This window comes from Megalobrama amblycephala, linkage group LG20 (genome assembly GCF_018812025.1).
Source record: "Megalobrama amblycephala isolate DHTTF-2021 linkage group LG20, ASM1881202v1, whole genome shotgun sequence".
NCBI lineage: Eukaryota > Metazoa > Chordata > Actinopteri > Cypriniformes > Xenocyprididae > Megalobrama > Megalobrama amblycephala.
Genome location: NC_063063.1, coordinates 8,030,508 through 8,592,907, shown reverse-complemented (window position 1 = coordinate 8,592,907; position 562,400 = coordinate 8,030,508). Strand labels below are relative to the sequence as shown.

General features: G+C 37.0%; 22 protein-coding genes, 1 long non-coding RNA gene and 20 other non-coding genes across 57 annotated transcripts; 16 read left to right on the top strand and 27 right to left on the bottom strand.

The window, feature by feature from the left end:
- Positions 1–16: 16 nt before the first annotated feature.
- Positions 17–98, bottom strand: trnal-aag. Its single transcript has one exon. It is a non-coding gene; the product is annotated as a tRNA-Leu (tRNA).
- A 615-nt stretch (positions 99–713) lies between these two features.
- trnal-uag lies at positions 714–795 on the bottom strand. The gene has a single exon. It is a non-coding gene; the product is annotated as a tRNA-Leu (tRNA).
- A 197-nt stretch (positions 796–992) lies between these two features.
- trnal-aag lies at positions 993–1,074 on the bottom strand. The gene has a single exon. It is a non-coding gene; the product is annotated as a tRNA-Leu (tRNA).
- A 650-nt stretch (positions 1,075–1,724) lies between these two features.
- Positions 1,725–1,806, bottom strand: trnal-uag. The gene has a single exon. It is a non-coding gene; the product is annotated as a tRNA-Leu (tRNA).
- A 199-nt stretch (positions 1,807–2,005) lies between these two features.
- Positions 2,006–2,087, bottom strand: trnal-aag. The gene has a single exon. It is a non-coding gene; the product is annotated as a tRNA-Leu (tRNA).
- Positions 2,088–2,701: 614 nt separating this feature from the next.
- On the bottom strand, positions 2,702–2,783 carry trnal-uag. Its single transcript has one exon. It is a non-coding gene; the product is annotated as a tRNA-Leu (tRNA).
- A 199-nt stretch (positions 2,784–2,982) lies between these two features.
- trnal-aag lies at positions 2,983–3,064 on the bottom strand. Its single transcript has one exon. It is a non-coding gene; the product is annotated as a tRNA-Leu (tRNA).
- Positions 3,065–3,679: 615 nt separating this feature from the next.
- Positions 3,680–3,761, bottom strand: trnal-uag. The gene has a single exon. It is a non-coding gene; the product is annotated as a tRNA-Leu (tRNA).
- Positions 3,762–4,895: 1,134 nt separating this feature from the next.
- On the bottom strand, positions 4,896–4,977 carry trnal-uag. The gene has a single exon. It is a non-coding gene; the product is annotated as a tRNA-Leu (tRNA).
- Positions 4,978–5,176: 199 nt separating this feature from the next.
- On the bottom strand, positions 5,177–5,258 carry trnal-aag. The gene has a single exon. It is a non-coding gene; the product is annotated as a tRNA-Leu (tRNA).
- A 615-nt stretch (positions 5,259–5,873) lies between these two features.
- Positions 5,874–5,955, bottom strand: trnal-uag. Its single transcript has one exon. It is a non-coding gene; the product is annotated as a tRNA-Leu (tRNA).
- Positions 5,956–6,152: 197 nt separating this feature from the next.
- On the bottom strand, positions 6,153–6,234 carry trnal-aag. Its single transcript has one exon. It is a non-coding gene; the product is annotated as a tRNA-Leu (tRNA).
- A 197-nt stretch (positions 6,235–6,431) lies between these two features.
- On the bottom strand, positions 6,432–6,513 carry trnal-aag. The gene has a single exon. It is a non-coding gene; the product is annotated as a tRNA-Leu (tRNA).
- Positions 6,514–7,203: 690 nt separating this feature from the next.
- Positions 7,204–7,285, bottom strand: trnal-uag. The gene has a single exon. It is a non-coding gene; the product is annotated as a tRNA-Leu (tRNA).
- Positions 7,286–7,484: 199 nt separating this feature from the next.
- trnal-aag lies at positions 7,485–7,566 on the bottom strand. The gene has a single exon. It is a non-coding gene; the product is annotated as a tRNA-Leu (tRNA).
- Positions 7,567–8,182: 616 nt separating this feature from the next.
- trnal-uag lies at positions 8,183–8,264 on the bottom strand. Its single transcript has one exon. It is a non-coding gene; the product is annotated as a tRNA-Leu (tRNA).
- A 179-nt stretch (positions 8,265–8,443) lies between these two features.
- Positions 8,444–8,525, bottom strand: trnal-aag. Its single transcript has one exon. It is a non-coding gene; the product is annotated as a tRNA-Leu (tRNA).
- Positions 8,526–9,143: 618 nt separating this feature from the next.
- trnal-uag lies at positions 9,144–9,225 on the bottom strand. Its single transcript has one exon. It is a non-coding gene; the product is annotated as a tRNA-Leu (tRNA).
- A 197-nt stretch (positions 9,226–9,422) lies between these two features.
- Positions 9,423–9,504, bottom strand: trnal-aag. Its single transcript has one exon. It is a non-coding gene; the product is annotated as a tRNA-Leu (tRNA).
- Positions 9,505–10,469: 965 nt separating this feature from the next.
- On the bottom strand, positions 10,470–10,551 carry trnal-aag. The gene has a single exon. It is a non-coding gene; the product is annotated as a tRNA-Leu (tRNA).
- Positions 10,552–19,223: 8,672 nt separating this feature from the next.
- Positions 19,224–24,100, top strand: prdm9 (PR domain containing 9). The gene is made up of 6 exons (XM_048170181.1): positions 19,224–19,430; positions 19,891–20,001; positions 20,141–20,412; positions 20,517–20,584; positions 20,668–20,858; positions 21,854–24,100. Exons 1-6 carry the CDS (start codon positions 19,415–19,417, stop codon positions 23,779–23,781), a joined length of 2,586 nt encoding a protein of 861 aa, XP_048026138.1. The 5' UTR covers positions 19,224–19,414; the 3' UTR covers positions 23,782–24,100.
- Positions 24,101–25,848: 1,748 nt separating this feature from the next.
- Positions 25,849–51,754, bottom strand: ppp1r9bb (protein phosphatase 1, regulatory subunit 9Bb). The gene is made up of 10 exons (XM_048170182.1): positions 49,896–51,754; positions 36,512–36,644; positions 34,627–34,747; positions 34,422–34,526; positions 32,362–32,497; positions 30,035–30,184; positions 29,521–29,574; positions 28,782–29,011; positions 27,683–27,779; positions 25,849–27,537 (listed from the first exon to the last, which is right to left on the bottom strand). Exons 1-10 carry the CDS (start codon positions 51,294–51,296, stop codon positions 27,484–27,486), a joined length of 2,481 nt encoding a protein of 826 aa, XP_048026139.1. The 5' UTR covers positions 51,297–51,754; the 3' UTR covers positions 25,849–27,483.
- A 3,143-nt stretch (positions 51,755–54,897) lies between these two features.
- Positions 54,898–103,675, top strand: heatr1 (HEAT repeat containing 1). Its single transcript, XM_048171589.1, is given in 49 exon segments — positions 54,898–55,039; positions 55,648–55,789; positions 59,953–60,169; positions 60,460–60,601; positions 60,704–60,805; positions 60,890–61,036; positions 65,300–65,512; positions 65,696–65,709; positions 67,837–67,876; positions 68,623–68,723; positions 68,852–68,956; positions 69,063–69,180; positions 70,221–70,328; positions 70,470–70,565; positions 70,673–70,755; positions 71,173–71,384; positions 71,932–72,053; positions 72,318–72,512; positions 74,842–75,010; positions 76,288–76,436; positions 76,716–76,793; positions 76,795–76,909; positions 77,633–77,805; positions 77,943–78,059; positions 78,061–78,099; positions 80,992–81,234; positions 83,646–83,777; positions 83,947–84,050; positions 84,134–84,280; positions 84,466–84,584; positions 84,837–84,958; positions 85,032–85,160; positions 86,011–86,241; positions 86,414–86,543; positions 88,914–89,083; positions 89,183–89,235; positions 89,322–89,445; positions 89,723–89,863; positions 90,035–90,336; positions 93,164–93,200; positions 93,202–93,315; positions 93,437–93,595; positions 95,279–95,413; positions 95,500–95,604; positions 99,205–99,373; positions 99,601–99,779; positions 100,777–100,935; positions 102,890–102,998; positions 103,191–103,675. Coding segments are annotated over 48 exon segments (6,399 nt in total). The 5' UTR covers positions 54,898–55,039; the 3' UTR covers positions 103,280–103,675.
- Positions 103,676–105,300: 1,625 nt separating this feature from the next.
- On the top strand, positions 105,301–114,264 carry arg1 (arginase 1). Its single transcript, XM_048170187.1, has 8 exons — positions 105,301–105,502; positions 105,648–105,720; positions 108,588–108,762; positions 108,872–109,031; positions 110,446–110,540; positions 110,659–110,763; positions 110,871–111,007; positions 113,583–114,264. The coding sequence occupies exons 1-8, from the start codon at positions 105,398–105,400 to the stop codon at positions 113,744–113,746; spliced, it is 1,014 nt and encodes a 337-aa protein (XP_048026144.1). The 5' UTR covers positions 105,301–105,397; the 3' UTR covers positions 113,747–114,264.
- A 4,194-nt stretch (positions 114,265–118,458) lies between these two features.
- Positions 118,459–145,701, bottom strand: p4ha1a (prolyl 4-hydroxylase, alpha polypeptide I a). 3 transcript variants are annotated; one of them, XM_048171593.1, is made up of 16 exons: positions 145,548–145,701; positions 136,839–136,946; positions 136,563–136,659; positions 134,702–134,853; positions 133,525–133,662; positions 133,186–133,437; positions 132,740–132,933; positions 130,388–130,564; positions 127,516–127,586; positions 125,613–125,678; positions 123,316–123,415; positions 123,181–123,234; positions 122,742–122,807; positions 122,563–122,631; positions 120,329–120,425; positions 118,459–118,992 (listed from the first exon to the last, which is right to left on the bottom strand). In XM_048171593.1, exons 2-16 carry the CDS (start codon positions 136,927–136,929, stop codon positions 118,922–118,924), a joined length of 1,695 nt encoding a protein of 564 aa, XP_048027550.1. In that variant the 5' UTR covers positions 136,930–136,946; positions 145,548–145,701; the 3' UTR covers positions 118,459–118,921. The 3 variants fall into 3 exon arrangements, with proteins under 3 accessions (XP_048027550.1, XP_048027548.1, XP_048027549.1); XM_048171591.1 differs by lacking the exon at positions 125,613–125,678; XM_048171592.1 differs by lacking the exon at positions 127,516–127,586 and having other exon boundaries at positions 125,613–125,683.
- Positions 145,702–146,077: 376 nt separating this feature from the next.
- nudt13 (nudix (nucleoside diphosphate linked moiety X)-type motif 13) lies at positions 146,078–155,538 on the top strand. The gene is given in 8 exon segments (XM_048171598.1): positions 146,078–146,517; positions 148,128–148,270; positions 148,361–148,468; positions 148,835–148,941; positions 150,994–151,119; positions 152,835–152,946; positions 153,047–153,201; positions 154,988–155,538. Coding segments are annotated over 8 exon segments (1,020 nt in total). The 5' UTR covers positions 146,078–146,437; the 3' UTR covers positions 155,177–155,538.
- A 437-nt stretch (positions 155,539–155,975) lies between these two features.
- si:ch211-207i20.3 lies at positions 155,976–161,537 on the top strand. Its single transcript, XM_048171601.1, has 3 exons — positions 155,976–156,149; positions 156,234–156,396; positions 161,078–161,537. Exons 1-3 carry the CDS (start codon positions 156,005–156,007, stop codon positions 161,493–161,495), a joined length of 726 nt encoding a protein of 241 aa, XP_048027558.1. The 5' UTR covers positions 155,976–156,004; the 3' UTR covers positions 161,496–161,537.
- A 104-nt stretch (positions 161,538–161,641) lies between these two features.
- dnajc9 (DnaJ (Hsp40) homolog, subfamily C, member 9) lies at positions 161,642–167,649 on the bottom strand. Of its 2 annotated transcripts, none has more exons than XM_048171599.1 (6): positions 167,497–167,649; positions 167,047–167,222; positions 164,740–164,880; positions 164,390–164,644; positions 164,216–164,299; positions 161,642–162,107 (listed from the first exon to the last, which is right to left on the bottom strand). In XM_048171599.1, the coding sequence occupies exons 2-6, from the start codon at positions 167,218–167,220 to the stop codon at positions 162,003–162,005; spliced, it is 759 nt and encodes a 252-aa protein (XP_048027556.1). In that variant the 5' UTR covers positions 167,221–167,222; positions 167,497–167,649; the 3' UTR covers positions 161,642–162,002. The 2 variants fall into 2 exon arrangements, with proteins under 2 accessions (XP_048027556.1, XP_048027557.1); XM_048171600.1 differs by lacking the exon at positions 167,497–167,649 and adding an exon at positions 167,347–167,488.
- Positions 167,650–167,733: 84 nt separating this feature from the next.
- On the top strand, positions 167,734–175,406 carry si:ch211-207i20.2 (uncharacterized protein LOC568537 homolog). Of its 3 annotated transcripts, none has more exons than XM_048171595.1 (5): positions 167,734–168,202; positions 170,600–170,765; positions 170,873–170,931; positions 172,503–172,602; positions 173,634–175,406. In XM_048171595.1, the coding sequence occupies exons 1-5, from the start codon at positions 167,939–167,941 to the stop codon at positions 174,650–174,652; spliced, it is 1,608 nt and encodes a 535-aa protein (XP_048027552.1). In that variant the 5' UTR covers positions 167,734–167,938; the 3' UTR covers positions 174,653–175,406. The 3 variants fall into 3 exon arrangements, with proteins under 3 accessions (XP_048027552.1, XP_048027551.1, XP_048027553.1); XM_048171594.1 differs by having other exon boundaries at positions 170,597–170,765; positions 173,634–175,404; XM_048171596.1 differs by lacking the exon at positions 167,734–168,202 and adding an exon at positions 169,293–169,643 and having other exon boundaries at positions 170,597–170,765.
- An 822-nt stretch (positions 175,407–176,228) lies between these two features.
- pgap3 (post-GPI attachment to proteins phospholipase 3) lies at positions 176,229–193,563 on the top strand. The gene is made up of 8 exons (XM_048170516.1): positions 176,229–176,650; positions 181,096–181,193; positions 181,309–181,461; positions 184,457–184,519; positions 184,642–184,703; positions 184,807–184,943; positions 188,758–188,962; positions 192,212–193,563. The coding sequence occupies exons 1-8, from the start codon at positions 176,446–176,448 to the stop codon at positions 192,273–192,275; spliced, it is 987 nt and encodes a 328-aa protein (XP_048026473.1). The 5' UTR covers positions 176,229–176,445; the 3' UTR covers positions 192,276–193,563.
- LOC125255350 lies at positions 188,877–201,534 on the bottom strand. 2 transcript variants are annotated; one of them, XR_007181885.1, is made up of 3 exons: positions 201,200–201,534; positions 200,761–200,980; positions 188,877–189,008 (listed from the first exon to the last, which is right to left on the bottom strand). It is a non-coding gene; the product is annotated as an uncharacterized LOC125255350 (long non-coding RNA). The 2 variants fall into 2 exon arrangements; XR_007181886.1 differs by lacking the exon at positions 188,877–189,008 and adding an exon at positions 198,231–199,665.
- Positions 201,535–203,618: 2,084 nt separating this feature from the next.
- Positions 203,619–246,647, top strand: erbb2 (erb-b2 receptor tyrosine kinase 2). Its single transcript, XM_048170537.1, is given in 31 exon segments — positions 203,619–203,909; positions 217,380–217,531; positions 217,901–218,090; positions 222,913–223,041; positions 223,119–223,133; positions 223,136–223,189; positions 223,633–223,730; positions 223,732–223,749; positions 223,838–223,885; positions 223,887–223,931; positions 223,933–223,981; positions 224,099–224,227; positions 225,247–225,373; positions 228,112–228,185; positions 228,353–228,443; positions 228,969–229,171; positions 229,801–229,933; positions 230,190–230,280; positions 232,457–232,611; positions 232,778–232,822; positions 233,266–233,404; positions 233,998–234,120; positions 235,132–235,230; positions 235,415–235,600; positions 238,462–238,617; positions 238,739–238,814; positions 238,907–239,053; positions 239,411–239,508; positions 241,198–241,386; positions 241,734–242,106; positions 244,389–246,647. Coding segments are annotated over 31 exon segments (3,840 nt in total). The 5' UTR covers positions 203,619–203,830; the 3' UTR covers positions 244,718–246,647.
- Positions 246,648–253,552: 6,905 nt separating this feature from the next.
- On the bottom strand, positions 253,553–274,583 carry kcnh6b (potassium voltage-gated channel, subfamily H (eag-related), member 6b). Its single transcript, XM_048171381.1, has 12 exons — positions 273,115–274,583; positions 271,489–271,670; positions 269,855–270,280; positions 265,651–266,047; positions 263,216–263,415; positions 262,839–263,091; positions 262,556–262,749; positions 260,432–260,528; positions 259,917–260,195; positions 259,300–259,465; positions 257,626–257,833; positions 253,553–254,301 (listed from the first exon to the last, which is right to left on the bottom strand). The coding sequence occupies exons 1-12, from the start codon at positions 273,128–273,130 to the stop codon at positions 254,032–254,034; spliced, it is 2,688 nt and encodes an 895-aa protein (XP_048027338.1). The 5' UTR covers positions 273,131–274,583; the 3' UTR covers positions 253,553–254,031.
- Positions 274,584–275,983: 1,400 nt separating this feature from the next.
- On the bottom strand, positions 275,984–280,425 carry LOC125255869 (translational activator of cytochrome c oxidase 1). Its single transcript, XM_048171377.1, is given in 6 exon segments — positions 275,984–276,585; positions 277,647–277,748; positions 277,750–277,810; positions 278,392–278,522; positions 279,543–279,649; positions 279,888–280,425. Coding segments are annotated over 6 exon segments (834 nt in total). The 5' UTR covers positions 280,111–280,425; the 3' UTR covers positions 275,984–276,375.
- A 2,725-nt stretch (positions 280,426–283,150) lies between these two features.
- Positions 283,151–316,447, top strand: pth3r (parathyroid hormone 3 receptor). Its single transcript, XM_048171470.1, has 14 exons — positions 283,151–283,734; positions 283,880–284,121; positions 299,746–299,851; positions 300,287–300,397; positions 300,737–300,858; positions 301,323–301,417; positions 306,243–306,396; positions 306,478–306,631; positions 306,771–306,831; positions 309,481–309,547; positions 309,773–309,867; positions 310,278–310,419; positions 310,900–310,941; positions 315,137–316,447. Exons 2-14 carry the CDS (start codon positions 284,056–284,058, stop codon positions 315,572–315,574), a joined length of 1,653 nt encoding a protein of 550 aa, XP_048027427.1. The 5' UTR covers positions 283,151–283,734; positions 283,880–284,055; the 3' UTR covers positions 315,575–316,447.
- A 13,309-nt stretch (positions 316,448–329,756) lies between these two features.
- On the top strand, positions 329,757–345,742 carry rundc3ab (RUN domain containing 3Ab). Its single transcript, XM_048171061.1, is given in 13 exon segments — positions 329,757–329,983; positions 330,163–330,285; positions 335,468–335,487; positions 335,490–335,582; positions 335,687–335,814; positions 336,492–336,577; positions 336,785–336,874; positions 337,103–337,183; positions 340,224–340,386; positions 340,488–340,645; positions 341,968–342,087; positions 342,247–342,341; positions 344,435–345,742. Coding segments are annotated over 13 exon segments (1,308 nt in total). The 5' UTR covers positions 329,757–329,975; the 3' UTR covers positions 344,578–345,742.
- Positions 345,743–350,584: 4,842 nt separating this feature from the next.
- Positions 350,585–365,171, top strand: fam117ab (family with sequence similarity 117 member Ab). 2 transcript variants are annotated; one of them, XM_048171144.1, is made up of 8 exons: positions 350,585–350,937; positions 352,917–353,071; positions 354,982–355,101; positions 355,263–355,349; positions 360,752–360,865; positions 361,041–361,191; positions 364,174–364,321; positions 364,404–365,171. In XM_048171144.1, exons 1-8 carry the CDS (start codon positions 350,808–350,810, stop codon positions 364,585–364,587), a joined length of 1,089 nt encoding a protein of 362 aa, XP_048027101.1. In that variant the 5' UTR covers positions 350,585–350,807; the 3' UTR covers positions 364,588–365,171. The 2 variants fall into 2 exon arrangements, with proteins under 2 accessions (XP_048027101.1, XP_048027102.1); XM_048171145.1 differs by having other exon boundaries at positions 350,586–350,937; positions 364,201–364,321; positions 364,404–365,170.
- A 5,082-nt stretch (positions 365,172–370,253) lies between these two features.
- On the top strand, positions 370,254–372,187 carry ndufa4b (NDUFA4 mitochondrial complex associated b). The gene is given in 5 exon segments (XM_048171146.1): positions 370,254–370,464; positions 371,461–371,473; positions 371,476–371,548; positions 371,624–371,684; positions 371,836–372,187. Coding segments are annotated over 5 exon segments (246 nt in total). The 5' UTR covers positions 370,254–370,422; the 3' UTR covers positions 371,893–372,187.
- Positions 372,188–411,039: 38,852 nt separating this feature from the next.
- On the bottom strand, positions 411,040–467,346 carry ngfrb (nerve growth factor receptor b). 2 transcript variants are annotated; one of them, XM_048170383.1, is made up of 6 exons: positions 466,961–467,346; positions 455,824–455,965; positions 442,183–442,542; positions 420,885–421,053; positions 420,192–420,352; positions 411,040–415,331 (listed from the first exon to the last, which is right to left on the bottom strand). In XM_048170383.1, exons 1-6 carry the CDS (start codon positions 466,991–466,993, stop codon positions 415,003–415,005), a joined length of 1,194 nt encoding a protein of 397 aa, XP_048026340.1. In that variant the 5' UTR covers positions 466,994–467,346; the 3' UTR covers positions 411,040–415,002. The 2 variants fall into 2 exon arrangements, with proteins under 2 accessions (XP_048026340.1, XP_048026339.1); XM_048170382.1 differs by having other exon boundaries at positions 420,885–421,155; positions 466,961–467,345.
- An 831-nt stretch (positions 467,347–468,177) lies between these two features.
- Positions 468,178–503,212, top strand: slc4a1b (solute carrier family 4 member 1b (Diego blood group)). Of its 2 annotated transcripts, XM_048171401.1 has the most exons (19): positions 468,178–468,222; positions 474,845–474,912; positions 479,206–479,355; positions 484,217–484,397; positions 485,010–485,145; positions 487,855–487,921; positions 490,000–490,042; positions 490,186–490,370; positions 491,164–491,374; positions 494,242–494,445; positions 495,533–495,681; positions 495,769–495,963; positions 499,328–499,576; positions 499,907–499,996; positions 500,233–500,399; positions 500,856–501,097; positions 501,194–501,363; positions 501,481–501,654; positions 502,963–503,212. In XM_048171401.1, exons 2-19 carry the CDS (start codon positions 474,868–474,870, stop codon positions 503,041–503,043), a joined length of 2,739 nt encoding a protein of 912 aa, XP_048027358.1. In that variant the 5' UTR covers positions 468,178–468,222; positions 474,845–474,867; the 3' UTR covers positions 503,044–503,212. The 2 variants fall into 2 exon arrangements, with proteins under 2 accessions (XP_048027358.1, XP_048027359.1); XM_048171402.1 differs by lacking the exons at positions 468,178–468,222; positions 474,845–474,912; positions 479,206–479,355 and adding an exon at positions 479,840–479,941.
- Positions 503,213–510,389: 7,177 nt separating this feature from the next.
- atxn7l3b (ataxin 7 like 3b) lies at positions 510,390–523,251 on the top strand. 6 transcript variants are annotated; one of them, XM_048170877.1, is made up of 8 exons: positions 510,390–510,698; positions 511,354–511,474; positions 511,712–511,844; positions 518,580–518,751; positions 518,935–519,032; positions 519,178–519,236; positions 519,547–519,592; positions 522,240–523,251. In XM_048170877.1, the coding sequence occupies exons 2-8, from the start codon at positions 511,424–511,426 to the stop codon at positions 522,317–522,319; spliced, it is 639 nt and encodes a 212-aa protein (XP_048026834.1). In that variant the 5' UTR covers positions 510,390–510,698; positions 511,354–511,423; the 3' UTR covers positions 522,320–523,251. The 6 variants fall into 6 exon arrangements, with proteins under 6 accessions (XP_048026834.1, XP_048026836.1, XP_048026837.1 ...); XM_048170879.1 differs by having other exon boundaries at positions 510,391–510,698; positions 521,571–523,251; XM_048170880.1 differs by having other exon boundaries at positions 510,392–510,698; positions 521,582–523,251.
- A 3,273-nt stretch (positions 523,252–526,524) lies between these two features.
- smarcd2 (SWI/SNF related, matrix associated, actin dependent regulator of chromatin, subfamily d, member 2) lies at positions 526,525–541,752 on the top strand. The gene is made up of 13 exons (XM_048170867.1): positions 526,525–527,035; positions 529,432–529,628; positions 532,273–532,315; positions 532,401–532,523; positions 532,896–533,015; positions 533,646–533,741; positions 533,984–534,085; positions 535,482–535,643; positions 536,522–536,619; positions 537,052–537,187; positions 540,593–540,715; positions 540,796–540,897; positions 540,981–541,752. The coding sequence occupies exons 1-13, from the start codon at positions 526,877–526,879 to the stop codon at positions 541,032–541,034; spliced, it is 1,515 nt and encodes a 504-aa protein (XP_048026824.1). The 5' UTR covers positions 526,525–526,876; the 3' UTR covers positions 541,035–541,752.
- Positions 541,753–544,212: 2,460 nt separating this feature from the next.
- psmc5 (proteasome 26S subunit, ATPase 5) lies at positions 544,213–551,960 on the top strand. The gene is made up of 12 exons (XM_048170809.1): positions 544,213–544,365; positions 544,895–544,966; positions 545,804–545,873; positions 545,990–546,087; positions 546,177–546,233; positions 548,388–548,618; positions 548,744–548,870; positions 549,988–550,178; positions 551,110–551,208; positions 551,362–551,472; positions 551,617–551,703; positions 551,812–551,960. Exons 1-12 carry the CDS (start codon positions 544,282–544,284, stop codon positions 551,863–551,865), a joined length of 1,281 nt encoding a protein of 426 aa, XP_048026766.1. The 5' UTR covers positions 544,213–544,281; the 3' UTR covers positions 551,866–551,960.
- The last annotated feature ends 10,440 nt before the right edge of the window (positions 551,961–562,400 follow it).

The window sequence follows — 562,400 nt, the reverse complement described above, 5'->3', positions numbered from 1 at the left end:
TTCTAAAAGGCTGTCTTGGCAGCGGTGGGATTCGAACCCACGCCCCCGAAGAGACTGGAGCCTTAATCCAGCGCCTTAGACCGCTCGGCCACGCTACCACATGAGAATGCCTTCCATGGGCCATTTTCCGCCTACATTTATTGATTTCATTTTTATCATGTCTCGCTTCGCCACAAGTACATCCGTTGAAATTCCTACGTGACTTTGAGGAGCTCCACGACAGGTGGAAAGGCCTCCTAGATACAGGGGTGCGCAGTTACACTCCTGGAGGCCCCCCCTCCCTGCAGGCTGCAGTTTCCATCTCTAATCAGACACACCTGAATCAGCTAAGCAACGCCTTCGGGCCTTACTCCAAAGTGGAAGCCAGCTGTGTCGCAGTTCAACTCAAAATCACGGGGTAGTTGTCATTTCACCAAAAACTATCAATGAGTCAAGTTGGCTGCTTCCATTATTTTAGACTGTACATGACTATTACATTCAAATTCATTTTTAAAGTGTTATTATTATAATTTTAAGCTAACAATGCGGGGATTGACTCAAAGTGTAAACGATTAAATCACGATTGCTTAGTAACCCACGTACGAAGGACGGGGCCCAGGGGTAGGAACGAGTCAGCCTGCCTGTTGCCAAGGAAAGCGTTTTCTTCGATTCCCAGCACTTTTGCGCCTTTTCGGAGCACGCTTAAGCTGCCTGGCCCTCTTTAAAAGCACAGCTGGCAGCGGTGGGATTCGAACCCACGCCCCCGAAGAGACTGGAGCCTAAATCCAGCGCCTTAGACCCCTCGGCCACGCTACCCTGCCGGGGCTCTCTTCGTGGGCCCCGTTCTGCCCATTTGTTTTACAGCAATAGAGAAAACGTCGGCTGTGGACCTTCACTGAGGCTCTGAAGCCCGTCGAGTGCGACCAAAGAAGAGACCGGGAGCATGCAGTGTCACTTCTCCAGTCTATTTTGCTCAGGCATAGCAGCCACAAGAGCATTCTAAAAGGCTGTCTTGGCAGCGGTGGGATTCGAACCCACGCCCCCGAAGAGACTGGAGCCTTAATCCAGCGCCTTAGACCGCTCGGCCACGCTACCACATGAGAATGCCTTCCATGGGCCATTTTCTTCCTACATTTATTGATTTCATTTTTATCATGTCTCGCTTCGCCAAAAGTACATCCGTTGAAATTCCTACGTGACTTTGAGGAGCTCCACGACAGGTGGAAAGGCCTCCTAGATACAGGGGTGCGCAGTTACACTCCTGGAGGCCCCCCCTCCCTGCAGGCTGCAGTTTCCATCTCTAATCAGACACACCTGAATCAGCTAAGCAAAGCCTTCGGGCCTTACTCCAAAGTGGAAGCCAGCTGTGTCGCAGTTCAACTCAAAATCACGAGGTAGTTGTCATTTCACCAAAAACTATCAATGAGTCAAGTTGGCTGCTTCCATTATTTTAGACTGTACATGACTATTACATTCAAATTCATTTTTAAAGTGTTATTATTATAATTGTTAAGCTAACAATGCGGGGATTGACTCAAAGTGTAAACGATTAAATCACGATTGCTTAGTAACCCACGTACGAAGGGCGGGGCCCAGGGGTAGGAACGAGTCAGCCTGCCTGCCCGACTTGCGTGTCCCTGAAGGCCCTGGCTGTTGCCAAGGAAAGCGTTTCTCTTCGATTCCCAGCACTTTTGCGCCTTTTCGGAGCACGCTTAAGCTGTCCTGGCCCTCTTTAAAAGCACAGCTGGCAGCGGTGGGATTCGAACCCACGCCCCCGAAGAGACTGGAGCCTAAATCCAGCGCCTTAGACCCCTCGGCCACGCTACCCTGCCGGGGCTCTCTCTTCGTGGGCCCCGTTCTGCCCATTTGTTTTACAGCAATAGAGAAAACGTCGGCTGTGGACCTTCACTGAGGCTCTGAAGCCCGTCGAGTGCGACCAAAGAAGAGACCGGGAGCATGCAGTGTCACTTCTCCAGTCTATTTTGCTCAGGCATAGCAGCCACAAGAGCCTTCTAAAAGGCTGTCTTGGCAGCGGTGGGATTCGAACCCACGCCCCCGAAGAGACTGGAGCCTTAATCCAGCGCCTTAGACCGCTCGGCCACGCTACCACATGAGAATGCCTTCCATGGGCCATTTTCCGCCTACATTTATTGATTTCATTTTTATCATGTCTCGCTTCGCCACAAGTACATCCGTTGAAATTCCTACGTGACTTTGAGGAGCTCCACGACAGGTGGAAAGGCCTCCTAGATACAGGGGTGCGCAGTTACACTCCTGGAGGCCCCCCTCCCTGCAGGCTGCAGTTTCCATCTCTAATCAGACACACCTGAATCAGCTAAGCAACGCCTTCGGGCCTTACTCCAAAGTGGAAGCCAGCTGTGTCGCAGTTCAACTCAAAATCACGGGGTAGTTGTCATTTCACCAAAAACTATCAATGAGTCAAGTTGGCTGCTTCCATTATTTTAGACTGTACATGACTATTACATTCAAATTCATTTTTAAAGTGTTATTATTATAATTTTAAGCTAACAATGCGGGGATTGACTCAAAGTGTAAACGATTAAATCACGATTGCTTAGTAACCCACGTACGAAGGACGGGGCCCAGGGGTAGGAACGAGTCAGCCTGCCTGTTGCCAAGGAAAGCGTTTTCTTCGATTCCCAGCACTTTTGCGCCTTTTCGGAGCACGCTTAAGCTTCCTGGCCCTCTTTAAAAGCACAGCTGGCAGCGGTGGGATTCGAACCCACGCCCCCGAAGAGACTGGAGCCTAAATCCAGCGCCTTAGACCCCTCGGCCACGCTACCCTGCCGGGGCTCTCTCTTCGTGGGCCCCGTTCTGCCCATTTGTTTTACAGCAATAGAGAAAACGTCGGCTGTGGACCTTCACTGAGGCTCTGAAGCCCGTCGAGTGCGACCAAAGAAGAGACCGGGAGCATGCAGTGTCACTTCTCCAGTCTATTTTGCTCAGGCATAGCAGCCACAAGAGCATTCTAAAAGGCTGTCTTGGCAGCGGTGGGATTCGAACCCACGCCCCCGAAGAGACTGGAGCCTTAATCCAGCGCCTTAGACCGCTCGGCCACGCTACCACATGAGAATGCCTTCCATGGGCCATTTTCTTCCTACATTTATTGATTTCATTTTTATCATGTCTCGCTTCGCCAAAAGTACATCCATTGAAATTCCTACGTGACTTTCAGGAGCTCCACGACAGGTGGAAAGGCCTCCTAGATACAGGGGTGCGCAGTTACACTCCTGGAGGCCCCCCCTCCCTGCAGGCTACAGTTTCCATCTCTAATCAAACACACCTGAATCAGCTAAGCAACGCCTTCGGGCCTTACTCCAAAGTGGAAGCCAGCTGTGTCGCAGTTCAACTCAAAATCACGGGGTAGTTGTCATTTCACCAAAAACTATCAATGAGTCAAGTTGGCTGCTTCCATTATTTTAGACTGTACATGACTATTACATTCAAATTCATTTTTAAAGTGTTATTATTATAATTTTAAGCTAACAATGCGGGGATTGACTCAAAGTGTAAACGATTAAATCACGATTGCTTAGTAACCCACGTACGAAGGACGGGGCCCAGGGGTAGGAACGAGTCAGCCTGCCTGTTGCCAAGGAAAGCGTTTTCTTCGATTCCCAGCACTTTTGCGCCTTTTCGGAGCACGCTTAAGCTTCCTGGCCCTCTTTAAAAGCACAGCTGGCAGCGGTGGGATTCGAACCCACGCCCCCGAAGAGACTGGAGCCTAAATCCAGCGCCTTAGACCCCTCGGCCACGCTACCCTGCCGGGGCTCTCTCTTCGTGGGCCCCGTTCTGCCCATTTGTTTTACAGCAATAGAGAAAACGTCGGCTGTGGACCTTCACTGAGGCTCTGAAGCCCGTCGAGTGCGGCCAAAGAAGAGAACGGGAGCAAGCAGTGTCACTTCTCCAGTCTATTTTGCTCAGGCATAGCAGCCACAAGAGCCTTCTAAAAGGCTGTCTTGGCAGCGGTGGGATTCGAACCCACGCCCCCGAAGAGACTGGAGCCTTAATCCAGCGCCTTAGACCGCTCGCCACGCCATTTGTTTTACGCAATACCGGCTGTGGACCTTCATGAGAAGCCCGTGCCCAAGGAAGAGAACGGGAGCAAGCAGTTCCATGGGCCATTTTCTTGGCAGCGGTGGGATTCAACCCACGCCCCCGAAGAGACTACCTTATCCAGCGCCTTAGACCGCTCGGCCACGCTACCACATGAGAATGCCTTCCATGGGCCATTTTCCGCCTACATTTATTGATTTCATTTTTATCATGTCTCGCTTCGCCACAAGTACATCCGTTGAAATTCCTACGTGACTTTGAGGAGCTCCACGACAGGTGGAAAGGCCTCCTAGATACAGGGGTGCGCAGTTACACTCCTGGAGGCCCCCCCTCCCTGCAGGCTGCAGTTTCCATCTCTAATCAGACACACCTGAATCAGCTAAGCAAAGCCTTCGGGCCTTACTCCAAAGTGGCAGCCAGCTGTGTCGCAGTTCAACTCAAAATCATGAGGTAGTTGTCATTTCACCAAAAACTATCAATGAGTCAAGTTGGCTGCTTCCATTATTTTAGACTGTACATGACTATTACATTCAAATTCATTTTTAAAGTGTTATTATTATAATTGTAAGCTAACAATGCGGGGATTGATTCAAAGTGTAAAAAATTAAATCACGATTGCTTAGTAACCCACGTACGAAGGGCGGGGCCCAGGGGTAAGAACGAGTCACCCCGCCTTAGTAATCAAATAAGCGTCGTGGGAGAAATTGACGCATTCTGCCCGACTTGCGTGTCCCTGAAGGCCCTGGCTGTTGCCAAGGAAAGCGTTTTCTTCGATTCCCAGCACTTTTGCGCCTTTTCGGAGCACGCTTAAGCTTCCTGGCCCTCTTTAAAAGCACAGCTGGCAGCGGTGGGATTCGAACCCACGCCCCCGAAGAGACTGGAGCCTAAATCCAGCGCCTTAGACCCCTCGGCCACGCTACCCTGCCGGGGCTCTCTCTTCGTGGGCCCCGTTCTGCCCATTTGTTTTACAGCAATAGAGAAAACGTCGGCTGTGGACCTTCACTGAGGCTCTGAAGCCCGTCGAGTGCGACCAAAGAAGAGACCGGGAGCATGCAGTGTCACTTCTCCAGTCTATTTTGCTCAGGCATAGCAGCCACAAGAGCATTCTAAAAGGCTGTCTTGGCAGCGGTGGGATTCGAACCCACGCCCCCGAAGAGACTGGAGCCTTAATCCAGCGCCTTAGACCGCTCGGCCACGCTACCACATGAGAATGCCTTCCATGGGCCATTTTCTTCCTACATTTATTGATTTCATTTTTATCATGTCTCGCTTCGCCAAAAGTACATCCATTGAAATTCCTACGTGCCTTTGAGGAGCTCCACGACAGGTGGAAAGGCCTCCTAGATACAGGGGTGCGCAGTTACACTCCTGGAGGCCCCCCCTCCCTGCAGGCTACAGTTTCCATCTCTAATCAAACACACCTGAATCAGCTAAGCAACGCCTTCGGGCCTTACTCCAAAGTGGAAGCCAGCTGTGTCGCAGTTCAACTCAAAATCACGGGGTAGTTGTCATTTCACCAAAAACTATCAATGAGTCAAGTTGGCTGCTTCCATTATTTTAGACTGTACATGACTATTACATTCAAATTCATTTTTAAAGTGTTATTATTATAATTTTAAGCTAACAATGCGGGGATTGACTCAAAGTGTAAACGATTAAATCACGATTGCTTAGTAACCCACGTACGAAGGACGGGGCCCAGGGGTAGGAACGAGTCAGCCTGCCTGTTGCCAAGGAAAGCGTTTTCTTCGATTCCCAGCACTTTTGCGCCTTTTCGGAGCACGCTTAAGCTTCCTGGCCCTCTTTAAAAGCACAGCTGGCAGCGGTGGGATTCGAACCCACGCCCCCGAAGAGACTGGAGCCTAAATCCAGCGCCTTAGACCCCTCGGCCACGCTACCCTGCCGGGGCTCTCTTCGTGGGCCTCGTTCTGCCCATTTGTTTTACAGCAATAGAGAAAACGTCGGCTGTGGACCTTCACTGAGGCTCTGAAGCCCGTCGAGTGCGGCCAAAGAAGAGAACGGGAGCAAGCAGTGTCACTTCTCCAGTCTATTTTGCTCAGGCATAGCAGCCACAAGAGCATTCTAAAAGGCTGTCTTGGCAGCGGTGGGATTCGAACCCACGCCCCCGAAGAGACTGGAGCCTTAATCCAGCGCCTTAGACCGCTCTGCCACGCTACCCTGCCGGGGCTCTCTTCTTGGGCCTCGTTCTGCCCATTTGTTTTACAGCAATAGAGAAAACGTCGGCTGTGGACCTTCACTGAGGCTCTGAAGCCCGTCGAGTGCGGCCAAGGAAGAGAACGGGAGCAAGCAGTGTCACTTCTCCAGTCTATTTTGCTCAGGCATAGCAGCCACAAGAGCCTTCTAAAAGGCTGTCTTGGCAGCGGTGGGATTCGAACCCACGCCCCCGAAGAGACTGGAGCCTTAATCCAGCGCCTTAGACCGCTCGGCCACGCTACCACATGAGAATGCCTTCCATGGGCCATTTTCCGCCTACATTTATTGATTTCATTTTTATCATGTCTCGCTTCGCCACAAGTACATCCGTTGAAATTCCTACGTGACTTTGAGGAGCTCCACGACAGGTGGAAAGGCCTCCTAGATACAGGGGTGCGCAGTTACACTCCTGGAGGCCCCCCCTCCCTGCAGGCTGCAGTTTCCATCTCTAATCAGACACACCTGAATCAGCTAAGCAAAGCCTTCGGGCCTTACTCCAAAGTGGCAGCCAGCTGTGTCGCAGTTCAACTCAAAATCATGAGGTAGTTGTCATTTCACCAAAAACTATCAATGAGTCAAGTTGGCTGCTTCCATTATTTTAGACTGTACATGACTATTACATTCAAAATTCATTTTTAAAGTGTTATTATTATAATTGTAAGCTAACAATGCGGGGATTGATTCAAAGTGTAAACAATTAAATCACGATTGCTTAGTAACCCACGTACGAAGGGCGGGGCCCAGGGGTAAGAACGAGTCACCCCGCCTTAGTAATCAAAAAAGCGTCGTGGGAGAAATTGACGCATTCTGCCCGACTTGCGTGTCCCTGAAGGCCCTGGCTGTTGCCAAGGAAAGCGTTTTCTTCGATTCCCAGCACTTTTGCGCCTTTTCGGAGCACGCTTAAGCTGTCCTGGCCCTCTTTAAAAGCACAGCTGGCAGCGGTGGGATTCGAACCCACGCCCCCGAAGAGACTGGAGCCTAAATCCAGCGCCTTAGACCCCTCGGCCACGCTACCCTGCCGGGGCTCTCTCTTCGTGGGCCCCGTTCTGCCCATTTGTTTTACAGCAATAGAGAAAACGTCGGCTGTGGACCTTCACTGAGGCTCTGAAGCCCGTCGAGTGCGGCCAAGGAAGAGACCGGGAGCATGCAGTGTCACTTCTCCAGTCTATTTTGCTCAGGCATAGCAGCCACAAGAGCCTTCTAAAAGGCTGTCTTGGCAGCGGTGGGATTCGAACCCACGCCCCCGAAGAGACTGGAGCCTTAATCCAGCGCCTTAGACCGCTCGGCCACGCTACCACATGAGAATGCCTTCCATGGGCCATTTTCCGAATACATTTATTGATTTCATTTTTATCATGTCTCGCTTCGCCACAAGTACATCCGTTGAAATTCCTACGTGACTTTGAGGAGCTCCACGACAGGTGGAAAGGCCTCCTAGATACAGGGGTGCGCAGTTACACTCCTGGAGGCCCCCCCTCCCTGCAGGCTGCAGTTTCCATCTCTAATCAGAACACACCTGAATCAGCTAAGCAACGCCTTCGGGCCTTACTCCAAAGTGGAAGCCAGCTGTGTCGCAGTTCAACTCAAAATCATGAGGTAGTTGTCATTTCACCAAAAACTATCAATGAGTCAAGTTGGCTGCTTCCATTATTTTAGACTGTACATGACTATTACATTCAAATTCATTTTTAAAGTGTTATTATTATAATTTTAAGCTAACAATGCGGGGATTGACTCAAAGTGTAAACGATTAAATCACGATTGCTTAGTAACCCACGTACGAAGGACGGGGCCCAGGGGTAGGAACGAGTCAGCCTGCCTGTTGCCAAGGAAAGCGTTTTCTTCGATTCCCAGCACTTTTGCGCCTTTTCGGAGCACGCTTAAGCTTCCTGGCCCTCTTTAAAAGCACAGCTGGCAGCGGTGGGATTCGAACCCACGCCCCCGAAGAGACTGGAGCCTAAATCCAGCGCCTTAGACCCCTCGGCCACGCTACCCTGCCGGGGCTCTGCCCATTTGTTTTACAGCAATAGAGAAAACGTCGGCTGTGGACCTTCACTGAGGCTCTGAAGCCCGTCGAGTGCGGCCAAGGAAGAGACCGGGAGCAAGCAGTGTCACTTCTCCAGTCTATTTTGCTCAGGCATAGCAGCCACAAGAGCCTTCTAAAAGGCTGTCTTGGCAGCGGTGGGATTCGAACCCACGCCCCCGAAGAGACTGGAGCCTTAATCCAGCGCCTTAGACCGCTCGGCCACGCTACCACATGAGAATGCCTTCCATGGGCCATTTTCTTCCTACATTTATTGATTTCATTTTTATCATGTCTCGCTTCGCCACAAAGTACATCCATTGAAATTCCTACGTGACTTTGAGGAGCTCCACGACAGGTGGAAAGGCCTCCTAGATACAGGGGTGCGCAGTTACACTCCTGGAGGCCCCCCCTCCCTGCAGGCTGCAGTTTCCATCTCTAATCAGACACACCTGAATCAGCTAAGCAAAGCCTTCGGGCCTTACTCCAAAGTGGCAAGCCAGCTGTGTCGCAGTTCAACTCAAAATCACGAGGGTAGTTGTCATTTCACCAAAAACTATCAATGAGTCAAGTTGGCTGCTTCCATTATTTTAGACTGTACATGACTATTACATTCAAATTCATTTTTAAAGTGTTATTATTATAATTTTAAGCTAACAATGCGGGGATTGACTCAAAGTGTAAACGATTAAATCACGATTGCTTAGTAACCCACGTACGAAGGGCGGGGCCCAGGGGTAGGAACGAGTCAGCCTGCCTGTTGCCAAGGAAAGCGTTTTCTTCGATTCCCAGCACTTTTGCGCCTTTTCGGAGCACGCTTAAGCTGCCTGGCCCTCTATAAAAGCACAGCTGGCAGCGGTGGGATTCGAACCCACGCCCCCGAAGAGACTGGAGCCTAAATCCAGCGCCTTAGACCCCTCGGCCACGCTACCCTGCCGGGGCTCTCTTCGTGGGCCCCGTTCTGCCCATTTGTTTTACAGCAATAGAGAAAGCGTCGGCTGTGGACCTTCACTGAGGCTCTGAAGCCCGTCGAGTGCGGCCAAGGAAGAGAACGGGAGCAAGCAGTGTCACTTCTCCAGTCTATTTTGCTCAGGCATAGCAGCCACAAGAGCCTTCTAAAAGGCTGTCTTGGCAGCGGTGGGATTCGAACCCACGCCCCCGAAGAGACTGGAGCCTTAATCCAGCGCCTTAGACCGCTCGGCCACGCTACCACATGAGAATGCCTTCCATGGGCCATTTTCCGAATACATTTATTGATTTCATTTTTATCATGTCTCGCTTCGCCACAAGTACATCCGTTGAAATTCCTACGTGACTTTGAGGAGCTCCACGACAGGTGGAAAGGCAGGTGGAAAGGCCTCCTAGATACAGGGGTGCGCAGTTACACTCCTGGAGGCCCCCCCTCCCTGCAGGCTGCAGTTTCCATCTCTAATCAGACACACCTGAATCAGCTAAGCAAAGCCTTCGGGCCTTACTCCAAAGTGGCAGCCAGCTGTGTCGCAGTTCAACTCAAAATCATGAGGTAGTTGTCATTTCACCAAAAACTATCAATGAGTCAAGTTGGCTGCTTCCATTATTTTAGACTGTACATGACTATTACATTCAAAATCATTTTTAAAGTGTTATTATTATAATTGTAAGCTAACAATGCGGGGATTGATTCAAAGTGTAAACAATTAAATCACGATTGCTTAGTAACCCACGTACGAAGGGCGGGGCCCAGGGGTAAGAACGAGTCACCCCGCCTTAGTAATCAAAAAAGCGTCGTGGGAGAAATTGACGCATTCTGCCCGACTTGCGTGTCCGTGAAGGCCCTGGCTGTTGCCAAGGAAAGCGTTTCTCTTCGATTCCCAGCACTTTTGCGCCTTTTCGGAGCACGCTTAAGCTGCCTGGCCCTCTTTAAAAGCACAGCTGGCAGCGGTGGGATTCGAACCCACGCCCCCAAAGAGACTGGAGCCTAAATCCAGCGCCTTAGACCCCTAGAGGCTCTCTCTTCGTGGGCCCCGTTCTGCCCATTTGTTTTACAGCAATAGAGAAAACGTCGGCTGTGGACCTTCACTGAGGCTCTGAAGTCCGTCGAGTGCGACCAAAGAAGAGACCGGGAGCATGCAGTGTCACTTCTCCAGTCTATTTTGCTCAGGCATAGCAGCCACAAGAGCCTTCTAAAAGGCTGTCTTGGCAGCGGTGGGATTCGAACCCACGCCCCCGAAGAGACTGGAGCCTTAATCCAGCGCCTTAGACCGCTCGGCCACGCTACCACATGAGAATGCCTTCCATGGGCCATTTTCCGCCTACATTTATTGATTTCATTTTTATCATGTCTCGCTTCGTCACAAGTACATCCGTTGAAATTCCTACGTGACTTTGAGGAGCTCCACGACAGGTGGAAAGGCCTCCTAGATACAGGGGTGCGCAGTTACACTCCTGGGGTGCTTCTCAATATCCCTCCTTGTTTCCTCGCTCCTCCGTCCTCCATCCTATGACCCGGAAAACGATCGAGCTCAGCCATCTTGAAGGACATCTCAATTCTCTAATTGCACCATGAGGAGGCGAGGATCGAGGAGTGAGGAGGCTGCCCGAGGAGTCATGAGCGAGGGTACAGAGGTGCATCCTTTGCGGAAGTCTTTCTCGTCGAGAAACCTGACGCAGGCATAAATTCACCTCCCCCTTCATATCTGTCACAATAATTTAAATGTACGCTTTACTTTTACAGTTTAAATAAACTTTATACCTCATATATTTCAACGGGGCATCTTGCTTTATTAATATATTATATTTCTTTAAATAACCAAACTTTAATAACATGGGTAGATCCCTCGAGCGCAGCTGATGACGCTTTGAAGTGACGCTAAAGGGAGCGAGAATATATCATTTCACTTGATTCAATTCTTCCGTCCTCACTTCTTTTCCTTGCGTCCTTCCCTCGCATCCTGAAGGGGTGGAGCTAAGACGCGAGGAAAGGAAGCGAGGAAAGGAAACGAGGATGCACAAATAAGAATTGAGAAGCACCCCTGGAGGCCCCCCCTCCCTGCAGGCTGCAGTTTCCATCTGTAATCAGACACACCTGAATCAGCTAAGCAAAGCCTTCGGGCCTTACTCCAAAGTGGTAGCCAGCTGTGTCGCAGTTCAACTCAAAATCACGAGGTAGTTGTCATTTCACCAAAAACTATCAATGAGTCAAGTTGGCTGCTTCCATTATTTTAGACTGTAATATGACTATTACATTCAAAATCATTTTTAAAGTGTTATTATTATAATTGTAAGCTAACAATGTGGGGATTGACTCAAATTGTAAACGATTAAATCACGATTGCTTAGTAACCCACGTACGAAGGGCGGGGCCCAGGGATAAAAACGAGTCACCCCGCCTTAGTAATCAGACAAGCGTCGTGGGAGAAATTGATGCATCCTGCCCGACTTGCGTGTCCCTGAAGGCCCTGGCTGTTGCCAAGGAAAGCGTTTTCTTCGATTTCCAGCACTTTTGCGCCTTTTCATAGCACGCTTAAGCTTTCTGGCCCTCTTTAAAAGCACAGCTGGCAGCGGTGGGATTCAAACCCACGCCCCCAAAGAGACTGGAGCCTAAATCCAGCGCCTTAGACCACTCGGTCAAACTACCGTGTGAGAATGCTTTCCATGGGGCATTTTCCGCCTACATTCATTGATTTAATTTTTATCACTTCTCGCTTTGCCACAAGTACATCTGTTGAAATTCCTACGTGCCTTTGAGGAGCTGCTCTTTAAAACCACATCTGGCAATGATGGGATTTGAACCCATGCCCCAAAATAGACTGAAGTCTTAATCAAATGCCTTATACCGCTCAGCCAATCCACCATGTAAGAGCATTTTCTTTGGGCTACTTGTTTTTTATGTCACGCTACACCAAAAGTAAGTCCATTGAAAGGAGCTCTTCAACAGGTGGAAAGGCCTCCTAAATACAGGGGTACACAGTTACACTCCTGGAGCCGGCCCCTCCCTGCAAACTGCAGTTCCATGTCTAATCAAACACACTTGAATCACCTAAAGTAAAAATCTGAGATGTTAACTGAGATATTTCCCTGCAATTTTTTATTTTTTTTTTAAACTATAGTAGAGTAGGGGCAACTGTAGACTACTGATTGGTCAGTTTGAATGTCTATAGTATAATATGTAATATATTATTGTTACAATCACTGGTCCTAGTCAGGGGTGTAACATAAATGACACATACTAAAACAATACTTCTTAATTACTCATTTTTATTTTCTCTTTTTGATCGTTTTCAAGGCTTTATTATTTTTGTGTGTACAAAACAATTTCTTGAAAAAAATACAATAATTCAGAAGCAAAATCTTCAGATGTAAGCTAATGCCAAAACAACAAACAAACTGAAACTAACTTTTGCACAAAAGAAGTACCAACCCTACGAACCAAAATAAAGAAACAACACATGCAATAACATGCCCTTATCTAAAAAATAAACATTGAGAAAAAGTAATGCCTACAAAAAAACACAAAAAAAACAAGGCACTCACCCCTTATGGCTTCCCAGAATAATTAAGAAGTTACAGACATGATCAATAGGACACTGATGTTCTAGACATAAAGGTCACACTGTATCAAAAGTGGCTAATAGCACTCTGTTAAAGCAGAAATCACAATCTGTCGCACTACATGTCCACCAGCTAACAGATATTACCACAACAAACAGTCATGAACATTCAAAGAGGCAGAGAACTCCCTCCAGAGGAATACCGGGGGAATTTATAGTCCAGGTCTCTGCTCTGGTCCAGCCTCCAACCAAACACCAATTATGTCCAGGACAAATCCTAAAAGAGGAAAAGGAGACAGCAGGAAAAACAACAGAACCAAAGTATAACACATTACCTCATGGACATAATAGTATAAAAGCTCTGCCTTCCTGGGTTACAGGCCATTTATATATAAGGGTTTCAGTATCAATAAACAGCCAATATGTATGCTAATAAGCTTCTCGTTCATAGTGGGAATTGGACTAAAGTGTTACCGGACAAAGGAACAATTCCACAATGTTAAGTTTCTTTTCATTTATTTTGAACAGACAGTAGTGCAAATCATAGTTTGTTCCACTTAATGGCATTTAGTCCCCCTGAGGTAGTTGGTACAGTACAGTCCTATAGTTTGTTAAGCACTAAGCAGTAAACAGAATGCACTCTTGCTTAGGTCATTTTTGTTTTTTTTTCCAAGGTTGATAAAAAAACAAAACAAAGGTATTTGGTAATTACAAAACTTCTCCTGTTATACAAATACAAAATAAATAGAATAATGAAAAATAAAACTTGTGCATTAGGAGTGTTACAATTTGCTCCACGTAATTTAAACATTCAAAGCATATTTAAACATTTAGCCCAACCCTCCTATACTTTCTTACTCCTATACGTCTGCGTTCCGCTTTGTTTCATGCACAATTGAGTGCACAAGCCTTTCAAAATATTCTCCTTTGTCCATGAGCACAGAAAGATGCAATCGACACACTATCTAGTGGACTTTCAAGCGCTCAGGTCAATCACGTAGCTATGTGCTATGTTCTTCCTCTGCTCTTTTTCCTATTGTCGCAGTTAGCAAACAGCATTGTATTACCACGCATACCCCCTTCTTGATTGGAGTGTGGAATAATTTTAATGTTTTTGTAAGAAGTCTTATGTTAAACAAGGCTGAACTTACTTGAAAAAAATAAATAAATACAAAAACAGTGTAAAATGTAAAATATTAATACAGTTTTGTAATTGTAATTTTGTCAATTTTCAGCAGTCATTACTCCAGTCTTCAGAAATCATTCTAACATGAATTGCTGCTCAAGAATTAGAAACAGACTAATATGCAAAAACCTTCTTCTTCTTGTTTTTATTAGTAGTAGTAGTAGTAGGCTAGTAGTTGAAAATGTATGTGCAAACAATTTTCATTTATGCAACTTTTAAATGCTACTTGTTCATTAGGACCATGTGACCATAGGACCAGTGCTTTATCGCCGCCATTTTTGTGCCTGGTCACAGCTGCACGATCTGTTTCAGTCTATGGTCACAGCAGCCACAACTACCAGAGGAAGATCAACGAAACACTCCTAATGGGTTCACTCAAGGTTACAATATGCCCAGGATAGGTTGTGCTGTTAGCTGTAACAACAGTTGTCAGAGAAACCCCAAACTACAATTTTTTTTCGATCGCAAGGAGTTAGATTGGCGTGAATAAATGGTTGGCTTCAATCAGAAGGGACCACTGACAGCCAAACAGCAATGCACAACATTAATAACTACTGGGACTGTCATATACATAACATTATAATGAGAACAGTATTGTAATAAAACATTGTTAATTCAATGTGTTTAGTTGTTGTTTTAGCACGTTGTTGTGGCAAGAGCGAGTTAAACATTCTTATTAGCAACATAACTTAGTTCAAGCTTCACTTGTGCATTCGTGTCATTGTGTGCAGATATAAGTTGTAATATTAAATTTATGTAGTATAAATATCTGATTAATCTCATATAGTTTCATTGAGGTAAATAACCCACAGCGCTTTATTGTGTACTGATGATCATCTTTAGCTTCAGTGCAAGCTTTCAAACAGCAACGCAAAACATTAAGAGGCTGTCATATATATAACATTATAATTGTGTACACTATTGTAATAAAACGTGAATTCTTTGGGTTGCTGTGTTTCGCCGTGTTGTTACGGGAAGAACAGAATTACATGACTAACTTAGTTCAAGTTCATCAGTGCGTGATTTTGTGAAAATATTAGTTGTAATATAATGTTTATTTTGTATAAATATCTGAATTATCTTATATAGGATGTGTTCCATTGAGTTAATTAACCTTCTAGCAAAGCGCTTCAGTACTCATTCTGTTCAGTTTCAGCGCGCACAGCTCAAACAGCAATGACGTTATTTCAAACAGTTATTAAAGATGTTTACTATTACTGTAATTTTAAAAAAAATTGCATTATTATTAATAACTAGCACTTGTATTGTTCTCGTATTATTTTCATCAACAATATGGTTTGATTAAAATAATTTCCTTATTGTCCGTACAGAGGCTATTATTTATTTAGCATTTTGTTTCTTTATTATGTAGCATAATGTTGTGCAATGACTTGTTTGCATTTAGATATTTTATGTAATTTTATTTTTATTTTTTTTTGTTAGGCAATAGATTTTTTGGTAACACTTTCTCCGGTGTATGGCGATGGATTATATACAAGTTAGCCTATATCAACTTATTCTTGGGGACACTACTGTAGAACGTTTTTAAGGGACAGAACACAGTTGAAGGTAATAAATAAGGGTCACAAACAATAACAGATGTTTGTTTTTTTTCCAAATATCGATTTTTTTTTTTTTTCTCAAATAATCTCATTTAGATAACATCATTGCTGTTTGAGCTGTGTGCGCTGAAGATGAAGATAATGAACACCCATAAACTGAAGTGCTTTGCTAGAAGGTTAATTAACTCAACGGAACACATCCTTTATAAGATAATTCAGAGATTTATACAAAATAAACATCATATTACAATTGTTATTTGCACAAAATCATGCACAGATGAACTTCAACTAAGTAGTCAGAATGTAGCTCAAGTGGATGCGTTCTTCTCGTAGCACGCAGAAACACAGCAACTAAGCCCAAAGAATTCACAACGTTTATTACAATAGTGTATACAAATATGTTATGACAGCCCCAATCATAGTTATTAATGTTTTGCATTGCTGTTTGAAAGCTCGCGCTGTAGCTAAAGATGATCATGAGTACAATAAGCGCTGCTGTGTTCCTTGCCATGTTGGTCACAAAAATGGCAGTGAGGATAACGGAAGTGACGTCGTCGGTACCCATGAATAGTCACATTCAAACAATAAACTTGAAATTGACGAATGTTGGAAATGGAATACAGTTCTGAGAGGTTCACACTTCACAGATCATATGGTCAAGCACAAGCAGATCATCAGCTTCATTAGGTTTACATCGGGTGTGCCTCATACGTCCTGAAAAGTGAAGCTGCAGGCTCTTTGATCGCCCCCTGGTGGCTGGATGCAGTACAGGTCATAAACCTCACCCTCTCCATTCAAACGTACAGAACTTGATTCAATACAAAAAAGTAAATTACGCTTCAAATAAAATTTTCCGAAAGATGGTTTTGGTCATTTAAGGTAGTTGTTTTCACACTGATATTCAATTGTTCGTTTTTGTGATAAGTTTGATTTTAGCTAGCAATTTGATGCTCTAGAAATGGGCCGTGTCGTCATGATTGACAGTTATGACTGACAGCTTCTCTGAGGACTGTCAGAGCTTCAGGGGGAGATTGACGATATATAACTATTAATTTTCGATTTAGGTGTTATTTCACAGTGACAAAATTAGTTGTTCAGCAGTAAACTGGATCTGACGGATCACTGAACTTTTTTCGGTAATGTTAAATGTGGGCTTTATAAGCTAATTAATAAATGTTATTAGTTAAGATAACACGCCTAATGTTAGCCATGACGGGAAAAAGCAGGTGATCGTTATCTGGCAGTTACTAATTATTTTTATGGGTATAAAATAATAATTAGCAGGACAAAACTAATGATAGCCTACTCTAATTAATTATAGAGCACTGTCTACAGCAATCGATCTCTTAGTTTAACTTTATTTAAAATGGCAGGACCGGACCGTTTCTGACATTTTAGAGTTGTTTCTAGTGGCATATTATATTGAGTTAATCTACTGAATTTGCCGTTTCAAAAATATTATTGCTCTAGAAACAGAATCGACTATTATTTTATAGGTAGAATTTTAAATTGTGTATTTAAAATACATCAATGATGACATCGCGTCATCCATCTTTTTTTACAGTCTATGGTTTACATAACATGAAACATGACTGCCCCTTTCATACCAGGCATGTGATCCTGTGTGATGCAGCGTTCCTGAATTCTGTTTTCAAGATCTGCCAGTTGTGCTGGATTTAGTGCAGCTGTTTTCCAACTGTAATCATGTGTAGCTATATGATATATTGGCCGTACGTGACCTGAAATAAACCATAGACAGGGTTGGAGAATAACGAAATACATGTAACTTAGTTACGTATTTAAAATACATAATTTGAGTTACTGTATTTCATTACAGTTACATTTTAAATGGGTGGTAATCAAATTACAGTTACATTCACAAAGTAGCCTATTTTAGATTACCAAAGTAATTACTTTGAATTTTAATGTCATTTATTTCATTTAAACATTAATGTAAACTGTGACAAGCAATTAATGTAAACAGCAATTGGTGATTCTCTGACTCTGACAGCATCCTAAGCTACATTTCTGCTCATAAGGTTCATACCCCTTACAGAACATGCAAGATTTGAACAAAGAAGGTTTTATAAAAATTGCATGTTATATTTATTTAGTACTGTCCTGAGTAAGCTATTAACATAACAGATGTTTACACTCAACAAATGAATTATAAAAATTGCCCCATTCCTAAATTTAAATACGCATAAATCTTAACTGTCCTGTCATTACCTGAATAATCCACAACTGTTTTCATGTTTTACAATAGTAGTTTGTGAGTTTTTATCTCACAATTCTGATTTGTTTTCCTTCCAAATGCGAGTTTGCATCTCACAATTCTGACTTTTTTTTCTTAGAATTGCGAGATTTAAACTCACAATTGTGTTTTTATAAAGTCAGAATTGGGAGATATAGGCCCGGTTTCACAGACAGGGCTTAGATTAAGCCAGGATTAGCCCTTAGTTGAATTAGGAAGTAGCTTTTATTAACGTACCCTAGAAAGAAAAAAAAAACATTACTGGTGTGCATCTTGAGAAAAAATAATGGCAATGACATATTTTAAGATATGTCGATACAAGTTGCTTTCAGTTAAAACAGCTCAAACATGCATTTTAGTCTAGGATTTGGGTTAAGCCTTGTCTGTGAAACCGGGGGATTAACTCACAATTGTAACTCACAATTACAAAATACATGCTTTAAAAAGTAATTTGTAACATATTTCGTTAGATTACCCAAGTCAGAATTGTGAGATGTAAAATTGCGAGTTTACATTTCACAATTCTGACTTGGGTAATCTAACGAAATATGTTACAAATTACTTTTTAAAGCATGTATTTTGTAATCTGTAGTGAAATACATTTTAAAAGTAGTGATGGGACAGTTGATACCGGGGCTCCGATGCTCCGACGCAGTTTTCAAAGCACTATTGTATCACACACTGTACCGATGCTTGTATCGAAATGACAATACCACGTGATTGATGACGTTTGAAGCTTCAAACGTCATGCAGTATCGGAAAATCGGGACAGCTGGTTTGAAAAATTTGGCGCTTCACCTGATACATAAAAGGAAAATGCATTTAATCATGTTTTATTGCTGGGGTCTCAGAGACCCTGAACAGAATATAAGGGTTAAACTGCTCATCCCAAATGATCAATTATGATCACATCATTGTGTATTTTATATTATTGATCAATATGTGAATCCGTTGAATAGGCTACACATGACAGGAGTTGTGGTCTCATTGTCACAAATTAATTTAGATGAGATTAGTTTAGATCAGATAGAACTGTATTGATCCAAGACAAGAGTGATTCCGTGTGTCACGGACTTCTGAAGCTTTGTCTGGTCATGTGCTTTTTCAAATCTGCTCCCCATTTGTTAGATATGGTGGAGAAAACAAGTCTGACCACCAGATGTCGCTAATGTGCACTGTGTTAAAAGCTTCGAGTAATGAACCTTTTTTCGGCACAATTTGATGAAAGCCTCAAACGCTTCAGAAAGCCTCGGTTTCCCATCACTATTTAAAAGTAATCTACCCAGCCCTGGCCATAGATTATACTACACACACAACTACGAGCGAATCAGCTCTAACGTTTTGAGAGGCATTTTTGGCGGCACTCAGCGGAGTTGTCTCGTTGCAGTTGTAGTCCACACGCACAGTGATGGCGTCACAGTCAGACGACGACGTATTACAACTTCCTGTTTTGGGAAGCGCTGAGTTGGTCTCTTGTTCGCTATCCAGCTAGTAAGCTTGAATGTACAACAGGACTGCATAATCTGAGTGTCCGAGTGTGCTTACGGTGTTAAGGAGTAAAAAGTGCAACTTACTGCGTTTAGTGAAACAATGTCGGACAGTCCGGGTGGGTGTTGTTGTATACTAAAGCGAAGTAGTTAGCTAACTATAGATTACCATGCTAGCTTTAGACTAATCAAATCGACATTTAAACTTAATAATGTATCTCTCTTGTTAATTTTTCTGAACGTTTTATTTGAATTTAAATATCTGGTTTAAACTATTAATGATAATTGGGTTTCAGGAATGTATGTCATTATTAAACGCCTATTTAAACAGTTAAAACAAGGTCAGATTGTGTCAGCCTTCGCTTAAAGAATGAATGTTAAATTTTTCCATGTCAGTAATTCGCAAGTTATTCTGCTGTTGTTTTATTAAAACTTGACATCTTGTTTTTTTGTTCCTAAGTGAGTTACGACCTAACAAATGATATAACACTTTTCTTCAAGTGAAGATATTTTTATTCAGTAATGTTAGCACTGTAACATGTTATAATAAAATACTGTTTTTGATCTGGTTCCTGACAGATTTGCCACCAAGCGATGAGCATACTTTAGAGATACAAGGCTCTGTTACTAATTGTTCTGGTGTGATGATGGAGGAACAGCAGGATAGCATGTTTAATGACCAACATTTCTGTAAGTAAATAACATACAAACTTAAATAGGCAGATGTTTACTCAAAACATAATTTGAATTCTCTCTCTTTAATGTTTACCTTTTACGCGCTCTGTGTCTGCAATACCCTATCCTTTTTGTGCTCTTTGCTTTTTGGCAGACTGTGAGATGTGTCACCAGCACTTCATAGACCAATGTGAGGTTCATGGTCCACCATTATTTACATGTGACTCACCAGCAGCTATGGGCATTCCTCAGAGAGCTCTGCTAACACTGCCACAAGGCTTGGTTATAGGTCGGTCAAGCATCTCTAATGCAGGACTTGGGGTTTTCAACCAAGGCCAGACTGTGCCATTGGGGATGCATTTTGGACCTTTTGATGGAGAGGTAACCTGTGAGGAGAAGGCATTGGATAGTGCCTACTCTTGGGTAGTGAGTGTCAACCTTAATGTTTTATTAATTTCATTGTTAGTTATAATTGTAATTTCAATACAAGTATTGGGCTAAACACATAAGTAATGCCTTTTTCTCTCCAGATTTACAGAGGCAATAATCAATATAGTTACATAGATGCAGAGAGGGACACTCACTCTAACTGGATGAAGTAAGTACTTCTATGTGCTTTTGTCCTGTATTGTAGTTTACACATTTATTTTGTAGTTGTCTCAATCATGTGTCTTGCTTTAGGTTTGTGGTGTGTTCAAGGAGTGAGACGGAACAGAATCTTGTTGCATTCCAGCAAAATGGACGTATTCTGTTCCGTTGTTGTCGCCCTATTAGCCCTGGGCAGGAATTTAGAGTTTGGTATGCTGAGGAATATGCTCAAGGACTTGGGACCATCTGGGATAAAATCTGGAATAAGAAATGCATTTCTCTAGGTAACTACATCTTGAATTTTTAATTTTTATATGTTATACTATGTAATGTGTGCATAAATGAGTTCATTATACAAGGAAATCTAGACAAAGAGTTGCTTTTCAGTTAAAAGAATGCAATGCGGTCATTTTGATTTGTTTTGGTCACAACATAATCAGTTTTGATGCCACAAGTAGAAAGATAGAGAGAGGGAAAATTACTCCTGAAAAAAGTCAGCAAGAAACTTTCTCTTCCCAACTCGGAATGGGGGTTTATTAATCTCCATTTTTTTCCTAAAGTTAGCTTCACCAGAGTGGTGCCAAGCATTCAGCAAACAATGTCATGCAGTCTTTAGATGTAGACATGGCAAGTAGCCTAAAATAGACTTCAGTCACATGAATTATTGTAAATAATTCATGAAATCTACTGTATCTTAACTCTGTAATTTAATCAGATTTGTCATTATCTTTACTAAAATTCGGCACTGAGTTAATCCAGAAGTTATTTAAGAATTCCTGATGTAATTCACCTTAGAGGGAAGCACGTTTTTTCTGTAAATGCTTTCCCTAATTTCCGCTTTCATTGGTATTTGAGGTATAGTCACAGATGGGCAGCTGCTAGTCAGAGCATGGAATTTTTAGGGGCAGGTCTCCCTCGTTTTACATTTACCTTTTTGCATTTAGGCAGATGCTATTAATCTAAGACAATTTAGATTACATTCAGGGTATACATTACATCTATTAATGCATTCCCTGGGAATCTAACCCATGACCTTGGCTTTGCTAGGGCCATGGTCTACTATTTGAGCTATTCTTTAGGAAGCACTGCCTTACCATGTAATATCATATTTGAATTTAGCCATTGTGATTATGTCATAAACATTTCAGTTATATAGCTTAAAGTCTTTGGGGCTTCTGTACTACTTTGTAGAAACAGCTAAATACAGTGACTGAAATGAATTTGGTACTGATATCTGTCATGGCCTAATGGCTTTCCAGTAATTTGATTTCTTTTTCAGGTACAACTGAAGAACAGGCAACTCAGGACTGCCCATGTCCTCATTGCCATTACTCCTTCCCAACTATTTTTTATCTGCGTGTTCATGTGAAGCGCTCACATCCCGATCAGTATGTGCACTTCATGCAGACACAGCCGCTTGAGTCTGAAGACCACTCAACAGTTATAGACGTAGACCAGTGCCTTCTGGACTCTGATGCAGCTCCTCCAACCCATACACAGCCAATGACGGAAAGCTGTCAGGGTCAAATTTCAACCCTAAATGGACAACCCATGAATCACTCAAAAAAGTCAGACTGCACTGATTTGTCCGAAACATGCAGTAATGGATTGAGTGACCAGGCAAACTGTGCTACTGAGATCTCAGATGAAATAAATAAATGTGGTGAGTGTGGCCGGAACTTTTTGAGATCTTGTCATCTGAAGAGACATCAACGCACTATTCACTCTAAAGAGAAACCTTATTGCTGCAGCCATTGTAGGAAGTGTTTTAGTCAAGCAACAGGTCTGAAAAGACACCAACAAACCCACCAGGGAGAAGAAAAGAAAGAAAAAGATGCAGACAGACCTTCTGACATATATCCTTGCACTAAGTGCTCCTTCTCTTTTGTGGCCAAATTCAATTTATATCAACATCTCAAACGCCATCACCATGGAGAGTACCTCAGATTAGTTGAGAGCGGCTCGCTCACAGCAGGAACTGAGGGTGATACAGAGATAAATTCTGACAAGCATGACCCAACCTATGAACCTCCCACTCGATTGAGGAGGTCTCCAAAGAACCCTCTGAGAGGCAGGAGTTGCCCTAAAAAAGTGCCTGTTGGCCGATCACGGGGCCGACCACCTAAAAATAAGCAAGCAGCTGAGGTTGAAGTGCAGAAGAGTTTACCTATCTGCACTGAGTGTGAGCAAAGTTTCTCTGATTTGGAGACATTGAAAACTCACCAATGTGCAGGACAAGATCATAATAAGATGGAGGAACCACAGGAAGCACCAGCTTCCCAGCATGTCTGCGGTGAATGCCTGAGAGCTTTCAGTAATTTTGATCTTCTCAAAGCCCATGAGTGCATTCAACAGGGAGATGGATCTTACTGTTGCTCCCACTGCAACCTTTACTTCAACCGTATGTGTAACCTTCGTCGCCATGAGCGCACTATCCACTCCAAGGAGAAGCCCTACTGTTGCACAGTGTGCCTCAAGTCCTTCACCCAGTCTTCTGGCTTGAAGCGCCACCAGCAGAGTCATTCACGCCGCAAAACCCACCGCCAGAGCTCGGCCCTGGTTAATGCCAACATCTTTCCCTGCACATACTGCCCCTTCTCCTTCACTGATGAGCGATATCTTTACAAACACATCCGCCGTCACCACCCAGAAATGAGTGTAAAATATCTGAGTTTCCAAGAAGGGGGTGTTTTGTCTGTTGAAAAGCCTCACAGCTGCAGCCAGTGCTGCAAGAGCTTTAGCACAATCAAGGGCTTCAAGAATCACAGCTGCTTCAAGCAGGGAGAGAAGGTGTATCTGTGCACAGATTGCGGTAAGGCCTTCAGCTGGTTTAATAGCCTCAAGCAACATCAGCGCATCCACACAGGAGAAAAACCCTACACGTGTCAGCAGTGCGGAAAGAGTTTTGTCCACTCTGGGCAACTGAATGTTCACCTCCGCACACACACAGGTGAAAAACCTTTCTTGTGTTCACAGTGCGGCGAAAGCTTCAGGCAGTCGGGAGATTTGAGGAGGCATGAACAGAAGCACTCAGGCGTTCGACCATGCCAGTGCCCTGATTGTGGAAAAAGCTTTAGTCGGCCACAAAGTCTCAAAGCTCACCAACAGCTTCATAATGGCACCAAACTTTTCCCCTGCACTCAATGTGGAAAAAGCTTTACTCGTAGATACCATCTCACCCGGCATCATCAAAAAATGCACTCCTGACTAAAGCACTAACAATAAGATGATTATTGTGGATGTCATGAAAAGTTTGTTGTTCCTGCTTTAAGAACATCTTTAGTTATTTTAAGACAAAATTATCTAACCAATGAAAAGATCCTGTTCTTGTCAAAACTTTTAGACAAATCTGATCTAGGCTTTTTTGAGTATGACACAAGTGGGCACACAATTGGTGTAGTTAGTCCCCAAACACAGCATTATTGAAAAAAATGCAAAAGTCAAAACTATATTTTATTAATGACAAAATGTGTAATTGCTGAACAGTATGTTCCTATGATCATAGTAAAATAATTTTGTAAATGTATGCGTTGCAAGATGTTTTCTTTTAGTCAAGAAATTTGGAAGATGGGAAAATGAGGGTTTTTGTTATTCCAATTACAGTATATTCATAGACTGAAGAAATATGACATGCTTAATCGGAACTCTTAAGAGTTTGCATAGATACATAAATGTTTTTTTTATACATATATATATATATTTCATGTCAATCCATACAACAGAAAATGCATAAGATCATCTGTTGTGCTTCTGTTAGTATTTTGTTTTTTAGCTGATTTTAGGTGCATTGAGTATAGTTTATTTCCATAGTGGGTATCAAATAATAACCTTGCACAGATAACTGATTTTCACCATGGTGTACTGTGATTGTTTTTCATTAGTCTAGTTTGCCTCCATTACATTTTATTTTAGTTTTGCTTTGGTTACAAATGGGCCTCCTAAAAGAAAAATATTGTGATGCTCATTTGTACGCTGTGACTGTGTTTGCCGTCATGTATCGTAGCCACATTATCCTGTATAAAATACAATGTGATTATTGTCTATATTAAATTCAATGTTGTAATGATGTGTGCAAACAAGGTAGAAAAACAAACCCTCCACCTCTGACCTCAAGAAAAAAGTTACCTTAACCTAAACCTAAAGAGCTGGTTTATTAGAATTATGAAATTATTGAAAAAAAATGGCATGATACCTACAGGTTGAGATCCTTCTATCTGTCTTATAATATTAGAAAGTCTGTAAAGTGCATATATTTACATTCTAAATTTAATATAGATATTTTAATTATGATCATATAATATTACAAGGGCAACACCTTGTACAATAATTCTAAAATGTCTGACATAGACTGCACTTTTGGCAATTTACCGTTGAGAGGACATTCCAAAACATGGGTCTACTGTTTTCTGCCAAATGCTTTTAAAGATACCATAATAATCACATAACGTTTTTTTTTTTTTTTTTTTTTAAATGTGAATCATGTAAAATCACATGAATGAGGTGTTTGTTAATTCTGGAGGCCTCACTGACGTGCTTAATGTACTGAACTGTGAGTGTCAAGCATTATACATACCATCTGTGTCATTGCTTCGAAATTTCTCCAAAAAAACTCTAATCTTAGGGAATAGAGACCTTTTCAGAGAGCTAGAAGATGCTCATGAGTTCTTGACGTGCACATTGGTGCTATGCAAATTTCCTGCTTCCTTGGAAACAATTTAACCCTCAAATGCATTAATAAAACAAAATAATTGAACAAACTTTTTTCTTTCTCCATCTGCCCATGAGCAATACTTTAGTAACAATGAGTTCCCTAATGCAGAGTATTTATTAAAAATATGAATTTAAACTATTTTCTCAATTTGTGAACACAGGCAGTCAGATCAAACACTAAAATTAAAAAAAAAAACTCCACATGATGTTTGGGTTGAAGAGGAAGAAATGCCTGTGGTATCAGACCTTCGAGGGCTGATTTTTTTATTATTATTATTATTTATTTGTGATTAATAATTATACATTTAGAATTATCTGACATCTTTGTCAACACAAAGAATAAGTTGTATCAATTTGCTCCCTCTAGAGGTTAGTAATGCACATGGTCATGTTTGAGTCAGTTTTAGATACATACGAGCTTTATGTGTTCATTGAAGTCAATCTCTTGACAGATTTAGTCCACCTAGTTGAAAAGTTTAGGACTACCATTATGTCCATGAAGTTGTTATTTCGAACATATGAAAAAGCATATTGTATCACTTGAAGAAAACAAAGCAACCTTGGTTACAAATCCACAGTTGACTGTTTATTTCATAAAAGCACATTAACAAACCACATGAGTGTTTTCCATACAAGTCTTGCACTGAAAAAAAAAAAAAAAGATGTTTACATGCCTCATCGTTTTAATTTAGTCCCGGTGTGAAGACTAATGGTGACACTAAATCTACATTCACAATCATTTATAGTTCTTGGTTCGGTCATACATTTCACATGATTACTTTAACAAAATGTCTTGCTTCCCATAGAATTTGGAATTCACTGTCGTATCTAGGACATCTTTCTCCAACAGCTAGTCTAAGAACTGTGCTCTGTATAAGGTTAAATTATACTGAACAATTCATGAGGCAGGTTCACTCCAGGCAGTAGTATGTAGATAGTGTCCTATTTATTTATTTATTTTATTTTTTTTAAATATATCCAGATTTCATGAAACTATTGCCTCTACAGGTCAATCTCTTTCAACTGCATTTAAATGTAAATCACACTCATTAAAAAAGAAGAAGAAAAAAATATACACATGTGGAGGCCAGTCCCATAATCATACATGTGTCTGTATTAGCTGAACAAAAGAACAGTTCCACTGGTAAAAAGTAAGTAGCAAACACCTTTTTTTGCCTCTGTAAAGAAGGTTCAACGGGAGGTCTAAATGAACACTGGAGAGTGACAACACTGGAGTAATACTGAGAAAAAGGCAGCAGTTGGTTTTTAAGGTTCAAGTCACCAAAACCTTGCACAAGAGGTATAGGGTGAACTGATATAGGTAGAATAGAGGCAATTGGAGAGAGAGAAAAACCCCTTGAAATCTGGCTATATATAGTAAGGCTAAGCTAAGTATGCTGTTTTTATTGACCACAAAATGTTAGCTGAAATACATCCTCGACTGGTTCTTCAAGAGTCCATTTATCATTTTGAGTCTTTTCTATGTTCCTCAGGTTCCGTCCGTTCCATACCGTGAATGATGTGCTTCCCATTTTATATTAATATATACTTTTTAAGAATCTAGACAAATCATACTTATTGTTTTATCACATTTAACAGTGCCTCCTAAGGACAGCCCCGGAGAGACATTAGGATAACATGGAAAAAAAGAGTAATGAGACTTTTAAGGTACAGCAGCAAGTGGCAGGTAATTACTGGAGTTTCAGAAACAGATGTCTTCAAACACGAGATGTTGTTTTCGCCACTTCTGGTACAATCGGTGCCTCTGTTTCATTAGATTCAGAGCTGAAACAGGAAAAATGTTCTACTGTAGTGTTTTGTTAATGAAAGATCAGTCTTCCGTTCTGCCACATATGTTGTTAACATAACTTGAAAAAGACAATTTTTATTGTGTACATTAGATTATCATAGGAACAACTTTGGCAAAACTATCAATGACAGCCGAATCATTATCTAGAGTTAAATATAAGGAAAATACAAAGGGTAAAGCGCAAATACTGCTGGGTAAAACAATTATTCACAATACTATGAATGAATAAAGAAAAATCTCTAAAACCATAAAGAGCCTGAAATTAAGATATGAAGGAATGAAACTCTTGGGCTTACTGACAATAATAAAATGGACAAAAGTACAGATTCTCTATTTCCCCAGTTCCAGTACATTTACATTAAAGTAGTTATAATTTAAACAATTAACTTTTACGATGGATCCAGTGACTTCAACTCCTCGACCTGTGATCCAAGATCTATTACCTATAAAAAGAGATATTTCACATGACTGCTTAAATTAAAATGTCTAAAATGCCATGTTTATGCACTGTATGATTGATATAATGTATTAGCGGTAAGCAAAAGGATTTGATCATTACTAAATATTATAGAAATTTGATCACTCTACCTTGTCTTGGAGTTGTTCTGTTTCCTCCTTATGTGACACTTCAGTCTCCTCTAGAGTTTTCTGCTGAGCTGTTTTCTTCTTCAGTAACTCAATCTCCCTGTATAAAAATGAAAGTCAAAAGACATTAATTAGATTCCTGAAATTTAATTAAATACTTTAAAATTTTAATTAATCTAGGGTGTATATCTTTGGCCGATGACATACAGTACAGTCCAAAAGTTTGGAACCACTAAGATTTTTAATGTTTTTAAAAGAAGTTTCATCTGCTCACCAAGGCTACATTTATTTAATTAAAAATACAGTAAAAAACAGTAATATTGTGAAATATTATTACAATTTAAAATAACTGTGTACTTTTTAAATATATTTGACAAAGTAATTTATTCCTGTGATGCAAAGCTGAATTCTGAATTTTTACAAAAGATTAGATTTCAGATAAACACTGTTCTTTTGAACTTTCTATTCATCAAATAATCCTGAAAAAAAATATTGTACACAAATATTTTGTACAATTGTACACATTAAATGTTTCTTGAGCAGCAGATCAGCATATTAGAATGATTTCTGAAGGATCATGTGACACTGAAGACTGGAGTAATGATGCTGAAAATTCAGCTTTGCCTTCACAGGAATAAATTACTTTGTGAAATATATTCAAATAGAAAACAGTTATTTTAAATTGTAATAATATTTCACAATATTACTGTTTTTTACTGTATTTTTAATTAAATAAATGTAGCCTTGGTGAGCAGACGAAGCTTCTTTTAAAAACATTAAAAATCTTAGTGGTTCCAAACTTTTGGACTGTACTGTACAAGAATGAGTGTCAGATCGTGGGCCCTCTTACTCTTTATAAATTGCAAAGGTTTTTTGTGTCTGTTTAGTACATATGTCTTCTAGAATGCTGCTATGTAATTCTAACTGTATGTTTTATCTATTTAAATGTATTTATTAACCTCGTACATAAAATGAACATTACATTACAATTAACAAATAGTAGGTGAATATCTGAACATACGTTACTCTTTAAAGAAAAAGGTAAAACTAAACCAGTTTAGTAAGATTGTGGATGTGGATTAGTATCTGTGTTTTCTCTCACTTTTGCTGATACTCTTTTATAAGGCGTTTGGCCTTGCTGTATTTGCGTTCTAGAGCCTGGTATTGAGCCTGTGTTTCTTTCAGGTGCTCATCCACAGCCTGGCACAGACTCTGCGCTTCCATCCAATATCCCTCCAACTTCTCCATGCGCTCCCGATTCTCCTGCATGTTACGCTCCATCTGGGCTTTTTCAGCACGCCAGCGCTGTTTCTCCTGCTCTGCATGATTCAGCTTACAAATAAATGCAAAACACATTATAAATGCAAACAGATGATTACTTTCTTAGACTTGTCATGCAAATAGTAACATAGATCAAAACTTTACAAATGTGAAAAGCCAGAACTCTTTGTCAGAGGAAAAACTTCCATGTGTGTTCTTCTGAAAAATGTAAAGGCCTAAATTTGGAAATTCTGCCATCATTTACTCACCCTCATTGCATTATACTGTAAATCTTAATGCTTTTCTTACTTTTGTAAAACACAAACAGTGAATTTTGCCAAAATGAAGAATGTAAGCTGTAATACAATGATAATCTTCCCTTCCACCAAGCTCTAAAGTTAAAACTAATGTATATTCACACATTCAAACTTGGTGTGTTGTGTCAGGTTTGATGTCAACAATGCCATGATTGGCAGGTTTGGAAAGAAAAGTAAATGATGACAATTTTCTCTTCATCCTAAGAAAACCCAGAATTTGATTAGATATATGATGACCAGTTAGCATGAAAAGGGTTATCATACCTTCCTCTTGAGCTGTTGGATTTCAGCCTGAGTCACAGCATGTTTGATCTGCAGCTGTGCCAAAGTAGTAAACAGATTAAAGAACGTAACTAAATCTTTTATTTTTCAATGACAAAAGTGGCAATTTAATGGAAAGCAAATCAAAGTCTAAATGGTCTAATCAGTGTGTTAGACCATGTGGAGTTTGTCTCTTCAAATTGTCTTTCTACATACATAAACGTATATGCAATTTTTAATCATGCACAGTAGTACAGTCATTTACCAATTTCAGGTATAATATTTTGTTACAGTTCAGTTCAGCCCTACATAATTAGGACAATGAATTGAAAACTGTGATTGAACTGGTTGCTTTACAAACTTATACTCTTGTTATCCATCTATTTAAAAAGCTGGGAAATCATTCATTTTTACTTGCAAGTACAATTAAATGTGGATACTTTTTAACTGTAATTAGACATTAGTCAACACAATTTTTCTGTTTTAAACCCTTGTTGTTGAGCTCAATTTGTCTTACTTCTTTATATTTGTGAGCAAGCTTCTCAGGGTCCACTTCCACCGGTGACAGCATGTCCTCATTTTCAGCCAAGTCAAACACCTCTATGGCACTAGGGTATGTGGGGCTCATCTCGTCTTCTTCATCTTCATCAGTGCCATAATCACCTGGCTAGAAGGGAAGAACATGGGAACAGCCTTTTGTCACAAGTTTTAAACATATTTTTTTAAAATGTCCTGATGAACAAAAGAAAAATAAAGACTTTCACATCTGCTAAGTCCCCAATACTTTTTGAAACATCTCGCGGTACAGATGCATCTAATACAAAAACTAGTCTAGTTGACTAGCAGAGTATTAATTTTGATTGTTTGTGTTAAATAATAGGTGATCTGGTGCTGGAATGTGTTGTTTATGAAATCATGACGAGTGTTCATTGCCACTGTTATCAATAGCGGTAAACGCTAACCACTGCAGAGACTCTCTATTCGTTCCGTTGAAATCGCAAAACAAAATGCACACAAAGTGTGTCTGCTCTTGATATACAGTCACCGATAAACATAGTTGGTTTTAATGAGAGAAAAAATAAACTATACGAAGGCGGATTAGAATCCAGAACTTCTGGCATGCTTAACAAAAGTTCTACCACCAGATCATTAGAACTCACAAACACTAATAGCGGATCTGTGAATTATGTATTTTCTCTGGACTAACAACATGTTGTATTATAGTAGATGTAAGAATGAAACTATCACATTAAACACATACTCCTGTCCCAACCACCTTTAAAAACAAAGTTACGCCAATGGATAAACACTCTTCCTTTCTAAAATCAGGGCACAGATATGGTGTTATGGCAGCTGAAGTTTAATACCAGAGGAAGCTGAAGTGACAGCTGAAGTTTATTAATTAATGTTAGTGGTCTTTCACACATAACTTGTGTACATTTAAAAACACAATATGGTCTTGGAATGCATTTTAGATTAAATGCAATGTATCCACTTTATTTTTAACGTAATAGCGGGCACGGCCATTTGTAAATTGAATTTGTCTGGTTTCCGGTGTCACCCGCTTCCAGGTATTTTTAGCTTGGTACTGCAAACTGGTAGACATATTTCTTGCCATATTATTTTTTATGCATTGTCATCATTATAAATACACTGGTTTGTAGCACAAATAGTTTTTACAGGTTACTGCACTTCCAGTTATTTACCTATAGCAGCTAATGTCTCGCACATTAACAGAAAATAGCTTACTTAGGTGTATACAATACCAAGTCTTGTGTCACTATAAGAAATTCAATGACATGATATTGCATTAACTTGAAATGACAAGTGTACCTCACTTGCTTTTTTTTTATAATCATATTGGCCTCTTGAAGAACAATGTGAGTGTGTGGAAATTTAAGAACAACATGGCAGATATATAATACCAAAAATGTCAATAAATGTGGAGGAAACTTTTATGAAATCATTACATGTAGATACACTTGTGTATGCTTCAGCAGCTTACCTTCTATTTTACTTTTAATATATATTTATAATCACTTTTCTTACTATAGGGCTTTTCACACTTGAAATAGTTAACCCTGGGTCATTTAAACCCCTGGTAAATGTAACCCTGGGTTATCTTTATTCATGTTTCACTGCTCATACTATACCTGTTAATCCTAGGTATTCATAAGCTACTGTTTCATACTGCACATTCCTAAAGCCCAGGTTAAAGTCCTTATCTGCATATTTGTGGTCTCAATGTCACTGACTGGACAAACGCAGCACATGACCTGTTTACATAAAGGCTCTAGCATTGCGCGTCCTCATTATTACACTGACTGTAATATCAAGTTTTTTTCTGAGTGAACTTTTCAAACTATAAGGTAAAAATGATGGTCTCCACTCCAGTTGTTGCGTTTTCCATCACCATTTGATACTTTTCCTTTCATACGCAGAAACGATTGTTTATACATCGCTCTGTGTTTCTGTGACTGCCCAAAGCGAGTGAATATAAGGCACACGACTGGTTGTCGGTTGCTGAGCATCTAGTTGTGACATTCTAACACTGCAATGTTTCTTCACAATGTACAAGTTTGGCACTGCAAAAGCGGTGCTAACCCTGCTCCAGAGCAAGGTTTCATAGCCCTGGGTAAAAAGCGGTGCTACCACTCCCTGCATCTAAATTACAAGTGTGAAACGACTTGTTTAGAACGACTATAACCAGGGTTAAGCGCGGTGTGAAAACCCTAATGTGTAATATAAAGATATGAACAAGTACCTGATTAGTGATTACAGACTGTTAAAACAAACAAAAAAACACATCATACATTGTTCAAATAACAGCAAGTACACACAGACCTCTTCCTCATCGCCCATATAGTTGCCATATCGTTGTTCCATCATCTCCCGTTGCCAGCGCTCCTGTTCAAGGGTCTGCTGGATGAGCTGGGCAACTTCACTTTGCTCTCCTGGCTTCTCTCTCCCAATAATAAACCTGGGAACAGAGGTGTTTATAATGCACCTTGTGGTATTCTAAAGTCTTTATTTTTATCTGTTAGTTCCTGCGTATACACTATAGCTGAGAGAGAAATTAGTTCTCTTTCTTTTTACTTCTACTTTTTTCCTTAAAAGGGGTCATCATACATTCTCATACATTTTTTAATCATTTTACTTTCTCCTGTGGTCTACTTATAATGACCTTTAGAATTAAAAGGGCTGCTTTTTGTTGCTGTGCCTTTAAAATTAGTGTAAATGCCCTTTCTGCATTCTTCAGAATCAGTAACAGTCTGTGATTCAACAGGGTTGCATTACATAAAGACAATCTGCACTGAAATGTGTCACTGCAAGCTGCAGCTGCTCAATTCTAATGCTGGGGTTCTTCAGAAAGGATTTGCAGAGTGGTAGGTGACAACACAGCCAAGTACAGATTTGGCGGATTATAATTATAAATTATTATAATTAAATGTTCTTTTTTTAATCTGTGCCTTTTAAAAAGAGATCTTAAGACCATCTTCTTTTAAGGGCATTCAAATTATGAAAAGACAATATTTATAATGATGGTTAGATGGCAAAAAGATTTACTGTTGTTTACTTCTGATAAAGCACTTATAGATCCCTCTTTACTGCTCTGCCTGCCTTCATTTATATTTATCCATCCTCAATTTCCTCCCTTTTCTTTGCTCCTACATTGTGAGTGTCCCTTCCCACCCCCCAGTGTCTGGTTTCATATAACCATCTCCTTGTTCTGGCCTCTCCCGTTAACACTTATCTATCATAATGAAATGTACTATTCTTCTGTTCTAAATACAAGCTTTGTAACACATCATAATTACAACTGTCACAATGACCCCCATTGGCTGAATGCTGAATGAACTAAGGAAAAGAGCAGGGAAAGATACATATCCCATATCAGAATGCAGTGAACCCACGTCATTCTTTAAACATTTAAAGAGCAAAGTTTTAAATTAGTGGAAAGATTGTATCAAAATGTTCATTTCACCATGTTATTGAGTAGAAATGGGTACAGTGTTCCCATAACAAAGAGAGCATGCAAACTTTACACAGTACAGCTGTAGGCAATTGTACAATATTACACAAGTGTAATGACAGTGTGCAACCTGCCATGAATTCACACAATGCATAAATATAAAGTAAAAGAGTTTGAAATAAAGCAGTTAAATGTTGTAAAAATCAAGCTGACGTGGAGTCAAAAGAACAGGCTATAATTACTTTGTATTTATTGCAGCCTTCAAGTCTGTCTGGGAAGTTACTACTTAAGATTTCGGAAGTTGTAATTATGATGTGATTTGTCCATGTGATTTTGGTGAGGGAACAAAGTATAAATGGGGCAATATAATATTTCTTTTCTTTTTTTTTTTTTTTTATTTCAGAAAAACACAGGAAGCTGTTTTGGCACCAATGTGACAAAATGAAAGCAAAGGATACATATTAGATAAGTAAGTGATATTGTATGTTATAATTCTCGAGGTACCACATGAGTCATGAGAAATGTAGTTTTGTCACATAAATCTGTTGTCTGATAAACAAACTAATTATACTATAGTAATACAAACTAATGATACAGTTAACGTTCACAATTAAAACGTAATTATCACCAATACCAATTACAGATACCATGATTTTTTATTAACGCCCCGATTTCCACCATTTCACACTGATAATTACAACATGGTGGTGTTCATGTGAGCTCAACTCATTAATATGACCATTGCAATTAACATTAATTTAAGGTAGCATATGATTAATTCAGTACTTGTGCATTAAAATACAGTGGTGTCTATGGAGTAGATGACATGGTAAATATAAAAAGTAAGAAACTGAAAAAATGGGATGCAAATGAAATGAATCTATATCAGATGACAAGTCTTTCGTAGTGGTCTATATCTGGCTGGTCTTACCGAACTGTGCCAGATGTGTTTCTCAGGACAGAGGCAGCAAAACTTTGAGTTACACCAACCAGGCTTGTTCCATCCACCTCCACTATCAAATCATTCACCTGGATCCTGGAAAAGATGAACGTGAGCAATGTGACCATTGTGGAATGAGTTTCAGTAATCAAGTCAAGAAATAACTATGATGCCGTGCAATATGCATAACTACTACCTGCCATCCCGATGAGCTGCCCCTCCGTCTGTGACGGTCTTGACGAATATGCCGAGCTTCTCCAATCCCATGTCAGCTCCAGCACCCATACCAATAATACTGATACCCAAACCCTCATTGTCTGTTAATTGGACAACACAAAATGGAGAATTAATTCTTTAAAACATAGTGTACAATGGCCCCAAAAAACTAAAAACTATAAACACAATTGCAATCAATAACAAAATATCAAACCAAATCTGCAAATAAATGACTTTTTAAGCAACTTGTGTTGCAATGAATTTTAGTTTATGTATGTAAATCTGTTCCTCTTAAGGTTACACAGGTTTAGTTTGTCAAAGTGTGAACATGTTCCACTCACCTTTGAGAATCTGTCACAACACTTATTTGTCTTTAAAACAGTAAACAGTTTTACCATCTCAAACCTAACAAACTTGTTTTTGAGAAAGATTTTAGCTTGAAGTGTTCTTGTTTACTGTATACCCTATGCTTACATTATACACTACTGTATGTACTCAACCATCTAGTGTATGCTTTTTTCTAAGGGTAGATTTGGAATACAACAGTCCTCACTTTGTTTTTGTTTTTTGTTTTCATCATCTGAGTACTCGTAGTATACTACATTGTGATCTATTTTTTCAGAGTGAGCACTGCTAATACTACTTATAGTACAATAGTACTTATAGTTCAGTATACTGAACTATAAGTACTATTCTCTAAAACACACTTTTATATGTTAAATTGTGAATATAGTGGGTATTGTTAATCACAAAGTCCAGTAAAGTGACTATATTCACAATACAGCACGGCTTTGAGTGTCTTACTGTTTTCATAAAACTTTTTTATTATTACTACAACACTACATAAAATATTAAGAACACAAATTTTCATTGAAACATTTGAATTGAAGCACATTAATTATGAAGATATTATATGTCATTGCTTTTTTGTTTAAATTGGAATGCTACATATCAGTACATTCATATTTCAAATCCCAGATAAGATTTTAAATGGCCTTAAAAGGTTAGTTCACCAAAAAATGAAAATGATCCCATAGTTTATTCACCCTCAAGCTATCCTAGGTGTGTGTGACTTGCTTCTTTCACAATCAGAGTTGTATCAAAAAATATTCTGGCTCTTCCAAGCTTTATAATGGGAGTGAATATTAACCAATACTTTGAAGCTCAAAAAAGCACATGCATCCATCATAAAAATTCATCCACATGGCTCCAGGGGAATAATAAAGGCCTTCTGATGCGAAATGATGCGTTTTTGAAAGAATAATCTCTATATTCATAACCTCATGAACTATAATCATTTCACACGCAAGTCGATTCCGGCAGAAGAGTGAACTATGACCTGACGCATGACATATTGACGAACACAGAAGCGCAAAGAGAGAGCAAAACAAAACACCGATCACGAATTAGAAGTCTAAAACAAATTTTTAAAGAGAATTGTCAAAGGAGCTTGAATTTGTAGCCCAGTCCTATTTGTTTGAACCGTGAGAGGTGTCTACTCTCTCTATATAAGAAATATATATTTCGCTTACGCTATTCCTACATCCTATGTCACAAGCCGGAACTCTCTTGTGAACGCTCAGCTGGATGTTACCGGAAGCTAGTGATTATAGTCTATAAAGTTATAAATATAGATTTTTTTTATTTTATTTTATTTTTTTACAAAAATGCATCGCTTTGCTTCAGAAGGCCCTCTGGATTAACCCTCTGGAGACGTATGGATTACTTTTATGATGGATGGATGTGCTTTTTTGGGATTCAAAATATGTTACAATTCACTCCCATTATAAAGCTTGGAAGAGTCAGAATTTTTTAATTTTTTAAATAATTTTCATTTTTGGGTGAACTTTGGGCCCCTTCATTACCTTTTTCCAGTTCAACGGGGAACAGGTCCAGCCTTTCCACACGTTTCTCCAGCTCATACTCAGCAGAAGCAGCCATGGGGTCCACGTCATCATTCCTCCTGTCATAGTCCTCATTGGAATAGGTTGTGAACACCTTAAAAAAGAAATAAGAAATTTTTCTTGTTGATCTGGATTCAAATACAGGTTTATTACTGTTTACCAAAAGAACTCTTAAGTGTTGCATGCACTTTGATTGTAAACATAATTTTATCTACAGACTGATGCACTGACTGTGGAATTGAAGTGGCTCTCTATTGAAAGCAAAGCTGTGTGGGCAGAGCAGGTGTGCCCACTTCACAGCACTTGAGGCTTCACTGCTAGTTTTATATAATCTTTTTAACGTGGGTGCAGCCTGCGCCAACTTAACCTGGCCTGAACACACATGCACACACATAGACCTCCAAACAACATGCTTTTTTCAGAGTCTAGGGCTGTGTCTCATTCTGCTTCCTAGTGCCTTCTTTTACAGAGGAGCAAGATTTTACCAGTGTACCGGGGGATGCAGTCCATTTAGGGTGGCAATCAAATAAGACGTGATCACTCTTTCCTTTAGTTTAATTTGAAAGCTCAAATGATGTTATCCAACCATGTCTTCACAGGTTCCTCTGCATCCACTTAACAATACGTGTCATTCACTTCATGTGTTTTAAATGTATACCATCTGTTACAATGGTCATTTGGTGATATATATTGTAACAGATTGTGGAGTTTTGCATATCACAAAGTTATAAAAGAAAGATCTCACTTGACCTTTTTCACTTTCTTAATACATGTTCCTGGTCTTATTATGCATTATTCATCCGTACCTGTTATTCAAAAGGACAAGTGGTTTAGAGAATGGATGGATGGATGGATGGATGGATGGATGGATCAAACAAACAAAAATGGGCTGATTTAAAACAGCACTATAAGGTATGTATTCTTCAAAGAGAATTGTATAGAGATTATAAATATATTTCTTTCAACCCGAAATGTATTGTTAAACGAGAGTTTGCTTGTTTGTTTGTTTAGTGCTATTTTATTTTTGCTATTTTATATCTGAAATTGGTTTCCAGTTCGGCTGTCATCACCAAGCCTTTTTTTAAGAATCCAATCAATTTCCAGTGGATAAAATCAAGTGCTACCGTACTTTTTTCTCCTTGAATATCAGAAATAAATCACATTACGAAAGTTAAATGGAATGGCGTTTCCTGTTATGTAATAAAACAAAAATAATACCAGACAGTCTTTATTCCCCAACACCAGACAACCACCGCCATCCTAAATCCTCATCCCTCAATTTCATTCACTCATGTCCTGCAATATCCATCCCACTGTTAGCAGTACATCCCACATTAAACACAACCCCTGAGAGAAAAAATGTGCTTTACTCCTGTCTGTGCTTTAATTCCACCTGCACCTATTCCCCACTAGCAAAACACCCCATGATGCATCACACACAGCAGCTGAGACCAGCTAACATTGCCATATGATTCAGTTAGACTGTGTGGCTGTGATTTTTTGTGGTGCCCGATGGACACAAACATCGGATTAAGGAGGGGGAGGATAGAGAGAGAGAGAGAGAGAGAGAGAGAGAGAGAGAGAGAGTGGTGTTCCAGTTGTGTGAGAGTGGCAGTAGGTCACATCTCAACAACAGATGGTCAGGGATACCCCTCCTCTGCTCAAACTGTCCCATCCTAGCTCTTTTGCCCTACTTAAGGTATGCATGACAATTATTCTACAGTAAAACCCATTATAGGAATTGCTGTTTCTTGCAAAGGTGTTGCATGAATCTCATAAAACTTCAATACATCATGGTCATATTTCAACAATCCCACCCACCCCCCACCACCCCTAAATAAATAAATATTTCTTACAGCTTACTGTGATGTGAAAGTCTCAATCTCATTACAATTTATATATAAATTTGTTTTAGTTTTGCATCACAATAATAAGAGTTTTAGGGGGGTAGTGCTTAATTATGATGCAAAAAATGGTTGCTGAAACACTTCAAGACTTGAGAGCACAAGACACTTGTAACAATGAACAACAAAAAAAGAGATGTTCTGACAGGAAAACCCATATAAAGAATACTGCAAATAGGCTGTTGGGAAAAAATAAATCCAAATAAAATGGTTGAAAAAGTTGTTGCCCACAACCACTGACATTTTCTACTCTGCTTGAGGTCAGAAACATGAGAGTTGCAGTAAGATTGGTTCTGTTCCAGGTGACAGGAATAGACTGTTGAGCATTAAAAGCACTCTATGTTTCTGCTAAAACATGAGGCAGAGGTTTTCCAGAGTTTTTTTCTTCCCTTTCTCTTCTAACACTCCTGTTACTAAAATTTCTTACTCTTCTAAAAATCTACATAAGCCAAGCATAAAATATATGTTGCACGGTACTGATGGTATAATAAAATATTGTAAAATGTGATGTATTTATAACAATAAAATAACAATAGGCTTTTGTGCCGAAACTGGTCTCATCGCATCCGCTTGTCGGAGAAAGTGTTAACGGCAGTACGAACTGATGACAATATCTATGGACTTTTAAGGTAATCACCTAAACTAGCAAGTTCTTTTTATTTTTGCTGTTTTATTCGATTTAAATATCTAAATGTAAGTGAGTTAAGTGAGTTATAAATCAGTTATGCTCATCTTTGCTCACTTTTTGAAGGCATCTTGAGTAAAACAACTCTATATTTAACAAAGCACATACAAAAGACCGGAAGCGACGCAACCTGTTTTACAGAATATGGAAGTTTGTTGCACATAAACCCCATTTCTTGCAAGGGATGCAATGGTGCTAACAACGCCAAGGTAATGGGTTTGATTCACAGGGAATGCATGAACTAATAAAAAAAAATGTATCCCTTGAATGCAACTTATGTCAGTTTGGATAAAAGTGTCTGCCAAATGCATACATGTAAACAAATCACTGGAATAGGAGTCATCTTACTGCATCAAAGTATTTTACTAAAGAATTTCACATTTTCTGGCCACATCACGGATATTAGCTTAATATACACTGTAAACCAGAACGGTTTGAGTAGGACAAACTTAAATTGAACAAATTAGTTCAGTTCATTTAAATGCCATGAGTATTTAGAACTTTCTTTTTGAGTAAACAGCACTGACATATTTCAAGTAAACTGAACAGTTTCATTGTTTTGAGTTGTATGAACACATTTCTTTTAATTTAGACTAACTTAAGTTTAACTGAAACTGGGCTGGGATTTCTATTTCCCAGCATGCTTTGCCCATGGTACTCGAATGGGAGAGTAAATGCTAAAATTAAGTGTTTTATAATTTTTTTTTGTGCAAGATTAATGGTAAGGGAGATTTAGCATTGATTAATGTTTTGTTAAGCTAATTTAGAAGAGTTTTTACCATCATGGTGACAAGGTGGAGCATGTGGCTTGGTTTGAGAACAGGTAAGTTACATGTTTTAAGTTGCTGTACTTATTTAGTAAGTGTTATACCATGCTATTTGTTAACATGTTAGCAAGTTGGCATTTTTTGTATTTTCTTAGGGTTTACAGTGAAGTAAATAACTCATTTGATTTGCAAGAACTCAAAATAAAAAAAGTTAATTATCTAAATAAATAGCTAACTATCAAAATGTATAAGTTAAATAGCTAACTATCAAAATGTATAAGTTAGCTAACTCAGTACTTCAAGTTAGGAGGAATTAACATGCATGATTTCTACAAACTCAAAACTTGATAGTTCTGCTTACTTAAAATTGGGAACATCATAACTCAAAAAATTTGATGTAACTGATTACCTCAAATTTTTTTAGTTAGATCAACTTATTCTGGTTTACAGTGTACTAGCAGTACTGTAGCTCATACAAACAAAGCTTTCCCAGAACAAATATGCAAAATACATGCCAAAAATAGCATACTGTTGAATTTAGGCAGTCATTCCTGAACATCATCTATATCCTGCTCTGAGGCTTTATTCAATAATGTAGCATATGGTAAGATACTGCAAAGCAGCTGGATTTTATCCTAATGATGTGTTGGGATTGGGTAAAGAATGAGGGATGGATGAATGAACCGCTCCTGCTGTTCAAATCCGATTAATATGCGCTTCCTCCATACACCTCTCTGTTCTAATTATACATGATGAAAATCATATTATCATATTATTAAATGCATTAATAAGCAGCATTTTTAAGCTAGCATATTTGTTTAAGGCTTGAGGGCTGAAATGTGAAGTAGGGCAAAGCCACCTTGATGTGAGTACAGTCAAACTTCCTGTACTGTCCCTGAGGGACCGAGGTGTGAGGAATGTCCCTCTGTCTCACTCACAGACAGTTCTAGGCTGTCTGCATGATCATGATGTATCTGTCAGTTGTCTACAGAAATGGCTCAAAATTCCAGGCCAAATTCACTGCTAGACATTCATTCTTTTAGTACTTTAAAACATACCCAAGCCAGTATTCACTGCCACTGTTTCTTCCTGATATTAAACACAAAATTAGATTTTAAATAATGTGCTCTTGAAAAGCCTCAAAGGGATGCAAGCACCCTAAAATTACTATAATATAAAAAAGTAGTCCATACAACAAACATATGACCATAATACCACACTGAATGGGAAGATTATCAGAGTATAACATCAATTGTTGGTCGGTTCCTCTCCAAAGCTATTAAAATGTCACATGAGCTCCTTTTTATGATACTTTTATGGTGCTTTTTAATTTCACAGTCTTGGTTCTAAAAATGGTATCACTTTTGTTTTGATTTTGTGATGAAACATGACCCAGATATTTCTTCGAGAGTTACACTCACCTACTTATAACTAATAAAAATGCTTTTTAACTATTTAACTACTGTGTAAATATGAAAGAATTTTCCATATAGATTTTTCACAGATATTTTACCCATATTTTGATTTACACATTGCATTGTGTTGTGTTTCAGGGTTAAAGGAAATGTCCGTAAACATACCTTTTGCATTTTCCCCCACTGTTTTTTTTTTCTTACAGTGTAGAGATAGATAACGTAACAATCATTTCACAAACTTCAATGGCCTTTCTCACCAGATACATATTAATTTACTGATACTCAGGTTTATAACTAAGTTACATATAGCTTGCGTTAAAATAACTTGCATTTAATGAATCTAGACAACAGGGTAAGGTGTAAAAAAGATGAAAAATGAAAAAAAATTGTTGGAAGTTCAAGCGTTAATGAAAAATGTTGGAAGTTTAAGTATTTGGTGTGCACAAAGCCTTGCAGGGGAGCACTGACAGCGACAATAATGCTATTTATAAGCACTGCCAAGCCACGGAGAGAAACAGAAACAGGGAAATAAGTGAAAGAGAGAAAGAGGAGAAAAATAGGATTAAAATGGGAATGATTGACTTGGCAGTTAGAAAATTAAGGGAAGATCACAATCAAAAGGAATACTATATGAACTTCACAGAATATGTTCATCTCAAATAAATATGGGTTGAAGAAGGACACATAGAGGAGAAGAAGTGAGCAACTGAAAGAGGGGCAGAGAGAGAGAGAGGGAGGGAAGAAAATGAGAACAAAGCGGTTAGTGTGAGATCTGCCTCTTAGGTCAGCCTCAACTCTCCAGCCTAAAGAGAGGGAGTGAGAGAGAGGTTTAATAAAGACCCAACACCATAGCCAGCACAACAGGCCTTGTGTTTGACGGAGAGCTGTTAAATTCATTTAGGGAGAAAACTTTGTCCCAAATTCTGTCCGCAAATAAGAAAGGGGGTGAGAGAGAGAGACAGAGAGAGTGACACGGCCACTTACTGACCAACACAAAAGCAGCCACAGCTTGGCAGTGACTGAATGCTGTCTCCTCGGCCTGCAGCCTCTATGTGATCTCACACACCAGTGAGAAACACTGTACAAAGACTCCAGATTGAGAACCTATTACTTAAAAACACTTTTTACTTGATTTAATGGTTCTGGTTTTGCATAGAAATTCTGATGCAAAGTAAATGCTTTGCTTTTTTGACAGTGACAATGCCATGTCCTGCATGTGGATGAACCGCTAATATTTGATGTAACGGGTGGAATAATATTTACGTTGTCATTTGCGGTGCAGGGTTGGAAATCAACAGGCACGGGCGGACTGCGGGTCCAGTAGCCAAGACTATTTCGACTCAGTTCGGTAACCACTGATAGGCAGCTGCTTTCAAATGGTCGCGTACTTATTTGTGTTCACACTCTGTAGTCTGGAGACCGTCAAAGGTTTCCAATTACAATGTAATTTGCAGCATTTAAGCATTGTAGCCAATCGCACTGCAACTAAATTGACTGAAAGCTCCAGTGATTATAAAGGGAGTGCTTGTTGCTCACTTTCTGTAGCCTATATAATCTATTCACAATTTGAATAAACATTTTTTTTCATGCTGCTAAGAGGACCAACTGCCACATATACACGGCAACGTTTCAAGAAAGACAACTGACAATAAAGGCTCATATTTTGGCTATATGTTCTTTTAACTTATGGAGACCGTTAAACGTCTGTATAGCCTATGGTGTGATTTATGCACATTTATTCAAAATAGCCTGTATGGGAAGACTGGGAAAAAGTTTTGTATTGTTTACACAAAGGATGCATGTTCTTATATTTTTTCTGTTAATTATTACCTTCCAAATGTCTAATATTGGTTTGATTGATTGTGTTACATGAGAAAATAAATGATTTTTGTCTACCTGATGTACTAGATTTGATGTGGGTGTGGTCAGGTTAGGTACGGAATTAAATTAATGCTCCTGTCAGATAACAGGAATATATTAAAAAATTGTTTTATAAAAATAAAATGTAAAGTGTAATGTTAAAGTTAAATTTTGTTCTCATAAGTTCATGTGGTATGAGCTACTTTTTTGTACTATTTGTACTACCCATTAACATTATGCATACAATAATAATCTTTTACATTGTAATCCTTTTATTTTTTTATATTTGGCATGTTTGTTTGCTGCTGATTGTATGTCCGTGTGTGTATAACAAGCAGAGTGTACGCGTGCCTATAGGCGCATATTATTATCAATGGCGCAGTCTATTTCAGTTGCCTCAAAATAGCAACATGCCAACAATGCGCCTGAACACACCTCGTTTTCAGACCAGCAAATGTTTAAAAAATTGTGTAATTAATCACAATTAATCACACCTAACATTAAAGTTTTTAATATGTTTTTATTTTGTAACACTACATTGAATATCCAAAATAATTTAGAAACAACATAAAGACAGTTTATTTTAAATATTTGTTTAATGGGATCTTTTCACTAAGCACTTTGAATGAAGGCCCTATCACTGATAACAGTACTGATACTGATGTCTCTATTAAATTGATTTTTTTTTCTCAATTTTAGCCATTAATTATAGCCATTCAACATTACAGTATAATGGAAAGCTATCGATTTTAACGTTTAATAGGCTTTAAAAATATAACAACATAAACCCATTATAATAAATATCACATTTAGCAGTGCCTTTAATATATCAGGGCTCAACGCTAAGGATGTTTTCTACTTGTCCATGCAGGCCATTTCAGATTAATACCTGCCCTGCTAAAATGCACAACAAGTGATTGTTTTCATTATTTAATCTTGTAAACAGTGTTTTAAGATTTTCAGGTATGTAATATACAGAAATCGAATAATTTCATGAATAATTTCTATATCTGTGCAGTCAATAAACATTGAACAGTCTTCAATGAATAAATTATGAATTGCATATAGATTAATCCTTATTAAAGCTACCAAATTAATTCAGTCAAGAGCAGTGATTGATTTTTTTCATTGTCTTTTGATCTTTGATTAACATTAATGACAGACAACAGCAGGATTTATTAGGCTGCTGTCACTTTAAGTCCTGAAGCACATGACGCGGATCTAACACACATCCTATTTTCTCACAACTCTTTTTAACTCATTTAAGGCTGTGCTTAAGAGGATACTCAACAAAATGGGAATTCTGACAATTTCGTCCATTCAAGCGTGAAAGAGATTAATTAATTAGGCCTATGTGGTTGCTATCTTGTTCTGGTGGTTGCTAAGGTGTTCTAAGGTAGTTCCTCACTGGTCCAGCTCAAACAAGTTTCACCTTTATCATCAAACGGCCTTTTGTGTTGGTCAGTTTGATCTGCCAGATCAAAATCTGATCACTCAGAACAGTAATAGCACACCTCTCATCAGCCACAATTTAAGGCAAGCGTTCTCAACCCCGGAGATCCACTTTCCTGCAGAGTTTAGCTGCAACCCTAAACAAACACACCTGAACAAGCTAATCAAGGTCTTCAGGATTACTAGAAAGATATAAGCTGTTTTCAAAATCGCCCCCCTATACACTCTTTCACTATTCCCTACATTAGTCCACTAATATAGTCCAGTTAAATAAGAGAATGAAAACGAGTGTGTGTGCCAAAAGGGCTGCTGCTTTTGCATAGTTTGTGCTAGCTGTTTAATAATCATTTGAAATTTATCAAACTGGCAGCTTCATTAGTAATGAAAAGATTTATCTTGGACTTTGTCATGGAAACTAGCATGTATAAACCTTAATTAAACTATTTAATAATCAATTAAAAAGATGAAATTATGCTGTAGTAGCCACATTGGACCAGAGGTTCGGAAAAACGGATGGATGGATGATTCAGCTGCGGGCGTCACCTTCTAACGAGACATGGAAATTCAATCAGCACGACCCTCACATTGCATTATGGGTAATCTCTAGCCGATGAGTGTACATCGGTTTGACACTCGTTATTGCTGTGCATTATGGGATTGAATTAGTGCACTCGATAACGTCCACTATGGTTTGGGACACCACTACAAAAGGCTGTCCCCTCAAATAGTGCCCTATTTAAGGGTATATGGGGCATTTCGGACACAGCCATAGGCATGCAAGTTTGATCAAGGTTGGAGCTAAACTCTGCAGGAAAGTGGACGTCGAAGGCCAGAGTTGAGAACCCCTGATTTAAGACATCATTCATAACCATATAGCACATATTGTGTGGAATGAACCACACTCAAGTTTGCAAAAAGAATTTTTTTAATTGCTATAAACTTATTGCTATTTCGAAACCACAGAACATATTGCGCAAAGTGAATGATCAATAGTTACATCCTGAAATCAGAAAATTACACAAAAAGGTCTTTCTCTCCTGACAAATCTTTCTCTCATCCTTGTCTTTTGGTAATTTCTCGCTCCTCCTTTTTTCACTCACTTAACATCTTTTTCTGTTTTTTTAAAAAAAAATGCTTTACTCATAATAAAACTACAGGATCATTGTGATTTTGGTTATCACAAAGAGCATCAGCACTGACTGTTTCAAATGTGCTACTGCTATTACGTGGGTATCAGATCCACTAGAAATCTACCCCTCACTTTCTATTCATAGGTCAGCTATTTTTACTCTTATCACTTACAGGATGGGGTTAATTATGTTTTCACATTCCCTGCATCTGAAAGATTCACATCTTTCTCTCAGATGCATAATGGGGGCGCATATTCACACTTTTAGGCATCCGTACAGAGACAGGAAGCTCATAATTATTTAATGCTAATATATTTATATTTATATATCACAGAAAATTTTTTTTTTAAATATTCTTAGTTGTCTAATAATGATGTTTAAGTTGCATGAACTTTCAAAAATGTAGCTTTACATTGGCATTAAAACCTTTTTAGACTTTTACCCCATTTTAGCGAAATGTTTGTTTGACAAGTGAGCTTATGCAATGTGTTCACATGTGTGTCTACCTCTAAATGTAGTCTGAGTTGTCAAATCATAAAACATCTTGGACCCCCATTTTTATTTTTCTATTAAGCGCTAAAAAAGTAATTAATTACTAGCTAATTACATCTTCAGCAGTGTTATTAGATTACTGTAATAATTACTCTCTCTAAAACATATTGCAATTAATTTCTAAATCCCATATCAACCTCGACCAACTGAACAATGAAACTGTTCTTTTAATTCTTTCAAAACAATATTAAAATTGCATAAATTATCCTTGAACTGACCAAAATATTTAAAGGTTCAAAGTGTAAAATTTGGGAGGATCTATTGACAGAAATGCAATATAATATACATAACTGTGTTTTCAGTGGTGTATAAAGTCCTTACATAATGTACCATTATGTTTTTATTACCTTAGAATGAGCCATTTCTATCTACATACACCGCGTGTCCCCCCTCCATGTCAAATCGTCATTATGCATCGGCATGTTTCTACAGCAGCCCTAAATGGACAAACACTCTACAGAGCGCGTTTCATCACTATGTTGTTCTTCTTCTAAATTGTTCGTGTTTTTAGAGGCAGCTTGCATCATCACTATGTTGAATATGTATGAAGTAGTAGTAGTAGTAGTAGTAGTCATCTTTATTAGAAGCAGAGACCTTTCTTTGTTAGAAGTAAGAAGAAACCTCATTGCTTGTCTGGCTAATGTACTCTCTTCTGTCTCAGACGACAACATCTTTGTTTTGTGTTGGCCAGACGGCCACCTTAGCTTCTCTATTTTGCTTCGAAAGGGAGGGGTGAGCTGCTGTTGGTTGCAGTTCACAAACTCACCACTAGATACCGCTAAAATTTACACACTGCACCTTTAAAGGTAGAGAGTTACATTAAAAGCATATGTTAAATTTTGATGTTAAATCCACTGTTGTTTTATATAGAATTGTTCTTTTGTCTATACCGTATTTAATGCAATTACATCAGAAGTAACTGTTAAATTAGAGAAAAATTGAGAGTGATCCCTTACTTTACTTTTTCAGGGGAAAAGTAATTAAATTACAGCAATAAATGACTTAGTAATGCATTATACCCAACACTGCAGATGACCAAAAAATGGATGCAAATACTAGATGTAAACAGGGAAATATATGTAAATATTAGTTGGTGACAGGTTGTATAGTTTAGGGGGAGGGACATTCTTATTCTTGAGAGAATTTTATTGGAGACAGGGTCCTGAAAGGATTTGTTGGTAAATGTTGGTTCAGTTACATGTTTACAGAGATATGGCCAGAACTGGATACATCCTGAACACAAGCAGGCCAGATGGGCTGATCAGACACATTGTCTGAGGTATGTTTGTTACGTCAGCCACTGATGTCAGGTCAGCAACTGTCCTGGATAAATGTCACACCTAATCAAAGAGAGAAAGCCCTTGGGAAAGAAGATGCCAAGGCAAAACGACTGACAGTCTGGGTTATGTTATATTCTATTCAACTCATTCAGTCTGTGCCAGTCTAAAAGCGTACCAACAGTAACAGTAGTGACAGAGGCTTCTACAAGAACCAGTAAATAACAGACTGAATTATATAATGTATGAAGTTCATTCATTCACTCAGTCCAACACATACACCAGTCCCCAGGCGACCATTTTAAGTGAACCAGACCCATCTCATTCACTTTAATAAACATGAAAATAAAACAGAAGCCAAAAACACATAACATAAAATAAGAACACAGTTCATTTAAATACAGATTAATCAAATGCTTTTTCAAAGTATACATTTTAATGTGCATATATCTGAAAATTTCTTGTTAAATATTTCTATTGTCTAATTAAGATACAAAATATACATAAACTTAAAATCTTCCCCTCCATTATATCTCTTAAATCTCATTCATAATTAAAATGTCATGTTTGGTTATGAGATTTGTGAGTACCGGTGGTGTTTGATGTCAACAATGCAAATTACAGCAGAACATTTTCTGTAAATCATTTAAATTTGATCTGTTTTCACATAAATCTATCATGTGTCTCCATAAGTCCAGGATTGTAAAGTGCACAATTCAAATGAACTACTTTTATAATACTGTTATGTATCATAAAGGAATTTTTTTTTTTTTTGTCCTTTTTGGAGCTTGACAGAAACTATAGATCTAAGGTACTTCTCAACATTTTTGATCCAAAGGCTTCCCAATAGGTTATTATAGATATTTATGCTGTAATTATGGTTGCTTTTTTATCAACAGAAACTGGAAGTATTGATATATTAAAGAAATTAATTCATTAATTCATTATGTGAATCAAGTTTCAAGAAATAAACAGTGGTTATTAAAAGATTAGTTAGCTGTCAAATTAAAATTTCATGATAATTTACTCACCCTCATGTCATCCAAGATGTTTGTCTTTCTTTCTTCAGTCGAAAAGAAGTTAAGGTTTTTAATGAAAACATTCCTGTATTTTTCTCCATATAGTGGACTTCAATGAACTCCAAATGGTTGAAGGTCAAAATTACAGTTTCAGTGCAGCTTCAAAGGGCTTTAAACGATACCAGACAAGGAATAAGGGTCTTATCTAGCAAAACGATCGGTCATTTTCTAAAAAAAAAAAAAAAAAAAAAAAAAATTTATACTTTTAACCATAAATGCTCGTCTTGAACTAGCTCTCTTCTTCTTCTCTATTAGAATTCTGGCAGTGTAGATGCTGCTAAATGTATTACTGCCCTCCACAGGTCAAAGTTTGAACTAATTTTTATATACTTGCACTAGCATATTGTATATGACAATTTAGTTCAAACTTTGACCTGTGGAGGGCAGTAATACATTTAGCAGCGTCTACACTGCCGGAATTCTAATAGAGAAGAAGAAGAGAGCTAGTTCAAGATGAGCGTTTATGGTTAAAAGTATATGATTTTTTAATTTTTTTAGAAAATGACAGATCATTTTGCTAGATAAGACCATTATTCCTCATCTGGAATCATGTAGATCCCCTAGATGAAGCTGCAATGAAACTGTAATTTTGACCTTCAACCGTTTGGAGTCCATTGAAGTCCACTATAAGGAGATCAATCCTGGAATGTTTTCATCAAAAACCTTTATTTCTTTTCGACTGAAGAAAGAAAGACAAACATCTTGGATGACATGAGGGTGAGTAAATTATCAGGGAATTTTAATTTGAAAGTGAACTAATCCTTTAAGATGGTAAAAAAAAAAAACATGATTTCAATTTACACCTTTGTGTTTTTTTTAGCATTTTAAAAGGATAGTTCACCCAAAAATTAAAAATTTAGTCATCATTGTCATCATCAGTCAATGGCTACCATCAACAGTGTGATTACCAGAATTCTTCAAAATATTTTCTTTTGTGTTCAACAGAAGAAAGAATCTAATACAGGTTTGGAACAACTCAAGGGTGAGTAAGTGCTGACAAAATTAAATGCTTTTAAATGATCCTGAGGCCCCCTTGGAAGTTTGCCTTTCACCCTGGTTGAGAACCACTGCACTAGATGGAAAGGGCAGCTTTGATGTTCTCCAAAATATTTATTTTGCATTCTGAGGAAGAAAGAACTTCATGCTGGTTTGAAATCTCATGCAGGTGAGTACATGATGACAGAATTTTAATTTGTGGTGAAATATTCCTTTGTATAAACTCACCTTAATGGGCGCAATGCTGAATTTAATTTTCCGGCTCGGGGGCGGATCCTCCTCCGTAGGTAATCCAGGAATCTCAGAGCAGCTTGACTCTGGCTCATATACTTCATCTTCATCCTCCTCATCCTCAAGCTGGCTACCACCAGAGTCTTCTCCAACTGCGCTGTAGGCACTGATATCCACCAAATCAGCTGTAGAGTAATCCTCCTTCAGGGTACCATCATCACCCTCCTTCTTACTGACTCCCACTGATGGACGAGCATGTCCATCTTCACCCTTCCTTCCAGTGCTGGTGATGCCAGACTCCATAGTGTCTCTCTCCAGGGCCTCTCCATTGGAAGTAACTCCCCCATTTCCCAAACTATGGACATCAGCAGAAATAAGAGTACCTTTTGCCTCTGTGGCATTGGCCTGTCCTGGCTTACACTTATCTAGAGTCTTGGATTCATTGGCACTAGATTCATCCTTCTCCCCTGTCTTTTTCTCTTCCAAGGACTCATTATCCAAAGATGTGAGACTGTCCTGAAGCTCAGAGGCCCCATTAAGGCTGCTAAACCTCCCATCTTGTTCCTCCTGGTGCTGGTTAACCCCATCCTCCTTGTTTACACCCGAGGGAAAGACGCGTACCCGTTTGGTGATGATTTTGGAGTTGAGCGCACCGACCCGTCCGGTGACCCCGCGCAGAGGCAGAGGCAGCGGGGGCGTGTTGGACAGCCGGTGCAGGTTGTTCCGCAGCTCGGCGGCCCGCTCGAATACGGCGCTGAGCTGGCTGACGGTGGGCGACACGGCCTCGCCGGCCCCGCCGATCGCGTCCAGGCTATCCAACGACTCCGTGCTGCCGTTAAAGCGCGCGACCACGTCCAAACGCGACGCATCTTGAAAGCCCGCGGCGCGTTCTTTCTTCAGTAATACGCGATTAGAAGCCGCCTGCTTCTCCTGATTCTGCTGCTGCTCAAAGATCTTCCTCGTCTCCTGCAGCTTGGAGTACCTGGGCGACGCGTCCGTTTTGCTATCGAACCGGTTGACGCGCTCGGAGACGCTGGATCCCAGTTTGAGCAGCGCGCTGTGATCCACGTTCTCGTTTAGGCTGCCAGCTCGCGGTAGCGTGAGACGCACCGCTTTGCCGTCGCCGTTCGCCTTTTGCGGGTCTTCAGCCTCGGTGGGTGAGGATGCGCCCATTTGCATGAACATGTTCTTGATGCGGTGCACGTTCGAGCCGTACGTGCGACCGCGGCTGGTGGGCTTCGGCTTGCCATCCTGAGCGTCGCCGTTATTTAAGATATCGTTCGCCGGCTTCAGCGCTTGAATACCCGCCGCCTCGTACGCGTTGCGGTGAGGAGAGGGGCTGCGGAGCGCGGTGGTGCTCGCTGGCTTGGAGGAGGATGAGGATTCGGTCTTCATCATGGTCTGTTAGGCTTCTCCGAGGCGATGCGATAACAGCATCTCTGAGTCGTTGGCCCAGACGTTTTTGTCAGGACAAAACTGTCGCTGATAAACAATGTGCCCTGGAATATGATGAAGAGAACAGTGAATTAATGCCCATGAATGCGTGTAGAGTGTCCGTCAGAGGCATGGCACAAGCAACGCACCATCTTCCCGTCTGTGAGAGAAAAAAACGCTGATTAACGTGTAAATCACACATGCATTCGTGAAAGACTAAAGGAGAAACTAGAACAGCGAAGCGCCCTGGATTTTCACGACAGATTGTGCATTTATAATCCGATCGTTTTGATCTCTTGATTTAGTCAGCTGCAGATTTCTGCCTTTCCCACTGGTGCTGCAGCAGCGCAGCAGAGATACAGGGTCATAGAGCGCGTCTCATTTCACACCCTCTCAGCTCATAGTTTTTTAAGGGGTCACACATTTAATTCCTCACAGCAGGGCTCCGGAAAATATAGTTTACCACTGAGCCTCAACAATAAATTAGGTTTTTGGTTGTCAATTATAGTGTTTAGTGTGTAAGATACAAAGGCCTACAGACTTTTTAAAATAAATATTATATTTTATATTACATTTGCAAATTCTGGATGTTACATTACAAGTTATACCTATACAATAAAATAAAATAATAAGTAAAGGTTTCTCTCTCTTTTTTTTTCTTTGAAGGCAAAGAGTTCTTATTTGTGCTTTTGTGTCTTATTTATTATTTATTATTTTGTGTCTTATTTCTTATTTATTATGCGCATATATTGTCTCTTGTTTTGTCAGATCATATATATATATATATATATATATACACACACACATATACAGAGCTGTGTAGATTACTTATGAATTGTAATCAGTTACTGATTACAAATTACATGGCAAAATTTGTAATCAGTAATATAATCTCTTAGATTACACATTTTTGGTAACGTAATCTGAGTACTTTTGGATTACATTTAGATTACTTTTGTGCTAAAAAAAGAAAAATATATATTCCAAAAATATATTCTATTCACTAACAAGAGCCTCAACAGATTCTTTTTAAAGTGCAAGGTATGGACAGTTACTAACACTAATGTACCTGTTAGTGTTTGCTGATAGTAACACTGAATAAAACAAAATCACATCTTATGATTTTAAAACATGTTTACTTAAAATTAAGTACATTTAGAACACAGCAACATTACAAAAACAAATATCAAAAAACATGAAATTCACAGCAATATCACTGCTACATCAAATATTTAATCTTCAAACCCGATTCCAAAAAAGTTGAGACACTGTACAAATTGTGAATAAAACAGAATGCAATGATATGTAAGTTTCAAATTTCAGTACTTTATTCAGAATTCAACATAGATGACATATCAAATGTTTAAATTGAGAAAATGTATCATTTTAAGGGAAAAAATAATTTGATTTTAAATTTCATGGCATCGCAAAAAAGTTGGGACAAGGCCATTTTTACCACTGTGTGGCATCCCCTCTTCTTTTTATAACAGTCTGCAAATGTCTGGGGACTGAGGAGACAAGTTGCTCAAGTTTAGGAATAGGAATGTTGTCCCTTTCTTGTCTAATACAGGCTTCTAGTTGCTCAACTGTCTTAGGTCTTCTTTGTCGCATCTTCCTCTTTATGATGCGCCAAAGGTTTTCTAAGGGTGAAAGATCTGGACTGTAGGCTGGCCATTTCAGTACCCGGATCCTTCTTCTACGCAGCCATGATGTTGTAATTGATGTGGTCTGGCATTGTCATGTTGGAAAATGCAAGGTCTTCCCTGAAAGAGACGACGTCTGGATAGGAGCATATGTTGTTCTAGAACTTGGATATACCTTTCAGCATTGATGGTGCCTTTCCTGATGTGTAAGCTGCCCATGCCACACGCACTCATGCAACCCCATACCATCAGAGATGCAGGCTTCTGAACTGAGCGCTGATAACAACTTGGGTTGTCCTTGTCCTCTTTAGCCCGGATGATATGGCGTCACAGTTTTCCAAAAAGAACTTCAAATTTTGATTCGTCTGACCACAGAACAGTTTTCCACTTTGCCACAGTCCATTTTAAATGAGCCTTGGCCCAGAGAAAACGCCTGCACTTCTGGATCATGTTTAGATATGGCTTCTTTTTTGACCTATAGAGTTTTAGCCGGCAACAGAGAATGGCACTGTGGATTGTGTTCACCAAAAATGTTTTCTGGAAGTATTCCTGAGCCCATGCTGTGATTTCAATTACAGTAGCATTCCTGTATGTGATGCAGTGCCGTCTAAGGGCCCGAAGATCACAGGCATCCAATATGGTTTTCCAGCCTTGACCCTTATGCACAGAGATTGTTCCAGATTCTCTGAATCTTTGGATGATATTATACACTGTAGATGATGATAACTTCAAACTCTTTGCAATTTTCTCTGAGAAACTCCTTTCTGATATTGCTCCACTATTTTTTGCTGCAGCATTGGGGGAATTGGTGATCCTCTGCCCATCTTGACTTCTGAGAGACACTGCCACTCTGAGAGGCTCTTTTTATACCCAATCATGTTGCCTATTGACCTAATAAGTTGCAAATTGGTCCTCCAGCTGTTCCTTATATGTACATTTAACTTTTCCTGCCTCTTATTGCTACCTGTCCCAACTTTTTTGGAATGTGTAGCTCTTATGAAATCCAAAATGAACCAATATTTGGCATGACATTTCAAAATGTCTCACTTTCAACATTTGATATATTTCTATATTTTCTATATCTATATTTCATCTATATTCATCTATATTTTATCTATATTTCCCCCTCACTGGCGGAAAAACTCAAACGTAGCCTATATTAGCGGCAGGTTTATTAAGAAAAAAAATAAACGTTAAAAAAAAATAAAAAATTAGGACAATCAGTGAATTGTGAACAATTTACTGCCATTGTGTAAATAATATGTAATGTAATCCATAAAAAAGTAACTGTAGTCTGATTACAAGTATTTTAAAAAAGTAGTTTTAATTAGCCTACAAGTACTTGATTTTTGGAATCTAATTATACATAATCCAGATTATGAAATCTGTATATATATATATATATATATATATATATATATATATATATATATATATATATTATTTTTGTATCGCAATCACTGAGTCAAAATCATTGTAAGTGTATGGAAACTAACAGTTCGAAAACCACAGCCTATGAATAGGCTACATATCTACAGTGGGAAAAAAATGTGTATAGTGAATTATCTGACCCCCTGTCTCAGCTCTACATAACATATTTTTATAGCCTATTATGTACTGACTGCATGACAAGATGTGCTACAATATTTACCACATTTTATGAAACATTGATGAGATGTGTTATGTTGTTAATGACAGTTTAAACGAATGGGAGGTCATTATGAGCAGATAGGTCAGACAATTTTATATCTATTTTTCTGTGGTTCTTTATAAAAAAAAATATTGGGGATGGTGAATCTGTTAGTGTGAAAAATACAATACAAAGATGAACAAAAATACAGTACAACGATTTAAATATGTAGTTTGCTTGCACGGCGCCCTCTTGTGGGTTTTCTGTCTACATATATTTTGCCACCGGTCGCACAAACCACCCGATGCACTAGGTGGCAGTATAACAACATCAACTGATTCATCCGCCACCGACAGCAAAACAGAGAGGAAAATCATACTAGCAGCAAGGCGTATGCACGTGGAAATTGCTCGGTGTGATAACTACAATTAAAGGTATTGGAATATATTTAATGCTACTATTACGGTTACTAAACTCATATACTGGATCCAAACATTTGATCTTTTATGAGAATAACTTTTTCATGTGTCGCTTATAGCCTGATTGTATGCAAATAAGGTGTTTTAACAGCCCAGAAGTATTCTTATAACATCTTTTTTTAATCATAACTTAAACATCTTCGTTTTGTTGTTATTGTTGTATCATCAATATATGGTACTTTTGTGGTCCACCACATATAAGGTAAATCTCATGAAGCCTGTCAAGAACATGTCCAAGTTCTATTTCACCAAAGTCAAAATATATGAATGTTTTCGTTACTGTAATGATTTGTGTTGTAATACAGTAGTGAAAATCTAATGATAATCTCAATAACAGTTATGAAAGTTACTTGAAAACTAAAAAGTTTCAGTTTGATTATCATGAAATATCACTATGCAAAAAGAAAAAACTTAATTCTTTCAAGTAAACTTCCTTATGTAAAATATTATTGTGGGGGGGACTATAATGTAAGATGTATTCTTTCGTGAGATTCATCCATTGAAACTGTAGAATGGTTACTTTGTGTAAAAACAGAAATTCTTTTATTATCACATGTCTCTAGATGACATCTTTAGCACATCAGTTGAAGCGGCTGGCTTTGCCGCAGAATGACTCGAATCTGCTCAGCCGGAGAGAGGTGGCCTCTGTGCTCTTTGACCCTAAAGATGCTGCCACCATGGACCGCAGCACCTTCTATGCACTGGGTGAGTTCTGTGTCCTACCAGAGCTTTTTCTTGTTTTTCCTCCAAGGCACACTGCTCTTTTGAACTCGTGTACTATGTTCTTTGATGTGCAGTCACTGCATATGATACATTTAAATTGGAGGAGATGCACCAATGTATCAGCCAATAATCAATATCGTACGATTAAAAGTAATTATTTTTACTACTGGCAACTCATACTTTGTGTGAATAAAATCTCCCTTGTGTTGAATTTAAAGGTGCCATCGAATTGAAAATTGAATTTACCTCGGCATAGTTGAATAACAAGAGTTCAGTACATGGAAATGACATACATTGAGTCTCAAACTCCATTGTTTCCTCCTTCTTATATAAATCTCATTTGTTTAAAAGACCTCCGAAGAATAGGCGAATCTCAACATAACACCGACTTACGTAACAGTCGGGGTGTACACCCCCAATATTTGCATATGCCAGCTCATGTTCAAGGCATTACACAAGGGCAGTATTAACGTCTGGATCTGTGCACAGCCTAATCATCAGACTAGGTAAGCAAGCAAGAACAATAGCAAAAAATGGCAGATGGAGCAATAATAACTGACATGATCCATGATAACATGATATTTTTAGTGATATTTGAAAATTGTCTTTCTAAATGTTTCGTTAGCATGTTGCTAATGTACTGTTAAATGTGGTTGAAGTTACCATCGTTTCTTACTGTATACTGTATTCAGACAAGAGCCGTCGCTATTTTCATTATTAAACACTTGCAGTCTGTATAATTCATAAACACAGCTTCATTCTTTATAAATCTCTCCAACAGTGTGTAATGTTAGCTTTAGCCACGGAGCACCATCAAACTCATTCAGAATCAAATGTAAACATCCAAATAAATACCATACTTGCGCGATTAGACATGCTGCATGACGAACACTTTGTAAAGATCCATTTTGAGGGTTATATTAGCTTTGTGAACTTTGTTTATGCAATAATAGAGTCGAGAGCTTGGGAGGGGGCGGAGAGCGCAAGCAATTAAAGGGGCCGCAGCCTGAATCGGCGAATTTCTAATTATGCCTCAAAATAGGCAGTTAAAAAAATTAATTAAAAAAAATCTAGGGGGTATATTTTGAGCTGCAACTTCACAGGCACATTCAGGGGACACCTTAGACTTATATTACATCTTGTAAAAAAACGTTCGATGGCACCTTTAAGGCAAGTGATGAATGGCGTATTGACAGACGCGGAAGCACAGAGGATAGAGTAAAACAAAATACGGGTCACAAATTAGAAGTCTAAAACAAGAATTTTTAAAGAGAAATTTCAGAGGATTTCGATATAAAAGAAGAGGAGCTTGAATTTGTTGCCCAGCCCTATTTGTTTAAACCACGAGAGGCGTCTAAGCATCCTACATCCTGCGTAATACATAACGTTCAGACTCGATGTGTACAGCCATTTGCCAGGAGCTAGTTATTATAGTTTATGAAGTTTAAAATATGGATATTTGTCTGACAAAAACCCATCACTTCACTTTAGAAGGCCTTTATTTACCCCCTGGAGCTGTATGGATTACTTTTATGATGGATGGATGCACTTTATTGGGCTTCAAAATCATCAGCGCCATTCACTACCATTATAAAGCTTGGAAGAGACAGGATACTTTTAAATATAACTCAGATGCGTTTGTCTAAAATAAGATAATCATATACATGTAGGATGGGTTGAGGGTGAGTAAATCATGGGATAATTTTCATTTTTGGATGAACTATCCTTTTATGCAACAATAACACTTAAACAGTTAAATTGTGACTTAAAAGCAGGCTCTATTTGACCCTATGAATCACCCGTAGCTCAAGCCAGGGTTGCCAGGTCTGCAGTTTTCCCTACACCAAAAATTATTTGTAGCGCGCCTCCTATCCAGTAATTGCAAAGAGCTTTGTGCTTTGTTACTTGTGATAAGAAACAAAATCTCAGCTTTCAAATTCTGTCCATTTTGTCATGAATTTCAAACAATAAATGATGTTTTGAAACTCTAAAATGTGACATGACAGATTGCTGTAGTGCCTCAGTTCAAGCCGCAAAAACGGAAGTTCAAAGACAAAATTCTTAAGATGGCTGCGTGCTTGTTTCTCTGGTGCATAAGGTCTATATTCAACACAACACACATTTTCTTTACACGCTGTATGAGTTGCGGTCCGACATGTTTTTCCAACCTCTTTTAATTGATAATCGGCTCTGATCATCTGCTGTTTTAAACAATTGGCTGATGGCCGATAGTGAAAATAATTGCTTTTATCAGCCAATACTGATTATTTGTAGAGCTGCACGATTAATCATATCGCAATCGCAATCGCGATGTCAAGCTTGTGCGATTATATGACGCAAAATGCTGCGATTTTATGAAATAAAATAATAATAAGTTAATAAATAAATAAAAAAATAAATGTGTGGACACAACAACCCATTATCTGAGAGCTGTTTGCCCATTTTATACACCGCTAATAAAAAGAAGACCAGTCAGTTTCAGTTTAGGCAGTGGCATGTGTGGCGCGCATGGTCATGACTTTTCCGGTGTGCAGCACAGAGAACGGGTAAAGATGGATGCGGAGCAAACTGTCACTGAACTGGTGGCAAGAAAAAACGCTACCTTTGTTATATGGCGATATTTTGGCTATAAGATTATAAACCCAGATTAGTAGTGGTTGAAGAGGAAAGAGGATTTAATTCGGTATCGCACGCAGCGCTGTTATCGGTGCGCACATGACGCACATACATACAAGGCTCGCGCGCACAGAGAGAGAGAGGCGCGTTATAGCTCGCGAACTCCAAATTGATTTCTCTTTCGCGTCCTCAGTGCACTTGGATGGTCACATACACGCATTATGTCAGTCAAAATACCCCTCTCATCAAGTATTCATGTAAACACATTCAGTTATGTCTTAATTGAACGAGGTGAGAATTCGGATGTATATCTGTCCGATGTGTGCGTGCATGTCTTACTCTTAAAGTGACAGCAACCTATAAATACCTGCTGTTAGTCTTTATGTAGTATTTATCTATGCTTGTTGTAATTGGTGTACAGTATTTGTTCTTATTACAGTCTGTTCACTTGCCTTTAATAATGTATTATTTAGGCTAGCAGTTTATGCTATGGTATCATAATAGTTTAAGTGGGCTAAGTAATAAATGCAAAGTTAAGTTACCCCCATCAATTTTTTTTTTTTTTTTTTTGTGCTGATCCGAAGTATGATCCGATCTGTGACGTCATAACCGTGATGTGATCCGAACCGTGAGTTTTGTGATCCATTGAACCACTACAGATTAGTAAAGAAACAAATATCTTAAATGGGATTATAACAAGTTTGCAGTAATGCAAAGATGTTATTTAATTTCATAAAAATATTTTAATTTGAAAACGCTGTGCATTTGTTTGCTGTTGTTGCTAGTTTGAGTTGAGAAATACACATTTCAGCATTATCAGTAATCTGTGTATTTTCATTGAGAACCAAGCAAGATGACTCATGATACTGTTTGTTTATTATATCGCTATCGCAAATCGCAATCGCAATATTGACCTCAATAATCGCAATATGACATTTTCCCCAAATCGTGCAGCCCTAATTATTTGCCAATACATCGGTGCATCCCTAACTTTCAAATAAGTTGTAATGTTGTGATTCACCTTGTAGCTGGTTGGTTTGGTTCATAGTCAAAGCTTTGTCAAAGAAATATTTTAAATCCCTATGGGAAAAAATACTCCCATGTTGCTGCTGAAAAAGTGAGTGGGCACTAATGCACTTTATTGGTGCATCTTTCTTCAGAATTGTGGAGAAGTGTAGTTTTTCACCTGGAATTTAGCTATTAAACACTTCACACTAATGAGTTATGGCATGTATAGAATCATAAATCATCACTTCTCATCAGAGCTCATTGTAGGCCAGTTTAAATTATTGTTAAAATCTCTATGGATAAAGAATGTGAGTAATTTTTAGTTATGTAACCCAATTCTCTGTTAACTATGCACACACTATTTAATAAAAATAGACAATGTCTTGCAATCATCGTTTCACAATTTAATTGTTAATTGATTTAGCTTTTACAAGCAGATTTACTGTAATCATTCACCTGTTTATAATTGCAGCAAGCAGTCACCATGTCTAATTTCTGCTGTTATTGATCATTCTGAATAGGATGCACAGGACTGGAGGAACTGATGGGTATTGATCCAGCATTCAGTGAATTTCAGGAGACTCTGTTTAATCAAGCCTCTCTGACCTTAGAGCGCAGCGTTCAGTCCAAAGAAGTCAACAAGAAACTGGACAAGAGCATCTCTCTCTTTCTTACTCGACTGTCACCTTACTTTCTTCTCAAGCCTGCTCTGAAATGCATTGAATGGCTAATACACAGGTAACCTTCAATAGATTTGCCATTGTCACACTTACGGTGTTTGAGTCTCAACAGTTTGCAGACTATTGTTTTAGAGTGTGATAAACTTGTTAGTGGCAAAATTGTGCCGTGTTTTAGGAATTTTCTTCATTTAAAATGTGTGTAATTTATCCTACTTTATGCAATTTTGTTTTGAGAACTAGTAGCGTATAAATCATACACCTTATAATATAATATATATGGTAGCATGGAAAAACCCTTATCACTTCAATTATAAAGAACTTCACTTCACAAACTGAACTTGATTTCAGATTCCACATTCAGCTGTACAACCAGGACAGCCTGATTGCTTGTGTTTTACCGTATCATGAGACTAAAGTGTTTGTACGAGTGATCCAGCTTTTAAAGATAGAGGATCCAACCCACAAGTGGCACTGGCTGCATGGACTTCAGGTGAACTATATCATTTCATATCATATATGTAGTCGGTGTAAAGAATGATACACCTTCATTTGTGATTGTGACTCTTCTAACTGCTCCGTGCTTTATCTATAGAAACCTGGTGTTCCCCTGGCTCGAGGAACTCTGCTCACACACTGCTATAAGGATTTAGGCTTCATGGATTTCATTTGTTCTATGGTCACAAATTCAGTAAAGGTAAGAAACCTGGGCTGTGTGCTATTCTGGTTAAAGTCTGCCAATATAGTAATGCTCTGGTTAATGCTTTGAATAATATCGTAGGCATACTCTGGATTTCTCCGGGATGGGAACTGTCCACAGCTGCGTGTGATTTTCTCTTTCTATGCATCTACCATCGTTTCTGCACTTGATGCAGTGGAGAAGATAACTAACTCAATTATTGCCAAGCTGCTTCCATTTGTACAACTGGTAAGACAATGATTCAAGAACATAATGCTGATGTGGTTAAGTTTATATTTGGTAACACTTTACTTGAAGGGGTGTGCATAAGACTGACATGACACCTTCATAATCATGACATGACACATGTCATAAATATGAAGGAGGTTCTATGCATGTTTATGACAACTGTCATTAAGTGTCGTTCGCTCACTTATGTCATTTTGAATGCAAAGATGACATTGTTTGAGATGTCTTTGTTATGACAACTTGACATAAACCAATACATCATAACCTGTCTGTGTCTTTGTCATGACAACTTGACATCATTTAGCTTTATGGGTTAACATTACATTAAACTGTCATGTGGTTGGTTTTGACATTGGCTGTCATGAGGCCATTATAATAGTGTCATGAATATGTATCTTGACCTCAACTACAGTGGTACTGTAACGAGGCAGACTCGGGAAGATCCATTCGCAGCTTTATTTTAATATCGTAGTCGTACAGGCAGGGGTCAGAAAACAGCAACAGCAATGTAGTAGGCAAGGCAGAGTCAGAAACGGTAACAGGCAACAGATCAGGGCTGGCGGCAGACAAAACAAGGGTAATCAAAGTCCAGGCAGAATAGTCACAAGGCAGGCGGCAGACAGAGAGCGGAGGTCCAGGGCAGTCCAAGGTCATACACGAGAGAATCAAAACACAGGGGAAAACGCTCAGAAATGAATGCATAGCAAATCAAGACTTCGCGAATAATGAATGGTGCTGAGAGTCATTTATAGTCCTGGGAATAAGCAGCAGGTGGAAGTGTGGGCGTGGCTAATCAGCCCAGGTACGGGGTATGGGAAATGTAGTCCATGAGACGACTAGTACTCCGGAGATGGTGCCCTCAGGTGGTGATCGGAGGGAGCCACAGAGACCGTTTCTGTGACAGAGCCCCCTCCCTGCGAGCGGCTCCTGAAGCGAGGAGGTGGTCGACGCCGGGGTCTACCTCGAGGACGAGGGGCCGGACGCTCCGGATGAGTCCTGTGGAATTCAGCAATGAGATTGGGGTCCAGTATGTCGTCGGAGTTGACCCATGATCGTTCCTCCGGGCCGAACCCCTCCCAGTCCACTAAGTACTGCAGCATTCTGCCCCGGCGTCTGGAGTCCAAGAGCTCCTGAACCTGGTAAACCTCCTCGCCCTCGATGATGACTGGAGGGGGCCTCTGATCACGGGTCTCCTCTAGGACCTCCTCTCCTCTCGGACCACCTGCGGGCTTGAGCAGAGACACATGGAAAGTGGGTGAGATACGGTATTCTGGTGGAAGTGCTAAACGGTATGATACTGGAGTGATCTGTCGTGTGACTCTGAATGGACCCACGTACCTGGGACTTAATTTCTTGCAGGGTAGGTGCAGACGGAGATCCCTTGTGGAGAGCCATACCCATTGGCCGGGTTCGTAGTGAGGTTGTTGACGACTGTTGCGATCCGCCTGTTCCTTGGATCGTCTTATGGCCCGCTGCAGATGTACGTGTGCCTCGTTCCATACCTCCTCACTCCGTTGCAGCCAGTGGTCGACGGCGGGTAGATCGGTGGGCTCTCCAGACCAAGGGTAGAGAGGTGGCTGGAATCCCAGGACACATTTGAAAGGGGAGATGCCGGTGTCAGGTTTTTGTAGGGAATTTTGTGCATACTCAGCCCAGAACAGGTAGCGACTCCAGTCCGCCTGGTTCTGATGGCAGTATGACCGTAGATAGCGTATAAGTTCCTGGTTGAGTCTCTCCGCTTGCCCATTGGCCTCTGGATGGTAACCGGATGTCAAACTGATATTAACGTTGAGTCTTTGGAAGAAAGCTGCCCATAGTCGTGATGTAAACTGAGGTTCCCGGTCCGACACGATGTCCTCTGGTAGGCCATAAAAGCGGAATACGAAATTGCAAAGATGTTCAGCGGTCTCCAAAGCCGTGGGGAGTTTTGGTAAAGGAATGAACCGGCAGGACTTGGAGAAGCGGTCAACAACAGTGAGTATAGTAGTATGTCCTTGTGAATTGGGCAGGTCCGTAATGAAATCGACGGCGATGTGGGACCAGGGACGCTGTGGAATGGGGAGTGGTTGTAATAGGCCGGCAGGTGATTGACGGGATGACTTGGTGGTTTGACAGATGACGCAGTTATGGATGTAAGCGGTGATATCCGAGGCGAGAGATGGCCACCAGAACCGGTTGGACACAAGGTGGATGGTCGCAGCGATGCCTGGATGCCCGGCGCTGGGTGCGGTATGCACTTCCTGGATTACCCGTTGGCGGAGAGGGGCTGGTACGTATGTATGTGTTGCTGGGCAGTCATTAGGTGGAGGTTCAGCCCTCTGGGCTTCGGTGATCTCGGACATGATGTCCCACTGGATGGGTGCGACAATGATCGAGGTAGGTATAATTGGTTCGTTGGGTAATGGGTCGGCACAGGATTCGAACTGTCGAGATAGAGCGTCGGCCTTAGTGTTCTTGGACCCGGGTCGGTAGTGACTGTGAACTGGAAACGAGTGAAGAATAAGCCCACCTAGCCTGGCGATGGTTGAGACGTTTGGCGGTTTTCAGGTATTCAAGATTGCTGATCGGTAGCACTGTGAATGGATATTTACTCCCCTCCATCAACCTCAACAATGTTCGCTCTGGGTCTGGGTGATGAGAATGGGTGCAGGTAAACAGATCCTTTATTTCTGATGTATACAGGTGACCAGGCCAGTTTATGGAGGTGAGTGGAGCTGCTGTCAAGAAGTTGTATGAATCTGCGGTAGAAATTGGCAACCCCAAAGCGTTGTAGTTCCTTTATGATGATGGACGAGGCCATCAAACTGCCTGAATGTCATCAACGCCCTCCGCGCTTAACATAACCCAGGAATGTTGTAGCATTAAAAATTTCTCCAGTTTGGCACAGCTGGTGATCTATTGAGCACAGAGCGTGAATGGTCGGAATAATTCAGAGAAGATCAGAATTCGTCAATGACATCACCCACCCATTGTAAGACGTCGTTGAAAATGCTTGGAAAACTGAAGGACTATTGACAAGCCCGAAAGGCATAACCCGGTCATGCCCGGATTTGTGGAGAAAGCATCTTCCACTCGTCCCCCTCCCGGACGTGTTATAGGCGCTGCGGATGTTGGTGAAGAGCAGCCGTGATTATGAACTTTACTGGTGTCAACCCACGATAATCTATGTCAGTCTTTTTTCTTTACGAAGAAGAAACCGGCAGACGCCGGCGAAGTGGAGGGTTGAATGAAACCTTTACACCCCTTCTTCTTCAAGTAAGGTTGGGAGTGTTACCTGGGGGGCGTAGAGCCGGGGATATTTTAGCAATGTATGTGTGTCTGAGATGAAGGCCTCGACCAGATTTTGATTTATTATGGATTGGAAGGTTTTTGAGGGATTCGGGGCGTGTGGGAATATTGTACAACGCTAATTATTTTTCCGACCAGGAAATTTATGTTGTTTACATGAAGCCGAGAATAGAGGGTAATAATAGGAAAAAACGTATTGTTTCTTTGTGCAGCTTTGATATTCATCACAAGAATTTTAATTAGCGCCGCCACTAACCAACTGACTAGTTCTGAAATTACGTTTTGGAATTAGCAACGGAGGCTTGGGATGAGATGCGTAAGAAATTAGTCCCACACATAAGAGTGTTTTAAGGACAAAAACCTGACAAATGTCTTGAAATAAAACATCGGAACAGTGTCTTGAGGTGTGGTAACCGTAGTATAAGTGGAATAATTGACTCCGGGCCGTTGAATTCTTGGAAAATAATGGACACCCGAGGTGTAGCGTTGTGGCCGCATTACCGCCTCGGTTGTGCATTGTTATTTTTTTTAAGAATTCAACTGCCCGTTGTTAATGATTCCTTGCTTATTTTCTACAATCTAATATAATTTAAACAGAAAAATAAAATTTCTTGATTTAAGTAGTTTGTATAATAAATATTGTCTTAAACATAATTGGGCAATCAGATTGCTAATATCGGAGTGTTTGTGTGCATGTAAACACAGTCAATAACTGATTCAAGTGTTTATATCGAGTGGTGGGGTACAACGTATTGTCCATATATACATAACACAGTAATGATAGCAAATGCAATGTACACAAAATGACTTAATTATAATTGGCATATGTATTGGTCAACCACATTTAAAAAGTACATTTTGTCACAAAATGGAACGGCTAAAAATAAATGTTTGATAGGAATGTTGTACCAGGCCCAAGAAAAGATGTATGCTACTGAACCTAAATAATTTTCTGCTTTTTCCTTATATAACCAGGGGCTGAAATCTAACTTTTTAGACTACACTGCTGCCACTTACATGATTGTGTGTCAGATGGCAGTGAAGGTAGTGATGGAGGATCAGCTGGTGGACACTCTGACTGTGCAGTTGTGCAGGTCTCTAGGTCGAATGCCACAGCTGACCAGAGAGGGCTTGAGCTGCATTATCATCCTCTTGCAGAACCAGAAAGAAGGTGTAGTTGGTCCAAAGTAAGTTTTAGAAATTTGTACTCTACTTTGACTTTGAATAGTAGTTGTAAATGATGTGTTCCCCAAGGACTAGTCATGTTTGTTTCTCTCACAATTATATTATATAATTAAAATACTATTTTTTTCTTTTCCTTGATTTAAGTAGTTTGTATAATAAATATTGTCATTAGGGGAGTGTTTGTGTGCATTTGGGTACCTGTCCATATATACATAACACAGTGCTACCCTTAATTATAATTGGCATATGTATTGGTCACCCTGGTGTCCACAAGAAAAGATGTATGCTCCAGAATATAAATCTAACTTTTTAGCTGCAGTCCATGAAGGTAGTGATGGAGGATCATCAGTCCCTTACTGAGTGACCAGAGAGGGCTACCTGCAGAACCAGAAAGAAGGTGCCAAAGTAAGTTTTAGAAATTTGTACCATCTTTGAATAGTAGTTGTAAATGATGTGTTCATACACTCTGTGATGACGCAGGATGGTTGGTTTCTATCTGTGCTCTATGTGAACTTAATCACCATGCAATCCAAATTCTTAAATTATGTGTTTAAGGAATACTCCACAGCTAGCTGTGCATTAAACTGTTTTTTTTGCATGACATGGAGGCAAAGAATTGCATTCAGAATTTGTGTTCAGATCGTTTAATGCACAGCTAGCTGTGGATTATCCCACATGGTTGTTTGCCGGCATTTACAAGTTAAAGCTGTTATTGATGTTTGCAGTGCAATAGTTGAACGGAAGTGTAAAATTTAATTATTTTCATAATTTATGGCTTGTTAGATCTAGCTTTCTGCCTCTTAAAATTAGTCACAGAGATATAGCAATGTGGTAAGATTGCATTTATTTGAATGAATGAATTATTGCATTTATTTGCATTAATTATTAAGAGAGAGAGATGCATTTACTTACATCTATGAAGCATCTCTCTCAACTAAGAATGAAGCTGTAAGTTTAATTCCTGTAAAAACCAGTGACATAACCCCCTTGTTACTGAGAAATATAATGTAGCGATTCAGTAGCAAAGCTATTTTATTGGGAAAAAAAATAGTACCACATAAAGTCACTGACTGCTAAGATGCATGGTGTGTAAAAGATGCCAATGATCTGATAATTCCATAGCTGAAGAGTTCCAAACTTCCACTAGCGTTAATATTAGCACAAAGGAGCTGTGCAGCGGGATCCCGGGTTTACATGGCTGAGCAGCTGCATGTAAGGTTCACATCACCAAGTACAATGCCAAGCGTCACATGGAGTGGTGAAAAACACTCCGCCACTGGACTTTGGAGCAATAAAAACGTGTTCTGTGGACTGACAAATAGCTCTGCTCTGTTTGGCAGTCTGATGGGCGAGTCTGGATTTACCTTATGCCAGGAGAACATTGCCTGACTGTATTGTGCTAACTGTAAAGATTGGTAGAGGAGGGATAATGGTATGGGGCTGTTTTTCAGGGGTTGGGCTACGCCCATTACTTTCCGTGAAAGAAAATCTTAATGCTTCAGCATACCAAGACATTTTGGACAGTGCAATGCTTCCAATTTTGTGGTAACAGTTTGGGGAAGGCATTTTCTATTCCAGCATGTCTGTGCCCCAGTGCACAAAGCAAGGTCCATAAAAATATGGTTGGATGGGTTGGTGTGGAAGAGCTTGACTGGCCCACAGAGCCCTGACCTCAGCCCCATTGAACACCTTTGGGATGAACTGGAATGTAGACTACGAGCCAGGCCTTTTTGTCCAACAACAGTGCCTGGCCTCAGAAAAGCTCTACTGGATGATTTTGCAAAAATTCCTACAGAAACGCATTAACTTCCACTCTCCCTTGCAATTCCATCTCTTCTCTGATGACCTGTGCACCGGTGTTAGGGCCTAGTCAAAAATCCTTTTTCTTTCAGCACTTTCAGTCGCTCACGTGAGAGCGCAGATTTAGCAAACGACAACATTCCAAATCAATTTCAGATGGACAAAATCATGTCCTGCCCTACACTTTTTTTCTGGTTCAGGAAGCCGTTTCATTTAGATCACAATACAATCACAATTTTCCATTTCATGACAACTTTATAATGTATAATGTAGCTTGTTTGCATTAACCTACTACACTTTTATAGTCTACGCTTTTCATTGTGTCCTGCAAATATTGGTGGATCTTATGATACGTTGCTCCCGATGTTCCTTATTTGCAAGTTGCTTTGGATTTCAGATCCAGATTGAATAAATGTAAACCATCAAAGTGCTCCCAGTAGGAGCTGTATAAATTCAGTCAGACAAGTATATAGGCAAAAGATCTTTTCTCATATCTTGTGAAATGCTGCATTCAATTTTTGGCTTAGGTACCGTAATGATGAGATTGCAGCTTGGAGCTGTTTCCAGGCAACGTTCATAATCCTGTAATCAATCCATGTGAGACTTTGTTTCTCTGTTGATGACCACAGAATACTTCACCTGTGTACCAAAGATTACATCTGAACAGGGTTTAAAGGGATGGTTCACCCAAAAATGAAAATTCTGTCATCATTTACTCACCCTTGAACAGTTGTTCCAAACCTGTATAGATTTGTTTGTTGTGCTGTGCACAAAGGAAGATATTTGGTAGAACGTTTGTAACCAAGCAGATCTCGCCCCCCATTGACTACCATGGTATTTTTTTTTCCCTACTATGGTAGTCAATGGGGGACGAGATCTCTAAAGAAATGTCTTCCTTTGTGTACAGCAGAACAAAGAAATTTAATCAGGTTTGGAACATCTTGAGGGTGAGTAAATGATGACCATTTCAATTTTTGAGTGAACTAACCCTTTAAAACATTAAGCGTTATACATTTGCCGAACTTTGTAAATGGTTACGGAGAAAAAAAGACGCTTAACGACTGACTTTCAAATAGTTCCGAACAAAAATCGTTGCAAAAATATGGCCAAATGTCATGTAGTGTATTTCCAGCCTTTAGTTTAAGTCCATAAATCTAAACATTAAAAGTGGTTATAATACAGCATAAATGTCCAAACTTTTGATTGGTAGTGTCAAGGAGCAAATACCTAATGATACCTGGAACCTTAATCAAAGTAATCAAAAGTAAAATTGACTCTTGTTCACATGGTTAATTACTTTGTTTCCTTAATAGGTGAACAGCCGAATTGAAGGTTTGTCAGAAAGTACTGGACTATTACAATCACTGTTTCAGAATCTTCAACTATCCAACAACTTGGAGAACACTGCAGCCAAGTAAGCGGGGTTTAATTTAGCTTCAATTATGAGTGAAACTCTCTTTTCCCTGTACATTATGCATGTACTGTATGATGGTCTGATGATTTATTAGATCTTTACTCTTGTACATTTGTTGCTTTGTTCAGGCTGCTTCTTGAGGAGTATGTTTCCTGTGGCAGTGAGCTTCCCTCGGATATGATTTCAGCTCTTAATCAGAGAATTCAGTCTACTGTACGACTTTTTGAATCCAGGTAGGTTTATAGTCACTTCTGCACTTTTTTGGTATAGTATAGCTCATAAAATGTTATTCAATCACAAGGAGTGTTTTGTTTATCTTTGAGTGGTTTTTGCTCATAGGTATCCAGGTGCACTGGATGTGGCACTGGAAAATCATGTCAAAAATGTGTCAACTGATGATGAAAAAGGTCTGCTTCATCAGTTCATCTCTCTTACGATGAGCTGTGGAAAATATCAGGTAGGAAACCATTTTGTGTGCTATTTATTTTTATTTTTATTTTTTTGCTAACAAATTAATTCTAATTTGTTAGCTAATTCTTTAGCTAACAAATAATCCATAATATTGTACAATCAGCTGACTTTTATCGCAAAATAAATTATGACGGGATAATCAGGACCCTGATGTGAAACTGATATTAGTTAATATGGGACACATCAAATCAGTTACCTGTGACAATAATCAATTATGCAAAAATATGCAGAATGCTGTCATTGACCAATCAGAAGTATTCCAGAGCACTGTGTAATAATGAGATATGTTTAGAAATGTTTGTTTAGGATTGTGTACGTGATTTTGACACAAACAAAGAGACTGTACCTCAAACTGCATCAAAACAATGCAAACGTGATATAATATAGTGATATATCATATATATAAATTCAACAAAACAACTTCCTCACATTTTATGGACTAAATGCTGAGCTTCAATGATTACATTTCTCCAAACAATGACTGCAAATGTCTTTTGTTAAATTTTCCATTTAGGTTAAATTTATAATTACCTGTAAAGATGGCATTTCTCTTATCATTTACTGATCTGCAATACAAAATTTTGTGAATGTGTATGCGATTCTGATCAGTTTCAGTCAGCTCTCAAACTTGTGATTAGTTTTTAGAAATCACAGAGAATAGAATGAATTAACTGTCAAAATAGATGCATTAACGCTGTTTAAAAAATAATGACATTAATCATTTAAGTAGATGTTTAAAGGGATAGGTTCACCCAAAAATTATTTAAAAAAAAAAATTGTGATTAAAAGCCTAAATTTGGACTAAGCCACTCAATTCATATGATTAGTTTTACGATCTCTTTATGATATTTTTGAAGTGTCAAAGTGGTAGTTGCATCATCAAAGATCTTCATTTGTGTTCCAAAGATTAACGAAAGTCTTACGGGTTTGGAACGACATGAGAGCGAGTAATTAATGACAGAATTTTTGGGTGAATATCCCTTTAATAAAACCAAAACAAGACTTTAAAATATTGTTTATATGCAGATCCTGCCAGAGTCCGACACCTCTCTGATGCTCAGCCTGAATCATCCGCTACCTTCTGTGAGAAATATGGCAGTAGACTACCTGAAGAAGATCCTCACCTCAGAACACGTGTGTATATTTTGTATTCTCTTTTAATGTTAGCATACGCTTTTTCACCTTGTTTTTCTCATATTCCATTAAACATCTAAGAGATGCACATTAATGAACTAATGATGAGATGCTTTTTGTCCGTGTGTCTTTATGGAGCAGAGTGGCTTTGATGAGGCATTTTTGAAAGATGCATTGCTGGAGAGAGTAAAGGATGATGCGCCAGAGATTGTGCTGTCTTCACTTAAAGCATTGCAAGTAAGATGACCGTGTCATGCATGTAATTAGTTTTGGTCACAAACTTTCAATTTGTCTTATTTTTTGTACAATTGAAATGTTAATTGTCAGTTACGGTTGCTTGACAGCTTCATGTGGGACTTATGGATCCAGAGGAGACTGTTTCCTGTTTGATTTCACTTCTTCACCGCATCAAACCATCCGCAGATTGGTTAGTTAACTAATTTTTTTTACCTTCCTTTAACTCTGAGCTGGTCCTCGGACCTGGATTTTTGCATTTCTATGTCAACACTATCAACTCCGAAATGAATCTGCAGCAGTCAGGGGGTATAAGTAAGAGCTCTGTAAGTTGTTTACGGTTCATTATTATTATAATATTATGTGCTTTGAGACGTAAGGTAATTTAACACCATCCCTCGTGATGCTTTGCAGACTCTGCTGTGTGCCTTCATGTCATGAGTGCTCTGAAGGGATTTTTTTTTTTTTATACACATTGCATTAATACATCATATCATGATGTATCTATTCATATCGCTGTATGCTCATAATGATAATGTAGATTTCCACACTAAGAAAGATTCTCTAGTTTGGCTTTAGTCAGGCTTTATCTGGTCCTTGTTTTCTGCAGGTGTTCAGTGCTAAAAGAGGCTGTGCAACTTCTCGATGACCCACGTATTATTGAGGGCAACCCAGATCTTGAGGAACAGATTAGTTGGGAGCTCGTGCCCTTCCTGGTGTTGACCAGTGCTACGCCCAAGTGTGTGGAGCTGCAGATGGCATCTTCTATTGCTGAAACCACTCTGCTCTCCAAGCATCCTCTAACTCAGGGTTGGGCCAAAGGTACATTTTACAGGCAGAAATAATAATAATAATTATACACACACACACACACTGTCCAGCCAAAAAAAGTCATTGTTTGGATCTTAATAGGCATTTTAATATGTTGTTTCCAACGCATTCTTTTTTTTTTGCGACACATATAACATGCTAGAAACATAATAATCGCTGTAATAATGAGGCATTCATAGATTCTTAAGTATTTGCCTATTAAAATCCATTCATTCATTCATTCATTCATACTGCCGCCTTTAGTTTTTACTGCTCTGGAATGGTATTTTATGCTAATTTCCAAGAAGAAATGTCCAGTAGATATTATTTTACATTCACAAGGTTTAAATTTTATAATGTGACTGTCTGCGTAAAAAAGGAATGTTCAGCAAGAAATAATGTGTTGTTATCAGTTAAAATAATTTTATTTTATATCAATTTTAATTGGTTAAAATTATTTTCCCTGCCCACACTGGCTTTGTATCAGAGACAGAGAAATGTATTAGATTTTGATGAAATCAGTTTTGATTCATGTTGTCTGCTTTTCCTTTATTCATAGTGCTAAAGGATGTTCTGGTCAAAACCTCTCCATCAGATGTGCTGGAGGTGGCCAACCAAATGCTCGCAACAACTCTGATCAAGAACTTTGCTAACATGGATCATGCGACCAAGCGAAACTCTGTAAGTGTCAAACATCCTAATATACACACAAATTAACATTCTCTCATAATTTATCTCCAAAACTATATCAGTTTGTTTCTTTAAGAAAATGCTCAAGTTAATGTTGTTTAAACAGCAATGTTTTTAAAAATATCTTCCACAGAAGAATTTTTTATTTTTTTGTGACTTAAGAGCTTTACAAACCTGCGCAAGTTGTTTCCATTCAAATCTCTTGATGCAGAACCAACATTGTCTTTGCTGTGTTTTCTTTTGTGTATCTTGCAGCTGAAGAATGTCTGTGATATTATGAGCCGCCAGGGCAGCAGTGTGCGGGAAAGAACCGCATTTGTGGTGTTCAGTTCAGCACTGCTACAGAGTCTGCAGTCCATGATGGAGGGTCAACACTTCCACACAGCACAGAGCGTGTACAAACTACTGGAGCCGTTACTGCTACAGGTCCACACAATCCAACCTGAACAGGTCAGAGTGCAAATGCAGAAACAAATGGCCACAATCTACTATTTGTGATGCACTGATGCAGAAATTCTGGTCAGTAACAGTTTTAAGAAGATTTTGACTAGGAATTCATGATGTTCATCATCAGCCTCTAGAGCAAGATGACCTATTGATGTCAACCATAGTTTTTAAAAATGATCGATATTGCTATGATTAGACAACCTCTTATGTTGTTATCAGCAAGAAATCTAATTTTGACCCATACAGTTACAAATTAAGATATTTTTGATGAAATCCGAAGGTTTCTGAACCACACATAGGCAGCAACGTCACTGCACATTTTGAGGTCCCGAAAGGTAGTAAAGACATCATTAAAATAGTCAACGTGACTACAGTGGTTCAACCTTAATGTTAAGAAGCGACAAGAATACTTTTTGTGCGCAAAAACAAAACAAAAATAAGACTTTATTCAACAATTTGAACTGTTGTCATACACAGTTGACGAATTGAACATGGTGTAGGCTTCCGTGTTCTATGTCAGAACGGTGACTCAGCATCACTCCTGCGTCAGCATCACACGCATGTGTCATGGTGCTCACGTGTACAGCGTCGGCCAATACTGAGCCGACGTTCGGACGTAAACACGGAAGACTGCACTGTGTTCACTTTGTCAATAGGTTGTTTGCAATCACATGGTTCTGGTGATGCGCGAAATTCCGGTGGAGGGCAAGCAGTGAAAATTAGAATGGAAGAGATGGGGGAAAAGTCCTTTCTTTGCTGGTTTAGAAAGGTATAAACAGAAAATCACAACATATGTTGGACGCGATCCTTATGTTATGAAGAGGAGCGACTTTTCCGCTGAATTAAAAGACTTTCCTGCCATCGAGGAGGCAGATATAGAGGATGTGAAGCTGCCGTCACGCCGTGTTCAGTTCTAGTCTAGGTTTGTTTATATCGCGCTGCCTTTCTACTAGTGAAGTTAGAGCAGTATTTTGATTTTCTGTCATGATTCTGAAAAATGTCGCCATTGTAGGTCAGTTATGCTGAATTGAGAATTGTAATAGGAACTCACGATATCGTTTGTGGAAAAAAAAATGGACGGTAATACAATTTTCGCCTTGGTTGAGAAGGTGAGGGAAGACGACTAGCAAATGTAATAATGTCACTAAATAAACCCACTGCCTCTCACTCAAAATAATCATATACTTTGCTGAGTTTTGTATTTGGTTTTTGTGTAATAATTAACATTATGTTTTAGAGTATGATCACTCGGCTTGTGAATGATTATAACTTGCACACAGCCACTTCAAAACTGTTCACGAGCTTCTATGGGTTTGAATGGTTGTCATTTGTTGAAATAAATACAAAAATACAGAATGTCTGTGTCCTGAACGTGACCCTCCGATTCTCCTCCGTGGGAAAGTGAATATTTACAAAAACAACATTAAAACTAGTTACATTTACACGCTTCCAACAAATAAATGGATCGACTTCTGTCAGCTTGTTGAACACATTTATTTTATTTGGACATTTTCTACCATACGATGGCTGAAGCAGCAGCTCGTGACACTTCTCATGGTAACCAGATCAACATTGTGAACAGAATACTACAAAACTGAAGTGAAAATACCAAATTAAAATTAAATAGGATAAAATATCTTCTCCTCCCTGCAAACGATAGCATGAAGAATGTGAATATTTAACCAAGTCAAAAAGGTAAGCAGGTATCCATATTAATTTAAGTATCAGCAGGCGCAAAACGCTATAAAAGGCGACAACTTTTCAAGTTAAAAATAATAAAAAATAAGTTATAAAAAATGGTATAAGTTATGTAAACGATATAAACACCTTCTGGGTTCTCGATTTTATCGATTTGAGCAACCATAAATGACGCAAAACATGCGAATTTTGAGATTTTGATAGGATTCCTATATAGAAACATATATCCTATATATCACTCCCTGCCCTCCAGACTCATTCGCGCTGCTGCTGTGACGTCATGTGCAAACAACCTATTGCGTATGACAACAGTTCAAATTGTTAAATAAAGTCTTTTTTTTTTTTTGCGCACAAAAAGTATTCTCATCGCTTCATGACATAAGAGTTGAACCACTGTAGTCACATGGACTATTTTAACAATGTTTTTACTACTTTACTACTTCTGGACCTCAAAAGGTGCAATGACATTGCTGCCTATGTGTGGTTCAGAAACAGATTTCCTCAGATTTCATCAAAAAATATCTTAATTTGTGTTCTGAATATAAACGAAGGTCTTATGGGTTTGGCATTTTGACGTGAAATAACCTTTTAAGTCCAATGTTAATTTTCTCTTTTTTTCTCTAATGTATGTTAGGCTTCTAATGAAGAGGTATACGAGTGTCTTCCGGTCTTTGTGGTATTGGGCAAGTTTCTGCAGAAAATGAGCTCTGGTCTCAATGCAGAGAGAGAACAAGACCTCCTTCTGCTGTCACTGCTGCAGCTTTTCATCAAGACACTCAAATGTCCAGATTCCACATTTAAAGGTAATGGACGGCTTATTTAGCTGTGAACTGTGATGTGATTGTAATAAATATTCCACAAGTCTTCATTTGTGGCAACTTACATTTTATGTAAACTGAAAGAACTAAAATCTAAATATTCACACTATTTAAATGCTATTAAAAAATATTAGATTGTTTAATTAGTTTATTAGTTAAAGGTGCAATATGTAATATTTTTGCAGTAAAATATCCAAAAACCACTAGGCCAGTGTTATATATTTTGTTCACTTGAGTATTTACAATATCCCAAATGTTTCCAACTATTTGTAAATTAAACTATTAGAAAATTGCAATTTTAACTCTGGGACGTGTGAGTTGCCGCCTGTCAATTGCGTCATACCCGCGTTACCCTCGGTTTCCGGTTTTATTTTGTAGAAACCATGGAAACACTAAAGATGCTTTAAAAATCTACACGTTTTAATAGACAAGGTAACAACTGTTTTGTTATATTTATAGGCAGAAAACAAATTGTTATATAGCTCAACACGTTTAGTCTTACTGTTTAAATCTAATTTTCTTGAATTTTTTTTTTTTTTTGTGAGTATGCTTTACCATGCCTCAGAGAAAAACACTTTTTTGTCAAATAGCTAACATAGCATAATCAGATGCAGCTCTATTTTTAGTAACGGTAATAAAGAATTTTCTCCATCATACAATATGTTTTAAAATTAATTGCATGCCATTTATCAACACAAGCCATCCAGCAGTTAATATGATATTCTAAAATCGATCTATCTTACTGCAGTGTGCAACAGTGTCTCACAGCAGCCGCCGGGCGAACGCACAGAGTAACGTTATAAAATTTTCAACACACTCAAATGTATCTATTAATAAACAGAGCTGCGTTACCTCATACTCATGACCAGAAAAGCGGAAGCGGCGCCGGCGACTGGGTGATAATAAAAGTTCTGCTGCTCGTGAGGCGTGTGTTGCGCAGTCGCTCCAGTGGCCTCGTTCAGCTCCCGCAACACTCGGTCCTGCTCTGCTTCATACTACAGTAACGTTAATAATCACATCCATGAACATGATTTCTTCCTGACTCCAATCCCTATTCTTTTCACCGTCTGTTGAGGTGGAGACCACATGTCCCAAGATTCCGCTCTAAAACTTGGCATCATCAAGCTACGCCTTTGTTTTGAATAGGCTTCTAGCGACCTCTAGCGGACAGAATTATTACATATTGTACCTTTTTAAAAGTTATTTTCAAAGGGCAATACAAATGTTGGCTTATGTTTGGTTAACAAAGTTGTGTTTTTCAGATGAGTCATGGTGGAACCCAGAGAAAATGGACAATAATGCCTGCTGTTACCTGCATCTCATGTGCCGTCTGTTTGACGTGCTGATCTCAGGAGCCGGTCAAGGGCCCTTGGCTCCCTGCTTCAGGAGCCTAATGCAATCTCTGTTACAGGTACTGTATTCTCCTCACAGTTACTGTTTACAGTTACAACTTCCTCTCCCTCTCTAGATGGAATAACATGCTGTTGAATTTGAATTTGACTGATGTATATGTGGCATATTAATAGTTCTTGGACATGATTTTCACTCTTGCCATGCTAGAATTATGCCAGATATTGCCATTGTTACAGTGAGAAAATGCTTGATTGAAGATTTATTTACAAGTGTATTTGATTTAAAACAATGATACTGGCTAGATGGCTAATTTCTCTCTGGTTTTGTCATTATTCAGGTGCACTTGAATGAGCCGATAACATTGTTTAAGTTCCTCTCTCTCTTATGGGGCTACAACAGTAATTTGGGTGATCAACTTGGATTGTCGGGTTAGTGCCATACTGCAAACTCAGGCTCTTTATGTGGGAAACGCTTTGCTTTGCAACCAGCCAAAAAAAACCCTTAACCTACTGGCATCAGGTTCCTCACCAGGTATGTCAATATGGTTCCTCTCACATCGTGTCAGTTACATACAGTATGTGGTGGTGTTGTTGTTGTTTTTTTTTTTGACTGTTTGCACATTTAATCGTGAATAATCTTATATTAACATTCAGTTACTTTTTAAGAAACAGAAAAAATCTAATCTTGGGTATATGTGTAATTGTAAATTCTGTATTTTGTGTGGGTGACACTAATAGCGTAAATGTAAAACTCCTTACTTGTTTCATTTGCACAAAAAATTCTAGATTTCTCAAACTATATTAAAACGTACTGGAAATGCAAACATAGAACAGTACAAATCAAATAATAAAATTAATTTTGATCCCTAGTTCATGCATTAAATAGTTCTGTAATTGTTTCTCTAAAAGGTATTACTGGCTTTGATGTTGTGTAATAAGGCTGGGAGATAAATTAAAATATAAATATTGTCTCATATGAGAACACCAAGATTTTTTATTGCCTCTCTAAATTAAACCTCATTTACATTACGTTTTATTAATTTCTGTGAATTATTTCTTTGTTTCAATCAGTCAGTTCAAAACACTCATTGGATTTCACTCAACATTTATAACAAATATAACATTTATTGCTATGTTATATTTGTACCAAAAAATGAGAATAATTAAATACAATTCATTTTATTTATTTAGATTTTTTTTTTCCAGAGTGAATTTGTTCTTAGCCATGACTCATGCTGTGGTTGTGTTTTTGCAGTGGTGCCATCTTTGCTGGTGTGTCTATGTTCAGGCGTGTGTGAAGTTCGGAGAGCTGCCATTGCTGTGCTCCACACTCTCTCAGGGGTTGTTTCTTCCCCTTATTATCCGCTAGTGGAGAACCTTCTTAAATCATCAGAGGAGATCATAGCTGACCCCTCATACCTCAAACAGGTCAGTCAAAGCACAATACAGCATCCTGGCTGTGGTAAACGGAATTTGTCATCTACATTATACTTATGTTGTATAAGTTCTGGAAGATTGCCTAAATCAAAATTCTTTAAGAAATAACACTTGTGATGTTACCATAGGCACTCTCCAAGAGCTATGAGGAGGCAGTGTTACTGAAAAATAAGAATAAAAAGCTGACGTCAATTGAGCAGCTCCTGCAGTGTGTTCAGTTGCCTGGCTGCCCTGCCTACATTTCCAAAACACTTGCTGCGAGCACTTCAGGATGTTCATGGAGAGGTATTGTCACCAAACTATTCATTTTAGTTAAGTTTAGTTCTCCTAGAGTAGTGTGTTTGGTAATTCAGTTTATATTGAAAGTGTATTTGTGCAGTCCATGTGTTTAGGTTGTGAAATTGTCAAGTTTTCATTGTTTAAGAAAAAGTTCACCCAAAAATGAAAATTGTCATTGTTGATTCATCATCATGTCATTCCGAACTTGTATGGCTTGCTTTTTAAGAAAGTTTTTGTCCTTAAAGGTGCCCTAGAACACCTTTTTCACTAGATGTAATATCAGTCTAAGGTGTCCCCTGAATGTGTCTGTGAAGTTTCAGCTCAAAATACCCCATAGATTTTTTCATTATTCAATTTTTTTAACTGCCTATTTTGGGGCATCAATTAAAAATGTGCAGATTCAGCGCGTGTCCCCTTTAAACACTCGCGCTCCCCGCCCCCAAGCTCGCAACTCTATAATACATTGCATAAACAAAGTTCACACAGCTAATATAACCCTCAAAACGGATCTTTACAAAGTGTTCGTCATGCAGCATACCAGATCATGTAAGTATAGTAACGTATTTATTTGAATGTTTACTTTTGATTCAGAATGAGTTTGATAGTGCTCCATGGCTAAAGCGAACAATAGTGTTGGAGAGATTACAGACTGCAAATGTTTAATAATGAAAATAACGACATGGTTCTTGTCTCCGTGAATACAGTAATAAACAATGGTAACTTTAACCACATTTAACAGTACATTAGCAACATGCTAACGAAACATTTAGAAAGACAACTTACAAATATCACTAAAAATATCATGATATCATGGATAATGTCAGTTATTATTGCTCCATCTGCCATTTTTCGCTATTGTCCTTTCTTACTTACCTGCATAACGTCTTATGATTCGGCTGTTGCTGCTCCAGACGTTAATACTGGCTTGTCTAATTACTTGAACATGAGCTGGTATATGCAAAAGTTTGAGGGCGTACATATTAATGATCCCGACTGTTGCGTCACAGTCGGTGTTATGTTGAGATTCGCCTGTTCTTCAGAGGTCTTTTGCACAAATCAAATTCACATAAGAAGGAGGAAAAAATGGTGTTTGAGACTCACTGTGTGTCATTTCCATGTACAGAACTCTAATTATTTAACTATGCTGAGGTAAATTCAATTTTCAATTTTAGGGCACCTTTAAAATGCAAGTCAACAGAGGCCCAGGCCGCAACTTTTCAAATTTAAAGGCCTGGTTTCTAGATTTCTTTGCAATTTTACTGGTTACATGATGACATGATTTTTATTTTTTGGTTAACTGTTTTTGCTTATTGGGCCTGTTTATGGCAATATGAATAAATTTAATTGTTATAATAGGGCTCTACGCTTGAATTTTAAATTAAAAAATGAAAATTAATTAATCAAATTATAAAAATGTAGTAAGTAGGGGTGTGACGAGATCTCGTGGTACGAGATCTCGCGAGACTAAACTGTGACGAGATTTCTCGTCGAGGCGAAAAGTAGTCTCGTGATGTTGCCATGACAGAGTGTTAGGATGATTAGGAAAGAATATGCCACCGCTACGTTTACATTATGCCTCCACTGTCGTTTTGCTTTGTATTTAAATAAAAAAAAAAACATTTAATTCAGTTGGATAACGGTCGCCGCCGCTCCATATTTACAGAGTACGCGCGACCGTTTAAAAGTGAAAGTAAACGCGCGCGCGCATTCAAACGTGATTTCAATACCCCGCATTTTGAAAGCGGCTCACTGATGAATACAGATATCTCTCAATATGAAAGCTATTATAGGCTGGGCAGTGTAGTTGTAACCATCTCTGAGCTCTGTATCAAAGAAAAATTTGGTCTTATTTGATCTTTGAATATTGAGAGAGTGCGATTATGGTTGCACTTATTGTAAAGTGTTACCATAAAAATGAATAACAGTTTTCTCTTCTTATTATTTACTAGTACAAACAATAAGGTTTCATTTGTTAACATTAGTTAATGCACTGTGAACTATCATGAACTAACAATGAATGACTATTTTTATCAACCAACAAAGATTAATAAATACTGTAGCAAATATATTGCTTGTTGTTAGTTGATGTTGGTTAATACATTAATGTTAATAAATGAGACCTTATTGTAAAGTGTTACCATTTTTATTTATACTGTTTTTATTTCTGTGATCAGATTGTGGAGAGGAGTTCAGTTAGGAGCTGTCAAAACAGTCAAAAGCTGTAGAAGCTCATAATTCATGTACAGTAAGATCTGAAGAGACTGAAATCATACAGAAGAGAAGTCAGTCAGTTGAGTTAGTGGCAAAACCTTTTACATTACTTGAGTATTGTTGTCTTTTACTGCATATGATAATTCAGTCTCAGAAAGTAGAACTGAAATGACATTCATTACAAAATGATTAGTTAAAACATTTCAAATACACCTGCAGAATATTTTTTCTAGTCATGTATTTCGCCATCTTGTCTCGTCTCGTGAACTCAATCTCGAGTCTCGTCTTGTCTCGTGAGATACTGGTCTCGTCACACCCCTAGTAGTAAGTGATGACAGAATTTTAATTTTTGGGTGAACTAACCCTTTAATTTTGCTCAGAGGTAGAATTAATGAATTTACACTGCAAATAAAATTGCATAAATATGTTATGAAATTTAGGTGCACCTAAATATTTCTTCACAGTTGTACAAATGTGATTGAAATGTTTGCAATGTAGAGCCCTGGATAAATAATTCTGGGACTGTGTTGAGTCTGCGCATGATGTTCAATGTAAAAATCATGGTCCTGAAGTAAAACCAGTTGAGAACCAATGTAGTAGAGATACTAGGCCTGTTTGATATTGGGTTTTTTTAGGTAATCGTTGCTTATTTGGCATGTTTATCTTATAATAATGCCCTTTGTCCAGCCCATTTTGGCCATTCTTCTGCCTACTGTGGAGCGATTTCTCGAGCAGTGTGCTTCAGGCTCATGCACCTTCCTACCAGACGAGGCCCTCCTACTGCAGCTCCTGCTGAGCAAGTTCAACGAGATGTCTGCACCTTTACTGGTCAAAGACCCTCAATGCCTAGAGGTCTTCATTAGGGCATTGAGCACCTCTGCCAAGCCGTACCCGACAGTGCCTAGTTTCCAGATTATCGCCCTTGAGCAGGTTGGTAGATGTTTAGAATAAGTTTTGTATTCTTTGGAAGTAAATTAAAAGTCAATGTAAAGTGTTTGGAAGTAAATGTAAAGTGTTAAAGTCATTTTAAAACCAATTTTGAAACTTCCCTAATGTGAATTAATGGTGATGCAGGCTATTCAACAAAAAAGAGTAGTACTTAATTTTATACAGAAGGAATTGATTATATAATGTTGGTGGTGCATGCAAGAATGTAGCCAGACTTGAACGTAGGTTTGCTTAAACAACCTCAATAGCTATTTGGCTGCTGATTAATATTATCCAATAGCCCGTGCAACCTGAATGATGTCAGCCATGTTGTTTTTTGTTTTTTGAATAACTTGCACTGCTGAATCTTGCACAGCGGTTATTAAAGTAAGTAGGATATGTGCTTAACTTTCATGAAAATAATGTCACAATACAAAATATTATGATTCTAAACCCTTATACATTTTGACTTGGGGGTTAGTGGTTATATATGACCAGAACAGTTCTAAACATCCTGGTCAATATTTTGTCAGTGTATAATTACATAAGGTAAGAACTGGATGCCATTACCTGATGCACCTTCTAGAGCAGTGGTTCCCAAACCTGTCCTGGAGGATCCCCTAGCCTTGCACATTTTGTATGTTTCCCTCATCTATTCACACCTAATTCAACTCATGTGCTCATTAGTAGAGACAGCAAGACCTGAAAATGGGTGTGTCAGAAATAGGGAGACATACAAAATGTTTGGGAACCGACTGCTCTAGAGGGATAGTTCACCCAAAAATGTTAGGGGTGTAATGGTACACAGAAGTCACGGTTCGGTATGTACCTCAGTTTTGGGGTCAGGGTTTGGTACGATTTCTGTATAATAGGAAAATGGGAAAATGGTCACACTTTAGTTTTAGGGTCCATTTCTTGACTAACTATTAACTTCTGCCTTAATAAACCCCTAATTACTGCTTATTAAAGGATTAATTCACTTCAGAATTAAAATTTCCTGTTAATTTACTCGCCCCCATGTCATTCAAGATGTTTATGTCTTTGTTTCTTCAGTCGAAAAGAAATTAAGGTTTTTAAGGAAAACATTCCAGGATTTTTCTCCATATAGTAGACTTCAACAGCTACCAACGGGTTGGAGGTCTAAATTGCAGTTTCATTGCAGCTTCAAAAAAGGGCTCTACACGATCCCAGCCGAGGAATTTTTAGAAAATGAACGATTGTTTTGCTAGATAGGGCCCTTATTCCTCATGTGGGATCATGTAGAGCCCTTTGAAGCTGCATTGAAACTGCAACCCGTCAACGATAGCCATTGTCCACTATGTGGAGAAAAATCCTGGAATTTCGACTGAAGAAAGAAATTTGTTATTTAAAAAAATATTTTGTCATCATGTGAATATTTTGGATGACATGAGGGTGAGTAAAAATTATCAGGAAATTTTAATTCTGAACTGAACTAATCCTTTAAGGTTGTTAAGTTTAGTTATTGGGTAGGATTAAGGGATATAGAATAAGGTCATGCAGAATAAGGCATTAATATCTGCTTTATAAGTAGGCTACTAATAAACAGCCAATATCTTAGTAATATGCATGCTTATATGCAACTAGTTAATAGTGAGATTTGGACCCCAAACTAAAGTGTTACTGGAAAAAGCCACAAATCCACAATGCTAGGTTTCCTTTCATTTATTTTGAACAGAAGGTTGTGCAAATTACAGTTTGCTCCACCTAGCAGCATTTAGTCCCCTTGAGGTAGTTGGTACAGTACAGTACAGCATCCTTTAATGTATTAAGTAGTAAACAGAATGCACTCTTGCATAGGTCATATTTTTTTGCAGGGCTGATAAAAAACAAAAGGTATTTGATCACTATCAGCTACAAAACTGAAAAGCATCTTGTGTTATACAAGTACAAAATAAACAGAATAATGAAAAATAAAACTTGTGCATTGGGAGTGTAACAGTTTGTTCCACTTAAACTATATTTAAACATTCAAAGCTTAAGAACAACCCTCCTATACTTATACTTTTCAACACTCTGATACAGTTGAGAGCACGAGCCTTTCAAAGTATACTCCTTTGTCCGTGAGCACAGAAAGACACATTCAATGCATTCGTGCATCTATTCTAGAGGACTTGTTTTCAAGCCGTCATTCGCACATGCGCTGTTCTTCTGCTCTTTTTCCTGTTGTGGTGGTTAGCAAACAGTGTTGCATTACCACACGTACCCCTTTCTGGATTGGAGTGTGTATCGCCTGTGACTAACTGTTTTATTTGTCATCTAACTGTATGAACCAAGCCTTGACATCTGTACTTTACAGGTTCAAGACGATATATAAAATCATTGTTGCACCTTATTGGACACAATTCATTCTCTGTTGTTAGTTTTGTTTGTAAATTGATTGCATGTTTCCTCAGATCACCAAGCCGTTCTTTGCTGCTCTAGGAGATGAAAAGATTCAACAAAAAATTCTTTCAGTTTTATTTGACTTGCTGGTGGGGAGCAAAAACCCTGTCTGCGCCCAAACTATCAACAGCGTCTTTAAAACGGTATGGGAAATATTCATGTTGATTTTCTTCTTTCCAAAAATTCATTTTTAAATTATATTATTGATGAATGGTACAAAAAAGTGTAATGTGTTTCACATTGTTCACGTTGTTTGTATTTGGGGCATTAACAATAAACCTGTTGCATGTTTTGCTGTGTCCCTGTTTCTAGATTGCTGTGGATTCCGAGCTAGTGGCCAATGAGCTTATGCCTGTAAATAAACAAAGAGTTACTGCTACAGTTCAACAAACACGCAGGAGTAAAATGCAAACGAGGTGCATAGTTGTCCTCATGTAATAGACTTCAAACTCTAGTTCTGGAAGATTTGAAGGTTTAAATTGCAATTTTTTTTTCCCAGAAAAACACAAGACACATCTGGGCCGGTGCCAGATGAGGGTGTTGTCTCTTGGCCAAGGGTTACCCTGATTTTAGAGCTGCTGCAACACAAGAAGAAGCTGAAGAGAGCCCAGTTTCTTGTGCCCGCTCTGTTTAATCTGCTCTCCAGGTGTGTTATGACATCTACAGCCATGTTTTGACATTTACGCAAGTTTCAAACTCTCAAATTAGATAAATGCTCTGGTCCAGTCAAATCAAGATGAATATATCATGTCTCACCGAATTTTCTGATTGAATATTCTATGAAATGCGTCATATAAAAGATTGTGAAAACTCTTTTATTGTGTGCTACAGATGTCTGGAGCCTGCAGCAGCTGGACAGGAGAATATAGAGTACACAAAACAACTCATCCTCAGTTGTCTGCTGAATGTCTGTCAGAAACTGTCTCCTGATGGAGGTTCTATCAGCAAAGGTACTAGAAACCTGGCACGAAATTCCTATAAAAATATTAAAACGGTTATGATGAAGTCATATGTTTTTTGCTCTATCTGGATGGTAATATTTTACATGAGGGCATGAGATAATTTTGCAGACCTTGAGAAATAATTACCATCCAGGTTATTGTCACCTTGCAGAGAATATAAGGACAAGCTTTCTCTTGAGTTTCTTTTAGTGTTGAGTAGGCAGCTTTGTTTGGACATAATGCATTTGTGTATGTTTGTAGATGTGCTGGAGGAGGATAAATTTAACGTGGAGCTGGTAGTGCAGTGCGTCAGGATGTCAGACATGCCCCAAACTCACCATCATGCACTGCTTCTGCTCGGTGCTTTGGCGGGTATCTTCCCTGTAAGTACAGTCATGAAACACTCACACACATACATTCAAATGCAGTGGTAACCGTCTTACTCTCTGATTTCAGGAGAAGGTTCTTCACAACATCATGCCCATCTTCACATTCATGGGCGCCAACATCATGCGACTGGATGATTCTTACAGCTTCCAGGTCATCAATAAGACTGTTCAGGCAGTCATCCCTGCTCTTATAAAGGTTTGTTTAAAAAGTCTCTGTTCTGTATACTGTTTGATATAATCAAGACATTTGATTTGCAAAAGGGTGTTAAAGATTTGAACAAACCTCAAAAATTTAGTATTGAACTTCAGTGTGTAACTGATTTTATATGCAAGTATGATAATATTGTAATTGTTGTTTGTCAAAAAACAAACAAAAACGTCTTGATTCAAGATGTGGTGGCAAAAATAAATATCCATTTATAAGTTCTTGTTTTTTATATTTATAACATGACATAGTTAAGAATATCAGCACAACTGCTATGTGATATTGTTTTTATTGTAAACAAGAAGTAATTATGTGAATTATATTTTAGGTACAGTCTGTTTTTTTTTTCTCCATTTTGCCAATCAAAATAGTTAGTGGACAACTTTGAGCAAAGCACTGCAGTTTAGTTATTGAATGTATCCATGTTTTTGAATGAATCAGGTGAGTCATTGATTCAATGACTTATTTATATAGACAGTCACTTGCTTCGTTACTGAATAAATCAGCTATTTGAACAAATGAGTTGAACAAAGGAGTTATTGATTATGACAGTGAATTTACCCCTACCTATTGGCAGTTTTAGTTTCATTTTTAAAGTATTTAATTTTCGTTTAATTATCGTTATCAACAAAACGCCCAGAGAAGACTGGTTTGTACTATGGACGTGAATGATATCAAACACAACGTCCTATTATAGAGGTGGGGAGTTTTACACAGGGAAGGCCCACTCTGGTTTTCTTCATGCAATGTCAAAGTCTAGCTTTTCCGTTATTTAATAGGAAAAAGTACTTTCTTTTAACTGTTACAAATAGCATTATTCTTGATTCTTGTTTCTCCACAGGCCCATGAGGGTGGAAATGCCCAGTCTGAGGGTCATATGGAGACTGTGGTAGCACATATCATGCATGTTTTTATTGATGCCCTTCCTCATGTACCCGAGCACAGACGCTTACCCATCCTCAGCCAGCTGCTGGGCACACTGGGTCCATCTCGATTTCTCTGGGTCCTGATGCTGCTCATGTTCAAGCAGCATGTCACACAAACATCTGTCAGTGCAACTGGGACCGAAAAGGTACAGAGGGTTTCATGGATGTTTTTTATATATATATATTTTTTTTTTTATATTGACATTTTTGAGGGGTTTACCACTGAATAAACAATTTATCTCCAAAAAATGCTTTGGTACACTGGAAACCCATTTGTGTTAAGGGTTGGTAGAGACAGTTGTGTGATGTGTTGTGCAGGAGTCCGTTTTAGAGAGAGATCAGGACTTCTGGATCTCGGTGTGCTGTGAGTTTGAGGTAAAGGAGCAGTTGACCTCTCTCATCAGAATCCTGAAGTATCTCATGACTTTACCACAGGACAAAGAAGAAGGTAAGAACTGCCCACTTCAATAAATGCCTCAAATGTTTTCTTCAGAAGAAAACAAATATGCACAAATAATCCATCTCTGCGCGTCCATTTAATATGAAAGTGGGCGGACTTCACAACATGCTTACATTCAAGCATAAACTCAGCCCATCTTGTGCGCATACAACAGCTGGCCGGAAGCAATGGTTTATAGTTAGTCATGTACTGACAATTTTTCCCCTACCAAAAAAAAAATTTTTAGAATCAAGTTCTGCCAGGAATCAAGTGGAATTTGTGTATTTTAAGTAGGGCTGGATTGACAGTTTTATGTTCTTTAGTTTAACAAGTCTTCATTTTGCTGAACCGATATTAAATCTGAACTCCCAAGATAGTGTATGCTTTTTTCTGTTGATGCATAAACAAAACTTTACCAATCATTATTTGTAGTGTGCTTGCCATACAATTATCATGGTAACACTTTACAATAAGGTTCATTAGTTAACATGAACTAATAATGAACTACACTTCTACAGCATTTATTCATCTTTGTTAATTTAATTTCAACATTTACTAATACGTTATTAAAATGAAGAGTTGTATTTGTTAACATTAGTAGTTAATGCGCTGTGAACTAACATGAACAAACAATGAACTGCTATATTTTTATTAACGTTAACAAAGATTAATAAATACAGTAACAAATGTATTGCTCATGGAAAGTTCATGTTAGTTAATACATTAACTAATGTTAAAGTTACCATAATCACAATAAGCTTTGTTACTTTTGCTAAGAAACAGTCGCAGCTTTGAAATTGGCAGCACGGAGCACACCTGAACTGATCTTGTATGTATTCCTATGTATTGCTAGTTAGCACAAAATACACATGAATGAACATCAGAAGGTATGTTAAAGAAACAGTGCAATTTAGTGAAATGTATCATATCTCAAGTAATTGCTCAATCAGCATTTCAACCACAGAAAATTAAATAAAATGGCTGTAATGTCAATAAACTGTCGCATAACTTTACATTTACTTCAGGAAAGCCATTCAGTGTCCAGAGCTTAACTTGAAGAAAAATTCTAGAGAAGATTTACTAGTTTACTAAATATTTTAAATGACAAAAAAATGACAGCCCCTGTTTAAATGATTATTTTTCAACAAAGAACTGGTGTAGAACTTTGCGCACTTTAAATGTTTGTATACAACAGTAAAAAACAGTAATATTGTGAAATATTATTACAATTTAAAATAACTGTGTACTATTTAAATATATTTGACAAAGTAATTTATTCCTGTGATGCAAAGCTGAATTTTCAGCATCGTTACTCCAGTCTTCAGTGTCACATGATCCTTCAGAAATCATTCTAATATGCTGATTTGCTGCTCAATAAACATTTATGATTATTTACAATGTTGAAAAAGTTGTGTACTTTTTTTTTCAGGATTCCTTGATGAATAGAAAGTTCAAAAGAACAGCATTTATCTGAAATACAAAGCTTCTGTAGCATTATACACTACCGTTCAAAAGTTTGGGGTCAGTAAGAATTTTTATTTTTATTTTTTTGAAAAGAAATTAAAGAAATGAATACTTTTATTCAGCAAGGATGCATTAAATCAATCAAAAGTGGCAGTAAAGACATTTATAATGTTACAAAAGATTAGATTTCAGATAAACACTGTTCTTTTGAACTTTCTATTCATCAAATAATCCTGAAAAAAAATATTGTACACAAATATTTTGTACAATTGTACACATTAAATGTTTCTTGAGCAGCAGATCAGCATATTAGAATGATTTCTGAAGGATCATGTGACACTGAAGACTGGAGTAATGATGCTGAAAATTCAGCTTTGCCATCACAGGAATAAATTACTTTGTGAAATATATTCAGATAGAAAACAGTTATTTTAAATTGTAATAATATTTCACAATATTACTGTTTTTTACTGTATTTTTAATTAAATAAATGTAGCCTTGGTGAGCAGATGAAACTTCTTTTAAAAACATTAAAAATCTTAGTGGTTCCAAACTTTTGGACTGTACTGTATGTATGTGTGTGTGTATATATATATATATATATATATATATATATATATATATATATATATATATATATATATATATATATATATATATATATATAGCTATTGAATTTAACAATCGCCTACCTTGTTTGTTTGTTTTTTAAAATGGACATACACTGTAGCTGATTTATATCTAAATAATATTAAATTGAGAATCGGAATCAAATCAAGAACTTGTGAATCGGAATCGAATCAAATCTTGAAATGTGTTGATATCAAGCCATAATTGTAAGAATTAGATGTATGACATCAACATAAAAAAAATAGAGGACAGAGAAGAAGATTGTTTGATATTTTCTCTGTGCAGCTCCGGAGAAAAATAGAACCCGTGGAAGAGGTGTGGTGAAGAAGCAAGAAACAGTCTCAGATCTAATTTTCAGTGTGGAAGCACATAGTGGCAAAGACCTCCGCCATTTTAAGTTCCTCTCCATCTCTTTCATGGCTCAGCTACTTTCCTCTGACAGATTCGTTGGAAAGGTGGGTTTAGAGCTGGAAGCAGTTGAATTAATGTTGAAATTAAAATGCCCCCAGGATTTTACAAAAAACATCCTAAATGTGTAATTGTTTGTCTGATAGATGGCTGACTGTGAGGACTTAACAGAAGGCACTTTACAAAATCTTCAGCACGAGTGAGTTGACGCTTTACTACAGTACTTGACTTGATGGTGATTGGTTGTGGTGTTTGTGGGTTGTAATGTTTGTGTTAACTTGTTAGTCTTCTGGAGGAGGTTCTGCGCTACATCCATGCAGTTGCTCGATGTGTAGAGGATAACTCTGATAAACCCACGGCTAAGTTCTGGAGAGCTCTGCTCAGCAAGTCCTATGACACCCTGGACAAGGTTGGAATCACTGCATTTATACAAATTGAATCAATTTGAATGACATTTTAACACAATGTCCTAACAATCTGATCAAACAACAAGCATTTAGTCTTCATACTGTGCACAATATGCATACTAGATACTGCAGAAATGGAGTAACACGATTCTTTTCTATTCTGAACTGAATCACAGTCGGCTTTCTTGAACTGGTGACTTCATTGAACAGATGTTTTTTGTGTACACTTTCATTTGTGCATGCATATGCATAAAACATGCTGTATTATGTAATTTTCAGGTTAATGCCCTGCTGCCCATGGATACCTTCATTATGGTAATGAGAGGACTTATGGGTAATCAGTTAGCATCAGTTAGAAGGAAGGCCATGGAGTTACTTAATAACAAACTACAGCAGCGGACACGTTGGCTGGAGGAACAGGTAAAATAAAAACTATCATTGGGCAAACATTTTAGTTAATTTCGTCAATTAAGCATTTTAGTCTCTTTAGTAAATGTCATATTTTATAACTTATAAACAGACTGCCCATTCTACATTAATAAATGCTCTTAAATATTTGCTTATTTCATAATCATATAATATTTCTGACAGATTACTGTGCTTCTGGAGCTCATTGGCATCCTCCTGAACATCGTGGGTCGGAGTCACGGACATGTCACAGCACAGGAAGAAGAAGAGTTGGCTATCAATCGACAGACGGCCCTTTACAGCCTTAAGCTTCTGTGCCGAAATTTTGGCACTGGCCACGAGGAGGCTTTTATACCAGTGCTGAGCAAAGCGGTGGAGCTGGTTGCTAATAAAGATGAGGAGAAGAACGTCATGGGAAGTGCTTTGCTGTGTGTGGCGGAAGTTACCAGCACACTGAAAGCCCTTGCTATTCCACAGTTACACAGGTACTGTTAAGCCCACACTAAGGCCTTTGTTTTGTTTTTTATGGGCGTTAGTAAATGTATACAGTGCATATAATGTAAATATCGTCTTCAGCATTAGGAATGCTCCGACCAATCGGCTGCAGATCTGTACACTTGGCATCCCTTAACCCTACCCCTACCCTAAACCTCCCATACACCAAAGCTTCCCTACTACCCGTATCCACCTCAATAGCTGACGGATCTTGCAATTCAAATGAACGATCGTACAATTTGATGTAAGACATGTAGTTAAGGCCACTTAATATAAAGTGGGACAAATTGCCACCAACACGCATGTGTAAACAGTATACAGATGGGGCTTTTGCACCACGTTCAGCTTTGTAACTTTGTGAAACATTAGTAAACCATAGTGAATCGCACATGTTCATTTAGAGCAAGTTGCCTCGACTCAAACTATTCCAAACACAACATAACATGATGCAAAATTCTTGAGAAAATCATCACTGAGTGACATGACATGCTTCTTGGCTAAAGCTATAGGACTTTCTGGAGCCAATCACATTGCAATCATTTTTGGAAACTGGATCTTTTTGTAGAGTTATAAGCCATTACTTTTAAGTATGCCACAAGAAATCATGTGAAATCATTTGAAATGCCTTCAGGGTGTAATGGTGCGTTCACACCAGACGCGAATGAAGCATTAAGCGCGAGTGATTTACATGTTAAGTCAATGCAAAGACGCGAATACACATCCTGCGATGCGATTCGCGTGAATGAGGCAGCGCGAATTGAGCGTTTCTGTCATTTGGCGCGCGTAACGCGTGAGTTGTGTGAATCCCATGAGTTGAAAAATCAGAACTTTAGCGAATTTTTCACGCCGCGTTAACCAATCAGGAGCTTTCTCTAGTAGTGACGTGATTACGATGTAGCGAGAGGAGGCAGAAATCCAAAACAACAATGGAGGACAAAATCATTGTTCGCTGTATGTGGATACCCAGAGCTGTATGATGCATCTTCATACCTTTATAGAAACAGGAATGAAAAGGATCTTGCTTAGAGGAAAGTGAGTGAGGAGGTAATCTGGTAAGTTGTGAAAAACGCTCTTTAATCAATTTGAGCTATATATACATATACATATTGAGACTACAAGCTAGCTAAAGCTGGCAAATTGAGCTTATTCGCCGTATTTTACAACTACTTTCCCGCTGACGAGTTGATGTGTGTATTCAGAGGAAGTGTGCAGAAACAGGACTGGACCCGCCTGGCAGAAGCCCCTATCATGACACGAATTTGTGTCTGTTGTGAAGTGAATTTCACACGCGAATGAAGCAAGTAAACTCAAAATGTTCCAGTGTCCAACTATGTGCGAATAGCGCATTTATTCACGCAAATCTTGTCTGGTGTGAACGCCCCATAAGGGGTTAACAGTGAGAGTCAACAGAGAGCTTACATATCACTTAAAATTTATATATATAAAGCTTGAATGATCGGGATTGGTATCGGCATCGGCCATTCATGATGACAAAAAAAACGGTAGTCGGTATCGGTTGCAAAAATCCTAATCAAAGCATCCATCTTTGAAGTGGGTAACCGGTTTAGCCAGTTCACAGAATCAAACTGAATTACACTTTAGTTCCAGGTTTAAAGACACACATCCAAAGTAGAATGCATGCTCCTTCCATAGCACCGAATGAGATAATAAGCATGTCCAGACCATAGACCAAAAAAGATGGACAACACGTCTCCCACTTCCTTCCACTGTAGAAAAATGTAACCAAAATATCCCAGAAACGGTCACTGACGATTACATTATTTGGATTTGGAGCCTGAGTCAATCACAAGCACAGCTGTCAACCATGACGTTACACCCCATTTTTATGGCATCAAATATCTAAAACCAAGCTTATTTGAAAAACAAACACTTAAACATACAGTATGTCTGCATGATAAGAACTACCTAAAATGACAAACCATTTTTGGAAAAAGTTATTTGAAGTGTTTTTAGTTTGGCTCACTTCCCATTTGATTACATGGAGAGGGCATGGTTTATGACCTATACTGCAGCCAGCCACCTGGGGGTGATCAAAATGTTATGGCTTCACTTTTCAGGACATGTGGTCCAGACAGCTTATTAACCAAAGAACTGGTTTGAAATGAATAAATCAAACCTACAGGCAGAGTTGAAAGTCAGCTTTTCGGTCATGTCTGATTCAAAAAGAACTGAATGGCTGGTTCTAACTGTTGGTTAGGGTTTTCATTCTTTTATATTATTTTTTTTCTGCATCTTGGATTATCAACTTGGAACTAAAGTTAGATTTAGTTTGATTTTGTGAACCGGCTCAAAAGAATGATTCGTTCAAGAATCGAACATCACTACTATACTCTCAGCTCACACATGCACCTTTTTACACTAATCAGTTGGTCCACAAGGTGGCAACACTGACCGAGGTTATTGTTTCACAGTTGTAAAACTGAAGAGACACAACAACAAACAACTCCTCAAAAAATAACAACAGCAAACTCCTGCACAGACGAACGCTTGAAGGGGGTTAAGAGATTCCCACAATTCTAGTTTAAAGAGTTTAAAATGACATTTTTTATCAGTCATAACCTTCTGGAGAGAAATAGTGCTGACACTGGACAAAAATGAAACGTTCAGTATTGGTGCAGGCTATCAAAAGAAATTTACTTTGAAAGGCTGTGTGTTTGGCTGTACGCATACGCTAAGCATTCACTTCAAAACTGAAGTATATTTTGAGCTTTAAATCACTAGGTGTGAGAATGATACTGTTTTTAAAACATACTGGAAGTGAATGATCTTCATGACTTGTATATGTTGTGTGTTCAGGCTGATGCCTGCAGTATTGTTCACTCTTAATGAGAGGAAAGGACCTGCTGAACAATGAAATCTACCTGCTGAGTGCCGTCACAGCTCTGCAGCGCATATCAGAGACGCTAACACACTTTATCAGCCCTTACCTGAATGACACCATCTCGCAGGTCAGTATCAGAATCACTTTCTTACTTCAAAGACATACCTTTAGAGTAGCTTATGTGATTCAAATAAATTGTATTTATAAGGTTCTTATTTGAAACATCTCATTTTTTCCTGGTGTTCTAGGTCGCCCGCTTAACTCTGCTAGCTGAGCGACTGACTTCTTGCCCTCAGCTGTCTGTACGTCTTGCCTCTCTCAGCTCCACTCTTGCCACAAAGGTGCCTCCCAGGGTCCTCATTCCCACAATCACAAAATGCTACTGCAAAATGGTGGATGTTCATCAGGTAGGATTGGGTGTATTACTGAAATACTGAAGTGTTTGAAACATGCATGAATGGGAGAATAAAATTTAAAGGTCCCGTTCTTCGTGGTCCCATGTTTCAAACTTTAGTTAGTGTGTAATGTTGTTGTTAGAGTATAAATAAAATCTGTAAAATTTTAAAGCTCAAAGTTCAATGCCAAGCGAGATATTTTATTTAACAGAAGTCGCCAACATCGAACGGCCAGTTTGGACTACATCCCTCTACTTCCTTCTTTAATGACGTCACTAAAACAGTTTTTTGACTAACCTCCGCCCACAGGAATACACAAGAGTTGCGTTTGTAGAGTGTGTTTGTCGCCATGTCGTCGAAACGCTGTTATTTTCATCCCGCAGTCCAATCACCGGGTCTGATTCCGACTCAAATTGATAGGGTAAAATTAAAGACATGTTTACAATAACACTGAGTGCGTGCATCTCCACGTTATGGTAAGAGGCGTGACTTTTCCGGGCACGGTGCGCTCAGAGCTGTCGAATCACAACACAGTTGAACCGCTGGCACAATCAGAACTCGTTACGTATTTCTGAAGGATGGGACTTCATAGAACAAGTGAAGTCATCATGTTTTTATGACAGTGGAAACAGCAGGTATACAGATAAGTAAATTATGCTGCCAAAATACTGTCAGTAATGTTTACATCGCGAAACATGAACACGTTATATTGCACAAAAGAGAAAAAAAAAAAAACTTTAATAGCTTTAATAAGGATCAGTATGTTTGATTCATAAGTAAAAACCATGCAATGTCTTACATTTGATTATTCAATTTCTGTAGTATTTTGTACCTGAATGCTTAAACCTACCTGAAAAAAGTTCTTATGAACTTTCTTTCTAAGGGCCTCCCAAAATGTTAAATAAATGTGAGAGCGTGTTATAGGCTATATGCCTATAATATACATGTATATAAGCTGTCAGATATGACAGAGCTACTGCAACACGTAACGTCACAGATGAGTAGCTGAGTATCTCTTCAGCAAGCCAATGCGCAAACTGCCGCAACTGAAACTGATGAAACAAATGAAAGTTGCAGACGCTTAACACACAATCATCTCCATTAAAAGTATTGAGACTAAATAATCTTACCAGCGCTGATGCCACTCTCTCTCCTATTGCTGTCTTTGATCTTCAAATTAGCCGATGAATAAAATGCAGCTCATATTTGTTGCTTTCGTTGATGTGAACTCTGTTAAATTTGCATACAGCACGAGAACTAAAGATTGAGTTTATATTCGTTTTACGGATACGCATTTAAGTGGCCAAGTGTAAATGGAACCGTTTTAACAAATCAGATAGCTATCCGATCAGTAGAAATGCATGAAGTGACCAGGTGTAAACAGGCCCTAAAACTGGCTTTGTAAATTACTGCTTTGTTCTTATTTTAATAACTAAAATAAAATAACAGCTTTTAAAAAAATTGATTTGTTTGGAAAGAAAAAATAAACAAGCTTTCTGCATTTTGCTTTTTTCTGTCGTATGACTATTGCCATACATAATATGGTAAATGTGGTATCCTAATTATAATTAATTTTTTATTTTTTTTTTACAAATTTTCCATAGAATGCTGGAAATTACTGACACAAAATTGCAAAAATGGCAACAAATCCTAGTGTTTCATTCTCAGCTGATTCCCTTCTTTTACCTGTTGCAGAAACGTCTTGGTCCTCTGATGACCATCTTGAAGGAACATATCACTCACATGGAGAAGGACCAACTCAATAACCACCAATCAGAGCTCACTTCCTTTTTCCTGTCTGCTCTTGATTTCCGTGCCCAGCATTGCCAGGTACTGCATATCCCCGTTTCAGTATGTTATTTTTTTTCCCAATAAGTGCATTTCCTCATAATTACCAATATAAATGTATTTAATAGGGAGATCTACAGAAGACTGGTGAAATTGAGGGCAGTGTGATTGACTGTCTGCTAGTGATGGTTATGAAACTTTCAGAAGTCACTTTCAGACCTCTCTTCTTCAAGGTAAGCATCTATTGTTTAGTGCTACAAACTACAGCAAGACTTATACTACTTATATGACTTAAAAATACTAGTTATGGGCTCTTTTGAACCACTGCTTTGAGAATAATTTTGGATTTGGAAACCCATTCAATGTCCTTAGCTTGTTAGTTGACACTAGACAGGAGATATAACATATTACATATTAATTATATTTTTGAAACATACTTCGTATGTTAACATATAACGTATCATAATTACTTCATTAAAAAGTTTATATAAAAATTTACTTTTATGTGCAATTTAAATGTTTTGTGTACAACTCTTTTTGTATGAGTTTTGATTATTTCTAAATATAAAAAGCAATTGAATTTGGACTTTAATATTATTATAATCTACCAACTGACAGGGTTCCCTGCATTGTTAACAGCATTAGTTGATTGTTTTCCTTAACCTCAAAAAATTACGATTGGTTTGAGGTAGGGTTGTCAAAAGTACCAGTACTACGGTACCAAGTCGGTACTGAAATTTAAAAAAATTTGACAATACCAGCATTTCTGTTGTACCGGGTATATTTGGTAACTGCTGATATCAACGGCTGTTTTAAAATGCTCTCGTGTGTATCTGTGTAAGCGCTCAGTGAAGAACATCAAAGGTTTCTATTTATGTGTTTTTAAAGCATTGATCATTGTAGCCAATCACAGACATATCAGTTGAGCATGTGAACACAATGGCCAATAAGAGTCGTTTAAGTTAGTCAGAATCATCTCAGCAATGCTTAAAACACCGGATTTTTCATTTACCGCACGCTTTAGTGTTCTGCACACTCCAGAATCCTTTCATTATTACCAGCAAAGTGTAAACTCGATGTAAATAAGAGATTCATTGTGCACTGTAGACAGCTTTTTTGATTATAGGGGGTTTTCGCAGGAGTGTAGATCTCCGTGAGCAGGCGCTGAACTTAGCTGCAAAGTGATTGACAGCTACAGTGATTATAAAGGGAGTGCTTTTTGCTCGCTTTCTGTTTATAACCCATATACAATTTGAATAAAAGTTTTTTTTAATGCTCCTCAGTACACTGCAAAGTTTCTGGATTTACAACTGTATTTAAATGCGTGATTGAATCCAAAATTGCAATGATTGACAGTGATATAACCATAGCAACAGATGGGACAAAACAATCTGATACTGTATGTCAAAATAGATGTGCATTAAGTAGAGATGCACCGATTGATCGGCCAGGGATCGGAATCGGCCGATTTCCCTCATGATCGGCCCAGATCGGTGATCGGCCGAATCAGTCTCACTTCTTGCCTATCCGTTTTGTTACCAGCGGCACAGGCAATAACGTCAGCTGCGCGATCCCGCTCTCTTCTCTGTCACGGTGAAGTGACACATACCCGCGCGGGCGCCTCCTCTCCAGTGTTGCCAGACGTACGATAATTATCGTATTTGTACGATAATTTTGACCTCTGTACGATGTACGATCAATAATGAAAAAAATCCCATAATGTACGATAATTTCAGTATTTTGTGACACTTCAAATGATGGTCGTTGTAATCGGCTCATTGATCTAGCTGTGTGGATCCTAACGTGAACTTTGTTAGGCACGTCTTCCATCTCATCTCATCTCATCTCATCTCATGTTACGTCTTCTCGGCCAATCATTGTGGAGAATGAATCTCTCTCACGAGCTCAACCCTTTATCCCGATGTGGATACTGTCCACCCTATCCGCCCGAAATAGTATTGAAAATAACTAATGTCACATAGCCTACTATTTAGGATGGATAGTATGCACATTGAAACGCAGGCCAAGTTAACGTTTCTGTCGCGGCGCTTAGGTCAGTTGTTTCCCACTAAGGCACGCGTAATAATTATGTATTGTGGTAATTTACAATTCATGTCAAAAAGTTGTTGGTCTATAGATAAATAGCTGTATTCTGTACGTTTGACTCTCATGTCACCTTTATTTATTTATACAGCTCTTTTTACAATGCAGTGTCAAAGTATAGCTTTACAGAGATAGAGGGAACATAATTTTGGCTGTACAGCATAGGGCTGCACGATTAATTGCACGAGATTGTCATGCGTGTCTCATCAGTAAAGCCGGTTCTGTGATTAGCGGTAAATGTCCATCACCTGCTTTCAAATGGAGTGGCACTTAATATACAGAGCCATAGTTCGCGGACAAGCTACGCAATATCGCGTTCGTAATCGAAAGCGATTCATCTGCGATTATGAACACGATATTGCGTAGCTTGTCCGCGAACTACGGCTCTGTATATTAAGTGCCGCTCCATTTGAAAGCAGGTGATGGACATTTACCGCTAATCACAGAACCGGCTTTACTGACGAGACACGCATGACAAAAGCATGCGATTAATCGTGCAGCCCTAGTACAGCAGCAAAAATAGTGTGATTGTCCAGCTTAAGTTAGTTCAGTATTGATTCTTTCCGTTGTAAAAATCATTAGTTATTAATTTAGTTCATTTACCTATACTAAAAAGTCGTGTACGATAATTTTCTTCCAAATACGATAATTTTGAGCTTCTGGTACGATAATTGTACATTTCCAATTTGGCAACACTGCTCCTCTCTCTCACTCGTCTCATTCGCTCCGGTTAAGTAGTGCTTGTATTGCGCATAAATTTTAGTCATGGTTTCACGCTCACACTGAAAGCGCGCGCACCACTGATCTATATTAGTGAAGCGAACAAGCCACACTCGGTCTCAGAGACAGAAGCCAAACAGACTCACAAGTACCAAAACGAGTAGCATAATGCGCTTAAACTGTCAAATACATACAAAAGTATGTCAAAACCAGCGGCACAGGCAATCTTGGCGAGTATACAGATAAACACAGTCAGTTTTGAATCGTTAAATAGCTGAGAAAGTGAACCCATGTTCAGTGTAACAGTATTGGGTCCGTTGAACACCGTTAAAGGGATAGTTCACCCAAAAATGAAAATTTGATGTTTATCTGCTTACCCCCAGGGCATCCAAGATGTAGGTGACTTTGTTTCTTCAGTAGAACACAAATGATGATTTTTAACTCCAACCGTTGATGTCTGTCAGTCAAATAATGGGAGTGAATGGTCACACAATTTATAAGAGTCAATAAACACGCATAGACAAATCCAAATTAAACCCTGCGGCTCGTGACGACACATTGATGTCTTAAGACACGAAACGATCGGTTTGTGCGAGAAACCGGAACAGTATTTATATCAATTTTTTACCTCTAATACACCACTATGTCCAACTGCGTTTAGCAATCGCTTGGTGAGGTCTGATCGCGCTCTGACAACGACAGTGATGTCTCGCGCTTATACTTCAATGAGCACCAGACATCACTGCCGTTGTCAGAGCGCGATGCGTGATTCTTGAATCAAGAGCTTGAATCAAGAATCAAGAGCTCAGAATTGTATCAATTTGTGAAATCTGTCAATACCCAGCATTTCATCCAAATAAATTGGCTGATTTATGAGTTTTTGACACCTTTTGTAGTAATTGCCAAAAGCTCAGTATGTACTTGTAAGTTACTTTGGATATAAATTGTCTATTAAGAACATTAGAAGTGTAAATGCATGCTGATTGAATCTCCTTTTTACTGTTCTACAGTTGTTTGACTGGTCAAAGATCGATGGTTCTTCTAAAGACCGGCTGTTGACGTTCTACAGACTGGCAGATCGTATCGCAGACAAACTCAAAGGACTGTTTGTATTGTTTGCTGGGCAGCTGGTCAAACCCTTTTCTGATCTGCTGCAGCAGCTCAACATTTCCCACACAGGTAGTCTGCACATATCAATGTTTGTATGGAGTTCCGAATAAACCTGCAATGGATCACCATTAAACCATGCCAACATTTTTTGACATGACCAGATCATGCTAAGAAGAGATTTGGAGTCAAATGTTTTGGATTTTATGTATATAATACTACAGCAATTAACAATTATTAATCTTTCTTTATTTTAAAATGATGTAATTTACTTTGACTTTCACCCCTTCTGTCCATAGACAAACCCTTCTTTGATTCAGATAATAATGATGATTCAGATGATGAAGATAATGTGACAAAGAGCATCCTGCTGCTGCAGTATGTGTTGAATTGCCTTCACAAGATCTTCCTCTATGACACTCAGCGCTTCCTCAGTAAGGAAAGGGCAGATGCTCTGCTGGGCCCCCTGGTGGATCAGGTCAGTATAGCACATAAATCGATTGTGTCAAGAACCACAATCTATTCCCCATTCCTGTGTTATTCCATTGCAATAAGTTATGAATTAAACAACGTTATTGGATAATCTGTTGGCATTTCAAAATTGATTCAAAAATACATACAATTTTCATATGGACAGTGACTTGAATACATCTCATCAATGATGGACCTGTTTTCAGCTTCTGAATTAAAATTCAATTCAATATTTCTGGAGCATCTAGATGGTGTAACTTTCCTGAGATCATTAAAAGGCTGGAATTCTTGAAAAACAAATCTTGAAAATTGGGTTTGTTTTTCTTAAAAAAGTAGTAAGGTAGTAGTTTTTTTTTTTTTTTTTTTTTTTTTTTTTTTTTTTTACAGTAACAAATAGAGGTCAGGGTGGTGTGACCAAGTGTTTCTCAACCCTGTTCCTGGAGGTACACCAAAAAGTACACATTTTGGATGTATTCCCAATCAAACATGCTTGATTTAGCTCATTGGCAGAGATGCCAAGACTTGACAAGGGTCAGGGAAACAACTAAAATATGTACTGTTGCTGTGTCTCAAGGAACGGGGTTGTAAACACTGGTGTAACCAACATGCAGGAACCCATTTTGTTGTCCTGTAGCAAGAAAACCATAAAATTGAAAATTATATCATGGAGAGGATGCCTGTAGATGTTTTGTTTTGTTTTTTTTTGTTTTGTTTTGTTTTGTTTTGTTTTGTTTTGTTTTGTGATAGGACAGGTTCAGGTTGGCAAATGGAATAACCCCAAGAAAAGTTAACATTTTTCATGATTCAAAAATACATATAGATATTTGTTAAAATACTTTTAACTTGGAAAAAATGTTTGGAAACTTAAAAAAAAAAAAAAAAAAAAAAGAAAGATTTTATTACTTTTTACTTTGTTAGATCAAAATTTGTTATTGGTATAAAGGTATTTCCTGTCATTGTGGTGTCTGATTTTTTTTTTTTTTTTTTTATATGCGTGTCTGAAGTTGGAGAACGTGCTAGGAGGAGATGAGATCTACAAGACCCACATTACCAAACATTTGGTGCCTTGTATCGGCCAGTTTGCTATTGCCATGGGAGATGACTCTCAGTGGAAAGTTCTCAATTATCAGATTCTGCTTAAGATGCGTCACAGTTCACCCAAGGTATGTAGATGCTCGAGTATGGTAAACATAAAATACAGACCTCAAGTAATGTGCCAATGTGTGTGTGTGGTACCAGTTTACGAAATCTATAATTAAGACTGTTGTTGTTGTTGTTGTTGTTGTTGTTGTTTTAAACAAAGAAAAAAAAGCAAATTTTGATGATGCGCCAACAGCGGAAACTCTGTATATTTGTGCAGTGAGCACGTCAAAATATCAAATCCGATTTGAAGCTTGTGACAAATGCGCACATCAACCCGATCACTTTATTTAGCGTTTATTTTAATATACATGTATTCATGTAAATGTAGCTACTGATAAAGGAATTACAATTTGATCAAATTTTGATTTTGAAATCAGAGGTTTCCAAAATTAACATTCTGTAAGTGGCAAATTAGAGTAAAAATCGAGATTTGCGAATTTCAGAGTGAAACGCAGCATTGTGTTCATTTTCTTTTTTTATATTTAGTAATATTTCTTTTAGGGCTGGGACAATGGATCTATTCTCGATCGATACAATGAATCTGGATTGATCCTGATATTTCTCAATCAATTTTCAGAATCAATTCTGAGCTTATTTTTAACAGCAGATGGCACTCTAGGCTAGTTTTTAACCGCACACTCAAACGCTCATGAAAAAGACTGCTGGAGAGCGCTCGTGCATTCGGTTGAGTCTTGTAAGTGGTTAAAGGTGCCCAAGAACGTTCTTTCACAAGATGTAATATAAGTCTAAGGTGTCTCCTGAATGTGTCTGTGAAGTTTCAGCTCAAAATACCCCATAGATTTTTTTTAATTAATTTTTTTAACTGCCTATTTTGGGGCATTTTGGCGCCGCCCCCTTAAATCGCGTGCTCCCTGCCACACCAGCTGTCGACTATATTACAGCGCATTTACAAAGTTCACACAGCTAATATAACCCTCAAATGGATCTTTACAAGATGTTCGTCATGCATGCTGTATGCATGCTTCGAATTATGTGAGTAAAGTATTTATTTGGATGTTAAAGTTTTGTTCTGTTGGATGTTAAAGTTTTATTTGAATTTGAGACTGTCCTCCGTGAATACAGTAAGAAACGATGGTAACTTTAACCTCATTTAACAGTACATTAGCAATATGCTAACGAAACTTTTAGAAAGACAATTTACAAATATCAGTAAAAATATCATGCTATCATGGATTATGTCAGTTATTATTGCTCCATCTGCCATTTTTCGCTGTTGTTCTTGCTTACCTAGTCTGATGATTCGGCTGTGTGCAGATCCAGACGTTAACTGGCTGCCCTTGTCTAATGCCTTTTATAATGTTGGGAACATCATGGGCTGGCATTATGCAAATATTGGGGCGTACACCCCGACTGTTACGTAACAGTCGGTGTTATGTTGAGATTCGCCTGTTCTTCGGAGGTCGTTTAAACAAATGAGATTTATATAAGAAGGAGAAAACAATGGGGTTTTGAGACTCACTGTATGTCTTTTCCATGTACTGAACTCTTGTTATTTAACTATGCCAAGGTAAATTCAATTTTGGAATGAAGGGCACCTTTAAATATACGTGCACCTCGGCTCAGAATGCTTTTATGACGCAAGATTTGTAATTCACTTCACCCTTTTTGAATGTGCCATCTGCTTTTAAAAAAACTAAGCTCAGAATCGATTCGAGAGAGAAACACGATACATCTGAAAATATCAGAATCGCTCCAGATTCTTTGCATCCTATCACTCACATGAGATCACAGCAAATGATCCAGTCATTTCTCTATGGACAAAATAAAAGTCCTGCCCTACATTTTTCTTGTTCGAGAAGCCGTTTTACTCTGATTCATGCCAACTTTTAAATGAATACCCCTTAATCTCTGAACTTCAGGCCCTGCTTTATTATGTGGACTGACTCATATTTCACGAAGTTCTTTTTAAATGCAGAAGTGAAAATAAATGTGCATGTTTGCATTTCTGTTCAGGTGCGTTTCTCTGCACTTGTCATGTTGCTGGAGTTGGCAAGCAAGCTGAAGGAGAACTACATGGTTCTTCTGCCAGAGACCATCCCATTCCTGGCTGAGCTCATGGAGGGTAAGAATATCACGTCACTATTTAATCAAATTGGCACACGAGATTTTGTAACAAAAGTACACAGTTTTATCTTTGTTACTGCTTTGAGCTGTGTTTTAAGGACACTTAAGTTTGTCATTTTCACAATGTTTCTTAAATGTTCAGGAATATTCCAGAATTCACAACTGAGTTATTCCTCCTCTTGTTTTTCAGATGAATGTGAGGAAGTTGAGCACCAGGTGCAGAAGGTCATTCATGAAATGGAGAATGTCCTCGGTGAATCACTGCAGAGCTACTTTTAATCCCACGGAGACTTTCACACCATCACAGGCGCTTCTTACACCCTCTGAGTGTGCATTCATTGTTCCTTGCATAATATTTACTGTTGAACTCTTCTTCTAGATCATGCGTCAGTCTGCTCGCCAGTTCCACAGCACACCTTATCACTGACTGGTAGCTTGACCTGTCCTACCTTTGTGCTCATGCATATGCATATGTAAATGTCAAAAAAACAAAAAAAACCACAAATCACTTGATGCTACATGCTTTTTCTAAGGTTATATAAAAATGACACACATGATGTTTAAATGTCTGTTTTTAAAAAGCAATGGTTTTATGGTATTGAATGAAATTTTGTAATGCAAACTAATTCTTTCTCTGGAATCTGAATATCATAAAAAAATTAGTCTGGGAAAATGTGTGCATTTGTGTTTGATTTAAAGTGAAAAAAGCAAATGGGTTCAATGAAAGTTCAGGTTCCAGGTTCAACCATATGCTTGCATTAACAATAGTTTACACATTCAGTATCTGCCATGCATACACATCCAGATCAAAGCTAGCTCTAAGCTGTGGTTCTATCTTTCTGGAACACCTGTTAATATATTATGTGCCTCATAAACTTACATAAAATGCATGATTCTGCATGTTATTGTAAATAGTTGATGTGAAACAAAAAAGAATCCATGACTACAAAATGCCTGGCCAATGTGCACCCAATGCAACTAATGTCATAGCAAATAGTCTTGCTATTTTAAAGGTGCAATGTGTAAAATTTGTGAGTATCTATTGACAGAAATGCAATATAATATACATAACTATGTTTTCAGTGGTGCATAAAGACCTTACATAATGAACCGTTATGTTTTTATTACCTTAGAATGAGCCATTTCTTTCTACATACACCGCGGGTCCCGGCATGTTTCTACAGCAGCCCTAAATGGACAAACACTCTACAGAGCACGTTTAGTCACAATGTTGTTCTTCCTCTAAATCGTTCGTGTTTTTAGAGGCAGCATGCATCGTCGCTACGTTGAATATGCACGACACGAAGTAGTAGTAGTAGTAGTCGTCTGGTATATTAGAAGCAGAGACCGTTCTTTGCTAGAAGTAAGAAGAAACCTCATTGCTTCACACAAGCTACTCTCTGCTCTCAGACGATGACATGTCGGCCAGACGGCCACCATAGCTTCCCCGAAAGGGAGGAGTGAGAAGGGTGTGCGCTCTTAGTTGAAGTTCGCAACCTCACCTCTAAAATTGACACACTACACCTTTAACTGTATATCAATCAGTTATATGCTTTGTCTATTTTCTACTATAATGCAATCTTTTACTTTAGATGAGAAAGAATTAAGATTACTTTTGATCCCTTTTCATAGTCTGTTCAAAGGCAATGGACCACAGACATAATAGTGTGTAATTATAACTAAGAATTTAGTAGTGTGTAGCTAATTAAAATAAAAATAAAAAATTATTCAACATCAAGTTTTTAAGATTACATTTACAGATAAGGGAAATTTATCTGACGTGTTATAACTTTGCCATCTACAGTTACATAACTACTCAATTTTAAACAATCTTGTAATGTGACAAATGTTTACAAGTAGTACAATATTCTGTGTAGAACTGCAAACGAATTCGGAAAATGTTTAAAAGTTACTTCAGCTATGCAAAAATGTTTACCAAATGAACTATTTTAATAAAAATTAACTTAATTTTCAAATATTAGCTAATAATACTTAATATAAACATTGTATTTTTGATCCAAGATAAATAGCCTATATGTATTTTGGAGCAATAACTTCAAATGCCCTGTAATAACCCTTAATAATAAGATGGAGACGACAAAAATATTAGGCTATAATATAGTAATATAGCCTAGTGGAATATGTATTTTATTGATTATTTTCATAATCGCTCCATTTGTTAATTACTTCGTATGCAAATTAGGCGAGTGCGTCAAATCAGTAATTTCCCATTTACTTTTCTTGACTAAAAAAAAAAAAAAAAAAAAACAGGTTAATGGAGAACAGCGCGAGCAGCCCAATGACTGTCACTGGACCGCGTGTCGTCACACGTCCTGTAATCTGCTTTGATTTTAGAGCCGCTTATTCCAGACTGCTGCTGGATAAATTGTAACAGTGATGAAGCGCTTCAGCGGATTAAGAGCCGCTTTTCACATATTTAGGAGAGACCTCCATCATCAGCACTGTGTGGGAATAATAGGCGCACCTTTCTCTAAAGGACAGGTGAGATATAAAACCCAAAAAAACAAATCATTTTCTCATTTAAAATAATGATATTCACTATGAAAAATAATATGTTTGCATGTAAATCCATGCATGGTGCAGTATGGTGCCGGTCTAGTGCTCATGTTATTGCCTGTTACTGCAGCAGAGGGATGGTGTGCAGAAGGGACCAGACCTCATTCGAGCTGCTGGATTGGTGCAGAAACTTAAAGGGCAAGGTACCACTACTACACCACTACACCTCCTGATATTTACACTGCTTATATATCAATCTTTGAATACAGTATAATGCATCTAAAATATTTTAAGCAACATTTTTCTTTGTTGTTTATTAATGTATCAGTATTATTAAATATACAGAGTACAAAGAGGCTGCATGGAATGTTTGGTAAAGTGTGATTAAAATGGATACAATTTTTAAATTGTGAGTATATATTGTGTATAGCATCTAAAAAAATATAGGCTACTTATATACATACAGTGTTGGGGAAAGTTACTTTTAAAAGTAATGCATTACAATATTGTTATTACCTAAGAAAGTAACTAATTGCATTACTTAGTTACTTTTTATGGAAAGTAATGCAATACGTTTTGTGTTACTTTTTCTCATCTGGGCTAGGCTGTTTGTTTGTTTGTTTGTTTTTATAACAACAACAAAAAAAGTTATATTTTTGGCAAATGTAAAGAACCTTTCACACCAAAAGTGAAATGAATAAGCCTCAGGCTGAAGGAAATGCAAATTCACACCTGTACAGTAGAGGGCGCAGCTCAAACAAACAAGCCTTTTAGCTGTGATGGAATACAGAAGAATAGGAAGCAGCAGAAGAAGTAAATGAGTAAAGTTATGCTCACATTTGGTCTACAGCTAGTCTAGAATAACCATCATGTTTACACAGCGAACACAACGCCTCTGCAATTTCGATTTCTCTCAACATGGGCACAGGAGAGCTGTTAGTCAATAAATGGGAAAACAAAGTAACTTGTGTTACTTATTTGAAAAAAATAACTCAGATACTTTGTTGTAAATTTAAAAGTAATGCGTTACTTTACTAGTTACTTGAAAAAAGTAATCTGATTACATAACTTGCATTACTTGTAATGCATTACCCCCAACACTGTTCATATAAGCTTTAACCTAAATCTTGATGTTAAAATGGTAACATTTAATTTGTCAACTACGCAACTACTAACTACTAATGTGTATTTTAAGAATTTAGGATGCATGCAGTCGTTATTTATCATCAATGTTGGGGGTAACACATTACAAGTAACTTGAGTTATGTAATCAGATTACTTTTTTTCAAGTAACTAGTAATGTAACGCATTACTTTTAAATTTACAACAAATTATCTGAGTTACTTTTACAAATAAGTAATGCAAGTTACTTTGTTTTCACCTGTATTGACTGACAGCTCTCCTGTCCCCAGGTTGAGAGAAATCATGAGTAAGTGCCGAGGCGTTGTGTGTAAACACAATGGTTATTGTAGTTCTAGACTAAACGTGAGCATTTACTCATCGCATTTGCACAAAAACAGAGTCAGTATTCCTCAAAAGGAATAAAAACAGAATATTGCACAAACATGCAATAATTAAATATATTAAATTAAACAAATATACTTTATGTATTTACTCTCACTTTATTAACCAATGTATTTGCTGCTGACCTTCGATGATCCAATTCAACCATATAATAGCAAAAATTACTTTAAATAAACAACATATTTGTGATCAGCCTGAAGCTTATTTATTTCACTTTTGGTGTGAAAGGGCGTTTACATTTGCCAAAAATAGAATTTTTTGTTATTAAAAAACAAAAAAAGCAAGCCCAGCCCAGGTGAGGAAAAGTAATGCAAACGTAATGTAATGCATTACTTTCCATAAAAAGTAACTAAGTACCGCAATTAGTTTCTTTTTTAGGGAGTAACCCAATATTGTAATGCATTACTTTTAAAAGTAACTTTCCCCAAAACTGTTCATCATTGCCATTTCTGTAAAAAGAGCTTTAAATGCTTAATTTTCTTCCTCTGGCTCTGTCTAGTCCTGTCATTGCACAAATGTTTTCTAACTTTAAACAAACAGCTAAAGGGTCTGATGCATGAACAGGGGCAGTGGATCAGTGCTGCCATGTGTTGTCTTTATTTATTTACCTAAGAAGATGCGATCTCATAGGAGCAGTAACACTGACGTTGCACCACTCCCCTTTCTCTGTGTATTGCAATATTTTGGATTGGGTTACTAAATAAGAGTGAAGCATGTATTTGCATATCTCAACTCAAACTAACCCAGTAATGTTTAATGCTGTTACTCCCAAACTTGAGTTGATGGTAGAATGGAAAATTCTATTTCTAAGAAGTCAAATCAGTGATAGACTGTCTAAAATGATTTATTTAGATATTCATTTCAAGATTTTTGCATCATTCATTTAATAATTGAATAAGCACACTTTTGAAACTCCATAAGTCACTGTTAAATCTTCAGCCTTCCTGTTTTTACCTTTTTAAAATTATATATATATATATGGCAGAAATATATATATTTGAATTGCATATAAAATTCCACAGCTTGCCATATTTTAACCATGTTCATACTTTTTAACTGAATAAAAATATTTTTATATTTTTATTCAGTTATGCATATATATGCATGGACATATTAATGTTGATTCTAAGCAATAGATGCATTTTTGAAAATATGATTGTTTAAATCAAAAATCAAATCAATGCAATATAGTTAATAACTATGCCCTGATTTTTTGGAGTTACAGAAATCTTATCTCTACACTTTATGCATGACTGGCAATAGATGGAAATTTTATATGAAATTCAAATACATAAATCTTAAATTAAAGCCTAAATTATTTATTTTATTTTATTTTGTTTTATTTATTTATTTATTGGACTGCACGTCCCCTCCCATTCACTTTAATTATATGGAAAAGAATGGTCAGTACATTTTTACTTTACTGTTCCATGTTAAAACTACAAAATCACACCGGTTATGTGTAAATGATGACAGACTTTTCATGTTAGGGTTGAACTATTCCTTTTAAAAGCTACTTAGTTTTAAGTCCTCTGTCCCTCTCCAGGTTGTGTTGTGAAGGATTATGGGAATCTGACATTTGAAGAAGTTCTCAACGATGAGCCCATTGGCAGACTTAAGAGTCCGAGAGCAGTCGGCCGAGCCAATGAGCTGCTCGCGGGAGCTGTGCAGAAGGTCAAAAGCGATGGCAACACTTGTGTGATGCTGGGAGGAGATCACAGGTTATTGTGTGCTTCCAGTACTGTTAAATAAGCTATTACATTTGGAAGCAGGAAATCATTATTGAACCTGTTTGCATATTCTCAACAATATGTTTGCTGTTTCTTGCAGCTTGGCGATTGGTTCGATCTTTGGCCATGCCATTTCAAGACATGAGTTGAGTGTTTTATGGGTGGACGCACATGCAGACATAAACACACCTTTGACCACGCCAACGGGAAACATTCATGGACAGCCGGTGTCTTACCTCATCCATGAACTGCATTCTAAGGTCTTTAATCATTTCAGCACCTTGTGTTAAAGTTTGTGTAATATGTTACACTCCAACAGAGATGTTTGACTGTAACATCTTAACTTCCTGATCATGGCTGATACTCAGGTGTCATGATCTTCTGGTCTTTAGTGCACTCATAACTAACTTAATAGAAAAAAATCAAAGGAAATTTAATTAAATTTTCATAAAGACGAAAAAGCAAAGCAAAAATGTGAACCATATGATTTCTAGCTAAAATGTGAGATATGTGAACCATATGTCACATTTTAGCTAGAAATCAAACAGAAAATGAACCCTGTTTGTTTTTAGAACCCTAATGATTGCTTTTTCATTAGACAATATTTTTTATGAAAATTTAAATTCCCATTAACGGAATGTAACATTTTACTTCTGAGTTTTTCTGTTTTATGATTCCCATTAGATTCTCGTTACTCATTATCATATTTACTGTACCACATTAATATTTATTAATCAGTGTTTTTAAAGGCAGTACAACAGATACTACCATTGAGTATTTCACAATTGAAATAATATACACTACCGTTCAAAAGTTTGGGGGTCAGTAAAAAATTTAATTTTTATTTTTTGAAAAGAAATTAAAGAAATTAATACTTTTATTCAGCAAGGATGCATTAAATCAATCAAAAGTGACAGTAAAGACATTTATAATGTTACAAAAGATTAGATTTCAAATAAACACTGTTCTTTTGAACTTTCTATGCATCAAAGAATCCTGAAAAAAAAAATATTGTACACAAATATTTTGTACAATTGTATACAATAAATGTTTCTTGAGCAGCAAATTGACATATTAGAATGATTTCTGAAGGATCATGTGACACCGAAGACTGGATTAACGATGCCGAAAATTCAGCTTTGCCAACACAAGAATAAATTACATTTTAAAATATTTTCAAATAGAAAACAGTCATTTTAAATTGTAATAATATTTCACAATATTACTGTTTTTACTGTATTTTTAATTAAGTAAATGCACCTTGGTGAGCAGACGAAACTTCTTTTAAAACTGATCCCAAACTTTTGAGCGGTAGTGTATTGTTTTATTTTTATTTATTTTTTTTCATTTTTCACATTTGCAGTAAACTGAAAATGAGATTTTTTGCTTTATGCATTGGCTGATATGCATTGGCTGAATTATTAAGAATGGTGTACATGGGATTTTTTTTACTTTAGCAAAATATCATTCATTCATTCATTCATTCATTCATTCCTTTTTGGGTAAAATCTAAAAAATGTAAAACCTAAAAACATTTGTTTGCATAATAATTTCCATAAAAGAAAAAAAGAGAAATTAACTGCATTATGTAATTTAAAAGAAAAATAGTTTCCAGTCTTGACATTTTATGATTTTAAATGATAACATTTTATACGCCTTTTCTAATTTTTTCAGATTCCCATAATTCCAAATTTCTCCTGGTTAAAGCCTTGTGTAGCAGCTAAGGACATTGTCTACATTGGACTCCGAGATGTGGACCCAGAAGAACAGTAAGTTTCTATAATGTTATTAAAAGTGCAAGATAATACATATTTTAAGTAAAACACAGTGCATTATATCACTATTTCTTTGTTTGTTATGAAGTCCAGTTCACTTTTTACATTACAGTTATATCCTGAAGTACCTTGGAATCAAAACGTTCTCCATGACAGAAGTTGACCGACTTGGAATAGCAAAAGTTATGGAGCAGACATGTGATCACATGTTTTCAAAGTATGTGTGGTACTTTGGGAATTTTTCCTCCTTTTTTGCATTTATTCAAAATATCTTCATAAGAGTACATATTTATTGTGAAAACATTCCTGCTCTTTCTGGATCAGGGTGAAAAAACCTATCCACCTCAGTTTTGACATTGATGCACTGGACCCATCAGTGTCACCCGCGACAGGCACACCTGTAGCGGGAGGACTGACCTATAGAGAGGGGATTTACATCACTGAGCACATCTGTCAAACAGGTGAGAACATGACGATATGTGAGTAGAGAACTAATTAATAAGCAGTGTTGGGGAAAGTTACTTTTTAAATGTAATGTTACAATATTTCATTACTCCCAAAAAAGTAATTTATTGCGTTACTAGATATGGAAACTAGATTTATGGAAATGTTTTTTGTTTTAATAAGCCCCTTTCAAAGTGAAATTGAAATAAATAAGCCTCAGGCTGAAGGAAATGCAAATTCACGCCTGTACAATAGAGGGCGCAGCTCAAACAAACCTTTCAGCTGTGCTGCCATTCTGGATTAAAGAAGAATAGGATGAAAGAGAAGTTCAATACTCTTACTTAAAGGCGCTCTAAGCGATTCTGAGCGGAGTAACTTCCTGTTGACGTTCGAAGTGTTGTCAAACAAAACAGAGGCTAGCTAGACCCTTCCTCCTACTCCTCCTGGCCCTCCCCTCCGTGCTTCTTGAAACAGTCATGAACGCGCATTTAAAATGTAAGTAGCTTGCGTATTGACGCTGCTTTTCGGTTATTGGCTGGAGCATGTTTATTATGTTTTGTGGTCCAGGCTGCACCAGTTTGTTTTTATTGCAGTTTTCGGAGCTTGTGGCGACTACAGAGACCGCGTTTTTTTACAGTGTGTTCAGGGGACAGGCAGCTAGCGCATAGTGAGGAGATGTTTGCGGTATGTGACAAAAAAAAAAAATTGGGCCTAAAAACGCGTCAAATCGCTTAGAGCGCCTTTAAAGGAATAGTTCACCCAAAAATGAAAATTATCCCATGATTTACTCACCCTCAAGCCATCCTAGGTGTATATGACTATCTTCTTTCAGACGAACACAATCTGAGATACATTTAAAAATATCCTTAGTCCTCCAAGATTTATAATGAATCCATACTACTCCAGGGGGTTAATAAAGGCCTCCTGAAGCGAATCGATGGGTTTGTGTAAGACAAATATCCTTATTTAAAACTTTATAAAGTAAAATAACGAGCTTCCAGCACGACAGCCATTCGCATTCGATGTACATCCAAAAAGCGTTAACTTCTGCGATGTTACACATAATGCCATGACGTACTACATGTTATAGGACATAGCGTAGTAAGTCACTGCATAGCGTACTGTAGAACATCATACATCGAATGCGAATGGCTGTCATGCCAGAAGCTCGTTATTTTACTTTAGAAAGTTTTAAATGAGGATACTTGTCTTACACAAACCCATCGATTCACTTCAGAAGGCCTTTATTAACCCCTCAGAGTCGTATGGACTCATTTTTTTTTATGGATGATGCCATTTTTTATCTTCAAAATGTGGGCAGCCATTCACAATTATTATAAACTTTGCAGGACTAAGGACATTTTTAAATATATCTCAGATTGTGTTTGCCTGAAATAAGATAGTCATATACACCTAGGATGGCTTGAGGGTGAGTAAAGCTTGAGATACTTCATTTTTGGGTGAACTATCCCTTTAAGAAATAATAATAATTAAAAAAAATTAAAAGTGATGTTTAACTAAAGTCATTTTTGCTTATTAGTATGGCTGAATTGGATAATTGAAGCCAAAGATATTGGTTAAAGTGACAGAGACACATTTGTACACTCTAAAAAAATGCTGGGTTAAATATGGACAAACCCAGGGATTGGGTTGTTTTCACCCAGCCATTTTTTTCATTTTGGATTTATTTTTTAGCAGCAATATTTATAGTAAAAGGCAGTTTTTGTCACCCCCAAATTGGGCAAATTTGTGGGGTAATAAACTTACCAGACCAGAGACTTATATTGATCTTGTGAAAGAGGGCATTAGGTGTCCTTTAACCCAACCTGTTGAGTTTGTCCATATTTAACCCAACTCGGGTTGTTTTTAACCCAGCATTTTTATTTAACATATTTCAGGTTTGCGTAATATTATGAATTTGTATTTCACTGTTTTTATTTATTTTGAGAAATACTGAATAATGTTTTTGTGCAAGTGAGATGAGCAAATGCCTGCTCACATTTAGTTCAGAAGCATCATGTTTACAGAGTCCACGCAACGCCTCTACAACTTACTCCCAATTTCTCTCAACATTGAGACAGGAGAGGTGTCAGTCAGTCAAAAAAAAGTAAAAAGTTACATTATTAATTTGGAAAAGTGACAGGCCAAACAGTCCATGGAAACAGTCAGATTTTGTAAATTTAATGCATTACTCATCACCTGAAAAAGTAATCTGATTACATAACTCAAGTTACTTGTAATGTGTTACCCCCAACACTATTAATAAGAGATCTATATAACTTCCAGGCTGATAAACCTGCTGTTGTTTGGGCTTTCCGACATTATTAACCAAAAACTGAGCTCACTTGGCTGACGTGTTAGCGCCACCTTGTGTCGGTTTCAAAACATACCAACAGTAGAACAGTCAATTTAACTGAATGAATTACAATATGCCCTAAATTCTAGATATCAGCTATTAAAAAGCCATATGACCCACTAATTAGAATGTTTCTGTGATTGGCTATTGCTATAGCAATTTCATTACCATGATCATTCTTGATACTTTTCCATGGACTGTTTGGCCTGTTGACTTTCTTCTTGACTTTATTCCAGGGCTTCTCTCTGCTGTAGACATGGTGGAAGTGAACCCAAAGCAGGGCAAAACAGAGGATGAAATTAAATCAACAGTAAACGCTGCTGTAGATCTGTTACTGGGCTGCTTCGGACGGGTTCGCGAAGGCTCTCATGAGCTAGATTATAAAATACCAAATCCATAAATCAGTTTATGTCTTATGACAATTATGTCTTTCTGAATTTAAAAAGACTAAATTGTAATTCACATTTATTTTATTCTTGTATAAAAATGAATTTCAAAGATATATGCAAATTATACCACAGTATATTCCATAGTGAATGCAGAAAATAAAAAGTTGTACACAAAGTTTGTTTGTTTTTTCCAAAATAAATAAATAAAAAAGCCAGGTAGATTAACAATGTTTAATGTAAGAACTAAAACAAGAAAAAAAATATTTAATCCTATAAAGCCTATAGTATATACTTTATCATATTTGATATGGAAATGTCTCTAAATTGTCTCTAAATTATCAACATGATCAAAACTTTGCTGAAAAAATCTGTACACAATCTAGTACATGCCTTCTGTTGCAAGTAAAAGGCCTTTTATCATCATTCTAAAAATGCCCCCTCCCCCTCAAATATAAGCAAGTGCAACAAATTGTATATTTTTGCTCAGTTTGGGAATTTGAATAAAACTGAGGTGTTTTTTTTCCATTGAGTATGAGCTCCTTATTCTCACTACTTCATACTATATTCATACATAAAAGCTTGATATATCAAATGATACTGAACAAAAACACAACTTTTTTTTTTTATGGTTAAAAAAATAATCAAGATGTTTTTCCAAATGTTTTTCACTAAATTTACACAAGGGGCAAAACATATTTAATTTTTTATTATTATTAAGAATGTATTTATATATATATATATATATATATATATATATATATATATATATACATACAGTACAGTCCAAAAGTTTGGAACCACTAAGATTTTTAATGTTTTTAAAAGAAGTTTCATCTGCTCACCAAGGCTACATTTATTTAATTAAAAATACAGTAAAAAACAGTAATATTGTGAAATATTATTACAATTTAAAATAACTGTGTACTATTTAAATATATTTGTAATTTATTCCTGTGATGCAAAGCTGAATTTTCAGCATCGTTACTCCAGTCTTCAGTGTCACATGATCCTTCAGAAATCATTCTAATATGCTGATTTGCTGCTCAATAAACATTTATGATTATTTTCAATGTTGAAAACAGTTGTGTACTTTTTTTTCTTCAGGATTCCTTGATGAATAGAAAGTTCAAAAGAACAGCATTTATCTGAAATACAAAGCTTCTGTAGCATTATACACTACCGTTCAAAAGTTTGGGGTCAGTAAGAATTTTTATTTTTATTTTTTTGAAAAGAAATTAAAGAAATGAATACTTTTATTCAGCAAGGATGCATTAAATCAATCAAAAGTGGCAGTAAAGACATTTATAATGTTACAAAAGATTAGATTTCAGATAAACACTGTTCTTTTGAACTTTCTATTCATCAAATAATCCTGAAAAAAAATATTGTACACAAATATTTTGTACAGTTGTACACATTAAATGTTTCTTGAGCAGCAGATCAGCATATTAGAATGATTTCTGAAGGATCATGTGACACTGAAGACTGGAGTAATGATGCTGAAAATTCAGCTTTGCCATCACAGGAATAAATTACTTTGTGAAGTATATTCAAATAGAAAACAGTTATTTTAAATTGTAATAATATTTCACAATATTACTGTTTTTTACTGTATTTTTAATTAAATAAATGTAGCCTTGGTGAGCAGACGAAACTTCTTTTAAAAACATTAAAAATCTTAGTGGTTCCAAACTTTTGGACTGTACTGTATATATATATATATATATATATATATATATATATATATATATATAATTTTTTTTTTTTCTTTCAATTACTATATTAATAATAGTGTCTGACTCAGTCACCTGTCACCACTGCACAGAAACAAGGGTTTGACATTTTGCTGGTTATGCGTGACTGTATGAGAAAATCACCAAAAAAAAAGTTATGCACAGCCAAAACTAGTACGGAACATTTCTGGTTTGCCTGATTTCAACATGTAATCTTGACTAACAATGAGTAGTCTCAGCCTCAACGTCACGCCCACGGACCGTTGGCTGAATGTCTGATGCATATGGCACGCTTAACAGGAAACACTTCAGGATTTTCAAAGTCATCATGTGGTAGGTCGAATTCTACAGGATGTCTGGGAGATGTGTCGCTTTCTTTAACGGTCCGTCTGGGAACAAATGCCGTGATGCCAAACCCCCTCATGGAAGAAGAACGCTGTTGTGTTTACAACTGTGAGAATGAGCGCTTACCAGGATCAACTAAATGCTGGATTTTCAAAAGTTTGTGACTCCATACATACACAATGTTCTTGAATTAATAATTTATTAGATACACGCCGGTCTGTTATGGTAGGGAAGTCAACTTTACATTTTGACGCCCCTAAACGTGATGTGGAACAAAACAAACTGTGATTGGTTGCGTTACATGTCTTGGGCGGTCTTTGGCCAATGAAATCTGCCATAGAGTCCAGACCTTCAGTCGTCAGTCTGGCTATGCGAGACTAAACAATAAGTATGGACTATATGCAAGGAGCGTTCTTTAGAACTTCCGCAATAATATAAGCCAGCTTAAAAACTTCCGGTGAAATGTCACTTTTTGGTGTGTTAAGAATCAATAGTGTACTACTTAGTTTATAAATTAGAATATAGTCACTTAAATAGTCAGGCCTAGCATTCATTTAGTTATTCAAATGTAAGACGATATAAAAAATAAATAAAGACTTCGTTCCAGTTTGGTTAAAAGTCCTAAGTATATTTAAAAGTAAGAATATTCCAGCTATTTGTGTTTTCTTGTTTAGTTTTCAATGTAAACAATAATAGAATTTGTATGATTTGTACGTCAATATACTGTCCAGGCAAAAAGATGCCATTTGGATTTTAATAGGCAAATACTGAATAGTCTATGACTCGGTCATTATTGCTGTGATTATGTTTCCAGCATGTTATATGTTTGGCAACAATTCTTCTAATCCTAATTGAATGGAGTGTGTAGCTTTTCATTTCTTAAACAACCATGTAGGAAGACACATCATGGCCTTATTCCAGGATGCCAATGTCAAGATTCATCAGGCTTAAACTGTAAAAGAATGGTTGGGAGAGAGCATCATTTATACACATTGACCAAAAATTGATGCACCTCTTGATGAAAATAACATCTCAAAATGTATTTCCATCAAGAGGTACATCCATTTTTGGTCAAGATCTTGTACTGACAATGCAAGAGTCAAGCATTATGTAAAGTCTACTCCAGCACATCCCAAAGACTTTCAATTAATTTAAGGTCTGGACTCTTTGTGGTTCCAATTCATGAGTGAAAATGATTCTTCATGCTCTCTCCAAATCATTCTTTCACAATTTGAGCCTGATGATTATTGACATTGTCATCCTGGAATATGGCCATAATACATCTTCCGATGTGGTTGTTTAAGAAATGAAAAGCAACACACTCCATCTATTAGGGTTAGAAGGCCTGTTCCCAAACAAATAACATGCTAGAAACATAATAATTACAGCAATAATGACTCTTAGACTCTTAGTCATAGACTCTTCAATATTTGCCTATTTAAATCCAAACAACAACTTTTTTGTCTGAGCAGTGTAAAATGGCATAATTAAGCATTAACATACTTCTTTTTTTTTTTTTTAAGGTGCCATCGAACGTTTTTTTACAAGATGTAATATAAGTCTAAGGTGTCCCCTGAATGTGTCTGTTAAGTTTCAGCTCAAAATACCCCATAGATTTTTTTTTATTCATTTTTTTAACACCATTCATGCTGCGGCCCCTTTAAATTCTCGTGCTCTCCGCCCACGAAGCTTGCGCTTGCCTTGAACAGCATAAACAAAGTTCACACAGCTAATATAACCCTCAAAATGGATCTTTACAAAGTGTTCATCATGCATGCTGCATGCATACATCGGATTATGTGAGTATTGTATTTATTTGGATGTTTACATTTGACTCTGAATGAGTTTGAGGCTATGCTCCGTGGCTAACGGCTAATGCTACACTGTTGGAGAGATTTATAAAGAATTAAGTTGTGTTTATGAATTATACAGACTGCAAGTGTTTAAAAATGAAAATAGTGACGGCTCTTGTCTCCGTGAATACAAATATCACTAAAAATATCATGATATCATGGATCATGTCAGTTATTATCGCTCCATCTGCCATTTTTCGCTGTTGTTCTTGCTTGCTTACCTAGTCTGATGATTCAGCTGTGCACAGATCCAGACGTTAATACTGGCATTGTGTAATGCCGTGAACATAGGCTGGCATGTGCAAATATTGGGGGCGTACACCCCGAACTGTTACGTAACAGTCGGTGTTATGTTGAGATTCGCCTGTTCTTCTGAGGTCTTTTAAACAAATGAGATTTATACAACAAGGAGGAAACAATGGAGTTTGAGACTCACTGTATGTCATTTCCATGTACTGAACTCTTGTTATTTAACTAGGGCACCTTTAAACCTTTGGCATGTAAATGATGGAGGATGTAAAAATCACCAGTAAGGTTTGAGACATTACACCTATTCAGCTAAAAGGAATCTATCACAATTAAAATGACAATTTCCAAAGACATGGTGAGAAGCAATGCCACGGGCACTCATATCAATAATTGCATTTAATTTTGTAATAATTATTAATAACTCATTTTACTATTATATAGTATTATTTATATTTATATGAACAGGAGAGGTAGAGAAAGTGCTATTCTGCAGTTTTATAAAGAAAAGGGCCTGAGCAGGGCAAATGAAGCAACGAGACTCCCTTTGGAAAAATCTTTTTTATTAGACCATTCCCGATCATTCTATGAATGCTGCGAACATGCATTCTGTGCATTTTCTATTATTTGTCACTTTGATCTGGCTGTCAGTCAGAATAAGTGTTGGAGATATGCTGTCACTGCAGTGCTCTGATTTGATGCTATTGTACAGCTCAATAGCTAAAGGCCTGTTGTAATGGAGTGTTGTCAGGAATAGCGGCTTCCTTTGAAGCCCTAGTGTGCAATGACAAAAGGCACTAACAGAGGTAATGTAACCCAAAGGCTGGCTCACACACACACACACACACACACACACACACACACATACTCTTCGATTTAAAATAAATGTGATGGGTCACATGTATGCTGCTGCGGACACAGTGGACATGAACAGCAGGGAGGATGCTGTGTTTTCAGTCTGTTCAGAGGAGGAGGAGGAGTGCATGAGGAAGATGGTTGAAGGCTTTGATCAATCTGTCTCTTGCAGGGCGCATGGTCTCCTGAATTCCTGACCTCTCTCGTGAATCCATTTATTTGACACTAATGGATAGGCAATGAGAGATAGAAAGAATGAAAAAGACATTAGATGGATTGTTCTTTGAATTTTCTGTAAAAAATTCATTGTGCCATTTCATGCTATAAAAATGTTGATATATGTCGATTGTCGATATATTTACAACAATGCCTTCAGAAAAGTAACAGGGTTGAGAGTTTATAAAAGTTTAGGAAGCTTTAGAAATGAGGGTAGATAGTTTAATTTGACATTACTAACTGTTTGCTCAGGTGAATTAGAAACTGAATTCATGAATTTATGATGGTAACAGGGTTGACACAACATGACTTCAGGACTTTTAAAAGATGAATTATGTCAACTAAAATGTGCTTAAATTATAAAACAGCAAGAAATACTAGTAAAATAAAAGTAAAGAATTGATAGTTTAATCTGACATTACTAAATATTTGCTTATTTACTAAATATTTGCTTAAGTGCATAAATTATTTTATAGATAATTTAATGTTGATGGTAACACAGTTGACAATTTACCACAATAATACATTATATAACACAATTAAGTTATTAAAAAAAATACTTTTATTTGTGTTTACTTGCTGAAATAATGACAATGTCACTAAGTGGTTTTTTTTTAATTATTATTTATGGAATGATACATTATTTTAACAATGGATAATTATGATGGTAACAGGGTTGACAGAACCAACTTCAAGACTTTTAAGTGATGGATTATGTCAACTAAAATGTAATTATTTGCTAATACAAGCAGGTAATACGTATGAAGAAAGAAAAGTAAAAGGGTTGAACGTTTAATTTGCCATTTTTAACTAGTTGCTCAAGTGCATAAATTATAAGAAAGAGAATTTAATGCTGATGGTAACAAATTACAAACCTAAAACAATAAAAGAAAAAGTCATTAAAAAGAGCAAACGTTTATGTCTTCACTTTCTGAAAGGATGATGAAGTCATTTTGAGTTTTTTTTATTTATAGCATAATACAATATTTTAATTAGCGATAATTATGATGGCAACAGGGTTGACACATAACGACAAGATTTTTAAATGATGGATTGTCAAATAAAATCTGCTTGTTTGCTAATACTGCAAGAAATACATGCAATCCTCATGAAGAAAGAAATGTAAAAACATTTTAAATTCAAATAAAGTTACAGGATTTTGCTGATGTGTTTAGAAAAAGTCTATAACACATAGTAAAAACTGGTGTCGGCAATTCATTGTTAAAATCAGTATATACACAAAGGCGTCCTTTTCAAAAGAATTATCCAGATTCCTAAAACAAGTATGATGCATTTAGAGCATGAAGAAAATCTCCTGATAATACATTGTATCAGAGACACTCACCCCACTTGTTTCCCACCAGTACCGGGCAAGCTGCGTGTCTCGTGCTGTAATCTCCTTCTCCGCTGGGAAAGAGATTATACCAGAATACAGCTGTACCCTAAACACAGACACAAAAATGTTAAGTGTTAATTCTTCACAGAAAAGCCAGTTGTGTCAAGATACAACCTATTATACTGGCTGTTTAAAAAATTAAAGCAACACCTATGACATTTTTTCTGTACCTGTTTCTATGGCTGGGTGGTATGACACTATATACTGTGGAACAGCAGTAATATGTCAAACTGTACAGTTTAGTCACCTATGATTACAGAGTAATGTTGCATACTAATATAAATGCATTTTAAAGCATTTAATACACATCTAAAATAGACTACTACATGGTCATCCATCAATGACATAAAAGGCCACTTGTGTGTATTAACACTTTAATGACTGTTACTAAACACACTTAAGTAAACTTTTAAAAATTGCACTTTGCAATAGTCAAATTAAAAGTTTGACTTTAGTGTACATTTTAAAACATTATATTTAATAATCTTTTGTTGTGCTTTAAAAAAAGTACATTTATTTTGATGTGCTGACAGTAAAGCATGTCAGGTACTTGATTATAATTTTATAATTTAACTGTAGTGTGTATTTTGATAATACATTTAAACTGACTTTATCGCATTAAATTATAAATATATTTAAATAATGACATAAAAATAGAAATGACATTAAAGTAAGTTTACCATAAATGTAAGTACATTCAACAGTACACTTCGACCATATTTCAAAGTCAATAGAAGTAACATATTATAAATAAAGATGTACTTAAGTCCAATAAGTGGGTCGAAAATATCTCTTAGGTTGCATTTAATTCAAATTGAAGCTATAATTGTAAATAGTACGGTGGCCCAGTACTGCACAACACAACGAAATTAAAAAAGCAAACATAAGTTCACAACACAACGAAATCGAGACACAACACAACAGAATCGAGCCACAACACAACGGAATAAAGCCACAACACAACGAAATCGAGCCACAACACAACGGAATAAAGCCACAACACAACGGAAATGCTCCGACCACTAGGGGGCTCTCAGAGCTCGGTAAAGTTAGTTTTCCTTGCCACTGTTCTATAGAGTCGGCAGTAATATCAATACCACGATTTGTTTAAACAGTATGTAACCACTGCATATCGACATGAAATATTAATTCAATATCACCTACGTGCAAAATAGCTTCATATTTAGGCCTATACTTGTGAATGATTTGACGCGCTACCACGGCGCATGATGAAGGGAACGTCTGCCAATCCCACTAAGTGGTTAAAACGTATAATTTGTATTCATTAAAATTACTTTTAACATTTAAAAACAGACATATTCAAATTCCAAAGCTTGTCAGTATTACCAACAGGAACTAACAACCTTTGGAATTTGAACATGTCTGTTTTTAAATGTTAAAAGTAATTTTAATGAATACAAATTATACGTTTTAACCACTTGGTGGAACTGGCAGACGTTCCCTTCATCATGATTCGTGGTATCGCGTCAAATCATTCACAAGTATAAATATGAAGCTATTGTGAACGTAGTTGATTTTTAATTAATATACCATGTCGATATACAATGCTTACATACTTAAAACTAATCATGGTATTGATATCTTTGTAAAACTGTCGACTTTATAGAACAGTGGCAAGGAATAGTAATATTACCTAGCTCTGAGAGCCCCCAAGTGGTCGGGAGCATTTCCGTTGTGTTGTGGCTTGATTCCGTTGTGTTGTGGTTTAATTCCGTTGTGTTGTGGCTTTATTTCGTTGTGTTGTGGCTTGATTCCGTTGTGTTGTGGCTTATTCCGTTGTGTTGTGGTTTAATTCGTTGTGTTGTGGCTTGATTCCGTTGTGTTGTGGCTTATTCCGTTGTGTTGTGGTTTAATTCCGTTGTGTTGTGGCTTATTCCGTTGTGTTGTGGCTTTATTTCGTTGTGTTGTGGCTTGTTTCCGTTGTGTTGTGAACTTATGTTTGCTTTTTTAATTTCGTTGTGTTGTGCACTACTGGGCCACCGTAAAATAGCATGTAATTAGGCATCCATACAGTACTCACCTAAGTATATTCTTTTTAAGTATATTATTTTTGTAATAAGTACTCATTATAAAAGTATGCTAACTTGTACTTCTTTTTCAAAAGTGCAGCTAATATATAAATCATTTTGGCATTGAATTTCTATACACAAAACAAACAGCACCTTCATTGGCTTTACTGCAGCTCCAACTTCTGGAAAGACAGTGGCGCCCCCTGCTGCTACATCACTCATCTGCAACAAAGAGGTTGTTTCACAGGGAAATTTATACCAAGTGATGGCAGTAGAAGAACCAACCCTGACAGAACAGTCACTACAGCAATAATCGATCAAATCCTACTCACATAGAAAAGCCAGGTTGCTATTCGATTCCCTGTGCCCAGCTCTTTAAAAGCATCTGGTTCATCTTTCTGGTGGAAAAAGCATATTAAAATGGTACATATTGAGTATAATTCGAATGCTTTGCTATATTGAATACATAGGCCCGGTTTCACAGACAAGGCTGAGATTAAGCCAGGCTTAGGCCTTAGTTCAATTAGGACATTTATGTAGCTTTTATAAATGTGCCTGAGAAAAAAAACATTACTGATGTGCATCTTGAGACAAAACAGTGGCATTGACACATTTTAAGAAAGAAAGTTTATTTCAGTTAAAACAGCTCAAACATGCATTTCAGTCTGGGACTGACTAATTTTAATTTTTGGGTGAACTATTCCTTTAAGCCTTGTCTGAGAAACCGGCCATTAGTGTAACAGGGTAATGAATAAAGAGCTTTGTATTAACCCGTCCAAAGTCAAAGTGGGGCTCGTATTGTCCTCCAACACCATAATTCGCCACCTATAAAGAGAGAGTATATTATAAATTGAAAGAAATAGAACTATTCTCAGTCTTATGCATTAAAGGCCTCATGAACACGACCTGTAGTTCTTCAGCTGTTTTGACATCGAGGCCTGTGATGTCTTCTATGCGCTGATTTATGCGATCCACAACCGGATGCTCATAGGCCGCCAACCATGCGCTGAGAGAAAAGACACTTAATAACATATTGGCTCGGTATTCCTACTGAGAACTATTTGCAACAGTATAACATTTTTTTTCTTTCTGTTTTTACATAAAAACAAACAAGTATAACATGAGTTGTCCAGTGTAAACCTGCAGGATTAGTGTTCAGCAATGAAGTAACGCAATGTTTAGTATGTGATTGAACTGTCAGTATTGTTAGTATGCAGAATGCAGGTAAAAAAGAAATTTGAATGAAAAATTTATGGATGCTTGTTTCCGCCATGGAATAAAAAAAATTTAAAAGTATTTGCGAAACTTTATCTCACAAATCTGACTTTTTTTCTTAGAATTCTGAGATATAAATGTGCAATTGCATGTTATAAAGTCAGAATTGTGAGATTTAAACTAGTAATTGTGGAAAAAAAAGTCAGAATTGTGAGATAAAATGTAACAATTTTTTTTTTTTTTTTGGACAGAAACAAGCTTCCATAATTCTACCACCAAGCACGTCAAAAGTGCCCATCATTCAAATTAGGTTTATAAGATATATGATATATACATGAACTTGTGAATCAATCTGTGAGTTATTGACAGAAATGTTGTGTTTTACATCCCAGACAGCAACATAATGCGGCCCAGATCCGGCCCACATCTGGTACATGTGGATTACATGCGGACCGGATATGGGCTGGATCTGCGCCGACTCTATGTTGCTGTCAGGGATCAGTGTTTAGCTGATGTTTTGTATGTGTGAGTAAGTGTGTGAGCAATAGCTAGGGTTACTCAAAAACGTTAAATTATTTACAAAGGCAGCATGACTTTAAATAGTAACCTGTCAAGTAGAATTCTCTCTAATGAGAGGCACCCATGCAGTCCGTAGTCTCTTTTCATCAGATATGTAACTGTCATGTGATTTCTCAATTAATACAACAGCGTGTTGAATAAAATATAAAATATAACACAAGGTTCCCACTCTTTCATGAACACCAGATTCAAGGACTTTTTAAAGCACCATTTATTTTATATCAAGCATCTATCAAATTCACATCCCAGCATATGGAGCGTCATGAAAGATCTCTTATAGTACTTAACATTTTAACCCTCCTATTGCATTTGCATCCTTTTTAACCCAGAAGAGGTACAGAATCATTTGTACATTAATTTTGGAAATATATTAAAACCGTTTGCAACTTCCTTATCTCTAATGTTAACAATCTTTCCACACTAGTTTTGGTTTTTATTTTTTATGAATCATTACTTGAGTAAAAACATTAATATAGAGAGAATATTGTAAAAATTAATTTTGCTTGCAGCTTATCTCATAATTTAGACTTTATAACTCACAATTGTGAGTTTATACCTCACAATTCTAAAACGAAAAAAAAAAAAGAAGTCAGAATTGAAAGTTATAAACTTGGAATTTTGAGAAATAAAGTCAGAATTGTGAGACATAAACTCGCAATTGAGAGAAAAACTTGTTTATAAAACTTGCAATTCTGAATGTTTTTCTCAGTTTTTTTTTTTTATTTTTTATTCCGTGGCGGAAACAAGTTACCATACTGAAGTGTGTAATTTCTATAGTTCCCAAGAAAATTAAACTCACTCACTCATTTACTCACTCAAAATCTGTATGCAGTTTTTGTATCTGTGGGAAAGTCAACATCTAATTTTGACTTTCACTGCATGGAAAAACTGTGTCAAAAAATCTTCTTTTGTGTTCCACATAAAGTCAAACAGGTTTGGAGCATAAACAAAAGAAAAATAGTTTACTTGCAATTCTGAATGTTTTTCTCAGATTTGTGATGCCAATTACCTTTTTTATTTTTTATTCCGACAGAAAATGTGTATATTTCCCAAGAAAATTAAACTCACTCACTCATTTACTCACTCAAAACCTGGTGATCTGTGGGGCATTCTGTGTTGATCCATTGAAAATCTTTACTTTCATTGCATGGAAAAACTGTATTTTTGGTGAATTATCTAACCAACCATTGTTATTCGTGCTTTTTGTGCACACACCAAAATATTCTGTGAATCAAGATAAATATGTCTGTCTCTGCAGGTCACACTTATTCATCGAGATTAACTACATGGTGTTCAACAGATGAGATGATACTGTTTTATGGACTGAGGTCCACAAAGAGGATTCTAGGTAAAGAGAGAAAGGGGGAGCAGACAGATGTGAACTCTGCACTTTATCTTTGACCCCTTACCTCTTGGAGACTCTGTACTGGGCGGTGGTGAGTTTGCCAGTTTGCGGGTCATGCACGGTGGCACGCCTGAGCTATAGAGCCAGCACAGAGAAAAAGAGAGGAAATAGAAGAGAAAGGTGAAAGTTGCTGTCACTATATGCTGTTGACACGGCTTATACTGAACTACACCAACTGCGGACTTGGACTGCATGGGTGGTTTATGTGTAACATGGTGTGTAGTTTCTGCCCGAGTCGAGTCGAGTCAGTATGTTGTTCACTGATTGTGTAACTCTTGTGTGTAAAGAAGCCGTGGAAGAGTAACTTTCCCAAGAACAGAAAAACAAACAGGGATATCTATTTATTATGCATGGTATAAAAGCAAACTTGTAGGGCTGGTGGCTGGAATGATGGTATGCACTGTGCAACAGACTTATGTCAATTTATATATTGTGAAAGCACTGTGCTCACTAAGGCTGCATTTATTTGATCAAAAATACAGTAAAACAGTAATATTGTGAATTATTGTTACAATCTAACAAAACTTTTTTTTATTTGAATATATTTTAAAATGTAATTTATTCCTGTGATGGTAAAGCTGAATTTTCTGTAGCCATTAATTAAGTCTTCAGTGTCACATGATCCTTCAGAAATCATTCTGATATGCTAATTTGCTGCTCAATTATTATTGGTTCTAAATTATTAATAATGGTTCTTATAATTATCAATGTTGACAAACAGTTTTTGCTGCTTAATATTTTTTGATACATTCTTTCAGGATTCTTTGATGAACAAAGTTTAAAAGAACAGCATTTTTTTGGGAAATGGAACTCTTAACTTTATAAATGTCTTTACTGTCACCTTTGATTAATTTAAAGCAACGGACACACCAAGCCGACGATCAGCCGTTGGGCAACGTCGGACCGCTTTTAAGAGTCAGCCGAATAAGTTTACCCGGTGTGTTCTGCACCGTTGTCTAGTCGGACAGCGTCTGTTTTTTTGGGGGCCGATTCAGCATGTAGAATCGCCATTGGGTCGTTGGGCAAGAGAGAGAACTCTGATTGGCTGCCAAAATGGTAAGCACTTTGCTGCTTTGTTTACAGTTTGTGTATCTGCAGCCTGCAGTGCCAGTGTAAAATTTGACCCCCTGCCAGATTATCACCCCCCTAGTATTGGTAGGTTTATGAGTAGGTGTGGGCCTAGGGGTTAGAATTAGGGGTGGGGTTAAAATTAGGCAATCAGGACGCGACTTCAATAAAGGGGGTAATAATTTGGCAGGGCGTCGAAATTCGGCACAACACCGGTCTACCTTTCTGAATTACGAATATATATGAAAAAACAGACAGCGGTCTCCTTAATCCTTGCTGAAAAAATAATTAAATTATTTTTTTTTATTATTATTATCTTACTGACCTTAAACATTTGAATGTTCCAAAATATTAAGCAGCACAACTGTTTTCAACATTGATAATAATAAGAAACAAGAAATGTAAATAATAAGAATGTTTCTTAAATCATGTGACACTGCAGAGTAATGACTGATAAAAGTTCAGCTTTGGCATCACACAGAATAAATAACATTTTAACATATAATCAAATAGGAAAAAGTTCATTTAAATTGTTATAATATTTCACAATATTACTGTTTGTAATTTTGCTCAAATAATGCAGCCTTAGTGAGCATAAGAGACTTTTTTCAAAAACATTGAACATCTTAATTATTCCAAACTTTTAACTTGCTTTTGTTGTTTTACTAACTTCTATGTACTGTATATATATGGATGACTTTGGTCTTTGGTCCACCCACCCATAATAAGCACAATATATAGCATATCCCTTTGTCTTGGCTCTTGTTAAAGTTGCTTTTCCAGCATGCAGTAGGGGGAACTGGTGTGTTGGCAGTTCTACGGGCCAACAGAAGCCTTACCTTTTACTGATGCGATAGTGGGCCGTCTCTAGGACACCAGTAATGGGGTTGGAGATAGTGGCTCGGCGCAGCTGTTGAGCCAACCGGCCAAGAGTACACAAGTTACACAGCAGCTGTAGTCTTAATGACTGACCACATGAACTTGGGCACCAGCCTTCTTACTCTATATGAGCCCTTGATTACACTCTGGACTTAAATGGGCCCTGAATAATGGCAGGTCCAAGGTCACGACACTCTGAGGATTGTTATCATAATAGAAATACTCCAAATATTGGTGGCTCTTATATACTAATTTTAATACAAAATTATGCTCTTTAAAAAACTAATACCAAACAAGTGAAAATGCTTCAACCAGTGTGTTTATGTACACTACAGACCTGATGAATTTATAGGTGCAGTAAGTAAATTTTGGTTTATTGTCTTTCACTTTATATTGGAACTTACTAACGTGGATGAAGCATCACATAAAAGCAAAGGTTTTCTCTTCCCAGTGTCATTTCAGAAACACTTTATCTATAGGCATATTTGTCATTGTTACTGAATGCGTCAGATAACAGGAAGGTTACCAAGATAAAAAAAAGTTGCATTGGGCTGTCATGTGACCTCATTATAGCTGCCATTAAAGGTCAATCACCATTGTGTAGAAAAAACCCTAACTCTTGACCACCGAATTTTCATCACATTTGAGCAGACATCATTTTAAACATACTTGTCAAAAGTATTATTAATTTCTTTATAGATTAAAGTTTGTTACAGTGTAAAAAAATACTTGTGCACCTTTAAAGGGATAGTTCACCCAAAAATGAAAATTCTATCACCATTTACTCACACTCATGTTGTTCCAAATCCATATGAGTTTCTTTTTTCTGTTGAACACAAAAGAATATAGAATTTTTGAAGAATGACAGTTCCAGACAGTTGATGCTATCCACTGACTTCCATAGTATTATTTTTTTCTTACTACGGAAGTCACTGGCTACCGTCAACTATTTGGTTACCAACATTTTTCAAAATATATTATTTTGTGTTCAACAGAAAAAAGAAACTCATACGGGTTTGGAACGACATGAAGGTGAGTAACCGATGACAGAATTTTCATTTTGGGTGAACTATCCCATTAAATAATTTCAGGGATGCATGCATATCGAAATGGAATGGTAAATACTATTTCAAATATATATTGGTAACAGTTTACAATAAGGACTCTTTTGTTAATAGATACAACTTTTGATCTTTAAAAAAAAAATGTATTATTAAAGGAATCATGAACTGCATTTTTTATTATTTTACAATGTTTCCTGAGGTGAACTTATAATGCTTAGTATGATTTAGAATTAAAGGCCATTTTCTACTGTGATATTAGCCCTCTGATTTGAACACTCTGTTAGAAGCGGTGTGTCTGCTGTGAGACTTCAATGTAAATGCCCACTGCTATGATTGGCTAGCATCTTTGCATATGAAATAAGTATTACATGTGGAACTCTCTCGAAAAATGTTTACTACATTTTTTACTATTACAGCTGTTGAGATTAACTAGTCGTAAAAAGTGTTGATTATACTCCCGTTGTATGAAAGGTTGCAGTGATGAGCATTATAGCCGATGACAGACAAATACTGAGTGCATGAATGCAGTGATCTCGCCATTGCAACTTGATTTCTGCACTCTCACAAATGCTTTCATCATAACTAACAGTGCAAACACAATGTAAGTAAGAGATGCAGTTTAGACAGCGTCACTGTGATTATAACGGGAGTTTTTAGCCAGAGTCCAGAACTCAGTTGCTGATAAGCGAATTATAAAGGGTGTTTTTTTTAAATCATTTTCTGTATAAAATAATCAGTTTAAACACAAATTAAATAACAGATTATTTCCATGCTACTAAGAGAAACAATGTGAAGCTGACCCTTTTGCCAAAGATGCTATGCTGTAGAAGAAGGCTTTGATTTTCTTCTGCAGAGGTGGTCATTCGTGCACTAATTTTTACTTTTTACGAGTCGTTTTCTGAGCTTGGTTTCAATAAAAGACTAATAAGGAAGTTTTGAGTTAACTTACAGAACTTACAGGAAGTTTTTATAGTACAATGAACCTCTTACATGTCACATGAATCAAGGAAAATTTAATTTCTCAGTTCATGACCCCTTTAAGTTGAAGCATTAACAAAGTTGAATAAATTCTGTACAAGTATTGTTTATTGTTAGTTTAAATTAAATAATGTAGTTAACTATTGTTAACAAGTGAAACCTTACAGTAAGAGTTACCAATATTTTTACACACACACACACACACACACATATTCTTGAACTTACAAACTGATGCGACTTATGTCACTTCATGGCCAAAAGAATGTGGACACCTGAACACCACATCCATATTCTTGATGAACATTTAGTTACAAAAGGTAAACAAAAGTTCAGTCATACTTGCTCTAGGTGTGAGAACAAACCTCACTGGTTTTCTCACATTAAGCAAGCATGTTTGAACTTCCAATTACCATATTTGATGTGCTCTATGTATGTGTGTTGATCAAGTTTAATATGTAAAGTAAAGCCTAAATTAAATCTTTTCATCATATAAAGCGATTGTGTCTCCTTCAGAAGACTTTTATTTAACATCTCAATTCATATAAATCCTTTACAATGTCTTTATGAAACGTTTTTGATACATGAAAGTCTGGGTTGAGTGGACTTTCAATGGATGGACAAAAAATATATCTAAGATGAACAAAAGTCAACATGAGGGTGAATAAATTATGACAGAATTTTAATTTCTGGGTGAAGTGACCATCACAGATATTACTGTACTAGGAATGTTTTGGCCATTAATAGTGTACATATTTATAAACATTTTAATGTGTATAAAAGTTGAACTCACCCTCGGTTTAGCCAGTTCCTTGACCTTCTCCATTTCTTTTTCCGTTATAATGTCATGGTAACGAACGATACGTGGACGGTCCCATTCGTCCTCCTGTTTCACCGGGCCGAGCATGTACAATGGATGTCTGTTATTGTTGAAGTAACGGCAGAACAAACGGCTCTGTCTGCGAGGGGTCTGTAAGGATGAGATTTTATATATATATTATGTAGCAGAGATGTTCACGAGTCTTTTATCTGGAGTCCGAGTCAAGTCTGGAGTCTTTTGTCACGAGTCCGAGTCGAGTCTCGAGTCATTAAAAAAAAAAAAAAAAAAAAAAAAAAAAATTCTCATAATCAAATCTTAGTTGTATTATATAGAAAAATAATATCTTACTATAATCTGTTTTATTTGAAATTAAGGTCCTATGATGTAAGGGATAACGTACATCCAGTTTTTTGCTTTATAATCCATTACAATGTACAAAACAGTCGTCCTGGCAACACGAGTAGTCATTTTCAATACAGTCGCTAAGTGGACACGAGATGGCGCCAGTGAGTCACGGTTTGTTATACAGCTTCGTTGTTATTGACGACAGTCATTATCAGAAAATATCAAACTTCGGAATGTTTAAGAATGTCAATAGAAAACTCTACACATGCTGATTGTGATACGTTAAGATATGAGCTTTAAGTAATAAATGGATTAACATCTCTTTCTATCTCTCTTTCTTATGGACACACATTAAGAAATAGAAAAGCTGCAAATAATACGAAGATTGATAAAACGTAGTGCTAGGTTTAAAGTCTAGATTTTTTTTTTTTTGTTCATATTTTAACAGGCTGGCAATTCAAATGAGCCATGCCGCTACACCACAGTATAATAGCTAGTTCAATGTTAATGTGACTAACCTTTGTGGATGCGATGTCTCATAAAATTTGATGATGTTGTTCCAGTGTCTTTAATTGTTTTCCCACATTCTGTGCATCTAGTCGATCTGACGTGATAATAAACCCAAACGAAAGAACATATGGCACGGTGGCTCCGCTCCCGTCATGTTGCATGGGACTCTTATTATGACATTTCGGAGTTTATGCGCACAGACATACGTAATCAAATTCTATGGCAAGACTCCAATCTACCCCGGCACGGAAGGAAATATATGTGACGCAGATATTATAAAACCATTTAAACACAACACAGATTCTTTATTTATTATATCAGTACTTAAGGGTAAAAGACTTAAGTCGTTTTTAAAATATTCCGAGTCTTTTGTGCCGAGTCGAGTCAAGTCTGAAGTCATTTCAGGTCGAGTCCGAGTCTGAAGTCTGTTAAAATGCGACTCGAGTCCGAGTCTCTAACTCGAGTGCCCATCTCTGTTATGTACCTTAAATTTATATCTTCTGCATGACAAATAAATTGGTTAGTGTTTCATGTTCTTTCACAGCATGAGTAGTAAGTTTCAATGTGCTGAACCAGGTAGGCACTGCCACAGAAAAACCCATTCACTGACTTCCAAAAGCTGCACAGCAGTCAGTCTATCTGATTGGAGCATGTGTGATTTTACTAAGTTTTGTATGCAATATGCATTCAGCTGCGGTGAACTGAACGACAAAAATACAGCTTTGTGTCATGGCCGCATTACCACCATGGGTGTGCATAAATAATAAAAAGTCCTGTCTTTAATAATTACTTACCTCAAATACAGAACCACTATAAATAAACATATCAGGTTACATCAACACAGTAAAAACAACTGAAACTGGTTCCACTTTATATTAAGTGTTTTTCATTACTATGTACTTACGTAAAACAAAACAAAAAATTGACTGGTTATGTACAATATACATATTGTGTTCATGTTGTACTGCAAAACACTTGCTGCTATTGACGGGGGATACAGGTTTAAGGATGGGTCATGGGGTAATAGAAGGGTCAACAGAGTAATTATAGATGTAATTAAGTAAATTCATTGCAGATGTAATTACATGCAGTTGTTTTTGGTTACACTTTATTTTAAGGTGACAGTTACATTGTACCTACTCAAATAAGTACTGAGTAATATTAATTAATTACATGTACTTACTATAGAGTTATGGTTAGGGTTAAGGTTTGGTTTAGGGTTACTTACATGTAATTATGCATAATTTACTGTTATTACATAGTAAGTACATATAGTAATGTGTAATACGTCACCTTAAAATAAAGTGTTACCCTGTTTTTTAAATAAATGCAATTAAATTAATTATTTAAATGTTATTACATAGTAGTTAAAGACACTTAATATAAAGTGAATGTGATATATTAACATCAGCTAATGCATTCCAGTGAATATTTATATTAATGTAGCAATTACAGCATTCTAATACTTACCATTCTGAGTCCTTCTCCTCTACATAGCTGCTCATATTTCCTCTTTTCAGGGAGATATCCCTTCTTCCCATCTGTCTCTTCTTGCTTTTTCTTACTCTCTTCCTTGGAGCCCTGCTCCTCCTCAGCCTTCTTCTGTTTGGCTAGCTGGTATTCAAAATATTTCAGGTTCCCAAGTGCTCGCTGGTGCTCAGGATCTAGACAGCAGAGATAAATAAACAAATTGTAATAGTTTGGAGAGCTGCTGAATGTCTCAAATGGCTCAGAAATAGCATGAAATAAAGTCAGAATCGTGAGATGTTTAGCCTTTTCTCTTTTTTTCTCTCACAGTTGCCAGTTTTTATCTCGCAATTCTGACTTTATTTCTTGCTATATGCTGTATAAATGCCATTTTCGAAATATATCTGGATGAATGTGAACATAGCCATAGTCTAGCAGAACAGACTAACCCACAGAGAGCAGTCTCTTGGTGTGTTCCAGAGCTCTCTCCAGCTCCCCCTGCTGGTAGATTGAGTAGCTGAGGTAGTCCAGCACAGTCACAATGTCAACACTGGATTCTTCTCCTTCATCCAGTTGCTTGAGTGCCTGGGCCATCCATAGCTCTGTGTGGTAGTAGTCTGCATCAGAGTAGGCGATTTTTCCCAGCTCAAAACAGTCTTCTACTGTCAGGGTGCTTTTAAATGGCAAGCCTGTTGTAACACCTGCAGGAAAACATGCAATGAGATGTCATGTTTGGAAATTATTTACTCTAAATATTTAGTCTGATCTTTCATGTAGGTCACACTCACCAGGCAGGTTTCCAGAAGAGATGGTCTGTGTATCCAGTTGATATGTGTCCTGCAGTCGGAGGAGAGCTTTGGCTGCACCGTTCTGGTCTTCGTCATTAGGGAAATACTGACGTTGAATGGTCAGGTTTGAGATAAAGCCTAGAAGAAAATGTAGTTATCTTTCCGTAAGAAAAAACATATCTATAAGAAGAACATCTGGGATTTTTTTTTTACAATTGCTAGAACACATTTCTCAATACTTAGGTCACTTTTTCCCTAGTTCCCCTAACTTTTAGCTTGGCACAGCAATAATTTCAAAATGTATTAAAACCACCAAAACACACTCTGACAACAGGTTGCATTATACATTGTTTTCTTTTTTAAATGTTCTTTACAAAACAAGAATGACACTTTCTAGTGTTTAGAATTCACTGCAGTATATTTTACATAGTCTATTTTGTATGGTTTACATTAAAGTATAAAATATTCCTGAATTTTCCCTTTTATATAGATGGTAATGAAACTGAAATACCAACACCCTGTGTAGGTGTTCAGCTACATCTAATAGATTTGACAGTATTTAATTTTTTTAGATTTGGAATATATTTATATATGGAATTATTGAAGAAATGTAGAAAATTGCAGTTTTATTCAGTTTTGTACTATGTTAGGTTTTAAACTTAATTTTAACATTTTGTAAAGAGTGTATAAATATGCAAACTGGACTGTAGGTAACAGTTTTGGCAGTAGTTGTGTCTGATTGAGAAAAGAATACATGTAATTTAAAAGTTGTCGAAGGCATTTTGTGCCAAAGCAATGACAAACGATCCACACAGTTTAGCTGACGTAGGCTAGGTTTCACAGACAAGGCTTAGAATAAGCCAAGATTAAGCCTTAGTTAAATTAGGACATTTAAGTAGCTTTTATAAACGTGCCTTAGAAAAAAAAAAAAAACATTACTGGTGTGCATCTTGAGACAAAACAATGGCACTGACATATTTTAAGATATGTCAGTGCAAGATGCTTTCAGTTAAAGCAGCTCAAACATGCATTTTAGTCTGGGACTAGACTTAAGCCTTGTCTGTGAAACCAGGCTGATAACTCTGTAAAGAGTTTTGAAAAAGTGACCTAAGTATTGAGAAATGGGTCCTAGTGATTGTAAAAAAAATATAATGCATTGAATTACAGTGATACTAACCATCAGACATGTCCTTGAGCACTAGGTCTTCCACTTCACCCCACTCTGTGTTTAGTCTCTTCATTAGTTTAAAGGCATTGACAGGGTGACCCAAAAACCCCTCTGGGTCCTGTGTGGCTGTGGCTGTTAAAGCATCAAGCTTCTCAGCCCACCTGACGACACACACACACACACACACAGTGTCAGAGTGCTTTACAAATTGGATCAGTGATTCGGAGCACTAAAGTCATGTGATTTCAGCAGTTTAGCCTTTTTATAGGAGATCCGAATCACTGATTTGATTCGTAAAGCTCCGAAGCAGTGTTTTGAAATTGGCCCATCACTATATTGTTGAAAAGTCGTTATTTTGTTTTTTTGCCGCACAAAAAGTATTCTTGTCGCTTTATAATATTAAGGTAGAACCACTGAACTCACATGAAACTGTTTTGAATATGTTTTTAGTACATTTATGGATCTTGAGAGTTACAATGGCATTGCTGTCTATATAGGCCTCACTGAGCCATTGGATTTCATCAAAATATCTTAATTTGTGTTCCGAAGATGAAAGAAGGTCTTACGGGTGTAGAACGACATGAGGGTGAGTAATAAATGACATTATTTTCAAGATAAGAGTACATAAACACACAGAACTACAAAAAGTGCATGTGTGCCAAAGTGTCATGCATAATGCTAAGATCATACAGCACAATCCAAGATAAATATCTACAGCTTTACATGGAATATATGCCTAATGTGAATATCTGCTCCACACTGAGTGTGATATAAAATTGTGCAAAATCACACAAAATCAAACCACTTTGTAAAGCTTAATATGGTGATTAGCGACTATACGAAAAGATATCCCACGTTTTAATTAAAAGTATCCATCATCTTAATGGCATCTTGTCTTTTCACTCAAGATCACACATGTGGACCAAAGTGAAAAAAATGTTTAGATTTTAGCTAATAGATAATAGATAAGTTTATTATGTCACCGGAGGTGTAAATGAGACGTTTCATCACAATACGATCTGACATCCATATTTGCCAATACCTCAAAACATAGCACGATACGATTATGATTTGATTAGATTCAGAGGCCTGTGGTTGATATATATCGATATTACGATATGATTATGATCCTTTTTTACAGAACCATATCATCATTGCACGTTACATCATGAATCATCTGATGACAGCTCATCATTGGCTTGTACAATGAAGCAACACTCTAAATGGCTTTCAGTCTTCTGTGCTCTCTCTGTGCAAATCTAGTATCCCCATAGGGACACAACAAAATAAGAAATATACATTTATACAGTAAAATAAATTTTAAAAAGATAACATTTGTGTAGATGTGGCTAAAAGAGTGTCAAAATAACGATGCACCTTAAAAATCCATATTGATTTTTACATGTTGCATTGATACGTTGAATGAAGAAGGCTGAAGACTGACGACTGGATATAAAAATTAAACACAAACGTGAAACACAAACACGAGCAACAACCGACAGAGCAACTTAAAGACAGGGCAAATGAGGGAACTAATGAAAAACACCTGTGATGATAAATGAATGTCCATGACAACAAATGAGAAGCGGGAAACAGAAACAAAGGAATATAGTAACTACCGAATACAAACTAAAAGTCCATGAAAATGAGGGGAAAAAAACTGAATATGTGTGCCAGATACATCATATTGTTAGTCATTTGATTGATGCATTGATCCATACTGATGTATCATTACACCCATAAATATTGTCAGATTTTATTTACATAGATAATTGGAATGTAATCTTAGCCAACCGTTTTGAAGATTTCTGTCATGCCCATTATATGTGTTGTATGACTCCTGTTGATACTGTTAATAGATATTACTCACTGTTTCACTTGCTCCAGTTTGCTTTCCTCTGCTTTGATGTAGTCTTTCAGTGACGTCACCAGGTCTTTTTCTGTGAACAGCAGATCTGTCATGTGACCTACAAACACAGGTTAAACAGAGCATCAGTGATTAAGCGAATGACTTGTTTTCCACAACACCTGTCAGCTGCATGGTAAAATGTTCATGAACACACAGGTTTAGAGGCATTTGTTGCCTATTAGAACCTGTAGGAACATTTCAAAAATAAATTTATGAAAAGTTTAAAAGGTTGCATACCGATGGAAGTGAAGAAGTCATTGTGAGCAGAGGAAGGCTTTAGCAGAGAGATGAGTAAAATACAGCACACACTCCTAACTCTCATCTTCATCCTGTTTGACAAACAGCCTAAGAGAGAGAAAATGAGATTATTATTAACATTATTAACAGCCACACAGCTCTCTGGAATACTTTATTCTGATTGGTCAATCGTGTCATTTAGTGGCCAAATATTTTTGTAAAATGACTGCTAAACTGTATATTTGACTGTGGCAGGGTTATTACTGTTACCTAAAACTTAAAACTATTTAAAACATTCAGTTAATTGAAATCAAGCTGAAATAAAATTAAATAAAAATATTAGATGAAAAATAAAAAAATAGAAATGTTGCCTTGGCAACTAACTAAAATAAGTTGAACCGCTGAAATTACTAACAGGAAAAAAAAAAAAAAATAAAACTGACATTGTTTACCTTTAAACTAAAATTAAAATGTAAATTGAAAATATAAAAATAAAAGCTAACTAATCATTTTAATAAAAACTATAATAGTATATAAATAATACTAAAATAACATGGCAACATGCGGCTGCTACTTTTCATGACATACATTTTTTCAATCTTATTCATTCTGTTTGGACAGGTGGATCAGCATGTGTTCAGTCTCGACGCTCTAGGCACTTTTATTATGCTGTGTCTGTATTAAGTATAATTGTATTTGTTGTATTATATTTATATTATTCATATTCATATTGTTTGAATTTTTTGCTCTGTTTGGTTAAGTGTAGGGTTGGGTATCTGAGTTTTAGTGATTCCATTTCCAGTTCTGATTCTGCTTATCGATTCCCAGTTTCGATATCAAACATATTTATTCTTTTTGCAAAACATTCTGTTGAAGCTGAATACCATGAACAAAATTTAAGAACAACTAATAAACTAGACTAACCAATATAAAAAAAATTAACATTATTAAAGACAATTACAGTCAGTAATACAATAAAACAAATAAGCAAATTAGCAATTATAAATATAACTGAACAAAGTTCAGAAATTGAAATCAAATGTAAAATAATACTGCATAGTTTTCTTTTTATAAATAAAATATAGCTTAATCCTTATTAAACTTACAAAAGTTATTCAATAAAGATCAGTGAGTGATTTTCTTTTTCTTTTGATCTTTGATTAACAGTAATGACACTGTCATGAGTTTTGAGGGAGATACTGAACACGCGAAGAAGACGAAGATGATGAAGATTAACAAGCTTTAATGATCCAACAAGGTACATCCAAACTCAACTGCACATAGACAAGGTCAAATGAATTACTATGACAACAAACAAAGCAGGGAGAAATGGTGCAAACGAAAACAAACAGGAAAAAACTATAAAGGCGCCCGGAAGCCATGTCCTCGCGCCACAGAGAGGAGGTGAGGAGGATGAGGAGATGATGAAGGGATGCTAAAGGAAACTGGTAGAGGATACTGGAGGAAGTTCAGGAGGAGGATGGCTGACTGGGAGGAGACAGAATGGAAGGGTCCAGGGTGGTCCTGAAGGTGGTGAGAGCCAGGGAGAATACTTGAGCAGAGGCATGATGGCAGGTGCCCAGGCCACAGCCATAACTGTGCTCCATGGTGGCATCGACAGAGGCAGGAGCCATGGTGGTTTAAGTCCTGATGCCTATGACTATGATGATTTGATGAGGTGGAGGGAAAGGGAGACAGAGTGGGACTGATGGGATGGAAGAAGAAGAATCTGATTGAAAAGTCTGATTGAAGAGCTGAAAGTGGTGCTGCCATTGTCATGCTCTCAGTGGTGGGAGGGTGAACGGGGCTCTCCTCCTTGTCCTCCGATTCCACGAAAGGGCACTTGGTCAGACGGGAGGGTGATCTCGGAGGGTGATCTCAGCATCTCAGGCTCCATGGTGATGTTGGGCACACACGCCCTCGACGGCGTGGCCTCGCAGCAGAGAAGCGCTCAAATTCTGTGGTAGGCTCAAACTGCATTGTTCTGACTGGAGGGTTCTGGTTGGGCACTGGATCTGGAGTGGGGCTGATTTCCCTGCTCAAGGCAGAGCAGCGTGACAGCAGGGGATTCCATAAATAATAATTGGGGAGAAGGGGTGGAGGGCACACAGTGTAGGTGTGGTGAGGTCTGACCCAGGTGAAGCCATCTGACAGAGGGAGCCCGGCGAGGCCAAATGGCCAATGGTCCACGTTGCAACCAAGGGTGGGAGGAGTGTAGGCAATGAAGTCTGGGAGACAGGTTGAGGAGGAGCGATGTCCACTGAGGTCAAAGGCAGAGTTACGGGCTCCTCTTGCTCAGGTGAAGACGGCTCCCAGCTGGCCAGAGGTGGATCCGCACCACTGAGAGGTGGAGGCAGAGGGACTGGTGGGAGACGGTGATGAGTGGGTAATGGGAATGGATGAGGGCTGAGGACGATGGTGGAGAGAAACAGTCCAATGATGAGGGCTAAGTCCTCTAAGTTGATTTGATGAGTTGGAGGGAGTGGGAAGCAGGATGCGACTGACAGGACTGAAGAAGAAGAATCGTCTGATTGAAGAGCTGAAAGTGGTGCTGCCAGTGTTATGCTCTCAGTGGCGGGAGGGTGAACGGGGCTCTCCTCCTTGCCCTCCGATTTCACTAAAGCGCACCTGGTCAGATTGGGAGGGTGATCTCAGAGAGGGTGATCTCAGTATCTCAGGCTCCGTGGCAATTTTGGGAACACGGGACCTCAATGGCATAGGCTCGTGGCGGAGAAGAGCTCAAATTCTGCGGTGGGCTCAAACTGCTTTGTTCCGACCGGAGGGTTCTGGCTGGGCACAGGGTCTGGAGTGGGGCTGAACAAAATACAGGCCGAAGATGATCAACTGAGCGCAAGCGATAATCCGCTTACTGTGCGTTCAGACTGCTGCTGACGAGAGCATCAAAATTAGCTCTGGTTGCCCTGCCATCAACGCTGTACTGTGCATTCAGACCCCCTCCGGCAAGAACGTCAACGTGACCAGCAACCAATCAGAATGTAGAAGTCCTCATTACCCTAAAGCTGAATTCAACTCTCCTCGATGGTCACACCGTCCAAGACGCACCATGCCACTGCTCGCCACCGGGTCACATTGAAAATGAATTACTTCCTGTCACTTTGAATGCACAGTTACTTTCACTTTGGGTCGGGTCTTCTGTCACAGGTTGTGAGGGAGATACTTAACATACGAAGAAGACGAAGATAATAAACAGGTTTTAATGATCTAACAGGGTAATCCATCGAAGGTCCATCCAAACACAATTACACATAGACGAGACCTGACAAACACTCACAAACTGAACTAAACTTAAATAGGGGAGATAATGACACAATCGGATCAATTTGATCAAAGTATTACATTTAGGTAAAGTTAAAATATTGTCTAAATCTCATTATGATAGTACATGTAAACTTAGTCATAGTTTGGAGGAAAAAACACTGAGACATTTCTCAAAATATTTTGTTTTATGTTCCATATAAGAAAGAATGTTCTGGAAAAACATGAGGGAGAGTATATGATGAAATAACTTTCATTTTTAGGTGAACTATCCCTTTAATAAACTTCTCACAGCTGCTGTATGTAGTTCAGCAGTTGTTCCTCAGCAGTGAGGCGTACAAGAACATGAGGCACGATGAGCTATTCTGTGCCAGACAGATTGTCCACTCAAATCCCCGCTGGCACTGTGAAAAAGTAAAGGGTTGCCAGCTCACTGCCCTCAGCTTGACAGCATTCAGTTAGCCTGTAACTTCAATTTATAAATAGGGCAGAACAACCAAGCAGATTGCACAATCTTCTTCCTTCCCCTAAAAATTTGGCTGCCTTTTTGTTTTTTGGAAAGCAGCTGCATTCATAATGTCTTAACATGCATCTCATCCATCCTAAATAATATGCAAGATTAGAAGTAGTACACCCCAAATCAAGTACAGTGACAATAGCGTGCCAAAGGAATCTGGATGATAGGCCGGTGGTTAAGGTTTTATGTTTACCCTGCAAAAAAAAAAAAGGTAATATTTTTTTCATATAATGTTTCCTCTGCAGTGGAAAGATTGGTAATAGCTAGGGGTGTGACGAGACGGGTATCTCACGAGACGAGACGAGACTCGAGATTGAGTTCACGAGACGAGACGAGACAAGATTTTTACACACTATTTTTAAGAAATCCTTAATGGCGAAATAACATGACTAGAAAAAATATTCTGCAGGTGTATTTGAAATGTTTTAACTAATCATCTCGTAATGAATGTCATTTCAGTTCTACTTTCTTGGTATGAATTATCATATGCAGTAAAAGACAACAATACTCAAGTACTGTAAAAGGTTTTGCCACAAACTCAACTGGCTTCTCTCCTGTATGATTTCAGTCTTCTCAGACCTTACTGTACATGATTTATGAGCTTCTACAACCTTTGACCTCCTAACTGAACTCCTTTCCACAAACTGATCATAGAAATGAAAACAGTATAAATAAAAATGTTAACACTTTACAATAAGGTCTCATTTATTAACATTAATGCATTAACCAACATCAACTAACAATGAGCAATAACTTTGCTACAGTATTTATTAATCTTTGTTTATGTTAGTTAATAAAAATAATCAATTCATTGTTAGTTCATGATAGTTCACAGTGCATTAACTAATGTTAACAAATGAAACCTTATTGTTTGTGCTTAATAAGATTAAGATTATGGTAACACATTACAGTAACCATAATCACACTCTCTCAATATTCAAAGTGCAAATAAGACCAAATTTTTCTTTGATACACAGCTAAGAGATGGTTACAACTACACTGCCCAGCCTAAAATAGCTTTCATATTGAGAGATATTTGCATTCATCAGGGAGCCGCTTTCAAAATGCGGGGTATTGAAATCGCGTTTGAATGCGCGCTCGCATTTACTTTCACTTTTAGCGATCGCGCGTAACTCTGTAAATATGGAGCGGCGGCAACCGTTATCCAACTGAATTAAATGTTTTTTATTTAAATACAAAGCAAAACGACAGTGGAGGCGTAATGTAAACGTAGCGGTGGCATATTCTTTCCTAATCATCCTAACACTCTGTCATGGCAACAACATCACGAGACTACTTTTCGCCTCGATGAGAAATCTCGTCACATATTAGTCTCGCGAGATCTCGTGCCACGAGATCTCGTCACACCCCTAGTAATAGCCCTTTAGTGTCTTATTATTCCAATTTAATTTATGGATATAATTTAAGAATTTGACATGATAGACGTCACATGTATACATTTAATAAAGTTAGGAAAAAAGTCCTTAATAAATGCCCTGGAAATCAGTAGTAGCAAATATCACAAATATGCTTATTTAATGAGATTTATTTAATGTTTACCCATATATCTTTAAGATAATAGGTTAAGTTTATTTAGCTTGCTGTCCACTAATGAGGGGCTCAATAAAGCAGCTTCAACTCAAGCTCTGATATACCCCACAATGACTATATGTAACCCCTCACCCACGGGCCTCGGGCGTTGGAGTCGGGCGCTCTAACAAGGAGGCTAAAGTCTGCAACCCCTAGCGTCATTCGCTAGAGCATCTCTTGAGATCAGAGGAGTGAGGTTTACTTGCACAGCGACTACTAGCTGGCCTCTGTTACACTCACCCCCCCTAAACCTCACTCCCATCCTGGTCACGGCACCAATGTAACCCCTCATCCAGATCTTACTCACCCCGCTCTGCGCGGTCCTCAAACCTGGGTCTCTGGTGTTGGAGTCGGACGCTCTAACAAGGAGGCTAAAGGCTGCAACCCCTAACATCAGTCGCTAGAGCATCTCTTGAGATCAGAGGAGTGAGGTTTACTCATGCAGCAACTACTAGCTGGCCTCCGTTACACTCACCCCCCTAAACCTCACTCCCATCTGGGTCACGGCACCAATGTAACCCCTCTACCCAGGTCCTACTCGCCCCGCTCTGCGCGGGCCTCAAACCTGGGTCTCCGGTGTTGGAGTCGGACGCTCTAACAAGGAGGCTAAAGACTGCAGCCCCTAGCGTCAGTCGCTAGAGCATCTCTTGAGATCAGAGGAGTGCAGTTTACTCGCACAGCGACTATTAGCTGGCCTCCGTTACATAGGATGTGATTACAGAGGGCAAAGTACCTAGATGAAGGTGGAGTTTGGGGAGGTGGAGGGATGTTGGAACAGCTGAGACTGAAGAGAGGTACGCATCTGCTTATACTCCGGCTGTTGATTGAAAGATTTGATGGGTTTGATCCTCCCTAACTTAAGGTTAGGAACTTCATTTAAATAAGCTGAGAAAACACAGATGATGATATTGCTTCAGAATAAATTACATGTATCGTTTTTTCCCTTCTGGACAAGTAACTTTTTTTACTCGGACATGGGAACTACTGATTACTGAATGCTTACATGCAAATGCAAAAGAGAATTTTATTTCAGCAGTAAAGTGCATACTTTTAGTGTGTAGTACAAACATGTGAACTAGGATAAAGCCACTGCTGCTTCATTTGAGTATTTGCTTATAGAAGTGATTGAAGAGCATGCTGAATTATTTTGCACTAAGAATCTTGAAACAGATGACTTTGTTTGCTAAGGCATTTGAACAAAAACTAAACCTTACATATAACTCATCCTATAGTTTTGTACATGCAAACATAGCTCATATATCAGTTTCAGTTTATTCCCCAAATTAGTATAATCTCAATTCACAATACATGGTTTGAACCATAAGAGACTGCAGGAGGTTATTTAAGAACAATTCATTGTGTTTTAGTAGGTTACACGATACAATGGGTGTCAGGGTGGGTTGAGCAGCTCACTTTGTTCACGTTCTCATTCTCATTTTACCTGTTCAAAAAGCCCCAAGAAAGAGAAAACAGAACTAGAAACGAACATCTTTATCTGTCAGCAAGAATACAGGCTTAAAAGAAAGTCAGTTTTGAAATAGGAGTCTAAAGTTATAAACCAAAACCAGACAAAACCGCTGTTCCTCAATCATTATAATACGTTTAAAAATTGTGCTGACCGTCGCTTGACCTAAACTTCACTTAACTTTCTGGTGTTAAAATATCTCAGAAAAGCAAAGCAAAACAAAAAAGGTTACTAACGCAATTCCCAACAGCTTCTAAAAACTTGACCATCTGTTGGGGCAAAAAACAGCTGCTAAAACAAGCACTACAAGGAATTAACACAAACACAAATAAGACCTGAAACCAGTAGCACACGAACCATTTTAGATTCCTCCAGTTAAAACAAGTACCTGTTAAAAATGTTGTGCTTTATCCTAATTCAAAAAGAACGTAATCAGAACAAATGACTTGACTAAACATTTGAGGAACTAGTATTAACTTGTAGAGAAGGCTTGCCTAAAATCCTGCAGTGAATCCACTAAAAAAGCAATAGCCCGGGGTCACGTCAGGGAAGCTTACTGAATGTGGTCACTCGAAACAGAGAAGGACTACACCCCTTGGAATGAGGCCTTTTCCTAACAAAAATATTGTTTTAATTATTTACATTTTAAATTATGTTTTTAAATACATTATGATAAATATATAAGAACTTGTAGCATTTTTTATAAATATAACAATTGATTAATAAAACTTTGAAATTACCTTTAAACAATTTAATGAGTTTTCAAAATATCTGTTATTTTAATTCATCTTTTTTTATATATAACAATAGTGCTATTGTTGAAATAAGCTGATATTATTCTGATGGAAACTATGATTACCATAACAACATTTTGTCTTGACTTAATTTCATATCCATGCACAGTAAAAAAAATTTGTCAGGTAATCTAAAATTTGGTGCTTCATATGATGACAACTAAATGACTTTTAGTGTCCGATTTTTAGGATACATTTTCAGTGTGCATAACACTAACAAAAAGTGCAGTGGTATAGTATTAATATAGGTGCCATGTTTTGTTTTAAAATGTACCATGGTAATACCATGGTATATGATTCCATGCTACAACAAGAGCCCTTCTAGTATGTAAGTGTACTTGTGCAAATAGAATAGTGTTCTCTAATGTTAACCCGAGTGACAAAAATACTTGCATTATAATAATAGGTTATAACAGACGGATAACTGTTATTATTTCCATGTTTTACAGTAACCGGGATATTTGTAACTGATGTGGATTGAGTGCCACGTCCCTTCCCCTCCCCCAGAACATGACCCAAACTTTACTATACTAACTTTTCACTTCACTATATTTAACTAGTACCTTCGTAAACCCGTTTTGTGTCTCTTTTTACCACTGCAAATGATCTTTGACTGTCTTTAGCATGTTCATATTTTCAGAACAGATCTAACCTATTATTATAACGCCATATTAATATTAATCCAAATATTATTTTAGTGCTATGTTTAGTAAATATGTACACACTTGACTTTCCCATTCATATTACAATCAGCTATTGATTGTATACTGTTGGAATCTCTACTGTAGGAGTGATGGTTGTGATTTTATTGTGATCGCAGCGATTTTTGAAATCATAACGCAACAGGGATTTTCATCACCTGATGAAATCCACTAGAAAAAACAAACATAGGAAAATGTCTTGAGAAACCGGGGTTTTACAAGCGACAAATTGCAATACACAGAACGGGAAAACTAATGCAAATATGCAGCGAAATTTCTAGAGTGTCTTGAGCCTGTGTCAATAATACAGAGTATGTTTACTGAAGCGAGTATGTTTAGTGAAGCATAAGAAGCAGGTCAACTTACTGTTCCTCCCTGGAATGAGTCGGTATAACAAAATCGAAAATGTTGTTTGGTTAGCTTCTCTCCCTCTCCCACTCTTCAGCGGTTCGTTCGCTATTCGTTCGCAGCTGAAATGTGGAAAGATCTACAGAGAACAAATGTTTGGGCTGCAGCGCCATCTGCTGTTCGTATATAACAACTACAGTCTCCCACAGCCACATGAAACCATATTCCTGAAATACACATGTAGCCTTCTGTATATGCATGCATTACTTTTTTATCCAAGTCTTTCCTATCTACTTAGGGCTGATGCTTTTATAGCTCTGTATAATAGATGACATCAAATTTTCAGCATGTATACTTGGTAAATAAGTACACAAACTTTTAGCGAAAGCGTTGCAAAATATAGCATGGTGCTTTTTTGGTACCTGTTAGTGTAATCACAAAAAGCATAAATAATGTACATAAAAAAAACTTTTCTACAACGAGAGAGGGCGCTGTTTCCACACTGGCTCCATAGCCGCTGGCTGCAGCCTGCAGCTGCTCTTGTTGACGTACTGACGTCGTAATATTCTGCGCATGCGTCGTTTGCAGGAGTACAGAAGCAATCACATTTGTTTATTTATCAGTATATTATTATTTAGGGTGCCATATGTGTTCTGTTACAAATAGGCTATATATATTTTTGTGTCGTTCACCGGGCACCTGTGCATTTTCACGAACATAACGATCATTTGAAGGATATCGTGATAGTGAAAGAAGATTTCTACCCCCAGTTTACGTTTGTTACAAAGTTTCAAGGGCAAGTTGTGTCTCTTACGCCCTGCATGACTCTTTAAAGTTACATTCGAGTCGAGCAAATGTTAAAACCTTTATATTGAGAACACAGGCATTATCTTGTGGACCTTTTAGACATGCTGAAGTCATTCAAGCTTCTCTTCAACTGTAACCTGGTGTTATCACGCTCCTGCTCTGGATATGTGTCTCGAATGAGGTCTGTCTTCTTTCAAATACAACCATTTATTTATCATATAAAATAGAATGCCATTTGTTGGAGTACTTGAGTTAATAAAATGGATTATTACATTATTTTCAATCGAAGAATATTTGAATGAATCTCACAAAACCTGTCAAGAATTATGTCCAGGATATATTTCACATTAAAATGAAAATAAAGATATAAGAAATTATATTTTCCATAACGCAAATGAAGATTATTTCAAAGAATTTGCATTGTGATGTTTGTACACAAATTCATTTTTTTAATTATTATTAAAAATAATTCCCATGAATTTACAATGCAGTCCCCTTTTTCTGTGTTGATTTTCTGGGTGAATGACCTAATTAAATTAAAATTTCATGAAACATTGATTGTCTTGATTTCATGTGCTGTTTTTGGTATTAATTATAGGCCCAGTTTCACAGACAAGGCTTAGCCTAAACCAGGATTAAGCCTTAGTTCAATTAGGATATTTAAGTATCTTTTATAAACGTTTATTAGAAAAGAAAAAAAACATTTCTGGTGTGCATCTTAGGACAAAACAATGACACTGACATATTTTAAGATATGTCAGTACAAGTTGCTTTCAGTTAAAACAGCTCAAACATGCATTTTAGTCTAGGACTAGCTTAAAGGATTAGTTCAGTTTCAAATTAAAATTTCATGGTAATTTACTCACCCTCATGTCATCCAAGATGTTTGTCTTTTCTTTCTTCAGTCGAAAAGAAGTTAAGATTTTTGATGAAAACATTCCTGTATTTTTCTCCATAATAGTGGACTTCAGTGAACTCCAAACGGTTGAAGGTCAAAATTACAGTTTCATTGCAGCTTCAAAGCGTTCTACGCGATCCCAGGCGAGGAATAAGTGTCTTATCTAGTGAAACGATCAGCCATTTTCTAAAAAAAAAAAAATTATATACTTTTAACCATAAACGCTCGTCTTTAACTAGCTCTCTTCTTCTTCTTCTTCTCTATTAGAATTCCTGCAGTGTAGATTCTGCTAAGTGTATTACTGCCCTCCACAGGTCAAAGTTTGAACTAATTGTTATATACTTGCCCTAGCATATTGTATATGGCAATTTAGTTCAAACTTTGACCTGTGGAGGGCAGTAATACACTTAGCAGCGTCTACACTGCTGGAATTCTAATAAAGAAGAAGAAGAGAGCTAGTTCAAGACTGGTTAAAAGTATATTATTTTTAAAAAAAATTTAGAAAATGACCGATCGTTTCGCTAGATAAGACCCTTATTCCTCATCTGGGATCATGTAGAGCCCTTTGAAACTGTAATTTTGACCTTCAACCGTTTGGAGTCCATTGAAGTCCAGTCCACTCCACTTCCAGGAGAATAATCCTGGAATGTTTTCATCAAAAACCTTAATTTCTTTTCGACTGAAGAAAGAAAGACAAACATCTTGGATGACATGAGGGTGAGTAAATTATCAGGAAATTATAATTTGAATGTGAACTAATCCATTAAGACTTGTCTGTGAAACTGGGGGAAATGTGTTATCTATATAATAATTCTGAGTGTGAATTTTGGCAAAATATTGCTCAAGCAATTCTTTCTTAACATCGCAATATAAAATAAAATATTCATGTTTAGGTACCTCATGAGATTAAAAGAGGATGATGAGGCATGTCGAGAAGCACTGAAGTCTGGAAACATTCTGCTGTATCATAAGCTTGCTCCTCTACTGCAGAAGACCAACAGCGGCGTTTTCAAACTGGCTAGTCTAAAAACCTCAGGTCTCAGTACAACACCACTTGAACTCTTCCATAACATAAATTAAAACATTTTGGATGTAAGTTTTTATATTTGTATGCCAATTCTTCTAGATTTGGAACATATACTGGAGAAGGTTGGAAAGGACAAACACTTTGTTAACGAATCTTTTCTTCTGGGATGCACTGATAAGGGTCAACCACAATTCTCCCTAGAAGTGGGTCAGTTAATACAGCCATTACTTTACAATACTATGAATATATTTTAATGCTGAACACACTGCAACTGGAAAAAAAAAATATCCTTATAAAATTTCAATGTTGCATTTGTTGACTTAAAGTACATTACTTTGGTTTTGCTAGCTCCATGCTCTACTGTTTGAGATACAGGAACACTGTAGGAATGGGAATGTGAGTGGTGTTTGATTGTTCCTGGAATTTTTAATGACATTTTAAGTTCTTATTTCCATTATTTTCCATAAGTTTTCCACATATTTACAGGTTTTCTGTGACCATGCGAACCCTGTACACTTTATATTACTGCAAACACTATATAAATCATCTTATGGAGATCTCTTCTAACTATAGGTGATTTAGACCGCAGTGCATTGGAGCAGGAGTGTAGAGGTATGTTTGTGGACCTCAGGAGAGCTTTCTTCATGATAACTGGACCAGAGTCTGCTCTAGTGGCCAAAGTATGTACTTTAAGTTTCTAAATGATCAATAATGCTACTGCATTGTAACCGCTTTGAAATGTTATGTTTTTATGCCAGATGATATTTGATTTCAGAAAACATGGGTTAAGCAAGCAGGTTGCAGGTTCAATCCCAGTGATAATCCATGAACTGACTAAAGAACATGATCCCACTCTGTCACCATTACTACTTTAGGCAATATTTGTTGTTAAACTGGATACTTACATTTTCTAAACTGGTAACATGTGAATGGTGTTTGCTTGTATAAATCGTCCTGTCATGATGTTGGAAGTTATCCTGACAATCCCTAGTATGAACACTAATACGGTGTTATGTAGCCATCATAACTTTAGCTCAGCTGATTCTAAAAGGTTGTACTCTGTAACTGTGTCACGGATGGCACAGAGACAAGAAGGTAAGATCCAAATGCAGCTTTAATGGGGTAATCCAAAACGTAATCCACAAACAGGCAAGGGTCAAAATCCACAGAGCAGTCCAAACAGAAAACAAACAGAAGCCGGTGCCATAAAGTGAAACCACGATAACAAAAACAGAAACAAACTCAGTATAAATAGTCAGACACCAATGAGCAAACACAAAACAGCTGGGTGCAATGAAACGGGGATAATGAGTCCGGGAAGTGAGTTCTGGGAAATGTAGTCCGAGTGATAAAAACCAAAAGTCCAGGTAGGAGTGCCCTCTAGTGGCAGACAAGGGCACTCCCAGTAATGATCATGACAAACTGGCAAACCTTACGTATTATGCGTCGTTCTTTTAAAGCTGGGGATGTTTGTTGGTTGTTACATGAACTATGAATACTGACATAACTTACTGAAAGTCTGCATGAAATGAAAATTCTATTTTCTAAATGCATTGTGAACAATTCATCCATGCATATGTTTAATTTCTTTTAAACTCATAATTTTTAATCAAAATGTCGTAACTAGATCTTACGGTGAAACTACAGACTACTTTTGGTGATGTATGCAGAACTTCTTTAATCATGTAGTTTGTTTAAAGGCACAATATGTAAGATTTTTGGATTAAAATATCCAAAAACCATTAGAACAATGTTATATATTTTGTTGACTTGTGTACTTACAAATGTTTCCAAGAATGTTTAAATCCAGAGAAGTAAGCCATTTTAACCAGGACACGGACTATGTCCATGCGTCGTCTATCAATGAGATTACCCTCGATTTTTGGTTTCATTTTGTAGAAACCATGGAAACACCAAAGACGCTTTAACATATTGTGTTAAATTAGACAGATGAGCAACTGTTTGGATACATTCATCAACAGAAAACTAATTGTTTTATAGCTCAACACAGTAAGTCTTATAGTTTAAATCTTGTTTTCTTGATTTACCGCGAGTACCATGTTTTACCATGCCTAATATTGATCTAGCTTACTGCAGTGTGCAACAAGTGTCTCATAATAGCTGCCGAGCGAACACACAGAGTAGCATTATAACAATTTTTAAACACACAAATGTATCTAATATGATAAAACATAGTTGCATTACCCCATATACGCATGACGGAAGAAGCGGCATAATAATGGCTTCACTGCTCTAGCCGTGTGTTGCACTCGTCTCTCATTAGGAATCGCTCCAGCGGCCTCATTCCGCTCCAACGGCTTTCAGCCACATCCTGCTTCATACTACAGTAATGAAGACAACATGATTCCACGAAATCAATAATCAAGCTACGCCTTTGTTTTGAATAAGTGACCTCTAGCAGCAAAAAATTACATATTGTGCCTTTAAACTACTCTGCTCCTTTTTTACAATCGACAGCAAGCTTGTATTCAGATCTGCCTCCATTCAGTCAACAACCGATGCATAGAACCAAGTCCTGCACTGCATTTTTTGTTTTTCGATAATCCATTTAACTTAGGTGTACGTCACAATATGGAAGAAAATATATTTTGCTATTTCCATTACATTGTAACTTTACTATACATTGTGATATGATGCCAAATAAGAGCTATTAAAGGAATAAAGTTCTACTCTAAGAAGTTATTCATAGAAATGTTTGGTGTTTGTTTTAGGGACAGGCTCTCCTTCGATGGCATCAGACCAATGGCTTTTGTAGTGCTACGGGTCAGCCTACCGTCAGGAACCAGTCAGGAAGTTTCAGAGTTTGTCCCAGCAGTGGCATCACTTACTACCCCAAAGTAAGTAGATGATTTTCATGATGACACAATATGCACATACATGTCATCTGATAGAAAGGAGTGTCAGATTTTTCAAATAATTTCTGTTTTTTGTTTCACTGATGCTGATTCGAGTTATATAGAGGTGCTGTTCTACCTTCTCGATATACACTTTATTTTAAGGGTCCATAATCATACGGTAGTTAAGCATTAACACACCAGTAGTCAATGATTAGCTGAACATATAGTAAATGAACATTAGCCATTATTTATGCAGTAGTTAAGCATGAACACACCAGAAATTGTCTTTAGTAGTATTGTATTACTGGGAACTTAATAATAATTACTATACTTAATAATTACTGGCTTATTCTGGTGAATAAACTTGAACAACACTCAATGAGTATCATACAAATCAATAATTAATGTGTGGATATACTTTTCACTTTAGAACTTTATTCTTTATTACACAACTTAGGCAATTTATCACTCAAAACTTTAAAACCAATACTAATTAAACACAGTGATTCATATTGTTCAGTTTGGCCTAATGGTTAGAGAGTCGGACTTGTAATCTGAAGGTCACGGGTTCAAGTCTCAGTACCAGCAGGAAATGTAGGTGGGGAGAGTGAATGAATAGCGCTTTCTTTCACTCTCTTTATCCACAACTGAGGTGCCCTTGAGCAAGACACCTAACCCCCAATCACTCCCCGGGCACTGCAGCAAAAATGGCTGCCCACTGCTCCGGGTGTATGTTCAATACTCAGTGCTGTGTGTGTGTACTTGGATGGATGAAATTCAGAGCAGAAATTGAGTATGGGACACCATACTTGGCTACATATCACGTCACTTACTTAAATTTTCACTTAAAAATAAGTAACTTTGCAACTACATGTCAACTAGCAGCCATTAGAGCATTAGGCCCTGTCCCCTCACTGTCTTCCTCTGAGTCCACACTTTCGAAAGAAAGAAAGAAAGAAAGAAAGAAAGAAAGAAAGAAAGACAATGAGGAACAAAGTGAAAGAAATAAGCTTGTGGGCTTGAAAAAAGTGCGCATCGAGGGCACATATTAAAAAAAGTGCGCATCGAGTCTTGTGGACTTAATGGACACATGCATGCAAGTGGGGACAGGGCCTTAGTAGACTGTCTGCTTAATATCTGCTAAAACTTTATTTTGATGCTTCCCAAGATATATTCTACTGACTATAAGTAACTTTGCATGTACATTATTCTACTAACTCAAACCCTAACACCTAACAGTCTACTAGTGCTCTAATGAGAATTAGTTGAAATGTTGTGGCAAAGGAATGTCTAAAGTGGACTATAAATAAAGTCTAACCCTAAAAGGCATTTACTGTATATTCAGTTAACCATTAATTATTGGCTTATTTCTGCTTATTTGCCAATATGCTCTAAATATATGTTCAGTTAATTACTGGTTTGTTAAAGCTTAACTACCGCATAAATAATGGCTTATATGCATTTCCTATATGTTCAGTTAATCATCAACTAGTGGTGTGTTAATGTTTAACTACTGCATGATTATGGACCCTTAAAATAAAGTGTTACCAAACAGGTATTTTACCATTTTGCTAGTAGCTAGCGATTTAGTCTTTGTTTTAAGCTATTGTATATAATGTAATAGTATGGCCACTTATTACAACCAAAGTCCTGTTGTGTTTAAATTAGTTCACACTGAGAACATTAACATAGAGCTGTTTGTTCTTGACTTGCAGATGGCACCTGTAGTGATCGTGCTGGTGTCTGATGGGAGCAGATGTCTGCTGGCGCGGCAGGCCATGTTTCCTCTGGGCATGTACAGCGCACTCTCTGGCTTCTGTGACATGGGTGAGTCACACTTTAGCTGCTGTCCAGGCCAAATCAGTCTGTGGGGATACTTAACCATTTTGTTATTTTACCAGCTGTATTTTGTCAAAACATTTTGTAGGAGAGTCAATGGAGGAAGCCCTGCACAGAGAGGTGGCAGAAGAGGTGGGTCTGGAGGTGGAGAACCTATAGTACTCTGGATCACAGCACTGGCCATTCCCACAAAGCTCCTTTATGTTAGCCTGCCACGCAACTGTCAACCCAGACAAAACACAGGTGAGACTTGGATGATGCCTTTAACTACTTATTATAGTGAGACACAACTGGTCAAATGCATACATTCTATTAATTAAAATAATTGTATTAAAAAAAAAAACGTTAATATCACAAAACTTGTCAAGAAGATTACCAGGTAATGTTTCAACCCAAAAACAAAGAAGAAAAAAAGTCATATTTTGGTGAAAAAAAAACGAAAAACATTAATGCTATTTTTGCATGATTAACATTTTTGGCATTATTTTTATGGTAATAATCACATTTCATTCATGCATTATTATTATTATTATTATTATTATATTTTATTTATACATAATTGTGTTACCTTTGTATTGCCTTTAAGTTATTAATATATTAGCTTATTTTTTTATCCTGCACGTGCTTAATTGTAAAGAAAATGTTAATTCTCTTAGTTTTCTTTATTTTATTTATTTAATTTTGAATGAAAAATGTTTTTTAACTGAAAATAAATAAATAAATAAATAAAACAAATAAACAAATATTGCCTGACCAGAATTAATATTTGCCTTCAATCACAGTCTCTAGTCTGAGTGTCTGCTTTTACATACCTACATATTTACAATTATTTTCTGGAGGTTTTTAATAAATTTGGTAAAATTTATATGGGTCAATGACATGACAGGTCATTTTTTTGTCCAAAGGCCTTAATAATAATTAAAAACAAATATATGACATCCAAAGTATGTAAGGTAGTACAACTAGATCTCTTTTATTGAAAAATTATTTAAAAAATTTGTATTGAAAATTATTTAATAATATTTTGCTACATATAAAGGTATTTTAAAGATTTTGAAGTTTCAAAAGGTCATTCGGTTTAACCGTCCAAAGGCCAATACAGCCATTTCATTTGTGATTAAAATATCTTAAAATGTATATTTTTTTTATTCTGGCATGATTTTATAACATCATATATCATCATAGTGCAAAATGGTATTAAATTTATGTATAGAAGTCGTTGCTTTGTAATGAGAAAGAATGTCCGGAAAAATGAATTTCATTGATGTCATTTGGAGTAACCAATATAAAGAAACCATTTTGGATCAAGTCAATATCATGTGACAGGATGTGACATCATTCAGACATCTACAAAGGACCACTTGGTCATGAGGCAAAGTAACTAACTCTCTCTTAACTAACTTTGAAAATTTAATGTTTTCACTTGCTCATACGCACGTCCTGAAACATCAGGTTATTCGGTACAACTGCTATAAAACATGAAAAATGTAATTTTTAAAAACTTGTACTAAATATAAAATGTTTGATTGTCCTTTTGTTTGCTAGCTAGATATCAGCCTGTTAGCACTGTTTGAAAAAAAAAAATCATCATTCGGTATAAGCAAGTGTCATTCAGTAAACCTGAAATTTTGGTTAAACCAAATGACTTTTTTGGTGACAAATTTTGTCCATCATGTAAAAACTGACAAAAGCAGTGTTAATTGATTATAAAAACCACATAATCTCATTGTTAGCACTTAACTTAACACTTAATAAAACTTCAAAATTAATTATATCTCCATTATGTTTTTTTTTTTACACTTTTAAAAACCTTATTCGTCAATTACCCATATTCAATATTTCTCTGTCAATTACAGAACTTTGAGTGGATATGAATTGGTTCAGTTATTAAAATGTGAAATGATGTAGATGAATTCTATTTTGAGACCCTGGAAAACATTCAGGCATATCAAAACCAAATTTAAACCAGCACAGTAGAGGCATTGCTGTTGTTATAACCTTTACCTGCTTTAACTGTGTTCATGGATAGGTGAATATAGACACAGCAGAACTTGAAGATGCTCGATGGTTCACTTTTGAAGAAATAACAGAAGCACTACAGAACCCTCCACGCAACCCTAAAGAAGAGCCACCTGTGTTCTGGGTCCCGCCTTCTTATGCCATAGCCAATCAGCTCATTCAGGAATGGGCCAATCAGCAACAGCTATCAAGAAAATGACATGGACTAAAGTAACCATGCAACTATATGTATGGGTTACCTCTGATATAGGAACTTAAAGACAAAATAGACATAAAAGCCTAAACAAAATGTATTAATTGTGATAACCTCAAGACACTGAGGTGGACTACGGATCTTCAGTAACATTCAAAAAAGGACTGGAAAAAATTTGATAAATTGAGAATAACTATACAATGAGAAGATAATTATGATTGTAATAATGATTTCATAACATGAAATATAGTTGATGGACTGCATCAAGAAGCATCTGGATTAAGAAAACTGCACATCTACCTCAATCAGTTATGCATTGTAACTGTTTTTACAGAAAACATTTTAATAAACTTGTGTTTTTAAAATTATTTTTATGTATTTTATTACAATAAGGGAAAATACCAGGAAATAGTAACATACTGCATTTCTAACTTTTCATTATAGAATTGTCACCAATAATGTTTGAATGTTACTTCACGCAACAACATTTGGGCATATTCACCTCAATTTTTTAAAGAGGTTATGCTAAAAAACAGCATTCCTGTGTTTTACATCATCTGATGACAGTTGTTTGCCCCTCAGGTCGCCTCTTTTTTTAACCAAGGTCAAGATTAAGTAAAACAACATGAGTTCAATTGCTCAGTTGTTGGAAGTTAAATGCAATTTTTTGTAAATTTTTATTTAACACATTTAATTACGTTCTTTAAAAAAGTTCTAGAAATGAACTGAAGGCACATATTCTATCTTTTGCACCACGTGTCCAATCCCGCCTCTCCTGCACACTTGGAGGCGCTGAAGCACTAAATCCTGTACTACTAATTCGGTAGAAGAAGAATGGTAGTCAAGATGGACGCGGAGCTGTTGTTGTTTTTGGTTTCTGAGAACAAGGAATTATTTGATAAAAACCACAGTGAGTACAAAAATACGAAGCGGAAAGAAGTGCTTTGGCAAGGAATTGCAGACAAAATGGGAGTCGATGGTGAGTTTTGTTTGTGTAGCTTGCTATGTAGCGTTACTGTCCGCGCGCTTAACCACCATCATCAATGGCTGTGTGTTTGTATAGTGGAAGAGGTGAAAGCTAAATGGAAAAATCTAAGAGACACATACACAAGGAAAAAGCGACTGGAGCAGGATGGAAGTCGGAGTGGACGGGCAGCTAAGAAAAAGAAGCAATGGAAATATATGCGAGTGATGGACTTTCTCGATCCCTCCACAGAACACAGAAGGTATTCGAGTGTTATTTTGTATGAAGCCTGTCTTGCACCCACAGCTGTACTATTATATCAGTACTTGAACAGTTTGAAAAAAGTTTACCATTCAGTTCATTAAATGTTCAAAATCCAACTAACGGCGGTGACATTATTGTAACATTATGTACAGTTGTGCTATTGGTCCTTTCTTTCTTAAAAGATTTATATACTGGATTCTGATTGGTTCTTTCTTTCTTACATCATTTACATATCAAATTGTATAGTCTTTCAGTACATTAGAGGTATTAAGGGATAGTTCACCCAAAAATGAAAATGCTGTCATCATTTACTCGCCCCTGTCATTCCAAACCTGTAAGACTTTTGCACATGTTCAGAACACAAATGAAGATATTTTTGATGAAATCTGAGAGCTTTCTGTTCCTCCATAGACAACTACCACTTTGATGCTTCAAAAAGTTCATAAAGAGATCATAAAACTAATCCTAGTCAATTTTCTGAAGAGACACGATTGCTTTATATTACGAACAGATTTAATATAGGCTTTTATTCACATTTAAACATTCATCAACACATCAGTTGTGGTAAACGGAAGCTCAAGGATGCTTGCTTGATGTGCGAGAACCAATGAGGTTCATTCTTGTGTGTTACGCAGCAACCAATGCGGTTTGTTCTCTCGGGTCAATCAAGTACGGTTGAGCTTCTGCTTATGTTCGCTGATGAATGTTTATTAGGGTTGCAAAATTCCAGGAATTTTCAAAGCTGGAAACTTTCCATGGGAATTAACGGGAATATATGGAAATTAATGGGAATTAATGGCAATAAACAGGGAATTTTCAAAATGGCAGGTTAGCCTATAACAGGGTTCTTAAATGTAGTTGGAAAAAAAAACATCTTGCAGCATAATTTTGGTTAAAACAACCATATTTAATGCAATTTTAGTTGAATTTTTACCCTGCACATTCCTCAATCACATTCACATTCACACTACTTACTGCAGGGCTATTGAGGCCACACCCCCTGCATGCACTGTGCATTCGCCCAGTCCATAACATGCACATTTGATCAAAAATACAGAAAAAAAAACAGTAATATTGTGAAACATAACTACAATTTAAAGTAATGGTTTTCTATTTTGATATATACAAATAATTTCTGTGATGCAAAGCTGAATTTTCAGCATCATTCAGAATGATTCAGAAATCATTCTAACATGCTAATTTGATACTCAATTATCAATGTTGGAATATTTTTTATAACCTGTGATACTTTTTCAGGATTCTTTGATGAATAAAAATTTAAAGAACAGCATTTATTTAAAATAGAAATCTTTTGTGACAATATACACTACCGTTCAAAATTTTGGGGTCAGAAATTTTTTTCTTTCCTTTTTTGAAATAAATTAATACTTTTATTCAGCACTGATGTGTGAAATTGATAAAAAGTGATATTGTTAGAAAAGATTTCTATTTTGAATAAATTCTGTTCTTTTTAACTTTATATTTATCAGTGAATCCTGAAAATAGTAGTACAGGTTGCAAAAAAATATTCAGCAGCACAACTGTTTCCAACAATGATAATAACTGAGTATCAAATCAGCATTTTAGAATGATTTCTGAAGGATCATGTGACACTGAAATAAATAACACGTAACAATTGCTGCATTAAAAATATATTTATTTTACATATTTACTAAATTAGAATTAATTGAATGCGAAAAATAAATAACTGTTATTTCATGTTATGACCAAACAAAATGTTTATATTTGTTTTTATATGATACATTTCCCAAACATTTCCAATAAATTCCAATAAAAATTTTTTTTGAAGCATCAAATTGGTAGTTGCGTAGCTGTCTATGGAGGAACAGAAAGCTCTCAGATTTCATCAAAATGATCTTCATTTGTGTTTTGAAGATGAACGAGCGTCTTACAGGTTTGGAAAGATGTGCGGGTGAGTAAATGATGACAGAATTTTCATTTTTGGGTGAACTAATCCTCAAGCTACTCGTACTATTTCCGCAGTATAGCATGTACACTTTATAGTTAAGTGATTTTCTAAACACAGAGCAGACTGCAATACAATGCAGTTTGATAAATGTATTCTGTATGTATAACTGTATGTATTATTTGAATTGTATTGGCAAGAATTCTGACATTTTCTTATAAAATTGGATTAAACTTTTATAAATAAAATACATTTTAATTTGGAGATGACAACTGGATGCAGCTCACAGAATTAAATGCTAATAACCATAAAGACTTTTTACATCAAGGACTATAGCTATGGAGTTCTAATTCTATGAGTATAGAATAGTTGATATTGGTTCTTTTTTTTCTTAAGTGATTTACATATTGGATTTGATTTGTACTTTCTTGTGTCATTTACATATCAAATTTTGTCATCTTTCACTACCTTGAAGGCTCTGGTATATTAAAGGTGCAATATGTAGGAATTTTGCAGTAAAATATCCAAAAACCACTAGGCCAGTGTTATATATTTTGTTCACTTGAGTACTTACAATATCCCAAATGTTTGCAAACTATTTGTAAATCGTGAGAAAATTGCAATTTTAACCAAGGCTCCGGGACGTGTGAGGAGTCGCCTGTCAATGGCGCTATACCCGCGTTACCCTCGGTTTCCGGTTTTATTTTGTAGAAACCATGGAAACACCAAAGACACTTTAATATTTAGATGTTTTAATAGACAAGGGAACAACTGTTTTGATATATTTATAGACAGAAAACTAATTATTTTTATTTAGCTCAACACGTTTAGTCTTATTGTTTAAATCTAATTGTCTTGATTTTTTTTTTTTTTTTTTTTTTGCGAGTACCATGCTTTACCATGCCTCAGAGAAAAACACTATTTTGTCAAGTAGCTAACAGCTAGCTAATCAGATGCAGGTTTATTTTTAGTAACAGTAATACAGCATTTTCTCCATCATGCAATACGTTTTAAAATGAATTGCATGCCATTTATCAACACAAGCCATCCAGCATTTAATATGATATTCTAAAATCGATCTATCTTATTGCAGTGTGCAAAAGTGTCTCACAGCAGCCACCGAGTGAACGCACAGAGTAACGTTATAACATCATTTTCAACACTCTCAAATGTATCTCACATGATAAACAGAGCTGCGTTACCCCATACTCATGACCGGAAAAGTAGAAGCAGTGCCGCTGATTGTGGCATAATAAAAGTTCCGCTGCTCGCGGTGTGTTGCGCAATCGCTCCAGCGGCCTCATTCAGCTCCCACAACACTCGGTCCTGCTCTGCTTCATACTACAGTAATGTTAATAATCACATCCATGAACATGAGTTCTTCCCGAGTCCTATCCCAGTTCTTTTCCACCGGCTGTTGAGGCGCTCAAACTTGGCGTCATCAAACTACGCCTTTTGTTTTGAATAGGCCTCTAGCGGACAGAAAATTTTACATATTGCATCTTTAAGGCAATGCTAAAAGTAGCATATTTCCATACTACTCATACTATTTCAGCAGTAGACTATATACACTTTAAAGTAAGGGAATTTTCTGAATGCAGAGCACACTGAATACTGCATCCATTAATACAGTGCACTCAAACTTGTCACAATTTTTTTTTATTTGATTGGACTGGCAGGAATTCACATTTTCATATTAAATTGAATTACATTTTTATAAATAAAATGTTTATGCATAAAAAATATGCTAGTATTCCTCCCTGAACATAACTGTCACATTACTTAAGTGTAATAAAAGCATGAATTCCATGTTTTTTGTAGAGTGCACTATTAGATATACTTAACATAAAACATTATTCGGAGTCTTGATCTTCTTGACTGTATCCGACAATTAAAATCACAACATTATTTGCACACATTTTTGTCAGTTTAATCACACCCACACCTGCCACCATGTGTTCATTTTTGTGTTACAGCAATAAACACACAAATATGTTATGATTCAAAAGTTTACCTGGCTATTATTCTATTTATTTTATGAAATAACATCATTTAATCTCTCTATAGCATATAGAATTTAATTTTAGGGTACATTTAGGCGACAGCAATGTAATAAAAATGGAAAAGCTTTTCCTTTGCGTTTTTCGTGTACAGACGACAAGGTTGTTAAAATGATCCCCGTTCACACGGATCCGTCTCTGTAAAGAAACACTACATACCTACAGATTGAACACATAATACACATGTGCATGACGTCACCATTTTCACAAATGTTTTTTTTGTAGTTTACACCGAGGGTACGTTTACATGACAACGATGAACTAAAAACGGAAAGTTTTTTCTTTGTACATTCACAAGGATTGTGAAAATAATTGAACACTGTATTATTCATGCCAGGCCAGCAGATGGCGATGTCATTTTGTAAAGAAAGACTGCGCACATACACGTACATGCCACCACCGTTTTCAGATTTGCGTTTTTGTAGTCTACATGGAGACTATAACGTTATCGTTTTCAAAAACTTGCACTTTGAAACCCGTTTTCAAAATAGTTTTTAGGCCCCCAAAACGCCATTGTCTTGTAAAAGAACGGCCAAAAGACACAAAGTTTTCAGTTTTTAGTTGATGGTGTAGTGTAAATGGCCCCCTTCATTTTAAATTTCAGCAATGGGTTGTATCATGCATCTGTTCTGTATTGTAATGAAGCATCCAAAACCTCAGGGATATTCACAGTGGTTTTTACTGGTGTACAGTGTTATTTTGGACAGTGTTCCCGGCAAAATCGAGGATGACGAGCCAGATGAAGACAGCGGGGCTGAACCAGCCAGCACCAGTACAGGAACATCCATGACAAGTCCAGGAGCAATCCGGTCTGGCATTGTAAAGAGAAGGCGATCAGAGACACTAGAGCTGTTGGAGAGGTATTTGGCATCTAAAGACTCAAGAGACAGAGAGAAAGACGAACAACAGCAAGATGAAGTCGATTTATTTCTACGGAGCTTAGCACCTGCGTTAAGACGCTTACCTGCTTCAAAGCAGTCCTTGGTGAAGCTTCAGATCCAAAAAATACTTCATGACGCAGAGTTTGGACAACCAAGCTTTCCTCAGATTTCCTCAGTGTCACCAAGTAATCAGTTGTTACTACAGTGTAGTGTTGTAAAACCCAGTTGAGATACTTTTTTATTGAAAATAAATGTGACTTTAAAATAGTGACTTCAAGCTGGTTCTTCTACATTTTCAATGTTGAGTGTTCTAGTCTTTATGAATAAAAAGGATACGTGTACAGATGTCAAAACATACAAACCCAAAACTTAGACTTTATACTGATCAATACAAGTTTATTATAATCAAATGATCTACTTGAACAATAATACATCCAACACTACAAAACCAGGAAACGGGAAAACATATATACAAAAAATGTAACACAATCTTACATTTCACTTGATTCACAAGCTGGTATGAGCATGAACACTTGGAGCAGATTCACACTAATGTACTGCAATAAATGGATGAGTGTGTGTGTTACCTGTTATTAGTCTCAAAATGCGGGTGTCTTATGGCTAACAAAGGGTGAGTATCCATTATAAAGTGTCCTTTGATTATTATTTACATTTCTAGAGTAGATTGCAAGATGAATGATAACATTTGGTAGAAATAGGCAAGTCTGGTGAAACTTTACTTTTTCTTGCCCTTCTTTCCTGCCGCTGGTTTCTTGCAATATTTAGCCTCCAGATCTGAGATGAGAGAGTTGAAGCCATTTTCTTTGGACTTTTGCCTTTGCTAAATAGAAAGTCAGGAAGAAAAAATATTCATGCTTCTTAATAGGTTGTAACTTGAACACATCTGATGACCCACCACCACTATATATAAATATATAAAAACTCTATATAATGGAATATGATGATATGAATGAGTATGATTATGAATAGTTAAAAATTATTTCCCTCTAAATGAGATGAGCCTGGCCTTTCATTTAAGAAAATCCATTATTTTAAGGGATAGTTCACCCAAAAATGAAAATTTGATGTTTATCTGCTTACCCCCAGGGCATCCAAGATGTAGGTGTCTTTGTTTCTTCAGTAGAACACAAATGAGGATTTTTAACTCCAACCATTGTGGTCTGTCAGCCTTATAATGCGTGTCAGTGGTAACAAAATCTATGAGAGTCAAAAACATGCACAGACAAATCCAAATTAAACCCTGTGGCTCGTGATGACGCACTGATGTCCTAAGACATGAAACGATTGGTTTGTGTGAGAAACGGAGCCGTAGTTATATAATTTTTTACCTGTAAAACACCACTATGTCCAACTGCCCTGCACATCCTGTTAGTGAGGTCTGAACGCGCTCTGACAATGGAAGTGATGTCTCACACTCATTGAAGCAAAGCGCGAGAGATCACTTCCGTCATCAGAACGTGTTTTCTGACCTCACTAACCGGATGCTGAACGCAGTTGGACATAGTGGTGTATTAGAGGTAAATGATAAATAGGGCTCGGTTTCTCGCACAAACCAATCGTTTCGTGTCTTAGGACATCAATGTGTCGTCACGAGCCGCAGGGTTTAATTTGGATTTGTCGGTGCATGTTTTTTTGACTCTCATAGATTTTGTTACCACTGACACGTATTATAAAGTTGACAGACCACAACGGTTGGAGTTAAAAATCATCATTTGTGTTCTACTGAAGAAACAAAGTCACCTACATCTTGGATGCCCTGGGGGTAAGCAGATAAACATCAAATTTTCATTTTTGGGTGAACTATCCCTAGCCATTGATTCATTATTTGCCTTTTTAGCTTGCAGCTTATTGTCACATACTGATTTCTAATAGTAATAATTACAGAGAACATGAAATGACCTACATTAACCTTATTCACAGTACATGAAATGAAAGATGAACTACACTAATAACTTTGTAAAGGGGATGCCAAGGTGATGAATTAACATGAACTCAAATGTCTCTTAGAATAAAGAATCTCACTCAAATGGTTCTTCAGTTGCCGCTGTACAGATTTGCTCATTACCCTACCTTTCAAAAGTTTGGGGTCAGTACGTTTTTTTTTTTGTTTTGTTTTTTTTTTGGGAAAGAAATCCATTTTAATCAGCAAGGATGCATTAAATTGATCAAAGGGGCATAAGCTTTCGCATAACAGGATTAAATTACTATTTAAAATATAACTGCAAGCAGAAATTACGGGGTCAAACACAAAAAGGGCATGATGAGTCATGCAAGTATGGCTGGGAGCATCAGACCAAATGCAACAATGAGTAATTAAAAATATTTTTAGATGATTTCAGTCAAACGGCTGAAAAATCATAAATACAATCACTTGGTATACAATTTAATTGCTTATCACTTTTAACCAATAGGTGGCCTGGTCAGTGTGAGGTGACGCATACAAAAGTTTGGTGTCAATATATCGAAGCTTTGCAGAGTTACAGCCTCAGAAACAGCTTGACATGATTCTGGGAAACAGTTCAGTTGTATCTCCTGACCAGTAGGTGGTGCTATGCCGAAACATGGCAGTTAGCCTCAGGTCATGCTTGTGATGAGATGTACCAAGATTCGTCTTATTACGCTAAAGCTTTGTGGAGATATAGCCTCGTGTCCATTTTGATGTGCCCTTTGATCATTTTGTTTGTGCAGTTTGGTTCATGAAAAAGCTTTTAATAACTTTTTGCCAGCACGGTCTGAAGATGATATGAGCCAATTTTGATGAAAATTAGGATGAACCATCTGGGATAAGTTCCAAAAAGTAGATATAAGACTTAAAAGCATAAAACATAATCTTATTGACCCCAAAATTTAGAACTGTAGCATAGCTTTGAAGATTTTCAGACATTTAGCAATTACAGCAGCCTCTGTTACATCTTCATGGTTTTTTACCTTTATCATAGCTACCAGGCTGTCCTCACTGTTCAAGCCCATCTCCTTCTGCATTTCCTCTGCCTCCTTACGTTCTTTTTCAGCCTAGAAAGAGAGGATAACAGATCATAACAGGGCTTAAACCCTATTAAACAATGCATTATTTCATATCAAAATGGTAAAATGAATCAGCACCTTTCTTTTGCGGTTGTTCTTCTTCTTGACACTCTCGTGAGTGAAGACTTCATAGGCTGGCACCTCTTCAGCATCAATGGCTTTCTGTAGTATGTCTCTGACACGTGGCTCATCTTCATAAGTACAGCACAAGGCGGACTCCATGATCAGATCCATGTCACCTTCATGTTGTAAGTACAGTCTTTTTAAGTCTTCTACCTCTTCTTCAGAGCCTTTATACTGCTTCTCAAAGTCCAAGATGTCTTGCAATGTGATCTATGGCAGAGAAGTATGACAATATTGTTAATACTGTTAGCAACTTCCCTTTGGAAAAACCAACCTAGAAAACAAGCACATGTTACAAGAAATACCTTGGGAAACAATCTTCTCCAGTGCTCCTCCCAATTGCGATCTTGATCGAGGGAGTCTGACTCTTCATCCACTATTCCCTGTTCGTCATAGACCGCCCTTTGGTCCTTATCAGCCAACACTGCATAAACCTTTCCCAGGACCTGTGGAAATTATGAAAATGTTAAGTTTAAGGATGTATTTATTAGATTTCTTGATTTAATGATGAAGTCATTTTAAGTTTAACCTGATACTGTCACTTTTGATTGAAAATTTTTTACATTTTGATCTTTTTACTACTTGATACTTTTTACTACACAACAGAATATCAAACTTGTTCAGTAGCACTTGCTACTGAACACACAAACAATTGAACGTTTCACAAAGACCAAATTGTTACATTACGTATGATAATCTACCAGATGGCTCTAATGGCCCGTTCAAACAAAGGACGATAAAGATAGATACATTTCTAAAAACTGTTCTAAATGTAAAAGTAATAGCAATTCACACCACCACTATAACGATAACGGCAAAGAGAAACCGTATCATTGGAATCACTTTCAGAATCATTTTTTTCCAGCTGATTTATGATAAAAACATTGACAGCTAATCAGAATCCATCTTGCTTTCAGAGTTTGAGCATTTAAAGTGACAGATGACAAAACTGAAGTGTGTGCTTAGAACAAACAGAACAATATCACGCACTGGTGTGGACGCTAACATAGTTATCGTTATAGTTCTTGGTGTGAACAGGCATTAATTTGCCCTTTTTTGCATTGGATTTGAAAGTCAGCATAAAACAGAAGTTACAATAGTCTTTTCTTCCCTATTGTGATGTATATTTGAGTGAAACGGCTTCTCAAACAAGAAAAATGTAGGGCAGGACTTGATTTTGTCCATTGGGAATTGAGTGGATGGTTGTGGTTTGCGATTACTGTGATCTCATTTGAGTGACAGGTTGCCCCGCCCTCATGCCAGTAAACATGTCATCAGAGAAGAGATGTCATTGCAAGAAGGAGGGGAAATTATTTTGTAATTATTTTGTATTAAGGGCACATGAATAAAAAAAAAAATGTGCACAGATAAATCTTTTATAATAAATACAAAAATATTCCATTTAAAAAAAATGGTCAATTTTGATTTAAATACCTATTTTAACCTTTAACTCTGGATTTATTAAATATTTTAAAAATATTTTATAATGGACAAAATGGTGCATAGTTATTGCATAAATATTTAGTAACAAAATCCCCTCCAAATACAAAATGTTAATTAAAAAATATATATTATTGAACTAAAATATAGTACATTCATTTCACTTTAAAAAAAAAAGTTAAACTTAAAGGGTTAGTTCACCCAAAAATGAAAAAAGTCATTTATTACTCACCCTCATGTTGTTCTACACCCGTAAGACCTTTGTTCATCTTCACAGAAATTAAGATATTTTTGATAAAATCCGATGGCTCAGTGAGGCCTGCATCGCCAGCAATGACACTCCCTTTTTCAATGCCCAGAAAGCTACTAAAAACATATTTAAAACAGTTCATGCGAGTACAGTGGATCGAACTTAATGTTATGAAGTGACGAGAATACTTTTTGTGCACCAAAAATAACAAAATAGCGACTTTATTCAACAATATCTAGTGATGGACGATTTCAAAACACTGCTTCATAAAGCTTCACAAATCTTTTGTTTCAAATCATTGGTTCGGAGTGTGTATCAAACTGCCAAAGTCACGTGAACTATTGAAGTTTCAAAAGGCTTATTAACATAACAAAGCCTCGTTTACTACTGAAATCATGTGATTTTGGCACTCTGAACCACTGATTCGAAAACAAAAGATTCATAAAGCTTTGAAGCTTCATGAAGCAGTGTTTTGAAATTACCAATCACTAGATATTGTTGAATAAAGTCGCTATTTTGTTATTTTTGGCACACAAAAAGTATTCTCGTTGCTTTATATTAAGGTTGATCCACTGAAGTCACATGAACTGTTTTAAATGTTTTTAGTAGCTTTCTGGGCATTGAAAAAGGGAGTGTTATTGCTGGCGATGCAGGCCTCACTGAGCAATCGGATTTAATCAAAAATATCTTCATTTGTGTGAAGATGAACAAAAGTCTTACGGGTGTGGAACAACATGAGGGTGAATAATTAATTACTTTATTTTCATTTTTGGGTGAACTAACCCTTAACAACGTAGGAGAACAAGTGTGTCCCATAAGTTAGGAGCCCAAGTTGATTTTATAGAACACCTCTTGTAGGGCTTCCACCTACCTTTACCTTAATTACTGGGCAGTAGTGTTGCATTAGAGAAACAGTGGTTACCTGAAACTTGGTGGTGGCTGACTCATCACCAGGAGCTCGATCTGGATGAACCTGCAGAGAGACTTTATAATAGCCGCGCCTGATCTCGGAGTCAGACGCTTCTTTGCAAACACCCAGAACTTCATACAGATTAGAGGTCTTGAAGAGCTCCTCACACTGATCCAGTAAACCCATGACTGTAAGAGAAGAAAAAACACACCAAATCACCCACTGACATGCTAACTACAAATAAATAAAATGCATGAGTCTTATTTTAACGTGACACATTTGACTGAATTTGTTTCTTATGATCATAAACACCTTATGCTTAAAATTTTCGAAATAGTTTTGTAGAAAAATACAGTTGTCTAGAAATACATGGATTTAACAAACACTCTCGTGTGTCTAACTCATCTTACAAAAACAACCAAGACAAAGCAAATCAACTTAGCGCTTTTTGGACAATCTTACCGGAAACGTTGACAGCTGACAGCGACCAGAAACTTGTTCAAATATGTCAGATAGAGATTAACAAGTAAATGCTTTCAGCGCACAACAGCACAGGCTTCCCCTAGCAGTAGCAGGTCGCGCCAAAATTTTGGCGCGTTGTGTACACGTCACAAAACGTCATGACGTAGGACAGCCCCTTAGTTAAATTTAATATTTCTAAATATAAATTTATCAAACAAATATCTATTTTTTCTGTTATTATCCAAGTAACTATATAGAAACTAAAAGTATAAAATACATTGTACAAAAACAGCCAACAGTGAACTTTTATTATGCATTCCAGGACCCGGATTGTAATTATCGCACACTGTTGTACTTCCGTGTGCTACAGCCCACTGTTTCCTAAAGTATGTTTACCATCGTTTGCTCACTTTAATGAGCTCTCAATGCAGAATCGTGACTTATGTTTAGTTTTCAATTAAACACAGGGCAACAGCGCGACTTCCAGAGGTGTGAGATTTTAGTTTCAGGCAGAATGTCTCGCTGTGTTGCGTTACAAACGCATCTGGCGTCTGTCATGGAGGCTTTAGTTCACGCCTCGATTGCTGAAATGTACAAACTTATGGAGGAGGAGACGCTGTCATTTCTCAGCAATGATATTTCCAGAGATCAGTGTGAAAACGAGGAGGCTGAGTCAAGAATGAAGAGGGAAAAGGAGGAGAGACTGGTGAGATTATGAGATGATGTTGTTTAGAGATCTGCGGCCTGTAACCTCAAACATGCGACGCGTTCACAGCCCTATAAACGCGTGTGTGCATATAGTATAAAGATCAGTGCGCAGTTAGCGCAAGTCTCAATGCACGTGAACGCATCACCATGTCAAAGTTTTGAAGTCACCATGAAACAATGGACAGTTCTTTTATGCAGTATTGCAGTGTTTGTTATAAATTATTTTATACTCACTCACATGACAGCACAGAAATAGCAAACCACAACAATCCTAGTGTTACACCAAGCGCCCTGATTTCTTAGCAGAGATAGTATTTTGACAGAGATAGAATTCATGGCAATACAATATTCCTTACTTATATTTAAGACGTAGTTCATTAATACTCAAAAGTTGACCATTAGAATTCAACAGCTGAACAAATAATATATCAGACTCAAACCAATGTATAAAAAAAAATTTTTGATTTTTTTTTTTTTTTAATTATTATTTTACACAAGAAAAATATTATCAATTTGTTTTTGTTATTAGGAAAATTTTATATTCATCAGACTAAATAAAGTAACTCAAAACCCAGTTTTGCTCATTTTCGAACAGCCTTCAAAGTTTAATTAAAATCTATTAGGTTAAAAAAACACCAAAAGAACTCTGTTAAATGAATTTAACATATGTTTGTAATGCCCTTGAAACCTTTTTTATTTCATTTTATTTAGTTATTGCTGTTTCACTTGTAAAATGTGAAAAAATTATCCTTAGAATTTTTACTTGTAATTCTTTAAATCTCTCACTTTTGTTTTTCTTCCTATTGCATAATAACAAAATAAACAAAATCTTGTGACTTTTTAACTCACAAAATATAAAAAAATTGTCTCAAGGCTGTTCAACGATTAATCACAATTAATCGCATCCAAAATAAAAGTTTGTTTACAAAATATATATATATATATATATATGTGTGTGTGTGTGTGTATGCATATTTATTTTGTATTTATAAACACATACATGTATATATTTAAGAAATATTTACATAAATACTTATATATAATTTAAATTATATATAAATATTTATTGATTTTTATATTTTATTTTTTTCTTAAATATATACATGTATATGTATGTGTTTATAAATACAAAATAAATATACACCGTACAAGGGCTGGGTATCGAACTCGATACTTTTTAGGTACCGACCGAATTGCCTCGATACTATCGAGTATCGGAAAAGTGTCCTGTCATTCGGTACTAAATTTCGATACCTCAGAACGGAGCCGGGGAGAGGGGGCGGAGAAATGCTTTCGCTGTCTCATTGAGCAAGTAATAACGTTGCACTACATTGTTATTTATATCTAAATATATAAAACTATGCGAGCGAGAGCGACCCTATGTGCGAGAGAGCGAGTGAATCAACAGTTTCACTTTCAGTTATCTCCGAAAAGGACGGGTAAGTACCAAACAGAAGGAGGGGAAATTTTGTAATTATTTTGTATTAAAGGATTAGTCCACTTGTAAATAAACTTTTCCTGATAATTATCAACGACGCAGAAGTATAAATGAAAACAGACGCATAGCCTACGGCGCAGAGGCTCCGGCGTAGGTCCGACGCTGAAGTATAAATCATTCCAACTCTTAATTATCTCATTTCACGGTAACCTTTACTTTCGGTAAGACTTTGAACTAACGCCGTATAGTATTTCTCTTCAGAGAAAATCAATCAAGGAAAACGTGTGCCTAGAGTACCTCCTACATGTGGCCATACTCAACATATCCTAGTGGTCTAAAACACAAAGAGACGCTTTATAACTTAACAGCTTTAACTAAAAATATACACAAGCTTAACTAACAGAAATTATATAATTATACATTCAGCAATGATGTAAGGAAACAGTGACAATGTAAGGTTTAAGGGAGTAAAGCCTGTTTTTAGGCTGTTAAGGAAATGAAAAGCCAAATAAGAATTTTAATGTTAGGCTAATTTATAAGCAGCCCACTTCAATGTGATAAGTTACCATATCATCATGCTTAACACTGAGAATTTTAATAATTGTAATGTGATGATCAGATGCAGATAAATCAGAGAATATCATCGGATGGTTGGCGGGTGGATGCACAGACTTTATCTTTGTTCAGTTTGCACAATGAACATGGGTTGGAGCTCTTTATTTTGAGCTCTCAAAGTGCACGAAATGAATGAATTTATCATTAAAATGTATAAAATGTTTCTATTGTTAATATTTTTTTTTAAATTGGCAGAACTAAAAATTAAGGCTGAAGATTTTGAAACTGACTAGGTGGAATGAACTTGCCAATAAGGCCTCAAAATGGCCTAATAGTGACTGATTAATCAGCTGGTATATTGGTCTATCACTAGTAATTTGTAATTATTTATTCTTTCAGAAGCAGTTTGCATCAGTCATGGAAGTATTGGGCAACGAGGCTCTTGGGAAAATAATCAAACTCGTTGATGAAACCAAATTTCTGTTGGACCTGGAGTGCAAAACATTTTCAGGCAAGAGGGCAAAGCGTCCCGGCAGCATCTTGAACATTCTGTCTGTTGGAGGACTTGGTAAGAAATCACATTCTGTATTTACAGGCATTAAGTATTATTACATTTCTGTCCAAGGGTTTAACATTTAATAGAATAGTTGTTTTATTGTCATTTGCACATTTTAGAAGAGGAACATTCTTATGATGGTAGTGCTAGAAGCCTGGAGACAAGAACAAGAAATGAGGTAAAGTGAACAACATGTACATCAAGGCTATTTAGCTTCATTTACCAAAATGTAAATATAAGGGAATGTGGGCGAGCCAGAATATTTTATCAATGGAAATCTACTATCAACAGAACACTGTTCTATGATGGAGGATAATATTTGTTCACTACATAATATTAATGTCCATAGCTAGGATTTTTTTTTTAATCATATTATTTCTCTTGACTTTTATCATATTAAGTTCTCATTTAAAAAAAAAAAAAAAAAAAAAAAAACTATTTGCATAGCTCATGCATAGTAATTTTATGAACTGATACTGAACTGATAATTACCAGTATTAACATGTCATCCAAGATGTCCATGTCCTTCTTTCTTCAGTCGAAAAGAAATTAAGGTTTTCGATGAAAACATTCCAGGATTATTCTCCTTATAGTGGACTTTAATGGCCTCCAAACAGTTGAAGGTCAAAATTACAGTTTCAGTGCAGCTTCAATGCCCTTTACACGATACCAGACGAGGAATAAGGTCTTATCTAGTGAAACGATTGGCCATTTCCGAAAAAAATTTAAATGTATATGCTTTATAAACACAATTGATCGCCTTCCAAGTGGTTCCACCAAAACCGCACTTTCGTATTCTTCAAAAAGCTTACGCTGTATGTCCTACACCTTCCCGTAGAATAGGGAATAGGGAAGGTGTAGGACATACAGCGTAAGTTTAGAATACGAAAGTGCGGTTTTGGCGGAACCACTTGGAAGGCGATCATTTGTTTATATAAAACATATACATTTACATTTTTTTTCAAAAATGACCGATCATTTCGCTAGATAAGACACTTATTCCTCGACTGGTATTGTTTAAAGCCCTTTGAAGCTGCACTGAAACTGTAATTTTGACTGTCTGGAGGCCATTGAAGTCCACTATAAGGAGAATAATCCTGGAATGTTTTCATCAGAAACCTTCATTTCTTTTCGACTGACAAAAGAAAGACATGAACATCTTGGATGACATGGGGGTGAGTAAATTATCAGGAAATGTATTTTTTTTTTTTTTAAATTAGTTAGCATGAACTAATAATGAACTGTACTTCTACAGCATTTATTAATCTTTGTTAATGTTAATTTCAAGATTTACTAATACATTATTAAAATCAAGAGTTGTTAACATTAGTTAAAGCACTGTGTCTTTACTTTTTTCAATTTAGACTATTTGGTCTTTGAACTTTTTTCTCTACGCCCCTTTGGGCTGTAGTTCATTAGATTCGCTTTGGCTTGGTTTACAGGAATAATTCACCCAAAAATAAATGAAAAATTCTATCATCAATTTAGTAATCCTCATGCCTTATGATCTTCTGTGGGACACACAAAAAAATAATTTTCCTGAAGAATATCCTGAAAAAAAATGCAACATTCGATTCACTATGTTCTTTATGCACTATATTTGAATTTTCATTTGTGGGTAAAATTTTGCTTAGAACTTCTTCAGCAATATATTACAAAAAACAGAAACTGTTACAAGTCTATAAGAGAAAAGTCACCATATTGCTTGGCTATTTTATGATTAATTACATAACTACTTTATGCTCACAGTCTGATGAGACCACAGAAGACCGTCCAGAATCCCCACTGACGTTGGCTGTGACGATCAAAAATGAATTTGGAAAAGTTGACTTGAAATCCATCACTAGTGGTACGTTAATAATGTTAATTTACAAATTAATGTCAAGTCTGTTTAATGAATCAGTCCAAAAGTTGTCAATCTAACAAATTACATGCTGAATCCATTAAAGGATTAGTTCACCCCAGAATTAAAATTTTCATGATAATTTACTCACCCCCATGCCATCCAAGATGTTTGTCTTTCTTTCTTCATTCAAAAAGAAATTAAAGTCATTCCAGGATTTTTCTCCATATAGTGGACTTACGAGTTACCAACGGGTTGAAGGTCCAACTTCCAGTTTCAGTGCAGCTTCAAAGGGCTCTACACAATCCCAGCCGAGAAATAAGGGTCTTATCTAACTGAACAATTGGTCATTTTCAAAAAAAAAAAAAAAAAAATTATACTTTTTAACCACAAATCCTCATCTTGCTCTAGCTCTGCGATGAGCCACGCATTACGTAATCACGTTGGAAAGGTCACTTGTGACGTAGGCTCCAACTTCAAAATCGTCCGGCATTGTTGTTTTACCATTTTGTTAAAGGCCGTTTGACTTAGTTTTTGTAAACACTTGCTCGGTACTTCCGCCTAAGTCACGCATGACCTTTACAACATGATTGCGTAATGCGTGGCGCAGAGCAGTGCAAGATGAACATTTGGGGTTGAAAATTATATAATTTTTTTTTTTTTTTAGAAAATGATGGATCGTTCTGCTAGATAAGACCCTTATTCCTCATCTGGGATCATGTAGAGCCCTTTGAAGCTGCATTGAAACTGCAATTTGGACATTCAAGTCATTGGCAGCTGTTGAAGTCCACTATATGGAGAAAAATCCTGGAATGTTTTCCTCAAAAACCTTAATTTCTTTCTGACTGAAGAAAGAAAGACATGAACATCTTGGATGATATGGGGGTGAGTAAATTATCAGGAAATTTTAATTCTGGAGTGTACTAATCCTTTAACTTCTTACTGATCGGATATTTATATGGCAAAGTGCCAAAAGATTTTTGCTGTATTAAACAGATATTTAGCCAATGATGGTTATTTGATTGCTCTCCTGTCAGGTCACCTAAACACTTCTTCAGAAGACGGAGTAGCATCTGTTTTGCTAGAAGACAGCAGTGAAGATCCTCAAGACGCTGTTACACTCTTCGGAAAGAGATCATTTATTTGTTCAGAGTGCGGCAAGAGTTTTTCTTCTCAAAGCAACCTCAAATCACATCAGCGCATTCACACTGGAGAAAAGCCCTTCGGCTGTGTTCTTTGCGGCAAGGCTTTCGCCCACAAACAGAGTCTGTCTGACCACCATCGAGTCCACTCAGGAGAAAAGCCATTTGTTTGTAAAGTCTGCGGCAAATGCTTCGGGAAAGCCGCGCATCTCAAAACCCACGAAATAATCCACACTGGCGAAAAACCATTCGGCTGCAACGTTTGCGGAAAAAGATTCAACATTGCTCAAAATCTTGCCAGGCACCAACTTACCCATACGGGTGAAAAGGAGTTTCGATGTTCAATATGTCAGAAAAGTTTCACACGGGCCATAACGTTAAAAACCCATCAACTCATCCACACAGGTCAGAAACCGTACTCTTGCGTGTCTTGCGGGAAAGCGTTCCGGCACGCCGTCAACCTTAAAAACCACGAGCGCATCCACACGGACCAGCGGCCGTTTAGTTGTGACCTGTGTGGCAAGACCTTCCGCCAGGCTGTAAATCTCAAAATCCACAAACGGATCCACACGGGCGAAAAACCTTTCAGCTGCAAGGAGTGTGGGAAGAGCTTTAGTCAGCAGAGTAGCCTCATTTCACACGGCCGCACTCACTCTGGAGAAAAACCCTTTGGCTGCAATTACTGCGATAAGTGGTTTAACAATACGAACAGTCTGAAGCTGCACCAGAGGGTCCATACCGGTGAGAAGCCGTACAATTGTGAGTATTGTGGCAAGTGTTTCAGTCAAGGTAGTCACCTACGTACTCACAAACGCCACGTTCACGGAGGGGGGAAGCAGTACATCTGCGATAAATGCGGAAAGAGATACGCAGATCCGCGTAATCTTAAATTGCACAAATGCGTTTATGCTTAAACTTGGTGTGTAGGTGATCACATTTGAGATATTTTGAGCCCATTTTTTTCTACGATGAATAAATTTTTGGAGAAGATTATCTGAAGATAGCTATAATCACATAGAACTTTATTATTTTGAGTTATGAAATTTAGATATTTTTTGGCAGTCATGGACTGTCAAGTGGCCCCAAATGATGAATATCAATAGTTGTGACAAGAATTTTTCTTCACAAAATATCATAGAATGTTTTTGAGTTAAATTATAGGATTAAGTAAAAGTTAGTTAATAGTAATCACAGATGACAATTTATTTTGAATTATGACATTTGTTTTGTACCTTTCTTTACATGTGGATCCTAATTGAAAATTATATTATAAATTATATCCCAGTCATATTTATGTTTGATGTAACACAAGATCAGAACCACAGAAAAAAATAATACTAGCGAGAGTTTGTTTTGATATCTACAGTTCTGATCATCTATAACCCCTGATTTTGAAGACAGTAAAGTGATGTCTTATGCAAAATATACCAATGTTAATTATTTATTTTATTTAAAATGTAATATTTAAAGAATAAGATCATGGCATCCATATGGTCAAGTACTTTATTATTGTTGTTGCCCTGTTTTCTGTCAAATAATTTATATTTGATTTATGAAAATGTTGCCAAATACAGTTTTCAATAAAATATTGTTATTGAAGATATTGTGTGAGTATCTTCATCTACCTTTAATTATAAATTATAATACATTATGTTGGTGTAGACTGCAAAAACAGAGGAGAACATTTTATAATGGTATTTCCATATTATTACTGCAGTCTGCAAGTAGTTAGTGTTGTACTACATTTGCAGAGATTTTGGGCTCATTAAACACATACAATTTTTATAAATATTTTAGGTCATGTTTGTATTTTTATGTTGTTCAACGTGGGGTGATCCTAATATCTCTGAGAAAATAATGATGATATTTCAGAAATGTTTGGCGGTCACAGCCCATAAGTTAAGGAATGCTCTTGAAGAACATTGCCCTGCTATGATGAAACAATACTGCTATCATCCATCTGTTGTGGTTTTTGATATATGACATGATGACTTTTTTTCCATATGAAATATATATCTACATCCTGAACATTTATTTTACATTTCTCAATATTTTAGCCACCGTTTTGCCTGCACGTTTGCCTCATTTTAACTGCTCCTGCACTGCAACAAAATATTTTAAAAATATAATATTCCGTATTATCTCTGCGTATTATATTCCATATTATTAATTTGCGACCATAAAGACTGCATGTATAATAAAATGTATAATAAAATTTTTTTTTTTGATTGAGCATATCATATTATTTTTAAGTTCTCTTGACTTTTATAAAACTTTGCATAGCTAATGCATAGTAAATATTTTTCAGCAGAGCTACACAAACACACATTTTATATTCAGTATATAAGCAATCATGCTTTGCATTTTTTTTTTTTTTTTTTTTAAATCCTTCTTTTATATTAATGTAACAATTTTCGATTTGGATTATTCATTCATTCATTTGTTAGATTAATTTTGTGTATCTGAGTTGAGAGAGAAAGCGAGAGATGTGCGCATGCGCGCTGCTTTTGCACTTCCGGGTTTGTCTTTAAGTGAAATGTAACATTTCGCTTGTGATGTGTCTATGAAACTTGTCCGGGCAGCGAATAAAAGGTGCTTATCTATGCTTAAAGACAAAAGACACGGTGGCTGTGAATACTGTCATGCTCGGTCAACGAGACTCTCGCTAGACTCGCTGTAATGGCCTGATGTTGCACAGTTGTGCCTTATGACCGGACGGACTGACAGCAGCATGACGCGCCTGATGTTTCTAGCGGCCGCGGTGTTTCTCTTGTTCGCTCCTGCGAGCGCCTCTCAGGGGGACAAAGAGCCCGTCTACCGCGACTGCGTCAAACAATGTGTCCGGACGAACTGCACAGGGGCCCGACTGCGGGGATTCCAGTCCGCTCAACCTCCATATATGGCACTCACAGGTAGCCTACTATACTAACCTATTGTATTGGGCAACACTACTAACCTATTTGAGTACTCTGCAAACTGCAAATTTCAATAGAAAATGTCATAACATTATTTAGAAATTAAATTATTAGGAATGTGTATACTAAATTATTTAATGGCACATTTTAATGAGCAGTTCATATACATCTTAATATGAGTATTTATAAAAATGTGCAAATCATGACAACAACTTTCATGGGAGTTTTGGGCACTTTAGATGGGTTTTGGACACTTGTCAGGCTTTGAGACCTGCTAAACCAGCCACATACCAGCAGGATGAGATACCAGTTAAACTAGCTAGGACCAGCCAACAACCTTTGGCTGATTTAAAAGCACAATATGTAAGATTTTTGGATTAAAATATCAAAAAAACACTAAAACAGTGTTATATATTTTGCTGACTTGTGTACTTACATTATCCCAGATGTTTCCAAGAATGTTTAAATCCAGAGAAATAAGCAATTTTAACCAGGACACGGACCGTGTCCATACGTCAACTATCAATGGCGTCATACCCGCGTTACCCTCGATTTCCAAAGACGCTTTAATATAGTACATGTTTTGTTAGACATGTTTGGTTACATTAATAGACAGAAAACTAATCATTGTTATATAGCTCAACACGTTTAGTCATATGGTTTGAATCTTGTTTTCCGCGACTGCATGTTTTTACCATGCCTCAGAGAAAAACACTATTTTGTTAAAGGATTAGTTCACTTTCAAATGAAAATTTCCTGATAATTTACTCACCCCTATGTCATCCAAGATGTTCATGTCTTTCTTTCTTCAGTCGAAAAGAAATTAAGGTTTTTGATGAAAACATTCAAGGATTTTTTTCCATATAGTGGACTTCAATGGAGCCCAAACGGTTGAAGGTCAAAATTACAGTTTCATTGTAGCTTCAAAGGGATCTGTGCGATCCCAGACGAGGAATAAGGATCTTATCTAGATAAACCATCGCTAATTTTCTAAAGGAAAAAATAAATAAATAAATAAATAAGTTTTAACAATGAATGCTCATCTTGAACTAGCTCTCTTCTTCTTCTTCTTTAGAATTCTGACAGTGTAGACACTGCTAAGTGTATTACTGCCCTCCACAGGTCAAAGTTTGAACTAATTGTTATATACTTGCACTAGCATATTGCATATGACAATTTAGTTAGTAGCTAACATAGCATAATCAGATGCAGCTTTATTTTTAGTAACAGTAATGCAGAATTTTCTCCATCATACAATATGTTTTAAAATTAATTGCATACCATTTATCAACACAAGCCATCCAGCATTTATTAATATGATATTCTAATATTGATCTAGCTTACTGCATTGTGCAACAAGTGTCTAACAGCAGCCGGCGAGTGAATGCTCAGAGTAACGTTATAACATCATTGTCAACACACTCAAATGTATATAATATGATAAACAGCGCTGCGTTACCCCACATAGAAGCGGAAGCGGCCGCTGCGGCATAATAAAAGTTCCGCTGCTCTCGAGGTGTGTGTCGCACTCGTCTCTCATTAGCAATTGCTCCAGCGGCCTCATTCCGCTCCCACAGCACTCGGCCCTGCCCCGCTTCATACTACAGTAACTTTAATAATCTCATCCATGAACATGATTTCTACCCAAGCCCTGTCCCGATTCTTTTCCACCGGCTGACGACATCTCCCAAGATTCAATCTCAGCGTCATTAAGCTTTTGTTTTGAATAGGTGGCCTTTAAGCTTTTTTATTCTCATTTTTTGTTTGTTTTCCTCTTGAGTAGGGAAAGATGACCCCCCGCCCCCCATCTTAATTTCTTCTCTTCATCATAGAGCACAAAATCTCATTTCAACACATTTGATGAATATTATGCTCTTCTTAATTTTGTAATTTCATCTGAATATCAACATTTGTAAGATTTAGTCAGTTGAAAGAAACAGTTTGGAAGTTAATTGATCTAATTTTGTGTCTCTGGAAAATAGTGATCTTTGATTTTCTATTAAATTGAATGACAATGTTTTTTTTGTGATTCAGGGTTATTATCGTTAACTAAAACTGTTCTGTTAACCAAAACCAAAACCATTCTGTTAATTGAAATAAATCAAAATATAAATATTAGTTTACTTTAACTAAACAAAAATTAGAGATGTGTTAAGTTGAAGCACTAAAATTATTAAATTGAAATAAATAAAAAACTAAAACTACCTAAAAATAAAAATAAAAACTGAAATAAAATAAATTAATCCTAATAAATACATCCTAAATAACAATATTTAAAAAGAAAAATGAAAAAAGCACACAATGACATTATTAATAAAACTAAAATATTTATATTACTTGTGTGTTACGTATTGTCTGGTATGTCTGTTACCTTCTGCTGCAAAACTATTTCCCCCTATGGGGGACAATAAAAGTAAAACAAACAAACAAATAAAAACTTTGTTTTTATTTTTAAGTGAAAAGATAAAATTAGAGCCTTGGGATAAGAAGAATTGGCACAGAAAGCCCTGAACGGCATGTTGTTGTTATATCTTATTGTTTGAATCTTGTTTTCTTGATTTTCCAAGACTGCATATTTAAATTTAACACTACTTGTAATTCATGGGGTTTATATTCAGTTAGATGTGCATTTTCGACATCTTTGGTATTCATTTAAACCTCTAGACTTACTGAGTAAAAACATTCTTTGAATTCATATTGTTAGTCTCAAGACATATAAATATGTATATATTCATGTCTATATATAAGTAATATTTTAAACGTACCTTTCAGATTAATCTGTTCTACTTTGTCATCACTAATTCAAGTAAATTATTAAAAAATATGAAGCAGCACAACAGATCTCAACACTGATAATAATAAGAAATGTTTCTTGAGCAGCAAATCAGCATATTAGAATGATTTTTGAAGGATCAGGTGACTGTGAAGACTGGAGTAATGATGCTGAAAATTCAGCTTTGCTTCACAGGAATGAATTACATTTTTAAATATATTCAAATAGAAAGCTGTTATTTTAAATTGTAATAATGTTTCACAATATTACTGTTTTTACTGTATTTTTGATCTATTAAATGCAGCTATGGTGAGTATAGGAGATGTTTTCTATCAAAAACATAAAATCTCTTACCAACCCCAACATTTTGAATGGTAGTGTGTGTGTGTGTGTGTATATAATAAAGTTTTTTTAAAAAACACAGAAAATAAATTATAAAACAGATAGTTCTGTCCCTTCAGTGTCCTGTTAAATCCATGATTGTGTAACAGTTCTGATCTCCTGTTCACCCTGTCACTGCACAACTCACAATAGCAGATGGTGATTTTTGTTGCATAGCAACATTCTCTTATGTCAGGAAGTATAACTTTTAATGTAGGGCTTTTTAGCCATTTAGACCAAGAACCCATTTCTGGATAGGGAGACCCCCAATACATATGGCATAAAAGTGAGTTGCATTTAAAGCCTGACCTGTAATATCATGTGCATAGTACCTTATTAATGTACATTCATTGTTATAATGATTACATTACAAATCATAAAAATAATAATTTGTACAAAGTCATATACTTTTGCTCGACATTGTAACATTTAGCTGAACTTTGTTAGCTTTGGATGAAGTTTACTTAAAGGGTTAGTTCACCCAAAAATGACAATTCTGTTATTAATTACTCATCCTCATGTCGTTCCACACCCGTAAGACTTTCGTTAATTTTCGGAACACAAATGAAGATCTTTTTGAGGAAATCTGAGAGCTTTCTGTCCCTCCATAGACAGCCTGCACAACTGATGCTCCAAAAAGTTCATAAAGAGATCAGAAAATTAATCCATACGAATTGAGCGGTTTAGTCTATAATTTTTAAAGAGACTCGATCACTTTTTATGATGAACAGATTGAATTTAGGCTTTTATTCACATATAAACCTTGATCAAACGTCAGCACATTTGAGCTTCCGGAAGAGGTTTGTTCTCACGCATCATTCAGGTTCCTTTGAGCTTCTGTTTATGTTCGCTGATCAATGTTTATATGTCAATAGATGCCTAAATTCAATCTGTTCATCATAAAAAGCAATTGTGTCTCTTCAGAAAATTTGGACTAAACCGCTAAAATTCATCTGGATTAGTTTTTGATCTCTTTAGGAACTTTTTGAAGCATCAAAGTTCCAGTAGACTCATATTTGCTTACAAATATAATTTTAAGCATGTAAGCATAATCCTTTAGATCAAGCGATTTATAAGAGAATGAATCACATAAATTCAATCAACTGTGTCTTCCGACTAATTGTGCGTGCATAGTATAAAAACCTTGTAGATTAGATAGATTAGATAGTAGATTAGATAGTATTGTAAATTTACATACGTTATGTCAGATTTACTTGATTTACGGGTCAATAAATGTCGTCTTGCAAGCTTTCCTGTGCAATGGATCATTTGAAGTCTGGTCTTTCAGGTTGGACGTGTCGTGATGACTGCAGGTATCAGTGCATGTGGACCACCGTGGGTCTGTACCAGGCAGAGGGCTACAGTGTACCACAGTTTCACGGGAAGGTTAGTGTCAACCAATGTGAACCAATTTTAATGATCATCACTATGAAACTTTAAAAGAAATATGTACTTTTTACCTTGATTCTTCATCTTTTTTCCTATTTTTGACATTGTCTAGTGGCCATTTGCTCGTTTCCTGTGTTTTGAGGAGCCTGCATCTGCGCTGGCGTCTCTGCTCAACGGTCTGGCATGTCTGCTGATGCTGCTGAGATACCGCAGCGCCGTCCCTCGACAAAGCCCCATGTACCACACCATCACCGCCTTCTCACTGGTGAGACAGTGCCTGTCTGCACTAGTGCACTAGTTTTTTCAAAAATGCTGCAACTGAATGACAATGATTTCCGTTAATGATTCCATTCTTGCACTGAGTCACAAGGAACTCCGTACTAAAATGCTCAGTTTCCTGCAGCACTATTCAATGTAATGGGGGAGAAATAGTGGGTGGTGTGTTGGGCTGCACTATAAATGATGTTTCGTTAACAAAGCTCAGCATGTTCAGATAATCAACCTAATTGGCATGAGAGGAGGTATATACAGTACAGTCCAAAAGTTTGGAACCACTAAGATTTTTATGTTTTTAAAAGAAGTTTCGTCTGCTCACCAAGGCTACATTTATTTAATTAAAAATACAGTAAAAAACAGTAATATTGTGAAATATTATTACAATTTAAAATAACTGTTTTCTATTTGAATATATTTCACAAAGTAATTTATTCCTGTGAAGCAAAGCTGAATTTTCAGCATCATTACTCCAGTCTTCAGTGTCACATGATCCTTCAGAAATCATTGTAATATGCTGATCTGCTGCTCAAGAAATATTTAATGTGTACAATTGTACAAAATATTTGTGTACAATATTTTTTTTCAGGATTATTTGATGAATATCTGAAATCTAATCTTTTGTAACATTATAAATGTCTTTACTGCCACTTTTGATTGATTTAATGCATCCTTGCTGAATAAAAGTATTCATTTCTTTCATTTCTTTTCAAAAAAAAAAAAAAAAATTCTTACTGACCCCAAACTTTTGAACGGTAGTGTATAATGCTACAGAAGCTTTGTATTTCAGATAAATGCTGTTCTTTTGAACTTTCTATTCATCAAGGAATCCTGAAAAAAAAGCACACAACTGTTTTCAACATTGAAAATAATCATAAATGTTTATTGAGCAGCAAATCAGCATATTAGAATGATTTCTGAAGGATCATGTGACACTGAAGACTGGAGTAACGATGCTGAAAATTCAGCTTTGCATCACAGGAATAAATTACTTTGTCAAATATATTCAAATAGAAAACAGTTATTTTAAATTGTAATAATATTTCACAATATTACTGTTTTTTACTGTATTTTTAATTAAATAAATGTAGCCTTGGTGAGCAGACAAAACTTCTTTTAAAAACATTAAAAATCTTAGTGGTTCCAAACTTTTGGACTGTACTGTACATAGCCAACCTACCTCTATCCCACAACAGTTTACCAGCATCCCTCCACCGTCCCAACTCCTCACTCTTAAATATTTCCTTTCCTAACCAGGGATGGCAAATGTGCATACTTTTTCTGTATCCGATTATACTTGTGAATGGTAAAAAAAATTATAATTGTGATTATAATCGTAATTGCACTTTCACATAAGCACAATTCAATAGATTGTCAGCTTATGTGCAGGTCTTTTTTACCTACTCATTTTTACCTAGTTTGCTGTATTATATTTATTATATAAATTAACAGACTTTCTACATTATGAAAACTGGTAAAAGTCTTTCTCAGAAGCTAAAACAGTAAATTTCAGTAATTCCAAATTATGTTTTAATTTATGTTTGAAGTTTTCTTTTAAAGGGATAGTTCACCCGAAAATGAAAATTCTCATCAATTTGAGAAAAAATTCTCTCATCTTTTTTAACTGTAAATCATTGCATCTGTGCTTCTGTGTTACTTCTCGTGCAAGCTTGCGTCACAATGTCCCTCTCATGAATGCTCGTATGACAGTAGACCGGAATCAATTATTTATAGTTAAAAAAGTGAAAAATATTACTATTTTTCTTACACTTCGCTTCAAAAGACATGAGTAAATAAGGGTTAGTTCTCCCAAAAATGAAAATAATGTCATTTATTACTCACCCTCATGTCATTCTGCACCCGTAAGACCATTCGTTCATCTTTGGAACACAAAATAAGATATTTTTGATGAAATCCGATGGCTCAGTGAGGCCTCTATAGACAGCAATGTGTTCATGTGAGTGCGGTGGTTCAACCTTAATATTATAAAACAATGAGAATACTTTTTGTGTGCCAAAAAAACAAAATAAAGACTTTTCAAGAATATCTAGTGATGGCCGATTTCAAAAAACTGCTTCAAATCTTTTGTTTCGATTCAGTTATTCGGATTGTGTGTCAAACTGCCAAACTAATCATGTGACTTTGGTACTCTGAATCACTGAATCGAAACAAAAGATTCGAAGCAATGTTTTGAAATCGGCCATCACTAGATATTGTTGAAAAGTCATTATTTTGTTTTTTTGGCACACAAAAACTATTCTCGTTACTTTATAAGATTAACGTTGAACCACTGAACTCACATGAACTGCTTTGAATAAGTTTCTGGATCTTGAGAAGTTCGGTGGCATTGCTGTCTATGCAGACCTCACTGAGCCATAGGATTTCATCAAAAATATCTTAATTTGTGTTCCGAAGAAGAACGAAGGTCTTACGGGTGTAGAACGACATGAGGGTGAGTAAAAATGACAGAATTTTCATTTTTGGGTGAACTAACCTTTTAACCGAAGGGATTAGCTGCAACAGGCTGCATCCACGCTGGAACCAGCATCATTAAATTCCTTACAATTTCCATCTCTATTCCACACCTCTGCAAACAAAAAAAGTGGAATCCAAAAGTCTGAAACTGCACTATTTCATTAATTAATTTTTAAATGTTTATGGGATTTTTTTCACTATTTATAGGTCTCTAATTAAATTAGTGACATTGATCATGTGACTCTTTGATCATGTTGTACAGATGGTCAGATACTCTTTGGAACATTCTGAAATCATGCTGGATCACATGATCAGATTTGTTCATGTCATCTCCAGTGCTGCTGTCTAATGCTGAGACATTCCAAAATTCATTATATTTATTTTTCAATTTATATTGTTATTGTTATAAAAAGAAAATCTAGAGGAAAAACATAAAACACTTTTTCTTTAGGTAAAAATGGTCCCCATTGTAAATGTAAGTGGTGCTCAACCATGTTTGTGTCTCTCTGCAGGTTTCGCTGAATGCATGGTTCTGGTCTACAGTGTTCCACACGAGAGACACCTATCTAACAGAGGTAACCTTTCGAGAAATGATTCAAAGACAAATTCTAAACATTTTTTAAAAGTTTTGGATTAACATTAATAAAAATATTTATGTCCAAAGCATTGATAGAGATTTTCTGTCTTTGTTTTATAGAAGATGGACTACTTCTGTGCATCAGCTGTCATTCTCTACTCTATCTACTTGTGCTGCGTCAGGTGTGTGAACAGGAAATGCTCATAAACGGCCGATTGACAATATGTAATGCTGTTGAACTTTTTGTTTATGATGGTGATTTGAGGATTAATATTTGTTTTTCAGGACATTGGGTTTGCGTAGGCCTGCAATTTCCAGTATGGTGGGAGTTCTGCTCATTCTGGCCTTCACATCTCATGTTTCTTATCTGACCTTCGTCAGTTTTGACTATGGGTACAACATGGCTGCCAATGCCACCATAGGTAAGGTGTTATGAATACCACAGTGAGTGTGTTTACATGCATGATTTTACAGTGACTATAATATGCTGATAATATGTCAGGTCATGTAAAAATGGTGTGTGTGTGTTTTTTTTGGGAAAGGTCATGAATGGACTCTGTTTACTTAAAGGATTAGTCCGCTTTTAAATACACTTTTCCTGATAAATTTACTCACCCCCATGTCATCCAAGATGTTCATGTCTTTCTTTCGTCAGTCGAAAAGAAATGAAGGTTTTTGAGGAAAAAATTCCAGGATTATTATCCTTACAGTGGATTTCAATGGCTACCAACAGGTTGAAGGTAAAAATTACAGTTTCAGTGCAGCTTCAAGGGCTTTAAACGATACCAGATGAGTAATAAGGGTCTTATCTAGCGAATCGATCGGTCATTTTCGAAAAAAATACAACCGTTTATGCTTTATAAACAAAATATCGCCTTGAACGTATTTTCCGCTTCCGCATTCTTCATAACGCTTACGCTGAATGTTCTACGCCTTCCCTATTCTACTTACGGAACGAACGCAGCGCCAGTTTCATTTTTTTCCGTAACTTGAATAGGGAAGGCGTAGAACATTCAGCGTAAGCGTTATGAAGAATGCGGAAGCGGAAAATACGTTCAAGGCGATATTTTGTTTATAAAGCATAAACGGTTGTATTTTTTTCGAAAATGACCGATCGATTCGCTAGATAAGACCCTTATTACTCATCTGGTATCGTTTAAAGCCCTTGAAGCTGCACTGAAACTGTAATTTTTACCTTCAACCTGTTGGTAGCCATTGAAATCCACTGTAAGGATAATAATCCTGGAATTTTTTCCTCAAAAACCTTCATTTCTTTTCGACTGACGAAAGAAAGACATGAACATCTTGGATGACATGGTGGTGAGTAAATTTATCAGGAAAAGTGTATTTAAAAGTGGACTAATCCTTTAAAGTGCCACATTATGCTTTTTCAATATTACCTTTCATGTAATGTGTAATATAGTTGTTTGTGAATGTAAAATGTCTGAAAAGCTTCAAAGATCAAAGTGCATGATAAATGAAGTTATTATTTCCCAAAAGAAAGAACCAATGCCGAACTGCCTGAAACGAGGCGTCAGTCATTTCAAGTATTGCTTCCAGCATGAACCTACGTAGGTTTGTAACAAATTTGCATTATGCCAGGCTTGGTCTTCATAGGCTGCCCGTGAACAACATCAGATTTGCCCATCCCTCAAACACTGTAGTTGTTGCTGAGGCCTGAAATTCAGATATGGTTATTGGCGTTTCATTTCTGACACATGATGTAAGCTGTAGACCAATCAGAGCATAATAAACTTTTGGAAACGAGGGGTTTAGAGAGAACAAATCCTTTATTGAACCATTTTGAACATGGATGCATGTAAACCTATTGAAGGAGACCTTTAAAATAGCATAATAGCACTTATCTTATTAAATACTTCTGGTTTTATTTTGATGATTCATCAGTGTAGATTATTCCAAATAAAAACAGGGGAGTAGTCTTCCACAATCCACTGGAATCAAATAGCTGCTTTTCACAATCCAATCAATTCCCAATGAATAAAATCATCATGAATCAAATCAAGTCATGACCTATATTTTAAAATCCTTTTTCATTCAGAATAATGTCACATTACTGGAGTAAAATGGGTTTTTAATGCGGTTTCATATTGACTGTAGTCAAAGCTCAGTCAATTTATTGAACAGTGTAGATCTTTGCATGTAATTGTTCTGTCAGCTTTGCAACATTTTTAATGAATCTATCATTTCAAAAACTCATGTAAACATGTAAAGTTTTTTTTGCAGTGTTAGTTTGATATTTAAATACAAACTGTAAATATAAGTTCTTATTTTGGATCGTTTTTAAGCATTTTGTTGTATGTAAACACACTCAGTTTTGTGTAAACACAAAAAGGTCTTGACATTTTAGATTCAGGTTCAAGTAGCTTTATTTGCATTGTTAAAAGGTTTACATTGCCATTAAATTATGCCATACATTTTTACACATAAATTACTTTTTTCGATAGACAATAACACCGTGTCTACACCATTGTCGCTCGTGTTGCAACAGCTAAAAGCTGTCTACACTGGACGCGACAAAGTGCCCATTTCAAAGCATTTGTCCTTCGTGTCGCGCCGCATCCAGTGTAGACAACATCACTGATTATAATGGATTTTACTGTTTGTTTTTTTTTGCGTCGCATTGCACCACTCGCATCCAGTGTAGACACGGTGTTAGAAGGAAATGCGAAAACAGTTCACAATATATTTTTTTAACTCTATGCAATGATTTGTTTTATTATATATGCATTTTTACAATGTTTATGTTGTTATTTAACCTTTTACTGGATACATGTTAATAACAAAGATTAGTCGCAACAGCTCAGTGTCATAAACTACTATGTATTAAAGGTGCCGAAGAACGTGTTTTCAAAAGATGTAATATAAGTCTAAGGTGTCCCCTGAATGTGTCTGTGAAGTTTCAGCTCAAAATACCCCATAGATTTTTTTGTATTAATTTTTTTAACTGCCTATTTTAGGGCATCATTATAAATTCAGGCTGCGGCCCCTTTAATTCTCATGCTCTCCGCCCCCGGAGCTCGCACTTGCCTTAAACAGTGCATAAACAAAAGTTCACACAGCTAATATAACCCTCAAAATGGATCTTTACAAAGTGTTCATCATGCAGCATGTCTAATCGCGTAAGTATGGTATTTATTTGGACGTTTACATTTGATTCTGAATGAGTTTGATAGTGCTCCGTGGCTAAAGCTAACATTACACACTGTTGGAGAGATTTATAAAGAATGAAGTTGTGTTTATGCATAATACAGACTGCAAGTGTTTAAAAATGAAAATAGCGACGGCTCTTGTCTCTGTGAATACAGTAAGAAACGATGGTAACTTTAACCACATTTAACAGTACATTAGCAACATGCTAACAAAACGACAATTCTCAAATATCACTAAAAATATCATGATATCATGGATCATGTCAGTTATTATTGCTCCATCTGCTATTTTTCGCTATTGTTCTTGCTTGCTTACCTAGTCTGATGATTCAGCTGTGCACAGATCCAGACGTTAATACTGCCTGCCCTTATCTCATGCCTTGAACATGGGCTGGCATATGCAAATATTGGGGGCGTGCATATTAATGATCCCGACTGTTACGTAACAGTCGGTGTTATGTTGAGATTCGCCTGTTCTTCGGAGGTCTTTTAAACAAATGAGATTTATATAAGAAGGAGGAAACAATGGAGTTTGAGACTCACTGTATGTCATTTCCATGTAATGAACTCTTGTTATTCAACTATGCCAAGCTAAATTCAATTTTTCATTCGATGGCACCTTTAATAAGCACCACACAAATATGATATTTGTGAAAAGGTGTTAAATGGTAGCGTTTCCAAAATAAGTTGACAGTATGACTAAAATCATACTGAAAAAGTATTTTTATATCACAGTAACAGTATATATTACAATATAGTTATTTTTCTGGAAATTTAACTGAAATGTTTATGAATAACATAACCATATGATAATGACTAATTTGATAATCCAGTTAAATTCTGTAAAGCTAAAATTTCATTTGATTTATTTATTTATTTGGAGCCTGACTGATGCAATCCAAAAAATAAAAGAATTCATAACACATGAATGAGTCTGGCATCAGTGCAAATCCAGCTTTACATTATGTAACACTTAAAGTGAAGGTTTAAAAACAAGACTCATACAGTAATGGGATACAGGTATTACCCATCTGTCTTTCCCTCTGATCTTGTGCTTGTGTCACAGGCATGATAAACCTGTTGTGGTGGCTGTGCTGGTGTTGGCTGAACCGGAGGATTTTGCCGTACTGGTGGAAGTGTGGTATGGTGGTGCTCTTACTGCATGGCCTTGCCCTGCTGGAGCTGCTGGATTTCCCTCCACTCTTCTGGGTTCTAGACGCTCATGCCGTCTGGCACCTCAGCACCGTACCCGTCCACTTCCTCTTCTACAGGTACGCATGCACGGCCTGTTTCACATTTTGTGTCTTCATTTTGAGTCTGCAGGATGTAAATTGCACATATTAAATTTGCCATACATGTTAAAGGGTTAGTTCACCCAAACATTCCGTCATTAATTACTCACCCTCGTGTCGTTCCACATTTGTAAGACATTCATTCATCTTCAGAACACAATTGAAGATATTTTTAATGAAATCTGAGAGATTTCTGTCCCTCCTTAGAGATCCAAGGCAACTACCACTTTCAAGGTCAAGAAAGGTAGGAAAGACATTATTATGTGTAAAAAACAAAACAAAACATAATTTAGTACTTTATTATGAAAATATTGATCTGCAACATGCATTCATGAGAGCTTCACGACACATGCGTTTTGTGTTCACCCAAGAGCTGACATTGTTATGTGAACACGCTTTGGATAATATTATTTAGTACATATAGTGGTAAATTATGTTTTGCGCAAACAAAGCACTCGCGTCACTTCACTGGAGACACATGGAGTACTTTAAAGGGTTAGTTCACCCAAAAATTTAAAATTCTGCCATTTATTACTCACCCTCATGCCGTTCCACACCCGTAAGACCTTCGTTAATCTTCAGAACACAAATTAAGATATTTTAGTTGAAATCCGATAGCTCCGTGAGGCCTCCATAGGGAGCAATGGACACTTCCTCTCTCAAGATCCATAAAGGTACTAAAAACATATTTAAATCGGTTCATGTGTGTACAGTGGTTCAATATTAATAGTATAAAGCGACGAGAATATTTTTGGAGCGCCAAAAAAACAAAATAACGACTTATTTAGTGATTTCAAAACACTGCTTCAGGAAGCATCAGAGCACAGATGAATCAGTGTGTCGAATCTGCTGTTCGGAGCGCCAAAGTCACGTGATTTCAGCCGTTGGCAGTTTGACACGCGATCTGAATCATGATTCGATACACTGATTCATTTATGCTCCGAAGCTTCCTGAAGCAGTGTTTTGAAATTGGCCATCACTAAATAAGTCGTTATTTTGTTTTTTTGGCGCTCCAGAAATATTCTCGTTGCTTTATAATATTAATATTGAACTACTGTACTCACATGAACTGATTTAAATATGTTTTTAGTACCTTTATGGATCTTGAGAGAGGAAATGTCATTGCTCCCTATGGAGGCCTCACGGAGCTATCGGATTTCAACTAAAATATCTTAATTTGTGTTCTGAAGATTAACAAAGTTCTTACAGGTGTGGAACGGCATGAGGGTAAGTAATAAATGACAGAATTTTCATTTTTGGGTGAACTAACCCTTTAATGATGTCTTTCCTAACCTTTTGGATGTTGAAAGTGGTAGTTGCGTTGGATCTCTATGGAGGGACAGAAACCTCAGATTTCATTAAAAATTCTTAATTTGTGTTCCGAAGATTAATGAAGGTCAGAATTTTCATTTTTGGGTGAATTAACCCATTAAGGTGACCAGGCAGGGACTGTCAATCTTCAAACATGACAAAAAATACTAATAAAAGCATTAAAAAAGTATGACTTGTGCTCTGTATTTCAAGTGAGGAATGGGCCAAAATTTAGGTAATTATTTTTTGATAATATTTATATGGTGCTTTTTAGCCCATTTTGGTGGATGATAGCACCTGGTTACTGTATGCTTCCACTGTATGGAAATGAGCAGCACCAACATTTTGTTAAACATCTCCTTTTGTGTTCCATGGAGGGAAATCATGAGTAAATGACAGGTTTGTCAGTTTTGGTTAAAATACTCCTTTAATCGCTTTAAGGAGAATGTCAAGTCAAGTCTATAGCTATATTTATATAGTGCTTTATAAAATAGAAATTGTGTCAAAGCAGCTTTACAGTAATAAAAAGGAAAGTAATTATCAAAGATGCAAACAGAATTCAAGTTTGCTCAAAGCAGCTCTAAAAAGACAATAGTGGCATTGTTTGGCTGAAGTCAGTTCAGTGTTGAATTTCTAATATCACCACCACAAAGCTACTTCTTGCCTGAATATAAAAGACTGACTTGATCTTTATGAGAAGAAGAGTTAATGAGTGGCACGATATGAGAAAAATATTATTTTCCTTAGACATGGATTTTATAGAATTTTTTTCTCTATTGCTAATATATTTATATTAAATATCTGATCACTTTGTGCTTTATTTTGTTGACAAATTTTCATTTTGATTGTTTGATTTTCTTAAATTAAATTACATATGTTAATTTGGGGCCCATATTAAACTACACTAGCCATTTTTCCATCTACCTATTTTTATACAAATTTTGGGATATCGCATTTAAAAAACGCTGGATGGAAATGCCAAAATGCACAGAAATTTTAAAGATGCCCATAAAAAATGTATGCGCTCAATTAAGTCGGATTATTTTTTATACGTTAAGAAGACATGCGCATGAAGTACAGAGGAAGTACAGATATTTTCTGCCAATTTTCTAGGAAGTTTCGATTTGGAAACGGTGATTTTTTTCGCAAATATTTTATGCGATATTCCAATTTTGACTTGTTAAAGGGATAGTTCACCCAAAAATGGAATTTGGATGTTTATCTGCTTACCCCCAGGGCATCCAAGATGTAGGTGACTTTGTTTCTTCAGTAGCACACAAATGATGATTTTTAACTCCAACCGTTGCGGTCTGTCAGTCGTATAATGCATGGCGATGGGAACTCCATCTATAAGAGTCAAAAAACATGCACAGACGAATCCAAATGAAACCCTGCGGCTCGTGACGACACATTGATGTCCTAAGACACGAAACGATCGGTTTGTGTGAGAAACCAAACAGTATTTATATAATTTTTTACCTCTAATACACCACTATGTCCAACTGCTTTGCGCATCCGATTGGTAAGGTCTGAAAACACGCTCTGATGACGGAAGTGATTTCTCGCGTGTATATGTCAGTGAGTGTGAGCGAACACTTCCGGCATCAGAGTGCATTCAGACCTCACACACCGGATGTGCAAGGCACTTGGACATAGTTGTGTATTAGAGGTAAAATATTATATAAATACTGTTTGGTCTCTCACACAAACAGATCGTTTCGTGTCTTAGGACATCAGTGTGTCGTCACGAGCCGCAGGGTTTAATTTGGATTTGTCTGTGCATGTTTTTTTGACTCTTATAGATGGAATTCCCATTGACATGCATTATAAGACTCCAATAATCTTTGTTTTATTAACAACTTTGAAAATCTTTTTTACAGTGTATGTTTTCTTTTCCTTGTTTTTTTGTTCTCTTAGTTTTCTCATAGATGACAGCCTTCACCTCCTCAACACAGAGAAGCCTGGAGTGAAACTGGACTAGGAGGAAACAGTCTCAGAACCCCGACCCCTCCTCTGATATCCTTCCCATCAGGGCAAGTGCCAGCCGGACTGAGCCAGGCCTCAACCGCAGTGGCTTCCGGCACGTGTCCTGGGGCTGAAGTTTTGAATTCGAATGTTTTCTTGTGTTTACACTTTCTTTTTACCATACCTTTTTATTTTTGCATTCAACCAAAAGGGTTGTCGTTTGGTCAGGTTTTAAAGATGTGCCACTGTACTGTAGTTGAAACCTGAATTGATGTTTGCATTCACTGAGCTTTGCCTTCAATTAAGAAATGAATTAGCCTTTCTACACCACTTTATCAACACTCTTAAAAAGGTGCACCATAAATATCTTCACACAAGTTGTTCATATCTCACATTCATATCCGTCTACACTTGTGGCGCGTGATTTAATGACCCTGCAGTGAATATATTTCAGAGATAGGCAGAGGTAGACTGAGTTTTGCTTTTAAACATCCGTTCACTGTAAGTGTGCTCAAGATCAGTACTCAGGAGGGGTTATGAGTGAGCAGTGTGCTCTGTTTCTGAGACGCGTGACGGTTACCTCACTAGGGTGCAATACCAGGAGCTACCAGCAGAGAGTGCAGTGCTGATTACTTTCCACACTGCGGGAAGTCACTGTTCTCTGGTTTCCCAGCATAGACTTGTGATGGATTGGACATTTGTACTTGTAGCAGTGCATATCAAGTTACCCATTTTTTATATATTTATCATTCACTTTAATCACTGCGGATTTAAATGAATAGTCTACGCCAACGTGAAAATTCTGTTAATGTTTATTCAGGATGATTTTCATTGGAACACATAAGAAGTTTAGCAGAATGGTTATACAATAAAAATGAATGGTGACCAGGGACTGTCAAGCTTCAAAAATGACAAAAAGCACAATTAAAATGATCAAATAAAGTACGACTATGATGTTAGTAAGGGATCAAAATTTATCTCGTTATTTACTGATAATATTCACTCACTGTAGTTCTTAATGATACTGATGGTATTATGTTTTTCTGGTCACAGCAAAAGCAAAAAAAGCAGTGGAAACATTCTGCTAAACGTCTCCTTTTGTGGTCCATGGAGGAAAGTCTTGAGTAAATGACAGATTTGTCATTTTTGGGTCAACTATTCCTTTAATCTCTTTAAGGAAAATGCCTAATATCACCACCACAGAGCTACTTGTTGCCTGAATATAAAAGACTTACCTTAAGACAGGAAGATTAAAAGAGTGGCATGATATGAGATAGCAAAGAAATTACTTTTCCTTTGACATATTATGTTGTTGTTTTTTTGTTTCTGTGTTGCTGCTTTGTCTTTGTTTTTCATTTCCTTTCACTTTTTATATATCCAATCACTTTGTGCTTTATTTTGTTGACACATTTCATTTTGATTGTCAGATTTTTGAGCGATTTTCATTTTATTTTCACCAAGAATGCCTTTGCAATGAAAATATTACTTAGAATTGGTTTTCCACAGAAGGTAATGGAAAAGGGATGAATAAGGATTTTGTGTGTGTGTGTGTGTGTGTGTGTGTGTGTGTGTGTGTGTGTGTGTGTGTGTGTGTGTTGTGACATACCAGGACACAAATTTGTATAATAACATGGGATGACATAGGTATTACAAGGAGAGGGTGACTTATGAGGACATTACCCCATGTCCCCATTTTTCAAAAGGCTTATAAATCATACAGAATGAGTTTTTTGAGAAAGTAAAAATGTGCACAGTTTCCTGTGATGGGTAGGTTTAGGTGTAGGGTGATAGAAAATACAGTTTGTACAGTATAAAAACCATTACGCCTATGGAATGTCCCCACAATTCACAAAAACAAACGTGTGTGTGTGTGTGTGTGTGTGTGTGTGTGTGTGTGTGTGTGTGTGTGTGTGTGTGTGTGTGTGTGTGTGTGTGTGTGTGTGAGCGTGTGCGTGTGTTTAATTGCTGTGCAATTTGAGCATGTAGTGCATCACATTTACAAACATTTATTACTATAGCAACCTACCGGCTACCTTATTTTATTAAGCTCCTTCTCTTCAGAACACTTGTCACACTATGCCTTACATTTTTATCTTTTAATTGTTCATACAAGGCAGCACTTCTCCACAGACCTGTCTCCATCCATTGTACTCACTTGTGCCCAACTATTTCTCTATTTCTTGTAACATTTTAAAATGAATTCACACAGATTCTAGAGCTATTGTAACTGGAGCCAAAACCGCGCTTGATTGCCTGACATATCTTCATTCCAAATTGTCACTTGTGCACTTTCTGTGTGTGTGTGTGTGTGTGTGTTGTGTGGGTGTGAGAACAAGAGTGCAAGCATGATCGGCCTGGAGGGTAAATATAGCCGTTTAGAAAGGCTAAAAGCAGTATAGAGGGGGAGGGGACAACAAGGGTATCCAGAACAGTGATGGCAGGACCGCTGATCAGACTCAACAATTCATTGCATCTGTCTTTTGAGAGTCCTAATGAGTAGAAAGTCAATGCTACAGTATTTCTACAACTATGAGGGAGTTTTACCACTTACTGCTAATTTTTAAGCAACAGAGAAGTCTGTTGTTTTCACCAGAAGGTCTGGTTTGACAATTTGATTAAACATTACTAATCAAAATTTCTTTTAAAAAATGAAATGTATGCATGAACGAATTGTTCACAATAAGATCTATAACATGCATTTCGAAAACAGATAGGATGAATTAAAGGAAAATTCCAGGTTATATACAATTTAAGCTCTACGGTCAGCATCACAGAATTTTTGACACGTCCTACAGTTTGTATGGTGGAAATGTTGCTGAAAATCCATTACACTCTTAGAAAAAAGGTTCAGTGGGTTTCTATATAAAACCCTATAAGGTTTTTGACTTAATTTTAAAGAACACTTTATGCCAAAAATGTTCTATATGAGGAGAAATGTCTTAAATGATTGCATAATGCTTTCATGTTTTTTTTCTAGTGATAAAGTATGCTTACGAGCTGTTTAATTAACACAGTTGTATTAAAATGAAAATTTTATTTCAAATTAAAACATAAAAATGAATTAAAGGGTTAGTTCACCCAAAAATGAAATTTCTGTCATTAATTACTCAGCCTCATGTCGTTCCACACCCGTAAGACCTCTGTTCATCTTCAGAACACAAATTAAGATATTTTTAATGAAATCCAAGAGTTTTTTTTTTTATCCCCCATAGAAAGCTACATAATTACTGTCATTCAAAGTCCAGAAAAGTAAAGACATTTTTTAAAACTGTCAACATTGGTTCAACCTTAATGTTATGAAGGGATGAGAATCATTTTAGTGCGCAAAAACAAAACAAAAATAACGACTTTATTCAACAAATTCATCTCTGTCATTCTCCTACGCTGTTTATGTTCAGCGTTTCCGGGTACTGTGTCAGAATGCCGGCTCAGTATTGGCCAGCACCTGCGTCAGCATCACACGCATGCATTGTGCTGCTCACGTGACCAGCGTTGGCCAATGCTGAGTCGGCATTCTGACGTAGAACCTGGATGCGCTGAACATAAACAGCGTAGGAGAATGACAGAGATGAATTTGTTGAATAAAGTCGTTATTTTTGTTTTGTTTTTACGCACAAAAATATTCTCATTCTGGACTTTGAATGACTTGCTTTCTATGGGGAATAAAAAAAACTCTTGGATTTCATCAAAAATACCTTAATTTGTGTTCCAAAGATGAGCAAAGGTCTTACGGGTTTGGAACGACATAAGGGTGAGTACTTAATGACAGAAATTTCATTTTGGGGTGAACTAACCCTTTAAATCTATATTCATAAAATGATCCCATGAATGGGAAGGTTGTACATATGAAGCGCCTGACAGAAACCTTTAAGTTTATATATAGACCTTTTCTTCTAAAAGTGTACAGTAGAACCCATAGACTTCAGTTGTAAGAATCTAACTCAACACATCTATTTTCTTTATTTATTCAGTAAAAGTTAAAATAATTTTCTGTGTGACAGCACGTCACAGATTCTCCTGGAATGTTCCATTAATTGAGATGATCAAGCAACATAACTGTTTTTGGACACAAGTGATACTAACATTTATATAATGCTTTTCAGCTTCCCTTAAAACATGTTTCATATTTTGTTCTATATTTCTAAAGCAGAACGGTAGTCATATGTTATATTTTCTGCAAATTCATTAAATGAAAACTTACCATTTGGTATGCTGTACTGTAAAATAACCTGCATGCTGAATGTAAACTTGACCTTTTTCACATTAAAGAAACTAAAAAAAAAAAGGGAATGAGATTTACTGTATGGCAAGACTGGTAAATGGTTGCTTTCTGAAAAGTATTTATTACTTTTATTATTACATTTTTGACACTGTTGTCTGTATGTAATGTAACACAAGATCGAAACATGAGAGGTGGCTTCTGGGTATTCTAATTGTTAATGTCCCACGGAAGCTCCAAATTCTCCCTTTTTCATTGGCCACTTTAATTGTGGCCATCTAAGGCTCAACATGGACTTGCCCTGTATATCTCTCTTACCTTAACTTTCTCTTAATTCTCACTCTTTCTGTCCCTTTTTCTTGCTCTCTTTCTTTGTCTTGGTATTGTAATGCACCTTTCTTCACCAATTGTACACAGGCCCAAATGTGTATAAAGAAACCTTGAGAAAATTAATAAAATTGTTCTGTATTAATTCTTTTATTGGTAAGCCTGTTATTTCAGTAACACCACGAGAGGCTGTGCTGTATTTCGAGGAGTCATATTAGCACTAAACTGCAAGTACCTTATTGCTTTTATGAAATATTTTCTACATAATAAAAATGTTAAGAAAAACAAGTCATTTCACTAAGCAAATTCATAAAGTGTGCAAACGAAGGATAATAGTTGGTTCTATGGATGCTAAGGTGTAAATTCCGGATTGAGTGGATAATCACAGCATCAGCTAGACATGAGCTGAACTGAGGGTATATAAGTCGAATAACTTCGAAGCGTGTCTCCCATTCTGAGCGACAGGAATCTCTGGCGGTCATCTAGAATTCACAGAACCATTGTTACATGCATAACCAGCATTCTGTTTCATTCCTCCTGACCGCCAGAAACTGTGTTATATTAGTGGATGACCCATACCAACAGGGTCATGATGAACTTACCAGAAAAAGGATTACTGGTGAAGCACAGCCGAGCTCACATCCTGAGAAACAGCAACATTGACATTGTAGGACCATGTCGCTGCTGCATAGATGTCTGTAAGTTAAACACCCCTAAACGTCACCCAAGAAGAGGAAACAGCTGGTGGAATGGCAAGTGATGGTCCCAGGCCAAAGCAATAACCTCAACAAACCATTGTGACAGCCTCTGCTTAGATAGCGGGGCACTTTTCCTAGCTCCCCCATAACAGACAAACAACTGCTCTGATTGCCTTATCAGTGCTGTAGCTTCTACATACATTTTCAAAGCTCACACAAGGCACAGGAGCAGAAAATGTTGTTGTTGGTTGGAAGGAATACAGTTCAATAGACTGATTAATAATTGGTGCAATAGTACCTTAGGGAGGAAAGATGGATTGGGCCAAAGGATAACACCAGTACCTTCTGGTTTCCATCTCTACAGGACTGACTCACAGACAGAACATGAAGCTCACCAACCCTCTTTGTGGAAGCCACAGCGTGAAGGAAGGCTACCTTTGAGGAATTCCACCTAAAGGCCAGAACACACCAAGTCGACGCCGACAAACTAGTGGCGACGAAAGCAGACTGCGGGGTTGGCTCACGTCGGCAGCGTCTGGGTCCAAAGTTGCCCTGGCCCCTGACACACCAAACCGAAGCTAAACAGCCGACGGCCAAGTAGCACGTCAGTTCTGCGCCTGCGTGAGATGCAATGCCTTTACGAACCAGCAGGCGGCAGTAGCTGAACAGCCAATCAGAATGATCAGATGGCCCGACGGACCGACAAGCTCCAACACAGATTCAACATTTCAAATCGGCCGAAAAAAAGCCGACGAGGACCAACTTCAGCCGTCGGTATGGAACACGCTGAGAAAATTTTGTCGGCCGACAAAGAAAAACTGCCCGACGGCCGACCGTGTGTTCCTGCCTTAAGATCTGTGTCCTCAAATGTTTCAAAAGGAGATTGACAAAGAGACTCCAACACCAGAGGTAACTTCCACACTAGAGAAAGAGGGAGTGAGCAGGATTGAGGTGCCTCTCACCTTTTAAAAAACTGCAAACTAGGCTGTGGAAGCCGAGAGAAAAACCTTCTACAAGTGAATGATGTGCAGAAATGGCTGCCACATAAACCTTTAATGTGGAGTGCATTGTACAGGATCAAAATCATGTGTCTTGCACCACAAGCAGAAAGACTTCATTGATAGATATAAAGCCTTCGTGTAGAAGCAGCCCTCACATTAAGAACAGTGTGAATGACGAAGTTTCAGAGTTGGCCCCAGAGCCCAGACCCATGACAGTAGACAGACTGGATCTGGATGCCAAATACGACTGTCCAGCTGGAATAGCAGATCACTCCTGAAAGGAAGCTGCTTTAGTCTGCTCACCAACAAGGTTAGGAGCAAGGGAAACTGTGGTTTGGACAGCCACTTTGGCGCTATCACAAGTACCCTGTGTCTGCCATGAGCAATCCTGTGAAGTGTCTCCCACAACAGATGAATTGGAGGAAAAGCTTACAGAAGACAATCTGGCTAATCATGTGACAGTCCGTCCTTCCTCATTGGCCTGGACTCTTCCATCTGGGCAAACCACAATGGGCAGATAGTTGTGTTTTCCAAAGCAAATAGATCTACTTCCGCCATACCGAACTCCTACCAAATATCCTGCACTACATCCGGGTGGAGCCTCCGCTCACTTGGATGTATCCAATTCCTGGACAGAGCTCCTGCAGTCTGATTGACCGTGGAAGTGACCAGGTGAGGATATTGTAAGTGAGCCGCAACAAGCTCTCCAACTTTGTGCCCTCCTGATGATTCAGATTGAAGAACGTTGGTGTGTTGTCCAAATGTACAATCACATGGCGGCCCACCAGAACTGGAAGGAAAAGTCTTAAGGCCAGAAAAATTATACACATCTCCAATATATTGATGTGATCCATCAACCACTCCCAGACGAAACTGGGCAAGAAGGTTTAGGATATCTTTTGTCCGAGATGGAGACAGCAAGGCACGCATTGTGACCAAATTGATTGTCATCCCGATGAACATGATGGACTGTGTGGAGACAGAGAACTCTTTACTCTGATCACTGAGAGATCCAAATTGGCTTTGTGGTCCAGCAGCAGCTGTGTATTGTGCACAGATTGGACCCTCATCTGAGCACAGGGGAGACAGGGCAGCCTTCATACATCTCTTAAACACACTAGGGGCTAGGGAGAGTCCAAATGGTAGAATCCATTCCTGAACCTGAAATGCAAATGAGACAATGACAGTGAGAATTAATAACACTACGACCTAATCCAAAGGCGAGGAAGAGAAAGAGGTGGGGTGCTGAGCTGCCGTGGCAAATATCCCCTCAGCTCAGCTCACGTCACTACATAACTTCGTTGGTATATGTTTTTCAACCTATTTGGCTGGCACTGCGATTATCCACAAATATAACACCGTCTCTGGTGGTCAGGAGGAGTGAAACAGAACTCTGCTTCATTATGTGGTTTTCTGTTGTGCTACCTGTATTACCTGGTTATATCAGTATATTTTAAAGGGACTATAGAATTCAGAAATCCTTGTTATTAGTGACACCGGTGGCTGTTAAGTGAACTGCAGCCAGCAACTTATTGCTCATGCTAGCAAAATTGGCAAAAACGTCCCGAGTCCTTCACATAAAAATCAGTCTACATGCTTTCATAGACAACCTAGGAACTTGTGGAAGGTTTTGTTGGAAAGTTTGGTTACAAGTTGTTCACACATTGGCAATAAAACAGCAATTAACACATGAAAATTCTTACATATAAGGTAATATATAACATATAAGGCCCCTTTACCCTGACAGTAACATAGTGTCGGCCCAGATCCGGCCCACATCAGGTCCGCATGTAATCCACATGTACCAGATGTGGGCCGGATCTGGGCCAAACTATGTTGCTAAGGTAAAAAGCAGATTTTGGTAATTCAGGTTTAATACAGTAACATTATATCACATAATGAAATATATGGTAATTAGTTGTAAAATATACAGGGACCAATATGCCATAAAAAATTGTCACAATATTTTTTTTGGTAAATTTCTTTCTTTCTTTCTTTTTTTTACAGTAGATTTAACAGGCTACTTTTTTGCACTGTCTATTATTTTTGAAATGGTATGTATTTTTACAAATGTAGCAGGTTATCCAGGTATTCTATGCACACATACTGCAAAAATAGAAGTAGCCTATAGTATATGCTATTCTGAACATACTCATGCTCTAAGACTGTGAAAGTGTTTGTCTCAAGATAATAAATGCACACTGAAAATACATTACATATACAGCTATACGGTAAATTGAAGTAAGGTTTACTCACTCTCGGGCTGTATTATGAGGGGTCATGTAGGTGACAAGACTCCAGATAGTTTTGAATGAAAGAGGTTTATTCTTCCTCCTCCTCTTTCTGCCTACTCAGAGTCTGAGCTTGGGGTACAAACACGCTCACTATCAATGTGAGAAAAAAAGACCACTTTTGGCAACACATACCATTCTCTGGAATTTTCCCCTAGTCTATTGACTTTTGAGAAAAGCAGCCACTGCAAGTAGAAATGCAGAGTGTTAACATAAAAAACAACAACTCCCAAATAGCAATTTTGGAAACATAAAAAAAAAAAAAATCAATTTTGTTTAAATGATGTTTTATTAACAAAGTTCAGGAGGAGCATGTTCAGATAATTAACCTAATTAACACAAGAGGAGCACATTCATTTAATCAACTCAGTTAACGATAAGAGGTATATACACAGCAGACTTACCTCTGTTCGTTGACAGTTTATCAGCATCCCTCCACCACCCCATCTCCTCACTTCTAGTTCTAACTATTCCTATCACAACCGGGAGGAGTACTCTGGGTTCGGGCCAAATTCTGAGCTCGGAAGCCCTTCCCCCAGACAGCACGCCAAATACGCCTAACCTTTACTCTATCTAATTATATGTAAGTGTAAACATGTGAAACAGTTAATCTAGATTGAACAGTTGCATTTTCCAAGGATCAATTATTTAGCCTATTTCTAAAAATGTAAGAATAGCAAAGTTTTGAATTCTTATTTTTTAAACTGCTAATAGTTCATCCAGTAGTGACTATTTAAGCTTTACTGAAAACTGGTTACAAAATTGTCTTTATTAATTAAATATTGTACTTTTTTGGTTCAGAAAACAGCTATTTAATTGTACCATTCCAGTTTTTTCCAGTAGCTATTTATTAGATACTAATGCTTATTCTTTTGGCCTACAATATACTAATTTTCATTCTTACAAGATTTTTTCTAATCTTTCATAATTACATAAGTGTTACTTGAAAGTTCAATAAAAAGTCTTGTGATAAATACTACTCAGAAGCAAATAGTTCCTGATATCTGAATGCCATTGGCCTATAGAATTTAATTAGAAACATGGGTAAATATAGTGACTAGAGTTGTCACGAATGCTATAAGTAGGCTATAAAGTATGCTCTTTCTGGCAGCTTATCAGAACCGTCTTAAAATATTTGAATTCTGTCTCTAAAATTTCTGTATCATTCTATTTTAAGAGTCTCATCTGCTGTGTAACACACTAACATACATTCAGACAGGAGTCAAGTTATAAACTGAAATTTTGAAACATGCTTAGGCAAGGACAGGTTGTCACATTTTTATTGGGCTTACAATGGCTGGATATTTAGTGTTGTTGGTTGGATGGGTTTTGTTTTACATTTACATTTTTTATTGTTTTATAATTGTTCACATTTTGTTGAAAACAATATGCTTTTTTATTTAAAACTGGCAAGTAAAAAATGTGACCACTAGCCTTGGTCTTGTTAAAACTGCCCCTGACTCCATAATTGTCTGCATGAATCAAACCAAGACCTCAAAAGACAACAGGAGATAGTCTGGACTGCTGGGGTAATCATCGGTACAGCCCTTCCCGCTCTCCAAGAACTGTACTCATCACTGTACGCCTCTTCCTTAAAGGATTAGTTCACTTTCAAATTAAAATTTCCTGATAATTTACTCACCCCCATGTCATCCAAGATGTCCATGTCCTTCTCTCTTCAGTCGAAAAGAAATTAAGGTTTTTGATGAAAACATTCCAGGATTTTTCTCCATATAGTGGACTTCAATGGAGCCCAAACTGTTGAAGGTCAAAATTACAGTTTCACTCCAGCTTCAAAGCGTTCTACACAATCCCAGATGAGAAATAAGGGTCTTATCTAGAGAAACCATCACTCATTTTCTGAAAAAAAAAATAAAAAATAAAAATTATACACATTTTAACCATAAATGCTTATCTTGAACTAGCTCTCTTCGTCTTCTTCTCTATTAGAATTCCGGCAGTGTAGACACTGCTAAGTGTATTACTGCCCTCCACAGGTCAAAGTTTGAACTAATTGTTATATACTTGCACTAGCATATTGTATATGACAATTTAGTTCAAACTTTGACCTGTGGAGGGCAGTAATACACTTAGCAGTGTCTACACTGCCAGAATTCTAATAGAGAAGAAGAAGAGAGCTAGTTCAAGATAAGCATTTATGGTTAAAATGTGTATAATTTTTATCAGATAACATAATTTAGATAAGACCCTTATTTCTCATCCGGGATCGCGTAGAACGCTTTGAAGCTGCACTGAAACTGTAATTTTGACCTTCAACTATTTGGAGGCCATTGAAGTTCACTATATGGAGAAAAATCCTGGAATGTTTTCATCAAAAACCTTAATTTCTTTTCGACTGAAAAGAGAAGGACATGGACATCTTGGATGACATGGGGGTGAGTACATTATCAGGACATTTTCATTTGAAAGTGAACTAATCCTTTAAATTGTTGCCATCTTGCCAGGTACAAGAAAAGTTTCTTTCATCAGGCCATCTACCTCATGAAAAAGTAATAAACGTGCAATACACAACATACATATATTTATTTAGCATACCACACCTCTTATTCACATTCCCTTGCATTTGTATATAACATACCTGTACATACATATAATGTCTATTGTTTATTTTGTATATTGTGTATTTTTATATATTCACTTTTATATTTTATTATCTGTCTTGTCGCTTTCATTCTATCTGTGCGCTGGAAACTTCTGTCACCAAAACAAACCGTGTATACTTGGCAATAAAGCTAATTCTGATTCTGAATGTGGCAGTACAGCTGGGCTGGAGTCAATCTGTACTGCCACTCCTCCGCGGGAGCGCGCGCATTATAGCACACGCACACATACACACACACTGACTGGAGAGTCTGGCGCACTCGCTCATGCCAGGAAGTTGTTGGTATTCGGGGAATAACAAAGAAAAAAAACAGGTATATTAAACACATCGAAACTACACGAGGTGGATCTGTGTAACATATATGGGATCTGGGTATGAACTGGAGGACTATTAACTAATGGAGGACTAATCGATGGAGGCGGACAGAAGTTTTGGGCTCGTCTGGGTCCTGCTGCTGCTGTTGGGTATTACAGCCGCTACAGGGAGAGAAGGTGGGTCATCTCCACACATTCCCAAACTATTCCCATATTATACTATTACATTAATCTAAAGTTACTGAGCAGAAAGAGAGTTTAACACGAACAAACAGCAGCGGGACACATTCTTGTGTTGAAACTACTACTCGAGCGGTTGACACCCCATCTACACTGCTCGAGACGCGACGCGACCGGCGCGCGGGGCCCACTGCATTTTCACGCGACTGTTTGAGCCCAAGGTTTGGAGCTTTTTTTTTTTTTTTATCGCGTCGCCTGCTTGCAGTGTAGACGGAGTGTGGAATTTGAGAAGTTGTTTTACAAGAGTCAACAGCTTTACCATTTAAACTTGGAATAATTTAACTTTAGGCTTATTTAAAGTGGTTAAATTAAAAAAAATCTCGTCGGTGTTTTTTCTCACACTGTTGGCGCAATAGTCGTAGGTGAAGTATGTCGCACAAACTTGATTTGCAACTTCTGCATGACAATAGCGCTGAAACCTGACAGCCAAGAGAACAAGAGTTTAATGGGCACAAGTCCTGATATCTTTAAAAAAAAATGTTTTGAATTTATGAAATATTAATGACATCCTCCTGTAAACCAAAATGTAATACTAATCCAAATTTGTAATAATATAATCATACAATAACAATTAACTGGGTCAGAATCACAGAAAAACAACAACAACAACATGATAATTACGATGATATGCAAGTTATTATTTTAACAATAGGTAATAATTCAATAGCATGAACACAGGGCAACATTAATAATTGTTAATCAATAAACAGTAGTAGCAGACACATGCAGATGTACAGTGGCAACACCATGGTACAATGTTGGATATAGTATTACTATTGTACTTTGATATATACCATGGTACTGAGTAATAACCATATGCATATTACTATAAGTGAAAGAATTCCATGGTACATGCTTAAAAACATGGTATTGACATAAACATGTATGAAACACCAAAGTAGAATCATGGTATGTTTTAGTGCTTTTTTGTGTGTGTTGTTATTATATTATGCAGAGAAGTCCAGTACATCAGCCCATAAAACAATGGATTCAGCTATCTGATTTGTAATCAGAGATTACCAAAAATTGTGTACAAAACTGAATTGCTGGAGGTTATATACCAGCTCATTCTCTGCATAACACAAAATACCAATATGTCATAAACTATTATTGTTTTTTTTTACTTAAATGTACTCATTGAATTTCATTTCTCTGTGTGTACTGTACATGCACTCAGCGGAGGAAGAATTTGTGTTTTCTTAGAAATCATACACTCCTTCCTGCTCGCTGAACGAAGTTATTCCAAAGGTCATTTGTTTTAAAGTACTGTGTAACTGTCAGCTTCTGATTACACACAATTGTGTGTCTGCATGTGAGTGTTTGATTTTTTCATGCCTCTAAATTGTCAACATGATCAAAACTTTGCTGAAAAAAGTTTTGTTGTGCCTTTTAGTCAAATTGTAAAAATGTTTTTTTTTAGAAAAATCATGTTTTCAAATATGATACATCAGGCTTTTGAGGAGCATTTATTTGTACATCTCTCAATTATCATTGTACTGCATTGCATTATATTTTTTGCCCCCCCCCCCCCCCCCCATATATATATATATATATATCCTCCAAAAAAAAATGACCCTATAGGTCATTTTTCAACCACCTTATAACAACCTATATTTACGTTTTAAAGTCATGCGCCCTCTAGCTGGCGTAAAAATAATGACAGTGTCGTGTTACGTGAAATGACATATGACTGTCGTTACCAATCAAAATGCTTGTTCATTTAAATGCAATGTGTGGACTTTTTACACCATTTGTCCTATTTCCATTTAGCAAAAATCATTTTTTATTAACGACTACACCCACCCCACCCCTAAACCTACTCTTAGTGATTTATAGTGCATATATACTTTATGAGCACATATGTTCCCTGGAATCGAACCCACGATCGCATGATCACATGATTGCATATTGTTATATATTGCAATGCTCTGCCAATTGAGCTACGCGAAACCCGAAATATGATGCAGATAAAAGGGAACAATGCATTAAAATGAAAGTGTCCTGTTGTCGACAGGGGCACAACTTTAGTAAACGCTCCTATGGGTCGTATTTCAGGGAAGTGACAAACAACCTATATAGGTGTATTGGTTGGAGAACATGTTGATATATATAGTTCAGTCATGAAACTCTAGATGGCAATGGCTGATGGGTCCTTAATGCAAACTGATGATAATTACAGCATTAACTACTGGCACAAGCTGATTCACAAGCTAGTCCATGTCACTTCTGCAACCAATGAGGTTGTTGCTCACACATTTAAATGGCTGGTTACATGCACTATAGCAGTTTGCATCGCGCTAAAACCCTCCGCCTTCCCCAGCTCCACCTGCTATGGGTTATTGATAAATGGTATTTGTGCAGCAGCACTATGTCTTACTCGCAGCAACGTATCGGCGTATGAATTGGCAGTAGCAAGTTCCTGTACTTGCTCTGCAGCAGCATCAATTCAGCAGCGTAGCAGATCTATTCCGCCAAGACCAAATACATTAACATTGTCATATCCATTACCATGCTAAAAATCTTCAGAGAGTTGTCATGATTGAATTATTATCTAACTAAGATGTATTATTGGGAGATATAGAGTGACAACTGCACCAAATTGCATATTTTTGCTCAGTTTTGGTCCTCTGAATAAAAATGAGTATGAGCTCCATATTGTCCTATACTGTATGAGCCACAAAAGCCTGATGTATTAAATATTGTACTCAAAAAACACATACGCAACATTTTTAAAAATATTTTTTCTGACTATTCTTTTATATGTTAGGCTTTAAAGGGTTAAGCATCCTTGAGGTGCTTAGATTGTCAACAGCCTGCAAGAAGCATTCAGTCTTGTTGACAAGCAGAATCCATAAACAATGGCATTGAGACATTTGCATGGGACCATGGGACCTTATCTAATGTGACCACATCTCCCATTCTCAAAATCAGTCCCTGTCAAACTTTTGCCATCTGATTCTGCATATGCATAAGTACATGTTGTGCATGCAGTTACTAAACTGAGAGTTGGTTCACTGCTGTGCTCAGTGGGCTTGTCCTTGTTATCAGTTGTTGCGGATGTACAGAGCTGTCTTAGATATGCTTTACATGTTTCATTGTTAAGTGTTTCAGAACCTGTAATGGGGCTTTTAGCAATGCTTTTAGCTGAAAGTGTCACCACTCGTTTACTGGTCTTCAGCCTCACTGTCACATGCTGTATCAATAGTTATTATCAGAGTAAAGGCCCTTTCACACCAAGGACGATAACTATAACTATAAAGTTTTAATAAACGTTCCAATTCAACAAGAATAGAGACTTCACTGACACAGACATTCTGAAATCACTGGAATCACTTTTAGAATGATTCAACTGATGAATGATAAAATCATTGACAGCCAATCAGAATCCACCCAACTAGAGCATTAAAGTAGCAGAAGACATAGCTGCAGCTCATGCTTAAAATAAACAGAACTTTATTGTCAGTTGGTGTGAACGCTTATATTGTCATTGTTGAAGTTATCATTATTGTGAAGGTGTAAACAGGCCTTAAAGGGTTAGTTCACCAAAAAATGAAAATAATGTAATTTATTACTCACCCTCATGTTGTTCTACACCTGTAAGACCTTCGTTCATCTTCGGAACACAAATTAAGATATTGTTGATGAAATTCAATGGCTCAGTGAGGCCTCTATTGAGAGCAAAGCCATTCAAACTCTCAAGGTCCATAAAGGTACTAAAAACATATTTGAAACAGTTCATGTGAGTTCAGGGGTTCTATCTTAATATTATTAAGTGACAAGAATACTTTTTGTGTGCCAAAAAAACAAAATAATGACTTTTCAACAATATTTATATGGGCCGATTTCAAAACACTGCTTCGGAGCTTTATGAATCGAATCAGTGAATCGGAGCGCCAAAGTTACGTGATTTCAGCAGTTTAGCCGTTTGATAGGAGATCTGAATCACTAATTTGAAACAAAAGATTCATAAAGCTCTGAAGCTTCATGAAGCAGTGTTTTGAAAGTGGCCCATATAGATATTGCTGAAAAGTCGTTTTTTTTTTTTTTTTTTTTTTTGGCGCACAAAAAGTATCGTTGTCACTTTATAATATTAAGATAGAACCACTGAACTCACGTACCTTTATGGACCTTGAGAGATTGAATGGCTTTGCTCTCAATGCAGGCCTCACTGAGCCATTGAATTTCATCAACAATATCTTAATTTGTGTTCCGAAGATGAACAAAGGTCTTACAGGTGTAGAACAACATGAGGGTGAGTAATTAATGACAGAAAAAAAAGAAAATTCATTTTTGGGTGAATTAACCCTTTAATAAAAAATAAAATACAATCTTTAAAAAAAAATTCTTCCAAAAATGACATTTCTGTCTTTATTTAATTTCTCGTGTTGTTTCAAATAGATTTTACTTTTTTCTTCTAAGGAACAGAAAAAGAGATATTTAGCAGAATGTTTGTGCTGCTCTTTTTTTGTTTTTGTTTTTAATACATGTATACAATGACAGTGAATGGTGAATACACGGCTGCTAAGCTCCAAAAAATGGTGGAAGCACCATAAATGTGTCATCAATGTAGTTAATTTATTTAATTTGCGTCCTACATTCCAAGTCTCAAAACACAGTGAATATGGCATAATGTTCAAAATTAACCTGATACGTAATGCAGCAACCAAAGACACTGACAAGAATGTCTTTGGTTCACAAAAAAGAAAAAAAAAACAACAACATTTGAATCAGTTGATTGAAATTCTCATTTTGGAACAATTACTTATAAATACAGATCAAATAAAAAAGTAAATAAGGCACAAAAAGATCCATTACAATTTAATTTACCATCTACCATCACTGTAGATTTTTGATGTATTTCCAATCACAGCTTTGGGTCACTATGGTCTCTGTAGAGGCTCTTAACCCATAAGTAAATAAATATTGAATGTTACAAAATTTCCTTTTTCAATAGGGTTTTACTGTGCAAACTGAACAACTAAAGCATCACCACCAAAGAGATCAAACCCTATATAAAAATTTAGATAAACTAACCAAACCCATTAATGCATTCATTGACTATCGTGCAAGCAGGCTGTTGCTGTGTATTGTACGTTGTGTTTGGTTACCTGCAGGAAAGCTTCTATATGTAAAGTAAGTTCAAGGTCATTATCTCGTCGGGAATGCTCACAAGCATTAGTTCAGCATATGCATGCGTGTATCTCATCAGTATTTTGGTATGCGTGTAGCAGTGTGTCAGAACGGAGCGATACACGCTTCACAAACACAGAGACACAAGGTCTCGTCCAAATCCTGTTCTTCCTGTCGGTTGAGAAATTCTTGTTTGTTGTGTGACTGAGTATGTACAAGAGAGCAAGAATAGAATATGCTTGTAGAAAAGCACTGATATGCTTTGTAAAAAACATTGCATGTGTATTTGAATAAATAAAGAAAAGATATAATATTATACACAAATTGAATTGATTTGTCATTGTGCACTTAAACGCTTACTTTAGTTGAGTGTTTTTGTCACCGCTGTGTTATTGAAAGTTTTATCGATTTTGATGCATTGGCTTGTCCATTCAGAAACATTTGAGGTTAATGCCCAAAGGACACAATCAAAGTGACAATACCCCATTTGGAGACCCTGTTCCTGTGGCCAGTTATAAAAGGTCTTATTGGTGTTTCTCTTATTATAACCGTGGTCAGGACCTCTTAGGCAGCAGTTGATCTTTGGTCGCTGTAAATGTCAGCTTGCACTATGTTTTGTGTATTGTTGTTGACTGTGAGATCAGTCTCCGTGACAGCAGCGGTTAACAGAAGTTGGCAGCTGAAAACCTATTGAGTACACGCTAGTGAAATACGCACTCTACTTCCTGTCTGGCCGCACACCAAGAGTAGGTGTGGTGAATTTGCTCACTGCACAGGTAAAGAGCACTGATTTATATTCAATCTGTCTCTCTTGTGTTGTTGTCCTAGAGACCAAAAGCAGCTCTTACACCTTGTGACACATCAAGTTTCCAATGACGAGGAATGTGTCTACACTGTGTATGACAGGAGTTCTTGTTTTGCTACTACATTCATCACTTACTATGTCAGTTTGTTACTGCATGTTTTAAAGCACAAAATAAGTAAAAATGTGTTTCTGCAAAAATATACTCACATTTTCACCACAAACACAACATTTTAAGCAGAATCTGACAGAAATTTTATTGGAGTACCTGTTATTAAAGGCATGGTTCACCTAAAAATGAAATTCATCAATTACTCACCCTCATGTCCTTTAAAGGGTTAGCTCACCCAAAAATGAAAATAATGTAATTTATTACTCACCCTCATGCCGTTCCACACCCGTAAGACCTTCGTTAATCTTCAGAACACAAATTAAGATATTTTTGTTGAAACCCGATGGCTCAGTGAGGCCTGCATAGCCAGCAATGACATTTCCTCTCTCAAGATCCATTAAGGTACTAAAAACATATTTAAATCAGTTCATGTGAGTACAGTGGTTCAATATTAATATTATAAAGCGACGCGCTGATTCATAACGCTCCGAAGCCATCACTATATATCGTTATTTAGTTTTTTTGGCGCACCAAAAATATTCTCATCGCTTTATAATATTAATATTGAACCACTGTACTCACATGAACTGATTTAAATATGTTTTTAGTACATTAATGGATCTTGAGAGAGGAAATGTCATTGCTGGCTACGCAGGCCTCACTGAGCCATCGGATTTCAACAAAAATATCTTAATTTGCATTACGAAGATTAATGAAGGTTTTACGGGTGTGGAACGGCATGAGGGTGAGTAATAAATGACATTATTTTCATTTTTGGGTGAACTATCCCTTTAAAATCCATAAGATTCTTGTTCATCTTCGTAACAGAAATGAAGATATTTTTTATTTTTATTTTTGTCTGTCTTTCCCATGAAAGTCTATTTATCCGAAACTCTGATGCTTCAAAACGTTCATAAAGAGATTGCAAAAGAGATCTATATGAATCGAGTGGTTTAAGTCTTCTGAAAAGACATGATCGCTTTATGACTAACTTCAAGATCACTTTATTTAAGCAACGTTCAGCGAGTGTATATAGAACACTCAAATTTGGTAAACAAACATGCTCAAACATGCTTGCTTGATGCGTGAGAACCAATGAGGTTCATTCTCACGTGTCACGCCAGCATGCAGAGCCGGCGCCAGCGGAGCACTAAGGAAGGGGCATCTGAAGTAACGCAAGGGAGCGATGACGTAATGCAAAGTGCCCCCAGTTAAGTTTTTTTTCGGACTGTAAACAAACCTGTCGCCAATACAACTATGAAACTAAAAGCTACTGAGCAAGTATAGATGGTAGAGCATTGAATAATATGCTACATAAAACAAAAAGGAAAATTGCCTAGGCCGTCCTATGTTCATAATAATAAAAAAAACTGTTTAAATGTACGCTGCAGTATCTTGTCCTTTTAACAGTTATGGGGTTTTCCATGATTGACAGTGCTTTGTCAGTCGTGTCTTGTTCCGTGTTCACAACAATTCCGTCTTTTCAATATAAAAGTCTTCGCTACTGACTGACACACACATAAAAACAGTCTTTGCCACTACTAATCGCATAATAATGTAACTTCTGTTGCTGTTCATGGTCAGGGACTATTTTTTCTGGCAGAAGGAAGGCTTTTAGTGATTTTACTTCATGAAAATTGCATTGATACATATATTTTTGGCTTTAATATTTGTATTGTGTGGTAACCGTTTTATAAAAGCAATAAGGTACTCGAGGCTGGTGCTGTATTGTGAATAAGTCAGCACACGAAGTTCACGATACAGCACAGCCTCGAGTATCTTATTGCTTATATATATATATATATATATATATATATATATATATATATATAATATGTGACCCTGGACCACAAAACCAGTCGTAAGTCGCACAGGTATATTTGTAGCAATAGTCAACAATGTATTGTGTGGGTCAAAATTATCGATTTTTTTTAATGCCAAAAATCATTAGGATATTAAGTAAAGATCATGTTCCATGAAGATATTTTGTAAATTTCCTACTGCAAATATATAAAAAAAATTTTTTTGAGTAGATATGCATGGATAAGGACTTCATCTGGACAAATTTAAAGGCAATTTTCTCAATATTTTGATTTTTTTGCACCCTCAGATTCCAGATTTTCAAATAGTCGTATCTCTGCCAAATATTGTCCTATCCATAGATCAATGGAAAGCTTGTTTATTCAGGTTTCAGGTGATGTCACAAGTCATTGTGACTGGTTTTGTGGTCGAGGGTCACATACTCTATTTGCCGTATGTACAACCACAGCAAACCTGGAAAAAAAATCACATTTTAAATCGCAATTATATTTTTCTCCCAAAATGTGAAACCCTAATTTTATCTTTAATAGTATTTCCTTTAAAAATATAGTTTATTTATTATAAGTCAGCAGGGGATGGCCCATTCCTACTAAAAGCACTGAACAACCTTTAGGCAATCTATTCTATTTTATAAATACATTTTTGTTTTTGATAACTTAGTTACTAATTTGTTGATTTGACCTATCTTTGTAGATGCTTCGTGTTTTATGTTGTCTTGCTGGATATTGTTAAGAATGCCCATGCAGACACAATTTCCCTATGCGGATAAAGACTACAACTACGGTGCCAATAAAACAACCAAATATCAGCAAGTTAATTGGCCTGGGTGATTTTTTGCAGCATAAAACTAACAAACAAAATCAGAGGTACTCAGAGCGTGTGTGTGTGTGTGTGTAAACCTGTTGGTTTGGATGTCATTGGCGATACGTTTGTGGTGTATAATAACACTTCAGCCAGTCTAAATCAAGTTTGAGTAGGAGTAAAAAATGATTATGTAGAAACAGAAGTACAATGAGACAGAGAAAGAGAACAGAGCCGCAGAGACATGGACAAATAGAGTTGTTTTCAGTTCAAGGCCCCTATACACGCACATGCACAGAGACAAGGGAATGTTAGGATGATGAAAGAGGAGGAACGGAACTTGGAAAGGAAGTGTGAACCGGAGAAAACAGTGACTTATTATTCAATCTCAGTCCCATCAGCATGCATGCATGTCACTTCTATTACTACACAAAAACAGCTCTTTCAATAATGTCTCATATGATAACACATTAAATGAATAGCTTATAATAATAAGAATAAGAAAACAAATGTAATCAACCTCATTTGCAATTTTTCATTGTCGCAGTTGTATAAACATAACCACTCTGTTAAGACTGTGTCTTAAGAACTAGTCAACAGTTAACCAAGGGGTAATCAGTCTTACTTTTAAGATTCAAATGAGACCAATCTGTATTTTTATGCAACTGACTTTAAAAAGTTATGATCAGAGAAAAAAATGAGATACTAACATGTACATCTAGTCTAAGCAGCTTATGCCACTGACCACTGGAATTAACTGACTTTAAACATCAAAAAATCAACAAATAGGCTACACATGATGTATGTTTGCTCATTGAACTTGTAGATGTGTAATAGAAATGGTTCACAGTCTATTGTCAACTGAGGACACCGAGACACCAAATGTTTTACACAGACATGCACAAATCTCAGTACAGTGCTGCACATGCACAAACTCTGTCATGACATGGACGCTTAGAGTGAGTTCCAAACACATCTATTTACAGTGTCCTGCACAGAGTAGCAGTGTGATAACAGTAGTCATGACTAAATGAAAATATCATGTGTGTGCATCTAAGGAGTTATTTTACACTAAAAGACAAATGAATAATACATTTAAAGTGATATTAATGCAGACTTTATAGGCAGTACTCTTAATTTCCATGATGTTCATTTGAAAATGATATTAATTCACGAGTTTACACGAATATGAAATCAAATAAAGTCATTCATATGGTAATTTAATGCGTATTTGGTGTGCTGTCCGGGGGAGGGCTCCAAGCTCGGAATTTGGCCCGAACCCAGAGTGCTCCCCCTCCTTAACTGGGATAGAAACCAGCCAAGAGTGAGGTGATGGGGTGGTGGAGGGATGCTGTGAAACTTGTCGCGGGATAGAGATGAGAGACGGCTTTATATACCGGCTTCCTCTTGCACTGATTGGTTATTTGTGTTAAATAAAACTTAATTTTATATTATGTAGTGCTGGTTGGTATACCGGTTCCAGTTTTGTGTACGATATGTATTTTTCAAATACCACCATGCCAATGTGTAAATAACTGCTGCATCTATTCAATGGCCACAAAGACTGCTGGGTTTGGGGGTAACACATTACAAGTAACGCAAGTTACGTAATCAGATTACTTTTTTTTCAAGTAGCAAGTAAATGAATGTATTACTTTAAATTTACAACTAAATATCTAAGTTACTTTTTCAAATAAATAATGCAAGTTACTTTGTTTTCCCATTTATTGACTGGCACCTCTCCTGTCTCCATGTTGAGAGAAGTGGGGAGTAAGGTTCAGAGTTGTTTGGTGGGGCTGTGTAAACATGATGCTTATTGTAGTTCTAGACTAAATGTGAGTATGCATTTACTCATTGCATTTACACTTGCACTAAAACAGATTCAGTATTCCTCAAAATGAATAAAAAGAGTAAAATGCATACTCAGAATATTACACAAACCTGCAGTAATTAAATATATCAACCATTTATCAACCATTGTCTTTGCTGTTGACCTTCAGTGATCCAATTCAACCATGCCAATAAGTAAAAATGACTTTAGATAAACGTCACATTTGTGTTTCATTTTTTGTGTTTTCATTTTTATTCACACTGGCCCATGAAAAAAAGTATGGGGGATGAATTTACGTTTTATTAAAAATATTCTATGCCCATGCCCATTGTTAAAAAAAGTTCATGGACATGCTATTTTTTCAGCTACATATGAGAAGTTTTCATAAATGAATGGGTTTTTTTAAAATTAAACTCCAAAGTAGTTTGAAAGCAGACTTGTCATGTGCAATTTTTAAAGGTACAGAGTAATTTTTCCACCATTTAAAAATAAAATTAATGAATCGTATTTTTAAACAATATGTTTAAAATCAATAGAGTGGTGCGGGGATGTTGTCAAAACCCAGATGACTAATTCAACACTGGTTTCCTCAAGATTTTCCTATAGGTTTTTATAATGGGGTTTTTCAATTGAATTTGAGTAAAATAAAGTCTGCGGTAAGCACAACTTGTCAATACTTGGACATTTCTACAATGTAAACTGCACACACTCACTACCCAAACATTCCTATCTAGTTACTGATTAGAAAAAAAGAAAAAACAGCTTCAAAATTTGCGTTTTCAATATGGGTGTGTAATTTACGTTGTGAAAGTATCGACAAGTTATGTTTAGCACAGACCTTATTTTACTCATAAGTTGAAAATTGATAAAAACCCATAAGAAAATCTTGAAGTAACCTCTAGTGAATTAGTCTTTCGGGTTTTGGTGTTACGACTGCACCGCTGTATTATTAAAAGATTTATTTTACATGGAGAAGGTTGTCTCATGAGACTGATACATTGATCTCACATGACCTGAGCTCACTGCTTACTTTGTCTGGGAAATAGGGCTGCAACCAGGGCCGTGCACAGACATTTTAATGGGTAGTGCCCCAAACCAAAAAAAGGGCACTAAAGGGATGGTGGGGGTGGGCGTGGTGCTTGTTAATACAATTTTTCATTTGTTACAAATATCCAATTAAAAGAGAAGACTGCACCTTCACTCTGACTCTTTTGATGGACCCTTAGGCAATATCATCTTAAAGTAGCTAATGAATAACAAAATATTTTAAATAAAAAATAAATCTATACAATCTGTTCCAAATTATTATCCAAATGACATATCAGTAGGATTTCAGTAAAAATACAAATCATTTCTCATATCTTTTTAGATAACTGTATCCGTCTCAGACAGCTTTGTTCAATAGTTTGCCAGGTCTTCTTGGGTAAATGGAAAACCTACTTAAATGAGTTGTTCCACATTATTAAGCAAGTCACAGTTCTTGTGCAATATGGAGAGGAAGAAAGATCTTTCTGAAGATGAAAAGTCATGAAAACAACTTATATTCTGCAAAAACTGAATAGAGATTATTGAACTGTTAAAGGATTTTGTGAGTGAATCAGGGCACAGCAGAACTCAGCCAGTTGATTTTCCATTTACCTAAGAAGACCTGGTAAACTATTCATCAAACCTGTCTGAGAAGAAAGACAACAAACACTTTCTTTGAAAAACTAAAACCTGAATTTGAATTTTTACTGAAATCCCACTGTCACTTGCATAATAATTTAGAACATTTATATTATATTATAATATATAATGTTATAAATGTTTTGTTATAAATTACTAGTATCAACTAAGAATAGATTGTAATGGGAAATATTCTTTACAGGAGTTAAAGTCAGGACTGCCTCCTGATTTAGCCCACCTTCCTTACGAAAATTAACCATGGTTTTATGATATTATTGATTACCATTTCTATTTAACCACACAAATGCTATAGTTAAACTGTGGTTTTTGTAGCAGAATTATAGTTAATTTGTGTTTACCATGGAATAACTACAGTAACTATTTTTTATTTATTTTTTTTTATTCGTAGTAAAGCCATGGTTAATTTGCATAATTGGCATGCTGGAGTTTTGAATCAATGTTTGCAATGATGAACGGCCTTTAGCAGCCTCCCTTCTCTATGTCTTGGTCTTCTTTTTGTGAAGGCATTGTTTTTTGTCTAGCAAGTGTGCCAACAACAGCAAATTTGTTTTTTTTCATATTAAATAATATCTGGTAAAATAATTTGATTAGACACAAATTCAAATTATCTTCCAAGAAAGTGAATGTTTTGTACAAGTTACCGAAACATTACCGACAATGCCCAACCATTGTATGTATGTGGATTATAGTGCATCTACCTGTCAATGGGACAGGCTTCTGGAACTGCCACCTCCACACACTCACCTGAGCATGGACAGACTGTGAGTGAGCGAGCGGGAAAACACGGGGCGGATTAGCAGAATTAGTGGATCTTTAGCGGAGCGATAACTGAATGCTTTTATGGAAATCCAGTCAAAGGGAGAGGAGGGGGCGAGAGGGGCACCTCAGCCGATGAGGGCAGAGGGGCAGTGGCTCTAGCCACCAGGCCACCCCCTGTGCACGGCCCTGGCTGCAACCAACAATTATTTTGATAAATAACTCTATTTTGATAAACAATCTAATCAATTATTTTGGTGATTAAAGCATTCAAATGACTGAAAACTTTTGTGCAATGCTGCATCCAGACTGCTAGGTGTCAGAATGTCCAAGACTACTGCCATATTGGCCATTGAGACATAAGCAAAAATTACTGAGCGCACTTTAAATAGTCTTAATCTGTGGGAAAAAAATCCATATAAATTTATACAGTCCTGCTGATGTGTGTATCTGTGTTTTACTTTTCAGTATGTCTCGGGACAGATATGAAGCTGGCTTTACCCTCCAGTCTTGAGAATCATTATGAGATGCTCAGGCTCCTGTACACGGGCTGTCAAGTGGTTCATGGTAACCTGGAGATCACTCATCTGCAGGGAACTCCAGACCTCTCCTTTTTGCAGGTACGGGACTGTCATGTGTGTTAGGGTAGTGCTTTAGTGCTCTTTATTATACAGCAGCTAGATTTCTTTGGTGCTCAAGCATTTCCAAACTCCTGCTCATTTTCTTGCCATTGTGTAAATAATCACGTTATAATGAATAATGTGTGTGTGCCTGAGTTTGACCAGAGCATATTTCTGAAAGTCTGCAATACCCTTTTATAGAGATGCTTAAAGTTTAAATGACACAGGCATAATCATTTTTAAAAAGTTAACAGCTCAAATGGTACTGCATAACAGGAATGACCCATCCTATATCACCTAAAATATTTCACTAATGTTTAAAATGTCAATAAAATGATGAAAATGAAAGATGCTCATGTTTGTCTGTAGGAGATTGTGGAGGTTCAGGGGTATGTGCTGATAGCTCACGTCTCAGTGCGTTCGGTTCCTCTGGACAATCTGCGGATCATACGAGGCAGTCAGCTGTATAACTCCAGCTATGCTCTCGCAGTACATGACAATACCCACCTAAGTCAGGTGGGACTCGGCCTGAGAGAACTACGCCTCAGGAGTCTTACAGGTAAGGAGTGTGGGACTTAAAAGTATTTTAAAATAATAGTCAAATTTATATTGGGTTATTTTAAATTTAAAGGCACAATATGTAAATTTTCGCCACTAAAGGGCGCTTATTTAAAACACATGCGTAACTTGATGACGCCGAGATCAAGGAAGATGTCGTCTTCACCTCAAAGCCAATGGAAAAGAATCTGACGGGACTGAGTGTGTTGAAAATGGTTGAAAATAATATTTTGTGCTATTCTGTGCGTTTGCTTGGCAGCTGTTATGAGAGACTTGTTGCACACTGCAGTAAGCTAGATCGATATTAGAATATCATATTAATAAATGTTGGATGGCTTGTGTTGCTAAATGGCATGCAATTAATTTTAAAACATTGTATGGTGGAGAAAATGCTGTATTACTGTTACTAAAAATAAAGCTGCATCTGATTATGCTATGTTAGCTACTTAACAAAATAGTGGTTTTCTCTGAGGCATGGTAAAAACATGGTCCTCACGGAAAATCAAGAAAATGAGATTCAAACAATAAGACTAAACATGTTGAGCTATATAACAATGATTAGTTTTCTGTCTATAAATGTATCCAAACAGTTCCCTTGACTAATAAAACATAATATATTAAAGCGGAAATCGAGGGTAACGCAGGTATTATGTTGTTGAAATGTGACGGATGAACATGGTCCGTGTCCTGGTTAAAATTGCTTATTTCTCTGGATTTAAACACTCTTGGAAACATCTGGGATAATGTAAGTACACAAGTCTACAAAATATATAACACTGTTCCAGTGGTTTTTGGATATCTTACTCCAAATCTTACACATTGTGCCTTTAAAGGTGCCCAAGAATGCTTTTTCACAAGATGAAATATAAATCGAAGGTGTCTCCTGAATGTGTCTGTGAAGTTTCAGCTCAAAATACCCCATAGATTTTTTTTAATTAATTTTTTTAACTGCCTATTTTGGGGCATCATTAACAATGCACTGATTTACACTCGGCGCCGCCCCCTTAAATCGCGTGCTCCCTGCCACACGAGCTCTCGACTATATTACAGCGCATTTACAAAGTTCACACAGCTAATATAACCCTCAAATGGATCTTTACAAGATGTTCGTCATGCATGCTGCATGCATGCTTCGAATTATGTGAGTAAAGTATTTATTTGGATGTTAAAAGTTTTATTCTGAGTGAATTTGAGGCTGTCCTCCGTGGCTAACTGCTATTGCTACACTGTTGGAGAGATTTATAAAGAATGAAGTTGTGTTTATGCATTATACAGACTGCAAGTGTTTAAAAAATGAAAATAGCGACGGCTCTTGTCTCCGTGAATACAGTAAGAAACGATGGTAACTTTAACCTCATTTAACAGTACATTAGCAACATGCTAACGAAACATTTAGAAAGACAATTCACAAATATCAGTAAAAATATCATGCTATCATGGATTATGTCAGTTATTATTGCTCCATCTGCCATTTTTCGCTGTTGTTGTTCTTGCTTACCTAGTCTGATGATTCGGCTGTGTGCAGCTCAGACGTTTACTGGCTGCCCTTGTCTAATTCCTTTTATAATGTTGGGAACATCATGGGCTGGCATTATGCAAATATTGGGGCGTACACCCCGACTGTTACGTAACAGTCGGTGTTATGTTGAGATTCGCCTGTTCTTCGGAGGTCTTTTAAACAAATGAGATTTATATAAGAAGGAGGAAACAATGGGGTTTGAGACTCACTGTATGTCATTTCCATGTACTGAACTCTTGTTATTCAACTATGCCAAGGTAAATTCAATTTTTGAATCTAGGGCACCTTTAAAGACACAATATGTAAATTTTCGCCACTAGAGGGTGCTTATTTAAAACACAGGCATAACTTGATGATGCCGAGATCAAGGAAGATGTCGTCTTCACCTCACAGCCAATGGAAAAGAATCCGACGGGACTGAGTGTGTTGAAAATGGTTGAAAATAATATTTTGTGTGTTATTCTGTGCGTTTGCTTGGCAGCTGTTATGAGAGACTTGTTGCACACTGCAGTAAGCTAGATCGATATTAGAATATCATATTAATAAATGTTGGATGGCTTGTGTTGCTAAATGGCATGCAATTAATTTTAAAACATTGTATGGTGGAGAAAATGCTGTATTACTGTTACTAAAAATAAAGCTAAATGTTAGCTACTTAACAAAATAGTGTTTTTCTCTGAGGCTTGGTAAAAACATGGTCCTCACGGAAAATCAAGAAAATGAGATTCAAACAATAAGACTAAACGTGTTGAGCTCGCAGGTATGATGTCGTTGAAATGTGACGCATGAACATGGTCCGTGTCCTGGTTAAAATTGCTTATTTCTCTGGATTTAAAAAACATTCTTGGAAACATCTGGGAACAGTCTACAAAATATATAACACTGTTCTAGTGGTTTTTGAATATCTTACTCCAAAAATCTTACATATTGTGCCTTTAAGAGTGAAGGTCTATTACTGACTTCTCTCATTTTTTAAAATTAAAGCTTCGGTTAACACTTTTTGTTATATTGGTTGAATCTCTCTTCACATCCTGATAACAATTAATAATATAATTAATAAATTATTATTAAAAATAAATAATTATTAAAAATATATAAAAATATATACCTTCTGTGGAAGTCTCAGGACCAGAAAATGTTTGTCCGATGTTCGTCCAATCATTGCATTCTGACAGGATGTCCTTTCTGCCTGTCAACCTATGTATTTCCATACCTCCGCACACCCTGCTCGTGCAGATATCACTCACACGTCATCAGTACGTTCCATGAGACTATGACGAGTTGTAAACAGACAGTCACCAAGTGCCACAAACAAAAAGCAGCCGCCTTTTACAGTTCCTCCTGAACCAAAACAACAAGCTTATACTGCGTTCACACCATGTAGACCGTAATTAAAAGATGGCAACCTGTGACATACTACTCAGAGCTGTCCTCAGACTCGGATTTATGCCTTTCTATGGCAACACTGTCAGTGCCAGATTTAATCTGCAGCAGTCAGGTGGTACAAGTCAGAGCTCTCTAGGTTGTTTACGTTCATCATTCTTATAATGTTGTGTGCTTTAAGACTTGAGATAATTTAACTCCACCTCTCATGACGCTTTGCAGACTCTGCTTTGCTGTGCGCATTCATGTGTTTCAGAGGAGGTGTGACTTTGGAGATGCTCTGAAGGGAGGGTGGGATGGATCTTATGCTTTCAAAGCTAGCTTGCTATTGCTAGCCTTTCTGAAATTGCCTACCCTACCTTTAAATGGATGGTGACCAGTCTAGTTAGGGGATACTGCAGTTTAGATTCCCAAGTTTATGTTCTCTGTAAATTAATACAATTCTGTAAGTCAGAGAAATTTCTATTGTGAATATTCATTTTTGTAGTTATGCTTAGCTCTCAAATATTTCACTAGATAATTCTCTTTGTGAGTACTTGTGAATTGAGTAAATCCTGCTCACTTGATAACATCAGTCTGCCTGTGTGATTCATTGGGTGGCAAATGTTTACCAGCCAATAACCATTTCCTATAGAACAAAAAGTGGTCTTTCTCCAGGTGTCTTAGAAAGTTTTCTAATAACTGGATGTTTTTTTAGAGACACTAAAAAGTATAATCGTTGAAATAAATTAAAGGGTTAGTTCACCCAAAAATGAAGATAATGTCATTTATTACTCACCCTCATGTCGTTCTACACCCGTAAGACCTTCATTCATCTTCGGAACACAAATTAAGATATTTTGATGAAATCCGATGGCTCAGTGAGGCCTGCATAGCCAGTAATGACATTTCCTCTCTCAAGATCCAGAAAGCTACTAAAAACATATTTAAAACAGTTCATGTGAGTTCAATGGTTCTATCTTAATATTATAAAGCGACGAGAATACTTTTGTGCGCCAAAAAAACAAAATAACGACTTTTCAACAATATAGTGATGGGCGATTTCAAAACACTGCTTCGGAGCTTTACGAATCGATTCAGTGATTCGGATCTCCTATCAAACAGCTAAACTGCTGAAATCACGTGACTTTGGCGCTCCAAGTCACTGTTCGATTTCTAAAGCTCCGAAGCAGTGTTCTGAAATCGCCCATCACTATATTGTTGAAAAGTCCTTATTTTGTTTTTGTTTTTTTGCGCACAAAAAGTACTCTTGTCGCTTTATAATATTAAGGTAGAACCACTGAACTCACATGAACTGTTTCAATATGTTTTTAGTAGCTTTCTGGATCTTGAGAGAGGAAATGTTCCGAAGATGAATGAAGGCCTTACGGGTGTAGAACAACATGAGGGTGAGTAATAAGTGACATTATTTTCATTTTTGGGTGAACTAACCCTTTAATTGCATTGATTAAATGATTCATCCAGTAATCACAAATGACTGGAAAGGTCATGGAAAAGTCATTGAAATTCATTGGTCAAAAAGTTTGAGGAACCCTAATTTTATCATTTGTTCAAGGTTCCCAGTGGTCATGGAAATTCCAGAAATATCAGAGACTTTTAAAGACTTTTTAGGCAAAATTTAGCTGGCAAAAAGGCCCATTGTTGATAGTGTAGTGATGCATGAAGCACTGAGGTCATTTTCAAGCTTCAGTAGCTTTGTGTGTCCAATTTGAACCCGATGCAAAATCAGATATTTAAAATGACTAAACTTCAAACGCGAAATTTCTCCAGGCAAAAAATGGTAAATGTGACTGCACCTTTATGCTCAGGTTCAAAATATTTCAATTGACTAATTGCTCTTTGTTTTTGTATTTAAAAAAACAATGCTGTACAGTCATGAAAATGGAACCCTATGAGTAAAATTATTGACTCTGTTTCACAGAAATCCTGCTTGGTGGGGTTTATATTTGGGGAAATCCTCAACTTTGCTTTCCTCGGAATATTAATTGGGAAGACACTGTTACTAAAGTTCAAAACAAACCGTTGCACCTGGAAGACATTCCAAAGAACTGTGAGTGAACTATCCAATCATACTATTCCAATGAATCATATACGTGTTATTGCTTAATATTAACAATCTTTTTTCAGGTCCTCTTTGTTCTTCTGCTGTGTGGGTCTGGTGGATGCTTGGGGAGAAACAAATCAGGACTGCCAAATATGTGAGTGTCATTGGCATATTGGTATTTTTTCATATTTGAAAAAACAAAAAAAACCAAAAAACAATTTCATTTATTTGAATCAAGATTTCCGGTCCATCTCATTATGTATTTTCATGTCCCAGAATGCTCTTAATTTATACATGTTATATAAACATAAAATTTTGTTGTCAAAATGTTATTATGTTTTTTTTTTGACAATGTGGTGGACATTTTTTTGGTGCTCTGTTGCATCTGGTTTGACGCTTGCTTTTAACAGTATTTAACCTAGTTTATACTAGAGAAAATTTCTGATCAGTTCAAATTCTACATTCCCTATCAGAGAATAAATAGATGCACAATCGAGTATCTAATAATTTGTGTTTTGTCATGAAACTGTAATGGAATTCTGAATCTTGTCCGATCCCGGTATGATACACCTTTTCCATCTCCCTCTTTTTCTGCAGTGACCTCTGTGCAGTGCTCATCTGGCTGTTTGCGCTGTAAAGGTCCAAAACCTAATGATTGCTGTCATGTGCAGTGTGCTGCTGGGTGCACGGGGCCGAAAAGACTCTGACTGTCTGGTAAAAAGATCATAAATATTCCATTTATATTATTCATATCTAACTGACATATAATAATATCTGTTTTACCCCATTTTTGCATTTTTAGGCCTGTCGTCACTTTAATGACAGTGGGACGTGTAAAGACAACTGCCCTCCGCCCAACCATCTACGACCCAATCACCTTCCAATCCAAACCCAACAAAGGACAAAAAGTTCAGTTTTGGAGCCACATGCGTCAAACAGTGTCCCCGTATGTCAAACTTTTAATTAGCTAACGATATGATATCATGCTGTATGTCCACGGGTCTTGCCTTTTCTTTCTCTATGTATATATTTATTATATATGCTGTGCTTTCTACTTCTTTAGATAACTATTTGGCAATGGAAGTGGCGTGTACAATGGTCTGTCCTAAAGCTAACAAGGAAGTCATCACTGTCGAACCAGATGGACTAGAAACACAGAAATGTGAAAAGTGTGAAGGAGAGTGTCCAAAAGGTATGTATGTCTATGTCTATTTTGAGTTCCAAAATGTGTAAGAAAGCAATTCATAACACGAGTTGTATTCTTAAAGGTCCCGTTCTTCGTGATCCCGTGTTTCAAACTTTAGTTAGTGTGTAATGTTGTTGTTAGAGTATAAATAAAATCTGTAAAATGTTAAAGCTCAAAGTTCAATGCCAAGCGAGATATTTTATTTAACAGAAGTCGCCTACATCGAACGGCCAGTTTGGACTACATCCCTCTACTTCCTTCTTTAATGACGTCACTAAAACTAACGTCACGTGACTAACCTCCGCCCACAGGAATACACAAGAGTTGCGTTTGTAGAGTGTGTTTGTCGCCATGTCGTCGAAACGCTGTTATTTTCATCCCGCAGTCCAATCACCGGGTCTGATTCCGGCTCAAATTGATAGGGTAAAATTAAAGACATGTTTACAATAACACTGAGCGCGTGCATCTCCACGTTATGGTAAGAGGCGTGACCTTTCCGGGCAAGGTTCGCTAAACTGCTGTCGAATCACAACACAGGAACCGCTGGCACAATCAGAACTCGTTACGTATTTCTGAAGGAGGGACTTCATAGAACAAGGAAGTCATTAGCCCGTTTTTATGACAGTGGAAACAGCGGTATACAGATAAGTAAATTATGTGAAAAATACTGTGTTTTTTTACACGCGAAACATGAACACATGTTATATTGCACACTATAAACACAATCAAAGCTTCAAAAAACCACGAAAAACGGGACCTTTAAAATTGTTCCAAAATGGTGTATACAGTTTGGAATAATTAAGATCTATTCTGTATGAATGTATTTTAAAATTATTTCTAGAATTTATTTCTGTGATGGTAATAATTAAGCACCAAATGGCTCCTGAAAATTCTGACTCTCAAATGGCTGGCTGAACAATTTTTACTGTATTTTTAATCAAATAGATGCAGCCTATAAATACTATGTGTGTATCGTTTCTCCTATTCTTATAGTAGTATTGATTTCTGTATGTTCTGTCTGTTAGTGTGTTATGGACTAGGTATGGGAAACCTTCAGGGGGTGACAGTGGTGGATGCCACCAACATTGGCATGTTCGTTGGCTGTGAGAAGATCTACGGCAGTCTGGCTTTTCTTTCAGACTCCTTCAAAATGTAAGCAAGAGCAAATTACAATTCCGTCATCATCTACTCTTCCTCATGTTGCTCGTCCTCTTGCTTCTGTGAAACACAAAAGGAAGATACACTGCGTTCCAAATTATTATGCAATTGAGTAAGATTTCAGTACAATAAACATTCAGATTTTAGTTTTTCTAAGAAAATGTTTGTTTGTTTATTTATCCATGTCTTTTTAGATAACTGGGATCAATCTCAGACAAAATAATTTGCCAGATCTATGGAAACCCTACTTAGAGATTGTTCCACATTATTAAGCAAGTCACAGTTCTCATGCAATATGGGGAGGAAGAAAGATCTTTCTGAAGATGAAAAGCATGAAATGGTGCAATGTTGTGCAAAAGGCATGAAAACAACTAATTTTGTGTGAAACTGAATGGAGATTATCGAATTATCATAAGATTTGTGAGTGATTTAGAGCACAGCAGAACTCGGTCAGATAAAGGCTTATTAATGAAAGTTCCTATCAAAAAAATGTATTGTATTAAAAGGGCAGCTATAAAAAAGCCAGTGTTGAGCAGCAAACAGGTATTTGAAGCTCCTGGTGTCTCTGGAGTCTTGAGAAGCTCTCCATGCAGGCTGGTAGTTGTGCGTAAAGATGCATTTTAGGCACCACTAACCAAACCTAACAAAAAGAAACATTTACAGTGGGTGTAGAAATACATTTTCAAACAGTTTTATTGCTGTGGTGTTTTTTGGCAGCATGGGATAGTGCATAGTGCATTGTACAATAGTGCATTGTACGATGCACTATCCTCCTTTTTATACCATAGCTGAAAATGGCCAGTTATGAACTCCACATATCTTGCAAAAGTCATTTTAATACCCTCCATCTCACTTCCCAGTATTCCAGCCCAAATCATCACCCACCAGCTCCTTGCTGACGTCGCAGTCTTGTTGGAACGTGGTGGCCATTCACCAACCATCCAGAAATCCATCCATTTAGAACATCCATTGTAGTACGGCATTAGTCATTGAATAAAACTATTTAAAAATGGGTCTTCATGTATTTCTACACCCACTGTTAATGTTTCTCTTTGTGAGTTTTGGTTAGTGATGGCTGAAATGCATCTTTACGCACAACTGTCCAGCCTGCATGGAGAGCTTCTTGAGATTCCAGAGGCACCAGCAGCTTCAAATACCTGTTTGCTGCTCAACACTGGCTTTTTTTATAGCTTCCCTTTTAATACAATTAATTTTTTTGACAGGAACTTTCATTAATAAGCCTTTATCTGACCGAGTTCTGCTGTGCTCTAAATCACTCTCAAATCTTACGATAATTCGATAATCTCCATTCAGCTTTCACACAATATTAGTTGTTTTCATGCCTTTTGCACAACATTGCACCATTTCATGCTTTTCATCTTCAAAAAGATCTTTCTTCCTCCCCATATTGCATGAGAACTGTGACTTGCTTAATAATGTGGAACAACCTCTAAGTAGGGTTCCCATAGATCTGGCAAATTATTTTGTCTGAGATTGATACCAGCTATCTAAAAAGACATGGATAAATAAACAAACAAACATTTTCTTAGAAAAACTAAAATCTGAATGTTTATTGTACAGAAATCTTACTGATTTGTCTCTTGCATAATAATTTGGAACGCAGTGTATTAAAAAGATTTGGTTACAAAAAAGAGCAGGAAAAGTCATAAAAGCTATTTACACGACAGCTTTGTGTGAGGAACATACTGAAATTTAAGTCATTATTCATTGATCATTTTCCCCTCTGCTGCAGCTCTCAAACTTGGCATGTTATAGTTAACATGTGATGAGACACTTATAAACAATTCCATCGGATGTCATTAGCTATGTTTGCATACACTTATTTTATGCGGATTATGGATATTGCGTAAAAAAGATGTATGGGAAATCTTAAAATGTGCACAACTGATGTGGTTAAATTTTTTTATTTATTAAAAAACATGCACATAAACTACGATGGAAACACACTTACCGAATACCGATGATAGCGTAAACGATTGCCTGATGTTTTTAAGGCACTACCTCGTGCACAGATGATGTATATTAATATTATTCCTTTCAGTGCACCTAATAAATAGTCTTTTATCAGTTAGTAAAGACAGTTTCAAGTAATATTGCAAAAATGTATAATATTGTTTTAGTCATTCTGAGATGCCTGAGCCAAAGTCTGTCATCAAAATGATTAGGCATAATTACCTCCAAGAACTGTCTTCACACCATTGTGTTCCTAAACATTAGGCATTGGCCTCTGAACACAAGATAACATGACAGTGTTTGTTATTGCATTTCATCTGCATTCTCTGAGGCGCAAGTCATTTATTATATAGGAAATAAAGGCTCACAGGCTTTCCTGGTTGCAGCAACTATTTATTATTTTATTACTGATACTTTGTGCCAGTTTCTCAGAAAGTGAAGATTTTGTTCTGTTCGCAAATGTTTTATGCAATTTTCAAGAAGTTCAAAAATTCGCAACTTTGGATGGAAACATAGCTATTCATTTTTAAACTTGACATAAAGTGACAAATGCCGAACTTGACATGCCAAGTTTGAATTTGTGTATGCTTTTGGCCACAGAAGAAATAAAGTCATATGGGTTTAGAATGACCTGAGGGGGAATAACTTAACTGACCTTAAAACTTTTCTTCTGATCTCAATTTTTCCATACATGACTGGTACTGTTATAGGTATTGTTACACTTTTAATGTTTAAAATATATTGTGTTATCAATACAGAAATGCAGTTTCCAATTCAACTGGACTGCAGTTGAGTGACCTGGAGAAGCTGAAGTCAATACAAGAAATCACAGGTGAAGTTCAACTGTTCTCATATCACAAAGATTATAAAGAAAATACATGTCTGTAGATCCAAGATCTGTACTTTGAGAACTAAAATCTACGTAAAAATGTTACTAGCTGTACCATTTTATTATTAGATGAAATTTGCATTTGCCATAACATTACATTTGTATCTTAGGATATCTGTACATAGATGCATGGCCAGATTATTTGGATGATCTGGGTGTTTTTGAGAACTTGAAAGTTATCAGAGGAAGAATGCTTTACAAGTAAGTATATCTGTCTTTGCATTTCACTTGAAACGTAGCTCTTTTGTAATTTTTCTTTTTTTTTTCCACCCTTTTCCTGTTTCCTAACACAGTATTTGCTAGACTGTTTACCCACTTTCTTGTTTGTCTGACGTCTAGTTAGACTTATCAAACCTGCAGTTTCTTATTAGTTGTAAAGGTTAATAATTATCCTCTACACCTGCTGCATGATGTATCCCTCTTCTTTACTTTCAACCCTTTGAGCCAGTTCTAACTAGACAGACTGTGAGAAAGGAATGCACCTAGTTAATCTATGAAACTGTAGGTAATTTTTCACACTTTAGAAGTCAAAATAAAGATTGACGCACACAAATGGGGCTATTATAGATTAGTAGCTTTAACTTCTAAACCCACCAAGCACAATTCAGCATCATAGCAAGGACCTTTGCACATGCACACTGGTGCATAAATATAACTCTAGTATCTTATTACCTTATTATGTAGTTAATGTATTTGTATCAACTCTTTTGGTTTATCTCTCTGCAGGGGTGTTTTGTCTTTGGGAGTTCAGTCTTTACAGATCGAGTCTCTCGGGTTGCGGTCCTTGCGCAGTGTCAGTGGAGGTTTAGTACTGATTCATAATAACTCCAGACTGTGCTACACCTCCTCTCTGCCCTGGAACTCTCTGCTCCACCCCGCACAGGGACCCAACCTCATTAGAAGCAACAACCAAGACCAGCAAACATGTGGTAAAAGACCATTATGTGTAGCCCTGTTCAGATGGTAATTGTTTTGTATGGGGATGTATGGTCATTTCAACATTTACAGGGGGTAATCTGTGATTTTATTGCTGTCCGAATCTAGAATGTCAGTGTTTTTTTTTTTACAAACACTAAGTTTGTGTGGTAATTAATTTTCCAGATCTCTGTTTACAAGAAGGGATCAATCCAAAAGTTTTCTGTCAATCATTTTTGACCACTGCCAATCATCGTACAGTAAATGCTGCACTTTGCGGTAATGTGCATTGAAATGCTCACTTTAGACATTTTACGAACTACAAGTAACTTTGCAACTACGTCCACTTATTCTACTAACCCGAACCCTAACACCCTACTAACAGTCTACTCTTATGAGAGTTAGTTGACATGAAGTTACTTATAGTTACTTATAGTTAGTAGAATGTCTAAAGTGGACCATCAAAATAAAGTGTAATCCTGGTGGAAAAATCCAGTGCCAATTGTTTGTTAAACTAGAAACTAAATTTGGATTTATTTTCTTTTGTTAAAAATGTGTTTGTTCATACCTTTTATTTTACCATAATGAATATTACATGCTTGATTATGGAATCAAATAGAACATTCTTCTCTCGCTTGTATAGTTTCACAGGGAAGAATCTGTGACCCCCTGTGTGCGGATGCAGGCTGCTGGGGGCCGGGACCCAGTCAGTGTGTGTCGTGTGTGAATTACAAACGTGGGACGGAGTGTGTGGAGCAGTGTAATGTCCTCCAGGGGTAAGTACAGTATGAATAAGCAGACTTTTCATTTGTTGTTTTGCTTTGTTGTGTTTACTTACATAAATGCACATAGGGTTCATATAGATTATTGAATGCTGAATTTTGCACTTGGATTTTCCATTGTTTCATATACTTTGTATATGTCAATAACTGTTAATGTAATACAATAAAGAATGCAGATTTATATGCTGTTGTTATAGAAGTTGTTTTTAAACTCTTATTGTTTATCTCTACATCAAATGCATTTCCACAGGTCAGTCCGGGAGTTTGTTGATGGATTTAACTGCGTTCCTTGCCATCCAGAGTGTCGACCAGTCAACGGTTCTGCCTCCTGTACAGGCCCAGTAAGATGCAAATGCAAAAACAAATATATATTGTATTCAAAGGTTTTTTTTTTTTGGTTTTTTTTTTAAATAGCATCACCAAAAATACAAATTAATTCATTTTTTACTCTCCTTCATGTCATTCCAAACCTGTATGACTTTCTTTCTGTGGAACACAGAAGGAGAAGTTTAGCAGAATGGTCTTCATCTGCTCTTTTCCATACAGTGAAAGTAAACATAACAAACATGTACCATAAAAGCACAAAAAGTCAAAGTCAACTTTATTGTAATTTTTAGTATATCACATGGTACTGGATAAAAGATAAACACAGTTCCTGTCATGTTATGGGTCCGAAGACGAAAAAGGTCAAAACAATAGTTTAGTTTATTTAAACAAAGATAATTAACGGTAACACTTTATTTTAAGGTGACATAGTTACATGTTACTACATGAACTTACTATAGAAATAACAGTAAAATATGCATAATTACAAGTAACTAACCCTAAACCAAACCCTAACTCTATAGTAAGTACATTTAGTTAATTAATATTACTCAGTACTTATTTGAGTAAGTACAATGTAACTAAGTCACCTTAAAAATAAAGTGTAACCTAATTAGATAACTAAGGCAGGCAAAACAGGAAATGAATCACAATAAAAATGAAACCAAAATTTGAGCATAACTGTTACAGTTCCTCAGTTCCAAAAAGTACAAAAAAACAACAACAAATACTTTTCTTTTTGTGTACCATGGAAGAAAGCAACTAATACGTGTTTAGAACGACATTGGTGAGAAATGATGACTGAATCTTTATTTTTTAAATTTTAAATTTTTAACACTTTGTAATTTACATTTTTTTACATTAAAGAAGCCATATTACGCCCTCCTCGATTTGATTTTTGGTGTCTATTAGAATAAGTTTTTATGGTTTAATATTCAAAAACACATTTTTCACATATTTGACATAATTGTAGCACCGCTCTTCCAATTCTGTCAGTAACACTCTGTTTAGTTCCTGTCTCTGTGAAGCCCTTCCTTCCGGAAAGCGTAATGCACTGATTGGTCGGCTGGACCAGTGTGTTGTGATTGGTCAACTGGTTTGAGCATGTTTCGAAATGTCACGGCCCTTACCATAACTGCGAATTTCAACACACTACTGATGGTTTTTTTGCTTATCCACCTTATTCCTGACAAGCCTACTGTGTTTTGAATTATGGGTTGCACTTCCAGTTTGGGGAACTTCCATTCAAAAAGAATCATTTCAAATCGGTCAGTTTGACTGAATGAGCTGTCGTTATTCCTTCATCTTTTATTTTCAGATATCACAACGTATCACTTGGTATTTTAACGTGACATTATAACAAAAATATGGCATTTTTTTCGTCATGATTATTTTCTTTTTTTCCCTTTTGCATTTCGCTGTAATAGTATGAAAAAGGACAACATATACTGCGCATTTGTGGTCTGTTCTCCTGATTTAATTTACAATATATCCTATTAATAATTCACTCTTTGAAAAATCTCTCTTTGATCAGGTTTGTTTTCACAGGGAAATACAATTTATTATCTGTCAAAATGACGGAAATCACTTTGAAATAGTATCCCGCAATGCTGAAGTAAATTAAAAATTAATGATTAAGGAAACTTATGTTACATAATACAGATATTACAGTGATACCCCTTCGTTATTGCTGTGGAAAGAATCACGCTTTTGGGGTTATGTGGTCTGTTGAAAGTACCTTGCTGATGCTTTTACACTTTGAAATGTCCTTTTAACGTTCGATGGTTGAAGGGTGAGTTGACTAAATGTCATCTCATTGTACCCAGTTTAAAAACAAATGTATTATTGCGTTCATAGAGAGCTTAACGGAAGTCACACCCATAATTTGCGCAAAAGCGTCATGATGCATAGGAATAAGGTGGATACCTTGGGCAGGAATTATTTAAATGAGGAATATGGTGGTGTGTACATTCCTGGAGGAAAACTCAAGACTACAGTTGAGGCGTTTCAGGGAGTTCAGAAACGGTGCTTTACTAATATAGAGAATAATTTCTATTGGACTGGACTTTGTGCTTTGTAACTTTGCCGACCTTTTCGAAATGTCAAACAGCAATATTACACACTAAAGAAAGTTGAAAATGTAAAAAACCATAATAAGTCCTCTTTAAGGTTTTGATTGTGTTTCTTGTGCAGGGTCCAGATCAGTGTAAGGAGTGTATGCACTTTCAAGATGGAGACGTGTGTGTCGAGCGCTGTCCTAGTGGGGTGAAAGAAGACCAGCACACAGTGTGGAAGTACTTCAATGCTACAGGACACTGTCTGCCCTGCGAGACCAACTGCACCGTCTCGTAAGTCCTTCACTGAGTTCATGGATTGTTATCCCACTTATATATATATATATATATATATATATATATATATATATATATATATATATATATATATATATATATATGGCCATTAACAACAATTTAGTATTTTGAATACATTTTTTTATTTTGCATTTACTGACAGGTGTCCATTAGATGATAGGGGGTGCCCCATCCAACAGAAAACTGGGTAAGATGTTATCAAATATGTATGAATGAAGAATACTCGTGTTCAGGTAGTAGTATTTCCTAAAGCACTTAGCACTTACTTAGGTTAGGGGTTTGAAAAAAACTCTAATCTCAAGTTTTAAACTGCGTAAACTCCATAGCTTGTTGATGTAACTTTTTAAGGAGAGGTGGACTGTTACTTTTCTAAGTTATTGAAATTTTGGTATTTGTCTGGTGGACATTAAAACAAGGCAGAAAAAAATCTAGCGACCTGAATATCATAGGTCCTGTTTACACATGGCATTAGGGTTTCATGAAACGTGGGATGGGCTCTTTAGACTTGGCAAACACCACACATATTTAGAAAATGTAAAAGTCTAGTTTGTAATCATAGCTATACAGTACAGGTTTAACCATAGACTGCACAGTCTTCCTTAAATCTAACTTGTTACGAAATCCCTGCAGGCCTGGGACAACAGTCGCAATCACAATTGGTGGAGTGTTTCTCTTTATCATTTTGCTGGCACTGCTGGTGTTTTACCTGCGACGACAGAAACACCAGAAAAAGAAAGAAAACCTGAGGAGAATTCTACAGGAGCATGAGGTCAGATCTCTGCAGTGACATTTGCATGTCAAATTTGTTTTCGATGTTCATTTGAAAACATACTAAAATTTTCATAACTCAAACTCCAAAAAGAGCATTTATTTAGGCTAAGATGCACAAATCTCATTTTTGTCTGCTATCATTTACATCCAAAAGGCCTATTCTTTGTTTAAAATCAGCTGATTTTGAAATTAACGTTAGCATTTTGGAAGCTATCAGCTCAATCCTCTAATGATCATAAACATATATAGTGCATGCCAATACTGGGTAGGATAGTGCATTTTAATTAGATTGTATTGATATTTTTTGGTACTGAATCAGTTTTTAAGTTTTTTTTTTTTTTTTATAATTTACATTTTACAAACTATTCACATGAAGTACCCCCTGAGATTTTAAGTTAATATTTCAAGAATTTAACAACATATTCACATTGTCATAGTTCTCTGATGTTGGTCAGTGATCATATGACATGCAAATAAATAGATAAAATATTTAATCTGTTTTTAAGTGTTTTATTTTGACTTAGCTGTACTTTAAAGTAAACATAAGTTGTAAAGTTCTGTAGTCTTATGGCATCTCAATTTTCCCTGAAGCTGGTGGAGCCACTGACCCCGAGCGGAGCGATGCCGAACCAGGCTCAGATGCGTATTCTCAAGGAGACAGAGCTGAAGAAACTCAGAGTGCTGGGCTCTGGAGCCTTCGGCACAGTCTATAAGGTCAGACATTGCACACAGTAAGAAACAGAGATACCCTTCCTCGTCATCTCAATGTTAGTTTTTTAGCTGGCACATGCAACCTCGGAAATGTGACTAGCATTCTGCCATCTTTGCTCACAAGCACATTTTTTATCCAGTCACCTGAGCAAAATATGCAATGTGACTAATGCCTCTGGAGCTTCTGTAAAATGGCTTCATGACAATGACACCACAAAAACTCAAAGCCTTCACTAGTGACTATAAAGGCAGCATACGGAGAAAATACTAATGTTTATTTCATGTTTTCCCCTCTAAAAAATCAGGCACTGGCAAAATAATGTGTTTTTGACAGATTTTAATTCCCATCACCGTAGATGCTGCAATGGTGAAGTTATGGTCCCTACGAGTAGTGTACTGAGATATTAAACACCGTTTTGAACAATTAACCTCAAAATTTATTTTTTTATTTCAAACTTTTTTGTCAGCTGAACCCCTTAGATGTAAAATATTCATTTGATGTAACCCCTGAGTTTTGAAGTTAATATTTCACATGGCATGCAAGAAAACATAAAATATTGAATCTTTTTTTAAGTGTTTTATTTTGACTTTGTACCTGGACTTTAAAGTGGACTTAAACCTCCTTTTAGTGATAGTGTCTCAGTCCACATCAGTTTCACACAGGTGTTTTAAGAACCCATTCAAATTGAATAATAATAATAATAATTACTATTATTAAAGTGAAGATCTTTATAAAAATGAAGACAAATATATTACTGTTATGAATTACAAGTGTACTTAATAAATAGCTGCCTTTTATTTAATAATTACACTAAGCTATATCACGATTATTGCACAGCCCCATTTATTTATTTACATTTTGCATTTGATATAATTAATTATTAGCCTTTCATCAACTTGTGAAGCCCTCTGCAGTTCCCTTTGAGAACTCTGTTTGGGAAATCCTGTTCGACATTATTGTTCTTAATGTAGTTTAACACTATTCATGCAGAGTTGTTTATCTCATCTCACCAGGGTATATGGGCTCCTGATGGGGAGAACGTCAAGATCCCAGTGGCCATCAAAGTTTTGCGTGAGAACACCTCGCCCAAAGCCAACAAAGAAATCTTGGATGTGAGTGTGTTCCTTACATTCCTATATTTTACTATAATATTATATATTTACTATAATATAATATAATATAAGCCCCATTAAGAAGATTCTTCTTATAGATTCAACTTTTAATAATAACGTGTTTATTTTGTATTGGATATGTGTGACTTTAAAGTGTTTTGTCTGTGTTTGCTTCTATCCACAGGAGGCATATGTGATGGCAGGTGTAGCGAGCCCATATGTGTGCCGCTTGCTAGGCATCTGTCTGACATCAACGGTTCAGCTGGTTACCCAGCTCATGCCATACGGATGCTTGTTGGACTACGTCAGAGAGAACAAGGACCGCATCGGCTCTCAGTACCTCATCAACTGGTGTGTACAGATTGCAAAGGTAAGACATCTACAGAATGTCACATACACTGTCGGTGGAAGACTTTGTGGTATGTTGTTGCCAACTTGCCAGTATATAACTCTCATTTTAGTGTTTTTCATTATAACATCTCATTTTAGTGTTTCTCACAGGATTTTTTGAGACTATGGGGGTGAACCTTGGTCGGTTGTAGAGAACATGCCGGAAGAAAATGTTTAAATTTTAAAGTTAATTGCATTAGTTTGGTGCACTTTGAGAGCAAAATTAGGAGCTCCAACCCCTTTTCAGAGGACTCAAACCTCTTTTTAGTTTAGTATCTTTATTAGTCTAATAGGGCTCTATCATATACCCGGTGCAATGCGGCGTCAGGCGCGACGCAAGTGTTTTTTGCTAGTTTCAGCCCGATGCAGTTATTATTTTCATGTCTTGCGCTACATTGTTTAAATAGCAAATGCATTTGCACCCATGGGCGTGCTGGTCTGAAAATGAGGTGTGTTCAGGCGCATTGTTGGCGTGTTGCTATTTTGAGGCAACTGAAATAGACTGCGCCATTGACCAACTGAAACCTGGTCTAAAGTCAATGGCACAATTTTTTTTGTTGTTGTTCGTAATATGCGCCTATAGGGGGGTGCACAACATGCTTATTACACACACAGGGATGTGCAGCCGCACACAAACATGCCAAATATTAAAAATAAAAGGATTACAATGTAAAAGCTTATTATTGTGTGCATAAAGATAAAATGCTTTGGTGGAATCCGGCTTGTTCCGTAGATGGTCTGCTCGCACACTTTAACCTTGCGCATGAGTAGATCCGTTTCCTCGCTAGAGAAGCATTCGGTTTTTCCGCTTGCAAATTCTGCCATGTAAATAGTGAATCTGCCATGGCGCAAGCGCAGCTGGCTTTTAAAGGGAATGGGTGATGAAACTCTGATCGGTTTATTGCACGTTATGCCCAAAACACACCCATTACTAATTAAGAGAATAGGGACAACCCTTTTAGACCATGCGCCGGGTGCGCCAGCCATTTTTCCCGTCCTTAAACTAGCAAAAGTGGATTTGGACACGCCCCAAGTGCACTTGTGTCGTGCGCTATAGACCATATATTACTATTGTAATAAAAAATTTAATATTTCATTAGTATATTATTTGACTTTACAGTAGTAAAACTACAATACTTTTGTCTTAATTTCTTCACTTACAAGAGTTTTTATTTCAGCAGAAAACTGTAGATTCTGTAAAAACAGGTTTAGAAAGGCGTCTCGTTAGAAATCTAGGGAAATGCTATAATCATCTGCCCACAAAAATGTTGGAAATTATGCAAATGTAAAAAATAAAGCATAACTGGTGCACGTTTAATGCATGTTAAACTCATACATGCAGATAATGAATTTTATCACTTTGAAACGAAATTCCGAAAACACCGGATCATGAGCTGCTCATTTGAACACAATGCTGGACAGTTACTCACATTAGGGCCTTTCACACTGCCCTTACCCCAGGTTGTGGTCCTTCTAAAACTCACTTTTAACACTGGGTAAAGAAACACTCCACACTTGCAATTTAGAATTAGGGTTAGCGCCGTGTTTTACCTAGGGTAATGAAACCCTGGTCAGGACCAGGGTTAGCACTGCTTTTGCGGTGTCAAACTTGTACAGTATGAAATAATGTGTTAGAATGTCACAGCTAGATGCTTAGCAACAGACAACCATTTGCATGCTAATATTAACATGCTTTGGACAGTCACAGAAACACTGCATGCTGTATAAACAGTAAGCTAAAAAACACAACAGTTGGAGTGAACAGACTGTTTCATTCTTATCTTTTTAGTCTGAAAATTCCATTCAGGAAAAACTTGATAGTAGTCTGCAATATATAATAAGACAATGCGCAATGCTACAGCCTTTTGTTTGTCTAAACAATGACACTGACATCACAAATATGCAGATAAGAACATTAACCCAGGGTTTAGGAATGTACACTGTGAAATGTCAGCTTTTAAATACCCAGGATTAATTGTTAATCCCGGGTAAATTATGAGTAATGTGAAATATGAAGCAAGATAACCCAGGGTTCCACATTTACCTGGGGTTTAGAATGACCCAGGGTTAAAGGGTTAGTTCACCCAAAATTAAAAATTCTGAAATGAAATTTATTAATCACCCTCATGTCGTTCCACACCCGTAAGACCTTCGTTCATTTTCGGAACACAGAATTAAGATATTTTTGATAAAATCCAATGGCTCAGTGAAGCCTGCATTGCCAGCAAGTCAATTAACACTTTCAATGCCCAGAAAGCTACTAAAGACATATTTAAAACAGTTCATGTGACTACAGTGGTTCAATCTTAATGTTATGAAGCGAATGTGAATACTTGTGTGGCAAAAAAACCAAAATAACGACTTTATTCAACAATATCTAGTGATGGGTGATTTCAAAATACTGCTTCATTAAGCTTCAAAGCTTTTATTTTCGAATCAGTGGTTCGGAGCGCGTATCAAACTGCCAAAGTCACGCCCCCCAGTGGTGAACCAGTGAAATTTCGAAACACTTATGACGTAACGAAGCCTCGTTTACTGAAATCACGTGACTTTGGCAGGTGGATACGTGATCCGAACCACTGATTCGAAACAAAATATCCGTAAAGCTTCGAAAAACATAAAGAAAATATCTTAATTTGTGTTCGGAACGACATGAGGGCGAGTAATTAATGACAGAATTTTCATTTTTGGGTGAAATAACCCTTTAACTATTTCAAGTGTGAAAGCCCTATTCATTTTGTTGCAGACCCTTATCAACTACATGACCGTTGTAACTCATCGATATTCTATTCCCAAGCCACTTGTGCTCATGTTCTCACGTCTGGTTCTTTGTGTACCCAGGGAATGAGTTACCTTGAAGAAGTGAGGCTGGTTCACAGAGACCTTGCAGCTAGGAATGTTCTAGTCAAAAACCCAAACCATGTGAAGATTACAGACTTTGGGCTTGCCAGACTGCTGGACATAGATGAGAAGGAGTACCACGCCGATGGGGGGAAGGTCTGTGTTTTACATGTTGCTTTGGTTGAACTGCTGAAACAGATTTAGAAACAAAGCTTGAGTATAGGTAAATCTACTATCCTGTATTTATTGAGAATAAGGCTATGTGTGTGTTTATTAGGTGCCAATCAAATGGATGGCGCTGGAGTCCATATTACACAGGAAGTTTACTCACCAAAGTGATGTATGGAGCTACGGTCAGTATCTGCATGGGTTTACAGTTGCTCTGCTGTAATTGATAACCCTCTGGTTTAAAATAACCTTTGAGGCTTGGCTCTTTCCATCTCAGGGGTGACTGTATGGGAGTTGATGACCTTTGGCATGAAGCCATATGACCTCATACCAGCACGGGACATTCCAGAACTACTGGAGAGGGGAGACAGACTCCCCCAGCCGTTAGTCTGTACCACTGAAGTCTACATGATCATGGTCAATTGTTAGTGTTCATGTCTAATGATGATAAGGATTAGCATAGACATTTGTGTTCTTATTTGATTCAAATATGTATCTCAAATGTTTTTGTACTGTTAAAATTGAGTCTGACAATCACAAAAAAAATATTTTTGTCTTCTTAAAAAGTGTAAATACGGTGGCTTTGTGGCACTTTCAGGACATTGTTGTTTGATTGTCTTGACACAGTAACTGTGGCTTCTGCTTAGTGAATTTAGCTTGTTTTACAAACTGAGAGACAAATCAAAATTGAATGTCAAAAAAATCAAAAAGATGTCACAGCAGCTGTCCATGGGGATTCATTTGTGTAGGGGACTTTTTTAACCATATGACCCTATGCCAGGTTGGATGATCGATCCTGACAGTCGGCCCCGATTTAAGGACCTTATGGAGGAATTTACCGCCATGTCACGTGATCCCCCACGTTATGTAGTCATCCAAGTGAGTAAATATATAAATATTTTATCATTATGCAGTTATAAGGAATAATATGGGGCTGCAACTAACTACTACATCGATAAGCAATTATTTATAATCTGTATATAGTTACAAATAATTAGAGATGCGCTGATATATCGGCCAATAATTGGTATCGGCCAATAGTTTAAAAACAGCTGATAGTCAGGGCCGATATCATATCAATCAAAAGAAGGCAGGAAAATGCACTGCGTTTGGGCTTTGTGTAAAGAAAATGATGAAACCAGTTTGATGTTCAATATTAATAGTAATTATATGAATTAATAACATTCAAGAAGTTCAGATTTTAGTTCATGTGTGTTAATATTAATTTGAGTAATTTGTTTGTTTAAAACTGATACCAGTTACTCTAAAAAAAAAAGTTGATGAAATGGAGAGAATTAAGTTTTTATTTGCATTTTTCAAAATGTTAATAATTAAAAATATAATGATTAATTATTAATTATAATGAAATTATTATTAATTTAAAAGAAGGTATAAAAGGCAGAACCCCCAAACTATCGGTATCGGCAGATATCACTCTGAATAATCGGCTATCTGTATCAGTGCATCTCTATAAATAATCTATTCATTATTTCTTTGGAAAATTGGATATTCCACATTTTGCCCATTGCTTTCCTTGTATATAATGTATGGTATACAAAAATGGTTTAAAGGTCCCGTTTTTCGTGGTTTTTTGAAGCTTTGATTGTGTTTATAGTGTGCAATACAACATGTGTTCATGTTTCGCGTGTAAAAAAACACAGTATTTTTCACATAATTTACTTATCTGTATACCGCTGTTTCCACTGTCATAAAAACGGGCTGATGACTTCCTTGTTCTATGAAGTCCCTCCTTCAGAAATACGTAACGAGTTCTGATTGTGCCAGCGGTTCCTGTGTTGTGATTCAACAGCAGTTTAGCGCATCTTGCCCGGAAAAGTCACGCCTCTTACCATAACGTGGAGATGCACGCGCTCAGTGTTATTGTAAACATGTCTTTAATTTTACCCTATCAATTTGAGCCGGAATCAGACCCGGTGATTGGACTGCGGGATGAAAATAACAGCGTTTCGACGACATGGCGACAAACACACTCCACAAACGCAACTCTTGTGTATTCCTGTGGGCGGAGGTTAGTCAAAAAACTGTTTTAGTGACGTCATTAAAGAAGGAAGTAGAGGGATGTAGTCCAAATTGGCCGTTCGATGTAGGCGACTTCTGTTCAATAAAATATCTCGCTTGGCATTGAACTTTGAGCTTTAAAATTTTACAGATTTTATTTATACTCTAACAACAACATTACACACTAACTAAAGTTTGAAACACGGGATCACGAAGAACGGGACCTTTAAAAAATATAGATTTTTTTTTTGCGCACATTGAAAATTCTTGTTCCTGTTTAGATAAGATGATCTGAAAATGGGAATATGTATATGAATGTAACAGCAAAAATATAAATAAATATGGGAAATTAAAATGTTTCACTACTTTAAAGTGCCAATGTTCTTGAGCATAGTGCAAATTGAGCAATAATGAGATATGTTGTCATGTTTTTCATTGAGTTTATCAATGAGTTGTTGCAGCCCTAAAATAATATATTCCTATTCACCTTTCGCTGTCTTTTTTGACATAGATATGCATAGATTTCTGTTTTTTCCCTGCTTTTTTCAGAATGACGATCAGATGAGTCTGTCGTGTCCTATTGATAGTGAGTTCTTCCGCATTCTGATGGCAGAGGAGGGGGGGAATGTGAAGGAGTTACTAGATGCGGAAGAATACCTGGTGCCTCAGCCCGGTGGCATCTTCAGCACACAAGGAGAAATGAGAGCCAATGGACCCAGCAGACACCACTCTCACAGGGTCAGAGATAATTTCATTCTCTCATTCCATTTAGTAATCATTTATGCCCTCTTGTTGTTTCAAACCTGTTTTTGTTTCTGCTGATCTCAAGGAGAAGGTTTAAAGAATGTTCATGCTGCTCTTTGCAGTGACCAGGGGCTGTTGAGCTCCAAGAATGACACATTTTAGAATGCAATGAAACATGAAACTGTGCTTGTGTAGCTAGAAGCATTGACATTTGTGTACTTGCGTAGAGTTTGATTCCGGCTTTTCTCTCTAGTACACAAAGGGGTCCAGAAGTCCCTCAAATGCAAACGCTTATCCCATTTTAACAATCATGTAACTTTTTTTGTTTTTTTATTCTTTAGAGTACAGACCAAGGTTTAGAGGTGGATGGTATGCCAAGCGGCAGGGATTTGTACTCCTCCGTCAGCATGCTGGGGCAGAGTCAGTACCCAACTCTTCCTGTTGGGGCAACAGCCAATGCCATGTGGTCTGGGACACAGTACCAACCTCTAGCAAGGAGCATATCACACCGTTCCGCTGGAGGCCAATCGGACTCTGTGTTTCTGGACGGTTACGTGGAGGACAACTGCCCTCCATCCAGTCCTTGTCGTTATTCTAAAGATCCCACTGTCCCCAACGGCATAGATGGAGAGCTGGAGACCTGGAGAGATGGAGCTGATGGCCCTATTGGTTTTATTTCACACACACTGCCACGTGGAGCGCACACACAACCTGGTGAGTGAAACATCATTTGCAGTAAAGGCAACCCATTTTTCTTCCGTAATGTGACATATTTATATTTTGCTAAATTTTGATAATGTCATCAAAAAGAAAGAGTATTTTCCAACGCAGTTCAAGTTTTGATGAAATATTACAAAGACATTAATATGTATCTATTTGCATGAATTCTCCAGTAATTTTCCTCCTTAAATCCCATCCCTTCAAGATCACGTTCATCTGCCTCTACTTTTGAGTACAACAGCCACATCTCCAAATCCAGTCACTAACTGCTGCATAAAACCAAGTCCCTGCCCTAAATGTTTCTTTTTCAATAATCCGTTAATCTCGGGCATATGTCACAATACAGAAAATATCTTTTGTTACTTTCATTTTAAGCTGGTATATGAGCGTATTGCAACATTGAGAACATTACACACTTCCGTTTTAATCTTAACCAATAGCCAAATATCAGTTTTATATATTTAAAAAATGTCTAATATCAGCCATGGTACCACATTTACATTTATGCATTCATTCATTCATTCATTCATTCATTCATTCATTCATTCATTCATTCATTCATTCATTCATTCATTCATCAATTTTCAAATATTGTCCAGAATAGTAGCTAGAATAGGGGGTGGAGGGTTGGCACTAATAAAGTGGTACCAAAAATATATTGGTATATATTTGGTACCAAAATATTGTGATATATTGGTATATGATTGAGCATTCCTAGCAATATTAGCTAACAATTATTAATTATTAAGGCTCAATACACATTAGGGCTTTTCACACTGCTTATAACCCCAGATTATCATCATTTATAACACCACTTTTAACGGGTAAAGGACATTTCAAACTTGTAATTTAGAAACGGGATTAGCATCACTTTTTATATCAGGGTTATGAAACTCTGCTCTGGATTTTAAACCCGCATTGCAGTGCCAAACTTGTACAGTGTGAAACTATGCAGTGTTAGAATGTTACAGCTAGACGCTTAGCAACAGACAACCAATCACATACTCATATTTGCGTGCATTGGACAGTCAAGGAAACTACGGAAGAGGATTAGGGCCAAGCAATAATAAAAAAATAAAACCATCTCGAGATTAAAGTTGTTAAATTTCGAGAAAAAACTTGTTAAATTTCGAGAAAAAAGTCGAAATAAAATGTTGAGAATAAACTCATTAAATTACGAGAATAAACTCGTTAAATTTCAAGAAAAAAGACGAGATAAAATGTTGAGAATAAACTTGTTAAATTACGAGAAAAAACTCGTTAGATTTCAAGAAAAAAGTCGAGATAAAATTTTGAGAATAAACTCGTTAAATTACGAGAAAAAAGTCGTTAAATTTTGAGAAAAAAGTCGAGATAAAATTTTGAGAATAAAGTCATTAAATTACGAGAAAAAAAGTCGTTAGATTATGAGAACAAATTCGTTAACTTATGAGAAAAAAGTCGTTAAATTTCGAGAAAAAAGTCGAGATAAATTGTTGAGAATAATGTCATTAAATGAGTACAAATTCGTGATTTAACAACTTTTTTCTCGTAATTTAATGACTTTATTCTCAACATTTTATCTCAACTTTTTTCTCGAAATTTAATGAGTTTTTTTCGCGTAATTTAATGTTTATTCTCAACATTTTATTTCGACTTTTTCTCGAAATTTAACAACTTTAATCTCGAGATGGTTTTATTTTTTTATTATTGCTTGGCCCTAATCCTCTTCCGTAGGAAACACTTTGCATTGTATATAAACAGTAAATTCAGTGTTTGAAAGGAAAAATGTCAAATGCTGACAGAAAATGCAACAATTTGAGTGAAGAAGAGACCATTTCATTCTTACCTTTATAGTCCGAGATGTCCATTCAGTATAAACTCGATAGTACAGTCGGCAATACAAAGATGTGCAATGCTAGAGCTCTAAACAGGTTGCGTGCTTTGTTCATCCAATCAATGACACTGACACTGCAAATATGCAAATAAGAATGTTAACCCAGGGTTTAGGAATGTACAATGTGAAACGTCAGCTTATGAATACCCAGGATTAATTGTTAACCCTGAGTAAATTATGAGCAGTGTGAAACGTGAAGCAAGATAACCCCGGATTCCGTTTACCCAGGGTTTAGAATGACCCAGGGTTAAGTATTTCAAGTGTGAAAAGCCGTATTATCCTGTTTCCCTTCTAAATACAACACATTAAGTAAAAGTTGCAAAATCCATTTCACACTGACTTTATCACTTTTAATACCATGATTTCAAAACAGTATTTTTTATATTCTCTTTGATCTCAGAGTATGTGAACCAGGACGTCCCATCAGAGCGTCCCAGCACGCTTCCACGCAAAGCGAACGAGAGGAGATTCATTAACGGTCTTTGTACAGGGAACAGTGTGGAGAATCCACAGTACCTGGTGCCTATGAGCAACATCCCACCCACTTCGCCCGCCTTCGACAACCCCTACTATCATGATATCGCAGCTAAAGCTCAGGCAGTCGCCAGAGCATCCATAAACGGAGGTACAACTCACAGGCAGCCCAATGGCTACATGACCCCCACAGCAGAAAACCCAGAATACCTGGGCTTAGCAGAGACATGGAGTGGTCAAATGGAGTATACTTGAGAGGAATCATTCGGTACAGTTTGTGTGCAAGCGTGTGGAGATGAATGTATTGGTGAGGTTGTGTGCGTGAGCGAACGAGTGATGTATTTTGTGAAGGACGTTCCTATTGGGAATGGATTCTAATGGCTTTCTATTAAATTGCAACAAAAACCTATGTAGCATTCTGTGGAGTTTAAACTTGAAGATGGATGCATTTTCAGTCTTTGCCAACAATCAGCTTTTTTTGCATCTGACAAAAACATGGTACGTTTTTCAAGACTGCTTGGATGTTAACACTGGATGGTGTCTGTGGATATATGTAATACACTAAGGATTTTCATTTGAATTTTTACTTTTGTTCATCTCACAAATTTTTTTTTTGGAGGTTCAATTCAATTCCAAGCCAGGGCCATACACACTGCTTTACAGAGCGCTTGTGTGAGAGCTGGACACAATCAAAGCTGCTCTGTTCTGTGTGTAAAGGCCCTGGGTGAGCAGCTACAGTGCCAGTGAATGAAAGACTGACATTATTGCCGTACGAAACGGGTGTGGTGCGTTTAGCCATGCATCTGGCTCTGAAGATTCATCAACATTTCTCATCTGTGGCATATCCAGGTTTTCACATATGTTTGGGTATTTTTTTTTTTTTTTTAATTCCTTACATTTGAGCAGTGACTATCTTCAATATAGGATGGGTAACCGTTTTACAGATGTATGTAGAGCAAAAGGTGAATCTCAAATATTGTCCAGGTCATATTGCCTCCTAAATTGAAATATTGCGCATAAATAAATTCTAATTCCTGTTAAGATTTTTAATTAACCACATTACCTCCTCAAAAGTGGTCAAAAGAAACATTCTTTTCATCAAAAATCATGGAAAAATGTATCACAGTTTCCACAAAAATATTAATATTAAACATTGATCATAATAAGAAATGTTTCTTGAGCAACAAGTCAGCAGTGTTTGGGAAAGATACTTTTAAAAGTAATGCATTACAATATTGCGTTACTCCCTAAAAAAAAAGTAAGTAATTTTGTTACTTATTTGCTTCCTGTGAAAAGTAATGCGTTACATTACTTTTGCATACGTTTTCTCACCTGGGTTGCTGTTTTTTTTTTTTTTAATAACAACAAAAACATTCTTTTTTTGACAAATGTAAAGGCCTTTTCACACCAAAAGTGAAATAAATAAGCCTCAGGCTGAAGGAAGTGCAAATTCATGCCTGTGCAGTAGAGGGCGCAGCTCAAATAAACCTTTCACCTTTGCTGTCATTCTGGACTGCAGAATAAAATGACGCAGGAGAAGAAAGTTCAACATTCTTATTTCAGCAATAAAGTGAGTTTAAATACAAAGTTATTTGTTTAATTTAATATATTTAACTAATTGCAGGTTTGTGCAATATTCTGAGATTGCATTTCACTGTTTTTATTCATTTTGAAGAATACTGATTCTCTTTTTGTGCAAGTGAGATGAGTAAATGCCTGCTCACATTTATGCTACGTGCTCTCGGAATTATCGTAAATACGAGTTTCCTCGGTAAAATTTGCAGATGAACGCCCTCCCATTTCGAAACTTGAATGCAATGAACTCGTAATCATGACTTCAGAAGTGGAATTATCAAATTTCTGATAGCACGTGAAGGCAGCATTATTCTAGAACTACAATAACCATCATATTCACACATATGTCGTTACTTATTTGAAAAAGTAACTTAGATATTTTTTTGTAAATTAAAAGTTTTGCAATTACTTTACTAGTCACTTGAAAAAAGTAATCCGATTACATAACTCACGTTACTTTTAATGCGTTGCGTTACCCCAACACTGCAAATCATCATATTAGAATGATTTCTGAAGGATCACGTGACCTTGAAGACTGGAGTAAGCATCACAGGAATAAATTACATAAAAAAATTATTCAAATAGAAAACAGTTCTTTTAAATTGTTAAAATATTTGACAATATTACAGTTTTTACTGTATTTTTGATCAAATAAATGCAATAAGTGAGCGTAAGTTGACCCCAAACTTTTATTTGAACTTTTGATATTTTGTGTGTATATATATATATATATATATATATATATATATATATATATATTGCATTAATGGAGGAGTTCTTGATTAATTAAATGTCTCAATGCAAAAAGTCTTACTGATACTGGTAAAATAAATTTTCTTTAAGCAAAATATGATTTATTTTCATTCCTTTTGATTTTGGATTGAAATATGACCTGGACAGATCTTGACAGCTTTCATGAGATTCATTCAAGGTGAAATATGTTTATCTCCTTGTATATTTTTGTTGTACTTTACTTTTTAATGTTATCTGATTGCTTCTTTGCAGTGATGTATACGATTTGGTATTAATTGACGTGAAGGGGCCTTTATTATCAGACCGGCTGGTTTATTTGTAAAATGATTTTGTAAGCAAGAGAGTAGATGATTTTTACATCATTATGCAGTAGTTTTGAAATCAATGTTTATTGTGATAATTCATGTTCATAATGCCTATTATTATAATTTTATAAGGACTTCTTTTAGGCATGACACCTCCTACTCATTTAGATTTGTCTCACATATACGCAGAAAGACAGCTAACACTAAACGCAGTGTTGTGGAGAAAATACTTCACGTTTAAGAATGTGGTCTAATTTCCATATATTAGCAGCTGTGGCCCCTGGGTGGACGAACGCCCGTTCAATGCCTCCATTGTTCCAAATCACAACGTGTGCCTTTTGTTATACCCGACTCCAGCGTCCAGTTAATATGTCACTTCTTTGAGGAAAGAAGTGTATGTTTTGTCCTTGCCACGTCAATACGCGTTCTGTGGTGCCGTTTCATACATTATGCAGTCCTTTTCTCTAAACCACATCTTAAATTCCAGATGTTAAATTCCAAATCAGTTGTCAATTTTCCTGAATATTAAGTGAGAAATGTTGCTTTGGGAGTATGTGAATCAGTAGTCACAGATGATGAACTGTGAGTGAATTGAGTTGCTGGAGTGAGAGACTGATATTATGTGTGCTAATGGCACTCCAGTGCATTTCGACGTCAGCCCAAACAATGACATGATTGTGTTTCAGAATAAGGGATGGGGGAAAAACTGTTTGTTGAATTTCTGCCTTGTCTCTGCATAGCCAACACAGTCTACAGAGTTTTCTGGTCCAGGCTATTGGTCCAGTTTGACAAATTTGTAAAAAAAAAAATATATAAAAATAATTAAGTAGCAATCTGTTCGGGCATCCTGAGCAACCCGATATAACGACCTTGCACTAAGTTTAGGGTCAAACTATCTTTTCACTAGTTTTCCAACCAACAGGATATTATGGAACTTTGTTTCTGCCACAGAATAAAACATAATAAAGGTAATTGTGACTTTATCTCACAATTCAGACGTTTTTTCTCGCAATTGCGAGTTTATATCTCACTAGTCGGACTTTATAACTCACGATTTTTTTGTAACTTTTTTTTACTTAGATTTGCGAGTTTACATACCTCGTATTTCAGACTTTATAGCTCACAACTGTTATATATCAAAATTGCACAAAATAAAGTAAGAATTACAAAATATTACGCTCAGTTGAGAAAAAAGTAAGAATTGCCAGATATAAACTCACAATTCTGACTTTTTTCTCTTTGCAATTCTGACTTTTTCTCGCAATTCTTTTTTCTCAGAATTGTGAAATATTAACTTGTAATTACAAGAAAATAAGTCAGAATTGTGAGATATAAACTCGCAATTTTTTTCTCACAATTCTGACTTTTTTCCTCACAATTGCAAGTTTCTTTCTCACAATTCGGACATTATAACTCAGAAATCGCACGCAATTCTGACTTTTTTTCTCAGAATTAAGAGATATAAACTTGCAATTGCACAAAAAAAGTCAGAATTGTGCGCTAAAAAGTCGCAATTGTGTTTTATATTTTTTATTCCATGGTGGAAATAAGCTTCCATAGGAATCTTTCCTGTCTGGAGCAATTTTGTTTGATGCCACTACTGATACAGAAATACAACACTTCCCCTTTGACCTGTCCAATCTTTTAGTTGCCTTTCTTTTATATGTGAATCTATACTTGCATGTTGTTATTACTCTTCCCCAGATGCATAAGATGTAAACACCAGCATTTACAATTAAGACTGGACTACACTACGCAACTTCTCACAAATCTGAACAGATTTTAAAACACTAGGTACCATACACTTTCTGACTTTGTAAATGGTTACAGAGAAAATCTAGTCATCATACACTAAATGCCTGAGGCTCACACACTACCAGACTCCATTCCGAACAAACTCATGCAGAAATATGCACCTCGTTGCTAGGAAACACATGACAAACAAAAACAATGTGATATGTTTGATATCCTCGGACTGCATGGATTTGAAGTCCGAAGCTAAAAAAACTGAGTCTGTGCCCATCATACACTACGCATTCTTCTGTGAAATATGTCAACTCGACTGCAAATCGGGCCAGAAATTTGTACAAAGGTTGTGTAGTGCATTCCAGCCCTAAGTCAGAAAGTTTAACAATGGAATTAAGCACCAAGCATTTGAGTTCTAGTGTCAGGGCCCATTTGTAATGCCATAAACCAGCATTGATGCCAACCGAAATTATTTCAGGATCCAATGGTATATAAAGTCTATGCAAGCACACTGAAGGAATTGTAAAATCTGTTAATGCCTTGATTTGAACGAAAATATACCGAAGACATATTCAAAAATATTCTGAATGTTTAATATTGAATGTTGTACTTTTTATATGCATATTGTCCAAATCTCAGTTGGTTGAATGGTAATTGTAGAGTTTGATGTAATAGTGCCATTCTTCTTGTGAGCCAACAAATTTAATTGTAAATATACTGTATAATAATCGACTGGATGCACTGTGATCTGTACACTCAACTTTGAGAACTCTAATGGTACAGTACTAGTGTGCAAAAATCTTCTAAACAGTGCTTCTGGGTAACCAGACTAGTGCCAAGTGGCTTATTTGAACTTAATTACTGGTAAAGAGGTAAAAATTGGGGCGAAAGATCGTCTGCTCTTTCTGTTATTCTACAAAACAAAAGTCTGTTGTGAGAAAATAAAAAGAAATTAAATCAGAGAAAACTCCAATCCATGTGATTTAATGGGATCTAAAGCACCAGTCCATCTTCATTTATGTAATTTTGACATTTGGCTGAGGAATATTGGGAAATGACTGGATGCTCCACAAAGGTTGCGAAGCCTATTTCATATTAAAGGTGCTAAAGAGGATGTTTTGTTTTATACATTTGTGCTATATTACTTGAAACTGTCTTTACTAACTGATAAAAGACTATTTATTAGGTGCACTGAAAGGAATAATATTAATATACATCATCTTGCACGAGGTAGGGCCTTAAAAACATCAGCCAATCGTTTACGCGATCATCGGGTAAACGATTGGCCCTCTGGCTCGTCAATCACTGCCATTCCGTTCCTTGTGAAAGACGTGCGTGGATTGGCCCTCTGGCTTGTCAATCACTGCCGTGACGTTCCTTATGAGAGATGTGCAAGGCTGTGTGCTCCAGTAACTTTCCACACTCCACAGGCGCTGCATAATGTTTTTGTCAGGAGACAGGAGTAGCAACTGCAGATTGAGTTACCTGCGGTGAGTCCGACATAATGAATCCACTAACACGACACAGCCAATGCCGGTGGTAAACAAACACTTGTGTTCCAATACTCGTACACGAGTTTTGGGAGGCGTTCCCTCGAATGAGCTGTGAAGGAGGGGGGTTGTTCTTACGCATGCGCTCATTTCAAAAACTCACTAACAGTCTTTGGCTTCTCAGTCGACGAAAAGATCCTCTTTAGCACCTTTAACGAGCTATATTCATACGTTTCTTTACTGCTATAGACCTTATGTAGCCCCGCCCCTTTTTAGCGCTGCGCTCGTTGTCTTTTGACTTCCGGCTTAATTTCCACAGCTATCTTTTGTATTTATGAATGAACTGCTCATTTTAAAATCTTTCCGGTCTGCTGACATTTGTTAAGACATCTGCTTTAAACATAACAATGCTCATAATAACTTTCATTAACTCTACAACACGTAAATCCACTTCACCAGCTAATTATTCTTCAACAGCTATGCCATAGAAATATACAGTCCTACCGCAAAAACGGAAGTTCAAAGACAATATTCTAAAGATGGCGGCGAGCATGTTTCTCTGGAAAATAAGGTCTATAAATATTCTTAGTGAGAATATGCTTTTGTTTTCATAAGGTTAGTGTTTATAATTTGTCAGGAATACATAAAAATTATACATTGTTAATTCTTCACTATTTACTTTCACCATGAAAGGGGTCATTTTATGAAAATTTAAATTTATTTTTTGATATATAGATAAATGTAAAGAAGTTAGATATACAATGCAATTGAGTTATAAAGAGAATTGCGGGATATAAATTCGCAATTCTGACTTTTTCTCGCAATTGCGAGTTTATATCTTGCATTTCTTTTTTTCTCACAATTGCGAGTTTATATCTCACAATTCTGACTTATTTTCTCAGAATTGTGAGAGAACGCATTTGCAAGTTATAAAGTCCAATTCTCATGGGGGGGCCTGACTTTTTTTCCTCAGAACTGCGAGATCTCACAATTCCGACTTTATTTATCAGAATTAAGAGTTTATATCTCGCAATTCTGACTGTCAAGCAATTCTGATGAAGAAAAAGTCAGACTTGTGAGATAAAAATGCGCAGCTACCTTATTTTTTATTCAGTGGCGGAAACAAGCTTCCATAGAAATCTGTGGCCTTGTGATGTTAAAAGGAAGAATTCATAAACACATGCCATCTAGTCAGAGTGAAGTAATGAGGAAGTAGAGACTGTTATTCCTAACACCAGAAGAAGATAACGTTCATACTAATAATACGAGTAAGTTGGGGGATGTTGGGCAAATAATGTGCAGTTTGACTGTAAATCATCAGCAGTTGAGGAAATGTTGTGTTTTTATGGAGACAGTGCCACACAGAGGCCAGTGAAGGTTCAGCAGATACACTTTATTGGAATGAGTTTTTAATATAGAAGTGCAAGCTTAAAAAATGCTCTCTGGTTGAGAGAATCGTAGCAGAGACACAAAGCAATTCAAAACTTAAGCTTAAATATACAGTAAGAGTACTGATTTAATGATTTTATTTTATTTATTGACTGATATATTGATTTACCCAGATTTTTGATGGATAGTTACACTTGCACATCCATCTATATAGCAACATCCTAGCAACCATCCAGAACATCATAGCAACCACTCAGAGCACTCTTTAAAGGGTTAGTTCACCCAAAAATGAAATTCTGTCATTAATTACTCACCCTCATGTCGTTCCACAACCGTAAGACCTTCGTTCATCTTCATAACACAAATTAAGATATTTTTGATAAAATCCGATGGCTCAGTGAGGCCTCCATTGACAGCAAGATAATTAACACTTTCAAATTTCAAAACACTGCTTCATGAAGCTTTACAAATCTTTTGATTCGGAGCGTGTATCAAACTGCCAAAGTCATGTGAACCATTGAAATTTCGAAACGTTTCAAAAGACTTTACAAAGCCTTGTTTACTGAAATCACGTGAATTTGGCAGTTTGATACGTGCTCCAAACAACAGATTCAAAACAAAAGATTTGTAAAGCTTCGAAGTTTCATGACGCAGTGTTTTAAAATCGCCCATCACTAGATATTGTTGAATAAAGTCGTGTTCTCGTCTTAAGGTTGAACCATTGTAGTCACATGAACTGTTTTAAATTCGTCTTTACTACCTTTCTGGACACTGAAAGTGTTAAAGGTGCCCTAGATTCAAAAATTGAATTTACCTTGGCGTAGTTAAATAACAAGAGTTCAGTACATGGAAAAGACATACAGTGAGTCTCAAACCCCATTGTTTCCTCCTTCTTATATAAATCTCATTTGTTTAAACGACCTCCGAAGAACAGGCGAATCTCAGCATAACACCGACTGTTACGTAACAGTCGGGGTGTACGCCCCCAATATTTGCATAATGCCAGCCCATGTTCAAGGGATTACACAAGCCAGTATTAACGTCTGGAGCTGCACACAGCCGAATCATCAGACTAGGTAAGCAAGAACAACAGCGAAAAATGGCAGATGGAGCAATAATAACTGACATAATCCATGATAGCATGATATTTTTACTGATATTTGTGAATTGTCTTTCTAAATGTTTCGTTAGCATGTTGCTAATGTACTATTAAATGAGGTTAAAGTTACCATCGTTTCTTACTGTATTCACGGAGACAAGAGCCATCGCTATTTTCATTTTTTTAAACACTTGCAGTCTGTATAATTCATAAGTACAACTTCATTCTTTATAAATCTCTCCAACAGTGTAGCATTAGCCGTTAGCCACGGAGGACAGCCTCAAATTCACTCAGAATAAAACGTTAACATCCAAATAAATACTTTACTCACATAATTCGAAGCATGCATACCGCATGCATGACGAACATCTTGTAAAGATCCATTTGAGGGTTATATTAGCTGTGTGAACTTTGTAAATACGCTGTAATATAGTCGACAGCTCGTGTGGCAGGGAGCACGCGATTTAAGGGGGCGGCGCCGAGTGTAAATCAGTGCATTGTTAATGATGCCCCAAAATAGGCAGTTAAAAAAATTAATAAAAAAAAATCTATGGGGTATTTTGAGCTGAAACTTCACAGACACATTCAGGAGACACCTTAGACTTATATTACATCTTGTGAAAAAGCATTCTTGGGCACCTTTAATTATCTTGCTGTCAACGGAGGCCTCACGAGCTGCTTTTTTTTTCAGGTCAGCAATATATCTGGTGGGTCTTCAAGGAACAGCCCCAAAAATTATTATATTTTTATTGAACATTGTTTTAATTACAAACAGAAAATACACAAAACATACAGAGTTCATTTCAAGACATACAGAGACATTCTTTGATTTAACATTCGAAAGGTTTGTCGACAATTGTGACTCTTCCCTGAGTCTCATTGTTTGAAGAACATGTCACTGATGTCCATGTACAACAAAAAGATTTTTCAGATGGTCACTGTCTCATTGACATTCACCTTGAGGTTTGAGCCTTCGTGGCTTTGTTCTCTGCTGAAAATACCAGTTTGAGTTTTCATGGTAGTTACTAGTGCTAGTTTGGGGCTGTCCTATCTGGTGGCCAGCAACATTTGGTTAACCAAGATGATGGAATTGCATGGTCTTCCTAGCTTCCACAAAACAACATAATCTGGTGACATCAGCAGGGTATTTATCGATTGAGTTTTGATGTGATTGTTCTGTTATGATAAGCTGGTTGATGACGTGTTGTGATTTTAGCTGACTGGCAAGGAAGGATCAGACATGTGTTTTTGAATGTCTTCTGGGTGTGATGAAGTGTCCAGGTTACCAGGCAATGAGGGAAAACGGAGAGACGTACAGAGCCGCGGTGCGTCTATAAAAATGGGCTTAAGTGCTGGAGTTGAAACAGCATTAGTTTCTAGTTTATCAGGTTCACAGTCATCTGACGCAGCTCCCATGTGGACACCACTAGACAGAGAACCCTGGGAATTTGACTGGATCATGGATTCTGGCTGGGTTGAACTCTGGAAACACAGTGTTAAAGATGGTTAATTTGGTTAATTGTTCATTCTTGTAACAAAACAAAAACAGAAGCTCCACACAGCTTGTTTTTTCAATTCAATACATTTTTTGTATAGCGCTTTCTTTCTTTTTTTAACAATACATCGTTTCAAAGCAGAAAATGCATGTCAGCATTACAATTTAGAGTAATCTGTTATCAGAGGTGACTGTGTCCAAATTATGTAATTTCAGAAAAGTACATATACAAATCATGCAGTTAGCTAACAATGTATTAATTTATGGTAGAAGTTCCTTGAAGTAATGAATACATGTTAACAATGATTAGGATATATAACAAAATGTGGAATGGTGCATGTTGATCCAGAGTTTGTGTCATTTGAAGTCCTCCCAGGTCTGGACCTCGCTTGTCATACGTTTAATGTGGATATGGCTTAGCTAAAGGTTAGTATTTAGTATCAGGATGGTTTTGGAACAACATGGGGGTCAGTAATTTTCAGGTGTGTGACCGATCCGGTACACCTACACCAACATTCAGATCAGATAAAATTAAAGGTTTTAATTAACTAACCCTTATGAATAATGCAAACAAAGTTCAGTTTTGCTGTAAAGAAAATAGTGTCATTACTCAGCTCAAGTCAGTTCAGTATTGATTCAGTTCCATTGTAAAGATCATCAATTATTAAATTAGTTCAATTTGGCTATAAAGCAGCTCTGCAAAAAACAGTGATGGATGATGATTTTCTTTTTAGAGCTGCTTCACAGCCAAATTTAAAGGATTAGTTCACTTTCAAATGAAAATTTCATGATAATTTACACACCCTCATGTCATCCAAGATGTTTATGTCTTTCTTTCTTCAGTTGAAAAGAAATAGTTTTTTTGATGAAAACATTCCAGGATTATTCTCCTTATAGTGGACTTCAATGGCCTCCAAACGGTTGAAGGTCAAAATTACAGTTTCAAAGCGTTCTACACGATCCCAGATGAGGAATAAGGGTCTTATCTAGCGAAACGATCAGCCCTTTTCTAAAAAAAAATTTCAAAAATTATATACTTTTAACCATAAATGCTCATCTTGAACTAGCTCTCTTCTTCTTCTCTATTAGAATTCCAGCAGTGTAGACACTGCTAAATGTATTACTGCCCTCCACAGGTCAAAGTTTGAAATAAAATGGTCATATACAATATGCTAGTGCAAGTATATAACAATTAGTTCAAACTTTGACCTGTGGAGGGCAGTAATACATTTAGCAGTGTCTACACTGCCGGAATTCTAATAAAGAAGAAGACAGCTACTTCAGGACGAGCGTTTATGTTTAAAAGTATATAATTTTTTTTTTTTTTTTTTTTGGAAACGACCGATCGTTTCACTAGATAAGACCTTTATTCCTCGTCTGGGATCGCGTAGAATGCTTTGAAGCTGCACTGAAACTGTAATTTTGACCTTCAAACATTTGGAGTCCATTGAAGTCCACTATATGGAGAAAAATCCTGGAATGTTTTCATTAAAAACCTTAACTTCTTTTCGACTAAAGAAAGAAAGATAAACATCTTGGATGACATGAGGGTGAGTAAATTATCAGGAAATTTTAATTTGAAAGTGAACTAATCCTTTAACTCTGTTTGCATCATTGAATTATTATTTTCCTGTTGATCACTGTAAAGCTGCTTTGAAACAATCTGTATTGAATAAAGCGCTATAAAAAATAAAGGTGACTTGACTTGTGAAAAAGAAGTATACTTGAACACACTTTTAGTTCAGTTCTCTTTATTATTTTGGTCCAGACCAAAGAAACAAAAATAATACATCTAAGTCCTGGTTCTCTTAGCGTTCACACTATAATTTTTAAGAATCTTGAGCTCTTTGAATTTGTGTATGTATGATGAAATTTTTACCAGGTGAGAACTCGTGAAGAGTTTATAAAATGTGTAAAGGAGTCAAAACAGCGCCAGGAATTCCTCCATTGCAACACAAACGAAGATCTGCCGCAAGGAGACAGCATTCCTGATGCCTGTACCTAACTGTAACGGGCAACGCAGTTCCTATGATGAGGAAAAAACAGGTATGTTTCAGCATTCTGTCTTTTTAGGATCGCATCTAGTGACATCACATCCTGATTTGTTTTGTTTAGATGTCTGGTTCGTGTTGTGTTCATATTTCAGATGAGTTCATTTGGCAGTGGAACGAGACCCACCTTTTCAGGGGTCTAGTTCCACTTGTTTGGGATGGCAGCGTTCACACTTATACAAATGAACTGCACTAACAGAGCAATCGCACCAGAGTTCGCTTTAATCAAACCAAACCTGCCAAGTGTGAACACACCCCTAAAAGTATGTAATAATATAATTAAAAAATACTTCAGTGCAAATTTCAGACACTTAATTACATATTATTTACAATTAAATGAAAATTCAAATTTATATTAAATGCACTTAGTCAAGGACTTAAAGGGATAGTTCACCCAAAAATGAAAATTCTGTCATCATTTACTCACTCTTAGGTTGTTCCAAACTTGTATAAATTTCTTTGTTCTGCTGAACACAAAGGAAAATATTTTGAAGAAAGTTTGTAACCAGGCTGCTTTGGGACACCATTGACTTTAGGGCTGTCAAACGATTAATCGCGATTAATCGCATACAAAATAAAAGTTTGAGTTTGCATAATATATGTGTGAGTAATGTGTGTAAATAATATGCATATATAAATACACACAAATTAATGTATATATTTAAGAGAAATATGTTATTTATGTACAAAAAAATTATTTATATATAATATAAATTATATAAAAATATAAATAAATACATATACTTGTAAATATTTCTCAAATATATACATGGATGTGTTTGTATTTATATATACATAATAATTACACACAGTACACCCACATATATTAGGCAAACTCAAACTTTTATTTTGTATGCGATTAATCGTGATTAATCCTTTGACAGCCCTAATTGACTTCCATAGAAGGAAAAGAAATACTATGGCAGTCAATGGTGTTCAGTTACCCACATTGTTCAAAACATCTTCCTTTGTGTTCAACAGAAAAAAGAAATTTATACAGGTTTGGAACAACCTAAGGGTGAGTAAATGACATAATTTTAATTTTTTTGGATGAACTATCCCTTTAAGTATATCTTTAATGTAATTTCATAATTCTATTGTCTTTAAAATAGTTAAAGTGTACTGCCAATTATACTGACAACAAGCATTTATTTACTGCAATCTAAAATATACTTTTTTTTTTCACACTTCGTTTTCACAAGAGAAGTCTGGCATTGAAAATTAAAAAAATAAAAAACTTTTATTGGACAGCACTTTTACCTGAATGGTAGTGCTTTTACTGTCCACTTGAATATTTGGAATGGGGAACATGCTGTGAAGTACTGGTGTGCTGCTTCCATACAGTGTAGCGGGGTCAGGGATGTGGTTGTCAGGTAATACCGTGCTATATGCTGGAGGCACGGGGGCAATCTGTCGCTGGAGAAGCTGAAGGATCACATTGATGTCTGCTGTCATTCTTGTCTCTAGCCTGGGGGAAAGGGAACAGAAAACTGCAGTATTTAAGTAGTTATTTGCTGGACATCTTGACATCAACCATTCAAATATCAAGTCATGAGAACAAGTGGCGAGAACCAAGAGCCTGACAGCCCCTAGTCACTGTATGCGTCAATGTAACAAAGAGAGTGGTTTGGGGCGTGGCTACTGTAGCAGGCTGGGCCAGAGGGTGTTTAGCTGCTGTGGGACCATGGCTGTCTCATGAAAAAAAGTAACCCCTCTGGTTCTACTCGCACGGCTTCGAGCGGGATTCAAACCAGCCTTTCTGTCATGGGAGGTATGTGCACTAACAAGGACTACAGCCTCTAGCATTAGTTGCTAGTGTGCCTCTTTATAGGATTAGTTCACTTTCAAATAAAATTTTCCTGATAATTTACTCACCCCCATGTCATCCAAGATTTTCATGTCTTTCTTTCTTCAGTCGAAAAGAAATAAAGGTTTTTGATGAAAACATTCCAGGATTATTCTCCTTATAGTGGACTTTAATGGCCTCCAAACGGTTGAAGGTCAAAATTAGTTTCAGTGCAGCTTCAAAGGGCTTGAAACGATACCAGACGAGGAATAAGGGTCTTATCTAGTGAAACGATTGGTCATTTTCGAAAAAAATACAACTGTATATGCTTTATAAACACAAATGATCGCCTTGCATGTGCTTCCGCCAAAACCGCACTTTCGTATTGTTCAAAAAGCTTACGTTGTATGTCCTACGCCTTCCTTATTCTACTTACGGAACGAATGCAGCGGCAGTTCCATTTTTTTCCGTAAGTAGAATAGGATTTGGCTAGGAACTATACTCTCATCCGGCGTAATAATCAAGGAACTTTGCTGCCGTACCATGGGTTCAGCAGGCGCAATGATATTACCTCTCACAAATGTCTCCATGGTTGCAAGGCACGCTCCCTGTGCAAACAGGGGGTCACATGCGGTGCGTAATATCATTGCGCCTGCTGCACCCATGGTACGGCAGCAAAGTTCCTTGATTATTACGCCGGAATGAGAGTATAGTTCCTAGATATACCGGCCTAGAAAATCGCAACTTTTCATTTTTTCCGTCGGTCTTAGTACACGAAGAAGAGTCAAGTTTTAAATAGGAAAAATATCGAAACTCTTTGGTCATTTTTTTTTAAGCGAGATGCTAACGGTCTAATCAGATTCAATGAACTATGCTAAGCTATGCTAAAAGTGGTACCGCTAGACCGGAGATCGGCTGAATGGATTCGAAAACGGTAAAACTCAACTGTTTAACTCTAGGGGAGTTAGAAAATGAGCCTATTTTCAAAAAAAGTGGAGTGTTCCTTTAAGAGCTTTGATGGAGATGTTTGTCTTGGAGTAGGCGCCATGTGCAAGTTTGTTTGAAAATATGCTTTACTTTTGTAATTCCACTAAGTGCCAATAGTGATGCAGAAACTACATATTTTAGCCTTAAGATGCATCACCTACCTCTTAAGCTGGCTCTGCAGGAGCTCCAGTCTGGACTCAAGTTCACTGGGATGATGATCTGCAAAGAGCGGTGGAGGAAATGAGGTCCGGACAGACGAAAGGCACCGAGCAAAATGAGCTGCCTGGTGGTCAGGCCAGTAATGGTACAATCCAGATGGAGGAGGATCTTGTGTTAGGAGGAGATATTGAATAATAACAATCCAACGATTCGAGAAAAACATTCATATTTACAATATGTCATTAAAGATTTTAATGGTGCACTAAGTAATTGTTCAACTGTGAAAATGTTTAGCACTAAAAAAGTGGTTGCAATGACCTAAAATGACCCCAAATTTTCCAATAATGTGCTGCAGTGATTAGGTATTTTTGTAAGCCAACCTGGAAGTCAGCATCACCCTGGTTCCAAAATGTTCATTGATAAAAACCCAATAGGATTTTTCCATTGGCTTTTGGATTATGTGATAACCAAACGTTTCTGGCTTTTGGCCTACAAAAATATATCGTCCCTACAGCACTGTATATGGTTTGGCTTCAGGACCCAGATTTTAAATTTTTGTAATGCTTCATCCTCACCAATAAAATATCAGTATAAAGTCCAATAAATATTGTATACCCACCCAAGTGCCCCATATCCATGCCAGGCTCTCCGCTGATCTCAGAGGCACCACTCTGTGGTATTAGTCTCACAACAGGAGAGGGGTAGTCTAGATGATCTGCCTCAGAGTTATAAAGCTCACAGTGGCTGATGGGAGACTTGCTGAGGTTTTCACTGGACTGCAATGTGGAGCTTGCACAGCTGCACAGCTCCTCCCAGTGCATGTGAGTGGTTAGAGAATGGTGACGACCCAGGGCCGAACACGTCTGAGATGGGTATGAGTCACTCTGGTCCATTCCATCTAGAGGTAATAAAAAGGATGTCTTTGACACATTCTCTACAAACTTATTCTCTGTCTTCTGATGTTGATAGTTAAACATCTGGCCTTAAAATAAGGGTAGATGTGAACTGTGGCGAACTGTGAATAACATGATTCTGAAACATGTCAAGTCTTAGCAAAAGAGACTTCTGGACACAACTTTACAATATTAAGGGGTACTGGGTATTTTTGTGTTTGTTTGTTAGTGTTCTACTCACCTGGCTTGTTGCGCCTGTCTAGTGAGTTTTGTCTGTGTCGAATGCGGCTTGCATGGAAACCGCAGTCCAAATTTTCACTTGCCATCATCTGTTCAACCTGATTACATACCAGTTAAAACAATGATTACTGAACGGAGAGCATTTGTCTCAATGTTTTAGATTAATTTATATTATATTAATGACATGTTATCCCTTGTGGAAAAAGAAGTACACTTTAGCATACTTTTCAAAAGCGTACTTGTTGTGTTCTATTGTTCTATTGTTGTGTGGAAGTCAACTTTGAGAAAACTATACCCATAGAACTAAGAAATATTACATCTCTTGCTTCTTTTTCTAAAATGATAAAAGGGTGGTTATTGGATAATCAAATATGTCTTCATAAATAGTGGTTTCTTGTTTGCTTCTGGTTTTGTATGTACTTCTGGTTTTGCATGTTTTTTTTTTTTTGGTTTTTTGGTTTTTTTAGGGTGAGTGTGTGTGTTTACCATCAACCTGCCAGGGACTGCATATAAAAATTAGTCTGGCACAAATCTGGCACATTTACATAGGAGACTTGTTTCTTGTGTTAATTAATGTACATTGTCTTCTTTTAAAACAGCAAATAAATAAAATAAACTTCACGTTAAATAGCTAACTAATCCAACATAACAGTACTTATTATGGAAATAATATACTTTAAAAGAATAGACTATACAGAAGAATAGACCACAATTGCATGTTAATTGCTAATAAATGAAAATGCATTATAGTTTAAATTTATATTAAATGCAATTATCTGAACATTAGAGTGCTTTACACACAGGCTTAAGCCTTGTTTGTGAAACCAGGCATACGTATATGTAATTTACTTCTATTGTCTTTGAAGTGACTACATTTATGGTAAACTATAATATACTTTAATGCAATCTCTATTGAAACTTTGTATTGTATGTCATGTATTTAAATATATTTGTAATTACAAATTTGTAATGAAGTTGCAATGTAATACATTTCAAATAATCTGAAAATATCAACTTTAATAGTAATATTATTAAGATTAGAGATTATAAGATTAACACATAATGATTTAAAATGTCATTTAAAGCTTATATTTTCATTTGACATTACCACAAAGTGCACTTGTTAAAAGTGTCCTTAAAGGATTAGTCCACTTTTAAATAAACTTTTCCTGATAATTTACTCACCCCCATGTCATCCAAGATGTTTATGTCTTTCTTTCTTCAGTCGAAAAGAAATTAAAGTTTTTGATGAAAACATTCCAGGATTATTCTCCTTATAGTAGACTTCAATGGGCACCAAACAGTTGAAGGTCAAAATTAGTTTCATTGCAGCTTCAAAGCTTTCTACACGATCCCAGACGAGGAATAAGGGTCTTATTTAAAGAAACCATCACTCATTTTCTAAAAAAAAATAATAATAAAAATTATATACGTTTTAACAATAAATGCTCATCTAGAACTAGCTCTCTTCTTCTCTATTAAAATTCCAGCAGTGTAGACGCTGCTAAGTGTATTACCGCCCTCCACAGGTTAAAGTTTGAACTAATTGTTATATACTTGCACTAGCATATTGCATATGACAATTTAGTTCAAACTTTGACCTGTGGAGGGCAGTAATACACTTAGCAGTGTCTACACTGCCGGAATTCTAATAGAGAAGAAGAGGGCTAGTTCAAGATGAGCATTTATGGTTAAAACGTGTAAAATGTTTAATTTTTTTTTTAGAAAATGAGTGATGGTTTCTCTAGATAAGACCCTTATTCCTCGTCTGGGATTGCTGTAAACTGTAATTTTGACCTTCAACCGTTTGGGCTCCATTGAAGTCCACTATAATTCTGGAATGTTTTCCTCAAAAACCTTAATTTCTTTTTGACTGAAGAAAGAAAGACATGAACATCTTGGATGACATGGGGGGTGAGTAAATTGCCAGGAAATTTTAATTTGAAAGTGAACTAATCCTTTAAGTGTGAATGCTAGATTTGTCAATGTTTATAATATATATTTAATTTTGTGAGAAATTAATAATTATTTAATTGGAAGATAAATGTTTATGTCTTCTGTCCTTCTGTCTCAATATCCAGTGAGGGGAATGTATAAATGTGTTTGGGATGTTGGGTTTACACACATCTCGTAGGTTAAAGGTGATTTCTAGTTTCCTCCAAAAGCTCTCTCCAAATGCAGGGTACATGTCCAGCACCTCTAGAAGGTCGTCTCTTTGGATACGGTGAAGGTCACAGTAGGTAAGTGCAGTAACATCAGCATTACAGCGACCAGGATCTGCATACAGGTTTAAGGGCTCGCCAAAGATGTTGTTCTTTCCTGTACATGAAACAGGAAGCAGTTTATATTATGTCTCAAACCACCAATGGATAAGAAAGCTGTTTGCTCAGGTTTAATATTAATCTCACCAAGTATGGCCAGCACAATGTTATTTTGCGACACTTGAATGGCTCCACGGGAGATGAAGTAGAGTGCTTTGAGCATGTCGCCATGGTGATAGAGGGTGTCTCCAGGTGGGGAGTGGGTGGTTTTGAAGCGCACGGCGAGAGCTCTCAGACACGCTTTACTCGCCCCACGGAACGCTTTACAGTTCTGTAGCAGATTACGATTCAGATGCAGGCAAATGTCAGCTTGCAAACACTCTGGAAAACCTTTCATGACCTATAATTTGAAAATAAGCAGTTTGATTGGGTTTTATTACATAGATGAATCCACTGTATTTGCATCTATAGCATGTAGACAACAATAGTATTTGGGTTATTGATTCTGGCAAAGTATAACCTACTGCATTCATATTAATGCCATTGGTGTAGGACCAGGCATGTTGGAAATATTCCTCCAGTTTTTGCCTCAGATCTCCAGGTATCTGATGGAAGCGGATGAACTCTTTAACCCGCAGCAACTGAGTGTGATAGCGTGTTGTCCCAGAATAAAGCCTCTGAATTATTGCAGAGACATTCCCAAATATGCTGGCATACATGAGAGCTAAGACAAAAAGTCAATAGGAGAATATTTAGTCAACTATAACAGTCAGCTTAAGGTAGCTAAAAGTATTATGCGGTTAAATGTCATAATAACGCTAATATCATACACTAGAGTTGTGTGGGGTGGGGGTAAATTAAAGGGTTAGTTCACCCAAAAATGAAAATTCTGTCATTTATTACTTATCCTCATGCCGTTCCACACCTGTAAGACCTTCGTTAATCTTCAGAACACAAATTAAGATATTTTAGTTGAAATTCGATGGCTCTATGAGGCCTTCATAGGGAGCAATGACACTTCCTCTCTCAAGATCCATTTATGTACTAAAAACATATTTAAATCGGTTTATGTGAGCACAGTGGTTCAATATTAATATTATAAAGCGACGAGAATATAAAAAAAAAAAAAAAAAAAAAGACTTATTTAGTGATGGCCGATTTCAAAACACTGCTTCATGAAGCATCGGAGCATAAATGAATCAGTGTATCGAATCATGATTCAGATCGCGTGTCAAACTGCCAGTGGCTGAAATCATGTGACTTTGAAGCTCCGAACAGCAGATTCAATACACTGATTCATTTGTGCTCCGATGCTTCCTGAAACAGTGTTTTGAAATCGGCCATCACTAAATAAGTCATTATTTTGTTTTTTTTTGGCGCACCAAAAATATTCTCGTTGCTTTATAATATTAATATTGAACCACTGTACTCACATGAACTGATTTAAATATGTTTCTAGTAACTTAATGGATCTTGAGAGAGGAAATGTCATTGCTCCCTATGGAGGCCTCACAGAGCCATCGGATTTCAACTAAAATATCTTAATTTGTGTTCCGAAGATTAACGGAGGTCTTATGGGTGTGGAACGGCATGAGGGTAAGTAATAAATGACAGAATTTTCATTTTTGGGTGAACTAACCCTTTAAGCACAATATGCGGTGACGTCACAATCATGTTGCATTGTGGTCTATGGATCTGCTTGAAGTGTACATATCAAGTAGACACGCTCCCTCTGTCAAAACCGAGGGGTCCAGGGTCTGTCCAAATATACTTCTCTTGCCCACTTGACGAAGTTGAACACACTTCAAAATGGTAGCGGAGATTCCCCCAAGGGAAAAGCTTTCCAGCGCCGGAGAGACATTAGAGAGAGGGAAGGCCTGAAAACGGAGGCCAAGGTTGCTTTGTTTCTGCTCGATATTTGCAACATTGGTTTTTGCTGTTTCACGGAACCAAGATATGCTGTTGTATGTGGTTGTTGTTGAATTACAGCTGATTCATCCATACTTGCACGACCTGTCTGATGTGCCAGCTGTAGTTGCATAGCATGTTTGTTATTTTGGGGGCGGAGCAATGAAGAGGGGGGTGTGTTTGCTTGGGTGTCGATTTCAAATATCAGCAGTGTTTCTCAGAAATTGCTTACTGCAATTTTAACTAAAATTGAAACTAAAAGTAAAACCATAACCATCTAGTGTATTGCATTTGCCCACATTATATAGATTCCCACTGTGCTTAAATGCTATAAGAATAAGACTAAAATTAGCAAATATTTTACTGACAGATGAAAATAGAGCAAGATGGAAAATTTACTACTACATCTATCAAACTGAGATGATGATTATGCGTTGACTCTGCAGAAAAAGACTTTGAAGTATTATTACCATCCCATGAGGCCACGGCAGGCCAGTTGTCATATAACAACACTTTAATGACAATTCATAACTATTTTATGTTTCTGCGAACTGGTGGCATATGAATTCGTACAATCTCATTCGTACAAATTCGTACAATCTGCTTATGCTCCACTGAGAGTTAGGTTTAGGAGTGGACATTCATGCTTACCAAAGCTTCCCAAAGTACAGAGAGAGCAAACAACTAGGCTAAGATTTTGAGAGAATTGTTCAGATCCCCCCACAACTCTGGATACACTCTTAAAAATAAAGGTTCCAAAAGTGGCAGCGAACCTTACAAGGAACAGTTCTTACAAGAACCATTTTTTTTAGTGTGAAGAACATTTTAATAATCTGAAGAAATTGTGCAATGAAAAGGTTCCATGGATGTTTAAGGTTCTTCATGGAACCATAGATGCCAATAAAGAACTTTTATTTGAAAGAGTGTAGTTCACCAACACTAAATGTCACTAGCCAGATATTCTAAAGAAGGGACAGTAGAAGTATTCAGGACAGTGGTATAAAATTAACATATTTCAATGTGAAATAAAGAGCTTTTTACAGTTACTTACAGCCAATGAGCATGACACAGATAGAGAACATCTTCTCAGAGTTGGTGTTTGGAGAGACGTTCCCAAAGCCCACACTGGTCAGACTGCTGAAGGTGAAATAGAGTGCAGTGATGTATTTATCTTGATTGGAGGGTCCTGAGCTGGCATCACTGTCGTTGTAATGCTTCCCCAGTTGATCGGCCAGGTTATCCAGCCAACCTGTCTTCATGTAAGGCCTCTCCACATGGCCGATGGCATACCAGATACAAGCCAACCAATGAGCAATCAGCACAAAGGTGCACATGAGCAAGAAGAGGACTGCGGTTCCATACTCTGAGTATCGATCTAATTTTCTGGCCACACGAACCAACCGCAGCAGACGGGCTGTCTTCAGCAGGCCAATGAGAGTGGCTGTCGTCTGCAAAGAAAGAATAGTGAGCATCCAGTGTTGGGGTAACGCATTACTAGTAACTTGAGTTACGTAATCAGATTACTTTTTTAAGTAACTAGTAATGCATTACTTTTTCAATTTACAACAAAATATCTAAGTTACTTTTTCACATTTATTGACTGACAGCTCTCCTGTCCCCATGTTGAGAGAAATAGGGTATGTTCAGAGGCGTTGTGTGCACTGTGTGTGAACATGATGGATATTGTAGTTCTATCTAGACTAAATGTGAACATGCATTTACTCATCTCACTTGCACAAAAACATTCAGTATTCCTAAAAATGAATAAAAAAACAGTGAAATGCAATCTCAGAATTTTATGCAAACCTGTCATAATTAACTATATTAAATTACACAAATATACTTTATGTATTTTATCTAATTTTATTATCCAATGTCTTTGCTTCTGACCTAATTCAACCATACTTATTAGCAAAAATTACTTTATATTAGATTTAGAAATAAGAGTGTTGAACTTCTCCTGTATCCTATTCTTCTGTATTCCAGAATGGCAGCACAGCTGTGAGGTTTGTTTGAGCTGCGCCCTCTAATGTACAGGCGTGAATGTGCATTTCCTTCAGCCTGAGGCTTATTCATTTCAATTTTGGTGGAAAGGGTCAAAAAAAAAAAAAAAAAAAGCCAAAAATAGAACTTTTTTGTTGTTATTAAAAAAACAAAAACGCAAGCCAAGCCCAGGTGAGAAAAAGTAATGCAAAAGTAATGTAATGCATTACTTTTCATAAAAATTAAGTACTGCAATAAGTTACTTTTTTAGTGAGTAATGCAATATTGTAATGCATTACTTTTAAAAGTAACACTGTGAATATCATGACACAAATAGTGTCCCAGTCTGATATCCCTCGTAAAACAGAAGTACACTTCAGAATGCATACTTTTAAAATGAATACGAAAATAATATACTTTACATGTGCTTTAGTATGTTAGTCAACACATCAAAATAAGTGTACTTCTTTAAAGCACAAAAAAAAGAGATTTTTTTTTAAAGGAAAAACTAACTTTCCTGTCTTGTCAGAGGTTTACTAACGCTACTGTGCTCTTCAATTGCACACACAAATGCAGGGGCGCACGCTGTATATCACTTAACCATAAAGAGCAAAATAAATTACAAGCATGTAACGTTGTAGTTACGTTGTCAATTATAGTAGTAAGTCATGAAATTACCAAAAAGTACCAATAAATTACGTAACTGGAATGTCGAATGTTAGCTGGGAAAGATTTGCATGCAGGTGTGATGTTCATTCTATTCACCAGGAGAAGTTTCCATGATTCATTAACAGTTCATGTTAGTATTGTGTATTTGCCATCAGGCCCGGATTAAGAACACATTGGGCCCTGGGGCTATAGCAACACCAAGGGCCCCCTTTCATCCGATTGCCATGCCACAGTGTCTTGACCACAAGAATTTTTTTTTATTATTATTGTTATTTTTATATTTTTACAAATCTCATTTTATCAAATCATTTTATATAAGCACAGGCACACTAAATATTCCATGCTATTTACATGAAGTAAAGTACAGCTGATTAATATTTTTAATGTGCATAATACATATTTTAAAATTGTATTGCATATATTGCTGACACAATAATTCTTTCCTCTGATTAACACAAAATAAACTATTTTGAAGAATGTGGGTAACCAAACAGTTGATGGTCCCCAGTGATTTCCACATTATATATTTTTTTTCCTACTATGGAAATTAATGGGGACCAGCAACTGTTAGGTTACCCACATTCTTCAAAATAGTTTATTTTGTGTTCAACAGAAGAAAGAAACTCATTCAGGTTTAAAACAACTTGAAAGTGAGTATGCGATGACAGGATTTTAATTTTTGGGTGAACTATCCCTTTAAGGACAAGGGACCGCATGCTATCTATTAGGATGCTGTCACTTTAAGACCTGCACGCGTCCGATTTTCTCAACTCACTTCAGACATAACCAACTGTGTTTATGTAAACCTTTTGTGTATTTGACAGTAGGATATTATAGCGCAATCAGACGCGAAAGATGAAGTCCAGTCAGTGGTCAGGTGCTGTTTGACAGGCTTAAGTGTGTGTGCACGCTTCGGGTGTATGGGGTCAGAAAAAGCGCATCTCAGAACAGCACACGAATGACATGTTTAACTGGCAGGGCTTTAAACCACATGCAAATAATGAACTATTGTGATTGCGAATAAGTGCAGTGTCCCGCGAGTAACTCTACCGCTGTGTTAACATGTGATGTGAATGTGTCGAGGTCGAGTTGTGATGGAGGCACCAGAACTGCAACTGATAGAATGTGCTTCAAAGGCAGATAGTGGAGACAACGACGGACATTGGTGTTCGACAAAAACATAGGGAAGTTAATTCGGGATTTTTACATGGGTGATGATGATGAGAGAAAAACACTGACATTCTGCATTCAAACGGCAATAAAATCAATCGACTCGTCCCTGAAAATGTTGAAAACACCTTTCGTTTCCATGAGAAACAATTACCATCCGAATAGGACTTAACTCGTTATATATAAGAATAATGACTTGCTGCAGTTGCTATCTCACCTTCTTCAACGTGTAAAGCACGCAGATCGGCGACGGTGTCGGTGGGTGAAGATAATTGTGAGCTGCCGCTGCACGCGGGGTCTTCCACTGGCTCGGATGTTTTATGTGAACCGTAGTAGTTAGTTTTGGAATTTTTGCTGTAAGATTAGCATCCCTTTTCTCCCTTTCAAGCTTATTTTTCCTTTTTTTTTTTTTTTTTTTGCGCATCACTTTTTTAATAATTTTGAACACCAGCGAGGCTGAACAAGCAAAAAAGGCCAATTTCCCATTTTCTAGTCTACATCTAGGCCTACATGCGATAGCATAACGCAAAGAGGCGTTTTCCGATGTCATTTTGATTGGACGGTGATTTATCAGTCAGGCACGTTTTCCAATCAATTTTTCTTGTTATTTTATTAGACACAAATCAACCACCTATGACTTGTCAATCTCATTTCCTCCAGCCAATCACGGGCCCCCTTTACCCGCGGGCCCTGGGGCTTCAGCCCCACCTAGCCCTTATGTTAATCCGGCCCTGTTTGCCATGGTACAGTAACTTGTTTCTGTAACCCCAAAAATCTACTCTATTTTCACTTTGTGTTGTTTTGTATATTATAAATGACTGTGGTTGCTCATACCAACTTAATAACTTTATTGTATTAACAAAAACTAGTTTGGGACTGCTATTTAATTGCCTTACCTTATACTGTTTATTCATGAGTATTAGTATATTCTTACAATTTATGCGTATGTTACGTAAAGTGGGACAGTAGTTGTGTGTGCGTCAACCATTTTTGTGAAACAAATTTGCTTGTTTTTTTTAAAAGCAAATTTATTATAATTGTATATATATATATATATATATATATATATATATATATATATGAGATAGATAGATAGATAGATCGAATTTTTTTTAATTAAGTAAAATTTCTAATAGACTGGGTCATGGCTTAATGACTGAGAAAATGTGGGTCCCATGGCCTAACCATTTGAGAACCACTGGTCTGTTCAATGTTAAAGTCGTATTTTACACAAATGTAGACGAGGCACATGACTGCCACTTGTTTTGTAGAATGATGTTTCTATAAAAGTAACTGATTTTAAATATCCCTTACACATTTAGTATAGCATCTGTTTTCTGGATTTATTCGACAAAACTCTTAAAAAGATAACGAAGCACATTGCTGTGTCTCATCGGAATCACAATTAACAAACATTCAGTAGAAGTTCATACCTCATCTGATCCTGACCCGAAGATGAGCAGATCGAATGGAATCGCAGCCACCATGTCGATGAGAAACCAGCCTTTGATATAATGAATAGCGATACGCTTGGGATGGGTCACCACCTCATCATTACGATTCACATACGTCGTCCTGAAGGTAATCACGATGTCTATGATGAACAGAATGTCCACTATCATGTCTACTACATTTAAAGGGTTACAGGTGTAACCACAGGTGTGTTTCCTCTCCTCCTCCTGCTCATTGAGGAGGAAAGCAGCAGAGTATGGAGTGAAGACCGCTGTGTAGAGCACTAGAAGGAGGATGATCCAGTCCCAAATGGCTTTGAAAGGACTATAGTGCAACATGATCCACTTGTGGACGTCTGGGGCCTGGAGCTTGTACTCTGGCAAGACATCAGCACCAAGAGACAGTACCTGTGCAAGATGATCAGTTTTAGCAAGATTGTCTAACAAATGGAAATCACTAAAAAAGGCAACAAGTCAGGTGCTTTTGCTCAAAGCAAAACAAGAAAGAATAAGATGGGATTTCAATGAGTCTATGCTAAGGTTTTAAAATGAAAATTTTTAAAATTATTTATCTGTGAATGTCATTATTTATTTATTTTTTTAATATGAGTTTAATGAAGAGAAGAGATGTTGCTGCAAGAGGGAGGGGAAGTAATTTTGATTAACAATTATGAGGGCACAGAAATAAAAAAATGTGCACAGATAAATCATTTATAATAAATACTGCAATTTTTTTATAAACAATAAGACTCGTCAATTTTGACTTTAACCTCAAATAATGGGTCAAATGGTCACAACTGAATGCCTGGGAATGTGAGATTTGTGTTCTTTTTGGAAATAGAAAAGTGAAATGAAGGGAGTATTTTAGGGGAAAATGCATGTTGAATTTGGGTAGACAGACACATCCTTAAATAATCATCAAAACAAAAAGCGGTACACAGCAAAATCCCCAGAGTTAAATCAGCTCTGCTCAGAGTACATTTGGTCCCTCTCTAAATGGTGTTAAAATAACACTGAAGCAGAGTTAAATTTAATGAGATAATTAAGCAATTAATTAAGTAATGATTGAGCATTAGTGATGAACACCTGCTGTTAACAAGCAGAATCACTAAAGAAATAAGAAAAAACAAGAACTACAAGTGACTTGTCACAGCCTTATTAATTGCTTAATTATCTCATTATCTCTAACTGTGCTTCAGTGTTATTTTAACACTATTTAGAGAGGGACCAAATTTACTCTGAGCAGAGTTGATTTAACTCTGGGGATTTTGCTGTGTATGAGACTACATGATGATACTCCACAGTTTTGGACCAGGGGCCACAGGGGTTATGGATTTTTTTGCCATGGCAAAGGGCCATTTGTCTTGCACTGAGAGTTCATGTCTCTGTCCTAATGATCTTTCCACGTGTGGTTTTTGTCCACATTGTTTTCCACGTGCCAACTGCCTTATTCAGACATCAACTATTCAAGTGCGCAATGGGATTTTTTATTTTTTACTTTTTTGATGTGAGAGGGTCTGAATATGTTGTACAGCAGCACAATAGCCAGAAGTTTTTACAAAAACAGTATCAGATCTTCATCTAAGACCTAAAGCAAGCCCAACAATGCATCCTACCTGTGTGACCTTCTCTGTCACATTCTGTGTGCGCTCCTTCACCTTTGGGGGAACAAGCTCAATGTTGCAGTGTGCCGTGGAGTGATTGGATCGACGCAAGTTTAGACTGAATGAAGGGAATCGGTTTAAAGCTTTCATCCGCTTTGAGCTGGAGGTAGAGTTCCACAAACTTGGCTTCAAGCCTTTATGATAAAAGAAAAATAAAATGGACTGAATTCAGTACAGTGATTTAAAGATATATATATATATATATATATATATACACACACACAGACACACACACACTGTATGAAAAAACAAACAAAAAAACAGTCGCTGTTTGAATTTAAATAAGCCAAGGCTTAAGAGTCTATTATTATAAATTAACACTTATTTCCATCAAGAGGTACATCAATTTTCAATCAAGTTCTTGTATTGACAATGCAAGAGTCAAGCACTCTGTAAAGTCTACTCCAGCACATCCCAAAGACTTTCAATTAATTTAAGGTCTGGACTCAGAGGTGCCAATTCATGTGTGAAAATGATTCTTTATGCTCCCTCCCAATCATTCTTTCACAATTTGAGCCTGATGATTCTTGACATTGTCATCCTGGAATATGGATATGATGTGTCTTCCTACAGGGTTGTTTAAGAAATGAAAAGCTACACACTCCATCAATTTCATCATTTAAAACGCTAGAAACATAATAATCACTGCAATAATGATCCAATACTGTAGTTTGGAACTAAAGAACTAAAAAGAATATTAAAATTTAAGAACAAGGCAGGGTTAAAAAGTATCAACTTTGTCTCAGATGTTTCTCTAAACATCTCTTTGGGAGAAATAATAGTACAGTTCAACACACGAGTCAATTGCTGATATTCAGTTGTAGTACAGAGTAACATTGATGTAGATAGCATGGCTCATAATGTGATCTTGGAAGGATTTGATGAGATGCTGGAGATCTTTGACTTGTTCTCAGACTTTGGTATCTTAGCAAATCTAAGCATATTTAGAGAAACTGAGAAAATAATTGAGAAACTGTATCTCTGAAGGATACATTTGAGATTGGTCTTTCTCAAGATGAACATCTGAGAAGCAGGTGACTCCATTAACACGTTGGTGTTTAGAAGAAACAATTGAAATATTAAGGAGATCTCTTAGTGATTTTTATTTTCTATAGATATGAAATAACCTATAGCCACATAAATACATTTTGTATGATTTGTTTGAAGAACTAGGCTGCTCCCTTTAAAAAAAAAAAAAAAAAAAAAAAAAAAAAATCTACTTACTACTGTTTTGTTAATAACAATAACATCATCCCCAAATATCCCGTTCTGACGCAATTAAAGTAGTCTTGTTCTTAGTCTCCTGATGTTCTGATGCAAACCTTTGCCAAAATGAAAGTTTCTGTTGCTTTTAGCGCTATGTCCATTTATTGGAATGACTAGCAGATTTTTTGCGGTCATCGCACGTTTTCAAAACATACCTAAAATCAGTTGTAAATCCTTCAAACAGTGTCTTCATGTGTGGAAGCTCCTCCTACGTCACTGTTGGGGACTCCATCCCTGCTTTGGTTCTACATCTGACCTTAACTGAGAGACACTGCACTGTACAGTAAAGTTATATAATAAACTCTCTCTTACCGTGGAAGTGCTGCATTTTGTCAGTTCTCACCGAGTTACCCGTCAGGGCAATCTGTTACAGATCCAGCTTCATATGGTACATAATCCAAATGCCCAAATGATAGGGTCGTCCTCTTGTGACTCGACCCAGAACATCGACAAACAAACCCTCACGTGGACAAAAACCCGTTAGTGTGAACTAGTCAGCTGCAGCTGACTAGTGCATGCTGCAGCAACGGCCACTCTTAAACAAATCAATTACATCAAAATAAAACATGTTCACGAAGGCACAATTATTTCTTATTGGCGTTTTCAGACTTTGAATCAACAGATTGATTTTGCCTTCAGGACCAACCTATTACCAGAAAAAAAAATGAATACGCAAATGGGAAGAAGTCCAGTGTTGGATCAATATTCACATCACATATAGATTGAACTCCGAGGCCTTTTACGGGGCTTTACTTTGACCTATTGACAATTCATCATTATTCTATCACTAAAGACAGGAAGTGACTTTGATCAGTGAAACAGGATTTTCTGAGAACTGACTGACCTACAGCCATGATTTTGGTTACATACAGGACGCCAAGTCTGTATATGCATATTTATTGCTATATTCATAGTTATGTCTGATAATGAGGTCTCAAACTAAGGCCATTAATTATGACACATAATGTCTAATATCTTCATAGATGGGGGAACTTAAGTTTCATTCAAGTTCTCCTGGGAAATTTGCATTTGACAAAACATTCAGCCACATTTTTAACTCTACTTCTACAAAACGACGAATAATGAATGTGTATGTTTTTATTCAATTTATGAAGGTGCTTTAAATGGGATCATTACACATACTATTGTAATTGTATAATACTGTCGTATTTTGTACATGCAATTTAGATAGTTTTGATGTAAATGAAAAAAAAAATAATAATATCATTAATTTCGACAGATTCACCATCAATACAGATACTATTGCATCCCCCATATTTTCTCAATGAAAGTTCAGAGTTTCCCACTCGTAATTACAACATTATGGGGGGGGGTTGTAATAAGGAGCCATATTTGACCTCTGGATTTAAATTTAACGGAAAAAAATTCTAACCTTATCAAAAGCGCAAACCTTTAATATGTTGGTTTGATTCTACTGAACAATCAGAACAATTATGGCTGACTAAAAATTAAAGGTACAATTTGTGATATTTTTTTCCGCTAGAGGTCGCTAGAAGCCTATTCAAAACAAAGGCGTAGTTTGATGACGCCAAGTTTTAGAGCGGAAACTTGGGACATGTGGTCTCCATCTCAACGGACGATGCAAAAGAATAGGGATTGGAGTCTGGAATAACTCATGTTCGTGGATGCGATTGTTAATGTTACTGTAGTATGAAGCAGAGCAGGACCGAGTGTTGCGGGAGCTGAACGAGGAGCTGGAGCGATTGATCAACACACGCCTCACGAGCAGCGGGACTTTTATTATGACACAGTCGCCGGCGCCGCTTCCGCTTTTCCGGTCATGAGTTTACGGGAGCTGTCCTTGTCGACAGAACCAGCGGCAGATGGTAAACAGTAATTATGTTCCATAAATAAGTAACAAAATCCACCATAAAACGTGCAAGAAGTAAATAAGGAACTGCTTGAAGCAAGCTAGTGGTTTGCTGGCAGTGCCCAAGGAAGTCGACCGGAAGTTGAAGTCGGCCGCGTGCCGCCATCTTGTAGCAGAACTTCACTTGCGTTAGCATCCCCATTGACTCCCATTCATTTTGGCGTCACTTTGACAGTGAATAACTTTACATCTGAGGCGTTTAAAGACTCCATTTGTCCATTATTTATTTCTAAAGATACACGACAATGTATAAAGGGCTCCATTACCTTCTATGTTACATTATGGCCCCGTAGAAACAGTTTTTGTAAAAATAGGCTAACGATTGCGTCATAACCACTCGACTCTCTGTCGCACAGTAGAGAAATTACCGTAGAGACAGGAGGAGAAGCTCGCAGGCAATCGGGGTGATTATCTTAATATGGCGTACTGGCGTTACATTTTAAAATACTATACAAAATAATTAATCAGAATACTTACTCCTGCTCACTCACGCCAAAGAACTCCCCGCTCAAGCTCGCCGTCTCTGCAAGATTAACAATGGCAGTTTGCACGCACAGCTACTAGAAGATTTACATCTGTCAGACAGGTTGCGGACGTCATCAAGCTTAGTTTGAGTCTGCGTCAGAAACGGAAGTGCTAAAAATCGCTAAAAATGGGCTTCACTTCTCTCAATTGAGTTCCAATGGGGTCGCTGTGTCCATTTCTTTTACTGTCTATGTTTGCTGGACGCTAGACTCTACTTCCGCATTTGTCCACGGCACTGTTGTCATGTGGTTTCTACGTCAGTAAGGGCGGTAACAAAGGTAACTGACGTCATTGACAGGCGACTGCACTGCCCCGTGTCACTGTTTAGAATGGGAATTTTCTCATGATTTACAAGTAGTTGAAAACATTACAGATATTGTTTGTAATCAGCTGGACAAAATATATAACACTAGCCTAGTGGTTTTTGGATATTTTACTGCAAAAATTTTACATATTGTACCTTTAAGTGAACATCAAATACAAAAGTTGCTGAAAATAGGATATCATAACGGTCTGCTAGTATACATTTAAAATTATAATTGTCTGGTTCCGGTGTTGTAGGTTTGAATGTAATTTTAAAAAAAAATTCAGAGTTTTTAGAGTTTTAGCTCATCAAAAACCAATTCATAGTACATTCAACAACACTCTTTTTTCACTTCCTGTGTCATTTTTGCCCCAAGCCACGATTAATTCCTGACCCTGATTCTCACTGTTCAATAAACATAGAGCAGCTTTGTTGTTTTTTTCTTTTTTTCTTTTTTTGTATTTTCAGGCTGTGGGAAATAGTCCTTGCAAGTTGCCTTTTTATCCTTTTGATAAAGAACTGATTTTTAAAACAAACAATACAAAAAAAACAACAAAAAAAACAGTAAATTATTTTCCAATATTCAATTGCGATTAGTGCCTAATCTAATCTTATAACAAAAGTTTTAAGATCACAACATTCAGTATATAACACTACTCAAAACGATGCACATCTATGACTAATATGACTTTTTTATTGCCATGATGACGATATATTAACGATCAAGCATTTATCGTTACACAAAAAAACCCAAGTAAAGTCCAATGAAATTTAGCCAAGCAAGTAATTTTCTTCCAGTTGCTCTTAAGGCATGTAGATCATTAATTAGTCCATCGATCTGTGACTGTGAACACTAGTTCTGTTCGTGGATGTTATCCCATACCCGGACCACATCAGGGCAGTCATTGAGAGCCTCCAGCAGGGTGAACGCAGTCTCTAGCTGAGTCTGAGTCAGGAGAGAGGGGGTGTGAGGAACAAACTCCAGCCCGGCTGATAGCGTGTGAATGCCCAGACTTTCTAGAGCACTGCGCACTGCCTTCATGGACGTCATGTCACAGACAAACTGAAAGGGACAGAAGTATGGTTATTAATAATTGAGACAATTTCTCATGACAAATTTTACACAATCCTCTAATTACTGGCAATATCTAAACAGGGGTTATTTAACATCACTGGAATAAAAATGGACAATTCCTATTTTTTATGGAATATTGCAGTTTTTTATTATAAATGATTAATCAGTGTACATCATTAAAAAAACAAACAAAAAAACTACTTTTCAACAATATCTAGTGATGGGCTTCGAATCTTTTGTTTCGAATCAGCGATTCGGAGCACCAAAGTCACGAACCACTGATTCGAAACAAAAGATTTGAAGCAGTGTTCTGAAATCGCCCATCACTAGATATTGTTGAAAAGTCGTTATTTTGTTTTTTTGGTGCACTAAAAGTATTCTCGTCGTTTATAATATTAAGGTAGAACCACTGAACTCACATGAACTGTTTTAAATATGTCTTTAGTAGCTTTCTGGGCATCTGAAAGTGTAAATTAACTTGCTGGCTATGGAGGCCTCACTGAGCCATTGGATTTCATCAAAAATATCTTAATTTGTGTTCTGAAGATGAACGAAGGTCTTACGGGTGTAGAACGCCATGAGGGTGAGTAATTCATGACATTATTTTCATTTTTGGGTGAACTACCCCTTTAGTATTCTAAACAAATTTAGTTTTATAAATTTATCTGAAAATGAATACAGCAAAAATAAAATCTTACTTGATGGCTGCTGATTGTTTACACAGTATAATTATTAATAAACTATTACTGTTTCTGGACTGATCAGATAAATTTAATTAAACCATGCATTCTACATTTCAGGGAACAAATAGGCATAATTAGTCAATATCACTGACAATATTTCTGGTTTGTTATAAAACTGTAACAAGAAATTCCTTTGTTTTGTGACTGTTGTGAAGTAACAAATTATTAATCTCCTCTTCCTGTAATTCCAATTTTAAAGTCCATCCCTTGCCAAGGACATTCAAATTCACACTGATGAACTGATATCAGAATTAAATGCTTCAATTCTGAGTTTTGTACAATCCAGTTAAGAAAGTGTGCTCAGACCTGTAGTATGGGTCTCTCCTCCTCATCCTCCGTCTCCTGCACATCTTCAGCTCCTGCCTCGATGGCCAGTTCTAGAGCTTTCTCAGAGGAGATCCCATCTCTAGGATGCTGCCACAACACCTTTCCTGTCAAAGTTACGGCGTGCTCCTTCACACAGCGCCCCGCTGTGGACAAACAGAGAAAAGCTGTAGATTTAGTTGCGCTTGAAGGGTTAGTTCACCCAAAAATGAAAATTCCATCATTAATTACTCACCCTCGTGTCGTTCCAAACTTTTGTTCTTCTTTGGAACACAAATGAAGATCTTTTTGATGAAATCTAAGAGATTTCTGTCCCTCCAATTTAGGCTTATATTCATCAAAAAAACTTTCATCAAAAAGATCTTAATTTGTGCTCCGAAGATGAATGAAAGACTTACGGGTGTGGAACGACATGATGGAGGGTAATTAATGACCCTTTATGTACCATTACTTCTTTGCCCGGTTTCACAGACAAAGCTTAATGCATGTTTGAGCTGTTTTAACACAGCAACTTGCACTGACAATTCTTAAAATAAGTCAGTGTCACTGTTTTGTCTCAAGATGCACACCGGTAATGTTTTATCTAAGGCATGTTTATAAAAGCTATTTAAATGTTCTAATTGCAACTAAGGCCTAAGCCTGGCTTAATCTAAGCCCTGTCTGTAAAACTAGGTCTATATGTCTTCTCTCTACTTATATCTTATCTTCACAGTTCATTAGTACTAACCCATGTTTCGTCATGATACGTTTCAGTTCACTGTGGGATCGTGTGTTGTTGTCAGTCAAAACCTCAATGAGTAGCGTGCACCCGCCCGGTCCCGTGGCCTCATAAAGATACTGTACTCCTGGTTTTGACTTCTATTATACATTAAAAAAGACAAAAGAGAGTCAGTATTAATACTAACATTTTATCAATGCATGAATAATAGAATAGAAAATTCTAGAACATTTTGAAAGATTTCATTTTCCAGTGATTGCTGTATGGAAAGAAACGGAACGGTATGTTGGTGAGTAAATGACAGATTTTTAATTTTGGGGTGAACTATTTCTTTCAATCTTGTTAAAACCTCATTCTTAATCATCCCATTTATATATATATATATATATATATATATATATATATATATATATATAAAACATAAATATATATTTATATACACTACCAGTCAAAAGTTTGGAATCATTACGATTTTTTAATGTTTTTGAAAGTCTCTTCTGCTAATCAAGGCTGCATTTATTTTAATACAATAAAAACAGTAATATTATAACAATTTAAAATAACTGTTTTCCATTTTAATATATTTAAAATGCAATTTATTTCTGTGATGTTTAATGCATCCCTGCTGAATAAAAATATTAAATTTCCTTTTTTTTATTTTTTTTTTTTTTTATAAATCTTACCACAAACTTTTGAATGGTACTGCATCACATTTTCCACAAAAATATTAAACAGCAAAAAACTGTTTTCAAAATTCAATTGATAATAATGATTGTTTCTTGAGCAGCAAATCAGTATTTCAGAATGATTTCTGAAGGATCATGTGACACTGAAGACTGGAGTAATGATGCTGAAAATTCAGCTTTGCTTCACATGAATAAATTACATTTTAAAATATATTCAAAATAGAAAATTGTAATAATATTTCACAATATTACTGTGAACTATTTATTTACACAATATATATATATATATAATATCTACACAATTTTAACTGTATTTTTATCAAATAAAAGCAGCCTACATGTAGAATCTGTAGAAACACACAAACCCAAGAATGTAGCTGGGAAAAAAAGGAACTGTATGAGGGTAAAAATCTAAATTCCTTAATCATGTCATTTATATTATTTGGTGAAATGGTAAAAAAAAATCTGCCTTACGGCTCCTTTTATAGCTCCTTCTACTGTGGCTTTTGGTAGATTCCTGTTCCGACACTGCTCTAGAAGTTGTGCCAATGCAACATTAAATTCTGGATTGGGTCCTCCCTCTGAAACACAAGCACAGGGTCATGTCAGCATCCACTCTCTCAGAGCAATATCACTGTACTGTGCTGCCACAATACAATGAACATACCAGATGTATCACATGGTAAATGTTATGTTCTTTACAAGGTAAAATAAAAAAAAGACCCATGGTATTTTAAAGTGTACCATGGTATCACCATGCTTGCTGGTTAGTGCCAGATTGGATAATGACAATTTTTAAGTCAAATCGTATGCATTCACCTCTGACTGCAATCCTAATCATCATGGTGTACTTGGCAATCATACGGGCTCGAGCAGCATCTTTGGGTATTTTAATGTCCTTCACTTTGGACCATTTGTTGTGTCCTGCCCAGAGCACAGGGCTCGAGTGCAGTGCTCTGCGGGAATGGAGGGCTGGACACTGACAGCCTCTCTGAACCGCTGCAGACACTCTCACTGTCAGCCTGAAAGCGCTCAGCATCATGTCTCCTAACACTGTCCTAACTGTGTCCTAACAGTGTCCAAAATCAAATGACTTTGGTCGAACTTTAAAATGTCATGCTGTCTTTGGCTTACACGTCTTGTGCTTCTGACATGCACGTTTTAACCATAGACTGTTAAAAAACAAAAACAAACAAACAAAAAGATAGTTTCAAGAACGTTTTACGAACATGATTCAATGTTCCGTGTTCGTTACTTGCGAAAATAAACTAAATGGTAATGTCAAATTATGCCATTGCTCTTTTGTATCCCACACGAGCCCAGGAGACAGCAACACTACAAGCGTCATTACCGGTGTACAAACTAATGCCAAAATAAAAGTCCTGATGTCGTTCTGTTTTGAATGTATTTACAATTATTTTTATGTACCTCTTTTTCAGTAATATATTTCACGCCACATTCTACAGAAAGTTAAATATATAATATAATATATAAACAGCAAAAACAGCATTTAGATTTCAGTGAATAAACTAACATTAGAGAAAACACATCTCAAATTAATCTGTTTATGCACTACATATTCAGATATGCATATATATCAGGGTCAGTTTGACCCCCATATAGGAATGCATTGGAAATACGGGAAAATGTGGATTATTATTATTATTTTTTAATTTGTCAAAATATATAAAACAAATCTGGCACAATACAGAACAAACACACATACAAATGAAGGCATGCAACTATAGAACATCCCCAAACTTACATTTGATAAATTAAAATAGTAAGACACTATAGGGCTGTTACCACAATAATTTACACTGAAAAAGTACAACTGCATTCAATAATGTTATGAGATTCTTTAAATATTTTTGAATATACAAATAAGAAACGTTGGTGGGAAATTTATACTTTTAAACATGAAATTAAACCGCCAGTTGATGGCGGCAAGTGACCGTCTTAATGAGTGGGCCACTGAGTCATTTATTCAAACGATTCATTCAAAAGGCTGAATCAAGAATGAAGCAGTTGTTTATGATTGGGCCATTGAATCTTCACTCAACCGATTCGTTCAAAACACTGAATCATTCAAAACGACCGAGCGTAGTTGCGAGATGCGCTGGTTCTGCTTTGTTTTGAACTATTTTCACTGCTACAATAGAACAAAAAACAGGCAATATTGCTCCCAAAACGTAAGTAATTAATATTAACTACTTGTTTATTGAACTGTTGTATGAAATTAGTGTCAATTTCAAGGTGATATTCAGGAATTCAGCACTTTCGGTCGTGTGATGCTTAACTTTATCATATGTCGTAATAGCAAGCTATAAAAACCCTATATTGAATTTTTATTGCAACATGATAACTGAGTTTCTTTGTGTGAGCAGAGCTCATTTGTTTTGAATTCTCCTCAAGAGGTGAGCCCCCAGGCGGAAAAAAAGTACACTTCTGTAATGTACTTAAAGTGCTCTAGCATTAATTTTGTACTTAATATACTAAAAAATCTTGTTTGGTACTTCTTAAGATAATCTTAAGAACATTTAAGTGTACTCAACTGTGCTATTTTGAGACACCATGAAATATGAACTTAAATGTGCTTTTAATATACTATCTCTCTGTATTTAAAAAATATATTTAGTTACCACTTGTAGTACACTATGGGTTCAAATGTACTATAAGTGGTATCTAAATACATTTTTTTAAATACAGAGATAGTATATTAAAAGCACATTTTAGTTCATATTTCATGGTGTCTCAAAATAGCACCGTTGAGTACAGAAGTACTAAAGAAGAATTTTTTGTATATTAAGTACAAAATTAGTGCACGAAAATAGAGCACATTAAGTACATTATAGAAATGTACTTTTTTTTCACCTGGGCCTCAACAGCGCAATATCACCGCCAGTACATTACTAGTATCCACTCAATTGCCACTTAATCATTCTAGCATTTTGGTTGTTATTGACATTTTAATCAAGATACTTATCTGGTCAGGCAAGTAAAATTCTCTTTCACTTCAAAAAATAAACTTGTTCCGCAGTCCCGGACAATCGTATATCGAGCCCTCATAAGCCTATGTGTCCCAGCCCCGGCCCAATTTAACCCCTGGGTGTAATGGTTTTTATACTGTACAAACCGTATTTTCTATTGCTCTACACCAACCCTACCCCTAAACCTACCCATCACAGGAAACTGTGCACACTTTTACTTTCTCAAAAAAAATAATAATAAAAAAAAATATTCTGTATGGTTTATAAGCCTTTTAAAAAATGGGGACATGGGGTAATGTCCTCATAAGTCACCCTCTCCTTGTAATACCTATGTCATACCATGTCATTATACAAATTTGTGTCCTTATATGTCACAAAAACAAACACACACACACACACACACATATACCTTGTATTTCCCATAAAAATAAATTGTGGGTCATATAACGGGGCAATTTTTTTTCTCCGTTTTTTCAAATAAAAATCAGTCAGTTACAATGCAGACTGCACACAGATATGAAGTGGTTAGATTGGAACACATTTACAATGCAGAACAAGAGTCATGAAATATCAGTGTTATATTATTTTATTCTCCACAAGAGGTCGGCAGAGACACCCAATGTGAGACTTTTTGAGCTGTTTTTGCATGTAACAGAGAGTTGAAACTTATTTTATTTCAGCTGTAGTTACCAAGGCAACATTTCTCACTTTCATTTAGTTTAAATTTAGTTTATCTTGATGTACTAACACTAAAAGTAAAATAAAATTAATAAAAACTATATATATATATATATATACACACACACACACACACACACACACATATATATATATATATATATATATATATATATATATATATATATATATGTGTGTGTGTGTGTGTGTGTGTGTGTATATATATATATATATATATATATATATATATATATATATATATATAAACTAATTCAAATTATTAATGAAAACTATAGGCTAATAATATATCAGTGAGACTAAAAAACAAACATACAAAAAAACACTGTTCTGTTCCCAAATTATGCCTTGATTTTTCTTCTTTGTTGTCTTTAGACAAAGCTGGGAAATGCAGTAAGCAGCCATGGATAATGTAGGTGCAGTTAGCCAGTTATTATTCCAAAATAAACAAAGACAGGGTGATCACTGAAGGGGAAGGTTATGGGTTATCTGGTTCCATGTGTCACATCGTTTATCTTGCTTATTGCACTGCTATGTACCAAATATGTTCATGTGAGTAGAAAGAAACAGAGCATGCAGGGATATAAGACACTCAGATATACAATTTGAATGCAATGGTCAGTCACAGCCTAGTATTTCGGAGCCACATAAAGAAGCGTTTGTAACGTGTGTGCGTGAATGGGCTAAGAAAAAATAGAAACCTGTGTAATTAGGGCTTTGTTTTGTCGTGACAGTGAAGGGTTAACATTCTTCATGCCCACCCCACATGATAAACAGTGGTGGAGCCCAACAGCCGAGGGCCAGTGATGACCATCACACTAATAACCTCGCTGAACACTCTCACAACACACACACTCACACGCAGGAGATCACATCTCTACAATGACAGAGAAGTCTCTCTTTAACAGATCTTCAAGTGGAAGTCTCATCTTCAGTCAAGGTTAAGAATCTGAGATATGGAAGAATATCATCTTTGATGGGTAAAGAGCGTTCAATTGTCATCTTCTACTTGTTTCTTTACTTTAAAATGATTACTAGAAAGTGGATTTAACTTTTTTGGAAATTAGCCTACATGTAAGTGTATCCAATAAATTAACAAACAAAATACTTGTCATACTCCAACAGATGAATCTCTGGTGGACACAACAGCTTCGGAATAGCAACAGCTTTAACACAATAAAGCAGTAATGGCTACAGACTTCTGTTCTCTGTGCCTCGATGAGACCACCATGTCCTGAAAAGTAAGAGGAGCTCTCTGGTGAGCAGAAGTTTTGGAAAAGGTCAAAGGTCTTGGGTTAAACATGTTGTCAGTGGAGGTCGCCGTGGTTTTTGTGCTGTGCAGTGTGCTGATGGAAGCCAGAGCTCTGGTGAGTACCCGATTACCGACATATGCCTGCGGCTTCCCTGCTTTGTTCATAGCAGAAACTTTAATGTCTACTTTAATATGTGTACTTTTGTGTACTTACAGTGTACTTACCTAGTGAGCAATATAAAGTAACTACATTTTTAGCAGTGGGTTCAGGGTTAGTACCTAGTCATTACCCAGTTATTATAATTACTATAACAAGTATGTACATGCAGAACAGGACTGTAAAATATAGTGCTTCCCACATTTTTTCTAGTCTTTCAGTTGTGAAAAAGAAGTGCTTGACTGTGTTAAGTGTGCGTGCACTTGTAGTGAACTTCAGAAAAGTATATTTAAAAAATGTGCAGATAAAATAATATTAATGAATGAAAGGCCATGTAAGTGTACTTAAATGTGCTTTCATGATGAAGATTTCTTAACACATCTAAGTACACTGTTAAAAGTGCACTTTGTAATAATTTCAAATTAAATGTTTTACTTTAAATTGCAATTTAAATTAGTACATTTCAATGATCTCATTCTTTGATGAAGGACAAAATTGGCTAATAATAAAGAAAACGTAGTATAATTTTAACTGTAGTGCGTATATTACATTTAAAGTTAATATAATTTAAATGCACAACTGTGCAATTACAATACATGACATATAAGTTTCAATAGAAATGACATTAAAAATATAAATAACTTGTCAGTACATTTAGCAGTACACTTTAACCATATTTCAGAGACAATTGAAGTAATTGTGAAATTACACATAAAGACGTACTTAAGTAGGTAAAAAACACAGGTTTTCATTTAATTGTAAATAACAAGCAATCAATAATTCAGAAATATTATACATTCATTTTGCACTTGAATATATTTTTTTAAAGTATATTATTTCTGTAATAAGTACACTTTTTAAAGCCATGCTAAAGTGTGCTTCTTTTTCACAATGTCTGTATAATGTTGTCTGCTGCTTTCCCTCCTCACCAGAATTATAGATCAATACCTGACTAATTTAACTACTTGTTTATTTTGTTAAGATAATCCGCTCAACTTGAATGCATAATTGTCAAATACAAATACCGAAATCAAATGCTTAAGCAAAGCTTAATGTTCCTTCCAATTTGTTCTTTTCTCAGTAGTTAACAATTTCCTAAATAACTAAAAGTTAATGAGTACATGCATCTTACTAGTTGCAGTTCATTTTCAGACACATTTCAGAATGAGAGAGAGACATCAGATCACGCATCATGTTTGTTTTCTTTATTTTGCGAAAAGCACAACATTTTGTTTTTGTTTTTTGTGAGTGTACACAAATAAAAGTAGACACTTAACAGTTTCGGATGATGTATAACACTGGTATGTATGACCAAATTCAACAGAGTATTTTGAGTCTCTTTCACACTGATAAGAAAAAAAGCGAGGTGGTATTGCCAGTGTGACCGCCAACCCCTGAGAGTTAAAGGATTAGTTCACTTTCAAATAAAAATTTCCTGATGATTTACTCACCCTCATGCCATCCAAGATGTTTTTGTCTTTCTTTCTTCAGTCGAAAAGAAATTAAGGTTTTTGATGAAAACATTCCAGGATTATTCTCCTTATAGTGGACTTCAATGAACTCCAAATGGTTGAAGGTCAAAATTACAGTTTAATTGTAGCTTCAAAGGGATCTACACAATCCCAGATGAGGAATAAGGGTCTTATCTAGCGAAATGATTGGTCATTTTCTAAAAATGAACTTGAACTAGCTCTCTTCTTCTTCTCTATTAGAATTCCGGCAGTGTAGACGCTGCTAAGTGTATTACTGCCCTCCACAGGTCAAAGTTTGATCTTAATTATCATATACAATATACTAGTGCAAGTATATAACAATTAGTTCAAACCTTGACTTGTGGAGGGCAGTAATACACTTAGCAGCGTCTACACTGCCAGAATTCTAATAGAGAAGAAGAAGAAGAGAGCTACTTCAAGACGAGCGTTTATGGTTAAAAGTATATAATTTTTTTATTGTTTTTAAGAAAATGAGCGATCGTTTCACTAGATAAGACCCTTATTCCTCGCCTGGGATTGTGTACAACACTTTAAAGCTGCACTGAAACTGTAATTTTGACCTTCAACCATTTGGGGTCTATTGAAATCCACTATATGGAGAAAAATACAGGAATGTTTTCATCAAAAACCTTAATTTCTTTTTGACTGAAGAAAGAAAGACATAAACTTCTTTGATGACATAAGGGTGAGTAAATTATCATGAAATTTTAATTTAAAAGTGAACTAATTCTTTAAGTACATTAGTATGTGAATTAAGTAATAAAATGTTGTTATCAAAAATGAGAACATATTAAGTGCAAATATATGTGAAACACTTACCTAAACTATCCAGTCAACATTATATAAATATATTATATTATATATACAGTACAGTCCAAAAGTTTGGAACCACTAAGATTTTTAATGTTTTTAAAAGAAGTTTCGTCTGCTCACCAAGGCTACATTTATTTAATTAAAAATACAGTAAAAACAGTAATATTGTGAAATATTATTACAATTTAAAATAACTGTTTTCTATTTGAATATATTTCACAAAGTAATTTATTCCTGTGATGGCAAAGCTGAATTTTCAGCATCATTACTCCAGTCTTCAGTGTCACATGATCCTTCAGAAATCATTCTAATATGCTGATCTGCTGCTCAAGAAACATTTAATGTGTACAATTGTACAAAATATTTGTGTACAATATTTTTTTTCAGGATTATTTGATGAATAGAAAGTTCAAAAGAACAGTGTTTATCTGAAATCTAATCTTTTGTAACATTATAAATGTCTTTACTGCCACTTTTGATTGATTTAATGCATCCTTGCTGAATAAAAGTATTCATTTCTTTAATTTCTTTAAAAAAAAAAAAAAAAATTCTTACTGACCCCAAACTTTTGAACGGTAGTGTATAATGCCACAGAAGCTTTGGATTTCAGATAAATGCTGTTCTTTTGAACTTTCTATTCATCAAGGAATCCTGAAAAAAAAAGTACACAACTGTTTTCAACATTGAAAATAATCATAAATGTTTATTGAGCAGCAAATCAGCATATTAGAATGATTTCTGAAGGATCATGTGACACTGAAGACTGGAGTAACGATGCTGAAAATTCAGCTTTGCATCACAGGAATAAATTACTTTGTCAAATATATTTAAATAGTACACAGTTATTTTAAATTGTAATAATATTTCACAATATTACTGTTTTTACTGTATTTTTAATTAAATAAATGTAGCCTTGGTGAGCAGACGAAACTTCTTTTAAAAACATTAAAAATCTTAGTGGTTCCAAACTTTTGGACTGTACTGTATATAAAGTCAAACCAAAATTTATTCAGACACCTTGAACATTTCATTCATTAATACAGTTTATTCACTATAGTTTAAAAAAAATTGGAATAAAATATGACAAGATCTCAGAGTTAAACTGTGTCAGAAAAAAATAATCTTAATTATGTCAGATAACACTTAAGCAAAACATGGTCAGGTCAAAGTGTCTGAATAATGTTTGGTTCCATATTTTTATCAATTTTACTGGTAGTCCACTGTATGAAGAATTTATGTGTATAATATGTCACAGTTTACTTTATTTTGCTATCCTCACTTACATAAATGAATTATAGTGTCCTGCACCCACTAGTAAAAATATATCAAAAATGTCTGAATAATTTTACACAACTTAATCAACAAATGTTATGTGCATGTTCTTTTAGAGACATCTAGCACTAACAATCTTCACTGATGTGACTAAATTGTAAATTGATTTTTACTTTAAATCCAGCTTTGAATCCAATTCAGAATTCATCTTATTCACGGTCATTTGCTGGTTGAACACAAACAATCATCTTCTGGTGATCAGCTTTCCCAATAATACAGCCTGATCAATGTTTCATCAGCCGCACAAATAGATTTGTTTGGTTTGAGTGGTTCGTGATGAAGACAGCTGACAGGGCAGTGTGTGTGAGATTCCCCAGCCGAGAAATCACTCAGCAAAGAGAAAATGACCCTTTTCACCCTTCACTCTGTTTTTCAAATTTTTGTTAGGTATAGGTAGCAAAATTTTACACTTTCCTATAAGGTTTCATTTGTTAACATTAATAAATTACATTAGGGGAAAAAAAATTCTGTTTTTACTACAGAAAGAAAAAGCAAAACATGTATTAGCTGATGTAGGCTATTGTGAACTGACATGAACATTTTTCTTAACTAACATTAACAAAGGTTAAATGCTGTAAAAATAAATTATTAGTTCATGCTAGTTAATGCATTAACTAATGTTAACAAACAAGACCTTATTGTAAACTGTTACCAATCTTTAGCTTAAACTGGTATCAGCAAACTAGTAAAAGCTCAGAAATGTCCTGAAATTTGTCTTGGATGTAAAGATTTGTATATTGTTGAAGGTTGTGCATGTCCTATATTTCTTGTAATGAGGAAAGGAAAGTGTGTCTCTTTGTTTGTGCAGTCAACCTCAGAAAGACTTATTGGCCAATGCACATGCTCAGTGAAGCAGAAAATGAGTCGGTCAGCGAGAGATGAGCACTTGATAAACGGGCAATTTGCACCCTGAAAATCACGATTGATCGAGAGCATTGCCATACCATTAATTTCACCGTTGCTGGAGAAGGCAATTGGAATTAAATGTTTTCAGTGTTCTGGATATCATCTGTCATGATGATATACTTACAAGTGTTTGAACACTGGGCAGTTACACAAACCAATTATTAAGAATCAATGGCATTAGAGTGCCTGACAGTGTGGTTGTTTTCCAAGGGTAAAAAACAACAATCAAATGAGACAGTTGGTTAATTGACTCTTTCAGTTTGAGTGTAAGTATTTCAACTGTAATTCCTCCTACTCCCTATCCTAACCCCCTAACCTTATTCCTACACCCATGGCACTTTGCGCGAATTATGTGTGTAACTTCCGTTAAGCTGAAAACAATCAGTAAAAGGCTCGCTCTATGAACGCAATAGTATGTTTTTTTCTCTTTTTTAATTTTTTTTTAAACTGGGTACAATGAGATGACATTATTCTACCAATCAACCAGCGAACAATAAAAGTACATTTAAAAGTGTATGCTAAAAGCAATAACGGACAGGTTAAATATCAATGTAGCCTACTGTATTTTGTAACAGACGTTGTCAAAAATGTTCATTAACTTCAGCATTTGTGTTATACTATTTCAAGGTGATTTCCATCATTTTGTCAGATAATAAATTGTATGTACATGTGAAAACAAACCTGGAAAGAGATGTGAGGATTTGAGAAAATTTGAGAGAGATTCTTACAGTCCAATGAATTATTAATGGGATATATCGTAAATTAAATTGGGAGAACACACCACAAATGTGCAGTTTGTTGTCATTTTTCAAACTATTACAGTGGAATGCAAGGAAAAAAAGAAAACAATTATGAGGAAAAGAATGCAGCGACTGAAAAGAGCTCTACTTGCCATCTTGTTATAACATGTCATGTTAAAATACCACAACGTTACGTTATTCTTGAGATGTCTGAAAATAAAACATGAAGGAAAATCCACAGCTCATTCAGTCTAAACTGACGGATAAGCTTTATTTGTTAGGCCAGCCTTATGATTTCATTTCAGTCTTTTTGAATAGAAGTTCCCCAAACCGGAAGTGCCACCCATAATTCAAAAGTAGGCTCGTCAGGAATAAGGTGGATAATATGAAATAATGCTGTGATTTAAATGCTATGTATCTTAAAGCATTTTAGTAACTTTGAAATTAGTGTAGTCCAATTTCATTTGTGAGTATCGGCAATACACACCTTGTGAAGATATTAGAAAACAAATAAACAAATAAATTAATAAAAATATATATTTGCACAATATTAAATTACATTAGGCTATATTTACAATAATTGTTTATATATTTATTATAATTAAATGCAAGCATTAGGCCTACTGTTACTATTGTTCAAATTAAGGGTCTGAGTTCTGAACAAACCCTAAGTATTAAATTTCAGCTAGTAACTCATTCCCACCTGTGTGTGCTACCACTGTGTTGTGAACAATTCCTGAAATCATGTGGCTTGTCTATCCTCAAATGATATGTAATTGCTTTTAAGTAACCTGACAATTTGATATAAACTAAAGCATATAGGCCAGGTTTCATAGACAGGGCTAAGATTAAGCCAGAAGTAGGACTTAAATTAGGACATTTAAGTAGCCTTTATAAAGTAGCTTTTATAAACGTGCTTTACCAAAAAGAAAAAAAGAAAGAAAAAAAAGAAAAAGATGTCAGCGCAAGTTACTTTCAGATAAAAAAGCTCAAACATGCATTTTAGTCAGGAATAACGTTAAGCCTTAGCCGTTAAACTGGGCAAGAAACTTACTGAATGAGGGACCCAAGTTATATGAGACCACCAGAATATATAGAGTTGGAAGTGAGCTCTTTTGACTTGAGCCTGTAAGTTACCTGTAACACAATAGAAACCACATAACAACGTGGAAAAAAAAAAAAAAAAAAAAACTAAAAACAAACAAACAAACAACAACAAGAAAACCCTCAGAACAGCCAGGTCAGTTTTGTTCATCAGAAAATGAAAAATATATATATGTATTTTATGCATCAAGGAGTGTCAACCCTTGTTAAAAAAGTACACATTAGCATAGTTTTAAAGAGTACTTTTATAAGTGCCTATGATGTAGGCCTACTTATAAAGGAATCTCTAAAGGAATATACTTAAAACTGAATGCATAAAATTTAAAATTACATTTAGTTGAACTTGCTAAGTTGAAGAGTAGGACTTAAGTACATCTTTATATGTAACTTCATAATTATTTATATTGTCTCTGAAATATGGTTCATAAATGTACGTAAATGTACTGACAAGCATGGTAAACTAAATATACTTTAATGCAATTTCTATTAGAACATGTATATCATTTAATATATATTTGTAATTGCATATTTGTAATGATAAACTTGCATTTTACATTTAAAATATATTAACATTGAATGTAACATCAAAAAACACAATACAGTTAAAAATATAATCAAGTACTTTAGTGTTAGTCAACATATCAACATATAATAATTTACATATAATGATTTAAAATGTACTTTAAAGTAAAACTTTTAATTTGACATTAAAAAGTGCACTTTTTAAAAGTCTGCTTAGTTGTGAAGAAATATAGTCATGAAAGTGTACATTCAATACAATTAAGTGCACTGCTTTTTCACAAGGGAAATCATTCCAATAAAGTCAAATGGCTATTGAACAAGATAGGACGGGACTTGATTTATTCATAGATGATTGGATTGTGACCTGTGAACAGTACACTGGAACGGAGGCAGATCTGAATGCAGTAGCTTAACTGCAGCACAGTCTCATAAATACATCAGCAGAGAAAAGGGAGTCTTGTTACAGGAAGAGCAAGTTATGACATTCTGATTAAAGATTACAAGGTTGAAAAATTATAAAATATAATCAAATATGGACAGATGAATCAATAGCATGCATTATGAAAAACAGGGCCATTTTTGATTTCATGCCAACTTTAGTTGTTATTTGTGTAGCTCCATTTAAAATATGTCTGTATCATTATTATGTTTGTGAAAACTGTAAATTTTGCATTGAATATTTTTAGGCTTTAATGTTAATATTGTATAAGTTTATTAGCAGTAACATGAAACAACAACAAAGAAAATGTAAAATTTAATTTATTGAAGTTGTACATTTTTTTCTGAAAATATTTTTTGGGCTTGTCTGTGCAGAAATCACTGTAAATATTCTACTTTTGAGTGGTTGCCATAGAGTTACTATGGGTGTTCAGGGTGGTTGCTAAGAAGTTGCTTCTATTCAGATCAAAAGGGCTCATTTCCAAGTCTCTGTAGTATTCTGATCTTGAGATGTAGCAAATTTTTTAACTTATTTTATCATCCGTCAGACAAAAATTATATATACATTTGATCACTTTGAAAAGTATGGACACCTCTTCTCAACAAGATAAATGATTTTACATTTAATACATAGGAGTTTGTTCAGATCTCTTTCGATATTCTTTCTTTCTTTCTTTCTTTCTTTCTTTCTTTCTTTCTTTCTTTCTTTCTTTCTTTCTTTCTTTCTTTCTTTCTGTCAGGGAATGGACAGAGGACCCAAATGCAAAGGTACAGAAAACAAAAAAGGTTTATTCAGTTCAATAAATAACTCAGGCAGTCTGCCGTCCAAAGCCAGAAAGGAAGAAGCAGGACGCAGAATAGGTTGTAACTCAGGAAAAGGCTTGACGCAGAACTGGTCATTAACTCAGGAAAAGTCTTGGTAACTCAGGAAAGGGTCTCTTGTCCCAGATAGCGTACTTGAACTCGCAGCAGACAGGCAGAAGCGAGCGGACAGCCCCAGGGACACACAGCACCTCGGTCAGCGTCCCGATAGGAACAAGCAGGCAGCAGGTACTGGACAGGAAAACGGGTGAGACACACTTGACAAGACAGACTAGGACTCAACTGACAGACCTCTTGAACTGCAGAAAAACAGCAATAGTTCCGTGAGCATAATGCGTCCCAACAATAAACTGGCAAAGAGTCCAGAAACGGCATTAAATACCACAGGAGAAGAGAACAAAGAGAAACAGGTGTGATCAGCGAACATTGCGAACAGATGGACCAAGTGCAGGAACGAAACTAGGGAAAGAGAAAGAGAAAAACAAACCTACCTCATGACAGTACCCCCTCCCTGACAATCGCCCCTAGGCACTCCCGAGGAGGGGGACTGACGAGAGCGGAGCAAGTCCTCGATGAGCGAACCATCCAGCACGTCCCGGGCCGGCACCCAGCTTCTCTCCTCTGGCCCGTAACCCTCCCAATCGACCAAATACTGATGGCCCCGTCCCCGAGGTCGGACATTCTTTTAACCCTACAGATGGACATCCAACAATCTTTTAACCCTACAGATGGAGCCATCGACAAGGGCAGGTGGGGGAGAGGGGTTGGAGGGAGCACGATTGATGGGCTTAATGCACAAGACGTGAAATACAGGATGAAAACGCCGCAGGGAGCGTGATAATCAAAGACACTGTGCACATTACTATAGGAAAAAGACCCATAAAACAAGGGGTCAGTTTCCGAGAGGATGCGGCGAGAGGTAGGTTACGTGTGGAAAGGCACACTTTCTGGCCACAAACATACCTAGGGGCTCATGAACGGTGGCGGTTGGCTGCACAACGGGTGCGTTCTCGGGCCTGACAAAAACCCTCTTTACCCTCTTCCAGGTAAGCTGACAACGCAAAATAAAGACCTGCACAGAGGGAACGGCAGCATCAGGCTCCTGAGAGGAGAATAGGGGAGGCTGATAGCCTAAACAACAAAAGAACAGAGACAAACCAGTAGCCGACGACAGTAGAGAGTTGTGAGCATATTCGGCCTATGACAATTGCTCACTCCACAACGAGGGATTGCGGTCAGCCCGACAGCGAAGTAAGCGCCCGAGAATTTGGTTGGCCCGTTCGGCCTGGCCATTTGTCTGAGGATGAAATCCTGACCACAGGCTGACAGTCGCACCAACCTGCCAGCAGAATTCCCTCCAAAAATGCGAGACAAATTGTGGTCCTCTATTGGACACGACATAGGTAGGAAGCCTGTGAAACTTAAAACATGATCAAAGACCAGACGCACTGTCTCCTTGGTGGAAGGAAGCTTAGGAAGAGGAACAAAATGAACCGCCTTCGAGAAACACTCAACAACCGTAAGAACAGCCGTATTGCCACAGGACGGGGGAGGCCCCGTTACGAAATCCAGAGATTTCGATGAACGATGAATCTTGCCAGTGCACAGCAGCCTTGAATATGGTGCGGGTCTTGAGCGGAGGGTAGATAGATGTCGCGCTCACCAGTACTCCCCTGACTACTGACGAGCCCTCGCTTTTACTGTACAGGTAGCAGCAAAATTACCAACACTGCCACAGTACAGGTAAAGCCCCTCCTGGATGTGACGTTGACGCTCGGGCTCTTCCCACTTGCATGGGCTCAGGATCAGGTAAAGTGTGAATGGCGGAAGGATATCTCCGTTGCTCCTCACTGCTCTCTCATGTGTGGCGACGTAGATCAAAGCTCTTGTCAAGCCGGATCGGCAGTTACACCAGAAGATCGAGGCGTGAGGGAATCTCTCGAGCGAAAATCTCGTCCTTGAGTTTGTCACTCAACCCATTCAGAAAGCGTGCAGTAAGGGCCGGCTCGTTCCAGTCACAGGTGGTGGCCAAAATCTGAAACTCAATCACAAAGTCAGCCGCAGAGCGCTTACCTTGGTGTAGAGAGTTGACGACAAGCCTCTCAACCAAAGACAGAGCGATCAAACACTCTAATCATCTCCTCCTTGAAAGACGCGAAACTGCTGACAGCACTCAGAATTGGCATCCCAGACGGCAGTTCCCCACTCGCGTGTAGTGTAGTGAGAAGAGAAACCACAAAGGCAGCCCTGGAGCGTTCTTTGGCATAAGTGGTCGGCTGAAGAAAAAAAACAAGTTCACATCGGCTCAAAAAAGCCAGAGGGCTCTCCTGAATAACAAGGGGGATTATTAATCCTGGGCTCAGAGGAGTTACGAGGTACGGATGAAATAGCTTGGTCCTGCCGGAGATGATGCAGCTGGCTTGTGAGATCAGTGACCTGGGCTGCCAGACTCTCCACAGCCTGTTTAGTGACGGAAAGCTCCTCTTCATGCTTGCCCAGCAAAGCTCCCTGCATCTCCACCTCAGAGCAAATTGGCATCTCCCTTGCTGGGTCTATAATGGCCAGTTTATTCTGTCAGGGAACGGACAGAGGACCCAAACACAAAGGTACAGAAAACAGAAAAGGTTTATTCAGTTCAATAAATAACTCAGGCAGTCTGCCGTCTAAAGGCAGAAAGGAAGAAGCAGGACGCAGAACTGGTAGTAACTCAGGAAAAGGCTTGACGCAGAACTGGTCATTAACTCAGGAATAGTCTTGGTAACTCAGGAAAGAGTCTCTTGTCCCAGATAGCGTACTTGAACTCACAGCAGACAGGCAGAAGCGAGTGGACAGCCCCAGCAGAGACACACTGCACCTCGGTCAGCATCCTGACAGGAACACGCAGGCAGCAGGGTACTGGACAGGAAAACAGGTGAGACACACTCGACAAGACAGACTAGACTTGACTTAACTGAAAAACCTCTTGAACTGCAGAAAAACAGCAATAGTTCTATGAGCATAACGCATCCAACAATAAACTGGCAAAGAGTCCAGAAACAGGGCGACATTAAATAGCACAGGAGAAGAGAACAAAGAGAAAGAGGTGCCAGCGCGCTGATTGCGATTGTGAACAGGTGGACCAAGTGCAGGAATGAAACAGGGGGAAGAGAAAGAGAAAGAGAGAGAGAGAGAAAAAAAAAAACCTAACTCATGACACTTTCTTTCTTTCTTTCTTTCTTAAAAAAAAAAAATGCTGTTCACTGTTTTTAAACAATTCATTTTTATTTAACACTATCAGGTTTCTGGTTGAAATGTGATTGCTTCATGTAAAATTGACTTGAAACGGTTACTCTTTGGCTTAACTTTCATTTAGAAATAACATGATTCAATCAAATAGCTTGAACAAAAATATCATACTGGATTTCTATACTGATATGGACTGGGTAATGTGTTAGGAACAAAAGGATTCCACATCATTTGATGGAAATGAAAATGATCAACCTACAGAGCACTGAATTCAAAGACACCCTGAAAGGGTTAGGTTAGGCAAGTGAAAAAATGATGCAGCAGGCTAGTCCATTTTGCTGAAATTTCATTGCAGCAACTCAGAATGGTACTCAGTATTTTGTATGGCCCCCACATGCTTATGCATGCCTGACAATGTCGGGGCATGCTCCTAATGAGACGACGGATGGTGTTCTGGGGTATTTCCTCCCAGATCTGGACCAGGGCATCACTGAGCTCCTGGACAGTCTGAGGTGCAACCTGGCGGAGTCGGATGGACCGAAACATAATGTTCCAGAGGTGTTCTATTGGATTTAGTTCAGGAGAGCATGGGGGCCATTCAATGGTATTAATTTCTTCATCCTCCAGGAACTGCCTGCATACTCTCGCCACATGAGGCTGGGCATTGTCGTGCACCAGGAGGAACCCAGGACCCACTGCACCAATCTATATATTGATATATATATATATATATTTCAATCAAGGGGACATTTACATGACAACAATGTGCTAAAAAGGAAAGTTTTTTGAAAAGTTTCACATAAAGAGAACAACGTCAATACGATCCTGTTCACACAAATCTGTAAAAACGACTAAAAACACTGTATTATGCATATCAGGCCAGTAGTTAGTGATGTCACTTTGTAAAGAAATACTACACACCTATAGACTGAACATTATGCATGCACATTATGTCACCATTTTTACAAATGTGCGATTTTGTAGTTTATATGGAAACGATAACAGTATTGCTTTCAAAAACTTGCTCTTTGTAACCCATTTTCAAAAGTTTGTTTCCAGGCCCCCAAAATGCTGTTGTCATGTAAATAATGACCAAACTGCATACAAGTTTTCTGCTTTTAATTGAAAACCAGGGACGGGTGGACACAATAGGTTGCTATGGTAATAAACAGGCACACACTGAACTAGGTCAACTAAAGTAGACAGGAGATAAACACAGAGAACATAGAAGTTAGAACTAAGCTAAAATAAAAAAGAATACCAAAACAGAATTTAAAACCTGACATTACTCCACCCCCTTCCCCCCCTCCCGGTAGGCACCTCCTGGCACTGTTAACAGAATCTACACTGTAGTGTTGAGAGGAAAAAGGTCATAGAAAAAAAGGCAAAAGGAAGAGTCCACGGGGGAACAGGAGGAAGTGTCCATGGTGAAACTTGAGGAAGTGTCCATGGAGAAGCAAAGAAAGTAAGAGTCCAAGGGGCAGTCAGCTGAGGGAGGAGCCAAGGAGCAACCCAGAACTTAGTTAGAATTTAGATAATCTGGAGGGCCAAGAAGGATCCAATGTCTCATGGGACCAAGACGGAGATGGGGGCTTAGAAGACCACAGTGGAGCTGGAACGACTGAGGACAACAGTGGAGCCGGAAGGAAGGTGAAGCCCATTAGAGCCGAAGGGGTGGAGGGCTGAGGTGTAGCCATAGGTCTGGAGGTCCATGGTGATTCCAGGGTGGCGTCTGACTAAGGCGGAGCCGGAGGGATGAGGATGGAGCCAGTAGGATGACCGTCCACATCGAGATGAGGGTCATGTGCATGGAGGCCTGAGGTGGAGCTGACCCATTGCCGGTGTGTTTGACCCATTGCCTGTATTTTGGATTACGGATCTGGACAGTTCCTCTAATAAATCTGTTTGGATCTTCACTCAATCTCTGAGTTTGGTAACAGAAAACCTCATCATGTACAGATCCAGCAACCGAGTGAGACCCAGACCCAAGATGGCTGCCACACCAGAGTCCCCGATCTAGATGGCTGCCACGCCAGCATCATCAGCCAAGATGGCTGCCATGCCAGTTTCACAAATTCTCACGCCAGAGTCAGACTGGCTTCAAGTCTACATGGAAACACTGTTGTCATCGGTGCGAAGCAGCTTATATCTCAGCGGTAATGTCAAGTCTGGGGGTTTCTGAAGTGGTCCCGCTGTCAACTGTACTCCCTGTTACCGCGATGGCTATTTGTTGTGTATGGACCGAAGCACTGCTCTTCAGCTGAAGAGTTCACTCTAGAGCCTGCTTCAATCCTTGTCCTGCCCTGTTAAGTCCACAGAGGTTGTACATGCTCTTCCTATCTGCCTCAACATGACCACAGAGGTCATCCATGAACATTACCCATAATCCGCTGCCCAGGGTAATCAACCATGATTGTCTTCAGTCGTTCTTCATTACCTTGTTTAGCCCAGCCTATGTAAACCCTGTTCAGACTGTCATTCACTGCGAGGTTTTGTAAGTTGTTTCACTGCATATCTGAGCGTTTCCTGGTTTCATGTATCTTGGTTATTTTGATTCCGTGCCTGTCTTCTGGATTACCCTTTATCTGTGTGTTTCTGCCCCGCTGTTGTTTATTTGGACTGATTGCCTGTGTTTGACCCATTGCCTGTATTTTGGATTACAGTTCTGGATTGTCTCTATAATAAAGCCGTGTTTGGATCTTCACTCAGTCTCGGACCAGTTTGGTAACACTAGATCTTTCTTTCTTTCTTTCTTTCTTTCTTTCTTTCTTTCTTTCTTTCTTTCTTTCTTTCTTTCTTTCTTTCTTTCTTTCTTTCTTTCTTTCTTTCATTCTTTCATTTCTTGGTGGCTGTGAATGTATTTAGGGCACAAATGCTTCTGTGTTTCTCCAGTCATGAGGACCCAGAGATCAGGGCTCATAATGTGGGATGGTGGTGAGGGATGCCCATGGGTGTGGGGGGTGTAAGGTTGGATATGCTTTCTCATCCTGAAGGTTGAAGAGAGCTCGTCACATACCACAGGACAGTGCAAATATTTCACAACACTGAGAGACAGCACATCAGCCTAAAAGAAGGTGTGCCAGATGGGGTGATAGATGGATGATATGTCAATGATTTCAGCTGAGATCTTGAAAAATGAAAAACCAACATGTACAGCATATGCTTAGAAACAAACAAGGTTTTTATCAGTCTTTTGTGATCTGACATGTCACAAGCATCGCCTGTGCAATGCAGATGAGATGGTAAAAACAATAAATCTACTAAGAGAGCGTCGTATATGTTGACTTTCTTTTTTGACATGCTTCCCCTCCAACAATGCTGATCTGGGTTATGTAGTACTGTGTCTTGCATTACATATGACTTCTAATCAATGAGTAATGAGGCAGAGAAAAAAACCCTCAAATTATAAGAAAGCAAATACTACACGATAAATATTATATAAAAATGCATGTAATGCATGCAAAAAAAGTTTATTGGAAACAAAATTAATGGTCCTATAGTGGAAAAGACACCACAACTGATGGACAGTCTGCCAAATGTACTAACAAGCATTTATGGTAAAATAAAATATAATTTAATATTATGGTAAAATAAAATATAATTTAATATAATTTCTATTTCATATTTATAATGATGAACATACAATTTAGTACATTTAACATATTTACTCAAGTATGTTAGTCATAGTTCAAAATAAGCATATTTCTTAATTTGACATTATGAATAGGCCTTTTAAAAAGTGCATAAGTGTGTTAAGAAACTCGTACACATAAGTGGCCTTTTATTTCATTAATATTAATATTATATTATCTGCAACTAAAAAATATACTAAAAGTGCACATCACACTTAATTTTCACTTGGAATAAGAAAAAGGTTGAAATCTGTTCGTTGTTGGCTAATTAAAATCACACCATGGTATATACAGTAAAGATGCCTAAAGTTCAAGAAACAACCATTGTTTTTTTAATGTACATAAATTTATTTTTAATTTTTATGAATATAATTTTATCTAGAAAATGTAGACATCGACATTCAAAAAATAAAACACAAAAATTAAAGATATGATGATACTGTGCTTTGGTATTCAATAAAATACATATAAACATGGTTTGGTTTGGGATTATATATACTAAAAGGGTGAGAATAATGTTCTTTCTTTCTCTGTTCTTTCTGCTCTTCTTTACAGATTGATTCTGATGACGTCCTCACCAGAGATGAACAGATCTTTCTTCTGATTGGTGCACGTGCGAGGTGTGAGAGAAACATCCGTGCACAGTTAGATGTGGTCAGAGGTATTATAATTTTTGTGTAATATAGGGCTGCTATACAATGTCAAAATCTGACAGCTACTGAAGCAATCAAATGCATGTATCTTCCTAACTCTACATATCCAATTTCCTGAAGACAGCAGGATCTGCGGCCCTGTTTATAGCAAGATTTTAGGATAAGGTATATTGATTTGAGCTCAGGTTCCTTTGCTATTCGTAGTGATGAGTAACTAGCAGGATACAGGCATACCCAGAACTGAAATGAATACAGATCCACTGTTTGGTTATGAGAAAAGATTCAGGATTCATATCTTTGGCTTCCCATGTTGAAGAAATTGAATTTGACCTGTCACCTTCAAACATTTTTTGTAGAATAATTTGATTGCATATATTTTGTGTTAAATATAGAAGTGTTAAACTTGTAAAGCGTATGAATCTGATATTTTTGTGTATTGTCAGAGAATTACTGTGTTCCTGAGTGGGATGGGATCATTTGCTGGCCTGCAGGAAAACCCAGTCAGATGGTTGCAGTTCTGTGTCCTGAGTACATCTATGACTTCAACCACAGAGGTCTGCTTAACCCACCTGAACTAAATAAAATTAAGCTGACAATGCTCAACTGTGCTATTTTGAGACACCATGAAATATGAACTAAAATGTGCTTTTAATATACTATCTCTGTATTTAAAAAAAATGTATTATTTTTTAAATACAGAGTATATTACAAAGGCTGAAAGTATAGCTACTCTCTTTTATAGATTAAAAGAAGTGTACTAACAGCATTAATAAACTTATTTTTTGCAAAAGTACACAAAATAGCTGTGTGAAGAAATGCCCTCAGAGGCTGATACTTTTTGGTGTACCTATTTATTTACATATCTGTTTTACATAAAATGTTTTACATTTTAGGACATGCATATCGCCACTGTGATGCATCTGGTAACTGGGAGCAGGTGTCCACTATAAACCGGACATGGGCCAACTACACAGAATGCACCACTTACCTGCACACTAATCACAGCGATCAGGAGGTGTGTGCATTTTTCATAACCCATAGGCAGCTATTATCTAATCGGTGGCATGCACCACTATTACTGTTGCTCATAAGTGATTTGAACAAATCCCCAACTGTAAGTATTAAACTTCAGAATGTAACTGACTGTCTGCCATTTTCTGAATGATTAGAATTTTATCACATGGCAGAAAATCAATATATTCAATACAGTATATAATTGAAGGACCTGAACCATATCTATAGGCCAGAATATCATAGAGACTTTGACATGTACTTATTGTACATGAGTCATTAACTTAACCACCTACAGTAGCAACCATGCAGAAACATCCACATAGTATAACACATAGAAAATGCATTTAGTTTGGAGATTTTTGTCTAAAGGTCCAAAAGGTCTAAACAAGAGGCATAGACTAAAATGTATAGACATTAACTGATTATATATATACTGTTTTGTACTATTTTGCCGTGTTTATGTAGGAGGTCTTTGAGCGTCTTTACCTCATGTATACTGTTGGATACTCCATATCACTGGCGGCGTTACTGGTGGCGGTCTTTATCCTTTGCTATTTCAAGTAAGTGCAAAATGAGCATTTCAACAAGACAAATTTCATGTTTTAAATATACGAGTATAATGAATATGTCCAAGGTAGTAAACACTTTACAAACACAAATCTAATCCTGTAGGATGCTACATGTTTCCATGTCCCCTCAGTCACTGCCTGATTCATGTTCATGAGTGTGTGGTGCCTTGATGCTTATCTACATCCATGTGATAACCATGTGTTCACTGAGATATCTTTGCTATAATATGATCAGTCAGCAGGTTCTCTGCTCTCTGAGGAAAAGAGTAGGGAATAGTGGTGCCAGGCTCTTTTGCCCTTTATCCATGCAGAACCCTTTTGAAAACTGTAGCATACACTCTAAAAAAAATGCTGTGTTAAAAACAAACCGAAATTGGACCAATCAGATGTGAGCAAAGTAACACTTGACACATCCAACACAATAAAGTCACTCCCCCAGTTTCTCTTCCTCCAAATGAAAGGTCACTATATAGTAAAAACAAATATTTAACGATTAAATTGTCTGGCTTTAATGATAATTAGAATTATTTTATGATTTATTTATGACTTATAAAATTATTATATGATCTATATTATTATGAATCCATTACACATAAGTAATTTTAGTTTGACAGTTATTATTAAGCATTTATTTAAATAAATATTAATATATAACAGATCATGTGTAATATAAATATGCTGTAGAATTAATAGATAACTCTTTAAAAAATGACTACATGTGACCTTACATGTTTGAGTCTCTATCGCTATATTATCAACTATATAAACTAACTGCACAAGTTTCACTTGCACTGATAGAGCAAGATAATTTGTTTTATTTGTCCTCTTTCATGGACAAATATTTTCTTTAGTGTAAATCAGGGGTCTCAAACTCAAATTGGCGGGGGGCCGTTTCTGTGATTGACACCTCATAGGAGGGCCATATTAACATTCAAGCGCAAGAAAGCGCAACATTTCAGAAAATTTACTTTCCTTTGCATTATTTCTCATTTACATCAAATAAATATTTTACTTACCATACTAAATGTAAACAGCAGTGTCTCTCTCATTGTTACAGAGTGTAGCCTAATATAATTATATAATACTATTACTAATATAATACTAGCCTACTAATATACTATTAATTGCAATAATCTGGTGCAACTTCTCACATCCAACAAGGTGCATGGAATAAAAATAAAAAAAATAGTAATTTAGGAACAAAACCATCAACACTTGTGGTGTGGAGGGGTCAGAAATAAACAAAAAAACTGGAGCTATAAATGAAAAAATAAAAATCTCTCATTGTTACATACATTATTAGCTTACTTTATGTTAGCTTAAATAACATTAAAATTTTGCCACTGAGGCTATCAAATACAATCCCTGAATACATTTACACTGTGCACACGCAGCGCATTTGTCCAAAATGCCGTTTGAGCATCGGTACTCATCGGAGCGTTTCGGTGGTTTAAATCGACGCTCGTGACATAATAGAAGCGACGCGGTTGAGAGCGCGGCTCATGGTTGCATAGCAACGACAGACGCCACAGGAGCGAAAGCGCATTGGAAAGAAGGAGAATACGGCTCGGCCTCTTATGTATGTGACGCGATATGTGAATGCCCCATAGAACGGCGACTTTTTCTTTGCATATCAGACAGGTAGCAACTCGAGAATAATAATAATAATAATTTAGCGGGCCGGATTATGTTTTAATTTTGAGATCAGTTGCGGGCCGGGTAGAGGGGGAGGGCGGGCCGTAAATGGCCCGCGGGCCGGCAGTTTGAGACCACTGGTGTAAATGCATTTAAATTCTTCATTTTCTTCAATCTCTTAACCTTCAGCAAAAGAGTTTCGAATCGTGCTGGCTCTCTTGCAAGAAGTGAATCACAGTTTGCCTCTGTTGCAAGGCATATGATTGGCTGTTTGCCACTGATATCACGCATTTATGTGCACACGCTCCACAAACTCAAGATCAAAGCCTGAGTTGACAGAGAAAGTTGATGATGGTACCAACAAAGCCAGATTGGATTGAACTAAACATGACATATCGCCCCCCTCTGGAGGAGGACGAGGTGAAGGAGAAGGGTTGGTGGGACGACGAGACACTGGCGACACTGCTGGAAGATGGTCGATGGCACAGACCCAGAGCTCCCCAGTGCCGATAGCCCATGGCAGAGATGAGGGAGGAGTCCAGGTGGTGACAAGGCTGACGACAGCTGGGGGACGACCTATAGAGGTGTGGCCGATGGATCAGCAGGTGCAGACAGAGAGCTGATTGGAACGAGCGACATCGCTGGTACTGGAGACCCAGGCAATGGCGCGGAGTTGACCGTCGAAGGCGGAGTCAGAGTACCCGAGTGCTGAGGTGGAGCTAGGTGCGATCAAGGACAGAGGTGATGCCAAGAGTGAACTCAGAAGGAACCCACTGCAGTCATAGGGGTGGAGGGACGGAGTACAGCGGATTGACCGCAAGTCCATGACGGAAGTGGTGTTATGACTGACCAAGGGAGAGTCGGCAGGACTTAGGGAACCCAGAGGAGACACAAGTCAGAGGTTCTCCGGTGGAGCCGAAGGTGGGAGGAGCCAAGACAGGAGCTGATAGGTCTACAGGCCGAGATGGAGTGAAGAGTTCCAAGGCCGGAGGCAGAGCCGCAGGATCCTCTCGCGGTGATGCTGCTGGTGGTAACACGAACTGCGGCTCAACGTCAGAGCGGGGCTCCCACAGAGACGGCGCAGGGGTGTGAACATCCAGCAGCGGCTGGGCTGGAGGTCTGGCTGAGCTCTTGAGTGATGGTGGTGAGAGGAAAATGTACATGACTATAGTGAGTAGGGTGATTTCCACACATATCAGAGAAATTATTAAATCACAGTCCATGCAGTTAGATGAGGGAGATGGGCTCACTCCCCTGGTCAGACTCACGATGGAGCTCCACTTCCGGGGTGAGGGTCAGCCCTGGCTTCTTCTCCTCGGGCTCTGGCTGACTTGTCATGGCAGGTGGTAGCTCTCTGTCTGCGGGGGACACACATAAGTGCTCTGAGGTCGAAGGTGGTGATTCAAGCTCTGGGTCTGGTGGGGTCCTGAATCAGGGGCAGACGCTCTCCAGATACCTGATGATGGCTTCTCTCCAATTGAGATCGATGGTGTCTGGGAGGTCCACGGGGAGGTGAAAGTTCACCCCGATCCAGAACGTTGATTTCAGGGTCTTGTCGTCAATGGGGCAGGTGAGGGCAAGGTGAAAAAAAGTTTGTGCAAAAGACAAAAAATCTGCAAAACTTCCGCAAACTTTGCGGCGTAATCCATTTGTGATCGGTCATCTGTAACAGGTGCTTGTGGGAAGGCAGACGAAGGCAGAAGATAGTTTACCAAACATTTAATATAAAACACTCCAAATATGACTGTAACGATATTTATTAGCTCAAAAGGGGAAATATTAATAATTAGTCATAACTCGTTATAATTAATTATAAATATTTGAATCATTTCATCAGATTAACTTAATGTAGCTGAATTAATATTACAATCAATTAATCTGTTCGGCCAACGGACACTCAGTATTGATCGTCTATCAACTTTTCAAGAAAGATATTTTTCTGTGGCCACAGAAAAATATCGCTTTCTTAGCACATAACTGTGATCAAATCATTATCAGGGACATTGGTTTTATAAGCAGGTTCAGAATCAACTAAACATAACTAAACTAACTAAACAAACACATACATGCATACAGTTTACCAACTTGAAAGAGAGAGCTGAAGCAGAATAGAGGAAAGCAAGAAGTTACAGCATTGTTTGAAATTCAGCAGATCAACAGCCTTGAGCAAACCATCAGTTTAGTTTTAACAGGCCCTTCAAGGGGAAAGGATACTTAATGTATCACATAATGAGACTAAGTTTGATACTTGCATGTCTCACCCATTTGAATTAAAACTGTCCTGATGCAATTTGTGGAGGCTTCCATTGAATCTTTGCTGATATTGTCTTGATGAAAGAGAACCAGTTGGATTCAGAGGATCTTTGGTGAATGGAAGGTCTATGCCGAAGCCTGGCACAAGCTTGGGGTTCCTTAGTAGTTATTAGTACAGCATCATCTTCACATCAGCATTTTTCAGTAAAGGAAAAGAGAGGGGGAAGAGACCGTGTTCTTGTGATCAGTGATTTTAAAAGGTGAAGATGTCACACTCTCTTGAGGTGTCTGAGCCAATAAGGAGTTTCCCCCTTCGGAGGGAAACTTTTACGAGTCTTTGTTCTGTAGCAAAATATTAGCATAAGACATTGGACGGATGTTTGAGAGAAGAACCTTCTAGATTCTTATAATACTAATGTGTCACAGAGTTAGTAACATGTAACATAAATTACCAAATAGGAAATGAAAGTTGGAGTCTGTAGATACCGAACATGCTACCCATGTGATTTTAGTTAACTTTGAGAGAGTGAGTTTCTGGATAATTCATTAAATATAATGAATAATTGTGTGTCTGATTGGTCCAGACGCTACATGACATACAGGCGGGCAGGAAGTGCAAACACATAGGTATTATTGTGACCGGACAAAGAGTGCAGGACAGGGAATAACTTAAGTAACGACACAGGCGATTAACTCAAATGACGAACAGCTGATGAAGATAATGATTAGTGTCCATGGTGACAGATTGTGGCAGGATCATAGAACTAAGGAATATGTGGTCAATGAAAACAAACTAAAAGTCCATACAAACAGAAACTAAACCGAACTAAACATGACAGTGATCTATGAGACACTGAAATTAATCAATTTCCACCACTACTTTAAAGTCAAGATTCTTTTCTCTTCTGTGTTTCTTTATTTCTCCAAGACGTCTCCATTGCACCCGTAACTACATCCACATCCACCTCTTCACCTCATTCATATGCAGAGCAATCAGTATATTTGTGAAAGATGCCGTTCTTCACACCGTCACAGATGACGGCAAACTAGAGGATGAGGCAGTTGGACAAAGACCCTATATGGTACTCACAAAAACACATTTGCACATGAATACATAATTAATGCTTCAAAGCCTCAGTTTTATTGGTCTGTGTGTTTATCAGGTAGGCTGCAAGGTTGCGGTGACCCTCTTCTTGTACCTCTTGGCAACCAATCATTATTGGATTCTGGTGGAGGGTCTGTACTTGCATAGTCTGATCTTCATGGCCTTCCTGTCTGATAAGAACTGCCTGTGGGCTTTGACAATCATAGGCTGGGGTGAGTTTCGTTTTGAAGATAGCAACTGATGATAATATTTTTAGAGCAATCCATTATGATCTTGAGGGTGAAAAGAAGTTTGAAGATAGGGTTTTCCATTGATGTCCTGTTTCGTTTGATTTTGTTTTCTCTTTCTTAGGGATACCTGCAGTGTTTGTATCCATATGGGTCAGTGCCCGGGCGTCTCTGGCAGACACACAGTAGGTTTATTTGCACATTCGTTTTTGTATAAGGTTTCTGGTAAATCTCTAAATGTTAACACCTTGGAATAAATTCCACATGATCACCTGGTCCTTGCCTTCAGCCTGAGATGCTTGGATAGGCTCCAGCATCCCCATGACCCTAGAGGACAAGTGGTTTGGAGAATGGATGGGTGGATGAATGATCACCTGGGTGATGAGCTTTGTTTGGCTTGGGGCAAACATAGCACTTCACTTTTAGGCTAAATAGGGCCCATCAGACCACAAAATGTTCTTCCAAAAGATCTAGGTTTTGTCACTTTGTTTTTAGCAAATTCCAGACATGACCATATGTTGCCCTCTCTAAAAATAGTTTCTGGCTGAACCTGTGAAGTCAAGATATTTATGGTGTGATCAAGCAATTAAGTTCATGTTTTTGTTCATGTATTTGGATAGTTCAGCCAAAAGATCATAATTTACTGTACTCGCCCTCATGTCATTCCAAACCCATAAGACTTTGTTTAACCTCTGAAACACAAATTAAGATATTTTTAATGAAACCTGAGAGGTTTCTGTCCATGCATTCAAAGTCCAGGTGGCAAAACCAGATCCAAAAAGTGAACTGAGTGGTTTGTGAACAGATATTATCACTTTATACTGTATGATGAACAGATTTAATTTAGGCTTTTATTCACATAAACACACATACATAGAATGCAGCGCATATGGTAAACATGGAGGCTTGTGTGTGCGTCACGTGTTAGAACAAACCTCATTGGTGCATCAAACACATGTTTGAGCTTCCTTGTTTACCATACAGTAGTATGTGACATGCTCTTTGTATGCGTGCCGATCATTGTTTAGATGTAAATAAAAGCCTAAGTTAAATCAAGTGTCTCTTCACAAGACTTGGATCAATTCATTTTACAGTGCCTTTTTGGAACTTCTTCTTGAAGTTTTGGTTACTTGAACTTTCAATGGAGAGACAGAAACTTTTCAAGGTTAATTAAAAATACCCTAATTTGTGTTTTGAAGACTTTTGGGTTTGGAATGACTTGTGGGTGAGTAGATGAAGACAGAATTTTCATTTTTGGGTGAACTATCAATAAACATGAATGAACATTACCCCACAATCCGAAAACATGCAGCATAGACGAATTGGAGGTGCTACATTGTCCATAGGTGTGAATGAGAGTGCAAATGTGTGTGTGAGCCCTGTGATGGACTGGCCATTTGTCCAGGGTGTTCCCCGCCTTTGGCCTGAGAAGCTGGGATAGGCTCCAGCATCCCCAAGACCCTGCAGAGAATAAAGTGGTTTGGAGAATGGATGGATTGATGATGGATTGATTCCTTATGCACATTCATGTTATTATTATGCACACTTTTTTAGTGCAAGTTATTCCTAAGTTAAAAAAACAAAAACATAATCATCATATCATCATAATCTTTCAGCAAAATGTAACAACTTCTTGTACTATGGTAGGTAATGCAACCCTTCTAAAATATTATTAATAGTCATCACAATATACAGTAACTCTAGTTAGAGGTAGGGTAGGCAATTTCAGCGAGGCTAGCAATAGAAAGCTAGCTTTGAAAACATAAGATCCAACCCTCCCTACAGAGCGCTCTCCAAAGCCAAACCTCCTCCAAAACACAGCAGAGTCTGCAAAGAGCCACGAGAGATGGCATAAAATTACCTCATGTCTCAAAGTACATAACATTACAATAATAATGAATGTAAACAACTTACAGAGTTTGGACTTCTACCACCTGACTGACACGATTCATCTCAGCGTTAATAGTGTTGCCATAGAAACGCATAATTCCGAGTCTGAGGACGTGGTCAACTCTAATTACAGCAGTTACGACATGGCATGAATGCAGCATAAGCTTGTTTTGGTTCAGGAGGAAGTGTAAAAGGCAACTGCTGTTTGTTTTTGGTGTATTGATTGTTATCAGGATATGAAGAGAGTTGAACCAGTATGAAAAAGTGTTTATGAAAAACATTGCCTACCCTACCTTTAAGCATTACTAAGCATATAATAGAGCTTTGCATTACAGTTAAAAATAACAATTGTTGTTAAGTATAATTATTACAATATAAAGTTATAGCAGTAATAGCAAAGAACAATAGATTTAAAATAGTGCTATCAAGTGATTAATCGTGTGTATATATACATAATAAATATACACATCACATACACACACATATATTATGTAAGCACAAACTTTTATTTTGGATGCAATTTAATCATTTGACAGCTCTAATTTAAAAATAAGTGTTACTATTGAAAATCGTTGAGATGCTCTGAAGAGTGAGCTTGACCTTCAGGCTCCATGTCAAGGTCAAAAAGTCAAAGTGGGTGCAGGTGGTGTTTCAGGAGATGAGTAAACCTTCACAATCCACTGCAAAGTCCCATTCAGGCATGCGTTTATATGAAATGGCCACTTTTCCAATCAATATACAATAAATGTAGAGCAAAACCTGATAAATAAAATAAGTAAAATGTCACTTCAGGGGAGTAAAATGTGTGTTTAAAAAGCTGTGAATACTGCAGTGTTGAAAAAAAAATCAATGTTCATTTCACGTTGCATCACAGTAAAATGGAAAATAATAGATGATTTTGAATACTTTCTGAAGCATTGAAGGCTGGATTTGTGCATCTCTAGGTGCTGGGATATAAGTGCAGGCAACCTGAAATGGATCTATCAAGTACCAATTCTGGCAGCCATTGTTGTAAGAAAAAAAATTCTCCAATAAATTATAATAATAATTAACATTTTTAAATGTGATATGCAAAAACAAAACTCTATACTTTATCAAATGCAAACATATATCGTCCATTTTTTATAAACACTTATTAAGTCTTAACGCACACATATAAAATATGTATAAATATTTCCTATCAGTAAATTCACTATACTGAAAAGTCACTTGTGTTCCTTATAACTCTTCATCTAGGTAAACTTCTTCCTCTTCCTCAATATCATCAGGGTTTTGGCCTCTAAGTTGTGGGAAACAAACACAGGAAAACTGGACCCTAGACAACAGTACAGGTTATAAATTGCTACATACACACACACACACACACACACACACACACACACACACACACACACACACACACGTTTGTTTTAGTGAATTGTGGGGACATTCCATAGGCGTAATTGGTTTTTATACTGTACAAACTGTATTTTCTATCGCCCTACACTACCCCTATCCCTAAACCTACCCATCACAGAAAACTGCACATTTTTACTTTCTCAAAAAAAAAAAAAACTCAATCTGTATGATTTATAAGCCTTTTGAAAAATGGGGACATGGGGTAATGTACTCATAAGTCACCCTCTCCTTGTAATACCTATGTCATGCCCATGTCATTATACAAATTTGTGTCCTGATATGTCACAAAAACACGCGCACGCACAAATACGATTTATAGTGATTTGTTTGCTGTGGCCTGTAGGAAGCTGCTGAAGTCAACCCTGGTGCTGATGCCGCTGTTTGGAGTTCATTACATGCTGTTTATGGCTCTTCCGTACACTGAAGTCACAGGTCTGCTGTGGCAGATTCAGATGCATTATGAGATGCTCTTCAACTCCTCACAAGTATGCCATTTTTAAAAAAATTCAAATTCAGGTCTTGTTGGGGAGCTCATAGATATTTACACAGTCAATAACTGTTGTATGCACAAGCCTTACAAAGCACAATCTTTGTGACGTTTGTAATATAAAATATAATTGTAATATAAATCAGCTAATCTGATATTCACTACTGTAATGAAGCAGGGGAAATTTCTGAATTTAAACAAATAACCATTTAAATGTTTAGGACATTAGCATTGTAAGAATGTTTTCATATTTGAAAACTCTGACTCATTTGGAAATGTTTTCTCATTAAAATCAGACAATTTCCTATTAATTCAATAGAATGTGAGGGCATACTAGGGAATACCAATATGGCAGTGTGGCGGCTTCACCTTTTATGACGTTATGAGCAATCCAGTTCTCTATATAGATTAGTGGTGGAAAGACAAATGACTAGTTTCGTTGTTGCCATTAAAATAACTGTGCATTTTATTTCCTTAGGGTTTCTTTGTGGCATTTATTTACTGCTTCTGCAATGGGGAGGTGAGTGATTGACACTTTAGTGATTGTAATTGTCATCTTTAAAGCATGACAAACGACTATTAAAACAATGATTTAAAATGTACTTTAAACTAAAACATTTAATTTGACATTATAATTGAGTACACTTTTTAAAAGAAGAAACACAGCCATGAAAGTGTACAGTGTACTCTCTGTACTGTATGTATGCATTGCTTACATTAAGGGGCCTTTTATTTAATTAATATTATAATATCTAATTATTTAATTATCTATTATATTATGCTTTATTGGCATTTTTTGTACAACCCCATTTCCAGAAAAGTTGGGGCATTTTGTAAAATGCAATAAAATCAAGAATCTGTGATTTGTTAATTCTCTTGAACCTTTAACTGACAAAAGTACAAAGAAAAGATTTCCAATGCTTTCACTGACCAAATTAATTGTATTTTGTGAATATAAACAAATTTAGATTTTGATGGCTGCAACACACTCCAAAAAAGTTGGGACAGAGGCAAAACAAAAGTGAAAAGGTTATAGAATATTATAGAAAAAAGTTAAACGGTTTTGAAGCAGTCCACAATTAGCAGGTGAGGGTATTGGGATTGGGTATAAAATGAGCATATCAGTCTTTGCAAACAAAGATGGGTCATGGCTCACCACTTTGTGCCAAATTTCATGAGAGAATTGTCAGACAAATCAAAAATCACATTTCTTAATGCTGTTTTTTAGGTCATTAAAGCGTAAAGTCTTCAGGTATTTCACCATCTACAATGCATAATATTGTGAAAAGATTCAGGGAATCCAGAGAAAACTCAGTCTGTAGGGCCAGACAGGAAACCTCTGTTGAATGAGCGTGACCTTTGACCCCTCAGACGGCACTGCATGACAAACTGCTGTGCTGCTGTGTTAAAAATAGCCACATGGGCTCAGGAGTACTTTGGAAAACCGTTGTCACTTTACACAGTCTGCTGCTGCATCAAGAAATGCAACTTGAATCTCTGTTACACAAGGAGAAAGTTATACATTTCCTGCCTGCAGTCCAGATCTCATATTGAAAATATATGTCACGTCATGAAAAGGAGAATCAGACAGCGATGACCACATACTGCTGAGCAGCTGTCTTGTATCAGGTGAGACTGGGCAAAAATTTCACTTGCAAAATGTAACTTTCGTCAAAGGCACAATATGCAATTTTTCGCTGCTAGAGGTCACCTATTTAAGACAAAACGTAGCTTGATGACGCCAAGATTGAGCGCGGAATCATGGGAGATTGTCGTCTTCACCTTACAGCCAGCTGAAAAGATTTGGGATGGGACTCAGGCAGAAATCATGTTCATGGATGAGATTATTAATGTAGCATGAAGCAGGGCAGGGCCGAGTGCCTTGGGAGCTGAACGAGGCCGCTGGAGCAATAGTTAATGAGAGACGAGTGCGACACATGCAAGCGGAACTTTTATTATGCCACAGTCGCTGTTTCCGCTTCTTCCAGTAAAGCGTATGTGGGGTAACGCAGCACTGTTTATCATATTAGATACATTTGACTGTTGACAATGATGTTATAACGTTACTCTGTGTTCGCTTGGCGGCTGCTATGAGACACTTGTGCACACTGCAGTAATCTAGATCGATATTATAATATCATATTAATAAATGCTGGATGGCTTGTGTTGTTAAATAGCATGCAATTAATTTTAAAACATATTGTATTACATGCTGTATTACTGTTACTAAAAGTAAAGCTGCATCTGATTATGCTATGTTAGCCACTTGACAAAATATTGTTGTCTCTGAAGCATGATACTCAGAAAATCAAGAAAACTAGATTTAAACAATAAAAATAAATGCTTTGAGCTATATAACAATGATTAGTTTTCTGTCTATGATTGCATCCAAACAGTTGCTCACCTGTCTAATAAAACACGTAATATATTAAAGCATTCTTGGTGTTTCCATGGTTTCTACAAAATAAAACCGGAAATCGAGGGTAACGCGGGTATTATGTATGATGTCATTGATAGGTGACGCATGGACATGGTCCGTGTCCTGGTTAAAATTGCTTATTTCTCTGGATTTAAACATTCTTGGAAACATCTAGGATAATGTAAGTACAAAAATCAACAAAATATATAGCACTGTTCTAGTGGTTTTTGGATATTTTAATCCAAAAATCTAACATATTGTGCCTTTAAATAAAGGTTGAAGAGATTTAACAAACCACAGATTCTTGATTTTATTGCATTTTACAAAATATCCCAACTTTTATGGAAATGGGTTGTAGATTAAAAAACACTATAATGCATTAACTTTCATTGCATAGAAAAAAACTGTGTGAAAATCAACATGAGGGTGAATAAACAATGAATTTTAATCTTTAAAGGTGCCATCGAACGTTTTTTTACAAGATGTAATATAAGTCTAAGGTGTCCCCTGAATGTGTCTGTGAAGTTTCAGCTCAAAATACCCCATAGATTTTTTTTTAATAAATTTTTTTTAACTGCCTATTTTGGGGCATAATTAGAAATGCGCCGATTCAGGCTGCGGCCCCTTTAATTGCTCGTGCTCTCCGCCCCCTCCCGAGCTCTCGACTCTATCATTGCATAAACAAAGTTCACACAGCTAATATAACCCTCAAAATGGATCTTTACAAAGTGTTTGTCATGCATGCTGCATGCATACATCGGATTATGTGAGTATTGTATTTATTTGGATGTTTACATTTGATTCTGAATGAGTTTGAGGCTATGCTCCGTGGCTAACGGCTAATGCTACACTATTGGAGAGATTTATAAAGAATGAAGTTGTGTTTATGAATTATACAGACTGCAAGTGTTTAATAATGAAAATAACAATGGCTCTTGTCTCCGTGAATACAGTAAGAAACGATGGTAACTTTAACCACATTTAACAGTACATTAGCAACATGCTAACGAAACATTTAGAAAGACAATTTACAAATATCACTAAAAATATCATGTAATCATGAATCATGTCAGTTATTATTGCTCCATCTGCCATTTTTCGCTATTGTTCTTGCTTGCTTACCTAGTCTGATGATTCAGCTGTGCACAGATCCAGACGTTAATACTGGCTGCCCTTATGTAATGCCTTTGAACATGAGCTGGCATATGCAAATATTGGGGGCGTACATATTAATGATCCCAACTGTTACGTAACAGTCGGTGTTATGTTGAGATTCGCCTGTTCTTCGGAGGTCTTTTAAACAAATGAGATTTATATAAGAAGGAGGAAACAATGGAGTTTGAGACTTACTGTATGTCATTTCCATGTACTGAACTCTTGTTATTTAACTATGCCAAGATAAATTCAATTTTTAATTCTAGGGCACCTTTAAGTATTTCCATGTTCTGGAATATGATAACATATTTTAAAATGCTATTTTAAAAGCTCCTGATTTTGTTTTATAGGTCTCCTACAACAAGGTCAAAAACACTTTAATTTTCTCATAATTTATATTGCAGAATTACCTCCTTTCTCAGTGTCTGAAATGGTTCGATAAACCCCTCCTTTCAGAGAGTCTACTCTGCTCTGATTGGTTATATGGCCCAGTCTGTTGTGACTGGTCTAACGCTTATAGAGCGTGTTGGAGACAAAATGCACATTATCATATCTGAATTTCAGTTATAGAGGCTTTCTCAGCATTTGATACACAGAGATACAAACAGTAACGTTGGCGTCGGTTTTACTGTATCAATTTGAGCCTGAGTCCTCATTCTTTTTAAGTTCATGGATTGCTTTTGCAGCACAGACAACAGTGTCTTCACATCAACAACACGAACCAAACTCTTCCAGGCCTCGGTTACAACTACAGTGTTTGAGGGTCAAAGTAGATGCTGTTTCTGGGCAGCCAATGAAGGCCATAGGCTGGCATTCTGCACATTTGTTACAAACCTTGTGCACGAAGTAAGACTGGAATTACTGATGACTCATTTCAGGCAGTTCAGAATCAGTTCTTTCGTTTGGGAGACAGTAACTCCATTTATCATGCACTTTGATGTTTGAAACTTTGCAGACCTTTTTCATTTACAAACAGCTATATTGCATCCTACATGAAAAGTAATATCCAAAAAAGCATAATAGGGGCAACTTTAATGTTGAAGAAATTATTACACACATCACCTTTTAAATTTGTGTTTCTCTCAGCCCATTTTTTCTGTGTCTGACTTTTTATATCTCTCTATCATGCCATCATGAACAGGTGCAGGCAGAGGTTAAGAAGGCATGGCTGAGGCGCAGTCTTGCATTAGACCTGAAGCAGAAGGCTCGTGTCAACAGCAGTGCAGGATGTGGGAGTGGCTACTATGGAGGCATGATGTCACACACCACCACACACAGCGTGTGTCTCAGTGTCAGTGGTACTAAAGGCCTGCCTCTGGGGACCATCGGGGGCAAAGGACAATCACGTCTCCACCATTCAGGAAACTTACCTGGCTACGCGCCTCACGATACAGAGACTGTGTTTTATACAGTGCAGCAGCATGAGCTGGTTCTGAGGCAGACTGATGGGAAAGGGTCTCTGTCCAAGCAGACTAGCAGGAATGCAGAAGAAAGTGAGCATGATTTTGAGCCATGTTTTGTAGCAGATGAGGAACATTCTGGTTCCATGTCTTGGAAAGAACTGGAAACAATGCTTTGATGGTCTCTTGGCTGGATATTAGTGGTGCTTACTGTTGTTAGAAACTCTTAAGTATTCAATAGGCTAGTATTGAGTCAGAATGAAACAGAAGTTGCGGTAGTCTTTTCTTATTGTGACGTATTGTGATGTCATGTGAGTGACAGGTCGCCCCGCCCTCGCACCAGTAAACACGTCATCAGGGAATGATGCTGCAAGAGAGAGGGGAACTTATTTTGATTAAAGATTAAGAGGGCACATGAATTAAAAAAAACAATGACAAGCACAGATAAATCATTTATTTAAAAAAGCATATGGCAATATTCCATAAAAATAAAAAAAATGTTTTTGTAAAATGTTTTGATATCGTGAGTTTAAATACTAGCTATAAGCCCAGTCAATTTCAATCAGTATTTTCAACTAGTCTCTTGTTTTCTTAAAAAAAAAAAAAGAAGCAAAATTTGAGGTTACATACTGTATGAGGCACTTGTGAAAGTGAATGGAGCCAATCTGTATTAAAATGTACACAGGCTACGTTTACATGCACCCAAATAATCCATTTGTAATCAGGATTAAAAACGTTCATGTAAACACCTTAATCGATCCAATTGAGCTCGATCCGAATGAATGGAAGGGGTGATTTATTCCTTTTCTAATGCGATCCAATAGCAAAAAATTACCATGTGAACGCCTTTCTCAATCGCATTCAGAAGTCTCTGGGGCACATGCGCAGTGCGATGTTGACACACATTACGTAGTGCACAAGTTCACGTTTACAATAAAACCATTGCTGATTTATGAATGTGTATGCCAAAAGGGCAAAAATAAAGATGAGCTCTGTTGGTGTCACGTCCATGGTTGTCTCCGCAAGTGTGATTGTTATGATGTCACACGCAGAGCGCGTGCGCAAAAGTTTTAATCGGAATGTATATACCCACATGGAAAAAACCTATATAAACATATATGTTTCAATATAGGTTTTGATATAGGTTTTACATATATGTGACATATATAAAATTGGCCGTTTTCCTATATTATATGTACATATATGCACACATATATGCACACATATATGTACACATATATGCACACATATATGTACATATATATATATACACATATATGTACATATATGTACACATAATATCGGAAAACGGCCAATTTTATATGTCACATATATTAAAAACCTATATCAAACCTATATTGAAACATATATGTTTATATAGGTTTTTTCCATGTGGGACCAATTTCACGTGTTCGTGTAGCTGTGGATTTTCTGCGTTGTGTCGTAATCAAAGACAGACTGCGAAAAATCTTGCCATCAGGTCCTCACTTTATTCTGTATAACACAAATGGCAATATATGAGGACTTGGTGCAGCATACAAACAGCATGCGGCAGCAACGCACAACGCTGAGAAAGAGAGATATTAAAAGTAACTTAAGTAAAGAAAAATAATCAACGAAACATCTGAATGTACATCACAGAGGGGTTTTGGATTACAATCATACAAATATATCATGTGAATTCAGCTGTTACATGAAACATGGCCTTAATTGAATCACCGCAAAAACTTTGTGCGACCTACCGCTGTGATGTCTCATGCAGACTGGGAAGCAGCAAAGTGCGTCAACACCCCAAGTCAGCATGGCGGCAGGAAACCCCAAATATGGTCATGGCAAGTGGAAACACAAAATAATTGTCTAAATACATAACTGCTACATTCGCACATACATAAGTTCTTGCATAATTTTTTTCGTTAATTCTTAGTTTTTGCCTTGATAATAGAAAATATGAGCTAGGCATCATGTATGACAGTCAAAAATGAGATATGAGCTACAAAATGACCAGATCCTGCCATTAGCTATATAGAAGACATATCTTGTATGTATAGGGCATATATATGGATATGAAGAAGCAATACAGGAGACCTACCTCAATTTTGCCTATATGTGGCATATATACACATATATGCAGTATATATACGCATATATGCAGCATATATATAGCATATATGCAGTATATATGCGCATATATGCAGCATATATATAGCATATATGCAGTATATATGCGCATATATGCAGCATATATATTATCATATATGTGCATATATGCAGCATATATGTACATATACACTGCATATAGGTTTCATATATGCGCATATATCCACATATAGGTTCTTTCCATGTGGGTAAAACACATATAAACGGATATTTGAATCAGATTACAATGTTTAGAGTACATGAAAACAGATCTGCTGTTGGATTCAATTCATTCGGATTGACGAAACTTGGTGCATGTTGTTTCAATAGTATAAACAATATTTGTTTTAAGACAAATTTAGTGTGAAAAACCACTTACTTTTCCCGTGTAAAGTTATATTAAATTTCACAACTCTGTTGCCATGACAACGAAACAACAAACTCGATGATCCTAAAATCACTATAAAAATGATGTTAACAGATTTACAGGCCAAACACAGAATCGACCCTTCGCTGGGAGTTTGATTGACAAGCGATCTAACCAATTATAACGCCGAATCCGCCATTTTGTCTGACAAAGCAGTCAGGAGTTAGAAGATTAAACTCAGTGTACTTGAACTTGAAAAATGGTGTGTACTGACGTCTTTCCGCATTTGAAACAACATACCTTCTCATGTTCATTCATGTTTATTTGATGCTATAAATTAACTAGTAGGAAGAGATGATCGGTTCACGAGCCGCTTGAGCTGAGGCGTTACAGCAATCTGTCACGACACAAAACGGTTTTTATTGTTTGAATTTCTTAAAAAATTACACAATTTGTAAACTGGGACTTTGTTTAATATCAAAAGTAACCTGCTCTGTCATGTCTGTCGATGTGTTGTCAGTGTCCTCTTTGCTCTGCGATGTATTTTTCACTCTGTGTGGTGTGACAGTGCCATGGCTTGTCGGACAAAGCAACAGTAACTAAGGGGGGGCGGGTCTTTGCGAAGGGTCAATTGATGTAAGTGCTTTTACTTTTATTTATAAATAAGAAAATTTATAAATAGCTACATTCATCAAATTTTAATCCTCCAAAAATGGGCCCCATTCACTTCCATTGCACGTAACAGCAATTCTGCTTTAAAAAAACGAAAAAAAAGGAGTCTAAATAATTTTTTCTGGAAATTAACATTATGTACAAATAGCGTTTTTCATCTGCTGGACAATTAAACGAAAAAAACAAAAAAAAAAAACATTTATATTCAAGAAGGGGACAATATCTAGAGACCACAATGTCATAGATTATGCACTTTGACCTGGGCCAATAAGCAACCATCTAGCAATGTCCTAGCAACCACCCTGAACACTGTAATAACTGCATAGCAACATACATTGCAAAACTGTTGAAACTAACCCTCAGCTGAGTTTAAGAGCACAAGCACCACACACTTCTTAAGAAAATGTTGAGCTGAGTTTTTAATTGTGGAACTTCACGCTGTTATCACCTATTGCATATATGATAAACTTTCACATTTGAAATGTACTATACAAATGAACTTTAGTATCAGTTGACTCGCTTTGTCAGTTTCAAATATTTCTATATCTGTCTTTCACTTTACTCATTGTCTGGTAAATGTTCAGTAAGAATTTAATGTCCCTCTTAAAATCTTAAATTGATAGGCTGTTTGTAAGCGTAGCAAGCATAAGCTGATTATAAGATGCTTATTTGGAATATAAGCTCATTATCACATTTTATGTTGCACATTATTAACCAAACTCATAAGATCATGATTGGTCAGCCGCTGTGCTTCACAAACCCTCACTTGATATTTGGGTTCCAAATCTCCAAATTTAGTCTTTTTTCCAAGTAAATATTCCTGGTACCTGAGCAAAAACAAACTAATAAACTTAATGTCTATGTATATTTATCAGGCATACATAAATGAAATGGATAAGATATCTATAATTTATCTTCAATCTATCCAGTTTGTTTCAAACGTATACATTTGAAATTAAAATATTGCTTGTTCCACAGCTTGCCATATTTTAATCATGTTTATACTTTTTAACTGAATAAATGTTATTGTTTTCACAATGAACAGATTTATACTGATAAAGCTATTTGTATAAAAACATTTAGAAGATATAATTAAAATCAAATAGATGCAGATATTTAATAAAAAACTATGCCATGTATGATTTCTTTGATTGCAGAAGTCTACCCTGTATGACTGACAAATATGCATCACATTAAGTTTATTAGATTATGTTAAAACTGTGCAATCCAAATGGATAGAAATTATATGTGCAATTCAAATATATAAATCTTAAATTTTGGCCTAGATATTTTGAAGCGCATGTAGGTTTGCATGCTGGACTGCTATTGAATTAAGTGACAAGGGAAGATCAAGACATTGTCATACTCCTCTTTAACACACACTCTCTCTTCAGTGATCAATACGCTTGACACAACTTTCTTCCTCCATAAAATAAAGTGATTTTAGATTTAGAAATCCACCTGCCAATGACAAAAAATTAATGTGAAATCAGTATTTTGTCAATATTTGTGTGTTGAATAAAATCCAGAATGCCTGTAACGTGTAATATGTATTTATTAAATACTTTATGTCACTGGAATTTGTACTTCATTAATGTCAGTCATGATGAACACAGAAAACAGTTTCACCAGGACACAAGGAAAAGTAAAACCAGCACTTAAGTTAAATAGGTATGCAAATCAGTAACAAAATAATGTCCACAATGTTTGAAGTGAGGTTTAAAAAAATGGATGTGAAAGGATGCATGTGTTTGATTGGCAAACACTTTCACGTACAGGTTGCTTCAATCCCAGTTCAAAACAAACATTTTGTCTTTCTAATATGGATCTGTTCTTTCCCCCATAGACTTTCTATTCATTTCACAGTATTTCAGCTCTCTGCCCTAGACGCCCTCTCATTGCAGTCAGGAATTTCACAGCTGAGCTTCAGGTCCAAACCTAGACCAGGGCTGCATCCGAAAACTGGAAAATGCTGCCTTCAGAGGACACATTTCAAGGTAGGAAGGCATCGATCCAAATCCAATGTTAGCTTCACTTCCTGTCTCATGAGATATCTTCATCTGATCGATTTTTGAAGGCAGCATAGATGTATCCTTCGCTGCCTTTGATATCCCACAATCCTGTGCTGTACATTCTGTGACAGTTGAGCTAGAAAAATAAAGATGGCATCCAAAAGTTGCGTTTGCTGGTCAGTTTGTGTGTAAATGTACGTTTTTAACCAACATAATTAAATATTTGTTTAGTTCTCACCAAAGCTTGCGCTATTTCGCTGTAGATCATTAAAGGATTAGTTCACTTTCATATTAAAATTTCCTGATCATTTACTCGCCCTCATGTCATCCAAGCTGTCCATGTCCTTCTCTTTTCAGTCGAAAAGAAATTAAGGTTTTTGATGAAAACGTTCCAGGATTTTTCTCCTTACAGTGTACTTCAATAGACCCCAAACGGTTGAAGGTCAAAATTACAGTTTCAGTGCAGCTTCAAAGGGCTTTAAACGATCCCAGATAAGGAATAAAGTGAAACGATTGCTCATTTTCTAAAAAAAATAAATAAAAATGTATATTCTTTATAAACATAAACGATCGCCTCGCAAGGGCTTCTGCCAGACCGCCTTCCGTATTCTTCAAAAAGCTTACGCTGTATGAAGCACTTGCAAGGCGATCATTTGTGTTTATAAAGCATATACATTTTTCTTTTTTTTTTTTTTTAGAAAATGACCTATAGTTTCGCTAAATAAGAACCTTATTCCTTGTCTGGTATCGTTTAAAGCCCTTTGAAGCTGCCTCATCTGTCCGAAATCAGTTTCGTGAGGTGCCTTCATGCACAAACGCTGCCTTACAAGCCATTGCCTGATAGGGCAGCGAGGCATCAAGTCAGCTGCCTAGGTTTTCGGATGCAGCCCAGGACATAGACAGTCTCGTCCTGCCTCACATACAAATGTGCAAGCATATTAAACTTGTCAACTGCATTGTCTGTTATTCTTTTAACAGTATGAATGTGCATTGCACATTCAATGATTAACTACTGACACCTTTAAATATTTACAATTCACAGTGCAACAACAATAGACAGATGTGTAAGGTGTCTTAGCAATGATGCTGAAAACAGGACCTCTAGTGGATATATTGATAACTGCATCCATTTTTTTGTAAACGTGGGCTATGCTTGAGTTTTTAAGATGAATAAAGATTGTAAAATTGTAATCAGACACTAGAAATAAAACACCTTAGGCCTGAGGCAGAAAGCCACCTCGCAATCACCTACAACACCCAAACTACATATAAATTAAGCAAAAACAACTTGAAACCATATAACAACACTGTGACAACCACCCACAATAGCATCCGGGCTGCGAGGCTTTAGAACCAAATTTAAAGGGTTAGTTCACCCAAAAATGAAAATTCTGTCATTTATTACTCACCCTCATGTCGTTCCACACCCGTAAGACCTTTGTTCACCTTCGGAACACAAATTAAAGGGATGTAAAATACACAAGATGTAAAATAAGTCTCTCATGTCCCCAGAGTGTGTAGGCCTATGTTTTAGCTCAAAATACCCCAATATTTACGTGTCGGGTGCGGTGCGGGTCGGACATGCGCTAGGCACGGGCGAACTGCGGGTCCAATAAGACGATTCCAACTCGGTTCATTTCAAATGGTCCCGTGCTTATTTGTGTTCATGCTCTATCTGAAGTCCGTTAAATGCTTACAGCACAATTTGCGGCGCTGAGAATTGTAGCCAATTGCGCTACAACTGATTGAACGCTATAATGATTAGGGAGCTCGCTTTGCTCGCTTTATGTATTTAATAGGCTATTCACAATTTGAATAAAAGTTTTAGAATATTTTTCGCGCTGCTACAAAGAGGACCAGCGACCAGGTAAACACTGCTGAGTTTCAGAAGAGACAACCGCGTTTAAATGCCGAGTGAATCTGCCAAAATATGTATAAATAGGCCTATTAAAACATTATTTGTTCTGTTATTTTACATGTGTTGTTTAATGCAATGTTTAATTAAATGCTGTGACATATAGAATGTCTAATGTTGGTTTTATTGCTTGTGTTAGGCTACATGAGAAAATTATTTTTGTCTAGGCTACCTCATGTAGGAGATTTAATGTAGGTGCGGGTTGGGTCGCGGTTTTTATGTCAAACGGGTCGGGTACGGGCTAAAATTAGTGTTTCTGTCAGATATCGGGTGGGGTGTGCTATTAATATGCTGCGTTCACGTCACCTCGTATTTACCGGAATCTTGAAATGACAACACGTGACGTTATATTCGGAGCTGTTCACGTCCTTTTGGTCCTTGAACTGGGAATTATGCGTTTCCATGGCAGCACTGTCGACGCCTAAATGAATCTACCGCGGTCAGGTGGTACAGCGCGGCCACGTGGTATATCTGGGAGCTTTCAGAAAACTCCCAGGTTACAAGCTGTAATTACGAGCTCTACGAGGACGTGAACGCTTTTTACAAGCTAGAATCTCGTAACTACAGGAATTACGAGGCCACGTGAACGCACCTTTAGCCTAACTGTGGGTGCGGGGCAGGTGCGGGTTTATCAAACAGGACTCTGGCATGATGCATGCGTGTAATGCTGACGCAGGAAAACCTAGGTAGCTGTCTTGCTGCCTCGCTGTTGACTTGTACGGCAGCGTTTGTGCATGAAGGCACCTCACGAACTGATTTCGGAGAGACTGAGGCAGCGTAACAGTTTAATGATCTACAGCAATATAGCGCGAGCTTTGGTGAGAACTTAACAAATATATAATTATTACAGTAATAATTTCTCGATAGAAATGATATCAAAATTGAAATATGTTGGTCAAAATCGTACATTTACACACAAACTGAGCAGCAAACGCAACTTTCGGACGCCATCTTTATTTTTCTAGCTCAACTGTCACAGAATGGAAAGCACAGGATTGTGGGATATCAAAGGCAGCGAAGGATACATCCATGCTTCCTTCAAAAATCGATCTGAACAAGGTAGCCTATCTCATGAGACAGGATGTGAAGCTAACATTGGATTCGGACGTGCCTTGATGCCTTACTACCTTGAAATGTGTCCTCAGAAGGCAGCATTTTCCAGTTTTCGGAAGCAGCCAATGAGTCGCCGTTCTGACGTTGAAACCGGGAGCGCTGGACGTAAACAATGTATGAGAATGACACAGAAGAGAAGATGTTGTTGAATAAAGTCATTATTTTTGTTTTGTTTTTGCGCACAAAAAATATTCTTGTCGCTTCATAAAATTAAGGTTGAACCACTGCAGTCACTTCATCGGTTTTAATGATGTCTTTAATACCTTTCTGGACCTTGAAAGCGTTGATTAGGACAGTGGTTCTCAAACCTGTCCTGGGGACCCCTCACCACTGCACATTTTGCATGTTTCCCTCATCTAACACACCTGATTCAATTTATTAACTAATTAGTAGAAACTGCAAGAGTTGAATTGGGTGTGTCTGATGAGGGAGACATACAAAATGTGCAGCGGTAAGGGGTCCCCAGGACAGGTTTGAGAACCACTGGATTAGGATATTGCTGTCCATGAACAAGTCATATACCTCTCGGATTAAATATCTTAATTTGTGTTCTGAACATGAACGTAGGTCTTACGGATGTGGAAGGACATATAAGTAATTAATGACAGAATTTTTATTTTTGGGTGAACTAACCCTTTAAGATTTAGGCCATAATTAGGCTATGAGTTCTGAGCACATTATGGGAAACTGAATTCTAAATGATAATTGAGTTGCTGAGTTGTGACGTTGGACGGTTGTGTCGATATGAAAATATGGTGGAAAAAGCTGATCTATAATATAATATCTTATAATAATATATCTATAATCTCTATACAGAGAGATCAGAGAGTGGAAAGCAAGTCTGTAGAGAATGGTGTAAAGTTAATCACTTAACTGTCACATCTTGTTTTATGTAACAAAAACATTTATTTGTTATAAGTATAAATAAGCGATGGAGATTTTTCATAATTTTTAACATATCGTTCATAATAGTCCTATTATTCTTTTGATTTGTTTAGGTTTTGTAAAAACTAAATTTACATTAGACATTAAGTTTATGTAAATGATACCTTGGTTTTTGCTTTTCGTCATCTGTTTTCAAAGCGATTTTATGTTATTTTTATTCTGTTTTTGCCATGACACAAAAACAAGATGCTCTCATGGCGACATCATGTGGTCAGCATGTGAACGTGGTGTGTGACTGGAACTCACTGAAGGTCTGAAGTGGGACATTTAAAGGCTTAGTTCACCCAAAAATTAAATTTCTGTCATTAATTACTCACCCTCATGTCGTCCCAAACCCGCAAGACCTTCATTCAGCTTCGGAACACTTATCTCCCATAGAAAGCAATGAAATGACCACATTCAGGGTCCAGAAAAGTAGTAAAGACATCGTTAAAGTAGTCAACGTGACTACAGTGGTTCAACCTTAATGTTATGAAGTGACGAAAATACTTTTTGTGCGCAAAAACGAAACAAAAATAACGACTTTATTCAACAATTTTTCCTCTTCCCTGTCGGTCTCCTTACGTAGATGATGCAATGCAAAGCTTCAGTGTTCTACGTCAGAACGCTAACTGCGTCAGCATCACACGCATACATTGTGGTGCTCACATAAACTGCGTTGGCCAATAATGAGCCAGGCGTGCGGATGTAAACATGGAAGCTCTGCACTGTGTCAACTGCGTAGGAGAATGACAGAGAAGAGGAAAATTGTTGAATAATCATTATTTGTGTTCCGAAGATGAACAAAGGTCCTGCAGGTTTGGAACGACATGAAGGTGAGTACTTAATAACAAAAATTAAATTTTTGGGTGAACTATCCCTTTAATTTGAGATATTCCCAGGTCCAACCAGCATGCTATAGCCTACCAAATAAAGTGCTGTAGTAATGACGTATTTTTGTTGGCCAACCCGGAACCTTTATTTAAAAACATTTTCCCTGAAAGTTTGAGTTAGAATGATTTGCAAGAGCGTGATTATAAACACATTGAAGCTGGAAAGTGGACAAGAAATGAGTTTACCTGTTCGTCCTGATGACAGACCTCTGTAATCCCATTTAGCCACGCATTGCCTTTTTCAAGGCAAGTAATAATTAAAAAAAAAAAAAACACACACACAAGGGGGTATTACAGTCAACCAAAAAATGATTCAGACATTTTTGTTATTTTTGATATATTTTTACTAGTGGGTGCAGGACACTATTGTTCATTTATGTAAGTGAGGATAGCAAAATAAAGTAAACTGACATATTATAACCGAAAATTCTTCATACAGTGGACTACCAGTAAAACTGATAAAAATTTGAAACCAAAAATTATTCAGACACTTCGACCTGACCATGTTTTGCTTAAGTGTTATCTGACATAAATAAGATTGATTTTTTTTCTGACACAGTTTAACTCTGAGATCTTGTCATATTTTATTACCATTTTTTTAAACTATAGTGAATAAACTGTAATAATGAATGAAATGTTCAAGGTGTCTGAATAAATTTTGGTTTGACTGTATGTCTATTTTATGTCGTAGTATAAAATATCAAAATATTTTGATCTTGTGTTAACCACAGACCTTTCTTCAGGAATTTAAAGGCACAATATGTAAGATTTTTGGATTAAAATATCCAAAAACCACTAAAACAGAGTTATATATTTTATTGACTAATGTATTTACATTCCAAATGTTTCCAAGAATGTTTAAATCCAGAGAAATAATCAATATTAACCATGACATGGACCGTGTCCGTGCGTCACATATCAGTGACATCATACCCGCATTACCCTTGATTTTCCGTTTTTAAACCATGGAAACACCAAAGATGCGTTAATATATTATGTGTTTTTATTAGACAGGTGAGCAACTGTTTGGATACAATCATCAACACAAAAATAATCATTAGGGCTGGAACAATACATCAATTCTCGATTTGCAATACAAATTATTCTGGATTGATTATGAACGTATCGCAGTCCACATACTCGTTTCTCTGAAAACCATTGCAACAGCCAGTTATTTTACTTTGAAAATTGCATTCCGTGTAGGAATTTCTGTTTTTGTTTTGGTCTGTGCAAGACCGCACGTTGCTAATTTACCCAATGGTATTTCACCACCCCGAGGTTGCCAGTTAGCGGAAAACACATGCCGCGAATTGCAGCCATGGAAGCCAGCGAACAAACTGGGTCAGAGATCGCAGATTCTACCCGACCTAAAAAGCCTCAGCATCCATCTAAAAATCTCTATGAATAGGAGCATATTAAAACATGATATCAACTCATCATAAATCAATAAATCAACTAATTATCTTACAGTGTGTTAAGCCCCGGGTATACTTCACTTTCCACACCCGGACGCATCTTTCAAAGTATACTAAACCAAGGAAGCGCGCGAATGACAGAGTTCAACATATGCGCAGTGCAATTTTTTCTATACTATATCTATACCAGACAACCGGACATTCGCTGGGCAGGATCGGAGAAGAAATATAGTGCTGCCACCATTGCAACATAGTTCAGAAGATACACCAAGAGAACAGGAATCAAAAACGATGGAGAAGGCATTCTTTTGAGTTTACTCGTCTTATTTTTGAATCTTTCAACGACTGGACATTGTGCTCAGTACTGTGCATATTGCCACCTAGTGGACTCTTCTTTTCTGCTTGCGCATGCGCTGTTGCACGCGCACCATCCGCGCGGTCTCGAAGTTTGGGCTGCGTGCGGACGGGGTGTGCGGCTGGCCTCGAGCCCTCCGCATGACGTAATTTTCGCGCGTGCAACAGCGCATGCGCAAGCATGACGGCTGAAGTATAACTGGGGCTTTAGTCTCCTCGCTTTCCAGTGTCAATTGAGCTCGCTCCTGTTGCGTGTCTTCAAACTGGCAACCTGCGAGAGCTTTGAGTCTGAGGAGGAGGGGGCGGGGCAAACAATATTTTGAATTTGGACTGCAGTACCCATTTCAACCACTAGCTGTCATTCTTACATAGAGTACCTTTAAATATACTTGCACCTCGGTTTAGAATACTTAAAGGTGCCCTAGATTATGTTTTTAAAAGATGTAATATAAGTCTAAAGTGTCCCCTAAATGTCTCTCTGAAGTTTCAGCTCAAAATACCCCATAGATTTTTTTTAATTAATTTTTTTAACTGCCTATTTTGGGGCATCATTATAAACGCGCCGATTTTATGCTGCGGCCCCTTTAAATCCCGTGCTCTCCGCCCACAGAGCTCGCGCTTGCCTTGAACAGTGCCTTAACAAAGTTTACACAGCTAATATAACCCTCAAAATGGATCTTTACAAAGTGTTCGTCATGCATGCATCGGATTATGTGAGTATTGTATACTGTTATATTGTTTACTTCTGATTTTGAATAAGTTTGATAGTGCTCCGTGGCTAACGGCTAATGCTACACTGTTGGAGAGATTTATAAAGAATGAAGTTGTGTTTATGCATTATACAGACTGCAAGTGTTTAAAAATGAAAATAGCGACGGCTCTCTTGTCTCCGTGAATACAGTAATAACTGATGGTAACTTTAACCACATTTAACAGTACATTAGCAACATGCTAACGAAACATTTAGAAAGACAGTTTACAAATATCACTAAAAATATCATGTTATCATGGATCATGTCAGTTATTATTGCTCCATCTGCCATTTTTCGCTATTGTTCTTGCTTGCTTACCTAGTCTGATGATTTGGTTGTGCACATCCAGATGTTAATACTGGCTGCCTTTTATAATGCCTCTAATGCCTTTTATAATGTTGGAAACGTGGGCTGGCATATGCAAATAGTGGGGGCATACACCCCGACTGTTACGTAACAGTCGGTGTTATGTTGAGATTCGCCTGTTCTTCGAAGGTTTTTTAAACAAATGAGATTTAAATAAGAAGGAGGAAACAATGGAGTTTGAGACTCACTGTATGTCATTTCCATGTACTGAACTCTTGTTATTTAACTATGCCAAGATAAATTCAATTTTTCATTCGAGGGCACCTTTAAACACATGAGTACATGTTTTTCCACTACTCTCCAGCCATGAGTCATGCTTGTCTCTCATTAACATTTGCTCCAACAGCTTTCAGCCACACCCTGCTTCATACTATAGTAATGTTAATAAATCTTTAATACATTAGCTCATCCATGAATATGATTTCTGCCCAAGTCCCGTCTGATTCTTTTCCACCGGCTGTGATGACAACACCTCCCATGATTCCACGAAATCAAAGCGTCATCAAGCTACACCTTTGTTTTGTCACCTCTAATGGCAAAAATTACATATTGCGCCTTTAATCAAAAACTGGAAGAGCTAAAATACTAACTCATTTCTAGGTTTTTGCTTACAAAATACATCATCCCTGCAGCACTCTATATTATGGAAGGCCATTTCTGCCACATAAGAAAAAAACATGCTTTGGTAAATCAAAACTATTTAATAAAAAGTATTTTAAGCCATAAAAATGTGAAATTAGATAAAAAAGCTGAAATTATGACATACAAAGTCATAAATATGACACAAAATCAAAGTTATGACATACTAAACCATAATTGTGACATAAAAGTATTTTTAGTATTCTACTTTTTATCTCATAATTTTGATTAATCTCAATTATGACTTAATATGTGATCAATTTCTCATAATTATGACTTAGTCCCCTGGTTTCACAGACAAGGTTTAAGCTAGTCCTAGACTAAAATGCATGTTTGAGCTGAAAGCAACCTGAAAGCAACTTGCACTCACTTATCTTAAAATCTGTCAGTGCTATTGCTTTGTCTCAAGATTCACACCAGTAATGTTTTATTTTTTTCTAAGGGGCGTTTATAAAAGCTACTTAAATGTCTTAATTGAACTACGGTCTAATCCTAGCTTAGTCTAAGCCCCGTTTATGAGAGGTCGTTATGTCATAATTTGACTTTTTATCTCATACTTATGATTTATGCCATAAATTCTGACTTTTTATGTCATAATTCTGTCATAATTTCAACCTTTTATCTCATAATTATGATTTTTTTTTTTTTATGTCATCATAAGTATGATTTTCCAAAGCATTGTTTTTTTTTTTTTTCTTATGTTAATGAATTTGCATACTATAAACCAGATGGCAACCTAGTAGCATGGAAGTATGCTATATTCCGATTTCCGACCCGCTTAATCTGTGACTGACGCCCTCTATCGGCCGCATTGGTTCACTGCGTCTCAGCAGCGGTGGAAAGGTGCGTCCTTCATGCGCGTCCCCTCAGCACAATACGACCTATTTAGAATAACCTTTCCAGTTAATAAATCTTATGAATTTAGCTTAATTGTTGTTTAATATGACGAGTTTCTTCCGAGTTTTGAAAGAAATGTGAAACATCCTAAAAATGATTTTGCTGATCCGGTGGATGCTGAGATCATGATGAGGTCAGTATAGAGGAGGGGTGCAGACGGTCGCCATCAGTGTCTCTCTTTAACAGCGCTCAAGGAGAAAGCCTCTGTTCATCAGCACTTTATAATAGTGGAGAATGGCGTTTTCATATCGACTGTCTTCGCCTGTTCTGCCTCATCTCTGAATGCGGTTGTGTGTGTATTTGTGGCGTAAGGGAGGGGTCCATTGGGATGGAGCAGAGTTTCATGCAGTCCGCGATGGCTATGGGTGCACAGTCCAAGAAAGGCTTCTCCAGAAGCATCGCCGTGGAAAGAAAAAACCTTATCACGGTCTGTAGGTGAGTGACAAGCTTTCAGAAGTCACGAATGTACAGTAGCATATGTTGCAGTGTTTATGGCCTTCAGCGAGTCATAAACACGGATGCGATACTAACAAATGTTATTTTTCTGCTGGATTTGTTACCTTAATTCATTTGCAAAATGTAAAACGGAGTCTGAAAACAAAGGTGAACGTTTTCACTATCATCCTATAGAAATCTGTAGATAGATATCTGTAGACGTGATGTCTGACAGACATATAAACAATTCAGGGAGGTCTGGATAGCTAAAGATCTTTGTTTAAGTTCTGTAGACTTGGTTTTACGAGTCTGTCTGTATATTCTTAATTATTAAGGGTATGTTATCAAATGTGCGTGAACGCGAACATTATTTTTGAAACCGGACATTGCACGCGATGTGATTTATGTCTGTTCCCCGGATGATGTCGTTGCTATGACGACAACCTTCCTACCGCAAGGGCAGCAGGGCTGACGGGGGCCGCTGGGAATCTGCGCTGCTGTACAGAGAATAGGGGTCATAAAATGATGCGCTTCAGTTATCGAAATTCGGAAGAATATCATTGAACGTTTTGGGCCCACTTAATACCAAGTGTCTGTAGTTTCTTTATAGGCATCTATGGTTCCGCGAATAACCTTTAACATGTAAGTCATTCCACAAAACCGAGTCCCTCTGACCTTTTTCCACTGTATTTTATCTATTGGGTCACCAAAATATATTTTTAAAAGCTTTTTGTATTAATTGAAATGTCTCCTTTAATAATGTTTAATACATTTTTTCTTCATATTAGAAATTATTTTGTATTTTTTTCAGTTGACACCACCTATTTTGTCATGTTCCTCAAGGCCTTTTATGAAAGTGTACTTGAGATATGAATAATAAAATGAGAAAAAGTCTATTCATTTTGCCATTCCCATAAATATCCATCTATGCTTTTTTGCTGAAGTAAATTCATGACTATTCATTAAAATCACATCATTTAGTTCCGTACCTCAGTAACCTCTCAACCCCGTTACACAAACCATTCTCCCCATATAAAAATAATCAACTGATACTTATGTGACACCATTAATAGGAAGTGACATCATAGAAGTCTTCTGAACAACATTGTGAGCAGACCCAGGCAAGTTACCACCTTCTTTAATAATTATAACTAAATTATGTTGTGAAATTGTGTTTGTCAAGATTAACGACTCAACCCTGTTACACGAATTAAAGATAGAAAACTATTACTTGTGAAAATTATCTTTGTTATTTCAACATTATTCATGATTTTTTAATATCATGCATGCCATGCGCTCCATTTATTCACTAGAATTAGAGCAGTGGCCAATTTGGGCAAAAAATCACAACTCCGTCACACCTACATTTTTATTATTTTTTTTATTTTTGTTAAGGTTATGAAAAAGTAATTTAAAGTTAGTTGAATTCTGTCTGAAATGTTCAGAGCAATCATATGAATACTGATTTTAGTTCAAATTCTGAAGTTAAGCCTTTGATCAAAAATGATGAGGTTGCTGTCACAAAAAGTGCCCATTTCAGGCTTTAGTATAGCAAAAGTGTGAGATTTTATGTAACCTTTATATTTGCAGTTACTGAATTAGTGTGAGGGACATCTGATTAATAGGAAAATGTTGATTTTATTACAAATACATTTTATAATAATATTCAGAGAGCTCCCATAGTGTCCATAACTTAAAATAATGACCAATAATAATAGGGATTTGATGCCTGAGATGGGAAAATATGTTTTTCTGGAAGTTAAGTATGTCATTAATGTTGTGGGGTGTTCAGAGAAGTAATACATTTTGCTAAAAATGTGTAAGTCCAAATCGCACCGGTTTCGTGGAAGACTAGCTTTCCACTGCAAGGTTCTTTATAGTGAAAAAAGGTTTCACTATAAAGTGTCTCCAACTACTATGTATATTGACATTTAAGTTAATCATTTAATACAATGCACTATTACATATAGCCTACATGTTTTTATATTGTATTTATATATTAATAATACCAGCATGTAATTACATTGGTGATTCATTTCTGTTTTTACATCTATAATTACACTGTTGACCCTTCCCTTACCCTTATCCCACCTTTAAACCTACCCATACCACCAAACCTGCCCCTAACCTTACACTGTTGAGAGTTTGCAATACAACATGAACAGAATAAGTACATTTTACATAACTATTTTACCAAGGTTTTTCTCTCCAGTCTCTGAACTCTGCCTATTGTACGGCTGTGGAGGGCTGTACTGAAAGAGTCATTGTTGTGATCAGAACAAGTGATGGTGACGTCACTGCTGTTTTTGGCACTGACAGGAATAACATATTACTCCATGTATGACTATATAATTTAATGCATTAAATGAAATTATATTTGTGGTTACACTGTAAAATGATACATGCAGTATATCTTCTCATTAAAATGATGGCATCAGATTACAAACAATATTACTAATTAAATACAATTATGTTTAGAAGTCACCTCAGATGCTGGGATGGGCTCCAGCACTCCCACACTAAACAAAGAAAAAAAAAAAAAAAATCAGAAACACTTACATGTTTAAGTCTATGAAAAATGTCTCCTCTATATATATTTTTTTCAATATTACATGCGCCATAAACCAGGGTGAAAGCGGATGTTTTACCCACCTTCAAATGTGTAATAGGCTACATTGCTTAACCCTGATTTGATTTTAAAAGCCTAATTTAATATATTTTGCATAAAAATATTCTTAGCAAGAAAACAGGTGATATTCCCTATAAACATTTTAGAGATTATTATGTTAATAATCTTTAAAGCATATTTGGCTCTTCAGGGAGGCATATATACAGTAGAATGTACTAAAACGCTATGTATCTCTTCTATACATTCAAAACACAGCAGTTTTATTCATGAGTCATGGCCTGTCTGTGGATGAAGTAAGTACAGTAAGTAGTCAAGTAAATGTTTTAGTCATTTACCAGAAAGATTCATTTAGTGCATTGATCCAAACAATTCAAAAATGGAACACACTTACTCATCATATCATCATTGGCCATTACGTCACCATTATTTCTTGCAAAAGGTTTGTAATTCATAGACTTGAGTGTATTGAAGGTTTATAAGATTTTGAATCTTACTGAAATTGTTTTTTTGTATGCAATGTATTATTGTGGACATTCTCTTTGATAAAGATTGTGGTTATGCTTTGCCTATAGATTAGCCTTGTTACACCTTTTTTAATTATCCCTTGTGAAAAAGAATTGAACATAATTGCATTTAGTGTGCACTTTTAGTGTACTTCAGATCTTAAAAGTATTTTTTTTTTTAAACTGAACTTGCTGATAACTTACACTTTGTAATAATGTCAAATGAAATTAAAAGTTTGCCTTTAAACATAAACTTTAAATCATGTTTTAATCATCTTTTATCATTAAAAAGGACACTTATTTTGATGTGTTAAAGTTCTTGAGTATAATTTTAACTGTAGTAGCCTATGTCTGTCTTTCTTAAAAAAAAAAAAAAGGTAACAGAAACACTCTGAATACTCAGGATCAAATCTCAAACAGATCAACCAACTAATTTTGACAAGATTGGACAATAAACAGAACAGACACAGGTCTTAAATACACTAGACAAACTCATAAACGGAAATGACAGATGCCCCTTATGGAAAGAAAATATATTTCCCTATATATGAATGATCAATATATTACATGATTTAACAGTGTATTTGAAAATATTCAGAAAAATATATTGCATAAATATATTACAATATATTGAATAATACATAAGGAATTGCTGCTTTTCATATTTTGAAAAATATGTTATAATATATTTACTAATATATCATAATGTATGTAATTTTATTTTCAGTAATATACTTCATAATATATAGTTTTATATGTGATCGGATATGGTACTGCATGCATAATATATTGCAGATATATTTACTCATGCAGTATAAACACATATATGGTAAAATATATTATGTAACACATTTCTTATATTTAATAATTATTTAGATTTTAAATGTTTCATATTTAAAAATAGTTAGTTAACAAAAGCACACCTGCACTAAAGTTTCTGCCAAAGAGACTATCACTGTGCTATAGCGTGCACAGCCGTTACTTTTTAAATAAAGTTATTATATGGTGTTCAGCCAATCATAACCACAGGCTCTACTCTTCAGCACAATGGTAACCCCAAAAGCTCACACATACCAGAAAACCTTTTAAATTTCAAAATAGTACAACTTTAAACACTAACAGATCTCCCCCTGTATCAATATTGAGCAAAACACATGAAATAGCACTTAGTTTTAACATTTACTCTCCTTTAACAGTCAGAAGCAGAGCATGCTGGGAACTAGAAGTCTGTTGTAACCACTGATTGTAACTCATTCCATGAATATGTGTATATGTGTGTACAATACATTCACATTTATATGCACATGTATGTGCAATATATGTACACAATAAAGGATAAAAATGAATGCAATGCTATTTTTGTCTCCATTTATAAATATTTTATATGTATCAATATATAGCCATACATGGTCAATGCATATATTGCAGTACATTGAAAAATATAAGTACAAGTTTCCAATATATGGAAATGTATTATGTAATTACATTGCATTATATTTTGCAGTATATTCCCATATATTTTTGTTCCGTAAGGGGCAGAACATAGTCATATCAATGAAAAAACATGGTAACAAATGCAAAAATAGGAAACTGAGCTAAACACAAAAACACAACACAAAACCCACCCAAAACAGAAACATACGTACCAGATTACCCGTAACAGTTGCATATATATGATATTACATTTAAACCTAATATATTGCAGACTTTATCATTACAAATGTGTGAATGCACACATACAGTATTTAAATACTTTATATACAAGCTTCAATAGAAATGACATTAAAGTATATTTTAGTTTACCATAAATGTTTGTCATTATATTCGGCAGTGCACTTGAACCATATTTCAAAGACAATAAAGGGATAGTTCACCCAAAAATGAAAATTCTGTCATCGTTTACTCCCCCTAAAGTTCCAAACTTGTATAAATTTCTTTGTTCTTCTGTACACAAAGGATTGTGTCAACTCAGGTCTGTAGGATTTGTTTTTGTCTCTTAGAGATGCAATCGGTTTATATTGGAGTAAATTATAATGTTTGTGTTTGGCAGGTTTTCTGTGAAGACACTGTTAGAAAGTACACAGCAGAGCCCATCGATGACTCGTCCGAGGAGTTCATTAACTTTGCTGCTATTCTGGAACACATCCTCAGTCATCGCTTTAAAGGTAAGACAGTGTATACAAAATCACTTGTACACTTTTAAACTATTTAAAAGTACATTACGGATATATTTAAGCCAGTGATGTGAATGGAGGCATGTCTCTTGCAGGCTCTGGCAGCTGGTTTGATGGTCAGCGCAGTTTTTGGGACTTCATCCGTCTGGCCTGCAGCAAAGTCCCCAATAACTGCATAAGCAGTATCGAGAACATGGAGAACATCAACTCCTCACGAGCAAAGGTGGGCATGCGAAATAGTTTTGGTAGGATAAGTAAATACTGTAATTATTAAGGCTGCTTTAATACACAAAAAAAAAAAAAAATACATGGTACTTTTCTGTGCTGCAGTAATGGTAAAATAGAAATACCTAGGTTCTTACTTTGAAGGGTTAGTTCACCAAAAAATGAAAATTGTGTCATCATTTACTCCTCATGTCATTCCAAATCTATATTACAGTCTTTCTTCTGTGGAAAATAATAAAAAAGATATTTTGATAAATGTTTTTTGGCCAATAAAATGAAAGTCACTGGTAACCAAAACTGTTTACCAACTGGTTACCAACATTCTTCAAAATATCTCTCTTTTTTTTAATGTTCCACAGAATATACAAAAAGTCATACAGTTTTGGAATGACATGAGGGTAAATAAATGAGAAAATTTTCAATTTTTGGGAAACTGTTATGAATAATCATACAGAAGAGTACAGGAGAAAATTGCACTTTGGTGAATTGTAAACATTTTTGGTTTTCTTAAAAAAACATGATTTGACTCTGATATGTTTTATTCTCAGGAACACATAATAGACTCAACTTTCTTTAAAGGTGTTCATTAATGTTTCTGCAGCATATGCATATGCATGTTTGATATGGTTTGTATGATGAAGCTTGCAGTGATTTATGATTCATCCATGCCTCTAGGGCAGAGCGTGGCTACGGGTTGCACTAATGGAGAAACGTCTGTCTGAATACATCGCCACAGCTTTGCGAGATAGTCGCACCACAAGGTCAGACTAAAAGAGAAAAAACTCAATATTAATCATACCACCAATATGATCCATTTATGGTCACACCCAGGCATCAATACATATATCCAGTTTAAAAATAACAATTTACACAGCCATTAAGAACGTTAAACTATTGAATGCAGAAAATGGTGCATCTATAATGTGATTGTGTGTGTTTATGAATTGCATGTGTGTGTTTGTCTGCAGGAGGTTCTACGATGAAGGTGCCATAATGTTGCGAGAAGAAGCAACTGTTCTGACTGGAATGCTCATTGGACTCGGTGCGATTGACTTCAGGTAAGAGGATGGATATTGGAAGGGGTAATAAACTGAGGAATACAAAACACACAATCTCTGTTTCAAAATCTCAGCATTCTAAAATGGAACTTCAAAAGTAATAGATTTAGAAAGCTATACATAGGCAGCAACCGCGTACAATATAATGCTGGTTCTGGAACCAAGTGAGAATGTTATGCAATGTAATCAATGTTATGTAAATTTTTGTTGATCTGTGTTTGTTGCCAGTTTCTGTTTGAAGGGGGAGGCTCTGGATGGGAAGTCTGAGGCTGTTATCGACTACACTCCTTATCTGAAATTCACACAAAGGTAAGAACTTTTATATTCTACAGTACAGCTCAGTTTCATAAAGGGAATGGTGTGGGAGAGATGTTTAGAGTTTATTTATATTACTTTATCAAGGGTGTCACCACTACTACAAAAGTGGTGGGGGTCCAAAGTTTTATGCTTTTGGGGTGTATAATGGGGATTATTATTACAACAAGATTGTATACATTACCATCTGCACATTCTAAATTAGGCATAATGAATCAACGGATACAATTTTCATGTATTTTTTCTTCTTTGTTAATGTTAATTTACAAATATACTTTCATCCATTGTTAGATCATGTTAGTTCTATTAGATGCTACATCACTTTATTTTAATATTAAAAAGAATTGGTATATATAGAAATTTACATAAGCCAAGATTTAAAAATGCTTTAAAATTATTAACTAACTTTTCTTCATTGGATATTACAAAACTGCCATTTTTATTCCCTTTCTCTGGCTCATGGTGTCTTCACTGGTAATTGAAATCTCAGTTCATTATTCTTAATAACTATATTTATACCGACCATTTTGTAATACACCTCTGCATGACATGAGGGTCTATCATAAATAAAATTCTACTTCTATAGTTTTTCTTTGTACCATCTATGATGAAAGATTCTGAAAGAGAATGTGAAAAGTCTAAAAGAAAAATGTGCAACTTTCACATGCATCTGATCAACAGTTAAACTGCACACTCTTATTTTAGTGTTGTTGTTATTGCAGCAAACAATTTTCTTCATCCATTCAGTTTAACAGCATTAAGTTAAAGAATGAAAACTTTGTGATTCAACTAAACTGTGCATATGCATTTTAAACTCTTACATTATGTTCTTTCTCCATCCATGCAATATATGTGTGCTCTGGTAAAGTCAATGGTATGACTAATTTCAGGGGCCAACAAAATTAAAATGTAAAAATCAGCATAGCTATAAATATCGTAACATTATAAGTATATCGATACAGATTTAACACCCTATTAAGCGCCAGTGAACGCTATAGTAAACGCTTTAACTCTTTATTCAGACCTGTCAGACCTGTCTGTTATTGCCTGAAGTGCTGGGACACTTCAGGGGTTGGTGGTGATAATATAGCAAAATATCGGCTAAATTCATTACTATTACTAGTAATGAATCTAGTACTACTATTAGATTAATTACTATGCAAAAATATTTAACTGTTCAATGCAATTGACCAGTCAAATCAATTAAGTATTCAATTAAGGCCCGTTCACACCAAGAACTTTAACTATAAAGAATATAGCTGCAAGCAGTGATACAGGGCCAATCCCTGAAGGGGCAGCAACAGCAGTGCAGAGCCAGAAGAGCAAAAACACCAGAAATAGGTTGAAAAAACAGATAGGTTCAGAAGTACAGGTGAGAATGAACTCAAAATGAACAGAAGTTCGTATGAAAATGAACATAAGAATGAACAAAAACACATTTCTAATCCAAGAATAAGAAAGATTAATACAATTACCCAGATAATAAAAAAAATTATGTGACAGAACATCACACATTTTTATAAAGTTGAATCATGCAGGACTCAAAAACACAATCTTTAGATTACATGCTTGTTGCTTATCATTTTGCACCTCTCAGAAGACTCGCTTACACTCAGTTGCTGGGGTTAGTTCAGTAGTTCAGGTGAGAATTAACTCATGAAGATTTTGTATATAAGTGCACCACATGTTATATTTAATATGTTCTGATTAGATTATTCATAGAAAGACAAAATGTCTGGAACAGAAGCAACTTTTGCACGACTCCTGGCCACAGTAGCTCTTACGGTCTGGGAATGTACCACATGGGATTCAAAACCACGACGTGAAAGGTTTGGGTACTGTGGCTACCCAGTTGACACACATTCACCAGGCTGCCGAGGAGAGCTTTCAGTGTGAGAATTAGCACACAAAAGCATTACTTAGCATGTTAACTAGATTAGCATGCTAAGCTAACTTAACTGCTAACGTAGCTTACAGTTAACCTGATAGCCCAAGAAGACTTACATTGAAAAGAATAGCAGGTTAGCATGTTAACCAATTAGCATGTTAAGCTTTTTAGCATAGGACAACAAACACAGCGACAATCGACTTCAGAAAGGTATTTCTCAGGAACAGTATTGAATAGCCTATCAAAAATTTGTTCAGTCATTTCTGTGTGGTTCTGTCCAAAGATCATCTAAGCCAATTTTTGACAAAATTGACAAGATTTGTTGGAGCAGTAGTGAAAAAAATGTTTATATGGTGGACAGGCAAATTGATGGAAAATGACAAATCGTCAGAGATATTGTCAGAATTGGCATAAATCCAAGGAACATAATGACACAGAAAACAAAAAAAAGAAAATTTGGAAAACAAATTTTGGACAATGTTTTCAAAAGTTATATGTGTTTTTGCAAAAAACCCTAGGACATGCTATTGATGATCCCTACCTATTTTTTTGCAGATATGTCAAAATGTTAAAAAATAGTTGCAATTTATGACAAATTTCAAAATGGCAGACCGATATTTTGTCTGGTATTTGATATTTGAATACGTGGACGGTTTGTCCAAATACGTGGATACTCAAGTATTCGGCATTACACAAGGAATCCATAGATCTCAGATTCCCATGTTCACAATTTTCTGACAAATTGTTCAAAAGTTATGAGCAAAAATAGCCATTTTGTTGCAATGTTTTGCTGAGATACAACCTCTGAACCATTTTTGCATTCAACATCGTTAAGTTTGCGTCATCATAACTTTTGAACAAAGATGAATAAAAAAGCTCTGTTTGGTTATTTCTGTGCGGCACAGTCCAAAGATCTTATGATCAGTTTTTGGACAAAATTGGACAAAATTTGAAGGAGGAGTAGTGAAAAAAAACAAAAGCAGGATGGATTCTGATTCGCTGTCACTGTTTTTATAGCAACATCAGTTGGAAAAAATCATTGTGAAATTGATTCCAATGATATTGTTTCTCTGTGGCATTATGGTTGTGTTGTGGACTCTGCCACTGCTCTGTCGCCATGGAAATGAGATGTTTTGCTGTGTTCAGTTATGATTATCTTAGTGACGATGAGGACGGTCAGAGCGTGGACAGCAGTAACAGTGATGAGAGCGTCGAGCATCCTTACATCCCTCTGGTCACAGATGAGGAGAGCTGGAGGAACAAGTGCCGCAAGATGGAGCAGAGGTTCAAGATCGTCAATGCGCAAAAGGTTAAACACACACATACATGATTTCCTATAATGGGTGAGTAACACTCAAATGAATGTTTCATGTGCTGAAGTGTGTGTGTGGTTGTATTATTTGTGTTTAGGGGTACCTTGAGGAGCTGGTGAGGCTGCGGGAATCTCAGTTGAAGAATGTGGAGATGGAGAATAAGAAACTAACAGCTGGACTAGAAGAACTGCAACTACAGAGCCAGAAAGAGAAGAGAGAACTGGAGAACATCATACTGGAGCTGCAAGAGCAACTGTGAGAGCAACATACACACACCTCTGTTTTTGGAAACATGGGATGTTTATGGAATTATTTTGAATTGGTTCAGACATATTCACCTTTTCTTTCTGCTTCTTCCATTTTCTTTATCAATCATTTCAATGAGAATCAACACTGTCAGATACAAAAACATGTTCTGTTAAAATAAATATGTATAAACATAGACACATAAAGCATTTATAATTATGAATGAATGAATTTCCAACCCAGTATGCTTTCAGACTGATTTAAACACAGAATAATGTAATTTAATAATTGCAACAAAATAAAAGTAAATAAAATATAAACATATAGGGCCCTATTTTAACGATCTGAAACGCAAGTGTCAAAGCGCGAAGCGCAAGTAACTTTGTGGGCGGGTCTCGGCGCTGTTGCTATTTTCCCTGCGGGATAAATGGCTCTTGCGCCCGGCGCAAATCTAAAATGGGTTGGTCTGAAGTAGCTTCATTATTCATAGGTGTGGTTTGGGCGTAACGTGAAATAAACCAATCAGAGTGTCATCTCCCATTCCCTTTAAGAGCGAGATGCGCTCGCGCCATGGCGGATTGCTATTTACATGGCGTACACGCGATGAGTCAGTTAATATATATGTGTGTGTGTGTATTGGCACGATTGTTCAATTAATTAGCCAATTTCGTTCATCATTATAAGTAGTAATAGGCTGAATTGAAAATAGGTAGCCTAATTCTAATACACGCAATGACTATTCATCATTACATTTTTATATTTATGTACACAATAATATTCTTTTACACTGTAATCCTTTTGTTTTTAATATTTGGCATGTTTGTGTGATGCGCATCCCTGTGTGTAATAAGCAAAGTCAACGCGCACTGTGGACGCGCCCAGAGGCGCAGTTTCTACCAACGCGCTCTAACAAAAAAATATTGCACCATTGACTTTAGACCAGGTTTGAGTTGGTCTATGGCGCAGTCTATTTTCAGCTCCTTAAAATAGCAATGCGCGGGCAATGCGCCTGAACACACCTCCTTTTTTGCGCTGAACCGCCCAGGGAGCGCAAGTTCATTCACTAGTTTAGCGACGTGCTTCTGTGGAGGGAAAAGCGCGCTTTGCGCGGGTGCAAAATAGGAATGACACATGCGTCGGTGTACAAAGTAAATTGCGCTGGGTGCAAGATAGGGCCCATAATCTTCTAGTGATCATCTCGGACTCATTTCAAAGTGGAAATGTTGCTATTTTAAAAATTAATGGCTGGTTTTAAAAAAAAAAAAAAAGCAGTGGGACGTACAGTATCGCAAGAAGTCCATAATATGTTTTTGTCTTTAATTGTATCGCAGGACAAGTCTGATTCCAGGTGAATCACATCCTCTTTCTAAGGATTTGTCAATCCCTCTTGTTAACCAGTGGCCATCACTCCACAAATACAACAACCAGGAGGACAGGAAATTGTACCACAGGTAATAAGAGGCTCTCTTTCATACAGGCTAACAGCTTACTCAAAATCAGAGTCATTAACCAACCAACTGGCTTTGTGAATTGAGTTTGTGTTGCTTAGAGTGCTGACAAAGATTTAACGGCAGATACACTTATGCTGTGGGTCTGTTGTTGTCTTTTAGGGGTAGTTTCCCCAGCCCGGAGCCACATATCAGCCTAACCACAAATTCTCAGAGGACGGAAAGGAAACAGAATGGAAAAGCCTGGTGCACAGCAGGTACACCTTAAAATCTACCTACATGCTTAAAGTCGACATGAAATGGAAGCTGTGATAGTATTTACTTCACTATTGTGACTTATATAAGAGTGAAACAGATTCTTGAATAAGAAAAAAAAATGTAGGGCGGGGCTTGATCGGGAATTGATTGGATCATCAGATCATTGTGGTTTGCTATTGCTGTGATTTCATTGCTGTGAGAATTGTCCAATTGATTTCATGGTGACTCTAAGGTGGTAGCTTTGTTTTTACCTTGCTGTCTAGTCCAAGCTGGTTTTGGTGGTTGTTCAGCTGAGTTACTAGCTGTAAGATGGTTGAGGTTTTTGGAGCATGGTAGCTAGACTTTTGACTTTCAGCATGAGGTGTGGTCCACTTTAGAGCTTATTCTGGCAGGAATTACCCTCTTAGGAGGAGACTGACAGGCCTAGGGTGCATTTCTCAAGAACATTGTTAGTTCTCTTGTTACTAACATTGTTCAATAATTCTGTTTTTCCCTGAAACCAAAGTCTCAACAAACATTCGCAAACATCAAGACAATCTTGTGTAGTTGGAATTACACATTCTCGACCTGTGGTTAGAATCATAGTTTCTTGTTAGTATATATAAGTGAACTTAATATAGATCATTCTTTTAGGTACAACCCAGCTAACAGAGAATGTTCTAAGAACTTCCCTAATGTTCTGGCAAGGTTCTTTCAAAGTTATGAGAAAATGGTCTTCCAGTAACATTAATAAAATGTTTGTTATCTGGTCTTTAATAATGTTCTCAAAATGTTAGCACAAAAAATTATTTATACACCATTCATTGAATGTTTTTTTCTGAAACATTTTAGTTGGATGTTCATCTACTAACCCTTTTTTAAATGTTACTGCTTGTTTCAGAATGATCAGAGAATGTTCAAATGTATCCCATAATATTTACAAAATGGAATTTTCCATTAACATTCTCATAACCAAGAAAAATGTTTTTAAAACATTTAAAAAACTGGAGGTTTGGAAGGGTCAGAGAGCTTTCAGAAATAACGTTTTCAAAATTTAATGGCAACGTTAGCAAAAAGTTCTTAAAATTCTATTTCTTAAATATATACATGAATGTGTATTTATATGTACATAATAATTATACACAGTACACACATATTATGTAAACACGAACTTTTATTTTGGATGCGATTAATCATGATTAATCTTTTGACAGCCCTAATTTTAGCATGTCAACAATCAGTGTTTTTGAAGAGTGTATGTGCATGAAGGACAAGGGAGGCACAAGGAAACCCCAGGGTATGATGTAGGAGGGAACCTGCGATGAATCAAACATCAAATAAAGCAAAACGATGGAGAATAAAAAACAGAGAGAAACAAAAAAGGTTAGTTCCCCATCTAGGTAGTCCAGCTGGACAACTTTCTAAACCTGATTTGACAAGCCAAAAACCTGCTAGAAACCAGCTACTATGTTCCAAAGTACAGCTACCACCGTAAAGTCACCATGAAATCAAAATTGACTTATTTTTTTATGGAATATAAAAATGATTTATCCGTGGACATTATTTTTAAATTCACGTAACCTCGTAATCTTTAATCAAAACAACTTTTCCCCCTCCCAACAACTGTTTTATGATAATGCATGCACCGGTGAAAGGGTTGAACAATAATCCCTCCTTCCAGCAATGGTCACTCAAATTAGATCACAGCAATTAGAAAACTCCAACAATCCAGTCAATTCCTGATGGACAAAGACAAGTCCTGCCCCAAATTCATCTAATTTAAGAAGCATTTTCAATCTAATTTACATCACAATAGGGATGAAAAGGCAATTGTAACTAATGTTTCATACCAACTTTAAAGGGACTGTCCTTTACTTGCCTCATGTATTTTCAAACCTGTTTGAATTTCTTTCTTCTGTGGAAAAAGAAGATATTTTGAGAAAAATTACAGTGTGTGCTTCTTTGTATTTTTATTTTTTTTAATTTTAACCAAAATTGTTTAGTTACACAAATGAAAGAAAGTCATACAGGTTTGGAATGGCATAAGGGAGGAACAGGAAATGCTATTATTGGTGTTCAACAATAATCCATATTCCCTCCATTTTCATTTCAGAAAAAGACTACACTCCCTCTATGTTAGGTCTGTGTGGTTCTCTGTCCTCTTTACCCAGCTGTAAGTCCCTGCCAAGCCTGAGGTCAACAGAGTGCCTGGTGAACATCAGCGCAGAGCCCAGTCCTGCTCTAACCCCCAGCTAGGGTCCAGCAAATGAGACCAATGTCACAAGCAGAGAGAATCTGCACTGTCAGCTAAGACATCCAAAGATATAATGGCTTGGGTACAGCCTGTGTAAACCGTGTTACCCTAATTCTCAAAGAAGTATCATCCTGCTTCCCCTTGAAGAGATATAGCTAGACCACTGTTGTTATGTCAAGATGTTTTCTTACAGATTTTTTCTTGTCAGAGCTTTTCAAATGCAGATATCTCTGAATGTCTTTGCTGTTCAGGTCTTTCTCCTGACTTGTTGTGGTATCCAGTGAAGGCAAATTGTGGACTATGCACTGACTGACCTGAAACCTGCCTGAATCGTCACTACTAAAGGCCAACACTGCTTTCCCACATTCTGCTGCCCTTTAAAATCATACCCTTACAAAACACATACAAACAAAATCAAACAGACACTAACAGTCAGAAATTAACAATGAACAGTGTGTGAAAGAAAGCATATTATAGTTACAAAGTAGTATTTTGACATTATCGTCACATTTGTTTTCAACCATCTAAACATCACATTTCTGCCAAATAACATGCAAGAACTGATAACAAGGTGATGTGTATGTCTTACTTTACAGTCTACTGTACAGTTATAGTGGTAATAAAATGAAAGACATTTCCGGAATAGCTGCCTTATTCCTCTTTTCTTGCCTCTTGAAAAAAGTTTGAGCATCCTGCACATGATGGGAGTGTACTATTGCTGAATGACTGATAGTGATTGACATAAACAGATGGACCAGTATATATCTGCGTACTGTTGTATTGTACTGTATGTTTGACATCTATTTGTCATCTGTTGTTGCATCATTACAATACGTCTGCAATGTGTGGACCACTGTCATTTTTGGTATATTAGCAACAGATTTGACACCTTGCATTGATTTTAATTGCATTGGCATCATATAAAACTGATAAGCTAGGTCTCCCCCCTCCATTATCATTGTAATTGAAAGTCTATTTGTTTGAGAATGTGTGTGTGTGTGTGTGTTGTGTTAGGCTGTTCACCTTCAATTAGCATTAAATAAATTCTTTTTTTTTTTGTTTTGTTTTTTTTATCATTGCACATTTCATTGTTTAAAAAGCCATTTGGAACCTATGCTGTTTGTCATTTTAAATCGCAATAAAACTGCCTTTTTTGTCCTAATGTTTTCCATTGAGTCATGGTTGTTTCCTCAAAACAAACATGAAACACCAGTGCCATTTTGAGAGTGTTTCTGGGTGTGCTGTATATAGTTTGTGGGTGTAAAGACTAATGGTTTTTAATGGAGTGGAACAATGAAAGAAACTGGTGAATTTAACTCTCTGATACATGAATTATTAATTCACAAAGAAAAAAAGTCTCAGGTTATGACTGTAACCCCGGTTCCCTGAGTAGGGAATGAGAGTGACTGTTCTCTGAAGTACTTGTGAAATCACACCAATTCTATTGGCTGATGGCAGTCATATGACATGAAATGGCACGCCATTATGAGTATGAAAGGGTGCCTGTATGAATGAGAACATGGAGACGTCATCAGCTTCTAATTGGCTGAAGTATGACGGTCAAGCATGTAGGAAGTATGACAACAAGACACAATGTCTTGTTCCGTACTCCGGGAACCAGGGTTACAATAGCCGCGCTTCCACTGCCGGGCCAAAGGCGAGCGTGCTAGTGCGTGCCAGGGCCGGTCGCGTTTCCACTGTTACTTCCGGGGCTTGATCGTGCCTCTTCGGTGCTTCCTCGGTGCCAAAGGCACGGGTTTTTCGGCCCGCCGAAAACCTTGGTCCAAAGCGGGCCAGCTGGGGCTTGAGGCACGGTCGAGGTGAAAGGTGGAGCTAATCGTAGTCAGGTGATGGTCTAAACGCTGAAATGGGTTGGGTTGTGTGACGTTTGATCAAGGGAGGTGTGTTTAAGGGTGGTTTTTAGATCAGCGCTGCGGAGCTAGCGGGCCGACAGTGGAAACGCAATTTGATTTTGGCCTCGGTGCCTAAGGTCTGTGGCCATAGGCCCAGCCCGGCACGCTGTTAGCCCTGGCTCGCACTGGCCCGACAGTGGAAAAGCGGCTAATCACAACCAGAGACAGTCCCTTTTGAGGGAACTCAACGCTGCATCAGAATGTTGATGCTATGGGAACTTCAATACCCACTACACCATAATGAAAGGATGCCTGCCTGAAAATTAAGCGAAATCATTTAACATGCACTGTTAGGAAGCCACAAAACCCCTGCTGTGTGCACCAAAACAAACAGCTGCTTAGTTTTACACCAATGGCCTGAAGGTGGACATAAATGCTGAGAGCGCAAACAGGGCAAAAAAGATTTAGCCTCTTATGTTTCACAGATTGATAATGCAGAGGACAGAACGCCTATAGAAACATTGAAATGTGACACTGAGGAAGGCACCTTTGGGACATAATTTGGCCTAGGATGGAGAACAGCTTTGACTCCACCAGGAGCAAATTCCAGGCAGGAGGAGGCAACTGACAGGGCTTGCAAATCCCCTGCTCTTTTGCGATAGCTAAGAGAAAAAACACCTTGAGAGTCAGAAATTTCCCAGAGGCTGACTCCTGGGGCTTGAAAGGTGCCATAGAGAGACCTTCCAGGACAACTGCAAAGTCTCTAGAAGGAACAACAAACAGGCCTGAGACAAGAAAGGATGCCTCCCAGGGATGCCCCATCAATGTGAATGCGGATAGCAGAAATTGCTGCCAAATACACTTTAACTGTAGATGGGGTTAACCCAGCAAAAAAGCGATCTTGCAAGAACTCCAGGACTAAACCAAGATGGCAATTAAATGGGTCCAAGTGGCACTCTCTGCATCACAAGGAAAAGAACCTCCACTTGAGGGTGTACAATTTCCTCATGGATGGAGCCCTAGCACTTAGGATGGTCTCAACAACCTCAGTTGAAAGACCAATGCCTAAGAGTTGGTGGGTCAGTGGCCTGACCCATAGTCTCCATATCTTGGGAGGGGGGTGATAAATTGTGCTCCTGTCTGAAACAGAAGATCCCTCTGAATGGGAATCTCCCAAGGAGGGCTATCCAGGAGAGATATCAGGTCTGAAAACCAAACTGCTTTGTCAAAGCTCTGCCAGATCAACTCCAATTTTGGGTGAAGTCTCCATTCCGCGGGCCTAAGCCCCTGCCTCAACATGATGTCTGCTCCCTGATTCAGTTACCAGGGATGTAGACTGCTCTTACCAAGAAGGATGAGATCTGGCACAAACAGAATTGCCCTGGTGATTTATGTATGCAACTAATGATGTGTTAGCCTCATGTATGGCAACCTCTGAGATCTTGGAGGAAGTATTTCAGAGCCAGAAATACAGCCCTCATCTCCAGGCAAATTTATGTGCCGTAAAAGATGGTGACCTGTCCACAGACCCCGAGCTGAATGGCCATCTAGGACTGTGACTTTATTCAACAATTTCCCTCTTCCCTGTCAGTCTGTTACGCATTTGGCACAGTGAATGCGTTGGAGAGCTTCTGTGTTTACTTCCGAACGCTGGCTCAGTATTGGCCGAGGCTGTGTTCACGTGAGCTGCTCGACACATTCGTGTAATTCTGTCGCAGGAGCCGGCCAATAATCAGTCAGCGTAGAACCTGGAAGCGCTGAACGTAAAAAGGTATGTGGTTGAACCACTGCAGTCACATCGACTTTTTTAACAATGTCTTTAGTACCTTTCTGGACCTTCAAAGTGGTGATAATATTGCTATCTATGGACAAGTAATATTCCTCTCAGATTTTATCAAAAACATCTTAATTTGTGTTCCAAAGAGGAACAAAGGTCTTACGGGTGTGGAACGACATGAGGGTGAATAATTAAAGGTGATAGAGAGGATTTTTTCGTCGACTGAGAATCCAAAGACTGTTACTGAGTTTTTGAAATGAGCGCATGCGTAAGAACAGCCCCCCTCCTTCACAGCTCATTTCAAAGGAACGCCTCCCAAAACTCGTGCACAAGTATTGGAACACGAGTGTTTACCACCGGCATTCGCTGTGTCGTGTTTTTTGGATTCATTATGTCGGACTCACCGCAGGTAACTCATAATCTGCAGTTGTTATTCCGGTCTCCTGACAAAAACATTGCATGCAGCGCCTGTGGAGTGTGGAAAGTTACTGGAGCGCGCAGCCGCGCTCGTCTCTCACAAGGAACGTCACGGCAGTGATTGACAAGCCAGAGGGCCAATCCGCGCACGTCTCTCACAAGGAATGTCACGGCAGTGATTGACAAGCCAGAGGGCCAATCATTTACGCGATGATCGCGTAAACGATTGGCTGATGTTTTTAAGGCCCTACCTTGTGCACAGATGATGTATATTAATATTATTACTTTCAGTGCACCTAATAAATAGTCTTTTATCAGTTAGTAAAGACAGTTTCAAGTAATATTGCAAAAATGTATAAAACAAACATCCTCTTTAGCACCTTTAATGACAGAATTTTCATTTTTGGGTGAACTAACCCTTTAAATATATTGCTGTGGTTGCTAGGGCCAGAAGGCTCAGCCTCAAATCAAGTTATTAACAAATGTTAATAGAATGCTCATTCAAAGTGATCTGTTCTATTAATGTTCTCAAAATATTAGTCCATTTTGAACATTTAGGGAACAATGAGAAATAACATTAACTTTTATAACTTTAGCAACATTAGCATAATTTTCTTGAAATATATTTTTGTTAGCTGGGGTGTTCTGGATGGTTGATAAAATCTCATATAAATGCATAACGTTCTGTTGTCTCATATGCATGGAACACATCATTCTAATCTATTTCAAACCTGTTCCTCCTCCAGATGTCACTGTGACACTCATTACAACATGACTTGAATTTAGGGTCACTGTGACCCAGGGGTCAAACAAAGAACAAGTGTCAATTATGTGTCAAAGGTCAGCATCATTTGTTCACTGTGGACTGTTGCAGTAAAAAGAACCTAACAGAAGTGTCTAAATGCAAAATGGGGACCGGTGGTTTACTAAAAAGATGTGACACTTGATTAATATCTCAGCATGCAGCAGGGTGAAGCTAAAGAATGACTTCAAAATAACTAAATACTAAGAGTACTAAAGAGTAAAAGAAAAAGCCCTTCCTGTCGGATGTGTGGCCAAAAAAACACACATTTTCCTCATGTGAAATACAAAATGAGAAAGCATTCTTGGATCACTGTATGTCTTGAAAACCTCAAAAACATCCTTTGAAATATGTAAAAGTCTCTCAGTATTCATATTCCTAAAACTCTCTGGAATCCTGAAATATGAAAATAGAATAAATGTAAACCACAGATAACAAAATATAATTCACTATAAAGAAAAATAATACAAGCACACTTTTAAAAAAGAAATACAAAAACTAGTGAGTGCACAGACCACAAAATGGCTCTTCTGCAAAAATGGGCATATTCAGAAGATGTTATCTCACACAAAGCTCCACCCTATGCAAACCACCACTGATTGCACTCCCTGGTCTTCAGTCATTTGGAGGAAGGTTATCTCCAACAATACATGCTGAAGACACCCACAGGGATGGGACTGTTACACCCATGGAAGAAATACCACCTCTATACATAGATATGACAAATGTAAAGCAGTTTAAATATGTGAATGAATGTTTTACTCACAATTCAATATGATAGTTTCCAAAACAATTAGACAATATCATCGAATAACTGTGTCTAGCACTGCCTAATGCACTGTACAGTTACTTAATAGGATACATTTGACAACAAAGAAAGAATCTAGAAGGAATAGTTCACCTCAAATGAACCATTTGTTATCATACTCTTTCTTCAAGGCTTCTCATTCTGAAATAGTATCACAAATACAAGGAAAAAATGTAGTCGCAATTACATTATTGTTTATTTCAAGCTTCCATACAAATCTCATTTGCAATTGTACATATTCGACAATAAAATGTTTAAGTTAAACCCATAAACCTGCTATTACGGTGTATTTCTGGATAGCCATTTCTTTTAGCCAATCAAAAGGCGAATTCTGAAGATATCCGCCCACTTCCTAAAATGAATGAAAGATCCGACAGAGCGTCTTGATAGGCAGAGTTCTGTGTCAGTCCGTGTCGAGCAGTAGAGGAACTTTTCTCTCAATCGTATAATCGTATACTTATACGATTAATTATGTCTTCTAGTTATCTGTGTAGTTAAGAAACTAGATTTTTGCACGCGTCGTCTTCTACGCAGTTTTTATGTAACTACACAGACAAAAAGAAGCGTTTGAGCTCATGACGCCAGTGAGTGTTTGTGGAGAAATGAAGATGTCCAGGAGCGGATCAGGTCTCCAGCCTCTTAAAGCTACTTTTCCCTTCACACTGCACAAACCAGCTGGAGCTGCCGTCACAAATATCACTTCAGGTGAAGTAATAGGCCTAATACTCATCAGTGACTATCACAAATGATCTAAGCCACTTTAACAGGAAATGCTATGTGAATGATTGAGTTTGCAACCACATTATTACTTGAATTTGGGGTTTTATATGCTTTAAACGATCTAACCGCTTAAATTAATTACTTTATTAAGCTTATTTGAGCATTAAACTGTTTTGGGCTTTTTAATTAATATGGTTCCTTATTTTCTCCAAGTGTATTTCATCTATCCACCTTACAGTTTTCTTCTGGACTTTGGTGGTGCATAGCAACATATCATCATTATTAATTACAAACACTGGCTTTATATTAAAGCTGGAAATAAAGAAGCTTTTTTTGATAAAAAGTAATTTATGAAACAAGGAACTTTTATAACATTTGGATAAGAATGAAGAAGAAATATTTCTGATATTTCACTAATCAAATAATACAATTGGTAACACTGGTCATGTGAACTCCTTTGTACTAAAGTTCACATTTTCCTGCTTCCTTTGAAGCACAAAATGCTCTTTGAAACATCTCAAATCATGGTGGAGAACATTTTTCAAGAATTTTGTTCATGCCATCTACATTGTTACTGTCTTTAAAGCAAAAGACAGACAATCCAAATGCTAAGACATTGTGAAATTCATGTTAAAGGTGCAATATGTAAGAATTTTGCAGTAAAATATCCCAAAACCACTAGGCCAGTGTTATATATTTTGTTCAGTTGAGTACTTAAAATAACCCAAATGTTTGCAACTATTTGTAAATCATGAGAAAATTGCAATTTTAAACAAGGCTTTGGGACGTGTGAGTTGCCTATCAATTGCGTCATACCCGCTTTACCCTCGGTTTCCAGTTTTATTTTGTAGAAGCCATGGAAACACCAAAGACGCTTTTTTTACATGTTGTAATAGACAATGGAACAACTGTTTTGATATATTTATAGACTGAAAACTAATTATTGTTACATGGCTCAACACGTTTAGTCTTATTGTTTAGGCTAAATCTAATTTTCTTGATAGTATAGATAATTTTCTTGATAGATTGTAGCTAACATGGCACAATCAGAAGCAGCTTTATTTTTAGTAACAGTAATAAAGAATTTTCTCCATCATACAATACGTTTTAAAATTAATTGCATACCATTTATCAACACAAGCCATCCAGCATTTAATATGATATTCTAAAATCGATCTATCTTACTGCAGGGTGTCTCAAACACATGTCTCAGAGCAGCCGCCGAGTGAATGCACAGAGTAACGTTATAACATAATTTTCAACACTCTCAAATGTATCTAATATTATAAACAGAGCTGCGTTACCTCATACTCATGACCAGAAAAGCGGAAGCGGCGCCGGCGATTGTGGCATAATAAAAGTTCCGCTGCTCGCGGAGTGTGTTGCGCAATCGCTCCAGCGGCCTCGTTCAGCTCCCACAACACTCGGTCCTGCTCTGCTTCATACTACAGTAACGTAAATAATCACATCCATGAACATGATTTCTTCCCGAGTCCTATCCCAATTCTATTCCACCGTCCGTTGAGGTAAAGACCACATGTCCCAAGATTCTGCACTCAAACTTGGCATCATCAAGCTACGCCTTTGTTTTGAATAGGCCTCTAGCGGACAGAAAATATTACATATTGCACCTTTAATCTTTACAGCTCAAAGTGTTAAATTTTAGAGATCCCAATGTAATAAATAATGTCTATCTTTTTCATATCCAGTAATTCACTAACTTTTATGATCTAGACCAGTGAATGGTGAAGTTTAATACAAAAGAGGATATAGGATCAATTTTTTTATTATTATTACAACTTTTTTTGCAATACACACATTTATTAGAACAAGAAGTTTAGTAGTTTCCTCATTGAAGTTTATAGATAATGGCTTAGCACTTGTTTTCTCTCCATGCAATATACTGTGATTTGTTTTGTCTGAAAGCCTTTTTATTCACTACACAAGCTTTCTTCGTTCCTCAGGTGATTGGACCAAATCAGAGTGGCGTCTGCAGACTCGGATTCGGCGCACTCTATCTTTGGATGCGATTGTGGGTCCGTACTTGCAAGGCCAGTGGCCCAAAGTGGGTGACAAACACAGTCCCAGCAGACACTGCAGGGAAGACAAATCCACACAGGTGAAGCGATTCAAATTATAATCCGAGTCCATAATAGATTCTAGTCCATCATATCACCGGCTCAGCCATTAGTCAGAGTCTGTGAAGTATGTGATGTAAAAATAAAGAGGTTTTTCACGACAATGCAATAGAAGAACCATTTTTGCTTCCCCAAAGAACCTTTCAGACAACGGTTCTTAAAAGAACCATTTTTTTGTTAGTGTCACTGTCAAGAACATTTTAAAAAATCTAAGAACCTTTTGTGGAATGGAAAGGTTCCATGGATGTTAAATGTTCTTCATGGAACCATAGATGCCAATAAAGAACCTTTATTTTTAAGAGTGTGGGAATTTTAGAGATTCTAGTCAAACAAATAGATCTTGAGTGAGTGCTGCTCTCATTTGTTCTCATTCTCACTGTCTGCATCTCTCATTGGTTTAATCTGAGTGCTGTGGAGAAAAATGGACGGGTGCTGTCATGTTGTTTTGCGTTGCTCAATCCTGCTGATCAAACGGTTTTAAGGTTCCATTTGATTGGAAGTAGACTGTGGACTGTGGTATTCCATATAAATGCTATGGTACATGAATATGGTAATCATTGGCCTGGTCTACACCTAGTGCATCCACTTTTAGAATCAACATCAGTTTCAGATGCCCTGATCACAATTGGACAAGTTTAACAGCAGCGTGTCTTAGCTGACTCACCTGAGACGGATGTTAATACAAGTGTAAACTGGGCCATGCAGTATATATTTCTATTACATTATATTTCTACGGTATCTTCTGACACAATCACTGTTACCATGGCGTGCACTGTGCACAAACTAGGCTATTACATCACAGCCTATGATTTACTGCAGTTGTTCAGCTCAGCTGTGAAGGGAAGTGAGGGCATTAGCTTTTCACATTTTTAAATATCATCTGTTTTCTGTTCCTTTATAACCTAAGCTAAAATTTCACCCTTCCTTTTATATTGTCGACTTAAGACTGTTTTACCCACTTCCAGTCTCTCTATGGTAAATGTATTTTATTTGCCTGTGATGCTGGTTAATAACAATAAATCTGATTGTACTAGTTTACCCAAAAATGAGACTTCTGTCTTACTTTACTCAACCTTGTGAGTAAAACAAGGGTGTAACCAAATATTCAAGATTATGGGGGACCAAAGGCAAAATTTTAGGAATCGTTCACTGAAAACCTCATATCGATTTGTTAGAGGGATGTGATGGCTTCTGGTTCCAAACTCTTTATTCCATGAAACAAAAGATGACATTTAGTGGGATGTTCACACAGCTGTTTTTCTATAGAATGAATGCATGCAAACAGACAAGCAGATCTTTTCTTCTGAATTTTGATGTACATCCATGTGTAACAGCTTATCAAATATATATATATATATATATATATATATATATATATATATATATATATATATATATATATATATATATATATATATATATATATATATATATATATATATATGGGTCAGGGACTTGATTCTACTGTATTTATTGGTTGTTGATTGGATTTTAAGATGTGAGATACATGTACGACAGCAGTCATTTTCACTGGGAGATCCAGTTATGACATTTAAATTGAACATTACGAGGTCAAAAAACAAACAAACATATACATGAATGAATCGTTCACAATAAGATCTATAATAAGCATTTATAAAATAGATGGGGTCAATTTAAAAAAAAAAAAAACAGAAATGCACCATGAAAAGTCCAAATGGATGCCATATTCCAATTTTTGAATTCACGACAATATGTCACAGCACAACTCGTTTTGAATAACACTTGACTGATTCAATGAACATGAACTATCCCTTTAAAAATCAGCCAGCCCAGTACAACACAATTGTTGTCTAAACAAAATGTGTAGTGTAGCTGTATGTATTTATGATGGTTGCTATTTTTGTTAAAGACGCCACAAGCATGGTTAGCTGGAGCTGAAACGACAGCTGTTAGATTTCACAAACGCTCGGCATCATGGGGAAATGCAGAACATCTCCAGGATGGAAGTGACGTGTGTGCAAGTTCATCGGTAAGACAAACTGCACAATAAACATGCTGCTTCACTTCTGTTATGAAAATTGCTTGAAGCTATCGAAAGTTCATGTGTGGTTGCATGTATTTTGACTCTGTTGTTTCTCTGTCTGTTGTTTCTCTGCTCTTTTCTGTCCTTACACTTTTTTTGTTTTTAAGTTTTCCAAGTTGAAACAACAACTGCAACAGAAGCAAAGGTCAGCTTTTCCAGTAGACAACCAAGAGAAACTGCACAACCAACATCAGGTACTAACACACACACACTCTCTCACACACACACACTATCATTCTCTCTTTCTCGTTGTTCTATGCTCCCTGGTTCCTCATTCCCAATCCTCATTTCTCTTTTCAACCTTAAAATAAAATAAGATTAAACAAAGCTATTCAGAATTTAATTGTGGTTGCATTTTAAGTCAGCCGCTATTTGTGAAAATAGCAGAATTTTGCGCAAAGTGCGAATATTGTTAGATTCTGTTTGTACTTAATCCAAATAGTGGCAGATACTATTTGCACCTCAGTCTCATTGTATAGTGTATATTATAAAACAATAATAATAACATTCAGTGTATATTTATGGTATGTTAGAAGAAGATAATCAGGTTTCTAACCAAGATCGCTAAAGTTAAAATCCACAGAATGTACATTGGCGAGCAGAATAGCTGGAAGTTGGGATCTGTTTGCAAGGGCCTTTTAGCTTAGCATGTAGCATCACATCCAGTGGTACCCTCAATTATTCATTCATTCATTCATTCATTCATTCATTCATTCATTCATTCATTTTCTTCCGCTTATCCGGGGCCGGGTCGCGGGGGCAGCAGTCTAAGCAGAGACGCCCAGATTTCCCTCTCCCCAGACACTTCCTCCAGCTCTTCCGGGGGTATTCCGAGGCGTTTCCCAGGCCAGCCGAGAAACATAGTCCCTCCAGTGTGTCCTAGGTCTTCCCCAGGGCCTCCTCCTGGTGGGACATGCCCGGAACAACTCCCCAGGGAGGCGTCCAGGAGGCATCCGGAACAGATGCCACGTCAGCTGGCTCCTCTCGATGTGGAGGAGCAGCGGCTCTACTCTGAGCTCCTCACGAGTGACCGAGCTCCTCACCCTATCTCTAAAGCCACGCACACACTTAACGATTGTAAGGCTAATTATCATAGGCGTCCAGTCAGAACCAGTTGCGTTCAGTCTGCGATTACAGTCGGTGTTCAAATTCCATGTGTGAGTATATAAATCGGCTCCCGTCGAAGGAAACAATTGGTATGTGTGTTCAGTTCAGTCTTAGAATGTTTAAGCTAATCGTTAGGTGTGTCCCCGGCTTAAGGGAGCGCCCAGCCACCCTACGGAGGAAACTCATTTCGACCGCCTGTATCCGGGATCTCATTCTTTCGGTCATGACCCAAAGCTCAAGACCATAGGTGAGAGTTGGAACATAGATTGACCAGTAAATCGAAAGCTTCGCCTCACAGCTCAACTCCTTCTTCACCACGACGGACCGGTACATCGACTGCATTACTACAGTAGCTGCACCGATCTGCCTGTCAATCTCCCGCTCCGTCCTTCCCTCACTCGTGAATAAGACCCCAAGATACTTAAACTCCTCCACTTGAGGCAGGACTACTCCACCAACCTGAAGGGGGCAAGCCACCCTTTTCCAGCTGAGAACCATGGCCTCGGACTTGGAGGTGCTGATTCTCATCCCAGCCGCTTCACACTCGGCTGCAAACCGTCCCAGTGCGTGCTGAAGGTCCTGGTTTGATGGAGCCAACACGACAACATCATCTGCAAAAAGCAGCGACGAAATCCTATGGTCCCCAAACCGGACTCTCTCCGGCCCCTGGCTGCGCCTAGAAATCCTGTCAATAAAGATAATGAACAGGACCGGTGACAAAGGGCAGCCCTGCCGGAGTCCAACACGCACCGGGAACAGGTCTGACTTACTGCCGGCAATGCGAACCAAGCTCCCGGTCGCGGAACCCTCAATTATAGGCCTATTAAATACGCATTAAGAACACTTTATTTCCACTTTTCAAATATTTCTTTCATTATTATTTAAAAATAAACACCTCTCCGAGATGATGGGAGATGAGAAAAAGAATGGACGGGATCGGAAAAGGTGGATTCAAACTCTGGTAAAAGCTAAATTCACCATTCTTACTCATGCCTCTGCTCATATTATTGAACAGGATTCTACTGTAATTTTGTCTGTCTCAACCAGACAATTGAGCGTGAAGTAAATAGCCTCTGCCAACAAGGTGGGCTACTTTCACTTAGTGTTATATTAAATGTTTGCAGACTTGCATTTAAAGGATTAGTTCACTTTCAAATGAAAATTACCCCAAGCTTTACTCACCCTCCTTTCAGCCATCCTTGGTGTATTTTTATTTTTATTTTTTTTATTTATTTATTTATTTTTTTGAGTAATTTGAATACGGAGGACAGTCTGGCGGAAGCTAGATATTTTCATTTGAAAGTGAACTAATCCTTTAAGGAGGGACCCCAACCATATCATAGGCCCTGTTTACACCTGGTACTGTATTAAGATTTGTTTTGGTCGATACGTTTTTGCTAAATACATGTGTAAACGGGGTCTAAAAAGTTTTGAGCTTGTCCACTTTCGACCCCTTCCAGAGGTAGTTGAAAACGCATTCGTTTGGATTGCTTTTGTAGTATAGATGCTCATGTGGTCGAATGTGTTCAGACAGCCACAAAAGACTGCCTACTGACGTAATGCGTAAACATTTTGGGAAACGGACAAAAGAGAGAATTAAATGTAGTTCCAAATGTAGGTTCGGGAGGAGCCTAAACATTCAGTCCTGTCAATCATCATTACAAGCTTATATAAGCAGCAGTCACTGCGTCATCCCAGCGACAATTTTTCCAGCATCCCTCTTCCTCCCCATCTCATCCTTTATTTCTCTTATTCTCTCTCTATGCAGTATAGGGGGGGTTTACTCAGAGCTCGAGCCGAGCCTCGGGTTCAAGCCTCCTTCGAGGACAGCAAGCCAAGTTTGTTTTACCATTAAATGGGCAGGCAAACTTGTGAAAATACCAGGTGTAAACGGGAATGTGTCTCCCTCTTCTACTTGTGATCCAATCAACCAAAACACATCTTAATACCAGGTGTAAACAGGGCCTTAGAGACTAGTGTTTTTTTGGTTTGTTTGTTTGTTTTTTACTTAGTTAGCAGCCAGTTAGCAATCACCCAGAACACTCTAACATGGCAACACCCTGGCAACCACCCACAACACTCTAGAATAGTGGCAGCGACTTTTGCACAGTCAAACAACTATCACTTTTTATTTAAAAGATGTAAACATTTAGTTATTATCAGTATTTATCAAGCTTGTTCTTGTGTGGAAATCTGCGTGATTGCATTTCATGTATCAGTGTGCTAAGAAACATTTTTGCATATAAAATTAGAATAAGATTCTATTTGTATTGTAGTTTAGGGGGCTCATTCTTGGCTGTAACAGAAGCTCCTAGATGCTCGTGAAATTCAAATGAGTTCAGTGGTCTGTGGGTGAAGCCTTCAAATGCACTCAAGTGATATATTCTGACACAAGTACACAAATGTTAGAGGAAGTGTGGAGGATTGCAAAATGTAACAGGAAGAGTGGTTGTATCAAAACCTGTTCTGCTTTAACACATGCTGGCCAGCTGCACACCCCAGGGTTGTTAGTTTCAGTTTTATTTCATTTTGTATTTTTAGTTGGATATAAAGGTGTTTTTCTAAATATTGTTATTGTTAGGTTTTATCCATTACTACATTTAGCACCAAATTGTAGGCCATCCATCTGCCACATGACATGCACAGCACTTTATTAGATATGTATGGTAAACTTGGTATAAGTACACTCCACTTCATAGTTTTATTAATCACATGTACAAGAATGCAGCATACTGCAGTACTCGCTGACAATGAAATGAGCACTAAATATTGCTTTACGGCTACATTTAGCCACCTTTGTAACATTTATGATTCTACACCATACACTGAATCCACTCAGGTAGACATTGGAGAACAACTATTTACTGATTAGCCAAATTTTTGAAATATACCTATTCAAGAGCTTTTTGAGAGTGTAATGCCATTTTGCTGTATGTTGGTTTTTGTCAGTTTTGGTTTTGCTGCCCCTAAATGTCATGCACGAAAAGCAAACTGTCCTCTTTCTTGTGTTTTTTTTATTTATTTTTTATACAAGGTTTAGGCGAACAAGTAAATCAGACCATCCAGCATGGATTGAAATGATCAAAACTCAAGCCATCTCTTTAAGTTTTTGTCTTATGCTCTTGCGTATAAATGAACATCCGTACGCATTCCCTTATCTTTGCTAACTTTGTCTTATAGTGTGAGCATGAAATGAAGTGCAGTGTGTGTGATGTGGTAATTTTCATCATTCTCTGGAGTTTGAAGATGCATTGCATGCCTTTAAAATACACATGAAATCAAAATTGATCTTATTTATTTTGTTAGCTCAAATTGCTAGTTTTGTGGTGAACAATTCATCCGTGCAAGTCAATCCACACAAAAAAATTGTTTGGCTTCGTAATATTTAATCAAAATCTGAAAATGCTCCTCCCCTCTGCAACAGTGCCCCTTCTCTAATGACATCAGTTTGACGGCTTGGGTTGAAATCGCGTAAACCACTCCCCTCGGACCGTTAGTCTGCTATGAGCGAGATATGGAGAGGAGGAGCGCTGAAGTAAAACTCTGCCCTCTGTTCAATATTCTGTTCCACTTGGAAATACGTCACAACACTGCAGAAAAGTCGTTTGCAACTTCTGGTTCACGCGGACTTTAAAGTCTGTGGCTGTATGTGAAATCGCATACTTCCCTACTGTATAGGTGAAAAACAGTTTGTACCAAAAAAACAAAAAAAAAAAACAAGAGAGAAGTATGTCTGAATTCACAGTATTCCTAAAAGAGTAGGCACATTCAGATTCTGAAGTGTGCATATGATGGGCACTTTACTATACTATCCCATGAGGCCATGGGAGAGGGTTTGTGAATGGCATATAAAGTGACGTGATGCAACTGATGCTGGTAGGTCACATGATATTGACAGCATGGCAAATGTAGTACGTCCAGATTACATTCATACTACACACCCTCATACTATTTAGAACATACTTTTTAGCGGTCGTGAAGTAATTATTCAAAATAAGTACCTGCTTGAGAGAATGCGAGTTTGGAAGCAGCCATTGTTTGTGGTTCACCTACATTATGTGAACGAAAATGTAGGAACGTAGAAAAACGTTGAGGACAACCTAAAAGGGGATCTCAGACTTTCAGTATTTAAATAAATTATTATTAATATATTAAAATAAAATAAAATAAATGCATGAAATTAGGATCCTATTATAAATATGCAATCATATTTCTTTATATCACAAAGTGAATCACGGTTAATTTAGTATATCAAACTCCAAGTTTCTGTATATATAGTAGTCAGCATTTGAAGTGGATCAAAAAAGTTCATCAAAGTTGTCCTAAGAGCTAAGTTAGATATATATATATATATATAAAGCTGAACAACGAGTGACCACTGACAATAGAAAGGATACAAATATCATTAACTCAATATAAAACCAAAAGATAACAATGGAAAGCCCTTGTAATTATAGTATCAATATTTGTGTGTTTCCTCTCTTTTCAGTCCTCGGCTACATCATTGACTCGACTGCCATCACGTCTGCGACACAGTGAAGAGAGACTAGATCAGGAGCTGGAGAAAGTCTTCATACATCATTCACCGATTGGCAACTGTAGAGTACGTTTCTTAACACATTTCACTGTTTTAACTGATTGTGAAGGCTGATATCATGCTAATTTGCATATTATTTAAACTGGATATTCAAGTCCAAATGCTAAGTTATTTATTTATTTTTTACAAACCTGCACAACTGGAAACCTGTAAGTAATTGTATCTGTTTTTCTTTTTTTAGCTATATGAGGTTCCTGATGGCCACAGGGCTCCTGTTCCACACCTGAGCTCCAGGAGTGGATTTCAGATCGAGTCTTCTTGTGTAGCTTCCCAGTCCTCTTCATCTTCAGCCACATCTTGCTCTCCGCAACGCCTTTTAGATCTTGACACTGGTAGGTTTCTTTTTTTTCAAACTCTTAATCAAGGTGGTCAGTCGTCCCTGTTTCCGGAGACAGTCCCCGATGTTGGTGTCCTGTCCTTGACTAAATCTATCCCCATTTTACAGCATGTTCAAAACACCCCTTAAATACACAGCAAAAAGCCTGACCTACATACCCTGCAGGTTACTAGAGTAATTGTGTAATGATTTTTTTCACCAACAGAAGGGCTGCATGTTACACTGATTAATGTAATACAGTTTTACTTTTCGTACAGTATGTACGAAACAGGGCCTGAACAGGATGTGTGTTTGTTTTTCACACAATTTTAGATGTTCCCAAAAGTTCAACAGCCACAGTGAATTTCCACACACACACACGTCTTAACTATATCACACGGGTGAAAGTACAGCCTGATATGAATAAATTTCAAAAAAGATTAACTAAACAATTACACTTGCAAAAATTACATTTACAATTACATAATAAGTCTAAAATGCAAAATAATAAGCCTAATAAGGCATAGTAATGATCCATTTCCAAAAGCATAAACATAAAATAACAAAGTTGTAATTATTGTATACAGTTTATTCACAGTTTGTGAGAATGAAAATGTGAAATGAAATTAGAAAATAGAGCTGGGTTAAAAATATTGATTTCTCGATTCTCATTTTGATGAAACGGTATCAATTTTTAAGTCCTGAGAATTAATCTTTTTTATATTATATTATATTATATTATACATTCATTCGCGTAAGCCGCAGGAAATGCATTGGAAATGCATTGGAAACACATAATATTTCCAGGTGAAAACAGTAATAGGTGTTGGTTGACCATTTGTGATCAGGATCACCTTTAAAGGTGCCCAAGAATGCTTTTTCACAAGATGTAATATAAGTCTAAGGTGTCTCCTGAATGTGTCTGTGAAGTTTCAGCTCAAAATACCCCATAGATTTTTTTAAATTAATTTTTTTATCTGCCTATTTTGGGGCATCATTAACAATGCACTGATTTACACTCGGCGCCGCCCCCTTAAATCGCGTGCTCCCTGCCACACGAGCTGTCGACTATATTACAGCGCATTTACAAAGTTCACACAGCTCGGTCATGCAGATTTGCACTTTACAACATCAGGAAAATCAGGCCCTTTCTAACAGAACATGCAACACAACTTCTGGTCCAGGCTCTGGTCATTTCTAGGCTTGATTACTGCAATGCTCTTCTGGCTGGACTGCCATCATGCACAATCAAGCCTCTACAAATGATTCAGAACTCAGCAGCACGTCTCGTCTTCAACGAGCCCAAAAGAGCCCACGTCACGCCTCTCTTCATCTCTCTTCACTGGCTACCACTTGCTGCTCGCATCAAATTCAAGGCGTTGACGCTTGCTTACAGATCCACCACAGGCTCAGCACCCTCCTACTTCCACTCACTCTTACGAGTCTACACTCCTACCAGAAACCTGCGCTCATTAAAGGAGCGAAGGCTTGTGGTACCATCACAGAGAGGCACGAAATCACTTTCCAGAACATTCTCATTCACTGTCCCTTGCTGGTGGAATGATCTTCCTGCCTTCATCCGGAATGCGGAATCCCTGGCAATATTCAAAAGACAGCTGAAAACCCATCTCTTTCGTGAGCACTTAACGTAGCTTAGGATAATCTGAGCACTGCCTATAACTTGTATTATGAGCACTTCTTGTCTATTTGCCTCGTCATGACGACTCGCTTGTTGTATTCCTCACTTGTAAGTCGCTTTGGATAAAAGCGTCTGCCAAATGAATAAATGTAAATGTAAATGTAATATAACCCTGAAATGGATCTTTACAAGATGTTCGTCATGCATGCTGTATGCATGCTTCGAATTATGTGAGTAAAGTATTTATTTGGATGTTAACGTTTTATTCTGAGTGAATTTGAGGCTGTCCTCCGTGGCTAACGGCTAATGCTACACTGTTGGAGAGATTTATAAAGAATGAAGTTGTGTTTATGCATTATACAGACTGCAAGTGTTTGTCTCCGTGAATACAGTAAGAAACGATGGTAAATTTAACCTCATTTAACAGTACATTAGCAACATGCTAACGAAACATTTAGAAAGAAAATTTACAAATATCAGTAAAAATATCATGCTATCATGGATTATGTCAGTTATTATTGCTCCATCTGCCATTTTTCGCTGTTGTTCTTGCTTACCTAGTCTGATGATTCGGCTGTGTGCAGCTCCAGACATTAATAACTGGCTTGTGTAATCCCTTGAACATGGGCTGGCATTATGCAAATATTGGGGGCGTACACCCCGACTGTTACATAACAGTCGGTGTTATGTTGAGATTCGCCTGTTCTTCGGAGGTCGTTTAAACAAATGAGATTTATATAAGGAAGGAGGAAACAATGGTGTTTGAGACTCACTGTATGTCTTTTCCATGTACTGAACTCTTGTTGTTTAACTATGCCAAGATAAATTCAATTTTTGAATCTAGGGCACCTTTAATACCAGGTGGTAACAGGGCTTCAGTCTCGCACTCTCGATTTCTGTGATATTGTATATAATTTGCGGCCGTCAGGGAGTTGCTATCAGTATACGGGTGACTCCTGGAACTTCCAGGAGTGGTGGGATGTCTGTAAATGTTTTTATGATGGCTACCATTTAAATGTTTATATTTCAGAAAATGAGTAGAAACATAATTGCCATTTTTAATAACACAATGATGTTAAAATTTATTGATATAACATTATTATTATTATTATTACAAAAATTATCCTTATGTGTAATTTAAATGTAAGTATTTTGTTATAATGTAATACTGATTTGATCTGTTTGCTATTTGTAGTGGTTACTATTTACTATTTTTCATATATACTGTGTTTATAATAATAATTAATTTATAATAATAGTATTATAATAGTAAGCATACAAAAAAAGTATTGTCACGTGTGTTTTTAATTTTAAACGTTTGGTCACCTTACTATGTTATGTATTCTTGTCTGATTTAAGCTGATTGTGAACCCGCTCTGTCCTCAGTTGAGGAGGTCAACTCATGTATCCTGATGTTATCTTCATCACCACGGCCTAATAACAGCTACTGCTTTCAGAGAGATCCACCAGAGGGCTGTGAGAGAGTCCGAGTATGTGAAGAGAACGTGTAAGTAGGCATACCATAATGGTGTTGCTATGTCGTTGCTAAGGTGTTCTGACTGATTAACTGCATTTTGCTTTGAATTCAGCCCTCCAGGCTTGGACCAGGTGTATGTGTCCTCTTGCCCCGACCCCAACAAAGTGAACTTCACCACACACACTGGCTCAGCCTTCTGCCCTGTCAATCTCCCGAAGCCCCTCCTTCCTCCTCCAGTGGACTTCCTGATCTGCAGCCTCTCAGTTTCTCCAGGGTCCTGCTGGGTGGGACAGTGATGACTTGATAAGAAAAGAAAAAGAGAGATAGAGATGAAGCGATTGTGTCTTTAAAAACACTCAGTACTTTGCTTGTAATGTTGCACTTGCTTCAGCATCCTTACTACTAGAAATTACATTTTTCATTGTTGAAAAATGTATACATTTATTTTCTAATTTAAAAAATAATTGTGATAAGAGAGTGCCAGCTTTCTTTATATGGCTCACAGTGAGAGTGGTGAAAATATCCTATTGGAATGGCAGACATGATAAATTTATGGTTTAACAATAATTCAATTGAATATTGAATGTTGAATAGGAAAGAATAAGTAGATTTCGTTGTTATGTAAAGACAAATGGTACTATTAAGACAATGCTTGTATTTTAAATCAGTATTTTACCACCCACTTCAGCGTTATAATGAACAAATTATATTGGCAATTGTTTTATTTTTTATATTTTACCTTCGCTTCATTTAGTTACAGTTATTGAAAAGATTGAAGAAGGTACTGTGGGTGGGTATATTCGTGTAATTTAAAGGGATAGTTCACCCAAAAATGAAAATTTGATGTTTATCTGCTTACCCCCAGGGCATCCAAGATGTAGGTGACTTTGTTTCTTCAGTAGATCACAAATGATGATTTTTAACTCCAACAGTTGCTGTCTGTCAGTCGTATAATGCATGTCAGTGGGAACTTCATCTATAAGAGTCAAAAAAACATGCACAGACAAATCCAAATTAAACCCTGCGGCTCGTGATGACACATTGATGTCCTAAGACATGAAACGATCGGTTTGTGCGAGAAACCGAACAGTATTTATATCATTTTTTACCTCTAAAACACCACTATGTCAGTCTGCCCTGCACATCCGGTTAGTGAGGTCTGAACGTGCTGTGACAATGGAAGTGATCTCTCGCACTCATTTAAGCAAAGCATGAGACATCACTTCCGTCATCAGAATGCGTTTTTTGACCTGACTAAAAGGATGCGCAGGGCAGATGGACATAGTGGTGTTTTAGATATATAAATAGTGTTCAGTTTCTCGGACAAATTGATTGTTTCGTGTCTTAGGACATCAATGTGTCGTCACGAGCCGCAGGGTTTAATTTGGATTTGTCTGTGCGTTTTTTTGTTTTGGTTTTTTTTTACTCTTATAGATGGAATTCCCATTCCCATCCCGGCTGACAGACTGCAACAGTTGGAGTTAGATATCATCATTTGTGTTCTACTGAAGAAACAAAGTCACCTACATCTTGGATGCCCTGGGGGTAAGCAGATAAACATCAAATTTTCATTTTTGGGTGAACTAGCCCTTTAAGGTGAATATCACCCTTTACTTTTTTTGTGTGTGTTAAAATTGTGTACCTTGTACATAGAAATGTTAATTTTATACTTGAATATAGATGAATCTGGACGTGAATGTAAAATCAGTTGGGTGCTCTGTACTGTTTGCACATACGTTTTTGCTAAACATAAGCTATAGAATGTGGTGACGCATTATCTGACTATTTCTTTATTCAATGTGCTCATTTAATGCACATGATTTTTGTTGATGTTTTAAGTTTAGGTTAAAATGCTTTATGTTCAAATGTATTAGTTTGAACTATTGGCCTTCTTGTTGGGAAGTGCTTGGGGGAAACTACATGCAAATTGATGATTCATCAATCTTGTTTTTTTATTATTGTTTTATTGCTATAAATCAATTTAAAAATCCTTGAATGTCTGCAGTATGTTTTTGGCACTGATAAAGGAGGAATTAGCAAGAATAGTGACTGAATGTCTATTCAATCTTACTATCTTCAAAGTGGGTGCATTTTGAGAAATAGTAAACTGATTTTGAATGGCAAGACTGTCTCACATAATGTAATCTGCACTAAACAGAAAAACTTAATTTGTGTGCCCTTACAGTTTTTTCACGATTCAATTTCCTATCACATTTGGTTCCCACTTGGGAACATTCTAAAATGTTCTCTTTTTTCCCAAAATAACCTTCCCAGAATGTACTAAGAAAAAAAAAAAAAGAAATCTCATGTACACGCCTACCTTGAGATTTCACTTATTTTCCTGATATTAGTTAGGCCTGGTTTCACAGATAGGACTTAGATTAAGCCTTATAAGGCTATATTTGTTATAGTTATAACTAGTTATTGTTATAGTTATATAACTATAGTTGCAGTGCACAGCATAAATGAGTACACCCCCTCTGAAACTTCTGAAAGTCAGCAATTACTTAATTACTTAGAAGACATGTTAGGGTTCTTTAGAGATATAATGTTCCAGCAAGTCTGTTTAATCAATTACCAAAGAAGCATGTCAAAATTATTCAGGAAAATAAGATTTTCTTATCAAGGCGATAAAATGTTGTGTAGCAAAAATGAGTACACCCTCCTAAAAGTTACTAAATAAAACAAAATAAAAATTTTCTGGTTAAGGCAATGTTTGATCAACAGGTAAGAATGTTGAACCAAAACATTTAAAGAGAAGTAATTTCTTGACAGTTAAGTATTATATAGCCCACCGAATCATTCTCAGACTTAATACTGACAACAATGGAACCACTTGGGAGAGAACTGTCAGGAGACTTATTTCTTAGCACAAAAGAGGACAGTGGTACAAGAGAATTACCAAATCATTGTTTTAAGTGTGAAAATATAGCAAAAGTAACACAGAAATTCAAAAACAATGGACTTGTGACAAGCACCCTGAAATAATCAGGCCTTCATTTTAAGCTTTCATTTAGTGATGAGGGATTTTTTTGCTAGACAGAGCAGGAGAAATAGAAATACCAAGCAAGTGTCTCAGAGACCGCAAAAGCTATGAAAAGAGTGACTGTTTATCTCACAGAGTAAGATGCAGTCTGCAGAAATGACATGTATGGTTGTTGTTCTCACTGGAACTACCTACTGTAGCCAAAGCACAATAAAGTCAGTTAGCCATTTCCAAAGCCCGTATTTACAAAATACAGATTCTGGGAATCGATACTCTGGTCTTATGAGACCAAATCAATCATTTTGGATCTAACAGCATCCAAAATGTTATGGTGTTGCTAGAGGAGGAGTACAGTGAGAAGTGCCTGGTTCCCACAGTAAAGTTCAGTGCTAGTAAAGCTCTTATAGGGATGTATGAGTGCTGAAGGTGTGAGGGAGTTGTGCTTTATCAATGCTGTCATGAATTCCCACACCACTGTGTAATTTAATACACAAACTTGAAACAGAAGATGTTACCCTTTCCTCATTCCCTGCATTGTTAGCCATTTTTTCTACATGACAATGAGGATATGCATTCTCCCAAGGTGAAAAACCTTCTGTGGACATGTATTGCACTCAATCTTAACACTCTTGAGCACCTGTAGGGGATTCTGTAGAGACGAGTTGAGCAACACTCCCCATTAAAGATCAAGGCATTTAAGGAGCTCATTATCCGGGAGTTAAACAGGACAGATGTGACACTTTGTCATGAACTTGTACACTCCGTGCCAAGAGAGGTCAGAGCAGTATATTCAAAATTATGGAGGGCATACTAAGTGCTAGAATATTATACATTTGTTGAATTAAATCTAGGGTGTACTCATTTCTGCAATCCTTAATTTAAACAAAATTGGCTAATTTACTTATTTTATGGCTATTAATGACATATATTTCTCATATATTTCTATGTAAATGTTTAATACATTTTAGTTTGCCATCTTTCCATGAATTGTATTAGTGTATTAGCTATGCAGATGACACACAGATTTACCTAGCCCTATTACCTAACGACTACAGCCCCATGACAATGCATTGATGAAATTAAAAATTGGATGTGCCTAAACTTCCTCCAGTTAAACAAAGACAAAACTGAAGTCATTGCGTTTGGAAACAAAGATGAAGTTCTCAAAGTGAATGCATACCTTCACTCTAGGGGTCAAACAACTAAAAATCAAGTCAGGAATCTTAGTGTGATTTTGGAGTCAGACCTGAGTTTCAACAGCCATGTAAAGACAATAACTAAATCAGCATATTATCATCTCAAAAATATTGCAAGAATTAGATGCTTTGTCTCCAGTCAAGACTTAGAGAAACTTGTTCATGCTTTCATCACCAGCAGGGTGGATTATTGTAATGGGCTCCTCACTGGCCTTCCAAAAAAGACCATAAGACAGCTGCAGCTCATACAGAATGCTGCTGCCAGGATTCTGAGCAGAACCAGAAAATATGAACACATCACACCAGTCCTCAGGTCCTTGCACTGGCTTCCAGTTGCATTTAGAATTGATTTTTAAAGTACTGTTACTTGTTTATAAATCACTCAATGGCCTAGGACCTCAATACATTGCAGATATGCTCACAGAACATAAACCTAACAGATTACTAAGGTCAATAGGATCACATCAGTTAGAAATAGCAAGGGTTCACTCAAAGCAAGGAGAGTCTGCTTTTAGCTGTTACGCCAGCCGCAGCTGGAACCAGCTTCCAGAAGAGATCAGATGTGCTCCAACAGTAGCCACATTCAAATCCAGACTCAAAACACATCTTTTTACCTATGCATTTACTGAGTGAGCACTGTGCTATGTCCGAACTGTTTATACTTCATTTTATACACACTATCTTTTTATTCTTTCAACTCTTTTTCTTATTTTTTATTCATTTCATTTTTAATGCATTTTATATATTTTATGTATCTTTTTATTTTCTGACTTTTAATGCATTTTATATCTTGCTGTCTGGTTGAAAGAGCTGGGAGAATTAGGAAGTACAGTTTATTTATTTATTTATTTATTTTTTTTAGTTATCCCTGGATGCAGCTCTGTGACAAATATTTTTTTGTTTATTTATTTATTTATTTTTTGTTATCCCTGGATGCAGCTATGTATAGAGTTAGTCCAGGAAGATTTGTCTGTAAGGGTAATGTTTAAACGCACAGCTACCTGACAAATATTTTTAGTTATCCCTGGATGCAGCTATGTATAGAGTTAGTCCAGGAAGATTTGTCTGTAAGGGTAATGTTTAAACGCACAACTACCTGACAAATATAAACAGTTATCCCTCTGCGTGAGGAAGATCCATTTAGATCCGCTCTGATGGACAACAAAAAACTCCCTGAAACTTCTTAACTCTTCCATCCAGATAGCGAAATTCTCTGTTTTTACTGTTATTTCTACTTCTTATGTTCCATTATTATTATGTATTTGGTTCCTTTTTATGTAAAGCACTTTGAATTACCATTGTGTTTGAAATGTACTATACAAATAAAATTGCCTTGCCTTGCCTTGATCATAAAGAAAATACATATTTTGTATTTGTTCAGAGGGGGTGTGCTCATTTATGCTGTGCACTGTTTAGGATGTTTAAGTAGCTTTTATAAACGTGCATTTAAAAAAAAAAACCTTGTGGCTATCAGTGTGTGTCAGTGTAAGTTGTTTTCAGTTAAAACAGCTCAAATAAGCATTTTAGTCTGGGACTAGGCTTAAGCCTTGTGAAACCGGGAACTTTTTTAAAACACAATATCAGTATAAATTCAGATGACAGAGGTTTCAAAGAATCTAAATGTATTACAGAGCCTTTGGCCAAATAATTTAGTTTTATTCACGAGCATTTATGATCTACAAATAGACCTCGATCATTTTGCTAGACAACGACAGTACCTATTTTTACAAGGACGAATTTCTCCGGCCCGAGATTTAAATGAGACTCATTGGTGGAGGAATGTGTTACCCGCGGGCGCCATCTATCGCCAGAACAGAGCAGCTGGACAAGCCTTCAGCTCATTTGTATATCAGGCATCCCTTCACACTCCGCTCAGGAAACATAGCCTACTGTTCAGTGTACGAACGCTCATCAAATCCTGCTGTATAGAAATATTTTGGGCGTTTGACATGCTGAATACCGTACTGAAACAACTGAAAAGCCACCCGGCTGTAAGTATTTCACATTTGATACTGATGATACTCATGTCTGTTAATAATGATGATTCATTCATTCTCAAATTGTGTCTCTAAATCGTTTCAGGCGTTAGATAAATACATCCTCGTCCGCTGCTCGAGGGATGATATACGTAATATAAATATGGCTGTTTGATTTAAAAGGTTTTAAGTATATTTAATTGCCGCATCCTAGGGGAAGTAATCATGGTTTATTTCATGTCACAGTGGTTAGATATTCTTCTGGCCATTCTGTGAGATGGTGAGGGCATTGGCATTTCCCAAATATATTTCTGTCTATAGACAGTGTGTACGTGAATTCCCCATATAACAACAGTGGCTGAGCACGTATGCCTGCTGTAGCTCGCGGTATCTGTCATATATGGCTGTTCAGCAGCTGTCAAGGGCATTGAGGTGAAATCAGCTTTGCCTCTTTTTATTCATTTAACATAACTTATTTCTATCGAGACCTAAGCGTAAAATAATAGAACAGAACATACATTAGCCTGTGCGAAGGAATTTGGACGTATACTTAGGCTATTTGAAATAAAAAGTCTGTGGTTGATAGGCCCACATTTTCTAAATATTTTATTGTACAGTAACTAATACAAAGCTGCAGTTCAGGATTATTAATATACTTATATATAGCCTATATATGTACAAGAAATCAGCTTTTTGCTCAGTATAAAAACGTTGATCTAATTCCCCCAGACAAGCACGTCAGTGTCTCAAAACCTAGCGAGCTGCCTACATAGACAGCATTGTAGGGATCATTCTAGGAAACGTACCTTTTCCAGTTTGATAAAGTGATTTTTGAATATTTAAACATTCCATTAGACAAATGATGTTTCAGGGTCTATATATGTGATGATAACAGGGTTGACATCTAAAAGATATTGGTATGATAGGCAGGTTATTAGGTGTTCAGCTTTACTATTGGCCAATTTTGTCATTTCTGTAGTAATTTATTTATAACTCTTTCTCTCTTTCAAGTTGATTCCTCTCTTTATTTCATTGGTGGTGGAGCGACCATGTCTATGCTTTACCTGGGCCGCCTCGCTCTAAAGAACCCTGACTGCTCGTGAGTAACCTTATCAATCTTTAGGTTTCAATGTAGTTCGGAGTACACTGAGAACTGACTGAAATCTGTCAACAGATGGGATCGCAAGAACAACCCAGAGCCTTGGAATAAACTGGGTCCAAATGACCAGTACAAGGTGATAGCAACATTTACGTAGACCACATTTTGACCCATTTCTGATTATCCAGCTTTGCATATTTAGCTAATATATCCTATTAGCCTATATCCTTACAAATAGTCTCATGATGGTAATATTTGGTACTTTTTTATTTTTTTACTTCCCACAGCTCTTCTCTGTCAATATGGACTACAATAAACTGAAGAAGGACAGGCCTGACTTCTGAGTGAATCAGCTGGGGTTGTTAAACGCTGCACTTCATGCGCCAGAGGACTATTCAACATGACATCAGATACTAGAACTCTTCTGTGAATGTGAATCACCATTTAAAATCCTTAAAGAAACAGAAAGTGTGCACATACACATAAGCTATGAGATCTGAATGTCTATCTTTAGCCAGAAATGATATTTTTTACAGATACACATATTGACACCTCAAGGGAAATGCCTCATCAATCCTGTATCAATATCATATGAAGTTATCTTTCTCTTATCCAAATAAACAAGACAGACAGCAATAACAGAAGTGTTTTGTGTGTGTGTGTGTGTGTGTGTGTGTGTGTGTGTGTGTGAAGCATCCAATGCAATGAACTGTTTTTCATGTTTAATAAATATACAGAGAGAGAGACAGAGTTTCAGATTTAAGACAAATCTATCCGCAATAATTTGAATAAGAACAATATGTAATATAGAGGTACCCAAATCAAATCAGAGCTGTTTTCTTACTATTTTCGTTTATTTGCACAGGACTACTCAAAACGGTCTTCTTGAAGAGGTTACTCTGCCTTACAATAGATGGCGCAATTTACTCAAAAATGACTTTGGTGACAGATTTAAAGGGATAGTTCACCCCAAAATGAAAATTCTGTCATCATTTATTCACCCTCAAGTTGTTCCAAACCTGTATGAATTTCTTTCTTCTGCTGAACATAAAAGAAGACATTTTGAAGAATGTTGGTAACCGGACAGTTGATGGGCCCCATTGACTTGCATAGTATTTTTTTTTATTTTTCATATGGTAATCATTATCTTATTGTAAATGCTATAACAAATATCTGAATCATAATTTCAAGAGCTCTTACATTTGTAGACTCAAGATAACAGGATAAACTTCAAAAGGTAATGATTTAAAGGGTTAGTTCACTCCGAAATGAAAATTGTGTCATCATCTGACATCTTCAGAACACAAATTAAGATATTTTTAATGAAATTTGAGACATGGAATAAATACTTTGACTGTTGCGATCCCATCGGACTTATGATAGCTGCCTGAATCATAATAAAGCACTGTTCGCCAGAGGAGAACTGGCCCCAACCTGGTTTCTCCCAAGGTTTTTTTCTCCATTTTAACACTTGTTTGCCACCTGATGTCACCTGTTGGAGTTTGGGTTCCTTGCCACTGTCGCCTTTGGCTTGCTTAGTTGGGGACCCTTGACATTTGATATTCAACAGTGTTTTGATCTACCTGCATTGAACCCATTGTATGCACTGTTTACTCCAGTGCTGATATAGATAAATTAACTAAATGAATAACTATTGATTCTTACATCGGAATGAATCAATACTGAATTTACTTAAGATGGATACTGACACCATTTTCTTTAAGAGCTACTGTGCAGCCAAAATTATATACCAGTTATCACTGTAAAGCTGCTTTGACACAATCTGCATTGAAGCGCTATATAAATAAAGGTGACTTGACTTGACGCTTCTATCCCTCCATTGACAATCCACACAACTGAAACTTTGACACTTCAAAAAGTTTATAAAGAGATTGTAAAACTAATCCATACGAATCAAGCGGTTTAGTCCAATTTTTCTGAAGAGACTTGATCGCTTTACACTATAGGATGGACATTAGATTTTATTCACATATAAACATTCATCAACGCACATCAGTTATGATAAATGGAAACTCAAGCATGTTTGCTTGACGTGTGTGAAAGGGTTAGTTCACCCAAAAATGAAAATTCTGTCATTTATTACTCACCCTCATGCCATTCTACACCCGTAAGTCCTTCGTTAATCTTCAGAACACAAATTAAGATATTTTTGTTGAAATCCGATGGCTCAGTGAGGCCTGCATAGACAGCAATGACATTTCCTCTCTCAAGATCCATTAATGTATTAAAAACATATTTAAATCAGTTCATGTGAGTACAGTGGTTCAATATTAATATTATAAAGCAACGAGAGAAAAAACAAAATAACGACTTATATAGTGATGGCCGATTTCAAAACACTGCTTCATGAAGCATCGGAGTGTTATGATTCTTCTGTGTCGGATCATGATTCGGATCGCGTGTCAAACCGCCAAACTGCTGAAATCACGTGACTTTGGTGCTCCGAACCGCTGATTCGACACAAAAGATTCATAACGCTCTGAAGCTTAATGAAGCAGTGTTTTGAAATCAGCCATCACTATATAAGATGTTATTTTGTTTTTTTGCCGCACCAAAAATATTCTCGTCACTTTATAATATTAATATTGAACCACTGTACTCACATGAACTGATTTAAACATGTCTTTAGTACATTAATGGATCTTGAGAGAGGAAATGTCATTGCTGCTATTCAGGCTTCACTGAGCCATCGGATTTCAACAAAAATATCTTAATTTGTGTCTTGAAGATGAATGAAGGACTTACGGGTGTGGAACGGCATGAGGGTGAGTAATAAATGACAGAATTTTCAGTTTTGGGTGAACTAACCCTTGAACCAATAATGTTCATTCTTGTGTTGCACAGTATGTTTGAGCTTCCAGAAGAACCGATGAGTTTGGTTTATGTTTGCTGATGAATGTTTATATGTGAATAAAAGCCTAAATTAAATCTGTTCATCATGTAAAGTGATCGTGTCTCTTCAGAAAAGTTGGACTAAACTGCTTGATTCATATGGATTAGTTTTATGATCTCTTTATGAGCTTTTAAAGCGTCAAAGTGGTAGTTGCGTGGACTGTCAATGGTGGGACAGAAATCTCTCAAATTTCATTTAAGATATTTTCGTTTGTGTTCTGAAAATGAACGGAAGTCTTACGGGTTTGGAACTACAAATGATGACAGAATTTTCATTTTTAGGTGGACTATCCCTTTAAAAAAATGTGACTTTTTAGACTTTGAAAAAGACTTTTCAAAGTCTAAACACAGTTTCAGAGCAGTTTTCAATCACTGAATATGTGCATTTATACCAAACAATTGTTTATGATCTACTGTTGCTGAATTATGACATATTCATTACACAACAAGCTGTATCTGGCATTTATTTATTTCACCGTAAACTTTTGTAGCATCTGTCTGAGCTGTGTCATTACAGTAAGGAACATTATTTAACACATTCAGTCGAGATTTGTTTTGCCCCCTAAAGCACAGAAGATTGATTGATTAGGTCCGGGGTCATTCAGAGTGCTGTGGATGATTATTTGTGCATAGTGAGGGGTCCATGTACAGGATGACTTAATTCATAAAATAATCCTCCACTACAAACACTTATGACCATGAGATGTTATAGGCAGTTCAAGAACATCTGCAGCCACCTCAGAGAGTGAGCCGCCCTGCTGGGGCCTTATGTTTTGGAATGTTTCAATATATTGTAAACATATATACAATAATTACCTGACAAACTTGATGTCCATGAATTCAAATGTAACTATCTATATAGCTATGTCTATCTGTCTGTCTAAAAATGTGTTGGCTTGGTGGATTGCCTCCTGTCATTTAGTTAAAGATGGAATGTGGGGTCATGCAATACCACTTTATTCTGAAAGGGGGCGATATTATGTGACATTATGAATTTTCATTGTTGCAAATGAAAATACATAAATTAAAAACTGAAGCTGTGTAACCCTTGTAATAACAATGAAATGTTAATGTTCAGTTATATCAGCATTTAACTGTACAGTAACAAAGAAAAATGGAAAAGGTTGTGTTTGTTTTAATATGGTTATTTCAGTGAGGCTATTAGCCTATGGCTTTAAAAAAGAAGCTTGAGTTCCCTTGAGTAAAATGTAATGTCAAGATATATAGAGAGTTTTTTTTGTTTTGTTGTTGTTGTACATTAAATCTAGCTTACATGTAAGCTATCAACCTAAAGGAATGACTAATGTTTACAATGCAAAGCCGTATTTTGCTTCCGAACCCTGAGGTATATTATTACATGTGTCTCTAACATGAAGGAGACTGCTTGAAAGACTCTGGCAGTGTAAACTTACTCTATTATGTTTCTCTCCATTGTTAAAAACATAAAGAGGACATAAAAGAGCTCCCCAAACATTCTTCTCTTTGAGCTGAGCGAAGTCCTGATCTTTCCTGTTAGAAGCTGCTAACATGACAGAAATGGATCTTAATCTCGGCCATGAAAACAGACATGACACTCTCATAACAGATCTATTCCCCAAGAGGCTCCGAAGAATCGGTTTATAAGTGGGTGTGGGAACTTTGAGGTTTTTGTGAGGTTTGAAAGTGTTTCCAGTAGGTGACGACAGGAAATTGCAATTACTGAGATGAACAAATAGTTCTTTGTAAACTTAGTCATAACTTTATTAAAGCAATATGTCTTTCAGATACACATTCTGTTCATATTGATCAGAACTATAATGTTTTTTTGGGATGCTCCTACTGGTTTCTCAGCCAGATGACTTGGGTAATATTTTTCCATATTTTCATATACTAGGCTTGTTTGAATTTTCATCCGTTGTAAAACTGCTAAGATTTCACCACAGTCCCATTATGCTCCTTTAGGGAGCTGGTCAATGAGGTGATGATAAAAATGTGAAACCAATATTGGCTGGGAAGGAGGTCCAACGGCTGGGATTATGTCCTGAGCTCTTTACTGAAGGAAAAACATGGTCAGGAATTATATGTTTATGTAGAGGGCTCATTGCAGATGGTGCAAATCTTTCAGTAACAAATATTTTGTTGCAAATGTCAACCTTCAAGCCTCACTAAGCATGAGGTAATGTGTTAAAAGGATATTTCCCAAAAGGATAGCCCCAAAAATTCTTACTAACTAGCTGGTGGATTTGCATGACCTTTGTTTGCGCGACAAGAGAAATAAAATTTTCCTTAATCTTTTGACATATAAAAGGTCTTTAAAACATCCTGCATGCTTCAAGGCTTAAAATGCTTCATTATAAACAAAGCAATTATTTAACCAAGCTTCAAAAGTCATGTCTCACAGGCAAATACATTTGCATATGACTGCCTCTAGAGCAAGACATCAACAAATAGTTATCACACATAGACTCCACCTATTGACTTTCAGTCTTTTAAAGTCAGTTCCCTATTGTGATGTGTATCTGAAATGGCTTCTCAAACAAAAAAGAAAATGTGGGGCGGGATTTGATTTTGTCCATTAAAGGGTTAGTTCATCCAAAAATCAAATTTCTGTCATTAATTACGCTTCTCTAGGGAGGAAACAGATCTGCTCGTGCGCGAGGTTAAAGCGAGCAGACCATCTACGGGAAAAGCCGGATTCCACCAAAGCATTTTTATCTTTATGCACATAATGATAATCTTTTACATTGTAATCCTTTTCTTTTTAATATTTGGCATGTTTGTGTGCTGCTGCGCATCCCTGTGTGTGTAATAAGCAGAGTGTATGCACGCTGTGCGCCCGCATATAGGTGCATATTACTAACGCGTCCTTTAAATAACAAAACAAATATTGCGCCATTGACTGTAGACCAGGTTTCAGTTGGTCAATGGCGCAGTCTATTTCAGTTGCCTCAAAATAGCAATATGCCAACAATGCACCTGAAAACACCTCGTTTTCAGACCAGCACACCCATGGGCGCACAAATGAGCACAAATGCATTTGCTATTTAAAGGGTTAGTTCACCCAAAAATGAAAATTCTGTCATTTATTACTCAACCACATGCCGTTCCACACCCGTAAGACCTTCGTTAATCTTCTTAACACAAATTAAGATATTTTTGTTGAAATCCGATGGCTCAGTGAGGCCTCCATAGCCAGCAATGACATTTCCTCTCTTAAGATCCATTAATGTACTAAAAACATATTTAAATCAGTTCATGTGAGTACAGTGGTTTAATATTAATATTATAAAGCGACGAAAATATTTCAAAACACTGCTTCTGGAAGCTTCGAAGCATAATGAATCAGCGTATCAAATCATGATTCGGAGTCTTTGGCGATTCATTATGCTCCGAAGCTTCCTGAAGCAGTGTTTTAAAAATCGGCCATCTATATATAAGTCGTTATTTTGTTTTTTTTGGCGCACCAAAAATATTCTCGTCGCTTTATAATATTAATATTGAACCACTGTACTTACATGAACTGATTTAGATATATTTTTACCTTTATATTTGTACCTTTGTGGATCTTGAGAGAGGAAATGTCATTGCTCCCTATGAAGGTCTCACGGAGCCATCGGATTTCAACAAAAAATATCTTAATTTGTGTTCCGAAGATTAACGATGGTCTTACGGGTGTGGAACGGCATGAGGGTGAATAATAAATGACAGAATTTTCATTTTTGGGTGAATTAACCCTTTAAACAACGTGGCGCAGGATGTGAAAATGATAACTGCATCGGGCTGAAACTAGCAAAAAACACTTGCTTCGCACCTTGCGCCGCATTGCACCGGGTGTATGACAGGGCCCAGTGTTTTTGACGTAGAACCTGGAAACATTGCACTATCTATACAAAATAAACAGCATAAGTGACTGACAGGGGAGAGAAGAAATTGTTGAATAATGTTTTTTTTTTTTTTTTTACTTAGATTCATAGTTTGGATATTTTCTTTTCATAGTCTTAAAGAAGACATGTTACGGCAGCAGAACAGCACAAAATCTCAAAATTGCAGAGTACATGAAAAAACAACAACAATAATGGTTTTGCCTGTAGTGTCTTGCATTAAATAATTGTCTTGAGAAGTCACACTGTGTGTGATAGAGCAAAGCAGCCTCTAACAAGCTGACTCGAGTCTATTTTAATCTACTGCATTAACAAGAATATTCTGTGTTCAATATTTACTCAAGCGACAGCAATTTTAGTAGGCCTATACTGCTAAAAATTACTTTTGACCATTTGGATGTCAGTGGTAGTGCATAAGACTCTATTATGTTCTTTCTATTTTGTATTAAAATTAGTGCCAATGATATGGGAAGGGACATAAATGCTATTATTGGCACTGAAATTACACACTGCACCTTTAAATAATACGGTTCATCTCAAGTCTTCAGGCGGTTGGATGTCACAATGTTCTATTTAAAATAATCCAGCTGGCTTTGGAACTGATCAGCCTGAAAGGTGCATAAATCTTATTCTCTGTCATTTTTGTGTTTCATGCCTGTAGGTTTCTAAGATGAATGCCTGTCATTGTCCAATGTTTGGAGACTGTTGCTTTTTCAAAGGTGTAAATTTATGATAAATTGTTATTGCTAACCTTGGGCACATAATGTTCTCCAAACATTGTGTATGATGTATAATGAATAAAATGTTTTTTCCATGCAAGTATGTTAACACCTGGTTCATGGAGTATTCTGTTTATAAATTAACAGAAGTGTAAAAATGTACATAATGGTACCTAAGAATAATTAACATACTTCATACATACTGTATCATACATCATACTTTATACAACAGTTAATTCTACCATGTCATATCAAACATTCACACTAGTCAAAAACAGTAAATACTGATACCTTTATACTATCTTTACAAGTGTCTTTTTTACTAGAGATGTCTGTTACAATGTACATTAAACTGCTATATAAATAAAACTGACGACTTGCTGATCAACACTGATCAGCTGATATATTGGAAAAATTAGTGAAAAAAAAAGTGAAGAAAAAAAAGTATCACTTGTTTTGATATTTTGTTATGACATCCACACATTTTTAAGCTTGACTTAAATTGGATAGTTCATTAAAAAATAATCAATTACTCACCCTTATGTCATTCAAAATAATTAAAACTTTTGTTCATCTTCTAAAAACACTAATGAAGATATTTTTATATCTTCATAGATTCATCTCATAGATTTCTGTCCCTCCACTGAAAGCCCTTGCAACCAAAAATGTTATGCATAAAAAAGTATCAACGTACATACATAGAGCGATCGTGTCTCTTCAGAAAATAGGATTAAACCACTCAATTCATATGATGTACTTTGATCTCTTTTTGCACTTTTTGATACGGTAAAGGTTTATTTGCTTGGATTTCAAATGGATGGAAAAAAGATGAAAGAATAATAAATATATCTTCATTTGTATTTTTCAAAGATGAACAAAAGTCTTATGGGTTTGGAAAGACATGAGGGTGGGTGATTAATGACAAAATCTTCATTTTTTGGTGAACTATCCTAACTAAGTGTACAAATTGTTTTTGGGGTCACTGTAGGTGTATCTCTTAAGAAAATACTGTATGAGCTCCTCGTCATATGGATTCACTCTGCCCCCTGCTGTTTCCCTATCTATACAGTCACAGAGAAAGTAAAATATTCAAAGGAAAAAGCAGGACATAAAGAGGTCACCTAATGAACTAGGAGACATGAAAAGAATAATGCACAGTACACACACGCTTTACATGCACTTACTGTCTGACCCCTGATTTGTTCTGCCTTCCTGAAGAAATACTACAATAAATCACACTGTGTGCACACTCCTAAACTTTCTCTTAACCACTTACACATGCACATACTCACACCATGCAAACAGGAAAATAATTACAGAATTATCACTGAAGAGATTCAAAAGCACCTCAGATTCCAAGAGAACTTAGAGTACCTCTCGGAGAAGGACTTTTGGTCCTGACATGTGCCCTTTCTGTAAAGAATATTTTAGATAACTGCAATTTAGGAAAAAGTATTTAATGATTTTAATAATAATTGTTTAGTTTCATAATAATTAAATTAATATAATTAATATAAAAAAAAATGTTGTTAGAAAGATAAAAAATTTTTTTTATTAATTATGTGAAATGCCACCAAATAAAAGAGTTGAACAGAAAGTGCAGAGATGAAGAAAATTTAGAATTTTCATAGAAATTGCATACAGCTTATTAAAAAAACTCATAGACCGAACACTTTTTATGGAAAACACACTTTTTACATTTCAAAATTCGAAAGCAATTTGAATTTAAAGGGGACCTAACTTTTTCAAATACTTGATTTTGTTTTTGTGGTCTACTAGAATATGTTGGCATGCTTGAATGTTCAAAAACCATTATTTTCACACATTCTACATTGCAGCACCTCTCTTCCCAATCTGTCTGTAATGCTCTGGTGCTTCCCAAAAGCATCGTTAGCCAAGTTCCGTAGTTGATTGATTTGGCATTTCCCAAAACCATAGTTCCTACTTACATGGTTGGATCTACAACTCTTGTACTATGGTTAGAAGCATAGTTTCTTTTAAAATGACATGTGGCAAGCTAACATTCAGTACATTTTATATCTTTCATCCCATTTAAATATATATATAATATATATACATCCATCAAGACTCATTGTGAGTGATCCTCTGGCTCTATGTTGTCCCAGAAGCCTTTATCATCATCTTTAAAAAACCTGTATCTCAACTCCTTATGCTGCGTAAGAACCGACACAGCTTTCTTTGAGATCAGTACCGGCATCCACCAGGGCTGCATCCTTTCCCCGATCCTTATTCTCGTTGCCCTTGACTTTGTCATGAAGAAGGCAACTGCGTACTTTGGAGCAGGCATCCCTTGGACGGACTAAGATCGCCTGAAAGATCTACATTTTGCAGACGACGTGGCCCTTTTCACCAAAGACGAAACTCAGCTCCACAATGCAACCTAGAGACTTAGCCACAAAGCCAGTAAGATCAGCCTATGTATTAGATTGGAAAAATCAAAGATCATGAAGACCGGACCTGTAGGTATGCCAACAAACATTACCACTGACGCGACACGACTGGAGATAGTGGAAAAATTCACCTACTGTGTTCTGTTCTGTCGTCTCTATCACATCTGGAAGTCAGCTTCAATCTCCCTCAAGATCAAATTATGACTATACGCCTCTATTGTCGTCCCGACCTCAATCTATGCATGCAAAATGTGGAAGCTAATGGCAAACGGTGTCCCGAGGATAAACACATTCCACCAGCGATTTCTCTGGCGGATTCTCAAGATCCAGTACATCGATCACATCACCGATGAAGAAGCATGTGGTGGGGAAATTCCAACAGCCTTCAAGCCACAATTACACAACAATGACTCAGGGTAGCCGGTCATATTCTATAAATGCAACAATGTCGCGTTCCCCAAGTGGCAATGCACTGGTGCTCCCTGGGGCAAAATGTGGCCGGGGCTGACCCCGCAACACCTTTCAGAACTTGACAGAACTTTCATCATCGATCTCAAAATCTCCTTATCGCCTGATGTGCCCAACAGCACAGAAGGATCTAAGTACTAAGTAAGTATATATACATACCTCAGTGTATGACGTATGAAGGAACCCACAATGAATCAAACATCAAATAAAGCAACGACGGCCATGGAGCTTGATCCACCACGTGACACCAACAGCCAGTACCATCCTGGCCACTTGGTCTGTCTTTGGGTGGACGAGACTGGTATCCAGTGTGGCGGATCCTCCTCTGATGTTGGCACGAGTGGCCGGCATCCCAAGTCCGGTGGTGCCAGCTCACCCAAGTCCTGTCATTTTGAGTCCAGTGGTCTCGAGTCTGGTAGTCTCAGTATTTCCAAGTCCGGTGGTCTCAGCGCATCTGAGTCTGGTGGTCCCCAGTCCTGTGGTCCCAGTGCATCCGAGTCTGGCAGTTCGAAATCCGATGGTCCCGAGTCTTGTGGTCCTAGCTCTTCTAAGTCCAGTGGTCCTGTGTCCTGTGGTCTCAGCACGTCTGAGTCTGGTGGTCCCAGGTCCAGTGTTCTCAGAGGCCTATCCACCATCAGTGTGTGGGCCGCACACACTTCTGCTCTTCCAGAGGCAGCGGTGACCACTACAGCTCCTTTTAAACTCTTTGTGCCCTCTTTTGGCTCTGCTAAGGCCACAGAGGCCAACTCTAAACTCTTTGTACCCTCTGTCGACTCTGTTACAGGCACAGATGCAGTTCCTGAAATCTTTATACTCGCTGTCGGCTCTGTTATGGCCACAGAGGACAATTATGAACTTCCTGTGCTTCTTGTCGGCTCTGATACGGCCACAGAGGCTGACTGTGAACTCTTTTCTGCCCTGTCTTGGCCATGGAGGTTGCCCTAGAACTCTCTGTATGCTCTGTCATGACCATGGAGGCTATCCCTGAACTTTGTGTACACCCTGGCTCTACTCTGCCATGGTCCCCTGACTCCCCGTGGTCTTCTACTTTGCCATGGCACCCAGCTCTGCCAGCTACACTGTGGTTGTCTACACCTCCACCAGCTCCATTTTGATGGTCTCCAGCTCTACTATTGTAGTCGTCACCTCTATCTCCCCCACCTTGGTGGTCTACAGCTCCACTGGCTCCACTGTGGTGGTCTTCAATTCTGCCTTGGTGGTCTCCTGCACCTTCTGTGTCACCTAGGTGGTCTCCTGCTCCACCAGCTCCACTCTGGTGGCCTTCAGTTCCATCAGCTCCGATATGGGGGTTGTCCTGCTCCATTGGCTCCGGCTTTGTTGTTCTCCTGTTCTGCTGTGGTGGTCTCTTGTTCCGTCTGCTCCACCTGGTCACCTCATCCACCCTCTCCACCCTGGCCACCTGCATATGCCTTTAGTGGGAATTATTTAAATTAAGAATATTGTGACATTTTGTGTGCATTTCCAGAAGAAAATTCAAGACTACAATTGAGGTGTTTCAGGGAGCTCAGAAACAGTGCTTAGTATATAGAGAACGACTCCTTTTAGAGTGGACTTTAGGGGCTTTCACACTGCAGGAACATTTTCATAGTTCCTAAAACTATTGGTGGAAGTACACGCTTTTTGGCGTGTTCGCACTATTAAATAGGAATGCCTTTTGAGGGGACTAATTAGCTCCTACATCAGAGTAGGGTCTAACCCAGCACAATAGGAACTACCAGTGATAAGTGTGTGTTGGTTGGCCAAAAGCATGCCATGCGAAACACCAGCACCCGCCATTTTTAAAAAGCCATATGAACACACAGTTTACATATGTACTTCACAAACAAGGAAAACAGCAATAGATGGATCGACAGTCCAGGCACTTCTCAACCTTCACGCTATGGAGGAAATCCAATGAGACTTTGAAGGGACCAAGCAAAAGATGAAATCTCCTACATGTCGTTGGTGATTTCATCTCTTAGCCCTTCTTTTTCCTCATTCAATCACATAACTTATACGTCTGCATTCCATCTCCGTTATCACAAAACCCACAACACAACAAAAACACAGCTCTGATCATGGCATCCTCCATCCTCCAGTTGTTGACGTTGTTGAATGATGCACTTAAATGACTTAGTTGTTGGCTGGTTGCATCACTTCTGAGTTCCTACTTGTGGTGTGAATGCAACCAAAAAAATGACCCTATGGTAAAATTTAGTTCTCGGGGTAGTTCTCCTGGTGGCTAGTTCCTATAACTGAGTTCCAATAACTACCCAGTGCAAAAGCCCCTTTTGTGCTTTGCAGACCTTTTTCATGCTCAAAAAGTAACATTACACACTAAAGAAAGTTGAAAATGTGAAAAAAGCACAATAGAACCCCTTTAATTTTCTAAATCTACATAACCCATTAAAAATAATTAATTCAGGAGAGACTGGTGTTTATTTATTTATTTACTTTTGACTTTTTTTTAGCATTAAATTTTATCTCTAATCTCCATTTTACACTACTAACAAATCAACTTCAGCATGCTGGAGTGGATTAATGTATTTTGACCCATTCTTACTGTCCTACAGAAACACAATCTCCATAAGTGACACCAAAATCTTTCACTGGACGAGATATTCCATGGAGGTTGTCTTGTACCTTTTCTTTTTCTGATTAATTGTTGAACCTTATACTCCTGAGAACGGCTGTAAATTGGAGCAAAGGAAATTATCATGCCACAGAACAAAGACTAGTTTGCATTTGACATATCATCTAAATAAATGACGAATTACAAACAACTTCAAATGAATTGCTGAGGAAAATAGCAGAAGCATCCTCTTTTATTAGAAATGTTTTCTGTCATTAGATACAAATGCACTGCAGTAAGTGTTTGTGCTTCATTTGATAAGGGTAAAGAGCATATCAGTTCAGATCTCACAGACAAATGACTTCCTCATGTATCTATTTCCAGACTCTCTGTATTATATTATATATTATATAATACAAATTGTCAAGCCTTTTTTGAAAATAAAGACAATGAATATTACATAGGTGGTACATTTCTTCCTATTGTAATAGGGTCAAATAAAGTTAGAGTGCTCTGGCCTCCTTCCTTCTTTCCGAACAAGGATTGAAATTAGATCTGATTCGCAGAGATTTATGGAGGAAAAGATCAGCTAGTCGTTACTAACATAATTTTGTTTCTTAGTCCGAATTATGCTTGAAAGCAACACTCTCATTTCTGAGACAGTCATAATGCTCTTTTAATATTCACTTACATTGCTAATAGAGTGCAACTGTGCCCGCCTACTTGTTTCAGCGGCTTTGATTATTTTTCCCATTCATATTTTTCAAAGAGTTATAAACCATGAACCAAACCACCCAGCTTTGAGGTGAAATGCAACATTAAAAACTTTTTGAAGCAGAATGGTATTTGAAAATCTGACAAAATGACAAAGGTACAAGACTGTTCTTATAAGCTTTAATGAGGGACAGAACTACAATATCATGAAGCATTGCGAATTAAATAATGTCAGAAAAATATAAAACGTCTCAGGTTACAGCTGTAACCATGGTACCCTGAAAAGGGGAATGAGACATTTTGGACATTGACACTATGGGGAAAGCCATCAGCGTGACCAGTGTAATGCATGGAATACTAGACAAGGTCAGTTGCGTCTGTGTGACTGACAACGTCAGTTGCGTCTTGTTCCGTATTCACAACAATTCAGTCTTTTCAATGTAAAAGTCTTCGCTACTGACTGACGCATTTATAAAGACAGTATTTGACGCCATCTAATGGCGTAATAATGTAACTTCTGTTGTGTTCACGGTCAGGGACTATTTTTTTTCTGGCGGAAAGAAGGCTTTTATTAAAAGTTTACTTCATTAAAGTTGCATTGATACATATTTTTGGCTTTAATATTTGTATTGTGTTATAAATATATAAACTCCGCTTCACGTCATGCCCAACAACGCCCTTCAGCCGTGACTTATTCACGATACAGCACAGCCTCTCGTACCTTATTGCTTACTTATAGTAGTTTGAGACCATAGAGAAATTAGCTTGATTCTTTTGCAGTGCTTCATGGGAATATCTGATTGATTGAGATTTTTTGCAGAATTATGGATAAAAACCATTTGTTAAAAACTATTATTTTAAGAAAAAGTTGAAATAATGGAGATTGATGGCAGGTTGTCCCTCCCTTGCGCCAGTAAACATGGCATCAGAGAAGGCTGTAAGAGGGAAGTTATTTTGTTTAAAGATTATGGGGTCACATTAATTAAAAAAAACGAGTATTTATGTGCACAGATAAATCATTTATTATAGTAAATACTGCTTTATTCCATATAAAATATAAGAATTATACATTTTGATTTCATGGTGACTATAAAATAATAAACTTTCTTACATAACTCATCCAAAAATGTTTGTGCTACAGACATGAATGACTCATGACTCAAATCATGCAGCTTGTAGAAAAGAAGTGTGTTCTTACTGTTTTAATGATTATACTAATCATTTTCACACAAAGAATGATAAAAAAAAAAAAAAGTTTACAATAGCTTTAACAACATTCACAACATCCAATAGACTTCAAATACAGACTACAATATTTGAGACTTTGAGGTGGAATGTTTTGACCTTTGACAGGGGTCAATAAAAAATACAACCATTGGAGGCAATGGAGGCAAGTTTCTCACAGGCAAATAATCCACTCACTAAAAGTTCATGGAACTATTAAAAACTAATGTAAACTTTCCAAAATAGCACATTAAAATATAAGAAAATCCATCATCTCCAGCCTCTCTTCCATGGATGCCATGTCCCTTACTGCACTCTGTGATTGAGAATGGGAGTGGATGGAGGCAAGTTCTTCTTTTCCACTCTTGAGTTCAGCTCTGTGTCTTTTAACAGCACGGCTTTGATGTCGCTCCATCCCTGATAACCGATACTGCCGCTAAACCCGACACCATTGCAGTGCTCCAGTGGGATTCAGCCACAGAACAGCACATGAGAGAGATATAAAGGATAGTGGAGTACAGTAAGGGAAGGCTGTAGCCTGTTGGTCTTGTTTTGGTGTGAAGATTTTTGTACCATGTTAATAATGTTAGAGGAGGGTGCGCAAGATCATTCTTAAGTTTTCCTATTATGTGTCCCATGAGCGGATGTCAGATACATGATACCCTCCAAATGTATGCAACTTTTGTAGTATCTTGAGATGAGATGTACTGTATATCATGTCTGGTGTCTGGTGCATCTGGTGATCTTGTTTAAGCATTTTCAAAAGGAAAGATGCCAGAGTGGATGAGAGTAAGCTTTTGCTTTACTTCAATTTATTTTATTTTTTATTTTAGTCTAATATACCTGTCCATGAGCATTTCTATTGCTCTAAATGGCAGTTATAGCCCTGGAAGTATGCAAACTGGATGCTATTCTCCTTACTTCATGCATGCCAGATCTTCTTCCTCATTTTTCTTGTTCAGTCACTTTTCAAAGTCTGATATGACACTAACTAAAAAAAAAAGTACACTTAAGAATACTTTTTTTAAAAAAAGTGTACTTATTATAGAAATAATATATTTTAATATATTTTTATTTTCTAAATGACAAACACTTTTTGATGTATGACTGAGTGCTTAACTGTAACAGCAGGTGGCAAGACAAAGAAAAGTATAAGGACAAGCTAAGGAATGAAGAGAAGATGTTCAGGATTTAAACAAGATACATTTTATTGCTTCTATTCACAACCTAAATGCATATTAGAATACTCTTCGATTTTAATGATTAAAAGAATATTCTAAATTCAATACAGGTGCAGCTCAATCAACAGCATAGAAGCAAAAATCGAAATTACATTTAAAAATTAAAATTCGGGATGCAGCACATTTTTAGAGGATTTAAAAGTAAAAATTTGAAGCTTATAATTTATTTAAAAAAAAACATTATTTGAAAAAAATTAAAGTAATTTAAAAAAAAGCTAAGAAAAAAAACAAAGTCATTTTAAAAACTAAGTCATTTTAGGGTTTTAGGCATTACGTTGTCATGGCAAAAAAGTTGTACAATTTGACAACTTCATATGGGTCACTGAGTATTGAGTATATCGTGCTAAAGTGAATATTGTTTATGTCTAATGACTGTTGAAACTGAGTATTTTAAAGGTGCCATCAATTGAAAATTGAATTTACCTCGGCATAGTTAAATAACGAGTTCAGTACATGGAAATGACATACAGTGAGTCTCAAACACCATTGTTTCCTCCTCCTTATATAAATCTCATTTGTTTAAAAGACCTCCGAAGAACAGGCGAACCTCAACATAACACCGACTGTTACGTAACAGTCGGGGTGTACGCCCCCAATATTTGCATATGCCAGCCCATGTTCAATGCATTACACAAGGGCAGCCAGTATTAACGTCTGGATCTGTGCACAGCTGAATCATCAGACTAGGTAAGCAAGCAAGGACAATAGCGAAAAATGGCAGATGCAGCAATAATAACTAACATGTTCCATGATAACATGATATTTTTAGTGATATTTGTAAACTGTCTTTCTAAATGTTTCGTTAGCATGCTGCTAATGTACTGTTAAATGTGGTTAAAGTTACCATCGTTTTTTACTGTATTCACGGAGACAAGAGCCGTCGCTATTTTCATTATTAAACACTTGCAGTCTGTATAATGCACAAACACAACTTCATTCTTTATAAATCTCTCCAACAGTGTAGCATTAGCCGTTAGCCACGGAGCACTATCAAACTCATTCAGAATCAAATGTAAACATCCAAATAAACACTGTACTTACATGATTAGACATGCTGCATGACGAACACTTTGTAAAGATCCATTTTGAGGGTTATATTAGCTGTGTGAACTTTGTTTATGCAGTGATAGAGTTGAGAGCTCGGGAGGGGGCGGAGAGCGTGCGATTTAAAGGGGCCGCAGCATAAATCGGCGCATTTCTAATTATGCCTCAAAATAGGCAGTTAAAAAAATGTATTAAAAAAATCTATGGGGTATTCTGAGCTGCAACTTCACAGACACATTCAGGGGACACCTTAGACTTATATTACATCTTGTAAAAAAACGTTCGATGGCACCTTTAACTATGGATTGGCCCCTTTCACTTTCATTCTGTCTCATGTAAACCAGATATTTGCTTCTTTTATTAAAAAAAAAAAAGAAAAAAGAAAAGAAAAAAAATGGTAATCAGCTTTTTGTGATAATCATCATTATGCCACAAATGCTGTTGATTGAGCCTAACTAATGAGAAATATTGATTTGCTTGCGCAATGATACTTTATTTGACGCCCTCAACTTAAAGAGTTTCCTGCTGGCAATTATGATATTACGCTGCTATTCACATGCACAAAAACGATAATTCCTTCATGACTTGAAGGCAGCTTAACAACCTGTAAAACTGCCAAGTCATGTGATTTTAGTCTAATATACCTGTCCATGAGCGTTTCTATTAATCTAAATGGCAGTTATAGCCCTTGAAGTATGCAAATTGGATGCTATTGTCCTTGCTTCATGCCAGATCTTCTTCCTCATTTTTCTTGTTCAGTCAGTTTTCAGCTCAAAGATCATGTCTGACATGACATTGACTGAAAAAAGTACATTTTAGAATACTTTTAAAATGTGTATACATATTATGGATATAATATACCTTAAAATAATATACATAAGTGTGAACTAAATGTAATTTGTTGAATTCAAGAGAGCTATTTTGACCCTCTTAAATAAGTACATCTTTATAATTTCATAATTACTTCTACAGCTTTGAAATATGGTTAAAGTGTACTGCTGAATGTATTGACTAGCATTTATGGTAAACTAAAATATAATGTCATTTCCATTGAAACTTGTATGTCATGTATTTAAATATATTTGTAATTACACATTTTTAAGGATGAAGTTGCAATTTTAGCACATTTGTATGTACTAATATATTAGCAATATTGGTTTATAAATATAATTTCAAATAACAGTAGAAAATGTACTTTAAAATGAACAATGTACTTTTTAAAAATGTACTTTAAAGGTGCCCTCGAATGAAAATTTGAATTTATCTTGGCATAGTTAAATAACAAGAGTTCAGTACATGGAAAAGACATACAGTGAGTCTCAAACTCACAACAAAAGGAAACAATTGTTTCCTCCTTCTTATATAAATCTCATTTGTTTAAAAGACCTCAGAAGAACAGGCGAATCTCAACATAACACCGACTGTTATGTAACAGTCGGGGTGTACGCCCCCAATATTTGCATATGCCAGCCCATGATCCCAACATTATGAAAGGCATTAGACAAGGGCAGCCAGTATTAACGTCTGGATGTGCACAACCGAATCATCAGACTAGCTAAGCAAGCAAGAACAATAGCGAAAAATGGCAGATGGAGCAATAATAACTAACATGATCCATGATATCATGATATTTTTAGTGATATTTGTAAATTGTCTTTCTAAATGTTTCGTTAGCATGTTGCTAATGTACTGTTAAATGTGGTTAAAGTTACCATCGTTTCTTGCTGTATTCACGGAGTCAAGAACCGTCGCTATTTTCATTTCTAAACACTTGCAGTCTGTATAATTCATAAACACAACTTCATTCTTTATAAATCTCTCCAACAGTGTAGCATTAGCCGTTAACCACGGAGCACAGCCTCAAATTCATTCAGAATCAAATGTAAACAATATAACAGTATACAATACTCACATAATCCGACGCATGCATGCCGCATGCATGACGAACACTTTGTAAAGATCCAATTTGAGGGTTATATTAGCTGTGTAAACTTTGTTTAGGCACTGTTTAAGGCAAGCGCGAGCTCCGTGGGCGGAGAGCACGAGATTTAAAGGGGCCGCACAGCATAAATCGGCTCATAATTAATGATGCCCCAAAATAGGCAGTTAAAAAAATTAATTTAAAAAAAATCTATGGGGTATTTTGAGCTGAAACTTCACAGACATATTCAGGGGACACCTTAGACTTATATTACATCTTGTAAAAAAACGTTTGATGGCACATTTAAAGTGTTGTGGTTTTTTGTCTTTTTTTTAAATTGCATGAGTCATTCTCAGCTTCCAGAAAGTCATTAGGCAAATCACATTTGTGAGTGTGCATGTAGTACATGGCCTCATATATTCTTTTTTGGTGCTCTGTCAGAAATGAAATATATGTTTTAAAAGGAAAATGAATGAAATATGAGCTTATAGATCTTTTAGCTTGAGGGAAACTATTGAGTCATTATCTTGAGTGTGATTGGTCTGACATCTATCTGTAGGTGGTTTGCAGCCTTGTGTTTTGTGGTAGATTATGATCTTTATAATGGATTCACTTGGAGCCTAAGGGGAGGCCAGGCCAGGCCTTACATGTGACAGGTGTGTGGTTTGGGCTGAATGGCTTATGAATTATATTTAACTGTATGGGCTTTACTTATGCTCTGGTGTGAACTGAGGCTCACACTCCCAAGTGTTTGTCTACTTAGTTTTTTTTTTTGGCACTTTCCATGAATATGGGACAAAATAGCATCTAAAACAAGTTTTTCTTTTTCAGCAAAATGTTCAAAGAAGTTGCTTAACTTTGCTTAAAATGTTTGGTTTCAAGGCATGAGGTCAAACTAAACATTCATTTGTTTTTTGCAAGATTTGCAATTTTTGTTATTAATTTTATTTTCTTGTAAAAAAAATATCAAATTTAATAAAATAATGTAGTGTCCAAAAAGTCTCTTGTTTGGTCCTCGAGGGTATGATACTCATGCTCCAAACAGAGCAGGTGGACAGCTGGTAAGTCCTTTCAAATTTTGGGTTCTGTGTTCTATCACATACTGTGGCTGTAGTACTGTGGCTCCATTGCACAATGATGGAGTAGCAAACAAAGTCTTTAATCATAAATTAAAATTAGACAACAATTAACACCGAACAAAAAACGGGAAAAAAAAGAGAAATTAAAGGCTTAAATACACAAGGGAGGCTAATCAACAGAAATGGAAACAGGTATGTAACATTATCAGTAACCTAGGAAACCAACTAGTGGTGGTGGGAAAGTGTGAACAAAGGAAACAGGTACAGGAACTAGAACTAAACCAAAAACAACAGACACATGACACTAATGGTTATCCTATTCATAGAAAGTGGTTTGAGCATTGCAAATGCAAATTTAATCCCTCGTAACTCTGTAATCCATTTGACCAAACATCTCAGTTCAATACAAAGACTCACATTACACCATTTCATATCAGACTCTCCTCACACACACACAACATCCAGAAGTTCTTTGATCATTCAGCTTGTCAGGAATGAGAAAACCACTGTAAAGTAAGACAACCTCTTTCTGGACAGTTCATTTACATGACCATTCTGAAGATCCTATTGTGCATCAGGCTGAAATTGAGTACACCATGACATCATATTTTTATTTTCAGGAGATATCAAAAGTGACTTCATATTATTCCAAGACTCAGGTCCCCTAATAAAAGTACAGTAAAAGATAAGGGAGTTTTGTAACCATTTATGCTTTAATGTGTTTAACTCTTTGTAATTGTTTGCACCTTTTGTTTCAAACTTGTACATAATTTCCCACACATTTATCTGCTACCAAATAAAGTTGTTGTTTTGAAATTCGCACCCCGATTTCTCTCAACATGGGGACAGCAGAGGTGTCAGACATTGGGAAATAAATAGGAAAACCAACTAACTTGCGTTACTTATTTAAAAAAGTAACTCCGATTGACAGAGTTCTCCTCTGACAGTTCAGTTTGTTGTGTCTTTGTTCAATGTGTCTTTGTTTGTGTTGTGCTTGAGCACATGGCTCTGTCTGTTTGTGTTGGCCATGTGCTCCTCTGTTCCCGCCTCCTTGTTTCCAATTACCATGCTCTTGTTTAGTCGTTGATTAGTCCTTGTTTGTTTGAGTGTGCTCACCTGTTCCTAATGTTCTCTGCTCCCTTTCTTGTTGAGTCCTCTTTAGTCTGAGTGTTGTCACCTTTTCCTCTTGTTCTTTGCTCCCTTTATATTGTGCTCTTTTCCTCATGTTTTGCCAGTTAGTTAAACCTTGTGCCACTGTGTACTTCCGTGCTACCTCATACTGGAGCCTGTGGTGTGTTTACCCCTTGTTTACCCCTTGTTTACACTGCTAGCGTGTGCGGAGCAAAACGGCTACCGGAGCTGATCCGCGGCCACTCTAGTCAATGCTTGTGTTTACACCAGCCGCGCCGCAACGCGTTTCAGAAGCATCCCAGAAACGGCTTGCTGCTCCGCTTCGCTAAAGATAGACGTCTCACCTATTTTTGATGGACGCCGCGTCCAAGACGCACAGCTCAAATACAAAATAAAGTCAAAATAATCACCCTGTGTAAACTCCCGCTCATATTTCAAATCACCAGGAGGTCAGAAACTGACGACAAGAGATTCGAAGTTGAAAAGCTTGAAAATATTTTGTTCTTGTTGTCCATAACTGGACTAAGTGTATTAACTTCGTCTGTTAGGCTACAGCAAAATAAAGCATGGCATAGCAATAAACACAATTGAACCGGACAAAATATAACCATTTAGCCATAAAAACCACAAAAAAATGTCAGGCAAATCTCGTAATCTTGGGAATCCAACTTGTCTTGTATGCTGTGTCTGGTCTCTCCTAGTCCTGTCCAGCAAGCTGAGCTTCCCTGGCCGCTCTCCTTGTTTGCCAAGTAGCAAGACCTATGCAGTGCCAGTGAGACCACGAGTGTCTATCCTCTTGAGTTGTGTGTTCCTGCCTGGGCTACGCTGCTTCTCTCCGGTCTTGCACTGCCTTACCATCTCTGCTCCTTAATCTACTGTCATCCTGGTTCGGATTTAGCGGCTGCTCTCTCTCAACCTGTCTACTGTTTGGACTGTGTTCACCTCCTCACTTTATCTTATCTTGTCAGCTGTTGTGTCAAATAAACTGGTTACACTCATCCTGCTTTTGAGTCCTCCCTCATAGATTCCGTGACACCGATATTTTGTTGTAAATTTAAAAGTAATGGTCTACTTCATTAGGTACTTGAAAGTAATCTGATCATCTGATCGCCATTCATGGCAGACCATGCGATTTTTTTTTTTTGTAGCCAAAGTAGTGGATGTGATTGAAATAAGAATATATTTATATTTATATAGTGTAATCTTAATTTTTGTTAATGTTTTGTTTGAATATCAGATGTTCAATATCAAGATTGGTTAAATTCAGGAACTTGTTTAAGAAAAAACATGCAACACACATCGTCCTTGTCATTACAGAATCTGACCAATGAGAATAAAGTGTCATCAAGGCTTTCGCAGCTGATTTTGATCAAATTTTCTAACCAGAATGCATTTCTTTTGTCAGGCGGTAGCCAATAGGCTTGTTCAACTTCATGCAGCGCTGCACAGACCAATCTTGAAGCAATGCATGCCGGTTAGAAATTTTGTCTGATTTGAGACAGTGCAGGACGCCATGTGATTGTGACATGACGACACAGCTGGTCCACGATTGGCCGAATTCACCACATGACAACGATCACATGTGTTTTGTGTTTATTCTGAAAACTTCAGTTCGACTAATGCTCACAAATCTGTATTTTTATAACAGTTAAACCTCTTTTCATGTAGTCACAATGTTATACTGTGTCATGTTTATCAAAATAAAACTGATTAAAAAAACGTAGACCCCACTACATTAGTATTTAAATAGTATAGGCTTATGTTGAACTTTATTCTTGTAAAAACAGACACTGTAAGCAGTACATAAAGTATTAAATGAAAAATGTCTTTGAAACATCGGTGTATCACTCAAATATTGCATTTATTTAACTTCAGCTGTGATAAAGTATGCAAACACCACATGAGCTTCAGTACAGGAAGCAGAAAGTGTCTGACTTCACGTCTCTGTGTTCAGCTCCTCCCCAACTGCACGCGGCTACTCTCGCCGATCGGTTGCATCCAGCCGCAGCCGATGTCGAACACACCTAATCTTGAAGTCGAACAAGCCTATTCACCTTATTTTCCGCGACAACAAGGGTGGCGCCATTACGTTCGTTTTGTCATCTTACTTCCGGTTGAGGGACCTAAACTAGTAGTCGCTAGCGGTAATCCTATAGCTGTAACGGTAGATTAGTATTATATGCTCAGTTAGGGGCTGTCATAACAATTAGATTAAGAAGAGAGAACAGTTGAAACGGCATCAACGATGTTACGAATACAATGTGAAGCGATCCGAGTGTTGTGGTGCACTTTACAATTTACACCCACCACCTTAAGACGAGGAGCACCTGAGGCAATGGCTGAAGGCGCTAAACTTGAAGTGACCACCCAAGCGCCCTTATGTGTGTTCGTACCATTTCATGGACGGGAGGCTGACTGACAAACACCCTTTCCCCGAGAAATGGCTCGGCAACGATGTTCCGGTAAATAAGTCACGGCGGATGCTGAACAGGTTGTCAGATTCAGGTAAGCTAACTTAGCTAGCCATGTACATGTTAACCTAACGTTAGATTTGTGAAGTCCCTTCTATGAATACAGTTAAGATCAGTAAAGAGCAGTTCACAAAACACAACGAATCTCGCATTATTACAATTGCCACCTATATATTTCAAATGTAAGATAGTACAATGGTACATATTTAAGATAGGATTGTGGTACATTATAGTTTAATAATAGCTTAAGTTACTTACATTATTCCTGTAATTTATAGAGATTGCAGGTGATAGCAGGCCAGCTAGCTACATCTCTCATATTGATATTGACCTAACTATTAACACTAGAGTTAGAGATTGCGTATATACTGTCTCGTTTTTAATGCATCTCTCTCTCACACTGTTCTGTTAAAGTATGAGTGCAAACTTATATTAATTCTCATGATCAATAATTACTAATGTAAAAAAAATGTGTATGGCTATATTATTTCCACAGATGCATCGATGAGCGTCAGTGATCAACTGTGAGGATGATCACATCCACATACCCTGAACTGTGATGCAGAAACACACTGGGAGGATCCATCTGTCTCTGACCACAACTACACTTCAAAATCACATCTCAATCTGAAGCCTCCTACATCTAATATGAGAATGAAATGCGTTGAGCTGGCGCCATTGTACTGTTGCTCAACTCTGCTGAGAAACAACCACCATTCATTCAGTCGGCGAGCACCTTACCAATATATACACCAACAGTTTCCAGCTACACACTTGGGATCAGCTCCTGATGACTCTGATGGAGCTGCGTCATAATTTATTGCAGGGTGATCATTAGGGTGGTATAAGGTGGTCATATCAGGATGATAATTTATCTATATCAGCACTGGAGTAAACAGTGATGTCATCATCCAGCTAAGTTCAGTTCGCATACAATGTTGTCAATGCAGACAGATCAAAACACTGTTGAATATCAAAGGAAGGTGAAACTTGTCATTCCAGCATTCACCAAGAGACGCACGCAACTCTCTAATGAAGACACCACCAACACCAGGCGCATCGCTAATGTACATGGGTCATATGACTGAAAATCTTCAAAATCCTTTCTTACAACAGTTCAAATTAACCTCACCCCTAAAATTGATCATTTAGAGAATTTGCCCATTTTACCCTTCTGAGCAACATAATTTCTGATGTAGAGGATGAATAAATGTTGATTTTAGGTATGTTTGTCTGTGCTGTGGTTTTGCTTTAACTAATCAGTGTAAAGTGTATGTAGATATTTTTAAGAACCTTTACAATATGACCAAATGTTGTCTATCTTAAAATTATTTATATAAACCTTTACAATATGATCATATGTGATGTTTTTTTTAATCTTTACAATGTGGCCAGATTACTGGCCAGATACTGTTAGCTGTCAGTATCTTTTTAATAAAACCATATAATGTGAGCTCTTACAATTTAAAGGGATGAAGTATTCTGATTTAAATAAAATAAGTCATGTCAAGTTTGCAAATTAATTCTATCTTGGTTTATTGCATATGAAAATTAAATGGTGAAACATTATCTCTACATGAAGGTCAGTAAAAGGTGTCTAGCTTCCTGATAACAACAAACACTCTTACGACTGATTTTATCACAACTTATTAAATTACACATTTTCTAAAATACAAATCACAAAGTTATCTTTAACAAAACTGATTTAAAATAATTCCAGTCGTCTTCACCTACACCTTCTACATGCTGCTCCATCAACTCCTGACAGTCCCATGGTTTACTCTGGCCACTTCTTCATATCGTCTACCAGTTACGGCCGTTAACAGTGACGATATGAGACTATCTGATCGTCGTATAAAGTTTTCTCCGTGCTCCCAATTTGAAAACATTTACTGCATTAACGTTATTTGTCATTTCTCTAAAGTTATAGCTCGCTATAAACAATCTTTTAATTACTGATCTAGCTACCGGATGTGCCGAGTCAGTTTAGCGGAAGTCGGATGACAAAATGCGGAAGAGCGGAGAATTAAAAATGGGCGTGGCGGAATAAGGTGAATTGTTTCATGTGCTGATTGGTTGGTCATGTGTTTCTGAGTTTTGTTTGTCATTGGTTCCCTTGTTCCTTGTGTCACTTGTTCATTGGTTGTTTTAGTTATGTTTTCCCCTTGTCTAAGTATTTAAAGGTGCCATAGAATGCTTTTTCACAAGATGTAATATAAGTCTAAGGTGTCCCCTGAATGTGTCTGTGAAGTTTCAGCTCAAAATACCCCATAGATTTTTTTTTATTCATTTTTTTAACTGCCTATTTTGGGGCATCATTAAATATGCACCAATTCAGCGTGCTTCCCCTTTAACCCTTTGAGCGGTACGGTCCCGCATATGGGATTTTTATTTCTGTGCCCCTGGGCGTACGGTACCACATATGGGATTTCGAACGTTCAGCGACGTCACATAACTGCCAGATTCAAACTGTGCTTTCGCGCTCTGGCTGTGAGACGGACGCGCGCAGCTCTTGTCATATATCACAGCTATGCAGCGTTTTCAGCCACATAATGTTTCTTTTAAGGTTTCAGACATTTAAATATGCATAAGCACCATTAAAACAATACATTAAGAGTTTTATAAAATACACACTGATGTCCGACATCAGTGGAAGCAGCAATAACAAATATAATTTGCCGACATTTATTCATATCAGACGCACATAATGGGCCTAAGTAACTATAAAGTTTACTCTATTATTCTTCCAGTTCACCAGCCACTTACTTGCATATATTTCGGGAGAAATTGATGAATTCACCTACTGTAAATCCGACTGACAGGACTCTGTGAACTGCAGCGCAAACTAAGATGGCGGCGCCCATCTCGCATTATAGATCAAGATAAAGATAATTTATAAAGGTTTTAAAACGACAAAGCACACTCACTTACATATATTTGAGAATCGGAATATCATATAGTTGATGACATGGTAAGCAATTTTGCGAATATTTTAAATATAAAAGGAAAAACTAAATAATAGTGATCCATCTGTCATACAGTGTTATTGTTGCTGCGTTCAGTGCTCGTGACACGCAAGACGCGTCGCCATGGAAACATTAAAGGCAAACGTTCTAAAATAACGGTCGCCTTAAAAAAACCAAAGACTATAGAATTACACAAGACGTGTCACTCGTATTGTTTTGAATGGGAGAAAGTGTAACGCGCAATATGGCGGAATAAGTCCCGCCTTCTAAATAAGAGCCAATCGCTGACTGGTAAAGTCATCGCGTCACTTCAGCGGCCGTTAGAATCCCCGGTTTCTATAGAAACAGTCAGACGCGCGCCTCCGAAGAGACGAGCATTTAGGTCTGCGCATGCGCATTAGCTTGATCCAGCCTGAAAAATACAGTTTTTTGTCATGATTCGAGCGTTTAGAAACTAAATTTATGAGCCAGTTGTTGTTAGATTTCATTGGTGATTTCAAATATGAAATTTAATCATAAGGTTGGCAAACAGTTTTGGAGAATTTGATGTTTCCCCATTCAAAGAGATTGCATAATGCCCAGGATGCCCGAGAGGCGTTTCAAAGATGGCCGCCGAGTGAAATGACTTGTCTTAAAGGGACTTTGAAAAAACTCACTCTGGGGGGACAGTTAGAATATTTTAAACTCATGCTCAAAAGGGTTAAATACTCGTGCTCCCCACCCTCAAGTTCGCGACTCTATAATACATTGCATAAACAAAGTTCACACAGCTAATATAACCCTCAAAATGGATCTTTACAAAGTGTTCGTCATGCAGCATAACCAATTATGTAAGTAAATATAGTATTTATTTGGATGTTTACATTTGATCCTGAATGAGTTTGAGGCTATGCTCCGTGGCTAACAGGCTAAAGCTAACATTACACACTGTTGGAGAGATTCATAAAGAATGAAGTTGTGTTTATGAATTATACAGACTGCAAGTGTTTAATAATGAAAATAACAAAGGCTCTTGTCTCCATGAATACAGTAAGAAACGATGGTAACTTTAGCCACATTTAACAGTACATTAGCAACATGCTAACGAAACATTTAGAAAGACAATTTACAAATATCACTAAAAATATCATGTTATCATGGATCATATCAGTTATTATTGCTCCATCTGCCATTTTTTGCTATTGTCCTTTCTTGCTTACCTGCATAAAGTCTGATGATTCAGCTGTGCACAGATCCAGACGTTAATACTGGCTGCCCTTGTGTAATGCCTTGAACATGGGCTGGCATATGCAAATATTGGGGGCGTACATATTAATGATCCCGACTGTTACGTCACAGTCGGTGTTATGTTGAGATTCGCCTGTTCTTCTGAGGTCTTTTAAACAAATGAGATTTAAATAAGAAGGAGGAAACAATGGTGTTTGAGACTCACTGTATGTCATTTCCATGTACTGAACTCTTGTTATTCAACTATGCCAAGGTAAATTCAATTTTCAATTCTATGGCACCTTTAAGCCCTTATGTTTGCCATGCATCTTTATCAAGTATTGTTCGTGTAAGCCATTGTTGGTGAGTTTGCCATGTTTATGTTCAAGTTCATCTTTTCAAGTTTCGTCAAGTCAAGCCAAGCCAAGCCAAGTCATGTCATGTCATGTCTTTGTTTTATATTTAGTTCACATTTAAGTTAATTAAAACTACACTTGGGTTCTTCAAGCTTGCCTCCAGTGGATTCCTATGTTACAATTTGATTTATTTTGGATTTATTTTGTTAACCAAATTAACTAAAATGTAAAACTAAAATTTGAGTCCCTAAGGGAACATGAATGGGGAAAAAAGGAGGATCGGAGAGAAAATTATATTTTAATGCTTTTGCGTTTACTTGCAAAATCACTAAAATTTTTGCGAACAAACAGAAAGTTTCTTGAGGGAGTGTAATTGTTTTGAAATATAATTCCCCCCTCATATTTTTTATTTATTCTTTTTTTTTACCAGTCCCCGTACTACTCTCCATTGGAAATCAATGACTTCCGGTCCAACGGCTGTCGTTTGTTGTGTGCAGTGGAAAGACAGCTTGAGAGAGTGCAGTGAGCAGGCAGATGAGGTGAATGACTGAGAGGCAGGCATTCAATAACAGGACGTTCACTCCTCACAAACACTGATAATAGCGCAAGTTCTTTCTTTCTCCTGCCTCTGTTCTGAGCTCATGTGAAGCAGAGAGCTATCACAGAGACACACATAGCCAGAAAAGAATCTAATATGCAACTTTAAATTTTGAATGAGTGTTTGTCGATGTTTTTCAGCTGTTGTTAGGTATGGCATGACAGGACAAGCAAACCGAATATTTCTATTGCTAATTCCTGACAGCTGCAGTGGCCCAGTACATAGAGTGAAAATAAAAGCAAAGTAGAAGGTGCAGCAATTCATCAAACTATACCTTAAAGTCCTTATCACATAATTGACAAATTCTCTGAAAGTGCCTTTAATATGATGTTTATACCAAAAGAAAAGAGCTGTTTAGACCCTGTCACAATTTTGTTGTTGTTGTTGTTGTTGAAAGGTTATGGGTGTCAGTCAACCGGTTGAGTCGGTTTCTTGTGAGGGTGGAGTGTAGTAAATACCGGAGGAAGTGGTTATGACAGATGTTTTAGGCCTGCTAAAGTCTGGGATTTACACATCTTTCCACACGGATCTAGTGATATCACTCTTTATTATATTCATAAACTCTAAAAATAACTATGGGGTATTTAGAAGTTTATCGCCTTTGAGTAGAATTCTTTGACTCAAATGTTATTTTAGACTTATGATATGATATGTTATATGTTTCTATCACGGAATAAAAAGGTAATTTTCTTTTCTTGTAATTTCTTGTGAGTTATAAACTCTGAAATGTAAAAAATAAAGTCAGAGTTGTTGATAAAAAGTTGTAATTAACCTTTATATTTATTCTATAAGGACAACCGTAAAATAAGCACCTTAATGTAACCAAATACACACACACACTCTCTCACTCTCTCTCTCTCACACACACAGGTTTGTTTTGCTATCAAAGTGAGGACATTCCATAGGCGTAATGGTTTTACTGTACAGACTGTACATTCTATCCCACTACACTACCCCTACCCCTAAACCTACCAATCACAGAAAACATTCTGCATTTTTACACTTTTAATAAAACATTGTTTAATATGTTTTTAAAGCTATTTTAAATATGAGGACTCATGAAATGTCTTCATATTTCATGTTTACGTTGTAATACCAGTGTAATACTCATGTCATTATACAAATTTGTGTCCTCATAAATCACAAAAGTGTGCGCACACACACACACAAAACCCCACTGACTTGTTAGGCTTGAATTATCTCATGACAGGTGTAGATTGTGATTAATGCTGTAACTCTTTAGACCTTTCAGCAAACTGAGAGTTTCAGAAAATGAGGAAAAATTGAATCTTGAAATCCGGAAGGCTATAAAAAGACATCAAAGTGCTTCCTGCATGCCATTTCCAGACTAAAATGTAATTTTGAAATGGAAGTTAAGGGAAACTTAAAGTGAAAGACTATGAAAATATATGAAACACTTCCTGATTGCAGCTTTCATGTTCTGAAATTAGAACTGGAAGTCAAGAACAACTTGAAAATGAACAGAGAAAAATCTCCAGTAGCTGCTAGTAAAGAGATCATGAATGTATATACACTGCCCTCCAAAAGTTTGGAAACACCCCTGGCAAAGTGTGGTTTCGGACGATATCAGCATAAATCCTTATCATCTTTTGGTGCAAATACATTAAAGTAACTTGATATTTTCATTGAAGAACAGCAATAATAATTTTCATTTTGATTACATAATAATGGCAATATATACATGTCAAAGTCAGACATGCCCCTTTGCCAGCTGATATGCCTGGTTACTGGTTTAAACTTGGTCCAGGTTTGTAAAAGATTTTTGGGTCAGCACACCTTAATAGCTTCAACAATTGATTGCCAACTAAGTTTAGAATACAATACCAATTAGAACCCAGTTCAGGTCAGATAGCTGCTAATGATGGATATTTTGATGAATAGAAAATTTAAGTTTTTTCTATGTATAAACTGTTTATGTAATAAAATATTTTTTCATAGTTTGTGTTGTCCCTTATCAGTGCAAAATTATCACAAATTAAAAAGGATTCATGCCAATATTGCCCAAAACCCCACTTTTCTAAGGCGTTTCCAAATCACTGCAGAATATATGAAACACACATACTATAATTTGCTAAAGATTTCTGCACACATCTATATATTTTTTCCATTACTGCTTTATTTCAAATGATAGACAAGAAAAGTTCAGTCATCATTAGAATATTCCTCCCTCTTATTATTGAATCAAGAAACATTTTATGAGGCCAGAAACGGAGCAAACGCTGCTTGGAAGGGCAGGAAATTCAGAGGGTTAATGCACAATTAACCATTTTATTGTTTGGTCTGTAACCACATTCATTTAATTGCACTTCAGAACCATTTGACTGTGCACACTCTGCATCAGGAGCCAAGAGATCCTGATTATGTTCTATAGTAAAGAAAAGTTTGAGCAGAAACACACACAAACAAACACACACACATTCCTCTCCCATAAATGCCTTCCAAAGCACTTCATGGCATGGGCACCGCATGTTTATTTGTCTGTTTTTGTCTACGAAGGGAAAAAAGCTTATATGGAGCTTGGTGGGAGATTCAGCAGACTAAGCATGAGAAATAATCTCACGTATCCAGGCTTTTGACTATCAGCATAGAGTCTGGTCCACACTGCAGGTCCATTCTGGCCAAGAACTATCCATTTAGACAAGAAGACACTGCCCTGTAAAAAAAATCCCAGTAAAATTTACGGTAAAAAATGGCAGCTGTGGTTGCGAGAACTTTACCGTAAAAAATACAGTAGCAACGTAAAAAAAAAATCTGTTAAATTTACGGTAAAATAACGTATTTCATTAACTGATATAATGTTAATTTACCAACCTAATGAAGTACTAATATCTGTTTTGTACCTTTATAATACACTGACAGTCACCAAACACAGTGGTGATGAGAGTCGCATGATGAATCAAAGTTCATCACAAGCAGATTTTCCACAAGCTGAGAAGGACAACACTAACCTATAGAAGGTGCACACAGTGTCATTCACACACACACTAAACACCATCATGGTAACATGCATGAAATTTTAAAAATGCAATAAACATTAATTTAACAACATTAGATGTAACATAAAACCCTAATGTACATAACTGATTAGAAAAAAATGAGAAAAACTAAGAAGAAACAGAGTTATTTCAACGAAAATATATCAAATGTGAAGTGTCACGCAGGGAATTGTGGGAATGTCAATTTGCGTTTTTTCACTGTAAATTTTACAATGAATTGTTATTTTTCACTTCCAAAAACTGTGAATTTAACGGTATTTTACCGTAAAATTACATTAAATGTACCGTTAGATCTATTACAGTTATTCACTGTATATAGTACGGAAACTTTCTGTAAACCAATTGACAGTTTTTCACCACAGCATTTTTACAGTCTTTTACTGTTAACAGTCACGGTCATTTTTTACAGTGTGCTTGACTGATGTGTAAAGCCATCAGACACAGTTTTTTATTTACTTATTTTTATTTTTTGTGCCATTAAAGGATAGGTTTATTAGGATATAGCATAATATCATTTGTAAAGTGAATTATTATAAACCATTGTACAGAAAACACTCCAAAATAGTGGAGTCTGAAATATCTGTCTATTCAAAATTTTTGAATTGTACTGATTATTTCGGGAACACTTTCTATGAAACCTGTATTTATAATGCATTATAGGTGTATTCTTAATGCATTATAATACGTGCATAATGCCTTACACTGTAAAAAATGACCGTGATTTTAACAGTAAAAGACTGTAAAAATGCTGCGGTGAAAAACTGTTGATTGGTTTACAGAAAGTTTCCGTACTATATACGGTGAATAACTGTAATAGATCTAATGGTACATTTAATGTAATTTTACGGTAAAATACCGTTAAATTCACAGTTTTTGGAAGTGAAAAATAACAATTCATTGTAAAATTTACAGTGAAAAACCGTAAATTGACATTCCCACAATTCCCTGCGTGACACTTCACATTTGATATATTTTCGTTGAAAATAACTCTGTTTCTTCTTAGTTTTTCTCATTTTTTTCTAATCAGTTATGTACATTAGGGTTTTATGTTACATCTAATGTTGTTAAATTAATGTTTATTGCATTTTTAAAAATTTCATGCATGTTACCATGATGGTGTTTAGTGTGTGTGTGAATGACACTGTGTGCACCTTCTATATATTAGTATTGTGCTTCTCAGCTTGTGGAAAAGCTGCTTGTGATGAACTTTGATTCATCATGTGACTCTCATCACCACTGTGTTTGGTGACTGTCAGTGTATTATAAAGGTACAAAACAGATATTAGTACTTCATTAGGTTGGTAAATTAACATTATATCAGTTAATGAAATATGTTATTTTACCGTAAATTTTACTGGGATTTTTTTTTTACAGTGTGTAACAATGATGTTAATATTACTGAAATCCAATGTTAAATATACATATTTAAAATGTAAAATTCACATGTAACTCCGTAAGTATGTTTACGGTTTGATGTCATTTTTACAGTATTGTTCTGGTAACCACAGCTGCCGGTATTTTTCCGTAGAAACAACGGGATTTTTTTTACAGTGTACAAACAACCTTATAATATGTTGTATCTGATAAATAATCATAACAATAGTTACAATTGTCACGGTTCTGTTGTGTTTGGACTACATGGACTTCAGTCACATGTAGTTTCCCGCCACTCATTTGTTACTATGGTTACTCATTTGATTAGTCATTTTGTTCAGCTGTTGTCTAATTAGTTCCCTTTGTTTGTACCTATGTAGTAATATAGGGGAAAAACATGGAATATAATTGGTAACTTAATATTTATATATACAAAAAGAAGCTAGAAATCAGAACACCAATGCCACTTTAACAAACATTTTCAATTGATATTTAGAAGTGTTATAACACAAGTGTGTGTGCAGTTAACTGTTATTTTTATTTATGTCCAGCTTATAGGTTATTTATTGTCCTGTGTGTATATTTAAATGATATATTTAAATATACAATATAAACAGTCATATACAGTTTGAGGTGCACAGAAGTGCACAAAAACATGTTCAGTCTGGTTAACCACATTCATGTAAGTTGAATTTTCTAATGTCATGTATAATGCGGCCAAGAATGTGTGAGGGGTGGTTCCTGGCAAGCCAGTATTCCCATTCAATGACCTTGAGGTGCTCTTTCAAAAGTTTAACTTTCATGTTGCCACGGTGGCGCCATATATACATTTTGTATGTTTTCCATGCACGCTCTAAATATTGTGTTGTGTATGTTGTGTATAAGGTTGTATATAAGGCATTTGTGCATTATAATGCATTAAGAATACACTTATGATGCATTATAAATGCAGGATTCATCTGGTGTTATAATGCATTGTACTCTTAAAAGTTAGAACCACATATAGCTAAGTAATTTATTGTAACTGTTATGAATATTTATCAGATGATAAAACATATTATAAGTCATACATTTGTTTATAAGGCATTATGCATGTATTATAATGCATTAAAGATACACTTATAATGCATTATAAATACAGGCTTCATAGAAAGTGTTACCATTATTTCATTCAAATTTAGAAAACAGCAGAATAGCTTCAGAAAACAAAAGGAGGAAAATTTAAACAAACTTCAACTTCTAGAAAGCTTTTATTCACTTACAGTGGCCCGCTTTTATGGTACTTTCATTGTATGTTGTCATTGTATGGAGCTGTGTGAACTTTCTACAGTAATTCTACTTAATTTTACTTCTGCTTACAGAAAAAAACAGGTTTGGAGTGACATGACCCTTGTGAAAAAGAAGCGTGCTTCATTTTACTGTATGTACACTTCAAATCTAAAAAGTATATTTTTTGAAAAAAAAAAAAAAAAAAATTACACTTGAAGATAATATAATATTAATTAAATTAACAGCTACTAAGTAAAAATGTCAAATTACATATTTTAAAGTACATTTTAAATCATTATTTTTTTCATGCTTCAGAGAAGACACTTATTTTGATGTGTTGACTAACATACTAAATTATACTTGATTATAATTTTAACCATAGTATGTTATTCAATATTACATTTAAAGTTAATATATTTTACCACATTTACAAATGTGCAATTACAAATATATTTAAATAATGACATGTTTCAGGAAAAAGTAAATTAAAGTATGTTTTAGTTTACCATAAATGCTAGTCAGTACATTTGGCAGTACACTTTAACCATATTTCGAAGACAATGGAAGTAATTATATAATTACATATATTTACTTAAGCAAGTCAAAAAACTACTTGCATTTAATGTAAATTAAAAAAACAAACAAAAAAACAACAAACATTTTTTTACATAATTAAGTGTTCAAAAGCATTACATTCAGTTCATAAGCATATTCATTTAAAGTGGACATTTTCTGAATAGGGTACCTCTGTTTTTTAAAGTATGCTAAACTGTACTTAATGCCCTCCAAAATACTGGCACCCTATAGTATAATATGAGCAAAGCTTGACTGTTTAAAATACTAATCTGCATTGTTTATCACGGGAAATGATGTGGATGATCTGTTCAGTGTCCATCATTTTGCGAGCAATAAAGAAAAATGCAATATTGAAAATATTTCCATTTTAAACCATGAAGACGAGCCAGGATATCACACAACCAATGTGCAAACTTTGCGTGAGAGTCCAAACTCCAGTCAATTATTCACTACAGAAACAAAGTAAACTGACTGAGTTTTTGGCATCCGACGCTGCAATAACGGCGCATATTCTCTTAGAGATGAGAGATGAATCTAATTTATTTTCTTAATATTTCTCTTGTGGCCCATAGTGAAAAAAAAGTATTTTTCTTAATTTGAGAAGTATTTCATGTTGTTGTTCTTTAAATGAGGAGCTATCTAATAATATTTTATTGTCTGCAGCACGTCGGTTATGCGGTGATGCGATGATATCGCGGGGCAAATTTGCAATATTAATTTAATAATAAAAGAGCATGATAATAAGAAAAATAATTTAATAGCCCTGCATGCCCATCACTATATGTCACTGGAAGGAAAAACAGCAATCGGACACGGCATCAAATCAATGAACTTTTTATCCAAATCCACGCACAGACCGTTCAGTGTTTAGTAGTGCAATGTCCGAGTCTCTCTTGTAAGAAACGTTTACTAGACCGTGGATAGCTTTGACTCCCTGAACAGTGTCCGCGCAGCCGAATTTTTATGACCATGGACGGTGCACGTGTGGTGCATCCGAACGCGTCTTTCCGAGCTCATGGGCAAAGTTGAAAGGCCCGCGCGCTCATGAGCAAAGGAGTATCTTAGAAAGATTTGCGCGCTCAACTAGCGAGACGGAGGGGAACGTGGGAAAAGTTACCTGGGCCTTTACCGCTCCAAATCAGAGGACTGGAGCTGACGGATTATCGGGAATAACATGGGGCATTTGCTTGTTTGGAATTATTCATATTGGTGTGGGGGAAGGACACAATCTGACCAAAGCTGATTTAATTTCATTGTCATTACTTCATTTTTAAATTGAAATTAAATTGTTACTGTAGAATAAATAGGCTAATCACAGTAAAATAAAACAGACAGGCACACATAGGCTATTATAAGCGCGACTCATGGACGGTGACGCACGCTGCATAGAAACAGCTGCTGCCGCGACTCTGGAAAGCTGAGTTTACCGGCGCGATATAAAAACATATCATGTTATATGTATTTTAATAATACATTTTTCAAATCATTTAGGCCTTCGCAGATATGACTATTTCACAAAGTAGTGTCTGGAAATAAAATGAAATATTCTGGCACCTTTGATTGGGTGGGCCAGCCATCAATCTGGGTGGGCCAGTGCCGCCCTGGCCCTTCTGTAGCCTCGCCACTGGTTCAAAAGCATTACTTTCAGTTCATAAGCATATTCATTTAAAGTACATATTTCTACTTTTTTTAAAAAGTATGCTAAACTGTACTTACAGTGCCCTCCACAAATACTGGCACCCTTAGTAAATATGAGCAAAGGCGACTGTGAAAATAAATCTGCAGTGTTTATACTTTTGATCTTTCATTAAAAAAACCCCCACAAAATTCTAACCTTTCATCAAAGTAAAACAATTGAAAGTGGGGGGAAACTCACATTATGAAATAAATGTTTTTCTCCAATACATGTTGGCCACAATTATTGGCACCCCTAGAAATTCTTATGAGTAAAATATCCCTGAAATATATTCCCATTCATATTTACATTTTTTAGCACACCAGGGTGATCATGAGCATGAAATTGTCCTGCCATGACTTCCTATTTCACAGGAGTATAAACATGAGGGAACACAAAGGCCAAAGACTCTCCAAGGATCACAGCTGAGAATTGCAGAGATTAGCTGAGTCTTTGGGTCAGAAAGCTTAAAAAAATGACCAAACAGCACCTACATCACCAAAAGTTGTTTGGGAGGGTTTCAAGAAAAATCCTCCTCACTCATCCAAAAACAAACTCCAACATATTCAGCTGTCAGACAAGACTGGAACTTCAAACGGGACCTGAGCTTCTATGGTCAGATGAAACTAAAAAAAAAAGAATAGCTTTTTGGCAGCAAACCCACCAGATGGGTTTGGTGCAAACAGGGATAAAAAGTACCCCATGCCCATGGTTAAAGGTCCCGTTTTTCGTGGTTTTTTGAAGCTTTGATCGTTAAGTGTGCATATAACATGTGTTCTGTTTCGCGTGTAAAAAAACACAGATTTTTCACATAATTACTTATCTGTATACCGCTGTTTCCACTGTCATAAAAACGGGCTGATGACTTCCTTGTTCTATGAAATCCCTCCTTCAGAAATACGTAACGAGTTCTGATTGTGCCAGGTTGTGATTCGAAAGCTCTGGCGCACCGTGCCCGGAAAAGTCACGCCTTTACCATAACGTGGAGATCAGCGCTCATGTTATTGTAAACATGTCTTTAATTTTACCTATCAATTTGAGCCGGAATAGACCCGGTGATTGGACTGCGGGATGAAAATAACAGCGTTTCGACGACATGGCGACAAACACACTCTACAAACGCAACTCTTGTGTATTCCTGTGGGCGGAGGTTATAAAAAACTGTTTTAGTGACGTCATTAAAGAAGGAAGTAAGGGATGTAGTCCAAACTCCGTTCGATGTAGGCGACTTCTGTTAAATAAAATATCCGCTTGGCATTGACTTTGAGCTTTAAAATTTTACAGATTTTATTTATACTCTAACAACAACATTACACACTAACTAAAGTTTGAAACATGGGATCACGAAGAACGGGACCTTTAAATATGCTACTGGATCTTTAATGCTGTGGGCCTATTTTTCTGCTGGAGGTCCTGGACATCTTGTTCAGATACATGGCATCATGGATTCTATCAAATACTAACAGATAAAAATCAAAACCTGACCACTTCTGCTAGAAATCTTATAATGGGCCATGGTTGGATCTTCCATCAGGACAATGATCCAAAACAAACATCAAAACCAACACAAAAATGTGTCTCTGAGCACAAAAGGAAGCTTCTGAATGAAGAGAAGAAGCACCAGCATGGAGCTGGAATCTGAAGGATCTGGAAAGATTCTGCATGAAGGAATGGTCTCTGATCTCTTGTCAGGTGTTCTCCAAACTCATCAGGCATTATAGAAGACGACTCAGAGCTGTTATCTTGGGAAAATGACGTTACAATAATTGGGTGCCAATAACTGTGGCCAACGTGAACTAAAGAAAAACATTTATTTCATAATGAGCTTTCTCCCCCATTTTCAATTGTTTTACTTGAAATGTTAGAATTTTATGAATTTTCTGAAAGATCAAAAGGATAAACAATGCAGATTTATTTTCACAGCCACTCTTGCTCATATTTAACAAGGGTGCCAATATTTGTGGCGGGCACTGTATTTTTACAAGGAGTGGGTGGGTGGGTGAGTGAATAATGACAGAATTTTATTTATTTATTTTTTTTTGGATAGATGTACAATCTTGTACATCTATCTTTATGAAGACATTCATTGACACAATGCAATCTCTAGCTTCTTACCCTAAACTTACTCATCACAATTAAGTGCCTAACCCGAACCATTACCCTAAACATACCCTTAACCTATAACCTGAAACCTATTACTAAGTCTTGACCATCAAACAGCCAAAATGTCCTCACTTTACTCTCTTGGTGCTCACTCCGATGATCTAAATCTCAAACCTGTCCTCACAAAGGTAGATGTACAAGTACACACACACACACACACACACACAAAGGAATGTTGGCTCCAATGACAGCCTATTTATTGGCCCAGAACTGAACATCACAGGGGGAATAAGACATCCGTTGCGTCAACAGTTTTCCTAATACCCATAATCCTCAGAGACGTTTGTGCAGATGTGAGAACTACAGGTCAAATGAACTCACTAGGAGATTTCATCTGAAATATCAGGATTTTTCAGGTCTCCTAACACTACTGAGTGTCGCACAGTGACCTGATATGTAAAAACTTACAGCATGATCAGGTCATTTTAAACAAATTTGAACACTTTTAACATTTTAAACAAATGTTTATTTAAATTAGTCTGTGTGTTTGTGTGTATTTGTGAAACAAAAAATCAGACAAATGTACAGTTGCAATCTTATTTAGTTTATTATTTCTTGTTTGTAATAGTAACTGCATTAAACCTACTTTATGAATTCTAGTAAATTCACATTTATATGATACAGTGTACATAACAGTAAATACAAGTAACATTCAGTATTGTTTCTTCTTGTCCAAATAAGCCCAACAAAACCTCTGCTCACCCTTTCATGCTCCTCACACTCGTCTCACAAAGCTCCTCTACCAAGTGCAAGATTCAGTCTCTGGGAATGAATGGGTTCTGATCAACTCCATATTCCAACAACTACACAAGTATGCTTTTAGTTGATTGTCAGAGAGCAATGTGCCACATTAGTACATCCATCTCAGAGATATGTACTCTGATATTGTGTAACGCTACAAAAATATTCTACAAATAAATTTAAACCAAAACGGCATGCTTCTCAAATTATCAAGATGATTTTATACAAGAACAAATTGGCAAAATGGTATAAAGGCAAATGTTGAGGAAGTAAACAGTGGCAAATCATGTGACTTTCTTTGAGCTTGTTGGCTTTGTGGTTTCAGGATTGGCTGATATTCCCCAGTAACAACCAATAACACGCCTTTGAGGCTATGAATAAACACAAAATGAATAAACAGTAAAATTATGTACATACTAAACAGAACAAAAACAACACAGACCTGATATTAATCTCAGGCATTTGTTATACAAAATGTATATTATATTTTGTAAGTGCTACACTCTAATCTGGTAGAAAAAAAAAAAAGATTTAAAAGGAATTAAAAAGAAAAAAATTCACATCCAGAAATGGAGAATGCCTTCATTTTAAGATACAAATTACAGTGTGCTTGAATTTTCCCAAAAATGTATAGTCAAAAAAAAAAAAAGTTCATCGGTATTTAGGGTGACTTAATATTCAAAAATATTAATAATGTATGCTTGCTGCATTGCTTTTCAAACTGAACGGACATCACAAGAATCTATGAATACTGATAATCATGCAGCCAGAGAATTTGTAATGTTGTTTCATATATTCTACAAAACAAGTAAAACACTTCTGCCTCCTCAAACTGACTTTCTCCCATACTTGTAAAAAAGCTCTTTGAGGCTAAATGAGTTTCTTCTTGCGACCTGTGTGCCACCATAAAACTCCATTATAAGGCCACTGATATACTGATGACATAACAGCATGAAACATTGACAGATGGGCAAATCTCCACTTTAACCCTGAGAAATTATAAAGCCCTGGAGATTTCTTTTGAATTGATTTACTTGTCACCAAAAAAGCACTATGTCCTACACCAACTTCAGTATTTGAACCAAATATATCAGTTCCATTAAACCAAATTGTTACATTGGATCACTTCAATTCTTGGTACAGTATCCATTCACATGTTGCTGAATCTTAAGAGTCCAACATTACAGTAAGCACAAAAGATATTCTTTGAGTTGTTCTCCTGGTTTCGAAGTCCTTCAGTGTTCCCACACTTCTGACCAAATCAACGACCAATCCACTTTTCAGAATTCCCTGATATAGCCATGACCGTGGGAACCCTGTGTTATGCCTTCAAAAGAGTCACATTTAATCACCCGTGACGTTCATATCAGTCAGTGGTTAATTTTACAGGGAAGCTTGTTTCTTTGTTGTGTGTTTATGGGTGTATATGTGTCTTTAACATTTTTCTATCTGGGTCACAGACTGCATGGCCAAGCGCTTTTGTCATGGTGATGACCTGAGCCAGGTAGTGACCAGTGTCGGGTTACTGCCGTAATAAAGAAAAAAGTAAAAAAAACAAAAAACCAAGCCGCTATCGTCTTTCAGCTGGACCACCAGGACAACAAAACCTCCTGCTTATTAATTCTAGAATGTTCTGAGTCACCTGCCCAGATGCAGACAGAACAAAAACTGATAAAGACATCATACAATGAACATATTTAAGTGGTGTCTGTTTATGCCGCTATTGATCATACTTTGGGTTACTTCATCAGAAGTAGGCACCAGAAAGCATCTGATAAAAAGACCTCTCTCTGAAGTTTCTCTATTTTCACCATTGCATCTCTCTGTGTAATACCTACTGTACATGGCAGTTTAACTCTTACCAAAATGGTAAGGGGGGGGGTGACCAAGAAATGCAGTTGACAACTCATGCTAGTGTTGCTTTAAAGACCCATAAAAGTACACAATAAATGCTAGTGTACTGCAGCATTTTTCTTATGTGAAACAGACTAATAAAAATATTGAGTGCTACACAGTTTTACACATTCTCTCTATAATGAGAATGTCCAAACTCCCTACTGTCACATCTAGTTTTGTTAATGCTTGTTCAAGGACTCTTATTTTGATTTTCATTTCACTCCACTGTTCCTGTGTGCCTGTGTTTAGTTCCTGTTTCCTTGGTTCTAATTCTAATTAGGTTCTCATTTGTTTCCATAGTTCCTGATTATGTTCACCTGTGTCTTGTTTAGTTGCTCATTTATTCTATTAATGTCCACCTTTTTCCTAACAAGCCAACTGCGTTTTAGATTATGGGAGGCTCTTCCGGTTTGGAGAAAGTCCCACTCAAAAAGACTGAAACAAATAATTTCAAATCATAATGTTGCTTTTTTTCGTTGCATATCGCTGTAACAGTATGAAAAAGACATTTGTATTTGTGGTCTGTTCTTCTGATTTAATTAAATTTCATTGTTTTTTCACTTCTTATTTAGCAGTGTTTACTGGAATGTTTCTTAACCAGGTAAATACAAATACAGGTTCATCAAAATGACGGAAATCACTTTGAAATATTTCCTTTTAATGTTCGGTGGTTGAAGGGTGAACAGAACAATGTCATCTCATTGTACCCAGTTTTTGAAAATGCTTATTGCGTTTATAGAGCGAACCTTTTGCTGATTGTTTACAGTTTAACGAGTTACTCCCATAATTTTGCACAAAACTTCATGGGGTGTAGGAAAAAAGAGGATAGAACTGTGTTTTAGTTCCCTTTTGTCTGATGTTTCCAATGTATTGGTTTGCTCATGTGGATTTCCAGTGTTCTCCTGCATTCAAGAGTGGTTTTTGTTTTCATTTAATAAATATCGCTAGTGTTTAGATCCTCACCTCAACTCTCCTTGCCTTCCAACCAAACCGCGACACCTAATACTACCTGGCACCGACTTACAATAGCAAGTAGTAAATCATGGTTCATGGTTTAGTTTACAATCAAATCAGCACTAAACTCTGGCAATAATGGCATTATAAATCTTGCTTCTTTAGCTCACGTAACAGAAAACTATATTTCAATTTTCAACATTTCTACAGTCTCCATATTGATTTGTCTTATTAATTTTTCTATGACTGGTCCTTCTCATACTGTCACTGGTCATATTTACAGTACAGGAGCACAACATCAACTGTGTACAACTCTGACGCGATATAATCAGTGGATATGGTTTGTGGTTATGGTACACTTAGCAAATGACTGAACTGGCCACATTTGACATATTATTAGCATATGCATTATGGATGTTACATAGCAGTTTCTGTACTGAATAGAGGCAGACAATTGTCTTTAAACTTATATCTATTATTAAGAGTAATTATTGGCTGGCTAAAGCTGGAAGTGATTTGTAGTTGGTATATTTGTGATACTGAAATGTGTTAAAAGTAAAATGAATGATTTTGAGTCATTTATCCTGAACATCTTCAGGAAAGACATGAATATCCATGTTCAAGTCCATATGGCTTTCATCAAATTAAAGGAACATGCAAACAATATTTAGAGAACGGTGCTTTCTTTGCACATAGTTTGGCCATTCAATCAAGGGTTTAAAGGGAATCGGCACTTGAGTTTACAGCCTAAAGTTAAGGATATAGTGATACATCAACTTCACCAGTGATACATCAACACTGAAGTATGCTGAAGGCAATGTAAAGTGTGTATTTGGGAGCCTACAACTGGGGAGCACACTTGAAAGTGTGATTTTGTGAGCGTGTGTTTGTTCTCTCATACGGTAGATGTAGCAGTTGGTTTGACTGTGATGCTCTGCGCAATATCCTCCCTATTGATCTTCTTCAGTGCTGTACAAAGCGTATCAATATTAGCCGAATCCTGGCTTGCCCAATGAGACAGAAGGGCCTGGATGGGCCTCTCTTCTTGCTTGAAATTAGCAATGTGTTCTTCTTTGTATCCAAGTAGCCCTGCCAGACTGCACCAATCGGTTTCCTCGTTGGCCCCTGACTCCTCCCCTTCACAGGTACGATTTAGCAGCTTCTCAACCTCCTCCCGTGTGTGTAAGGGCAAGGACAGGGCTGAACTTCCATCTATCTTGACCACTAAGAGAATAAGAGAATACATTTAGACATCTGGATATATATATAGTTAAAACAAGACTACAAAGAAGCAAATCTCTGTACTTGCTCTGCAACAGTAACAGTAACATATGTAGCAGATCTAGTCCACCAGACCAAATACTATCCAGCAGCAATGAATGAATGCTCTGTATTCCCAAGCCATTTGAGAGTGTGAGTTCAGGGACTGGCTAATTAAAATTAACACTAAATTCCCTTGTCATTTGAGGTGAAACATAAAGCTTAAATAATAAAATTTTGGGGATACATGTGTAACTGCCCGTAAATTATTTATTTGCCAAATGACGGTAATTTTCTGTGCCAATTTTCTGGATTCGGTTGAGTGGATCCACAACAGCGTATGATATTGTTATGAATCATCATTATTGTTCTGCTTTCATTGGTTTGTTGGCATGTGGGTTGTTTCACGAGAAAGAAAAGCTGTCTGTGAATTGCTCGCCCAATTGGAAATTGTATTTGATGCAAAGTGTGTGTGTGTATATATATATATATATATATATATATATATACACTGCCCTCCAAAATAACACCCCTGGCAAAGTGTGGTTTTGGACGACATCAGCGTAAATCCTTATCATTTTTTGGTGCAAATACATTACAGTAACTTGATATTATCATTGAAGACCAGCAATAATAATTTTCATTTTGATTACATAATAATGGCAATAAATACATGTCAAAGTCAGACATGCCCCTTTGCCAGCTGATGATGCCTGGTTACTGGTTTAAACTTGGCCCAGGTTTGTAAAAGATTTTTGGGTCAGCACACCTTAATAGCTTCAACAACTGATTGCCAATTAAGTTTAGAATACAATGAACCAATTAGAACCCAGTTCAGGTCAGATAGCTGCTAATGATGGCTATATATATATATATATATATATATATATATATATATATATATATATATATATATATATATATATATATATATATATATATATATATATATAGTGGTCGGCAAACGTTTTGTCATGAAGTGCCATTTTCTAGTTAATCACTGTGCCATAACCCCTACACACATAATACACATAACCATAATTTAGTTCCCAACGGCTTAATTGAAAGAGTAACACATTTTACAGTTGAAACCTGATAATCTGACACAACTTGCTTATTTTATTAGTAACATAAAAATAGTGCAGAACCTGTACTAAGAACCTAGCTGTAAGACCTTGGTTCATTTTCGTTCATTTTGGAACACAAATTAAGATATTTTTGATGAAATCTGAGGGTTTCTGAACAGGCAGCAACGTCATTTCACCTTTTTGAGGTCCAGAAAGGTAGTAAAGACATTGTTAAAATAGTCAACGTGACAACAGTGGATCAGCCTTAATGTTATGAAGCGACGAGAATACTTTTTGTGCACAAAAACAAAAATAACAACTTTATTTAACAATTTGAACTGTTGTCATATGCAGTTGACGTAGTGATCACAGTTCAGCACTTCCGTGTTCTACGTCAGAACGGCGACTCATTATTGGCCGGCTCCTGCATCAGCATCACACGTATGCATCGTGCTGCTCACGTGTACAGCGTCGGCCAATACTGAGCCGGCATTCGGATGTAAACATGGAAGCCTGCATTGCGTTCACTACGTCAACTGCGTATGACAACAGTTCAAATTGTTAACCCTCAGGGGTCTGAGGTTTTTTGGGGCCCTGGAGAAGGTTTGACATGCCCTGACATTTGTGCTTTTTTCAGCTGTTCATAAACATATTAATGGAAAAAGTGTCATTACACTGTATTCAGCACAAACTACAATAATACAATACAATAATATGTGAGGAATGTGTTTTTGAAGGAATAACGTTTATGCGTGGTTACTGAAAAACAAAAAACTTAAGTCACTGAAATAAAGCCAAAAAATATATATTAAATTTGTGCTCACAAGACTTCTGGTTATTGGAGGTTGTAGACTAGAGTTTTTGCTTCAAAATGAGGTAAAATTATGCTTAAATTTTCTAAAACATCTTTGGTCAAGAAACACAGTATGCGTGGAGGCGTGAATCATCATGAATAATGGGTGATTCTCACCTGAGAAGACAAAAGAATCGCATAAAGAGCTCTAATGTCCTGCATAAATAATGAGCTCTTTCAGTCAGGTAGGCTGTGAAAAAATCATGTCTCAGCTCATCATGGTGTAAATTAAACATACAGAAAAAACTGCAATACTGTGAAATATTATTACAATTTAAAATAATGGTATTCTATTATATTCTTTAAAATGTAATGCATTTCTGTGATGCAAAGTGTCTGAACAGTTATGTTACCTCTATGGCATTTCATATAGGCTTTTAGCTTAAAAGCATGCGTATTTGGAGAAATATTGATGGATTCTCATATGTTTGTCAATTTTCTATACAGAGGAGTAATATTTATTCAATATTTATTGTCTTCACTGTGAACGCTGGATACTGTTTTCAATTCATACTTGCAGCTGGAGGGCGCTCTGTACACCTTTAGTCCACAAATCCATATGAAGAAGAAGAACCAGGAACTAACTGCATATCTTCTAGAGCTCGCTAACCATGGCTTTAACATGCAGATAAACACTTTTCAAGACAATAAATACACGATTGAGATGATGAATGCATGCATTGCCTCAGTATTTGCCTCTGAATAGCGCTGGCTCCGTGGGCGTGGCTGCATTAGTGGATAATGAGCTGAATCACGGGCATCTGACATGGCTCACTTTTCATACAGATTACATGAACACAGAATTTTTGTTTTCGATTTGACTTACACGATTTAAAACCTGACATTTCAACGTTTTTTTTATAGACAGAAGTCACATTTTTTTGTGATTAGTATTCACTAAGTTACAGTTAATTTTCTGAGAACTATCAGATTGGTTAAGAGGGAGACGAGAGATCACGCATCATGTTAGTTTTCTTTATTTTGCAAAAAGCACAACATTTTGTTTTTACACAAATGAAAGAAGATATTCCACAGATTAAAATGGTGTATAGCTCTTAATTGTATGTGCAACACTGACAAAGTATTTTGAGTCTCTTTCACACTGGTTAGAAAAAAAACGCGGTGGTCACGCCGGCGTGACCGCCGACCCCAGAGTGTTAAATAAAGTCATTATTTTTGTTTTGTTTTGTGCACAAAAAGTAAGTTTTGTGCATAACATTAAGGTTGAACCACTGCAGTTACATGGACTATTTTAACGTTGTCTTTAATATCTTTCTGGACCTCAAAATGTGCAATGATGTTGCTGCCTATGTGTGGTTCAGAAACCCTCGGATCTCATCAAAAATATCTTAATTTGTGTTCCGAAGCGAATGAAGGTCTTACGGGTTTGGGACAACATGAAGGTGAGTACTTTATGATGGAAATTTCATTTTTGGGTGAACTAACCCTTTAAGGGTGTACTCACACTAGGCACGGTTGCCTTGAACCGAGCCCGAGCGCGATTGTCCCCCCTCCCCAGTCCCCCCCATTGCACTTAACGTTCCAGGCCGGAGTACGCTTACGTCATATACGATGCAACTTTTTGAATGGAAGAAAACAGGAAGAAATGCACAGATACTGCCTAAGTATCATTTTTTGCCGTGCAGTGATTTTCACTTGCACGTATCAGAGGATTATTACAGCAGCTGACGTTAATGGAGGAATTTGCAGCTTTACTCGCAAACTTCAATTTCTGTTCATCAATAAGGTGAGAATCAGACCCGTTATAAACCCAAATACACAAATTGATAAGTGTACTATCAGAGTAGTAATAAAGATGTTTGCCATCATAATGATGACAGTATCCACACAGCAGGAGACTCCTATGCGGATCCGCATTCAAGTCGCCAAACCCGTGTGACTGTCACATTCGTTTTGGCGCCACCCAGAGGATCAGCTCCGCCTCCGGGCGGCGCCGTAAATTCTACTGTCAATCAGCGAATCCTAAGCGGACCCATGTCGGATCCGCAGACGCGCGCGCACCTTTACTGTAATGGTTGTATCAATTTGCAGGTCCCAAACGGACCCGCTGCGGAGGTAAGGTTTTAATCGCGGATGCAGCGCGGAGCCACGGCGGGTCCGCGATCCGCCTTCGTTGCGGATCCGTCACTGCGCGCAAGTAGACGCCGATACGGGTCCGTTCGCGGATACGTTCCGGAAGCCGCGATACCTCTTTTGCTGTGAGGGTAGCGCACACAAAAGTAGTAGCTATTCCGTGCTCAGGCACGCTTTGCGCTCACACTGCATGCGAACCGTGCTCAAGCCCAACCAAACCGCGCTCTGGCCCACCTCTTCCAAGCGGGCCAGGGCCGGCTAAACGAACTGCGCCAGGGCACGGAACAGAGCACTCACACTTGTCAAACGAACCAGGATTTGAGGGTCAAATGCGCTCGGGGATGGTTCAAACCGCCTAGTGTGAGAACACCCTAAATTAATCTTTGGATAACAGATTTCCAATGTGACCCTGCTGAACCCCAGTATGCATATCACCATCATGACAACACTATACTTTAGCTGAATATCTCTGAAATGTATAGCATCAACTTCTTTTTTTCTCAAAGCTGAAGAGCAAACAAATACAGCAGAACAAACTGTAAGCTGTCAGTCAAACTGACTTAATTTGTGTGATAAATCTATTCTCTTGATCTGTCGTGCTTTCAGTGGCTCGCGCAGCGTGCTTTCATTGACTTGCACAGTATAATTCTGACACTTTAATAGTATTTATAGCACCTTGCTTAATAAAACTTGCTGTGTTACTATGAGGAACGAGGTACTTTATCTAAATGAAAAACATACACTCCTCTCACTTTTGCTCACGTGCCAGAGATTACCATAGTTTGCGACCCTTGACCTAAGGGTTTGTACCTGTATGTGGCGGCCCCTGGCCCTCCTGTAGGCTCTGACTGTCCACTGAGATGCCGCTGTCACTGTGGAGTTTCTCTCCCTCAGGAGAAGGAGTCTGACTGGGGTTTGCACTGCATGCTCTGTTATTGGCTCCTTGCTTATTCTGCTTACAACTGTTCCACCTGAAACACATCAAAGCAAACATCAGAAGCTTTTAACATCAAAATCTTTATTCACTTCTAACATTCTCACCCTTTAGGAACCAAAGCAGGTCAATGTTACACCCTCCAGCAGTGATTTTAATATTTTATGACCCCTTCCTTCACAAACACCATCTGTGTCTGCTCAGAAAACTGCAATCTTTTATTTTTTCTACATAGTTATAAATCTGTGAAAACATATAGTTATTATTTTGCATATTTGAATATGCTGTCTTTGTTATATTGTCGTATTCACTTAAGATTTTGAATGTGCTTCATCCAATCACAAATGAAAGTCAGGAATGTTTTTTATTCTAATCTGGGATCAGTGGCTCTGTTTTACCTCACATAATAAACAATGCACTCGTGATGGATCAGATGGAAAAACGGCCTAGAAGCATTTTTTTTCCTTCTTTCCTTTATAAAAATAACTGAACTAAAGCCTACATAGCACTGTGCTTTGTGAGTGGAGATAAAAACCTCAAGGGGAGAGAATAATTCCAATCCTCCTCACCGTTTAAAGATGATGAAGGCCACCAGGCCCAGCAGCACTGCAGCCAGTATGGAGGTGTAGATGGGAATGAGGTTGTCGCTCAGCCCAGGGAGTCTCGTCCGTCCAGGGTCAGCCGTGGTCACGCTCTCCGTAGGACTGTCAGGTGGAGACTTGTCTGTATATGAGACAACTGATGGAGCAGGAGAAGAAAATGTAGGAAGGGAAGGAGCAGGTGTAACATATGGAATAGGAGGAGGAGAAGGAAAGGTTGAGCTGTTAGGAGGATCTAAATCTGTTGGAGGAAAGGGACAAAGAAAGACAAAATCTGTTAGTTGCTAAAAAGCTGTTTTAGTATGTGAAATGGCATGAGAGGTTTCTGAAGCAAGCTTACAAATGTATACATACATATACATATGTGTACATATATAAAAATTAGTTTCTGCTTGAATAAGGTTTGCTGTGTTTAAGTTAGTAATTTAAAGGGATAGTTCATGTCTTTCATTATTTACACACCTTCATGTTGTTCTAATCATGTATACACAAAAGAAGATGTTTTAAAAAATGTTCATTCATTCAAAATATCTTCTTATGTGTTCCACAGAGCATAATATTGTAAAATTGAGTTAAAGCACATTAGTACTAAGACTGCTTTGTCTTGGCCCTTGTGAGCTCTGTTCGCCGGCAAGCTAAAAAATGATTCTTTTCATTGGATTATCTTTGATTCAATTGGGGGCCGTAATAAACAGGCTTTGTCCTGAGTCAAACCTAATGGACACTCAGATAGTGCAGGAGACTATGATTAGATTGGAGAGGTATAAGCTCAGCCCAAGTAGGACAGGCCTCGCCCGGGGCTACTGTGTGTGTGTGTGTGTGTGTGTGTGTGTGTGTGTGTGTGTCAATGGGTGGTGTAAGTTATACCATAGACAGATGGACAGACACATTGAAGATCATCAGATATTCTGGCTGTAGGGGGATGGGGGGTCATTGGGGGTTTGGTTTGGGGAAGGACCATGCTCTAGGGAATGTTGCGTATGGATTTATTGATCAAAGTACTGCAGCATGAAACATTTTGGAGATAATTTTTGGGCATGTGAGCTTGTTTTGTGGCAAGCATAGTAATTGACCTCATTCATGAAACACGAAGTAGAACACAATTTCTGTAGAAATAGCTTTGAAACAATATTGATTGCATGGAATGGAATGTAACAATTTACATAAGAATATTTTTCAAATGATATTGTTTCAAGTTAAAAGCTGCTATGTGGTTGCTAGGGTGTTCTGGGTCAGTTGCTAATAGAGTGCAACCCACTTTTTCAGCAGCCTTGGTTCCTGTAAGTATTATTTTCATTCATTTTTCCCCATAGGAATCTTTAAAGTCTTTGTTAAAGAGTTATAAGCCATGAACCAAATCAAACCAAAAAAAGCATTTAAAAATCAGACAAAAAGACCAAAGGTACAAAACTGAGGGAAAGTACTAAAACCCAATGAAGTGAATGGCAATCTGATTAAAAATAATGTAGTATTATAAAAGACTACTGATTTAAAAATGTTGATTTTGTCCGGGCAACTAAAAAGTCACTGTTTGGATTTAAATAGGCAAAGACTTAAAGGCCCGCTGATGTGTCTTGGAGCACGCAGCATTTTTCAATGTGATGACGTGATTTCAACTGAAACAGGAAAACAGGGCGATATATTGAACAGCCCCGCCCCATTTTTAAAATAGCCAATAGCATTTCATTTTTATCACAGCTCAGCCAGAGCTGTTAAACTCAGTAAAACCTCTGTTTCCTTTTAATATCCAACCGTTTCTCCTCCTAATCTCCTCTATATCACTTTAAAATATAGCATTCTGTGCTGAATTCAAATGGGTCCGATACCTTTTGTGGTCTGAGCTGTCTCGCAGATATGATTCGCAATGTGCTCTCATGTCTCTGGACCAGAGCAGACTGCTCGCGCTGCAGCGGTTCACGTTATACTAACGCAAAAACGGACTTCATTCATGTCAATGGAAAGCATATTTACACTGTCTGAATCGTTCCCTATTCTCTATATAGTGCACTATGTGCCATTCACCATGTAGAAACTAGTAAATGTGTGAACAAATGACCGATTTCAGCCGCAGCTTCAGTATCTGTTGATAGTGTAGGAGGGGGCGGGACTTCAGATTCTAGAGAGCATTTGATTGGACGGAAGATTTGATGAGAAGCCGAAGTGCGATGTGATGTCATGAAAATCCGTGATCCATTTTAGCGGAAGTGAGAGACTGTAAGTTTTGAATGCTTATATCTCCTAAATGCGAATTTTGTCATTGTTTTGGAATACGCCAGCTTATTCATAACACTAAGGCTAACATATGCATACTAAAAGCTAAAAAACTGAATTTTGGATTTTAAGAGCCTATGACTGGATCATTATTGCTGTGATTAATATGTTCTATGTTTGGCACCAGATCTTTTAACCCTAATTGATGGAGTGTGTAGCTTTTCATTTATTAAACAACATCATGGCCATATTCCAGGATGGCAATGTCAAGATTCATCAGGCTCAAATTGTGAAAGAATGGTTGGGAGGGAGCATGAATATTTATAACATCTCAAAATTTATTTCCATCAAGAGGTACATCAATTTTTGGTCAAGATCTTGTATTGCCACCCAGAGGATCAGCTCCGCCTCCGGGCGGCGCCGTAAATTCTACTGTCAATCAGCGAATCCTAAGCGGACCCATGTCGGATCCGCAGACGCGCGCGCACCTTTACTGTAACGGTTGTATCAATTTGCAGGTCCCAAATGGACCCGCTGCGGAGGTAAGGTTTTAATCGCGGATGCAGCGCGGAGCCACGGCGGGTCCGCGATCCGCCTTCATTGCGGATCCGTCACTGCGCGCAAGTAGACGCCGATATGGGTCCGTTCGCGGATACGTTCCGGAAGCCGCGATACCTCTTTTGCTGTGAGGGTAGCGCACACAAAAGTAGTAGCTATTCCGTGCTCAGGCACGCTTTGCGCTCACACTGCATGCGAACCGCGCTCAAGCCCAACCAAACCGCGCTCTGGCCCACCTCTTCCAAGCGGGCCAGGGCCGGCTAAACGAACTGCGCCAGGGCACAGAACAGAGCACTCACACTTGTCAAACGAACCAGGCTTTGAGGGTAAAATGCGCTCGGGGATGGTTCAGACCGCCTAGTGTGAGAACACCCTAAATTAATCTTTGGATAACAGATTTCCAATGTGACCCTGCTGAACCCCAATATGCACATCACCATCATGACAACACTATACTTTAGCTGAATATCTCTGAAATGTATAGCATCAACTTCTTTTTTTCTCAAAGCTGAAGAGCAAACAAATACAGCAGAACAAACTGTAAGCTGTCAGTCAAACTGACTTAATTTGTGTGATAAATCTATTCTCTTGATCTGTCGTGCTTTCATTGACTTGCACAGTATAATTCTGACACTTTAATAGTATTTATAGCACCTTGCTTAATAAAACTTGCTAACTTGCTAACATATGCATACTAAAAGCTAAAAAACTGAATTTTGGATTTTAAGAGCCTATGACTGGATCATTATTGCTGTGATTAATATGTTCTATGTTTGGCACCAGATCTTTTAACCCTAATTGATGGAGTGTGTAGCTTTTCATTTATTAAACAACATCATGGCCATATTCCAGGATGGCAATGTCAAGATTCATCAGGCTCAAATTGTGAAAGAATGGTTGGGAGGGAGCATGAATATTTATAACATCTCAAAATTTATTTCCATCAAGAGGTACATCAATTTTTGGTCAAGATCTTGTATTGGCAATGCAAGAGTCAAGCACTCTGTAAAGTCTACTCCAGCACATCCCAAAGACTTTTAATGAATGGACTCAGAGGTGCCAATTCATGAGTGAAAATGATCCTTCATGCTCTCTCCCAACCATTCTTTCACAATTTGAGCCTGATGATTCTTGACATTGTCATCCTAGAATATGGCAGGATGTGTCTTCCTACATGGTTGTTTAAGAAATGAAAAGTTACACACTCCAGTTAGGGTTAAAAGAACTGTTCCCAAACATAGAACATGCTAGAAACATAATAATCAAAGCAATAATGATCCAATCATAGACTCTTAAAGGATTAGTTCACTTTGAAATAAAAATTAGCCCAACTTTTACTCACCCTCAAGCCATCCTAGGTGTATATGACTTTGTTGTTTCAGATGAATACAATTGGAGAAATATTAATAAATATCCTGACGCATCCGAGCTTTATAATGGCAGTGATAGGGTTCAATGAGTATGAGCTGAACAAAGTGCTTCCATTCGCATCCATCCATCATAAATATGTGCTCCACACGGCTCCGGAGTGTTAATAAAGGCCTTCTGAAGCGAAGCAATGCATTTGTGTGAAAAAAATATCCATAATTAAACAAGTAATGAAGTCGAATATCGAGCTTCCGTCAGACCGCCTTCCGTATGCAAAGTTATGAAGAAAGTGTGAACTGGCGTCGTGTCAATTATACTCTGTAAGTTAAATAGGGAAGGCAGTCTGGTGGAAGCTTGATATTCGACTTCATAACTAATTTTCATTAATTGTGTGAATTCTAATGCCTGATCTGATATGTAATTATTAATGTACAGTCAGATGTTCCTTATCTGTGTCAGTAAATCAAACCAGTGAATAAATGGTCAACTTCATGTTGTTTCTCTTATTAGGATGAAAATAATCTGTTATTTAAACGGCGATTAAATTATATATAGAAAGTGATCAAAAAGAGGGCTCCCTTTACAATCACTGGAGCTGTCAATCAAACAGCGCAAGTTTATCAGTGACTGATTTCTTTTTCCCGTTTTATTCAACGAATCTCTTAGTTACATCGCGTTTGCACTGTTAGTTATGATGAAAGCATTCGTTAGTGTGCCGAAATTGAGTTGCTATGACGAAATCATGCTTTCATGCGCTCAACAACATGTCTGTGATTGGCTACAGTGTTCATCACTGCAACCTTTCATGCTACAATCTAAATATAATGCCATAGATCTATGTAATGCTAAATGTAATGCTAAAAGTTTTTGATAGAGTAATACTTAGCTATTTCAGGCAAAGATGTTAGCCAATCACAGCAGTGGTTGTTTACACTGAAGTCTCACAGTAGACACGCCCCTTAAAACAGAGCGTTCAAATCAGAGGGCAAAAATCACGGTAGGAAAAATGCCTTTTATTTCTAAATTATGTCAATTTTTGATGAAAAAAGCATACTAACATTGTAAGTGCACCCCAGGAAACATTATAAAACACTAAAAAACGCAGTTCATGACCCTTTTAAGTATGACCAATATTAATAGTGATGTCAGCCTTAACAGACACCACTAGTATATTATCTTGAAAACATTATTTGAGTATCATATCAGGCTTTGAATTGTATTTGCAGGTAAACAGGCCAAAAATTCAATTTTTCAATTCATATCCGCTTCCTTTTTCCTCCTGCATAAGCACACACTCACTCACACATATTGAATCACTGGAAAAGGGACACCAGACACCATCATGGACAGAGATGTTCTTTGTCAAGAAACAATCCCCCCACCCCACCCACCCCCACACACACACACACACACACACACACACCATGTCTCTGTAAGTCCTCTGCCTCTCCGTATTGCTTTCTTTCTTTTCCATTATCTCTCCATCACATCTCTCTCATGCATGGTTGACCTTTAGTCGGGCGGTTATCCTCAGCTTCATAAAGACGTGACTCACTCATCTACACAGTTCTGTCTTTTCCTTTCTAATGCTCAGCTTCCTGCTCCTCTGTCCCTCTTAGTAGTTTATTATACTTCTGTTGTTTCTATATAGCACATTTACATATTGTTCTTATATACACAAATACCGTCTCAGCGGATGATCAGAGGCATACATATGAAGTGTCTCATGAGAAGGACCAGTGCCTCGATGTCACTGTTACCTGACAATGTGATAATGCCTGGCTTACATGATTGTAAACGGCCCGCAAATCGACCTGAATAGATCAAACTGGTGGGCAAAGATGAACTAGTTACAGAGTAAACAACTTACCCATTCAAACATTTGATCTGTGAATCATCACTTTATGTCAAGTCTGAACCAAAATGAACTTGAAAAGACTTAAAACTCAAAATTGTCAGTCAGTGAAACATAACGGTTCAGTATCTCCAGCACTCGCCAGATAAGGACTGTAAATAACAAAAATCTTTTGTATTGCGTCTTCATGGATTTAATACTAATTCAAAACTCTTTGGTTCCGGGACATTCCCGCTGCTTTCATCCTCTCAGATATGTGGTTAAAAATGTTCAGTTTCTTTCCTTGCATGCCCTCCTACGCACTTAACAGAAGTTTCATTTCCCTCTACAACCACATAACTCCCCAATTGTCTGACATATATTGAGAGGACAATAGTTTTAACATTAGTAACTGTCAGAAAAAAAGAATGTGCAATGTTTGCACCTCATATGTCTGTCAATGACATGAAAGACTAGTTATCGACTGTTGATCTCAAAAAGTTAATATGACATTGGTTCTCACCAGGGCACACTAGGGACCCTCAGGAAACTTTGTTTCCTTTGAACATGCAGGGGTCCCAGAGTCTTGAAAAACCTGGATATATGAGATTTCTTTTCTTACATGACATGGAAAAGTCATGTAATTAATAAAATAATAAAACTCCATGGACATTTTTATAATTAATATACATTTTTATAGTTATGCCAAGTTGTAAGATATTTTTTGGGTAGAAATTTTGATAACACTTTATTTTACAGTGTCCCTGTTACACATTTTGCATGTAGTTGCTATATTAATAACAGTTAATTATGCAAAATTACATGCAACTAACCCTAAACCAAACCTTTACCCTAACCCTAATTATATAGTAAGTACATGTAGATAATTACTATTACTCAGTACTTAATTGTATAATTACACTGTTACAAGGACACCTTAAAATAAAGTGTAACTGATTTTTATTTTTAACTTTTTTTTTTTAATTTGTGGGGCCTTCAAATATTTTTGTGGACAACGAGGAGCCTTGCAGTAAAAAAAAAGGTAGAGAACCACTGATATAAGGGTGTCTCTTCAGTTATTACATGCGTATTACATGTATTCCAAACAAAACTTCAACTTCATGCCCAATACACAATTACCACATTCAGAAAATCACAGCAATAATGCAATTTGCTGACATATGCTGAGATTTATATCAGAAAAGCTTTTTAGCAAATATGTAGTCAATATTCAGTTTCATCCACTAACCAGGGGTGAGTTTCCCGAAAGCATCGTTAGCCAACTATGGTCGTAAGTCCCATTGAACTCTATTGGTAACGACGGAACTTGAGACCATAGTTCGCTTTGGGAAACGCACCCCAGTTCGTAAGGCATTAGATGCAAATAATGTTATGTATGTAAAATGTACGTAAGCTCATAGCACTGTATGTGCAAAATATGAGCGAGGTATTTTTGAATCTAATTTAGAAAATAGTCAGATTCAAGTGTTTACATGCACAGTTTTTTTTTTCCCTGTTGATCGGATTAAGTCTACACCACCCATTTCAATCCGATCTGTGTCATTATTGTTATAGTTGTGGGTTGGACTTTGCTATTAGATTTACAATGATTTTTAAATCTTTGTTCATAGTTATCACTACAGTTTTCATTCTTAGTGTAAGAGACCTTTATGTCAGTAAGAAACCACCTAGCAACACCCTAGTAACCACCCAGAACACCCTAGCATTGGGCTGTTGGTCACTTCCAGTGTAGACACAGTTGTATTTGGGACAATAGTGCTTACTATATGTTTCATTTCCACTGAAGTTGCAATATAATGTTACAGAACATCCCATACAGTATGAACAACAAAAGAGGACAGGCCTGGACAAACACAGTCTCCATTCTAACACATTTTATGGCATAATAGTCAGCATGTGTGCATTACTGTAATCATGTATGCCTGTGACAGCAAAATCAGAACAAAACCCACACACAGGCAGATAATTACTTTTCACAATCACAACTGTTTGATTGAGAAGGTCTATAATGAGATGATGATATGGAGAAAGTATTTCCTGTAAGCGAAACTGTGTCATTATGTTTATCGGAAAAAAAAAACGGCTACATGCCTTGTCACGCCGGAGAATATGTAGCGTGTTGTTCGTGTGCGTTCGTGTTCTCTGCAGCAAAATGTGATACCGCTCACAAGAGGTCAGTGTGAGTAACCTGAGAGTGCAGCTGAGAAACTCCATCTCTATTATCGACCACAAACACTTCTGTACATATGCTTTCTCCCCCTCGCCACTAAATCTGTCTCCTGATACACATCTGTCTTTTCTTCTGCTTTCTTGTTTTCAGTTCTCTTGTGTTTTCATTCTTTCTTTCAGATCTTTTGTTATACTAATATTTTCTTCCTCTTTCAAATCCTTTTTTCGCTATTGTTTTATTAGCAAGCCACAAAATCATATGATCTGTATCATGTCAAAAGAGTCAAATTGTGTCCCTCTAATCACCAAGTTAACCTGGTCTAGGGTAAGTTAACTATGTCATCCACTGCTCAGAGTCAGAGCTCACTGGCGAGGAAATCTGAGCTTCAATCAGTACTTCCTACTACCTGATTTAATTAAGTGCTAATGCATAAATGCTGTTCACTGTCACTCATGATCTTTAGGGCTTCCTGTCAGTTATAAGTCAAGAATATTTCCTTTTTCTGTAACAGATTACTTAGTGGTATTTAGGCTATTTATATTTAGACAAATAAATGTATTATGAAATCTCTTTTGAAATAAATATGTACATTAGCAATGTGAACATATATAGGCACCACTAACATTATCTTAATTTTTTATTTGTTATAGGAACCTGGCGTGAGTTGCAAGATCTGCATTCTGCCTGAATGCTTCTGAACCCTAATGTTAACATGGGGACACTTTATTTTACAGTGTCCTTACATGTAGTTACTTTTGTAATAACTATAAATTATGCATAATTACATGCAACTAACCCTAAACCAAACACTAACCTACACCTAACCCTATACTAAGTACATGTAGCACATGTATAATTACACTGTAATACTGACACCTTAAAATAAAGTGTAAACCTTTATTTTAAGGTGATGTAGTTACACGTTACATGAAGTATATATGCTATAGCATTTTAAAGTAGATGATAGTATTTGTTAGGGATGCACATTTGTGTAATTATACTGTAACAATGTTACAATGTTGTTCAAATTAAAATTTCCTGATAATTTACTCACCCCCATGTCATCCAAGATGTTCATGTCTTTCTTTCTTCAGTCAAAAAGAAATGAAAGTTTTTGATGAAAACATTCCAGGATTTTTCTCCATATAGTGGACTTCAATGGAGCCCAAACGGTTGAAGGTCAAAATTACAGTTTCGGTGCAGCTTCAAAGAGCTCTACACAATCCCAGACGAGGAATAAAAGTTTTATCTAGAGAAACCATTGGCCATTTTCTAAAAAAAAAAAAAAAAAAAAAAATTATATAAGTTTTAACCATAAATGCTCATCTTGAACTAGCTCTCTTCTTCTTCTCTATTTGAATTTCAGCAGTGTAGACGCTGCTAAGTGTATTACTGCCCTCCACAGGTCAAAGTTTGAACTAATTGTTATATACTTGCACTAGCATATTGTATATGACAATTTAGTTCAAACTTTGACCTGTGGAGGGCAGTAATACACTTAGCAGTGTCTACACTGCTGACATTCAAATACAGAAGAAGAAGAGAGCTAGTTCAAGATGAGCATTTATGGTTAAAATGTATAAAATGTTTTAATTTTTTTTTAGAAAATGAGCGATGGTTTCTCTAGATAGGCCCTTATTTCTCGTCTGGGATTGCTGTAAACTGTCATTTTGACCTCCAACCATTTGGGCTTCATTGAAGTCCACTATATGGAAAAAAATCCTGGAATGTTTTCATCAAAAACCTTAATTTCTTTTCAACTGAAGAAAGAAAGACATAAACATCTTGGATGACATGGGGTGAGTAAATTATCAGGAAATTTTCATTTGAAAGTGAACTAATCTTTTAAAATAAAGTGTAACCATTAAAGCGATAGTTCACCCAAAAATGAAAATTCTGTCATCATTTACTCACCCTTGAGTTGTTCCAAACATATATGAATTTCTTTGTTCTGCTGAACACAAAGGAAGATATTTGGAAGAATGTCAGTAACCAAACAGATCTCATCCCCTATTGACTACCATAGTAGGAAAAATAAATACTATGGAATACTATGTTATGTTATGTTATGTTATGTTATGTTATGTTATGTTTATGGTATGGTATGGTTTGATATTTATTTATTTATTTTATAATTATGTAATGGCTGATAACCAATAAATGACTGTCATAAAAATTCTATACTATTTTCTATAATTAAAAATAAAATCATTCAAACATTATAATGTGCAGCATGAAATATGGATATTCAATTTGAGACTTGCTCAAAATTACTGTTTATATTAAATTATTAGTGTCTTTAAATATTAACTTTAAGTGAGTGCTAGAAGATGGCAAAAAAAATCACTAATCAAGAAGGAAACATTACAGTTGGCAAATCCTGAATGATATGTAACATGTTTTGATTGATTTGTGAGGGTTTTTTATGCTTGTTGAATACATTTGTACTCAGTTTTATTTTAATAGTCTTTGATTATCTTTTTGTTTAAAAGTATAAAATTGTGCCCCCCCAAAAATCTGAGCCTGCTCCCTACCCCCATTCCTGGTTAAAGGGTTAGTTCACCCCAAAATGAAAATTCTATTTAATCACCCTCATGTCGTTCCAAACCCGTAAGGCTTTCGTTCATCTTCGGAACACAAATTAAGAACTTATTAATGAAATCTGAAAGATTTCTGTCCCTCCATAGACAGCTACGCAACTACCAATTTTTCTTTTTTTTCACAACTACAACTTTGATGCTTCAAAAAGTTCATAAAGAGATCGTAAAACTAATCCATATGAATTGAGTGGTTTAGTCCAAATTTTCTGAAGAGACTCGATCACTTTATATGATGAACAGATTTAATTTAGGCTTTTATTAACATATAAACATTGATCAGCGAACAAAAACAGAAGCGCAACCGAAACTGCTTGACGCGCGAGAACAAACCTCTTCCGGAAGCTCAAACGTGCTTCGTAACACATGAATAAACCTCACTGGTTCTTCCAGAAGGTCAAAAATGCTGCGTAACACATGAGAATGAACCTCATTGGTTCTTGCACATCAAGAAACATGCATGAGCTTCCATTTACCACAACTGATACGCAAGTTGATGAATGTTTATATGTGAATATAAGTCTAAATTCAATCTGTTCATCATATAAAGTGATCGAGTCTCTTCAGAAAATTTGGACTAAACCTCTCAATTCATATGGATTCGTTTTACAATCTCTTTATGAATTTTTTGATGCATTAAAGTGTCAGTGGCATAGCTGTCTATGGAGGGACTGAAAGCTCTCAGATTTCATCCAAAAGATATTCATTTGTGTTCCAAAGATGAATGAAAGTACGGGTTTGGAACGACATGAGGGAGGGTGTGTAATTAATGACAGAATTTTCATTTTTGGGTGAACTAGCCCTTTAACATGGCCTATAACCGCCAGTCCGCCACGCCTCATTAACTTCACTAGCCAATGAACTTCTGTGCTTGAATGTCAGTGATGTCATCCGGACGCACTCTTGCCACACAATATAGTGGGTGAACCTTGACATTAGTGTTGTAAAGGGGAAGATTGTGAGATAAAAGAATAGATGTAAATTGTTCTCAACTGAAAGGATTCTTTTGGAAACTTTGGCGCAAAAAAAAAAAAAAAAAACCTTTGTATGAAGCTGAAATTCCACATTGGGCATCTTGGAATTTCAGCGATGTAATTCCAGCCACAATCCCAGCTATATCCCAGAGGAAGAGTAGGACAGAATCACTGACCCAAAAGCTTCAGAAATTTATAAGTCAGAAAACTTACTTCATATGGGGTGACAAAAGCTCAGGCACACGCCAGACAGTCACCCCTGGACCCTCACATCAGGGCAAAGCATTGCGTTACCCCAGAAAACAGCCCATCGCTCTGTCCACTAATGTCATAGGGCACATGCCAGACAAGTGCAGACAGCTGGGGATGAGCAGTTGTCATGAATGGACACACTTCATTGTCATAGGATGACGAGGGTGGGGTAAACAGAGAGAGAGATTGATTATTTCTGCCCAGTACAGACAGACGTCTCTGTTTCAAGGCATACATTGTACTAGGCTGAAAGAGAGGTCAAAGTTAAAGAGTCAATATGGGTGATGATAAATCTTTAGGTTTGGATGGGAGGGATATTGACCAATAAAGCTCCTCTGTGTGCTTGCACACACACACAAACACAGTGTTGAGAGCCCTCCAGTGTCTAATGGCCACTTACAAATAAAAGTTTCATTTTTAAAGTTTCATAATACCATACAAATAAATTTATACAAAATTGATTTAAAATTATTAATTTTTCATGTACTTTTTTGACCTTAGATTTCAATTCAAAAGTGAAATTATTTCTCAAGACAAGTAATTCTATTTCCTTTACCATATATTGTCATTACTATAATGTGAAAAAGAAATAATCATACTATATGTTGCATCATGTATATGTATATATGTATAACTGCATTACAACAATGAGAATTCAATGAGAATCACCTTCAACAATGTTAGTGATTTCAAAGCTTAAATTTATGTGAGTGTTAAATGATGGCAAAAGGAATTACTGTAGCATTTTTATATATGATGCTTGTTCAATCAATTTGTACTTAGATTTGGTTTTGTAATCTTTGATTATCTTATTTTTTTAAGTATAACATGAAGAGCATAAATTTATTAAGATTATTAATTTTTATGTAAATCTTTATTTCTTTAGTTCTAAAGTTGTAACATTATTTTTTCTCAACAATAATCCCATTTCCATTCTTATTACGAAAATGCAAAAAATGTCATTACTGTAATGTGAAAAAAAAACATACTGTTTATGTTGTGTTATTTATACATCACAATAGTTTTTGTGGTATTGCATTTGTACGGATTCAAAATAACTGTATTACAGGAATGAGAATTTAATGAGAATCATCAATGACAACAAAACCTTCAAAGCAAAACTTCCTGATGAATTATGGTAATAAGAACTGTCGTGCTGCAAAAAACGTAACTGCACAAAAAAGCCTCTGTGTTCTTTGCCAAAAACTCTTTTTTTTATCCCTTTGATTTTGGGGTGAAATGTGACCTGTTCTTGTAAGATTTACCCAATTTATGGGGCTCTCTGACACATACCACACACCAACACAACTTCATGCTTTTTAATGAAATTACACGCCACTTTCATGGTGCTTGTTCTCACACATGACTAATCTCCCATTATATCTGAAGATCTGGTTGCTTTCACACTTGGTCCTCTTCAAGGGTCTGAGCACGTTTTGCTGGCTTTATGGCCCATATGTGAACACTCCAAACAATCTCAGACCCTTTTAAAACGAAGCAAATCAAGATCATCTTGGAAGGTGTTCTGAGTACGGTTTGCAAACTGATGTGCATTGTGGACACAAATCGCTATGGGCTCACTTGATTTTCCCATTCGCAAATTCCCATTTAGTTTGGTCATTGGATGCCTCCATACAAATCTATTTATCAAGAGATCTGTTTTTGGTTCTTTTAAAAAGGACTCAGTTGTGAGAACCCTCAGTCCATTTTTTTATATTTCTGCAGCATCTATAGTCTAGTAATTTCTAATGTTCCTGATACATACATTCTTTATTTGAAACAGACGCCTCATTTCAACGAACACCATATTTAATTTGGTGTCAATTTCCATGTTTATATCCCAAGACAAACTGAAATCAGTAGCCACCCGTGACCTATGACCTCTCACCTTCATGTTAAGACCTCGGAAAGAGGTCAGATGGGGTCAGAGAAAATCTCGTGTTGATCATTGACAGATAAACATCAGGCACACAGTTACACACACATGTCTCGGCAGATACGTATAAACTGATCCAAACCACATTGTCAGTATTTAATGTTTGCCGATTAGCTATTGACGATGGTATTAATAATCTTTGTTCAAAACACTTACTTGTCAAAGAAAATCCAGAAAAATAAAGAAATTTTATTAAAGCTGCAGTCCGCAACTTTTTTTGTGTTAAAAATTTACAAAAATTATATAATGAGAATATACAACATGAATCCATTTTCCAAACCGTGCTTTTGTCTTACCCTGAATCATTATGGTACACTTATAATAAGTGTTTATAATCGGACTATTTTAGATCGGACTGGTAGGACCTGCCGCAGGGTATCGCAGTAACTGCGTGACTCGCCACAGACATACACACGGAGAAAAGTAGCTCCGGCTAGAATGTTCCTCCGCAAGACGCTTGCAATTCTGTTTAATAACCACTAGAGGGCCAAAAATCGCGGACAGCAGCTTTAACTGAACCGATATTGTTATATTGTTTATTGTTCATACTTTAGTTTGTGGATAAATATCAAAATATAACAAACAGGTTATACTTAGATTTATGTATTTGAAGAGACCTCACACTGTACTTATTAAAGTAATACGATTTGGAGCAGAATGAGAAGGATGTTTGTTCTGATATGCTAATGAGCTAATGATAATGATACGTTAATGCTTCAGATTGTGAGTTGTTGAGGAGAAGTGTTCTATTAGTTTCCTATGTGGTCGGATTTGCTATTTTTGCGTGGCGAATGAGACTTGTATTTACAGAAGAGAATATCATAGGGACATACCATAATCTATAGGAATGAAACATTACAAAAGATAGGCTATCTTCATTGTTTTTCTTAGACAGCAAAGCGATTAAAATGAGAGCAGATGAAGACTTCTCACTAAGTCTTCTGATTCCCAAATTTGTTCTATTGAAAAAATATATTATATTATACCAAGATATAAATAATTTAGGAGAAACACCTAAAACAGTTATGAAACATAACTGAGAGAATTAGAGAAGCGCTTAAAAAGAAATAACAGTAAATGCGCATAATCATAAAAAAACTTGTTAATATCAGTTAAAGGCAGAGTAGGTAAAAAAATGTATAAAAAACTTTTTTTCAAAATTTGTTTAAACTTTATTTATATATCAATACATAATTAAAATGTAAGTACTCTGAAAAAGAAAGTATAAAAATCGAGTGTCTGTAGACCTCTCACGACTGTTTTAAAGACAGCTCATTATTTCCATTCACTCCACCCCCTCCCTTCTGGGCTCCTTCCAAAGCCACGCCCCCAAAACGCATGAACGCGCGACTCCGACCACTGAGCTGGAAGACGCATTATTTACCTGAGACGAGCGGAGAGGAAGGAGCACAGTGCATGTAGTGACATCATGTCAGAATCACATGTAATAAAAATAACTTTATAATTATGAAGATAAACAAACAAGATTTTAGTACTCACTATCAAGCTAGCATATTGATATTGGTAAAGTTTAAAATATATATTTTTTGATTCGCTAACGAGCTAGTTATCTATAAGGCAAAGCTAAAAACAGGTTGCATGATACACGTTTTTCCATTACCATCATTTACACTGTGATGAAGATGAATTTCGTCTAAGATTCATAACATATACGTTGTTCTACAGGTAAACAGAGTAACATACACTCAAATATCAACTCACAACTGCATTGCAGACACAAAATAATAACACACACATACAACAAAGTGTGTACGACACACACAGATACAAGATAAAGACATCAGTAAACATAGGTAGAGAATATAAAAACAAAACAAAGGCGAAAAAAAACGTGCAGGTAAACTTACAGGTGAACATGGTAAAAGAGTTAGACAGAGGGTAAATATAGTTCTAAGAAAAGTTCCTAGATGCGGAGTAACGTTAGGCCTACTATCTGTTAAACATGTATTTAGATATCTAAAGCAAAATTATGCACAATTCAACACTATAGCTATCATCTTGAGCTAGGCCTATAGATTATTTATCGTCTCTACTACGGCTCGCTAAGTAATGTTATGTTAGCTATATTACGCAGCGACGTGTGCTAATGACACATGCTTCATGAAAAAATAAACAAAAAAATATGTATGATCAAAATACAAAAAGAAAGATTTACCTGTCCAGCAGAAATAAAGCCATCAAGGAGTCACTTTTCAGCCCCTTGAGTTCCCTCAGTTCTCGCCATCACTGGAGAGCCACGCCGATATTAACTCGCGTTTTATTTCTTTGTTTATCCAAAGTCTTTTTGTTCATTGCCTTTTCTTGTGCTGTTACTGTCTTCCTTTTTTGCCTGGTTTGCCTTCACGTACTGTGAATTTTGCTTGCTGTTTCTCTGCCATTGTTTTGGTATTCCTAGGATCCATGCCTCTTGAATTCCCCAAATCAAACATGCGCGCGCAAGTGGGCAGGTCATGTGTGGCAAAAGGGTGGTTGCCATGGTTGCGAGAGAGTGACAGTCGCCTAAGCCAATCCTATGTTTCGTCCCGGATGGAAATAATGAGCTGTGTTTAATACAGATTAAACGGTCTAGAGTCACTCGATTTTTATACTCTTTTTATCAGAGTACTTACATTTTAATTATGCATTGATATATATAGAAAGTTTAAACAAATTTGGAACAAAATTTTTTGCCTACCCTGCCTTTAATATCACTTGTACTCCATTTGTAAAACAACTCAGCCTGTATGTGGATTAGCTGTCCCATTATCACTTGATGTTAGTATTTATTCTTAGCTAGCGATTTTCATAACTGTTGAGTATCATTTGGTACAAGCAATTTCAATGCATGCATTTGAGCCAGTCTGAATTATTAGCTGCTTTAAAACAGTTTTAAAGGGATAGTTCACCCAAAAATGAAAATTTGACGTTTATCTGCTTACCCCTAGGGCATCCAAGATGTAGGTGATTTTGTTTCTTCAGTAGAACACAAATGATGATTTTTAACTTTTATATATTTTATATCATATATTTTTACTTTTCAACCATTGCAGTCTGTCAGTCATATAATGCATGGCAATGGTAACAAAATATATGAGAGTAAAAAAAACATGCACAGACAAATCCAAATTAAACCGTGCCTCTCGTGACGACACATTGATGTCCTAAGACACGAAACGATCTGTTTGTGCGAGAAATCAAACAGTATTTATATAATTTTTTACCTCTAATACACCACTATGTCCAACTGCAGGCACAGCTGATGGTTTAAGTCGTACGTGATCCTCTCCGGGGTATGTAAAATCATCAGGGGAAAAATGACCGCTGCAGACTTTCAACAACTTTAGTACGTTAATGGGTGTGTTGATATCCAGCCAAAGAGCAATCAACCATAACTTCAGGCGAGCAGGCTCAGAAGTTGGGAATACATGGAAAGTCACCACTCCTGAATGAGTTCACGTGAGAGAACGTAATCTTTTAGTTTTAAGTCGGTTTGAACAATCCGGATAAGCGCAAGTAAGTACCATTTTGATTAGCCGTCGAACCTACAATGTTTGTGCACTGTGTAAACAATGAGTGACGTATATGCGCGAGAGATCACTTCTGGCGCTTACGTAAACTACGCCAGTTGCGTACACACCTCACGCGCCGGATACCGTGTGCGTGCTCAAGGCTGTTGGACATAGTGGTGTATTAGAGGTAAAAAATTATATAAATACTGTTCGGTTTCTCCCACAAACCGATCGTTTAGTTAAAAAACATAATTTGTTTCATCATTTCAAAAACATCATTTCATTTTTGGGTGAACTATCCCTTTAAGACACCTTTCTACTGAATCACAGATTATGTCCATGCATACACTGCACAAAATGCTCAAAATGACCTCATATACCCTACTGTGCAAAAGATTTAGTTTGTCTCAGTTTCATCTGTTTCTTCATGTAATCACAGACAGATTCAATGATGGTGAGAGCAGATCTGCGTGTGGAGCACCAGTTGTCAAGACTCCTTGTGTATTCAAAAATCTCACTGGATTGTTAAAATTAAAGGATTAGTCCACTTTTAAATAAACTTTTCCTGATAATTTACTCACCCTCATGTCATCCAAGATGTTCATGTCTTTCTTTCTTCAGTCGAAAAGAAATTTATAGTTTTTGATGAAAACATTCCAGGATTTTTCTCCATATAGTAGACTTCAGTGGGCACCAAACAGTTGAAGGTCAAAATTAGTTTCACTGCAGCTTCAAATTGTTCAACACGATCCCAGATGAGAAATAAGGGTCTTATCTAGTGAAACCATCGCTCATTTTCTGAAAAAAATTGAAAATTATATAAGATTTATCCATAAATGCTCATCTTGAACTAGCTCTCATCTTCTTCTCTGTTTGAATTCCAACCGTGTAGACACTGCTAAGCGTATTACTGCCCTCCGCAGGTCAAAGTTTTGAACTAATTTTTATATGCAATATGCTAGTTCAATAGTATATAACAATTAGTTCAAACTTTGACCTGTGGAGGGCAGTATTACGCTTAGCAGTGTCTACAATGCTGGAATTCAAACAGAGAAGAAGATGAGAGCTAGTTCAAGATCAGCATTTATGATTAAATCTTATATAATTTTCAATTTTTTTTCAGAAAATGAGCGATGGTTTCTCTAGACAAGACCCTTATTTCTCATCTGGGATTGTGTAGAACAATTTGAAGCTGCAATGAAACTAATTTTGACCTTCAACTGTTTGGTGCCCATTGAAGTCCACTATAAGGAGAAAAATCCTGGAATGTTTTCATCAAAAACTTTAATTTCTTTTCGACTGAAGAAAGAAAGACATGGACATCTTGGATGACATGGGGGTGAGTAAATTATCAGGAAAAGTCTATTTAAAAGTGGACTAATCCTTTAAGGGCAAAATTAATGTTTGGAAATGTGAACTGATATTCCCTACTGACACACTACAGCAAAAGATATAAATAACTGGCTTAAAACCTTTTTTGGGAGGTGAATATACTGACATACCTTTTGCACAGTACTGACGTAGACTTTTGCACAGTTCTGTTCATTGTGTGTGTAATGCCATATTAAGAATACATTAAGAAAGTACACTGAAAATCCATTTATGTACCCTACTGCACTTAGTATGGTTTCTGGTAATGGCAGAACTTGGGCCATGTAAAGCCTCTTTCTCTGATCCACTTCTGAAACCGTGTTAGTGGCCAGACCAAAAACAAAGCCTGTAATGTTGACTGCAGATCTTTGAATGTGATCCTTAGTTCAAGATACTGTTTTAATTTTATTCACAGCTAAGTTCAGCTCAGCAATAAGATGACAAATATTAGGCTTCTGGCTACAGCAAGAACATCTGACGTTATAAAGTTCAGTGAGCTGGGCAATCACAAAGGTTGAAGTGTTTTTGGCTTTCTTGGTTTCAATCATATTACTTACAGTGGTGTGAAAAAGTGCTTGCCCCCTTCCTGATTTTTTTTATTTTTTTGCATATTTGTCACACTTTAATGTTTCAGATCATCAAACAAATTTAAATATGAATTGAAGATAACATAAGTAAACACAACATGCAGTTTTTAAATTAAGGTTTTTATTATGAAGGGAAAACAAAATCCAAACCCACATGGCCCTGTGTGAAAAAGTGCTTGCCCCCTAAACCTAATAACTGGTTGGGCCACCCTTAGCAGCAACAACTGCAATCAAGCGTTTGTGATAACTTGCAATGAGTCTGTTACAGCGCTGTGGAGGAATTTTGTCCCACTCGTCTTTGCAGAATTGTTGTAATTAAGCCACATTAGAGGGTTTTCGAGCATGAACCGCCTTTTTAAGGTCATGCCACAGCATCTCAACATGATTGAGGTCAGGACGTTGACTAGGCCACTCCAAAGTCTTCATTTTGTTTTTCTTCAGCCATTCAGAGGTGGACCTGCTGGTGTGTTTTGTATCATTGTCCTGCTGCAGAACCCAAGTTCACTTCCGCTTGAGGTCACAAACAGATGGCCGGACATTGTCCTTCAGGATTTTTTGGTAGACAGCGGAATTCATGGTTCCATTTATCACAGCAAGTCTTCCAGGATGTGAATCAGCAAAACAGCCCCAGACCATCACACTACCACCACCATATTTTACTGTTGGTATGATGTTCTTCCAAAAAGTTCAACTTTTGTCTTGTCAGTCCACAGAGTATTTTCCCAAAAGTCTTGGGGATCATCAAGATGTTTTCTGGCAAAACTGAGACGAGCCTTTGTTCTTTTTGCTCAGCCCATTCCCTTTCTTATGGTGGAGTCATGAACACTGACCTTAACTGAGCCAAGTGAGGCCTGCAGTTCTTTGGATGTTGTTGTGGGGTCTTTCGTGACCTCTTGGATGAGTCTTCACCGCGCTCTTGGGGTAATTTTGGTTGGCCGGCCACTCTTGGGAAGGTTCACCACTGTTCCATGTTTTCGCTATTTGTGTATAATGGCTCTCACTGTTTTTCGCTTGAGTCCCAAAGCTTTAGAAATGGCTTTATAACCTTTTCCAGACTGACAGATCTCAATTACTTTCTTTCTCATTTGTTCCTGAATTTCTTTGGATCTCAACATGATGTGTAGCTTTTGAGGATCTTTTGGTCGACTTCACTTTGTCAGGCAGGTCCTATTTAAGTGATTTCTTGATTGCGAACAGGTGTGGCAGTAATCAGGCCTGGGTGTGGCTAGAGAAACTGAATTCAGGTGTGATAAACCACAGTTAAGTTATGTTAACAGCGGGGGGCAAGCACTTTTTCACACAGGGCCATGTGGGTTTGGATTTTGTTTTCCTTCATTTAAAAACTGCATGTTGTGTTTACTTGTGTTATCTTTGATTCATATTTAAATTTGTTTGATGATCTGACATATTAAAGTGTGACAAACATGCAAAGAAATAAAAAATCAGGAAGGGGGCAAGTACTTTTTCACACCACTGTATCTATTTGTAGACATACCCCATCTACACGCAATCACAAACAGAGAACTGTGAAAGATGCTATGATCATGAGAAAATCTCATCCATTCATCTATCAAATTATTGACCATCTAACAATGCCTTAGCAAACCCACAGCAACACAAAAAATGCCAATACCCTAGAAACAAGTGGTCGCTTTTGCATGGGCAAATCTAAAAATCTAGTCATCATAATCAACTTGTCTTTAACTGTCATCTCCAGAGAACAGAGCCGTCGCGGGCCAACACACGTATGGGGTAATTTTTTGGCCAGTGATTATAAAAACAAGCAAGAGGGTGAGTAACAGAAAACTATTTGTCACATTGTCTCATGGTAACCCATCTATTTACAGTTTTTATTTGATTTTGATTCTCCATTCTCTTACCTTGGCAGATAGCATCACTGACAGAAGTGCAGCTTTTCAACTCCATCTCGGGCTGTTCACACTGTGTGCAGGGCAGGCAGGGGTCGAAAGAGGTCTCCTGATCTGAAAACGTTTCATCCAGGCACTCCTCACACACTGTGTCACGGTCATAATTACAGCGCATCAGCACACCCTGGCCCAGAGGACACACCGTGCAGGCCTCGCAGCGCCCTGCCACTGTGCTGAAGAAATACCCGTAGTCGCAGACACACACTGCATCGTTGGCATCAGTGCAGGGCGTCAGCATGCGCATGAGTTTGGAACATGGTGTGCACGGCTGGCACTTCTCTGTGTGGCTGAAGTTCTCAGAGAACGTCTCACCTGAAGACAAAAGAAGAAAAGAGGCAATCTCACTCATACAAAGTTTGCAGTTATGCATTTGAGGGGTTTTATCTTTAACTAAAAGTAAAACCATAGATAATAGTTCGATCTTTCTGACATCAAATTTTTTTCTTGACCTCATGGTTCAAAATGTTTCTCAATTTTTTGTTTACACTTATATTACCTTTGCAAAGGTCAATATTTCAACTTATTTAATGGGATAACAATCACATTATTTAGTTCAATGAGCAGTTTGCTCGCTTAACCCATTATTATTTATGCTCTGACCTTCAACTGCAAAATGTATCGAATGTAACATGGTTGAAAACGATACTCCCCCCCCCAAATATAATGTGTGATTAATATACATACTACACCACCAGAATTAGTTACACTTTATTTCGATAGTCTACTTAAGATATTCTACTAACTATAAGGAACTTTGCAACTACATGTCAACAGTGTTGGGGAAAGTAACTTTTAAAAGTAATGCATTACAATGTTGCGCAATATTGCTAAAAAAAAGTTACTAATTGGGTTACTTAGTTACTTTTTATGGAAAGTAATGTGTTACATTACTTTTGCATTACTTATTCTCACCTGGGCTGGGCTTGCTTGTTTGTTTTTTAATAACAACAAAAAAGTTCTATTTTTGGCAAATGTAAAAGCCCTTATTAGTATGGTTGAATTGGATCATCGAAGGTTAGCAGCAAATACATTGGTTAATAAAGTGAGAAAAATACATAAAGTATATTTATTTTAATTCAATATATTTAATTATAGCAGGTTAATAGTCTGAGATTGCATTTCACTGTTTTTATTCATTTTGAGGAATTCTGTTAAGAAAAACTCTGTTTTTGTGCAAGTGAGATTAGTAAATGCTCACATTTAGTCTAGATCTACAATAACCATCATATTCACACAAAATACTCTGGACTTACTCTCGATTTCTCTCAACCTGGGCACAGGAGAGCTGTCAGTCAATACATGGGAAAACAAAGTAACTTGCATTACATATTTGAAAAAGTAACTCAGATAATTTGTTGTAAATTTAAATGTAATGCGTTACTTTACTACTTGAAAAAAGTAATCTAATTACGTAACTCACGTTACTTGTAATGTGTTACCCCCAAAACTGCATGTTAACTAACTCGATTAGAGTATTATTAGACTGTTAGGTTAGAGTTATGGTTAGGGTTAGTAGAGTAAGTATACATGTAATTGCAAAGTTACTTATAGTCAGTAGATTGTCTGTTGGGGGTCCATCAAAATAAAGCATTAGCAGATATTAAGCAGACAGTCTACTAATACTCTAATGACAGCTAGTTGACATGTAGCTGCAAAGTTACTTAGTGGAATGTCTAAAGTGGACTTACTCCAGAATTTACACAGTAATCTATTCAAATAATTTTTTGAAAAAACTGCTGGGTTAAAATAATGTTTTGCTTTAAGGTTTGGCTTATGGTAGGCAATGTCAGTCCTGGAGAGCCGCTGTCCTGCAGAGTTTAGCTCCAACTCTAATCAAACACACCTGAACAAACTAATCAATGTCTTCAGGATAACTAAGGCTACAGGCAAGTGAGTTTTTTTTTCAGGGTTGGAGCTAAACTCTGCAGTATAGGCTCTTTAGGACCGACTTTGTTGACCAGTATTCTGAATAATGGTGGACCTCCAATGTCTATGGCAGTTATGGGTCTACCAGTTTGGATCTGTGGAAGAAAAATATGATTTCTGAATATGATTTCTAAAATACCATATGGCACCATTCTATAGAATATTAACTTTCATATATTAACTTATGTAGCTGTTCGTGAATGTAAAGATCAAATAACTGTAGTTGTAGTTGTGGCTTGTAGGAGTTTGGTTTGTGTTGTCAACATGTCAGGAAGATGTGTAGGCTACACTTTGCTTGCACTTCCAAAGGCTTAGGATGTGGACTCGAATTTATATGGTAAAACCGACGCCATCGTTACTGTTCATAATACTGTGTATCAGTGCTCCGGAGATGAAATTGCACACTTTGCAAGCGTTAGACCAATCACAACAGACTGGGGCATCTGACCAATCAGAGCAAAGTAGACTCCCTGAAAGGAGGGGTTTAGAGAATGGGTCCTTTATCGAACTGTTTTAGACACTATGAGAAAAGAGTTAATGCTGCAGTTTATATAATGAGAAAATTAAAGTGTTTTTTGACCTTGGACGCATGAAGACATATACATGTATTCTCATAGATATCTAAAATCAATTGGCTAAGAGAAAAAATTATGATGTCAATATTATGAGAGAAATGCTGCATGTGTCAGGTTTAGGGAAGGAGCGAGGACTCAAGTGCAGGGAAGGAAGGGCTTTTTATTAATAATAAAAATAAAAACAAAAACACAACAAAAACAACCCCGTGGGGGAAAACAGACAAGACTAAAACTTGACTAGACTTGACTTGACTTGACTTGACTTGACTTGACACACAAGGGAAAATACGACAACGAACCAGCCCAGGACTGCAAACACAAGGAGAATAAATAGGAGAGCAAACAAGGCAGGTAACGAGGGAGGACAGGTGGGGCAAATCAACCAATAATCAGGTAACAAGATGGGCGGGGTCAAGACAATAGACATGAGAGCACATGGCACAAAGAAACACATGACAAGCCATGTGCTCACACCAAACAAAACAAAGACACAAGCACATGGCCAATGAAGACAAATCACAAGCCATGTGCTTACACAAGACGAGACATGAACACGTGACTATGAAAACTCATAAGCCACGTGTTCACACAAAACAAGACAACATGAGAGCACGCAGCCCGTGAAACACGGACTGCGTGCTAACACAACACAAGACAAAAACACAACATGAAAGCACGCGGCAGGTGGAAAACCGCGTGCTACACAAAACATGAGACAAGAGCGCACGGCAAGTGAAAGTACACACAAACCGTGCGCTCACAATTAAGACAGGACTGGGAGCGCGAGTGTCCGAATCCCGACACGAAACCGAAACCAAACTAGACACGAGTGCCGGGATCCGAACGCCACGCTCCCAACATGAAACAAGGCACGCAGACAAGAGCGCACAGCCCCGAGAACACTCGAGACTGTACGCTCACACAAAAACACGACAAGAACGGGAGTGTCAGAGCTCTGTCACAAAACCAAGAAATAAACTAGACCGAAGTGACAGAACCCTCCCTCCCAGAACCCTACCCCCCCTCTAAAGGGACGCCACCTGGCGTCCCTACGAGGGACACAAGACAAACATGACAACACAAGACAAAAACACACCAACAAGACAACACAACAGAACATCAATACTCAAAGACAAAGAGGGGAGGGAGGGAGGGGAGCCAAGTCAGCCAGCAAAACAAAACAACCGGATCAAAATGTCTTTAAAAGAAACAAGGGAGGGACGGGAGGGTTGAGCCAGGGAGGCTCAGGCAGGTCTGGGGTCCCAGCTGAGGGCCAAGGAGGAGCCGGAGGGACAGACCAGGGCGGGACCGGCGGGACAGACCAGGGCGGGACCGGCGGGACAGACCAGGGGGGCTTCAGCTGGTCTGGGGTCCTGGCTGAGGACCAGGGCGGTACTGGAGGGACCATCCAGGCAGGCTCCAGCAGGGCAGACAGCTTGGCAGGCGGCGGCAGGGCAAGGCGCTCGGGTGGCGCCGGCAGGGCAGACCGCTTGGCAGGCGCCGACAGGGCAAGGCGCTCGGGTGGCGCCGGCAGGGCAAGGCGCTCGGGTGGCGCCGGCAGGGCAAGGCGCTGGGGACGCACCGGCAGGGCAGACAGCTTGGCAGGCGGCAGCAGGGCAAGGCGCTCGGGTGGCGCCGGCAGGGCAGACAGCTTGACTGGCGCCGGCAGGGCAAGGCGCTCGGGTGGCGCCGGCAGGGCAGACGGCTTGACTGGCGCCGGCAGGGCAGACAGCTTGGTGACGGCCTCTGTGGCCGTATCAGGAAGAGCGGACAGCTCGGTGACGGCCTCCGTGGCCGTATCAGGGAGAGCGGGCAGCTCGGTGACGGCCTCCGTGGCCGTATCAGGGAGAGCGGGCAGCTCGGTGACGGCCTCCGTGGCCGTATCAGGGAGAGCGGGCAGCTCGGTGACGGCCTCCGTGGCCGTATCAGGGAGAGCGGGCAGCTCGGTGACGGCCTCCGTGGCCGTCTCAGGGATGGCAGCGGGCTGCTCGGTGGCGGCCTCCGTGGCCGTATCAGGGATGGCAGCGGGCTGCTCGGTGGCGGCCTCCGTGGCCGTATCAGGGATGGTAGTGGGCTCGGGCTGGCAGACTGGTCCGTGGTCAAAAGAAATTGAGTGCGTTCTCCAGGCACGCAGAACAGCCAAAACATAAAAGGCGAAGACAGCCCTCTTGGCCATGACAGGACTGACTGGGAGAGCCTGCGGCTCTATTTCCTCTGGGACCACTGGACTAGGGAATTCTGGGAAGGTCTCTGGGCCAACAGCGGCCTCTGGGAAGGCCTCCGGGCCTGAAGCGGGCTCTGGGAAGGCCTCCGGGCCTACAGCGGGCTCTGGGAAGGCCTCCGGGCCTACAGCGGGCTCTGGGAAGGCCTCCGGGCCTACAGCGGGCTCTGGGAAGGCCTCCGGGCCTACAGCGGGCTCTGGGAAGGCCTCCGGGCCTACAGCGGGCTCTGGGAAGGCCTCCGGGCCTACAGCGGGCTCTGGGAAGGCCTCCGGGCCTACAGCGGGCTCTAAGTCAGAGGAAGCCTTCCTTCTCTTCCTCCGCTTACGACAACGAGGTGATGGCTTGGAAATAGCTGCCTCCGAGGACACTGCAGCATCCTCAACCACCTCTGCGGGAGCTGCAGCTTCTTCCACCGCCAACGGGAGCGCTGCAGCTTCTATGAACACCTTAGAGGAAGCTGCATCAGGCGGATTCCCATTCCAATCAAGGAAATCTACAAATTCCCCAAAAGTCAGGTGATCCAGCCCTCTCATTCGCCACCAGTTCTGGGGCTACATCAAGGGCAGAGTTAAAAAGGTCCTTGAGAGCTGTGATCGTTGAACCCCAGTCCCTCTGCTGCACCGCTGAACTCCACATGGCAAACTCCCTTAAGGTCAGTCCCCTGTTGATGGAGGGAGCTCAAGTATCTTAAACTTGGAGAATGCGCTGGATCATAGAGGGGGCTGGAGAGAGTGGAGGCTTGGTGGATGGCGCAAGCTTTTCTTCCGCTGAGTCCTCATCGTTGGCTGGTTCGTTCTGTCAGGTTTTTGAAAGGTGGGAGCGAGGACTCAAGTGCAGGGAAGGAAGGGCTTTTTATTAATAATAAAAATAAAAACAAAAACACAACAAAAACAACCCCGTGGGGGAAAACAGACAAGACTAAAACTTGACTTGACTTGACTTGACTTGACTTGACTTGACTTGACTTGACTTGACTTGACTTGACTTGACTTGACTTGACTTGACTTGACTTGACTTGACTTGACTTGACTTGACACACAAGGGAAAATACGACAACGAACCAGCCCAGGACTGCAAACACAAGGAGAATAAATAGGAGAGCAAACAAGGCAGGTAACGAGGGAGGACAGGTGGGGCAAATCAACCAATAATCAGGTAACAAGATGGGCGGGGTCAAGACAATAGACATGAGAGCACATGGCACAAAGAAACACATGACAAGCCATGTGCTCACACCAAACAAAACAAAGACACAAGCACATGGCCAATGAAGACAAATCACAAGCCATGTGCTTACACAAGACGAGACATGAACACGTGACTATGAAAACTCATAAGCCACGTGTTCACACAAAACAAGACAACATGAGAGCACGCAGCCCGTGAAACACGGACTGCGTGCTAACACAACACAAGACAAAAACACAACATGAAAGCACGCGGCAGGTGGAAAACCGCGTGCTACACAAAACATGAGACAAGAGCGCACGGCAAGTGAAAGTACACACAAACCGTGCGCTCACAATTAAAGACAGGACTGGGAGCGCGAGTGTCCGAATCCCGACACGAAACCGAAACCAAACTAGACACGAGTGCCGGGATCCGAACGCCACGCTCCCAACATGAAACAAGGCACGCAGACAAGAGAGCGCACAGGCCCCGAGAACACTCGAGACCGTACGCTCACACAAAAACACGACAAGAACGGGAGTGTCAGAGCTCTGTCACAAAACCAAGAAATAAACTAGACCGAAGTGACAGAACCCTGACAGCATGCTTATGGTGTTGTATTCCTATCATCCATCCTATTCAGATATATTAGAGGATAGAGGTCTAGCTATCACTAAATTATTCAGGAAGCTATTTTGTCCATGTGTGTGTGTGTGTGTGTGTGTGTGTGTGTGTGTGTGTGTGTGTGTGTGTGCAACCCCCTCTTTAAGGCACATTGTATGATCCCATACCAAACCAAGTGTTTCAGTATATGCCACTGGAAGGATATCCATAGAAGCAGTGGCCAGACAGTGGCAAAGAAGATAACACACTAATGCCATAGTTATCCTTAGATCTATCCATCAAAGTGGATGAAATGTTATTGTGTCGTTGTGCTGGACAAATAGAGTTGCACATTATGGAGTCCCCTGTGTGTTTGAACTGCTAATGGCTCTAATGATAAGGGGGTAATTTGCTGGCTTCTGGGGGCCAGTTATTGGGGCTTTATTTAGGAGAACATGATGGGTAATCTGTGCATTTCCTGCAGATGAAATCCCGTCCACTCAGCCTTTCTCCTTCTGAGTCTACTCTTCTCCTGATCCCTGCCCTCTGAGATCCATTAGCATAATGCTAGCTATCAATAATGAATGTCTATGCATTATGACAGACAACCGATGTGTGGGGGGTGTTCTTATCAGTACAGTCATGTGAGTGTATGTGTCAGTCAACATTAGTACTACAAAGTGCTGAGGTAACGTTCTGTCAGTGGCTTCTGTTTATTAATTTCCAGAAAAGGAAACCTATTCTGACCGCACAGTAATGCACTGTATAAACTGCTAGGGAACTATGGTCTCAAACAATTGCAGGTGATAATACTCATGTCTTGAGCCGATATGACACTGAAGACATGTTTGAAGTAGTGGTCAACTGATACAGGTTATTAATGGCTGATGCGATACAGATATTTAAAGAGCAGGGTGGCAAAATGCCAATTTAAAGGCAAATACTCAAAATCAAAAAATCAAACATGTGAAAAACTTAAAATGTGAAATTTGCATGAACAAAGTTGGTGGTTTTTGGAGATACAATGAAAACTTCAAATTGTAAATTGTGCAGAGTTATCGACCAGTGCCAGTAATCTCAAAATGGACAAATATTATCTGATATATTGGGTGAATAATGACATGTCCTGAGATATGACATCTATTCTTCATTTAAAACTGCTGATTATTACTATAACCTATTATAGTATTATGCGTACAGCTTCTTTTGGATTTTTTGCAGTTTCGCAAAATGGATTTGTTAATGCATGAACTTGCCATTTACTGTTCAGAACTTTCAGTGAATAGAAACAATAGCTTCATTCATTGCAAGAAATTCTGGTCTGTAACTCAGATGTGGTACAAGCAAAGTCATAGTTTAACAATTAATGTGTATACCAACTATATATCATAGTTAGCTTCCATTTACAATTTTAATATTGCACCTATACCAATCTGACTTTTATGCTTATTATGGGAATAAGATATTTAAAAAATATATACTTAAGTGCACACTGAATCTAATGCAATTAGGTGAATGTATAGTGATTTTTTTGATTTACTTAAGTTTATCTAATTTCATAATTCTGTTGTTTTTGAAATATAGTTAAAGTGTAACTAAATAAGCAATTATGGTAAGTATATACTTTAATGAAATTTCTATTGAAATTTGTCATGTCATGTATTTAAATATATTTATAATTACACATTTATAATGATCAAGATGCAATTTAGTACATTTTAAATATATTAACTTTTAATATAATATTGAGTTACATTTATAATCAAGTACTTTAGATGTGCTTTAGTATGTTAGTCAACACATCAAAATAAGTGTACTTCTTTAAAGCATGAAAAAGATTATTAAAACATAAGGTAAAGCTTAATTTGACATTATTACAAAGTGCACCTTAAAAGTGTACTCAAGTGTGTTATGAAATATAGTCATGAAAGTGTGCTCTCTTTAAGTACACTGGATTTTAGATAGTTTTTTTAAATATACTTTTAAAAGACCCCCTGTGGTGAAAAGTTTTTAACGTTGTTTATATGTCTATGTAGTGACTTAAATATGCTAAATAAGAGTTTTTTCTCCTTAAAACTGAAGTGTACTAAAGATAGTCTCAAAAACGCGACCTTTTTTACTCTCATTTCGGATGACCAATGGGCATATATCTTAAATCAGGTACACTCTTCATCAATTTGCGCCCGGCACAGTCTGATACAGTCCGATATCAGCATTTTATTAGCCCTGGCTCGCACTGGCCTGACAAAGCAGCTAATGCAAGGTACTTTATAGAGCTCACCTGACAAGTGCCCAATTATCTAATTTTCTTCCGGACAAGAATGATACTTGTAATTGGTGTAGACAAGCACCAGCAGATCGTGTACATATGTTCAGGTCAAGCCCTTGATTGTTAACCTTTTTTTGTCCAATGTATCTGACACACTGGGAAAAGCGCTAAATGCCGAACTCAGCCTTAATCCATTAATGCCTTTTTTTTTGGTATCCAACAATAGCCCAGTAACTACCCCCGTTACTCAAGTGGTCGCTTTCCACTTTCCAAAGGAATATTCTCCTTAAATGGAGGTGTGCTATGTCCCCTACTCACAATAGATGGATACAATACATATTTTTCTACATTAAATTAGAAAAATTAAGGTTCTTGGGATGCTGATTTTTAGAAGGCAGCTGTGTGACAACACATTATTAGATTTTCAATAACATAGTCAAGCCAAAGGCTAATCATATCAATAAAAAGTTCTGTCATGAAACTCTAGATTGTGCAGGCTCGTATGTCCTCAACCCAATCTGCTTGCAATTACATCATTCTCTATAGGGCACAGCTGAATGGTTCCTGTTGTATTGATAGCCAATAAGCTTAGTGCTCAACATTCAAATTCTTGCCTATTGTTTACTGTAGCAGTTTGCAGATCGCTTTCAGAAACCCTCCACCTTCCCAAGCTCCACCTGTAGATCAGCTGCGGGGGTGAACCATGTATGCTTGTACAGCAGCAGCGTGTCTTGCTTGCTCATAGCAGCATGTCGTGTGTATGTGGCAAGTTCTGTACTTGCTCTGCAGCAGCAGTGTAACAGATCTATTTTGCCAAGAACAAACACATTAACATTGCTATAAAACGTACTCGTGGGCACGTTTTCGCGAGTCGCGAAATACGTACCAATAAGTACATATCGCTGCAGTTTCGATGCGAAATGTCCACTGAGTGGCGCTAAAAGCGTGTTCCTTTTTTTTTTTTTGCCGGAGCAGATAATAGGGTGAATACGGTACATGTATATGACGTTGCTTTTTAGATGAATCGCCGAGGTTCTTGATTTAACATTTGCACTCCGTTGCGTTTTAAAATAATTTCCCACCGACACTACGCCTAAACCTACCCGATAGTGTTAACAAAAGCAAACGTGACGTAAAAACCATCCGCGATCATACCGTTTTTCAGCTCGTTTAAATCTCTCTTTGAGTTTTCTATTTTTGCCATCAGTGGCCTTTCACGGGATTCGTACCCAGGCAGCTACCGAGCAAGTTCGGTTATGGCCAAAAAAAGCGAAACGCATAGAGCCGGTCAAGCGACGCAAAGTCCAAAGTATATTCGTTTACAAATCGGGCACTCTGGTAAGAAGCGTTTTGAAGTCGTAACATAATATTGCGCGAGGAGATGTGAAAACAAGTCTTTATGAATCCATAATCCGACCCCGGCCGTCATCGAAACCGTGTGAAAACGAGCAAAAACGCTTATTGACATTTTACCGGCCTCTAGCGTTCGTTTCTGTTGGAAACTGCAGCGAGACGTACGCATCGGTACGTAATTTTGTGTCTCGTGAAAACGTGCCCACGGGTACGTCTCTCCTATGAGACCAGGTTGTCATTACCATGCCAAAATGTCAGAGAGTTGTCATGACAGAAATAACCGTTATGTGTCGACTTTCATTTAAATTCTGAATGGATTATTTTTAGCCTAGAAAGTGCACAAAGACCGCTCCATTTACAATCACTCATCTCAGTTTGCGATCTCACAAAGTTCTAATAAATAAAGTTGTCTACACTGTAAAATTAATCTCTTATTTACTTTGTCTACACTTTGTTATTGAGAGGATTTGTGAGCGTGCAGAACTCTGAACAAAAACTATGGTGTTTTTAGAGGTGAGTGGATTCTGACTATATTAAACACCCCTGATTGGCCATTGCGTTCAAGAGATCAGCAAACATGTCTGTGATTGGCTACATTGCTCATTGCTGCAAAAACACGTTGTAAACAGAAACATTTGGCATTCTCCATAGTGTAAAAAACACTTTAAAAAACATATTACATTGTCCAGTTTTATCCCTGAGCGATGATGTGAGTTTCTATATCAACTGCAGCATGAATGACCTACAATGATGACATTTTTTACTATCACGACAGAAAATCAAAACACTGCCTTAAACTCACTAGCAGAAGGCAGCGCGATCCTCCTAATATGTCGTCTAACCAAGACAGTTACCCAGAACTCAACAGGGTCTTCCGGTTTGTATTTCCACAGCATGAAGGTTTTAAAATCATCCCAGTCTACTGACATTTGTAATGACATCCGCTTTGAACATTATAGTGCTCACGATATCTTTCTTTAACTTTACAATTACTCTTTGACAGCGATGCCATAGAACTATACAGAGCTACTACAAACACGGAAGTTCAAAATTCTAAAGATGGCTGCGGGCATGAAGAATTTATTTTCACAGGAAAAAAACATTTAAATATGTCATTGTGATTATCAAAGGTGAGTTTTAAAAATAAAATTATTGACTGCAGGGGGACTTTAAGAATTCTACAAGTATACATTAAATACAATTAAGCACATATCTTTTTCTCAAGTGAACCCAAACTATACTTCAATCATAAATGTCTTTAACTTATTAACCTAAGCCATGACGCTGTTTCAGAGTACCAGCATTAAGCACTGAATGAAGAGCACAAGTCTGCTAAATATGAAGCTAGAGTCTTATGGACTCTTCTACCAGTAATGGGAGAATGTAGTGACAACTTCAAGTAAACAGATGGCAGATAATGGTAAACTTCAAAATCTCCCTGCGGGCTACAGTCAGTAATTTTAAGTGGAAGGTAACTGGGTGGGGCCTAAACCCTTTAAAAAAAACTATAAATATATTGTTATTGAGCTGTAGTGCAACGAGCCAGACTCACACCATTGGCTGAGCCAGTGTTGCTGGGCTGGGCAGGATGCTCAATGCTGAACCTTTTGTTTTCTGAGAAGGTCAAATGGAGACGTGATTGGTGAATAAACACACCTGGTACTTTCACATTACACAGTACTTACGTATTAGGAATTAAAATGAGCCGGTTAACTTAAATGATCATTTCTTAAACATCTGTTTTCATTCCAGCACCATCCCAAATGCTACTTTTACATGTCAACACGTTATTGCTGAAGTGCTGTCAAGTAGCATTAGGTGACTTATGAGGCTGTGAAAAGAACCGTTTGGAGTTTTCAGCATGTAATAGTTAAAGTTGATGGATGAGGATCGCAGATCCCAGCACAGGCCCTTAGGGAAGGCCTGACAAATAGATGAAAATTACTGAAGGAAGAATGTTTAGGGTTGTGGTGAATGACAGGAGGTTGGTGGGTCTTATGTCGAGGGGTCTTCGTGGACATGCCTTTCCCTGACCTTCACCCAAGGCTAATATTAACAAAAAAGTATGGACAGAACTCAAGTGTAGGTTCAGTTATCTGTCAATGTGATAATATGTCGAACAAACCATTTATACGATAATATCCCATAGGAAAGAAATCACAAATGAAATATCTTTAACATCTCCTAGACATCAGTGAGGTTAAATAGACAGCAAACAGAGATTTTGCTGTAGTCTCCGACTTCTTCAGTTTTCTCTGAAGAAAAAGACCCCAGTAATCTCAATCATGTGTCTCTAGAGTTTCAGAAGGGATCTCTCAAAATGTTCTCATTCTCATCTCAGACCATGATCTGAGTTATGTTAATAACTCAGATCATGGTTATGTCTTAATGTAGGTCAACAATTGTCTCATTTCATTTGTGTCTGCTATTATTTCTCCAAAAGCACTTAAGTTAAAAGCACAAAAGTTAAGTTATCAGCATAAACACTTTCAATAAAAAAAAACACGTTTAAAAAGTTCACTTTGTAATAATGTAAAATTAAAAGTTTTACCTTAAAGTACATGTAAACTATTTGAGGTCACACTTTAGATTAGGGTTTAATTCACACTATTAACTATGACTTTTGCCTCAATAAACTCCTAATTACTGCTTATTAATAGTCGGGTAGTTGTTAAGTTTAGTTATTGGGTAGGATTAAGGGATGTAGAATATGGTCATACAGAATAAGGCATTAATATGTGCTTTATAAGTACTTATAAACAGCCAATATCCTAGTAATATGCATGCTAATAAGCAACTAAAATTGGACCCTAAACTAAAGTGTTACCATATGTGATTATAAATTTAACTAGTGTGTTATCAATATTGCATTTAAAGTAAATATTAGTTTTTTTTTTGTATTTTTTTTTTTTTTTTGTATTTAAGGAGGCATGAAACTCTACAAAAATACGCACTAAAGGATGACTATTTTTGGTCACATTTCTGGCTACTCGTTCTCTATTTCCATTTATCTCTCTCCTCCTATCTTGTCTTATTCAGCTGGGTCATGCAAGCAGACGTGTGGGAGATCATTTTGGAAGTGGTGGGATTCTGGCAGGCTCTGAACCAGGACTTGGCTCAGGACCGGCCTATGTAAATAAAAAAAACTCTAACTCCCAAACCTCGGTACAAACACTCTGCTCTGTGACCCTGCCAGTGCAGTAAATGCAATGTACCGCTGGATTTTGCCTTAATTAATATCACTCAGAGTCATGAGTGGCTGAAAACACCCAGATTGGTCTCTAAGCACTCCAGACAATGTTTTGTCAAGTCTCATTTCCTAAAAGCATTTCCCCTTTAACTACTAATTACCATTCACAGCTCAAAAGCCCTCTGACTCCCCTCAAGTGAGAGTTCAGCACAGGAAATGGCATTTTAAATAAGGCAGCTGCTTCATTTTAGCAACACTGCGGCCAACATCTCTGTGGATACTCACTGTCAAGACATGGTTCACAAACTGTCTGTGTCACTCCGCAGGGCTTCACCATCCCCTCCCCGGGTTGGCATTGTTTGCAACACTCTCCACTGGCTGTGTATGCCCCTGAAGGACACAAATTCTGTGTAGACAAGACATTCCCCTATAGAGAGAAAGAGGGTAAGATTAAAGTTAACATGAAATTAAAATTCATATCACACTATAATATCTTATAGTGAATGATTCATCTATATATATATGTTAAATTTTCAAAAAATGACACTCGGATGTACCTCACAATATGGAAGAAAAGATCTCAATGCGACTTTAGTATAGATATTTTGTGCAAATAGTACAGAAACAAAAATGTAAATTTCATCAGATAAATGCATTCTCTGGTGTCCTCAGAATGTGTCTGTGAAGTTTCAGCTCAAAATACCCCACAGATCATTTATTAGAGCTTGTCAAATTTACCCCTATTTGGGTGTGAGCAAAAACGCCGTTTTTGTGTGTGTCCCTTTAAATGCAAATGAGCTGCTGCTCCCAGCCCACTTTCCAGAAGAGGGCGGAGCTTTAACAGCTTGCGCTTCGGTTGCTCAACAATAACAAAGCTGGAGAATCTCACGCAGCCAAAATGACGATTTGCAGTAGCGGTGTTCGGCCTTTACTTGTTCGAAACGGAATCGGACACTGATGAAATTCAACCATAGTGTCCTCAGTGGCTCAGATGCAGAGAGTCTATGGAGACTCTGTTCAAATAACAGAACATTTTTAATGTTTTTGGCGTAGACATTGTATATCTCTAGCTGCTACAGCGAGTAAACAGAAATGGCGGACAGCTGCGGCTCTCTCAGGGCGGTATCTATGCTAATAGGGCAGATCGTCTCCAGTCATGAGCAGGGCTTCACTACTCTTACGTAAGAGTAGGGGGAAATCTGGAACCGTGCATTCGGAGAGACTATTTATGATTTATGGTGATTATAAAAATGTGGGTGGATTTTTACCATTATAGGCTGGTTGTTTACACACACATCTGTGTTCAAATACCTTAAAAAATGAATTTTGCATAATAGGTCCCTTTTAAAACTACTGTGTACATATTGATAGAAATTAGTGTAGCTTCAGCATTGTGAGCTAACATATATATTACAGATATACAACTTGAGAGAAATAAAGCAATTCAATTATTCTAAGGGAAACATTGTGAAAAAGTCTGCAGAGGTAGATACAGACATGGACCGTACAGAGTTTTCCCACTCCTATGTATTTAGAGTGTCTATCTCCAGGGGATGCAATCCCAAAAGCCAACAACTTCCCACACAGACTTAGAGCCAAAAATACTATTTGTATAACAATGGAGCTAGACTTGTTCCATTATTTAGTCTTGATAATGTCTGATGATGCCTATCAGAGTTTACAAAGGGAATACATGCATTTTACCAGTAAATCATTACGGTACATTTAAAGGGTCATGAAACCCCAGAACACATTTTTTGAGATGTGAACAGATAGGACTATGTGTAGGCTGCACATCATTGAAAACACTAAAGGTACTAGATAATTTTATTTAAAAGTTGAAATTAGTTATTTTTGCATTTTTCATAGCGATTTCTGTCTTCCGGTTTGAAAAGCAAAGTCGGAGCAATGTCACAAAATCTGATGTCATCGTGTACCACCGGCAAGATCCGGAGTGCTGGTTGGCTCCAAGTATGGGCTGGTCGAACATGCTGACGTCAACAGTTTCTGCATTTATTCATGAGAAAAAGCTCATTCAATCCAATCACTGCGCTGTAGTATGCATAAGATTATAATTGCGGTATTATGCATGAGGAAGTATCACTTCTCTTGCCTCTTGTCATTCAGAGACATAGGTCGTATAGTTGTGTTTGTTTCCTCAGTGCTACAACACAAAAATGTGTTTTCCTGCGACGCGACCAGAGCAGAAGTTTGGGTTCATGTGGTAATCTACCAGCACAAATGGAGATTAAAGTGTTTAAAGTTTTTATAGACATATTTCACATTCTCCTGCACCAAACATGAACCAGCACGGTGTAGGCACACATATTCCATCATGTTTTCTTCAAATTAATTATATGTGCAAACTGGACACTGAAACAGTGGTGCAGCCTATCTGAATGCGATGACACGATTATTCTAATAGACAAAAGACTGATTTAGATCGAAAATTCAAAGAAAAATGGACCAAAAATAAAAGATATCTTTATTCTTTCCATGTTAAATTAAGTGTTGTTTATCACGAGAGCGCAGCGCTCGTAAACGTAATCAAAGTCTATTATTAGCCCTTTTAAATATTCTTTCGCATTTCATCCTTGTGCTTGGGAATTTGTTGTCATTTTCTCCATACTCATATATTAATATTCATTATTCTGTATAATGAGTGTGTTCTATGTCTGTGCTTTATTGGTTGTTCTCTCCCCTTTTCCCTCCTCTACACTCCCACTTTTCCAGAGCTTTACACGCCCATTTTAACAGAGTTTTTGAGCTTTGAGGTGTGAACGACCAGGGTAAAACAGGGGGGTTTCATGACCCTTTAACCCTAAGGATTAGTTCACTTCAGAATTCAAATTTCCTGATAATTTACTGCAGAAAGAAAGACATAAAAATCTTGGATGACATGGGGGTGCCATGTCATCCAAGATGTTTATGTCTTTTTTTCTTCAGTCGAAAAAAAATTATAGTTTTTGAGGAAAACATTCCAGGATTTTTGGAGCTTCAAAGGGCTGTACATGATCCCAGCTGAGGAATATCTAACGAAATGATTAAGCATTTTCTCAAAAAAAAAAAAATGTATATACTTTTTAACCTCAAATGCTCATCTTGCACTAGCTCTGTGATGCGCCGCGCATTACAAAATCACGTTGGAAAGGTCACACGTGACGTAGGCAAAAGTACAGCGGTAGGGCAGAAAAATCGTCTGACATCGTTGTTTTACCTTTTTTTAAGGCCGTTGGACTTAGTTTTTGCATGTTCACTTTGTAAACACTTGCTCGGTACTTCACGCGTGACCTTTCCAACGTGATTACGTAATTCACGGCGCATCACAGAGCACTGCAAAATGAGCATTTGTGGTTAAAAAGTACTTAATATTTATTTTATTTTAAGAAAATAACCAATTGTTTCGCTAGAGAAGGGATCATGTAGAGTCCTTTGAAGCTGCATTGAAACTGCAGTTTGGACCTTCAGCCTATTGGTAGCCGCTGAAGTCCACTATATGGAGAAAAATCCTGGAATGTTTTCCTCAAAAACCTTAACCCTTTCGCACGTAAGTTTTAAATATTCTGTCATCGCGTCACTTCAGCGGCCGTTAGAATCACCGGTTTCTATAGAAACAGTCAGACGCGCGCCTCCGAAGAGACGCGCATTTAGGTCTGTGCATGCGCATTAGCTTGATCCAGCCTGAAAAATAGTTTTTTTTGTCATGATTCGAGCGTTTAGAAACTAAATTTATGAGCTGGTTGTTGTTAGATTTCATTGATGATTTCAAATATGAAATTTAATCGTAAGGTTGGCGAACAGTTTTGGAGAATTTGATGTTTCTCCATTCAAAGAGATTGCATGATGCCCAGGATGCCCGAGAGGCGTTTCAAAGATGGCCGCCGAGTGAAATTACTTGTCTTAAAGGGACTTTGTTATTACGTGACACACACTGCAGCGCTGTATGACTGATGATCTGCTTTTATTTCATTTTTTCCTTTTTTATTCAAAATATTCACAAATTTGTTAAATATCCGATATTCCGATTGCCAAATATGTGCTAGTGGATGTGTTTTGCTGTTTAAACACCTTTATAACGATCGCGTTAGTTGAGCCATGTGCGCGATGGGCGCTGCCATGTTAGTTTGCGCCGCACAGAGAATCGGATCTGTTGGATTTACAACATGTTAATTCATCCACTTCTCCCTAAATACATGAAAGTAAGTGAGTCGGTGAACTGGGGAAGAATAGAGTAAGCTTTAAAGTTACTTTCACAATGTGTATCTGATATAAATAAAACGTGTTGTCTAATTATAATGGGAAGGGTTGTTATTTCCGCTTCTATAGACATCATTGTGTATTTTACAAACTCTAAATATATTGTTTTGTTAGTACTCATGTGTATTTAAATGTCTAAAACCTAAAAAAACATTATTTGGTTGAAAACACTGCATATATGTAATATTTGAAAAGCGCTGCGCGCGTTCGTCTTTGGTTTAGCGCCAGCCAAAGCGCGCACGCACATTTGAATTTAGGAGTTGATCACGTGATGCGCTGAACGTTCTAATCACACCGGTGTGATCGTACGCTCCTGGGACCAGCCAAGACTGATCACACCGGTGTGATCGTACGCGTCAAAGGGTTAATTTCTTTTTGACTGAAGAAAAAAAAAGACATAAACATCTTGGATAACATGGGGCTGAGTAAATTATCAGGAAATTTTAATTCTGGAGTGAACTAATCCTTTAATTCAATTCTCCGACAACGGCCTTTCTTTTGAACATCTATCTAACTGAATGATTGACAGGTACAGCCTTATCATGGCAGCTGAACAGGGCATTCTGTCTTACAAAGCATGTCTTCTGTCTAAAGGTTTTTATTTATGTTCACAAGATAAAATAGCAAATAATTTATGATGCATGCAAGTCATTCTTGGAAATCTCTAAATTTGTACTTTTACAATATGATGTATGTTTTATTTTAGCTGAAATAAAATTGATGTGATTTTTTTTTTCTTTTTTTTTACTGATTAATATGGGTTTTAGCACTAGTGCAGCAAAATGAAAAGCAAAGGATGCACATCAGGTTCATTAGGCTCATTCATAAAACATGAGCAGAACAAATTTCTGTGGGATAGTTTTTAAAATGAGTGCTTTAATAGTGCTGCCTCAGAGTAAAAAAAAGGTAAATACGACTATATCTTGCAATTGTAAATTTAATTCTCATAATTGCAACTTTATATCTCCCAGTTATAATTTTTGTTTCTCATAATTGTCTTAATATCTTTCAAATGTAACTTTATATCTCACAATTGCAACTTTTTCATCTGTAAGTCATTCTTGTTACTCAAATCCCTACTTTGTTCTCAAAATTAAAAATTACCTAAATGATTTTAGCTAAAATGAATTTGACATGAAAAATTTATTTTTTTTACTGATGAGTAGGTTTTGGTGCAGCAAAATGATAAGCAAGGGATACTCGTTAGGGGCCTCATTCATGCAATGTGAGCAGAACAAATTTCTGTGGTAATCGTTTCTATAATTAGTGCTTTCATTTCTATGGAAGCCTGTTTCTGCCTCAGAGTCAAAAAAATGCAACTGTGACTTTAAATCTTGCAAATAACTTTAATTCTTATAATTGTGACTTTATATCTCCCAATTGCAATTGTCGGATCTCATAATTGCGACTTAATATCTTGCAAATTTAAGTTTATATCTCACATAGTGAGTTTATTTCTTGCAGTTGTGATATTTTGTGTTGTAATCACAACTTTATCTCAAAGTGTAACTTTATTTTTTATGTACTTTCATTTATTTTACTTTTTGAGACAGTTTAATGTCTAATAAAGTCATGTGTGCATCACATAAATATGATATTACCAACATAAATTGAACGCAACATAAGCCTTTAAAGATAGCTTGAAGCAGCTGTTGAATGTTTTTTTGTCTGAGGGTGTAACATGAATGCCAATATTTGACTGGCTGACTGTGTGATGTGCATTGAGTAACCACGTTTAACACAGGTGTGTGGAATGACGTTTAAAAGAGTGAGAAGAAAGACAGATAAAGAATGAAAGAAAGAGAGAATAGATGATTCCCTCAAGGCGTTTGTGAGTCAGCTGGAGAAGTGACAGAGCTGAGTGAAAAGAAGAGGAGGTTGGGAAAGCACAAATTAACATTCCCTTCGTTTCTACCTGTCCCTCACATTACCCCCTGGCATGGGTTAACTCCTCCTCACACACATAAAAACACAAACACACCCCTACAGGAGCATTCCAACTCAGGTAAAGTTCAACAACCCCCAAAATTTCAGCACATGACTCAAATAGAGAGTCTCCAGATTTGGCCACACAGAATTTGTGTGCAATTATCAGGTTGATTGATTACCAGGTTTTTAGAAATGTGTGAAGGGTCACAAACAACGACACATGTCATAGAACCTGTTTGCAGTCACATTCAACCTGACAGGCCAAGCTGCTGTAACTTGTGCAGTTTTGTTTAAGCAGATAAAAATCAGTAGCTTAACATTTCTGGACATGTTTATTTTCATTACTCATAAACCTAAGAATGGTCCTAATTAAAGGTGCTAAAGAGGATGTTTTGTTTTATACATTTTTGCAATATTACTTGAAACTGTCTTTACTAACTGATAAAAGACTATTTATTAGGTGCACTGAAAGTAATAATATTAATATACATCATCTGTGCACGAGGTAGGGCCTTAAAAACATCGTTTACGCGATGGCTTGTCAATCACTGCCATGACGATCCATGTGAGAGACGAGCTTGGCTGCGCGCTCCGGTAACTTTCCACACTCCACAGGCGCTGCATGCAATGTTTTTGTCAGGAGACAGGAGTAACAACTGCAGATTATGAGTTACCTGCGGTGAGTCCGACATAATGAATCCACGGCTTTAGGTCGCGCACACATTTAACGATTGTAAGGCCGATTATGAATGTAAATTGATACTTATGACTGATCGCGTTCAAACGCATCCAGTCAGAGCCAGTTGCTTTCAGTCTGCGATTACAGTCGGTGTTCAAATTCCATGTGAGAGTATATAAATCTGCTTCAGGAGCAGGAAACAATCGCTGTATGTTGAGCATAGTCAGAATGTTTTAGCTAGTGGTTAAATGTGTCCCCGGCTTAATAACACAGCGAATGCCCGTGGTAAACACTCGTGTTCCGATACTCGTGCACGAGTTTTGGGAGGCGTTCCCTCTAAATGAGCTGTGAAGGAGGGGGGTTGTTCTTACCCATGCGCTCATTTCAAAAACTCAGTCAACAAAAAGAACCTCTTTAGCACCTTTAAATGCATTTACCAACGTTTGGCTGGTGACTGTCAAATCATTGGTGTCAAATCATCATGATTGTGAAATTGTTGAATTCCAGTGAACTGTTTTTACATTTTCTATAAAAAATGTGAATGGAAAGTCACCACCATGATGCAAGCATATTCAAAGCATGCTCTTATGTAATTTCTAAGGTGTTCCAAGTGGTTTTTATTCAAATTTATTTGTATAGTGCTTTTCACAATACACATTGTTTCAAAGTTCCACAGAAAACCATGATGGTGATGTTTATAATATCTTTAAGGGGCTATATGTAGAATTCAGAAAAATATATCCTATATATTCAAATCTTAGAAATGACAAGCATGCCAAAGCATCCCTTTATTATACTGAGAACCTCCTTCCAAACTAACACCATTTCATAAAGTTGTCATGACAGATACGGTACATACTGAATAACCAAAGAATGACTGTCAAACAATATAATTTGCATATCATGCAGTTGAATTAGTCAGTTCTGCAGAATGTTCCTCCCTCCCATTCTGTCACACGGGGTATGATGTTTGAGAGCTGCTGTTTGTATGCTTGAATGCACTTAACTCTTAACCCTTATAGCCTGTTGGCACTTGTCAACATTTCAAAGTCATCTACTGTTCTGGCAAAGCTGACTCTAACTAATGAGCATACTGGAGCTAATGGAGCTCTTTCATGCTCTCTCTCTCTCTCGCTTGCTTTTAGTTTGTACTTTAAAGCTATATTATTTTCTGTGTTTTCCAGAAGCCTTGAGTCTATTGGAGAATATTCAAGTGCAAAGGCACCTATTATATCTGTTAATTTTTCCACATCCTTGCCTGTAAAGCCTCAAGAATTGTATCATAAAAAGTTGGCAAGTGGCATAATGATACAGGGCAAGCTCTAAAATGTCATCAAACCACATTTGTAGTCAGTTTCTCAAATAAATAAATAAACCACATACTTATTTTTGAAGGTGGGACCTGAGTCATATCTTGAGACGAGAATCTCATAGAATGTTGGGCTAGCAAGCAACCACTTTATAGCAACCTTTGCGCTGTAGATGTAACGTTTGTACGGGAAAGGAACCATTCACATTTTCTTCATAAAATGCAAAATCTATGCATATGTCTAAGACAAACAGAAAAATAATGGATGTTTCATGTCATAGGCTATTTAACTTGCAATATGTATGTTGAGTTTCTGACACAGAAAACACTCTCTGTGGGTCTTGAGATCTGGTGAGTGTGCCAACTGACAGAGCATTGAACAAGGAGATTTTCATTTGTTTTCTCTGAAAATGGAACATTTTTTTCTAAGCAAGTACCAAAAACATCCAGAAAAAATGGTATACTGCCTACACTGTAAAACTTTCAGAATACTCAAAACATTTGAGAAAATGTATGACCTCAAAACATTTAAGCAAAGTAACTCATTTTTTTAAGTTAAAAGAACTTAAAATTTTTGTGACAAGTGGGGCGGGGCCGAGAGCCATGGAAGCGGAGCAAGGCCAGTGTGGTGCACTGGCGTCTCTCATTAACAATCACATCACCGGCTTCCCTTCTCTTCCACAGTTTTCAGCCTCGCCGCACTCATCATAATGTTAATTGTACAGTTCATTTACATAAACATCTCATTCGGATCTTGGTTAAAGCTGCTGTCCGTAACTTTTTTTGTGTTCAAAATTTACAAAAATTATATAATGAGAATGCACAACATGAATCCATTTTCCAAACCGTTTTTTTGTCTTACCCTGAATCATTATGGTACACTTATAATAAGTGTTTGTATTCGGACTATTTCAGACCGGACTGGTAGGACCCGCCGCAGAGTATCGCAGTAACTGCATGACTCGCCATAGACATACATGGAGAAAAGTAGCTACACTACAATGTTCTTCCGCAAAGCGCGTGCAGTTCTGTTTATTAACCGCTAGAGGGCCAAAAAATCACAGACTGCAGCTTTAAATGTTAGATAGCAAATAACACATGCTATTTCTAATTATCTAAATGACTGCCATTATATATTTTCATGTACAGTATATATATATATAATCAAACAACATACAGTATATGTGTTCTTAATAGTTTTTCAGCCCATCTTCAACATAACCACAGGCTCTACTCTTCACCACAAAACGAATGGCTTTTCCACCGCGTTTCCACCGAGCGGTACAGTTCAGTTCAGTACAGTACAGTAAGATTCGGGACTGAAAACTCTGATTCGGCTTGCTTGATGGGCGTGGTGTATGCCAGAAAGTAGCAATCGAAGCCATTCTCGTGTGAAGAAGAAGTGACAGTAAACAACAATGGAGGACATACGGCAGCTTTGTTTGAGCAAAGGCTGAAGTCTGCAAGGAAAAACAACCGAAAAATACACATTGTGTTGCAATCGTATTGTGTTGTCATTCCCCTTGTAGCACGCGCAAGTGATGATTCTCTGTCAACCAATCAAAGTTCTGCAGTGAGATAGCTCCACCCTTTTGGTACTGGTACTATTGGTACTATTGTGTTGGTACCCCAACAGAAGGGTCCTAAAAAAGGGGTACGGTACGGAATTGGGGAACCATTCACAACTTCTGACAATGCAAACGGCAAAAATTGCGTACCGTACTGTACTGTGCTGAACCTTACCGCTTGGTGGAAACGAGGCATAACATAACAGCAGAACCCCCTTTAAATCCCAGCATAACACAACATTAAACACAAACGTATGCATCCCTATGTTAATCTTGTGCAAAAACACAAAATAACACTTAATTTCAACTTTACTTTCCTTAAACAATCAAAATGAAGCAAAGTATGCTAGGAATTAGAAATCTGCTGCAACTCGATCATATTAAGTTCAGCTTACTACAATCAAATTTTGAGTTCATGCAACTTTTTTCTATTAAGTACAATGAACTTTCATTATTATTTGAGTGAAACGAACTCATTTCATTTAATTAATTTCACTGTTCAGTTTGTATACTTATATTATGGAAGAAAATGTACAGTAATTATAGCTACCAGAAAAAAAATGACTCTAATATGAAGGACACGCGCTGACATCCTCTTGCCATAACATACTGTAGTTATTGCCCACACGCCCATCATGCTGCTCAGATGGGTGTAGCTCCAGCCTCAGTTTTGAAACAAGACAAGACATGTGACCACAACACAGGAAATTGGTACAAACATCGAGCATTAACATTAAGCAGTTAGGCTCACAAATATGCCCGCAATTACGTGGTATACTTGATGACTTATTTGTCATTATTGGCACTGCTTTTGCTTCAATAGCACACACATACACCCCACATTCAACCCACCCACACAAACTAAATAACAATTAGCCTGATAAATAACTACATTTCAGCTAGTGAGACAAGTGCAAGAACACAATGTGCTGTCTGTCAAAGTGGGTGTAACAAGGTAATCTGAGTTATTCATCATACTGTATAATAAAGAGGTAACAGTTTGAAGCCTCATTGTATGATGCATTATATAATAAATGTGTTCATAATGCCTTATTATATGCTTCATAATGTATTAAATGTTTTCATAAACAATTATAAAGCATTAAAACACATTGTTAAACATGTAAAGGATTGAATGCATTATAAAACATGACACTAATCATGTTGTAATGCATTATACTCTTAAAAGATGCATGAATATACTCTTAAAAGATGCATGAATAGACATTATGTATTATCATAGAATAGTATGTTTTATAACGTTTTTTTTATTATTCATGAGAATATGCATCTTATTATAAAGTGTAATATAAGTTATTACGAAAGCATTACAGTGCACTGTTATATATGGTGAATTCAGGTAAATTGAGACACTTTTTTTAGCCACTGAGATGCCTATTGTTATAAAAGAATCAATCATTATCAGTCAGAAATTATAGTTATCAGTCAGAAATTTTAATATGGTTTTTGTGCCTTCTGATTGTGTTTATTGAATTTTTTTTTTTAATTAATTTAAAAAATAATTCAATAAACACAATCAGAAGGCACAAAAACCATATTAAAATTTATTTACGCCTTTAGATTTATTTTTAATTCGCTCATAGTTTGCTATATCAATGATATTCCACTTTTTCAAGTGTGAAAACAGCAAGAAAAGTTGGAGTTGGAGACTGTACTCACCACCAGCAGAAATACTACAGTCACAGTGAACATGCTGGATGAAGGTCGTCCTGGATGAAGTAGTGCGGATAGATTATTCACTCTTTACATGGGCTTTGAAATAATAAATTCAGCGTCATAGTTCCTTCATAGACTCAACGCCTGAAATCGCTCTGATCCTCATACATGTCCGCGTAAGTTTTACAAATAAGCGAGCAGCATTATTGAGCAATCGTGGTCTTGAGTGCAGTTTGTTCCAGATGAATTCTTTTGGTGTTTGTTGTTGAATCTAGAGTCTCTTCATAAATGAGACGCAACTGCAATCTGTGCAAGTGCGCGTCCAATGATACAGCTTTGAACAGAGTGAAAAAAATCACCTCCTCTCTCTCTCTCTCTCTCTCTCTCTCTCTCTGTCTCTTTCTCACATGTAAGTCCAGAGTTTTCCCCTCCCATCCGCATCCACATCCCATCGACACAATTAATCAGTGCATTAAAAATAAACTCGTAATGTTGTGTGGGAACTAGTCACGATTTAGTCTGGCGTTGGAGTGAGATTTAAAAAAAAAATCTTTACTTCTGTATTTACTTCTATAATATTTTAATCAAAATATTATTTAAATTAGTTAAACACTCATAATCTGGTAAGAGTGTGGCTTTAGTGGGGTAAACAATGACAATGCGCTCAGTATAAGATAATAAGATAATTGCAGCAGCATCTTCAGTGGTTCATAAATCATGTGAACTTACAGTTTACGACGCATTAGGCTTTCATGAAACATTAAACTGTAACAAAGTAACAAGAAACATCTTCCTCTCTGCAGCGGGAGGCGCGTGAGTTCGTACACAGGGCTGAAGAACTTAATTTCTCCGCTTGAGGGCTCGCGCGGACACTAGACCTGCCAGAGTTCAGGTAGATCCCTCTTTTAGGTACACTAGGTCCTCTAGCGGTTAAAAAATAAAACTGCATGCGTATTGCACAAGAGTCATGCATAGACGTCACTTTCCCGCCAGAACGCGCTCCCTCAGCTGGACTGAGTGGCAAAAGAACCTGCTGCATGACTGGATTTAATAGGGGAAACTGCGAAAACTCGAGTAAAACAAACGATTACACTAAAGGTTGGGCACGAAAGTGTTCTTTATAACATGTCAAAGAAACCTAATCCATGGATATCGGCATGCAGCCAGGAATCGTGTTTCTTGACATTTATCTGTACCTGATTTCGACGCCGAGGAAATACATAAAGCAAATCTGCCTGTGAACACTTTATATAACTACAATATAGGTAGGTCTAAATCGGAGTGATCACTTATATCAATGTTATATATTTCATCATATCGTCCAGCCCTAAAACTTATATGGTTTTTGTCAGTGTTTATTTAAAAACACCCAATTATGCAGAATATAAGATGGTAAATATTTAATTGATGAGTTGTCAACACAATATATAACAATACAATATAAAAAGTATGATTTTATCCCAAAATCCAACATTTTGACACAAAATGATAAATGCAAATCAATGTTTCTCTGCCTGAGTCCAGTTGTTTCTGTGAATTGCAGTGATCTATTTGCTTCTTTTTTCTGTAGCTTTCAGCATTCTGTAAAAATACCTAAGATTTTGTTTCAAAGCTATTTGTACAGTCAGTCGCAAAGCTCTTTCCCGTTTTGGATGTGTTTTGTGTGTTTTTTGTGGCGTTCACGCTGAAAACCAATGCTGCCGCTCAGTCTTTTAACCGCAGTAGCCGAATAGTCGACGGTGACGTCACGTGCATAGAGTACCTCAGGGATGACGTGTTTTTGTAGGCCAACCCGGAAGTTAGTGGCGCACGGGTTCCCTCGATCGAAAGCCTATGCATTTTTCCCATAGACTTTTTGAAAATCGCAAAAAATAAGCTCTGTGTTTAACAAAGGGTTATGACACTTACACGTTTTGTCTATCAAGATAATCTTTACAAGTTAACACAACATTTATACATTTTGAAGCCTAAATAAAGTCGTCAGATATAAAAAGCTAACAGTAGGCTATAAACGGACTACAGCACACCATGGTCGCGGATCAACTTTATTTAAAAACATGCTTGCTGATTATGATCTGCGCTGTGTATGAATACTTATCCACTTTTTCATGAGAAATGCTGTCCAAATGTCCTGTTTGTCATGATGATGTCTAAAGTCCTCGCCAAAGGAAGCAGTCCCTTTTAGCAACTTGTTAGCAACCGCCGATTTTAAGACACAATAAAGTTTTAAAAAATCACAAGCGGGTTATAACTGGTGTGTTTTATGTCAAATATTTAGAGGCTTTGTTAACCACAGACCTTATTTCAGGCGATTTAGCAAAAACCCATTCAAAAAACCCATAGACTTTAGTGCGATGGAACCGGAAGTCCTAAAATGCTAACTCGCTTCTGGGTTTTGCCTACAAAAACATGTCATCCCTGAGGTACTCTATACTGGAGGCTGCAACATACGTATGCACAGATTTGTGCATAAAATCTGCGTACGCCAGTTTTCACGAGCAAATCATGATTCACCAAAAAATAATATATTATTTTATATTATATTATTATAAATTAAAAAAATAATACAATTCCATTTCATTTTAAATAGGCAGTATTTCAGGCAGTATTGTTTCTCTGAATAACGCAGATTTACACGTATGTACCGCTGGCTAATGAGAGGTCTGTAATAGTCTGTATAAAAGGTGTTTCACAAGTTCGTTTTCTCATGTAATCTTTAAGTTAATAAGGTTAAGCGTATTTGGCTTGCTGTCCGCTGTGGAGGGACTTGAGGAAGCACCTTCAACTCGAGCTTGGATATAACCCCCAGAGGGATTACTAGTGCTTGGAAGAGGAGTATGATAAATGAGATGCCTAAATTATGTTGGTGGAGTTGGGGAGATTAGGATTAGGATACCTTTGTAATATACTCTTCAGGCAGTTCCTTTGACCTCATGATTCTCATTTGCTCTGACATGCACTGTGAGCTGTAAGGTCTTATATAGACAGGTGTGTGGATTTCCTAATCAAGTCCAATCAGTATAATCAAACACAGCTGGACTCAAATGAAGGTGTAGAACCATCTCAAGGATGATCAGAAGAAATGGACAGCACCTGAGTTAAATATATGAGTGTCACAGCAAAGGGTCTGAATACTTAGGACCATGTGATATTTCAGTTTTTCTTTTTTAACAAATCTGCAAAAATGTCAACAATTCTGTGTTTTTCTGTCAATATGGGGTGCTGTGTGTACATTAATGAGGAAAAAAATGAACTTAAATGATTTTAGCAAATGGCTGCAATATAACAAAGAGTGAAAAATTTAAGGGGGTCTGAATACTTTCCATACCCACTGTATATAGAATAGGTGCCAACAAATGACACTAGATCTTTTCTCAGAAGATTTTAATGGTTCACACAGGTGTCCTAGCAGAGTCACAGTACCACAGGTGAAGATCATCACATCAACTACTGTAAATGTTCCAGCAACCTTGACAAATAGCAACTCATATTACTTTCTGTCTTCATTGCAGGAATGTCCAATCCAGCTCCCAGAAGGCCATTGTCCTGCAATGTTTAGCTCTGACCCCAATTAAATTCACCACCAGCTAATAAGTGGTCTCACTAGGCATACTAGGAACTTTTTTGAGGCAAGTTGAAGCTAAACTCTGCAGAACAGTGACCCTCCAGGACTGACTTTGGACACCCCTGGTATTATGTAAATCTCTGCATGTATTGTTTCAATTTAACTAATTTATTAAATTATTATTGAATTGATTTACTTGAGAAACATACTATGCTATCTTTGTTAAAAAATAAATAAATGCTTGATATTTTGTTATATAATACATAGGCATCCACATATTCTTAAATATGAGTTATGGTTTTGGTTAATGTTGTGTGGAATATCAAATCAACCACAAATGGAGATACATAGGCTCAGCCCTGACAGTCTATGTCTGGGAACCACTGCGAGAGCCAACAGGGTCAACAAATCTTACAGAGCACTCGGAAATAACTACTGAAGTAATGACATCCAGACTATAATGCAGCACATTTTTACAGAATAGCAGACCTATCCAAACACAACAAAGGAAATGGGAAAGGAAATATACCACAGTCTTATCCCAAGGAGGATAACTCTTATGGAGGGAGAATAACAAGGCACCACAAATCTTCTGAGAAAACATGGGAACAAATTCAAGAACCCACCCAGAGCAAGAAGTTGTCATGTAATGGTAATTTCCATGGCACCTTCAGGGGAATTCATTCTGGTGCAGAACAACTCCTCTTAACCCTTCTTTCATGCATTATGAAAGCAGTGTTGCAGTAAAAATGGTTTGATTCAGTTTTCTTACATAAAATAGATGTCATTATTAAAATTAAAAAGGAAAACCTGAAGAATAATAGTTTTATGCAAGTTACCTGTGCAATAATGGATCAAAATTTGGTAATACTTTATTTTAAGGGTCCATAATCATGCGGTAGTTAAGCATTAACACACCAATGGTCAATGATAAACTGAACATAAAGGCATATTAGGCATTATTTATGCAATAGTTAAGCATGAACACACCAGAAATTGTAGTACTGTATTACTGGGAACTTAGCCATAATTACTGGCTTATTCTGGTGAATAACATCACTCATTAAGTGTCATACAAAACAATAATTAATGTGGATATGATTTTTACTTTAGAACGGGGTCAATTGTATTTATTAAACAATTTTAGCAATTTATTACTGAAAACTGTAAAACTAACACTAATTAAACAATGATTCATATTGTTCAGTTTACTTAAAAGATGGCAAGGAAAAACAAATGTTTGTAAGATGTAAATAATGGCTAAAAGGGGTGACAATTTCGATAGTCCACTTTAGACATTCCTCTATAAGTAACTCTTGCAGAGAGAGCATGTCAATTAACTCTCATTAGAGTATTAGTAGACTGTCGCTAACACTTCATTTTGATAGACCCCCAACAGACATTCTACTGACTACAAGTAACTTTGCAAGTGCATATCAACTTATTTTGCTAACCCTAAACCTAACATAACCTAACAGTCTACTAATACTCTACCAGTACTCTTAGAGTTAGTGACATGTAGTGGCAAAGTTACTTATAGGTAGTAGAATGTCTAAAGTGGACTATAAATAAAGTGTAACCCTAAGGCATCTTCTGTACATTCAGTTAACCAGTAATTATTGGCTTATTTCTGCTTATTTATCCTTCAAATGTTTGATAAGCTGTAATTAATAATATGCCCTTAATATTGTTCAGTTAAAGGGATAGCTCACCCTAAAATCAAAATTAAGTTATCATTTTGTTCTGTGGTTCCAATGGTGTTCTAATGCCGTATATCCTTCTTTCTTTTTTGGACCACAAAAGGATTTTTTTTTAATGTCCCACCCGCACTCGTCCATATGATGGCAGTGAATAGGGACCAGCGTGAAGCTTTTAAAAAAAGATGCAAAAATATCACAGAATGGTCCGCAACACATCTCATATATTCCATGTGTTCTGAGGGTATACAATAGGGTTTGGTAAAAAAAAAAAAAACATATGAAAATTTCATGAAAGAAGGGCATACAGCATTAGAACAACACCAATGAAGACTTAATTTTCATTTTAGGTTGAACTATCCCCTTAATTATTAATTAATTAATAATTACTGGTTTGTTAAAACTTAATTACTGCATAATAGCTAATATACCTTTACTCTATGTTCTGTTAATCATTAAAAGTGGTACCCAAAATTCATATTTGACACAATAGTAAAATTAAGGGGCTGTTTACACGACACCGTTATCAACTAAAAACTTTTTATGCGTTTTGGCCGTTCATACACACAACAATGGCATTTTGGTGGCCTGAAAATGCAAATTTTGAAGAGAGGTTTCAAAGTGAAAGATTTGAAAACAACACCTTTGTCATCTCCATGTAAACTGCAAAACCGCAAATCTGTGAAAAAGGTGACGTCATGCACATGCGTATTGTGTTTAGTCCATCCACTTTATTTTTCAATTTGTTTTCTGTGAATGTGCGAGACTTCTGATTTATTAGCCGCTATAGGGAAATAATGAGAAGAATATCAAAGTGCACTAAACTGTTAAAGGTGCCCTCGAATGAAAAATTGAATTTATATTGGCATAGTTGAATAACAAGAGTTCAGTGCATGGAATGTCATACAGTGAGTCTCATTGTTTCCTCCTTCTTATATAAATCTCATTTGTTTAAAAGACCTCACGTAACAGTCGGTGGTGTACGCCCCCAATATTTGCATATGCCAGCCCATGTTCCCAACATTATGAAAGGCATTAGACAAGGGCAGCCAGTATTAATGACTGGATCTGTGCACAGCTGAATCATCAGACTAGGTAAGCAAGCAATAACAACAGCGAAAAATGGCAGATGGAGCAATAATAACTGACATGATCCATGATATCATGATATTTTTAGTGATATTTGTAAATTGTCTTTCTAAATGTTTCGTTAGCATGTTGCTAATGTACTGTTAAATGTGGTTATAAGTTACCATCGTTTCTTACTGTATTCATGGAGACAAGAGCCGTCGCTATTTTCATTTTTAAACACTTGCAGTCTGTATAAACACAACTTCATAAACACAACTTCATTCTTTACAAATCTCTCCAACAGTGTAGCATTAGCCGTTAGCCACGGAGCATAGCCTCAAATTCATTCAGAATCAATGTAAACCAGTGGTTCTCAACTCCAGTCCTCGGGACCCACTGCTCTGCACATTTTGTATGTCTCTCTTATATGACACACTCAATTCAGTTCATGCAGACTCTACTAATGAGCTGATGATCTAAATCAGGTGTGTTAAATAAGGGATACATACAAAATGTGCAGAGCAGTGGGTCCCGAGGACTGGAGTTGAGAAACACTGATGTAAACAATATAACAGTATACAATACTCACATAATCCGCCGCATGCATGCCGCATGCATGACGAACACTTTGTAAAGATCCATTTGAGGGTTATTAGCTGTGTAAACATTGTTTAGGCACTGTTTAAGGCAAGCGCGAGCTCCGTGGGCGGAGAGCACGAGATTTAAAGGGGCCGCACAGCATAAATCGGCTTATATTTAATGATGCCCCAAAATAGGCAGTTAAAAAAATTAATTAAAAAAAATCTATGGGGTATTTTGAGCTAAAACTTCACAGACACTTTCAGGGGACACCTTAGACTTATATTACATCTTGTAAAAAAAACGTTCGAATGGCACCTTTAAAATAAGGTGGATATGTAGTTCTCTGTAAAAGAATGCGTATGCACAGGCGTGTAGTCTTTCTTTACAATGTGACATCGCCAACTGGCATGCGTAATACAAAGTTTTTAGTCATTTGTGCAGATCTGTTTGAACAAGGATAGTTGATAATGTTGTCATTTGTACAAAGAAAAAACGTTTCCTTTTTTAGTACATCATTGTCGTGTAAACGTACCCTAAGTGGCTATCAGTTTTACTTGTCAGAGCACTAAATAAGTTAAAATCAGATTTGTGGTGATGTTTGTTGCTATTTAGTGTTTTGGTAGAGAATAATATCAAGAGTCTTTCACCCAGAGGGCCCTCTGATCCTGTTGTGTTTTCTTATGTAGCCATGCAGAATCTGTAACCATTATGTACAAAACTGTCACTAGTGTTATTACAACAAAACAAAACAAAACGTATGACAAAAACCAGAAGACATTTGTTTCAGTTTCTCAGGTTCTGTTTCCACTCTTTATGCGCTAAATTGGATACAAGTGTGTCTGAGAACATTTGTTGTCCTTCACTACAATAAGCTTTTCTCTCTGGTTATAGTTTCAGTTGTATTTTCTGTGCAGTGTAACTGCTTCGATGTTGTCAAAGATATCTAATGAGATATTTTCTCTCTTCTTTCAGATTCTGCTTCAGGATCCTATACTATGAGGCTGGAAGAACATCTTCATTTCTTAATATGTTTGCTGATGGTACTGAGTTCATGTCTGTATACCAACACATTCTAGTAACAAGAACAAGATGTGTGTTAATGAGCTGCTTTTTTTACACTTTAAATGGTTGTCAGTATTTGAACCTATCAAGACCTGTTTTTTATCTACCTAAGCATATCATAAAGTCATTGTAGACCACATTTGGACTTGTGTTGCATATAGTAATGGCTAAAAGTGATGTCTGGAGGGGATATTTGCACAATATTTGTTTCTAATGACCCTTCAGGTTCAATTAAACAATCAATATATGAGGAGTATGATATACTGGGAAGAAGAATACACTAAACTTGGATAAGTTATTAAAATGACAAAATTATTTGGCATGAAAGGCAGCATTTCATGGAATGGGTTTTATAGTATTATGCAAAAAATGCATAGAAAAACGAAAGGCTGTCAGCGCCGATAGCCTAGTGGTTAGTGCACCGACATAGGGCGCAAATGCGATCACGGCGACCCAAGTTTGATTCTTGTCTCAAGGTCCTTTGCTGATCCTGCCTCGCTCTTTCTGCCCAGTGCTTTCCTGTCTGCTCTCTACTGTCCTCTCCAAATAAAAGCCCATAAATATAACTTTAAAAAGAGAAAAACAAAAAGCTCACAGCAAATTAAGCATGCAATGTAATCAGTTATTAATATTTAGTTGTTTCTCACTTGTTTTTGATTACAGCAGCCATTCTCCTTGGCATTGACTCACTAAACTTTGCACATGTGTCGTGCTTAACTTATTTCTAATCCTCCTTAAATTCTTCTCAAAGTTGAGCTACATTGGAAGACCTGCATGACTTCTCACAGTGCAGGTTTATAATTTCCCAAAGGTTTTCAATGGCTTTAAGATCAGGGGACTGAGGAGACCACTTAAAGACTTCAAAATTCTCAGCATGATCACTTATTGCGTTCAACTTTGTTGCATTCGCAGTGCGCTTTGGGATCATTATCATGTTGGAAAATACACATTTGCTCTAGAAACAGATCCTCCATACTTGGCTGCATTGTCATCAGCAGGAATCCTAAGTACCTTGTCCATTTTCAAAGTGCCAGCTATTTGTAGATCCTTCCAACACCTGCTGCAGACATGCGTCCCTAATACCATTATGTTTCCCCAGCCGTGCTTAATGGCACCAAGTATGCATTTGGTATTAAAACACTCCAGTCATCTCCTATGAGCATACCTTGGCACTATCCATTGCTAGGTTGTTAAATTTTGACTTCTTGGACTTGCAAAACACGGCTCCAGTCTTCTAAACTCTCGTCCTTGATTTCTTTGGCAATACCAAGGTGGTTTTGCAGTTGATAAAACTAATAAATGGTTTCTTTACTGGTGCACAACCTCTCAATCCAGCCTCTTTTAGCTGTTTGCTTACAGTTCAAGAATAAATTGGAGGTTTGCATGTCTCATCCAGGGCTTTAGAAGCTGTTTTGAGGTGGTCTCACATTCAGGTGATTTTCATCCTTCTGTCAAAATGTCACTAGTTTTTCCCTGTACCAGTCACAGCAATTTACATTCTCCATGGTAGTGCACTGTGCTTTGAAATAATTCTGTGGATTTTGTGACCATTCACATCCTGCACATGAGCAATATCCAAAAACAATTGGCCAGATTTAACCATTTTAAACAATATCCTCCTTGGTTACAAAGGATGGCTCCTTCCAACTGGTAACTAAAACCCACAAAACAAAACATAGTATAGTTTATACAAACCCAATTCCAAAAAAGTTGGGACACTGTACAAATTGTGAATAAAAAAAGAATGCAATAATTTACAAAGCTCATAAACTTATATTTTATTCACAATAGAATATAGATAACATATCAAATGTTGAAAGTGAGACATTTTGAAATGTCATGCCAAATATTGGCTCATTTTGGATTTCATGAGAGCTACACATTCCAAAAAAGTTGGGACAGGTAGCAATAAGAGGCCGGAAAAGTTAAATGTGTATATATAAGGAACAGCTGGAGGACCAATTTGCAACTTATTAGGTCAGTTGGCAACATGATTGGGTATAAAAAGAGCCTTTCAGAGTGGTAGTGTCTCTCAGAAGTCAAGATGGGCAGAGGATCACCAATTCCCCCAATGCTGCGGTGAAAAATAGTGGAGCAATATCAGAAAGGAATTTCTCAGAGAAAAATTGCAAAGAGTTTGAAGTTATCATCATCTACAGTGCATTAATATCATCCAAACATTCAGAGAATCTGGAATAATCTCTGTGCGTAAGGGTCAAGGCCGGAAAACCATTCTGGATGCCCGTGATCTTCGGGCCCTTAGACAGCACTGTATGATATACAGGAATGCTACTGTAATGGAAATCACAACATGGGCTCAGGAATACTTCCAGAAAACATTGTCGGTGAACACAATCCACCGTGCCATTCGCCGTTGCCGGCTAAAACTCTATAGGTCAAAAAAGAAGCCATATCTAAACATGATGCCAGAAGCGCAGGCGTTTTCTCTGGGCCAAGGATCATTTAAAATGGACTGTGGCAAAGTGGAAAACTGTTCTGTGGTCAGACAAATCAAAATTTGAATTTCTTTTTGGAAAACTGGGACGCCAAGTCATCCGGACTAAAGAGGACAAGGACAACCCAAGTTGTTATCAGCGCTCAGTTCAGAAGCCTGCATCTCTGAAGGTATGGGGTTGCATGAGTGCGTGTGGCATGGGCAGCTTACACATCTGGAAAGGCACCATCAATGCTGAAAGGTATATCCAAGTTCTAGAACAACATATGCTCCCATCCAGACGTCGTCTCTTTCAGGGAAGACCTTGCATTTTCCAACATGACAATGCCAGACCATATACTGCATCAATTACAACATCATGGCTGCGTAGAAGAAGGATCCAGGTACTGAAATGGCCAGCCTGCAGTCCAGATCTTTCACCCATAGAAAACATTTGGCACATCATAAAGAGGAAGATGCGACAAAGAAGACCTAAGACAGTTGAGCAACTAGAAGCCTGTATTAGACAAGAATGGGACAACATTCCTATTCCTAAACTTGAGCAACTTGTCTCCTCAGTCCCCAGACGTTTGCAGACTGTTATAAAAAGAAGAGGGGATGCCACACAGTGGTAAACATGGCCTTGTCCCAACTTTTTTGAGATGTGTTGATGCCATGAAATTTAAAATCAACTTATTTTTCCCTTAAAATTATAAATTTTCTCAGTTTAAACATTTGATATGTCATCTATGTTGTATTCTGAATAAAATATTGAAATTTGAAACTTCCACATCATTGCATTCTGTTTTTATTTACAGTTTGTACAGTATCCCAACTTTTTTGGAATCGGGTTTGTACTTGACACATAATGATTTAATGATTTATAGGCTGGAAATAATGAGTGCAAAATTGGTACAATTTGGTATGTTTCATTGCATCATGACAAATGATACAATTGAGTGCTTATATTAGATTTACACTTCAGGAACAACTTCACAACATGCATACAAAATACTTAATAAATATTTAATTAAAAAAGCCAATTTTCCTAGTTCGGACATCACTTTTGAGCACTACTGTACATGTTGTACTGTACATTCTAAATGTGTCCCTTTTGAGAATGAATTGTTTATTGAATAAATTATATTTTAAAATATATATTAAAGTATATAACAGATATTATAAATTGTAATAATCTTTGCCATCAAATAAATGCAGCCTTGGTATGAGCATAAGTGACTTAAAAAAAAAACATGCCAAAAATTCCAGGCTTATTATGTTTATATAATACTGGCCAAATCATATGTAGAATATATATTAAATATATGCTGTAAACACAGCACAAGGATTTTTCAAAAAAAAAAGTAAATATTTTATTACAAGAATATATTAGAAAATACTTTTACATACATTTCCTATCATAAAATGCATTTTTCAAAATGCAAAGACATTATCACAAAACTCATCCCTATAGGGGAGATGTGATGCTGCTTCATTTTTTCACAAATATTTTCCAACATGAGTTGTTTTTGTTGGAAATTGTGCACATACCCTAACCAAACTGTTTCTAAATGCCACAATACAAAATTCATGAATAAAATATACAAAAGTGCACCTGCTTCATTCTTAATTATTACCAATTCCCACTTTTCAAAATAAGTCATTAAAATGAATAATTCAATTACTTAGGCAAAATATACAGTATATATATCCTGATAATAATGTTGGTAATTCAATAAACTAATAGTATTATATGAAACATTATTTTATGTATCAACTATAATTTGCTAAAGCAGAATTTTATTTTTATGTTTATTGACACATACAACTTTCTTAGTTGTTTTCATGCAGGCCTGCCCAGATCCTAATGGACGCTATGATCCCGAGTCTTTACCCTGTGAGCCTTTATGGACAAAGATATGGGACGAGAGATGAAGAAGGAGGGGAATCTTCCCCAGGCAGTGCACTGTTCATAGAGATGTTGAAGGTGAGAGGAAACTAGTGTCACTAGAGTGTGTGTAGGTGACACTGGCTCTATAAGTATGATAAGATACAGAGAAAACACACACACACACACAGACTGGATTTTTTCAACCAGTGCACAGTTATCAAGACATACTGTTTACTGCATCAATATTATGGGTGAGTCCAAGAACATATCGTCTTTATTTAGAAAAAGACAAAAGGAGATATGGATACATTTGAATACTTCTATGTGTTTAAAGTCAAATCTCAAGCTGTACATAAAACAACCTCAAAAAGTATATTAGATTTATAAAAAAATATATATGTAATACTTTTGTAATATGTTATTTGTAATAGAAATAACACTTTTTGTCTTTTTTGCAATAATATGTTGTTTTCTAATGTAATGATTAGATTGCAATCTAATGCAATGATTAGACATTAGAAAATGTCTGCAGGCATTTTTAACTGTGTATGTACAGAAGAATGTGTGTAGAGGTGTGTCTGATTGCTGTAGGTGTACACAGACTTTATAAAGGTCTGCGCACTTTTGTGAGGGTCTATGACAGAGAATATTGCTTGAGCCGTAGGGTCAGAGAATATTTAAGGTAAGTGCAAATAGTGTCACTATTGGTTTTTAACTGCAATTTAATTATGTTGTTTTAACTTGTTTTACATATGTGTCATGTTTTCATTTAATTTTTTAAACTGCGCTTTACTGCTATAGATATTTATCAAATATTTGAAACATTCTATTCAAAATAGAAAATGCAATTAAATATAAATAATTCAATATTTTCATTTTACAATGAATTTTTCATTTGGATGCTGAAGGTGAATAGAACAAAATTACGTTTTTACAAAGTTACACTTATAATTGCTATATAACTAAGCAAATAGCATAAATGATGACTTGTGGAGGCACATTTAGACTGCACAACAGTTTGAGCACAAAAACAATAGCACAAATTATTGCATGAGCTCAAATTATTAGTCTCATGACATACTTTATTTACACACTTCTTATGTACAAAGGTCAACACAAACAGACCCACCGACCACATTTAGTGGCTAAATGTATCACTCAAGAGGTACAACGGCAACATAATTTTCAGCCTTCGATAAACAGTTTAAGTTATTGTACATTTTAAATTATTGAAGGTTTGCAGCCTTGCCAGATCAAAGTATTGTTTGCATGTTAATACATGCCTGTACAGTAGATGGCGCAGCTCAAACAAACCTTTCAGTAATGCAGTCATTCTGTATTCTGTCATTCAAGAAAGTTCAACATTCAGCAAAAAAAAAAAAAAAAAGAGTGAGAGAGAGAGTGAGAGAGAGAGAAAATAAAGAAAGAAAAAACACAAATGTGATGTTTATCTAAAGTCATTTATGCTTATTAGTATGGTTGAATTGGATCATCGAAGGTCAGCAGCAAAGACACTGGTCAATAAAGTGAGATTAAATGCATAAAGTATATTTGTGTCATTTAACAAATGTAATTATTGCAGGTTTGTGTAACATTCTGAGTTTGCTTTTCACTGTTTTTATTAATTTTGAGGAATACTGACTCTGTTTTTGTGCAAGTGAAGATGAGTAAATGCTCACATTTAGTCTAGAACTACCATCATGTTCACACAGTGAACACATCTACACCTTACTCCCCATTTCCATCAACAAGTGGTTAGGAAAGGTGTCAGTCAGTAAATGGCAAAACAAAGTAACTTGCTTTACTTGTGTATTTGAAAAAGTAATGCAGATATTTTCTTGTAAAAAGTAATGCATTGCTTATTACTAGTTACTAGTTACTTTTAAAAAGTAATCTGATTATGTAACTTGCGTTACTTACAAATGCGTTACCCCCAAAACTGTTTCTAGCTGCTCTGAATGTGAACATCAAAACCAATAACAAAGAACACTGTCTGGTAAGCATCCATATTCCAATTCCTTACAGTTCACCATGATTCTAAAGTTACTTTGACTCGATTTGATTAATATGACAGCAGACAGACACGCTCACTGATAAGTTTCCACATTTGCAGTCTGCCTTGTAGCACTCACACTCCTGATGTTTGGAGGGTAAACATGAACTTTAATTTATCAGTCATCACTGGACAGGAAACACACACACAAATACTGTCATACCAGAGGTCCAGCCATCATGTTTAAGTTGTCTACATCTCTGCTTTGAACTATAACAACCAGTAGAACAAGAAGGATGTTATATGACATCTCACTGTTTCAATTCACTAAAAAGTAATAACATGGAGTTGTTCCATACAGGATGTTCCATACAGAGAAATAATTATGCTCTTAAGGTTGCTTTCCCTCCAAGGAAATGATGTCACTTCTAGTAAGTAATGTGATTTAGGGCATACACTTAAGATTTTAAAGGGCAAATAGCACCAATTTAACAGGGTGGATTGGAGTTTAAGAGACATAAACTCATTTATTGGCTTTACACATAAAAAAAAAAAATATGTATCACAATAAATTGTATTTTATGTCAAAGAGAATAAGTAAATATATACTAACACTCTAAATTGCTAATTTATGTAACCTTTATTTCAAAGTGAAGATGAGAAAACATGATTGGTGACATGGGAATTTGCCTGTCAAATGCTTCATAATAATAATAATAATATTTATTTATTCATTTATTTATTTATTTATTTTTAGTCACTAACCGAGCTGGATTGTACTTGTACTAAGAGAATCAGACTAGAGTTACTTTTTTAGTGCTTAATATTCACAAAATGGTTACCTGCAATTATTCTGTAAAAAAATATTTTCATGATTTTTAAATGTTATCAGAACATTTTTTTTCTAAACCAGGTTTGTCAAATCAACTTCAATAATTAATGTGGTTCAGATAACATATTATTTTGAGTTTCTGTTGATTAAACCAATTGCTTTCATTATATTAACTCAAATTTGTAATTTTAATTAACTCAAAATTATAAAGCAATCAAGAAACTTACTTTTTCAAGTTAAACCAACATTTTTTTTTACAGTGTGCCAAAACCTTCAGAACATAAACTTTGCAGAAAGAACTAAACAAATTCATGTTATCTTTTAATTAATCAAAATATACATGTTGTTGTTCACTGTAAACCTTCAATAATTAATGTGGTACAAAAACATTATTTTGAGTTTCTTTTTAAACCAATCGCCTTCATTGTATTAACTCAAAGTTTTTAATTTCAATGAACACAAAATTTTAAGACAACCAGGAAACTTACTTTTTTAAAGTTAAACCAACAATTCTTTTTTACAGTCTACAGTTTGGTGGATTTTGGACAGAGCAGGTTTGTTTAATTTTAATTAAAATTAAATTATTTTCTTAGTCTTGTCAGAGGGAGAAAATTTGACCACCCTGTTACATGACAATGCAATGTGTAACTGGGTGGACCTTAACAAGGTGGACGTTTAAGCTAATAAAGCCTAGCTTGGAAAGAACAACATGCTAGCAGAAAATTAACATTCATGAAGAATTTTAACAGATATAAAATGTATTTAAAAAAAATAAACAAACATTTTAATGTCTGGTATAAAAATTACACAACAGGGTGGACATGTTATGTTTTACGCCAGATGAGTCTTCTAGGTCAAGTCAAGTCATCTTCATTTATATAGCACTTTATACAGATTGTTTCAAAGCAGCTAGATAATAGGAAAATTAATATACAGAGATTGTTTTGGATTTACAGCAGCTCTAAGAAAAAGTTATTATCGAGCTAAGGTAAGTTTTTGATTGAATCATTTCCGTTGTAAAAATTGTAAGTTATTCAATGAAGGTCCTTCTAGATGAGGAACAGAGAGAAATAATTATGCTCGTAAGGTTGCTTTCTCTCCAAGGAAATGATGTCACTTCTAGTAAGTAATGTGATTTAGGGCATAAACTTAAGATTTTAAAAGGCAAATGGCACCAATGTAACAGGGTGGATTGGAGTTTAAGAGACATAAACTAATTTAATGGTTTTACACATAAAAAAAAAAATATGTATCACAATAAATTGGATTTTATGTCAAAGAGAATAAGTAAATATATACTAACACTCTAAATTGCTAATTTAGAAATATACTGTATATGTAACCTTTATTTCAAAGTGAAGATGAGAAAACATGATTGGTGACATGGGAATTTGACTGTCAAATGCTTCATAATTATTTATTTATTTATTTATTTATTTATTTATTTATATTATTATTATTATTCTTAGTCACTAACCGAGCTGGGGTGCGTTTCCCGAAAGCATCGTTGGTGAACCATGGTCGTAAGTCCCATTGAACTCTATTGGTAACGACGGAACTTGCGACCATAGTTCGCTTTGGGAAACGCACCCCTGGATAGTAACTAATTCTCCTAAAACTCCAAAAATGAAATACTTGTATTTAGATTGTATTATGTTTTAAAATACTCAGAATCAGACTAGAGTTACTTTTTTTTTTATTACATGATTACTTAATATTCACAAAATGTCAGTAAATTATTCAGAATTCATTGATCCTCTCTAATTATTCATTTTTATCTTTTACATTTTCCTTTCAAAAAACCTATTATATAGGCTAATATACCATTCAAATCAATGTTATAAACAAGTTAGGATCAAAGTAATCTAAAAGTAATCAAAGTAGTCAGATTACATTACCTTAAATGTGTAATGTAATAAATTATGTTACTAATTACAATTTTAATCATGTAATTTGTATTCAGTACTAGACTACAATTTGTAAGTAATCTACCAGTACTGGTCACCAATCATTAAGAATTTGCGTTCGATAGGGTAACAATGTGGCATTTAAATTCATTGTGATGCTTAGCGTACCCATATGATAGTTAGCAGAGCTGTTTATTGTGTGATTTTACTGTCATCTGTCGTCAGACTTATGTGGAGATGAACGAGTCGGTGAAGAACCCAAACCAGCAGAGCTATTGGCAGGAGACAGGCAGATGGGTGGGCTATGAAGAGACCTATGATGTTGAGGCGGGCCGCTGGGGCCCCTCCCACATCTCCTACCTCACCTTAAAGAGCCTGGTGCAGTTACGCAGGACAATGAACACAGGTGAGGGAGTGACTGTGAGGTCAAACCTCAGCTCACCTCTTTTAGTAGTTATATACAATATAATTCATTTCATTTACATTAAGTTTACTTCATTTAGCTTCACATTTCCTATGTCAAAGCTGTCTCATAATCACTCTACCAAACACTATATAATGCTTAAGCTGGATTTTTATTAACTAACATTAACAAAGATTAATAAATACTGTAATACTGTATTGATGTACATAAAACTACTGTACTAATATATTAAGAATTAGGTATATGTATGCTTGGTTATGGCTTATAAATGACAGTTCTGGAAGTGTTTCCAAAGATTAACCAACAGTCACATTCTAGTCTCAGTCCTGTCCTGACATTTGGTCAGAAGGTTAGCATGGGTATTAGCAAGCGTGGAATGTGAGCAAGAATGTAACTTCACTGCACATGCTCAGATGAGATGGTAGTAGATAGTTAGTGTCCCGTAAAACCAGCTCTACCTGTGCTCATCAGCTTTGGCCATATGTTTATGTTTATTGTGGTAAAGCTCAGCCTCAGTCATAGCCCTCATCTTCTCCTTTGCCTTACTCTTTCCTTTGCATTGACTTCTTTTTTCATGTTTTTTGCTTGGATCAGGAGTGGTGATGCTGGACAGAGAGGAGAAGATGCTCTCCAGTATTATTGAGAAGATTGTGGATGCCCTGGTTAGCAAAAGGCAGATTCAGCCAGGGGACAGAGATAAGGTTCTTCAAGCATTAATGCACGAACAGAGGTACTACACACACTTATACTCAGTAATTTTCCCTCACTTAAAAGTTTTACACATAAAGAAGTACTAAAAAGTGTCAAATAATTGTTTGCAATCATTCACTAAACATGGCTGCAAATGCATCAGAAAAGAACACAAAGCAAGCTGCTGCAGAAAAAGTGCACAATGGACCCTTCGCTAAGCCACGCCCGAAAACCGCCACAGGCCAATCGTGGTTTAGCAACCGTTACTAGGCGCGGGAGGTCTGTCAAGCTTTCGAGCGAGGGAACATGGCGAAGCGTTGTGCTTATGGATTGTGTTAACCTGATACCCGGTATCCTAAAAGTTTTTCCCTTCCCGACACCTAAAACCCAAGTGGAGGAATGCCGGTGTTCTGAAAATTTGTGCTACCCTGTCAGATTTTGCTACCTCCCATTGAAATAGTAGGTAACGTTAGCAAAATCTGACAAAATCCGAAAAATGCAAACGTTACCTAACAGATTGTGCTTCCAGCGTGATATTAATGTGGTCTATGGCTTTATTAACATCTACACCTACCCCAACCCTGAACCTACCCTTATAATAATGCATATACAGTAATTTTGTGTTATTTATCATGACAACAATGATGTAATATTGATGTATGCATATGCAGTAAGCCCGGGTAGGACAATCTGACGGGTAGGTTAGCTAGCTAGCTAACTCAGCACATCATTGCTTGGAAATAATGATGGTTCTTTGTTCATAATGCATATATTTGAACATGAAATAAAATGATTAAGGGCAAGATGGAGTTACGTTAGCCTGGCGTGCTAAAAATATAAGCGGGAAAATGTTATCATTGCAAAATGGTCAGGCTAACGTCTCGTTTATTCCACAAGACTTATGGATAAGCTGTTTGATTTATAATTATTAGGTTATTTTCACTAATTTTGCATATTATATCATGGATATATCCCTTGAATGCATACTGCAGTCCCTTTTGTCTTGCTCTCTCAGATATTTCACCTGTTTGCCAAAAATGACTAATTATCTTCTTGAAAATGTCTGACACCGGTGCATACACCCTGTAAATGACTTGCCAGACGCAAAAGCTTGACAGGCGTAGCAACAGTAACTAAGGAGGGCGGGGCTTAGCGAAGGGTCCATTCATGTCCTTGGAAGCCCATTTCCAATCATGCTTTGGTAAATCTTAATTATGAAATGAAAAGTCATAATTATGTCATGAAAAGTCAAAATTATTAGAGATGCATAAAATATAATACCTCTGCTAAGAAGGCACAGCCAATAAGCGTGCTTGTTACTGTGTGACGTCAGCCAGTGTTAGCCTGCTGAAGAGAGAGAAGCATCAAGTGTTTTGATGCTGAACAACAACTATAATTTTCTGTAAAGTGAATGTTTATTTACGTGAGTTATTGGAAAGATACCACATCTATACAAGTGTCCACTATCAGAGACGTTTGAACAAGAAATGCCCTGTGGTCTGACTGTGCTGTCAATTCTTAATCATTCCATTAAATTCTGGAAACTGAATCCTTGCCTCAGGTGTCCTTACGGACACACTAGTGTGATCACACACCCACCTGGACTAGTGCACAGACAGTTCTAATGAATCCTTTTCCACAACCTCTGTTGTTGATAGTTATCTCTATTATTACAGTGTACCAGTTTCCTGTATAGTTTGCAGCATTATTTGGGAGAGATTTTTTTTGTTTAAAAAAAAAAAAAAATCAAACTATCGGTATCGGCATCGGCAGATATCTTTCTGAATGATCACTATCAGTGTCAGCAGAGAAATTTAGTATCGGTGCATCTCTAATAATCATGAAATAAAAAGTAAAAATTATGACATAAAAAGTGGAAATTTTGACATATTAATAATTTTGACCTATTATGTCAAAATTGACAAACTTCGAAATTATGACATAAAATGCCATTATTAGGACATGCTAAGTAATAATTAGCCTATGAAATAAAAAGTCAAAATTATGATATAAGTCGAAATGACATACTAATTTAGACTTTTAATGTCATAATTGTGACTCATAAATATGACTTTGTATGTCATAATTTTGACTTTTCATCTCATTACAATAATTTACAAAAGCATGATTTTTTTTTCTTATGTGGCCTAAATGAGACTAAAGCGGCTTGCCCTCCTATCAGATATGTGCTGCTGAAAGTATATGAGACCTGTTTTCCTCAGCACATAACTTACATCTTGTGATTGTATTCTTATCTGTAAATTTTAAAGTCACACGATTATTTCCATTTTGGAAAAATAAGCAATTTTAAGTTGTTTCTCCCCCGTCTGTACGTATAGTGACTTCGAAACTGAGGTATGTACTGATACGTCATTTGTGTGTACCATTGCATTCCTAATTTCAAGAACAAAATACAAGTCATTGTTCATATACCTGTGTAACAGTTACAAAAATTGTGGTCCCACTTTATATTGGGTGTTTTTTATGATATATTTGCGTAAAAAATTCAGAGCACAAATTCCGAGTATGGGTCACCATACTTGGCCACATGTCACTTCACTTTTTTCACTTAAAAAAAAAAAGAAGAAGAAGAAGACCTTAGCAACCACTGACAACAGAATAGCATCGTGGCAGTGAATTTGACTCATATGAGCCTCATTATCTTTAGAAGAGTAGTGTTGAAAGCAGTAGTCATCCTGAACCAATTCACCTTTAAAAGCTTTAATTTTATTTCTTTTACTCTCTCCAGTCAGTCAGTAGAGACCCAGCCTCTGACTTCAGGCTTGGAGATGCAGAAATTCTCTGTCACAGAGAAAGTGAGCATGTTTTCTTGTTTTAAATGTTCTGAGCATAACTATAAAGTTAATTCTTCACACCAAGAATGATAACTCTAACAATAAAGATAAAGATATAGATCAAAAAACATTCTATAAAGAATATCAGAGTCCCTACGGAAGAGGATTTGGGCCAAGCAATAATAAAAAATTAAAACCATCTCGAGATTAAAGTTGTTAAATTTCGAGAAAAAACGTGTTAAATTTCGAGAAAAAAGTCGAAATAAAATGTTGAGAATAAACTCATTAAATTACGAGAAAAAACGTGTTAAATTTCGAGAAAAAAGTCGAGATAAAATGTTGAGAATAAACTCGTTAAATTACGAGAAAAAAACTTGTTAAATTTCGAGAAAAAAGTTGAGATAAAATGTTGAGAATAAAGTCATTAAATTACAAGAAAAAAGTTGTTAAATTATGAGAACAAATTCGTTAAATTATGAGAAAAAACTTGTTAAATTTCGAGAAAAAAGTCGAAATAAAATGTTGAGAATAAACTCATTAAATTACGAGAAAAAACTCGTTAAATTTCGAGAAAAATGTCGAAATAAAATGTTGAGAATAAACTCGTTAAATTACGAGAAAAATGTAGTTAAATTTCGAGAAAAAAGTCGAGATAAAATGTTAAGAATAAACTCGTTAAATTACGAGAAAAAAACGTTAAATTTCGAGAAAAAAGTTGAGATAAAATGTTGAGAATAAATACATTAAATTACAAGAAAAAAGTCGTTAAATTACGAGAACAAATTCGTTAAATTATGAGAAAAAACTCGTTAAATTTCGAGAAAAAAAGTTAAGATAAAATGTTGAGAATAAACTCATAATTTAATGAGTTTATTCTCAACATTTTATCTCGACTTTTTTCTCGAAATTTAATGAGTTTTTTTCTCATAATTTAACGACTTTATTCTCAACATTTTATCTCGACTTTTTTCTCGAAATTTAACGAAATTTTTTTAATAATTTAACGAATTTGTTCTCGTAATTTAACGACTTTTTTCTCATAATTTAATGACTTTATTCTCAACATTTTATCTCGACTTTTTTCTTGAAATTTAATGAGTTTTTTTTCTCATAATTTAACGACTTTATTCTCAACATTTTATCTCGACTTTTTTCTCGAAATTTAACGACATTTTTTTCATAATTTAACGAGTTTATTCTCAACATTTTATCTCGACCTTTTTCTCGAAATTTAACACGTTTTTTCTCGAAATTTAATGAGTTTATTCTCAACATTTTATCTCGACTTTTTTCTTGAAATTTAACAAGTTTTTTTCTTGAAATTGAATGAGTTTATTCTTAACATTTTATCTCGACCTTTTTCTCGAAATTTAACAAGTTTTTTTCTCGAAATTTAACGAGTTTATTCTCAACATTTTATTTCGACTTTTTTCTCGAAATTTAACGAGTTTATTCTCAACATTTTATTTCGACTTTTTTCTCGAAATTTAACACGTTTATTCTCAACATTTTATCTTGACTTTTTTTCTCGAAATTTAACGAGTCTTTTCTCGTAATTTAATGAGTTTATTCTCAACATTTTATCTCAACCTTTTTCTCGAAATTTAACGAGTTTTTTCTCGAAATTTAACGAGTTTATTCTCAACATTTTATTTCGACTTTTTTCTCAACGTTTTATTTCGACTTTTTTCTCGAAATTTAACGACATATTTCTCGTAATTTAACAACTTTAATCTCGAGATGGTTTTATTTTTTTATTATTGCTTGGCCCTAATCCTCTTCCGTAGAGTCCACACCACAATAACAGCACTGAAACAATATCATTGGAGTCACTTTAAGAACGATTTTTCCCAGCTCATGAACAATAAAAACATTGACAGCGAATCAGAATCCATCCTGCTTTAAAGAGCTACAAAACTGCAGCGCGAGCTTAAAATGAACAAAACAATATCTTCTGCTGGTGTGAATGCTAATAAAGTTATCGTCTTTGGTGTGAACAGGCCTCAACACATGGCATCTATTGTTTATTTTCTTGGTTTTGAATTAAATGACTTATCATTTGATATTTTTTGACTATGTGGTTTTATTCTCAACCAAAGAGGGACACAGCTGATAGTGCAGAAGCCTCGATGGTGCTCGTAGGTGAGGATAATATCAATTTCTGTTTTTATAAATAATCCCACTTATATCATTTACATTCCAAAAAAAGTGAGACTTACTAAATAATTGATGTGTTTCTGTTAGCAAACATTGACAGTATTTAATTTTGTGTGTTTGTGTGTAAGGTGCTCTGGAGTTCCTGGAGAGGCCTACAGTAGCATTTGTACGTCTACGGGACGCTGTGGTGATGGAGTCGGCTCTGGAAGCTCCTGTGCCTGTGCGGTTCATCTTTATCCTGATTGGCCCATCCACAATTGACATGGACTATCATGAGTGCGGCCGAGCGATGGCAGCACTACTAGCTGACAAAGTAAGAGAACTGACAGGAAAAACAAATCATTGCAACAGTTACCTATTTAGATTTAGCATGAGTCTATCAAATTAAAAAGAGCTCTACAGTATGTAAAGTGCTCCCTTTATTTATTTCTTCTGCTGAACACAAAAGAAGATATTTTGAACAATGTCAGTAACCAAACAGTTGATGGGCCCCATCAAAAAAAGTATGTGGAAGTCAGTGAGGCATATCAACTGTTTGGTTACTGACGTTCTTCAAAATAGCTTCTTTTGTGTTCAGCAGAAGAAAGAAACTCATACAGGTTTGGAACAACTTGAGGGTGAGTAAATGATGACAGAATTTATTTCCCACTTTGTAATCATGTCAAATTAAAGTACAATTATATCATTATGTATTAATCTTTTGTCATGCTTTAAAGAAGTACACTTATTTTGATGTGTTGACTGACATACTAAACCACATGTAAAGTACTTGATATAATTTTAACTGTAGTGTTTTAAAGTTAAAATATTTTTCAATGTACTCAGTAGCAACTTCATAATTAAAAATGTGTAATTACAAATATATTTAACATGACATACAAGTTTCAATAGAAAAACAACAAAATCTACAACAACAGTTAAAAAGGGGAGTGGTCTAATAATGCAACCATATTAATTATTCATGCCCCAGAGCATGCTACCAAAAAGGAGAATGTGAACCACAAAACAATCATCTTTCCATCTTAAATAAGCCTAACTGAAGATTAAAGATATAAATGAGAAACAGCACATTTTATGTTTTTCTTACATCTGTCTTTCACACACAGGTGTTTAACCAAGCAGCTTTCCAGGCTCAGAGTGACCGGGAGCTGACTGATGCCGTGGGAGATTTCATGGACTGCTGCATTGTGATTCCGCCCACTGAGATTCAGGACGAGTCTATGCTAACATCACTCATCCCCTTCCAAAAGAGACTACTGCAAGAGAAACTCCGCCCCTCTGACCCCAAACTCCGCCTGGAAGTCAAACCTCGCAAGCGTAAGGACACATACACCAAGTACAACCCATGATTAAAGGATATGAAAACTGTATATGAGCATACTTGCAACAGTTCTTCTGCTAAGGGGGCATATGCACTAGATCAATATTTTACTTAATTGAATAAAAACTCAAGTGCTTACTGGCAAATACAAAATTCATGATGATAAATAATTGCATAAGAGTAATAAAAAAATATAACTATAAGCAGATGAGGGGTTCAAGCAGTTGACACCTCAATTGCTATGTTATGGGATATAATTGTAGTCTAAAAGTAGTCTAAAACTACTTTAAAGGGATAGTTTACCCAAATATGAAAATTCTGTCATTAATTATTCACCCTCATGTTGTTCCATACCCATAAGACCTTCGTTTCTCTTTAGAACACAAATTAAGATATTTTTGATAAAATCCGATGGCTCAGTGAGGCCTGCATTGCCAGCAAGACAATTAACAATTTCAATGCCTAGAAAGCTACTAAAGACATATTTAAAACAGTTCATGTGACTACAGTGGTCCAACCTTAATGTTATAAAGCGCTGAGAATACTTTTTGTGCACCAAAAAAAAACAAAATAACAACTTTACTCAATAATATCTAGTGATGGGCGATTTCAAAACACTACTTTGAAGCTTTACGAATCTTTTGTTTCAAATCAGTGGCTTAGGTGTTAAAAACGTCATAAGTGTTTCAAAATTTCAGTGGTTCATGTGACTTTGGCTGTTTGATACGCGATCTGAACCACTGTTTCAAAACAAAAATTCGTAAAGCTTTGAAGCAGTGTTTTGAAATCTCTAGATATTGTTGACAAGTCGTTATTTTATTTTTTTTGGCGCACAAAATGTATTCTTGTTGCTTAGTTAAGTTTGAACATGTCACAGAGAAGATAGACATTGGTTAATACAGGTCACACCCAACATTTTCATTGGCTCATATGTGACCCTGGACCACAAAACCAGTCATAAGTCGCACAGGTATATTTGTAGCAGTAGCCAACAATAAATATGAGTCAAAATTATAGATTTTTCTTTTATGCCAAAAATCATTAGGATATTAAGTAAAGATTATGTTCCATGAAGATATTTTGTAAATTTCCTACCATAAATATATCAAATTTATTTTTGTGAGTGGATATGCGTTGCAAAGGACTTCATTTGGACAACTTTAAAGGCGTTTTGAACCCTCAGATTCCAGATTTTCAAATAGTTGTATCTCAGCCAAATATTGTCCTATCATAACAAACCATACATTAATGGAAAGCTTATTTATTCAGCTTTGATATATAAATCTCAATTTCAAATAATTGGCTCTTATGACTGGTTTTGTGGTCCAGGGTCACATATGTGGTAAATGCTCAATGAAACCCAATTTTAAAGGTGCCCTCGAATGAAAAATTGAATTTATCTTGGCATTGTTAAATAACAAGAGTTCAGTACATGGAAATGACATACAGTGAGTCTCAAACTCCATTGTTTCCTCCTTCTTATATAAATCTCATTTGTTTAAAAGACCTCCGAAGAACAGGCGAATCTCAACATAACACTGACTGTTATGTAACAGTCGGGGTGTACGCCCCCAATATTTGCATATGCCAGCTCACGTTTCCAACATTATAAAAGGCATTAGACAAGGGCAGCCAGTATTAACGTCTGGATCTGTGCACAACCAAATCATCAGACTAGGTAAGCAAGCAAGAACAATAGCGAAAAAATGGCAGATGGAGCAATAATAACTGACATGATCCATGATAACATGATATTTTTAGTGATATTTGTAAACTGTCTTTCTAAATGTTTCATTAGCATGTTGCTAATGTACTGTTAAATGTGGTTAAAGTTACCATCGGTTATTACTGTATTCATGGAGACAGGAGAGCCGTCGCTATTTTCATTTTTAAACACTTGCAGTCTGTATAATTCATAAACACAACTTCATTCTTTATAAATCTCTCCAACAGTGTAGCATTACCCGTTAGCCACGGAGCACTATCAAACTCATTCAAAATCAGAAGTAAACAATATAACAGTATACAATACTCACATAATCCGACGCATGCATGCCGCATGCATGATGAACACTTTGTAAAGATCCATTTTGAGGGTTATATTAGCTGTGTAAACTTTGTTAAGGCACTGTTTAAGGCAAGCGCGAGCTCTGTGGGCGGAGAGCACAGGGTTTAAAGGGGCCGCAGCATATAATCGGCGTGTTTATAATGATGCCCCAAAATAGGCAGTTAAAAAAATTAATAAAAAAAATCTATGGGGTATTTTGAGCTGAAACTTCACAGACACATTCAGGGGACACCTTAGACTTATATTACATCTTTTAAAAACATAATCTAGGGCACCTTTAAGAATAACTTTTTGGCAGGATTATCTTTAGATGGTATACATTTTAAATTTTGTGTAAATTGGACCTACAGTCTAGGATGATTTTGAAAAGGTAGCTTTTAGAAAATGTAAAATGACTGAAAATATTTTTTTGTGAAGCGTGTGACCATTGGATTCAGAAGTATTGAAAAAAAAAGAGTGAAATATTGATTGAATTTGATTATAACTGGGCACAGACCTTAGTTATTAACCAAAAAAAATTATGAAAATTGGAAATAATGTAAATTAAATTTGTGCACACATCTAATTCATGTTAGCTCAGGTCCATTAATTACAGTCGGGAAATATACAGTCAGGCAATGTAATGATCACAAAATAAACCCCTTCTGGGTGATATAAGACGCCTCCACTTTGGGTCATGATCGCCTTGTTGGTGTTTACTTATGACTGACTGTAAATTAATGCTAAAAATCTTTTTTTTTTTAATCTTACTGTTAACAGAGCACAGATATCTAATGCTAATCTATCTTCCAACAGCTTCAAAATCCTCAGGACCCCCTCCAGAAGATCCACTGGCACGTACCGGTGTTCCGTTCGGTGGCATGATCAGAGACATGAAGAGACGATACCAACACTACGTCAGTGACATCACTGATGCTTTGAATGCTCAGGTTGTTGCTGCCATCATCTTTATCTACTTTGCTGCACTCTCACCTGCCATCACCTTCGGAGGTCTCCTTGGTATGTATGTTTTGCCAGAAAGAAAACTTCATTCACACTGCACACAAGTCCCAAACCTAGACCGAAGTTCAAGCATCAGAATTTTGAGGCTGCAATTTTACAATCTAAATATATGCCCGAAAAACCATTGAATTTCGTTAAAGGGTTAGTTCACCCAAAAATGAAAATTCTGTCATTAATTACTTACCCTCATATCGTTCCACACCCGTAAGACCTTCATTCATCTTCAGAACACAAATTATTATATTTTTGATAAAATCCAATGGCTCAACATTTTCAGATGCCCAGAAAGCTACTAAGACATATTTTAAAAAAGTTCATGTGACTACAGTGGTTCAACCTTAATGTTATGAAGCAACGAGAATACTTTTTGAGTGCCAAAAAACAAAATAACGACTTTTAAAATAACGTGAAAGTCATGTGATTTCAGTAAACGAGGCTTTGTTACGTCGTAAGTGTTTTGAAATTTCAGTGGTTCACCACTGGGGGCGTGACTTTGGCATTTTGATACACGCTTCAAACCACTGATTCGAAACAAAAGATTCGTAAAGCTTCAAAGCTTCATGAAGCAGTGTTTTGAAATTGTCCATATTGAATAAAGTCGTTATTTTGTTTTTTTGGCACACAAGTATTCTCATCGCTTCATAACATTAAGGTTGGACCACTGTAGTCACATGAACTGTTTTAAATACATCTTTAGCAGCTTTCTGGGCATTGAAGGTGTTAATTATCATGCTGGCAATGGAGGCCTCACTGAGCCATCAGATTTTATCAAAAATATCTTAATTTGTGTTCAGAAGATGAATGAAGGTCTTACGGGTGTGAAACAACACGAGGGTGACTAATAAATGACAGAAATTTAATTTTTGGGTGAATTAACCCTTTAAATGTTTAGAAATTTCAAACTATAAATTCAAAGATGTAAAATATGGCATACAAAAAAAATGCCATGGGTCTTCATGTTTTCAGCTGATCACTCACAATCAATCAGATTCTTTCTGCCTTTCTAAACAAAGCTTGAAGAGAGAGAACGACACAAATCAAGACTTTTGAATACATTTTTGTTTGGCACTGCTTCTCTCCACAGCTGATAAGGTGGATAACATGATGGGTGTGTCGGAGCTGATGATCTCCACTTCAGTGTTGGGCATTATCTTCTGTCTGGTCGCTGCCCAACCTATACTTGTTATCGGCTTTTCTGGGCCGCTGCTGGTGTTTGAAGAGGCTTTTTTTAATGTGAGTGTTTGTCTCTCTTTATTTGACATACAGCATTGATCTTGTGTAACTGAAATTCTCCCATCATGCTTTCCCTCCTGGCTGTAGTTCTGCAAGTCTCAGGGCATTGAATACATTGTCGGCCGAGTGTGGGTTGGTGCGTGGCTGGTGGTCATCGTGGTGGTGATTGTTGCATTGGAAGGAAGCTTCCTGGTCCGATTCATTTCCCGTTTCACACAAGAGATCTTCTCCATCCTCATCTCCCTCATCTTCATCTACGAGACCTTTGCAAAACTCGGCAGGGTACACACTTTATTTGCCATTTTATTGTTTTGCTGCATACTTTTCCATCTTCATGCAACCATCCCTGGATATCTTTTGGATTCATACATATTTGCTGCATGATAAAAGCTCATTTCATTTTTAGGAATTTAGTTAACCAGAGACAGAAGACCATGCTCAGCTGTTATCATATGCAAAAGACAACTGAATTAGGGGTGGGCGATATGAACAAAATTGTATGTACATTAAAAACATAGACAGCAGCAGATATATTAGGCTGCTGTCACTTTAAGACTGAATGCACTGATCTAATATACTGATACACATGCGCTTTATTTCTCAACTGTTTACATTCACTTAAGACATAAATGACTGTTTACTCTGATATTCTCAAAGACAGGCATTTTGACACATACTGTAAGTGTGTGTATTTGACCTACAAAAAGAACGCAGTTCAGTACTCATGCACTCTATGAGCAGCTGCATCATGTCTCTCAGACAACGCTCAGAAACCATCTCTCAGACAGCACGGCATATACCGAAATGAGCTCTCTTTCATTACTTATTGAGCTTCATGGTTTAAAGTCCCCCTGTAGTCAATAATTATATACCTTAAAACTCATCTTTGATCACCAAAATGACACATTTAAAAAAAAATCCTGTGAAATTTTTTTTTCAAGCCTTAAAATAGCTTGAATGTAACTCTACACCCTTACCTCATTTATTATACTCAGATATATGAATATGCTAATTAGCTAATGAGCTTATGATCCACTCAGTGAACTTACTGAGGTAAATGCTGTACAATGGTATCGGTTTTTACAACGGCAGACACATAACGGTAAATAATATGATTAGCTTTTTGCTTGACTATTATCAAACAGCTAATAATGTGTTGCTAATGTTACACAAACCATGTTCGCGAGTCAGACAGCTGCTTTCTAAGAATCAGTATCATTAGAAACGCTTTGAACCTTAACAGTGGAGAAAGGCATACAGGTACTGGTCATATAATTAGAATATCATAAAAAAGTTGATTTATTTCACTATTTCCATTCAAAAAATGAAACTTGTATATTATATTCATTCATTACACACAGACTGATATATTTCAAATGTTTATTTCTTTTAATTTTGATGATTATAACTGACAACTAAGGAAAATCCCAAATTCATTATCTCAGAAAATTAGAATATTACTTAAGACCAATACAAAGAAAGGATTTTTATAAATCTTGGCCAACTGAAAAGTATGAACATGAAAAGTATGAGCATGTACAGCACTCAATACTTAGTTGGGGCTCCTTTTGCCTGAATTACTGCAGCAATGCGGCGTGGCATGGAGTCAATCAGTCTGTGGCACTGCTCAGGTGTTATGAGAGCCCAGGTTGCTCTGATAGTGGCCTTCAGCTCTTATGCATTGTTGGGTCTGGCATATTGCGTCTTCCTCTTCACAATACCCCATAGATTTTCTATGGGGTTAAGGTCAGGCGAGTTTGCTGGCCAATTAAGAACAGGGATACCATCGTCCTTAAACCAGGAACTGGTAGCTTTGGCACTGTGTGGAGGTGCCAAGTCCTGTTGGAAAATGAAATCTGCATCTCCATGAAGTTGGTCAGCAGCAGGAAGCATGAAGTGCTCTAAAACTTCCTAGTATACGGCTGCGTTGACCTTGGACCTCAGAAAACACAGTGGACCAACACCAGCAGATGACATGGCACCCCAAACCATCACTGACTGTGGAAACTTTACACTGGACCTCAAGCAACGTGGATTGTGTGCCTCTCCTCTCTTCCTCCAGACTCTGGGACCCTGATTTCCAAAGGAAATGCAAAATTTACTTTCATCAGAGAACATAACTTTGGACCACTCAGCAGCAGTCCAGTCCTTTTTGTCTTTAGCCCAGGCGAGACGCTTCTGACGCTGTCTGTTGTTCAAGAGTGGCTTGACACAAGGAATGCGACAGCTGAAACCCATGTCTTGCATACGTCTGTTCGTAGTGGTTCTTGAAGCACTGACTCCAGCTGCAGTCCACTCTTTGTGAATCTCCCCCACATTTTTGAATGGGTTTTGTTTCGCAATCCTCTCCAGGGTGCGGTTATCCCTATTGCTTGTACACTTTTTTCTACAACATCTTTTCCTTCCCTTCGCCTCTTCTATTAATGTGCTTGGACACAGAGCTCTGTGAACAGCCAGCCTCTTTTGCAATGACCTTTTGTGTCTTGCCCTCCTTGTGCAAGGTGTCAATGGTCGTCTTTGGACAACTGTCAAGTCAGCAGTCTTTCCCATGATAGTGTAGCCTACAGAACTAGACTGAGAGACCATTTAAAGGCCTTTGCAGGTGTTTTGAGTTAATTAGCTGATTAGAGTGTGGCACCAGGTGTCTTCAATATTGAACCTTTTCACAATATTCTAATTTTCTGAGATACTGAATTTGGGATTTTCCTTAGTTGTCAGTTATAATCATCAAAATTAAAAGAAATAAACATTTGAAATATATCAGTCTGTGTGTAATGAATGAATATAATATACAAGTTTCACTTTTTGAATGGAATTAGTGAAATAAATCAACTTTTTGATGATATTCTAATTATATGACCAGCACCTGTATAGTTCATCATAACATCATTATATACAGTACATCATACACCCACTATATTGCTAAATCTACCCGATTTTTCATATCAACAGAAAAATATACCTTAAAAACGCATGCAAACGATAAGCTTTCATGACGATGCAGCATGGCAAGGTCACATGAGTGTAACTGCGATAGAAATGATAGTTCAGAATCTCTACTTGTTGACAAATTTATACCGGTTAATCATGACTGGTATCTCCTACTCCTATAGAGAATAGTTTACTTGATCATACTTTCAAAATTAATATTTTCCAAAGGTTTTTCAACAGTAATCGCTCTAATGCAGAATTATTAATTGATGGTGCTTACAAAGGCAAATTACAAGCCTCAAATTGCATGGGTTGTTGAGGAGAGAAGTATTATTACTTGTCTTGTCTTTTACCTTGGACAAGTAATAACCATTTAGTTGTAACAAGTTGTAACCACCCAGAACACAGTCACACAACCACTTAAAGGGTTAGTTCACCCAAAAATGAAAATTATTTACTCACCCTCATGTCTTTCCAAACCCATAAGACCTTTGTTCATCTTCGGAACACAAATGAACACAAATGAAGATCTTTTTGACGAAATCTGACAGCATTCTGTCCCTCCATAGGCTGCCTGCACAAGACAAGAATTGTATTTATGTATTTTAAATTTCTAGAGCATAGATGTGATGATGCTCACTCAAGATTTAACATACTATAATATTGTACAATAATATACTATACCTTTCTCTCTTTGTTTCATCCTTTATTTTAGGTTTTCAAAGAACACCCTCTTATCCTGAATTACGAACATTTAAACAATACAGTCGAGGACCCTTGGCACTCAGTTGTCAACTATCAGAGGCTCCTAGATAATGCTACAGGAAATGTATCTGTCGTGAGAAGCGTTCAACACCAGCCTTATCCCAACACCGCTCTTCTGTCCATGTGTCTCATGTTTGGCTGTTTCTCTATTGCATACTACCTACGCATGTTCAAGAATGGCAAATTCCTGCCAGGAAAGGTAAATAGATTCTTAGTTCTTAGCAATTCTTAGCGATTCCAGTTCTTATTCTTTTAAAATTAGAATGTTTTTAAAACTATAGTGTATCTTTATTGTTATCATTCTAGTTATCGACCATGTTGTGAATGGGCCTTTACTCCTTGTTGGAGACTTATGTAAATATTTAGTTTATTTGTAGAGTTACATTTCAACTAAATGTAATGGTGCAATGCAAAAATATTTAGTAGTCTGTAAGCCATTTACATCACAACTAAGCTAAGTTGTAACCTACGCACAGCTGGTTTTCCATTGAGTAGGTTCCATTAATGTAAAGATCTGTTTGATGCATAGATTCGACGTTTGCTTGGTGACTTTGGAGTTCCCATTGCAATTTTCCTCATGGTTGCTGTTGATATCAATATTGAGGATACATACACTCAGGTATGTCTGTTATTTAGTATTTGTGAAAATAATTGAATTATGATGGAATTCCATGTAATTAAAAATCTTATTTTCATTTTAGATTATAAGTAGATTCATTGTTTTTTAGGTTTCTGATGGGTAATGGCTGCCTTTATAGACAGAAAACACTTTTAGGGCACCAATTCAGAACCAATCTTGTCTGGATTTTGTCAAGTTACTGTCTTGACCTCTCTGACCTTTGACTTGTGTCACAGAAACTGGTGGTGCCTAAGGGTCTTCAGGTGTCCAACCCTAAGATGCGGGGCTGGATAATCAACCCTATGGGTGAACACAAGCCCTTCCCTGTGTGGATGATGTTCGCCTCCGTTATTCCAGCTATGTTGGTCTTCATCCTCATCTTCCTCGAGTCTCAGATCACCACGTGAGTGATGTTTTCTGGAGGAAGATGATTTGGTCCAATCAATTTCCCCATTAACTGACAGGATCAGGCTTCAATAAATTTTCTGTCCTCACTCAAGTGAAAATGCTGCACATGCGCTTAAAAATAAAGGTTCTTTTGCCATTGATGGTTCCGTTAAGAATAATTAACATCCATGGAATCTTCCCATTGCACAAAAGGTTCTTTTAGGGAAAAAGGATCTATAGAATCCCAATTTGCATACTAATGCATAATTCTGTGCCATTGCAACATAAAGTAAAATATACAGTTATATGGAGCAGTATTACATTGTGTTACAGAAACTGAAAGCGACTGGTTGGGTTAGTGTGATGACCCATGCGAGATTGGAGAGGAAAGATTCTACCAATGCTTTGAACAAATAGAACATGCTAATTTAGTTTATAAACTGGTATTTTCACTTGTCTCTCGTTTTTCAAGACTAATTGTGAGTAAACCAGAGAGAAAAATGGCCAAGGGTTCTGGCTTCCACATGGATCTTCTCCTCCTGGTGAGCATGGGAGGTCTGGGTGCAATATTTGGCGTTCCTTGGTTGAGTGCCGCAACCGTACGATCCGTATCTCATGCCAATGCCCTGACTGTCATGAGCAAGGGCCCAAAACCTGAGATTGAGAAGGTTCTGGAACAGAGAGTCAGTGGAGTAATAGTGGCTTTGCTTGTCGGTATGTTGACATACGTCTAAAATTCTTCTAAACTTGGTTCTTACAGTACTATACTTCCTAAAGGTACATTAGCATCTTCTCTGTCTGTCCGTTTAGGTCTTTCAATCCTCATGGAGCCCATTCTAAAAATGATTCCTATTACGGCTCTGTTTGGAATCTTCCTCTACATGGGAATCACATCCCTCAGTGGGATTCAGCTTTGGGATCGAATGCTGCTCCTCCTTATTCCAAAAAAGTATCACCCTGATGAACCCTATGCTACAAGAGTATGTGCTACCATTACTCTGTTGGAATACTTTGCATCTTGTAAATGTTACATTCTTGAGGTTGGTTGCCTTTTGCATATGAAAACAATTGATCCTGGTCTCTGTCTCCCTCTGCAGGTCAGCACCAGTAGGATGCACGTGTTCACTGCTATCCAGATTGTGTGTCTGGCAGTCCTGTGGATGGTGAAATCGAGCCCCGTGTCACTGGCTCTACCATTCGTCCTGATACTCACCATCCCTCTGCGCATGTTCATGACTGGACGACTTTTCACTGAGCAAGAGATGAAATATGTAAGTGGCACAATGACAGTCAGAGACAACAAAAAATTGATTATTGCAAGTTGAAAACAAAGTGAATTGAACTTACCATTACATTTTCAGTTAAAAACATTACTACATTACAGTTAAAAAACAGTAACAGTACATCTTATAAGAACAGTTCTCCCTAAAATGAAAACTCTTTCTCTGTGGAATAATTAAATCCATATTTTTAAGAATGTTCCTGCAGCTATTTTCATAGTGTTAAAGGATTAGTTCACTTTCAAATTAAAATTTCCTGATAATTTACTCTCATGTCATCCAAGATGTTTATGTCTTTCTTTCATCAGTTGAAAAGAATTTAAGGTTTTTGATGAAAACATTCCAGGATTATTCTCCGTATAGTGGACTTCAATGGCCTCCAAACGGTTGAAGGTCAAAATTACAGTTTCAGTGCAGCTTCAAAGGGCTTTAAACGATACCAGACGAGGAATAAGGGTCTTATCTAGTGAAACAATCTGTCATTTTCTAAAAAAAAAATTAAAAAATTATATACTTTTAATCATAAACGCTCATCTTGAACTAGCTCTCTTCTTGTTCTCTATTAGAATTACGGCAGTGTAGACTCTGCTAAGTGTATTACTGCCCTCCAAAGGTCAAAGTTTGAACTAAATTGCCATATACAATATGCTAGTGCAAGTATATAACAATTAGCTCAAACTTTGACCTGTGGAGGGCAGTAATACATTTAGCAGCGTCTGCACTGCCGGAATTCTAATAGAGAAGAAGAAGAGAGCTAGTTCAAGACGAGCGTTTATGGTTACAATCATATCTTTTTTTTTTTTTTTTTCTTTTTTTTTAGAAAATGACCGATCGTTTCGCTAGATAAGACCCTTATTCCTCGCCTGGGATTGTGTAGAACGCTTTGAAGCTGGACTGAAACTGTAATTTTGACCTTCAACCGTTTGGAGTACATTGAAGTCCACTATATGGAGAAAAATACAGGAATGTTTTCATCAGAAAGACATAAACATATTGGATGACATGAGGGTGAGTAAATTATCAGGAAATTTGAATATGAAAGTGAACTAATCCTTTAATACAACAACTCTTCATAGCAACCACAGCTCCAAAAAAAAAATGATCACCAAAAAAGCACCCTAGAAGTAGTCCATTTGACTTACATCCTATATTCCACTTACTTATTCCACTATCAGTTCCACTGATTTGGAAGAGTAAATAATGTAAATGAGTAAATAATGACAGCATTTTTGTTTTAGGTGAACTATTTATTTAACATATCTTAATTAATTTCCTTTGTACTTTGTATCTTCAAAATAGCTTGACGGTGATGATTCCAAGGCAACATTTGAAGAGGAGCCAGGAGTGGATGTATATTCCGAATCTCAGATGCCATTATAGATACTTTTCCTGCGACCAAACTCATTTTTTTCACAATCGACTTTTCATGTCAACAGAATTAGAGTGCAGCCAGCACAAAATTCTGACAAAATGTTGCCCAATTCCAACCCCCCACCTCCCAACCCAACCTTTGATAAAAATGATAAATTAAAATGATTTTACTGGTGTATGTGGTTTTTCTGTCTGTAAATTGTTGTTATAATGGTCCGTTACAGTTCTTACAAGATGACATGTCATCATGACATGCAAAATTGCCTTTTATATCTTTTGCACTAATATTGAGTAAGGTACTGCTTTATGAAGGTCTTTAAAATGCACGGTAACACTTTACAATAAGGTTCGTTAGTTAAACATTAGTTAATGTATTAACTAATATGAACTAATCATGAGCAATACATTTGTTACTGTATTTCATTTGTATGTTATCTTCGTTAACATTAGTTCATGAAAATACAGTTGTTCATTGTTTGTTCAAGTTAGTTCACAGTGCATTAACTAATGTTAACAAGATTTTAATAATGTATTAGTAAATGTTGAAATTAACAAAGATTAATAAATGCTGTAAAAGTTCAGTTCATTATTAGTTCATGTTAACTAATGAACCTTATTGTAAAGTGTTACCGTTATGGTTCCTGCATTTTAAAGAAATGATTATTGTAGGTATTTTTTAAAAATGCTTTATCTTGTTGGAGGAGAAGATTTGCTTTGCCCCTCATATAAAGATGTGCTATTACAAGTCCAGATGTTACTGGACTAGTAATGATCTTTCATAAACAAAAATCTTAAATTAAAAATCTTTATTATTCCAAACTTTTGACCTGCAGTGTATTTCTTAAATGCATAGGGGAGAGTGGGGTAAGATGAGCCACTTTTTACTTATGTGTTCCTCAAGATGAGGGAAAATTAGGCAGAAGTACAATGAAAGTATTTAAAGTAATTTCAGGATGTTTCCTATCATTTTACAGTATTTCACAATTGCTAAAACACTAAACCCCATTCTCTGAACCCAATGCTCAGTGGCCTAAACCCATTTGTCGAATCAGTCACTTTGTAGGCAAAACCTTAAACAAGTTCAGGTAGTTAAGACACTGTTTGCAAATCTCATCCACTCTTTTTGCAAAACTCTAAACACATTCTTACTCACTAAAACACAGTTTGCACTGTGTTGCAAAATGGTAAATACATGTGGCAAAAGTTAAACACAACTACAGCACAGTTGTCATCCTTTAAACACAATGACTCAAAATTATTCACACTTATTTCTAATGATGTGATCAAATCAATTGTATAAAATATAGGTCAGTTCAGAGTGCACAGGTGACACAGGTGCTGAATGATCATACCAACAATAGATGGAAACAATCTGAAAAGTAGAGGAGGAAGAGTATGTGTAAGAGGATGATGAAGGAGAAAGAGCAAGGTGTGTGGAGACAAGGCTGTCAAGGCTGGATCCGGCACAGGTTTTTCCCTTTGCCTGGCAAGAGACGATATTGCCTGTGATGTGGAAAATGTCCTCAACAATATTCAATAATATTCAACAACATTATTGATCTGACAGTACTGACATTATAGGATGAAGAACTGAACTAAGCTAGCCTAGATGATGACATCACTGTTTTCTGCAGAACTGCTTTATAGAGGAAAATAATTACAGTAATTTACATAATACAGTATTTCACAATTGCTAAAACACATTTCTTGAAACCATCACTCATTTTCTCAAAACATTAAACACAAATCCAATCTTCAAACTAATTTCACAAAACTTCTGACTTATGGCAAAATCAAACAAAGCTTTCAGATCATACACACATTAAGCAAAATATAAACACATACAGATCATTCATTAGACACTACATTAAAAAATGGAAAACACAACATCCAGAACATGAGGTTTCAGAAAAAAAAGTATATTGTAACACAGTAAACACATTTTGCCATTACATAAAATGTATAGAAATCACAAATAATATGAATTTAAAGTATACTGTATGTACTGCAAGTACAGTATTATATTCAATATTATATAGTATTGAAAGTCTGTATATACAGTACTTACATACTGCAAACATACAGCAGTCTAAATGGAAATGACTAAAAGGTCAAAGAAAACTCTAAATGAAAAGCATGATACAGTACACACACACACACACACACAAAAAAAAAACAAAGTTCAGAGTCAGTGAGAGATTCATTCTGCTTCAGCATCACGTCTTCATGTTGGATCCGGCCTAAATCAAGTCAAGTCACCTTTATTTCAATTGCAATTTATACTACGCAGATACTAGTATAGTATAGTATAGTATAGTATAGTATAGTATAGTATAGTCAAAGCAGCTTTACAGTGATAACAGGTACATGATGATCAGTAATGCAAAGAGGGTTCATTTTGGCTGTACAGCTCTAAAAGAAAATAGTGTCATTGCTCAGCTGAAGTCAGTTCAGTGTTGATTCACTTACATTGTAAAGATCATCAATTATTATGTAAATTACTGTAATTATTTTCCTCTATAAAGCAGTTCTGCAGAAAACAGTGATGTCATCATCTAGGCTAGCTTAGTTCAGTTCTCATCCTATAATGTCAGTACTGTCAGATCAATAATGTTGTTGAATATTATTGAATATTGTTGAGGACATTTTCCACATCACAGGCAATATCGTCTCTTGCCAGGCAAAGGGAAAAACCTGTGCCGGATCCAGCCTTGACAGCCTTGTCTCCACACACCTTGCTCTTTCTCCTCATCATCCTCTTACACATACTCTTCCTCCTCTACTTTTCAGATTGTTTCCATCTATTGTTGGTATGATCATTCAGCACCTGTGTCACCTGTGCACTCTGAACTGACCTATATTTTATACAGTTGATTTGATCACTTCATTAGAAATAAGTGTGAATAATTTTGAGTCATTGTGTTTAAAGGATGACAACTGTGTTGTAGTTGTGTTTAACTTTTGCCACATGTATTTACCATTTTGCAACACAGTGCAAAATGTGTTTTAGTGAGTAAGAATGTGTTTAGAGTTTTGCAAAAAGAGTGGATGAGATTTGCAAACAGTGTCTTAACTACCTGAACTTGTTTAAGGTTTTGCCTACAAAGTGACTGATTCGACAAATGGGTTTAGGCCACTGAGCATTGGGTTCAGAGAATGGGGTTTAGTGTTTTAGCAATTGTGAAATACTGTAATTGATGGTCTTTACAATGCAAGTGAATAAACACTGAACTGACTTCAGCTGAACAATGACACTATTTTCTTTTAGAGCTGTACAGCCAAAATGAACCCTCTTTACATTACTGATCATCATGTACCTGTTATCACTGTAAAGCTGCTTTGACTATACTATACTATACTATACTAGACTAGACTAGACTAGTATCTGTGTAGAATAAATTGCAATTGAAATAAAGGTGACTTGACTTGATTTAGGCCGGACCCAACATGAAGACGTGATGCTGAAGCAGAATGAATCTCTCACTGACTCTGAACTTTGTTTTTGTTTTTTTTTTTTTTTTTTGTGTACTGTATCATGCTTTTTATTTAGAGTTTTCTTTGACCTTTTAGTCATTTGCATTTAGACTGCTGTATGTTTGCAGTATGTAAGTACTGTATATACAGACATTCAATACTATATAATATTGAATATAATACTGTACTTGCAGTACATACAGTATACTTTAAATTCACATTACTTGGGATTTCTATACATTTTATGTAATGGCAAAATGTGTTTACTGTGTTACAATATACTTTTTTTTCTGTAACCTCATGTTATGGATGTTGTGTTTTCCATTTTGTAATGTAGTGTCTAATGAAGGATCTGTAGTGTTTATATTTTGCTTAATGTGTGTATGATCTGAAAGCTTTGTTTGATTTTGCCATAAGAGTCAGAGGTTTTGTGAAATTAGTTTGAAGATTGGATTTGTGTTTAATGTTTTGAGAAAACGAGTGATGGTTTCAAGAAATGTGTTTTAGCAGTTGTGAAATACTGTAAAACATGAAATTGCTGCCATTGATCAACAACAAATCCAACATACATGGCCTTTGGTTACTGTTGAAGCTTTTTTTCCACAGAATAAAAAAGTATAAAAGGTAATTGTGACTTTTTATCTCACAATTCTATTTTTTTATTTTTTTTTAAATTTGCAATTGTGAATATACATCTCACAATGTATGTGTACTTTTTCCCCTCAGAATTGTGATATGTAAACTATAGGAATTGAGTTTAAAAAGTCAGAATAAGATAAAAAGACATAATTACCTTTTTTTATATATTTCTATTCATAGCAGAAATAAGCTTTCATAGGTTCCACGTGTAAGTGATAAAACATAGATGCATAGTCCAGCATATATATCTCCCATACCTCTTCTCTCCCTATGTCCTGATCCAACTTCTCCTTTCCTCCTTCATCTATTCTTCTCCCTTACTTACCAGATATGTATTTTCTCTCTGCTCCTCTGTAAGTTGTTCTTCATCCACACTGAACAAATCAGATTCAAAGAGTCCTATTTTACTGTGTGTCCATGTAATGAAAATAACTTCAACACCTGCGCTTCCAACTGAGATTGGAATCTGCTATTTCTCAATATTTCAGTGATCTGCTAATTAAAAATGCTTATCAATTGTTTCAGTATTTGTTTTAATATATTTTGGTTCTTATAAATTGAGCTCTGTTTTCATATTAGATGGTTTGTGTGTGTCATTTGAAAGATTACAAAATACCATTTTGAGAAGAAAGAACATTGTTTTGAATGTAAGTTTCATTTTGCAAATAAGATGAGAAAGATCCATGATTTTGGTATGAGGTAAGCTTATATGAAAAGAAAATTTAAGCATGTTAAGAAATGTGTTAATTGATTGCATTTTGTGTGTAATTGAGTTCTGGTATGGCCACAACAGTACGGATGTTCTGCTAAATGCTTTCAGTTTTGAAAATGTGACTACAGATTGGACAAAAGTATGTTAGCAATTGAAAAAAACTGTATTTAGTGATGGCCGATTTTAAAACACTGCTTCAGGAAGCTTCGGAGCATAATGAATCAGCGTGTCGAATCATGATTTAGATCGCGTGTCAAACAACCAAACTACTGAAATCACATGACTTTGGCGCTCTGAACCGCTGATTCGACAAAAGTACTGCTTTTTTGGTTTTCAAGGACTACAATCAGAGATCTCACTTATCAAACAATATCTTTATTATCTTTTAAATTCCAAAAAAAAAGGTAAATAGATCAATAAAAATAAACTAATAAAACACAATGGTACAAATAATGCAGCACATGCAATGACTGTGTTAACTTTAAGCATTGAAAGGATACTATGACAAAGAAATCCCTTTCCTTATGCAAACTGATTTTTTTTTCTCCCATAAACATATGATTGACCTGAAGAATGAAAGCTGTATCATATACTTGGATATTTATATGAGCAATATCACTCTCACAGCCATGTGAAATGGCTCTATATCTATATCAGACAGCATATAGCAGCATTAATTTTGGGTGAAAAAGATTGTTTTATCAATAAAATTAAAATTAAACACTAATTTCATATATATTGTCTTTCAATAATTCAAGCACTCTTCAAGTACATATACAGTGCTGCTTAAAGGATTGTGAACCACTTGCAGAATCTGTGAAAATGTGAATAATTTTAACAAAATAAAAGAGATCATACAAAATGCATGTCATTTTTTATTTAGTATTGTACTGAATAAGATATTTTACATAAACGATGTTTACATTAAGTCCACAAAACAAAAAAATAGCTGAATTCAAAAGTTTATGAACCCTTGATTCTTAAAACTGTGTGTCGTTTCCTGGATGATCTACGACTGTTTTTTTTTTTGTTTTGTGATGGTTGTTCATGAGTCGCTTGTTTGTTTGTCAGTTAAACTGCCCAATATTCTCCAAAAAAATCATCCCGTCTAAAAACTTCTTTAGTTTTCCAGCATCTTTTGAATATTTGAACCATTTCCAGCAGTGACTGTATGATTTTGAGATTTTGAGAAAAGGTTCAATGTCATCTTTTCACACTGAGGACAACTGATGGACTCAAACGCAACTATTAAAAAAGGTTCAAACATTCACTGATGCTTTAGAAGGAAACACGATGCATTAAGAGCTGGGGGGTGAAAACTTTTTGAATTTGAAGATCAAGGAATATTGTACTTAATTTGTCTTCTGGCAAACATTTAAGTGTCTTCTGTTGCTTCCAAAGGGCAGTACTAAATGAAAAAAAGAAAGATATTTAAACAAAAGAACAAAATTTGGACATCTTATCCTGTCCAAAAGGTTTTCACCCCTGACTGTTAATGCATCGTGTTTCCTTCTGAAGCATCAGTGAATGTTTGAACCTTTTTTAATAGTTGTGTTTGAATCCCTCAGTTGTCCTCAGTGTGAAAAGATGGATCTCAAAATCCATACAGTTACTGCTGGAAAGGGTTCAAATATGCAAAATGCTGAATCTGAAGAATTTTTGGGACCTGGAGGATTTTTCTGAAAAATATTGGGCAGCTTAACTGCTAAGTGACTCATGAACAACCATCACAAAACAAAAAACTGTCGTAAATCATCCAGGTAACCACATACATTATTAAGAATAAAGGGTTCACAAACTTATGAGCAGGTCGTTTTTATAAATTCGGCTATTTTTTTTGTCTTGTGGACCATATGTAAACATTTTGTTATGTAAAATATCTTACTCAGGACAGTACTAAATAAAAAATAGCATGCATATTGTATGATCCCTCTTATTTTGTTAAAATTATTCACATTTTCACAGATTCTGCAAGGGGTTCACAAACTTTCAAGCAGCACTGTATATATATATATATATATATAATAAATTCTGCGCCTTTCTCTGATGATCAATAATATTCAATAATATTTTAACCAATACTTTTTATTTACCATGTGCAGAATTATCTAACATACTAAATTCTGTAAAAATAAATAAATAAATAAATCAGCTGCTAAATACTAACAGATATAGATATTCATACATGTGAACTAATATGGTTGCAGACGTACAGTACACTTTAATATGGCTCTCAGCTTACTTAAAGATAAATCACTAGCAGGTAAGATTTCAAATAACAAAGCAAAACATAATGCATCAGTGTTCTTTTTAGTATCCGTGAGATACTATTACAGTTTTTATTAATATTATTTTGAATTCGTTTTTAATTTTATATTTTCATTTTAGTTTAAATGTATTAATTTTGTTATATTTTTGTATAAGAATTTATAAATATCTAACATTTATCTTACAGTATGTAGCAGATACGACAAGATAAGATACTTTGAATCCCATTTTCCTTCTCTCAGACCTGGCTAGACGATTCAGCAGTGAGGCATTTCAGAACAAGATGAACGAGGATTGATTGGTCAGGTCTGGGTGAAGGGAAATGGAAGTCTGCGGACGGGGATAAGAGATTGAACGCTGAATGTGGAACTTTGTTTTGTCTGTGAGGAAATACTTTAAGGGAAATGTCTATTTGGACCTTTTGTACGTGTTCCCTTTCATGCGCAAACCTTTAATGGGACAAAGAACTAGTAGATTCCTATCAGATTTCATTATTGATTTGATCAGATGAGCAGCTTCAGTCAGTGCAGTGAACAGACCGACAACAGCAACAGCCTCCATTCCAGAGCTGGTGAGTGACAGTAATGTCCATATAATACAGATAAACAATATAAATCACGCCACAGTCTGTGTTGGGATTTTCGCAGGCAGTATTAAAGTATAACCTCTTAAAACTCAAAATTCGAGGGCGGCTATCTAAGCCCGTGGACGCAAATCTTATCCCGTTAAACGTCTTTATAATAATGTCCATTTTGGCATCAATCATATTTTATAATAACATACCTCATTTATTATCTTACAGCATTTTAGTTTATCTGTGTCCACGCTTCTGAACGTACCCTGTTATTTCAGTGAAGGCGAGACGGGATGTACGTGTTATCGTGATCAATCATCGATTAACAACATTATATGATATCTGTTAACCTTGTTAATATGAAACGGCCTTAAACATTGCGATATGATATGCGAGTGTTTGCTGTATGCAGTGTAAACGGCTCTAATTCAAGGCAATGCATGGAGTATCACTCACTCTTCTAGCAGTTTTTTACAGCGGTGTGTATCATTTATATATTCGTTTGTTCATAATATTATCAGTAAATCCTGAAATACACGGTGAGGACTTTTTTTGTATGCCTTTATAAATGCAGCCGGGATCATATATTGCTGTCTCATTCCCTGCCTGTGTCTGTGTTGGTCTTCCTTTGTTTGGCTTGTTGTTGTTTCAGCCTCTCCTCAGCCCATGACTGCTGCACTACAGCATGTAGACAGCAGTGCTTTCTCCTGGAGCTTTTGCAAATGAAAATGGAGGACGTGTCTCTGTCCAGTATGGACAACAGTAAGATGGAGGTGAGCCTTTGTTTTTCAAATATCATATTCTTTATAATTGGATCAGTGTTGAATAAACAAACCCTTATGCGGGTGTGTTATGAAGCTCGTCTCTCATGGTATACGTTTTACGCTCGTTTCATTGGTTTTCCCAGCTGTGTCCAGTGAGCGCGATGTGAATATGATGTTCACGCTTCTGAAGGTTACAGTGCGATTCGAGCGCATTAACGCTTGCATGTGTTGCATCTTCACCCTCAGGGCTTTGCTCAAGAGATCCTGTCTGACCTGGTGGAAGATGCCTGTTTGGGTCTTTGTTTTGAAGTTCACAGGGCTGTCAAACAGGGATACTTTTTCCTGGATGACACAGACCAGGAGAGTATGAAAGACTTTGGTAAGACTCTGACACGTTTCTTAATTATGGCAATCAAATGTTTGTTCTCTTAAACACATGGATGGAAACTGCTTTATTTCACAAATTGTTTTATGCAATATTCCAATTTAGCACATACAGTGCTCAGCGTAAATGAGTACACCCCCTTTGAAAAGTAACATTTTAAAAAATATCTCAATGAACAAAAACAATTTCCAAAATGTTGACAAGACTAAGTTTAATATAACATCTGTTTAACTTATAACATAAAAGTAAGGTTAATAATATAACTTAGAGAACAAAATTTTCAGTTTTACTCAAATTAGGGTGATGCAAAAAACAAATGTCTAATTTAACAAAAATTCATCCACAGGTGAGTCTAATTATTCATTACACAGGTGTCCAGCAGACAGCTGACTATAAAAGGGTGTTAAAACCCCCATTTCATGTTGTCAGCAATGGCACCACATGGAAGAGAAATGTCACAAGACCTGAGAAAGAACATAATTTCTTTACATCAGAAAGGTGAAGCTACAAGAAGATCAGCAAAGCTTTACTTATCAGTCAGAATACTGTAGCAAAAGTGGTACAAAAATTGAAAAAAGATGTCACAGAGACGTCCAGGTCATCCACGGAAGTTAACACTTTGACAGGAGCGTCTTCTGATGAGAAGGGTTGAAGAAAATCTGCATTCATGTTCACTGCAGTTATCTAAAGAAGTAGAAAGCCAAACTGGGGTGACTATTTCCCGTGACACAATATGGCGTACACTGCAGAGGAATGGCATGCATGGGTGCCGTCCACGAAAGAAGCCTCTCCTAAAGCCCAGGCACAAAAAAAGCTAGCCTAGAGTTTGCCAGGGCCCATGCTGACAAAGATGAAGACTACTGGGACTCTATACTCTGGAGTGATGAGACCAAGATAAATGTTTTTGGAACTGATGGCTTCAAAACTGTATGGTGTCACAGGTGAGGAATACAAAGAAAAATGCATGGTGCCTACAGTGAAACATGGTGGTGGCAGTGTCCTTATGTGGAGCTGCATGAGTGCTGCTGGTGTCGGGGAGCTGCACTTTCATTGATGGCATCATGAATTCACAGATGTACTGCTCTATACTGAAAGAGAAGATGCTACCATCACTCCGTGCCCTTGGTTGTCATGCACTTTTCCAACATGACAATGATCCTAAACACACATCTATGTTAAAGGAATAATTCACCAAAAAATTATCCCATAATTTACTCACCGTCAAGCCATCCTAGGTGTATATGACTTTCTTCTTTCAGCCGAACACAGAGTTATATTAATTAATATCCTGGCTCTTCCCAGGTTTGTAATCGCATTAAATATCATATTTTTTTCTTTTCTTTTTTTCTTTTTTTCTTTTTAAGCTCCAAATAATAATATTAATAAATGCCTTCTCAAGCAAAGCGATGGTTTTTTTTAAAAGAAAAATATTCATATTTTACCTTATAAACTGCAATCACTATATAAAAACATAGCTACACATATAAGCATGATTAATGTTCATTTTGATAATGATTTTTAAAGCAGATTTTAAACTTCACATTAGTGAAATTTTTGCAAAAATGGCAAAATGGGCCATTGTCATTAGTGTAGCAATGTATGAAGCACAGCTCACACGAAGTCACTTTCAAACCAGGCAGCTTTTTGTTGGTCAACAGTATGAATTTGAGTGACCAACTTGAACTTGTTATAAAATCTGCGTGGGAAAAACTTTCACCCTCACATGAAATGCACGAACACGTAGATTCTAATCGAGCACTAGATTTTGACCATGAAAATTTGTGAACAACGATAAATGTGACAACACCTTTAGATGTCTGTCTGGAGGATTTATCCAGGTGCCGTAAAGGAATTGTTCACCCAAAAAAAGAAAATTGGTGCCTGGAGATGATGGAAAAACATACAGAGCGCTTGGTACATTGTGCTTGTTACGTTTTTCGCCTTCAAACCAAACTTGCGTCTTCAGCCAACAAAGTTTAAATCCCATCTAGCATAGCCTTTACTCATTAGGTCAGTAGGGGGAGAGTAGGTGGTCTTTAGTGGCTGTTTGTCAAGTCAAGTCAAGTCAAATTTATTTATATAGCGCTTTTACAATTGGTAATTGTTTCAAAGCAGCTTTACATATTAGAAGCACAGAAAAAAAGGGAAGTGGTTAAAAATAAGCTGTACAAACAAGCGTGGTAATATGTAACATATACAAGATGGTGCTACATTAAGCCAATGTCGGCTGACTCCCAGGGGTGGAAAAAAACCCCTAGGAGAAAACCCAGCGTGGGAAAAAAGTCCTAGGAGGGAAAAAACCCCTTGGAAGATATATATAATATATGTAAATGGATATGGAGATCAAAATCTGAATTATACATTTTTATTATAGAGATTAAAAATAGATTATATATATATATTTGTAAGCGGATAAGGGGATGTTTGAACACTTTTAACCACACAAGTGTTTCCACTACAACAGCAATCCGGTCAAATGCATTCTCAACTACCTTTGGAAGTGGTCGAAAGTGGACAAGCTCAAAACGTTTTACACCGTGTTTACACCTGGATTTAGTTGTCATCCACTTGTGATCCGATCCACTAAAACACATCTTAATACCAGGTGGAAAGTTCGCTTTAAAAAGGAGATCTGGGGTACGTACGGTTCATGTGAACTTCGGTACAGTTCGCTGCTGATATGAACGCAATCATACTAAATTGTGGAATTGAACCACTTTTGAAGAAGTATGATTCGGTAAAACTTTATTTATTTGTGCGTGTTCTCAATCACTTTTCTGACAAGCAGGATTGACATACTGCAAGCAAAGAGAATGTCTATCTCATTTCTTCTCTCCTTCAGCAGAAACAGATTCCCACGTTCTTTAGAACATTTGCAGTACATTTGCGGCAGATAGACGCTATAGTGTTGACAAAACCAAAGGTTTGAAGTGAGGCGAGGAATGTTATGCATTTTACCACCTTCTCCTGTGTGGTTCTTACCTAGCAACAGGGGCAAACAATTGCCACTTTGATGCATACATACCACACAATCAAAAATACAGTGTGACACAATCCAGCAGGGCGAGGGGGGATCAAAACTCTGATTCTGACCGAGCGAGCAATCGAACCAAATGTTAAGGCTCGCTCAAACTCCAGAAAAGCCATAAAACCACTATAATCCAAAACGGCTAAATTCATACAACTAAAGTCTCCTTTTAAAGGTGCCCTAGATTATATTTTTAAAAGATGTAATATAAGTCTAAGGGGTCCCCTGAATGTGTCTGTGAAGTTTCAGATCAAAATACCCCATAGATTTTTTTAAATTAATTTTTTTAACTGCCTATTTTGGGGCATCATTATAAACGAGCCGATTTTATGCTGCGGCCCCTTTAAATCCCGTGGTCCACATCCCACAGAGCTCGCGCTTGCCTTGAACAGTGCCTTAACAAAGTTTACACAGCTAATATAACCCTCAAAATGGATCTTTACAAAGTGTTCGTCATGCATGCGTCGGATTATGTGAGTATTGTATACTGTTATATTGTTTACTTCTGATTTTGAATGAGTTTGATAGTGCTTCCGTGGCTAACGGTTAATGCTACTCTGTTGGAGAGATTTAATAAAGAATGAAGTTGTGTTTATGCAATTATACAGACTGCAAGTGTTTAAAAATGAAAATAGGCGACGGCTCTCTTGTCTCCGTGAATACAGTAATAACCGATGGTAACTTTAACCACATTTAACAGTACATTAGCAACATGCTAACGAAACATGTTAGAAAGACAGTTTACAAATATCACTAAAAATATCATGGATCATGTCAGTTATTATTGCTCCATCTGCCATTTTTCACTATTGTTCTTGCTTGCTTACCTAGTCTGATGATTTGGTTGTGCACATCCAGACGTTAATACTGACTGCCCTTGTCTAATGCCTTTTATAATGTTGGAAACGTGAGCTGGCATATGCAAATATTGGGGGCGTACACCCCGACTGTTACGTAACAGTCAGTGTTATGTTGAGATTCGCCTGTTCTTTGGAGGTCTTTTAAACAAATGAGATTTATATAAGGAAGGAGGAAACAATAGAGTTTGAGACTCACTGTATGTCATTTCCATGTACTGAACTCTTGTTATTTAACAATGCCAAGATAAATTCAATTTTTCATTCGAGGGCACCTTTAAGAGAAATCAGTTCACTAAGTGGTGCATTCACACTTGTAGTTTGGTTTGTTTGGTTCATTTGGTCCGGACCAAAGAAGAAAAAAAAAACATTTATTCCTGGTCCGATTAGCGTTCAGATTGGCAATTTTATCACCGAACCAAAAGATTCCGAACCTTAAGGCATTCACAACGTGATTGGCTGGATTTTGGCATATTGCCTATTTTGAACTTACAGAACATCCAACACAATGCTGTGTGCTGAGATAAATGCGCTCGTTGTGTGTGTGTAGCCTGCATGTGATGGTATTCCGGCCAGCTGGGAACTCGTGAAGAGCTTATAAAGGCCAGAACACACCAAGCCGACGCCGATGAACTAGTGGCGACGAAAGCAGACTGCGGGGTTGGCTCACGTCGCCAGCGTCTGTGTCCAAAGTTGCCCTGACGCACCAAACCGATGCTAAACAGCCGACGGCCAAGTAGCACGTCAGTTCTGCGCCTGCGTGAGATGAAATGCCTTTCCGAACCAGCAGGTGGATGTAGCTGAACAGCCAATCAGAATGATCAGATGGCCCAACGGACCGATGAGCTCCGACGCCGATTCAACATTTCAAATCGGCTGAAAAAAAAGCAGACGAGGACCAACTTTAGCCGACGGTGCAGAACACACTGAGAAAACTTAGTCGGCCGACGAAGAAAAACTGCCCGACGGCCGACCGTCGGCTTGGTGTGTTCCTGCCTTAAAATGTGTAAAGTAGTCAAAACAGTGGCAGGAATCCATCCGTCACACACACAAACAATCTGCTGTGTGAAGCATAGACAGTAAAAGAAATGGACACAGCGACCCCATTGGAACTCAATTGAGACAAGTGAAGCCCATTTTTAGCGATTTTTAGCACTTCCGTTTCTGACGCGCAGACTCAAACTAAGCTTGATGACGTCAGCAACCTGTCTGACAGATGTAAATCTTCTAGTAGCTGTGCGTGCAAACTGCCATCGTTAATCTTGCAGAGACGGTGAGCTTAAGCGGGGAGTTCTTTGGCGTGAGTGAGCAGGAGTAAGTATTCTGATTAATTATTTTGTATAGTATTTTAAAATGTAACGCCAGTACGCCATATTAAGTTAATGCATACTATTGCCTGCGAGCTTCTCCTCCTGTCTGTACGGTAATTTCTCTACTGTGCGACAGAGAGTCGAGTGGTTATGACGCAATCGTTAGCCTATTTTTACAAAAACTGTTTCTACGGGGCCATAATGTAACATAGAAGGTAATGGAGCCCTTTATACATGGTCGTGTATCTTTAGAAATAAATAATGGACAAATGGAGTCTTTAAACGCCTCAGATGTAAAGTTATTTGCTGTCAAAGTGACGCCAAAATGAATGGGAGTCAATGGGATGCTAACGCAAGTGAAGTTCTGCTACAAGATGGCGGCACGCGGCCGACTTCAACTTCCGGTCGACTTCCTTGGGCACTGGTGTGAAGACGCGCGTCTGATGGCTGTGATGGGCAAACTCGCGACTATGACGAGAAAAACCGACATACGTGAGGATTCAGTCCTTTTTAGGGTCTCGTCTTCCTGTTTTTGGTTCGTTTACTTGTCTTTGGTCCGTGTTGCGTTCATATATCATAAAAATTTTAACGCGTTATTTTTTCCGTAATTAATTAATTTAATTAAAGTGTTAAATTCCCAGCCCTACTTTATAGGTATGGTTCTTGGTGTGAACGGGCTTTAAGTTCTGATTTGATATGAACTATACCATAAACATTTTAAAGTCACCATGAAGGCAAAATTGACAATTCTTATTTTTTGGAATATTGCAGTAATTATTATAAATGATTTATTTGTGCACATGATTATTTTTACAATAATCTTTAATCAAAATACCCCCCCCCCCCCCCCAATTAACAAACCACAACTATCCAACGATCCAATCAAGTCCAGATGGACAAAGTCCCACCCTACATTTTATCCTTGTTCAAGAAGTCAATTTCACATCAATATATGTCACAATAGAGAAGAAAAGATTATTGCTACAATTTCATGCCGACTTTAAACATAAATATGGAAGCCTTCTAATGGCTGCTGCAGACTTTACCAATTCATAAATACCAACTTGTATTTCGAAGGTGGGACTTGTTCTGCCTATTTGCACTTTTGTTGCATTCACACCATGTCGTAATTACCATAAATAAAGCTCTGTATGCTTTTCAATCACTCTTGCAGTACTTTGATGTCATACACCAATCGATCTGCACAGCGCCGCTTCAAGTCGAACACACCTTAGATCTGCAGTGGTCAGGTGGTACAGCAGGTACAAGTCGTTGTACACATGGTACAAGTCGTTGCTCTCAGAAAATTGAGTTTACACGTTGTAAACACAAGTTCTACAAGCACGTGAAGGCTTTTTACAGTTCAGAATCGTTATGGAAATTACGACATGGATAGAATGCAGATTTTCTCACATTCATTGTAATGTGAGTGAACTGTCTTGATAGATGTGGTATTTGGAGGAACAGACCCAAATTTAAGCTATCTTTAACCGAAACATCCACCTGAAACACGTTTTCACTGTGTCTCTTGTAGAAATCGTGGACCAGCCTGGAGTAGACATTTTCGGGCAAGTGTACAACCAGTGGAAAAACAAAGAGTGTGTGTGTCCCAACTGCAGCCGGAGCATCGCCGCCTCACGCTTTGCTCCTCACCTGGAGAAATGCCTCGGCATGGGCCGCAACAGCAGTCGCATTGCCAACCGCAGGTATTACGACTAAACATTACCCAGAAGAAAACTATGGAGGCCACCTGAACTCCAGGCAAATGTTCATAAAGGGTTGTGCTTGTCTGAATGTCTGGAGTCTATTATTGATAATGCTGGTCATGTAACTGCACTTTTGGAACATGTGATGGCAATGTGTGTCTGTGTGTATAAATGTATATTTAGAATTGCAAGCGGCAACAACACGAACAAATCAGAGAGCGATCAAGAAGACAATGATGATGTCAACGACAATGACTGGTCTTATGGGGCAGAAAAGAAAGGTGAGACTGTTATAAATCACCTTTCTTTGGAATGTTCTAAATTATCGCTAAACCACTCGAGGAACTTCATTGTATAAATAGTGACTGCAACTATTTATGAATGTTTTTGCATTTTAATATTATATTACAATATTTTGCTTTTCAGCCAAGAAGAGAAAGTCAGATAAGGTATTTTTACATTCTTTGAAACAACCTGTATTCTTGGTAAGTTTGTTTTACTGTTACAGATGTTTTTTCTGCTCTTAGATGGCCTCTCAGCATTTGTAGCCACAGAATCTGGTGCTATAGAGTTAGCTGTAGCATTCGTTTATTAAAGGGTGTAGAATTCTTATCCACAATTCCCATCAACAATAATGTTTTGGCTACAAGCTGTTCATACAGACATTAGCTCTCTAATCAGTGCTGGACTGTAGCTTACTGTGCCTGAATTTTATTTCACAATGTCTTTTCATTGGTTTCATTTGCATATGCTGGCTGCAGGCTAATGTTTGATGTCTCTTTTCTTTCTGTACAGAATCCAAATTCACCAAGAAGATCCAAATCCATGAAACATAAAAATGGTAAGTATATGCTTATCCATCCAAAACAAACCGATTGTTTGAAATCTCAGTATACAGTATATTCAAGTGTTAAGGCCCCGATATACTTTTTTTTTTTTTTCTTCGCTTGTAAAAAGAAGTTTGTAATACTTTTACAGTGGTATACTGTTAGCGAACATCCCGATGCCACCCATACTATTCAGAGTAACAATTATGAATATGTTAATATGCATTGCGCACTTTTCTCTCAATAGCAAAATAAACAAAACAAAAATGTAGGGTTGCCCCTAATATTCAACTAATGGTTAGTCACACAGTGGTAATTGCTGTATGTGTGCCATCCATCGACCTCAAATATGGCTTATCATTTGAAACATGTAAGTACTAGTAAAAACTTTACATGGCTGCTCACTCTAATGTTAACCTAGATAAATGTGCACTATTAGCATATCCAAGTGTTTTTTCGGAGTGCGGAAGCTGAAATATTAGCGCACTTACTGCAAGACATGGAGGCGCCGGCACGATCGCTTGCATTTTTTTTTTCCTGATAACAGTGAAAACAACTTAAAGGGTTAGTTCACCCAAAAATGAAAATTCTGTAATTTTCTGTAATTTACTCCCTCATGCCGTTCCACACCCGTAAGACCTTCGTTAATCTTCGGAACACAAATACGGGTGTGGAACGGCATGAGGGTGAGTAATAAATGACAGAATTTTCATTTTTGGGTGAACTAACCCTTTAAAATACTCATTTTTAATCATTCAGATAAGAGTAATACATAATTCGTCATAATCGTCATAATACATAATCAAAATTTTATTTGTGTAAACTCAAAATAACAAGAACATCCCTTTATAAAATAAATAAAGAAAACAAACATTATGTGCTTTCGGCCATCTCAGTCTCCGTAAACTTGAGCGCGTCAAAAAATAAACCAAAACTCAGTGTATACTTGCCTCACAGACATGAGAAATATATCTATAGAAAGCTTAAAATGTCAAGTGATTGTCCACCAATTCAAGTGGAAAACAAATATTCTCAGATTATGTAATCCATATGAAATGTTCAGGCGCGTCCACTACTGCGGAGATGAGTCAGCATGGTCGACTTAATCTCTGCAGCCAAAAACATTATCAATTCTTTAGACAATCTCATTGCGTTTTTTTTTTTTCACAACACATTCATAATTATTACTTTTGTTGGTGGCAAGTTTTATGTGTGCATTTTAGCGCTGATTAGGCTATTTATTATATATTTATACTACAGGGCTGTTGAATGCTTGAATCTGATTGGTTGATCAACGTTCTAAGGTGTGCAATTATTTTCAGGGAAACGCACGGCTAAAGTAGTTCTAGGCAGGTCTTGACCGCATTACAGTTCCATATCACTTCCATATGATTTCACGTACACGTACTGTATAACGTTAGTACGGACACACACTCGCACAGAAACATTTTGTCAGTGCTGCTCTGACGAATCAAATTAAAATTAAAATGACTCCCCAGCGAGGTAATAACTGTGTGATTCTTGAGGAAACTATAAGTTTATCTACGTTTCGCTATTAGCAGAGTCAGTGCTGCCATGAGAGAGGCACAGACACTCAGGGAGGCTAATTCACATATGCGCTCTCTCTCTCTCAAGTACGTTAATAACTGTATCAGCGGTATTATTCTGCTATCAAGGTTCAAGCCTCCGTTACTAGTTCTGAAATGACATTGTGGAATTAGTCGACTAATCACTTAAATGAACTACTACTAGTCGACTACAAAAATCTTTAGTCAAGGGCAGACTTACAAAAATGACAGCGCTGAGAAAACAACAGTTAAGAAAGCATCTGATAATAGCGATGTGGATATGTTTGTATCACTCAGCAGTTCATCACTTCAAGTCATGTTTATTTATATAGCACTTTATACAATAGATTGTTAGATGCTTTACAGTGTTAAACATGAAAAAACAGTGTCGGTGTCACTTTGAATTAGAATTACAACTTTCCAGTGTTTCGACAGACTGAACAGAAGAAATGAACTGGAGAAGATTTCCACGTCAAAGAAGGCGGAGCCTCAGAGCCACACCTACCTATTACGTAATCGCCACGGACCAGTGATAGTTCGAAGGGGTTCACTAGCTGGAGCATACTTTTCCGGAAAGTTCGCTTTGACAAGCTGTTTCAACTCCCCAAACAAACTTTGTTTTGGCCTGATTTTGTTCAAAATTGCATCACACAAGTTCAACTTTCTTCAATTTTGCTTGAAGTATATCGGGGCCTTTTGGGGCCTTTCACACAGAACACGTTTTTGCGTTGAATAACGGAACGAAACACGCAAATACATTTTGTATTTTTTTTTAAAGTTGAACTACTTTTAACTTAAGCAGTGTTTTTAGAATGCCGTGACGCTGCATAAGACACAAGTGCAACAATCAGACACACGCATTTAGCATATTTACATTGAAACCATTAGAAATGTAGCACAGTGGAATGCAAAAACAGATTCTTTGTGAATGGCCTCTTATGGTGCATTTCGCATGTCCGATTTCAAAGCTTTACATGCTAGTTGAAAAATTTTGCAAGCAATATTGTATGCTAACAGTCTTTAAGTCATTGAAAGTTATTGACAAAAAGATAAGACATTATAATTAACTGTCTGGTGAATAATTTTCTTAAAGCTTTGCTGGGTCCTAAGCGACGTGTGGAGAATCAGGACAGTTCGTGTGTGTTGCTAAGAGATGAGACGTTTTCTCAATAACACTGTGGGTAGCAGGAGTCACTCACTACCCACAGTGCCACACGGTTTACCATATCACAGGATTGTGTGAGCTGAATTATGCTGATCAGTGGAGGATATGTGGACTAATTCTTCTGTCATTCAGTTTACATTAGTTTTTTCTTTTTTTTTTTCTCTCTTTTTTTTTTCGTCTTCAGACATTTTTGCACAATCTCATATCCTGCTCATGCAGCTTTGATGGCTGGTCTCTCAAAAATGACACATCTAGGATAGAGGAACTTGCACGGTGCTCTCAGGGAGGAAGTTAGAACTCAGATCATCATGTCGGCAGCCAGAAACAGCCGAGTCGTAGAACCTGGGCCAGTTGAGCTCTCCCATAACTAAGGTGTAGGATTCTCTCGAAAGCATACATTCTCATATGTAATTTCTCATTCTGGGAGGATTTTGCATCTAATAATGAAATTGTTAAAGATTAATAGCAAATCAAGATCATAAATCAGTGTGAACTGTTCCCCATCAGGTATTTACTACACAATGTTTTAATTTTTTTTTTTTTTGGAGAATCATGACCCAGTATAGTTGTTTCTTTCCTCTGTAGTTCAATAGCCAAAATGTGGTACATTTGTACTATGTTATGTCACTAGTTCTTTAGCATATTATCATACTACATTTTTTTTTTTTTTTTCAATAGTAAGTTATTGGTTACAAAGAGAGGCGTAGATCTCCAAAAAGAATTAAGGCTTGAGAATATCTTTATCATTGTAACTTGTTTTTCTTTACTCTTTTTTTTTTTTATGTATTAGATGTTTACAGTGTAAAGTGTCCTGTGCGGTCTCACTTTGTTTGTAACGGTGTATATATATTTGACTAGGTGAAAGATGCTGCTATCCTGACCGTGAGCCATACGCTTACGAGCATGTCATCCATGTAATAAAAAAAATCTGAACTCTGAACATGCTTCATGTGTGTACAACAGTTATTTATTTCAGAAATGTGGGTGTTCTGAAGGCACTCATTTCGGACCACCAAGAGAGATTTTGCATTGAAATTGTATTAAAAATTTAAAATAATAATTTTTCAAAACTCAGAGTGAAGCTTGAGCTGGGGTGATTACAGAACGGATCCACTTACATACATTGCTACAGTTTGTGCGTCCCATGGTAAAATGCAATGTTTGAGGCTTTGCCAAGTAATATGTATATTTCTTAGTTGGCAATGAAAATAGTTCCAAAATAAGCCAAAGTTTTGTATAGACAGATAGTTCTGGTCCTCAGAATTGACTGGATGAGCTTCAATTCAGGAGTTCTGATATTTAGTACAACAGCACTGACCTCGTGTCTGAATATTCCTGTTTAGGCGAAAATAGTATGTAGTGTGTTTGACAATGGCAACATGGCGGCGGATATTGTATGTCCGGATAGCATTCACACTATACTCATGGATACTTTTAGAAAACACACATTTTAACGACAAAGTTTATCAAATTATGTACCGAGTACTACATTTTTGACGCATTGTGAAACTCTTTGCAACGCTGCATGTCTGTTTATAGCTGAATCAAAGGAATGCTTATATTCAGAACAAAAGCACTTTTGCTTGTGTAATATTATAGAGTACAGGTTCCAAAGGTCCCCCTTTAGAGATTTTTTTTTTTTTTTCTTCTGGTCCCAAAGTATATAATTCCAATTAAAAAACAGGAAAACCTAATTTCAGTTATAAAGTAGTAAATAATAATAAAAATCACATTTTACACAATGAAATTGTAAAACACTTCTGTTTAATTATCCACTTTTGGCATTTCTTTCTTTCTTTCTTTCTTTCTTTCTTTAGTCTTTATTTTAAATTATTTGGATCCATCCCAATCGGTGCCATTTAAATAGGCTATATTACGTACCGCTGTTTATAATCGCACACAAATATAGCAGCTTTCATTTCTTGTTCATTCGTCTTGGAACTATTTCTCTTTGCGGAAGCTTTACGTTCTGTTGTTAAATTAGTCGATAGTCGACTGTTGTTAAATTACGAGAAAAAACTTGTTAAATTTCGAGAAAAAAGTCGAGAAATTTACGAATTTGTTCTCATAACGACTTTTTTTAGTAATTTAATGAGTTTATTCTCAACATTTTATCTCGACTTTTTTCTCGAAATTTAACAACATTTTTCTCATAATTTAACAAATTTGTTCTCGTAATTTAACGTCTTTTTTTCCTCGTAATTTAATTACTTTACTCTCAACGTTTTATCTAGACTTTTTTCTCGAAATTTAACGAGTTTTTTCTCGTAATTTAACGAGTTTATTCTCAACATTTTATCTCGACTTTTTTCTTGAAATTTAACAACTTTAATCTCGAGATGGTTTTATTTTTTTTTATTATTGCTTGGCCCTAATCCTCTTCCGTACTTTTATACATTAACAATTATATCTGTCTTTATTTTTTAGGAAGGGGTCTGTCCAGGGATGGGCAGTATTTATGATACATGTATTTCAAATACGTATTTCAAATACAAAATAGTATTTTGTAATTTGAATTTGATAGGGTTGATGAAAATGACTTTGTATTTTGTATCAAAATATTTTAGTGTTTTGTATTTTTGTAGTTTTAAAATACTGTAAAATACTTTGTAAGAAGTCTACATGATGACATCATAAAAATTCGACCTCTGATTGGTGCTTAATACTCAGTGGTTTGCCCAGACTTGTTGAGTTCAGAACAGATGTTAAGATTTGTTGTTCGTTTTAGTAGCCTTGGCTAAATAGTTTACCAATTTACATAATGTTCTTGATAACTATTATACCGAGCAGCAGCCCCCTATATTTATGATTAACAATCAATTAATTAATGAGTTATAAACTAGTTGCTATGAATACAGGAGCCATCAGTTGTCTTCTTATGAATGGCTTGTTTGTCATTGAGTCAGTGTTGCTGATGCAAAGTAGGCCCTTCGTTACCAAACACCAACTAAATTAGGACACAATTATGAGCAAAACTGTTAAAAATTAAACTGTTGGTTACTTTAAAACTAACCTTCATCTGGGAGATCACATGTGAATATTTGATCTGTTAAATCCACAATATGTAAATTTTTGCCGCTAGAGGTCACTTATTCAGTCGCTTATCCTTGATTTTGTGGAATCATGGGATGTGTTGTTTTCACATCTACAGCCAGTGGAAAAGAATCGGGATGGGACTCGGGCAGAAATTATGTTCATGGATGAGATTATTAATGTTACTGTAGTATGAAGCAGAGCAGGACCGAGTGATGTTGGAGCTGAATGAGACCGCTGGAGAGATCTCTAATGAGAGACGAACGTGACACGCGTCTCGAGAGCAGCGGAACTTTAATTATGCCACAGTCGCCGCTTCTGCTTTTTTAGCGTATGTGGGTTTAATGTGGCGCTGTTTATCATATTAGATACATTTGTGTGCTGAAAGTTGTTATAATGCCACTCTGCGTTCGCTTGGCAGCTGCTATGAGACACTTGTTGCAAACTGCAGTAAGTTAGATCGATATTAGTCATGGTAAATCAAGAAAACGAGATTTAAACTAGAAGCTATATAACATGATTAGTTTTCAGTCGATGAATGAATCCAAACAGTTCCTCATCTGTCTAATAAAACATATAATATGTTTTATTAGACAGATGAGGAATATAATGCATCTTTGGTGTTTCCATGGACATTGAGGGTAACGTGGGTATGATGTCATTGATAGGCGACGCACGGACACGGCCCGTGTCCTGGTTAAAATGGCATATTTCTCTGGATTTAAACATTCTTGGAAACATTTGGGATAATGTAAGTACACAAGTCAACTAAATATATAACATTGTTCTAGTGGTTTTTTGATATTTTAATCCAAAAATTCTGCTGTACATATTGTGCCTTTAACTGGTTGCATATGTCAGATTTATTGCATGACTCAGGCAGAGAAAAGCTGTTGCTATCAAACATTGTTTACTTAATCAACTGAGTCCGTGTAAATTAATGGTGAAGGGTTAGATCAAATAGGCCAGTTGATGGAAGGTTTGCGAAGAAATTTCATGCTCCCTTGTAAAAGTATTTTTTAGTACTTTTAAAATACAGAAGTTTTTGATATATGGTGTGGCTATTTTGTAGTTTATTTTGATGCACTTAAAATTAAGGTATTTGGTATTTTATTTTAAAATACATTTTGATGTATTTTTGACCAACCTCGGGTCTGTCGCAAGGTGATCAGCGCATTTGGGGGTCCGAGGCATGTAAAAGTTTGAAAACCCCTGGCCTAGGTAGATTATTACGAGTGAAAGTTATTTGGCAACCCAGGGGGAGGAGATCTGAGAAGCCACACACACTGATAACTGTAGACATTGGTCAGGCTTTTAAATGTTGTTGAGAGGAAACCATTAGTACAAATGGGGGTTTGACAAGCTTAGAGGAAGAGATGACACGCTCAGCGATCGACAATTAGAGGCGGAAGAATAAATCGATATTTGAACGCGATGTGGTTGCGCGTGACTTCAACGTACGTTCATCGAGTGACTCAGTAACGGTTTTGATTTCGTTTCTTAACAGTTATTAGCGGTGAAAATAATCAAAAATGGCTTCTAGATCGGGTTTCCCCGTCAACTCCAGTACCCCAATAAACCCCAGCATGAACCCCATGAACCCGGGTCACAGCAGCGCACTGAGAATGCCAGCAATGCCGCAGAATTCACCCTACAGAGGGATGGGCAGTACTCCGAACCAGTATCACCAAGTAAGTGAAGAAACCACTCTTTATTTCTTATCTGAAGCGTTTAGCATCACGCCATAGCTTCAGTCTTCCCTTCTGTCTTAATAGAGGAAGTGTCATTTCATTAGCAACAATTACGATTTATTAGCACGTTTATGTCATTAAATATTGTCAGAAAATAATCTACAAGAATGCTTCTTTACAAAAATACAAATAGAAAAGGTTTAAATCACTTGTAAGAGCGCTGAGGCCCACGAAGAACAAACATGTACTTCCGCATTTGAGTACGTTACCGTGAAGAAAACGCGCGTGCTTTACTTTGAATAACTAAGTTAACGTTACCCTGCAAACAATCGGCTCAGCAACTTTAAAAAAAAGTACCATGGTAATACTATTCCATTTTGTTATATAACGTTACCATGGTAATACGATTTTGTTTGGACGTGTATAACATGGTAATATCAAGATGTTTTAACATGTGTTATTATATTATTTACTGCGCTGTTGAATACCACGCAAATTCCGTGTATATGAATATGGTGTTCGTTCATTCATTATCTCATGATATTTAGCCTATCTAAAGAAAGTTAAAAGCCATCACTGTATGATGGTACCTCTACAGTATTTTTGATAACACTTTGCAATAAGTTCCCATTAGTTATTTAATTAACTAAAATCGGTTTTAAAGAGCAATGTGTTACAGTATTTATTAATCTTATTTAACATTAGTTAATAAAAATACAATTGTTCATTGTTAGTTCATGTTAGCTCAGGTCCATTAAATATTAATATATGCAACGGTAATACTTTACAATAAGGTTAATTAGTTAACTTCAGTTAACTACATTAGTTAACATGAACTAATAATGAACTGCACTTCTACAGCATTTATTAATCTTTGTTAATTTCAGCATTTACTAATACATTATTAAAATCTTGTTAACATTAGTTAAAGGTGCAATATGTAAGATTTTTACAGTAAAATATCCAAAAACCACAAGGCCAGTGTTAGATTTTTTGTTCACTTGAGTACTTACAATATCCCAAATGTTTGCAACTATTTGTAAATCGTGAAAATTGCAATTTTAACCAAGGCTCCGGGACGTGTGAGGAGTCGCCTGTCAATGGTGTCATTTCCCTCGTTACCCTCGGTTTCCGGTTTTATTTTGTAGAAACCATGGAAACGCCAAAGACGCTTTAATATATTACACATTTTAATAGACAAGGGAACAACTGTTTTGATATATTTATAGACAGAAAACTAATTTTTGTTATATAGCTCAACATGTTTAGTCTTATTGTTTAAATCTAATTTTCTTGATTTTTTTTTTTTTTTTTTTTTTTTTTTGCGAGAGTACCATGCTTAACCATGCCTCAGAGAAAAACACTATTTTGTGAAGTAGCTAACATAGCATAATCAGATGCAGCTTTATTTTCAGTAACAGTAATACAGAATTTTCTTCCATCATATAATACGTTTTAAAATTAATTGCATGCCATTTATCAACACAAGCCATCCAGCATATTAACATATGATATTCTAAAATCGATCTATCTTACTGCAGTGTGCAACAGTGTCTCACAGCTGCCGCCGAGTGAATGCACAGAGTAACGTTATAACATCATAACACTCTCAAATGTATTTAATATGATAAACAGAGCTGCGTTACCTCATACTCATGACCAGAAAAGTGGAAGCGGCGCAGGCGATTGTGTCATAATAAAAGTTCTGCTGCTCGTGAGGCGCGTGTTGCACAATCGCTCCAGCGGCCTCGTTCAGCTCCAACAACACTCGGTCCTGCTCTGCTTCATACTACAGTAACGTTAATAATCGCCTCCATGAACATGATTTCCTCCCGAGTCCAGTTGGTTTCCTCCGTCCGTTGAGGTGAAGACCACATGTCTCAAGGCTCCGCGCTCAAACTTGGCATCATTAAGCTACGCCTTTGTTTTGAATAGGCCTCTAGCGACCTCTAGTGGACAGAAATCCTACATACTGCACCTTTAATGCACCATGAACTAACATGAACAAACAATGAACAATTGTATTTTCATTAATTAATGTTAACGAAGATTAGTAAATACAGTAACAAATGTATTGCTTATTGTTAGTTCATGTTAGTTCAATTAACCTTATTGTAAAGTGTTACCTATGCAACTTATAAATTAATGTATTAGTAAATTATAAAATTAACTAAGGTTATTAAATGTTCTAGAAGTATTTTTCATTGTTAGTTCATGTTAATGTACTAATTTTAACAAATGAAACTGTATTGTTAAGTGTTACTGTGTTTTGTAAGCTGCCTTTATAGGCTATTTTAGTCCTACATGAAGCTTTACGTTGAGCATACTTTACCTGTAATAACAGTCTACTATTTGAGTGTTAAAAGTATACTCAAATCCTACAATTGTACCCACAGCGCCCAAGTATGCCACCCAGCCGAGGAATGCCAATGGGGGGCATGGGGTCTATGGGTTCCCCTCTACCTGGTCCGTCTTATAGTGGAGGCATGGCCATGCGACCCGGGATGCCTCAAGCTGCGATGGACCCCACCCGGAAGAGACTCCTTCAGCAGCAACAGCAGCAGTCCGGGGGTCTAATGGGCCCGAGAAGGGGGTTAGTACATTTAGTATTATTGTTTATGCATGATTTGATTTCAATTCGATATTGATTATTTTGGATATATATCAGATACAGTGCATGGCAAATTTGCTCAAGGAAAAAAATCAAGAGTCAGTTGGTACTACATTACTATAATATTGAAGGTTAAAATTAACTTATTTATATACAAACACTTAAATTACACTCAAGGATGTTTTTTATAATAAATTAAGTTATAATACTAACTTATACTTCATATCATATTTTTACTCCAATCCTTTTTTTGAAATATAAACATTTAAATCGTGGCTGTCATAACTGATTTATTCAAACATGCATTAAATAATGAATAACATTAAAAATTATAATGAATATGTAATATGATGCATATATTTATCAAAAGTTTTTTTTTTTTTTTAGCTGACTAATTTATGGTCACTTAATATGGTTTTTCTGTGGTAAACGTGACGTGACATAGTTTACGAGTTGTTTTATTGAAGTATTTCCGTGGTTGAAACACTGATTGAGCGATTACACTTGACACGATATGGATTTAGGTTAGTTGTACTGTATCTTTTAACATACCTTCAGATGTTCATTCATGTTTATTTGGTGCTGTAACTGGTATTTAAGCGGAGGAGATGATTGGTTCACGTGTGTCGTGCTGCCGCTTCTCTTGAACTCAGCTGCGCTACAGTGATCTGTCACGCCACATTAAACATAAATACCAAAACGGTATTTATTTTTTGAATTTCATAATAAAATGGATGTCATTTGAAATCTGAGACTTTGTTTCATGTCAAAAGTAACAAAGCACTAAGATTATTGTGATTTTCTGGGTGTGAGGCACACAAAAATGATCTGTTCGTTCATCAACTGAAAACAGGATAGACTAATCGATTCTTGGGATTTAAGATTCGATATCGATTCGTAAAAATGAGAATAGGTTAAAATCAAGAAATCTTTTTTTTTTATTTTTTTTTTTAAATTAGGGTACTGTCGCAGTAAAGGAATTTCTCTTCCGGTGATTTTGAGTGGCTCAATATCGTAATATGCATCAACAAATTGCTCATAATGAACTTAAAAACACTGATTCATTTATCAATTAAAAAAGGTGATGACATTAATTTAACTTTACAATGCCACTTCACAAAGTCTGATTGACGATCAGTTCATCACCTGGGTAACGCTGAAGCTGAAACACTTCATTGATTCAATGCATGGAACAGCGCTGATTCCAGTCATAGGAAATCTCCTCAAATGTTGAAAGGATACTACGACAAAGATATCGCTTTTATCTTCTGACAACTGATAGCAAACTGATGGCAAAATATGTGCGATAAGTCAATATTTTGATTGAACAGGCCTACTCAGAATATTATTAATCTTACTGATGAAGTGCTTACATTTTCTCTTGTTCAAGAAGCAGTTTTACTTGGATATACATCACAATAGGGAAGAAAAGACTGTCACAACTTTAATTTCATGCTAATTTTAAAAATGTGTCAATAAAGTGGTCTGGCTCTACTGTAATGTCAAGTATGGTGTTTTAAGAAAAACTTTTGCAGCGTAAAGAGAGCATATGATTCAGCTTACATAACAGTGAGTGTCCAGTACTGAACCCAAAGTGTCATTTGCCACCAGATAGGCGCTTGTCTCTGGAAACCAAAGGCTTCTTTGTCCTTCTAACTCAGAGACTCATTTGTTTTGCCAAAGAAGCATAGCATAGCAGTGAACTTAAAAATGGTTTGTAGATATTTCATGATATAAACTAGAAGACTGAGCCATGGGCCAGATGTATTTGTTAGTTTTGATGCTGTATCCTAATTAAGCGCTATTTGTGTGTCTAGTACATTCAACCCCTTATTTATTATTTAACTCTCTTATTTATAGCTGAAGGCATCCATCCATCATAAATATAATCCATACAGCCCCTAGGGGTTAATAAAGGCCTTCTAAAGTGAGATGATGAGTTTTTGTAAGAAAAATATCCATATTTAAAACTTTCTAATCTAAAATAACTAGCTTCCAGCAGATGCATACTGCGCATGTCAACTTGCGCCAAAAAAGTAAACGCCTGACGCGATGGATGACGCAGGATGTATTAGTATCGTAAGCTTAGACGCCTCTCACGGTTCAAACCATAGACTGTAAAAAAAGTTTAAACTAATAGGGCTGTTCAACAAATTGAAGCTCTGATTGTGTTCGTCCGAAAGAAGATAGTCATATACACCTAGGATGGCTTGAGGTGAGTAAATCATAGGATAATTTTTCATTTTTGGGTGAACTAACCCTTTAAGCAGCAAATCGGCATATTAGAATGATTTCTGAAGGATTATGTGACACTGAAGACTGGAGTAATGGCTGCTGAAATTCAGCTTTGCATTACAGGAATAAATTCAGATAGAATAAGAAGTTTACTATGTTTAAGTAATTCGGCATTTGAGCTCAATCAGCCTTTGAGGAAAGATACATAATTTTCACATTTTTATTAAGCATAATGATTGTTTCACTCTAAATGTTGTGCGGAAAAAGTTATGTTTGTTTGAGAACAATTATGTGGCCTACACTTTAGATCTCCAGTACTATAATTGAAATAATGTTTTAGCATATGTTTGCTTTGAGTCATGTTTCTTACACATCTGCTCTACATTTACAGGGTGAAGAGGCGTAAGATGGCTGACAAAGTGCTCCCACAGAGGGTGAGTTTAACCAGAATAGTATAAATCAGGTTTTTTTTTTTTTTTGTGAAAGTACATAGTTTCTCATGATTTTGATTTTCCTCAGATCAGGGATCTGGTCCCAGAGTCTCAGGCTTACATGGACCTTCTGGCCTTTGAGAGAAAGCTGGACCAGACCATTGCTCGCAAACGCATGGAGATACAGGAGGCCATCAAAAAGCCGATCACGGTAGATGTAGTAGACTGGAGTAGCAGTTCAGAGATGAATTCTTAGTTCAGCTAATTTTAAGGGAAGTTCACACATTTACTCACCCTCGTGTCGTATCCAAACCTGTATGACATTCTTCTGTGAAACACAATAGAAGATATTTTAAAGAATGTTGAACTTTGACTTCCATTTCTCAAAATATCTTCTTTTGTGTTCCACAGAAGAAAGATGGTTATACAGGTTTTGAATGAAATCAGGGCGAGTAAATGATGACAGAATTTTCATTTTTTGGGTGAACTCTAACGCTTTATGTTTAGCTTCGGTATTCACAGGCTACTAGACTTTTTTTTTTTTTCCTATGTCATCTCATTGCGCTTTGTTCTACTCATCCAGCAAAAACGCAAACTGAGGATCTACATTTCTAACACCTATACACCTGGCAAGCCAGAGGGAGAGGAGGCTGAAAAGGTGGCATCCTGGGAACTTCGAGTGGAAGGCAAACTCCTGGAGGACGTATGTAATGATTTTCATGTTCACTTGTTGGCATGTATGTGTAACTCTAGGCAAGGTTGAGCAATCATGCAGTGGAGTCCATTTACAATGTTTCATGACAAGTAACAGATCTAGATAAAGCTGACCATGTCGCCCCTATACTTAATGCTTTTTATTTGGCAGTCTTGAGTCTCTTGGTCTGTTGGCCAGCTTAACTGCACTGGCTCATGTCCTCAGCTCACTCCTTCAAACCAGATGTGCTGTAAGCAGTTCCATGTTCCCAGACTTTGTAAGGAAAAGGAATTGAAACTTTGGCCCATTTTGTGAAATTAGTCAGTAAAAGTCTAAGCATGTATTTGCCAGCTGAAGGCTGTGCTGCTGCCACATGAAAAGAGGAAATTATTCTTTTTCTTCACTTTTTTGCCTCAGTTGTTATAGCTTGTGTGGTACTGCAAGGGAGGGACAGGCAAGGCATTGCGCAAACACATACTGGCGCAATAGCTGTGTGTGCTGCTGCTAAAAAAATCCCTCCAGTGCGGTCAGCTCCAAACAATGCAGTATCAATCAACGGCAAGAGCGCACTGAAAAAAGATCTTGTTCTCTCTCCCCTTTTCCCTACTTCTTTCTCTCTATCTTTCTAACTGTCCTTAGCCTGGGAAACAGAAACGAAAGTTTTCATCCTTCTTTAAAAGCCTGGTCATTGAATTGGACAAAGAACTTTACGGCCCAGACAACCACTTGGTGGAGGTATGACATTATAGTATTGTATTGTTATAATAATAATTGGGGGCATAATTACTGGCATAAAAATTAGGATGGGGTGTCATTGGTTCTTAGGGGTGAAAAGGGGTGAAATATAAATATTTAAATGAGTTGGTATGTCATATGAAATTAATAAATATTTAAATCCTGATGATCATCATGATGACCTCATCAAACACAATGTACTATCTTACATCTGTAGTCATATCTTTTTCTGTGTATCTTAGTGGCACAGAATGCCCACAACCCAGGAGACGGATGGATTTCAGGTGAAGAGACCAGGAGATGTGAATGTGAAATGTACTCTCCTTCTCATGCTGGACCACCAGGTATCACATACTGTACACATCTCACAAACATACAGTACTGGTCAGAAGGTTAGAATAATGAATATTTTTAAATGTTTTTGAAATAAGTCTCTTACGCTCACCAAGGCTGTATTTGTTTGATGAAAAATACAGTAAAACAGTAACAGTTTTTGTTGCTTTTGTTGTCAGTTGTTCGAAATAAAAATCTTTTGTAACAATATATTGTAACATTATCTTTCCTGTCACTTTTTTTGCAATTTAATGCATACTTGCTGATTTCTTTTTCTTTTTTTTGTACTCACCCAAACGTTTGAATGGTAGTACATTACGAAAAGAAAAAAAAATTAAGCAGCAAAAAATTGTGTTCAGCATTGATAATAATAATAAGAAATGGTTCTTAAGCAGCACATTAAAATTATTTCTGGTGGATCTTGTGACACTGAAGATTGGAGTAATGGCTGCTGAAAATTCAGCTTTGCATTTCAGAAATGAATTGCATTATGAAATGTATTCAAATAGAATAGAAATGCAATATTACCGTTTATCAAGTAATTGCAGCCTTGGTTAACATAATACAATCTTAAATCTTAATTATTACAAACGTTTGACTGGTGGTGTATATATGTATTTTTATAGGCAGTTGTCTTTAGTTTACATCACAGAATCATTAAACAGAATTTTAATGTTGTGATTCATGCTACGACCACTTGCTAGTCAGAAGCAGGTGACATGGTTAGATACGTCCATGAATGCAAGATGCATAATCTTTTTCTTTTTGTAAGGGTTAGTTCACCCAAAAATGTCAGTATTAATTACTTACCCTCATGTCGTTCCACACCCGTAAGACCTTTGTTCATCTTCAGAACACAAATTAAGATATTTTTGATGAAATCTGAGAGGTATATGACTCGTCCATAGCAACTTAACCACCACTTTCAAGGTCCAGAAAGGTACTAAAGACATCTTTAAAATGGTCCATGTGACTGCAGTGGTACTTTTTGTGCACAAAAACAAAAATAACGTCTTTATTCCGACTCATTATTGGCCGACTCCTGCGTCAGCATCACACGCATGCATCACGCTGCTCACGTGAATAGCGTTGGCCAATACTGAGCCGGCGCTCGGACGTAGAACCTGGAAGAACTGAACGTAAACAGCGTAGGAAAATGACTCAGAAGAGAAGAAACTAAGGCTGAACCTGAATGTCAATTTTTTACTTAAAGTTTGTCATTTTTTAAGAGAACACTAGCATATAGCCTCAAAGCTAACAGACATGGACTGAAAGCCAAAAATCTAAAGGGGTCTTCAAAAGAAAAGAAAACTTCAGTCTATTAATTTCATAAGTTTGTTTGTTACAGAGTATATGGTTGTCTTTGTGATATGATGATCTATCCTCTTCTCCTTTTACTTGACTTAGCCTCCGCAGTATAAGCTGGATCCACGTCTAGCTCGTCTGTTGGGAGTCCACACTCAGACCAGAGCCAGTATCATGCAGGCCCTGTGGCTCTACATCAAAAACAACAAGCTGCAAGACTGCCATGAGAAAGAGTACATTAATTGCAACCGATACTTCAGACAGGTACCCAAAATGTTTAGCACTCCTAGGAGGAAATTACCCTTAGCCTGTTCTCCGTTAAAATCCTTGGTTGCAACAAACCACTTTGCTAGAAGAAAACTCTTATCAATTTTTATCTTTTTTAATTGTAAATGAATTATCACATTTTAAGGTAGCAAATTTTTTTTCTTAACTTAATAGGCTTTCTGCAGTCGCCTACAGAATCTCAATCTATAACATATTAGAACAGAAAAACTGCAGAAGCCCTAGTATCTAAGCTTTGCATTTGACACTGTCTGCCAAAACATGCTTTCACTTGCCTCTAAGCCATTGGTATTACTGACACATCCTACCTAAGTGATGGTGAGCAATTTGTCTTTATTACAGAAATAGAAATTTTCCACTGCTCCTGACCTGTCAACAGAGGTGTCCCTCAGGGCTCGGTTCTTGGACCAATTCTCTTTCTAGTCTATATGCTTTTACTAAATCTTAATTCCTTCAAACTAATGAATTATATTACTTGGTTTCACTTTCCCCTGTTATGCTGATGACACTCAAATCTGCATTAGCTCCTGTGTTACTTCTCTCATTCCTCTCAATGTCAGATCTCTTTTAAAATTGCCCATTTATACAAAGAAGCCAAATTTAAAGACCAGATTATCATGGAGACTTGTTTGGGACCACTTTGCAATGCCCCTGTCAACCATTCAGAAGACCTTAGCACCCTGCATAATGGCAGGGAGATTTGCACAGGAAAGCGCCACTCTTGTTGTCTTCAGAATTTAGTTTAGTACTTGATCTGAGATATATAGCATGTTTTGTGGTATAGGTATAGGTGCTTGACCAAGAACTCATTGGTTATAGACTGAACCATGTGTCACCGAACTGCTGTAATCCTGCAGATTTTTGGCTGCCCCAGGATGAGATTTTCGGATATTCCCATGAAGCTCGCCAGCCTCCTTCAGCACCCCGACCCCATCGTCATCAATCATAACATCAGGTGTGTGCTTATGGTTTCTGTTCTGAATGTTTTAAATCGTTACTTTACAAGCTCATTTGAAATATTTTTTTGTTTACTTTCTATTTTTTAATTCTTTTTAATATATCTAAATGTATATTATTTGTAAGTTTGATCACACTAATATTTCTGAATAGAGCTTGAACCTATATATGGATTTCTCAGCAAAACTAAAATTGTATTTATTTTAAGTGGGTGAGTATGAAGGAAAGAAAAACGGCCAACTCATGTCCAGCATTGATGAGCTTTGGGGGGAAATAACTAATACATTTAATGACTATTCTTAATTATTCTTAAATGCGGAAAATTGTATTAATATTATTTAGATATGTCTAGTTGTCTGAATGCAATTGTTATTAGTAGTAGTATGGTTATTTGACCAAATGCTGCTTTATTGCTGTATCATTTTGTCAGTGTGGATCCCAATGATCAGAAAAAGACTGCGTGCTTTGATATCGATGTTGAGGTGGACGACCCTCTGAAGGCTCAGATGACCAGCTTCCTGTCATCCACAACCAATCAGCAGGAGATTGCTGCCCTGGAGATGAAGGTTTGTGTGTGCAAGGACGTAAATGACACCTTGTGTAAATTATTTCCAAGGGTTGGGTACCGAAGCTGAATTCAAACGTGCTTTCGTGTTTTGGCTGGCGCTGAGCCGCTCGTCACATATCATGTGTCATTGTAACTATTCAGTGTTTTCAACCACATAATGTTTATTTTAGGTTTCAGACATTTTATTAAATACACACTGATGTCTATGGAAGTGGCAATAATAATCCTTTTAATTTATAATTTGATTAAGTGTTTTATTCATATCAGATACACATTGTATAGGTAAATATATAGTTTACTCTATTTTTCTCCCAGTTCACCGGTCACTTACTTTTATGTATTTCTAGAGAAGTGGATGAATTTACATGATGTAAATCCAAAAGATACAGTTCTCTGAATTGCGGTGCAAACTAACATGGCGGCACCCATTGCACATTATAGATCAAGTAACGTGATCATTATAAAGGGTTTTAATTGACAAAATACATTGACTTACATATATTTAAGAATTGCAATATCAGATATTTCATATCTGACATAGTTAACAAGTTTGTAAATATTTTGAAGGGGAAAACGAAATCAAAGCGATACATCTGTCATACAGCAATATTGCGGCTCCGGTGTGTCACGTGAGAAGTATATCGCATTGCCATGGAAAAATAAGGTGATGCATTCTAAAATTACCTTGTGCAGGACATGCAGTAAGTCAGGAGAGGCAAATATGGTCATATTTATGCAAATAAATTGCTGAAATTTGAAGCTGGATTGTAGCATACCAAGAATACTGACTACTTTGCTGTTATTGGTACTGTAACTGTTATTTAGTGTTAAATTATTGTAGTTGGGTTAAGTGGCTTAGGTTTTATTGTGAATTTATGTAAATTTGTTGTTTTGTATTTACTTAATTTATATATTTATGGGTCATACTCACGAAACCATTAAAACACCACAGCACTAATGATTTTAAATATTAAACATGCATTTTAGTAATATATAAATACATCATAATAAAGACAATATTGTTCTCTAAACTGATCAAAGAGTAATTTCAACATAGGAATAAAGTATTTTTGTATTTTACTGCATTTTCTGTTGATATTCTCATTACTGCACTGCAAAAAGAAAAAAAAAGAAAAAATATTCTTTTATAATATATAATAATAATGAAAAAATAGCAGAAAAATGAAGTGTCCATCACTGATGTTCTCATCCTCCGCAACATTTTTTAAGGACTATTTACACACATAATTTTAAATAAACCTTGATTTTGAGTAAAGCAACACATGTGCCAGAACTAGGGCTGGACGATATGGCCAAAATTTATATCACGATATAATTCTTAATTTCGGTCGATACGATATAATTCCGATATCGATATGAACTATATAATAGCCTCAGAAAAACTGCCAAGAACGGCCACAACGGATGTCTGTACCTACAACCGTCTGAAAAATGAATTTGCCAAATCTATGAAATCTTCCTATAAAACTATATAGGATTTTAGAAATAAAAACAGTACAAATAAATTTATGTTCAGCTTTTATTTGTATTTAGCCTTCATACAAACATAAAAATAAACATAAGACTCACTCACTTTAGTAATATTAACATTTTTAACATTAAACTATAACAATGATTTTATTATTCTTAAAGGGTCATGAAACCCCAAAACACTTTTTTTGAGATGTAAACAGATATGTATAGGCTGCACATCATTGAAAACACTAAAGGTACTCAATGTTATTCGTAAGTGAAAATAGTTATTTTTGCATTTTTCATAGCGATTTCTGTCTTCCTGTTTGAAAAGCTGAGTCGGAGCAGCGTCACAAAATCTGACGTAATCGTGTACTTTCGGCCCAAGTATGGTCATGGTCGAACATGCTGACGTAGACTGTTTCGAGCGAATCTCGACATATATATTCATGACATAAAGCTCATTTAATCCAATCACTGCGCTGTAGTATGCATAAGATTATAATTTCAGTATTATGCATGAGGAAGCATCACTTCTCTCGGAAGTGGATTGTTTTGCTGTAATCTACCAGCACAAATGGAAAACATGTTCACATGAGATCGCATTACAGCAGAGAATTGAAATAACACAAAAGTGCTGCTCATTCACCTCCGCCTGCTCTAGCTGCGTTCAAATACGCAAGCCGTAGGCTGTTTACCTCAGCACAGCACGTGTGTTGTTTGTATTTTGCTCGCGATGCGGTCAGAACTGGAGTTTGAATATGAACACATGAAAAATACGATTGTTTTTATGATATACAGGCGGAGCGCGCATATGCTCGGTTTCAGCGCGGAGCTCCGCGATGAGTTTAATAACACTAGCCACGTGGCACATAGCTCATACAGAATAAAGTATCCGTGTTTAAAGTTTTTATTTCACACATTCTCCTGCACCAAACATTAACCAGCACGGTGTAGTTTTGTACACATACTTTCATCAAGTTGTGGAAGCTTGTTCCGTCGCATTTGCATCAGGTGTACTCATTTTGTAAAACTTGCCGCGTTCGCGTTTGATCTGTTGAGCACTGGCTGGTGGCTGCATGTCTCTGTGGTGTACGTCATCACGCAAATAGCCAATCGCGTTCTGCTCTTTCTAACGGCTGCGCCTCAAGATGCTGTAATGTATATATCGAAATACCGGAAATGTGTTAAAAAATCATATCACCGTTATCGAAAAAAATTATATCGCGATATATATTGATATTGAATTATTGTCCAGCCCTAGCCAGAACCTTAAAGATGGCTACTAGGTAGGCAGCTGTCTTAATATTTCTCCAGTTAAAATGTAAAAATTCTCGTCAAACCATGTACACAACATTTTGATTATCATTATCGTAACAGGTAATTTTCCTAATTTAGAAAAACTTTTAACAACTTTCTGCGAAAATGTACTTCTTATTAATGTCTAATTATGTACATTGAATAAAAAGGAGGCTCAATCATCATGGCTTCTCTAGATTTGCAAAAAATGCTAAGGTACCTCATCCTCCACAACACCATTCTCACTTACCGCAACAATGTTAGGCCAGTTGCGGTAGAGAGAGCTTGTTTCGGTAATGAGATTTTTTTTTTTTTTAGAACTTGTTTTGGAAATTATGTTCAAAATTGTAAGTAAATGTTTTTAAATGAATGTTCACAAATACTCTAGACTTTGTGAGAATCACCCATATATTGTTCAATTTAAAGAATTTTTTTTTTTTTAATAAAAAGGCCATTCTTTAATGTCATCCACTGTCTTTTTACGGTTCAGGCAACGGTACCATTATAATAGCATCGATTTGGCACTGCTATCGTAAAAAACTCAAACGATACCCAACCCTACTCATTATGAGGTTACATTTACAGCATATATATGGGCTATTTTTAACCAAACATTTACATTCTCCATAAGATCCATGAGACTATTGAATCCATCAACCAGTTGAAGACCCAGAGAGACTTCATGCTCAGCTTCAGTAACAACCCGCAGGAGTTCATCCAGGACTGGCTCAAGTCTCAGAGCCGAGACCTCAAGGTACGCTGAGAGCGTGCATTTGGTCGTTTGTACTATTTTTCCTTCTGTCATTTATGGATGTTTCGTCTTGGTTTATGCAGTTAATGACGGACACTGTGGGAAATCCAGAGGAGGAGAGGAGAACTGAGTTTTATCACTCACCCTGGGTCACAGAAGCTGTTGGACGCTATATATTTACAAAGGTAAGTGCTTGGTATTTCTTTCCATTACAAAATACATCAGATGCTATAGTGTCTATAATTTGCAATTTTTTGTTTGTTTTCAGGTCCAGCAGAGGAGACAAGAATTGGAACAGGTACTAGGAATCCGACTCACTTAAGAAGATTCAAGGAATTAGCTCAAATACCGATGAGAATAAAGCCAATGGAGGAACTTCATATAGAAGTTTTGGGTGCTGTTTTTTTTTTTTTTTTTGGTGTATTGCACTGTCATAAACTTCTTGTCAGTTGCAGCATTTGCAGACTGTACCATAACACACATCTGGTCACATCAGATTTCAAATGCTGTTACATTAACTGGAATGCTTCAGTATGTATCTTCCTCTTTCAATTCAATCTCTGATCTTTTCTTACATTATATATTCTGAAAATGTAATATGAAAATAAGCCATCCAGTTCATTTTCTTCACGATTCAGTTTTTTGACATAGACATCTTTACTTTTATTATAACCTGTTAAATAGGACTCTCTCTTTTTTTTCTTGTATATTTTACAGTAAGATATATATAGTACTGTAGCTAATTGGCTAAAACCCCATAAGTAACAGATGCAACACAGCTTCTTGTTGTTCATCTATTTTGTTTATATTTAATAGTTCATTAATGAATATAGTTAACTGTATAGTTAATTAATTAGGAATTGCCAAACTCAAGTCTACATTTGCCATTTCATTTAATTCTGACCGCAAAGGCTATTTTCATAAATTAATTGCACAATTTTTGAGTCAGAATGCAGTTAGTTATACAGTGGGGATCGAAAGTTTGGGAACCCCTTTCAGAATCTGTGAAAATTTTTAACAAAACAAGAGAGATCATACAAAATGCATGTTATTTTTTGTTTAGTACTGTCCTGAGTAAGATATTTTACATAAAAGATGTTTACATATAGTCCACAAGACAAAAAAATAGCTGAATTTATTAAAATAACCCCGTTCAAAAGTTTGGGAACCCTTGGATCTTAATACTGTGTGTGTCTCTTGTTTGTCCTGAGCAGTTAAACTGAGCTCTGTCCTTCAGAAAAATCCTCCAGGTCCTGCAAATTCTTCAGTTTTCCAGCATCTTTTGCATATTTGAACCCGTTCCAGCAGTGACTGAATGATTTTGAGATCCATGTTTTCACGCTGAGGACAACTGAGGGACTCAAACACAACTATTAAAAAAGGTTCAAACATTCACTGATGCTCCAGAAGGAAATACGATGCAATAAGATCTGGGAGGTGAAAACTTTTGAACAGGATGAAGATGTCCACATTTATATAATTTTTTTTCATTTAGTACTGCCCATCGGAAGCAACAGAAGATACTTACATGTTTCCCAGAAGAAAAATTAAGTACAATTTACCTTGATCTTCAAATTCAAAAGTTTTCACCCCCCGGCTCTTAATGCATCGTGTTTCCTTCTGGAGCATCAGTGAATGTTTGAACCTTTTTTAATAGTTGTGTTTGAGTCCATCAGTTGTCCTCAGTGTGAAAAGATGAATCTCAAAATCATACAGTAACTGCTGGAAATGGTTCAAATATTCAAAAGATGCTGGAAAACCGAAGAATTTGCAGGACCTGGAGATTTTTTCTGAAGAACAGAGCTCAGTTTAACTGCTCAGAACAAACAAAAGACTCATGAACAACCATCACAAAACATAAAAACAGTCGTGGATCATCCAGGTAACCACACACAGTATTAAGAATCAATGGTTCACAAAGATTTGAATTGGGTCATTTTAATAAATTCAGCTATTTTTTTGTCTTGTGGACTATATGTAAACATCTTTTATGTAAAATATCTTACTCAGGACAGTACTAATCAAAAAAAACATGCATTTTGTATGATCTCTCTTGTTTTGTTACAAATTTTCACAGATTCTGAAAGGGGTTCCCAAACTTTCGATCCCCACTGTAATTAGGTTGACTAGTAATGAAAATGCAATGTTTTTCTTCTACTTTCAATATTGTGGGGGTTTTTTTTCCATTTGGTCTCTCAGGAAAATATGTGCTGCACTGCGTTCAAGAGCCATCTTTTTGTGTTACCACCCCAATGAGAACTCCAGCACATTTGGTTGTCCAGCTGGTTTGGTTCAGTATCCCAGACTTTCTGTCTTCATTTTGTTAGTGTTTACAGATTTAAAAAAAAAAAAAATTGGCGCTGTTGTCAGCTAAAGTGGTAGAGACTGTACAGCAGTGACTGAATTTGTGAAAGATGGTGCGTGAACCATCAGCTTATTCTTTATTTTCAGGTATTCAAAGCCATTTTTTTTTTTAAACAAGTAGTTTAGTTCAGTGTGTACTTCTACATTCCAAACAGCTGATGGAAAGTTTCTGTTTAAGTGTGTTTTAATACATGGTCTTTCATACTGGTGTTGTCATTTGTGTTAAGTTTTGATGACAGCAAGTTGAATTTTCAATTAAGGAATATAACAGGTTCAACATCTGTGACATGCTGCGGATAACCACAGAAAATTGCTTTTGACTTTCCAGTTTATAAAGTGGTCAAAAACACAATGTGTTGCCAGTTTTGTGCTTAAAATGAAATTGACTTTCTTTTTAAAAGCATCTCTGAGGGACGAGTTGAAACTATTTTGTCATAATTGACTGCATGTCACAGATGTTGTCAATAGAGCTGAATTTGAATCTGAATTGTTCAGACAGTATTAATGCTGATCTGAATTGCAACCACCTCTTGTATCTTTGATTTTCCTTATTGTGTAAATGCCAATTAAGTTCTTACAACTTAAGTTCTGTTTTATATTTTTGTATCAATCAAATGCTTACCTTTTGTACTTTTTTTTTACTGGGAAATTGGAATATTTTAAACAATAAAGTTGTTTCCATAAAAGGGATTTCACATGTGACTGAACATAATATAACGTATGTTATGATCACAAATACAATGTCAGGAAAAAGAAAAACGACATTTTCTTTTTAATCAGACTAATTGATATTGGAATATCAAATGTTATCATTAGATTAAATATGCAGAAGTAAGAACATCAGGTATTTCTGTTTTCTACTAGATGGCAGATTGTTAGACAAAGACAAACATCAGTCAAGTTGATGCATGTAGTGTAGTCCTGGTTAGTCTGGAAATACCGGTCTCCATTGATACCTCACCTGTCCTACAGACTTGTTGAGTTGTCTTTTACGCATATAACTTTTGCTGTGGGCTTGTACAAACAATTTTGGAGACTTGGGATGGGAGCAGAAGGGATTTCAGCAGACATATTGTACAATATCAACAGAGGTTCGAACATTTATATAGTTCGTTTAGCAATTCCTCATTACTCATCGCGGTTGTAACGGGTGTCTCTCCAGCCTGTCGGTGGCGCTAGAGATCACATCCTGCAAGTCTTGCATCATGCCCGAGGAAAACAAAGCGGAAAAAACGCCGCTGACGGCGGAAGTTTGTATGTTCAAGATGGCGTTGGACGGGATTGATCAAGTAAGTGGTATTTATGTGTTAAATCTTCTAACATGAATACTATATTTAACTGTGAATTTATTCGTTAGCATTACATATTTCATAGATTGAGTCTGCTGTAACTGTAGTGTTTAGAAATATAAGAGAATGGTTGAATTTAAGACGCGTCTGCTCCGAATGAAGCAGAGTTTGCTGTCTCATTGTGTCACTGACTGGGACTGATCATAACATGGCATAACTGGATATAGCATGACACATAATGAACATTTTATCAGAATCACTGATAATAACAATAGAAATCTTTCGTGTCTAATAATAAAATAATAAATCTCTGATTATACTTAAGAAATATCACATCTCTGATCATGACATCACTCTAATCATAACGTGAGAAATTTGTCATTATACTTATCATAACATGGTAAATGTATAATTTAAGAAAACATCATAAATTATCACTTTACTCCAACAGACACTGTAACAATACATGATAATTAATAGCCCCGTTGTTATATGTTACTGATATTATTGTCAATAATAATTTTTGCAGATGGATATTGAGGAGAGTAAAGGAGGCTCTGGTCTCCGACAGTATTACCTGTCTAAAATCGAGGAGCTTCAGGTGAGAATAGCCATGAAATGCTATAGTTTGTCTGACACACAATTTATTCTGTAGATATTAAGAACCCTTGTGAAAAGTTTTATTTACATTTAAATAAGAATTTTTATTTTATATGTATATTAAATGCAGTTTTTCAGACTTTTGACCCAATTAAAGGATTAGTCCACTTTCAAATATAATTTTCCTGATCATTTACTCACCCCCATGTCATCCGAGATGTCCATGTCCTTCTTTCTTCAGTCGAAAAGAAATGAAGGTTTTTGATGAAAACATTCCAGGATTTTTCTCCTTATAGTAGACTTCAATGACCTAAAAACGGTTGAAACGAACGCAGCACCAGTTCTGTTTTTTTCTATACGTTTAATAGGGAAGGCGTGGGACATACAGCGTAAGCTTTTTGAAGGATATGGAATTGTGTTCTGGTGGAAGCACTTGTGAGGCGATCATTTGTGTCTATAAAGCATATACATTTTCTTTTTTTTTTAAAGAAAATTACAGATTGTTTCGCTAGATAAGACCCTTATTCCTCGTCTGGTATCGTTTAAAGCCCTTTGAAGCGGCACTGAAACTAATTTTGACCTTCAACCGTTTGGGCTCCATTGAAATCCACCATAAGGAGAATAATCCTGGAATGTTTTCATCAAAAACCTTAATTTCTTTTCGACTGAAGAAAGAAGGACATGGACATCTTAGATGACATGGGGGTGAGTAAATTATCAGGAAATTTTTATTTGAAAGTGAACTAATCCTTTAAGTACATCTGTGTGTAATTTCATCAAGTGCAATTCTTTTTCACAAAGGTAAGTTGTGTCTAAATGTGCTTGTCTCTTTACTCAGTTGACAGTGAATGATAAAAGCCAAAATCTCAGACGTCTGCAGGCTCAAAGGAACGAGTTAAATGCCAAGGGTAAAGCTCTTTCAGCCAACTTTTTTTATGAATGTCATCTTTTGGTGTTCAGATCCATATGCTAAAAATATCTTCAGTATGGCATGACACGATGTGTTTTGCACTGTTTCCTTTAGTGCGCCTCTTGCGTGAGGAGCTTCAGTTACTGCAGGAGCAGGGGTCTTATGTAGGAGAGGTGGTGAGAGCCATGGACAAGAAGAAAGTGCTGGTCAAGGTTTGGCAGCCATTATTTCCTGCTTTTCTCATGAGTACGATCAGTGCTGAGGCTGCTTATTCATTTGTATATTTATGCTTTGTTTTTAGGTGCATCCTGAAGGAAAGTTTGTGGTGGATGTGGATAAGAACATTGATATAAATGATGTAAGTGTTTTGGGTTTTACTAAGGCTGCATGATAATAGGTTAAGCTGATAATCACATGATTTTTCTCATTTGAGAAATTTCATTTTACATTTCATCAGAATTATTGTACTTTCACATAGGAACAATTCAAGAGATCTCATACACAGTGGTTTATTTTACCTTGTCTAGTTACCTGGTATATTATTTACTATACATTAACACACTTTTTACATTATAAAAACTGTTAAAACAGGTAAGAAGCTTCTCTTCAAAAGCTGAAACAGTGAAATTCCGAATATTAATTCCAATAATTCTGAATTATTTTAATATTTTTCTATTTAAAAAAAAAAAAAAAGATTTGTTTTGTGGCACAGAGGTGGAGTAAGTGCATTTATTCAGCAACCACAGTCACAAACAATATAGTTGAGATTCATTTTGGATCTATTAAAGTTTGTGACTGAGAAGGTTTGCTTGCAGATTTAGTCACAACAAATAGCACAATCTGCCTGAAGAAACAGACTGTTACTTTTTCATTTGAGCAGAATATTGCAAGGGATTTAGTTTAGAATAATTAAGAATGAAGTCTCTTATGCTCACCGATGTTGCATTTATTTGATCAAAAAGATGGCAATATTGTGAAAATTTACTTGTGATACTTTGTGTTTTCTACTTGAATATATTTTAAAATATAATTTATTCCAGTGATTACTCTGCATCATTACTCCAGTCTTAAGTGTCACATGATCCTTCAGAAATCATTATAATATGCTGATTTGCTGAATTCTTATTATCAATGTTGAAAACAGTTTTGCTGCTTTATATTTTTGAGCATAACAGACTTCTTTCAAAAACATATATATTAAAAAAATCATCATTATTCCATACTTTTGACCGGTATTTTACATAATTGTCATATTTTCAGATAATCAGCACTTTTTTTTGCAGTGCAGAGAGTTGAGAAGATAAAGTAAAACACTGGGCAGGAAATGTTATCAGTCTAAGAGATTGGGGGATTTTAGCTCTTAACATCTGGCAACCCCAAGCATGAAAGCTTGTGGAGGCTTGTTATCAGTGCAAGATCATGGAAATGTCAAATGGGGAAAAAACGCTTTCAGGGGGATCTAAACGGTGGACGGTTATGCTTGCTTAATCGTAAGCAGAAATCGAGATGCCGATTAAATTGCAATTATTCGTGCAGCCCTCAGTTTTACAGTCAAGAATGATACCTCATGGTAGAGGTGTACTACTACTTTTTTAAGTGACCTGGAATATAGGGGTCATAAAACAGAAAAAAATTATATATAATATGTATATGTGTATAAAACAGTTAGTTCCTGTCTTTGATTCTGATTGGTCAATAGCTGTTTTATTCACGATAAAACATGGCTATGACCGCTTCACCCAACAGTTCTGTGTATCACTACACAACACCCTTAGCAACCACTCTTAGCAGTGTAAACTTTTTTTCTCAATTGGTTTTGTTCATTACTGTATTATGTAGAAGAGTATTGTGAGGAAAAAGATCGAGTGAGTGAAGTTTATTACCTGCATTTAGATTTAGCATTTTCCTTCAGGTCAGTTCTATGTTCATAATTAAAAAATCTGTTTAAATGTCCGATGTATTATCTTGTCCTTTTAACAGTTAAGGGGTTTTCCCATGACTGACAGCACTAGTCAAAGCATTTGTCAGTTGCGTCTTGTTCCGTGTTCACAACAATTCAGTCTTTTCAATATAAAAGTCTTTGCTACCGACTGACACACTCATAAAGACAGTCTTTGCTGCCATCTAATGGCGTAATAATGTAACTTCTGTTGCTGGTCATGGTCAGGGACTATTTTTTCCGGCGTAAGGAAGGCTTTTATTAAAAGTTTACTTCATGAAAGTTGCATTGATACATAGTTTTCTCTTTAATATTTGTATTGTGTGGTAACCTTTTTAGAAAAGCAATAAGGTACTCAGGGCTAGTGCTGTATCGTGAATATGTCATAGCTGAAGGGGTTGCAGACACTCCACTTCGTGTCGTGCCTAATTTATTCACTTATTCATGATAAAGCCTCTAGTACCTTATTGCTTATGCATATGTATGCATACTGTACATATAAAATACTTTTACTTATATTGTAGCTTGTTTTGTATTAACTCTGATAGTGAACTAAATTCTTATTTCCACTAGGTAACTCCAAATTGCCGTGTAGCACTTCGTAATGACAGTTACACGCTTCACAAAATCCTGCCAAACAAAGTGGACCCACTCGTGTCACTGATGATGGTGGAAAAAGTGCCAGATTCTACATACGAGATGATAGGAGGGCTGGACAAACAAATTAAAGAGATCAAGGAAGTGATTGAGCTTCCAGTCAAGCACCCAGAATTGTTTGAGGCTCTAGGAATTGCACAACCCAAGGCAAGTTATAGCATGGCACATACTTATCAGGTCAATCATGCCGTAAAAAAATGCGATCTTCTCAATAGTAGGTCAGTTGGGCCGCCTTACGTGCTTCATATTTTAAAATGTGTGTTGGTCTGCAGGGTGTGCTGCTGTATGGACCTCCTGGAACAGGAAAGACCCTGTTAGCCAGAGCCGTGGCCCACCACACCGACTGCACCTTCATCAGGGTGTCTGGATCAGAGCTGGTGCAGAAATTCATAGGAGAAGGTTGGTGGGCTTCCAGACAAATCTAAATCATATTACAAGTCTTCATGTGTTTTCGGTTTTTTTCCCAAGAAGCACACATGCTCCTTAGTTGAAAAAATTTAGGAGCTCATTAAAATTTTAAGGGATTAGTCCACTTTCAAATAAAATTTTCCTGATAATTTACTCACCCCCATGTCATCCAAGAGATTCATGTCTTTCTTTCTTCAGTCGAAAAGAAATTAAGGTTTTTGATGAAAACATTCCAGGATTATTCTCCTTATAGTGGACTTCAATGAACTCCAAATGGTTGAAGGTCAAAATTACAGTTTCAGTGCAGCTTCAAAGGGCTTTAAACGAAACCAGACGAGGAATAAGGTTCTTATCTAGCGAAACAATCGGTCATTTTCAAAAAAATAGGGAAGGCATAGGACATACAGCGTAAGCTTTTTGAAGAATACGGAAAGCGGAAGCACATGCAAGGCGATCATTTGTGTTTATTAAGCATATACAGTTGTATTTTTTTTTTTTGAAAATGAAAGATCATTTCGCTAGATAAGACCCTTATTCCTCGTCTGGTATCATTTAAAGCCCTTTGAAGCTGCACTGTCATTTTGACCTTCAACCATTTGGAGTCCATTGAAGTCCATTATAAGGAGAATAATCCTGGAATGTTTTCATCAAAAACCTTCATTTCTTTTGACTGAAGAAAGAAAGACATGGGCATCTTGGATGACATGGGGGTGAGTAAATTATCAGGAAAATTATATTTGAAAGTGGACTTATCCTTTAAAGGATGCAACAAAAATTGATCAAATAATGTGGGTTTTTTTTAATATTCATGCTTAACTATATTAAAAGGGATAGTTAACCCAAAAATGAAAATTATCCCACAATTTACACACCCTCAAATGCGAGTGAAGTGCTTGTGCTATAGATCCCTGTCTGACTTTCTTTTGTTAAAAGAATGCTCTTGCATCAGAACAGTTTAAATGCCAAATCTGCTGTATTCCAAAGTTTTCTGAAGCCATTCGATAGCTCTGAAATTGGAAAATTAAACCAAAAAAAATCAGTCTAATTTCTCCAAGCTGGATTCGTTTGTCCTAATTTGGCTCAACATGTGGTCTGTGTTGATTTTCAGGAGCTCGTATGGTGCGTGAGCTGTTCGTCATGGCCAGGGAGCATGCGCCCTCCATCATCTTCATGGATGAGATCGACTCCATCGGATCTTCTCGGCTGGAGGGCGGATCAGGAGGAGACAGTGAGGTGCAGAGAACTATGCTGGAGCTCCTCAACCAGCTGGATGGATTTGAGGCCACCAAGAACATCAAGGTGAGAAGCAAATATCTGTAAACTGTGTGCTGATCCTAACATCAGAGGTCTCTGGTTTTAGAAGCCTTTGCAGAGAGAAAGCTTTAAAAGGATAGGTTCACCCAAAAATAAATGTTGTCATTACTTACTCACTTACTCATTTCTTTCTTCTGCTGAACACAAAAGAAGGTATTTAACCCGACAGTTGATGGCACCCACTTGACTTCAATAGTACAAACCACGGTTCTGTGTGACAGCTACAAATTAGAATACTACTAATATTCCAAGATTTACCATACATCTTGTATAGGCATCTATGTTTCCATGATGTGGAAGTCATAAAAATGGAATTTACAGTATGGAATGTCACAGAATTTGTCACATTTTAGATGAATAAATCAAAAGTAGGGCTGTATGTATGTGTAGGGCTGTAGTGTTGTGAATATTAAAGTGCAAAAAGACTGCTATTTAAATATTAAATCTACTTGTGCGTGTGAATGAGTGGCGCCGTTTCATCCTCTACACATACTCAAGCATGTGTGACACTCCTGCTGTTTTCAGCATCTGCTGTCTCACTGTATGAATGCATAAACACATGACCTTCATCTCCAGAGTCACTTTGATAAAACTAGTCTAAATAAGATTAAAACAAATAATAAAGATAATAATAATAATAATAATAATGTTTGGGGGGGGGGGGGGGGGGGGGGGGGGGGTGGAGTGGAGTGTTTTTCCTTCATTTATTATTTATTTTTTTACTACATACATTTGTTTGCAGCACTACCTACTCATTAAGCTGACTTTCCAGGCATCACCACCAGGGGTGCTGTGACCGCACAAAACTACTCAAACTTACATTTATGCCATTGCTATGCTTGGCTCCAGCTGGAATTTTATAATTTTTTCTATAAGTAATGTCTGAATTTACTGAATATTTTCTTGTTCCCTTCAGGTTATCATGGCAACAAACCGTATTGACATTCTAGACTCAGCGCTGCTTCGACCAGGCCGCATTGATAGGAAGATTGAATTTCCTCCTCCCAATGAAGAGGTAAGCTGAGATCATTATATACATTTTTTAATTTTCTGTATCATCTTGACAATGAAATACTGATTCTTCTGTCATTCCTGTATTTGTATGACTCTAATATTGAAGGCATAAATACTAGCAGTATCCTCACAAGCGTTATGTTGTTCTCTGCAGGCCCGTTTGGACATTTTGAAGATCCACTCCCGTAAAATGAACCTGACGCGTGGTATTAACCTGCGCAAGATTGCCGAGCTGATGCCAGGAGCGTCTGGTGCTGAGGTCAAGGTAAGGTCACTGGCTCAACCTGCATCATGCAGTGCTGCGATCATTTCCAGTAATTTATGACCATCTCTGCGGCACTTTATTCAGGAGAAGCAGTGCTGAAATCAGCATCAATGTAAGCTGTTTTTATTTGTGCTTGTCTGACAGGGTGTCTGCACAGAGGCAGGGATGTACGCCCTGAGAGAGAGGAGAGTCCACGTTACCCAGGAGGATTTTGAAATGGCAGTTGCAAAGGTACTGAAAACATGTTCTTTTTTCGATTTGTGCTTTTAGTACAAATAATATTTTAACCTGCCAATCCTCATGGATATCTTTTATTTATAATTTACTATATTTTCACAGGTGATGCAGAAAGACAGTGAGAAAAACATGTCCATCAAGAAACTCTGGAAGTAAACATTCAACTCTATAATCTGCAGTTTTTTTGTGTCTTTAAGTTGCTTTATTGTCATCACCCAAATGTATTCAAAAATAAATTGTTTCTCACTTAGCATGATTGTTTTTTCTTTCCACTTTGTAGAGGAAAAAAAAATGCCAAAAGTTGATTATCACATACACCTCTATGGCAGCTTGTTTCCACTACAGAATAAACAATAAAAAATGTAATTGTAATTTATTTATTTTTTTTCAGAACTGCAAGATTTAAACTCAAAATTGCAAGAAGTAAGGTCAGAATTGTGAGTTATAAACACAAGTTGCAAGATATAAACTTGCAATTCTGACTTTTACTTGCAATTGTGAGACATAAATTCAATTCTGACTTTTCTCAGAATTGTGAGATATAAACTTGCAATTGAAAGTTATAAAGTCCAATAATGAGGGAACATTTTTCTCAGAATTGCAAGTTTATATCTCACAATTCTGACTTTATAACTCATAATTCTGAGAAAAAAAAGAATTGTGAGTTGTAAACTCACAATTGCAAGAAAAAAGTCAGAATTGTGAGATAAAAAGTCGCTATTATACCTTTTTTATTTAGTGGCGGAAACAAGCTTCCATACAATTGCAGTTTTATGTCTTGCAATTCTGATTTTTTTTTTTTTTTCCTCACAATTTTGAGTTTATAACTCACAATTCTGACTTTTTTTTCTCAGAATTAATAAAACACAAAAACTGAATCTTTGTTACTGAACGTAATCTTGACCTAATTTAGAACTTTATTTAATGTACACAAGCTTTGTAACACTATTTCATGATTATGAATCTGATGTTGATTTATTTCAACATTAAGTTCAGTCTGTTCTGTCTGGGACATTGTTATTGGAGTAATGCATTTGCTGGTTTTCATATGAAAGCTTCAAATGCATTTATCAAAGGAAAGACAATTTATGAAATTGGTTCTCTTTGACTTAAAGTCAATTTAAATGAAATTGCCACATGCTGACCGGTATGTTGAAAGCACAAAACTCATCATTTCATTAGTCCAGTGCTAGTTTTGTGGTAAAACATTGACTGTTTGTTCCCTGATACATAGAATTTTTTTTTTCTCATTACAGTAAGCTCAATACTGTCAAAACCATTAACAAAGAAATCAAAACAGACTTTAATTTTTACATGGAGCACTTTGTTTCCAGATATTAAAATAATTAGGTAATGTTGATTGCATAATATGTGGAGTAAACTGGTGCATTGTGGGAAATGAAGTCTCTTTCCTCCATGAGCCACTAAAATATAAGTTATGAAATATGACAGATATATAAAGTTGTTTCAAATTTCCATAGATTGAAACACTAATTAATATATTCCAAAATGGAATGAAAAGTCTGCATTCTGTGATCACAATTCAAATTGAGGAAATGAACTGGAATTGAAAAGTCATTCTCAGTTCTGAATGGTGCAAAGCCTGGTGTTTACAAACCCAACCCCGGATGACTGCTGTCAGAAAGTGTCCAGCTCAAAGTCCTCTACGGGACGTCAGGCAGAGGTTATGGTCGCTGTTTGAACGCACGTACAGCATAACTGCCTTTCGAGTTCCACTTTCATCTGGTTGGGGTCTAATGACATACAAATGTGAGTATGACATGTCTAAAAATACTATAATGTGAAAACATACTTTTGACTAATTTACAAATTCCTATAAAAAAGTTTATAGACTAAGTATAACTTAAGTGGTTTTGAAACTATCGTCATGTAGAGTTGGAATACGTTTTAAACAAATTGATGGAGTTCACATGAACACTTGCTGGCTGCTTTTCTTTTGCTATCCACTCCAACTTGTCCATTTTTTGTATTAAAATTTTACTTTTGTGTAGCAGTTCGTATGTAAGTATAATTTATATTTGTCTACAAAAGTAATCTCTGTCATTTAAGATAAGCCTTTAGATTGAAAGGTTTTTAACATCATGAAAGACAAATTCAGTCCTGTAGTTTCAAAGAAATTTTTGAAGATATTTAGGCAGTTTTTTTTTTTTTTTTTTTTTAGTATTCAAATGTTTTATTAGAAGTGCTGTCAAATCGATTAATTGCATCTAACATAAAAGTTTGTAAACTTATATATATTCGATATTCGATGTTCGATGCGATTAATTAAAAATAGTGATTTGACAGCACTGTTTATCAGTTGTAGCAGTATTGTTTTTTGTTTGTTTTTTTCCTTGTTTTTATTGTTTTGTTTTGTTTTTTGTTTTTTTGTTTTTTACAAATTACAAAATTTTGACATTTGACAACCTAAACACTATAGGGATGAAAACTACAACAACAACAACAAAAGTGAAAATAAAATATTAAACATTAAAATAATATTAAATAAATAAAGGAATAATTAAGTTAAATAATTAAGTTAAAAAAAATACATCTCAAAGTACATTAGTAAGTCGAAAAAATTAAATATATTCATAATTATAATGTATTTGAGATATATATATTTTTAATATATAAATATAATATATATATATATATATTGTGTGTGTGTGTGTGTGTTCAGGAGAATAATTTTAGATATATGTGGAAAAATTCAGCCTTTTATCATCTCAGGATGATGTATCCACTATGTTTTACTTGAAGACCTTCAAGATAAATGATCAAAATTAATTTAATTCAGAAATGGAAAAACTTGTAGAAGACATACATTCAAGTCACTTCCTCTATCAGCTGCATTTTTGAATAAATTAACAGCTGTGTACAACAAAAGTGAGCCTCACGTCATTGAATTAATTGCATTTCACGCTGCTTGTCCTGATCACTTACAGATGTACATTAAAAAATTTTTTATATATATTATATTTATTGTAGTATTTTCAGATTTACAGACAGATGGACAGTACAATCACATGACAGAAACAAACACGACTACACACACACACACAAAAAAAACTCCTTCAGTTAGAATCATGTTTGCAGTTAACGACAATAAAAAAATAAAATGACAATAAAAAAATCATTGGCTTTTAACAGGTGATTGAAAAGAGGCCTCCAAGAAGCTTCAAATTTATCTATATTACCAGAGATACTATATCTGAGTCTTTCCACATGCAGAGTGGAGGAAAGTTCTGATAACCAGATCTTGAATAGTGGCTTCAAATTTTTCTTCCACACACAGAGTATAGTTTTTTTGGCGATCATTATGCCATACTGTATAGGCAATCGGGTAGCATGATTAAGGCGCTGCAGGGAAGCTGACCAGCCAAGAATGGCAGTCTCAGGGTCTACTGGGAGCTCACATGTATAAGCATCAGAAAGAAATTGAAAAACTGTATGTACATGAAAGATGTACATTAATTAATATCTAATTTTCCTCTGCAGACATTCCAGGCCGATTCAATGGCTGATTATATATACTACTATCTCCAGTAAGTATGACACTCCTCACAGAAAAACACCACACACTTCATAAAAATCATTCTGAATGCTGGATGTTTGTCTCGTGATTTGTAGGACGTTAGTGACACCGCTGGTGGGACTGACTGTGGGTCTGTGTTTACTGAGGTACTGCTGCAAATACTGCAGGAAAGCCTCAGACACTGACTCAGATCTCGACCTGTCAAACATCGACCATATCTATGTGATTCCAAATCCCATTCATGTGAGAGAAGAGAGAGATGAACGAGACGAGAACGACTCCAGTGAAGATTCTGAGTACACACCACCACCATATGAGCTAGTGTGTCCACCACCGTCATATGCTGAGGTACATCTATCCACCCGTCCATCCATCCATCCATCCATCTATCTATCTATCTGTCCATCCGTCCGCCATCCATTCGTTAGTCGGTCAGTCTTTCCGTCAGTCCGTCCATCATCTACCTATCTGTCTCTCTGTCTGTCCATCCGTCATCTATCCATCTGTCTGTCTGTTGGTTGGTCTGTCCGTCATCTATCTGTCTGTCTGTTAGTTGGTCTGTCCATCTGTTAGTTGGTCTGTCCATCCATCCATCTGTCATCTATCTATCTATCTATCTATCTGTCCATCCGTCATCTATCCATCTGTCTGTCTGTTGGTTGGTCTGTCCGTCATCTATCTGTCTGTCTGTCTGTTAGTTGGTCTGTCCATCTGTTAGTTGGTCTGTCCATCCATCCGTCATTCTATCCATCTGTCTGTCTGTCGGTTTGTCCATCCGTTTGTCAACTATCTGTCTTTTGGTCGGTCGGTCTGTCCATCCGTCCACCATCTATCCGTCGGCCTGTCCATCAGTCTGTCATCTATCCATCTGTCTGTCTGTCAGTTGGTTGGTTGGTTGGTCTGTCCATCCATCCATCATCTATCTATCTGTCTGTCTCTCCGATGGTCGGTCTGTCCATCTGTCCGCCATCTATCCATCGGCCTGTCCATCCGTCCGTCATCTATCCATCTGTCTGTCTGTCCGTCCGTTGGTTGGTTGGTCTATCCGTCCATCCGTCATCTATCTACCTATCTGTCTGTCTCTCTGATGGTCGGTCTGTCCATCTGTTTGTCAACTATCTGTCTGTCTTTTGGTCGGTCAGTCTGTCTGTCCATCCGTCATCTATCCATCTATCTGCCTGTCCGTTGGTTGGTCTGTCCATCCATCCGTCAACTATCCATCTTTCTGTCTGTCTGTTGGTTGGTTGGTCTGTCCGTCCATCTGTCATCTATCTATCTGTCTGTCTCTCTGTTGGTCTGTCCGTCCATCCGTCATCTATCTGTCTATCTCTCTGATGGTCGGTCTGTCCATCCATCCGTCAACTATCCATCTGTCTGTCTGTCAGTTGGTTGGTTGGTCTGTCCGTCCATCCGTCATCTATCTGTCTGTCCGTCCATCCGTCATCTATCTATCTGTCTGTTCGTTGGTTGGTCTGTCCGTCCGTCTGTCATCTTTTTATCTGTCAGTCTGTGGCTGGTTTTAGCAGGTTTTATCTGGTTAGACATGGACACTAGCTTGAACCAGCTATGAGCAGCTTAGGACAGCTTCGGCTGGTTTTATCTACAGAATGTTGAAATGCTGTTTTTAACTTCTAATTATGTTTTGTTTTCCAGGCCAGCTTTAAATTAAATATTTCTGATGTTCCAGTGACTCCAGACTCAGAGATGGAGGCGTCTTACGTGCCTCCACCACCATACAGCCCACCTTAAATATGCCATCACAATCATCCAGCCCTCAACAATAGACAATGTATTTTTTGTAGGTGTGATACTTACTTAATAACTAATAGAACTATTACATTTTATCTTTACATATCTGCAAGAAGACAAAGTCTGTCATATGATTACTCAATCCCACAGGAGGAGCTTTATAGTTTGAACGTCAGAGATAATTCTTATCTTAAGAAAAAAAGTTTACTGCTTGTTTAGTGCTCATGTCAAGTTGAGTGAAGTTTAACCATTTTCTGATGTAACTATATAAATCCTGAATAATTAGGATAGATTAAAACATGAAATGGAATACATATTATAAATGTCTTTATGTACAATCGCTAAGACACATTTCTCAATATTTATGTCACTTTTTCAAAATTCCTCACACAGTTCTCCTATCCAACATTCATCTTGGCACAGCAGTTAATTTCACATTCAAAATGCACTAAAACTACCAAAACACTTCATACGTGACTCAAATCAACTCAGCTCACTCTTCCATAGCAATAGCAAAGGTTTTCAACCAAGAAACACACTTAGTCAATAAAAATAACAACAGGTAGCATTATACAAAGTTTTCTTTTGTAAAAAATTCTTTACAAAACAAGAATGTCTCTCTGATGTTTAGAATTCACTGCAGTATGTTATATGGTCCATGTTTACATTACAATACAAAAATATTCCTAAATTTCAACTTTTGCAAAGATGGCAATGAATCTGTGAAATCTGTGTAGGTGTTCAGCTACATCTAATTATTTTTATAGTATTTCATGTTTTAGATTTGGAATGTGTTTCAATATGGTATTACTGTAGAAATGTAGCAAATTGCTGACTTATTTAGTTTTGCGTTATGTTTGTATTAAGTTTAACAGAAAAGAGTATGCAAACTTGCAAATATGCCTGTAGGTTTATAGAGTTTAGATGGTGGTTGTGTCTAAGTGATAAAACAATTTATGTAATTCAAAAGTAGTCATTGAATGCACTTTGTGCCAAAGCAATGATAAATAATCACCAGTTTAGCCGATATAGACTGCTGTCATGCTTACTGTGTGAAGAGTTTTTGATGAAGTGACTTAAGTATTGAGAAATGGGTCCTTTTTTTTAAAAGGTTTCAGTCAAGATGAATGTCTAAAAATTATAGTAAAAGCAGGTATTATTCAGGTACAATTCAGCTACATTTTATCGTATAGATTATTTATTCCAGGACTAAACATGCTGTGCTTTCTCCTAATTAATTATTGTTCGGTTTTAAAGTTGTTTTAATCTTTATCTTGAATGTTTGATTGCATAAAATGCACATTTAACATATTTCACCTTTTTTTGACACACACATGATGTTGGATTCAACTTTTAGTGTTAAACTGTTATATGGAAATACTACCTCATGAAGTGAGATAAGATGAGAATGGATGTATTGCAGGTAATGATACTGCATATTAGCTCCACTAAATATTTTGAGATGTGTTGAAGTATCATTGGTAAGACAGGGTCAGCTCAATGCTCTCTGCTTTCCATTGTGAATCTACAGCTGCTTTTCAATAAAACAGTGCGTGAGTTAAAGTTTCTGTGGAAATTGTGTATGGCTGCATGTGTACACAAGTACTATTCTATTACGCTCATTGAACATGATGCTTGAGTTGTGAAACACAAACTGCATCAGCCTGCGATGGACTGGCCACCTGTTCAGGGTGTTCCCTGCCTTCAGGTGCTAGGAAGTTTGCTAAATATCAAAACTCCTGTAGAGCACCCACTCATCAAATCTCAAAAGAATGTACTTTTGAATTGGGGAAAAACAGCAAAAGCAAACTAACCAAAAACTCATGGATGAGTACAGTGTATTTTGAGCATCTACAAATACCAATAATTAAAGACCAGGGCCCGTATCCCTAAAGATTCTGAGAATCCTCTCAGAGAGCTCCTAACTTAACCTAAAAATTCCTTGCCAGGAGTTTTAGCTTAGAAGTGATTCCAGAACATTTTCAGTGAACTCTGAGCAAGGAATGGATGGAAAATCCTATCTTAGTGAGGAGGTGTGGTTGACCCCGTTGCTAGGTATGAGTCATCATTTCAAAAGCCGTGATTGGTTGATCCTACAAGTTTGATGAAAATGAACTTTTGGTGATAATGAGCAAAGGATGTACCCTCAAATCAATAAACATAATTATACACTCTAATCTTATGCAGACTGTAATTGTAAATAATATTTCACATTCAAGAAAATATCTGGAAAATGCATAGTAAGCTGTAGGGGTTATAGCCTAACATTAGAATCTAAAATATGTGAAAACTTAAGCTCATTACACCCTGTTCAAATAATGATTCCTGTCTTATTTGCTCAGATTAATATCCTAGCTGGCATATTTTGTACTTTCACTCCCATATGGACCCCATTGAAAACAAGATGGCCTATCTCAAGGGGCTGTCCTTAATGAAGTAGAAATTACAACGTTACAACGTTACTCAGTGTGGTCTTAACGAGGGTAACACGGCTCAGCTTTTATCAATGTCTGTGATTGCTGGCTGGTCTATTTATGAAGGCTTGTTAACAAATATCCTACAAACACAGAATCCAATCTGTAGCGTCTCAATAATTCCCTGTCATCCAGTGTTTGCAGGACATCTCTCCTGCCTCCTCTGTTGGCCATTTTGTGCAGCTGCTTAGGGGAACTCCTAAGCCACTAAAAGTCCTCTTCCCTGCTCTAAGCAGATCTCGCCTTAGGAGCCCTTTTAAGCGCTAGGAATCTTGAGGAATAGCTTTTATATTAACTGGGATTTTCGTGTCACTTTTAGGGGAAATTCTAAGAAAACGTCATGACTCTGAGAATTTTCTTAGAATTTGGCCACTAGGAGCCACTTTTTGCACAAAAATTCTTTAGGGATACGGGCCCAGTATTTTGAGAAAGAGTTCATGAAAAATCACATAATTTCAGTAAATGAGGCTTCATTATTTGAAACTTCAATAGTTCACGTGACTTTAACAGTTTGATACACGCTCCGAACCACTGAATCGAAACAAAAGCTTTGAAGCTTCATGAAGCAGTGTTTTGAAATCGCCCATCACTAGGTATTGTTGAATAAAGTCGCTATTTTGTTATTTTTGGTGCACAAAAAGTATTCTCGTCGCTTTATAATATTAAGCTTGAACCACTGTAGTCACATGAACTGTTTTTTTTTTTTTAGTAGCTTTCTGTGCATTGAAAAAGGGAGAGTTATTTCTGGCAATGCAGACCTTACGGCATCATCAGATTTTATCAAAAATATCTTAATTTGTGTTCCGAAGATGAACGAAGGTCTTACGGGTGTAGAGGTAAGTAATTAATGACATAATTTTCATTTTTTGGGAGAACTACCCCTTTAAATATGGTATTTCACACATTTTTAAATGTCATTTTAAATAAACATACTTTTGAAAATGTAAATCACAAACACACACTAGCTAGGGCCTATCTAAATACATTCCATAGACTATTGTTTTTATATACAGCTAGTTATAGGAAATGTAGGGTAGGTAATTTCAGAGAGCCTAATAGAGTGCCAGGGATGACGCGTTTTTGTAGGCAAAACCCGGAAGCGAGTTAGCATTTTAGACTTCCGGTTCCAACGCCGTAAAGTCTATGGGTTTTTGCTAAATCGCCTGAAATAAGGTCTGTGGTTAACAAAGCCTCTAAATGCTTTCACGTTTTGATCTATGACATAAAACACACCAGTTATAACCCACTTGTGATTTTTTAAACTTTTACTGTGTCTTCAAATCGGCGGTTGCTAACAAATTGCTAAAAGGGACTACTTCCTTTGGCGGGGACTTTAGACGTCGTCATTAAAAACGGGACATTTGGACAGCATTTCTCATGAAAAAGTGGATAAGTATAACAGCGCACATCATAATCAGCGAGCATGTTTGTAAATAAAGTTGTTTTCTAAATAATGTTTGAGGAAGCTTGGTGGTGACGACGTTGATCTGCGACCATGGTGTGCTGTAGTCCGTTTATAGCCTACTGTTAGCCTTTTATATCTGACGCCTTTATTTAGGATTCAAAATCTATAAATGTTGTGTTAACTTGTAAAGATTATCTTGATAGACAAAACGTGTAAGTGTCATAACCCTTTGTTAAACACAGAGCTTATTTTCTGCGATTTTCCAAAAGTCTATGGGAAATGCATAGGCTTTCAACCGAGGGAACCCGTGCGCCTCTAACTTCCGGGTTGGCCTACAAAAACGCGTCATCCAATAAGATCCCACCCTCCCTTCAGAGCTATCCAAAGCCACACGTCCTCCAAAACACATGAACGTGCAAAGCGGCACGAGTCATGTTAAATTACCTCATGTCTAAAAGCACACAACATTACAAATAATAATGAACGTAAACAACTTACAGAGCTCCTGTAACTTACCTTACTGCTGCAGATTCATTTTGGCGTTGATAGTGTTGACCATAGACAGTAAATATGGATGACACACCTCCACTCTCTTCCATTTTAGTAACTGAAGACGCCAGTGTGTCTATATGGCGCTGACAGAACAACTCATTATTTCGGTGTGAAATATACATTTATGGAAATGTAGAAATTACAGTTAAAGCTCCAGTCACCTCGTGAAGATCCAGAAAAAAGTCCGTTGGCGCCTCAGTGACTACTTCACTCAGAGAAGCTGTCAATCTTAGCTGTCAATCATGACGTCTCACCCCCGTTTTTATAGCATCAAATAACTAACTAAAATCAAACTTATTTAAAGAACGAACACTTGAACTAACACCGCCATGATAAAAAATGCAATTTGTAAAATGTAAAAGTGTAATTTAATTGTTTATTTTGTCTCACGTCCCACTGGAATACATGGAGAGGGCGGGGTTTATGACCTATACTGCATCCAGCCATCCTGGGGGCGATCGAGACGGCTTTGGCTTCACTTTTCAGGACTCGTGTGGCATGCTTGGTGTTGACATAGAAACGCAAAAATCACAGCTCCAGGGTAATGTTAGAACGTCACGGTTTGCCATCTTGTAATTAACAAGGCGTGAACGCAGCATAAGCTCATTGTTTTGGTTCAGGTGGAACTGTAAAAGGCGGCTGCTGTTTGTTTACGGCACCCGGTGCCTGTCTGTCTACAACTCTGCATAGCCTCACGGAACGCGCTGATGTCTGCGCGAGCAGGATACACAGAGGAATGGCATGGGACGTTACGTTGACAGGCAGGTGGGACGTCGTATCATTTCATTCGGACTGAATGCAATGATTGGATGAATATTTTTGGTCCTGAGAGTTCCACATAAGATACATGTACATTTTTTTAATATTTAGACCACTTCTTTTATTGATTGCTATCAGAATGTGAAGAGTTTCAACTACTAGCCTATAACAAAAAACGTTACCTTTAAACCTCACATAAAACTTTATGATTTTT

Bases quoted from the DNA above. Each gene is read 5' to 3' on its own strand.
- prdm9 (XM_048170181.1), top strand. The intron at 20,413-20,516 runs GTGAGTGTCAAC...TTTTCTCTCCAG, and splicing joins ATAGTGCCTACTCTTGGGTA to ATTTACAGAGGCAATAATCA. The intron at 20,859-21,853 runs GTAACTACATCT...TTTCTTTTTCAG, and splicing joins TAAGAAATGCATTTCTCTAG to GTACAACTGAAGAACAGGCA.
- ppp1r9bb (XM_048170182.1), bottom strand. From the start codon at position 51,296: ATGATGAAGACCGAATCCTCATCCTCCTCCAAGCCAGCGAGCACCACC. The intron at 32,498-34,421 runs GTAAGACCAGCC...CTCTGTTCCCAG, and splicing joins AACACATCTGGCACAGTTCG to GTTTATTATTGGGAGAGAGA. The intron at 27,538-27,682 runs GTAGAGTGATCA...CTCTTTTTATAG, and splicing joins CAGAACAACTCCAAGACAAG to GTAATAGATCTTGGATCACA.
- arg1 (XM_048170187.1), top strand. From the start codon at position 105,398: ATGAAGCGCTTCAGCGGATTAAGAGCCGCTTTTCACATATTTAGGAGA. The intron at 105,721-108,587 runs GTACCACTACTA...GTCCCTCTCCAG, and splicing joins GCAGAAACTTAAAGGGCAAG to GTTGTGTTGTGAAGGATTAT. The intron at 110,541-110,658 runs GTAAGTTTCTAT...TTTACATTACAG, and splicing joins GATGTGGACCCAGAAGAACA to TTATATCCTGAAGTACCTTG.
- p4ha1a (XM_048171593.1), bottom strand. From the start codon at position 136,929: ATGAAGATGAGAGTTAGGAGTGTGTGCTGTATTTTACTCATCTCTCTG. The intron at 134,854-136,562 runs GTGAGTAATATC...GTGTGTCGTCAG, and splicing joins AAACTGGAGCAAGTGAAACA to GTGGGCTGAGAAGCTTGATG. The intron at 122,632-122,741 runs GTGAGTAGGATT...TCTTTGTTGCAG, and splicing joins TAGCAACCTGGCTTTTCTAT to ATGAGTGATGTAGCAGCAGG.
- si:ch211-207i20.3 (XM_048171601.1), top strand. From the start codon at position 156,005: ATGGTAGTCAAGATGGACGCGGAGCTGTTGTTGTTTTTGGTTTCTGAG. The intron at 156,150-156,233 runs GTGAGTTTTGTT...GTGTTTGTATAG, and splicing joins AGACAAAATGGGAGTCGATG to TGGAAGAGGTGAAAGCTAAA. The intron at 156,397-161,077 runs GTATTCGAGTGT...ACTGGTGTACAG, and splicing joins CCCTCCACAGAACACAGAAG to TGTTATTTTGGACAGTGTTC.
- dnajc9 (XM_048171599.1), bottom strand. From the start codon at position 167,220: ATGGGTTTACTGGATCAGTGTGAGGAGCTCTTCAAGACCTCTAATCTG. The intron at 164,645-164,739 runs GTATTTCTTGTA...TCTCTGCCATAG, and splicing joins GGAGAAGATTGTTTCCCAAG to ATCACATTGCAAGACATCTT. The intron at 164,300-164,389 runs GTGCTGATTCAT...CTCTCTTTCTAG, and splicing joins AGAACAACCGCAAAAGAAAG to GCTGAAAAAGAACGTAAGGA.
- si:ch211-207i20.2 (XM_048171594.1), top strand. From the start codon at position 167,939: ATGTTTAGTTTTCAATTAAACACAGGGCAACAGCGCGACTTCCAGAGG. The intron at 168,203-170,596 runs GTGAGATTATGA...TTATTCTTTCAG, and splicing joins GGGAAAAGGAGGAGAGACTG to AAGCAGTTTGCATCAGTCAT. The intron at 170,766-170,872 runs GTAAGAAATCAC...TGCACATTTTAG, and splicing joins TCTGTCTGTTGGAGGACTTG to AAGAGGAACATTCTTATGAT.
- pgap3 (XM_048170516.1), top strand. From the start codon at position 176,446: ATGACCGGACGGACTGACAGCAGCATGACGCGCCTGATGTTTCTAGCG. The intron at 176,651-181,095 runs GTAGCCTACTAT...CTGGTCTTTCAG, and splicing joins TCCATATATGGCACTCACAG to GTTGGACGTGTCGTGATGAC. The intron at 184,520-184,641 runs GTAACCTTTCGA...TTTGTTTTATAG, and splicing joins GAGACACCTATCTAACAGAG to AAGATGGACTACTTCTGTGC.
- kcnh6b (XM_048171381.1), bottom strand. The intron at 266,048-269,854 runs GTATGAACTTCT...CTTTCTTTGCAG, and splicing joins TCGGGTCAGGATCAGATGAG to ACGACAGCCACTCTCATTGG. The intron at 263,092-263,215 runs GTAGGTTATACT...TTCAAATTATAG, and splicing joins ATGGCATTAATATGAATGCA to GTCATGAAAGGTTTTCCAGA.
- pth3r (XM_048171470.1), top strand. From the start codon at position 284,056: ATGTTGTCAGTGGAGGTCGCCGTGGTTTTTGTGCTGTGCAGTGTGCTG. The intron at 301,418-306,242 runs GTAAGTGCAAAA...TATTTCTCCAAG, and splicing joins TTTATCCTTTGCTATTTCAA to ACGTCTCCATTGCACCCGTA. The intron at 310,942-315,136 runs GTGAGTGATTGA...CATCATGAACAG, and splicing joins ACTGCTTCTGCAATGGGGAG to GTGCAGGCAGAGGTTAAGAA.
- fam117ab (XM_048171144.1), top strand. From the start codon at position 350,808: ATGACGCCAGTGAGTGTTTGTGGAGAAATGAAGATGTCCAGGAGCGGA. The intron at 353,072-354,981 runs GTGAAGCGATTC...TTTTTGTTAAAG, and splicing joins GGGAAGACAAATCCACACAG to ACGCCACAAGCATGGTTAGC. The intron at 355,102-355,262 runs GTAAGACAAACT...TTTGTTTTTAAG, and splicing joins ACGTGTGTGCAAGTTCATCG to TTTTCCAAGTTGAAACAACA.
- ngfrb (XM_048170382.1), bottom strand. From the start codon at position 466,993: ATGTTCACTGTGACTGTAGTATTTCTGCTGGTG. The intron at 455,966-466,960 runs GTGAGTACAGTC...TTCTCTCTATAG, and splicing joins CTGTAGTATTTCTGCTGGTG to GGGAATGTCTTGTCTACACA. The intron at 421,156-442,182 runs GTAAGAGAATGG...TTCCTCCAACAG, and splicing joins CAGTGATGCTATCTGCCAAG to ATTTAGATCCTCCTAACAGC.
- slc4a1b (XM_048171401.1), top strand. From the start codon at position 474,868: ATGAGGCTGGAAGAACATCTTCATTTCTTAATATGTTTGCTGATG. The intron at 494,446-495,532 runs GTATGTATGTTT...TTCTCTCCACAG, and splicing joins CACCTTCGGAGGTCTCCTTG to CTGATAAGGTGGATAACATG. The intron at 495,964-499,327 runs GTACACACTTTA...CCTTTATTTTAG, and splicing joins CCTTTGCAAAACTCGGCAGG to GTTTTCAAAGAACACCCTCT.
- atxn7l3b (XM_048170877.1), top strand. From the start codon at position 511,424: ATGAAAATGGAGGACGTGTCTCTGTCCAGTATGGACAACAGTAAGATG. The intron at 511,845-518,579 runs GTAAGACTCTGA...TGTCTCTTGTAG, and splicing joins GGAGAGTATGAAAGACTTTG to AAATCGTGGACCAGCCTGGA. The intron at 519,033-519,177 runs GTGAGACTGTTA...TTTGCTTTTCAG, and splicing joins TTATGGGGCAGAAAAGAAAG to CCAAGAAGAGAAAGTCAGAT.
- smarcd2 (XM_048170867.1), top strand. From the start codon at position 526,877: ATGGCTTCTAGATCGGGTTTCCCCGTCAACTCCAGTACCCCAATAAAC. The intron at 536,620-537,051 runs GTGTGTGCTTAT...TCATTTTGTCAG, and splicing joins GTCATCAATCATAACATCAG to TGTGGATCCCAATGATCAGA. The intron at 537,188-540,592 runs GTTTGTGTGTGC...ATTCTCCATAAG, and splicing joins TTGCTGCCCTGGAGATGAAG to ATCCATGAGACTATTGAATC.
- psmc5 (XM_048170809.1), top strand. From the start codon at position 544,282: ATGCCCGAGGAAAACAAAGCGGAAAAAACGCCGCTGACGGCGGAAGTT. The intron at 548,871-549,987 runs GTTGGTGGGCTT...GTTGATTTTCAG, and splicing joins GCAGAAATTCATAGGAGAAG to GAGCTCGTATGGTGCGTGAG. The intron at 550,179-551,109 runs GTGAGAAGCAAA...TGTTCCCTTCAG, and splicing joins AGGCCACCAAGAACATCAAG to GTTATCATGGCAACAAACCG.